We start from the raw sequence: 569,332 nt of genomic DNA on the forward strand, positions 1-569,332 counted from the left end.
GCCAGGACAGGGTTGGTCAAACGCTGTGACCGATGAGATTGTGGGCCAAAAGTTGCGAGGGAGGAAACTCCTCTTTATCAAGTGCCTACACAGACTGCCAAGCATGGTGCTAGTGGTTTCATCCTATCACCCATAAGTTGGTATTACTTACCTCATTTTGCAGATGAGGAAATCAGGGCTCAGACGGGGGAAGGGACTTATCCCAAATCATGGAACTCATTCATATTGAACCAGCATATGAATCCAGGCTTTTCTGACCCCATAGCCTCCATTCATTCCCCAAAGCCCTGTGATGTTGGAGTGCTGGGGAAATGGCGTATTGAAAATAAGACTGAGATATGAGAGAGCCAGTGGCTCTGACCTCTCTTCACTTAGCTCAGAGCCATAAATTCTTAGAGAAGCCAAGCTTCAAGAGAGCTGAGTCTGAGCCAGCATCACTAGGGCGGGGAGAGGGGGTGGTGTCAGGGCTGGCAGGAGAGGACAGCAGAAGTATACCAGAGGGGGTTTGGGTACTCAGGATTTCCTGGATCCCACTGGAGAGGGATCCCCAGGCTCAAACCTCTTTCTCTCTTTTTCTCATCCCCAGGCCCTCTGTGACACAGCAGGTGTGGCCTGGATACCTATGGATGTGAGGAGCCTGCCACTCTCCCGCCCCAGCCACCCAGCCCTGGTGTGACTTAGCCCTAAGTTCTTTGGGAGGCCTGGCCTCTTTGCAGAGACCCAGGGACCTTTTATAGCTTCATGGCTTTGGGCCCATAAATTTTTCAAGAACTTACACAAATATTCAAGCCCTGATTTAAAAAAAATTGATGCTAAAATGTGAGCAGAAAACAACATTAAAATTAATACATGTTTAATTAAATGTCTACAGATGTGGTATTATACCAACTAGCCAAGCATAGCCCAGATCAATTCTTACTTAGGTATAATGAATAAATTCAAGTTAAAAAACAAAATGAATAATTTACTCTTCACAAAATTCAAAATTATAACAAACTTAAAAAAAAATTCTGCTGCAGTAAATAGTATTTAATGCAAGAGCTGTGTTATTATACGTGTCATGACCAGGGTGGACATTGGGCCTGTGAAGGCCTCAGAAAGGCTCCACTGGCCTTCCAGGACAATGTCCCTCTTGGTCACAGCAGTGGCTGTGGATGAAGGAGGCTGCAGCTGCCCTCTGGGTGGAGCTGGGTCTCTCAATGCAGGGGGCTGGGGCATGGCTGGGACTGGGGGCATTTGCCATCAGCAGCTGTGGTCTCAGGAACTACTGGAGATGGCGAAGGACAAGGCAGTCCCTCTGGCTACACACAGGAGACCAAAACCCCATCTGTCCTCTTCTCTGCCTGAGCAAGGAGAACAACGCATTCAGCTGTGGGCTCCAGAAACTGCCTCTGGCTGCTGCTGTGTGGAGAAGGGGCTCCATGGAGCGAGCCCAAGGGCAGAAAGATCAGGGAGGTGGTCGTAGCAGGGTCCAGTGAGAGGTGATGGTGGTCTGGCCTGCAGCACGGGTAGTGGAGACACAGAAAAGAAGATGGATTTGAGAGATGTGTCTGAGGCGGAAATAATGGGACTTTGTAAAGGACAGAGAGTGTGAGGTGGAGGAGAAGGAAGAGGCTTGGATGATGTCAGAGTCCTGGGTTGGGGTAGGGGCAGGCGGTGATGCCCACAGGAGCCAGGGAATGAGGAGGGGCACATGTTTGGTATATGCTGATGTCAGTTTGGGATGTGGTGGGCCTGAAGGGCTTGTGAGACATCCAGGGGAAATGGTCCAGGAGGCAAAGTGGTGTGTTGGCTTCACAAGGTGGACCCAAGGTGAGGGCACAGATGAGGACACTCCCCAGGTCAGACAGAGCACAGGCCTAATTCAGTGGAGGCCCAGAGGGCAGAGCCCTTTCCACCCTGGGCCTTCACCTTCTGCGCCTTCCATTTACATCATCCACAAACCTCCCTGGATGTTCAGTTTGGTGGGGAATGAGGCTTGAATGTGGCACCGGTGGGAAGGGTTCCCCACTTTGAGTTCTGTGGGTTTCTACTTTTACCTGGTGGGTGTGGTGGGGTCATAGCAAGCCTCATGAAGAAAGTGGGGTTTGAGGTCAGGAGTTCGAGACCAGCCTGGCCAGGAAGTGGAGTTTGAATTCTTTCTCAAAGGTGGGCCAGTGGTGCATATGGGAGATGACAATGTTAGGCACAGAGAGAAGAGCACAGATGATTGTCATGGCTGTTGAAGAGAATGAAAGAAAAGACAAATTTTAGAACCAAGACATCATGAGCCCCTGTGAGGTACTGTCTTCACTTCCCATGGCAGGTACAACAAATAACCACAAACCAAGTGGTTTGAAACAATTCACATTGATTCTCTGAAGGTCTGGAGGTCGAAAGTCTGAAACAGTTTCACAGGGCTAAGGTCAAGGTATCAGCAAGCCTGGTTCTTCTGGAGGCTCTAAGGGAAGCCTTTGTTTTCTTGCCTCTTTTAGTCTCTAGGGGCTGCCATATTCCTTGGCTGAGGCCCCTTCTTCCATGTTCAAAGTACATCAGATTGGTGAGGACCTTCTCCTGTGACCCTGACCCTCTGCATCGCTCTTATAAGGACGGTGTGATTACACCAGGCACATCCAGCTCCTGCAGGCTAATCCATGATGATTTCAAACTTCTTCATGTAGTCACACCTGCAAAATCCCTCTTGCCATACTAAGTATCTTTCCCAGGTCCTGGGGATTCAAACATGAACATCTTTGGGGGCTTTATCCAGCTGACCACAGGCACCAGCACAGTCATCATCACCAGGGCATGGAGAGCCACATTCAGCCCAGGACCATGTCTAACCCAAGGCCCAGGCTTCATTGCCACTCCAGGCTGACTCTCCTTTTCTTTTTTGAGACGGAGCCTCGCTATGTCGCCAGGCTGGAGTGCAGTGGCGGGAGCTCAGCTCACTGCAACCTTCACCCTCCCTGGTTCAAATGATTCTCCAGCCTCAGCCTCCCAAGTAGCTGGGATTACAAGCGCGAGCCACCACACCTGGCTAGTTTTTGTATTTTTTAGTAGAGACAGGGTTTCACCGTATTGGCCAAGCTGGTCTCCAACTCCTGACATCGTGATCTGCCTGCCTCCGCCTCCCACAGTGCTGGGATTACAGGCCTGAGCCACCACGCCCAGTCTCCAGGCTGACTCTCTAGCAATTCCTGGACAGAATGGCCACAGCTCCTGAGCTGAGGACTTGTCTAGTTTTGCATTAAATTGTATCCCAGTAGTTAGATAAACAAGGCTGGGAATGTCTGGGTTGAACCCAGCTAAATGGGCTCCTTACAGCAGGACTTCTCAGAGCCTTTACCCCATGCTGGATACTGTGACACTCTAAACTTCATTCACCATGGAACCTTTACGAGATAACAACATTTCAAACAGAACACAGTTTGAGCAGTGCTGCATAGGCCAGGCTACTGCATGGGGTGTTCAGCCAGAAGAAAAGAAACCTCAGAAGAGCAGGCACTCCCTTCAGCTCTCAGAAGGGCTATAGTGGGAAGAGACAGCCTTAGTTCCAAGTTCCTTTATTCAACAAGCACACCTGGGTGCTGAGGACAGATTGGTGAATTACATAAACCTGTTTCCTGCCCTAAAGGAGTTTACCATCTATTGTAATAGATAAGGGCTGTGGAGAAATAGACAGGGTACAAAGAGAGGAAATAGGGTGTTCAGAGAAGGTGTCATTTAAACCAAGACCTGGGCTGGGTGCGCTGGCCCACGCCTGTAATCCCAGCACTTTGGGAAGCTGAGGTGGATCACCTGAGGTCAAGAGTTCAAGACCAGCCTGGCCAACATGGTGAAATGCTGTCTCTACTAAAAATACTAAAAAAAAAAAAAAAAAAAAAATTAGCTGGGTGTGGTGGCATGCACCTGTAGTCCCAGCTACTCAGGAGGCCGAGGCAGGAGAACTGCTTGAACCCAGGAGGCAGAGGTTGCTGTGAGCCGAGATCGTGCCATTGCACTCCAGCCTGAGTGACAGAGTGAGACTCCGTCTCAAAACAAAACAAAACAAAAAACCAAGACCTGAAGGAGGACTCGGCAGCACACAGAGTGAGGGGAATGGGCACTCCAGGCCAAAGGAACAGCATGAGCAAAGGCCCTCAGGTGGCTGGCAAAGAATATGGCCTAGTTGAGGAATCAGAAGGATGAAAGGAAGGCAGTGTGGTTAAAACCCAGTGGACATGGATGGAGAAGAGGAGAGGCTTGCTGGGAGAAGGTGCTGGAAATACTAGGTTACACAGGCACTTTGGGCCACAGTGAATAGTTGAAAGTCAGCATATACGTGTTAAGCGAGAAACTGCATAATTAAAACACACAAACACAGACACACAGAACAGTAACAAGCCCATTGTTTGGAGAATAGACAGGGAGAGGCTAGAGGGCAATATTGCATCTGCTGTTTCCACAGTGTCCAGGACAGTTCCTGGTAAGCAGCATGTGCTCATCAATGATTTGTTGAATGAATAAATCAATAAGAGAGGTAGGAGGCTGGGTGCGGTGGCTCAGGCCTGTAATCCGAGCACTTTGGGAGGCTGAGGCAGAAGGATCATTTGAGGTCAAGGGTTCGAGACCAGGTTGGCCAACATAGTGAAAACCCGTCTCTACCAAAAAGACAAATAATTAGCCAGGTGTGATGGCCCACACCTGTAGTCCCAGCTACTCAGGAGGCTGAGGCAAGAGAACCGCTTGAACCCACAAGGTGGAGATTGCAGTGAGCCGAGATGGAGCCACTGTACTCCAGCCTGGGTGACAAAGCGAGACCCTGTCCCCCCGCCCCAAAAAAGAGGTAGAAACATTAGCATGAAGGCTATTGCAGAAGTCCCTGCAGTTGAGGGTGACTTGGAGATGGAAAATGGATGGGAAGAAGCGGTTGCATTCAAGGTATATTTTGGAACTAGAAGCAACAGGACCTGTTCATGGGTTGAAGGTGAAGGTGTAAGGTAAGGGAGGAATCTAGAATGTTTCCTGGGTTTCTGCCTTGAGTAACTGGCTGGAGGATGATGTCATTTCCTGTGAAGGGGAAGATTGGGAGAGATTAAGGGATATAGTCCTGGGTGACCAGGAAGAGAAGCAAGATGCCACCCCTGAACATGTTGGGTTTGAGGTGCCTCGGAGCTACCCAAGTGAAGATACCCAGTTGGCAGTCTGGAGCCCAGAGAAGGGTGAGGGGTGGAGATCTAAACTTGGGAGGCATCGTGCGCAGATGGGTTTTAAAACCATGTCATGAGCAAGATCACCCGGGGAGAGAGGGCAAATAAAGAGAGAAGAAGGCCAGGAACTAGGTGGGTTCAAAACAGTCTTATTAAAACAAACAAACGAAAAAAGAAAGCAGATGAAGAAAGGGGGCGTTACTGTGGTGAGCTGGAGCGATTTGTTTAATACCTCTGAGTTTGTTTCCTCCTCCGTCAAATGAGATAATAATTCCTTCTCATTGGACACACTCCAAAGCTTGCCTGACCACGGACGGGGGCTCAACCGCTGATGGAGTCCGAGCAAAGCTCAGAATTCTCCATCCTGACAAGTCCTGGAGAGGGACAGACTTAACTCTCCTCCAGCCAAAGGCAGCAGGACTAGAGCCTTTAGCCACCTCGGTGGGTGATCCTCCTTATAGCTCGGGCCCTTGCCATGCTTCTCCCGAGCCTGAGCCCGCCCCACGCTGGGCACCAAGTCCACCTTGTCCGCAGCTTCTCAGAATGACCACCAGAGGGCGCAGTTCCTCACCGCGGGCGCTTGCCTGCCTCCTCCCCGCTGCCTCCTCTCCTCCCTCTCATTCCCCTCCTACTGCGCCTCCGCTGGATCCTTCATCCTAACGTCCCTCCCACTTGCCCTGCACGAGGCTCTGTGTCTAACATTGAGGACATGGGGTCCCGGAGCCTGAGGATTTCATGGGCTGGGCAACAAAGGAGAACAGTTATAATCGTGGAGGGAGAGTATGATGAAGGGGAAAGTAAGGGCTGGGGTAAAGAGGCCCAAATTAAACCTAAATTCTGCCGCCTATTAACTGCGAGACCTTAGATACACGGCTTCACTTCCCAGAGCCTGGCGGGACTAACCTATGTTGGAGGGTTGTTGTGAGAGGTACATGACATGTCAGTTTGTATATGTGCCGGCTAGTGATTCTAACAGCATCCACCTCAGAAGGCTGCTTTGAGAATTAAATGAAATAATACACATAGGTTGCCTATTTAATAGTAGACACTCAAAAATCCTAGCTCTTTAAGAAGTATTAATATAAAGAACAACTCACAGTAGGCCCTTAACGCTAGTTCTTTCCCCTATAATTCTATCCCCATCCCTAGTCTGTGGATTTGGAAACAGGCCCAGAGAGGGTCTGTGCTTCCTCAAGGTCACCTAAGGAATGAGAAGCAGAACCGGTACCTGTCATTCTTCTGTGCCCGGCCTAAAGCCAGTAGCACAGACAGAAATCCCGGGTCCTTAGGGCCAAACTGTCAAAAAAAAAAAAAAGTCCTCTTCATTCTTTGCTAAGGGCAAGAGGCCACCAGGGCAGGCCAGGCCTTGCCAGCAGAGGTGGGCACTCAGCACCCAGTGGCTAATGGGGTCCTCTGTATGGCACCCACCAGCAGCACTTGGCTTTGGTCGCAGGTTCATTTGGTTATTTCTTGTTAGATGAATCAGCCTGCTGGCTGAGAGCTCTGAGGCATTCAAGACCTTTAAAAACTGGGCCTAGTGAGGAGCACCTCTGCCCAGCCGCCCCACCATCTGGGAAGTGAGGAGCCCCTCTGCCCGTTCACCACGCAACCCTCCAGGTTCCCCTGAACCCAACATGTTCAAGGGTGGACTTTTGCTTCTCTTCCTGGTCACCCAGGACTATATCCCTTGATCTCTCCCAATCTTCCCCTTCAGAGGAAATGACTTCTGTGTGATCTTTCTGCCCTTCCCAAGTTTGCATTTTTGACATTAAAGTTTACTTTTAAATTAAAAAAAATAAAAAATAAAAAATAAAAACTGGGCCTAATATAATTCCTAATTTTTAGTTCCATGCTTGTCTTCTCCCACTCCTCCACCACTTTATGTTCCAGATACTTTCATTCATCCATTCATGCATGCATGCATGCATGCATTCATTCATTCAATACATTCTCTAATATATGCCAGACCAGAAGGTCTTGCCAGGAGGTCTACAAATAATCTATAGTTAACATCATGCTTAATGATGAGAAACTGGATCCTTTCCCCTTAAGCTTGGGAACCAGGCGAGGATGTTGTCTCTTACCATCTAGTGCAATAAAACAAACGAATAAAAAGAAATAAAAGTTATACAGATTGGGAAGGAAGAAATAAAACTCTTTACTCACAGGTGACGTCGCCGTCTATGTAAAAAAAACCCCAAAGAATCTACAAAAAGTCTCCTGGAACTAGGAAGTTGCCGAGACCAGCTTGGTGGGAGAGACCCTAACCCAGCAGCGCTGGAGGAATTAAAGACATACACACAGAAATATAGAGGTGTGGAGTGGGAAATCAGGTGTCTCACAGCCTTCAGAGCTGACAGCCTCGAAAAGAGATTTACCCACGTATTTATTAACAGCAAGCCAGTGATAAGCATTGTTTCTATAGATTATAGATTAACTTAAAGTATTCCTCAGGGAAACAAAGGGATGGGCCAAAATAAAGGGATGGGTTTGGCTAGTTATCTGCAGCAGGAGCATGTCCTTAAGGCACAGATGGCTCATGCTATTGTTTGTGATTTAAGAACGTCTTTAAGCGGTTATCTGCCCTGGGTGGGCCAGGTGTTCCTTGCTCTCATTCCGGTAAACCCACAACCTTTGTCACGGCCATCACGAACATGTCACAGTGCTGCAGAGATTTTGTTTATGGCCAGTTTTGGGGCCAGTTTATGGCCCGATTTTGGGGGCCTATTCCCAACAGAAGTAAAAATGGCAAGGTCCCAGGACACAAGATCAATATATACAAAAGTTAATTCCTCTTTATTTAATTTATACATTTAATGCAACCCCAACAAAAACATCAATAAACTTTTTTTTTTTGTGGAACTAGACATGTTGATACTGAGCCTCATATGGAAGACGCTGTCTTTAATGTTTTCCTGGCTAATCCTTCATACCTATTTTTCCATATAATGCTCAGTATCAACTTGTTTAGTTCCATTAAAAAGTTGATTAGTGGCCGGACACAGTGGCTCATGCCTGTAATCCTAGCACTTTGGGAGGCTGAGGTGGGCAGATCATGAGGTCAGGAGTTCGAGACCAGCCTGGCCAATATGGTGAAACCCCATCTCTACTAAAAAATATAAAAATTAGCTGGGTGTGGTGCTGCGCACCTGTATTCCCAGCCACTCAGGAGACTGAGGCAGGAGAATTGCTGGAACCCAGGAGGCGGAGGTTGCGGTGAGCCAAGATCACGCCACTGCACTCCAGCCTGGGTGACAGAGCGAGACTCCATCTCAAAATAAAAATTTATTGGTGTTCTTACTGGGATTGCATTAAATTTATAAATTAAATAAGAAGGAACTTATATTTTTATGATGTTGAGACATCCTAAACAGGAACAAGTGATGTCTTTTCGTTTATTTTACTTCTACTTGAGCATCTTCCAGGAGTGTTGTAAAGTTCTTCTTATATAGCTTTTGCATATTTCTTATTACGTTTATTCCTAAGTAGTTCATCTTCTTTGTTACTATATAAATAGAGTTTTCTCCTTCATTATATTCCCTAACTAGACATTGCTTGTGTATACTGAGGTTATTAATTTTTGTATGTTAATTTTATATCCTGCTATTTCACTGAATTTTCCGTTATCTGGATTAATTTTACCATTCATTCTCTAGGGTTTTCGGGGTATGCAATCATATCATCTGCAAGGGATAAATTTACTCCTTTTCCCCCAAATTCTTGTTTCCTATTGATTTCTCTGACTGCTTTGCCTAATATCTCCAGTACAACATAGAATAGTAGAGGGCCTCTTTGTTTTTTCCTGCACTTAGCAGAAACACTTCCAGTATTTCCCCATTCAAATTCTAGCTTTAACAGGAGTTTGAGACACACCTGGCCAACACGGTGAAACCCCGTCTCTACTAAAAATACAAAAATTAGCCGGGTGTGGTGGCACATGCCTGTAATCCCAGCTACTTGGGAGGCTGAGGCAGGAGAATCGCTTGAATCCAGGAGGCGGAGGTTGCAGTGAGCCGAGATCACGCCACTGCACTCCAGGCTGGCGACAGAGCAAGGCTCCGTCTCAAAAAAAAAAAATCTAGCTTTAGGAACAAGGTATGTATATTTTATTATATTGAGAAAACACCCATTCATTTCACTCTGTGTTGAGTTTTGTCAACAGCTTCTCCAGCATCTATGGAGATACTAATATGATTTTCTCCTTAAATTGATTAATCCTTTGTATTATATTAATGGCTTCCTTAATCCTACCTGTTCATGGTGTATGGCAACATGATGTTGGATTCCATCTTCTAGTATTTTCTAATATAAGATCTCTAATATTTTATTTAAATATTTTGCATCAATTCTCATAAATTATTTGATAAATATGTACTCTTCTTTTTTGCTCTGCTTTTTTTAATTGAGTATAAATATCAATGTTATATTTGCTGTGTAAGAAAGAAATTGGAAATTTTTCTTGAATTTAAGACCTTTGAATCAATTTATGGAGCACTGGGGCTATCTAATCTTTCCAGATTTGCTAAACTTCACCTGTGAAACTGTCTGTGCCTGGTGCTTTTTTTGTGGGATAATTTCTTGATAACTTTCTCTGAGTCTATTATGGAAGTTAACCTGTTTAAGTATTTCTATCTTTAATTGGTTCAGTTTAGTTTACAGCTTGTTTGTATAGAAGTTTACAAAGTAGTTCTAGTTTCTTATGATTTTTAGAAATTTCTTTTGTTTCAATATTTCATTCATTCTCCTTTTTTATTTTTTGTACATGTGTGATTTATCTCTTTTTGTGATAACATTAACTAGTAGTGTATTTTTAATGTAATCTATTAATTATATCTTTGTTTTCTCATCTCTATCACTAATTTCTGCTTTTGTATTTATTACTTTCTTCCTTGGGCTTTCTTTTGAGTTTCTTTGTTATTCTTTTTCTAGATTTTATAACCTAGGAATTTAATTCATTCATTCTTAATCTTTCATTTTTATTTATATATGCATTTCCTCAAAATGAGTTCCATTCAGCGAATTCCAATATTCCAAGAAAAATGTTTTTGAAATTTAAGATGACTATATAATGTATATATAATGTAATAATGTAATGTGTGTATAATGTATATAGAATTTATATGTATTCATGGAACATATATGTATTATATGTATATATATATATATAATGTATATGTAATGTATATCAATGTAGCCTGGACACTTACACTAAACCTCCACTCCAGTAACACCCATAGATTGCCTCTCCTAAGACACATGTGACACCTAAAACATAAGGACACTTTATGTTGGATGACTACAGTCTTAACACCCTGGTCCCATCCGTCACGGCCTCCTTAATATTATGTAAGTTGCTGATTCTATTCAACCAACAAGTGGTAAATACTTTGCTCTTATATATTTGGCTAACCTTGTCTGTTTAGTGCCTATTCCAACAGCCTCTCAGCTTCTGTTTGCCTCCACTGCTGAGGGGACACAATACACCTTTCCAGGGTACCCATGGGGGACCTTCACAGCTTTGTCACCACACACAATCTTTGCAGACAAGATCTTAATGACAACTGCCTTCCCCAGGGGCACAGATATGACATTGCATTGAGGACGTCCTACTCCAAAGAAATGCATTTGATACACACATTGAAGACATTTAACCCCAATATTTCTTAATACTTTTGGGCTCTGGTGGCAACATATTTCTCATTGACAAATTTTATTGCTAAATTAAAATCAACAGGCACTCCTGTGTGTGATCTCAAAAGGCTCCTTCACTGTAAACCTTTGGCAAGCTCCCGTAATGTCTCCTGGAGTCTCTGGATCACTTATGATAGTCATTAGTTGCTTTAGGGCTTCTGATGCAAGATCTTGTCCCTCTTGGCCTCAGGCTATACACCATTAAAACAGCAAATGACTGGCTACCTATGAACTGTCTTGGACATAGAGGCTCTCACAGACCCTGAGCCTGTGACCCTCCATACCCAGTTGTCCATTATGCTTTGAGGTATGGAAACATCACCCCACAAGCTCAGCTTGGCTACCAAGGCCTCCCTAAGACAGGATGGAGCCAACTGGGCCCTCTGGGATATTCCATCTGCAGGAGAGGGTGGCCTCCTCATTCTCTCGGTCCTTTGCCAGATGCCAGGGTGCTGGAAGAGGTCACCCCTCCCCAGGCCCCTTGGCTACCTGGGAAGCCCTTTGGTGTTAACTGAGTGAACAGGAATGGGAGTTCATGGACTGTAGGAACGGCATCGTTAGCCATCACACGTGATGCAGCTTAGTGGAGAGCTGTTCCTTTCCATCCCTTAGCCAGGATGATGAAGGACAGGACCCAAGAAAAAACACACTTGGTCAAACTTCAGGAAGTCATCCTAGCCCTGGCTGTCCTGGCTAACAAATGGTCTCATCTTCACATTCATTATTAATTATTGGGCCATTACCTAAAAATTGTTCCCATCAAGGTAAAAAGCAAATAAACCCCGGGAATCTCTTATTTCACAGACATCAAATTATAAATCAAAATCACATAACTCCATGTTGCAAGGCCTTGCTAGTTCACTGCTTGTTTCTTTCAGAGTTAGAGACATTACTAATAGCTATGAAGGCACACATTTCACTCCTTAGAATACACCACTATGCTGGGCTTCCAGAGGAGGCATCCAATATAAACTTCATGTCCCTGATAGGTCCCAATGGTTGCTCTAATGATGTCCTCAAACAACTTCTTTTCAAATTCCAATACAATAAATACACTAAAGATCTTGAGTTTACCCCAGGTCTTAACCTATTCTTTATAAATTTCAATCTCTCCCCCATCCCTCAAGGGTTAGGGGCCAGATTAAAGATGCATATACTCCTGGGACTCATAACCATAGATTGTTCCTTAGATCAGGCAGCTAGCTGCCCCTCTGATAGGGGACCCATTTGAACCCAAGCTTCCACGCAAAACAAACCCTGTCAGGTGCAGCCGCACACTGTCCTGTTGTTGGTTGGTCTTATCACTACTGCCTTGCCTGCTTCACTGGTTACAATCAGAGGCCCAAAACCTTCAGCAGACCACCGTTTTAACCTCAGCAATTATGACAAGTGCTGAGGCCCACGTTAACTCGAGTAGGTCCCCATGAAAAGGACACACCTGTCCCACATCTCAGATGACATTACCTTTGCCTTATAATTCACCTCTGAAGGTGACATTGCCTCAGATGACACATCTGAACCCAAGACCTTGATGTTGGAGATAGCTTTGCCCCTGGTGCCACAGACGGCTTCACTTCTTACACTAAACCTCTACTCCAGTGATGCCCATGGACTGGCTCTGCTAACACACAAATGGACAGTGTGTAGTTTTGCTTTTCTTTCTGTACTGACTGCCTGCTTAGCTCCTGATCTTGGTATACTCCTTGCTCTCTGCTCAAAGGTACACTGCCACACAGCTCTATACCTCAACAAAACTCTAGCCTGGTGAAAGCCAATCTAGAAGCAATGGCACAACAGATAACAAGTATTTTATAACCTTACCCGGGTTCACAACAACCTTCCTACTTTGCCCTAGGTGAAGGGTTGCTCTATTCACTTGGCTCAACCCCACACAGTGGAGTGGATGCCTGTGAGTGGAGTTTAAGGTCACAGTGGTGCCTCCACATTGTTTGTGTGTTCAGTGATGCTCATCAAATGCCTTGCTCCATGCCTGGCCCACATTTCTCCAGTAGCCTTCAATGTCTCCACTATTTAAGCAGTAGTCGTCACCAAACACAAGGTCATATGCCCAGGCATCACAGGGTCAGTTGTAACAGGAACACACAGAAAAGGTTGCTGTCTAGTCATAGAAATAGACTGGCACACCCAAATGTCTCAAACGGGGGGCCAGAGTTCAGAACTTAGAGGCATCTCTCCAGCCCAGCCCAATGGGCTTTCTGCTTTGCCACTGATTCCTTTAAAGGGACAATTCAGGTATTTGCCTGCAAACTTTAAGTGACTTACACCCCATTCCCTTATATCTACCACTAGTTGTGGGGTTTCTCTCTCTCTCTCTCTGCCTGACTTTGCATTCATGACCCCAGGATGGAGCACTGCCTTCGTGACTCACGGCACCCTCCCTGTCCAGGATTCATAAGTAATAAGTTAGTGAACATATTTTTTATTGTGGGGTGTATTAAATTTGCACCCTCTATCTGAAGAACCAGAGACTACCCCGATGGCTCCCAGAGTCCAAGTAATGGTCAGGCAGACATAAATTGGACACAGATCTGATAAGAACCATCAGGGCATCTGCCAATGTATTTTCCTTTTCTTTTTAACTTTTTTTACACAACCTTTTCTGAATCCAGAGCATCTGCCACTATAAACAAGCTTCCTGTGTGAGGGACTCCCTGGTTGTGGGTCGGACAACTAGGCATTAGGCTGTCCCCCAGGTAAAGGGAGTATCCTATGGAAAACATACTGTAAAACCCCACCCCGCTCAGGCAGTGTTGCTAGCTGCTCCGGTACCGGAACTCTAATTTAGCTGAGGGCTCTTAAAAACAGTGTGGTGCTGGCAGAGATAGATAAGAGGACAAACAGGAGAGAATAAAAGCCCATACACGGACCACGCATCCGTAGAACTGTCTCACATGACAGAGGTGGCATAACATATCGTGGGGAACGGAGGGAGTGTTCAACAAAGAGACTGAAAAAAAATGCTTATCCACATGTCAAAAGCTCAGATTGGAACCTAACTCATACTATCTAAACATCCAGATGAATTAGGACTTACATATAAAAAACAAAACTTCAAAATTTTTAATGAAATGTATAAGTAAGACAAGATTTCCTAGATCCAACCAAACAATGTGTATTTTATAAAAGACTGGAAAATATGACATATTGAAAAAATGTTTGTTCATCAAAGGACATCTTAAAAGACAAGCTAGGGCTGGGCGCGGTGGTTCACGCCTGTTATCCCAGCACTTTGGGAGGCTGAGGAGGGTGAATCACTTGAAGTCAGGAGATCAAGACCAGCCTGGCCAACATGGTGAAACCCCATCTCTACTAAAAATTCAAAAATTAGCTGGACATAGTGGCGGGTGCCTGTAATGCCAGCTACTTGAGAGGCTGAGACAGGAGAATCACTTGAACCTGGGAGGTGGAGGCAGCAGTGAGCCGGGATCGTGCCACTTCACTCCTGCCTGGCAACAGAGTGAGACTCCTTCTCAAAAAAAAAAAAAAGACAAGCTAGAAACTGGGAGAAGAGATTTACAATATATATGCCACACCAAAGGGTTAATATCCTGAGTACATAACGAAGTACAAATGATTATGAAAAGCACAAACAACACTCCAGAGAATTGGGCAAAAATAAAGACCAAGCTTTTCACAGAAGAGGAAATGCCCATAAATAAAGAGATGTTCAACATTAGTGTAGGCCGGGCGCGGTGGCTCACGCCTGTAATCCCAGCACTTTGGGAGGCCAAGGCGGGCGAATCGCCTGAGGTCAGGAGTTTGAGACCGGCCTGACCAATATGGTAAAACCCCATCTCTACTAAAAATACAAAAATTAGCCAGGCATGGTGGTGGGCACCTGTAGTCCCAGCTACTTGGGAGGCTGAGGCAGGAGAATGGCTTGAACCCGGGAGGCAGAGGTTACAGTGAGCCGAGATGGTGCCAGTGCACTCCAGCCCGGGCGACAGTGGGAGATTTGGTTTCAAAAAAAAAAAATTAGTGATAAGAAAATGAAAATCAAGAGTAAAATTTGGTCTCATTTCATACCCTAGCAAGACAAGAAGAAGTCTGACCATACCAAGGGTCAGAGCAGATCCATGGGGGTGGGGGTGGGGTCTCTCGATTCTTGGGGAGACTATACCTTGATGTATTATTTTGGAAAACAGTTTGGCTCTACTCCCAAACTTGAACATTCACATATTCATAAACCCAGCAGTTTCTCCTGCTGTGTTGAAATTGTGGAGAGGAGAATGAGGATAGAAAGTAAACGGAGAGGCCAATAAGGAAGACAGAGCCAGTCTATAAAAGAGGCTGGCTGTGGAGGTAGACAGCAGCTGTTCAGTTCAAGAGACTGAAATCAACAAAACACTAGAACAAGAAGGTCATAGAAAATGATATCCAAATGGTCAGTAAGCATATTAAAATGTGCTTATATTTATTAGTTGTTAGGAAAATGCTATAACCACAATGAAGGACCACTACACACCCACCAAAATTCAGAACTCGGAATTCTTATATAAGGCTATGGGAGTGTAGATTTGTACAACCACTTTGGAAAACTCTATGGCTATCTACCATGAGACCCATCAATTCTATTTCCAGGCACATACCCAACAGAAATGTGTATAGATGTGTACTGAAAGACATGTACAGGAATGTTCGTAGCAGCAATATTCATAATAGCCAGAAACAGGTGACAGCCCAAATGCCTGTCAGCGTCCAAATGGACACTTTGTGGCATATTCACACAATGGAATGCTATACAGCAATGAAAACAAAGGCAATACAGGCACATATGATGTCTCAAAAGAGTATACACTAAATGATTCAGTTTTCATAAAGTTCAAGAACAGAGATGAGGATGGTGCTGAGCTACAGGGAGGAGAGCAGTGACTGGCAAGGCCAGAAGGGGTGCTAGGTAAGTTCTGTTTGTCGATCAGAGTGGTGATAACTTTCACTTTGTGAAAAGACATTTCTCTGTCCGCTTAGGATTTGTGCATTTTTCCGTATGTATGGTATACGTCAATTTGAAGTTGACATTTAAAAGGAGGGACTTAGAAGAACTGATAGGACATGGTGACTGGTAGAGGTGGATGGAGAAGAACAGAAGGGATCTAGTGTGACTCAGGTTTTGGCCTGAGCAACTGGGTAAATGGCATTACCCTTTACTGAGATGGGAAAGAGCAGAGGAGGAGTCAGTGGGGCAGAAGGGAGGTGGGGGAGGGAATCAAGTTCACCTTTAGACATGCTACGATGGAGGTGCCTATCAGGCATTCAAGTGAAGATGTCAAGGAGCCACCTAGAGATTCAAGTTTAGAGCCCCAGGGAGCAGAGCTGCAGATGCAGATTTGGAAGTCTTTGCTGTGTAAATACAATGCAAGGTGTGAGCCTGGATGAGATCTCAGAGAGCAGAAACTGGAGAGAAAAGAGAAGTCCCGAGGATGGAGTGGAGGAGGGGGACTCGAACAGCTGGCCTGGTGAAAGACGAGAGGCACAAAGGGAGCAGCCAGAGAGCTAGGAAGAAAACTGGGAGAGCATAGTGTCCAAAGGCCAAGTGGTTTCAAAGAAACGGGAATGATCAACCATATCTAATGCTGCCAATAGGTCAGGATGAGATCTGAGAATTGATTACTGGATTTAACATCATGGAGGTCACTAGGGAACTTGCCAAGGGCAGTTTTGTGGAAGGGTGATACCTGAAGTGTGGACCACCATTTGTGGTACCACAGATGGGAGGTGAGGACAGGAAGGCATGAAAGATAGCTCTTCCGAGAGTTTGCTGTGTGAGTGAGCAGAAAAATGGGGCAGGAGGTGGAGGACACAGTGTGGGTGGGGATTTTTAGGTGGGAGTTAGTACAGCATATGTGTGGAGGGGGAACAATGGACAGGACAAGGTTATCCTATCCATTGACCTTGGGGCCAGGTCATTGAATAGGTGGGAAGGGGGTGAGATTGCATATGCTTGGGGCTTCACCTGCCTAGTTATAGGAAGGACAAGATTTAAGCAATTGGGGAAAGGCAGCCATGCAGATAAGGCATTGCCTGAGAAAGTTGATAAAGGCTATACAACCCCTTCTCTTCCTCCTTCCTTAGCCAGGCTCCAGCAGGTAGATTCAAAGGTTTCTTGTAGGATAGAATTTCCTGCCTCAGCAGGGGCAAGGAGGCCTTGGGGCTGGGCTGGGCTGGGCTGGGTGTGGCACTCTCCCTGCCAGCTTCTACAACCTGGGGAGGGAACAAAAACCTGTGGGTGCCTCAGACCACAGCAGAGCTCACAGAACCTGCGGGAGCCAGGCTGACCCGCCAGCATGGTAGAGTTCGCGCCCTTGTTTATGCCGTGGGAGCGCAGGCTGCAGACACTTGCTGTCCTACAGTTTGTCTTCTCCTTCTTGGCACTGGGTAAGTTGGGCTGCACTGTAAGACGGGAGACCACCGCACTCAGGTGGGGCAGAGCAGCCACACCAGGTGCACACAGCACATTGATGGTGGCAAGACATTTATCCTAAAGGGGGCTTTGTTGCGCTCAGAGCCCCTGCCCAGAGAGAACTCCTGGGCCTGCCCAGAGGCTTCTTGGGGGTGGAGTGGGGTAGAAGTCACCGTCTGCTGCTCTGGGCAGGTTACTTACTCTTCCTGGCTTGCACTGTGGGTTCTCCTTTGGCACTTGGATGAAGACCAGTCTGCAGGCTGCCAAGTGGTGTGGGAAAGCCTCTGGGCGATGACGGGAAAGTTCTGGGCTCTGCAGCCTGCTCAGAGAGGAGAGATTTCCTTCTGTGCGCTCAGGGAGGAGGAAACTGGGGCTGGTAGTAGGGTAAGTGAGAGAAACAGGGAAAGAAAAGAAGGGTGGGGAGAAGGTGCAGACTGAGAGTGGACTGTGGAGTGGGCATGCTGGGTACCAGGAAACCCGGAGTCAGACTCAGCTGGGCAACTGACTTTAGCCAGCCCATGCCTGACCTCTCCAAGCCTCGACTTCACCATCTGCAGAACGGGGACAACAATGCTGGCCTTGCAGGGCTATTGTGAAGGAAATGAAGAAATGTGCTGACCTCTGCTTGGCACAGACCTGGCCTGGACCCTGGGCTGGGCTCACACTGGAGGGCATGAGCATGGCCCCTTACCCACCCCACCACTGATTTGTGGCCAGAGAGATCACCCTTGCCCAAACAATAGCTCTGCCAAAGGTAACATTTTCTAGGAGGGTCTGGATCTGTGGCTTGGGAAGGGAGAATGACTAGGAGTCCGTGGGGTTTTTCCTTTCATCTGCTGGCACCAGACAAGGTAGGAACTGCTGCTTCCAGGGCTGAGGTTCAGCCTGTACACAGATACCACTCTCCTGGTTGTTAAAATATTGACACACTCTGAACACATTGCTCAGTAGCCATCTCTCTTTCTCTCTCTCTCTCTCACACACACACACACACACACGTACTTCCTCAGAAACTCCCCCACAATTCTGTAGTGAAAAAACTCCCCCTTGGCAAAGCAGGCCCTCCAGGACCCTGCCCTAGCATCCCTTCTGGTTGAGCTGTGTCTCTGTTCTAAGGGTTTTTAGACATTTTACACATTCCTGTATACCCCCTTTGCACAGATGAGCCAAACAATCAAGGATTTGCCTCCAGTAAGGGCTGAGAAACCATCAGTCAGAGGGGAATTCCACACTAGGCCTGGTCTTAGCCCTGATGCACCCCTGATTATGGGGCGGCCAGGGGCTGGCCTCTTCCTCCCTCCCTCCTTTCAACAACAAACGTCACTGGTCACTGAAGGCAAAGGAATCAGAGCTCAGCAGGTTTGGGAACACTGTGTAGTTCAGAGTGGCCACAGACAAGAGGCAGGAGCGGGAGGGACAGGGCCAGCTCTGGGGCTCCTGGAGGCCAGGCTGAGCTACTTGGACTGTGCCCAAAGTTATGGGGAAGTCATGAAGGGCTTGAATAAGGGGAGGCACCTGGCTGGATTTATCTCTGGGAAAATGGGGCAGAGGATGAACAGAAAGAGAGCAGGAAAGGGTCTCCCTTTGCTCTGAGATCCCAAAAGATGGAAACTAGAACAGTTTATCCAACCAGTTGTCCCCATTGATTGAGCACTTAATGAGTACAAACAACTCTCCTGGGGAGAAGGAGGACAGGCAGGGGATGGAGTGAATTAGGCGGCCTGGTGCAGTGGGAGAAAGTGAGCTTTGGAGTTAGGCCTACCTAGGCTCAACGCGTGCTCCCAGTGACACTGGGCTGGCCGTAGTCCCTCTCAGGGACTTTGTCTCCTCTTTGAATGCCCCGGAAGCTGCTGTCTTCCTCCTGGGCCCGAGGATTGGACAGGACAGTGCTGCTAGTGCCAGGCCTATGGGCAGAGTTCAGTCTGAGCAATCTCACCTGCCTTCCTCTCAGACCCCTGTCCCTGACAGCTCCTTCTTCCCTCCCCAGCCGAGATCTGCACTGTGGGCTTCATAGCCCTCCTGTTTACAAGATTCTGGCTCCTCACTGTCCTGTATGCGGCCTGGTGGTATCTGGACCGAGACAAGCCACGGCAGGGGGGCCGGCACATCCAGGCCATCAGGTGCTGGACTATATGGAAGTACATGAAGGACTATTTCCCCATCTCGGTGAGTATTGAGGCTGGTTGGGGTTGGGGAGGGAGTTGGCTGGGGTGTGGTCAGGGCCAGAGTGCCGACGTCTCCATGGGAGAATATGGCCCTGCATGCACTGAGGAGGGTACTGGGCTGGGAGGCAGGAGCTAGGGCTTCCGCTACTATGTGACCTAGAGAAGAGTCCAGCTTCTCTCCGATCATGGTTTCGCATCTGCAGGGATGCGGGGCCAATATGTGGATTGATGGATGTCCAGCATTTGAAGGAGTTCTGTGGGTTATATGGTGTGAGGCATGCCTATGTATCTTAAAGGCACAAACCCATCAGCAGCCCAGGCTTGGGAGTGAAGGTAATAAACTTACAGGTTCTAAGGACCATCTAGCCTCACACTTAACATTCATCAGAAGAGGAGGCTGACACCCAGAGATGGAGGAAATGTCACCAAGGTCACACAGCAAGTTCTTTTACAGATTTCCAAGTGTGTACACTGACTGTGGGCAAAGGGACAGAGGAGAGAGCCCTGAATTGTTCTCAGATCCTACCCTGACCCTAACTCTGGCATGTGGTATATCTTTGGGCAAAGCTTTATCCTGTTCTGAGGCTCAGTCTCCCCATGTATCTAGTAAGTACACTGATTCCTCCTCCTCTGCATGCCTTCAAATCTCTGGCTTTCCGACTCCTGTCACCTCGTGGTCATTGTGGACGCTGGGCCCTGGACTTGAAGTTGTGTCCAGAGCAGAGCAGATCCCTGGATTTGAGTGAGCAGATCTTTCGGCTCCTTCAACGGAATCCCAGGCAATTTAAAGCCTTGATCTATGCAGCCAGGCAGTGATGGTTTATTGGCCAGAAGGGATAGGATGGGGAAGGCAGTGGGGACGCAGAGAAGGGACAGGCAGGGGCAGTTGGCCCTCCTCTGGAAGCAGGAGAGAAGAAAGGGGTAAGATATGGCCCGTGGAGACAGGCAGACTAGATTCTGATCCCAAGTCTGCCCCATACCATATCAGCTGTATGATCGTAGGTAAGTTGGTCTCTCTGAGCCTCAGTTTCCTCATATGTAAAATGGGGATAATGACACATACCTCACTGGGTTGTGTAGATTCAATGAGACAAAGCAAGTAAAGCACTTTGTAGGTTTTCTTTTTTTTTTGAGATGGAGTCTCGCTCTGTCACCCAGGCTGGAGTGCAATGGCACGATCTCAGCTCATTGCAACCTCCACCTCCCAGGTTCAAGCAATTCTCCTACCTCAGCCTCCCGTGTAGCTGGGGCTACAGGTGCCGGCCACCACACCTGGCTAATTTTTGTATTTTTAGTAGAGACGGGGTTTCTCCATGTTGGTCAGGCTGGTCTCGAACTCCCGACCTTAGGTGATCTGCCCACCTTAGCCTCCCAAAGTGCTGGGATTACAGGTGTGAGCCACTGTGCCTGGCTAGCACTTTGTAGGTTTTCAGTAAACAGGTAGCTAGTATTATTTTACCTCGGCAGTGGGACTCTGAGGAAGTGTGGTCGTGACCTCGAGTCTGGGGAGGACTCTGAGAGCCCAAGCCCTGCTGCTCTGACCTCCACACCTACGTAACTTCTCCCACCCCGCCTGGGAACCCTACCTCTTCCTGTCCCATCAGAAACAAGGTCTCCAGCTTGCAAAGGGGGAGGGGTAGAGGAAACAAACCCACCAAAGTTAAGCAACTTGTCTGAATTATGGGAACGCAGGGTGGTTGGGGTTCCTGCCTTGCTCCCTTCTGAGAGTCCAGGGGCCCAAGAAGGACTAGCAAAGGCTGAGCCACAGCTGGAATGCAGGAGCCTCTAGCACTGCAGTGAGCAGGGCCTCCAGGGCAAAGGGCAATGGGGGTGCTGGGCAGACAGCGGGCAGCGGCTGGCAGAGACTGCCGTGCTCACGAAGGGTGGTAGATGTGGTAAGGCGGAACATGGTCTAGCCTGGGGGGCTCAGGATGGGGGCAGTTTCCCCTGCACCTCATATGTGTTTCCTGCAGGGCCCACTCCTGGGTCTTGTCAGCAAAGAAACTTAGGGCTTGCTGAGTTCTGGGAGCAGTCATGGACGTGTCAGAGGCAGAGTCCTCATCCCCACCCCAGGACCTCTGCACTTTGAGATTCACCTCCCTTTCCTGCCTCTCCTCTCTCCAGCCTGGGCTTCCTCTTCTGTGCCAGGAAGGTCAGAGTTTCCCTGGGAAAGTGTGCTGTGGCCAGCCTGGGGACGTGTGTGTGACATCAGGGACCAAGCCAAAGAAAACCTGAAGCAGGCTCTGGCCTCCGGGAGAGCTTCAGAGGTTCTGGCTCTGGTCTCACTTCCCACTCTTGAGCTGAATCCCAAGCTCACCGGGGGGGAAAGGAAAAGCAGCCTGAAAAGGCAAACACACAAGCACAGGCCCAGACACTTGCCGCAGGGTGAGTTCTGAGCCACAGCCTGACATTCAGCGCGGCTAAAGCAGAAGGCAGGCCTGCAGAGGAGGCTGGGGAGGCCCTCAGGTCAGAGGGTGGAGGCCATTGGAGGACATTCCGCAGGACTGGGACTGCTCACCTGAAAGTTCTCCCGGGGTGTCTTCAGCCAGCCCAATGGCCTCAAAGGACAGCATCTGGCCCTCTTTGCACCTGGAGCATTTCCATTTGCAGGTCTGGCAGAAATGCTGAGGCAGCTCTGCGCCTACCCTATCAACGTCCGTCCTTCCTGCTCCTTCCCCAGCCAGGTGGCTTTTGAGGAGGATATCTCAACCTTAGTACTGTTGACACTGGTGGGACACAGGCCTCGATTTGCAGAAATTCTATGTGCATCTTTTTGTTTCTTTGTTTTGGTTTTGTTTTTGTTTTTTTCGAGACGGAGTTTCACTTTTGTTGCCCAGTCTGGAATGCAGTGGCGTGATCTCGGCTCACTGCAACCTCCACCTCCCAGGTTCAAGCGATTCTCCTGCCTCAGCCTCCTGAGTAGCTGGGATTACAGGTGCCCGCCACCACTCCCGGCTGATTTGTATTTTTTTAGTAGAGACGGGATTTCACCATGTTGGCCAGGCTGGTCTCGAACTCCTGACCGCCCACCTTAGCCTCCCAAAGTGCTGGGATTACAGGTGTCAGACACTGCACCTGGCTCTGTGCACTGTTTTGTTTTTTGTTTTTTTTTCCAGGATCCTTCCTCACCGCAGGCCCTTTGCAGCACCATCTGCCGAGGGTGACAATGCCACTGAGTGGCCAGCAGAGGGCGAGATGATGTTCATTTTGACTATGTCCTAAGCTGGGCCTGTGGGGTGGGGCTGTGGCCTGTAGACGCTCTTTCCATAGACCCTCCCACCCTCCCACACGCCTTTACTGCCCAGGCCCCGCAGGGATCATGGGGTGAAGAGACAGTAGGGATCCTCATTCCTGGGCTCAAGCAATCCTCCTGCCTCAGCCTCCCAAGTAGCTTGGACTACAGACACGCACCACCACAACTTTTAAAAAAATGTTTGTAGAGATGGAGTCTCACTGTGTTGCCAGGCTGCTTGGCCTCCCAAAATGCTGAGATTAGAGGTGTGAGCCACCACACCTATCCCACACCTTTTAAATATACTGAAACCCTGAATGTCATACTTTAAACGGATGCATTTTATGGTGCATAAATTATATCAACTAAAAGCAATAGCAGCCCCCAGAGCCTAGTAACCTGGCTGTGCCCTTCTCCAGGCCCCACTGCCTACTGCACACCCAGCCTGCCAGGGCATGCACCCAGGCAGGATTTTCCCCAGACAGCCATCTATCTTCGCTTAGTCACACTCCCCTCGCCTAACAGAACTGAGGGAGGGAGACAGACCACAGCACTTCACAAACCTCCCCTCTTCTTTGTTTACCCCCCTTGAACCCTGTAGCAACCCTGCCAGGGAGGCGTTATCAGTGTCCTGTGGGACAGAAATAATTGAGCCACAGAGGGGACAGGGGCTTGGCAATGGTCATGTGATGAGCCAGCGGCAGAACCGGGGTCTCCTGACTCAAGGTTCTTTTTCCCACTAGTGGAACCCTGGTGACATGCCAGGATAGGATTGGGGTCAGGGAGCCTTCCTTCTGAGGCTGTACCAGCCTCATCCATTGGGCTCATTCCTTCCTTCCTTCATGCTATACCCTTTCCAGAGCATCTCCTCTGTTCCAGGCCTGCACTGGGGACACAGATGCATCAGATACATGGTCTGTAATCTTCACAGGGATGTTGTGATAGATTTGGGTCCAGGGGACAGATGGAAGAGGTTAGCACAGAAAGATACCAATAGAGACCACATCTAGGGAGGTGCAGACCACACCTCAGTATCCAAGTGCCTGCACTGTGGGAGGGCCTGTGTCTAGGTCACTGAGCCAGTATTAGCACATGCATTTATGTGCACGTATCCAAGTTCATGCTCGGTGGGCGCTTGTCATCCCAGCTACTCGGGAGGCTAAGGCAGGAGAATTGCTTGAACCCAGGAGGCAGAGGTTGCAGTGAGCTGAGATCACGCCATTGCACTCCAGCCTGGGTGACAGAGTGAGACTGTCTCAAAAAAAAAAAAATTCAAAAACAGACCAAAGGGTAGGTGTGAAAAGTCCTCATTCCACATCATGTCCCATCTCCCCAGTTCCTGTCCTCAGAGGCAACGATGACTACCAGTGTTTGGTGTATCCATATAAAGCAAATGTGTTTTTCCCTTCTCTGCACAGTTGCAACACTCTCCACACATTGTCCCCCACCTTGCTTTTCCAGTTAACAAGCTGCCATGGCCCTTTTTCCCTATCAGGACAGAAAAAGCTGCTGTACTTCTCTATGGTGACACAACGGTCCATTGTGTGGATGTTTCACAAATTGTCTAAATAGGCCCTGCTGATGGTCATTTAAGTGGATGACAAATTTTTCATATCACCAAAACCTGATGCTTCTGTGAATAACCTTGTTCAGGTGTCATTTTGCACAAGTGTGAGAAATTCTGTAGGCTAAATTCCTCAGCAGTGGAGTTGCTGGGTTAAAAGATCAGTTATATTTTTTGGGTTTGGTAGATATTGTCAAATTGTGTTTATGGAGGTGCAAAATTACCCTCCCACTAGCAGTGAATGAAAATTTATAAGCAAGTGTTTCCATGCATTGAGCTAGATAGGTTTTTAAAGAACCACCACCAGGCCAGGCACGGAGGCTCACACCTGTACTTTGGGAGGCTAAGGTGGGCAGATCACACGAGGCCAGGAGTTTGAGACCAGCCTGGGCAACATGGTGAAACACCCTGTCTCTACTAAAAAATACAAAATTTAGCCAAGTGTGATGGCATGTGCCTGTAATCTAAGCTGTTTGGGAGGCTGAGGCATAAAAATTGTTTGAACCTGGGAGGTGGAGGTTGCAGTGAGCTGAGATCATGCCACTGCACTCCAGCCTGGGCAACAGAGTGAGACTCTGTCTCATAAATAAATAAATAAATAAATAAATAAATAAATTGCAGAGGCCATGTCCGGGTCAAGGACAGGAGAATGTGGAACTGTTCAGCCTGGATGGGGCAGACAGGCTCCAGGCCTTACAGATGTCTCCAGTCTGCTCTGAGAGAGGGCAGCCAGGCCTCTGCTGCTCCCCAACAAGAACCCTCAGGGAGTCACCAGCTGCATCTTGATGACAGGAAGAATTTTTACACTGGCAAAGCTGTGCCAGAGGGGAAAGGCTGGCCTCTGACCTGAGGGAGTGCACATTGCAGGGCCTGGGCAGTCCTATCAGGGAGCCTCCCGATGGGGTATGTGTGATTGGGCCAGAGACCCTGGGGACCCTTGGACTCCGATGGCCGGGGTCTTCCAGACACAAGGCACTGAAAAGGGTGGCCCCCGCAGTTCCTTACAATCACCACCCACAGCGATAGTCTTTGTAGATTCAGCTGCTTGGCACAGCCCGTCCGGTATCTGGCCAGGAGCAGCATTTGTTAACTGCATTTCTTCCCCTTTCACCTTCACCCCACTTCACCTAGAAGCTGCTAATGACAGCAGCTCTCTCTCACTCAATCTACAACGTCCGTTGGATGCTGCTACACTCTCATGCTGCAGGCCTGGCCAGACCCAGGCAAGCTGCTGCGATGGCTGGGGAAAGAGAGTGGCCAAGGGGCAATGAAGGCCTGGCGAGGGGAAGCAGAGAGCCACAGGGTGCCATGCATCATGCATACGGGTAAACAGGGCTAGAGCTTTCCACCCAACAGGACTCGCTCCTCAGATGGCCTACAAAGCCTCATTCCCACATCTGAAGTGCCAATTTTTTGCCCCGAGACATCCATTGGGGACTGGTTCCCGGACCCCCGCAGATACCAAAATCCACTGATGCTCACGTCCCTCGTATAAAATGATGTAATATTTGCCTATACCTTATGCACATCCTCCCATATACAGTAACCCATCTCTAGAATATGTATGACACCTAATACAATGGAAATGGTATGGAATGTTGTTTAGGGAATACTGATAAAGGAAAAAAGTCTGTATATATTCACTACAGGTGCAACAATCTATTTTTTTTTCTGAATACATCTGAGGTTGTTTGAATCCATAGATGTCTCATGGATATGGAGGAACATTGATTTTTTTTTTTTTTTTTTTTGAGACTGAGTCTTGCTCTGTTGCCCAGGCTGGAATGCAGTGGTGTGATCTCGGCTCACTGCAACCTCTGCCTCCTGGGTTCAAGCAATTCTCCTGCCTCAGCCTCCCTAGTAGCTGGGATTACAGGTGCCCGCCACCACGCCCAGCTAATTTTTGTATTTTTAGTAGAGATGGAGTTTCACCATGTTGGTCTCAAACTCCTGACCTCAGGTCACCCACCCGCCTTGGCCTCCCAAAGTGCTGGGATTACAGGCGTGAGCCACCGCGCCTGGCTGGAACACTGTTTTTCTTAAAATGGGGCTGTTTCAGCATGGCGGTGCCTCCATGTGGCCTTTTGGTGTCTTCATGTTATATCCTGTCCAGGTGGTGTTGGTATAAATAATTCTAGGCACCATCATACCTGAGTTTCTCAGTAGCCCTAGGAGGTAGCAGGGACAGGTCCAAATACTCTATTGCCACTTTACAAATGAAGAGCCTGTAGGAGAGGGAAGCAATTTGTCCCAAGCCAGCATCAAGTCTGTGGCACAGCCAGCACCATAATATCTCCAGGTGCTGTCACATACCATATCTGAATCTTCGTAAGAACCCAGGGTGGTCAGACATATGGATGAAGACCTGGAGGCTCAGAGGGGAGGTTTCCCAAGGTCACACCAGTGAGTGGCAGAGTCAGGGCTGGTACACAGGCCCCGCCCTGGCTCAGCAGGTTGCCGTCCCTGCAGCTGGTCAAGACTGCTGAGCTGGACCCCTCTCGGAACTACATTGCGGGCTTCCACCCCCATGGAGTCCTGGCAGTCGGAGCCTTTGCCAACCTGTGCACTGAGAGCACAGGCTTCTCTTCGATCTTCCCCGGTATCCGCCCCCATCTGATGATGCTGACCTTGTGGTTCCGGGCCCCCTTCTTCAGAGATTACATCATGTCTGCAGGTGAGTCTTTCTACCCCTGAGCAGCTCAGGAAGGTAACAAATTTTCGGAAGGGTTGCCAATAGTTCTGTACTTCTTCCAAGAGCGTGTGCAGTAGGAGAAGGAGGCTAGGCCCAAAGAAGCACTTCCTACAGCACCATGCTGGGCGCTGAGTCCATCAGGGGGTTGGGAAGAGGGAGAAGACTCAGGGAGCTCCTAGCTGGAATGGGGTGCAGTGGGGGAAAAACCCCAGGCCTCAGTAGGCATTGCTGGTGATCTCTTTATGGGCTACATGTACTTTCATAGCCCCTGCTCCCTCACCCCATACCTGACCCACTTTTCTCTTTCCCTAGGGTTGGTCACATCAGAAAAGGAGAGTGCTGCTCACATTCTGAACAGGAAGGGTGGCGGAAACTTGCTGGGCATCATTGTAGGGGGTGCCCAGGAGGCCCTGGATGCCAGGCCTGGATCCTTCACGCTGTTACTGCGGAACCGAAAGGGCTTCGTCAGGCTCGCCCTGACACACGGGTATCAAGCCTCTGGGAAGAGCACTCTGGGTTCAGTTGGCAATTGGCAAGGATTTTATTTTGGTGGGAAGATGGCAGAGACGAATGCAGATTCTATTTTGGTAGAGATTTTCAGTCCATTCACAATTAAGATTATATTTTGGTGTCTTATGCCCAAATACCTAGAAAAGTTTCCACAACGGAGACTCAGTGATCTAAGAAACTAGGTGGCAATGAACATATTCCACAAAGCTGGCATTTGATCTGAGATCTGTGGTATCTAGAAGAGTGATATTTGGGGTACATTTCAGAGCTGTTCTCCCTCCTTGGGGTGAAGCATCCTTGAGAAACATGAGCCAGCTGAGGTGGGAGATATTTTTCTAGGAAAAACAATGCAGATTTTTATATCTGGGAGGACTCTCTGAAGCATTCTGGTCTACCTCTCATGGTGCAACTGGGAAGTTGTGGCCCTGCAAGGGACCTGCCCAAGGTCAGAGAATGGGGCTGTGAAGGTCTGGGAGATAACCCAGGCCTCCACCTCCAGCCCAGGTGGCTGACCTCTGCTCCATTTCTTGGTCACTGAGTCCCTGCAGGAAGCTAAAGGGCCTTTCAGCTCGTGCCTTCTCTGGGGCCTCCCACATGCCCTCTTTCCTCTATTTGTCTCCAGGGCACCCCTGGTGCCAATCTTCTCCTTCGGGGAGAATGACCTATTTGACCAGATTCCCAACTCTTCTGGCTCCTGGTTACGCTATATCCAGAATCGGTTGCAGAAGATCATGGGCATCTCCCTCCCACTCTTTCATGGCCGTGGTGTCTTCCAGTACAGCTTTGGTTTAATACCCTACCGCCGGCCCATCACCACTGTGGGTAAGTCCAGGACCAGGCTGGGAGGGAGGAGGCCAAAGGGACAGGGCAGGTTGTGTGCTGCAAGGGGACATGGAGATGAGCCAGATTTATTCCTGCCCTAATGGGGCTCACATTCTAGACTGGGAAACATACACACACAAGCAGATAGAATAGAAGACAGTCTGGGATAGGAACTATAGCAGAGGTGCCAACAGCAATAGTTGTGACTAATTGCTGAGCACCTGCTGTGTGCCAGGCACTACACTAGCTGCCCTACATGAAGCAACTCAGCTTATCCTAACAATCTTCATGGCAGGATTTTTTTTTAAGAGTTTTGCTCTTGTCGCTCAGCCTGGAGTGCAATGGCACAATCTCAGCTCACTGCAACCTCCGCCTCCTGGGTTCAAGAGATTCTCATGCCTCAGCCTCCTGAGTAGCTGGGACTACAGTCGCTCGCCACAACACTCAGCTAATTTTTGTATTTTTAGTAGAGATGGGGTTTCACCATGTTGGCCAGGCTGTTCTCAAACTCCTGACCACAAGTGATCTGCCTGCCTTGGCCTCCCAAAGTGCTGGAATTACAGGCATGAGCCACCGCGCCTGGCCATACCTTCAAGACAGGAGTTACTATCCCCATTTCATTGATGGTAAACTGGGGCTCAGAGAAGTTAAGTAACTTCCAAAATATCACACTGTTTTTGAATAACAAAGTTGAGGTTTTTACTAAGATCATTCTGACTTTTTACAATGCCAGAGAAGGAGGGTTTAATTCTTTTTTTTTTTTGTTTTTTTTTGAGACAGAGTCCTGCTCTGTTGCCCAGGCTGGAGTGCAGTGGCATGAGCTCAGCTCACTGCAACCTCCACCTCCCAAGTTCAAGCGATTCTCCTGCCTCAACTTCCAGAGTAGCTGGGATTACAGGTGCGTGCCACCACGCCTGGGTAATTTTTGTATTTTTAGTAGAGACAGGGTTTCACCATGTTGGCCAGGCTGGTCTCGAACTCCTGACCTCAAGTGATCACCCAGGCTTTGCCTCCCAAAGCACTGGGATTACAGGCATAAGCCACCACGCCTGGCCTCCGACAGACTTTATAGAGAGTAGTCCATTCATGTCATCTCCATCCATCCACTTGCTAATTGAGCAGACTTGGTAAACCCCTACATCATGAACTCCCCTGTGTTGTGTAGCAATATTTTCATGAATTTTAATATTTCTGCTGCCTCCAGAGCTATTGCCAGAAGAGAGGACAGAGGAACTGCCTTCCCAGCCAGGCAGAACCAGAGAAAGGGATGAGTTAGGTCCTTCCTGGTTCTTCCCTGGGATGAGAGAAGCCACTGCAGGTCAGCGTGGAGGGGTAGAAGGGAAAGAAGAGCTGCCTGGGCTATGAACACACCCCATCTTAGAAATATAGCCGCTTCCATTCATGGCATCTTGGACTCCCCAAATCATATAGCCTGAAGGTAAAGGGCACATCCCTGGGGTCTAAAACCTGGCAGTGGTTCTTCCTGGCTATGTGACCTTGAACAAGTCAGGCAACCTCTCTGAGCCTCATTGACTCATCTGTCAAATAGGAATGACAGGTTTTTATACCCATAGGATAAAAGGGAGTATTTCATGTAAAGCACCTAGTGCATTGCCTGACACATTGAAATCCAGCCACTGGCTGGGCGTGGTGGCTCACACTTGTAATCCCAGCACTTTGGGAGGTCGAGACGGGCAGATCACAAGGTCAGGAATTCAAGACCAGCCTGTCCAATGTGGTGAAACCCCATCTCTACTAAAAATACAAAAATTAGCTGGGCATGGTGGCGCATGCCTGTAATCCCAGCTACTCGGAAGGCTGAGGCAGGAGAATTGCTTGAACCAGGACGCAGGAGGCAGAGGTTGCAGTGAGCTGAGATTGCGCCACTGCACTCCAGCCTGGGCTACAGAGCGAGACTCTACCTCAAAAAAAAAAAAAAAGAAAAGAAAAGAAAAGGAAGAAAGAAATCCAGCCGTTGTTATTATATCAGAATCTTGGAGTTGCCCTAATATCTTAAAATTCATTAGGGTTGGAAGGAATGGAGTAAGAGCACTTTTCTGCAGGGATGAACCATGGGGGTGGGCACCTGCACCGAGGGTCCCTTGCCTACCCTAGGCCACTGCACACCTCTATGCCTTGCAGTGGGGAAGCCCATCGAGGTACAGAAGACGCTGCATCCCTCGGAGGAGGAGGTGAACCAGCTGCACCAGCGTTATATCAAAGAGCTGTGCAACCTCTTCGAGGCCCACAAACTTAAGTTCAACATCCCTGCTGACCAGCACTTGGAGTTCTGCTGAGCCCAAAGGGCAGGGCCAACATTAGGGAGCCCAGCAGGAGGTGCTGTGCTGAGAAGACTTCCTGGAGGTGTTTGTTGAACATATCTGCAGAGCCTTCCCAGACTCCTGCAAATCCAACCCATATCAGGCTGTAAGTCAGAGCAGGCAATGCAGAAGAGGAGACCAGACCAAGGGGTCAGCTGGGGCTAGGACAGTGAGGGCTGCTAGAGGGGCTGGGCCTCTCTTTGCACATGGACACTGGGCCCCTCTCTATATTGAGTGGTCTGTTAACATTCATTGGTGGCTGATTCCAAAAGATGAGAGCCAAAGCTGCACGGACTCGAGTCCTAGGCTGCACACCTCACAAGCATCTCTTCTACTGCATTCTGTTGGTCGAAGCAAGTCACAACCCAGCAGATTCAAGGAGTAAGGAATAGGATCCCCCTCTGGATGGGAGGAGCAGCAATGTCATATTACAAAAGGGTGTGGACACATGCAGGGATTCTTACTGCCGTCTTTGCAAACAATCCACCAAAACTTAAAAACTAAAAGCCTGAAGCACAAGCACTCTCCACCCCAGGCACACACACCCTGGAATTCCCTGTGTGACCATGGTACCACCACTGTGTGTCCCGAGGATCCCAGCTCAGCTTTGCATCGCTGCCCTATCTCCCTCTCGCTCTCCCCTGTTGATCCCTCATGCACAGCCACAGCGAGCTGTCTAAAACACAAAGCTGACCGCGCCATTTCCTACTCAGCATCCTTCCATGACCCTCCATTGCTCCTAGGATAGGGTTTGGACCAGTCTGAATCCAGAGGATCAGGATCCAGCAGGAACCAGAGGATAATTTGAGGAGGGTTTAAAAAGGAACCATTTTTTGAGGTGTGTGCACTGTTTCCACCCTGAGGCCTGGAAGGATGAATGGAAGCAGCAGTTCCTGAACCAGGAAGACTCATGTGTGGGGGCCATTGCTGGTCAAGGGGCACGAACAGGTCTGGTGACCCTGCAAGGGAGGAGCCAGGAGCAAGCATTCCCACTTCACCTTCCTCCATTCAGTCTGCTGCCAAGTTCCCCACTGCCTGAGCCCAACTAGAAGCTGGAGGGAAGGAGGGCCTGTGGCTGCAGTCCAGGCATGTAGGCCTCCTGGGAAAGGGAGAATGGCAAAGACAGGCAGAGTGGATCTGGAGGGGTCAACGGAAGACGGAACATGTCCACTTCCAGGCCCGAGCTTCTCAGCCTGCCGTTTGCCACTCTCCAGCATCTGGCCCAGCCTGTCCATCCTCATCTCTCTTCCTCCCTTACTCCGTGCTCCCATCACTCGGAACCATTTGCATTTCTTTGTCTCAGCTATATTGTCTCACCTCTGAGTTTTTGCCCATGATGTTGGATGCCATGGAATGCCATATCCTCCCCATTATCTCCCCCTTGTCTGGATAATTCCTACTCATCCTACAATACTGATTTTATCTGTGCAAAGAAGTCTTCCCCAGTGCCTCTGGTTGACAGGGGTTTCCTCTGGCTTCTCCAGACTTTCTGTTCCTCCACCACAGCCCTTAGCACCCTGGGGAGGAGGTGTTGCTGTCCAGGTAAATGCTGCGCCAATGCCCCTGCCTCTAGTGCACTCCCTCCAGCCTACCCACAAACAGGACCTGCATCCTGTCTCACAAATAAAACTGAACTCTTGAAATGGTGTCCAATGCCTCGGGATAATGCCTAAACTCCTCCTCAGCCTGGCATTCAAGGCCTTTATCATCTGCCCTCTAGACCCCACCAGCCTCACCTCTGGACCCTCTCCCCTTGCCACCTGTCACTCCCGCCCCCTTCGCTGCTCTCTGAATATACTCTGCTCTTGCACTGGCTTATTTAGGGGCGCACCGTTCCCTTCCTTCTGGAACACTCTTTCTTCTCAGTCTGGTCAGCGTCACTCACTTCCAAAGGTCGCCTCCTTTGTCAAACCTCATCCTACACTTCTACCCTCAAACTCTGCCCTTTGCCCTGAATCAGCCCTCTTTTGCACTGTCTTCAGGGATGAAAGGGTCATAGTCATTCATAGGCGAGTGTACTTCTCTGTCTCCCAGTGGACTGGGAACCCCCTTAGGCCCTTATCCATGGTGGCTTCAGCCCCATTCAACCCAGCTCCACCGCCAGCACAGGACCTCAGCATCCCCAGTGAGTGGGAGTTGGTTGAGTAAATGAATTCTCACATGTGTGCTTCCTCTCAATCCCACCCACATGAGGCCTGGGGCAGGGATAAGGGGAAGAAGACTCAGGCTTTGCCTCCGAGGTGATTAAATTAGTTCTGCATCACTGCATGACAGATCACTCCAAAATTTGGCTGCTTTAAACAACAAACCCTCATCGACTCTCGGTTTCCGGGGGTCAGGTGTCTGGGAATGGCTTAGTGGAGTGGTTCTGGCTCAGGGTTTCTCATGAGGTTGCAGCCAGGCTGGGGCTGGGGCGGGGGCTGTGGTCTCTGAAGGCCTGAGTGTGGCTGCAGGACCTGCTTCCAGGCCTACTTGTGTGGCTGTTGGCAGGAGGCTTCTGTTGTTTGCTATGTGGGCCTCTCCACAGGGCTGCCAATTACTTGGCTTCTCCCAGAGTGAGTGAGCCAAGAGAAAGAGAGAGGCCACACTGCCTTTTATGACCTGGTCTCTGAGTTTCACACTATCAATTCCACCTTACTTTCTTGGTTAGATGTGAGTCACTAAGTCCAGCCTATACTCCATACAAGGGTGTGAATACCCAGGGGTGGAGTCCCTGGGCACCAGCTTGGAGGCTGGCTGCTACAGTGATGGTGGATGAGCTTCAGAGTCTAGACTGTATCACACTGATGCTGTTTACTTCTGCACAGGGCAGCTTGCCTTGGAGGACAGAGACTGAGCCAGCCATATAAAGGGGACCCAGAGGGGTGAGAGCAACAGTTTGAGCAAAAGCTGCAGGTAGGAATGATGACTGTGACCCCCCAGCCTGGGCTAGGATGGAGTACAAGGTGGCCATTAGACAGACGGGTGCCAGGATGGGAGATAAGGGGTAGGGGAGAGGCTTGAGGGGCCAGAGAGGAAAGGTCTCTCCTTCTTTCACAGCAACCTTGGAGGCTTCATGTTGAAGATATCAACAGCACAAGATGCAAGGTGTATAGAGCCCTGATCTCAGAGAAGGTCTGCCCAAGAGAGCCACCCAAGCAGGAATATCCATGCTGGACTTCGCATGTGCAAAAACATGCCCTTTTACTGGCTCAAGCCACTGAGATAGGAGTGTGTTTGTTATGGTAATTGGCCTCCCCAACTAATGTGCCAGGAGCTATCCACGTAAGGACTCAATTATTAATTTAGCACTTCCTAACAACTCTCAGGGGCCCTCAGAGCCTGCCTCAGAGGCCTCACCCTTATGTGGGGAAGGCAGCCTCCTCCCCTCCATACATGCACAGATAAAGGCAGCAGAGGATGGCAGGATGTGTCAGGCATGGTAGAGAGGGTCAGAGGCCCTCAAGTAATGGGGACAGCTGGAGTCTCCTCTGGAAATCAGCCTGCACTTTGACCTGGGGAGAAGTTCTCAGACATTATTTCCCAAGGGGACAAAGGGCCTGCTGAGACGCAGTCCCTCTGATACTGCTTTATGGTGACTTGGCCAGGGGTTGGCCAGCATAGCACAGCCAGCAGCCACGTGGCAGGGACAAGGCTGCAAGTGCAAGTCGGGTCCACTTGCTGAGTCTCAGCTCCCAAGGGGACTGTGCTTTGTGAGGGTTCAGAAGCAGGAAGGAGGGAGGAGGGCATCCAGATGGAAGCTGCTGAGTGAGCAAACACAGAGGGGAGGGAAAATGTGGGGCACAAGTTGGTGACAGCTGCAGGTGTGAGTCACGGTGCAAGGGTGAGTTTCAAAGAAAAGGAGGCTAGAGGTAGGTCTCTTTTTAGAAAACTTTTATTGAGTCCTTGCTATGTGCCAAGTGCTGGGGACAGAGTGGCAACCAAGCTGGATTGGGTCCCTGGCTTTCCCTTGTCTACTGAATGGTGGAAGCCAAATGTCCAGTCAAGGAGTCAGGAATTTCTCCCAAAGGTAGGGAGGAGCCCTGGAAAGTCCTTGAGCTGGTGTAGGTCAAGGGCAAGGCCACAAGGGCAAAAAATGCCTTAGGTTGAACAGGGCATTTGTCTTAATGACCTCACAGAAGGGCAGAGTCAGCACCCTGAGCCATTTACTGAGGACCTACTATGTGCTAGGATCTGGATGGGATGCTCTACATGTATTATGTCAAACACACCCACAGTGACCTCTTTATAATAGATGAGGTTCATTTGTCAGAAAGGCTAAAGGACTTTCTGGAATCCTGGCCCCAAGACGTGGACTGCCTGCCCAGACAGCTATCACATGCTCCTCACATTCTGCTGGGTTCTGGCCTCAGACCCAGCCGAATGGCACAATGGAAATGGCAGAGGCCGGAGAGCCAGCCTGGCTGCGTGACCCTGTGCAAGTCAGGTCCAGTTGCTGAGTCTCAGTTTCTTCACTTGTAAATGGTCTTCCCACAAATGGGTGTTCAATAAATGCCAGTTCTTCCTCCCTCTCCCCCTTTATAAATTCCAGGAAATGGTTTTTGAAAGACTTACGAGAGTTTGTGTCTATCACAAATGAGGTTAGGGCATTTCTAAGACTCTAGAGTCCCTTCAACCCCTGCTGGAAAACCAACCTGTTTCCCTTTTCAACAGTTGAACTGGTGTACATCTGTTCACATCTTTAGTGATAAGGTGAGGAGAAAATTATGACAGGCAGCTCGTTTCTGGCAGCCCCTTTTAGCTTTTTTTTTTGAGACAGAGTCTTGCTCTGTTGCCCAGGCCGGAGTGCAGTGGCACAATCTCGGCTCACTGCAACTTCTGCCTCCCGGGTTCAAGCAATTCTCTTGCCTCAGCCTCCCAAGTAGCTGAGATTTCAGGCACATGCCACCACGCCCGGCTAATTTTTTTGTATTTTTAGTAGAGACGGGTTTCACCATGTTGGCCAGGCTGGTCTCGAACTTCTGATCTCGTGATCTGCCTGCCTCGGCCTCCCAAAGTGCTGGGATTACAGGCTTGAGCCACCGTGCCCAGCGTCAGCCCCTTTTAAAGGGGACCTTAAAGAACAAAAAACAGCCACAAAACTCTGTCCCTATCAATAACATGTCAATGATTTAAGAGCCCCTCCTCTTTTTTTTTTTTTTTTTTGAGACAGAGTTTAACTTTTGTTGCCCAGGCTGGAGTGCAATGGCACGACATTGGCTCACCGCAACCTCCGCCTCCCGGGTTCAAGCGATTCTCCTGCCTCAGCCTCTTGAGTAGCTGGGATTACAGGCATGCGCCACCACACCCGGCTAATTTTGAATTTTTAGTAGAGACGGGGTTTCTCCATGTTGGTCAGGCTGGTCTTGAACTCCCGACCTCAGTTGATCCACCCGCCTCAGCCTCCCAAAGTGCTGGGATTACGGGTGTGAGCCACTGTGCCCAGCCAAAAGAGCCCCTCCTCTAAAAAAAAAAGTAAAATTGTCAAAAGCCTGCATTTGGGGATGCCCTAGGTCAATGCTTCTTGAAATGTCTGTGGTAAACGACCAGATTTTTGGTTTTTGCTTTTTTTCCCAATCCTTCATGGACCTATCCATTTTATAAGACACAATATAAGTTACTAGAAAAATGAGAAAAGAAAACTAAGACATAGTATAACATTTTATTATTAGTTTCAACAGACATGAAATTACTGTGCCATATTGCTCTGAAGTCTCTGAACAGTTCCGCTCCATTTCTGTAATTATTTTGTCAAGAACCAGTAACAAGCTGTTCATGGACGTGCATTGGTCTCCAGACCACATTGGAGTAACACAGCACTGCCCTGGAACTCTTTGTTGTGACTAAATGCTGGCATTGTAAGGTTGTTGCGAGTTAAGAAACACAAAACTAACCGGTGAATTGCAAAGTGCTATACACTAATTGGTTAGGGATGTCATCTTAGCCACTTTCACCCAGATAAGCTGAGAAGGCTCCTAGAAGGGCAGGGCTTGCCTGAAGTCACATAGCTGGTAAGTGGCAGATGCAGAACTGGCATCCCAGTTCCCACCCAGTGCTCTTTCCACTCTGCCTTGGGCAGTGGATACGAGGATGTGTCCCCAGGCGCATTTTCGGGGAAGAACTCCATTCCCAGCTGCAGGAAGTGTAGTCTGCCCCTTCTGAGATCACCTCCACTGCAGAGAGCTGCCTCTGCAAGGGCATACAGCCCATGACTGAGCCAGCCAGGGTAGAAAGGCCGGGCCACGTCAGCCCAGATCAATACAACTCTGATGGGACATTTCAGTTTGACTTCTCCCTCCATCCAAATTTGCTGCGTTCCCTTCCTTCTTGTGGTATTGACTCCAAAGGTTCTCTAAGAAACATCCTGTAGGCTACACACCATCTCAGAATCCACTTCCTGGAGAACCCAATCTGTGACATCATGCGTATTTAAAGGGGTAAATCTCAGTACGAGGCTCGGAGAGGTTAAAAAATTTGTCTGCAGTCACACTGTTTTTAAGTGGTGGAGCGAGGATTTGAATTCAGATCTGACTGCAAAGGCTGTATTTTTGTCTAATAAAGTGTGACCTGACTACCAGCTTGGGAAACAAAAGAAAGGATCAGAATGGTTGGATTTAATCTGTAAAATTAAAAATAACTCTTATTTATTCAAAATGGCACAGCCATTTTAGAAGACAGTTTGGCAGATTCTCATAAAGTTAAACATAGACTTACTACACAACTGAGCAACTGTGCTCTTAGGTATTTACTCTACTGATTGGAAAACTAGTCTATATGAAAACCTGTACATGAATGTTTATGGCCACTTTATTCATAATCACCAAAAACTGGAAGCAACCAAGATGTCCTTCAATAGGTGAATGGATGTTTTAAAAACCTGTGGTTCAATCCATACAATGGAATCCTATTCAGAAATACAGATAACTGAGCTGTAAATTCACACAATAGCATGGATGAATCTTAAGTGCATTTTGCTAAGCCAAAGAAGCCAGACCAAAAAGGCTACATACTGTATGATTTCACTCCTATGACATTCTGGAAAAGGATAACATATAGGGACAAAAAAGCATATCAGCTGTAGGGAGCCTATGGCTGAGGAAGCACTGGGAGCTTTCTAGGGCAGTAGAACTAATTCCTATGGTATTATAGTGCTGTCTACTTGATACTATGCATTTGTTAAAAACCACAAGGTAGGCCAGGAGCGGTGGCTCATGTCTGTAATCCTACCACTTTGGGAGGCCGAGGTGGGTGGATCACCTGAGGTCAGGAGTTCGAGACCAGCCTGGCCAACATGGTGAAACCCCGTCTCTACTAAAAATACAAAAATTAGCCAGGCTAGGTGGCAGGCGCCTATAATCCTAGCTACTCGGGAGGCTGAGGCAGGAACGTCGCTTGAACCCAGGAAGTGGAGGTTGCGGTGAGCCAAGATCATGCCACTGCACTCCAGCCTGGGTGACAAGAGTGAAACTCCATCCCCCACCCCCCAAAAAAAAACCCACAAGGTAAACTTTAATGTACAGAAATTAAACTTTTAGAATCGCCCAAAAAGTTAAGGTATCCCAGGGTAGAATGCAGACTGTGATGATGAAAGAATCTCAATTGTCTTATAAATGTATGAGAAAACTTCACTGAAGGGAGTGAGAGAACAAAGGGCTGACCTAAGTAACTTTGGGAAAGAATATTTTGACTGGAAACTGCAAGACTGATGTAAAAATACAATGTCCATAAACACTGCACCGTACTTGGTAAAGATGAATTTATCATGGGGGTGCAGGGTAACAAGTCTGAAACTGCCATACATGTGTTGCAATTGAACACATAAGTAAATAGATGACAGGGGCCACTTTTCTCACTGTTGGAGAAGGAGGATGACTAGAATGATCCATGTGGTAAGGAATTAGAGGGAGACATCATATGAACTCATATTTAGTTTAATATAGACACAGCTGGATAGATGCAATTATAAATAGGTATGTATACATGGGAAATATATGTCTCCTAGCTCTGTCTTCTGAGAGGGACTAGAAACAGTGGCACCCAGTAGCAACTAGCACACCGAGAGCTCAGATCTTGGTTTCTAATACCTTTCTCTAAAAAAAGAATTCCTGGCCAGACACGGTGGCTCATGCCTGTAATCCCAGCACTTGGGAGGCTGAGGTGGGAGAATCATAAGGTCAGGAGTTCAAGACCAGCCTGGCTAACATGGTGAAACCCTTTCTCTACTAAAAATACAAAAATTAGTCAGGCGTGGTGGCAGGCACCTGTAATCCTAGCTACTCAGGAAGCTGAGGTGGGAGAATTGCTTGAATCCAGGAGGCGAAAGTTGTAGAGAGCCAAGATTGCACCACTGCACTCCAGCCTGGGAGACAAGAGTAAAACTCCATCTCAAAAATAAAATAAAATAAGTAAAAAATAAAAATAAATATAAAAAGAATTCCTGAGACACTTAAAGAAATGCCTGATTCTAGGGCTGGAGTAGGGAAAATGCAAGATGAGCCTGAAAAATCTTGTAGTGCCAGAAAGTAAAGAAGTGCTTAAAAAAACAAAATGATGAGGATATCTCAAAAGGACACAGGAGCCAAACAGAACAAGCTCCCAATGTCCACAGCTGCAACAATTCAAACAATAAAATAAACAACATAGTACTGGGATTATAATCCAAAGTGTAAAATAAATATCCATGAGTACATACTGATATAAATGATTGAATAATAAATAAATGGGAGAGAAGAGACAAATCTCCCTAAGAGAAGAATCCCAAATAACTTCTGTAGATATTCCCCCTGAGATGAAGCTCAGCCCTCTCCCAGTTGAACTGGGTTGTGCTTAGAGACTTGCTTCCAAGGGTAGCACTGAGAAAGAGCTGGGTGTGGAGGGAGGGACAGGGAGTAACTTTATAGTGAAAGCACCTAGAAAACACTACCTCTGCCAGGTGATCAAGGTTAAAATCACCAGTGATAAGTCATGTTGATAGTAAGTACCCTTGATGTATTATGATGAGAATGGCACATCACTCCTGTGGCCTTTCTCCCCAAACGCCATAACCCCAGTTTAATCAGGAGAAAAACATCAGATAAATCCATATTGAGGAACAGCCCACAGAACACCTGACCTGTACTTCTCAAAACTAAACATCATCAAATACAAGGAAAATCTGAGAAACTGTCACAGACCAGAGGAGGCTAAGAAGACATGATATCTAAATGAAATATGGTATCCTGGGTGGGATCCTCTAACAGATAGAAGTCACTAGGAAAAACCAGTAAAATTGGAATAAAATAAGGAGTTTGATAGTAATGTGCCAATCTTGCCTTTTTAGTTGTGACAAATGTGTAATAGTTCTGAACATTTAAGGTGAAGTGTGTATAGGAATTCTCTTTACTATCTGTGCATCTTTTCTGTAAATCTAAAACTATTCTAAAATTAAAATTTTATTTACATTGAGAACAATTGCTGTGAGATGTCATGTTAGGTTTCTGCAGCTGTTATAGCAAATTACCATAAACTTAGTCATTTAAAACAACAGAAATGTATCCTCTTACAGTTCTGAAGGCAAGAAGTCTGAAATCAGTGGCAATGGTGTCAGTTTGATAAGGTGCCAGCAGGGCCACTTCCCTCCAGAGGCTCTAGGGGGGAATCTGTTTCCTTAACTTGTCCAGCTTCTAGAGCTACTTTCCTTGGCTCATGGGCCCTTCCTCCATCTCCACAGGTAGCAGCATCTTCAAATCTTTCTCTCTGCTTCCACCATCACATCATCTTCTGCCCTCTGTGTCTCGTAGAATCTCTCTCTGCTTCCCTCTTATGAACATGTAATGGCATTCAGAGCCTGTCCATATCATCCAGGGTAAGCTCCCATCTCAAGATCCTCAGCATAATCACATCTGCAGAGCTCCCTCAACCTTTTTTGCCATGTAAGCTAACATCCACAGGTTGTAGAGACTAGGATGTAGATATCTTTTGGGGGGCCACTTTTCAGCCTACCACAGATGCTAGGCAAGTTCTTCACTCTCTCTGAGACTCAGGTTCCTCATCTGGAAGTGATATATGCAAATGTGAAATAAATTAGGAGGGCTGATCTGCCACTGGACTGGTAGAAGGGGAAGGCAGGAGCCTGAAGAGCCCCTTGTCTTGGGCAAATGAGACCTGACACTACTCTCTTCCCCATGTGTTCCTCCCATCCACATTGGCCATGTCCTCATGGTAGTATAAATAAAGAAATGTGGGGTTAGGGATCCTAAGACCTGAGTTCAAGTCCCAGTCCTGTCAGCAACTTGCAGCATGTCCTCGGGTAAGTCACTTTCTGTATCTGGAGTATATAGTGATTCTACAAAACATATATGTTAATTCTGCCCTGGAAAAGGGCTGGAGAGGGACTACTGAGATCCCTCTTGCCCTGAGAGGTCATAATTATGGGATGTTTATATTCCTGGCGTCTTTCTTTTGACTAAAGGATCTAGGTCCCTCCTAGTAACTAGAGCCCAGTGGAAGCAGCAATGCTTAGTAATGGTAGTAATGGCAAAGATTTAGGCACTGTGGCTTGTGGGACGGTAAAGAGGGGAGGGAAGAGCCTCCTGTTTCTTACTCGCTTCTACCAAGGCCCCATTAGTCTAGACTAAGGGTGAGCAAGCTATAGCCTCTGTTTGAATGACCTGTGGGCTAAGAACGGTTTTTACAGATGAACATTTGAAATCAATTTAATGATAGGAAACACGAACTTTGAGCCCCAGTGAACTAAAATGTTATCTTCCAAAAAAGAACTTCATTATTCTTATTACAAGACCTATGTTACAAAAAATTATACTCAATTATTTACTTTGGGTTTACAGTTAAAATTTTGTAGCCAGGTGTGATGTCATGCACCTTAGTCCCAGCTATTCTGGAGACTGAGGCAGGAGGATCGCTTGAGCCCAGGAGCTCTGGGCTGTAGTGTGCTATACCAATTGTGTGTTCACACTCAGTTCAGCATCATTATGGTGACTTCCTGGGAGCAAGGGACCACCAGGTTGCCTAAGGAGGGGTAAACCAGCCCAGGTCAGAAATGGAGCAGGTTAAAACTCCTGTGCTGATTGGTAGTGGGGTCGCACCTGTGAATAGCCACTGCACTCCAGCCTGGGCAACTTCATGAGACCCCATCTCTTTAAAAAAACAAAAACAAAAACAGGCCGGGCATGGTGGCTCATGCCTGTAATTCTAGCACTTTGGGAGGCCTAGGTGGGCAGATTGCCTGAGCTCAGGAGTTAAAGACCAGCCTGGGCAACACGGTGAAATCCTGCCTCTACTAAAATTTAAAAAAAAATTAGCTGGGCGTGGCGGTGGGTGCCTGTAGTCCCATCTACTTGGGACACTGAGGCAGGAGAATTGCTGGAACCCAGGAGGTGGAGGTTGCAGTGAGCCGAGATCGCACCACTGCACTCCAGCCTGGGCAACAGAGTGAGATTCCATCTCTAAAAACAACAACAACAACAACAACAAATATCTTGTAGAAACACATTTCATCGCTTGTTATATGAATACCTGCATAATATCCTGGACTTTGCCTTTCTGCCTGCAAGCCTCTGTCAGCCCTCAATTAATGAGTTGTCTTATCTTCCACCTCAAATCTATCTTAAGCTATCCACCCTCCACTTTGCAGCCAGAAGGATCTTTCTAATGTAAGTCTGACCATACCATTCACCTGATTCAAACTTCCCAGTGGTCTATCTGTCCAGCTCCTTGGCTGGCATACAGCCCGCACAGTCTGGTTTCTGTCTTCCTTCCCAGCCACTCTCTACCCTCCAGCCATATTGAACTTCCAGTTCTCTAGGGCACCTTGCTTCCCCCAGGACCAGCATTTTACACAAGCTGTTCCCTCTGCCTAAGATGCTGTTCACTACTCAAATTCAATTCCTCCTTAGTCTTTTAAGTCATTTTAGACATTAACTCCACCAAAAAGCCATCCCTGATCCAACCTCCCTCCAGGCTGTGAGGTGCCTCCTCTTGGCTTCCGCAATTCCCTGCTTCCTTCCAGCCTAGCATTGATCACACTTTTGTTTTTCAGTGGTGTTTTTTTTTTTTTTTTTAGATGGAGTTTCGCTCTTGTTGCCCAGGCTGGAGTGCAATGGCGCAATCTTGGCTCACTGCAACCTCTGCCTCCTGGGTTCAAGGGATTCTCCTGCCTTAGCCTCCTGAGTAGCTAGGATTATAGGCATGCACCACCATACCCAGCTAATTTTTGTATTTTTAGTAGAGACTGGGTTTCTCCATGTTGATCAGGCTGGTCTCGAACTCCCAACCTCAGGTGATCTGTCTGTCTTGGCCTCCAGAAGTGCTGGGATTACAGGCGTGAGCCACTGCACCCGGCCTTGATCACACTTTTAAAATGTCTATGGCCTACACCAGACTGGGAGCCCCTCAGAGCAGAGGTTGGTCTGATTAAGCACTGATGTCCCCACTTCTCAGTGGCAAGGCTCCTGCTAGCTCCTACACTTTGGGGAGGGAGCAGGAGCTGGGTGTCAGGAGGCCCAGTCCATTTCCTTCCCTGGACTGCAGTCCCTCATCTGTATGTTGGAGACTGAGGGCCCCTGGCTGATCCTCTAAGGACTGGGAGTGAAATTTTGGGGGTAGGGACAGCAGCTGACCTCCAAGACACCCTTATCAGTCCTCTATAGGCAACCCCAGACGGACATGAGACTGGGCTGTGCAACAGGCGTGATCTGGGCCATTCCAGCCAAAGGTCAATCCTCAGTAGCCAGCTGCAACTGGCCTGGCCCTGGGCCCTACTTGCCCATCCCCCTACCGTCTCCTCCCCTGAGAGCCAGGAATAAAAGGGATCTTGGCTGGCCACACTTCTGGCGTGGGCTCAGGAACACGTGTGCAGACATGTATGTATGTCTATGGCTATGCTTCTGCAAGAACATCTATATGTGTGTATGGGCTTGTGTGAAAGCATGTACACACCTGTGCATGAGTCTGTGGGTGCATGTCTGTGCACTAGCATGTGTGCTTCACAAGCATAGTCACGCAAGTATGCTCCTGTGCCCCCATGTGTCTGAGGGTGCAAGACTCTGGGTGTGACTCTGTGCATGTTTATCAGCAGGCGTTGAGAGGAGAGAGGAGAGTCAGCCCCCTTCAGCCCTGCCAAACGATGACATCTGGTTCTTTGGGATTCCCCTGACCCTGTTCCCTGCCCTCACACTCCAATGCTCTCGTTTGAGGGGCCAGATTCTGGCATCCAGTCTAGAGGGACCCTCACCTCTTCTCTCATCAATCCTGTGCTTTGCAGGGAGATCTAGAATCCTGAAATAATCAGGATGAATCTAAGGGTGGTGAAGGGGACACTGGAATGCCCCACCAGATTCCCTTTTATCATTCTGTGTACACCATTCTATTGGCTTTTCTTGCTAACCACCTGCCTATGCAACTCTCCTGGCTTGCCTTGTACTACCGAAGACACTTTTCCCTATGTGCAGAGAGTATGGTAAATGTCTGGGAGTTACATTACCCCATTCTCCCCTCAGGTGACCCTCAGACTAAATGGCGAAAGGCACCTGCCTTGCTTTCCACTGGAACAAACTCTGGAGCAAAAGCCATCCCCTGGAGCTCCCCTGAGGGATCAGGCTGAGGTTGCACTGAACTTGAGTCACAAGCTTGCTTTGCTTTTCCCCTCCCCTGCCCTGATTCCCCAACCCCCTCTTTAGTTTCTCTCGTGGGCATTTCCTTCACAAACCAATAATCTCAGGGTTGGCTTCCAGGGAACCAACCTAAGACAGAGAGGATGAGCCTAGAAACCATGAACCCTGACTATCTCCCTGCACCACCAACGTACAAAGAGGACACTGAGGCTCAGAGAGGGGGTGTCTATCTACAGAGGCCCCCTCTTTGCATGCTGTACTTGCCTCCTTCATCTCCATCACCTACCTTACCACCACCTCCCCTGCAGGCCCCAGGTCCTCTCTGAAATGCCCTCAATATCCTTGGGTTAGAAAAGTTTCTTGAGCCTGCTTAGATCTCCCAATCCTGGGGGTGCCCGCTCATCTCTCCTTGGAGAGTGAAGCACTCAGGATTGAAAAGCAAAACAGAAAAAAAAAAGAGAGAGAGAGAAATAGAGAGAGAGATCTGAAGATGGGGATCAGCAAGGCAAGAATTCCTCTGCCAATGCCCCCTCACTGTCTCCAAGGGGGGACAACTGGGAGGCAAATGGGGTTCGGGTGGTAAGATCTCACTTCTCTTTCTCAGATGAGGCCGTGTATGGTAGAAAAGGTACTGTATTGGAGATTGGGAGACCTGGATTCCAACTTCAACTCTCTCATCACCTGACTGAATAAAGAAGCCCAACTTCAACTCTCTCCTCAACTGACTAAATAACTTTAAAGAAGTCAACCCTTCAGAGTTGAAACTTCAAGAGTTTCAAGAGTCAAAATATCTGAGTCAAAGCTCTGAAGAACTCCATTTCCCCATCTGTGGAACGGCAGCAGTGGAAGACAGAGAAGTGTAGCATTTCAGCGACAAGATTCCAGCCTCAAATTCACTTCCTAGGCAATCTCTTCGAATACACAAATCAGTTACTAGCCCCATCTGTGCCTTAGTTTCCTCATTTGTCGATGGAGATGATTGCAGGACTGACCTCACGGGTTGTTCTGAGGATTAAATGGGATACTGCACGTAGAGCCCTTTGCAGGTCCCCAGCACACAGCGAGCTTTAGATAGCTGGTGGCTATTTTTGCCCTTGTTATGTATCATTCCAGAGTTGTATAACTGGCTTGGTCCTGTGGCCTCACCAACTTGACACAACTCCTAGGCTCTGTATCAAAGGACATTGCACAGAGGAGACAATGTCTGGTGGAAGGAGAGTTTAAAGGGCTTCCCTTCTCCCAGTCTCACCTGCCCTGCCTCTAATGCCTTTCCTGGCTTCAGAAAGAGGAAACAGATTCCCCAGGGGCTCCGGGCACACAGCTGGGCTCCCAGGTGAGCTGATCCGTGTGGGATGAGTGTGCGGCTCTAACCTGATGTGGTCTGCTGAATAGCACAGTCAAATCCTATTTCCTTTCCATTTAGTGAAGTGGATCGAAATAATGCAGGCGTAACCTTTTCCCACTTTCCGTGCCAGCATTCATTCAGAGAGGGTTTTGTCATTGTTACTGATGTTGCTGTTTTTGTTTTATTGTGATTCTTCAGGTTAGAATGTATTTATTTTGTAGTATTTCTTTAAAATTTTTGAAATTATGGTGAAATATAAGGAACATAAAATTTACCATTGGAACCATTTTTAAGTGTACAGTTCAATGGTGTTAAGCACGTTCACATTGTTGGGTAACCATCACCACCACCCATCTCCAGAAAGCTCTTCATCTTGTAAAAGCAAAACTCCATTAAACAGTAACTCCCCACCCCTTTCAATCCCCTTGTCTTTGCTTTTTTTTGTTGTTGATCTGTGCAAGAATTGGGTTTTGTAGTATGATCTCTTTAATAAATATTCACCAATGGTTCCTGACCTGGCACTCTACTAGGCCTGGAATGCAGGGGGTACTTGAGGCTTATCATCAGCTCTGAAGGTTTAGGATTCAATAAGACTGAAAAAATGGAGGAAATTTTTTTTCCAAGTATTCATTCAACAAAATGTTCCTGACCTTATCAGGCACATGGGACCAGGAAATAGCAATGGGAGATAAACCCTTTCCCCACCCTGGAGGTACTCATGTCCAATGCCACAGTAAAGGAGGTGGTGTGACCAGTGGCTATCTGGGCTTCCCCTCCCCATGCCTCTCTGCTTAGCAAAATCCTAGCCCCACACTAGCAGAGGGAAGCACAAACCGCTATGGAAATGCAGGGGTGCAAACAACCCATTGCGTACCCATAGGTGTGCAGGAACTATGGAAGGCTGAGGGTGGAGAAGAGCTGAGAAAGGACTGATCAAAATTTAACTTGTATGTTTGAAAGGACACTATCGAGAAATGTTAAAGATAACCCACAGAATGGAATAAAATATTTGCAAAGCATATATCTGATAAGGAACTGGTATCTACAATACATTAAGAAATCTTGCAACTCAAAAATAAAAAGACAACCTAATTAAAAAATGGACAAAGGATCTGACTAGACTCTTCTCCAAAGAAGATACATAAATGCCCAATAAACACATGAAAAAAATGCTAAACATTGGCCAGGCACAGTGGCTCACATCTGTAATCCCAGCACTCTGGGAGACTGAGGTAGGAAGATCACATGAGGCCAGGAGTTTGAGACCACTCTGAGCAACAAAGTGAGACCCGCATCCCTACACACACAAAAAAAGAAAAAAATTAGCCCAGGGATGGTAGTGCATACCTGTAGTCCCAGCTACCCAGGAGGCTGAGGTGGGAGGATCACTTGAGCCCAGGAAGTCAAGGCTGCAGTGAGCCATGATTATCTCACTGTACTACTTCCTGGATGACAGTGAGACCCTGTCTTTAAAAAAACAAAAAAAAAATTGCCCGATGTCATTAGTCCTCAGAGAAATATGAATCAAAACTACAGTGAGACACCACTTCATACCCACTAGGATGGCTACAATAAAAAGTCAGGTAATAACAAGTGTTGTCGAGGATGTGGAGAAATTAGAACCCTCAAACACTACTGGTGGGAATGTAAAATGGTGCAAGCAATTTGAAAAATAGTCTGGAAGTTCTTCAAAAATTTAAGCATGTGGCCGGGCACGGTGGCTCACGCCTGTAATCCCAGCACTTTGGGAGGCCGAGGCGGGTGGATCACGAGGTCAGGAGATTGAGACCACCCTGGCTAACATGGTGAAACCCCAACTCTACTAAAAACACACAAAAAAATTAGCCGGGCATGGTGGCAGGCGCCTGTAGTCCCAGCTACTCGGGAGGCTGAGGCAGGAGAATGGCGTGAACCCAGGAGGCAGAGCTTGCAGTGAGCCGAGATCGCGCCACTGTACTCCAGCCTGGGCAACAGAGTGAGACTCCATCTCAAAAAAATAAAAAATAAATAAAAAATAAAAAATTTAAGCATGAAATTACCATTGGATTCAGCAATTTCACACCTAGGTTTATCCCCAGAGAAATGAAACATATTCACACAAAACTTTGTACACACATGTTCATAGCAGCATTATTCATAACAGCCAAAAGGAGGAAACCACCCATATGTCCATCAATTGATGAACAGATAAACAAAAGGCGTTAGGTTGGTGCGAAAGTCATTGAGGTTTTTGCCAATAGCATCCCTACAATGGACTATTATTTGATCGTAAAAAGTAATGAAATACTGGCCGGGCGCGGTGGCTCATGCCTGTAATCCCAGCACTTTGGGAGGCCGAGGCGGGTGGATCACAAGGTCAAGAGATGGAGACCGGAGGAGCCAAGATGGCCGAATAGGAACAGCTCCGGTCTACAGCTCCCAGCATGAGCGACACAGAAGACGGGTGATTTCTGCATTTCCATCTGAGGTACCGGGTTCATCTCACTAGGGAGTGCCAGACAGTGGGCGCAGGTCAGTGAGTGCGCGCACTGTGCGCGAGCCGAAGCAGGGCGAGGCATTGCCTCACTTGGGAAGCGCAAGGGGTCAGGGAGTTCCCTTTCCGAGTCAAAGAAAGGGGTGACGGATGCACCTGGAAAATCAGGTCACTCCCTCCCGAATATTGTGCTTTTCCGACCGGCTTAAAAAACGGCGCACCACGAGATTATATCCTGCACCTGGCTCGGAGGGTCCTACGCCCACGGAGTCTCACAGATTGCTAGCACAGCAGTCTGAGATCAAACTGCAAGGCGGCAGCGAGGCTGGGGGAGGGGCGCCCGCCATTGCCCTGGCTTGCTTAGGTAAACAAAGCAGCCGGGAAGCTCGAACTGGGTGGAGCCCACCACAGCTCAAGGAAGCCTGCCTGCCTCTGTAGGCTCCACCTCTGGGGGCAGGGCACAGACAAACAAAAAGACAGCAGTAACCTCTGCAGACTTAAATGTCCCTGTCTGACAGCTTTGAAGAGAGCAGTGGTTCTCCCAGCACGCAGCTGGAGATCTGAGAACGGGCAGACTGCCTCCTCAAGTGGGTCCCTGACCCCTGACCCCCGAGCAGCCTAACTGGGAGGCACCCCCCAGCAGGGGCACACTGACACCTCACACGGCAGGGTATTCCAACAGACCTGCAGCTGAGGGTCCTGTCTGTTAGAAGGAAAACTAACAAACAGAAAGGACATCCACACCAAAAACCCATCTGTACATCACCATCATCAAAGACCAAAAGTAGATAAAACCACAAAGATGGGGAAAAAACAGAACAGAAAAACTGGAAACTCTAAAACGCAGAGCGCCTCTCCTCCTCCAAAGGAACGCAGTTCCTCACCAGCAACGGAACAAAGCCGGATGGAGAATGACTTTGACGAGCTGAGAGAAGAAGGCTTCAGACGATCAAATTACTCTGAGCTACGGGAGGACATTCAAACCAAAGGCAAAGAAGTTGAAAACTTTGAAAAAAATTTAGAAGAATGTATAACTAGAATAACCAATACAGAGAAGTGCTTAAAGGAGCTGATGGAGCTGAAAACCAAGGCTCGAGAACTACGTGAAGAATGCAGAAGCCTCAGGAGCCGATGCGATCAACTGGAAGAAAGGGTATCAGCAATGGAAGATGAAATGAATGAAATGAAGCGAGAAGGGAAGTTTAGAGAAAAAAGAATAAAAAGAAATGAGCAAAGCCTCCAAGAAGTATGGGACTATGTGAAAAGACCAAATCTACGTCTCATTGGTGTACCTGAAAGTGATGGGGAGAATGGAACCAAGTTGGAAAACACTCTGCAGGATATTATCCAGGAGAACTTCCCCAATCTAGCAAGGCAGGCCAACGTTCAGATTCAGGAAATACAGAGAACGCCACAAAGATACTCCTTGAGAAGAGCAACTCCAAGACACATAATTGTCAGATTCACCAAAGTTGAAATGAAGGAAAAAATGTTAAGGGCAGCCAGAGAGAAAGGTCGGGTTACCCTCAAAGGGAAGCCCATCAGACTAACAGTGGATCTCTCGGCAGAAACCCTACAAGCCAGAAGAGAGTGGGGGCCAATGTTCAACATTCTTAAAGAAAAGAATTTTCAACCCAGAATTTCATATCCAGCCAAACTAAGCTTCATAAGTGAAGGAGAAATAAAATACTTTACAGACAAGCAAATGCTGAGAGATTTTGTCACCACCAGGCCTGCCCTAAAAGAGCTTCTGAAGGAAGTGCTAAACATGGAAAGCAACAACCGGTACCAGCCGCTGCAAAATCATGCCCAAATGTAAAGACCATCGAGAATAGGAAGAAACTGCATCAACTAACGAGCAAAATCACCAGCTAACATCATAATGACAGGATCAAATTCACACATAACAATATTAACTTTAAATGTAAATGGACTTAATGCTCCAATTAAAAGGCACAGACTGGCAAATTGGATAAAGAGTCAAGACCCATCAGTGTGCTGTATTCAGGAAACCCATCTCACGTGCAGAGACACACATAGGCTCAAAATAAAAGGATGGAGGAAGATCTACCAAGCAAATGGAAAACAAAAAAAGGCAGGGGTTGCAATCCTAGTCTCTGATAAAACAGACTTTAAACCAACAAAGATCAAAAGAGACAAAGAAGGCCATTACATAATGGTAAAGGGATCAATTCAACATGAAGAGCTAACTATCCTAAATATATATGCACCCAATACAGGAGCACCCAGATTCATAAAGCAAGTCCTGAGTGACCTACAAAGAGACTTAGACTCCCACACATTAATAATGGGAGACTTTAACACCCCACTGTCAACATTAGACAGATCAACGAGACAGAAAGTCAACAAGGATACGCAGGAATTGAACTCAGCTCTGCACCAAGCGGACCTAATTGACATCTACAGAACTCTCCATCCCAAATCAACAGAATATACATTTTTTTCAGCACCACACCACACCTATTCCAAAATTGACCACATACTTGGAAGTAAAGCTCTCCTCAGCAAATGTAAAAGAACAGACATTATAACAAACTATCTCTCAGACCACAGTGCAATCAAACTAGAACTCAGGATTAAGAATCTCACTCAAAACCGCTCAACTACATGGAAACTGAACAACCTGCTCCTGAATGACTACTGGGTACATAACGAAATGAAGGCAGAAATAAAGATGTTCTTTGAAACCAACGAGAACAAAGACACAACATACCAGAATCTCTGGGATGCATTCAAAGCAGTGTGTAGAGGGAAATTTATAGCACTAAATGCCCACAAGAGAAAGCAGGAAAGATCCAAAATTGACACCCTAACATCACAATTAAAAGAACTAGAAAAGCAAGAGCAAACACATTCAAAAGCTAGCAGAAGGCAAGAAATAACTAAAATCAGAGCAGAACTGAAGGAAATAGAGACACAAAAAACCCTTCAAAAAATTAATGAATCCAGGAGCTAGTTTTTTGAAAGGATCAACAAAATAGATAGACCGCTAGCAAGACTAATAAAGAAAAAAAGAGAGAAGAATCAAATAGACACAATAAAAAATGATAAAGGGGATATCACCACCGATCCCACAGAAATACAAACTACCATCAGAGAATACTACAAACACCTCTACGCAAATAAACTAGAAAATCTAGAAGAAATGGATAAATTCCTCGACACATACAATCTCCCAAGACTAAACCAGGAAGAAGTTGAATCTCTGAATAGACCAATAACAGGAGCTGAAATTGTGGCGATAATCAATAGTTTACCAACCAAAAAGAGTCCAGGACCAGATGGATTCACAGCCGAATTCTATCAGAGGTACAAGGAGGAACTGGTACCATTCCTTCTGAAACTATTCCAATCAATAGAAAAAGAGGGAATCCTCCCTAACTCATTTTATGAGGCCAGCATCATTCTGATACCAAAGCCGGGCAGAGACACAACCAAAAAAGAGAATTTTAGACCAATATCCTTGATGAATATTGATGCAAAAATCCCCAATAAAATACTGGCAAAACGAATCCAGCAGCACATCAAAAAGCTTATCCACCATGATCAAGTGGGCTTCATCCCTGGGATGCAAGGCTGGTTCAATATACGCAAATCAATAAATGTAATCCAGCATATAAACAGAGCCAAGGACAAAAACCACATGATTATCTCAATAGATGCAGAAAAAGCCTTTGACAAAATTCAACAACCCTTCATGCTAAAAACTCTCAATAAATTAGGTATTGATGGGACGTATTTCAAAATAATAAGAGCTATCTATGACAAACCCACAGCCAATATCATACTGAATGGGCAAAAACTGGAAGCATTCCCTTTTAAAACTGGCACAAGACAGGGATGCCCTCTCTCACCACTCCTATTCAACATAGTGTTGGAAGTTCTGGCCAGGGCAATTAGGCAGGAGAAGGAAATAAAGGGTATTCAAGTAGGAAAAGAGGAAGTTAAATTGTCCCTGTTTGCAGACGACATGATTGTATATCTAGAAAACCCCATCGTCTCAGCCCCAAATCTCCTTAAGCTGATAAGCAACTTCAGCAAAATCTCAGGATACAAAATCAATGTACAAAAATCACAAGCATTCTTATACAACAATAACAGACAAACAGAGAGCCAAATCATGAGTGAACTCCCATTCACAATTGCTTCAAAGAGAATAAAATACCTAGGATTCCAACTTACAAGGGATGTGAAGGACCTCTTCAAGGAGAACTACAAACCACTGCTCAAGGAAATAAAAGAGGATACAAACAAATGGAAGAACATTCCATGCTCATGGGTAGGAAGAATCAATATCATGAAAATGGCCATACTGCCCAAGGTAATTTACAGATTCAATGCCATCCCCATCAAGCTACCAATGACTTTCTTCACAGAATTGGAAAAAACTACTTTAAAGTTCATATGGAACCAAAAAAGACCCCGCATCGCCAAGTCAGTCCTAAGCCAAAAGAACAAAGCTGGAGGCATCACACTACCTGACTTCAAACTATACTACAAGGCTACAGTAACCAAAACAGCATGTTACCGGTACCAAAACAGAGATATAGATCAATGGAATAGAACAGAGCCCTCAGAAATAACGCCGCATATCTACAACTATCTGACTTTGACAAACCTGAGAAAAACAAGCAATGGGGAAAGGATTCCCTATTTAATAAATGGTGCTGGGAAAACTGGCTAGCCATATGTAGAAAGCTGAAACTGGATCCTTTCCTTACACCATATACAAAAATCAATTCAAGATGGATTAAAGACTTAAACGTTAGACCTAAAACTATAAAAACCCTAGAAGAAAACCTAGGCATTACCATTCAGGACATAGGCATGGGCAAGGACTTCCTGTCTAAAACACCAAAAGCAATGGCAACAAAAGACAAAATTGACAAATGGGATCTAATTAAACTAAAGAGCTTCTGCACAGCAAAAGAAACTACCATCAGAGTGAACAGGCAACCTACAAAATGGGAGAAAATTTTCGCAACCTACTCATCTGACAAAGGGCTAATATCCAGAATCTACAATGAACTCAAACAAATTTACAAGAAAAAACCAAACAACCCCATCAAAAAGTGGGCGAAGGACATGAACAGACACTTCTCAAAAGAAGACATTTATGCAGCCAAAAAACACATGAAAAAATGCTCATCATCACTGGCCATCAGAGAAATGCAAATCAAAACCACAATGAGATACCATCTCACACCAGTTAGAATGGCAATCATTAAAAAGTCAGGAAACAACAGGTGCTGGAGAGGATGTGGAGAAATAGGAACACTTTTACACTGTTGGTGGGACTGTAAACTAGTTCAACCATTGTGGAAGACAGTGTGGCGATTCCTCAGGGATCTAGAAGTAGAAATACCATTTGACCCAGCCATCCCATTACTGGGTATATACCCAAAGGACTATAAATCATGCTGCTATAAAGACACATGCACATGTATGTTTATTGCGGCATTATTCACAATAGCAAAGACTTGGAACCAACCCAAATGTCCAACAATGATAGACTGGATTAAGAAAATGTGGCACATATACACCATGGAATACTATGCAGCCATAAAAAATGATGAGTTCATGTCCTTTGTAGGGACATGGATGAAATTGGAAATCATCATTCTCAGTAAACTATCGCAAGAACAAAAAACCAAACACTGCATATTCTCACTCATAGGTGGGAACTGAACAATGAGATCACATGGACACAGGAAGGGGAATATCACACTCTGGGGACTGTGGTGGGGTGGTGGGGGGAGGGGGGAGGGGTAGCATTGGGAGATATACCTAATGCTAGATGACGAGTTAGTGGGTGCAGTGCACCAGTATGGCACATGTATACATATGTAACTAACCTGCACAATGTGCACATGTACCCTAAAACTTAAAGTATAATTTAAAAAAAAAAAAAAAAGAGATGGAGACCATCCTGGCTAACACAGTGAAACCCCGTCTCTACTAAAAATACAAAAAAATTAGCCGGGCATGGTGGCGGGCACCTGTAGTCCCAGCTACTCGGGAGGCTGAGGCAGGAGAATGGCATGAACCCAGGAGGCAGAGCTTGCAGTGAGCCGAGTTTGTGCCACTGCACTCCAGCCTGGGCAACAGAGCGAGACTCCGTCTCAAAAAAAAAAAAAAAAATTAATGAAGTACTGATACAGGGTACAACAAGGATGAAGCTTGAAAACATGCTAAGAGAGAAATCAGAAAGAAAAGATCACATTTCATGATTCAGTTTAACCATTTCAAAGTGTATAATTCAGTGGCATTAATTACATTTACAATGTTGCACAAATAATACCATCTCATTCCAGAATTTTTTTTAATCCCAACCATAAACCTCATACCTATTCTCCCTTCTTTCCAGGCCTTGGCAACTACAGAGTTTTTGGTGTGTTTTTGTTTTGCTTTTTTGAGATGATGAAATGTTTTAAAATTGATTGTGGTGACAGTTGCACAACTCTGTAAACATACTAAAATCCATTGAATTGTGTACTTTAAATTGGTGAATTGTGTGGTATATGCATTAAATCTCAATAAAGCTGTTACAAAAAAAAGAAAGAAAGAAACATTGAGAAGAATCCTCTGACATTCCAGTCTCTCCCCTCAGCACAAGTTAGCAGGTGTCAACCACTAGAAAAATTTGCAAACATGGCAACAGCAAAACCCAAACCTAGCTCAACTCTGACTAGATCAGCTCAAAAACCACAAATATCAATATACATGATATTTGAAATTCCATCAAAAAACAGGTGATACTCACACACACAAAAATATCCATTATCAAGAAATAAAACACACAGAAGAACCAGACTGAAAGAAAAAGTGAAACCATAAGATGTTGGGGCCGGGCGCAGTGGCTCATGCCTGTAATCCTAGCACTTTGGTGGATCACCTGAGGTCATGAGTTCGAGACCAGCCTGAACAACATGGTGAAACCCCGACTCTACTAAAAATACAAAATTAGCTGGGTATGGTGGCGTGTGCCTGTAATCCCAGCTACTTGGGAGGCTGAGGCAGGAGAAAAGCTTGAACCCACGAGGTGGAGGTTGCAGTGAGCCGAGATCGCGCCATTGCCCTCCAGCTTGGGTAACAAGAGCAAAACTCCGTCTCAAAAAAAAAAAGATGTTAGAAGTGTAAGACAGAGGTTTTAAAATAACTATGATTAGTAAGTGAAAGGATTCAGTGGAAAAGACAGACAACCTGAATGAACAGATGGAGAATTTTAGCAGAGAGATGAAAACTATATTTTAAAAAATGAGTCAAATGAAGTGCTAGAAATAAAAAAACAACATATCAAAGATCAAGTCGTCCTTTGATGTGCTCAGCAACACAGAGATAAAAAAGTGTGTGTGTTGGACACAGGGAGGGGAACAACGCACACCAGGGCCTGTTAGGGGTTGGGGATGAGGGGAGGGAAGTTAGAGGACAGGTCAATAGGTGCAGCAAACCACCATGGCACACATGTACCCATGTAACAAACGTGCACATTCTGCACGTGTATCCCATTTTTTGTTTTTAGAATAAATTTAAAAAAAAGCAAAAAGAAAAGAGTATGTATGAGTTGGGGGGGCATGGCAGGAAACAGAGCATCTAAGACCTGTACAACAATATCAGTCTAAATATGTGTCTAATTGGAGTTCTAGAAGGAAAAAGAGAGAAGAAAAAAGAGAGAAAGTTCAAAGAGATGATGGCCGAGAATTTTCCAAATTTAATAAAAGACAACAAATCACAGATCCAAGAATTCCAGAGAGCCCCAAGCAGGATAAATACAAAATATACACCCACCTAGATATAAAAACCACCAAACAACAAAATCAGGAGTAAATATTAAAGATAACCAGAGAAAAAATGAAATATTACATACAAAAGAACAAAGATAATATTTACTGCAGATTCTTGTCAAGAATTTTTGCAAGGCAGAACACAATGGAGTGACATCTTCACTAAAGGGAAAAAGCTGTCATCTCAGATTTCTATTCCCAGGGAAAATGTCATTCCAAAATGAAGATAAAATAAAGACTTTTAAGACAAAGCTTAAGAGAATTAATTGCCAGCTGACCCACACAACCAGAAATGTTAAAGAAAATTCTTTAGGTGTAATACCAGATGGAAATTCAGATTTACACAAAGAGATAAAGAGTGCTGGGAACTATAAAAGAAAACAAAGGTCTGGTGTGGTGGCTCACACCTGTAATACTAGCACTGCCGAGGCGGGCAGATCCTCTGAGGTCAGGAGACTGAGACAAGCCTGGCCAACAGGGCGAAACCCCGTCTCTACTAAAAATACAAAAAAATTAGCTGGGTTTGGTGGCACATGCCTGTAATCCCAGCTACTTGGGAGGCTGAGGCAGGAGAACTGCTTGAACCCGGGAGGCAGAGGTTGCAGTGAGCCAAGATTGCACCACTGCACTCCAGCATGGGCAGACAGAGCGAGACTCCCTCTCAAAAAAAGAAAGAAAGAAAGAAAGAAAGAAAGAAAGAAAGAAAGAAAGAAAGAAAGAAAGAAAGAAAGAAAGAGAAAAAATAAAAATAATAAAAAAGGATTTGAATCAATAATCTAAACTTAAGAAAAAGGGCAAAATATAGCCAAAGCAAATGGAAAGTATAAAGATAAAAGCAGAAGTAAATGAAATTGAAAACATACATAGAGAAAATCACTGAAACCAAAGGGTTTTAATGAAATAAATAAAATGGATAAATCTCTAGTCAGATGGGTCAAGAAAAAAGTAAAGACACAAATTACCAATATCAGGAATGAAAAGGAGATATCACTAAAGCTCCTACAGATATTATAAGAATAACCAGTGACTATTATGAACAACTTTATGCTAATGTATTTGATATCTTATGAAATGTCCTAACGGAGGCCCTCAGAAACAGCCAAGTCGTTTCTTCCACATCTGTACCTGGTCTAATTGTGACGCTTGGGGCAGCCATGAAGGGAAGGGCTACACAGTGTTCAAACTGCTGTGGGGATCAAGCCTTCAGCCCTAAGTGGATGGGGTTAGCCTGGCAGAGGCCACACTGTGCTAACTGATAGGGTTCAAAATCTCAAGTTTATCTCAGGTCTGAGTCTGTTTCTCAACATCAGGTACACAAGAAATGGTGGCCATGGACTTAATTCTGGAGATTGCCCAATGGCAGTGTTGGAAAACTCCCACATTTAGGCTTTTCTTTTCTGTCCAAGCCACGTTGGACAGCATCTGACACAGGGCTCTCTCTCTATCTCTCTCTCTCTCCTCATCACCCCACCACTCCACCCCTTCTTCCATTCAGGCCCAGGTAAATAGAATAAGAACAAGCAAGGGCTTTGATATCGAAATAACCAAGATTCAAGTCCCTGCTCTTCCTCTAACTAGCTACCACTTCTCTAAGCCTCAGTTTACTCATTTATATTTTAATGTTGTGAACTCACACCTCCAAGATTGCTGTAGAGGTTAAATAACAAGATGCAGGTATACTGTTATGAACAAGGTCAAGGCTAAATTGCTATCAGTCTCTGGTCTCTTCCCAACTCCAATGCGGATTACTCCCTCCTCTTAGTTTGACCTTGAACTTCAGAAGCTCCAGGAAGCCAGGGACTGGGTCTGTTTTCTTCTCACCGTTGTATCTCTAATACCTACACAGGTCTTGCAAGGCAAAGAGCATGTATATAATAACTGTGTTAAATGAATGAGTGAATGAATAAATGGATGAATGAATGACAACAGTCATTCTAGGTACCATGAGATTTAATACTGGATGCCACAATGTATTTTCCAAGTTCCCAGAGTGCACATGATTGCAGAGGCAGGAATGGGCAACAAGATGGATAAGATCCAGTCTTTACCCTTGAGGAACCCAATAGTGTTTTCTGGTGACTTCCTTGTGCCAGATCTGCTCAGAATCAGCTTTGTCCCTGCCTACAGTCAGGTGGAGAGGGAGGAATGTAGACAGATACATTACTGGAGGTGGCTCACACCTGTAATCCCAGCATTCTGGGAGGCCAAGGTGGGCAGATAACTTGAGGTCAAGAGTTCGAGACCAGCTTGGCCAACATGGTGAAACCCAATCTGTACTAAAAATACAGAAAAAAAAAAAATGCCAGGTGTCCCAGCTACTCGGGAGGCTGAGACACGAGAATCACTTGAACCCAGGAGGCAGAGGTTGCAGTAAATCGAGACTACACCACTGCACTCCAGCCTGGGCGACAGAGCAAGACTCCATCTCAAATATATGTATATATATATAAAACAAACTGTTTGCTTCCCCAAAATGTGGCTTCTCCATGCTGTGAACTTCTAGCAGGGAAGGACTCTACTCCCAAATTTCCAGCCCAAACACCAGTGTTAAAGTTTTTGTTTGTTTGTTTGTTTGTTTTTGTGCAGCAAGCAGCAGAAGTGTTAAAGTTTAAGTGAAAGTTTTAAAAAGGGGTATGTGTGGTTGTAAAGAAGGCTTCTTGGAGGAAGATGCATCAAGACAGGACAGATGGACAGGGTGTGAAAAAGGGGGAGCTTGGGGAAGGGCTTGAGCTCAAGAGCACAGTGTGGGCAGGGACCCAGAGGTGGAAAAGCACGTTCAGGGGCAGGGCAAGTGACCTGATGGGCCTAGGGAGCTGGACCCACATTAGAGCATGGCGGTGGGAGAGGAGTGGAGGCGGCTGGAGAGAGTGGCAGGAGCAGGATGATGTGAGGCCTTGAATGCCAAGTTAAGGAGCTGGGGCCTCATCCTAAGAACTATGGGGAGCCACGAGAAACAATGGTTGGGTTCTGTGTTCTGAAGCTCATTCTGGGAATCTGGAGACAGGGGACCAGTGAAGAGGATAGTACAGCTGTCTATGCAAGGTGGCATGGCCCAAGGCAGAAGAGAGAAGGAGAGAACTGTTTCCTGGTTGTTGGGCATAGAGGTATCAGTGTGAATGTTTTTGTATGTGTCCATGAGCACAAGTAATCTTTCTCAGAGAGTCAGCCTAAAAAAAAAAAAAAACCCAACCCTATTCAGTTTCATGACCCAGCATACCCAGCAGCCTGGGGGAGGCCAAAGTTACCAAAGAAAGAGGCTGAGAGACATTCAGTTAAAGCCTGACTTTATAGTTCTTCCTCATCAACACCATCCTGCAAATTCACATTCATCTACAGGCTTTCAGGGTGTTTTAATCCCAGTTATCTCACCCAAAATATTTGCTTTTCCGCCTTTCTTTGTGTTTCCTGTATGCCTCATGTCAGCATCCTTGTTCAGGTCACTTACTTAAAAAAAAAAAAAAATCCATAAGGCCGGGCTGAGGTGGAGCCTGGAGTGACCAGGAAACCACTCTAGAATGAACTCCTACCTGAGGCAGCTCCTCCTCCCTAGCAGAGCCCACACTGGCCTGCTGATCACCTCCCTGCTCAGGACTCTGCTGATACCATAGACCTAGTCCTAGGCCAGTTTGGGAATCTAGAGAGGCCATTGAAAAGAAAACTGATATATGGATACCACCCCTCCTCGGTGACTCAATCGTAGCTCCTGACAACTCAGGGTTTTGTTTTTTTGTTTGTTTGTTTTTTCTCTTGAGGGTTACAGAGCATCATTTATAGAATGCAGTTTATACAACTGACCTCAGAATATGGCCAGGATTTTGCAGCTATTATAGAGCATGGTCTCTGGAGCCAGACCATCTCAGCTTAAATCCTGGCTCTGCCACTTCCTAAGCTGTGTGACCTTGGGCAATTTTTTTTAACCTCTTTGTGTCTCAATTTCTCCATCTGAAAAATGGACTCATATAGTATCTACTCCAAAGGGTTGTTGTGAGGCTTAACTAAATCCACCCATGTAAGGAACCTAGAATAGTAACTGGCAGACAGTAAATACTCACTGAAGTTTAACACCTGTTATATTGCCTGTTATAGTTCATGAAAACTGTTGCTTCTCCTTTTGGAAAAATCAGGATGGCACTAGCCCACCTCCAGTCTCCCAACGCTTCTCCAGCTGAACAGCATTTCCTAGAGATTACAGATTCTGTAATCTGCAGGTTCTCTGAGATGCAGTTGGAACAATTTAATACAGCAGAGCAGTCCCATGCTCCACTGTAGTCTCACTGCAAAACAGTTCAGCAGCGGTTCTCAAAATGTGGGCTTCAAACTAGCAGTATCAGCATGTCCTGGGAACTTGTTAGAAATGCACATTCTCAGCCTCACTCCAGAACCTACTGAATCAGAAACTCTGGGGGTGGAACCCAGAAAGCTATATTTTAACCAGCCCTCTGCTAATGTTTGAAAACTGCCACAGCATATTATAGCACAGTGGTTTATTTAGGTAGATATGGCGCAGTTCATTGCCCACTCCTTCTCCACAAAGTGTTCCTGATTCCCCCAGAACCCTCTTTTACTAACAGCTCTAACTTCCTCCCTGTATTACTGTTGTCCATGCTCAAAAGTGCTCAATCCTCCCTGGATTACAGGTTACCTGAGAGCAGTGTTGGGTCTTACACATCTCTGCACTGGGCAGCCCAGGGGCTGCCACAGGGACCTTTGCTTAGGAAAGACATGCTGAGTCAAGCGTGCAACATTTCCAGTTTCCTCTGACTAAGGCTACTATTACTGAGCCTCTGCTCCTTCCAGGACCCTTGCTCATACTGCATTTTCCTTTGTGAATTGTGGTCATCTCCTATGCTAAGATGCCTGGTTCTTTGTCATTTCTAGTATCCTCCAGTTCCACTGCCTTCTCAGGCATTTTACTCTTCTCCCTCCCTTTATGTTTGTTCAAAGCCCTTTGGAGAAGGTGTCAGAGCTCCAGGCAAACCTGTCACCCTAATCCTTATTTTCAATCATAATACTTCTACTGGTAACAATTTGTCAAGTACTATATGCCAGGCCCTGTCCTGGGCATTTTACATTCATTCATTCATTCACTTAGAGACAGGGTGTCTCTCTGCTGCCCAGGCTGCAGCGCAGTGACACGATCATAGCTCACTGCGGCCTCTAACTCCTGGACTCAAGCAATCCTCCCCTCCCCCTACCTTGGCCTCCTACGTAGCTGGGACTACAGACACATGCCACCATGCCTAGGTAATTTTTTTTTTTTGGGTAGAGATGGGGTCTGTCTGTGTTGCCCAGGCTGGTCTTCAACTCCTGGGCTCAAATGATCCTCATGCCTCAGCATCCCAAAGTACTGAGATTACAGGCATGAGCCATTGTGCCCATATGGCACTTTACATTTATTATTTTAGTCTTTACAACAACCCTAGGAGGAAGATACCTATTCCCATTTGGATGGAGCACAGGGAAACTGAGGCTCAAACACAGTAAGCAACATTAACATGTGGCAAGGTGGGGGCTTATTCAGTCTGGGGCCAAGTCAGGGTCTGGGTGGATGGACCAGGAGAAGGGCCTTGTCTAGGCATATGTATTCATATAAAAATGATCCACCAACAAACCTGTCCAGTGCCCTTGCTCAGGAAGATGGGTCTGACCAGGTGCCAGCCCACCAGGGTGCCTTTCCACAGTGTGCAGGGGGCATCCACCTGAATGCCCGTCTTCAGTGCATCCCCTGGCCCTGCACTTGCTATTCTGTGCAGCAGGAGTTTCAAACTGTGTTCCACAGAGCCCTGGAGATAGGGTGTGTGGGCTGGGCAAGTGAGAGACAAACCCTGAGGAACTGTGGGACCACCCCAGCAGCCTGTCATCCCTGTCACTTCTTGGGCTCTCAAGGTTGTATTTGAAGAAATGATTTCAGCTGGGCGCGGTGGCTCACGCCTGTAATCCCAGCGCTTTGGGAGGTTGAGATGGGCGGATCACGAGGTCAGGAGCTTGAGACCATCTTGGCTAACATGGCAAAACCTCGTCTCTAAAAATACAAAAAAAAAATTAGCTGGATGTGGTGGCGGGCGCCTGTAGTCCCAGCTACTTGGGAGGCTGAGGCAGGAGAATGGCGTGAACCCGGGAGGTGGAGCTTGTAGTGAGCCGAGATTGTGCCACTGCACTCCAGCCTGGGCGACAGAACGAGACTCCGTCTCAAAAAAAAAAAAAAGAAAAAAGAAAAAAAGAAATGGTTTCACTGCTTTTAAAAAGCTAGAAACTACTGCTGAATAATAATTGTCATTTTAGGTGTCTGTTTCTTCCCCCAGAATGCCCCTAAGGAGCAAGAACTGTACCCACAGCACCCAGCACAAGGATGGGGGGTCTCAGGAAAGGTCGGCCAGATAGAAGGGCAGATGAGAAATGAATGTACTGGGAGCTCTCTGTGTAATATCCCCTCCCCCACCCTCACCCCACCCCCCAATTCCTGCAGGGAAGAGGCCTTGAGAGAGTTGAGTAAGAAATAAGCAGGCAGAATGATGCAAGGGGAGCTGTCTGTACACATTGCAACAGAACTTTCTAAAACAAGCCTGGGGCTGCTCCCAAGGGTCTCAGTCCTGCCCTATTCCTCTACTGTCATCCAGACCTGTCACACAAGATAGGGCCAAAGGCCATTACCAAGCTCTGCTAAGGCCTGACCTTAGAGCTGGGAGGTCTGTGCTCTTGGGTTCTGGTTTGAAACCCGGAGCCATCTTCAATCACCCCCTTCCTTCCTTTCAGCCCTACATCCATGCCATCAAATCCTAGAGACTCTAAAGCTTCAGCATCTCTCAAAATCACCCTCGCTTCTCTTTTGCCTTGCCACCCCTTCAGTTCAGGCTCTGTCGTCATTATCTCTCTCCTTCCTCTCATCTGCCTCCCTCCCTTCCATCCAATATCACCCAGGTCCCTGTGGGTTGTCTGTGCCCCTTCAGCAAAGGCCACAGCTTCCATGTGGCAGCCCTCTCCGCTCAGCCCCCATTGCACCTGCAGTGTCCTTCTCTTAGTCCTTCAGGCCAGATCCCCTGTGAGGTGACTAGTCCTGGGCTACTGCACCATCCCTTGAGTTTTCTCTATAGCCTGCTTACATCTTTGCAAACAGTCTTTGTATTAAACTGTCCTCAAATTACCCAGTTTGGGTGGGCTGTTTCCCATAGGGACACTGACTAATATAAGGTAGAGGTAGTTAGGAAGGGTGCCATGGAGATGACAGTTAAAGATGTTCTTGCCTGGACAATGATCTTTCTAAAGCATAAAACTCCTGCTAAAAACCTCTATGGCTCCCCATTGCCCTGAGAATAAAGTCCAGACTCTGTAGCCTGCCACCCAAGACTATATACCATCAGGCCCCTGACCACAAAGCAGCAGCAGCATGTGGGGAAGCCACCAGGAAGAGGGAGAGTAGGGGGCTTGGACGTGGGAGGCAAAGACTTCCAAGAGGAGTGCAGCCATGCCACACAGCTGCTCTGGCTGGCAAATTCCTGTGAGTAAGGAGGCGGGTGAGTTTCCAGGCTAGAGGGCCATGCCAGGCTGCCTCTGCTTGCCAGAACCCTGCCCGCCCACTCTCCAAGTGAGTTGAGCACTGAAAGGAGTTTAACCCCAATGGGCCCTAGCCTTGTGGCATGAGAACTGGTTACATCCCAACCCCATCTGGTAAGCTATTGGATTCCCTGAGCTTTCATTTTGCCAACTGCAAAATGGGACTAACCTCCCAGGGCTGTGGAGGCGATGGATGGGAATTTGCTTTCGTCCAGTAGTTCTGCTGTTACAGGTGCTCCCTCTCCCAGCCTTGGGAGGCAGGAAAAGCGTACAGGTTTGAGGCTCTGGAAGACTTGGTGTGAATCTCAGCTTTACTACTTACTCCTTGTGTGATCCAGGACAAGTCACTTTACTTCCCTGCACCCCATGTGCAAAGCGGTGGGGGTGATCACCCCTTGTGTGGTGGCTGTGAGGACTGGGCAAGCTCACACAAGCCAGGGCCTAGCACAGAGCAGGGAGCTTGATACACGTTTGTTTCTGTCTTTCTACCTGTGCCTCTCTTAGGGCAAGTGTCCTCTCTGCCTTATAGGCTGGCCACTTACCCTCCTCATGTGTGCAATGGAGGAGCTAAGACTGCTATCACTGAAGCATATCTCAGAGGTGCATGCGTCAAACCTCTCACAAGCTACAAAGCTGCACGTGTAATCCCCAATGGCTGTACAACACTGGTGATTGAAGTGGGTGGAGGATGAGCCATCCTTGTGGATGCCTCTCTGCTCACACCCCTCCTTTGGTCCATCCCCCAACAGGATGAAGTCCAAGCTTCTTGGTGGGACCACAAAGCCCACCCTGGTCAAGCCCTTCTTGGAGGCATGACTTGACCGGTCTCTGATTTTCCCAATATACACATGGGTTGAGAGATGATGAAGGAAAGGTAACCAGGTCCTAGAACACATTCTCAAGCTGTTCTGCTCACACACCTGCAGGAAGGTCAGGGCTGGTCATTATAGGAGGCTAGGAATGTCAAGAAGCATGGGAGGGGGCCAGGAGAAGTCAGAGTCTGGTGTAAGTCCCCCTTGCCCAAACTCACACAGGGGAAAACAGTCCCAGGACACAGGAAGCTGCCATGAAACTTCCTTTCCAGGCTACTCTAAGTTTGGGTCTGGTTTTCCTTCCAAATCCAATTTGGACCAAGCTGTTTAAGCAGTACCCATGGGCATGGCGGCTGGAGGCCAAGGGGAAGGAGTGTTCTAGAAGTTGGGATGCCAGGGGCTGCTTGCTCTGTGAGGTGGCACAGAAGTAAGCAATTGTGCCTCTCAGCCCTTGGACTCACCTCTGCGTCCTCTCACAGATGTTCCCACACAGGAAGGGCCCAAGCTGGGGACCAGATTTTATGGCCCTATTCCCCAAGCACCCACCTCCACCCCAACAACCCAGCTTATCTTCCTTTTTTTTTTTTTTTTTTGAGTCTTGCTCTCTCGCCCAGGCTACCAGGCTGGAGTGCAGTGGCACAATCTCGGCTCACTGCAAGCTCCATCTCCTGGGTTCACGCCATTCTCTTGCCTCAGCCTCCCGAGTAGCTGGGACTACAGGCACCTGCCAACACGCCTGGCTAATTTTTGTATTTTTAGCAGAGAGGAGGTTTCACCGTGTTAGCCAGGATGGTCTCGATCTACTGACCTCGTGATCCACCCGCCTCGGCCTCCCGAAGTGCTGGGATTACAGGCGTAAGCCACCGCGCTGGGCCCCAGTTTATCTTTCTAACCCACCAATCCAATCAAGGTGCATCTCTGCTCACACCCCTCCTTTGGTCCATCCCCCCACAGGATGAAGTCCAAGCTTCCTGGCAGGACCCACGAGGCCGTTCAGATCTGGGCCCTGTCAACCTCTCCAGCCTCATTTCCTACCCCTCTTCTGCCTGTATCTTTCTTTCAGCCACACCAGGGTGCTCACAGGGTTCCTACCTCCAGGCCTTTGTCCATGCTGTACCCTCTGCCTGACACCTTTCCCCTTTCCCCCTGCCTCACAGAATCAGACTTCTCATCTTAGGTCTGCAGCAATATCACTTCTTCTTGACCTTCCCAATTTACCATTCCCTCTACTTCCTCTATGACTCTACTATACTTTTTCAGGGGGCAATCCACCTTGGACTAAGCGTCTATGCCGAGCTAGGCCCACACTGGGACATAGAGTGATGAGGTTCCTGCCCTTGGGAAACGCCTGGCTCCGTGGAGAGGCAGGCAGACAGTGACAGCACAGGGGGAAAGGCCAAACTTGGCATAGCCTTCCATGTTACCCTGTGCCACAGGCTGGCTGTCTTGGGATCATTGGCTTTAGGACACCATCTCTCGATTGGGTCTCCTCAAAGCCAAGGACTAAGTCCGATTACTCTCTGTGTCCTAACCAAGGCCGGGCCCAGAGAAGGTGCATAGCAAAAATGTGCTGAAGTAGATGAACTTGGGATCTGAATGTTTCAAATAGGCCTTGGTAACCCCAAATCTTGCCATTTAAGACAATGATCTCTTACATTACAGCACAGTGATAACACTCTTTTACATGCTGTGATTTCACTTCATCCTCAAATACTCAAGTGAAGTCAGCAAAACAGAAACTGTCACCTCCATTTCATAATGCAGAAAAGGAAACCTAGACAAGATAGCGATACTGACTTGCCCAGGGTGAGTGGGTGGGCCATGAGTTCCAGCCCAGGCCTCCTCCACAGGAGACCCTTCTGGAGCAGGCACGAGCCACAGACTGACCTGGGATCTTCCAGGCCAGCAGGAGTCTTGCCTCCAAGAGCACCCTCTCTGAGGAGAGGATGCCAGGATTTACTGGCACCTTCAGTATCCTCCTGGCTTCACTCCTCTTTGCCCAAAAACAAACCACACCTGTTTCTACCTCCCAGCCTTTGCACTTACCAGTCCCCATGTCTCCCCCCATCCCCCACATGTGGCATGCCACTAGCCTACCCTCAGTTTCCTAAAAGGCACTAAGATCTTTCCAGCCTCATGGCCTCACCACATGCTGGGAGCTCTGCCTGGAATGCTTTTCTTTCTACTCTTGGCCAATTCGGGCCTTGGGGCCCAGTAACACGGTTGAGAGATTTACTCCTGTGGCCTTGAGAGGGCTGAACAAATGGAAGCATCTCTAGGTTGCACCAGAGGCATCTATTACCTGCTGCCCTGTGCCTGTAACTTCTGTCATTCTCCTCTCCCCCTGTGAGAACATGATAAAGACCACAAAGGCAGGGAATTCCTCTCCTCTTATGCTGTGACCCCACAGCTATCTCGCTCCAGCTATGCCTAAGAAATCTGTCTTATCACTGACATGCTTGTTGTCCCCACTCGTTCCCTGAGCCTCCATCCAACAAGTCGCTCCACCACATGCTGGTGGATCTCGCTTCCTATGCTCTTCCCTAGATCAGGCCTTCCCTCCATTCCCTCTACCACTGCCGTGCCTTGAGGCTCATCCTCTCTCACATGGATCCCCCGCCCCTACAGCCTCCCCACTGCCCTCCTGACCTACAGCCTCTCCTGTCCATTTCCCATACCATGGCTAAGGACACTTAAAACCCACCTGACCAGCCATTTCCCTACTAAAGCTCTCCCAAGACCCGGCTCCCCCCCAATATCTCAAGAGTGGCACTCCCAAACCTCTCTCAGTTCAAGCACCCGCGCCTCTCACTTCAGCCTCATTTTCCACAGTTGCCTGGGCTCCAGCCACTCCAGGGCCCCCAGCCCTGCCCCAAACATGCTGGCTTTTCTAACACTTTATGCCTATCTTTCTGCTTTGCCCTCACACCTTCCATCTGCAAAATTCCTATTCATTAATGGGCAAACCATTCTGGAATGCTTTCTATGTGCCAGACACTACCTAGGCTCTTTTTATACCTTATCTCATTTACTTCTCAAAGTACCTCACAAAAATAATAATTATTATTCCCATTTTACAGATATGGAAACTGAGGCTCAAGAGAGGCAGGGCAAGAACTGGACTCCTAGTCTATCTGATTCCAAACCTGCTGTGCACCAACCTCTCTGGGAAGTGCACCAGCGCCCCCACTCCCCCAGCCCAGGGCAGAGTCTTCTCTACTCTGTGGTTCCATAGCCCCCTGGTTTCTCGCTTGTCCCGGCCGTTGTCACCAGTGACTGTGTGCGGCTGTCTCTGCTGCCCCCCAGCGTGAGCATCCCAAGGGCAGAACCTGGGCTGATCTGGCTGGGTCCCCAGCACCCAGCAGGGTATAGGTGCTCTGTGAGGTTTCTTAATAAAGAGATGGAAAGCCAGAAGCAGTTTGGGTGGTTGAGATACCCAGCCCTAACCTAACTAATCCTGATACCAGTGACCAAAAGCGGGACCTTCGCATCTTTGCTGCCAAAAGACAGCCCCTCCTAAAGAGTAAAGGCCCGACCCCCTGCACGCCCTCTGCCTGCACCGCACGTGCTTGGTTTTCCCCGCCCGGGTACTGGCCGCCGGGCCGTACCAATCTCCGCGGGGGAGCGCCCGGGGTCGGACTGAGGGAGCGAGGGGAATAACCGGGCGCGCCCCTTGGAAGCAGGGCTCAGAGCTGCTCTCCTCTCACGCATTCCCCGGATCCGCGCGGAGCAGGCTGCTGGCCAGCCCCGGGCCCGCGCCAAGCAGAGCCTCAGGTGCGGTTCCCCCACAAGCAAGTGGCGCGGGCGGCGGCTTAGAACGGCCCGCCCCGCCCGCCGCGTCGGCGCCTGCCCCGTTGTGAGGTGATAAAGTGTTGCGCTCCGGGACGCCAGCGCCGCGGCTGCCGCCTCTGCTGGGGTCTAGGCTGTTTCTCTCGCGCCACCACTGGCCGCCGGCCGCAGCTCCAGGTGTCCTAGCCGCCCAGCCTCGACGCCGTCCCGGGACCCCTGTGCTCTGCGCGAAGCCCTGGCCCCGGGGGCCGGGGCATGGGCCAGGGGCGCGGGGTGAAGCGGCTTCCCGCGGGGCCGTGACTGGGCGGGCTTCAGCCATGAAGACCCTCATAGCCGCCTACTCCGGGGTCCTGCGCGGCGAGCGTCAGGCCGAGGCTGACCGGAGCCAGCGCTCTCACGGAGGACCTGCGCTGTCGCGCGAGGGGTCTGGGAGATGGGGTGAGTGCCACGGCGCAGGGGTTATGGACCTGCGAGAAGATTTTCTGGAAAGGGCCCTGTGGCAGGCTGGTGGGTACTGATGAGTCCACGTTCATTCTCCACTGTGGCACTCATCAATTTTTACGACCTCTGTTACATCGCTTTCCACCCGCCCCCCAGCTTGTTTCCCTCATCCGTGAGGTGGGAGCGGTACCACCCACCATTCTTAGTTATTAGGGATATTCGAGAACTCCTCCCCAGCCCCCACTGCGGCTGGTGACCCCTGGCACTTCCCTCCCCTCTCCCTTCACCAGGTAGAGCGAGCTTTGGCAGTGATAGACTGGATGGGCAGGATGGTATGGGTTTTGCCGTCTCCTGAGACAGCCACCAGACGGGGAACATGCCCGACTGGAACAGGTGTGTCTGCCCTGTCCTCTGTCCCACATCCATCCTCTCGCCCAGGCTCTGGAGCCCACATAGCAGCAACTCTTGAGCCTGGCATGCTTAGAAGGCAGCGGAGAGGACCCTGCATGTCCTCCAAGGTAGAACTGAGGTCCTCAGTGAATCGCGCAGAGTTGAAATCAACCCCCGCCCCGCACCCCCCGCAGCTTTTCCCAAGCGAGGAATAGCAACTCTTCCAACCCCCACCTCCCTTACCTAGAGCTGGAGAAACTGAAGTGGGAGGAAGCATGCCTAAGTTTTCCTTAGCTGATGCCTTGACCCCTGGATTCAAGTACAAATCCGGTAGACCCTGGGAAGTCATCACAGCTGTCCTGGTCTGCGTGTGTGTCTTGCATGAAGCCCCTCTCCCTCTTTCTAAGTCTGTATTCTGTTTGCTGAGCCTCTCTGACATGGATTTTTCTTTAGTAACTAACGGTCGCCTACACCGCCCACCTTTGTTACAAAAATAAAGCTTGCTAATTATGGAATTTTTGAAAATATAGACAAATGAAAAAAATTTCTGGTAAATCGACTATCCAAAGATACCTTCCTATTAGCATTTTAGTATATCTCTTGATCATTTTCTTTATACACATTGCATAGATACAATTGAGGACATGCTGTAGATATAGTTATGAATCTTGTTTTCTCCCCCTTAATGTAACATCGAGGTTTCCCTTCTGTTAATCAGAATCACTTACAATGTCCTAGTGGTTGCAATAACCCACCCTGCAGCTGTACCACACTTTAACTGTGACCTAGGCATTGGCATTGCTTCTTGTGTGATTATCGCTGTGGTTATCTGCCCCTCTTGGTGTGGGTGCTGCTCGTAGCCCTTGAAGAGGAACCCAGCTGCTGCCCTGTCTCGGGGGCGAGCAGCTTGAGCTGCCCCATGTATCCAGCCAGTAGCCTCTGACAGCCCCTTCTCTCACTTGAGTCCTTTTCTGTTCCCTGTGTCCTTTGATGTCCTTAGGGACATCAATGGATGAATGGACTTGCCCTTGTTCATGCTGTTAAAAATGTTTTTGCACTGGGCAGTGGGATAGGGATGTTCTCTGTGGTAGTGCTTCCTGGAGACCCCATTCCGTCGGCTCTGCCATCCACAGGCTGGGAGCTGTGTCTTCCAGGAGGCAGTGACCCTGGCTGTCATGTTTTTGACTTAGAGTTTGTTCCTTAGGAGAACTTGTACTCTAGCGAATGGTTTTAACCAAGCCACTTAATATCATGTCAGGAACATTTCCCCATGTTGTTATCAGATCTTGAAAACTTTTTTTTTTTTAAACTGGGTGCAAGGATTTACATCATGGAATGTAGGAAGGGCTGGTATGAAATGCAAACCAGTCAGTTCAGCTTTCTGGGATCTACTTTGGTGAAAGATTGGGTGGAGTAGGGGAGGGCACTGAAGCACATTTTGTTATCTGGGCATCTCCATTAGACCTGCCTTCTAGATCCTTGGTCCTTGAAGATACTCCCCAGTGGCCTAGTTTGCCTCTGTGGGTAAGGTCCCACTGTTGTGAGCTGGTGAACAGCCCGTCAGTGACAGTATTCAAGTAGAGACCATGGATTCTGTGAAGGGAAGTCCTGTGACGGGTGAGAGATTGAAATAGATACCTTGGCATCTGGTTTCTTGGCCAAAAAAAAAGGCCAGCTGTGGGAGTATGGGTAGGTGGGTGCATGCTGGGGGAAGCGGGAGTCTGTGTTGATATTTCCTAATCCTTGGAGGGCTGTCCTGTGCCAGACGTGGAGTTTGCAGAGTTCATCAGGACAGGAGGGATATATATCCTATTCTTTATCCTTGCCTTTGGATTGGGGGCTCTTCGTTCAGAAGAGCCCTCTGACACCTGCCTGTGTCCTCAGGGTTCAGCACAGGACCTAGCATGAGATGTTGGTGGTCCCAGTAAAATTTTGAGCTGATTTGTTGTGTGCGGCTCCAAAGAGTGAGGCCAGGAATAGGAGTGGGATGATGGGTGCAAGTTTTGATGTAGCAGAGGAGTCCTTTCTGACAGCTGTTGAGGACTGCAACAGGCTGGGGTGGGTGAGGATGGAGTTCCACATCACTGTGGATCTGCTTGAAACTAAGTGGCTAGATTGTTGGGGGTAACTGGGAACTGAGGGTTGACAGTCACCTAACCTAGTCCTAAGTCAGAATGAGAACATTACTCTCATGCTTCCCTCTCCAATTCCGTGTGGCTTCCCCCCTCACCTACATCACTTCCCCAGCTGAATAGAGGCCACTTTGGGGCTGCGTCACCAAGGGCTCATCTAGGCTGAGAAAGGAGGGCCAAGAGTAATGTTGTATTAACAGGCTCAGTGACTCAATGGTCAGTGTTGAAATCCTGCCCCACCTCCACCCTCCTGCCCTCAAATTCAACAGCAAGTACTTGAGTTGTAAAAATTAGTGCTGGATCGGGCCCAACCCTCATGTTACAGATGGGATCACTGGAGTCTCCAGAAAGAAGGGACTTTCCCAGGGTTATCAAAGCCAGGCTAGAACTCAGATCCATCTCCCAGTCTGTGGCCTGACTCCTTAAGCCAAGAGAAGGGTTGCAAGGCCGTGAAGGGCTGAGTGCAGGGCTCTGTGCATTGTAGGTGCTCAGTGGTTTGCTGAATGAGTGAAGGTTGTCTCCATGGTGCGGGTGGCAGCTCATCCCTTCTCAAACTTTTTGAGGAAGCTCCCCAAGCCTGCCCTAGTGGATTAGAGCACTAAGATCCCCCAGAGCTTTGGCTGCCAGGTGAATGCCAGTTGCCCCCTACCCACACTCAGTCACACTTCAGACTTTCCAAACTCTTCCTCCTGGCCTATGAAGTAAGCCCCAGGTGAACAGCCTCCACTGCCATCACGACTTCCTCTCCTAGTATGTCACCCACCATGCTGCAGACGCATGGTGGTCTTCCTGTTCCTGCAGCATTACTCCCAATTCAGTCTTACCTCAGCGCCTTTGCATATGCTGCCTGTCTGCCCAGGTCTTCGCATGGCTGGCTTTACAACAGTCAATCTCCTCTCAGAGGTCTTCCCTGGCCACCCTATCTAGAGAGCCACTTCCAATCTAGAGAGCCACTTCCAATCACCACATCTTCTTTTATTTTTATAGCCTTTATCACTACCTAAATTTTCATGCGTGCTTATCTGTTTAAGCAATTGTCTCCCCAGTAAGAATATCAGTCCCTTTGCCGGCCGCGTGCCATGGCTTTCGCCTGTAATCCCAGCACTTTGGGAGGCCAAAGTGGGAGGATCACTTGAGGTCAGGAGTTCGAGACCAGCCTGGCTGACATGGTAAAACCCCTGTCTCTACTAAAAATAAAAAAATTTAGCCAGGTGTGGTGGTGTGTGCCTGTAATCCCAGCTACTTGGGAGGCTGAGGCAGGATAGTCGCTTGAACCCAGGAGGAGGAGGTTACAGTGAGCCAAGGTTGTGCTACTGCACTCCAGCGTGGGTAACAGAGCGAGACTCCATCTCAAAACAAAACAAAAAGAACAAACAGAAAAAGAATATGAGTCCCTTGGAAACAGGAACCTTGTCTGTCTTTCTCAGTGCTGTGACATCTAGCACAGTGCCTGGCACTGGTAATAGGTACTTAGTAAGTATCTGTTAAACGAAGGAATCATTAGTGGGACTGCCCCATTCCTCTTGGAGGAAGCCCTGCTTTTAGCTTCAGTGTGATTCCTCGAGCCTTCCTTGGGCCTCCTCTGTCCCTGTAACCACCTGTGCTAGGGACTGGGTGCTGGGGTTGTAGCTGTTCCCTGCCCTGGAGGTACCCACAGTCTGGCAAGGAGCTGGCTCCAAGGCTGAGTGGCAAGTGGGCAGAGCCAGTCTCAATGGTCACCCTTACTGCTTCCCAGGGCTTATTAGAAGCCCGAGAGCTGGGGTTCCAGGCCTGACATTTTTCTGGGATGTGGCTGGGGGCTTCACTTCCTCTCTGGGGATCTCACTCCTTCTATCTGGAAAATAGGGTCAGAATTCTCAGATTCTCAAGGATGGAGGGTTTGAGTTAACCTGAGTGTGAGTGTTTGTGAACTTGTGACATTCATGTTAGTCCTTGTCATTTGTCCTGTGTTACACATTCAGCAGGCCCCCAACACTGTAGAGAGTGGCAGACCCTGCTCTAGGGCATCCAGGAAGGCTTCACTGAGGAAGGGACTTGGGGTGTGGACCCTTCATTTTATTGATTGAGCACCTTCTGTGTGTCAGCTGCAGTCCCTGCGTTTGAGGAAGTGAGACCAGGGGGATGTACACAAGATGACTGTGCAGAGTGATCTGAGCAATGACAGGAAAGACTGCCAAGAGGTGAGACCGGGGAGCTTGATCACCCTGAGGTCAGGGAAGTCTTCCTGGAAGAGGTGACATTCAGTCCGGATCTGGAAAGATGAATAGACATCAGCAAGACAGGCAAGAACATTCAGGTACAGGAAATAGCATAAATAGAGGCATGAGATTTGGATGGGAGAGGCAGACTGACTGCAGGGCCTCTGAGTGACCAACTGAGGCTGAGGTCTTGGTGTACTGAGAGCCAGAGACAAGAGAGACAGAGAGGATGCTGGATCCAGGCCTGTGGTGGCTCACCTGTGTCTGCAGCAGGAGGAAGACTTGAGAGCTCATGGGAAAGGAGCCTGGTGCAGTTAGTTTATTGGCCTCCAGCACTTTGAGGGCCTCCTGGTATGGAGCTGCTGGCTGATTTGAGGGCCTCATGGGCAGGGCCCAGGGGTAGGAGTCAGGCCTGGGCTCTGTCCAGCTCCTGCTTGGCCACCGAACTGCTCCGCAGCCTCAGCAAGCCACTACCCTTCCTTACCCTCAGTCTCCTCATCTATGAAATGAGCAAAAGTGTCATAAGAACCTGTGCAGATTATGGTGCAGATGCAGACAGGCTACACCCTGTGAACCTTTTGGGTAAATCAATAGAAATGGGAAACACAAACTCCTTTTCTTATTAGAGCAGAATTAGCCATTCTAAGCCCTGCCTCTGCTTCCCATGTGACCTTGGGTATAACACTGCCTCTTAGGGCCTCAGCCTTCTCATCTGCACAGTGAGGAGGACTGGTTGAGATGACCCCCTTGGCTTCCTTACATCCCTGCTGGAGAAATGCGATTCCATTCTTGTCCCTAACTGCTGTGGGACTCTTGAGGTCAGCCACCTCCTCATTCTTGTCCTCAGCTTCTCCTTGTGAAAATGGTGCACTCATCCACTTGGGGCCAAGGTAAGTGCCCCAGAAGAACCTGTCTCCCCATGCTTGCCCATATATTGTGATGGGGACGTATTTTGGAGATTCCTTGGTGACCTACTCGCAAGCTAGTAGTGTTGCCATGGCAGCCCCTTCCACTGCAGTAGCTACTTTTTGAATGTGCTTGGTCACAGTGGGTGGGGTGGGGGAAGTGGGCCCCTGGGGTCCTCAGCAATCATGTCCAGGGTCCTGGATGTAGATCCATGTTCGGTATCAGGAACATGGCATTCTAAGAGTCTCACTTCCTTGGCCTTACCTCTTGGAACTTTGTGAAAGTTCTACTTGATGAAAACGGAATACACAAAAACCCAGGTGTATGGAGTAGCCCGAGGATGGGCTTATATTCCCTTTCGGGAGATCTTCTGTGGATAAAAATTCATTTGTGGATTCTAGCAGAGCACAGGTGGCCCAAGTTAGCAGCACTCAGATTTCAACAAATCCACCCCAGCTTCCTAATTTAGTGCTAATGGGGAAACCTAGAGAGGGGAGGAAGAGGCTTAGCGCCCCTGCAGGTCTACAGATGCTCAGGATGCCTGGCTCCCTGCAGCAGGCCCTGAGGACTGACAGTGCCTGCAGGGTCCTGATGGCCCACTTCCCACCTGGCACACCTAGCATAGCTGTGTGCTGGCTCTCCAGTAGTTTGGCTTCCCCTTTGGGCCAGATGTCCCAGTGGGCCCTGCTTTAAGGATACCTCATTTGCAAAACAGAACCGTTAAAGCGAATTGTTAATCTTTTCAGAAAAGAACTCACTGGCGTTTTGGGACCAGTTCTATAGCTAGCTAGCTGCCCTAGGGCTCTTAGGCACCAGTGGAGGGAGTGAGCTCTGACTGGCTGTCTTCTCTGCCTTCAGGGTAGAGGCCAGGACTCCTAGACCTAGCATCCCAGTCCTTCATGCCTCCCTGTTTCTCTACTTTTCCAACTAGACTCACAGTCTCTGTGCTGCAGTCTGACTAAACTGCTTGCAGTTAATTCCTCAAACTTGTCTTCTCTCTGTTTCGGGCCTTTGCAATGCCTTCTGGGATCCTGCCCCTGTACCTTCCTCCTGGAAGGCATCCCTAAGAACACCCTCCTGTGGGGGTTGGGGCCTCCCCTGGATTCCTAGTCCTGACTGATCCTTTATGTATAATTGTTCGCAGCTTTGTCTCCCAGCCATATCTTGGGTGGGCAGCCCAGGAGCAGAACTCAGCCTCTAGCAGATGCCCAAGAAGCAGAGGAGAAGCAGAGTCTAGAAGCTCCCCTCCTGGTGTGGAGCCTGGGGTGTAAAGGGTACTTAGAAAGCACTGGTATGAATGTTAGTGTTTGGGTTCCACCCTTCTCTCTCCCTTCCTCTGGGGCCTTCCACCATTGCCCCGACATTAACCACCCTCCAGCTGGAGAAGACCTTTCCCTCCTGATTCCCCAGAAAGCTCTGCTTGACCCTCCATCATGGCACAGGTCAGTCAGCTGTGGGTGGACTTTTTTCTATCTTTGTCTAGGCCCTGTTTATTCATCACAGTCCTCTCAAGCATTCAGTCATTCAGCAAACATCGATCGAGCACCTTCTCTGCGCCTGACCCTGTGCTGAGCACCAGGGCCCAGATGAATGAGACATGGTCCCTGCAAATGCACACACATACCTTTTCCCATAATGAGAAAGGGCTGAGTACAGGGGTGAGATGGGACAGGCAGGGATGCGGTCAATCCAACCCAGGTGGAGGAGAAGGAAGACTTTCCAGAGAAAGAGTCAACAGGTTGGTCTCTAGCAGGCCAGTGCTCAGTGCCTGGTGGATGCCTGGTATGCATGTGCTAAAAGACTGACCAAACTAGACTTAGAAGCAATAGAACTCTACCTGGAGGCACTGCAGTGAAGTCCCTCCTTCCTGGAGGGAACGAGTCTCTGGCTGAGCACATGGTGAGGCACCAAGTGGAGACAGCTTCCTGTGTGAGGCTTACGGGAGCCCAGCCCTGGCCTGGGATTCTAATAGCAGTGGGCATGACCCTCCAGAGATGGCAGCTTTGCCATGACCGGCCTCTCATCATCATGTGTGTGGACTCCCGCTGAAAGGTGTCTGCCTGGAGGAGCCTGGAAGAGAGCTCACCTCCAGCCTTGATGAAGTGGCATCTCTTTGGCACTTGGCCTGACTTCCTAGACCTCCCTGGGGCTGGAAGAGCCTGCTAGGGGTCAATATGTACTGACCCTCACTCTGCTACCTCTCCTCATAATATACAACCTGTTACTGTGCACCTCTTAAAAAACTGTTTGCTCTCTCTGTCTCCGTGCAACTTGTCCTCAGCTCTTTGGGGGTAACTTGGGGGTGACTTTCTCACTCACCTAGACCCAGGGCAGACATTAGGTCCAGATGGGCCCAGGTGTGGCATCCTTGGGGTTGGGGATGTGGGCAGGGTGACCCCCACCCCCACCCCTGCCTCAAGGAGCCCAAGAGGCTGTTCACACCTCTCTTAGCTGGCATCTTTCTGGCTCTCTCACATTGATGCCAGACATTCTGGCCCTTTTCCCTAAGTTATTTAGATTCCTTATGACAATCCTGGATTAAAGCTAAGGAGGACACTGAGTCCCAGGGACAGGGAGTGATTTGCAAGGTCTCATTGCAGGTAAGAATCAGAGCCAGGGTTTGAATCCTAAGTTAGCCTGTCGCCTACGCCTCTGTTCCTAGGCAGGGCAGGCATTATTTTACCCATCAAACAGGAGAGGACACCGAGGCTTACTTGGTAATTAATCAGCATTCATAGAGATCTTTACTTTTTATGAAGCTCTTGGCTATACATTATCTCATTTAATTCCCACAACAATCTGGTGAGGTAGGTATTAGCCCCACTGTATAGATGAGGAAGCTGAAGCTTGTATAGGAAGTGACTCATCCAGGCCACTTCCTACGAGTTAGAGGCCAGGTTCTCCTGACTCTCGGCCCCTGTTTTCGGCACTGACTCCAGGTTGGCATGTCCCCTGCCAGATGCCAGTATGGAGGTGAGGTGGGTGGAGGACGCGGTGTGGGCTTTCGAGAGGCGTGAGCTGCCCACAGTCTCTGTCTACCAGTGCTTCGCCATGTACGCTCAGGGCCTCCTCTCCATAGGCCAGGGATCCTCCTGCCCCTCTCTCTATCTCATTGCCCCAAATTATTTTTCTTCATAGCTCTCGTCGCTGCCTGATGTTACATCATACATTAATACGTAGGTGTTTTATCTCTCCCTCAGCAGAAGTTAAGCATCCTAACTTAACTTTAGCCAGTCTGACTTGGGCATCCAGGCCTATAGCTGCCTCTGAGGCAGGACATCATCTGCTGTGCTCACTGCTGTTTCCCCAGGGCTAGTATTAGCGCTTAGTACCTTGTATGTGCTCTATGCCTTGGGTCTTAGCTCTGTCCCCACCCACCTCACCCAGGAAGCCACCTTTGACTACTCATTCCAACTTCTTTATTCTCAGCTTCTATTTCAGGCAGTCACTCACCCCCCTTTCTGGGTTCTTGAGTATTTGGGTCTGCCTCATTAGAACTCCCTGCAAGGCTTTGTTCCAGCAGTTTCCCCCAACCACAGTGCGCACTTTCCTCCTGTTTGACCCCTAGATCTTGTCTTCAGGGCCCTGGCGAAGCCTCATGGCCTCCTTGGAGCCTCCTCTGCGCTACCATCACTCTGCGACCTCTTCTTGTAACACAGACCTGTGGCCATGAGCCTCTGGAAAAACTCTGCTTGCTCACTACATATACTCCTTCCCACTCTGGAGATGGGAGGAGCAATGCCAGTAGCCACCACTTAATCACCTAACAAATGCCACATGTGCCTTAAACGTTTTAAAATTTAATGTTCCTGGCTGGGCGTGGTGGCTCATGCCTGTAATCGCAGCACTTTGGGAGGCCTAGGCGGGCGGATCACGAGATCAGGAGATCGAGACCATCCTGGCTAACATGGTGAAACCCCATCTCTACCAAAAATACAAATAATTAGCCGGGCGTTGTGGCGGGTGCCTGTAGTCCCAGCTACTCGGGAGGCTGAGGCAGGAGAATGGAGTGAACCCTGGAGGCGGAGGTTGCAGCGAGTCGAGATCGCACCACTGCACTCCAGCCTGGGCGACAGATCGGGACTCCGTCTCAAAAAAAAAAAAAAAAAAAAAATTTAATGTTCCCCAAAATCCTGTGAGGTGAGGATTATCACCCTCATCCTATAGATAAGAAAACCAAAGCTAGAGTTAGGTGACTTGCCCGAGGTCACAGAGCCAGGCAAGGGCAGAGCTGGCCCAGGGCCCTCTTTCTCAGATTTAGGGGGTTGGGGCTCAGACACTGCTGCCCTCAGGCATGTGAGAGGAAGCCCTGAAAACTTGGGTTTCATCAGCCCCGAGGTGTGGCCTTCCTGGTCACTTTGATATCAGATATTGGGCAAAGAGGTGCTCACAGACACCCTTCAACACCCCAGCCCTGGGCTGGGCCCTGGGTCTGAGAACTGCTTGAAAGCACATGGGTTGCGGGGGTGGAATCCAGTCTCACTAGAACATCCACATGAGACTTTGAGCATGATATGGGCAGAGGAGGGAGCTCTCCTTTGCCAGGATATGTTCCTGAAGTCCAGGTGTGGGCTGGCGTGTTTGGTGGGGCCAGCGCTCAACAGCGTAGCATTGTAGAGATGATGAGGGACTGGGAGCCTGAATACCTTCTTTAAGTCCTGGCTCCCACACCCTGACCTCAAGCAAGTGATTTTGCCTCTTTGGGCTTCACCTCACCTCAGTTTCCTTCTCTGTGAAACAGGATTGCCAGTTCTCCCCTTGCCTACCTTCCCAGAGAGTGCTGTGGGACGGTGAAGCCCCACATAGGCGCAGGAGAAGGGGATTGCTTTCCGGGTGGTAAAAGAGCTGCTCTGGGCCTCTCTGGCAGCTCTACTCCCTCTGCCTTCCCCAAAGGTAGGAGCAAATGAGCTGTGTGTAAAGCAAGTGCTGCCTGGGAGCAGCCATTTGAGTCTTCTGTTGGGAATCTTCCCCTACAGCCTGTCTCATCTGCCCCCATAAAACAGAGACATCTGTAGGTAGCAGGGTTGTGTTCCCTTTATAGGTGGAGAAACTTGTACCTAGGGAGGGCAAAAGAGGCTCATCCCCCATCTCTGGGGTCAGTCCTCAGTGATGGGGCTGGTTTTGCCTCCTGCCAGGCAGCCCAGTCTAACTTGGGCATCCAGGCCTATAGCTGCCTCTGAGGCTGCTCTGGATTTGCTTATGGATTTGCTCAGCTATGCAGTAAACCTCTATGAGCCCCTCTTACCACAGATGAATCAGGTACCAAGTCCTGGCACCCATGCGTCACTGGCAGTGGGATGGCCAAGTAAAGTGACATTGGTGCTGTGGGAGTGTGCAGAGAGAGTGCAGATGTGGTGAGGGGGCAGATAGGAGCAGGGACTTGGCTGGATGCTGAGGCTCCCTGGTGGCCCCACCCAGGAGTCAGGAACAGTCAGACTGGGTGTGAAGGTGGTGGCATGTGGTGGCATCTGATTGCAGCATCGGCATCCCCACCAGCTTCTGCTGGACTCCTCCCAGCCACAGCTGGGGCAGAGGAAGTACTGACAGCCAGGTGGCAAGGACTGGCAGTGTTTTGGGGGTGCCCAACTGAACCCTCACTTCCCATCTGCCTGAGCAACGGTACCAGAACTACTGCAAGATGGTAAGCTCTAGGTCCCAAATACCCTGACAGGAGTCCTCAGGAGGGTGGGTGCCAGAGATCACAGACTTCACCCTCCTTACCCCCATTTCATAGATGGGGAAACTGAAGCCCAGAGAGGTGAGGAGACTTAGCATGGGAGTTGGTGGCAGAGCTGGGTCTAGAAACCCAAGTCCTGCTGCCACTCTACCTGCTGTAGAAGATGCCTGCTCCTGACCCACCCCTCTGAAGGAAAACAGATCATTCATTTCTCCCCTTCCCCTTCCAGCTCCCCACCACTGCCCCCTGCTTTGTTGTGGGGAGCAGAGAGAAGGAACTTGGGGACATGCAACATCGGAGCAGATGCAGGCCTGAAGGTTGGGCCTGAATTGGGTTCAGCTTTGCCAGCATCTGGCTGAGTGACCTTGACCCGGTATCACCATCAAAATAGGGTGTTGGTGCCAAACTCACAGGAGTCCAAGTGCCTGTGCAAGGGCATGGAGGGTCTCCCAAAGCTTTATGGGCCTCTTGTGCATCATACCTTTCACTCAGCCCTGCATGGAGGGAACTCCGGGGGCCTGAAGAGTGGCCAGAGCACCTCCTTGGGGCTGGCCTGACAGGGCACTGGGGATCCAGATATGGATCAGACCCAGGCCTGGCCTTCGGGCAGCTTCCAGTGTGATGGAGAATCAGCTTGTAATCAGCAGTTAGAACAAGGCCAGAGGCTGTGGGAACCCTGAGGAGGATGCTCTTTTGTTTCTCCATTGTGCGGGTCTGACTTTATCTTCAAATAGGTTATTTCTGTGGGTGGCAAGATAGCCCCTGGCAATTCCAGGCCTGCATAGACCTTAGTGTTTATCATCCCAGAGAAGGAAAGGCCTTCTCTTTCCAAAGGCTTCCTGGAAGACTGCTGCCTTATCACCATCTCTGGGTTTTGAAGGATGTATTGCTTTATCTCATTATCAGGGAATCATCAGGTAAGCAAAGCAGGGAAGGGCCTCTGCCTAGAATATTTCTGAGGTGGACTGGGGGCTCCCACTGGCCCGGGGTTCAGCATCCATGGCCAGGCCAGCTCCCAGGCCACGGCCTCCATGGTCAGCCAGGTTGGGATTGCCTGAGAGGGCCTGGGCCTGAGAAAGCAGAGGTGCAGTCCTCCCAGCTTCCCTCTCCAGGAGCCTCCCAACTCTAACGCCCACGGAAGCACTTGCCATTTGGTATTTGGGACTTAGAGCTCACCACCTTGCAGCAGTCCCGGTACAGTTGCCCAGGCAGATGGGAAGTGAGGGTTCACTTGGTAGACTGCATTTCCCACTTGTTGGCAGAGCGAGCTGTGGGCGGTAGTTGGGGCTGGATAAGGCAGGGTGAGAACCGAACCAGCAGTGTGGGAAAAGCCTGAGCCTGCAGACCCACCTTGCTGCGGGACTTGGGAGACTCCCGCAGGCCCTCAATTTCCAGTCTGTATAACGGGGTGAGGGTTGAACAAGATGGCGTGCGTTTCCTGCGCTATGACTTTACCTAATTTTAAGACACCTAATAAGCTTAGCAGAGAGATTTGGATTAGGCACGATGAAGAATTTTTAGGTCTTCTCAGTTGTTTCAGTTGGGGATATGTCATCAGTGAAATTTCTATACTCCTCCTCCAAGCTGCATGGGGGCTGGCCCTGGCGTCAAGGTAGGGAGCTAGATAAGTTGACTCCCAGCATGCCTCTTCCCTACGCACCCCTCAAACCACTGGCTTCAGGGGCCTGTCTGCAACGGGAAGCAAGTCAGCCACGAGAAGGCATGCTTTGCCTTTTTTTCCTGCCAAATAGAAGGTGGTGTTCCCCGGTGCTGTGTCTCACCCCAGCCCCTACCTGAGTGTTTGGACTGAAGCATTTATAGTGGTGTTTCTCAGACTTAATCACCTGGGGATCTTGTTAAAATGCAGATTTTGATTCAGTAAATCCAGTCTGGAGCCCAAAGTCCTGCATTTCTAACCCGCTCCCAGGTGATGCTGATGCTGCTGTTCCCAGACCACGCTTTGAGTAGGAAAGTGCTAGAGTACATTTTGTCTTCTGTCTAGCCAGGGCATCCAGCCTGCCTCAGATGGAACAGGAACTCACCTGCCACTTAACCAGCCTCCGGTGGCCATGGCTCCTGCTTCACTTCATCCAGCATGGCTCAGGAGGCAGAGCCAGCTGCTGGAAGATGACTTGTCCAGCCCCAGCCCTTGGATCAAGGGTTCAAGCCTGTGCTTGGACTTCACTTCCCTCCCTTATATACTCACCCAGTCCTGTCCCACTTGTAGGTGAAGGTGAAAGGTTATGAGACCCTCAAGGATAAGCATGTGATGAACTCATCTGGCCAGGTCCCACTGCTGGGCAGGTTGACCAGGCCCTGAGCATGACCCTCCGACTGTGTCCTGTGTACAGAGCCTTTGCACTCAGAGCTGCTCTGGGGAAAGGGGAGGTCCTCTAAGCAGGGTCAGGAATGCTGGGTTTCAGTCCTGGCTCTGCCGCCTACTGCCTGGGTAGCCCTGGGCTAGTCAGTGCCTGTCTCTGGTCCCCAGTCTCCCTGGCTGTCCAATTAGGCTATACTGGATGACCCCAGAGGGCTCTCAGGCTCTAAGATGGGTTGCTGGGCAAGTCTGGAGGTGGGAAAGTCCTATGAAGGTAGGATTTTTGTAAAGGGGGCGAAGGAGCAATTATGAGGCAGACCTCTGGAATGGCTCTATGGCCCAGCCTCTTTATTTGCTTTTGTGAGTTCACATCCTGCCGCCTCCACCCCAGTTATGCCAGTGGTGTTATTAGATGCTACTGAACACCCAATTTGTGCACTGAGGATGTGGCAGTGAACCCTGCAAGCTTGCCTGGGGTCACATAGTGAGTAGAACCAAAGTCTGAACCTAGGTTTGACTCTTCTGCTAAACTAAGCCCTTTCCCTCTGATGCATCACACCAGGGAAAGGGGCCATCTTGAGGCCTAGCATTTCCTTCCTTCCTCCTAAAAGTCAAAGCAGTTGTTAACTTTCAGCTCATAAGGGTAGATATCTTTCTAAACTCTGCTGTGGCTTTGTTGCTTTGCAGATTTTGAAGAAAAGCAAAGGCTTGAGTGTAGGCCCCTAAATCCGTCTTTCTCCCTGCTCCCAGCTTGTAGGCTCAGTTGAAAGGTCATGAGACCCTCAAGGACAAGATTGTGACTAACTCATCTGTGCTCTGGGTCTTTCACAGAGCAGATGGTATGAAGGAATATTTAATGGGCACACAGTAGGTGCTTGGTGAAGATGTGTTGAGCAAAGGGCATGTAGTGGGGGTTCAGCAAAGAGGGGTTTGAGGTGGCCCACTTCTTCAGCTGCCGGAAGGAATGGGGTATGGGTGAGGAACCTTCACCCATGCTCTTCCCCAGTGCTGTCTCCTGCAGTCACCAGGCTTCCTGTCCCTACTGCCCATCAGCTGCTGGAGTCCAGGGTGTCATCCTAGGGGCACCAAGCCAATTAAGTGGGCACATCTCGTCCTAACTTCCAGGCTTGGCACTTGATTGATAGTGAACATAATTACAGCCCTCAGTGTCCTTCAGGCTGCCTGAAGCTCACTGGCTACTGGGCCCTTTGGGGAAGCAAAGGCTCCCACCTTACTCCTTTCTGGGCCCCACGCTTTGGGCACTGAGATGAGGCTGAACATTTACATCTCTCTGAAAGTGGTAGTGGTGTGGGGAATCAGTGGTGTTGGGGGTGGGGGCAAGAGGGTTCAGCTCCTTGGAGAAGGGGTATTAGTCTGGGACATACAGAAGGCAGAGCAGGGATTGGGGATGCTCAAAGTACACTTGGAGAAAAAAAACCATTGCAAATTGGATGTTGAACCTCTGTCCTTGGCCTCACAGACAGATAGCAAAATTAAATATTTGTACTAGATTCAGATAAGGGACAGGAGTTTGACTGGGGTGGAGGGGATGGGAGAGAACTGGCAATTATGAGAGACTTCCCAAGGCCTAGCCCTTGGACTAGCCTCTTTAGATACTTCATGTGGTCTCCAAAATGACCCCGAGTGCGATACCATTCCCATTGTGTATCTATAGAAACCAGGGCACAGGGGAGCATGCAGACAGCCCAGAGTTACAAAGCCATGAGGTGGAGGGCTAGGATCTGAACCCAGGTCTGTCTGATTCTATAGCTGATGCTCTTCTCATATCTAGAAGGGTACCTGTGGGAGGTGAGGTTTGTACTGGGGACCCCATGACTGGAGAGAAGGGTGACAGTGGACTGACATCTTCCCTCTGCTGTAGGCACTGGATCCAGCATCCTCTCCGCCCTCCAGGACCTCTTCTCTGTCACCTGGCTCAATAGGTCCAAGGTGGAAAAGCAGCTACAGGTCATCTCAGTGCTCCAGTGGGTCCTGTCCTTCCTTGTACTGGGTAAGCTGGGCCTTAGAGGGAGGGCAGGTGGGCAGGCAGTGTCCACTTCCCCAAAAGAGGTAGAGCAGGAGCCCTGCTCTACAGGGGTGAGGGAATAAGAGTAACTCTTACACATGCTGCCCCACAGCACCTTTCCACATCTATCTTTTGGGTCCCAGATCAAGTGCTCTACCCCTCAGCATGCATGAAGATTCAGCAAGATTCAGTGGGAGGTGGTGTGATAGTTCCCATTTACAGATGGGAAACCTCAAGTCTTAGAGAAGATAGGTAACTTGCCCAAGGTCACACAGATTTGAATCCCTGTCTACAGGACCCCCAAAGCCTGTGCCTTTCCCACAATGCCACCCTGCCCACCAACAGACATTTTCCAGCAGGTATGTTACTTTGCCTTAAGGTGGTTTGGTGCCAGGTTTAAGTCCTGAATCTCCTGCAGACAAGCTCTGTGACCTTACACAGGTTATTTGAGCTCTCTGAGTGTTAGTTTCCTCATTTTGAGTGTGAGGAAAGTGCCTGCTTCACATGGCTTTTTTGAGGATTGAAGATAAGAAATGAGAGCACCTGGCACAGGGCCTGGTCATGATGGGCCCCCATTACATGGGAATCATCGGGAGGTGCCCTCAGACCCCACTCCCAGCCCACACCCATCCTCAGCTGAGCACATTCCCCAGGTGCTTCCCGAGGCCTGCTCCCTGCTATCTCTCAGCACAGCCCACATCGGTGCTTTGGTTGCTTTTTCTGCAGGTCTGGCTAGATACCCTCACTCCTTAGGTTGCCATCCAGGCCAGGGGCAGGACAACACGAATGTCTGAGGGGAGGGAAGAAGCCTCTTGTTTTTCCCCAGACCCCTGTGCTCTCAGCATAGCAGGTAGCTTCCTCAGCACGTCAAGGCAGATGAACCTGCTCCAGAGCATCACAGAGTGCATTCCAGTGCCTGTGAGCCAGTCCCTCTGGGCAACCCACTCTTCGGGACTGTATAGGCTGGTAGGGGATCATCAGGACTTACCATGTCAGTGCTGAGCAGCTGTCCTTCAGGCAGGTGCATGGGGCGCTCTGAGACTGAGACCATGTTTGCAGGGCCAAGGGATAGAACTTCACAGGTGAGAAAATGCAAATTCACAAAGGTTCATCAACTACCTGCTACTGTGAAGCTCATTAAATGGCAGAGTTGGGATTTTAGCAGAAACTCAGTGCATTCCCCAGGGAGCCCACATTCCTGGAAGCCCAGAATTAGTGAACTGGGGCTGAAACAGCCAGTCTTCACCTTTAGGCCCAAGAACGGGCTTTGAGTGGGGGGATCCATGAACCCTTAAAATTAGATGCAAGATTATATATGAGTATGTGCACATTTTTCTGGGGAGAAGGGCCATAGCTGTCCTCAAAGTCTTACAGGGACAGGTAGCCTCAAGAAGACAAACACTGGTTGGAAGAACTGAGCAAACTAAACAGTCTCCCTCAGGACTCAGACCCCTAACATGGCTTGCATTTGGCCACTTACTAGAATCCTAGAGTAGTGAGCACAGTGTGACCCCTTCTTGTTAAAAAAGGAAGTGGAGGCCTGGCGAGGATGGAGCCTTACTTGGGGTCACATGAGAAGAAAGTACTGGGACCAGGACAAGAACCCAGGGACTCCAGCCTCCCAGACCCCCTGCCTAGTCTGCTACACCAGCTCTCTTTGTTCCCTGTTGCACCCCAAAGCTACCACTATCCCTGTCTTAATGGGTCTGGGCCTGGCTGGTAGGGAGCTGAGCAGCTTGTAGAACACCAGCTCACGCAGCATGTGATGGGGACTGGCCCCAGGCTATAGGTTAATAATTGATCAGACCCAACCACAGCCCAGAAACCGGCCCAGCATCTTCTCAACACCCTCGCCTGGCCTCACCTCGCCTCGCCTCGCATAGGTGGGAACCTGGCCTCGTTGGACAGGCAGATCTCCTGAGCTACTGCTAATTACTGCCCTCAGCAGCCCCAGCCACTCCTTCCCTCTGCCTCTCAAACCTGCTGGCAGAAGCTCACCTGGCAAGCAAAGACCGTGGTGGCCCTGTTGGTCTCTCCCTGGACCAGAGATTTTTCACCACTTTGTGCCATGGAACCCTCTGTCATTTTGATGAGGCCTATGCCCTTTCTCAGTGTTTTAGAGTATTTAATACAAGGTGCATTGGATTTCAAAGGAAACTACTGATAATAAAATATAAATATCTATACATTAAAAAAGCTGATTAGACATGTAGTAACAGGTGCCTTTTTATTACAGTAAATAAAAAGATCTAGCAGCACATGTAATAATTACTATAGTTCTTAAGTAGTGATGAGAAGAAATGATTTTTTTTAAGATATCTGCAACTGCTACAAAGTTATATGAAAATACCTTTGTTATTTATTTGTGTCATAAGTACTGCTGATAATTCTGTGATTTATTATATTGGTAAGTGAAGGAAATGCCACATTTCCATAAGAGATAAGTGAAAATTTAGATGTCATTTGTTTCCCCATCCAAGTCCATGGATATTGTGTGTCAGGCTGAGTAAGTTCAAACATCATATTTAATTTTCCCAATACCCTGTAAGGAAATTAAGGCTTAGGAATGGGGCTTGGCCAGCAAGTGGCAGGGCCAAGGCTCCAGGTCTGTTTGGTCTCAGAGTCCATGCTCTTCACCAGGCCACACTGCTGCCTTCCCTGCCATTGAGCATCCACAGGCTGCCCTGCACCACAGGCCTCGTGGCTTCAGAATTTTGTATCACAAGTGTCTTTGTAGGCCACCATAATGTGCAGGAAGCAGGTGATGTGTGAAAGTGGTCCTGAGCCTTCCATGTGTGGGGCAAAGCAGGGCCTTCTAAGCTTCTCATGAGCTCAGCAACAGTGGTTTTTACTGCAGCCCCACAACCTAAGAGCATGGAACCAGAGCCTGTTGTTCAGAGGACAAGGATTAGGCTCTGAGAAAGGAAGGTCATTTGGTGGATTTAGTTCATCCTTTTGCTCTTCCTGTGTTTGGTTTCTGGGGCTGGAGAGATTAATCTGACCTGGTTTCTGCTCCCAAGGAGCTCGGGCTGAAGGGCTGTCTGTTAGTGGGAGTCCAATGAGGGAGGCAGATGATGAAAGGGATGGTGAGTGGTTTCAGAGAGGGCTGTGGACACATAGGGGAGGGGAGGGAGCCCCCAGCTGAGAAAGGCCAGGCTAGAATTCAGTCTCTGGATACCCCATCAGGCCTCTTCTTCTCCATCCAGGCTGCCTCAGCAGCAGAGTAAGGACAAGTGGGTAGGGTTACCCCCCTTCCCAGAGAGACCAGCCCTCTAAGCAGTGGGGCCTGGAGCTCAGCCCCCTCTGGTCCTTTTACCCCTCAAGAGAGTTAGAGATTTCTGGAAGCTAGGTTTCCAGGATGCTCAGACCATAGCCTAAACCTCATCGTCCCTATCTGGCCCACCTGGAGCATCCACCTAGAGGATGCCACTAGAGGAGCCTGGATGCCTGTAGAGTCTGGGGGGCTAGAGTCTTCCCTTTTCAGGCCCAAGAAAGGGAATCAGGCAGACTGCTGAACAGTAAGTATGACTTTGTAGGCAGCCTTTAGACATAGCTATTCACCAAGCTACCGTAAGCTTTTCACAGTTTGCTTTTAACAGGCTCTTGTAGGCTGCACATGCTTCCCTAGAAACTTGTCTTCCCTTCTGCGATGTCACACCCCTAAGCTGGTCCTGAAAAATTGGACATCTCGTCACTCTGTATTCACTGTTCCTCCCAACAAGAGAGTTGTACCCTGTTTTTAGCTACCCTGGGGAGAGGCTGGCTCAGGAGTCTAGAACAGGGCTAGATTGGGGGGCAACAAGGGGCTACCATTTCCCTCCCTTTAGGCTCATGGAGAGTCTACATCCAGCCTTATCTTCTCCCATGGGAAACCAAAGGAGGCTCAACATGGTGAGAAGAGAGCATGACATCCAGAGCCAGGCAGCCTACAGCACCTGGGACCACCAGGGAATGGGCACACAGCAAGGGTTGGCCTCCCTTCTTGGGCAGTGGAAAAAGTCCTAGAAGGAGTCCATGCTTCTCCCACCAAACATGAGTACCTGCTGCCCTTGCCCTTGTGCTGAATGCCAAGGACCAAAGAAGATGCCTCCCCACCCAGTGTGGGAAATTCACAGGCAAGAGATGATATGTAGATAGTATGATATTGGGGAACACTTCTTGAAGAGCTGAGGTCTGAGATAGGCCTTAAAGGTTGGGTAAAAAATGGAAAGAGAGAAGCCCTGCTGAGGGCAGCTAGTGGCGAGCCATGAGATAAAGCAGGCATGGCACAAGCTCTCCTTCCTTTCTGTGCCAGGCTAGATTAGTCTCTCTTATGACCTACAGGCCCAGAACATGGTGACCAGTGGAAGCCAGCCCCCAGGCAAGTCTTCCAAGTGTGCTGTTAGGGTTTTTTTTTTTTTACTTTTGAGACAGAGATTCCCTCTGTTGCCCAGGTTGCAGTGTAGTGGCGCGATCATGGCTCACTGCAGCTTCAAACTCCTGGCTTAAGGAGTCTTCCCATCTCAGCCTCCTGAGTAGCTGGGACTACAGGCACATGCCACCTTGCCCAGCTAATTTTTTAAATTTTTTTGTAGAGATGGAGTCTCGCTATGTTGCCCAGGCTGGTCTTGAATTTCTGAGCTCAAGCAGTCCACCACCTCAGCTTCCCAAAGTGCTGGGATTACGGGTGTGAGCCACTGTGCCTGGCTGCTGAAGTTTTTGAAGACAGGGAGGCTGATGGGCTCTGCGCTTTGGCCTGGGACTTCCTGGATTGCCGTTATGTTGGAAGGGAGCCAGCCCTCCTCCTGGGCAAGTGTCCCCTCTCCGGTCCCTCTAGTGATGGTCTGGGACTTTGGTGAATTTCTAAAGCCTAATACAGAGAACGGACTGTAGAGTCAGACCTGTGTTTGAATCCTGGCTCTGCCACTGTCCTGCTGGGTGACCTTGGGCAAGTTATCTCCCCCTTGAGCCTCAGTGTTCTTATCTCTAAAATGGGGCAAAGTCACCCTGCCTTACACTTGAGACAGTGGCTCAGCCCCAGTCTTGAGATGCAGAGGCACTGGGTAGGTGTTCCCTCCCCTTATCCACAGTGTCTGGGCTGGGTGCTGGCATGGGGGCGCACACAAGGAGGGGACAGTAAGAGCAGCTTCACAAGAAGCTGAAGCCTATCTCCTTTGGTGCTCCTGTCCAGATAACATGGAGCCCATGGGCCCCTCGATGCCAGGACAGTCCATCAGAGTCTGGGAGATGAGGCTCCTCTTGTCCCAGGAATCTGCTCCTACCTGGGCTGAACATTCCTGTAGCTATTTCTCAGGGTTTGTGGGCCCCATGCCCATGGCCCTGGGTGTGCCTAGCTTAGTGCCACAGTAAACACTCACTCCATCCACCATGGCCCAGAGGGGAGATGAAGCCCAGTAGGACCTGACCTGTGGCCATCTGCCCCCCAGGAGTGGCCTGCAGTGCCATCCTCATGTACATATTCTGCACTGATTGCTGGCTCATCGCTGTGCTCTACTTCACTTGGCTGGTGTTTGACTGGAACACACCCAAGAAAGGTAAGTGCAAGGCCTCCCTTGCCCCACCTCTCATTCTAGGGATGCTCTTCCCCCTGCACAAGCTGAAGGGCCTCATCCTGAGTGCTGTTTCTTTTAACACCCACTTTGTGAAAAGCACTGGACTAGTCCTTTTGGGGGGAGGTTAAAAGCCCCTCAAAGGGCACTGTTCTGGTCCTGACAAGAGTTCACACTCAGTCGAGGGTTTGCATAACATGAAGGAATGAATGTGGAAAGGGGCCTGATGGGAAGGGGGCATGGTGCATGGGGTGATGGTCACCTGCTTGGGTTTCACACTGGCCCTGTCTTGTCTGCCTTGCCCAAATGTACCCCCACCCCCACCAACTCTGTATTTTATTCCCTGGAAGGTGGCAGGAGGTCACAGTGGGTCCGAAACTGGGCTGTGTGGCGCTACTTTCGAGACTACTTTCCCATCCAGGTAAAGTGCTGTGAGTGTTGTTTTGGGAGGGTGGGAATGGATGGGAAATCTGAACTCAGGCCTTAACCCACCCACAGGGAAGCAAGTTTAGACCAAGTTGGTCTCTTCATTTCCTTTCTACTGTGTCACTGGCTGTGCTGGGGACCCCACTGCTCTTCTGAGTATCCATCTTCTTTGGGCCAGCCCTGAGGTCCTGACAGGGAAATGGTGGCTCAGTTTGGCTTTCAGTCTCAGCTCTGTCTGGCCCCTGCCTGGTCTGCAAGCTGGGCTGGTGAGGCACAGCCATCTGGCCCTGATGCATGTGGGCAATCCTGGTGAATTGAGGATAACTCTGGCAGGATCCTGAAGGTTTTCCCCACAGGGGAAAGACCTGTCTGGCCAGCTCACTCCACACCCCAGCTCCAGCACACCCTAGCTGCTGAGTACCCTGCAGAAGGTAGGGGTGCTGAAGAGTGGAGGCAGCACGTGAATGTGAAAGAGTTCTGTGCAGGGTGCAGGGTGGTGTATATTTGCTGTTGTGAGTCAGTGACTGAGATCCTGGTGTGTTGCCTGGGGGCAGTGGCTGGGTAACCCTGCATCCTTCACTGCATTCGGTATTTTGGGGGTGGCAGGGCCAGCTCCTTCTGCTCATCCTTAGCCTAAGCCCAGTCTTCCCGGGACCTTCCTGCTCCTCAGGGTCAGCGTTCCTTCTCCTTTTCCTGACCCCATCTCTCTAACTGCAGAAAATTTGAAGCTGTTTTTGTTGGGAGAAAGTTGCATCATAGGACCCAACCCTCTAATTTTGGAGGTAAAGAAACTGAGCCTCAGAGATGGGCAGGACTTGTCCAGGCTGCATAGTCTAGTATGATGGCAACATTGCAACCACCATCCAGGCTTATTGAATTCAGGGCCCAGGTTCTTTTCCACTGATTTCCTACTGCCTGTTTCTCTGGGAGAGATTCAATCCCTGGATTTCCCCATTGGATTGATTCCAGCTTCCTGGGTCTCCCTCTCCCCCGTTGCTGCTGGAGATCTCAGTTTAAGTTCCTGCCCTGTCACTCCATTTATTAACCTGCCACCATTGCTCCCTGTCCAGTGCAGGGCTGTGCTGGGCATGGGGACACAAGTCAGCCCTGCCCTTGGGGTGTCTATTGCATCCTGATAGACTTTGTCACTTTCTGCCATGGGGCCATGGGCAGACTTTCTCAAGCCTGCTGAGCCTCATCTGCAAAATGGAGCTGTCTGTATGATGAAAAGTAATCAGTTCTGATTGGGTGGGAGTGATGATAGACTGTTCTTTCTGCTTTCTCTCTCACCTCAGGGGCCAGGCTCCAGTGTTCTCTGTTGCCACTGTGGCCTGGTCCTCTGGAAGTCTCCAGGAGGCCAGTAGCCCCATCCACTTAGAACAGGATGACCTGATGATTGTTGGTCAGACCTGGGACAGGCAGGTGTCCTTTGCTATCTGATCTCCACCCTTCCAAAAGAACCAAACAAACCCCTGTGTCCTTCTCACATCTCTGTTCCAAGAAGTCAGCTGGGAGTTGGAGCCTTAGGGCACATACAACCTGGCCCTGTGAGGGCTCCCTGGGGCACTAGGACAAAAGCCAAACTGGGCCCGAGGCAGGCTGGGGTGTTGAGCCTCAACCCGGGGCTTAGGCTGATCAACCCGGGGCTTAGGCTGAGCCTGCCTCTCTCCCTCTGGGCCTCAATCTCCCCTTCACTTGGCCTTGGTGATCTGACATCAGGTCTGACACTCTATGGGGGTGTGTGTGACCCTCCTGTCCCACCCCCTTTTCCTGGCCTCTTGCCAGTAATCATGTAATGAAGATCTGCCGCTGTACCCACCCGCCCACCTACTCCCTTCCTGGTGGGACTCTGGTCTTTGCTGCCAGAACAGCTCATCTGGCCCAGAGTGTATCCCTTCTGTTGGCACAGGTGGGGTTCTTGTGTTAGCAACAGCCACCGAGACCACCAGCCACCTGGAAGAGGAGCAGACAGTGCCCCACATCACCTCTCCCCAAAGTGTAGGCAGAATCCTTGGAGAGGAGACTAGGAAACACTCTCTCTAAGCTTAGAATCACCTGTCCATCTGCCTCATTTCACTGATAGGCTTACTGAGGCACAGAGAGGAGGGACTATCCCAAGGTCACAAAGCTTAAGTAGTAGCAGGACTAGTGTAGGAACCAGGGCTGTCTGCTTTGGGGCCCATGGTCTTACTCCTGTGTTACTTTCACCATCACCATGCCGTGCTGTGTAAACTTAAGCAAGCCTTTGCTCTTCTGTGGGTCTGAATTTTTTCCTCTATGCACTGCTGTGGTGGGACAAGCCTATCTGAGCACCTTGCCTCTCCTGGGAGGGAGGGTATAAAGAGTGACTTGATAGGAATGTGTCCCAGACTGACATTAGCGAGCAGGCCGGGCCTGGGCATCGTGTTGGGCTGGGACTTTGCCACGGGAAACAGGCAGCAAGAGGACACAAGAGCAGGCATGTCAACAGAACCTTCATTGGCGGTATCCTTCCCCTCCTTCCAGAACGGACATTCTCTCCAGCCCTGGGGGAGGGGAGTGTGACATGAAAACAGATCAGAGCTGGTCAGATGCCTACATTCTTCTGGGTCCTACAGCAAGGGCATTGACTTGCACTGTGTCCCAAGGCACCTCATTCAACCAAATGTCCCATCAGAGCCTTGGGGAGGGAGGAAATGATTTAAAGAGCCACCTGGGGCCCACTGGGTGACACATCTTCATCCAGCAGCCCAGGGAAAAGTGCAGCGACTGGCCTGCTCCAGATGTGCAGGATAATTTGCTGTGACCTCCACAGGGGAATTGCAGCTCCCTTTTCTAGGCCTCAGCTTCCCCCCGTCATCCAAGGAATGGCTTAGACCTTTCAGGGCTCTGCCAGCCCATGCAGTGCTGTGGGTTCCTGGTTATCGGCCCAGTGGGAAGGTCGGGGGAGCCATAGGAAGGGGACAAAAAGATGCTGCACGGCGTGATGGTCACCTGCCAGGGTAACTATCCCAGGCCTGGCCATCAGCTCAGGAGCAAGTTTCCAAGTTTCCCACCTGGTATTGGCTGCCCCAGCTCTTCCCTCAATGCCTGCCTGCCTTTTTCATCAAAACTAGCACAAGGAACTTTTTAATTCCAGCTTCACTGAGAGCTAACTTGGTGGGCAGACCTGCTTGTTAGGCAAAACATTGGAACAGCAATCTTAACAGAGCTCATGTAAACGAGATTTTGAGATCTGCTCGCTGCCCCGAGCCCCACTAGCTATGGATTAGACTGCTGCTGTTTCCCATTTATTTGGGGAGTAGCTGAGAGTTGGTTTGGTTTTTGAGCAACTTTAATCTGTTTGCCAAGGGCAAAGCGGGAGAAAGAGCATCAGTGCCCCAAGCAGTGGGGATGAGAGTGAGGGAGTCTTGCTCACATTTGCACAGACTGGCAGCGTCAGAGCTGGGAGTGGTGCCAGCCAGCCTTTTCCATCCCCTCTGTCACCTGAAGATTTGCATTTCAATTTTCCAAGGCCAGCCACCAGCACCCTCTCCCCCAGAGCTGCACACAAGTCCTTCAGCTCTGCCAGGAGGCTCCCAAATCTGGAGTCACAGAAAACCTGGGCTCTTGACATTCTGCTGGTGGCCAGTGACTCTGCTTCCAGCTGGCACCAGTGCAGGGAAGGGGCACTTTGCAGCACTCAGGTGGGAGTGTCATTGATGTCACCTCTTTTGAGGCAGGGCAGCCAAAAAGACCAACGTGTTCATTCCTTGTTATCCAGGAATTGTATTTCTAGAAGTTTGTTTCACAAAAGCAATCAGATATGTGGACAAAGATAAGGTATTTATTGAAGCATTACTTCTAAGAGGGAAATTTTGGAAGCTTTTAAAATGTCCATCAATCAGGGTTTGAGTCAGTGCTGTTACATGCATGAGAGCTGTGCTGTAGAATACAAATGCAGCCACGAGAAGATATGGAACTGAGGGATTTTGATAAGGACAGATAGCTGTATGTTTGGTAGAAAATGATATAAAAATGATATCAACCCATATAACCTCAATTTTGTGGGTTTTGAAAAAGAGCATGTATATTTTTGAGTAGAAAAAGGACTCAATGCGTCAGATGGTTTTATCTGGATGGAAATATTATGGATTTTTTAAATTTTCTTTTTGCTTTCCTATATTTTTAAAATTCTCTAGGAGTTTCTCTTCTTTTCCCTCTCCCCTCCCCTCCCCTCCCCTCCCCCTCCTCCGTTCCTCTCCCCTCTCCTCCGTTCCTCTGCCCTCTCCTCCGTTCCTCTCCCCTCTCCTCTCCTCTCCCTTCTCTCCTTTCTTCCTTTCCTTCTTTCCTTTCTTCTCACTCTGTCACTCAGGCTTGAGTGCAGTGGTGCAATCTCGGTTTACTGCAGCCTCTGCCTCCTGGGCTCAAGCCATCTTTCCACCTCAGCCTCCTGAGTAGCTGGGACCACAGGTGCGTGCCACCATGCCCAGTTAATTTCTGTATTTTTGTAGAGATAAGCGTTTCACCATGTTGCCCAGGCTGGTCTCAAACTCCTGAGCTGAAGCAATCCTCCCACCTTGGCCTCCCAAAGTGTTGGGATAACAGGCATGAGCCACCATGCCTGGCCCTATTATTTTTCTAATCAGAATAAAAATGATGTTTTTATGAGCAGAATACCCTTACTCATTGTCTCTCTCAGCCTCTTCCACCCCCATCACATTCCTTGTAACACAGGGTAGGTGTCACAGGCTTTGCCTCTCATGACTCAGGGTTTAGGGACACTGCATCACCCACCCCTTCAAGCACCAGCCCCAGGGCAGGAGGTGGGCCCTGAGGAAGCCAATCATCGTTTAGAGCATCCCAGTGTCCTTAGTACCACAGGTCAGGTCCTCAGCTGCTGCAGCCTTACAACTAACCTCTACCCCAGGCTGGCTGGCACAGGGCTGTCGCTTGTCCTGTCTTGTCCTTCCTGCCTTAGAACCTGAACTGAGCCCAGCTGACTGTGGGAAAGTTTCCATTTGGGCCAGCTGCAGTGTCCCTTTTCCAGGCCAGGGGAGTAGGAGGTGGGCTGCCTGTCTCATTCTGTGAGCTGTGGAGGAGCCCACAGAGCACAGGGCCAAGTAAACCCTACCTCCAAGGAGCTCACAGTTTGGAGAGACTGACAGTGGGGGCAGAGCTTGCAGCCAAGGCCCCGGTTGCCAAACTCAGGAACTTGGACTTTACTCACATGAAGCCAGACACACTCTCCAGTCTAAGAGTGACAAGGGTTGGATTTGAGTTTTAGAATAATCACTCTGGCTGTTGCGAAAAGGATGGGCCCAGAGGGAGGGAAGGCAGGAGGCTGGCAGAGTGCAAAGAAGAGCTGCTGTGTGCATGGCTGAAGACTGAGAGGAACAAGGGCAAACATTGCCCACCCCTTCCCAGAGACCCACAGTGCAAATGGTGACTGCCCAACACCAGCACTGTGGCCCTGGGGATGAGAGTCTGAGGTAAGGTGTGGAGATTCATTGCAGCCCTCAGGCCCATGGAGGTCCAGGGGAAATGACACATCCAATCCCTCCCTACCCTCCGGGTATGCCCCGGTATCCCTCTCCCAGCCAGTTTCCTCTGACCCAAGGTCATCCTTGCAGCTGGTGAAGACACACAACCTGCTGACCACCAGGAACTATATCTTTGGATACCACCCCCATGGTATCATGGGCCTGGGTGCCTTCTGCAACTTCAGCACAGAGGCCACAGAAGTGAGCAAGAAGTTCCCAGGCATACGGCCTTACCTGGCTACACTGGCAGGCAACTTCCGAATGCCTGTGTTGAGGGAGTACCTGATGTCTGGAGGTAAGAATCCACCCCCTGTGCTCCTGCTGGGCACTGTTGTCAAGGCCTGAGCCTCTCCATCGGGCAGGGTGACACAGGGAGCCAACACACCATTCCTTGGTGCTGGGCCTGCATTGGGAGATGCAACCTGCTTCAGACATGGTGGGTCAGGGCTGAGGAGGAGAGCTGTCCATATGGTCTTGAGAATTCAACTCGGATAACATCTTCCCTAGGAGGCCTTCTTTGACCCCCTTTTCTGGGGACCCCCAGCCCTTGTGTTGCCTTTTGTACAACCTGATTGTTGTCCATGGCACTGTAATTGTCCACCTGCCTGAGACCTCCCACCAGACTGATGCATTGGGATCCCCAACACCTCGCACCGACTTGGCAGAATTAGGGCCCTGGGAATGTTTGCCAAATGCATGAGTTCCCAAAACAACCTTGTATCATTAGCTGCATTTTACAGATGAGGAAACTGAGGCTCAGAAAAATGAATAGCTTACACAGAACCAGACAACTCCAAAGGGGCTGGGCTAGGTCTGGGGCCCAGGTCCAGGGTTCTTTATGTTTTATACCTGACTGTGTGCCGGGGATGGGGAGTGGATCCATGGGCAACCCTGACTGTTGCGTCCTTCCCTCCCCTCAGGTATCTGCCCTGTCAGCCGGGACACCATAGACTATTTGCTTTCAAAGAATGGGAGTGGCAATGCTATCATCATCGTGGTCGGGGGTGCGGCTGAGTCTCTGAGCTCCATGCCTGGCAAGAATGCAGTCACCCTGCGGAACCGCAAGGGCTTTGTGAAACTGGCCCTGCGTCATGGGTGAGTGCCTCCCTACACACACACACACCCCTCCAGTGCCCCTCAGCCCAGGGCAGCAGACTCCTTGGCCCCTGAAGACAGGACCCAGACCCCAGGAAGGCATGGAAGGGAGTCAGTCATTCTGTTAGGGAGGGGATGTTGGAGCCCAGACTGCACAGTGTGGGCCAAGTTTGCCCATGTGTGTCTGGGTGGGCACAGATGCAACCTGTGGCCTGTGGGCCCTTGCAGGTGGGCCGAGAGTCCAGGCTTATATGCAGGACTGGACCACCTGGGGCCAGAATATATCATTTTGCTGGGAGACCAGGAGGTCAGGAAGGAGGGTGGTGTGGAATGTGGCTGGGGGACAGCAGCTGTTTTCTCTGTCCCCTGGGGACCTTACCTCAGGCTTTGGAAGAAGAGGCTGCCCTGCAGGCTCAGCCCTGGGCCAGCCCCTGGGGACACATTCATATTGGACCCAGTCCCTGCCTTCAGGGAGCACCAAGGGTGGGGGAGGGTAGAGGGATGGACAGTGACAACACAGTGTGCTGAGACTGTGAAACAATGGTGAGTCCAGGGCTGAGAGAGGCCTGGTTTGGTGGAGGGACCAAGAGAACTTCCTGGCAGAGGCAGGCCCTGCAGGAAGAGGTGGAAAACAGGCATTCCAGAGCAGGGCGCTCAGCCTTCCCTTTGCCTGGGGGACCCAGAGCTCTGATATGCTCCCCAGTCCCTAGCAGTGGGGCAGAAGGCCCATCAGAACCTGGTAGAGAGGGATCATGTGAACTTGGGACACCCAGGTAATTCTGGTACACCCAGCTGGGGGAGGGGGATGCTTGGCCAGTGTCCAGGGCCTCTAGGCTGACATAGAAACTGAAGCCAGTAAGTAGGGTATGACAGACCCTGGCCTCTCCCTTCCAGAGCTGACCTGGTTCCCATCTACTCCTTTGGAGAGAATGAAGTGTACAAGCAGGTGATCTTCGAGGAGGGCTCCTGGGGCCGATGGGTCCAGAAGAAGTTCCAGAAATACATTGGTTTCGCCCCATGCATCTTCCATGGTCGAGGCCTCTTCTCCTCCGACACCTGGGGGCTGGTGCCCTACTCCAAGCCCATCACCACTGTTGGTAAGCCCCTAGCCTGCAGACCAAGGGCTGTCCTGAACACAGGGTGCCATACAGCTAATCAGCAGTAGAGACGGGATTCCAATGCAGGCCACCTGGCTCTGATGGCCATGCCCTTAGCCATGAGGACTTTGAAGTGTTGGGTGCTGATATTGGTCAGGAGGGGTAGTAGTAGGAGTCGGGGAATTGAGCCTATGGGATGAACCAAGCTCTGTGATAAGTGAGGAAAGAAAATCTGCAGTCTCTGGGTTTGCAGCACCCACTAGTCTATCAGGGAAGACTATTGCAGCAAAGACTAGTGGGGGAATGTGATGAGGATGCGCAGGTGCTCTAGGGAGTCATAGCGGACCCCAGGGAGGAGGTAACTCTTGCACTGCTAACTGATAGGAATTATCTAGCAAAATAGAGGAGGAAGAGAATTTTTATCAGAAACAATAGCCTACGTGAAGTTCAGAAGCAAGATTGTGTAGTTTTTTTGAAGAACAGAAAGAAAAACATTAATATGACTGCAGCATAGACCTGTCAGAAGAGTGGAAAACACTGGTTGCACTTGGCCCTCGTCTGTGTTGTTTTGGGTGTATTTGGGACCATTTAGAGGATTCTAAAGAATTACCTATTGTAGGTGTGTGTGTGCATGTTAATGGATCCCCCAGGAGCACATGGGCCCTTGGCAGTGGACTTGAGGGGCCAAAGCTCACACAGATCCTTTGCGTTCCTAGGCCAGGTGTCCTGCCTTGTACTTTTAGGTAGAGACAAAGCAACAGGGAGGCAGCAGGAACATTTCCATGCACAGGTGTGGCTGGGGAGGGGCTGGGTCCTGTGGGCAATGTGAAGGAATTTGCTCTTCACCTTGAGAATGGAGAGCCACCAGAGAGTGTTTGGGAGGGGAAGTTCAGATTTGCATTTAAAAATGATCCTTGGAGCTGCTGGATGGAAGATGGGTTAGAAAAATGGAAGCCACGAGACCAGCCCAGAGACTGTTTTGGTAGCCAGTGGCTTGGACCAAGGGAGTAGCAGTGGAGATGGAAGAGATGTGCATGATTTGGGAAAAATTTCAGAAATAGCATTGGCAGGACATAGGAATGGATTGGGTATGGAGATGCAGCAGGATAAGAAAATAAAGCAACGCACAGATCATAAATGCTGGTCTACTCCCTCCTCTCCTGCCCTTAACCACACTTTTTATTTTTTTTTTTTTTATTTTTGAGACAGGGTCTCATTCTGTCATCCAGGCTGGAGTGCAGTGGCGCAATCTCGGCTCACTGTAACCTCTGCCTCCTAGTCTCAAGCGATCCTCCCACCTCAGCCTCCTGAGTAGCTGGGACTACAGGCGTGCACCACCACACCCAGCTAATTTTTTGTATTTTTTTTTGGTAGAGACGATTTTCACCATGTTACCCAGGCTGGTCTTGAACTCATGAGCTCAAGCAATCTGCGGGTCTTTGCCTCTCACAGTGCTGGAATTACAGGCGTGAGCCACCACTCCTGGCCTACACTTTTTAAAGCATGTCACATTCCTTGCAGAATCCTTAGAAAACCCCTATGAGGAAGAATCCCCATGTGACAGATGAGGAAACTGAGGGTCAGAGAGGCAGGAATGGCTTGCCCAGAGCAGAGCAAAAGCAAAGATGTTTACTTGATCCCCTGACTCTCATAGACCCTCCTAGCAGAATGCAGTGGGTTCAACCAGTCTTGATCCCATCTGCAGCTTAGCACCTGGTGGCCTCGGGTGGGTCCCTTCACATGCCCCTGGGCCTCAGTCTTTTCATCTGTAATAGGGGACAACCAGAGATGCAGCACATAAAGCATTTGGCACAGTTCCTTCCACATGGCGGGCCCACAGCCCAGCGTCACCACCTTCAGCATCATGGTGGATGCCCAGGGGAAGGGTGTTGACTAACCAGAAGCCTCTGCCCTGTCCCTGCAGTGGGAGAGCCCATCACCATCCCCAAGCTGGAGCACCCAACCCAGCAAGACATCGACCTGTACCACACCATGTACATGGAGGCCCTGGTGAAGCTCTTCGACAAGCACAAGACCAAGTTCGGCCTCCCGGAGACTGAGGTCCTGGAGGTGAACTGAGCCAGCCTTCGGGGCCAATTCCCTGGAGGAACCAGCTGCAAATCACTTTTTTGCTCTGTAAATTTGGAAGTGTCATGGGTGTCTGTGGGTTATTTAAAAGAAATTATAACAATTTTGCTAAACCATTACAATGTTAGGTCTTTTTTAAGAAGGAAAAAGTCAGTATTTCAAGTTCTTTCACTTCCAGCTTGCCCTGTTCTAGGTGGTGGCTAAATCTGGGCCTAATCTGGGTGGCTCAGCTAACCTCTCTTCTTCCCTTCCTGAAGTGACAAAGGAAACTCAGTCTTCTTGGGGAAGAAGGATTGCCATTAGTGACTTGGACCAGTTAGATGATTCACTTTTTGCCCCTAGGGATGAGAGGCGAAAGCCACTTCTCATACAAGCCCCTTTATTGCCACTACCCCACGCTCGTCTAGTCCTGAAACTGCAGGACCAGTTTCTCTGCCAAGGGGAGGAGTTGGAGAGCACAGTTGCCCCGTTGTGTGAGGGCAGTAGTAGGCATCTGGAATGCTCCAGTTTGATCTCCCTTCTGCCACCCCTACCTCACCCCTAGTCACTCATATCGGAGCCTGGACTGGCCTCCAGGATGAGGATGGGGGTGGCAATGACACCCTGCAGGGGAAAGGACTGCCCCCCATGCACCATTGCAGGGAGGATGCCGCCACCATGAGCTAGGTGGAGTAACTGGTTTTTCTTGGGTGGCTGATGACATGGATGCAGCACAGACTCAGCCTTGGCCTGGAGCACATGCTTACTGGTGGCCTCAGTTTACCTTCCCCAGATCCTAGATTCTGGATGTGAGGAAGAGATCCCTCTTCAGAAGGGGCCTGGCCTTCTGAGCAGCAGATTAGTTCCAAAGCAGGTGGCCCCCGAACCCAAGCCTCACTTTTCTGTGCCTTCCTGAGGGGGTTGGGCCGGGGAGGAAACCCAACCCTCTCCTGTGTGTTCTGTTATCTCTTGATGAGATCATTGCACCATGTCAGACTTTTGTATATGCCTTGAAAATAAATGAAAGTGAGAATCCTCTATGAGTTATTGCTGGGGCTGCATCTGCATCTGCTGCTGACACCTGGGGAAGACTGGGTCCCCAGCTGGCTGCCCTCTGAGCCCTCTAGCCCCTTGCACCTTTGGCCCACATGACCCTGCCATGGTGTGTAAGTTACCTGTCACTGTGTAACAAACTACTTCAGAGCTCAGTGGCTTCCAACAGCATCTGTTGTCTCCCAGTTCCAAGTCACGATTTGAGGCTTGGCTTGGTCCTCCACTCAGGGTTTCTCACAGGGCTGCAGTTGTCTTGGAGCCGGGCTGAGGAAGGATCCACTCCCAAGGCCGTTCCTGCAGTTGTTCGCAGGATTGACTTCCTCACTGGCTGTTGACAGAGGCCACTTTCAGTTCCTTGCCACATGGGCCTTTCCATGGGGTAGCTCACGGCACACCAGCTTACTTAGCAAGAAGAGCCAGTGAGTGGAGTGAAGTGTGCGAGCAAGACGGAAGTCCCAGGCCCTTATAACCTAACCTGGGAAGTGATATCCTGTCACTTTTGCCATATTCTGTTCATTAAATGAACATTGCTCGGTCCAGCTCCCACTGGACGGGAGGGGATTACACCAGGGAATGGATGCCAGGGGGCAGGGGTCATTGGGAGCCACTTGACATGATGCCTACCATGTGGTAAAGGGCTCCTGTCCAGCTGGGGGGCCCTTGGGTGGCTGAGCTGGAAGGCTCCTTATGGGTCACTCAAGCTGTGTTCCCTGCCCCTGGCCTCAGCTCTACCAAAAAGGCAGAGGCCTGGCCTGCTGTCACCCTAGCGATTACAAGATGCCACCTCTTTTCTAATTCCTTTCTGTTCAGTGAGTACTAAGCACCTGGGAACCCTTCCTAGCCGAGACCAAAGGACCTTGTTCTAACTTCCTTACTGCCAGAACTGTCCTGCCTGTCCTTGCTGTTCATCCCCCTCAGGGCCAACTCCTCTGTGCCAGAAACTGTGAGAGAGCTACTTGGGAGCAGAGACAAACATTGGGAACAGCTGAAGATACGCAGGGTGGCCAGAGCTGTGCCAGAAGCCCCAGCCTGCCCGGGGGTGCGTCACTGAGGAAAGAACGCCTGAGCTGGGCCTTGAAGGGCGGCTGAGAGTCGCCAGGAAAGGAAGGCAGTGAAGGGCAGAGCAGTAGGGGAAGGATAGGGAGGCCTGATTGGAAAAACATTGCCGGTTTGAAAGATGGAGGAGGCAGAGACAGCAGTGGGGCTTAGCTTGGAAGGGTGGGGAGCTGGTGTCTCCAGAGTTTCTATGTGGGCAGAAAGGCAGAGCAGTGGGAGGAGTGCTGGGAGGGGACAACAGAGGCTGGCTTCTAGCGCCAGGCAGGCCTCAGGCTAGAGTGCTCAGGTCAGAGGATAGCCATTTCCTTTCGGATGGGGTAAAGGCCTTTTTTCTGGTGAGGGTCTCAGCATCACCCCAGCCCCAGCCTGAGGCTGACCCAAGGCTGGACTGCAACCTCAGTCTCTGGCTTCAAGTCAAGCCCTGGCCCTAACGAAGCTACTCCACCAAGGTAGGCTGTTATTCTCAAGCACTGCTTTTTGTGAAGAGTGAGCACCTTCTGTGTACTGGGGAACTCCGCCATCTGCCTAAGAAGAACAGGGACAATAACTGGGTCCCAAATCTCAGACAGATGCCCTCAGTGGCCTGATCAGAGCTGAGACCACCCTGGTCTTAAGCTGTGCATAGGGCAGGGGGGACTCTGATAGGTTCTGTGAACATTGCCTTGGGATGGGAGTTGTTACCTTGGGAGAAGGAACTGGAACCGCCTTTCCCCCGAAGACCACCTGCCCCTGGGTGTAGTGGTGAGGGCAGCACTTTGAGACTGAAGATGGTCAGTTCCATGATTCTGTCTGTGGTTCCCAGATACAGCCACAAGGGGGCACTGAAGATGGCTCTCAGGCATAGGCCACACTGCGACTTAGGCTTGCTTTCCACATTTTCACATCTCTCCAGCTCCTTACCCAGGCTAAAAGCTAGGGTGTTTCACAGATAAAGATATTTATTAGGTCAAATTGGCTTATCACGTTGTTCAAATATCCTCTTTCTTTGTTGGTCTTCTGCCTAATTGTTCTATCCATTATTCAGAGCAGGGTATTGAATTCTCCAACTGTTGTTATTGATTGATGTCTCCCTCCAGTTCTGTCAGTTCTTGCTTCATGTGTTTTGGGACTCTGCCGTTACCTGCATGCGTGTTTATAACATGTTTATGTTATGTCTTCCTGATGAATCCACGCTTTATCATTATAAAATGCTGCTCTTTGTAGTAACAGTTTCTGTCTCTAAGTTTACTGTGTATAACCTACATTGGTACAGCGACCCCAACACTCTTTTGTTCCTATTTGCATGACATGTCTTTTCTATCCTTTCCCTTTCAACTTATTTGTGTCTTTGAATATAAAGTGCGTTGTAGACATAATAGTGTTGGATATTTTTTATATCCACATTTCTACTCTTTGCCATATGATTGTTTAGTCTCTTTACATTTAATATAATTATAAGGTGGGATTTACATCTGTCATTTTGCTATTTGTTTTCTGTGTGTCTTATTTTTTTATTCCTCACTCTTTCCATTACTGCCTTCTTGTGTGTTAGACAACTGTTTTCTAATATACTATTTTAATTATCTTCTTGTTTCTGTATATTTTTGAGTTATTTTCTTAGTGGTTGGTTGACACTTTAGTCCAGATTAATACAAATTAAGATTAACATCTTAATTTCTCCATCATTTGGACAGGGTAGCTTGAGAGAAAAGAGGGGCAGGCCATATAAGAATGGTGTAGTGGGTTGAATAGTGGCCCACACAATATGTCCACATCCTAATTCCTTGAACCTGTGAATGTAGTCTTATTTGGAAAAAAGGGCCTTTGCAGATAAAATTAAGTTAAAGATTTCAAGATGAGGTAATACTGAATATCTAGGTGGGACCCAAATTCAATGATAGGTGTTCTTAGAAGAACAGGCCAGGCGCAGTGGCTCATCGCTACAATCCCAACGCTTTGGGAGGCCGAGGCAGGAGAATTGCTCAATCCCAGGAGTTCGAGACCAGCCTGGGCAATGTAGTGAGACCAGCCTGGCCAACATGACAAAGCCCCGTCTCTACTAAAAATACAAAAATTAGCCAGGTGTGGTGGTGCACACCTGTAGTCCCAGCTACTTGGGAGGCTGAGGCACAAGAATTGTTTGAATCCAGCTGGGCGCAGTGGCTTACGCCTGTAATCCCAGCACTTTGGGAGGCTGAGGTGGGCAGATCACCTAAGGTCGAGAGTTCCAGACCAGCCTGACCAACATGGAGAAACCCCGTCTCTACTAAAAAATACAAAATTAGCTGGGGTGGTGGTGCATGCCTGTAATCCCAGCTACTCGGGAGGCTGAGGCAGGAGAATCGCTTGAACCCGCTTGAACCTTGGAGGTTGCAGTGAGCCAAGATCACGCCATTGCACGCCAGCCTGGGCAACGAGAGCGAAAGTCCGTCTAAAAAAGAAAAAAAAAAAGAATGTTTGAACCCGGGAGGTGGAGGTTGCAGTGAGTGGAGATTATGCCACTGCACTCCAGCCCGGGCAACAGAGCAATACTCTGTCTCAAAAAAAAAAAAAAAAAAAAAAAATAGAGGCAGAGATTGGGAGTTGTGTAGGCATAAGGCAAGGAACACCTGGAGCCACCAGAATCTGGAAGGGGCATTGAAGGATTCTCTCCTCGAGCCTTCTAAGAGAGCACAGCCTTTGATTTTGGACTTCTGGACTCCAGAACTGTGAGAGAATAAATTTCTGTTTTAAGCCACCCAGTTTGTGTCTTAAACTAATACAGTGACTTTAATATATTTATACCACCTGATAGAGAAGTTGGACCAGAGGATGACAACCTCTAGTCTTCTCACAAATCAAATATTTCACTTTTGTTTCCATGGGGTGGACTGCAAGTTTGGAAGACACTCTTCCCTAGTACTTCTGAGAGGGTGGAATATTTTCCCATTTAAAGAGTTATAATGGGATTATGAGGAGGAGAAAAGTGGAGACTTCCCCGACCCCCTGCTTCCACCACCATTTTTACAGCAAACGCATGCTTCATATATTTATTTCAAACTTCTTTTTCATATTCCTGTTTCCCTTCCTTGCAAACTCTTTTTCAAAATATTTTTTACCACTTTCCGTTTAGGGAGTTTTGTTTCATATATTTTCATCTAATTTTTTAAATCATACATACACATTTTATTTCTTATGTTTTTTATGTATCATTAAATCACACTAACATACATCTTAAAAAGTTTCTTCTCTGAAGTATCAAATGATTTTTGAGATTTATATTTACTTTTGATGAAAACTAATATGTCAAAGTATTTTTCTTCTATTAAACATGAACAGTATATCTTTTCATTCAATGTATATGATATAAAAATATATTCCAAGAAAGTATGACTTCGCTATATAAATGTATTGAAAATATATGCAGTAACACTATTTCATTAGAGGCAGTAAAATGTAGGATTAACAACACTGGAGTTAGACTGCTTTAGAATCCCAGCTCGAAACTCAGAACATGTGACTGCCTTCACTTTCTAATCTCATAGCACTGTTGTGTCGATACACAAAAACTGCTTGTAACAATGCCTGGCACAATCCAAGCACTCAATAAATTATTGTTTTTTAAAATCTAAGCTTTAGGGAGTTGAGCCTGATCTCTCTCTCCTGCTACAGAACTCCACTGTGGTAGCCCCTCTTGAATAAAGTCTGCCCTACTGTTTTTTTTGGTTTTTTTTTTTTTGAGACAGAGTTTCGCTCTCGTTGCCCATGCTGGAGTGCAATGGTGTGATCTTGGCTCAGCACAACTTCCACCTCCCGGGTTCAAGTGATTCTCCTGCTTCAGCCTCCCGAGTAGCTAGGATTACAGGCACACGCCACTACACCTGGCTAATTTTGTATTTTTAGCAGAGACAGGGTTTCTCCATGTTGGTCAGGCTGGTCTCGAACTCCCAACCTCAGGCAATCTGCCTGCCTCGGCCTCCCAAAGTGCTGGGATTACAGGCGTGAGCCACCGCACCTGGCCCCTACTGTTCTTAAATAAACAAATGAATCTAAGCTTTATGAGCAAAATATTAGGATAAAAGTAAAATAAATAATTTTCATTTTGTTTCCGTGAAATAGATTACAATGAACATTACACGATTTTTAAATATTTTTTTAGAAACAATCTCATAAAAATTTTCAAGTACAATATAAATAATTTTTTTCCTAAATTATTTGAGAGTATGTTGTGGACATAACTCATCACTCTCAACAAACAAGAATGTTATTTTTTTTCTTTTTTTGAGAGAGGGTCTTGTGCTGTCACCCAGGCTACAGTGCAATGGCACGATCATAGCTCACTGCAGCCTCCAGCTCCTGGGCTCAAGTGATCCTCCCAGCTCAGTCTCCCAAGTAGCTGGGATTACAGGCATGTGCCACCACGCCTGGCCAATTGTTTTTTATTTTTCATGGAGACGACGTCTCTCTCTTTTTTTTTTTTTTTTTTGAGACAGAGTCTCGCTCTGCTGCCCAGGCTGGAGTGCAGTGGTGCAATCTCGGCTCACTGCAAGCTCTGCCTCCTGTGTTCACACCATTCTCCTGCCTCAGCCTCCTGAGTAGCTGGGACTACAGGCACCCGCCACCGTGCCCAGCTAATTTTTTGTATTTTTAGTAGAGATGGGGTTTCACCATGGTCTCGATCTCCTGACCTTGTGATCCACCCGCCTCGGCCTCCCAAAGTGCTGGGATTACAGGCGTGAGCCAGCACGCCCGGCCCGACGTCTCTCTCTTTCTAGCGGGTCTTGAACTCCTGAGCTCAAGCAATCCTCCTGCCTTGGCCTCCCAAAGTGCTGAGATTACAGGCGTAAGCTACCATGCATGGCCAAGAATGTTATCCTATATAACTACAATGAAACCATGAAGACCAAGAAATTAACGTAAAAACATTACTACGATCTAATCCTCAGGCCCTATTCAAATTTCACCATTTGTCTTAATAGTGTCCATTCTGGCAAAAGGATCAAGTTCAGAGTCACATGTTATTTCGATCTTCTTTTATCTGAAACAGATACTCAGTCTTTCCTTGACCATCATGACTGACAATCTTGAAGATGATGAGCTGGGTACTCTTAGAATGCCATTCAGTTTTGTTTTGCCTATTGTTTCCTTATGATTGGTTCAGGTTATTTATCTTTGGCAGAAATATCACAGATGTGATGATGGGCTCTTCTCATCACATCCTGTCAGGAAGCAGATAATTTGAATTTGTCATATTACTGATGATGGTCATGTTGATCACTCTTTTTTTTTTTTTTTTTTTTGAGACAGAGTCTCGCTCTATCGCCCAGGCTGGAGTGCAGTGGCGCAATCTCGGCTCACTGCAAACTCCGCCTCCCAGGTTCACACCATTCTCCTGCCTCAGCCACCAGAGTAGAGTAGCTGGGACTACAGGCTCCCGCCACCACGCCTGGCTAATATTTTTGTATTTTTAGTAGAGACGGGGTTTCACCGTGTTAGCCAGAATGGACACGATCTCCTGACCTCGTGATCCGCCCGCCTTGGCCTCCCAAAGTGCTGGGATTACAGGCGTGAGCCACCGCGCCTGGCCTCATTGATCACTTTTAAGATGGTGACTTGCCACACTTTTCCACTGTAAAGTTACTCTTTTTTTGGTAGTTTGAGACTTTACAAATATCTCCTTTCTTACTAAACATTTATTATAAAGACTTATGGAACCTATTTTATTCAATGGGTTATAAGCCATTCTAACATTTATTCTGATGCTCAAACTGCCCCAGTTTTGGACAGTGAGAGCCCCTTCGAACTGGCTTCTGTGTCCCTTTGATGTCATTTGTCCCATCATTTTTCTGAGGACTTCCTTACTTTCTGGCACAACTGGATGCCCCAGAATCATCTTTTGCTTTTTTTCTGGCCTAATCCTGGAATCAGCCACTTCTCCAAAGAGTCTTGATTCCTCCTAGTGGAGGACGGTATCTACAAACCAAGATCTGGCCAGTTTTAATTTACGGATAACAGGGTTCATCCTAGTTCTTTTCCTTCTCATATTTATAACCAACTAGTCCTAAATAGTGTATTCTAATGAATGCAGAAGCTATGATGTGGGTGACAAAGTCCTGCCCTGAGGACCTGGGTTCACACCATCAATTTGCCCTAAGAACCATGTGACGGGTCATTTTAATTTCTGATCCTTTTTTTAGGCATCCGTAAAACTGAGACAATAATACCCACTTGAGCCAGGCTCGGTGGCTTATACCTGTAATCTCAGAACTTTGGGAGGCTGAGGTGGGTGGAGCACCTGAGGTGAGGAGTTTGAGACCAGCCTGGCCAACATGGTAAAACCCCATCTCTACAAAAATTACCTGAGCATGGTGGCTAACACCTGTAGTCCCAGCTTCTTGGGAAGGAGAATTGCTTGAACTTGGGAGGTGGAGGTTGCAGTGAGCCGAGATCGTGCCACTGCACTCCAGCCTGGGTGAAAGAGTGAGACTCTGTCTCAAAAAATAAAATAAAACAAATAAATAATACCTACTTCACAGGATCCTGTGGGGATTGACCAGAGTAATAATGTATGTAAAACACTTAGCAAATGTTAGTTCCCTCTAGGTCCTAGGGAAACCTGCAGACTCATAGAGGGGAATTGATTTGTCTAAAATCATGCAATGAATAAGCTAAAGGTTCAGACTGGTCTCCAGATGCTTACCCCTGGCATGGAGTCTTTCAGCAACACTGCTTTGCATCCAGGGTGTACCTTCTCAGAAACTCTGTGATGCTATGCCTGCCTGGGGAGTGGCTCACCAGTCAAAGAATCAGCCTAACAGGGAAATCAGACGTCCCTTGAGTGCCTTTATTACCAGGAACTCAGCACATTTTTGTCCTAACTGTCCTCAAACTCAATGAAGAAATGTCACAATTTATCATCACCATTTTCACTGCTTTGCCCACCCCCGAATCTACTCAACACAGCAGCCAGAGTGACATTTCTGAAGCATAAATGAGAGCATGTAACTCCCCTGCTTAAACCCCTTAATAGTTGTCCATGAGCCTCAAAGAAATCCAAACTCCACTGTGGCCTACAATGCCTGGCAGGACCTGGCCCTGCCAGCATCTCCAGCCTCATTCTATGCCGTCAGGGCTGGATTAGGACTTCAGAAGCTCTAAGCACCAAAGGATAGTGCTGCTTCTACTATATAAAATTACAAATAAGGGCCAGGTGCAGTGATGCACACCTGTAATCTCAGCATTTGGGAAGGCCAAGGCAGACAGATCACTTGAGCCCAGGAGTTCGAGACCAACCTGGGTAACATAGCAAAAGCCATCTCTACAAACAATACAAAAATTAGCCAGGTGTGGCAATGCGCTGTAGTCTCAGCTATTTGGGAGGATCGACTGAGCCTGGGAGGAGGTTGAGGCTGCAGTGAATCATGATCACACCACTGTACTCAAGACTGGGTGACAGAGCAAGACCCTGTCTCAAAAATAAATAAATAAATAAGTAAATAAAATTACCAGTAAGAACAACACTAAACTGTTAAAGAAACTGAAGGTGGTCTTTGGTTTGGTTTTGGTTTTGAAATACCAATTTCTTTCGAAAGTGTTCTCCTCTTCCTCCTTGGCACCAGCTGGCCTTCTCTTTGAGTTGCTGCAATGCTCCATATAGTCCTTCATGGGCTGTTCCTCCTGTTCCTTTATCCAACAGCTTCCCCTGCCCTCACTAGCCTCCTTTGTCCAGTTAACTCCTACTCATCTTTCAGACCTCACTGCAAACATCAGTTCCCAAGGAAAGTTTTCTCTGGACAACTCTCGGTATATCAGCTCCCTGGGTTAGATGTGCTTATTTCCCATACGTGTTACCCTCACTGGCCTGCACATTCACAAGCTCCTGTGTTCACACTGGCACCTTTACAGTCAGTGGCAGTGGGAAAACCACTGGAACTGAGGAAAGAGCATTGGTCTTGGGGACAAAAGGCCCAACTCTTTGTCTTAGCTTTGCTACAAACTTTGTGTGACCTTAGCAAGCTCATTTCCCCTCTCTGGGGGCTGTGTCTAGTCGGGAGGAATGGAGGCCCCCATGTGATCCAAACATTCACTTACTCAAGTATTTGTCCATTCATTCATTGACTTCATTCATTCAGCCATTTGCTCAATGACGCTATGGAGCCTGTCTTCTGTGTTGGGATGCTGGGGACTCAGAGAAATCAAAAGCAGAGGTTCACAGCAGAGTGGGAGGGACAAATGTAGACTGCTCAATATATGACTAGGCACACAGTTACACATACTGAAGAGAGGTCAGACAGCTGCTGTAGGAGCCCAGAGGAAGTAGCAGTTCGTTCAGACCTGGGAAGCCTTTTTTGAGAAAATGACCTTGCCGAGTTGGGAAAGGAGAAGGGAAAATGCTGTCTAGGCACCTGCCTTTCAGGGTTCTTGGGTATGTGCAGTTTCTTTGGGGAATGGCCTTTTTCTTTTACAATTCTCACCTGCTTTCTGCAAGCGTCTCACTCTTCTAGTCCTGCCCCTTCAAAGCTACCCCTCCCCCAAGGCTGCCTGAGCCATCTTTCTAAGTGCTTTCTGTTGCCCACGATGAAACTCATGTTCTTCGGCCTGGTAGTCAGGTTCTTCTCACCCGGCCCTAGCTTCCTCTTCCAATCTTTTTGCCTGTTGCTCTCCCATGCAGCCTTTGTTTCAGCCATGTTAGACTCTGCTGCTGTCACTTCCTCTACCCCTGTGCCTTTGCTCATGCTGTTCCTCCTGCATAGAATACTCTCCTCTCCTAGGAAGCCTTCCTGGACAACACGTGACAGTTAGCACCTTTCTCTTAGTGCTTCCACTGTACTTTATACATCATCTCGATTATTGTACTTACCACTTTGTACCAAATGAGCTGCGATCTCCTTTCAGTTAGGGATTCTATGTGCATCATTTTCTGAAACGTAGTGCCCAGGCTGGACACCTGGCAAAGGTCTGATGGGTGTTTGACTAGACAGGTAAGTGAATGGAAGAAAGAGGGCTCTGTTGAAAGGAAGGGGATAGATTTAACTCAATACAGTTTGAGACACTGAAAGACCCATCTGCCCTATCTTGCTCTTGTTTACCCAATGCATCAGGCCCATGAGGTGGGAGGAGGAAGTGGAGGCAAATGGATTGGGGTAGGCTTAGCTTTTTGGCCCTGGAAACTGAATGTTTGATTTAAATACCCAACATGGTACTAATTAGCTGTTAAAACACTAGCTATTCCCGAGCCAAACAGATCTAAACACCTATTGTTCATCTACTAAACTCCCAATCATCCTTTATAACTTTGGTGAAGCCTGCTCTGACCTTGCCCACCAGCTCCTGAAGAGTTGGTCACTCTTACCACTTGACCTTGGACCCCTTCTATCATTGCATATACATTGCATTTGGCCACCTTATAATCTATGTTCTCTAAACTTGGATATATGTTTCTCTGGGGGATATATAGCACTATGTAAATATTATAATAATTTAATTCTGTGATTTAAAATATTTTTATGTTGAAACAATCAGCCATATTATGAAATAGGATCCCAATAATAAAAGAGTTTTTAGGGCCGGGCGCGGTGGCTCATGCCTGTAATCCCAGCACTTTGGGAGGCTGAGGTGGGTGGATCATTTGAGGTCAGGAGTTCAAGACCACCCTGACCAACATGGTGAAATCCTGTCTCTACTAAAAATACAAAAAAACTTAGCTGGGTGTGGTGGTGCATGCCTGTAGTCCCAGCTACTTGGGAGGCTGAGGCAGGAGAATCACTTGAACCTGGGAGGCAGAGGTAGCAGTGAGCTGAGATCGCACCACTGCACTCCAGCCTGAGTCACAGAGAGAGACTCTGTCTCAAAAACAAGAAAGAAAAGTTTTTAGAATGAAATAGGACATATGAAAATAATGACAGCTAGTATTTATTAAAAATGTACTATCTCCCAGACAGTGTGTTAAATGCTTTACATCATCTTGAATACTTTGCAAGCAGCAGGCTTTTGAGTTCTTCCCAATGCCCCTAGGGATGAGAGTCCTAGTTCTCCTAATGTTTTCGGCATTTGGGAAAAGTGGGAGAAGGGTTGTTTACTTGAGCTCTGCATTTCCAGAACCCAGTAGCTAGCCTGTGCAAAGGTGAACCTCAGTAAAGGCTTGTGGAAAGAATAGATCCTGCTCTCTGCTGGAATGTCCTTTCCTCCCTCTCTCCTGACTTGGTGAACTCTTATTGGCCCTTCAATACCCTGTTTCAATGTCACCTCCACTGTGAAATCTGACTCTCAACTATTTTCTCTGGCTCCCACTGCCTTTGGGCTTCCCTCAGACCCAGCAGTGAGTAACTGGATGATCACTCTTCGTTTGTTTTTGATATGGGGTCTCAGTCTGTTGCCCAAGCTGGAGTACAGTGGCATGATCTTGACTCACTGCAGCCTCAACCTCCCCAGGCTCAGGTAATCCTCCCACCTCAGCCTCCTCAGTAGCTGGGACTATAGGTGAAAACGACATGCTGGGCTAATTTTTGTATTTTTGTAGAGACAAGGTTTTGCCATGTTGCCCAGGCTGGTCCCAAATTCTTGGGCTCAAGCAAGAATTGTGATAATGTGTTATGGCAGCCTCAGAAAACTAATACAGCTTAGAAACAGAAATGTGTTTTCTGTGAAATTCCCCCAGATCTTGGCACCACATGAGTTCAATCAGATAATATTTGGGATTTCCCAGTGACTCCTTTCTCAACAAACACCTGATCAAGCGACTCCTTTCTCAACAAACACCTGACCACACGCCCCAGGCTCCAGCCATGAGGAACCACTCAGTGTGTCAGAACAGGAGACAGTGTGACATCTTTGTGATCCAGCTCTGAGAAAAGATCCAAGGTGTTTTTCAGGCTTCTGAACACCCTGGAAAGATAGTATGCTTACATTTTGTTTAAAAAATTTAAAATGCAACTACTATATGCCAGGTCCTGTGTGGGCACTTTACATATGTTGATTTACTTTAATCCCTACAGCAATCCTATTACTATTTTAAAGCTGAGAGAGGGGAAGTGACTTGCCTTGGGATACATAGCTCAAAGGTGGTAGAGCCAAGATTCCAAAGTGCCTGATTCCTATTGTGTCTGACTCTAAAACACTATGTTCTTTCTGCTATGTTCATCCAGGTGGTGGAAAAATTCAGTCTAGGAGTAAAAAAAGGAAGATCAACATCCTGCAGAATGACTCATGCTATTCATTATAGAAGCAATTGCTGGAGATGCTATCATTGTGGATCACGGAAGTCTTCATGGAAGAGGTGGCATTTGAGCTGGGCCTTCACTGCAAAAAAAAAAAAAAAAAATTTCCTGATTCTCTGTCAGGCACTGGGGATCCAGAGATGAATCAGACAAAGTCCTTTTGCTTGAAGAATTCACAGTATTTTGTGTGTGTGTGGGAAGGAGGGTGGCTGCTTACATGTGTTAAAAGACAATGTGGCCAGGCCTGGTGGCTCATGCCTGTAATCCCAACACTTTGGGAGCCCGAGACTGGAGGATCGCTTGAGCCTGGGAGTTTGAGACTAGTCTGGGAAATATGGCCAGAACCCCATCTTTACAAAAAAATTTTAAAATTAGCTGGGCCTGGTGGCATGTGCCTGTATTCCCAGCTACTTAGGAGGGTGAGGTGGGAGGATCACTTGAGCCCAGGAGGTCGAGGCTGCAATGAGCCGTGATTTTGCCACTGCACTCCAGCCCGGGCGAAAGAATGAGGCACTGTTAAAAAAAATTAATAGAATAATCCAGACCCACGGTAGGGTCAAAATTCCTAACTCAAGGTCCCAGAGAGGCTCAGAGAAGCCTTTTGGAAGAAGGGACTCCTGCCCCAGCTAAGACTGATGGATAAGTAGCAAAGGCTTTCTGGGGACACAGCACAAACAGCCCACCTGAAGCGGTGAATCGGCGTCCTGGGTGCCTGGCACACCTTGTAGCTCAGCTTACTAGCTAGTGGAGTGCGAAGGGGCGTGTACTTGTCGGTTGGAGCTGGTCATGAAAGAGCTCGTGGGACTGCCCGACGGTTCTCAGGTCCCAGTGCATCCTGCGTGGTGGCTCTCTGCTGAACCATAAAGCATTCCTTTTCAATCCCTGCACGCTCACGCCGGGAAAAGACTGCACAAGGGGCCTGCCAAGGCAGACAAGCGATCGCCACCCAGCTGGCTTCCGAGGGTCCCCGCCCTCCACCGGAGGCCTGTTACCACGGCAACCAGTGAGGGCGGAAGTGGCTCAGAAGACCGGTTCTCCCTAATCAGGTGACTCTCCCGCCTCCTGCACGTGACACCGGAGCCCAGAAGCGCGCTCTACCTAATCAAGACCCCACCCCTCTTTCCCTTTACTGACAATTGACAGCGACCTCTTGCAATGGCCCTTCCGCCTCCACCAGGAGACTCTGCCCGTTGGTAGTAAAAGAACCAATTAGACTGGGAAAAAAAGAAGCAACGCCCCAGGTTTCACCCCGGCTTGACAGACGCAATTGAGGCCATCCTTGAGTCCCTCCGCCCCCAAGTCCAGTAATGCCAGCGATGGACAGACCTTCTACCCAATAGCACGCCCCTTTTCTGCCGTTGGGTCCCGCCCCCTTGAGGGCTAAGCCAATGAGCGCTCCGGGTCTCAGCGGGGTGGAGGGGTTGCACTGCGGTAATATGGCTCTTCCTTAGCCAGCGGCGGCAACGGCGGCAGCGGCGGCAGCGGCGGCGGCTACTGTCTGGGCTGAGCAGTAGTGCCTCTCGGGTGGCGGGTTTCTAGGCTGCAGGGGCTTGGTAGGTGGTGGCAAGGGGGCGGCGGCGGATGCCGGAAGAGTGCCCGCCCCGCCGCTTGGCGGCCCCTGGATCGAGATGAGCGCCTCCGCGTCGGTCGGGGGCCCCGTCCCCCAGCCACCCCCGGGCCCGGCCGCTGCTCTGCCTCCCGGTTCTGCCGCGCGGGCCCTGCATGTGGAGCTGCCGTCTCAGCAGGTAAGCCCGCGCGGCTCGCAGCACTCGGGAGGGACCCGGGCAGGCCCGCGTGGAGAGCTTGCTGGCTCCGGGCTGACCCCGCGAGCCGGGACACCCAGAGCAGGGACCCGGAGGGCTCGCGGGACTGAGGAAGACTGTCAGGAGGTTTGTGCGGGGAGGGGTCCAGTGATGGCCGAACCTCCGGGAGATCCCGGAGTCCTAGGAGAATCCCGTTACAGGAGATGGGCTTGTTAAGGGACAAGCAGCCAGCCAGCTCAAGTCCCTGGGGCCCCGGCCCGAGGCCGCCTCCCCCAACGCAGGGAGCCGGGGATTGCCCCGCGCAGACCCTCTCCCTCGTTCCGCCCAGGAAGGGACCCGGGGAACCCCCTGTGTCCCACGGGCCATAGTGAAAGCACTTTTCCTTTCTTTCCCCACCTGGCCATCCCCGCTTACGGAGAAACCAGTTTGTACTCTTCGTGCAAGAGCCCTGGAGGAGACTTTAGGGTGTCTACCATTTGCTTTAATCTCCCCTGATTATTAAGTATTCGGCCTCTTTAGAGAAATGTATTCAAGACTTGGGGGTTTCCTTCCTAATTCTCCGAGTCCCAAGGAACGCATCTTAATAATTAGGAGGACTTTTTCCTTCTTCATTCCCTTCAGTGAGTCTCTGTGGAAGGAGGATTTGATGTATATATTCATGTGTTCCTCCATCCTTTAGGAAGGGCTTTGAGGACTTCTTGGCTCTGCGTTGTAGGAAGATAAGAAGGGGGAAACACTGACTTTGGAGATGTGACAAAACTCTTTGTTTCACTCACATATCTGTAGAGTACTTCCCTCCTTATATCGGTTGCCTTCCTTCTGTCCCCCAAGGGGAGATTTTGCAGGAATCTTAGCATTAAAGAGACCTAAAGAATACCTTTCACCCTCTCCCTTTATTCCTCCTGCCAAGAAGAGGATCTAGAGAAACTGTCATTTACTGAGAACTTACCGTGTTGGATTTGTGCAAAGGGCTCAGTGGCCATTAGTTCACTGAATTTTCACAACTCTGTGAGATAGCTGTTTTTATTACCCCCATTTGGCAGTTGAGGAAACTGAGGCTTGTCCAGAGCCTTCCAGTTAGTAAGTGGTGGGGCTGGGTTGCAGAATCCAGTGTCTGACTCTGCAGCCATGCACGTGCTTGAGACTTGGGCAGCCTTCCTCCACCACCTTTACACAGGACAGAGTGAGTTCTTTCATACACCCCTCCAACTTTCCATCAGCTACCAGTGGGACTTAGGAAGGATTCAGAAAGAGGAAGGGAGAGGTTGTAGGGGAGAGAGTGGTTGAAAAGTGAAATGGATTTGAGTGCAGTAAAGGAGGCGGGGGCTAAAGGGAAGAGAAGAGTTGGAGATAATAACCACTGTGGTTGCCTTTGAATAGGCAGGCAGAAGAGCTTACAGTAGCAACGGCTTTTTGTGTGACTACTACCGAAGAGGATTGAAAAGATACCATGTGCCCTGGTTTTGTGATGCTGTTGGCAGGGAATTTCTGAATAGTGGGAGTTTGAGGGTAGTGGGGGTTTGGATTGTGTTGTGAGATACAGGGAGAGGGTAGAAGTCTGGCTAGGGAGGGAGACACGTCTCTGGAGTGAGCATTAATGTGAGTTTTTGTATGTGTGGGAGGTAGAGTGTGAGAGTGGTTACTGGGAGAGGGAATAGGGAGCACCGTTAGAAACACCCTGGAGAAGTCCTAAGGAGTTCAGGGGCCAAGAAGGTTTTAGTTTGGGGGAGCTTCGAGAGTGTGTGGGATTAGGAAAGAGAAAGCATCATTTACTTCATGGAGCCTATTCTCTGATAACAGTTCACAGTTTAACACTGGGAAAACTAATGCAAACAAACTGTTGATGGAATAATTTCAGCCTCATTTGTTAGTGTTTGTGAAATTTTTGGATTGGTGCCGAGGGATATATAGTGGCTTAAGTGTACAGCTGAATGCTATATGAGTGCCGAGTATGCTATTTACATCTTTCTGGGGGTGTCAACCTTGAATTCTTGGAAGGCAGCCTATATAACAAAGCACTTTTACTTTTGCAGTTGACATCAATTTATCTTTTGGGGTCAAAATGCTCAGATTTTTAGTGTATAAATAATATCAATAAAATTTTGTTGAAGTTTTATCTGTATATAGTAAAGTACACAGATTATCAGTATTCAGTGGATGAATTGTCACCAAGGGAACAGTTATGTAAGTACTACCCAGATTAAGAGATACAAAATTTTGGCTGGGCGCAGTGGCTCACACCTGTAATCCTAGCACTTTTGGAGGCTGAGGTGGGGGGATCACTTGAGGCCAGAAGTTCAAGACCAGCCTGGCCAACATGCTGAAACCCTGTCTCTACTAAAAGTACAAAAAAAAGAAAAAAAAAAAAAAAGCCAGATGTGGTGGCGCACATTTGTAATCCCAGCTACTTGGGAGGCTGAGGCAAGAGAATTGCTTGAACCTGGGAGGCGCAGGTTGCAGTAAGCCGAGATTGCGCCACTGCACTCCAGCCTGGGTGACAGAGTGAGACTCTATCTAAAAACAAACAAACAAACAAACAAACAAAAAACCCCCCAAAAACCCCAAAATTATTAACATCCTGGAAGTCCTCCTATGTTCTCTTCCATCTCTGTTTTTCCTTTTTCTCTAAAGGAACCACTTTTCTGATTTCTAATGTAAAAGATCAGTTTTTGCCTGTTCTTGAGCTTTATATAAATGGAGTTGTGCAAAATGTATTTTTTTGTGTCTGGTTTCTTTTACTCAGTATTGTTTGTGAGAGTCATGGAGTATCTGTGTATGTCTAATGTTTTTTTTTTAAGTATTACTTTGTTGCCTTTTTTTGCTTTTACAAAATTTCAAATATTTAGATAAATTGGAATGTCAGTTGTTAACTTTCCTTTAAATAATACTTTCAAAACCATACATTTTAATACATCCCGTACTAGTTGGCAAGGTATCAATTTTTTTTTTTTTTTGAGATGGAGTCTAGCTCTGTTGCCCAGGCTGGAGTGCAGTGGCGCGATCTTGGCTTATTGCAACCTCTGCCTCCTGGGTTCAAGCGATTCTCCTGCCTCACCCTCCCAAATAGCTGGGATTACAAGCACCTGCCACCACGCCCAGCTAATTTTTGTATTTTTAGTAGAGACGGGGTTTCATTGTGTTGGCCAGGCTGGTCTGGAACCCCTGTCCTTGTGATCCTCCCACCTCGGCCTCCCAAAGTGCTAGAATTACAAGTGTGAGCCATTGCGCCCGGCTGGTATCAATATTTCTAAACAAATAAACAAGCCCGGTTGGTTTAGGATTTTTATGATCAAGTTATCTCAAAACATAGATTCAGTGGCTCCCAACCTTCTTCTAAGATGGGGTTTGTCAACCTTGGGACTGTTGACATTTTGGAGTGAAGATGGGCTGTTACATGTTTAGCCACATCCCAAGATATCAGCAGCACCTCCCCAGTCCTGACAATCAAAAATGAGTTCAGACATGGCCAAATGTTTCTTAGGGGGCAAAATTACCCCTAGTTGAGAACCACCTTACTAAGGTGTATTTTCATTTTAGGATAGAGAGTATCCTTGTTATTATTGACTCATTTATTTCAATCTTCATTAAGTCCTGTTGATTCTAGAAGTGGCTGTAATGTTTAAAAAGTTAACACTGCAAACACCTGAACTTTTCCATGTATGAGTACTAACTATAGTCCATATCAGCCCCTTGACTGTGTCAGATGGGACTACTACTTAATTTTGTCTCCTTTTGCTTCTATGTGATCTTACTTTACTGTAATTTGAGCAAGAACTAGTGACACATTTTTTTTACACTTTTTTTTTGTTTTGTTTTTGATTTTTGAGACAGTTTTACTCTGGTCACCCAGGCTGGAATGCAGTGGTGCAATCTCCTCTCACTGCAACCTGCCCCTCCCGGGTTCAAGCAATCCTCCCACCTCAGCCTTCCGCATAGCTGGGATCACAGGCTGTGCCACCATGCCCAGCTAATTTTTGTATTTTTGGTAGAGATGGGGTTTCACCATGTTGGCAGGCTGGTCTTGAACTCCTGGCCTCAGGTGATCCGCCTGCCTTGGCCTCCCAAAGTGCTGGGACTACAGGTGTGAACCACCGTGCCCGGCCCAAAAACAAACTATTTTTTAGAAAGTTTTATTTCTATTTTTGGCCGAGCACGGTGGCTCATGCCTCTAATACCAGCACTTTGGGAGGCCGAGGCAGGCTGATCACTTGAGGTCAGGAGTTTGAGATCAGCCTGGCCAACATGGTGAAACCCTGTCTCTACTAAAAATAGAAAAATTAGCCAGGTGTGGTGGCAGGTGCCTGTAATCCCAGCTATTTGGAGGCTGAGGCAGGAGAATTGCTTGAACCTGGGAGGCAGAGGTTGCAGTGAGCTGAGATGGCGCCATTGTACTCCAACCTGGGCGACAAGAGCGAAACTGTCTAAAAAAAATTATTTCGTTCTTTTATTTTTATTTTTTTTAGAGACAAGATCTTGCTCTGTTGCCCAGCCTGGAGTGCAGTTGGCTCACTGAGGCCTCAACCTCCTGGGATCAAGTGATTATCTTGCCTCAGCCTCCCTAGTATCTAGGACTACAGGCATGTGCCACCATACCAGTTAATTTTTTTAAGTTTTTCATAGAGATGGGGTCTTGCTGTGTTGCCCAGGCTAGTCTCAAACTCCTGGCCTCAAGATATCCTCCCGCCTTGACCTCCCAAAGTGTTGGGATTATAGGCATAAGCCACTACGCCCAGCCAGAAAATTTTATACTTATAGAAAAATTGAGAAGATAGTACAGAAAGTTCCCATATACTCTATACCTAGTTTCACTTATTCTTTTTTTTTTTTTTTGAGACGGAGTCTCACTCTGTCACCCAAGCTGGAGTGGAGTGGTGCGATCTCCGCTCACCGCAACCTCCGCCTTTCAGGTTCAAGCGATTCTCCTGCCTCAGCCTCCTGAGTAGCTGGGATTACAGGCATGCACCACTGTTCCTGGCTAATTTTTGTATTTTTGGTAGAGATGAGGTTTTGCCATGTTGGCCAGGCTGGTCTTGAACTCCTGAGCTCAGGTGATCCACCTGCCTTGGCCTCCCAAAGTGCTGGGATTACAGGCATGAGCCACCGCACCCGGCCTCACTTATTCTTAACATCTGCCTTGACATATGGTACATTTGTTAGAATTAATGAATCAATATTTATATATTATTGACTAAAAAAGTCCATAGTTCATTTAGATTTTCTTAGTTCTGAACAACTGTGGCCAGGCCTGGTGAGTCATGCCTGTAACCCCAGCACTTTGGGAGGGTGAGGCAGGAGGATTGCTTGAGGCAGGAGGATTGATGTCAAGGCTGCAGTGAGCCCTGATTGCACCACTGCACTCCAGCCTGGAAGACTGTGATTAAATGTGATTAACTATATGTACAACATAAAATTTGCTGTTTAAATAATTTTTAAGTATACAATATAGTGGCATTAAAAACATACTTAATGTTATACAACCATCATCACTGTATATTTCCAGAATGTTTACATCATCCCAAACAGAAAACAACTCCCCATTCTCGCCTCCTACCAGCCCCTGGTAAATTCTGTTCTACTTTCTGTCTCTATGAACTTCACTATTCTGGGTACCTCATATAAGTGGCATTATACAGTATTTGTCCTTTTATGTTTGGCTTATTTCACTTTGCAATGTTTTCAAGGTTCATCCATGTTGCAGGGTATGTTAGAATTTCATTCCTTTTTTAAGGCAGATGGTATTCCGTTGTATGTATATACTACATTTTGTTTATTCATTCATCTCTTGATGGGTCCTTTGTTTGTTTGCTAATTTGTTTTGAGACGGGGTCTCACTCTGTTGCCCAGGCTAAAGTGCAGTGGCATGATCATGGCTCACTGCAGCCTTGACTTCCTGGGGTCAAGTGATCCTCCCACCTCAGCACCCCCGCAAGTAGCTGAGACTACAATGGCATGTGCCTCCACGCCCAGCTAATTTGAAAATTTTTCGTAGAAATGAGTCTCACTCTGGTCTCAAACTCTTGGGCTCAAGAGATCCTCCTGCCTTGGCCAACCAAAGCAGTGTTGAGATTACAGCATGAGCCACCACACCCAGCCAACCCTTAGTTTTTACCTGATGTCCTTCTTCCGTGCCAGGATCCTGTCTGGATACCACATTGTATTTAGTTGTCCTGTCTCTTGCCTCCTCTTAGCTGTGGCAGTTCCTCAGACTTTCCTTGTTTTTGATGGCCTTGACAGTTTTGAGTATTGGTCAGGTGTTTTGTAGGATGCCACTCTTCTGGAATTAGTCTGATGTTTTTTCTTATGATTAGACTAGGGTGGTGGTGTTTTGGGAGCAAGACTTAAGAGGTAAAGTGCCATTTTCATATATTACGTACATATTATTAACATGATTTATCACTGTTTTTTTTTTTTTTTTTTTTGAGACAGAGTTTCGCTCTTGTTGCCCAGGCTGGAGTGCAATGGCACAATGTCAGCTCACTGCAACCTCTACCTCTCAGGTTCAAGCAATTCTTCTGCCTCAACCTCCTGAGTAGCTGGGATTACAGGCACCCGCCACCATGCCCAGCTAATTCTTCTATTTTCAGTAGGACGGGGTTTCACCATGTTGGCCAGGCTGGTCTTGAACTCCTGACCTCAGGTGATCCACCCACCTTGGCCTCCCAAAGTGCTGGTATTACAGGCATGAGCCACCATGCCTGGCTGATTTATCACTGTTGATTCTAACTTTTATCATCACCAGCTGTGGTAGCATATGATAGGAAAGGCAAACTAGCTGTTTTCTCCTATTACACTGTTATACTATCAGCATAACCCTTCTGACATTAGATGTGTGGGGCTTTTTCCCCACACACCAAGCGATCCTCCAGTGAACACCAATATGGTGTCCTATGATTCAATTCAATTCTGCCACAATCTCCTTAGAGTTAGTATCATATTCCACAAGTTAAAGGCTCAGACCCATAAAACTGTCCCCTACTTCACATGCCAGACGTAAGTCTGGGTCTCTGGAACTTCTTACCGACTGGCTATAAATTGGGGGTTCCTATGTTCCCCTCCTCAGGCTCAGTCATTTACTAGAGCAGCTCACGGAACTCAAGAAAGCACCTTGCTTGCACTTACTGTTTTTTTTTTTTTTTTAAATAAACAATATTACACAGGATACAGACGAGCAGCCAGATGGAAGATATCATAGGGAACAGTATGGGGGAAGTGGCCCAGAGCTTTCATGCCCTCTCATGGCAGCTCCACCCTCCACATGTTCAGCAACCCAGAAACTCTCCAAAACCTGTAGTTCTGTGATTTGTATGGAGGCTTCATCATGTAGGCATGATCAATTATTAAGTCAGTCTTCAGCCCCTCTCCCCTTCCTGGAGGATGGGGAGTGGGGCTGAAAGTTCCAAGCTTCTGATCATGGCCTGGTCTTTCTGGTGACCATTCTCCTTCTAGGAGCTCACCAAGAGTTGTCTCATTAGAACAAAGGATGTTCCTCACCTAGGAAACGCTGAGGGACTAGGCGTTGTGTCTGGAACTGGGGTCAAAGACCAAATATGAAAAGTAAAGATTCTCCTAGTACCCCTATGGCACCCAGGGAATGACAGAGGTTTTAAGAGCTCTGCACCAGGAACTGTGTACAAAGACCAAAGTATATATTTATTATTGTAAATTGAAGGGCCACAGGTAGTGTTTGTCAGGTTTCTCTGCTATAAGGTTACTCTTCCTCCCCTTCCCTCTATACTGTAGTCTTTGGAAGGAAGTCACTATGTGTAGTCCACACTTGAGTGAGATCTGTGCTCCCCCTTCTTGAGGGTAGAGTATCTACATAAATTATTTGGAATTTTTCTGTATGGGAGATTAAATCATGGCTCATTTCAGCCTCTAACTCCTGGACTCAAATTATGTGCCTCAGCCTCCCAAGTAGCTGGGACCACAGGTGCACACCACCATGCCTGGTTCATTTTTTAATTTTAATTTTTGTAGAGACAGAGTCTTGCTATATTGCCCAGGCTGGTCTCTACCTCCTGGCTTCGAGCAATCCTCCCGCCTTGGCCTCCCAAAGCATTGGTATTACAGGCATGAGCGACTGCACTGGGCCGGTAACTTAAAGTCACACAGAGTGTCAACAAAGGGACTACAATCTAGGTGTTTCCTGTTTGCCCTAGACACCCATTCTTTGCAGGGTTCTGGTGAAAAGTTTTAAGTACCTCAGAGTTTGGGACCATCAGGCTTTATATTTTATTTCCTACAGCACTTGTGCCTAACACTGTGCTGATGATTTAGTAGGAACTCATGTACAGTTTTTTTGTTTATGAGTCTTTCCCTTGAAGAACTTTACAGCCTAAAGAGAACAAGGAAAGATTGGATTCAGTGGTATTGAAACCCATGCAAAAAAACATGATAGAAGCAGAAAAGTAGATCTAAAGCTTGATTTTGCTGTATAGGATAAATATTTTCCCTTTCTGTGTTTATGTTTATTTGGATACCCTACTTTTGCTAATCTAATTTAATCATTTTTCTATTACTAAAAAAAAAATCAGCTTTATTGGCAAGGCCGTTCATCTTATCAGGAACATGTGCCTCACGCAATGCACTACCATGCCGTGTACATTCATTCCTTCTGCAAATATTTACTAAGCCCCTTGTAACTCGAAGAAAAAATGTAATATATAGTTGAGTATCTAAAAAGTAAAATGATGGCAATTTTTTGTGCTGGTTTGGCTCTTATAAATAAAATGATATGAGGAAGCCTCAGAAACTTAAGATATCAGCATCTTGAAATCATTATTTTTATGTGACAAAATGCTATTAGGAATTTATGTTTTTTGTTTGTTTCTCTTTTTCCTGTGAAAATGAGTTTTTTTTTTTTTGAAAGGAAAAGCTATGTTTATTTAGTGTTTACTTTAAAATGTCTCTACAGGATCACAATTCTTTGTGGTAGAAAATTCAGAAGTGAAACTGACTAGAAATAGAGCACAAGCAGAATTGAAACTAATAAGTTGGGCCTGAAGTGAAACGTATGGTAGAATGAAAAAAAATTAGATTTTCATAGTTTCCAAATGTGTATTTTTGATAAGCTGTGTATTTTTACCTGTCAGACATGTTACTGCTGGGGAGAAAAAGAAGTTTGTCATTTTTTTTTTTTTTTTTTTTTTGAGGCGGAGTCTCACTCTGTCGCCCAGGCTGGAGTGCAGTGGCACGATCTCGGCTCACTGCAAGCTCCGCCTCCCGGGTTCACGCCATTCTCCTGCCTCAGCCTCCCTAGTAGCTGGGACTACAGGCGCCTGCCACCACGCCCGGCTAATTTTTTGTATTTTTAGTAGAGATGGGGTTTCACCGTGTTAGCCAGGATGGTCTCGATCTCCTGACTTCATGATACGCCTGCCTCGGCCTCCCAATGTGCTGGGATTACAGGCGTGAGCCAGCGCGCCCGGCCAAGTTTGTCATTTTCAACGTACTGGAATGTGTACAGCTACAAACTGAAGGTGTTTTAGAAAAAGACATCTGTCTTATGAGAGAGGTTGAAACATTTTAGGTTTATGCTTTGTTTTAGGTTTAATGACATAAGTAATGTCTTTTTTTTTTTTTTGAGACAGCGTTACCCTGTTGTCGCCCAGAATGGAGTGCAATGGCACGATCTCAGCTCACTGCAACCTCTGCCTCCCAGGTTCAAGTAATTCTCCTGCCTCAGCCTCCCGAGTAGCCTCCCGAGTAGCTGGGGTGCCCACCACCCCACCTGGCTAATTTTTGTATTTTTAGTAGAGACGGGTTTCACCACATTGGCCAGACTGATCTCGAACTCCTGACCTCAGGTGATCCACCTGCCTCGACCTCCCAAAGTGCTGGGATTGCAGGCATGAGCCACTGTGCCTGGCCAGTAAAGTCTTATATTGTTAAATTTTTTCAATGCCTTGTACAGTATTTTAGCAGTTGCCTCCTTAGATTATAAAAGTAGACGAGTACACACAGAATGGAAACTTGACATTGGAATTTTACAATTCATAGTATACCTTCTTGATTTAGTATCACATAACCTTGTTTTCCATCTTATTTTAAGATGGAAACATGAATTTTGAATCATGGAATTTTGCAGATGCAAAACCTGAAGCCCTCTGAGGTGAAGCTATTTGCCTGGCCACAGACTTGTTCTAGCTATTTATTCTTGCCCTGGAGTATTTAGTAAAGAGTATTAGTTTAACAGATCTGTCTTGTGTCTTGTTCCTGCTTGTGGCAGAGAAATAAACAGAACCTGGGTCTTGTGAACAGTTCCACTGTTCTTGGCTGGGTGTGTTGAGAAGTTGTTTCTTTTTTTTTTTTGAGATGGAGTTTTGCTCTTGTCACCCAGGCTGGAGTACAGTGGTGTGATCTCGGCTCACTGCAACCTCCACCTCCTGGGTTCAAGCGATTCTCCTGTCTCAGCCTCCTTAGTAGTTGGGATTACAGGCGCCTGCCAGCACGCTCGGCTAATTTTTGTAATTTTAGTAGAGATGGGGTTTCATCACGTTGGCCAGGCTGGTCTCGAACTCCTGACCTTAGGTGATCCACCCACCTTGGCCTCCCAAAGTGCTGGGATTACAGGCGTGAGCCACTGTGCCTGGCCAAGAACTTGTTTCGTTTTCTTTCCTTTTTTTTTCTTTTAAGACGGAGTCTTGCTCTGTCGCTAGGCTGGAGTGCAGTGGCACGATCTTGGCTCACTGCAACCTCTGTCTCCTGGGTTCAAGTGATTCTCCTGCCTCAGCCTCCAGAGTAGCTGATATTACAGGTGCCCACCACCACACCCACCTAATTTTTTGTATCTTTAGTAGAGACGGGGTTTTACCATGTTGGCCAGGCTGGTCTCAAACTCCTGACCTCGTGATCCACCCGCCTCTGCCTCCTAAAGTGCTGGGATTACAGGCGTGAGCCTGGCCGAGAACTTGTTTCTTAAACTTCACTCGGTCCTTTGGCAACATTAGCCTCACAGCTTTGGGGATTTTAGGCTAGAACTGAAATGGAGGAGAGGCTGTATTTTAACGTTCTCTTTAAGGGCAGAGCACTCAGAGTCCACCCTCCCACGTCCCTTTTATGGTGTGAATTAGAGTGAAACTTTGGAATGTCCCTCTGGAGCTTAAATGATCAGTCTTCCTGTTTTGTCCCTGGGTACTTACCATGCCTATCTTTTTTTTTTTTTTTTTTTAAATGTTCTACTTAAGAACTTCTGTTCTCTGCCTCTTTAAGTTTCTGAAAGAGTAACCATCTGGTTTTTTGATGGTTTTATTCTGTGTAATATTTGGTGTTGATTGCTGTAGACCCTATGTGGTAGTAATGTTATTAGGCATTTTACTTATCCATTCTTTGTGAAAACTCCAGTATAGTGTGCTTATTGATTGAGAGGCTGAGACTGATAATGCTGAAGTTGAGCATCAGAACTTACCACTTTGGAGTCTCACTTTGTTGGTCCATTGAAATAGCTGGCGTTTTTTCCTACTGTGGTTTTTATAATGTCCAAAAGATGCAGTCAGACATTTTTGAAAATAATGAGGAACACCAGGAAGCTGAAACTAGCAGCAACCTTTGGCTTTTGTCAGTAGACTCCTGGGAAAGAAAAAAGGGAAGACATAAAAGTAAAAGTGAGAATCAGACTTAATAGATCATAAAAGTAAACATGAGAATCAGGCTTATGATCTGTTTTTTTTTTTTCTCCAGGAAAAATTTTATACTCTTTAACATGAGTGTAGCTTTTGTGATTAAGGGTTTAACAGTGAATACAAGTAATTCGTGTGTTCATATTAGCGTATGTTAAAACTAATTCTGGGCGGGGCGCGGTGGCTCATACCTGTAATCCCAGCACTGGGAGGCTGAGGCAGGTGGATCACCTGAGGTTAGGAGTTCGAGACTAGCCTGCCCAACATGGCGAAACCCCATCTCTACTAAAAATACAAAAAATTAGCTGGGCGTGGTGGCGGGCACCTGTAATCCCAGCTACTCAGGAGGCTGAGGCGGGAGAATTGCTTGAACCCAGGAGGCGGAGGTTGCAGTGAGCCGAGATCACGCCACTGCACTCCAGCCTGGGCGACAAGAGCAAAACTCCGTCTCAAAAACAAACAAACAAACAAACAAAAAACTAATTCTGAGTGCAGGATAGGAAAAACTGAGAGCCATTTATTCAATAGATACTTTTAAAGTGCCTTGTTTGAATTGTTAGGCACAGGATTCGGAACTGTATGTCTTGTGTCTGCCAGCCTACTTACATCTTTCAGGGGATATGAACTATTTCCTTCCTTAATTCCAATCATTCTTTTGTATGAGAGCTAATCCAGAAAACTAAACTTTTAAACAATACAAAATAAAAATAATCTTGCTTAGGATTTTGAAAAACCTTTTTTTTTTTAACGTTGTCTCCTTTTAATGAAAATAAGACTGTCCTCAAGAAAATCAGTATTGCTTTCATCCACTAAGATGTTAATATCTAAGTATACATGAGAAGTAGCAACATGAAGAAAGCTTTCTGGTTTTTTATTCTGAAAATAGATTATGAAGCAAGGTTGGCAGGTAGGCTGTGGGGTGCTCATTACAGGTCTAGGATAATTTACAGGACTATACTCATTACAGGATAGAATTGGTACCATTATAGAATTATATATGTATAGTAGATATTTCAGACTTGTTTTCATGAATTGACTTATTGGAGTTTATTCTACATGGAGTGTGTTTAATATAAATATAAAAATAAAGAGTAGCTGCCCAGGTGCTCTGGAGTGATTGGTTGACTGGTGATAGTCATACACTTCTATCAAAAACGTCAGTATAAATTGGGTGCCGTGCTATGCACCTGTAATCCTAGCCTACCTGGGAGGCTGAGGTGGGAGGATTGCTTGAGGCCAGGAGTTTGATTCCAGCCTAGGCAATATAGTGAGACCCCCATCTCTAAAAAAAAAAAAAAAAAAGACACCAGTCTGATGATGATGATAATGATTAATTAATTTTCGGAGACAAGGTTGCCCAGGTTGGAATGCAGTGGCGCAATCATGGTTCACCTGCAATCTTGACCTCCCTGGGCTTAGGTGATCCTCCTGCCTTAGCCTCCTGAGTAGCTGAGACTACAGGCACGCACCACCATGCCTGGCTAATTTATATGAATATAAATAAATATATAAATATATACACATATACATGTGTGTGTATATATATATATGTGTATATATATGTGTGTGTGTATATATATATATATACACACACATATATATATATATATATATACACACATATATATATATATATATATATATATTTTTTTTTTTTTGTAGAGACAGGGTTTTGCTGCTGGGACTACAGGTGCGCATGGTGCGCGCCACCATGTCTGACTAATTTTTGTAGTTTTTTTTGGTAGAGATAGGGTTTTGCCATGTTGCCCAGGCTGGTCTCAAACTCCTGAGCTCAAGCAATCCGCCCACCTTGGCCTCCCAAAGTGTTGGGGTTACAGGTGTGAGCCACTATGCCCAGCCAGTCTGGTTATTAGATGAGGACACTGTAGAGTTGCAGAATTTCTTTTTGGTTTCTTTTTTTGAGACACTGGGTCTCATTATATTGCCCAACGTCAGGCTGAAGCATAGCGGCTATTCACAGGTAATGCACTACAACCTCGAACTCCTGGGTTCAAATGGATCCTTCTGCCTTAGCCTCTGGAGTAGCTGGGACTATAGATGTGTGCGACTGTACCCAGCTAAATTGCAGAATTTCTTAACTGCAAATTAGTGCATTTTTTAATATTATACAACTACCCAAAAACTACTAAAAAATTAGAAAGCTGCTTCTCATGTATACCCAGACATTAACATTTTAGCAAATGAAAGCAATACCACTTGTCTCAGTGACATTCTTCTCTTCATTAAGGTATCCTGTAAAGATCAGTGTAATTGAAAGACTTTCTTAACTATGACCCATTTTGTTTGGCTTCTTAAAGTTCATTTGAGTAATTCCTCACTTACTTAAAGTTGCACAAATGTGAATGCTTGTAAATGCCAGAGACTGTTTAGGTGCTGGAAGTAAAACAGCAAGCAAGACAGAGACACTGCCTTCATGGACCTAACCTTCTGGTGCATGAGAGACAAGGTGGTTAGCAAGCTTTTCTGTGAAGGACCAGATAGTGAACATGTTTCTGTCTCAGCGGGCCTTCTAGGGTCTTAGTAGCAAGTACTCAACTGGTTGCTGTAGTGCAGAAACAGCCCTATACTATATGTAAACAACTGAGTGTGGTTGTATTCCAGTAAAAGTTTAAGGATACTGAAATTATTAATTTTCATGCCATGAAATATTTGTCTTCTTTTTCTTTTTACTTTTTTGAGACGAAGTCTCACTCTGTTGCCCAGTCTGGAGTGCAGTGGCACAATCTCGGCTCACTGCAGCCTCCACCTGCTGGGTTTAAGCAATTCTCGTGCCTCGGCCTCCCACGTAGCTGGGACTACAGGTGCGTGCCACCATGCCTGGCTAAGTTTTGTATTTTTATTAGAGATGGGGTTTTGACATGTTTGCCAGGTTGGTCTCCAGCTCCTAACCTCAAGTGATCTGCCTGCCTCGTCTTCCCAAAGTGCTGGGATTACAGATGTGAGCCACTGTGCCTGGCCAATTAATTGGTATTAAATTCCTTCTGGGTATCAGATACTGCATTATACTCTAGTGTACTTCTTTCTCCAACTTCTGTTATTCTTGGAATGCCAGAATATCTTTGAATATGGTTTTGAGGCTTCTTACAGCAAGTAAGTATTCTTTTTTTTTTGAGACAGTCTCGCTTTCGGCCAGGCTGGAGTGCAGTGGCGTGATCTTGGCTCACTGCAACCTCTGCCTCTCGGGTTCAAGCGATTCTCCTGCCTCAGCCTGCCGAGTAGCTGGGACTACAGGCGCATGCCACCATGCCCGGCTAACTTTTTTTGTATTTTTAGTAGAGACTGGGTTTTACCATGTTAGCCAGGATGGTGTCCATCTCCTGACCTTGTGATCCACCCGCCTCCGCCTCCCAAAGTGTTGGGATTACAGGTGTGAGCCACTGCGCCCGGCCGTAAGTATTCTTTAATATGGTGTCATAAGAAGACTTGTTATAAGGCTGGTCCTGGGTATAACTAAGGTAACTTTGGAAAAAGTGCTTTGTTCTAGTCCTCAGGTTCTTAAGCTTTACAGTGAGAAGACTAGGTTATCTGTAGCTCTGTGCACATTTTTAACCTCTGTGTGCCTCCATTTCCTCAATTGCCAAATGCTTTTGTCTCGAATACTTTCATTCTACAAATACTGTGTTCAGCTCTGTTCTACAACATTATTAATTCAACAGTTAATTTTTGAGTTTCTACCATGTATCCCACAGTGGTTAAGAATATGGACACTAGAGCCTGACTGCTTGTGTTCAAATCCTGGTCCAGCTATTTTCTACGTGCCTAAACTAAGTTAGGCAACCTAGAAGTTATTTAATCTCTGTGTGCCTCAGGGAGACTCAGGTAAAATGGGCATAATAATAGCCTACCTTGTAGGGTTGTTGAGAGGATTAAGTGTGTCATAAATTTCCCTAAAAAGGTGCTTGGTTTATAGTAAGTGTTCAAAAAATGTTAGCTGTTGCTACTGTCATTGCTATTCCCATTTGTCAGGCACTGAAGATACAGGATAAGCGTGTCCTTGCCCTGGAGGGACTCATAATCTAGTGGGTGGCCGGGAACGGTGGCTCACACCTGTAATCCCAGCACTTTGGGAGGCTGAGGCGGGCAGATCACGAGGTCAAGAGAGTGAGACCATCCTGGTCAACATGGTGAAACCCAGTCTCTACTAAAAATACAAAAAATTAGCCGGGTGTGGTGGCAGGCGCCTGTAATCCCAGCTACTTGGGAGGCCGAGGCAGGAGAATCACTTGAACCCGGGAGGCGGAGATTGCAGTTAGCCAAGATCGCACCATTGCACTACAGTCTGGGCAAAAAGAGTGAAACTCCTTCTCAAAAAACAAACAAACAAAAAAAAAAAACAAAACTAGTGGGTAAGACAAATATGTCACTAGGCCATTTTAGTGTAATATAAGAGATGATTCGAAAAAAGTACTGAGATGGGAAAGATGGGAAATGCATGCTAGCAGAGGGACCAGCTTGAGCAAAATGGTAAGAAGGTGTAAAAAGGAATGGCAGATAATTGAGGCCAGAGTTTAAGGAGCTTAGAGGAGGACGGTGGAAACAAGGAGCTGGAGAGTACAAATGCCTTTTGATTTATGATGGGGTTATGTCCTGATGAACCCACTGTAAATTGAAAATATCGCTAAGTCAAAAGTGCATTTAATACACCTAACCTCTCGAACACCGTAGCTTAGCCTAGCCTGTGTTCTCAGACACTTTCCATTAGCCTATAGTTGGGCAAAATCGTCTGACACAAAGCTGATTTTTAAAAAAGCATTGAATATCTCATGTAATTTACTCATGTAATTTATTGAATGCTGACCTGAAGGTGAAAAACAGGATGGCTGTATGGGCACTCCATGTACGATTTCTACTGAATGCATATTACTTTCACACCATCATAAAGTAAAAACATCATTAAGTCAAACCGTCCTAAGTCAGGGACTGTCTGTACCTAGGACAGTCTGTGCTGTTCCACTTACAACACTTCTGACAACAAATATGTTGGGTTTTCCCCCCAACATCAACCAATTCTTTTACACCAGCTGGGTATCCTTGTGTTCAGTTCAATTCTGATGCTATTTACCCGGAGTTATGACCTACAAGTTAAGGGCCCAGTCCCACAAGGCTGCTCCCACAGACGTCAGTCCCAAGTCCCGGTCGCAGGCCTCCTGTACTTCTCAGCTATCAGCTATAAACTGAAGGTTACCATGACCTTCTCCTTGTGTTCAGTAATTTGTTAGAATGGCTCACAGAACTCAAGAAAACATTTTATGTATTATTATAGGTTTAGGATAAAGGATACAACCTGGGAACAGCCAATGGAAGAGATAAATAGGGCAAGGTATGGGGGAAGGGACGTGGAGCTTCCATGCCCTCTCTGGGTGTGCCAGCCTCCTAGCACTTCAATGTATCCACCATTTCAGAAGCTCTCCAAGCTCTGTTTAGGGTTTCAGGGAGGTTCTATTAGGTAGCCATGATTGATTATATCATTGGCTGTTGGTGATTAACACAATCTCCAGCCTGTCTCCCCTCCCTGGAGGTCAGGGGGTAGAGCTAAAAGTTTTAACCCTCTAATCATGCCTCAGTGTTTCTGCCCTGAAGCTCTCTGAGGGACTCCCAGCCACCAGTTATCTCATTAGCATGCAAAAGACACTTATCACTCCAGAGATTCCAAGGGTCTTAGAAACTCTTGTGTCAGGAACTGGAAACTACCAATTATTACATTATAACAAAAGATGCTTCTGTCCCCCTATACCAAGGGTTTTAGGAGCTGTGTGCTAGAAACCAGGGCTGAAGACATACATTTCTTATCATACCAGTGTCACAGAGAAGTTGTACTAATAGTTTGGAGTTAGATTGTAAAGGGTCACGTATGCCGTGATTTGGAATTTGGAATTTGGACATTATCCTGTAGGTAGAGAGAACAGTCTTTATTTTATTTATTTTTATTTTTATTTGGAAAGAATTTCAAGCTTATGGAAAAATGGCACCTTTTATTTTATAAATTTCTGTTTTTCAGAACACCTGTATACCTGTTACTTAGATTTGTCTGTTAACATTTTGTGTTCAAATCCTGGTCCAGCCATTTCCTATGTGCCTAAACTAAGTTAGGCAATCTGGAAGTTATTTATCTCTGTATGCTTCAGGGAGACTCAGGTAAAATGGGCATAATAATAGCCCATTTTGCTACATTTGCAAGCTTGCTCTCTTTCTCTCTTTCTGAATATGTGTAGATAAGGATATATAATTTTATGTGAATCATTTAAAGTTGTTACATACATCATGACCCTTTACCCTTAAATACTTGAGTATGTATTTCCCGGAATAGGGATATTCTATTTCATATCCATAGCATAGTTATCTGCCGAGACCAGCTCGGTCAGGGAGACCCTAACCCAGCGGCGCTAGAGGAATTAAAGACACACACATAGAGAAATATAGAGGTGTGGAGCTGGAAATCAGGGGTCTCACAGCCTTCAGAGCTGGGAGCCTCGGAACAGAGATTTACCCACGTATTTATTAACAGCAAGCCAGTGATAAGCATTGTTTCTATAGATTATAGATTAACTAAAAGTATTCCTTACGGGAAACAAAGGGATGGGCCAAAATAAAGGGATGGATTGGGCTAGTTATCTGCAGCAGGAGCATGTCCTTAAGGCACAGATCGCTCATGTTATTGTTTGTGGTTTAAGAACGTCTTTAAGTGGTTTTCCACCCTGGGTGGGCCAGGTGTTCCTTGCCTTCATTCCAGTAAACCTACAACCTTCCAGCATGGGCATCATGGCCATCACGAACATGTCACTAGTGCTGCAGAGATTTTGTTTATGGCCAGTTTTGGGGCCAGTTAATGGCCAGATTTTGGGGGGCCTGTTCCCAACAGTTATCAACATCAGTAAATTTAACATCGATACTTTAATCTAAGGTTCATCAGTTGATTCTATAATGTCCTTTATAGAAATTTTCCTCCTCCAGTTCAGGATATAGTCTAGGGTAGGTATTACATTTAGCCGTTGTGTCTCTAATGTAGAACATTTCCAAAGCTTTTCTTTGTCTTATTTTTAAATGTCACTAGCATAATACAGACCCTGCTCCCTTAAAAAAAAAATAGGACATTCCTCATTTTCTGTTTATCTGATGTTTCCTCATGATTAGATTCAGATTACACATTTTCAGTTGGAATATTGCATGGGTGGTAATATGTCCTTCATAAGGTATCACTTCTGGATGTTCATTTGTCCCTCATTGGTAATGTTAATTTTGGTCACCCGGTCAAGGTGTCGTCTGATTTTTCAACTCTAATTCTTTGTGTGTGTGTACATGCATGCCCTTGCAACTAATAGTCTATAGGGAAACACTTTAAGACCATGCATGGGGCCGGGCGCAGTGGCTCACACCTGCAATCCCAGCACTTTGGTAGGCCGAGGCGGGTGGATCATGAGGTCAGGAGATCGAGACTGTCCTGGCTAACATGGTGAAACCCTGTCTGTACTAAAAATACAAAAAATTAGCCGGGTGTGGTGGCACGTGCCTGTAGTCCTGGTTACTTGAGAGGCTGAGGCAGGAGAATTGCTTGAACCTGGGAGGTGGAGGTTGTGGTGAGCCGGGATTGTGCCACTGCATTCCAGCTTGGGCAACAGAGTGAGACTCTGTCTCAAAAAAAACAAAAAACAAACCAACAAAAAAACCAAAAATACTTTTTGTAGCAAAGGGTCTCACTATGTTGCCCAGCCTGGTCTGGAACTCCTGGCCTCAAGATATCTTCCCTCCTCAGCCTCTTAAATTGCTGGGATTATGTGAGCCACCATGCCCGACCTCATTTGTGTTTAATAGGGAAAAAAAGAATATGTAATTATTGGAGAGCCATAAACTATAACTGATAACACTGGTTGCCCCAGGGGAAAGGAAATGGGTATTTGGGGCACACAGTAGTACGGAGACTGTTCACTATATCCTCTTATATACTGTGCCTTTTGAATTGTGAATCATATGAATTTTTGTGTGTATCATGTGTATTTTTAAAAATAACATTAAGGATACTTTTTACTTCTTATTTTTTAAGACTAGTCAAGTGTAGTAGTGAGAAGCGGGAAAGAGTTGAGCAAATTTGATCTGTAACTGACTGTGAACACTAAATTGAGAAAACTCATTACCTTTGGATCAGCTTAAGTTTATATTTCAAAAAAAACAGAGATGGCAACCAACCTTTAAACACAGGTATGCAGATGACAATTTCCCGAAGCAATGTGACACAGTGGGAAGAACTCAAGTTAGAGCTTCAGCTCAACTCTAGGTGGTTCTACCACTCATTAGTGAGCAAGCCACTTACTGTTTCTGAGCCTGTTTCCCCTTCCATAAAATGGAGATATTTCCACCTGCCTACTTCTGTGGGTTACTGCAATGATCAAATGAAATAATGGATATAGAAGCTCTCTAAAAAAGTGTAAAGTACTTTATAATATATATTTAAATATAAAGTATTACAAAAATAGAGATGTCAAGAGAGGAATGTGGTTATCAGTGAAAGATGATGAATTTAGGCCATTCTTATTTGAAGTAAAGAGACACAGATTTAGAATTCATCTCTCTAAATAGAGGTAATTATAAGTCACAAAAGTATAACAGATCTCTGAAGGATAAACATTCAACAAATAGGCCGGGCATGGTGGCTCACGCCTGTAATCCCAGCACTTTGGGAGGCGGTGGTGGGCAGATCACAAGGTCAGGAGATGGAGACCATCCTGGCCAACATGGTGAAACCCTGTCTCTACTTAAAAAAAATATATACAAAAAATTAACTGGGCGTGGTGGTGTGCGCCTGTAGTCCCAGCTACTTGGGAGGCTGAGGCAGGAGAATCGCTTGAACCCGGGAGGCGGAGGTTGCAGTGAGCCTAGATCATGCCACTGCACTCCAGCCTGGAGACAGTGAGACTCTGTCTTAAAAAAAAAAACAAAAAAACCCACCTTCAACAAATAGAAGTATAATACTGCAGAACCAGAAAGGACCTTGAAGGTCATCTAAGCCTTTGCTACTCTGCATCACTTGTAGTGAAAATGCTGAGAATCTCAGGTCCCACCATAGACCTAGTCAATCAGAATTGTACTTCAACAAGATTCCCTAGGTAATTCATATAGACATTTTAAGTTTAAGAAGCACTGATCTAGGCCATCTTCCTTATTTTTCAGATAATAAAACTGAGGCCCTAAGTAAAGGGATTTACCCATGTTCACATTGTTAATAAGTAGCAAAATCAAGATTTGGACACAGGCTTGATCTCCTGGGCTGGGTACACCATGTATTCGCTTCCCAGACACCCTGTTTCAAAACCTTTGAGACATCTTTGCATTTCAAACTTCCCATGTTCTCACCCCCATTTCTTATTGGCCATCTAGATCCATCAATTCTTTCTTCACAATTTCTTTGGCATACGCTGCTTCTTTTCCACCCACTTCATTCACTGCCCTAAAGCTACTGTTCATACCACGAAAAAGCAGCTTCCCTCTCCTGTGCATGTATCAACTTCCTCTTCTGCAAACAAGAGTGCACTTTCAAATAGTAAGCTCTATATAATTCCTTAAGAAGGTGCAAGTCATTAAAAAGCATTAAACTTTAACATGCTAACTTCAGGCAGAATTTGTATTTGAAACCCACCAAGATTAGCAGCTATAACTGTAATTCTAACTCAAAATCTTCATGTCTTCACTTCCATTATTTCTTTCCTATTACCTCCTTTTCTTTGCCCTAGAACTAGCTTTTATGTAACAAGGCCCTCCCATTCTAATCAAGCTTTTCTAAAATATAGTTCATCATCCCTCAGTATCCTCAGGTGATTCACTCCAGGAACAGCCACCACCCTAATCCCCCACCACCACAGATAAAAAAATCTGCTGGCCAGGAGCGGTGGCTCACGCCTGTAATCCCAGCACTTTGGGAGGCCAAGGTGGGTGGATCCTGAGGTCAGGAGATCAAGACCATCCTGGCTAACAGGGTGAAACCCCATCCACTAAAAATACAAAAAATTAGCCGAGCGTGGTGGCAGGCACCTGTAGTCCCAGCTACTCAGGAGGCTGAGGCAGGAGAATCGTGTGACCTCGGGAGTCAGAGCTTGCAGTGAGCTGAGATCACGCCACTGCACTCCGGCCTGGGCGACAGAGTGAGACTCTGTCTCAAAAAAAAAAAAAAAAAAAAAAGTCTGCAGATGCTCAAGTCCCTGATATAAAATGGCATAGTATGCATATAACCCATGCAACATCTTCCTGTAGACTTTAAATCATCTCTAGATTACTTATAATATCTAATGCAAGGTAAATGCTATGTAAATAGTTGTTACGCTGTATTGAGTTTTTTTGTACTTTTTAAAAATTGTTTTGTTTTGGTTTGTTTTTTTCAGGCTAGTCAAGTGAGGAACTGGGAGTGGAGAAGGAACAAAGAAATCTCTAACTGGTTCTGATCAACTAGTTGTGAACACAACTGCATTTGGACTAGCCTATTGAGATTTTTTTTTTCTGAATATTTTCTATCTGTAATTGGTTGAATCCAGAATCCTCAGATGCAGAGGGCCTGCTGTAGATTCAAAGTATCATCTTCTGAATTTATAGCTCTTACCATCTACATTCTCATGCCTTTATAATTCTCTCCTATATATTCCATTCTAAGAAACCAAATTATTTCAGCATTTCTTGAATACCTATTAAAAAGTTTTAAAAAATTAGGCAGGCATGGTGGCATTGGCCTGGAGTCCTAGTTACTTTGGAGGCTGAAGCAGGAGGGTTGCTTGAGCCTGAGAGTTTGAGGCTGCAGTGGGCTGTGATTGTGCCACCACTCGCCAGCCTGGGTGATAGAGTGAGACCTTGTCTCTACATACCACCACCGCTGCAATCCAAGAAAAGCCACAAATGCTAAACACACTGACTGTATAAACTGTACTTAAAAAAAAACCCTACAAACTAATAGTAGATCTTGGAAATTATTCCATATCAGTGATCAAAGAGCTGCCATGTTATGTATTCTTTATGGTCACATAGCATTTCACTGTAGGATATATCATAATTTAGTCCCCTATTGATGTACATTTCAGTTATTTCTAGTTCTTTTTGCTAATAAGCAACACTCTATTACTTACATCATATTGCTGAATCAAAGAATATGTGCATTTGTAATTTTTTTAAATTTTAGGGTTTTTTTTGTTTTTGTTTTTGAGACAGAATCTTACCCTGCTGCCCAGGCTGGAGTGCAGTGGCTTGATCATGGCTCACTGAAGCCTCAACCTCCTGGGCTCAATCGATCCTCCCACCTCAGCCTCCCAAGTAGGTGGGTCTACAGGCATGCACCACCACACCCAGCTAATTTCTAAGTTTTTCATAGAGACTCTCTCTCTATATATAGAGTCTTCCTATGTTGCCCAGGCTGGTCTTGAACTCCTGGGCTCAAGTGATCCTCCCACATTGGCCTCCCAAAGTGCTGGGATTACAGGTATGGGCCACCGTACCCAGCCTGCATTTGTAATTTTGATAGATGTTGTCAGATTGCCATCTGTTATGGATGTCTGTTTGAATATCTGTTGGAATATTTGTCCTCTCCAAAACTCATGTTGAAATTTAGTCCCCAGTATGGCAGTATTGAGAGGTAGGGTCTTTAAGAGGTGATACCATGATACCATACCTCTGCCCTGATGAGTGGATTAATCCATTTATGTATTAACGGGTTAATGGGTTAGTGGGTTAAGGGGTTATCATGGGGGAAGAACTGGTGGCTTTATAAGAACAGAGGCCTGAGCTAGCACCTTAGTGCTCAGCTCCCTTGCCATGCGATACCCTGCAAGTCCTCACCAGCAAAAAGGCTCTCACCAGAGGCTGCCCCTCGGCCTGTGTTATCAGATTTTTTGGTCTGTGCCAATTTTAGTGTAGTTTTAACTTGCATTTCTCTTATGAGTGAGATTGAGAATCTTTTCATGTTTAAGAGCTATTTGTGTTTATTTTTCTGTGAATTATCTGTTAATGTTCTTTGCCATTTTTTTCTGTTGGGTTGTTGGACTTTTGATTTCTAGGAATTCTTTATGTTTTAGTGAAATTGTCTTTTTTATATTAATTAAAATTTTTTCTTAGGTTTTTTCCTTTGACTCTGCATAAGGTAGTTTTTGCCATGCCTAATTTTAAAGTGTTTTATGTAGTAATTTTTTTCTTTTATAGCTTCTGAATATCATTTTTAGACCTTTGTGTTTATAAAATAATTGTTCATGGTTTCTTTGGGTACTTTCTGCTTTATGTACATTAAATATTTTTAAGCCTTCTGGAATTTAATGTAAGGCATAGGATGTGTGTGTGTGTGTATTTTTGATGGCTACCCTATTGCCCTAACACCTTTATTGATTAGTTCTCTTTTCCCTAGAGGTTATCTTTGACTTGTTTGTCTCTTTTTTCAATTTTCTCTTCATCCCTAACCACATCCATTATCTAATTAGTTATCCCAGTAAGCTCAGTTTTTCTTTAGGCTCCTATATGTTCTTATATTTTCTTTCTGTTCCTATTGATAATACTTTAAACCATTTTTATTGTGGAAATTTCAATGTCTATTGAAATGTATATTTTATATATGAATATATTCATCAGTATATCAATGTATATTGAAATGCAAGTAGTGTATGTGTGTGTGTTTTTGTGTGTGTGTGTATATATATATATACACACCCCCACACATATATATATAGAGAGAGAGAGAGAGAGAAAGAGATTGAGAGAGGAATATAATGAACTCCCAGGTACCTGTTACCCCACTTCAATAACTATTAACTCATGTTGGATCTTGTTTGATCTATATGCCTACCTCCTTGTCCTCCTTTCCTCCCTCCAATTATTTTGAAGCAAATCACAGGCATGCTATTACTCAACATCTGGACCTCTGTCAGCTATTTTCTGTCTTCAATTTTTATCTTCTGTAGGTCATCCTGGGTAACTGTGTGTTTCTTCATTGGTCTTATATTTCTTTTTTTTTAAATTTTGATCTTATGTTTCTAAATGCTGAAATTTACCTGAAAATTTACCAGAAATTTGCCCTTTTCATGTGTACAAACTCTAGTTCTTTAGTAAGATCATATACTCTGAAATTAGGTAGTAATTCCTAATAATAGTCTGTAAAGGCAATACTAAGCTAGAATAGAAGAAAGAAGGAAATGAGGGGTGGGGGAAAGAGACACTTACAGAGGGCGGTAGCGGATCTACCTGTTTCTTAGAGTAACACTACCTGGCAGAAGAATGGGGCGGGGGAAGGCAAGTTTTGGGGCCTTTCACCAAGTTTGGGGGTAAATAGGGTAGAAATAAGAAACCCACAGCCAAAATGTATAAGAAATGTAGAAAGTTCAGAGTCGCAGTTTGTTTTTTCCTGTTGAGAAGCCTGTTTTATAATTTAGTGCTTAGTAAATGACTGCATTAAATTCAGACTGATTTGAACTTGGTGGGAGAGCAGAGTTAATTTCAGAATAAAGGCTTTAGTTCCAAGGTTGTGTAATTTGTGCCAGAGAAAGCTCTCAATTAGCGACCAGAACTATGAAGTGTTTCATGAGAGATTAGGGTTGTTGGGTTGTTTGTTTAAATCTGTAACTTGGTTGGCACCATTTGCTTATAGCCAGTAGCCCCAGGCACTAGTTTTAAAGCATTCTTGTGTTCTTTCAAAATTTTCATAGTGAGGCTTTCAGGTTGGATCAAAGGATTAGGAAAATATAGGTGATTGAGAGTGCTATAATATAGAGAGCTCCTTTCTGTTTTTTGTTTTTTTGTTTTTAAACTGACTTGAATTTATCAAGCTTAAATTCTTAGTTCAGTAGTTGAGTATCTTTACCTTCTGTGGAAATGTGGAAAACCAGTTTCCCACAGGTTTATATTTGTTACCTCTCAAAAAGTTATAACAAAGTAACAGTAATATAAATTTGCCCGAAATAATCTGGGCCTTAATTCTTGCCTGCCATTGAGCCTGGTCTCAGGCTGAGAGGAAATGTCTGACCTGAGAAAGAAATGGAACCAGGAGTTGAGAGTGGGAATGAAATAAGGTGTACAGGACAAGCTTGACTACATTTCCAAAGGCAAATACTATTTTAAGAAATTATCTCATAATATCTGTGTTTATCTAAATCAGGGGTCAGCAAACTGTGACTAACTGGCTGGTTTTTGTAACAACCAATAAGCTAAGAATGGTTATTATATTGTTAAAAGATTGTTAACTAAAAAAGAAGAGTATGTAGACAGACAGGGTGTGCACTGAAAAGCGTAAAAGATTTACTCCCTGATCTACATTATTCAAGGTATATAGTAATATTTCTTTACGTAAACATTAAACATTTCTTGCTCTTTTGTTTGTTTTATATCATCATTTTCAATGACCTTTAAAAAAAAACTGGTAATATGGTTTTCCATTGCATTTTTACATTGTACCACAATGTAAGAGTGTTACTCAGTTTTTGCTTTTATAGCAATACTGGAATAAACATATTTGAACACAATTTTATGACTTGTGAAATGCTTGGTAAAATTTTATATGAACTTTAAAATTTGATAATTTTTTGCTAAATTGCCCTTGCTCCAAAGCAGACCAGTTTTATGTTTTCCCCACTTTGTTGTCCTTACCCGTGTCAACCCCAGTAGAGACTAAAATGGTTAGACTCTTTAATCAGATAGGTCCCTTTAATTATCTATTACTCCATAACAAACAAAACCTGAGTGGCTTAAAATAACATCATCATCATTAATTTTGCTCAGAAATCTGCAGTTTGGTCTGAGCTTGGTGGGAACAACTTGTCTCTGCTTATTATCTTGATGTCATTTCTGGAGGCTCCGAGCCTCAGGACATGGTCACTTACATGTCTGGCTGCCTGCTGGAATCTCAGCTGGGGCTGTGGAGAACACCTATGAAGCCCATGTGACTGGTTGGCTTCCTCACAGTATAGTCACTGGGTTCCAAGGAAGAATATCCCAAAAGGACCAGGTGGAAGCCATGTCACCTTTCATGATTTAGCCTCAGAAGTCACATAGCTTCATATCTGCCCACATTTAAGGGGGAGGAGACATAGACCTCACTTCTTAATGGATGACAGGGGTGGCAGCATTACACTGTAAGAGAGCATGTCAGATGGGATGTATTGGGGCAACCAAGTTTGGAAACTGCAGTCGGTCACAAGGTGGAATATTTATTTTGATGTGCGTATTTTAAAATTGTGGGTGTGATTATACATCTTTTCACATGTTCATTGACTAGTTCCATTACTTTTCCTTTTACTGTGACCTGCCTTTTCTTTCTTTTTTTTTTTTTTTTTGAGACGGAGTCTCACCCTGTCACCCAGGCTGGAGTGCAATGGCGTGATCACGGCTCACTGCAACCTCCCCCTCCTGGGTTCAAACGATTCTCCTGCCTCAGCCTCCCGAGTACTTGGGATTACAGGCGCCCGCCATCATTCCCAGCTAATTTTTGTATTTTTAGTAGAGACAGGGTTTCACCATGTTGCCCAGGCTGGTCTTGAACTCCTGACCTTGTGATCTGCTCGCCTCAGCCTCCCAAAGTGCCGGGATTACCGGCATGAGCCACCGTACCTGGCCTGACCTGCCTTTTCATATCCTTTGCCCCTTTTTCGTTGGTCTCTAGGTTATTGATTATTGGTTACATTATTGATGTGTAATAACTCTTATAGATTAAGCAAATCAAACTCAAACTCGATTTAGAAGTTACTTCCTTGTGGCCCTGGGAGTTGTGAAAGTTGTGTGTGGGATGGTTTAGTTTGGTGATGGTGGGGATTTATGGAGTAATTATTTTAAGAACCATACTACTTTTGTTTTTTAAGCAAGTGATCCAGCAAGGGAGGGTGAATGGGAGCCATTTCCTTGTCTTTGGTTATCAGCCTCTCTGAATCACTCTCTAATGCTTGATGCAGAACAAGATTAAGGGCACATCAGTTCTCTTTGGTCATTAATATACCTCAGAAGCCAGAGAATTTTAGATGCATGCAAGGGAAAGGTAAAATATTTCACTACTGAAAATGGCTTTGAGTTCTGTCAGTTCTGGTGTGTGATCTGACCGGGTTTTTTAAGACTTGCTTTCCGCTGTATTAAGGTTCAAAACTGTATCAACAAATATAGATTGACCCTACAGAAATGATCATTTTCTAAAATACGGGTATGTTTAATAAAGTGAAACATTTCTTTTATCTTGCCACTAAGTTAGAATGTTACTCTTCATCTACTAACCTGCCATGGGATAAATCCTTAATAAACCTTACAGTATAAGTTCTTTCCCTAGTTGTAATCTTTGACAGTTTTAAAGGGATGGGCTGATGTTTGTCATCATAGTACTCATTTTAAGTATAGTTTGATCCAGGCTTGGACTGTGTCAGCAGGATCTGAATCCCACATCTCTTGACTCTGCTCTCTTCCTTGTTGGTTTCATTCCCTGGTTTCACTGTGATAGAAAGATGGCTGACAGGATCTCTAGCCCTATGTCCTTCTAGGTTCAGGGCCAGTAGGGGCAAAAAAGAACTCATGGCCGGCTCAGTGGCTCATGCCTGTAATCCCAGCACTTTGGGAGGCCGAGGTGGGTGGATCATTTGAGGTCAGGAGTACGAGACCAGCCTGGCCAAAATGGCAAAACCCCGTCTATACAAAAGATACAAAAATTACCTGGGTGTGGTGGCAGGCGCCTGTAGTTCCAGCAACTCAGGAGGCTGAGGCAGGAGAATCTCTTGAGCCCAGGAGGCAGAGGTTGCAGTGAGCTGAGATTGCGCCACTGCACTCCAGCCTGGGTGACAGAGCAAGACGCCATCTAAAAAAAAAAAAAAAAAAAGAACTCTCAACAGTTTAATTTCTGGGTCTTTCGTTAGCCCTAATTGGATCATATGTTATGATCGGGAGAATATAATGTGCTGATTGATTGGCCTGAGCTGAATTGTGTGAACATCCCTGATGCTGCAGGTAGAGTTAACTCTACTGAACTGTGGATCTACAAGGCCATAAACAAAACAAACAAAAATATAAAAACAAAATAAAAAAGTTGTTTGTATTCTACCGTTAAGTTTTAAAGCAGATTTCTTTTTCTTTTTTTCTTTTTTTTTTGAGGCAGAGTCTCACTCTGTCGCCCAGGCTGGAGTGCAGTGGCACTATCTCGGCTCACTGCAAGTTCCGCCTCCTGGGTTCACGCCATTCTCCTGCCTCAGCCTCCCAGTAGCTGGGACTACAGGTGCCCGCCACCACGCCTGGCTAATTTTTTGTATTTTTAGTAGAGATGGGGTTTCACTGTGTTAGCCAGATGGTCTTGATCTCCTGACCTCGTGATCTGCCTGCCTCGGCCTCCCAAAATGCTGGGATTACAGGGGTGAGCCACCGTGCCCGGCCTAAAGCAGCTTTCTAAGAAAATTACTGGTATTAAGAAGAAAAACAGCTATTCTGGGTTTTTTGGAAGCACTGGTTTACAGTCATACTAATGAGTATGATTGTGATACTAATATTTTTATTTTTTTACTAAAGCAGATGTTTCTCTTTTCTTTTCTTTTTTTTTTTTGAGACAAGGCCTCACTGTGTTGCCCAGTCTGGAGTACAGTGGTGCCATCATGGCTCACTGCAGCCTTGGCTCATTTGGGCTCGGGTGATTCTTGCACCTCAGCCTCCTGGGTAGCTGGAACTACATTCATGTGCCACCATGCCCAACTAATTTTTGTGGAGATGGAGTTTTGCCATGTTGCCCAGGCTGGTCTTAAAACTCCTGGGCTCAAGCGATGTGCCCTCCTTGGCCTCCCAAAGTGCTGGGATTGCAGGTGTAAACCATCATGACCAGCCAGATGTTTCAAATTTACTATGCATACCACTTAAGTCTTGCGTTAGAATTTGTATTTGAAAGATTTATAAAAAGTTAAGGAATTTAGGGTCATATTGCTCTTTTGCCCACTCCCAACATTTCAGGTAGTTGAATTGTGCCCTATAATCTGTCTGTCTCCCAGATGAAAGCTGAATAGGTTTTGATTTTGTATGTTAGTGAATGTTTTTAACCTTTATATAAGGATGTGATAGGTAGTGTTTCAAATATTTTAAAGCCATGTTAATTTAAAAATTAAAATCCCCTATTCAGCTCTGGGGATGGATATTACTAGAGCACAACTCAGCCACCTGAAGCTACCACTGTAGTATAATGCACAAAGAGCATTTTATAACTGTGAAAGTATAAAGTAGAGCATTTGAGGAAGTTTCTGGAGATTGCTTGACCACATGACTATTCACAATAGCAAAGACATGGAATCAACCTAGATGCCCATCAATGGTGGACTGGTTAAAGAAAATGTGATACATATACACCATGGAATACTACACAGCCAGAAAAAAGAATGAGATCATGGCCTTTGCAGCAACATGGTTGGAGCTGGATTCTATTATCCTAAGTGAATTAATGCAGGAGCAGAAAACCAAAAACTTCATGTTCTCCCTTATAAGTAGGAGCAGAAAACCAAAAACCTCATGTTCTCCTTTATAAGTACACATGGACACAAAGAAGGGAACAGTAGATACTGGGGCCTATTTGAGGGGTGGAGCATGGGAAGAGGGTGAGGATTTAAAAACTAGCTATTGGGCATTATGCTGATTACCTGGGTGAGAAAATTATCTGTACCCCAAACCCTGAGACATGCAGTTTACCCATATAACAAAACCTGTATATGTACCTCTTGAGCCTAAAGGTTGCCCAAAAAAAAAAAGTTAGCAGATCTTAGGAAGTTATGTCACAGACATGAAAGAAAAAGAAAACTGCATAGAATGTTATCTTAAAGAGTGATTCCAAAGTTTGTGTAAATTTTAATTTTTTTGTGTAAATTTACATTTTAATTACTCCGAATGTTTTTACTTTCCTGAGATATTTGAACCGATTTAGATCATAAAAATGTTTGGCTTAAATATCTGTAGCTGGACCATTAATTCTAAACAGACCAGTAATTCTGTTTAGAAAAGATCAAAGCATTGATATTTATGCTAGATGGTGCCTCTAGGATGTGAAGTACCACTAGACCTTATACTCGAGAGCAGTTGAAGGATGAGCCTTGAGGATTTCCAATAGGCTAAAAGTGTTATTAAGACTTACCGCGTTTCAGTCATTAGACAAGTTCTTAGATGTGAAGTGCGCTGTGTTCTCCATCTGGTGGGTGGGCATCAGAATCAGGTAAGGGTTTCAGACCACTCAGAACCATTGCAAAGCCTAAGAAAAACCAAGTTTTAAATTTTAATTAAGTCCCATTTATCAGTTTCATCTTTTATGAATTATGCCTTTGGTGTTGTATCTAGAAAGTCCTCACAAACCCAAGATCACCAAAATTTTTTCCTATGTTATCTTCTAGGACTTTTATAGTTTTGCATTTTCACTGAGGTCTCCGATTCATTTTAAGTTAATTTTTGTGAAAAGTATAAATCTGTGTCTACATTCATTTTTTTTTTTTTGCATGTGAATGTCCACTTTCAGCACCATTTGTTGAAAAGACTTGGCTGTTGTCTTTGAATTGTGTTTGAGCCTTTATCAAAGAATAGTTGACTGTATTTGTGTAAGTGTATTTCTAGGCTCTCTATTCTGTTCTCGTCTGTTTGTCTCTTCTTTTGCCAATACCATCCTGCCTTGATTACTGTAGCTTTATAGTAATGTCAGTTCTCTGACTTTGTTCTTTCATTTTTTTTTTTTGAGACGGAGTCTTGCTCTGTCGCATAGGCTATAGTGCAGTGACATGATCTCAGCTCACTGCAACCTCTGCCTCCCTTGTTCAGGCGATTCTCCTGCCTTAGCCTCCTGAGTAGCTGTGATTACAGGTGTGTGCCACCACGCCCGGCTAATTTTTTGTATTTTTAGTAGAGATGGGGTTTTGCCATGTTAGCCAGGCTACTCTCGAACTCCTGACCTCAGGTGATCCACCCACCTCGGCCTCCCAAAATGCTGGGATTACAGGTATGGGCCACCGTGCCTGGCCTGTTCTTTTGTTTTCTTGAGATGGAGTCTCACTCATTCTGTTACCCAGGCTGGAGTGCAGTGGCGTGATCTCGGCTTACTGCAACGTCCAACTCCGGGGTTCAAGTGAGTCTCCTGCCTCAGCCTGTCAAGTAGCTGAGATTACAGGTGTGTGCCACCACGCCTGGCTAACTTTTGTATCTTTAGTAGAGACGGGTTTCACCATATTGGCCAGGCTGGTCTTGAACTCTTGACCTCAAATGATCCACCCGCCTCGGCCTCCCAAAGTGCTAGTATTACAGGTATGAGCCACTGTGCCCAGCCCAGCTAATTTATTTTTATTTTTTCTAGAGATAGGGTCTCACTATGTTGTTGCCTAGGCTGATCTTGAACTCCTGGGCTCAAGTGATCCTCTTGCTTTGGCCTCCCAAAGTGCTGGGATTACAGTTATGAGCCACTGTGCCTGGCTCTGGAATGAACGTTATTAAAAAAGAAGGCCAGACCTAGGGCACAAGAGGGTTTACATGTACACTTACTGCCTTTTACCAAGATTGCATCAGTAATTTACCCATAAAGAGTTTATTAGCGACTGGGCACGGTGGCTCACGCCTGTAATCCCAGCACTTTTGGGAGGCTGAGGTGGGCGGATCACGAGGTCAGGAGATCGAGACCATCCTGGCCAACATGGTGAAACCCCGTCTCCACTAAAATACAAAAAATTAGCTGGGTGTGGTGGTATGCGCCTACAGTCCCAGCTACTCAGGAGGCTGAGGCTGGGGAAATGCTTGAACCCGGGAGGCGGAGATTGCAGTGAGCCGAGATCGCACCACTGCACTCCAGCCTGGCAACAGAGTGAGACTGTGTCTCAAAAAAAAAAAAAAGAAAAAAGGATTTATTAGCACGGGCAACATAGGGAGACTCTGTCTCTAAAAAAAAAAAAAAAAATTTAGCTGGGCATGGTGGCATATGCCTGTGGTCCCAGCTACTTGGGAGACTGAGGTGGGAGGATTGCTTGAGCCTGGGAGGTTGAGGCTGCAGTGAGCTACGATCTACCACTGTACTCCAGCCTGGGGGACAGAGAGAGACCCTGTCTCAAAAAAAAAAAAAAAGTTTCTTTCCTTTGTCCATTCCAGTTGCTGGAAGTATCTTGGATTTTAATTAATTATGGTATAATGAGAATACTTACCCTAATGCTTTTGAAATAAGTAAAATAAAGGAAAAGGGCAAAAAGTCATACAGCCCACAGTCAGTGCTTTAATTATAGTTGGTCAGTTTATGGAGTTTGTTTTTTGTAAACCTTTTTATAAAATGGTCTGAATGTGGTTTGTTCTGTTTATTCGCATTAATGGATTACACTGGTAATCACCCAGATGAAAATCATAGAGTTTAGAATCAGAAGGTATCTTGGAGGTGGTCGTGCTAATTTCCCACAGTTGCTACATAATGCAGAGATCTCTTTGATAATAATATCCATGCATCTATTATAGATTCGATCTCCGTCCAAGCCCTGCACACTGCTTTGTAAGGCAGTCAATTCCATGGTAATTGCATGTGTCATAAAGTTATTCTTTTGAGTTGAAGAATTGGTTATTTCCTTGTGTTCTGTAGTAATAAAGGAGTATGAAGACAAATTATATCTTTTAGGTATATGTAGTATTTAGATGGAGATACATATCCACGTATATAGGATGTAATCCTTGGCTTTCTTTCTGCATTCTTTCCTTCTTTTGAGATATCTCCTGTCATTTATTATTTTCTTTGTTTTATATTTGGTTACTTAGAAATGTAAGACTAGGCTGGGTGTGGTGGCTCACAACTGTAATCTCAGCACTTTGGGGAGCTGAGGCAGGTCGATCACCTGAGGTCAGGAGTTCGAGACCAGCCTGGCCAACATGGTGAAACCCTGTCTTTACTAAAAATACAAAATTAGCCAAGTGTGGTGGCACATGCCTGTAGTCGCAGCTACTTGGGAGCGTGAGACAGGAGAATCACTTGAACCCAGGATGCGGAGGCTGCAGTGAGCCGACATGGCGCCATTGCACTCCAGCCTGGGCGAGACAGAGCGAGACTCCCTCTCAAAAGAAAAAAAAAATGTTGAGATAAAGAAATGAATAATGATGGACGGGCGGGTGGTGGCTCACACCTGTAATCCCAGCACTTTGGGAGGCCAAGGCGGGCGGATCACGAGGTCAGAAGATTGAGACCATCCTGGCTAACACAGTGAAACCCCCTCTCTACTAAAAATACAAAAAAATTAGCCGGGTGCCTGTAGTCCCAGCTACTTGGGAGGCTGAGGCAGGAGAATGGCATGAACCTGGGAGGCGGAGCTTGCAGAGAGCCGAGATTGCGCCACTGCACTCCAGCCTGGGCGACAGAGCGAGACTCCATCTCAAAAAAAAAAAAAAATTAATGATAATGAGTAATAGTTAACCTTGTAGGGTTGTTATGAGAATTAAATGTTCACATGTATGAAGCACATATTTAGCACAGTACATGACACAAGGTAAACATTTAATAAATGCTGACAGTACAGTGATGGTTGTGGTTTCTATCAAGCCTTTTAATGCTAGATTAATAGGGAAGATAACGGTAAACAATTAACTATAATAAAGGCCGAACAAAATAAGTGCTATAGTAGAGATAGAAGCAAAGTTCTTACTTGTCCTAATAAGGGAGCAACTAATTTTGTTACTGGTAGCGGGTCTTGACTGAAAGTTCTCCAGGTTCTAGGTGTTTTGAACAAAGAATTGGACAAAATTAACAGCAAAGCAAGCAAAGAGTGAAGCAATGAAAGCAGAGATTTATTGAGAATGAAAGTACATTCAGCAAGGTGGGAGTGGGCCTTGCAGCCCCTGGAGAGCCCCCTTACAGAATCTTCTAGGACCCACATACCCCCAGAGGTTTCCCATTGGCCACTTGGTGTTCACACCATGCAAATGAAGTGGTGGCCTGCAATCAGTCTGATTGGTTGCAGAAAGCAGCCAATCAGAGGCTGAAGTTACAAAGTTACACTCCTATGCAAGCATCTGATTGGTTATGGAAAGCACCCAGCCAGAATGGGGAGTTTGCAAAGGGTGTAGCCTTTGGTCCTTTTGTTATTTAGGCATGGAAAGTTGGGGTTTTCCTTTAGATTTAGTTCTAGGGTTGCCTTAGGTCCCTGGAGACCCTATTCTCCTGCCTCAATTTCAATTGGAAAATCAGGAAGGGCAGGAATCTTCTTTCCTAAACTTTGAAATATGCATAGGATCTCCTTAAAGAGCGGGATGGCATTGAGGTCTACCATCAGCAAATGCATGGAGCTAGGAAAGTTCATGGTCTTTTTGATGGACTTTAAGCAGTCATGTGTGACTGAGGGGTTGGGTATGTGGAAGAGCTGGTGGGAAGTAAGGATGGTATATAGAGAAGTTAGACTGTAGAGGGCTTTGAACACAATGATGGGATGTTTTTGTACATTATCCTAGATATTCCAGATGTTTTCAGGTCTTTGAACAGAGGAGCAGGATTGTAATCTTATAGCAAAATAGATGTGATTATTGTATGCAGATAATTAGTGGTTCCTGTTTTTAAAGTTTTGACTGAAAGGGCTAATGAAAAGTGTGTAGCAGGAGAAAATTGTTGCTGTAATCCAGGGTGTGAAATGGAAACCATTGGCAGATTGTGGAAAAATGAGTCTTTTAGAGTAAGCCCAGGAAACTTTTTGTAAATACATTTGAGGCTTTTCATACTTAGAGGATTAAACAAATTTATTAGACAATAACCTTCTCTCTCAAAGAATCTTAATCTCTAGATTGGGAGAAAGGATTGGGTTGGTATGTGCACGGGAAAAAGACCTGGGCTCTTTTGGCTGACTGTGCCTGTAATTGAAAGTGGACTTACCTCAGGAGAGTGAACTGGCTTTCAGCCTGCGGGAGAGCTTTAAGCACATTTTAAGTGTGAGCACTTGGTTTCTATTTTTAAGTCTCTGAAGATAATGATCTGACATAGGGAACTAGCTTTTGGGGATGAATCTGCTGTGCCCAGACTTCAGCGTTGCCAACATTCTCTTTTTGATATATGAGTTGATTTGGCTATCCCTTAAGCTTATTTTGTATTTTTGTTGATTTCTACTATTGCTTATGAAGCTTTTCCATTTCTAAACTTATGATTTCAAATCATTAAAGAGTCTGGTTGGAGAAATTGTTAGGAAGGAGGCCTGATTATGAAATTGAGACTGGTGAAATGAGAATCGAATGGAAGCTCACAGCAGTTGCTTTATTGGCTGGATGGGGTGGATGGAGTGACCAGTGAGTCACTATTTTTATTTTTTGGCTGTGGCCTTGTTTTCCTGCTTGTATAGATAATCTGGCATCTAGACTGAACTAGCATCAGGGGTGAGTGTATGTGTTAACTGGTGATTATCTGTTGGTATGAGATGGATTTTATATGTCTATCAGAATCCCTCTGTGGAGAAAACCAAATTACTACTTAGTTTATGTTCCAGGGAATACTAATGCTATTATGCGGGTATATAGCACTTACATAACGTTGGTCCTTTTCAAAAATATTTCATGTCTGTTGTCACTTCATTCTCCAACCACCTTGTAAATGAGATAGGGCAGGTATAATTCCTGTTTGACAGAGGGGATGCTGAGGCATAAATAAGAGACTGGGTTATGGTTTCTGGCTCAATAAATAAATGACTGAGACAACTTATTACATTTCATTTTTGAACTGCAACTTCCAGAAAATTTTATAGGAGGAAAAATCTGAATGCCTTCTCTTTTTTGTTGTTATTTTTCAGCGGCGTCTTCGACATCTTCGGAACATTGCTGCCCGGAACATTGTTAATAGAAATGGCCATCAGCTCCTTGATACCTACTTTACACTTCACTTGTGTAGTACTGAAAAGATATATAAAGGTAAGGGGATCTGTGGCCTTACTACCCACAGATTGTTATATTTTTATTTTTTTTGTAACACAAGTGATTCTCAGTGCCTCCTGCTTTTGTGGCTTCTCGGAAACCTAAATTGTTATGCTGTCTGAAAATATCTCATGAGCAGTTGGGATGTATACTAAAGAAAGATGGCAGTTGGATAGTTCTTTCAGATAACTGAGCCTTACATTGATACGTTTATCATTCCTTTATGAATGTTAGCTATTAATGGTCTAGCAGCTAGCATTTCAAGTAGATTGAATCCAGTATCCTGTAGTAATTTTACTTTTATAAAAATGTAATAAATTTCTTTTCTTTAATATTATGGTAAAATAGGGACCTAGTTTATATCTTCTCGTATCTGTAATTCCCTGTATATATGGGATCTTTTTCAGAAGAATGGCATGGTTTTCTCTAATTCAGTTTTATATATTGTACTGTGGATTCTTCTGTAAGTGAAAAATTCTAAGAGTAGACCAAATATTTGATTAAAAATGGCAACCACCTTCAGAATGCATATTAGATGAGAGGCACTGAGACATAATCCGTTGGCTTAGGTGGGATGGTGTAAGAGAGGAAGCATGGTAAAATGATAGGAATGTTGGATTATGATGGAAAATACTTCCGTACTAGTTCTAGCCCAGCTACTCACTAGCTTCGTGACTTTTGATAAAGATCACGGTTTTTGGAACTTCACTCTCCCCATTTGTAAAGTAGAGATAATGATGTCTTATGAAGTAGGCAAGACAGATTTTTATGAGGATCATAAAAATCTCAGTAAGATGTGATTAAAGATCTATTTATGCTAACAAAAGGTGACATCATTTTAACAAAAGGTACTGAGACTTATTTGAATCTTGTCCTGTGGCAAAGATGAAAAATTCAAGTGATATTTATTTATTTATTTATTTTCGAGATAGGATCTCACCCTGTCAGCCAGGCTAGAGTACAGTGGCACAATCATGGCTCACTGCAGCTTTGACCTCACAGACTCAAATGATCCTCCTGCCTCCATCTCCCAAGTAGCTGGGACTACAGGTGTGAGACGCCACTCCAGGCTAACTTTGAAAAAATTTTTGTAGAAATGGGGTCCTACTATGTTTTTTGGGCTGGTCTCCAACTCCTGGACTCAAGCTATGCTCCTCCCCCAGCCTCCCAAAGTGCTGGGATTATAGGTATGAGCCACTGTCCCTAACCTCTTTTTAGTTTTAATGATTATTTAAAGCAGTGATTGTTTAACAACTTTTTTTAATGTCAATTCCAGTATCTGCTCATTAAAAAATTGAGTCAAGAAATATACAGTGAAGAAACCCCTTCAGAGTAAATAGCCTTAAAATAATTCCCGCCCACCCCACCCTGAGACGGAGTTTCGCTGTGTCACCCAGCCAGCCTGGAGTGCAATGGCGTGATCTCAGCTCACTGCAACCTCCGCCTCCCTGGATTCTAGTGATTCTGCTGCCTCAGCCTCCCAATTAGCTGGGATTACGGGCACATGCCACCACGCCTGGCTAACTTTTGTATTTTTGGTAGAGATGGGGTTTCACCATGTTGGCCAGGCTGGTCTCGAACTCCTGACCTCTGCCTGCCTTGGCCTTCCAAAGTGCTGGGATTACAGGTGTGAGCCACTGTGCCTGGCAATAATTTTTAAGGATGGGAAAAGGACTCTAAATTCCACTATCCTCATGTAATTTTATTTCATTCTCACTTTTCAGTCTAACCATTGCATGGATTTATTTATTTATTTGTTTATTTATTTATTTATTTATTTATTTTTTGAGGCAGAGTCTCGCTCCGTTGCCCAGGCTGGTGTGCAGTGGTGCAATCTTGGCTCATTGCAACCTCTGCCTCCTGGGTTCAAGCAATTCTCCTGCCTCAGCCTCCTGAGTAGCTGGGATTACAGGTGCCTGCCACCACGTCCAGCTGATATTTGTATTTTTAGTAGAGACAGGGTTTCGTCATGTTGGCCAGGCTGGTCTTGAACTCCTGACCTCAGGTGATCCCACACCTGCCTCAGCCTCCCAACGTGCTGGGATTACAGGTGTGAGCTACTGTGCCCAGTCCATTCCATATTTTTGAAACAATTGTATTCATCTGAATGATTAATGCTAGCTATTGTAACAAATACCACAACTCTTAGTGGCTTACCATAATACATGTCTTATACTAAGTCCAGTGTAGGTGTTCTTTATCAGGTTCTGTCTTGGCAGCTGTCCTTTAAGTGATGACTCAGGTATGCAGGTTCCTTCTAGTTTGGGCTGCTGGTGTCCTCAATACATGGCCTCTGGCATGGCCAGAGATAGAAGGATTACTTGTGGGAGATTTTTAAATGGAAATGGTCCATATCAATTTCATTACATTCTATTGGCCATAAATCAGTTACATTGTCCTTTTTATTTTTTATTTTATTTATTTATTTTTGAGATGGAGTCTCAGTCTGTTTGCCCAGGCTGGAGTGCAGTGGTGCCATCTCGGTTCACTGCAACCTCCGCCTCCCACGTTCAAGCGATTCTCCTGCCTCAGCCTCCCAAGAAGGTGGCATTACAGGCATGCGCCACCACACCCAGCTAATTTTTGTATTTTTTGTAGAGATGGGGTTTCACCATGTTGGCCAGGCTGGTCTTGAGCTACTGACCTCAAGTGACCTGCCCATCTTAGTCTCCCAAAATGCTGGGATTATAGATGTGAGCCACTGTGCTTGGCCTGAATTGTCCTTTTTAGATGGAAAGGGGACTGGGAAATGCAGTCTTACTATGTGTCCAGAAAGAAAATGAAACAATTTGGCTACTATTTGGTTTAAGGGTTTAAGCATTTTTGTAGGCCTTAAAACATTTAGTCTACTGCTCACTAATTGGTTATATCACTAGCAATGTATGACAGTGCCAGAGTATTTTAAATTTTTGATGAGTGTCTATATAATCAGTCCTGGTTACCTTAACAAAACTTCTGTGTTCTTGCCCCAGTGTTACCTCTGATAATAGTAATTAACACCAGTACTTAGCGCATTTTGGGAATTTGGAAAATGATAGCAATTATTATTAGAATTATAATAATCATAATAGTATTTTCTAAAAAGAATAGTCATGGGGCTGGTTGAAGATCATGTTAAAAAACTTGTCTAGAGATATGATGAAAGCAAAGTGCCTTTTTTGTTTTTGTTTTTTCTCTCTTCCAGCTCAGATTATATCTTGAATTTAGGAGTTGTCATTGACTGTTTTTTGAAGTTATCTCAATGAGATATCTCAATCCAATCCTCAACACAGTTAGGGAATAGCTGGTGACAGAGCACGGGGAAGTCCGGGGTCTGGTGTTGCTGTTGAATCTGGCACTAGCTGTCAAGCCTCTTGAGGGCATTTACTCCCTCTTGCGGGCTTCAGTTAATTTATCATTAAAATGAAGGGATTGGTGATTTCTGAGCATTCCTCCCATTCCAAAATGTCATGGTTGAGTGAAGCCTATTCATGAACTTTGTTGGGCTTTACAAACTTTTAACTACCATAGGAGGAGCTGGGAAGCCCTTTCTTTAGTAATTCTAGTTAGTGCTGTCGTATCTTGTTGGTCGGACCTATTATGACAAACGTGAATATTTGATGATCATTGTTTGGTCCTTGGTATAGAACAACCATCATAAGAGACCAATTGACTCTTCTTGATGAACCACCCATACCACCTGTTTAGTGGTAACATTTCTTAGTGTCAGAAGACAGTTTTTTATTGGAAGAATATCCGAAATGCTGGTTTCTAAGTTTTTCTTTTATTTCAGCTAAATTTACAGCAGATCCAAAGAAGATATGTGTAAAATTTAAGAAGAGATGTGTGAAATTTTTTGACTTTTGACATTCTTGTAGTGCTTTTAGGAGATTGTTTACTTATTTCCAATCAAATACTAGTTATTATATCCCCAGAGAACAAAGCCTTGTGTTAATGGATGGATAGATTCTAAACTTGGTTCTTGTTAAAATTGGAAATTTTTATTTTTTATTTTTTATTTTTTTGAGACGGAGTCTCACTCTGTCGCCCAGGCTGGAGTGCAGTGGCGCGATTCCAGCTCACTGCAAGCTCCGCCTCCTGGGTTCAGACCATTCTCCTGCCTCACCCTCCCGAGTAGCTGGGACTACAGGCATCCGCCACCACGCCCAGCTAATTTTTTGTATTTTTAGTAGAGACGGGGTTTCACTGTGTTTGTTTCACCGTGTTAGCCAGGATAGTCTCGATCTCCTGACCTCGTGATCCGCCTGCCTCGGCCTCCAAAAGTGCTGAGATTACAGGCGTGAGCCACCGTGCCCGGCCCTTAAGTTTGTTTTTCATAGTTATTTTCTTACCCATGAAATGTAAATGCCTGCCCTCTCCTGGAATACCGACTGTCTTGAATACATCAGAAGATGAACTCTATATTACTTAATTTGGTGATCTTACCCAAGTCTCATAGTTTTATTTATTTTTATTTATTTTTTATGAGACAGAGTCTGACTCTGTCAACCAGGCTGGAGTGCAGAATCACAGCTCACTATAGCCTCAACCTTTTGGGCTCAGGTGATTCTCCCGCCTCAGCCTCCCGAGTAGCTGGGACTATAGGCACACACCACCATGCCTGGCTAATTTTTTGTTGTTGTTTGTAGAGCCGAGTTTTGCCATGTTGTCTAGGCTGGTCCCAAACTTCTGGGTTCAAGCAATCCACCTGCCTTGGTTCCCAAAGTGCTGGGATTATAGGCAGAAGCCACCAAGCCTGGGTCAAGTCTTCAAGTTTTAAATGTCACCTGTTGACCTTTCCTCTGAACTCATACCCCTGTAATCCAGTTGCCTACTCTACAGCTCCATTTGGGGTCTAGTAGGTAACTTAAACTTGATATGTTCAAAACTGAGCTTCTGATGTTCCAGCTGTGATCCATCTCCTGTATTCTTCCTTATATCAGAAAATGGCAACTCCATTTCCTTGGCCAAAAACTTGGAGTTATCCTGGATTGTCTTCTTTCTCTTACATTTCACATCCAGTCTTTCAGCGTATACTTTTGGCTCTTACTATCAAAATATATCCATAACCTAATCACTTCTTGCTATCTTCAAACCACAGTCATCTTTTAACTACATTGTTGAAGTAGACGTTTAACAGGTTTGTCTGCTCATGCAACTCCGTCAGTCTGTTCTCAACTGAGATCCTGTTAAAATGAAAGTCACATCCCTTTATTTCTCTCCTCAAAACCCTCCCATGGCTTCCCATCTCATTCACAGAAAAGGCTAAAATCCTTATGGTTTCCTAGAAGGCCTTTCATGATCTGGTTCTTGGTTACCTCTCTGAACTCATTTTCTGCTACTCTTCCAGCTGTCTGTGTTCCAGCTAGCTGAAATTGTAGCTGTTGCTTGAATGCATTGGTTTTAACTAACTTAAAGACCTCTGCATTTGCCATTTGACTTGGATACTTTTCCTTCACTTATTCACGTGACTAGTGCTTCCACCTTCTTGCAGATCTTTCTTTTTCCCCCCCCCTTTTTTTTTTGAGATGGAGTCTCGCTCTGTTGCCCAGGCTGGAGTGCAGTGGTGCAGTCTCAGCTCACTGCAGCCTCTACCTCCCAGGTTCAAACGATTCGTCTGCCTTAGCCTCCCGAATAGCTAGGACTACAGGTGTATGCCACCACGCCCAGCTAATTTTTGTAGTTTTAGTAGAGATGGGGATTCACCATGTTGGCCAGTATGGTCTTGATCTCTTGACCTCGTGATCCACCCGTCTTGGCTTCCCTAAGTGCTGGGATTACAGGCCTGAGCCACTGTACTCAGCCTTTTTTTTTTTTTCCTTTCAATTCTGCTCCTTCTGAATTGCAGGTCTTTATTCCACATGTTTCTCAGAGAAAGTCTCCTTGATCACTGACTAACCCTTTTATAAATTGTGATTATTCTCCTCTGTCTTCTGTGCTTTATTTTTCTCTGTGGTACTTAAGATCACTTGACATACTATATGTTTAATTATTTGATTATTGTATGTCTCTTCCCACTAGAATGTAAACTCTATGAAGGCAGAGATTTTCAGGTCACTTTTGCTTATTGCTCTGTCCCCAATATGCAGAACTGCAGAACCATGCTTGACACATACTAGGCCTTCAAATATTTTTGTCTTTTTAATTTAATTTTTTAATAGGTAAAAAAAAATATATATGTGTATATATATATAAAGATACAAAGGTTCATATTAAGGCCTCCCTTTCACCAGCCTTCTGTCACCCTAGTTTTCTACCCCACCCTGATAACCACTGTTACTCATTTCTTGTTTGTCTTTCCTGAGATTCTTTATGCAAATACAAGTACAAATACAAATATTCTTATTCCTTTCTCTCCTCTTTTTTACACAAAGTGTACCATACTATTTATGTTTCTGTACCTTGCATTTTTCACTTACTGTCTTAGGGTTTTCTCCATATTGGTTCATAGACAGCATCCCTGTATTTTGTTTTTTTCTGCATAGTTTTGCATTGAATAGATACACCATAATTTATTTACTGGCTCCTATTGGTGGACACTTAGGTTGTTCCAGTCTTTTGCTATACACACAGTATTGCATTGAATAACTTTATAATACATTGTTTTGTATGAGTGACAGTATATTGATAGGGTAAATTTCATAAAGTGGAATTACTAGGACAAAGAGAATGTGTACTTGAAGTTTTGGTAGATATTGCGAAATTGCCCTCCGTGGGAGTTGTTTTATGTGTGAGTGCTTTTCTCCCCACAGCTTCAACCACCAAGCCTATGCAAACTTTTGAATTTTTGCCACCCTGTTAGGTGAAAAATAATTTTGCAGTATAGCTTAAGTTTGTATTTCTCCTATTATGAGTCCACATTCATAGTAGGAGATAGTTTTGCTTTGAATAGATACACCATATCTATGAGTATTAGGATGAGGCACTTAAGCATTTGTTGAATGAATGGAATGCTGCAGAACAGCCAAAATATGCCACTTGAAACATACTCTGCAATCTGTGATTGCTTTGTTTCTTTCCGTCTTAGCATGGCTACATAGAGAAATATTTATATTTAATGGTCTTTTTCATGTAGAAGTAGGTCTTGAATGATATCTTTTTGAAAATTTAGGCTGGGTGTGGTGGCTCACGCCTGTAATCCCAGCACTTTGGGAGGCCGAGGCGTGTGGATCATTTGAGGTCAGGAGTTCAAGACGAGCCTGGCCAACATGGCGAAACCTCTTCTCTACTAAAAATACAAAAATTAGCCGGGCGGTGGTGGTGTGCACCTGCAATCCCAGCTACTCAGGAGGTTGGGGCTGGAGAATCACTTGAACCCGGGAGGCGGAGGTTGCGGTGAGCCGAGATCACGCCACTGCACTCCAGCCTGGGTGACAGAGTGAGACCCTGTCTCAAAAAAAAAAAAAGAAAATTTCCTTGTATGATTTTACTCACATTGAATGGAAAAAAACTAAACAATTTTATTAATAAAATTTTATTAATTTTGTTTTAAATAATTTTAGGTTTTGTTTTAAGCAATAAAACTTAAACAATAACAATAAAAATTATAAAATATTTTAAATACATTATTTTATTTCAGCCTCGTAACAACCCTATTATATTCCAGGTGTCATTCTCCTTTGAAAGATGAAGAAATTGTGGGCCATAAAGGTTAATTGACCTATCCAGGGTCACAAAGATTGAGGTAGATTGAGGACTGGAACTATTTTTTTTTAACTCTACATTCACTCATTTTTTTATATTGTGCTATAAATTTTATTGATAATATTTTAGATGCAATAGAATGCTACACAGTGTAGGTTCATGTTTGTCATATTAGAAATAACCTCATACTCAGCAATTTCTTTCCAAATTGTATGGCTCCTTTGTTAAACTCTCTTCATTTACATTGGCATGTTCATTTTGAGGGTCTGCTGGAGAAGGCGAATTGTTTTGTTTGATTTATTCAGCCAGGTAACAAAGTTTTATTTATTTATTTATTTTGAGATGGAGTTTTGCTCTCGCTCAGGCTGAAGTGCAATGTGCAATCTCAGCTCACTGCAACCTCCACCTTCTGGGTTCAAGTGATTGTACTGCCTCAGCCTCCCCAGTAGCTGGGATTACAGGCACCCACCACCACACCTGGCTAATTTTTGTATTTTTAGTAGAGACAGGATTTCACCATGTTGGCCAGACTGGTCTTGAACTGCTGACTTCAGGTGATCTGCCCGCCTCAGCCTCCCAAAGTGCTGGGATTACAGGCGTGAGCCACCACACCCAGCCCCCAAGTTAACAAAGTTTTGGAAGAAGGAATGATACCACTCATCTTAGAGCTAGAAATATGTATTGCAAAAACTGTTTAATTTAGACACTTTGCAGATTAAGCTAAGGAATTCGCTTTCTCAAAAGAAAAAGGGATTATCTTTCTTGTGTTTTTCACTGACTTAACAGTAATATATACTTTAATTCAAACAACACAAGAATATATACAGTATTATGTAAAAATACCCTGTAATAAAAAACAATAGTTTTAAATCCCTTATGCTTTTGTTTTTTGAAAAATGTATGGTGCGTGTATGTTAGGATATATGTATATGTATACATAAATACATACATTTCTAAGTTTGTATTGTCAGTTAATGGTTGGAATAATTGGTTAACCATTTGAGGATAAAATGAAAAGAACAATACTTACGGTTTCATAGTGTTGGAGAAACAGACTTTTTCATAAGTGGTATTGTAAATTAGTATAATATTTGTATGTAACAATTTGGCAATATCTATCAAAGTCAAATTGTTCTTTGAGCGTGCAATTTCTTTTCTTTTCTTTTCTTTTTTTTTTTTAGATGGAGTCTCACTCTGTCACCCAGGCTGGAGTGCAGTAGTGCAATTCTACCCACTGCAGCCTCTGTCTCCTGGGTTCAAGCAATTCTCCTGCTTCAGCCTCCCAAGTAGCAGGGATTACAAGCATGTGCCACCACACCTAATTTTTGTATTTTTAGTAGAGATGGGGTTTCATCCTGTTGGCCATAAGAGCAGCATGGAGATGACTTGGGCAGGATAAGCAGAGGGAATATTGGAAGGTTTTCAGGAGTGTCTGAACTTCTGACACATTTTGATTGCATCTTTGAGTTTTGTGACCTTTTCCAACATACATGAAGGCTTGTAGAGTCATGAAATTTTAATGCTTACCAAGGACCTTCAATTATCTGTTCAATTCTCTAAGTTGTCTTAGAGCAATAATGAGCCCAGGGGAATTAAAGAGACATAGTGTTAGTGACAGAGGTAGAAGTAGGACTTAAGTCACCCGGTTGCTAGTGTTTTAACCAAAACTGTCAACCAGTTAACCTAGATTAAAACACTAGCAACCAGGTAACCTACATCAGTATTCACTCCACAGTACTGCAATGGGTAATCATTCGAGATGTTTGAGAAAAACAGAGCGGATGGAGTCAGTTGTGAGGGTGGAAGCGGGGAAGGAAGAAGGTTGGAGCTTTTAAGGGCTCAAATTAGAATTGGAGGAAAAAGGAGTCAGTAAGGTAATAATCACTAAAGCAAATCTGAAAGGTTTTATCCTTCTTTACTGAATTTTTTTCCCTTTAAAACACTTTCATTGAATTTTTACTTTTTTTTTTAACAGATAAAGATATAGAGAGAATAAATCCCTTGAAAATATTTTAAATGTTTTACTGCAACATATGTTAAAAAAATTAGAGGATTAACAGTTGGTTAATGGGCTTATTTTCTTTCATATCACTTATTGTTCTTTTTTCTTCTTTTCCAGAATTTTATAGAAGTGAAGTGATTAAGAATTCCTTGGTAAGTTTGCTTTCTGACGGGTACATATGACTAAGTATATACACCTGTTTTCAGAAAATGCAGAAATGTAAAATAAGTTGAGGTTCAGCTCTGGTTTTATGATACTTTAACGGATCTGCTCAATTGTTAAATCATCATTGTTTTGTTCATTGCTGTATCTCTAGTGCTTATGTAGTAGGTGCTTGATAAATATTTACTGAATGAAATGACAAGTTAATGGGTGTAGCACACCGACATGGCACATGTATACGTATGTAACAAACTGGCACGTTGTGTACATGTACCCTAAAACTTACAGTATAATAATAATAAAATAAAAAAAGAAAAAAATATTTACTGAATGAACTGATTTTTCTGTTAAGAACTTTAAATGATAAAAACTCAAATTCTATAGTTTTCTCACTTCCATTTCCTATAAATAAGTTTCTGATTATTTCACTCGCCATATGTCATAATAAATGATATCTTTGTTCAGATATAGTTCTTAAGAATTTTATGCCTCGGGCTTTTGTATAGGATACTCCTACTTGTTTCTTGGCAGTGGCATTGCTCAGTTGGAAAGTTGTAAATATCCTACTTTTGATAATGTATACACTGGATATTTGCATAAATGGCTCAATTTATTAGGCTGTGTTGAAAACAAAGAAGACCTTTCTGGTAATGAAAATATCTTAGTAATGGTCCAGTACCATCTTGGATTTGGCCCTTGTCTGCTTTTCCACCTCATCTCCTCCTCTTTTCCGCACTCATTGTGTTCCAGGTGTACCTCTTTCAGTGCTTCAAACACACAAAGCTTATCTTGTTCCTTATGTCTAGAACACTTGTTTCCTCAGCTGTTCGCTTGACTGAAGAGGTCTTCAAGGTCTCAGCTATGTCACTTCAGCAAGACCTTCTATGGCTATCTCATCTAGAGCAGTTCTCTTTCCCCAGTCATGCTTTTTCATGACCCTGTTTTATTTTCTTTAAAGTGTTCATCACTGTTGGAAACTCTTGCTTGCTTACTTGTTTGTGTTTATGAACTGCCTCCCACCTGCTAGAACATAAGTTCCATGAAAGCACGGGCCCTGCCAATCTCGCTGCTCCTGTTACCCTGGAGTCTAGAATAGTATAGATGCTCAGTAACTACTTGTTAAATGAATAAAGGGTTATCAATGATGTGTTGTATTTACATGTTATCCCATTTTGATCCTTAGAACAACCTGTAAAGTAGATGGGGCAGATCTTAGGAAGCTGGTACCCAGAGAGTTCCAACAACTTTTGCAGAGTCAGAGGACTGCAGGACCAGAACCCCAATCTAGACCTTCTGTCTTTGTCTCTACTCTTTCCTCTTCATCAAGCTGTCTTTGAAATGTCTCTAAAATATCAATAGATTTGGATTCTAGGCCAGACAGTTCCTTGAGTCCATCTCTGGGGAGGTCCCATCACCAGTAAAGCTCTGGTTCTACGTATATTATATGATATAAAATAAGTGCCTAGCATCATGCTTGATGTATAATAGTTACTGAGTAAATATTAGTTTTTCCTCCTCTCCTTGCTCAGGTGGAAACAGAAATAGTTTGCAGACAGTTAAGAGCTAGGAGTGATTATGGGGAAGATAGAACAGAATTTTGTGTTCATTTATTCTGTTCTCTTTTCCATAGTCAAATGTTGGGGATGGTTTTTTAATATCCATTGCTTTTCCCCCAGATTTGTGTTATAATAGACCCTATGTCATAATAATAGACCCTATGTCATAATGGCACTTTAGTGTATTGTTCTGCATTATTAGTATTGGATTTATTAGATCTTCCCTTGGCTCCCAAATCCATATTTCTAAAGATCTCTGAATGTTAACTCCTATCTTCAACTCCTTTTGGCCTCCATCTTCAATTGCTTTGGAGCTATCTGTGAGGTCATGATACCTTCATCCTTTGTGCACTTAGGTGGAATATTGTCTCCAAAGAATACTGTAGAATGGATTCAAGACAAGGGGGAGGATTGGACTAAAACACTTGTAGGTCCCTTTCAACTCACAGTTTATACTATAATTGTTTTCCGAATGTACCTCATACAGTGTTTGCTTGCATTGTGATTTCATGGACATTCTGTTTCACAAAGTAGATCAAATCTCCTGGAGGTCACAGACTGTATGTCTTTATATCCCCTTAGTTCCTAGTGTATTTCTATTGGGTAGTTGTTTGACAAATATTAATTTTTTGATGTTCCTTTTAAAGGTATTCTTTGAGATTTTGGCAAGGATTCTTTTTTTTTCTTTTATATCTTAATAAAGGTTCTATTAACTTTTTTTTTTTTTTTGAGACAGGGTCTCTCTATCACCCAGGCTGGAGTGCAGTAGCATGATCTCAGCTCACTGCAACCTCCACCTTGTGAGCTGAGGCGATCCTCTTACCTCAGCCTCCCAAGGAGCTGGGACTACAGGCATGAACCACCATGCCTGACTAATTTTTGTATTTTTTGTAGAGACAGGGTTTCACCATGTTACCCAGGCTGGCCTGGAACTCCTGACCTCAAGCAATCCGCCTAACTCAGCCTCCCAAAGTGCTGGGATTACAGGCATGAGCCACTGTGCCCAGCCTAATTAACTCTTTCTTTCTGAGGGAGCTCTTTTTTCTTAGCTTTTTGCTAATTCATTGTGATTGGTTCAGATTGATGGGCATTGGGCAGTACAGGAGTCAACAACCCTCAGAGAATATGCCAGAGATGGCACGTTGTTACTGCCCTTCTTGCTGCCTCTGAAGAAGCACTGCCAGGTCAACAGCAGAATTGGTTGGTTTCTTTCCTGTTTAGGATTTTGCGATTTTTAAGCTATTGTGATATTTGCTGAATAGTTAGTCGTTTAAATGCTTTTGTATTTATTTGTTACCATTGTGCTTGGCACACAGAAGACGCTCAGCAAATGTTTCTTGAATAAATGAATTCTTCCCTAAGGATATTTATTAACTTCGAAGTTATATCCTGAAACTGCAAATCTTCAATTAGATACTAAAGGATTAGGCAAAGATTTGAATACTTTATTTCTAATTAAGGCTTTGAGTAAATTTTCACTCTGGTGAACTAAGTTGGACTTTGATAAGCTTGTAAGTATCTTTTTCACTCATGTAACTTTGAGATACAGAATGTTGTTCCTTGTTTATATTCTGAGCTTGGTTCTTAGACCAGAGTGGCTTGGTTTCATCACTCTGACGTCAAAGGAGACATGGAAAAATGGACTCAAGATTAAAAAGAGGCCGAGTGTGGTGGCCTACGCCTGTAATCCCAGCACTTTGGGAGGCTGAGGCGGGCGGATCATCTGAGGTCAGAAGTTTGAGACCAGCCTGACCAACATGGAGAATCCCCATCTCTACTAAAAATATAAAATTAGCTGGGCGTGGTGGCACATGCCTGTAATCTCAGCTACTCGGGAGGCTGAGGCAGGAGAATTGCTTGAACCTGAGAGGCGGAGGTTGCGGTGAGCCGAGATCGTGCTGTTGCACTCCAGCCTGGGCAACAAGAGTGAAACTCCATCTCAAAAAAAAAAAAAAAAAAAAAAGATAAAAAAGAGTGTTTTCCCCCAAATATTAGATAAACTGTTCTTATGCCCTTATTCTGTGCTTCTTTCTAACTCTTGAATACTCCAGATCACCTGTCCAATAAAACTTTCTGCAATGATGGTAATGTTCTACGTATTGTTCAGTACAGTTGCCACTGGCCACATGTGGCCATTGAGCACTTGAAATGTGGTTCAGTCCTACTGCAGAACTGAATTTTAAATTTTGTTTAATTTTAATTTAAATAGCCACATGAGGCTAGTAGATATCATATTAGACAGCACAGTTCTAGATGCTTCTGAAAAGCTTTCTTTTTTTTTTTTTGAGATGTTGTCTTGCTCTTGTCGCCCAGGCTGGGGTGCAGTGGCACGATCTCGGCTCATTTTAACCTCCGCCTCCCGGGTTCAAATGATTCTCTTGCTTCAGCCTCCTGAGTAGCTGGGACTACAGGTGCCCGCCAGCATGCCCGGCTAATTTTTGTATTTTTAGTAGAGACAGGATTTCGCCATGTTGGCCAGGCTGGTGTTGAACTCCTGATCTCCGGTGATCTGCCCACCTCAGCTTCCCAAAGTGCTGGGATTACAGGCGTGAGCCACCACGCCTGGCCAGGGCTTATAATCATTAACAGGAAGAAATTTCACCTTTTTGTTTTTTTAAAAGTAGTTTGGCCCAGGTGCAGTGGCTCATGCCTATAATCTTAGCACTTTGGGAGACCAAGGTGGGCGGATTGCTTGAGCCTAGGAGTTCAAGACCAGCCTGGGCAACATGGCAAAACCCCATCTCTACCAAAAAATGCAAAAATTACCCGGGAAGTTGAGGCGAGAGGATTGCTTAAGTCTCAGAGGCGGAGGTTTCAGTCAGCCAAGATTGTGCCACTCCAGCTTGGGTGACAGAGTGAGACCCTGTCTCAAAGGAAAAACAAATTACTTCGAGCTGAGCGTGGTGGCTCACACCTATATCCCAGTACTTTAGGAGGCTGAGGCAGGAGGATCATGTAAGCCCAGGAGCTTGAGATCAGCCTGGGCAAGATGACGAGACTCCCATCTCTACAATAAATAAATAAATAAATAAATAAAATAAAATAAAATAATTAGCTGGGCATGGTGGTGCATACGTGTAGTTCCCTGCTAGCTGGGAGGCTGAGGCAGGGGGATCCCTTGAGCCCAGGAATTTGAGATTGTGGTGAACTATGATTGCACCACTGCACTCCAGCTTGGGCGACACAGTGAGAACCCATCTCAAAACAACAGCAACAGCAACAAAAACTAAATAAAAAACTTTGTGCTTTTTTTTTTAATACCACTAGTCTCATTTATAAATCCATATAATAGCTTTTTGTATGGTTGTCTTAGCTTCTTTGGTATGTAATAATAAACTTCAGAAAGCAGGGACCTCATGTGGTTCATGTTTTAATCTCCATAGTCATTGTATCGTGATTTGCTTTGACTTGGCAAACAAACAAAATATGTTTAGTATGTCATATATGTATGTATCCAAATCTAAGTTTCTGGCTGTAAGACTCACTGTTATTTTACATTTACAAAAAATAGTTAAACATTCTAATTAAACTGAACATAAGGCCTGAGCAATAGTCTTATGAGTTGTGATTCAATTTTACTAACCTGTTGTTACTTTGGAGTTTCTTCAATCCATTCCAAGATATTTAGCAGTCTTTCCTTTTTTCATTATTTGACTTATGATAAGGAATCCTATTAGCAATAAAATATTTACTTCCTTAAGTCCTTTAAAGAGGTTGGATGCAGTCATTTCTCCAGTGACAGATATTTGCTTCTCTAATACCAAATTCATGCCTCATTGCTCTGTTTCTGTGCTTTCTGCCTACACAAAATCTTAATACTTTTTATTGAAGTTTGGCATTTATAGAAGAGTTTATAGTTCATAAGTATACAGCATGATGAATTATCTCAAACTGAATACACCCATATATCCAGCATCCAGATCAACAAATAGAATATTTTCAGCTCTTAAAAAGCCCTCTCCTCCCCTCTCCAGTCGCTGTTACTTTCCTGACTTTTAACACCATAGGTTAATTTTACCTGCTTTTGTATGAATGAAATAATATCGTATGCACTCTTTTGTGTCCGATTGCCATGTTTCAACTTTATGTAGTAAGATTCATTTATTTTTTGGGACGTATTTGTGGTTTGTTTGCTCTATAATATTCCATTATGTGAAATCACAGAATTGACTCATTTTTTCTGTGGATAGGCATTTGGTTAGGTTCTAGTTTTGAGCTAACATAAATAGTGCTGCTATAAACACTCTCCTATATGTCTTTTGGTAAATGTATGGATGTATTTCTGTTGAGTATACATCTAGGAGTGGAATTGCTAGGAATATGCATATGGTCAGCTAAAGCTGCCAAATAGTTTTCCAAAATTATTGTTTGATTTATACTCTCACCCCCAGTCTGCAAGAGTTCTGTTTACATGGTTGTGAACACTTGATTTTTAAAAAACCTTTTGAATTTAAATTGTTAAATATTACAAAATTTTTTGTTTCAGTATAAATCAAGAGAAATATTTTAAATGGCAATTAAACTTAGCAGCACATGTAGTGCTAACATTGTGCCTAACTTAATATCAAACACGGCTACTTTTAAGGGTGTGCGTGTAGATACAATGACACTGGATGACTGCCACCTGGTGGTCAAAGATTGTAGGACTTTATTGATTTTACTATTTCTAAAATCAGAATTCATCTTACAATGTGAAAAAATACGCACGTTAGAACTGGTGAGTGGGACTATGTTGGATGGTAATAAATAGAATGGAGTAGACTGAAGCAGAATAAGGGAGTACCTGCCAGGGGAGATTGCAGTTTTTCTGCAGCAGTCACATGGGAGATGTCACTTGAGCAGACGCCTGACAGAAGTGAGGGAACAAGCTATATAGCTATTTCAGGAATACTGTTACGGGACAAGAAACAGGAAAGTAGAAAGACAGGAGTGTACTTGAGGTGTTCAAGAAATGGCTAAGAAGTTAGTAAGGCTGGAGTGCAGTGAGCAGAGGTGGTTTGAGGTGTTGCTAGGCACATAAGACAGAGAGACAGGTGCAAGAGAATTGAGGATCAGGACAGCAGAGGGAATGGCCTGGAGCAATAGGAGATGATGGTCAAGGGCTAAGGAGCATGAGAATGAGATTTTGGAAGGCATAGCATTACAATTAATGCAAAATGGGGCACATCTGGTGGACCAGGACCCTCACCTTATCCATGATATATTTAGCATAGAACAATTCATGGTGAATGTATAGTTCAGTGTTAAGGTCTCTGGCTTCAGCTAGCTGTGCCCTCCATATCATCTCTTCTTGTGTTCAGGGAGAGGTTAGATCCTTGATATTATTGAAAGGTCATTGGGTTAATAAGTAAAATTATTGAAGCAATAACAATATAAGTGACTAAATTCTCTGAAGTTGGTTTCTCATGTTTATAAAAGAGATTAATTATATTGCAAACCCACATCTGCCTTTAACAGTTACAAAGTTAATCTACTCATTGGTTATTTTCCCAAAAACAAGTTTTAAACTTTTATTAGAATATTAAAAATCTCATGGTGGGAGTATACTGATAGCTAATTTGTGTGTGTTTTGAAATGTCTCTGTACCTGGATTTTTTAAATGAAGAAGAGGTATCAATTATAAGTACCCACCTATGATTGAAGTAGCATGTTGGACATGTCATATACATTATTTCTCATCCTGATAATAGCATTCCAAGCTAAGAGATATGCTTGTTTTACAGCTGAGGAACCAGGTTCAGCAGGCTGAGGAACTTGATCTAGGTCACACCGCTAATAACTAGTAAAACCAGTGTTCCAGAGCCCTGCTGTTTTGCAGCCTCCCTTATATCCCACTTCCTTCCACTGATTAAGTCTGCTAGAGGGCTAACAGAGGTCACTGATAGGCTTTATCATTGAATAAACAATTTCTAGAGCATGCATTTTAGGGAAAGCATGTGGCATAATTTATCAGAACTATAAAGTTCTGTTGAGATTGTGACTGAGGAGCTGTTTTTAAATCTTTGGGAAAAAAACTGGCTAAACAGTACAAATACTTTTTATGAGTTACTGGTCTGAGTGATTCTCAAACCAACTTTATGTTTCAGTTGAATTATGATTGAATGAATTAACATTGAGTGTGTGTGTGTGTAGCTTATGTCAGATTATGTTACTGTCTTTTAAACTGCATCATCTTCAAGGTTTTCCAACTTCTGTCTGTTTAACTACATGATTTGAAGGGAGACAGAGATAATCAACAAATCAACACATGGAATTATATGTAGTACCAGGGAAGAACAGGATGCCATGAAAACATGTAAAAGTGTTATTTATGTTAGTTTGGAGGGAGAAGTTAGGAAAGGTTTCTAACAATTAGTAATTTCTAAATTGAGATAGGAAGTCTGAATAAAAGTGAATGAGACAGGGAAAGAGAGTTTATTGTGTTAATAGTAATGATAAAATCAGTATGCTATTCCAGTGAGATGTGTTGTATGGTTTCAGAAAGTTAGAACACATTTTATGAGTTCTTGGTTGTGTTCTTGTAACCATACATTTGTTATCAAGCAACAGTAATAAATAATGGTTTTATGTCCTCTTGTGGGTGTGTGGTAGACAGTGAACTTTTCAGAGCTTATAAATATCCTGATATTCTACTTTTCAGTGAATGTGGTGGTACAGGTCCCTGGATGATATTAGTACTTGATTAATTTGTTCCATGTAGAAATTGGGCGGGTATGTATAGGTTAAATATAAATAAAAAAATCATCTGGGTCTATATAGTAAAAATAGTAGGCTATAAAATCTTTGAATGTGTGGCAGGCTGTATCTGCCTGTATCTGAATGTACCAACTTAGGAATTATTGCTCATTGTCTGGCAACTGTTTTGTAATAGTATAAAGGAAAGTCTTTGTAATCAGAAGATTGACAATAGCTCTACTGTATCAGTGTTGTATTGGCTTAGAAAGAACACCCAGGTCATCTATTCAACCACATGAAATAACTTCAAAAAACTTCCCTGTCCTCCAGAGGCATTTGATTTTGAATGAAGTATTTAAGAATATTTGCTACAACAACCCCCAAGAGTATCTATCCCTCTTCCTTGCCATGCATTATGCCCCTTCAGATACATTCACCAAGTGTCATTTTTTCACTTTGAAAGGAGGTATTATTTTCTGCTTTTTCTGATACTTTATCACTCTAATAGTAATAGGAAATTATGCTACTTCATATTTTAGTATATATTTACTCTTATTGAAAGGTGGTCTTAAACAAAGGGGAGTAAATGACTACCTTTTAGGGTGGTATAATTTGAAGACCAGGAGGGTTTAGGCTTTAGGACATACATCAGGAAGAGATGACTTCATTTGATTTATTTCAGTGGGGCACCTGTTGTTTTTTCCCTTGTTGGATCTTTAAAAAAAATAGTTTAATTACTTTTTATTGAGATATTGTACACATCTAGTAAATGCACAAATAATAGCCTTATGACTTTTCAAAAGGAACTGATCAATGAAACACGATCATCTTTTGCTTTTCTTTGCTTTATTTTATTTTTTTTTTTGATACGGAGTTTCACTCTTGTTGCCCAGGCTGGAGTGCAATGGCGCGATCCCGGCTCACTGCAACCTCCGCCTCCAAGGTACAAGCGATTCTCCTGTCTCAGCCTCCCAAGTAGCTCAGATTACAGGCATGTGCCACCATGCCTGGCTATTTTTTTATATTTAGTAGAGATGGGGTTTCATCATAACATGTTAGTCAGGCTGGTCACGAACCCCAGACCTCAGGTGATTCGCCCACCTCGGCCTCCCAAAGTGCTGGGATTACAAGCATGCGCCCCTGCGCCCGGCCTATCTCTTGCTTTTCAGTCACTACCTTTTCCCAGAGAGAACCTCTCTTCTGACTTCTAACACCATAGCTTAGTTCTGCCTGGTTATGAACTTTTACATGGCATATGCCCTTTTTTTTTTTTTTTTTTTTTGAGGCAGAGTCTCGCTCTTGTTGCCCAGGCTGGAGTGCAATGGTGGGATCTTGGCTCACTGCAACCTCTGCCTCCCAGGTTCAAGTGATTATCCCACCTCAGCCTCCCAAGTAGGTGAAGTGTGCACCACCATACCAGGCTAATTTTTTTTTGTATTTTTAGTAGAGACAGGGTTTCACCATGTTGGCCAGATTGGTCTCGAACTCCTGATCTCAAGTGATCCGCCCACCTTGGCCTCCCAAAGTGCTCGGATTACAGGCACGAGCCACCGCGCCCGGACTGCATCTGCTCTTTTGCTCAGCATAATATTTGTGAGATTCGTTCATGTTGTATATAGTAGTTCACTAATTCTAATGAACATATCCTTTGCTGAACATATGTGTGCCTTTCTCTGAGGTAGGTACTTAGAAGTGGAATTAAGTGCTGGGTTGTAGGTTATGTTCAGCTTTAGTAGATATTGCCAAATAATTTTCCCAAGCATTTGTACCAGTTACATCTTACCAGCAGTGTGAGATTTTTAGTTGCTCTATCCTTGCCCAAACTTGGTATTATCTATCTTTCAAGTTTTAGCCATTCTGGTGGGATTATGGTATTATGTTGTGGTTTTAGTTTAGTTTAATATGGTATTATGATATTTATGTTGTGGAGCACTTGTTCTGGAAAATCATACCAGTTAATGCCAATTAGGAATAAACAAATCCCGAACAAGTATTGGAGTCTTTTTAAAAAAATTGATGGGATATATTTGATCTAACTTGATAGTTAACAAGCTCTTTTTCATCTTCTTTTTGACTGTTCAAGGATAAGTGGAGTTGGTGGTCTGTTGAATTCCAGTTTAGTAAAATATTACCATTTGAGTTTTTCATATCCATATTACCTTTTAATGGATTTCCTTCCTCTCCCCTTTCTTAAATAGGGGAAGATTATTCAACCTTTTCTCAACAAGTCAAGGTTATCATGAGGAACATTAATGATTATATTATATTCGAACTTCAGGGGCTGCCTGGGACATAAGGCTCCATTATTCTTACTTTAGACAGTCCCCACAACATGGCCTTCCTCGTATACAAAAGTGATCTAATGCTGCCTTTTTTTTTTTTTTTTAGACGGAGGCTCACTCTGTCGCCCAGGCTAGAGTGCAGTAGTGCGATCTCGGCTCCCTGCAACCTCTGCCTCCCAGGTTCAAGCGATTCTCCTGCCTCAGCCTCCTGAGTAGCTGAGATACAGGCGCGCCCCACCACGCCCGGCTAATTTTTGTATTTTTTAGTAGAGGTGGGGTTTCACCATATTGGCCAGGCTGGTCTCAATCTCCTGACCTTGTGATCTGCCTGCCTCAGCCTCCCAAAGTGCTGGGATTACAGGTGTGAGCCACCACTCCCGGCCTGCTGGCATGATTTTAGAGTCAGTGTCAGATATTGACTTTGTCTTCCTGTTCCAGATATAACCAACCATATGACGTTAGACAAGTGACTTAATAATTCTTAGCATCAGCTTCTCCTGAAAAATTGGGATAGTGCTGTCTGTTTCACAGGACTCTTGAGTTTCATGAAGATTAAGTAAGAATATATAGTCAAATTAGTAGTATAGTACCTGGCACACTGAACCTTTGGTAATGGTGCTGGATATTGTAGAGGATAAATACGCTAGTAGAAATCCCTGCCTTTGAGGAGCTCACGTTCTGGAGGGGAAGACAGGCAAAAAAATCAGTGATGGTGATGTGTCATGCCAGGTGCCGTAAGAAAGTTAACCACTCACAGGTTCCTATGGGAGCATAGAGGAGCGGCAGCCAGCCCCATGGACATCAGTGAACACACAGCTTTCATTGTTCCCCCTTTCTTGTAATAATTATACCAGTAGTAAAAATGAGTAAAATGGTTTTTATTCTCTATTTATAAAGCATGATTCATATTAGGTGAGAAAGCGAATCACTTTTTCCAAATGAATCTTAAGCTATGCTTTCTGGTCTTGGCCTTAAATTTAATATTTTTGACCCCAAAGTGATTAGGTCTTGTTGCAGCAAAGTGCCAGGAATAGTTTTTTTTTTTTAATTCTGCAAATATTTGAATACTTACTTTGTCTCCAGGTTACTGTATTATCTACTTGGGAAAACAATAGCAAAAAAAGCCCCATCCTCGCAGTCGGTGGCAGGCAGAGAAGGCTGACAGTTAAAGAGAATTGGGAAGGCTTCTGAGGAAGAGATGTTTGAACTGAAACCTAGTGGTCAGAGAAACGTTAACCAGGAAAAGAATGGGTGGGGGTAGAGGCAGGGAGGGGGTCCCACCAGAGGCTCTCAGCTTCCTCATTTCAGAACTTGAGGTGGACTAGGCAAATTCAAAGGTCCCTTTTATTGCTTTCATTCCTAGCATATGTAAGCTAGAGGAAGCCCTCATTTTGTCTCTTTCTATGTTGTACGCAGCTTGCTTGTTTGTCCTGTAGTTCATGTTAAATTAAATCCGGTATAGTGCTCAGCATGTAGTAAATGGCTCACAAATGATTGCCATTACTCATGTAAGGTAGAGTTGGTGAAGGGTACTCAGTTCCAGGGGAGCAGGCACATCCTCAGGCTGCAGGCTAGAAGGCTTTTCCCCAGCATTCCTAGCTACAGTTTTCTCAGCGTCCTCGGTGGACAGTTGGGTGAACCAGTGAAGGGCCAGTTCCTTCTTAGCTAATCTGTAATGAATGCTTCATTCTTGTAGTAGTGGTCTAGGCTTTGCTATTATGTTTAGTCGTTTGTTTTGTCTCAGCTCTAGTCAGCTGTAGAGTCTGGTGATGGAGCAGCAAGAGCAAGTGTGAGACCTGTGGAGTCTCCCCAGTTCTTTCTCTCAGAGAATAGGGCATAGGCAGAGGGCAGAGTTCTTTCTTCCTTTTCTGCCTCTGGCTGTGAGATATAAAATAAGGAAATTGTTGACATTCTCTTTAGCCCGCCTTTGTTCTAAATTCTGTCTTTTGTAATTTGGTAGAAAGAGAAAAAAAAAACAACAACACACACACACAAAATGAACATGAGACAAATTCTAGAGAACTAGATTCAAATTCTGATACTGTTTTTACTAAGTGACCTTAGGCAAGAAGACTCAGTTTCTGTGTTTTATTGATTTTTAATTTTTCACAATTTAACATTCCTGCACAATCTAGATGCATCTTAAAACCAGTTCTTTTTGGTTGTATATACAATTATGATGCATTTTATGATTGGTGATGTCTTGGATTTGATGAAATATGGTATTTCGTCTTAACTATTAGAATTAACAAATTGTCTTATTTACTTCATGTGGATTTATTGTTAGGATTAACAAGGCTTATTCAGCAGATTAAATATTTGTATGTGCTAGAATAAGCATTCTCTATGCCCTTTTTATCTATTATTAATACTTTATATAGTGACTGTCACTAGTAAGTATTAAAATAGTAGCTATTGCTGTAATTAGTTTTTTATTACTATTCTGTTCAAGCTTCATAAAAACCCTGTGAGGTGATAGTTTTATAACTGAAGATTCTGAGACACAGGGAATTATGCAGTTCAACAACGTGGCTTCATTATAGCACTTTCCTCTCTACCACTCTGCCTGTCAGCTCTCTTCATTTTTCAGAGGAAAGGCTGAAGCTACGTGATTCTTTAAAGCCATTCCACAAGCCAGTGGTTCTGTTTGGGTGACGGTCTGCTGCTGTTCCCAAGCCCATCCACGTTTCTAGTGATTACTCCTATGTCTGCATAGCTTAGTGGTCACCCAGTGATTCGTGACTTTATGCTTAGATACCTCAAGCCAGTAACTTCTGCCAGTGGATTGTGAATTTTGTCCAGTTTTACTGTTGCTTTTTGGGGGAAAAATTTGCTGAGCTACTCATTTTATCATGTCAGACATCATACCCCTTCTTTAGATTTACTCTTATAGGTACCATTTATTTGCTATTCATTCATTCTTGCAGCAAAAATGTTCTGAGTTCACTTTGCCTAAAGTGCATCCTTTAGGATTTTCTTTAGTGAGCATATGTTAGTGTCACACTCCCAAGTTTTTTTGTCTGAAAATGTATTCATTTTACTCTGATTTGTGAAGAGTATTTTCATTGGGTGGATTTCTTGGTTGTCAGTTACTTGGTTTTATGTGTTCTGATATGGTTTTATTTATCTTGCTTAGGACCTGTTACGTATTTAAACCTGTGAATTAGTTTTTTTTTTTTTTTAATCAGTCTAGGAAATTGCTACTTATCTCTTTAAATAATTCCTTGCCTCCTTCCTTAATCCATTTTCTCTCTCTGGACTGCTTGCTAAATGCGTATCAGATCTTTTTACTCTGTCATCCATGTTTTTAAACCTTTTTTTTTTTTTTCATATTGGTCTTTTTATCTCTGCTGCATTCTGTGTAATTTCTTCTTCCAAGGAAGGTTCTCCTCTCATCTGTCATGGCAACTTTCCCTACAGACATCTGTGTGTAGGGATTTGGTGGATTTAGTTTAGTTTCACTTATGCTGTTTAGGGGTATAGCCCTTTTGTGGTCCTCAGTGTGGAGAGGGACATTTTTTAGTCATGGATGGGACCTGGGCCTGGCTCTTGAATTATGTCCTTGCTTCCTTTAAGAATGCCAAAACTGGCCACGTGCAGTGGCTTACCCCTGTAATCCTAGCACTTTGGGACGCTGAGGTGGGAGCATTGCTTGAGCCCATGACTTAGAGACCAGTGTGGGCAACATGGTGAGACCCTGTCTCTACCCCAAAAAGAAAAAAAGAAAAAGAATGTGAAAACCAAAGCCCCGGCTTTGTATAGATCCGTCATGGCTTCACGACAAAGACCTCTAGATCTCCACTTACCTCTCTGGGTTCTTTCTTCCTTGGTTTGGAAATTCTTTGATGTTAATGGTGATTATTATTATTATTTAAAAAATATTTTACCTGACATTTTAGTTGTTTTCAGTGAGAGGATTGTCTCATCAGTCATTATCAGAAATGGATGGCTCCCTTCCATTCACCCATTCACCCTTGGGCCATATAGTCTTTTATATTTACCCACATGTTTACAATTGCCAGTGCTCTCCATTCTTTTGCCTAGATCCAAGTCTATATCCAGTGTTGTTTCCCTTTAGCCTGAAGAACTTTGTAAGCATTTCTTGTAGTGTGGATCAGCATAGTTACTCCCAGACCTTATTGTTGTCTTCACATTTAATTGAAACTCTGCCCCTATTTAGCAGGGCTGCTAAAACAGTTATAGTGAGATACAGACTGGAGGTCATTTAAGAGTGGAATTCTGTTGATCTTAGACTGAAATTCTTGCATGGCTAGCATTTAGTTTTTATACAATCCAGTATAAAACTGACTGCATAAATGTGTGTGCTAGGTTATCATCATGTTATTTGTGGTAGTATTTCAGTGTCCTCTCCCACCTTACACTTTGGTCAGGAAAAAAAAAAAAACTGCCACAAAGCCAAGAACAGTTAGTTACCCTTATCTGAAGACCCTTTGATTTACTGATTTACATAATATGAAAATTGGTAATAGGTTGATTTTGTTTACATTCAGCAGTGAAAGCCCTTATGTTTTTTTTTTATTTTTTATTTTTTATTTTTATTTTTATTGATCATTCTTGGGTGTTTCTCACAGAGGGGGATTTGGCAGGGTCATGGGACAATAGTGGAGGGAAGGTCAGCAGATAAACAAGTGAACAAAGGTCTCTGGTTTTCCTAGGCAGAGGACCCTGCGGCCTTCCGCAGTGTTTGTGTCCCTGGGTACTTGAGATTAGGGAGTGGTGATGACTCTTAACGAGCATGCTGCCTTCAAGCATCTGTTTAACAAAGCACATCTTGCACCGCCCTTAATCCATTTAACCCTGAGTGGACACAGCACATGTTTCAGAGAGCACAGGGTTGGGGGGTAAGGTCACAGATCAACAGGATCCCAAGACAGAAGAATTTTTCTTAGTACAGAACAAAATCAAAAGTCTCCCATGTCTACTTCTTTCCACACAGACACGGCAACCATCTGATTTCTCAATCTTTTCCCCACCTTTCCCCGCTTTCTATTCCACAAAACCGCCATTGTCATCATGGCCCGTTCTCAATGAGCTGTTGGGCACACCTCCCAGACGGGGTGGTGGCTGGGCAGAGGGGCTCCTCACTTCCCAGTAGGGGCGGCCGGGCAGAGGTGCCCCTCACCTCCCGGACGGGGGGTGACCCCCCCACCTCCCTCCCGGACGGGGCGGCTGGCTGGGCGGGGGGTGACCCCCCCCACCTCCCTCCCGGACGGGGTGGCTGGCCGGGCGGGGGGCTGACCCCCCCCACCTCCCTCCCGTACGGGTCGGCTGGCCGGGCGGGGGGCTGACCCCCCCACCTCCCTCCCGGACGGAGCGGCTGGCCAGGCAGAGGGGCTCCTCACTTCCCAGTAGGGGCGGCTGGGCAGAGGCGCCCCTCACCTCCTGGACGGGGCGGCTGGCCGGGCGGGGGGCTGACCCCCCCACTTCCCTCCCGGACGGAGCGGCTGGCCAGGCAGAGGGGCTCCTCACTTCCCAGTAGGGGCGGCTGGGCAGAGGCGCCCCTCACCTCCCGGACGGGGCGGCTGGCCGGGCGGGGGGCTGACCCCCCCACCTCCCTCCCGGACGGGGCGGCTGGCCTGGCGGGGGGCTGACCCCCCCACCTCCCTCCTGGACGGGGCGGCTGGCCTGGTGGGGGCTGACCCCCACCTCCCTCCCAGACGGGGCGGCTGCCGGGCGGAGACGCTCCTCACTTCCCAGACGGGGTGGCTGCCGGGCGGAGGGGCTCCTCACTTCTCCAGACGGGGCGGCTGCCGGGCGGAGGGGCTCCTCACTTCTCAGATGGGGCGGTTGCCGGGCGGAGGGTCTCCTCCCTTCTCAGATGGGGCGGCTGGGCAGAGACGCTCCTCACCTCCCAGACGGGGTCACGGCCGGGCAGAGGCGCTCCTTACATCCCAGACGGGGCGGCGGGGCAAAGGTGCTCCCCACATCTCAGACGATGGGCGGCCGGGCAGAGACGCTCCTCACTTCGTAGATGGGATGGTGGCCGGGAAGAGGCGCTCCTCACTTCCTAGATGGGATGGCGGCCGGGCAGAGACGCTCCTCACTTTCCAGACTGGGCAGCCAGGCAGAGGGGCTCCTCACATCCCAGACGATGGGCGGCCAGGCAGAGACGCTCCTCACTTCCTAGACGGGGTGGCGGCCGGGCAGAGGCTGCACTCTGGGCACTTTGGGAGGCCAAGGCTGGCGGCTGGGAGGTGGAGGTTGTAGCGAGCCGAGATCACGCCACTGCACTCCAGCCTGGGCACCATTGAGCACTGAGTGAACCAGACACCGTCTGCAATCCCGGCACCTCCGGAGGCCGAGGCTGGCGGATCACTCGCGGTTAGGAGCTGGAGACCAGCCCGGCTAACACAGGGAAACCCAGTCTCCACCAAAAAAATATGAAAACCAGTCAGGCGTGGCGGCGCGCGCCTGCAATCGCAGGCACTCGGCAGGCTGAGGCAGGAGAATCAGGCAGGGAGGTTGCAGTGAGCCGAGATGGCAGCAGTACAGTCCAGCTTCAGCTCGGCATCAGAGGGAGACCATGGAAAGAGAGAGAGAGAGAGACCGTGGGGAGACGGGACAGGGACAGGGACAGGGAGGGGGAGGGGGAGGGAGAGGGAGAGGGAGAGGGAGACCCCCTTATGTTTAATGTAGGGGAAATAAGCAAAAGTAGTTGATGTATTACATTGTAGTTCATTCCTTTGATGTTATGAAAGCTCCTTAACATTTTCACTTTTCAGAGAGGGTTTCGACTCCCTGGACGGTTCTCTTAATGAGAAATAATGTTCTTTCAGAGCATAAAGCTGACCTTGTTATTTTCAACTTGAAAACATTTCAATGGCCCCACTGTTGTACAGAGTAAAGTATTCCCTCCTAGCAAAAGGCATAAAAGATCCTTCAGTTCAGTTCCTTGTGTGTCTGTCCAGCTTTGTGTCCTGCCACTTTTGTATTGTGTGCTCCAGCAGTAGTCCTGAGTGCCCTGACCACACCTTGGCATTTTACACCTCTGAGCCCTTTTCATATTGTGTTCCTCTTTGCCTGAAATTACTTATTTTAATCTGGTGAAAGCCCACTTATCTGTTAAAAGCCAGGTTTCACAGCCTTTGTGATGTCTTCCCCTGTTCATCAGTTTATTTTTCCTTTCTCTTCTGCTGTGTAGCCTTATGCATAATTCTGTTATTGAACTTTGCACAAAACAGTGTAATTATTTAAATGGAGGTTTGAATCCAACAGTAAGTTGGAGCCTCTTTGAGGGCATTGTTTATGTGTTGGCTGTTAATAATCACGTATTAAGTGTCGAATAAATGAATGAATTACCGTATGAAACCATGTAAGTGAGTGATAGGAATATACGCTTCTTCTAATGACTATAATAAGTAAGCAGAGAAATTCAAAAGTACCATTATCACCCCTTTTGTGTTAATTGTAATGTCTTCTTGGCTTACTTAAGTTTGCAATTTAATGTATTTATGAGGTCTTTTGGTTTTGAAAAACAAAATGATTTGTCACCTAATTGAAATAATCGTAAACAAATAGAGTTGTCCTAAAGCGTGTTTTCATTTTCATGAGCAGAATCCCACGTGGCGAAGTCTCGATTTTGGAATTATGCCAGACCGTCTTGATACATCTGTGTCTTGTTTCGTGGTGAAGATATGGGGTGGAAAGGAGAACATCTACCAGCTGTTGATTGAATGGAAAGTCTGTTTGGATGGGCTGAAATACTTGGGTCAGCAGGTAATTTTTAGACTGTAGTTTCAAGTAGTTGTCATCTCCAAATTAACGTGTCTAACCTTTCTGTTGATTCTTCTGATTCTGCGTTTCCTATTATAAAGAGAGACTTTTATGACTGTTTACTTATATCACTAAGAGAGACCTTGATGATCATTTACATATGTTATTATTTACTTATATTACTTACATTGTTATGTTTGAATCATTGCCTAGTTTAACAAACACCTTTGTCTGAAGAAATTTATGAAGATGGATTTGTGTGTGTGTTTAGGAAAGAATGTGCTTTCTCATAGCATTTTGCTTTTTCTGTCTTACTGGATGTCCTCACCTAGAATCTGAAAATTAAGTTGAAATAAGGAATATCACGTTAAATACCTCTCTTTTGACCAGTAGCGTTATTCCAGGAATAAGAAGAGCTACTATTTATTGAGCACAGGATGACACCTGCTTGGATTATTTGCTGCCACTGGTTCTCCATCTCTGCTGTACCCATGACTGATGTAGCTAGTAGATTACAGTTCTCTTTTTTTTTGAGACGAAGTTTCACTCTTGTTGCCCAGACTGGAGTGCAATGGCGCGCAATCTCGGCTCACCACAGCCTCCGCCTCCCAAGTTCAAGCGATTCTCCTGCCTCAGCCTCACAAGTAGCTGGGATTACAGGCATGTGCCACCATGCCCAGCTAATTTTTTGTATTTTAGTAGAGACAGGGTTTCTCCATGTTGGCCAGGCTGGTCTCGAACTCCTGAGCTCAGGTAATACACCCGCCTCGGCCTCCCAAAGTGCTGGGATTACAGGTGTGAGCCACTGTGCCTGGCCTCTACAGTTCTCTTTTAACTGGGCTCAAAAGTAGCTCCATAATATTTTCTTTCTTCCTTTCTTTTATTTACTTCTTTTTTTTTTTTTTTTTTTTTTTTTTTAAATTAAAGACAGGGTCTTGCCCTGGTGCCTAGGCTGGAGTGCAGTGGTGTGATCATAGCTCACTGTAGCCTCAAACTCCTGGGTTCAAGTGATCCTTTCCGCCTCAGCCTCAATCCCTCAATACCTCCTGCCTCAGCAAGTAGCTGGGACTACAGGCAGGCGCCATCATGCCCAGCTAATTTTTATTTTTATTTTTGTAGAGATGGGTGTAAACATGTGAGACAGGTCTCAGTTAATTTAGAAAGTTTATTTTGCCAAGATAGGATGTGCCTGTCACACCGCCCCAGAAAGACGTGCCCAAGGTGGTTGGGGCACAGCTTGGTTTTATACATTTTAAGGAAACATGAGACATCAATCAATACATGTAAGAAGTACATTGGTTCAGTCTGGAAAGGCAGGACAACTTGAAACAAAAGCAGGAAGACTCGAAGCAGGGAGGGAGCTTCCAGGTTACAGACAGGTGATACACAAACGGTTGCATTCTTCTGAGTTTCTGATTAGCCATTCCAAAGGCGGCAAATCAGATATGCATCTATCTCAGTGAGCAGAGGGGTGACTTTGAATAGAATGGGAGGAAGGGCCCCCAAGCAGTTTCCAGCTTGAGTTTTCCTTAATGATTTTGGGGGCCCAAGATGTTTTCCTTTCACATTGGGTTTTGCTATGTTGCCCTGGCTGGTTGTGAACCCCTAGGCTCAAGCAGTCCTCCTGCCTTGGCCTCCCGAAGAACTGGGATTACAGGCATGAGCCATGGCACCAGGCCTTCAGAATCCTTTCTAACAGTGTTCCAGGACAAAACTAGGAATCTGTTAGAATTGTAAATGAAATGAAACCTATTTGCTATCATCAGATATAGATTATTATAATTAATATTTATAGCAACCTTGTGAAGTTTGATATTATTGCCCTTATTTTCCAGATGAAAAAAATTGAGCCTCAGAAACTTTAGGAAATGATTCAAGATCACACAGCTGGAGCTAAGATTTAAATTCAGGCCTGGCTGATTTAAAAATTCATTCTCTTTGTCCTATACTGCACTGGTATATACATGTGGTCCTTGGTAACCCCCCACCCCACCTTGGAATGAATCTCATTTCTATTTTGTGATGCCTATGGTACTACTATTAAAGGTAACCATAAAATATTAGTCATAGATTATCTATAAACATCTTGATGCTTTCTTCATATTTATTCAATATAATACTTTCTGAGATGTTTCTTATTAAAGAAACAACTTAATTCTGCATTTTTTCAGGTTAAAAATCTGAAAATCTGGGCCAGGTGTGGTGGCTCATGCCTGTAACCTTGGGAGCAGTTTGGGAGGCTGAGGCGGGAGGATCACTTGAAGCCAGGAGTTTGATACCAGCCTGGCCAACATGGCAAACCCTGTCTCTACTAAAAATACAAAAATTAACTGGGCACAGCGGCATGTGCCTGTAATCCCAGCTACTCAGGAGGCTGAGGTGGGAGAATTGCTTGAACCGGGGAGGTGGAGGTTGTAATGAACCGAGATGGCGCCACTGCACTCCAGCCTGGGTGACAGAGTGAGACTCTATCTCAAAAAAAAAAAAAAATTTTTTTTGAAAATCTAAAAAAAACTAAAAATCTCTGTGCTCATTTTGCTTACCATACTTTTTATTTTTAAATTTTTTACCTGTAGTCACCATGCTGTAGTCTCGTGAACTTATTCCTCCTATTTAACTGAAATTTTGTATCCTTTGACCAGCATCTTCCCAAGCCTCCTCCCCTCCACGCAGCTCCTGCTAACCACCATTCTACTCTCTACTTCTATGAGTTCAACTTTTTTAGATTCCACGGACAAGTGAGATCATGCTTTTAACATATTTTTTTTATTTTGTGTCCTATAGTGACCAGAACAGTGCATATAATATATATGTTCTTTAAACTACATTCTAAACTACAATTTAAACATTTTTTAAAAAATCTTAATTTTTTTCTCTGTTTTAGGGATTATCTTAATTAAAACTTAGAAAATAATGACTTTTGGTTTAGGCCAGGGCCTTTGTTTTCTTTTTTGCTACCAGGTACTTGTTGCCTTTAGACTGACCAACCAGATCCCTGCACTGGGGTATATATCCCATCTATCTTCCCACATACCATACTTGGCTCTCTTTGGATAGACTCTGATATTAAGTACTTGTTTCTCTTCTACTTGAAAGTATCTATATTTCATGGAGGATGGTGCTTCTTAACGTTCTGGTTGCAGGGCTCTAGGCCTGAAGGGCTTTTTTGGCTAGTGAAGATGGGTTTCATCATGTTTTTCAAGTCACACTTTCCTTCGGTGGTGGTCTTGTTGCCATACCCAGCTGAGCTTATATCTAACCAGCCCTACTTTCAGAGAGTTGGCATTCAGGTGTCTTCATATAAAGTCAGTTATGCTGGAGTAACAGAGAACAAAAAAAAAAAAAGAAAAGAAAAAAAAAAAAGAAAAAACATGTTTCTTAAAGCCAGATAGAAACTTAAGATCATTGTAGAAAGTCAAAACTTATCTATAAAATAGCTATAACAAGTAACATACTGCTAAAAATAAGATTAAATAGAGTTATAAAGTTTTGGAGGAACATGAGGCTAAGATGTTTTAGGATAATAGCCAGAATCAGTTAGGTTCATTGATAGATCATATACTTTCTACCAGGCATTGTTCTTTGTGTTAAGGATCCAGAGATTTGTAGGACAAGGTTCTTAGACCCGGTGTACTGATGATTGATGAATACCTTCATAGAGAGCTGTGAGAGTCGTACGGGGAAGAGATATTTAGACCAGCTTGTATAGAATCAGGGAGGAATGACTTCTGAATAAAGTATTTTTTTTAAGTTAGGTTTATTGAGGTACAATTTACATGTCATAAAATCCACCCTTTTTAAAGTGTGCAATTCAATGAATTTGAAAAACCGATAGAGTTGAGTAACCACCACCATAATAAATAAAGCTACTATGAATATTTAAATATAGGTCTTTGTGTTTCTTTTGGGTAAATCTCCAGGAATGGAATTGATGGGTCTAATGGTAAATGTATGTTGAAATTTATAAGAAACTGCCAGTTTTCCAAAGTGACTATAACATCCTGCATTCCCATCAGCAATGTATAATAGTTCTGTTTGTTTCACATCTTTGCTATCACTTGTGATTGCCAGTCTTTTTAAATTTTGAGGTGGTATCTCATTGTAGTTTTAATTTGAATTTTCCTAATGACAAAATTAAATTGAGCCTTGTAAGCAAAAAGTCTATTTGAGATCAGTCTCTCTCTCTCTCTCTCTCTCTCTCTTTCTCTCTCTCTCTCTGTGTGAAGTGTTCAGATCTTTTGCTCATTTTTAATTGGGTTGTTTGAATTATTGAGTTGTAAAGTTCTTTATGTATTCTGGATATAAATCAGTCCTTTATAAGATATGTATTTTCCAATATTTTCTGCCAGTTTGTGGCTTGTCTTTTCATTTTTTAATGTTGGTGAAGTCCACTATGTCAGTTTTTGCTGTTGTGTTACATGCTTTTTGTGTCTTATCTTTGCCTAACCCAAGGTCACAAAGACTTTTTCCTTTGTTTTCTTTTGTAAGTTTTCTTCTAGAAGTTTTATAGTTTTAGGTTTTACATTTACATCAATGATCCATTTTGAATTTTCTATATAAAGTGCAAGGTTCATTGTTTTGCAGATGGATGAACAATTGTTCCTGTACTCTTTGTTGCAAAGGCTATTATTTCTCCATTGAATTACCTTGTCATCTTTGTTGAAAATCAGTAGTTGAGAATCATTTGTGTGGTTCTGTTTCATTGATCTGTATTTCTGTCTTAATGCCAATACCAAATTGTCTTGATTACTGTAGTTTTAAAATGTGTCTAGAATTCAGTCAATGAGTTCTTCAACTTTGTTCTTTTTTCAAAAAATTTCTGGCTATTCTAGGTCTTTGGCCTTTCCATATACACTTTAGAACAGTTTGTCCATTTCTATAAAAATCCTGGGATTTTGATAGATGTTGAATCTAAGAAAATTTGGGGAGAATTAACTTCTTAATAGTATTGAGTCTTTCAGTCTATAGATATGTCTCTCCATTTATAAAAATTTTCTTGTAGTTTTCAGCATACAGATCTTGCACATATTTTGTTAGATTTATACCTATAGATTTTTATGCTAATTTAAATGGTATTTCTTTTTTAATATTTCTGTTTTCAATTTTTTTTGCTAGTATATGTAGAAATATATATCTCTGTACTGAGCTTGTATTCTACACCCTTGCTAAACTCAAAAATCAAATCTGGTACTTTTTTTTGGTAGATTTCTTTTGTAGATTGCTTACATGGGTCATGTATCATCCTAACTTGCGTGTTATGGAAGAAATTCTTGTGCTTAGTTTAAGTGGTTAGAACTTTGTATTAATAACAACAACAATTGTATACCTCTTCAGTGTTTGGGTATCTTTTTACATACATACAATGACCTGAAGCTTTTTGAAGATCATGTGAACAAGTATTGTTTTCTTCCTCAGTATTTAAGAAAACAGAAGCTCAGAAAGATTCAGTGATTTGCCAAAGATCGCGCAGTGTTTGGTGGATTTAGGCCATTAGTTGTTTCATTGCTCAGACTGTATGTATTATTCATTTCACTAATCCTAGCAGCTGTCTTAAAAAGTATGCTGTTTTTCGTAAAGATATCAAAATACGAGGTTGTGGTTAAGTTCTAAGTTCTATAGTTTCCATATTAGGATTCTAATACAATTATTGTTAGGCCATTAACCTATAATTGATAAGTAAAGGATAGTACACATTACGCTTATTAGCATAATTTAGCAGTTCGGAAATGTGCACAGTAGTGTGCAATATGATACAGCCAGTTTTGTTAAGCATATTTATTAGTCAGGAACAAAGGGATCTTTCTGAGTTTTATGGTTGCCTTATTCCTAATACATTATTAGATTTTTTAATCAATGTTTTTTACATCTAATTTCCAAAAATACTTTCATATCTTATTATCTCACCGTTTTTATGACACTCATGCAAGGTAGGGCAGGAAATGTTTTCTGGTTTTTGGCTGATGAAGGAATTAAAGTATATACCATTAACATTGATAAACTACTATATGTTGGATAGAGTAGGGGTACCAGGGCTGTAAAACAAGTCAGAGTTCCCTTCTCTGAAGAGTTCCTTAAGAAACAGTTAAAGTTGGAATTAGAACTCAGGTTACTTACTTTTTAACCCCGTATCTTTTCAAGTACTAGTACTATATTGTTTCTTATTTTTCAACAAACTATTTTAATGCACGTCTTCATGAAGTTTACACTTTGAGAACTTTACCTTCATGTTAGATTTGTTTCTCCCCATACTCTCCCATCCCTTTCTTTAAGTGTATATTTTTATTTTCTTCTAATTTTGTTTGTGGACAATTTGGAAAATTTAGAAAAGCACAGAAAAGAGAATAAAAAATTACACGTAATTCTTCTGCCCAGCTGTAACCATTGTTAACATTTTGGTGAATATAATTTTAATCTTTTTTTCCCCAGGTATATATGTGTAAAAATGTTTTATGTTTATTAAATTTCAGGATCCTTCTAATCTTGAGACTGCTTTCATAATGTTTTCTCTTTTCCAAGGTGAAAAACTCCTTGAGATTGATTTATAGTTTTTATTTTAAACTTATGATTGCAGACTTATCTTTTGGTATTGTATTCAGTTCAGTAAATGATGTGGATAAACAGGGAGTATGTGATTAATTTTGCTTTGGTGATAGAGGTAGGAGATACAGAAGTCAGGGAAGTGTTCACAGGAATCTTCTGCTGCTGGCTTTGACTATTTTCCATCTCTAGGTAGAGAAAGGAGAGATTCTGTTCTGGTAGTCCCTCTTGTCTTTCCCCCACTTGAACTTTCACTTAAAACCTTCACGGCAGAAGAATTTTTTTTTTTTTTGCCACAACTCTTTCTGATGAAGTAACTAAAGCTATTTATATATTTCATAGTTGGACACTTTATACTACTTCGAGTTTTTTTTTTAATCTGAGTTCCTTAATTTTGTTTTTTTTTTTTGAGACGGAGTCTCGCTCTGTCGCCCAGGCTGGAGTGCAGTGGCGTGATCTCGGCTCACTGCAAGCTCCGCCTCCCGGGTTCAAACAATTCTCCTGCCTCACTCAGCCTCCCTAGTAGCTGGAATTACAGATGTGCACTGCCACGCCCAGCTAATTTCTTTTTCTTTCTTTCTTTTTTTTTGAGACAAGGTCTTGCTTGGTCGCCCAGGCTGGAGTGCAGCGGCGTGCTCTCGGCTCACTGCAACTTCCGCCTCCCGGGTACAAGCGATTCTCCTGCCTCAGCCTCCCGAGTAGCTGGGATTACAGGCGCCCGCCACCATGCCCGGCTAAATTTTGTGTTTTTAGTAGGCACGGGGTTTCACCATGTTGGCCAGGCTGGTCACAAACTGCTGACCTCAAGTGATCCGCCGCCTTGGCCTCCCGAAGTGCTGGGATTACAGGCTTGAACCAGCGTGCCTGGCGCAGGTTTTTTTTTTTTTTTTTGAGACGGAGTCTCGCTCTGTCTCCCAGGCTGGAGTGCAGTGGCACAATCTCGGCTCTCTGCAAGCTCTGCCTCCCGGGTTCATGCCATTCTCCTGCCTCAGCCTCCCGAGTAGCTGGGACTGCAGGCGCCCGCTACCACGCCCAGCTAATTTTTTGTATTTTTAGTAGAGACGGGGTTTCACCGTGTTACCCAGGATGGTCTCGATCTCCTGACCTCGTGATCCACCCGCCTTGGCCTCCCAAAGTGCTGGGATTATAGGCATGAGCCACTGCGCCGGGCCCCAAGTTTTGTATTTTTAGTAGAGACGGGGTTTCGCCATGTTGGCCAGGCTGGTCTCGAATTTCTCACCTCAAGTGATCCGCCCGCTTCGGCCTCCCAAAGTGCTGGGATTACAGGCTACCGGTGTCTGGCCTCAGTTCCTTAATTTTTAAAGTTTTATTCTTCCACCTTTTAAATGAAGTTTAATTTGGGATGCAATGACTGCAGCTCACCTCATCTGAAATAGAGTGGTTTGCAGACAATAATAGAAGAGAGTGGTTTGCAGACAGTAATAAAAGAGAGTGGTTTGCAGACATTTAAGACTTTAGGGATTGGATACTATTGCTTTTTTAAAAATTGCCTTTTTGAAAATAGAATATATTAATCTTTTATGTTTTTCTAGGGCTTCATTTTTTTTCTTATTTTTAAGACGAGGTTGTGCTCCCTCACCCATGCTGGAGTGCAGTGGTGTGATCATGGCTCACTGAAGCCTTGACCACTCAGGCTCCGGCAGTCCTCCCACCACAGCCTCCCGAGTAGCTGGGACCACAGGCGTGCACCATCATGCCCGGCTAATATTTTTTATTGTTATTGTTATTTGTAGAGAAGAGGTCTTGCTATGTTGCCCAGGCTGGTCTTGAACTCCTGAGCTTAAGCTATCTGCCCATCTCTGCCTCCCAAAGTGCTGGGAATATAGGCGTGAGCTACTGTGCCAGGCCTAGGCTTCATGTTAAAAAAAAATACTTTTAGAATTAATAAATTGTGTTTTCTTTGGGGTTAGAGAGGGTAGAATATGCCTCTGAATACCCTATTGTTCAGGAATAGCCATTCCATAACAACCTCAAGAAATGTTTGTGAAAGATATGTGAGTGATGGTGCCTGTGATTGCATGTGATAGTTTTGCAAGGCCTTTGACTAAAGCAGGAAATGCTGAATTGATCACCTGGTCTTTTGAATAGTGATTGGTTTTCTGCTAGTATGTTTAGATGTAGTCAGCCGGTTTCTCAGTATTGAAGTAGATCCTGTTGTAACTGTCATTCTCTGGTTGTATTAAAACATGATCGGAATAAAAATAACAAATACTGTATTTTCCTCCTCTCTTAGATTCATGCCCGAAACCAAAATGAAATAATTTTTGGGCTGAATGATGGATACTATGGTGCTCCATTTGAACATAAGGTAAGAAGATCCTTCTAATGTTATGAATTTTGTTTAGTGCAGGTGTGCCTTGCAGGTGTACAGGGTAGATATAATCCTGAAAACTCTGTGTAAATAGAATCATGCTTTAAATTTGTTGCTTAGTGTGGCTTAAGGTGGATGCTTTTTAATGGGAAAACTCATTCTGTAAGGCACATAACCATCCAGTCCATCTTTTCTAAATCCAGATTATATTAATTTTTCTACAGGAAATCTGGAGCTAGCTGTTTTCTCTTATTCTACATAACTCTTTGGGGGTTAAGAAAGGATGGTGAATTTTGATTAAATGCAATACAGTTTTATGAAATGTTTCAGATATCTTTTATAACTTTCAATACATTTAAGAAACTATGAATCGGTTGTTTTATAGTCAGCATTATCTCTACATCTAAAAGTTATTAGAGAAAGGAAAGGGAAGCGAATTCACATTTACCAAGTACCTACTATCTATGGTACTGTGCCAGGTGATTCTTGTCCTTTTCCTCACTTAATACTAGCCAAAACCAATGTGGTTTGTTTTGTCCTCTCCATTTTATAGTTAAGGAAAAAAGTTGTTTGAGATGAGCTTCGTAGGTTCACCCATCTAGAAAGTAGCTGAGCTGAAATTTCAGGTTGCCTGCCTCTAAAGCCTGTGCTTTTTCTATTCTACTATGGTGTTCTACCCAACAACCCTGTGCATTATTTGCTCTTAGTGATCATGTTGCTTCATAGCTCTTGGTTGTCTGAAATGCTGTTGCTTAGAGTACTTCATTTATTCAACAACATTTTATTGAGCGCCTGCTGTATGTCAGCCACTGTACTGTACTCCAAGTGCTAAGAACACAGTGGTGAGCAAATGGATAATTTCCTGCTGTTGTGGAGTATATATGCAAGAGGCAAACACTGATACAGTAATCTAACAGATAAACATGTAAACACAAATGGTGGTAAATGCTATATAAGCATATAATGAGGGCCTAACCTATTCTAAGGGCTCAAGAAAGGTCTTCTTGGGGACTTGACTTTTAAAGCTACACTCCAGATGATGAATAGAAGTGAACTGTGTAAAGGGAGTAGGGAGTAGGGGCTGAATAGAGAGAGCATTTCAGCCAGAGGAGGTTAACATGTTGGAAGGCCATGAAATAGAAGGGAACATGATGAGTTTTAGGGACTAAAGGAAGGTCAGAGTGATGAGGGGGGAGTGATACCCGATGGGGCTGGAGAGCTAGGCAGGGGCCACAGCACGCAGAACTTTTAAAGGATTTTACCCTAAGAACAGGGGTCTTTGTGAAAGGAGTTTTAGCACAGCAGTGTGATTATCAGATTTGCGTTTCAGTAATTTCATTCTGGCTGCAGTAGAGACTGATTGTAGAAGAGGCAAGAATATTTGTGGGAGACCAGTAAGGAGGATCTTACAGTATACCAGATAACAGATGTATTACTTTGAAACAGGGTGACAGTAGAATAGAGAGAAGATAGATTTAAGAAAGTTTTAGTAGATAAAATCATTAGGACTTGCTGATGATTTGAATTTAAGGCATAAGAAAAAGGAGGTGTCATGGATGACTTTTGGGTTTCTGGCTTAGATGAAGTAACTGGATGGATAAAGGTGTCAGGCACTGAGAAAACTAAGTGACACTGGAGGAAAACCAGGTTTGGTGGAGGCAGATTGTGAGTTGCGATTTGATCCTGTGGAGTTTGAGATGCCTTTGAGACATTCATGTGTAGATGGAAGTAGGCCTTTGGATCTATGAGTCTGAAGTTCAGAGGAGAGGACTAGGTTAGAAATATTTATGTGGGGCCAATGACAAACAGTCATTGGAGTCATAAGTGGTGATAAGATGGACTAGGAACAGGCAGTACTGTAGGAAGAAAGGGGGCTAGGTACCCAAGCCTGGAAGACCTCCAGTTTTTAAAGTCCACATAGGGGGCACCAGAAAAGATGACTGAAAAGAAGTGGCCCAAGGGAAAGAGAGCAAAGTTTTGTGTAGAATCTCAAAGTCCAGAGAAAGAAAGGGTTTTGTTGTTGTTGTTGTTGTTGTTATTGTTGTTTGTCTTTTTGCTTGTTTTTTTAAGAGGAGAGAGTGATCAAATAGGAGGACCAAAAATTGCCCATTGGATTTAGCAAAATGGAAGTTATTCAAGTGACTTCTTCAAAATTCAATTCAAACTCTGATAGACATTTTTCTTTCTTTATTTCAAAGCTCTCCTCTTCTAAGTTCCTATATCAACATACTATGTATACCTTTGACATAGGATATACCACTTTGCAACTAGGCTTGTCTTTCTTCCTTTCTAGCCTGTAAGCTTTTGAAGGACAGATTTCTATAAATAATATTGAATTCCCAGCACCTGCCACAGTTTTTGGGGTATGCAGTTTGCTTAGTAAAAGTGTTTGTGATTTAATGAAATAATTATGGGATTGCTACTGCTGCTGTTCATAATATCTCATGTACAGGGTTAGCTGTTCTAATACTGTTGCAACATTAAGTTCCTCCTGCAACTGGTATAACTCACCTTTTAGGACAATATCTGGCACATATAATAATAATATTAATAGCTAAAATGTATTGAGCATTACTGTATATCAAACACTGTAAGAGCTTCACATCTATTATTGTATTTAATACCCCAAGAACCTTATAGCCAAATCCTCAGAGCTGTTGAGATTTTGAGTAAGCCAATAACTAATACTCCTTTCTTCTCCTGAGTTTGGAGCAAGTTCAGATATAGGTGATAGTCTGTAATCCCAGTGGATTTTGGGAGGCTGAGCTGGGAGGATCAGCAGTTCGAGAGCTCAGCAGTTCGAGACCAGTCTGGGCAACGTAGCAAGACCTTGTCTGTACTAAAATTCAAACAAAAAATTAGCCAGGTGTGGTGACACGTGTCTGTAGTCCCACCAACTTGAGGGGCTGAGGCGGGAGGATTGCTTGAGACCAGGAGGTTGATGGTGCAGTGAACCCTGATGGCGCCACTTCACTGGGCAATGGACGAGACCCTGTCTCAGGGAGGGGAAAGAAAAAAAAAGGATAGGTGATAGATAAATGTAGATCAGAACATTGGCTTTATTACTAATAAAACTGATGGACAAATGTGATTTAAATTATGTGACTAAAAGAGTTTGCTGTGACTAAAAGGGCTTGTCGATTCCTTCTATATACTTCCTCTTGGACTGAACCTCCCCCACAAAATAACAAAACAAGTGAAACCAAGGTCTTCCTCTTATAGGAACAAAGCCTGAGCCTCCAAGCCAGAAGCAAAGTTTGTATGCGTGGTTAGACAGGTTGTTTCTGATTGGAGAGAACCTGGAAAGAATTAAGCCAGTCACACACAGGTCCATCTCTGAAGCCCAGCCATCAGATCAGTCATCTGCTGGTCCTGGAGAGGAGTGAGTGGAGGACACAGAGAAACTGCAGATGCTCCTTTCATGACCTTTTCTCCTGAGAAATGGAGTGGGGCATTTGTCTCCTGTGTGGGAACATGGGAATGCAGAGTAAGTGTTTCCCTCTAACGGGAATAATAGCTAGTATTTAGTGAGCACTTCTATGCTGGCACTATTCTAAACACTTTACACATTTTACCTTATTTAAACCTCACACTTGGCCTTTCATAGAAGAGGAAGTTGGCACAGAGAACTTAAGTAACTTTCCCCAAATTACGCAGCTCCCTGAGTAGCAGAGCTGCGATTCAAAAGCAGATGGTCAGTACATGCTTATTGAATATATGATCGTAATTAGTGGTGTACTTTCCCCTATTGTCCTTCAGTTAGTGAGCTTTGTTAATTGGATAAGTTCAGCAGATCTTGCCCCCTTTACCAGCTTTCAAATGAACACCTGACATGTAGACTGAACCTTAAAAAACCTTGTCTTTTTTAACAAAGCCGCAAGCAGAGTTTCCAGTCAAGATGACATTGTAAGTGTACACTTTGAGACCTTCCTCAGCACCAAGCAAGAAGCAAGGATTGATGAAATCGGAGAAATGTAAAAGAAATATTCCTGGCCGGGTGCTGTGACTCACGCCTGTAATCTCAGCACTTTGGGAGGCCGAGGCAGGTGGATCACAAGGTCAGGCATTCAAGACCAGCCTAGCCAACGTGGCGAAACCCCATCTCTACTAAAAACACAAAAATTAGCCAGGCATAGTGGCGGGTGCCTGTAATCCCAGCTACTCTGAGGCTGAGGCAGGAGAACTGCTTGAACCCAGGAGGTGGAGGTTGCAGTGAGCCGAGATCGCACCACTGCACCCCAGCCTGGAGGCCAGAGCAAGACTCCGTCTCAAAAAAAAAAAGAAAAAAAGAAGAATTATTCCTTCCTAAAACAAACAAGAAACCAAGGCAATAAACATCTCCCAAACAGAAGTGGAATAGAAACACAAAGAAGTGGGAAGAAGCAGAAGACTTGGGCCTTCTGGCCACTCTGCCCAGAAGTAGGCAGAAAGATGGGCTCTTCAGGGTAAAATGAGCACTAAATGAGCACGAAAAGCTGAGTGGGGCTCTCCCTATTAAAAAAAGGGCCGAGAAAAGACAGCTTAGAGAAACTGCAGAACTTTAAGAATAATCCTAAAAGGGGAAATTTGAAAAGCTACCAGCGAGAAAGGAAATATTACTCACAAATTAGGCTGACAGCAGACTTCTCATCAGCAGCAGTAGATGCCAGAAGAAATAGGTCTTCAATGCGCTGTTAATTATTAATTGTTTCTAGTAAACTTTCAGTCAAGAGTGAGGGTAATTTGAGACCAGCTAGGGTAACATAATGAAATACTATCTCTACCAAAAAAAAAAAAAAAAAAAAAAAAAAATTAGCCAGGCATGGTACATGGCTGTAGTCCAAGCTACTTGGGAGGCTGAGGTGGGAGGATTGTTTGAGCCAGGAATTTGAGGCTGCAGTGAGCTGTGATCGCACCATTGCACTCTAGCCTATGTGACAGAAAAAAAAAAAAAGCGAGGGTGAGAGAGCATTTTATTGATTGAGACAGAGTCTCACTCTGTTGCCCAGTCCCACCTCTGAGTAGCAGGGATTATAGGTGTGAACCACTGCACCTGTCAGGGATAGTTTTAAATGCATAAAGATTGAGAGTTTACTACCCACAGACCCTTTACCCATGCTGAATGATGCACATAGAAGATGATACCAAAGGGAGCATATAGTGTATAAGAAAACAGCAAGGGGTATACAAATGGTTAAAACATTAGTGAATTTAATTTCTGACTGTAAGCTAACAAACAAAAATAAATATCTGATAAACCTATGTGTTTTAAGGTGAAAGAAGCTAGGCCATTGTTATTCAAAATGTAGTCTGGACCGCTGCTTGTCTAGGAACTGTCTGTCACAATCTGTGGTGAGCAACGTGGAAAAAGTGAGGGTAAAAGTTTCAAAACTTCTATAGCAATTTGACGTTATTGTGACTCTTCATTGTATTTTACAAAAGTATCAGTTCACAATGGAATGAAGAAAAAAAAAACTCCAGCCAACTGGTCTTTCCCCACAGAGAGTGAAAAGCATTGCCCTAGACAACAATAATGAGAGTGGGTGTTCAAAGGGTTAAGACTCATTGAGATCACTGATTTGTTTGGGAGGAGGATAGAGATAGTAACCAACTTTAGAATTTGCTAGAAAAAATTTTGGTCAAGTGTACATGTTAAAAATTTAAGGATACCTAGTAAAGGCTAAAATCAGAGGGCTGAGTGTGTTGGCTCACACCTGTAATCCCAGCACTTTGGTCTCAAACCCCTGATCCCAAGTGATCCGTCCTCCTCAGCCTCCCAAAGTGTGGGGATTACAGGCTGAGGCACCCTGCCCAGACTGTATAATCCTAGCACTTTGGGAAGCTGAGGTGGGAGGATCGCTTGAAGCCAGGAGTTTGAGACCAGCCTGGGCAACAAAGTGAGACTCCCGTCTCTACCAAAAAAAAAAAAAAAAAAAAGATGGAAAGCAGAGATTATAGATTTCTAATTAGCAGAGGAAAAAAGGGAATAAAGTATAGAAAGCTTTGTCAACTTGGTAGGTAACAGAAAAGGAAACAAAAGATAAAAAGAAACATGTAGTGTGGGGGTAGCATTATGTCCAAATATATTTGTAATCACAATAATTATAAATGGATATCATATAGTTTTGAAGTATTTCGTTTAAAACTTTAAAAATGCTGAAGCAACAAGGCTTTGAGAACAGGATTAAATTTTAAGAATGAGTGTTTTATACAGAAGAGGAAAAGTTACCCTTAGGAAGCAATGACAGAGCACATTTTAAAGCAGCTTTCAATAATGCCTAAAATTTTTGTTGACCAGTTCTTTGGCATTCTTCTTTTTTACATTAGCTGTGACCAGAAACAGTTTTATTATTATTGCTGATGATTTTGTTGATGTTAATACTCCCTCTGTCTACATTATCTTAATATGTCTTCAGGCACTATGGATCTAAAAGCTGAAATTACTTATCTGTTCATAACTTTTCCCTCTTTGTTTATCTGCTTCTCCCAAAGGCTTTACATCTTTCTGTTGAGTTTTTAGGAACCAAAATCTCTTAACTATAGAATACAATGGCTAAGTAGTTCATTTTCACTTCCAGGAGTGTGTTGGACACTACCTAATACACTGAAAAATTTTTCATTAAAATAAATACTGGATTTTAATCCTTTGTTCAGTAACCTCTTCTGGCATTGTTAGGGAGTGATATATTCTGGTTAAGCGTATGTAGCAAAATGGTCTTTATTTGGCATACAAATGTGGCACTCTGTTTTTTTTTTTTTAAAGGAAAAAAAAATAGAGATGAGGTCTCACTGTGTTGCCCAGGATGGTCTTGAACTTCTGGGCTCAAATGATCCTCCTACCTTGGCCTCCCGAAGTGTTGGGATTACAGGCGTGAGCCACCACACCTGGCCAGATACTGCAATCTTAAGTATTTAATAGCAATTCAGACAAAAGAGAAGTTGAATAAGTGATGATGCAAATTTTTGTCTTAGTTGTAAAAGTGATTCATGATTTTTTTTCCTGGCAAAAAATGTCAAGCGCCTACTACAAGCCTATTATTAAACTAGGTACTGTGGGATACAAAAGTATAAGACATGGATTCAAAATTTATTTTCTTTGTTGAGGAGATAAGACAGTATATATTCCAGAAGACATGCAGTTTACAAATGAGTTTAGTTTGAAAAATTGTTTTTGGTGTCATTTGTTTGCATCTTGCAGATAATGCAGGTAAGTTATAGCAGAACCTTAAATAATTTGAAGAGCACTTCAGGAAGAGGTTTTAATGTTTGGTGACTATTGGGAAGCAAAGAGGAGCTTTGTTATACCTTGAAGTTGGTGTGGAGGTTGGTGAATAAGGCTGGGTGACCTTTAGAGATTTCTACAGGGGTTTTCTAGGTGGGTTTAACCGCTATGATGGTGATTAGGGGAGGATGATAAATAAAAAGCTGTTGAGTCAGTAAGCTGGAAATCTTTCAGATCCCTATTCAGGATTTTGCCTTTAATGTATACAGGTAAGATTATCTTTGCCTTTATTTCATTTTGGTGACCACTCGTCTTTTGTGGGACTGCTGACAGCTGCTTTTTATGAATGCACAGTCCTAGTCGTTAGGAATATGGATATTGGAGTCAGATTGATATAAGTTTAATTATAGGCACTCCTGACAACTATTACTCCAGTAAATGGAAACTTCTACTCACTAGGCTCTAAATCCTATGATAAGAGGAATTACATCTCTAATGCTTACCATTGTATTAACACTATATCTCTAGCACAGTGCCTGGTATGTAGTAGGCTCTCAGTAAAACTTTGTTAGTGAATGAAGGTGAATGCTTGCTGTGTTTAGGGCTATCACAGCAATCATTGAGAATAAAAATCTTGAGTAGATGATATTTGTTCCACCCTGGGTTACCTCCAGCCTCAACTTTTGGTATTTATTTTTATGTAACTCATATTGGCATAATTACTCCAACTTTTGTGCTATTGATAAGGTGCAAAAGCATTAGACCAGTTGTTATAAGGCTGGAGTGAAATTACTTATAGACAAATCTCTAAAGATTAAAGAGCTGTGAAGGTAAGTATATAGATACATAGAGATACAAGTAAGAATTTCATTTTTCTGACTAGAAGCTACAGCGGTAATATCTTTAGAGTCCAGTAGATGGCAATACTTTCTCACTTTAATGGAAAAAATTAGAGCAGGCATAGAATCCAAGTCAAAAGGAGCAAATCTTTGTGGATGAAAGAAACCCAAGATATTGAAATAGCAATTTGGTGATGAATTTCACAAAAATAACCATATAACTTGATCGTCTCGAGTACATAGGCTGAGATTGAAGATTTAGGTATAAAAAGTTTCAGGATCTGTTTTGAAAGCCTGAACAAATGAAAACTCCTTATTTTATATTTTTCAATTTGTTCTGGTACTGTGTTGCTTAGCAAATCACTTAACTTCTCTCAGTTTTAGGTTCCTCATCTCAAAAGTAAGAAAATCCTAATTAGCTGGATAACACCGCAGGGAATATTAGTTATCTAGCCCAACACTCTTATTTTGTAGATGGAAAAACTGACGTTCAGGGGGCTCATGATTTATTGAACTTGACATGGCAAGTTAGCTCTATGCTACAGATGATAACTTAGACATAGCTATAATTTATTTTATTTATTATTATTATTTTTGAGATGGCATCTCATTCTGTCACCCAGGCTGGAGTGCAGTGGCATGATCTCGGCTCACTGCAACCTCTGCCTCCCAGGTTCAATCGGTTACCTGCTTCAGCCTCCCGAGTAGCTGGGATTATAGGCATCCGCCACCACACCCAGCTAATTTTTGTATTTTTAGTAGAGATGGGGTTTCACCATGTTGTCCAGGCTGGTCTCGAACTCCTGACCTCAAGTGATCTGCCCACCTCGGCTTCCCAAAGTGCTGGGATTACAGGCATGAGCTACCAGCTGCTATAATTTATTTATCTCTATATATCTATATACTTACCTTCATAGCTCTTTAATTTTTTTTTTTTTTTTTTGGACAAGTCTCGTTCTGTCACCCAGGCTGGAGTGCAGTGGCGCGATCTCGGCTCACTGCAAGCTCCGCCTCCTGGGTTCAAGCAATTCTCTCTCTCAGCCTCCCGAGTGGCTGGGATTACAGGGGCCTGCCACCACGCCCGGCTAATTTTTTTGTGTTTTTAGTAGAGATGGGGTTTCAGCATCTTGTCCAGGCTGGTCTTGAACTCCTGACCTCGTGATCCACCCGCCTCGGCCTCCCAAAGTGCTGGGATTACAGGCGTGAGCCACTGCGCCTGGCCCATAGCTCTTTAATCTTTAGAGTTTTGTCTGTAATTCATTTATTCCAGCCTTATAACAACCTTAGAGGAAGGTAGGGCCAATTTATCATTATTTGCTTAAAAGAAATTGAGTCACAGAGGGGCAAAGTGACTTCCTTTCATTCCGTGACTTAATCATTTCTGTACAATGAATTGCCCCTTTCTCTTTGCTCCTGAAGCCCTTTTGACATACCTCTGTTAGTAGCTCTTGAGTTTATTGTAGTTTTTTGAATTGTCTATCTCTCTCTCTTTCTAGAAGGTACAAACTGTATTTTAACTTTGTAATACCAGGCTCAGTAGCAGGCATCTAATAGGTATATAGTAAGTACTTATGGAATAAAAATGAATGGCCAAGATGTTAGGATGAGTTGTGGCAGAACCTGGATCAGAACACATCTCTCCCTCTTTATAGACGTGCACTTTCTTCGTTATACTACGTCACCTGTGAAGAGGTGATGTGATAGAAGATTTTCATCATTTAATTTTTGTTTGAGGTTTCTTCCATCATTTAATTTCACTGTGATTATATACTGTTAGCGACATCTCCTTTAACTTATAGCGTCTTAGGGGGGCAAGTAGTAGTATTTTCATTTTCAGGATGAAGATGCTGAAACCCAGAGAAGTTAAGAGATTTCCATGTAGTTAACTTTGTAGAACTGAGAAATTAAATAGGTGGTTATTTCCTCTTGCTAGTCATACTAATGGATACTAACTTGTTTCCAAAGCACGTCCCAAACAGTACGCAAGCAGAACATCATTCAGAAGTAGGGATTAACTGTCCCAAGTAAAGCCAATATTTTAATAACAAAGAGCTGGATATGGTGTATTTCTGCCCAGGTCTTTTAGTACATTATCAAGGAAAAGTTGGAAAAAAAATCATTTAAAAAGTCCATTCCTATGCATATTCTGTTTGGTTTTCCTTTCCCCTGCCTTACAAAATAGAACAAAGAAAGACTGGGAAAATCCTCAGGGACTGTTTATAATAGCTGCTTGCTTTATTATAAAGCATCTAGAGATCTGAACCCAGATTAAATCCAGGGTAAAATTTTATTTCTGAACTATTTGAGCTGGTGTGATTGTGTACTAACAGTATTATACTAGGTAAGTATAGAGCTTTTATTTATTTTATTTTTAAATATTTCTTCCATTTCTCTTCTCAGGAATACAGAGCTTTAAAAAAACTACCATTGCCAGTTTTCATTTACTGAGTGCCTGCTATGAGACACTATGTCAGAAAGGTTATGTATTTTTATTTAATTTGTGTATAACAGCCCCATGAGGTAGTTCTCCTGCTTTTATGAGTGAAGTACCTTAGAAGAAGGCATTAAACTACTGCCCCAAGCAAGATGGCATAGGTGGTGAATAGCAGATCCATGATTCGAGCCCAGGTCTCATTCATTTGAAGGCTTGTTTTCTTAACCGCTATGCTGTATGACATCTCCACATTTCTTCCCACTTCATATAGTGTGACAGCGTACCAAGTCTCTGCCTTCACATTAACCAGCACAAAGCATAACTAGTTGTGCATTGTGGGAATCAAATGAGAGAGAACACGTGCAAACACTTTGAACAGTATCAAAGTGCTTTATTCTACAGACTTTGTGCATTTATTATTGTAGAGTGGGCATGCAATGCCCATGAGACCATCAACCCACTGAAGTCCACAAAAGTTCCACACATTAGTCACTGTATTTGGCTTCCCTCTGAGTCTTTTTTCCCCCTTTTCTCTTGGATTGAATTAGCTTTTGACAGGTGTTTGGAAAATCATCTTATCCTGTAATTCATATTTATAAACCCTGCTGCTGCAGTGTGGTCCCCATTCTCTCTCTTCATTGAAGCCAGAGAATAATCTGGGAAAATGCCACGTTTCCTGTTATGAATTTGGAGGATCTTGTCTTCTTAGCACAATTTTTGAGCTTTTGAGAACTTTTAATACTGTAAAATTCAAAGCCAAGTATGGTTCTTTATATAGATGTTTTAGATTCTTGAGAAGTAAACAGAAACAGAGTTCGACTTGTTCTCACCAGGGGATTCAGAGAGTTTAAAATTTTGTTTTGTTTAATATTTTGAAAACTTGTTTTCACCATTCTTTTTTAGATTTGTATAGAGGGCATTTTTGAGCCTCCTCACCCCATCCTGTAAGTTAATTTCTGTTTCAACTGTTGTACAAAGCTGGGAATCTTCCCTCATTCTCTTTTTTTCTCTCTCCACGAATGCTAGTTAACATGCTGTCACTGTTGCCTTCTCTTCTTTCTCTCTGCTTTCACCGTTATAGTAATTTGGCCATACATCCTTTCTTCCTATTAGGGTGTATGCTCCTTTAGGGCTGAGGTTATGCCTTACTCAGCTTTAAAGTCTCAGACTTTGCTTACTGAATATTTTTCCATGAGTGAATGAAGTCTACTAGGATCACGTTGTTCCCATCTCTGTTTTAAGGTAGACTTTTTGCTTAAGGGACGGCTACTTCAGCAGGGTTACTTTCAGTCCTCATGTCATGGAGTAGCATTGAAGGCACTTAGTCCACTTCATACTTGGAGTGTGTGCCTGTGATTGTGATTATTTTCTGAGAATATTTGAAGTATGAACAAAAACATCTTCATCTCTGTTGATTTAAATTTAAAATAATTAATTTTAATTTCAGGATCTGTATATCTTTGCTTAATGACACTATTCTTATTTCTCAGTGCTTCTCACTGTTTTAAAGGAGAGGAAAAACATCCTCTGTTGTCTCAAACACTGGGCCAAATCTGAGGGGATGTACTCATTCAGCTCAGGTTAATTGTCTAAGAAGAGGTCTCACCTTTCCTCCTTAACTACTCAGTATCTGGGCTTCGTCAGATCTCAGAGCCAGGGGTGTCTAAGGCTTGATGATGCTTAACAGAGATACGTACACAGTTTTATTCGGCTTAAACTTGGCTGATGCCTAGAAGTGTTATTAATGTCCAAATGAACATATACACCTAGGAACACAGGCTGTCTACTGATTCATTAGGTAGCTGTAGTCATACAAACAAACACTGTATTTTTAAAAAAGTATACTCATTGCATCTGAAAATGTGCTCAAGTAGTAGGATGAGCCATTGTTTTTTTTTCCCTTGCCCATCAAGATTTCTTATTTTACCTAGGTTAAGTAGAAGACGACTATTTTCAAAGCTCACTTATGGTTTTATGAATAAATATAGAACACTGGCAAGTCCTGCTGGGGAGAGATTTCCTCCCAGATAAACACCTCCAGTCTAGATTTCCATGTATCTAAACATGTGTCAAATTTGCCTGGATGTTTCAGAGATACATATGCTCTCCATAGCCCAAACTGAGCTCAGTTCCCTTCCCCTCTCACAACACTTCCTCCTGCTGTGTTTCTTAGTGAAGTGAATGGTACCACAATCCATCTACTTTCTCAAGTCAGAACATAGAGTTGTCCTGAGTCCCTTCTTCTGTGTTTCCATCACTACTGATGGTGGCTGCTACTTTTTTCCTGGTTCTTGACATTATAGTCAGATTTATTTTTCTAAAATGATCATATTCTTCCTTTATTCAAATCTTGTCAGCAGTGTTTGCCCTCAATAATTAATGACTTATGAGGTCTTGCTATTCCTTATTTCTAAACACTCCATCCTTAACACTTTCTCAGGCTAAGATTTGTTCACGTCAGTTTTAGCTAAGGCCTCATTTCTATAGGAAGGTTTTTCTGTGATATACCTCTTAAGTCCAGTGTGGATAGATCCCTTTTATATGCTTCCGTAGCACCTTGTATTACATTTCCCTCTTCACTGACCCTTATCCTATTATATTCTGATTGCCCGTTTGCTTACCTCTCTTACCTGCTACACTGTAAACTGTGTGAGGGCAAGGACAGTGTCTGTTTTCACCTGTTGATCCCTAGTGCTTAGCACTGTGTCTGGCATGTAATAATAATCCAGTACATTCTTGTCAAATGAGTGAATGAAGCTTCTGTAGCAGCAGATCATTAGAAATTCTATTGGAATACACCACTTGGTTGTCATCAGTAGTATAGCTCAGCAGTCCCCAACCTTTTTGGCACCAGGGATCGGTTTTGTGGAAGACAAGTTTTTCCAGGGACGGGAGTGGGGACGGTTTCAGGATGAAACTGTTCCACCTCAGATGATCAGGCATTAGTTAGATTTTCATAAGGAACGCACAACCTAGATCCCTTGCATGTATAGTTTACAGTAGGGTTCGAGCTCCCATGAAAATCTAATGCCCACGCTGATCTGACAGGAGGGGGAGCTCAGGTGGTGATGCTTGCCCTGGGGGTTGGGAACCCCTGATATAGCTTGTTACTCAAAATTGTAATTCTCTGTCTTAGTGGTTTCTGACATTTCTGCATAGATGCCTGCCAAATTATTATACTTTAAATGGAGCTCTTCATTTTTTCTCTCCAAGGTTGCTTTCTCTTCCAGTTTTCCATGTCTTTATTAACTATTTTTTCATTTATCCTGGCCTCAAATTTTATAGTTAAGTGTTGATTTTTTTTAATTTTATCCATTCTATTCAGTCAGCCACTAGACTCTTTTGAGTTCTTCTTTGAAGTAGTTCTGGTATCTGTGGCTACTTTTCCCTCTCCATTGACATAATCCAAGCTCAGATCAACATTCCCAAAGGGCTGGGTCACTGCAGTAGTTTCCTGGCGGACCTATAGACTCTAGTCTCTTTGTATCCACTCTGTCTTACTGCTGCCTGATTAATCTTGCTAAAGGATGCTTTCGTTTTTTATTCCTTTGCTTAAAGATTGTATGGAGTAAATTCTTATTGTCTGCTAGATGTGTCCAACTCTCTGGTCTGATTGCTTTCTCTCCATCAGCCCAAATTCAGTCAGTTGTATAGTACTTTGGGTTCTGTCTCCGCTTTTTATCTCTCTTCTTCCTTCTCCTCCTCCTCCCCACCTTCCTCCTCCTCCTCTCTCTTTTTCTGTTTCTGTTGTTTTTTATTACCATTGCCACTGATGGATTTTGAACCCTCATTATGTCTAATATGTATGGATTTTTATAGTAGCCTCCTATCGGGTAGTTGGACAGTCTTCCTCCAATTTATGAGGTTTGTTAATACCAGAGTAACCTTCCTTAAATGTAGCTCTGATTATAACCCTAAACTGTTAGAAACCTTCCATGAGTTCTTACTGCCCATAGGTTGTCTTTACATTTTAGCATGGTATTCAAGACTTGCTGTGTTCTGGCCCTCCTTACTTACTTATTCAGCTGTATCTCCCACTACTTCCCTCTCCAGGGATCCAAATAATTTCCACGTCACTGAAGCTAAACGAATTGGACTACTATTTAATTTTCTCTGAATGCAGCTTGTGTTTTCCTGCTGTCATGCTTTGGCTAAAGGTGTTCAGTCTGTGTGGGACTTTCCTTCACTGCCATTCAGCTTTTCAGTACTACTTAATCCATCCCAAATACTGCCACCCCTGCAGTCTTTGATGTTCCTGCTCTACCAGATGGAATCTTTACTGCAGCAGAACTCCTGTAGCTTTTTAAAAAGCCTTTCTTATGGCACTCTTGCATTATTTGATTCACTTGGAACCTTCACTGGGTTGTGTTCTCTATGAGGACAGTAGTAATAATTGCCTAACACCATCTATGTACTCGGTGTTCAGTAAACACTGAAAGGAATAAGTATATGTATAATGCTATTTGCTTCCTAATCAGTTATCCTACTAACTGCGTTATTTCTGTATACATTTTGTAGTTTTAATGAAGTTAAGGACAGTCTTGTGTTGTTGCAGCTAAAAACTCTCAAAATATATAGTAACATGTTTTAAAACGTGACTCATCCAATGAACTAGTACAGGGATAAGCAAACTGTAGTCCAGCACATATTTTTGTATAGCTTGCGACTAAGAATGATTTTACATTTTTAAAGAATTTTAAAGAAAAAATAAGACTATGTGACAGAAATGACATGTGGCCTGCAAAGCCTAAAACATTTACTATGTGGCCCTTTATGGAAAAAGTTTGCTGACCACTCATCTAGAAATACACCTGACTTGCCTGGAATTACTCCTGCTCATTGGATATGTTAAATTATCTATTTCCCTGAGCAGTTTAATAGGCACTCACCCAGACTTGTTACTATTCTGTTCCTTGAAGAATTGTTAGGCCTGACTTCAGAAGAATTTTGAGTGACATGTAAATCTCTTCTGGGCTCTTTGGCACTTGGCAGTATCTCACACAGATAACCAGATACAAATGAGCCGTTTCTTTCCATTATAATCCTTCATCAGAAGTCTGTTGGGATCGAACATCTGGTGAAGTTAGATGTCATTCAGAACAAGGCTCTTAGCATATTTCAAGAATGTTAATTGCTAAGTGATGGCTGAAACAGGAGGGCTTAATAATGTCCTTAAATTGCCTTAAATGTACATGGACTCAGAATTTTTAGAATTGGAAAAGGTCCTAGAGATCATCAAGTATAGCCTGGTTCTTAAGAACACGGGCTGTGGAGCCAGACTGCATGGCTCTTCTCTTTAATCCTCTTTGTGTCTCAGTTTCCACACCTTTAAAGTGGGGATATTAATAGCACCTGTTTCACAGGGGTTTGTGAGTATTAAATGTGTTAACATTTAACATATTAACAGCTAACGTTGACATGTAAAATACAATACTGCCTGCCACACTGTAAATGCATGTAAACATTACTTTTTATATTGCTGTTATTTTTTATTACTGTTTTTATTAGTAGTAGTTGCATCTCATTTTATAATTAAAGAAACTGAGGCCTAGGAGAGTTAAATTATTTTCCTTACTTATGCGATAGGCAGAGTAGATTAAAACCCAGGATTCTAGCTTTCAGTTGAATGTTCTTTCCCTGTTATAAAGTGTGGCTTTTAGTTGTATGTCGGTGGGTGTGGATAAATTTTTTATAGTAAGAAAAAATATTTGGCAGCTTTTTCCGTAAAATAAGAAAAGCTAAGTAGAACATCATTAATTATTTCTCCTGAGAATCTTAAATCTACTTCTCAAGTCTTCTATTATTTGGATTTTGTTGCTGATTTATAAGACTGTCTCCTCTGTCCTTTTTCTCCTCATCTCCTCTTAAAATGTATTGATTATTTCTTAGCATCCATTTTTTAAAATTGAAGTGAAATTAATGTAACATAAATTAACTGTTTTGAAGTGTGCAATTCAGTGGCTCTGGGTACATTCACAGTGTTGTGTACCACCATCTCTGTCAAGTTGCAAAACATTTTCATAATCCCCAAATTAAACTTTGTACCTATGAAGTGCTCACTTTCTATTTTGCTGTCCTCCAAACCCCTGGCAAACACCAGTTTGTTTTCCATCTCTATGGATTTACCTATTTTGGGTATTTCATACAAATTGAATTATGTAGTATGTGACCTTTTGTTCTGGCTTTTTTCACTTAGTGTAATGTTTTGGTGTTGCATCTACATGTAGGAAGGAATGTACTTCATTCCTTTTTAGGGCTGAGTAATATTCTATTGCATGTGTACACACACAGAGACACACACACACACATTTTGTTTATTCATGTCTGTTGATAGACATTTGTGTTGTTTCTCTTTTTTTGACTGTTGTGAATAGTGCTGCTGTGAACATTTGTGTACAACTGTTTGTTTGAGTCCCTGTTTTCAGTCTTTTGGGTATGTACCTAGGAGTGAAATTGCTGGGTCATATTATAATTCTATGATTACCTTTTTGAGGAACTGCTAAACTTTTTTTTTTTTACCGTGGCTGACCAATACATTCCTAATAGCAATATGTGAGGGTTCTCATTTCTCCACATCCTCACTATCTTCTGTTTGTTTGTTATGCTATTTGTATGTCTTTATTTGGAGAAATGTCTCTTGCAGTTCTTTGCCCATTTTAAAATTGAGTTGTCTTTTTGCTGTTGAATGTATGAGTTCTTTATATCATCTGGAAATTAGACCTCTGTCAGATATACAATTTGTAAATATTTTCTCCCATTCTGTTGGGTTCTTTTTCTACTTAATTGATAGTGTCCTTTGATGCACAAAAGTTTTTGATTTTAATGAAGTATAATTTACTGATTTTTTTGTACTAATGCTTTTTATATCATATCTAAGAATAGATTGGTAAATCCAAGGTTATATAAACCCCTGTGTTTTCTTCTAATAGTTCTATAGGTTTTTTTTAGCTTTATAGTGGGTTTTTTTGTTTGTTTGTTTGTTTGGAGATAGAGTCTCACTCTGTTGCCCAGGCTGGAGTGCAGTGGCGTGATCTCAGCTCACTTCAATCTCTGCCTCCTGGGTTCAAGTGATTCTCCTGCCTCCAGCCTCCCGAGTAGCTGGGATTACAAGCGCGTGCCATCATGCCTGGCTAATTTTTGTATTTTTAGGAGGTACCAGGTTTTACCATGTTAGCTAGGCTGGTCTCGAACTCCTGACCTCAAGTGATCTGCCCACCTCAGCCTCTCAAAGTGCTGGGATTACAGGCGCGAGCCACCGTGCCTGGCCAGCTTTATGGTTTTACAGTTAAGTCTTTGATTCATTTTGAGGTAATTTAAAAATATGGTATTAAGGACAGGTCCAACTTCATTCTTTTAAAAGTGGCTATCCAGTTTTTTTAGCACCATTTGATGAAAAGACTTATTTCCCCATTGAGTAGTCTATGAACCTTTGCTGAAAATCAGTTGATCATAGATGCATCGATTTATTTCTGGATTCTCAGTTCTATTTTGTTGATTTATATGTCTGTCCTTATGCCAGTGCTATCCTGTTTTGACTATTGTTGCTTGGTATTAAGTTGAAATTGGGATATGCGAATCTTCTAACTTTGTTCTCTTCAATATAATTTTGGCTATTGACCCCTTGCAATTCCATATGAATTTGAGAACTGGCTTGTCCATTTCTGTAAACAAGGCTGCTGGAATTTTGATAGAGATGGCATTGAATATCTTATCTAGATTGCTTTGGGTATTGTTCCTATGTTGATAATATTAAGTCTTTATATCCGTGAACATGGGATGCCATTTTATTTATTTTGGTCCAGTTTGGAATACACTTTATTTTTCTTGCCTAATTGTTCTGGCTAGAACTTAGAGTACAAATGTTGAGTAGAAGTGGTGAAAGCAATCACCTTGTCTTTCTTGTTTTTGATATTGGGGGAAGATTTTGAGTCTTTCACCATTGAGTATGGTGTTAGCTGTGGGTTTTTTGTAGATGCCCTTTATCAGGTCTGGGAAATTCCTTTCTATTCCTAGTTTGTGATTTTTTTTTTTTTTAAATCATGGAAAGGTGCTGAATTTTGTCAAATGCATTTTCTGCATCAACTGAGATGACTGTGTGTGTTGTGGTGTATTACACTGATCCTTCCTTCCTTCTTTCTATAATTTCTCTTTTTGACAGAGTCTTGCTCTGTCACTTAGGCTGGAATGCAGTGGCACAATCATGGCTCACTGTACCCTCAAACTCCTGGGCTCAAGTGATCCTCCCACCTCAGCCTCCTGAGTAGCCGGGACTGCAGGCATGCATCACCATGCCCAGCCAATTTCTTTATTAAAACAATTTTTTTTTTTTTTAGAAATGGTGTCTCACTGTATTGTCCAGGCTGGTCTCTAACTCCTGGGCTCTAGTGATCCTCCTGCCTGTGCCTCCCAAAGTGCTGGTATTACAGGTGCCTAGCCTGATTGATTTTCATGTATCGAAATTCCCTTGCATACCGTGTATGAATTTCAGCTGTTCATGGTGTATAATCTTTAAAAAATTTTTTTTGTGGTAAATTACAAATACACAAAATTTACTATCTTAACCATTCTAAGTATACAGTTTAGTGGCATTAGGTACATTCACACTGTTGTGCAACCATTGCCACCATCCATGTATTTCATCTTGCAAAACTTTTCACCTTACAAAACTGAAACTCTTTATTAAACAATAATTCCTCATTCTCCCCTATCCCCTGGTCCCTGCCAGTTACCGTTCGACTTTCTGTTTCTATGATTTTGACTACTCTAGGTACCTCATATGAATGAATGAATGAATGTTTTTCCTTTGATTGGCTTATTTCACTTAATATAATGTCCTCAAGCTTCATCAATGTTTTAGCGTGTGTCAGAATTTCCTTCCTTTTTAATGGTGAATAATATTTCCTTGTATGAATATACCATGTTTTGTTTATCCATCATCTGTCTGTGGACACTTGGGTTGCTTCCACCCCTTGGCTATTGTAAATAATGCTGCTATGAATATGGATATACAAATGGCACTTCCCATTCTTGCTTTCACTTTTTTGGGGTACATACCCAGAAATAGTTGCCAGGTTGTGGGCTGTAATTCTTTTAATATGCCACTAGATCACTTTTAGTAGTATTTTGTTGAAGATTTTTATATCTGTATTCATAAAGGATATTGGTCTATAGTTTTCTTGTGACATTTTGTCTGGCTTTGGTATCAGGATAGTATTGGTCTCATAGAATAACTTAAGAAGTATTTCCTTGCTTTTATGTTTTTTGAAGACTTTGAGAAGGATTGGCATTAAATAATTGGTCAAATTCACCAGTCAAATAATCTGGTTCTGGGCTTTTTTTTTTTTTTTTTTTTTTTTTTTGTGGGAGTTTTGTGATTACAAATTCTATCTACCTCTTTATCTGTTATAGGTCTGTTCAGATTTTCTGTTTCTTCTTGAGTCATTTTTGGTAGTTTCTGTTTCTTCTTGAGTCATTTTGGTAGAGTCATTTTGGTAGTTTGGTAGTTTATATCATTTTGTCTACATTATCTGATTTGCTGGAATACAATTAATTGTTCACTGTATTCTTTTATAAGCCTTCTTATTTCTGTAAGATTGGTAATAACGTTCCCACTTCTTTCCTGATTTTAGTGATTTGAGTCTTCTTTCCTTTCCCTTTGGTTAGTTTACCTTAAGATTTGTCAATGAGCCAGGTGCAGTGGCTCATGCCTGTAATCCCAGCACTTTGGGAGGCCAAGGTAGGAGGATAGCTTGAGTCCAGAAGTTAAAGAGCAGCCTTGGCAACATAGTAAGACACCCTTCTCTATAAAAAATTAAAATTAGCTGGGCGTGGTGGTGCATGCCTGTAATCCCAGCTAATTGGGAGGCTGAGGTGGGAGGGTCTCACGAACCCAGGAGTTCAAAGTCAGTCTGGGCAACATGGAGAAACCCCATCTCTACAAAAAAAATACAAAAATTAACTGGGTATGGTGTTGCATGCCTGTAATTCCAGCTATTCAGGTGGCTGAGGCAGGAGGATCGCTTCAGCCCAGGAGGTTGAGACTGCAGTGAACTGTGATCATGCTACTACTCTCCAGCCTGGGTAACAGAATCAGAACTTGTTTAAAAAAAAAAAAGATTTGTCAATGTTGATCTTTTTAAAAAACAAGCTTCTCTAGTTTGAATTAATATCAACTTAGTTTTAATGCTGTAAAAAGCTTTGCTTCTGTATAGCTCTATTCCCCTACCTTTGTGTCATTGTTTTCACAGATTGCATCTTTATAATGGTGTGCCCATCAAGATAGATTTATAAAGATTGTTTCATGTATTTGTCTAGTTGATTGTTTTTTAAATGGTAGATCAACTAGACATTCTTAGGCTACATCCAGTTAATAATATGTCTTTTTTAATCTTTATAATGTATTGCTGGTTCAATTTGCTGATATTTCGCTAAGGATTTTTGTGTTTCTTTTCGTGAGGGATATTGGTGTATAATTTCCTTTGTGTGTGTGTGTTGTCTCTGTCTAGTTTTGGCATCAGTAATGCTAGTTTTATAAGTTGGAAATTGTTCCCTTCTCCGCTTTCTGAAGGAGTTTGTGTAAAGTGGATATTCTTTCTTTCTTAAATGTTTGATGAAATTCATCAGTAAGACCATTTGGACAGGATTTGTGTGTGTGTGGGAAGATTTTCAATTGCTTATTCACTAAAAAAGTAGATATGGGACTATTTAGATGTTTCATAGTATGTCTGTTTGGGCACTTTTGTGTTTCTTTTCAAGGAACTTGTCTAATTAAGTTGTCACAGTTATTAGCATAAAGTTGTTAATAATATTCTCCTAATATCCTTTAAATGTCTGTAGTGATATAACTTTTAATGATACTACTAGCATTATAGCGAACATGTATGTGGTGCTTATTAAATACCTTTCATTTTACAGATATTAACTTTTAATTCCCGCATTTTGTGAGGCAGTTACTATTATCATCTCCATATTACAGATGAAGAAACCAAGGTTAAACTAAGAGCACTCTGGTTCCTTGCTTAAGATTATATAGCTGTTGTATTGAAGGCTTGAATTGGACTCCTGGTGGGTCCAGAGTCTTTTTTTCTAAATTACTGTGTACTCTCCCCACCCCCCACTTTTTTTTTTTTAAGAAACATGACTATTTATTCCTTTTTATCTTTTTTTTTTTTTTTTGACAGTGTCTTGCTCTTTCACTCAGGCTGGAGTGCAGTGGTGTGACCGCCAGATTGGTTCACCTTGCCCTCTGCCTGGACAGAGCCAATTTATCAAGACAGGGGAATTGCAATAGGGAAAGAGTAATTCATGTAGAGCCAGCTATGCAGGAGACTGGAGTTTTATCATTACTGAACTCAGTCTCCTCTGCCTTTCTTAAATGACAGAGATACCTATTCTGTTCTTCTTCTGGAATTGTCCTGTATTCTTTTTAGAAAGTATCCTTGCTACTTTGTACCACAGAGTAGAAATATTTGTTTCTGGTGTTCCTAGTCAGAACTTGGAATGCCCTTTTCCCCATAAAAACATTACATATGATGGCTAGGCATAGTTGAAATATTATTGTTAATACTCTTTTTGAGTCACATAATATGTTAAAATGACTTCTGGAGCTTCCTTGGGAGGTTCACCACAATTTATAATGTGAAACATTGTTTCCGTGGGAAACTGTGAGAAGAAATGTATTTTATTTTTTTGACCTAACACCGAATTTATCACTTTTTAAAAACAAGATATTTTCAACAAAAGTGAAGAAATAAGAAACAAATCCAGTGTTCATGCATTCCCAAACTGCAGCCTTGATTCCAGGATACCTCCTTCTCTCAAACCGAGCTGGCTTCCTGGGAATCCAGTGGTGGTACATGGATCGAGGGTTCCTTTGTGCTGCATTTTTTACTGCCTCTCTCCTGAGTTGTCGGGATAGATTCTGCAGGCTCTTGTGCTAGCCCAAAGGTGCCCAGCCTTGACTCCACTTCCGTGTCTTTGATCCTGGGTGGGCACGTTTCCTGGGTCCCTGTGCTCTCAGAAGCTTTCTCAGGCACCTCTCCTTGGTGCTGTTGCCCCAGGTGATGTTCAGCCATCATCTGGAGCTCTCTCGTTGTGGGTGTGATCCTTGTCATCTTCTGTCACTGTGGAGACATTACCAAAGTGGGTCGAGGATCCGTGTTCATCTTTCTCTGGGGATGACTGGTCAGCACAAGGGTGGCAGCGTTGGGCGACATGTCCAAATCTGCTCTGCCCCCTCGGGGTCTGGGGGCTGTTGTCTTCCTCCATGGCTGGGGCGGCACCTGCTGGGCTGGCACTGTGGTGGGAGGGAAGGCCGCGGGACTCAGGGCTGGGCTGGGCGCGCTCCTTCTCCACTCTTGTCAGATCCCCCTGCCAAAATTTATTTTACATTCCCTCACCTGAAAGGTTAGGCTTCTATTACATGGCAGATATACTTTACTTTTTGGAATCTCTAAAATTTTAGATTTACTCAGTTGTTAATATGTCATATTTTTAAAAAGACAAGCATGATTAATTTGTGCATATATTTTATTTTGTTTGGTTTTGATTAATTTGTTGGTTAATGTCTTTCAGGGTTATTCAAATGCTCAGAAGACTATTCTTCTGCAGGTGGATCAGAACTGTGTTCGCAATTCTTACGATGTCTTCTCTTTGCTACGGTAAGAAACTTCTTAGATTGCCCTGAATTCTAAAGAATCTTTCTCATTTTGAGTTTGTGACATTTCAATGTGAGAAAATTAACGGAAGCTTTAGAGGCTGTTATTCAAGCTTAGCATTTTTTAGTGCAAGCGTCATAAATTTTGTAGCTACAGTGATTTAAATTTATCTATTTTACAAAGTCTTTGGAAAGCCATTTCCTTTCTCTGGACAGTGGGAGAGAATATTTGGAAGCCAGTGATCTGAAAACAGACATGAACTGTTTTCTGGTCTTCTGTACCCTACAGAACAGTAATCAAAGTTGCAAAAGTTAGACTTATCAAAGTCTTAACAACTGCGGCATCACTCGGAAAGCCCTTCAACGGCCCCAAACATGGCTTTGAGTTTGGACCTGTTCTTTGTCTTAAAAGAATTATGTTTGGCAAGCCAAAAAAGCTTTGCATGTATCTAATGCTCAGAGGCTTAAAGGCCTCAGCTCTATATTTTCATAATGTCTGGGCTTAATTTTGAAAGATTTTAAAATCTGGCTTTAATTTTAAATGTGATAGATCATCAAGGATATTTTTCCAGGGAGCAAGCCACCAAAATAAATGCAATTCCAAATAAAGTTAACAGCAACACTCAACCAATGTTCACCCTACTCAGACAGATTGTTCATTGAAATTTGATTTTGACAGTATTTTCTAATGTTTACGTGACACATAATACATTTCAGAACATTAGACATCCTTTATATATGTACTTGAGGAAGAATCCAGAAGGATGCTCGGAGAACTGGTTATTTTAGAAACTTTACAAAATTGGCCTTTCGTTTGTGAAACTTGAATCTTATTACACATGATATAGAGTTTGGTCACATGGACTGTGTCCATTAATCTTAAGAAACATGATTTTGACTAAAGTAACCATATACATTTTCTGAGTTTTGGTTCTTGCTTGAGAGATGCCTACACCTTGACTGCTTAGGATATGTAGCAGAACACACAGGATTTAGAAATTAGAGGGTGGAGATTGTAGTAAACATATTTTAATGCCTGTTCAGTTTGAGACACACAAAGTTTTAAGTTTTGAAAAGAAGAAAGTTCAGAAATTATTTGAAATATGAGTAAGCCACTAATATTTCTTGATCTCAGTTTTCCTTAGTAAGTAAAATGAGGCGTAGGGTACAATTATTTTAAAGATATGTTCTAAATGTGAGATTGTGTGACCTTATTAGAGAAAACAGTAGAATTAAAAGAAAAAATACTAAGTCAGGAAGAAGAGGATTTGGGATAGTGCAGTATCATAGATGCTGAAAGAGGATAGTTTCCAGGAGTAGCGAACACTGTGATAATGTAGGAGAGCAGGAACTGAAGAAAGACTGTTGGATCTTGTGAAGCAGTGTGGTATCATGGAGGATGCTTTGATTAATCCTACCCTGCCTTTATCTTTGATTTATCCTAATTCATTTAACCTCTGATGCTTCTAAAAAGTGGAAGCAGTGATGTAACAAATTTGTGTAATTTACAAGCATTTTCACATTTTTTATCTTATTCTCTTAGAAGTCCTTCATGCATCAGGGATGATAGATAGCCCTTGTCTTGATTGTAGAAGCTGAGGCCAAGAGGCATTAAATGTTTTATCTATCTGAGGGCACACAGCAAGTAAGAGCCAGACTGGAGGATGCTTTGACGGTTTTCTGACAATGTTTTTGTAGATCCTTTTAATAGTCTCACCTTCCTAAACTGGTGGTTACAAGGCACACATGGCATAATGACTGTGGACATTCTTTAGAAAACACAATGCCCTACATAAATGCAAAGTCATCAGGCTAATTTAGTAGTTGCTCAGTTATTGAACATTGATCTTGCAATGATTTGGCTCTTGGGGAGTTCATATCTAGAGTATTTTTCAGACTCTTCAGATGTGTCAGTAATTTGAACTGCCTTATTAACAGTGGTCTCCTCATGCCTATTGTACAATTCATGCCTAGCTAATAACACAGATATACTTTTCCTAAACCAGATCACGTGACTATTTATCAACCAAATTTACTGAACCCAGGGAGTTGTTCTGGAATTGGAAACTTTAAATTGCACTTATTAAAGTTGATGAGTCAGATGGGACTTTGGTGATAGTTCTCTCAGACATTAGTAAAGAGTACCCATCATCTGCTCTATTAAATGATCCTCTTTTCCCATAGTGTTTGCCATGATATATGTGAAGTGCTTTCTAGGAAACTTAATTGTGTGCCTATTGAATTAAACTCTAGTTCGTGGTTTCCTCTCTAACATTGTCCTTGGCTGGAGTCATTTTAAAAAATATATCTTTTCTTTTCCTGATGCTTTCTTGGTTTATAAAATTGCTGTTACTTGATCTGTAATTTTGTGTGAAAACACACAGTCTAAATTCTTTAATGCCACTTAACTCTATAAAATTCTGCATGCTGTTTAGAGTCATGTTTAGAACCCTGGTCTCCTGATTCTGTTTTTTTTGAGACAGAGTTTCGCTCTGTCACCCAGGTTGGAGTGCAGCGGCCCGACCTTGGCTCACTTCTGCCTTCATCTCCCAGGTTCAAGTGATTCTCCTGCCTCAGCCTCCCGAGTAGCTGGGATTACAGGCATGCGCCACCATACCCAGCTAATTTTTGTATTTTTAGTAGAGACGGGGTTTCACCATGTTGGTCAGGCTGGTCTTGAACTCCTGACCTCAAATGATCCACCTGCCTTGGCCTCCCAAAGTGCTGGGATTACAGGCGTGAGCCACTGTGCCTGGCCCCGATTCTGTTTTTTGAGAGTATATTCTAGTTAATTAATTTTCACTGTACTGTTGGGCCACTAGGATACATCTGTTCTCTCTCCTTTTTGTGTGGGAGTGTCACAGAAAAATGGGCACTCTTGACTAAGGCAAGGACTTTGGAGCACCTAAAACCAGGTGCTCCTTCATGCTGGGTGTGGTGGCTCATGCCTGTAATCCCAGCACTTTGAGAGGCCAAGGCAGGCGGATTGCCTGAGGTCAGGAGTTTGAGACCAGCCTGGTCAACATGGTGAAACCTCATCTCTACTAAAAATACAAAAATTAACCAGGCATGGTGACACATGCCTGTAGTCCCAGCTGCTCGGGAGGCTGAGGCAGGAGATTAGTTTGAACCTGGGAGGCGGAGGTTGCAGTGAGCCAAGATTGTGCCACTGCACTCCAGCCTGGGTGACAGAGTAGGACTCCACTGCAGAGAGAAAAAAAAAAGAAAAAAGCTCCTTCAGATGGATGGGTTGTATTGTTTTATAGAAAAACAATGACCTGAGACCTTATTCAGGTGCTTTGACCCATAGTTAAGAATTTAGGCTAATTTCAGTGTTGCCAAAGATTAGCAGTTCTTTCCAAATTTACATTTAATGTGGGATAGTAATTGAACTATTCCTTCTTAACTCTTGGAAATCTCTGGATTAAGCATTTGTTTTCAGGTAAAAGTAGACATTTAATTAATAGCCAGTTTACTTGTTGTTGTATTTCATATTTTAGGGTGCTCACCACAAGGTGTCAATGTTATTCCTTAACTAGCATTTGAAATTTTATTTATTTTACAATTTTGGGTTGAGAAAAGTACGGGACTAAAATGGAATATAAAGCAATGTTGTAAATTATAAATAAGCATTCAGTTTTAGGAGTTAACTAAAAAAATCTCTTAGTATGATTCCTTCTAGGTTAAGGAATACAGGCTTAGTAGATAGCTTTCTAATAGGCTTATTAGGTACCTTTCTCCTTTTGGTTCTGTTTTTTTAAAGTCCTATTGATAGGGAATTATTGAAAGATTATAAAGAGAGGAGGAGTAAATGACATAGTCAGGTTTGCAATTTAGAATTCTAACCATGGTGTCAGTGTGGAGTGGACCTGAGGGATGAGCCTGGAAGCAATGATTTCTGTCTAATCATTTCTTAATGTGTCTAATCATATCTAATCTGTTCTCTGACTGAGAGATTATTTTTAGTGTTAACTCATTTTTTGGTTGTTTTTTCTTTTATACTTTTTCAAAGAGATAACTCTGTTATAGTAAGAAAAGTAATAATTCTGGTTTTTTTCTAGTATAGTTTTCATTGTTTTTTTCCCCTTCTTCTTCAGAAATATCCTGCTTTTGCCAGTTTAATAAGTGGAAGTATGGTGGAAAATAAAGGGCTTTGGTCCTTCACCTAAATTCCAGTCCTAAAACTGCCATGTGTAGGTAGACTGGATGCAAGACTTTGAGCAAGTAACGTCAACTTTTTGTATACCTTAGTCTGCTTTTGTAAAATGGGGCTAATATTTGTCTCTTCTATTAGGAATATTGTTAGAATTAAATAAGATAAAATATTTGAAAGATCTTAGGATAGTTACTGGCATATAGTAGACATTTAATAAATGTTAGTTTTCTTCTTCCTCTTTACTTACCTGGTCTTGGATATAGCTTTCTCCTCTAAGCCAGTATTCCTTTTCCTTGTTACCACTAGCTTTTCTACTTTTCAGCATATTTTCCCTTTCTCTCCCCAGCATTCTAGTGTTTTCCATATCTGCTTTTATAACTGCATGATGGATTCTTCTTGCTCACTGCCCAGAAAAGTCAATGCATTGAGAACAGGTTTTGCAGCAAAGAAAGAGTTTAATTATTACAGGGCCAGCCAAATGGAAGGATGGGAGATAATTCTCAGATCCGCTTCCTCAGAATTCACAGGCTAGAGTGTTTCAAGGATAGTTTGGTAGGCAGAGGTCTAGGAAATGGGGAAACCTGATTAGTTGGGTTGGGGCTAAAATCATAGGGGGTCTAAGCTGTCTTCTTGTGCCAAGTTAGTTCCTGTGTGGGGGTCATAAGACCAATTAAGCCAGTTTCTTGATATGGGCTACTTATTTGATACCAGCTGGTCCATCAGAATTCAGAGTCTGAAAAATACCTCAAGCACCAGTCTTAGATTTTATGATAGTGATGTTATCTATAGGAGCAATTGGGAATGTTACAAACCTTGTGACCTCTGGGTGCATGACTCCTGAACCATAATTTTACAAAGGTGTTTTCAGTCCCTGAGTAATAAGGAGGAGGTTACTTTCAGGAAGGGACTGTTATCATCTTTATTTTAAAGTTAAGCTATAAACTAAATTCCTCCCGTAGTTAGCTTGGCCTATGCCCAGGAATGTACAAAGACAGCTTGTGAGGCTAGAAGCAAGATGGAGTCAGCTACATGTTGATTGATTTCTGTCACTCATAATTTTTGCAAAGGTGGTTTTACTTTCAAAGTTGCTTTTGTTAATTCTAAACAGTCATAATAAAAAATATTTAACATGTGTGTGTCTTTTCTCCTTAATGACATTGAAATCTTCTTGAAGGAAAGGATTATTTCTTATGGCTATATTTCTCCTGTCCTTCTATCTTACCAATACTTCTTGGTTAATTGTTGGAGTTCCTTTGGCTTGTGAGCTTACTAGGACTCTTCTGTATTACTCTTTTTCCCTAGGTACTCTCTTGTGTTACTAAAGCTACAACCAACACATCTACATGTTAATACCTCTTCAATCTATATCTCTAGCTCTACCTCTCTTTTGGATTTCCAGTCTGCATTTTCCAACCACCATGGATATTTGAACTTTTTTGTCCTTGAGGAACCTCAACCCCAAAGTGTCTGGAGCCACACTCATCGCGTTAATACTCCTCTTCCTTTTCTTTTCCCTGGTTTGTCTAATGGTATTATCACCATCCTAGTCTCCCAAGCTAGTAATCTTAGTCATTTTTGGTTTCTCTAATTTTTCTTCCCTTGGTGATAGATATAGTTGATGATAAACCATATTGATTCTTTGGCAAGATGTCTCATCTGTCGACCCTTCTTTGTTTTTAATCTGTATTTTCCTAGACTATTTCCTTATCTCCTAGATGAAGAAATTAAGGCACAAAGCAGTTAAGTAACTTCACCAAGGTCACACAAACTAGTGTTAGAATTTGTATTCAAACCCAGGCAGTCTAGCTCCAGAGGCTATCATATAAACCAGTGTATCTTAAATCCTTACAATCTTTTACACTGCTGCTGGAGTGATCTTTTAAAAGATACGTGGGCTGGGTGTGGTGGCTCACGCCTGTAATCCCAGCACTTTGGGAGGCCGAGACGGGCAGATCATGAGGTCAGGAGATCGAGACCATCCTGGCTAACACAGTGAAACCCCTTCTCTACTAAAAATACAAAAAAAAAAAAAAAAAAAATAGCCAGGCATGGTAGCGGGCGCCTGTAGTCCCAGCTACTCCAGAGGCTAAGGCAGGAGAATGGCGTGAACCCAGGAGCAGAGCTTGCAGTGAGCCGAGATCGCGCCGCTGCTCTCCAGTCTGAGCAACAGAGCGAGACTCCGTCTCAGAAAAAAAAAAAAAAAAGATACATGAATTTTCTTACTCGCTGGGCTTAGAAAGCTTTGATATATCATGTACAGGAGAAAGTTCACACTTCTTAGTGTGATATTCAAGGGACATTTAGCAATACATGCCCTTAGGGACCAAGGTCTTTATTTCAAAGTCCTCCCACTCCCTACTTGTATAATCAATAACTATCATTTATGGAGTGCTTACTGTGTTATAAATAGTTCTTCATTGTCTGATTTTCCCTCCACTCATCTCAACACCCCCAAACTGAGAGCACCTTTAGGCAAGAATCCTTGTTTTATTAGTCTTTGTATTAGCCCTATCGCAGTGTGTATCATATATATGTTAAACAGATAATAAATGCCATTTCTATTGATCAAATTGAACTATTGTTCAGGTTACTAGAGGACTAAAGTTTTGTTTTTCCTAATGGTTTCCATCTGGTAAAATGAGAGTTGCAAAAAATTTCTAGGCTAATATTTAAAAGGTGATGAAAATGCAATCAGGTCTGTGAGCCTTCAGCTGTTGCTTTCTTTCAGCCCCTGCTCTCCACACAACATGTGGTGAGATTTTCAGGATTTTGTGACTTTCAATCCAACTCTTTCTATAAGTGTTTTGGGAAGACCTTTATTTGGCTCTCTAGAAGCAAATTCCCCTCCCCGCACTTTGCTAGAAAGTACTGTCAACTATAAAATTCCAATTTTAACAGGAAAATGCTCACAACCAATAAATTATCAATAGCATAGTGTTTAGAGAAGAGATGGGATGAGAAGTATAAGGTATAACTTTGTTTATCATCTTTAAACTATGGATGTGATAACCAACTTTTAGGCTGCAGGAAGAGATTTTTTTTTTTCCTCCCTGCCTAATGGACTCTAAGTGGTAATTGCAGTTATACAGAATACAGCTAAGAACCCAACTGTAAGCAGACTTTACAAAGTTTATGTGCTAAAACTCGTGTACTTTCTTTTCTTAATAGAGACTAGGCTCTTACCCAGTTTCTGTATGCTTATTTTAAGTAAGTTAGGGGAGGAATTAAGAGGATTACTGTTAAAATAGACACACTGACAGCAAGAAGCGAAAGCTGATAGTTTGCTCTGTTATACTCTTTGATTCTGGAATATAGCTGAGTGATAAATCATATTAGCTACTGTCCTACCTTTGTAGTCACTGTTTGGATTCTTAAACAGCCCTGTCTCACTACTTCATGTAAAAAGAGAGAGGAGGAGAAACAGTTCACTGTAAGGAGAGGCCAACTAAAGAAAAAAACATAGCTAGCCAACTTGGCCAAAGCACATGTCTGTATTGCATTTCATAACTCAAGTTACTCACGAGAATTATGAGTGCACTGTCTTAGTTTTTAATAATGCTGTCTCCATTTAACAGATGAGGAAGCAGTCTTAAAATGGTGAGATGATTTGCCTGGGCCACAGGCTGGTTAAGTGTGGAAGCAGGTCTGAAGAAAGGTCTGCCAGGCTCCAGTGCACGTGCTGTTTTCTATTATGCCATGTTGGTGCCAAATCATCAGTAAAATAGAAAAGTGTAATTATGAGAGCCTTCATAAGAAAGCAGGCACATAGAAGATTTAGGAAGGTTTTCAATCAAAATTTAAAATAAAATAATTTTGGTTTTTTTTTTTTTTTTTTTTTTTTTTTTTTTTTTTGGGACGAAGTCTCGCTCTGTTGCCCAGCCTGGAGTGCAATGGTGTGATTTTGGCTCGCTGCAACCTCCGCCTCTCCAGTTCAAGCGATTCTTCTGCCTCAGCCTCCCAAGTAGCTGGGACTACAGGCACGTGCCACCACGCCTGGCTAATTTTTTGTGTTTTTAGTAGAGACGGGGTTTCACCATGTTAGCCAGGATGATCTCAATTTCCTGACCTCGTGATCCACCTGCCCCGGCCTCCCAAAGTGCTGGGATTACAGGTGTGAGCCACCACGCCTGGCTAATTTTGGTATTTAATGTGAGTTTTGGTGGAGCAAAATTTGTATTTATGTGCAGCAGCACATTTTATTCTTCTTTATTCATCCGTCTCTACATATACTATAAATATATCTATGTATGTATACATACACATAAAGACACACATATACACACACACACAGTTTTACAAAAATAGGATTTAAGCAAAATACGGGAGTAATTATAGGGTGAAGTCTTCTCCTTCCCCTTTCCTTGTACTTTTTGGCTCATCTTCTTCTTTAAGCCCTTTTCCCCCATTCCGCTGCCAGCAAACCACCCAAACACAGAACATAGGTCCGCATGACCCCTAGTCACCCTTCACCCATGTTAACAATCTGATATGTATCCATCTGTATTTTTTCCCATAGTCTCTCTATATGTCATAGATATGATTTATAGATACATTTATATATGTTTTCTATATAATTTATGGTTTATGTATATGGTTTGAATTAATTTATAAAATTAAAATTGTTTTATAAAATTGGAGTTGATACACATACTTGGGTTTCTTGTTCAATATTCTATGCATACATTCCTCTAATTCACTTTTTAAATGGCTTAATAATAGTCAGTGGTGAGGCTATATCATATTTATTCAGCCACTACCCTATTGATAGGCATTTAATATAATATTTACTCTGGCTCTGGTTTTTAATGCGTGTTTGTTTTGACAGTATGCACATTACTGAAGGAAATATTTATACACATATATAACCTTGTTTTTATGATGATTTTGTTTCCATGGATTACATTCCCAGCAGTGGGATTTCTGAGTCAAAGGGTATGTATTGTTTCAATTGTTAGAGATAATCAGGTTGTTTTCCCAAAGGGCACAAAATAAATGGCATTACTCCTTACCCTGATTCTGTGCTGGCAATGGCCATCATCAATTTTTATGATTTTTACTAATTTGATGAGTGTAAATGATACCTCAGTATTACTTCAATTTTTGTCAGCCTGGTGCAAGTACTTAGTTTGAGCTACAAGTGAAATTTAACATGTTTTCTTAAGCTTATTAGCTATTTAGGGTATTCTTCTGTGAATTTGCCTATTCATTTACTTTACCTAGTTTTTAAAAATTGAGTTGCTTGCATTTTTCTCATAAGTTCCTAAGAGTACTTGGTATTTTTTTCCCAAATCTGACAATTACATCTTGACTTATGATACCTTATACAAAAAGTTCATATTTGTTGTATCGTGTAATTCTGTTTTCTGTTTTATATTTTCTGGGCACTCTTGAGTTGAAGAGGACTCTCCTATACCTTGCTTCTATAGATATTTTTTGCTAACTTTGAGATTTATATTATTTTACTTTTTAAATTAAATATTTAATACAAATTGCAATTTATTTTTTTTTTCTTTTAATCCACCCATCTGCACACTGATATCTAGTATAGATAGTCCATATCTTGTAAGGTAGAAATTATTTCTTCATAGATGAATTCATTGTGCCAGCACCTTTCTTTTCCCACTGAATTTAAATAATACTTTTGTAATATATTAAAAGTGCATATATACTGGGATCTATTTCTGGATTCGCTCTTTTTTTGTTTATCTTATCCTTTTGTGTATTTTGTAACTTTCAGATTGATTTAACTACAGGGGATTTTTTTGTGTGGTCTAAAATCAAGTAAGGCACGTCCTGTTGCTACTCTTCTTTTTGATACTATTTTTGGCTATTCTCAGAACTTTATTCTTTTATGTGAACTTTAAGCTTATTTTATCCTACTTTAAAAGACCAATCTTATTGGAATTTTAATCGAAATTTTTATATCAGTTGAAGTTTTACAATTATTTTGGGAAAGATGTCATTTTATATTAGTATACCCATCCAAGAACATGGTGTCTTTTCATTTGTTTATATTTTATTTTATTCCTTCAACAAGATTGTAGTTCTCTTTATATGGTCATTTGGCTTTCTGTTACATTTGTTCTTAAGTATGTTATAGTTTTTACAGTATTTTGTATAAAATAGGTGTTCCATTCCATTCTTGTGTGCTTACTGCTATTATAAGGAAAAGCTATACTTCTAGGAAAATCTTATTTATATTTAGTAATATATCTAATTGTTTTTATTGCTATTGTTTTTTTAAGGAAAGCTCTCCTTTTTTGGCATACACATTATCATCAGTAAAAGGATAGGCTTTTCTTCTCTAATGTTTATACTGATTTTCTAGACTTACTGCATTTGCTAAACCTTCTGGAACTTTCAGAATAATGTTGAAAAGTAATAGGCATTGTGACCATCCCAGTTCCTTGTTCTAATTGAAAAAGTTCAGTAGTTTGCTGTTCAGAATATTTTCTGTTAATTTTGAAAACTATTGGCCGGGCGTGGTGGCTCATGCCTGTAATCCCAGCACTTTGGAAGGCCTAGGCAGGTGGATCACCTGAGGTCAGGAGTTCAAGACCAGCCTGGCCAACATGGCGAAACCCCGTCTCTACTAAAAATACAAAAATTAGCTGGGCGTGGTGGCACGCACCTGTAATTCCTGAGGCAGGAGAATCACTTGAACCCAGGCAGCGGAGGTTGTGATGAGCCGAGATTGCACCACTGCACCCCAGTCTGGGCGACAAGAGCGAAACTACATCTGAAAGGAAAAAAAAAAAAAGAAAAACGAACATATATATATAAGAAAAAAATATATATACATATATTTTTTCATATATATATATATATATATGTTCGTTTTTCTTTTTCTTTTTCTTTTTGAGACGGAGTTTTGCTCTTGTTGCCCGTGCTGGAGTGCAATGGCTCGATCTTGACTCACTGCAACCTCCGCCTCAAAAAGGAAAATATTTTAAATAATTCTTTTTATTCACTTAATGCTTTTGTTAGGATTGGTTGCTGAATTTTTTGAAATGCCTTTCCACATTTATTAATATTATATATTTTCTTCCTTTATAATTGTAATAAGGTATGTGGATTTCCCAGTGTTGTATTACTGACTAGTTATAGGTTATTCTTTTGATCATTACTTATAAGCAAGATTAGTTTTTAGCAGTTGTGTTGTTGTTATGGGGGGAGGTATAAATTACCGTCTCTCCCAAAATCATAAAATTGAGTTGTGAATGAATTGTGAAGCTTTCCATCTTATTCTATGATCCTAATCTGTAAAATGATGATGATAATAGCATTTGTCTCTGGATCGCTGGGAAGATGAAAGGTATTAATGTGAACTGCTTAGTACAGTGCCTGAATTGTATGTGTCAGCTATCATTATCATCATTACCATCTGAAACAGATTAAATAATTTTGAAAGTTTTTAGTTCTTTGAAGGTTAGGACTTAGCTAGTAAATCATCCAGTTCAGGTGCATTTTATAAGGGTAAATCTTCTTTCAATCCCTTTAGTACTCATCGCTCTGTCCATTTTTTCCTGCTTCTCCTTGGTTTATTTTGGAATTTGTTTTTTGGTAGGAAACCACCTATTTCCTCTAGATTTCCAACATTATTGCTGAAATAATGCACATAGTTTTATTTTATAATTCTTTTAATAATTTCAATAATTTACAGCACATTTTCTAATTAAGACCAGAAACTACTCTAATGTTGTAGTTAGAAATGTTGTTACATTATGACCTCTTCTTGGACAGGATGCTCTCTGATGTTGAAATTGTAATAACTTTTTTCATGTAAACTAAAACAAAATATTTCAGATACTTTTGCCTTAAAGTGTTTCTCAGAATGAGAATGGAGAATGTGGACTATATACGTTCAGGGAATTTATATCTCAGTTTACAATGTTGTTCCTAGCATATAGCACCAAGCTGGCTCAGAGCGAATGCTCAGCAAATATTTGTTAAATGAATGAATGAAGAAATGGGTGAAATATAATCCTGTTGGATAATAACTGAACCAGGTAGATTTTTTGAGGAATTTTTTAAATGGTAGATTTTTAATTACCTTTCCAAAGATGATTAGTACTAACCTTGGATATGTTTTGCCACAGTTATAGTATATTTTATATATAAAATAATTTAATATTTCATTTTGGATACAGTGCATGCTAATGAAAAATTCATGTTGAAAGCATTGTGTTTTTTTTTGTTTTTGTTTTTTTTTGTGACGGAGTCTCGCTCTGTCACCCAGGCTAGAGTGCAGTGGCATGATCTTGGCTCACTGCAAGCTCTGTCTCCCAGGTTCATGCCATTCTCCTGCCTCAGCCTCCCAAGTAGCTGGGACTTACAGGCGCCCACCACCATGCCCAGCTATTTTTTTTTGTATTTTTAGTAGAGAAGGGGTTTCACCGTGTTAGCCAGGATGGTCTTGATCTCCTGACCTCGTGATCCACCCGCCTCGGCCTCCCAAAGTGCTGGGATTACAGGCGGGAGCCACCGTGCCTGGCCTGAAAGCATTGTTTTTAAATTAACTGCAGTTTACTAAATGAGTAAACCAGTAGTCAGGACTTACTGATAGATCTCATAGTCTTTAACTAGGACCTCTTATAGGCAATTATGCTACTAAGTTCATTTTCTCTAGTTTACTGAATGTTTAATAGAGAATGGAAATGTAATGGGTAAGTTAAATGAGCCCTTCCCAAAACATGTTCAGAACTTTTGGCTTAGAGCAAAAGTCAGCTTTCAAATGTTGAAAAGGTGAATGAAGAATAAAATAGGAAGAATAAAATCAGCGTAAAGAAGTAAAGCATTCTTTGAGGGCAGTTAAGTATATGTAGTCTTCTGCCCAAGAGATGTTCTCTGTCTCTGCCCCTGTCCTTTAATTTTGGCTTGAATTCACAGAGTTACTGGACTAAGACTGCTTTGTTTGAGATGTCACTGCGAATTAAGGCTTCACTGTCACATCTCTCATAGCTGCCTTGTAACTTCTACATTCCCGCTGGTGCCAGGCATGTTCCAAGGCAGCATTCCAAGGTTTAGTGATTTCACCCTGATGTCTCTGCCAATAAAAATAACCAGTTACCATTAAAACCTACCCCACCCATAACTTGATTTTTACATGCCGTTTTATTAAGAAAACTTATTGATGATTTTAGGAGAATTAATACATTAAGTTTATCAGGATATCAACTGGCCCTTGGAGTAACTTTTGTTCTAAAAGTGGATGTTTCACCTTGGAAGAGAATCTGAGACTCAGCATGTTTATCTATTGAGAGTGGACTTTGTAATAACCTTATTCCTACAGTTGATTCTTTATGACTGGAAATACTCTGTTAAAATGAGAAGCCAGATTATTACCTTAGGGATTTATATTCTAGTAGGACAGATAACAGATACAGCAAACAAAGGGTCTTTCATTCGTTGAGAAACTAATAATAATTTCTAAATATGTTGTGTTCTAAGAATGAGTCAGAATCCGTTCCTTTTCTACAAAGGGCCTACACAGGGGGTGGAGAAGGAAAATAAGATTTGAATATTAAAAATTTTCACTTAAATACATTAATGCTATTAAGTAAAATAGCATTTCAGTTAAATGCTAAAAGTTAGCATACATCTTTTTATTGTGTTCACAATAGCCACACTACTATTGCAATTCCAATACTATTACAAGCTCAGACTGAAGCTTGCAAAAGTTGAGTAGTGTGGTTCCCAGGTGTTCAGCTAGTAAGTCATGCAGAGTCTGAGTTTAGTGGTAAAGGCCTTTCCATTATATTTCTCCATCTCATGTGGAGGAATTCCCCGTGACATTCTTTTCTCTTGTTGAGACTTCCTTATAGCACCCTTAGTCTTCCCAGTAAAAGTTTTTTTTTTTTGATGATACACCAACATAAAATGAGCCAGGAATTACTTAGAGTCTTGTGGCACCCACACAATGGAGACTTTCCTAATAGGCTTTCCTGGAGCCCTCCAGAGTGTGCTTAATATACTCCTCACCTTGTGCCTCCCCGTGGAGGAGGTCTTAATGGTTTACTATTGAGGAGTGTCTCTGACTCTATGACCACATAGGTCTTTTTACTTCTTTTCTCCCAATATGTCAAGTGTGAAGTGATTGGACCCAATGATTCTTTCTTAGTTGGCATCCCTGACTGTTCTTAGGCTTCTGTTCCTTAAATTCAGACTCTGCAAGAAGTAAACTAATGTCATAGAGGAAAATGACTTTTCCACAGTAGCACTGATTTTTCTGTTCCCGAGATTCTTTGATTCTAATGACAGAGTTAAATTTGAACATGGGAGGAAAACTGACTTTAAACAGTTTATGGGGAGAACATCTGGAGATTTAAACTCATGAAAAATTCAGTGTAAGCCAAGAAATTGACTCAGCAGCATTAAAAAAGGAGCTAAGATGATCTTATATTGCATTAATTAAAATATATTGTCCAGATCAAGAGAAGTAATAGTCTTCCTGGACTTTGTGTTCATTAGATCATATTTGGAGTATTCTGTTTAATTTGGGTCCCAGTTTACTTTGATGGGAAAGAGCCGGGGAGATGGCCAGGAAGATAAATGATTTTAAAGCAGTCATGTAAAGACTAGTTGGGAATAGAGGATATTTAGAGAATATAAATATCCTAGAGAAGAGAGGACTTTGGGGATATAGTTGCCGTCTTTAAACAGTTATGTAGTTAATTTGGCAAACAATTTTAGGGTAATAAGAGTAAAAGACACATTTATTGGATATGTACTATCTGCCAGTTAAGTTTTTCACATGCTTTATCTCATTTAATCCTTAAAGCAAGTGTATGGATTGCTGCTAGTCATTGTTACCGCTGTTTTACTCATGAGATCCAGAAAGGGGAATTGATTTGCCTAAGGTTGCATTATGGCAAAGGCATTTTTTTTTTTTTTTTTGAGATGAAGTCTCGCTCTGTTGCCCAGGCTGCAGTGCAGTGGCGCAATCTCGGGTCACTGCAACCTCCGCCTCCCAGGTTCAAGCAATTCTCCTGCCTCAGCCTCCCGAGTAGCTGGGACTGCAGGTGTGTGCCACTACGCCCGTCTAATTTTTATATTTTTAGTAGAGCTGGAGTTTTGCGATGTTGGCCAGACTGCTGTCTTAACTTCTGACCTGGTGATCCGTCTGCCTTGGCCTCCCAAAGTGCTGGGATTACAGGTGTGAGCCACTGCACCTGGCCAGGGATGTAATTTGGAAGTGAAAAAGTATATAGGTTGTTGTTATTCCTGAGAGTAGAATATAATGATAGCTATGTTTATTGAGTGTTGTTATGTTCTAGGCTCTTGTTATATACTGAAAAAGAAAGAAAAAGTCCTATCTTCATGGAGCGTACATTTTAATAGGAAATTCAGAAGTAGATAAATTAGTTATAAATTTGTTGCTAGTGGTAAGTTCTATGAAGAAAAATAAAGTAGTAGGAGGAGAATAGAGGTTGGTAGATACTGAGGATGGTAGGATGATCAGGGAAGACCTCACTGAGAAGAAAATATTTGAACAAAGACTTGAAAAAAATTAGACAGCAAAGTTGGATGGGCATTTGGAGAAAGAACATTCCAGAGAGAAGAGATAGCAGGTAGGAATGAGTTTGGTTTGTTACAAGAATAGCTAGGTGGTCAGTCTAGTTTGGGCATAGTGAGCAAAGTTGGCAAGGCCAGAATCATGTAGAGTTTTATTTTTTTTCCAAGCATGATAAGAAGTTGTTGGAGGGCTTTGAGCAAGGGAGTGATGTGATCTGATTTCTAGTTTTTAAAAAAATACCTCTGATTAGCCAGGCTTGGTGGCACATGCCTGTAGTCCCAGCTACTTGGGAGGATGAGGCTGGAGGATCCCTTGAGCCCAGGAATTTGAGGCTGTAGTGAGCTCTCATTGTGCCACTACACTCTAGTCTGGCCAACAAAGCTGAGACCCCATCTCTAAAAAGAAAAAAAAAATGCCTTTGGTGTGGAGAATAGACTGGGCTTCGGGGTCAACCCACCACAGCTGTGATCCAGCAATCAGAAAACTGCTGCTGGTGAAATAGCCATCCCACACTTACCAGACACCTAAATAAGGAAACTGTCTACTGCAAAACCTCACTCCTGAAAGAGCTTGTCACTGCTGCAGGAAGAATGGCGTCTATCCCTTCTACCTTCCAGATTTTGCTCAAGGCATTCCAACATTTAAGAAGAGGATGATAGAACAGAGGAGAAGGACGGCTAATGAGGTTGTGGAAAATCTAGGACAAAGAGGTGTCCCAGAGGTCAAAGTAAATTAAATATTTCTAAGAGAGTGATTAATTGAATCAAATATTGATGGCTGGGACATGGTGGCTCACGCCTGTAATCCCAGAAATTTGGGAGGCTGAAGGGGGAGGATTGCTTGAGCCTAGGGGTTTGAGACCAGCCTAGGTAACATAGTGAGACCCTGCCTCAGAAAAAAAAAAAGGTTGCTGATTGGTTGAGTAATGTGAGGGTTAAGAATCGAAAGCTGGGCCGGGTGCGGTGGCTCACGCTTGTAATCCCAGCACTTTGGGAGGCCCAGGTGGGCGGATCACGAGGTCAGGAGATTGAGACTATCCTGGCTAACATGGTGAAACCCCGTCTTTACTAAAAATACAAAAAAAAATTTGCCGGGCATGGTGGTGGGCGCCCGTAGTCCCAGCTACTTGGGAGGCTGAGGCAGGAGAATGACGTGAACCCGGGAAGCAGAGCTTGCAGTGAGCTGAGATCATGCCACTGCACTCCAGCCTGGGCGACAGAGCGAGACTGTCTCAAAAAAAAAAAAAAAAAAAAAAAAAGAATTGAAAGCTGAATTTAGCAACTTGGAGCTCACTGGTGACATATATAAGAGCAGTTTTGATGTGTGGTGAAAGTGGTACAAAGAAGAATGGAAGTGTTTTCCAACATTTTAAATGATTGAACAATTATAATTATGTGACTGTGAGAATGTGTATAAAAATAGTAACAATAAAGAATTTTACCATATAGTATCCATATGAATCGTGGAGATTGCTGTGTGATAAACTTTGCAGTTGAGAATTTTATGACAAATTAGGTGCAGAGTTTAGTGATCCAGTAATCAAGAAAAAGAATGCTTGTTAATTATTTGAAATAAAATGTCATTAGTGAGAAATCTTTATTGAGAATCTGTTGTTAGTAGACCTTGTGTTACTCTGTCAGTCACCCCCCTCCATTCTGTCAGTTTGAATGGGGAGCTATGCACAGAATAAACAGTAGCGGAATGAAAATCAGAGAGTTGTTTTATGAGTAGGTGCCCAAAGGAAGGGTGCAGTCGCTGAAACTCCCTGGAAAAGGACTGGGTTAAAATAGGGGGATTTAGGCCCAAGGGAACCTCCTACATTACCCCTAAATCTAAATCTTGGCCTCAGCGTGCTCAGTCATATTTTTATTTTGGGGTGTATGTTGGTGAGGGAGAGAAATGAAGCCCGTTGTCATCTTCTATTATAAAATTTTACATGGCGATATAATTCTGTGTTTAATTATTCTGTATCCCTCCATAGATTTGTGGGGGACAGGGACTCTAGTTTATCTTGCTCACGGTAACAGCCACTGGTGCTTAGCTTGTTCCCTGTCATGGGGCAGGTGTTAAATTTATAAGGAATAATTGAGAGTTTATCAGGCAGTATAAGGAACAGAAGATAACACCTGGGTACCAGCATGTGGAAAGGTGGGGAATGCTTGCCTGACACGTTAAATACATTCTTAGAGATGTAGATCACATTCCTCTGCTTTAGGAAGCATTGTTGGATCTCACTTCGTTCCTGTACCCATATTGCACATAGAAAGTATTCTGTGCCCTGGATACTTTGCGTTATTCACCTTACATTATCATATAGATACCTCCTTATCTCCTCAATACTAGTCACAACTTTTTTTGATTGCCTGTCATTTGCAAATATTGTGCTAGGTGTTGTATATATTTTATCATTCTATTTAATTCTTTCAGCAACCAGGGACATTAGGCAAATGAATAAATTGAGGCTCAGGAAAGTTTAACAACTTGTCTAAGATTGTACACTACTTTCTTAGCACCTTCCAAAAGCTTGAGGCTTCTTCTGTTCCATGGTGTTTTTTAACAGGATACATACTTCAGTAGAATTTGTATGCTTAATGAAAGTCTTTTATACTTTTTTTAAGATCTTACCACAATTCCTTTCTTTTTTGTTGATTATTTGATCAAAGGGCCATGTAATTCTAACACTTCTTGAAACATTGGAGCTGAAAAGTAAGACTGGTGAAATAGCTGACTTTAAATATTGCGTTTTCAAGGCTAAAAATGAGTGTCTAACTTACTGATTCATTGTATGATAAACTAATATTATAGAACTGTTTTTATATAGAGCAGACAGAAAAAGTTTTATAATTGCTCTGAGAAAAAAATATACTTACTCAAAATGTGTTAAGCATTCCAATTTTGATGCTTCAACACGGAGCTGTCCCCTGTAGCCTTGGAGACCATAACTTCACAGTGCTTGTTTTTAAAGTAAGGTTTTCTTTTGAATGTAAGCAGATTTTGATGGTAGAAAGAAGTTGTCGTGTGGAATTATTCTGTGGAGCCATTTGAATAGACTTGAAACATTGTTTATGCATAAATAAATTCACCACTCTGAAAAGTATTCTGACAAGGCACGGCATGTGTTGGCATCTGCAAGTCAGCCTGTACTGAGTTTTCACTACCCACAAGAGGTGGTGAAAACGATCTCTGGTATAAAGCAAATGGAAAAGGTAAAGTGTCGGGATTTTCTTTCTTTCTTTCTTTCTTTCTTTCTTTCTTTCTTTCTTTCTTTCTTTCTTTCTTTCCATTTTTAATTTCTTTTAACCTTTCCTGGGTATTCATCAAAAGTTTCTTTTCAAAATTAATTTTTTGGTGAGATACAGTTAGCATGACAGAACTATAAATGTTGATGTTCATTTTATGTTTTTTTGGGAGTTTGTTTCTCTCTTCTTTTCCTTTTTTTAATGCTGTTTTGCAAATAATTTGTGTGATCATTTTTTTCACTATGGACCATCATTCATGTGTTGTTTTCATTCAGCAGATACTTATTGCTCTTCTAGTTATTATACTGTTATGTGCTGGAGATACAAATGTCACGTTATGACACCAGCCTTCCAGGAGATTTTAGTCTAGTGTGTTAGTCATACAACTATGCACACAGACACAGTACAGTATATTAAATGCTTGGATAGTGTCTCATGCTTGCCTGTTGGGAACACAGGGAAAAGAGACCCCAAGGTAGTCATGGGAAACTTCCTGGAGAAAGTGATACCATCTTTCCTTTTGTTCCCCAAACAAACTTAGCCCCCAATTGCACCTGGCATATTTTAAAAAATTAAAGTGAAATCTGCATACAATTTTTAAAAAATCAAATTCTAAAATGAAAAGTAAAAGTTCTCGTTCAACCCTCCCAACCTTGACCCAGTCACAGCCCTTAGTAATAACCACCTTTCACACTTTCTATTTTCCCTTATGATGGTTATCATTAAAACATGAAACAATGTATTTGTTTCTGTTATTTAATACAAAAACATTAAATAGTGATTTGGCTTTGGACAATGAAAGATGAGGAATTTACCACATTTATAATACCTGCCACCTTCTCTCTCTCACTCTACCTCTGTGTTTTTGTTAGCTATCTCATTTTTACATTATCAAGTTTAAAAAAACTTTACATGTTATGTTGTTATAATCAGCTCCTGTGCTTTGTCTATAGGGTGACTTTAGGAGTTGAGCCACAGACAAATACCCTTCATAATATTATTATAGGCAGAAGTAGTGAAATGTGCTAACACTGGAAGAATTTCCCAAGAATCAAGGTCCAGTGGTCCAATGGATGGTTTGTCTTTTTTTTCTTTTTACCACAAAGACCTGACTTTTTTCTCATTGGATATGTGAATTCCAACCTTCTTTTTGAATGACATTTAGTATGGTGCTTGAAAATTCAAACAGAATAATGCCTCATTTATTTGGCAATATCAATTTATAACAGCCAAACAGTAATCCAAAGTTAGCATTAAAAATCCGCTAAGCAAATTGGAAAGGAAGAACTCAAATTATCTTTGTTTGCAGATTATATGATCTTTATTTATTTATTTATTTATTTATTTATTTATTTATTGAGATGGAGTCTCACTCTGTCATCAGGCTGGAGTGCAGTGGTGCGATCTTGGCTCACTGCAACCTCTGCCTCCCGAGTTCAAGTGATTCTCCTGCCTCAGCCTCCCGAATAGCTGGGACTACAGGCGTGCATCACCATGCCCAGCTAATTTTTTGTATTTTTAGCAGGGATGGGGTTACACCATGTTGGCAAGGATGGTCTCGATCTCCTGAGCTCATGATCTGCCCGCCTCGGCCTCCCAAAGTGCTGGGATTACAGGCGTGAACCACTGTGCCTGGCCCAGATGATATGATCTTATGTTTGGAAAAATCCTCAAGACTCAACCAAAAAACTGTTAGAACTGATAAACACATTCATTAAAGTTGCAGGATACAAAATAAACATATACCAAAATCAGTTTCTATATGCCAACATGAACAATCTGAAAAAGAAATCAAGAAAGTAATCCCATTCACAATAGCTACAAATAAAGTTAAATATCTAGGAATTAACTAAAGACATGAAAGCTCTGCAGTGAAAACTACAAGACATTAATACAAGAAATTGAAGCAGACACACAAAAATGGAAAGATATTCCATGTTCATAGATTTAGAAGAATTAATATTGTTGAAATGTCTGTTCTACCCAAGGCAACCTGCAAGTTTAATGCAATTTCTATCAAAATATCAATGACATTCTTCACAGAAATAGAAAAAAGAAAACTCCTAAAATTTATATGGAACCACAAAACACCCAGAATAGCCAAAGCTATCCTGAGCAAAAATAACAAAACTTCAGGAATCACATTACCTGACTTTAAATTATACTACAGATCTGTAGTAAACAAAACAGTATGGTACTGGCCTAAAAGCAGACACATAGACCAGTGGAACAGAATAAAGAACGCAGAAATAAATCCATACATCTACAGTTAACTCATTTTTGACAAAGGTGTTAAGAACATACATTGGAGAAAGATCAGTCTCATCAATAAATGATGCTGGGAAAACTAGATATCCAAATGCAGAAGAAGGAAACTAGACCACTGTCTCTTGCCATATAAAAAATTAAATCAAAGTGGGTTAAAGACATGAATCTAAGACCTAAAACTATGAAACTATTAAAAGAAAATATTGGGGAACTCTCCAGAACATTGGAGTGGGCAACAGTTTTTTGAGCAATATCCCACAAGCACAGGCAACCAAAGCAAAAATGGGCAAATGGGATCACATCAAATTAAGAAGCTTCTGCACAGCAAACAATCAATAAAGTGAAGGCACAACCTAGAGAATGGGAGAAAACATTTGCAAACTACCCATCTGACAAGGGATTAATAACCAGAATGTATAAGGAGCTCAAACAACTCTGGGAATAAAATCTAATAATCCGATTTAAAAAGAGCATAAGATCTGAATAGACATTTCTCAAAGGAAGACATATACATGGCAGACAGGCCTATGAAAAGGTGCTCAACATCACTGATCATCAGAGAAATGCAGATCAAAACTACAATGAGATATTATCTCACGCTAGTTAAACTGGCTTTTATCCAAAAGATAGGCAATAACAAATACTGGTGAGGAGGTGGAGAAAAGGGAACCCTTGTACACTGTTAGTGGAAATGTAAATTAGTACAACCACTATGGAGAATAGTTTGGAGGTTCCTCAAAAAAACTAAAAACTGAGCTATTACATGATGTAGCAATCCCACTGCTGGGCATATAGCCAAAAGAAAGGAAATCAGTTTATCAAAGAGATACCTGTACTCCCATGTTTATCACAATAGCCAAGATTTGGGAGCAACCTAAGTGTCCATTAGCAGATGAATGGATAAAGAAAATGTGATACATATACACAATGGAATACTATTCCGCCATTAAAAAAATGAGATCCTGTCATCTATAACAACATGGATGGAACTGGAGGTCATAATGTTATGTGAAATAAGTCAAGCACAGCAAGACAAACATCACATGTTCTCACTTATTTGTGGGAGCTAAAAATTAAAACAATTGAAGTCATGGAGATAGAGAGCAAGAAGTATGGTTACCAGAGGCTGGGAAGGGTAGTAAAATAGGAGGTGGTGGGGAGGAAGTGAGGATGGTTAATGGGTACCAAAAAATAGTAGAAAGAAAGAATAATACCTAATACTTGCTAGTAAAAACAAGATGACTATAGTAAAAAAAATTTAATTCTACATTTAAAAATAACTAAAAGTATAATTGGATTGTTTATAACACAAAGGATAAATACTTGAGGTGATGGATACCCCATTTACCCTGTAATTATTATTACTTATTGTATGCCTGTATCCAAATTTATCATGTAGTCTGCAAACATATACACTTACTGTGTGCCCACTAAAATTAAGAATAAAAAATTTAAACAAATAATAACTCCCTAGTTACAAAAAAATCCACTGAGCAGCAAAAACATCTCATACCTAAAATGTTCTACATTTTATGCCTAGTAAGAATCCATAGGCCTCATTCAGAAGCTGTTTACTCTTATTTTGTGTGTCATTCTACAAATCATGATCTAGTCTCCAAGTCTGTAACAGATTAAATGTTATAATTTAGTGATGCTACAGGCAGGCACATTGAAAGCCCTAAGAAATGTCATATGGGAATCTCATAGAGAAGAAAGGCAGTCTGTGCATATCATCCTGAATGTGCCTGATGTTGTCTGATCTCAGAGGCTAAGCAGGGTTGGGCCTGGCTAGTACTTAGATGGGAGAGGAAAGGCAGACAAAATATTAAATGCTGACTATACAATTTAAAAGGTATTATGATGTAGGGCTGTATGATACTGGGCATAATGATGCTCTAGTGATCATCAACCTTTACAAAAAGAATCACTATTTTCATTGTACAGTGTCAGAAGACAGGGAAGTAAGTAGTCATTGAGGATATATTCCTATCCAAAATGGTTAAATTTTGAAATATTGTTCATACAATTAAAAAAGATAAGCGTATGATACAGTTATCTGGAAAGTTAATTTGTGTGGGAGCTCTTCTCCAAGGTCAGTGGAATTGTATATTTATTATCACATTTGTGACATGAATGGGAATTGCTTTATTAGTTATTAAAAACTCAACAAATTAGCTATTGTGTGAATTATTACTGGGAGGCAGCTGTTGACTTTGTTGTGAAATATGTCAGCTAGGAAAAAAGGCAATCTGTCTCTCTTTCTCTCTCTCTCTCTCTCTGCTATATCAGTGGATTGACCATTATTTCCATGGATTAAAAGATTGGACAGGCTGCCACTGGGGATAAAGGGAATATGCTTCCTTGTGGAAGAGTCTTGGTTTGGGATACTGCTACCTTAATACTCCCTGCCTTTATTTCTTGAGTATTTTATGTCTTTTTCCTTGGAAATATTTCCAAACTTGAAGAAACATTACAGAAATAGTATAAAGAGCTTTCCCCCTGCTAACCATTTGAAAGTAAATTAGAAAGATGATCCCTCAGTACTCCCAAAATAAATCATGGATATTTGCTACAAATACGAACATCCTTCTAGATAACCATAGTATGCCCATGAAAACCAGGACATTAACCTTAACATGTTACTGGCATCTCATTCATCCATCCATTCAAGTTTCTTCAGCTGTCTCAGTGTCCTTTATAACTAAAGGATTCCATCTAAGACCACAAATTACATTTACTTGTCATGTATCTTTACTCTCTGTCAATCTGAAATAATTTCTCAGTCTTTCCTTAAGATTTTTGAAGAGTTTTAGGCCAGTTAATTTGTAATGTTTATCAATTTTGGTTTGTCTGATGTTTCCTGGTGAAGAGATTCAAGTTATGCATCTTTGGAAGAAGTAATGCGGAAGCAATATTGTATTGTTTTTGCATCCTGTCAGAGGGGACACATTTTGATTTGTCCTATTGCTAGTGATATAAACTTTGAAGCCTTAATTAGTGTCTACCATGTTTCTTCTCTGTGAAGTTAACCTTTTAGACTTTGCAATCAGTAAGTATTTGTGGGGAGATACATTTTTAGATGATAAATGTCTCATTTTTTAATCAAATCTCTGTCCACTAGTTTTAGCACATATTGATGTTTCTTGGCTAAATTAATTTTTTTAAATGATAGTTGCCAAATGGAATGGTTAATTCAGTTCTCCTACATTTATTAGTGTGACATTCCATTTAAGGAAAAGCTTTCAGCTTTTTCTGTTTAATTGTATCAATGTAGACACATGGATTCCTGTTTTATCCGGTGAATTATTATCTGGTAGTATAAGTATTTATTTTGATACTCAAATCACTCCAGATTTGGCCATGGGAATCTCTTCAATCTGGCTTCTGTGTTCTTAAGACATATTTCCATCACTCTTTGAGTATGTCCTTACTTTCTGGCATAATATATTACAGGCTCATATTCCCTTTGCCCCTGGATTAGAATTAGTCATTTCTCTAAGGAGTTTTGTTTTGTTTTAGTACAGAATAATAATAATAAAAAAACCCACTGTTGATTGACTTAAACATTTCTGTTTTTTAGAGACAAGGTCTTGCTGTGTCTCCCAGGCTGGCGTGCAATGGCCTGATCACAGCTCCTCAAACTCAAGGGATTCTCTCATCTCAGCCTCTTGAGTAGCTGGGACTACAGGCTTAGGCCACCATACCTGGCTGATTTAAAATTTTTTAGAGATGGGGTCTTGCTATGTTGCCCAGGCTGGTCTTAAAGTCCTGGTCTCAAGTGATCTTCTGTTCTCAGCCTCCTGAGTAGCTGACAGGCCACCAAGCTCCAGTTAATTAACTTTTAAAGCAATTTAAATAATAAGAAAAGTTTTTAGGCTGGGCGCGGTGGCTCACGCCTGTAATCCCAGCACTTTGGAAGGCCAAGGTGGGCGGATCCTGAGGTCAGGAGTTTGAGACCAGCCTGGCCAACATGGTGAAACCCTGTCTCTACTAAAAATACAAAAATTAACTGGGCATGGTGGCGGGCGCTTGTAATCCCAGATGAACCTGAGAGGCAGAGGTTGCAGTGAGCCAAGATCACGCCACTGCACTCCAGCCTCAGCGACAGAGTGAGACTCTGCCAATATATTTACCATTTCTGGTGCTCTTCATTTCATTTATTTTCGTCTGGTATCATTTTCCTTATGTCTGAAGTATTTCCTTTTGCATTTCTCATGGTGCCTTTCTACTGGTAATTGAACTCTTTCAGTATGTCTGAAAACATCTCTATATCATCTTAGTTTTTGGAAGATGCTTTCATTGGGCTTGGAAATCTAGGTTACGGGTTTTTTATGTCTTTTAATTCTTTAAAGATGTTGCTCCACTGTTTTCTAGCTTGTATTGTTTCCAGTGAGAAATCTGTCATTCTAGTATCCTCTCCTTTATGTAGTGTGTCTTTTTTTCCTTGGGCTGCTTTGTCACTGTTGCAAGGCAATTTGATTCTGTGTACCTTGGCATAGTTTTCTTTGTGTTTTTCATACCTGGTATTTGTTGGTATTCTTGCATCTGTGGGTTTGTAATATTCATCACATTTGGATATTTTGCAACCATTAATTATTCAAGTATTATTTTTTCTGTCTCCTCCTTCATTATTTTCCCCTTCATGAACTCCATCTAAATGTATATTGGGCCTCAGAAGTTGTGCTATCACACACTGATGCCTTTTATTTTGTTTTTGTTTTAGTCTTCCTCTGTTTTTCATTTTAAATAGTTTCTACCCAAATGTTCACTGACATTTAGTATATCATCAGGTTTACTGTTTTTCTTGTAATAACTAATTTGTTCATCCATCCTTTAAAAATATGTGTGTGTATATATATGTATATGTATATACACACACACACACATATATATATTTTTCTCATTTCAGACATCATGATTTCCTTTTTTTTTTGCAGTCAGCTTTCTCAGATTAAACAGACATTGTGATTTTCATCTCTGAAAGTTCAATTTGGGTTTTTCAAAAATTTTCAATGTCACTATATGTTCAGTCTATTTTCTGGCTTTTAAACATATAAATTATAGTTGTAATAACTGTTTTAATGGCCCTATCTACTGATTCTGTCATCTCTAGCAATTTTGGATCAGTTCTGATTGATTTTGCTGCTCATTTTGGATTGTATTTTCCTACTTCTCTGCATATACAGTCATTTTTAATTGGATGTCAGGCATTGTCAATTTTACCTTATTGTTTGTTGGATATTTTTGTGTTCCTATAAATATTCTGGAAACACAGTTATGTTATTTGGAAAAATTTTCTTCCTTTCAGTTCTTGCTTTTACGCTTCCTCAGCCTGTACTAGAGCAGCATCAAGTCCAGGATTAATTTTACCTACCCCTGAAGCAAACCTCTTCTGAGTACTTTATTGCGTGGCCCGTCAGTTATGGGCCATACTCTGGCTGTCAGGAATAGGCCCTGTTCCTGGTCCTGTGAAATCTCTGCTTTTTGTTTCCTCTGTCTAATCCTTTTAGATTGTCCTTTTCCTGGCCTTGGATCATTTCCTCAGATGATTCACTGATCAGTACTCAGCTGAATATTTGAGTGTGACCCTCTGCAGATCTCTGGAGTTCTCTGTGTGCAGTTCTGTCTTCTTCAGTACTGTGCCCTGAGAACTCTCGCACTCATGGCTTCCCTGGACTCCTAAATCTTTCTTCTACACTCAGGTAGACCACCTTATTCTGTTGGGATCCCCATCCCTACTCTGAAGCCTGGAAACTTTCTCTAAGCATTAAGCCGGGGCAATTGTAGAACTCTCCTCATGTGTTTCTCTACTCTCAGATGTTACTACAAGTTGTCTGGTGGCCAGTCTTGAAATCTATCCTCTCATGTTTTCCTAGGGTTTTTTTTTTTAAGTTATTTCAGGTGGGATTAAATGCAGTCTCTGTCACTCTATTTTGGCCAGATGCGGAATAAATTTTGCTGGTTCTTAACATTTTGATGTCCTAAAGATCATTTTAGTATCTTCAGGGTAAAAAATGAATTTTCTCTACACTGTAGTGTAAGGTGTGGACCATACCTTGCTACCTCTGTATCATTTTCTTTGTCCTCTTTGTTCTTGTTGAAACTTGAACCAATCTTATGGGAAGCTGACTATGGGCCAGGCAGAGTAGAATGGGAGTTAGATTCATATGATCTGATTCCTTCCCATAGAGAACTCAGAGCTTAGAGTTACATAATATCCTCTAAATCATAGCTCTTAAATTGGTAGAACTGAGTTTTGAACCATATATTTTGGCCTTCCCGTTGAATGTCTTTTTCACTATAGCAGTGTTCTTGAATAACCCCCATACATATACATACATAGACTCACACATATGCATACATACACACACACATACACACCCTTTGTAACTCAGGAAGCCTCATGAGCATATGGTCTAAAGTGTTCACCCCCTTCAGATTGCTTTTTGCTTATCAGTGATTAAAAGGCTTGGGAGGCATTTGAGAATGTGTGAGGCTGGTAATGAACTGGAGGTCCAACGGGATGAAAAGGGAGGAAAAAGGAGAGTGTGGTGTCTTATTTTTTGGAACAGACTTCAATAATTATAATTACTAGTATGCTGGTATAAACTTGCCTTTGGAGACACTGTGGTAATTTTGATTTATGTCCAGTTAAAACTGCAACAAAACTGCCAATACAGAAGGAATTCTGTGTTTACTCATTTTCTTCAGATAGTAGGCCAAATGGAGAAATTCGTTAAGCCAATCCTGAAACACTATACCAAAAACTTAAATGAGCAAAATTAATCACATGTATTGGCAATAGGGGATTCCATGAAAATGTTTCAACTTCTGGCAGCAACTTTTAAACTTTCTAATTTCAGTAATAAGGCTATTTGCATAACTCTAAATGTAGCAGGCAAATGGTACAAAGAAGAAAGAAGACAGTGTGGTGTAGAGAAAGAAGGGAACTGGAAATTAAGAAACTTGGCCTTTCTAAACTGGCATAGCTTTGAGACATTGGACAAGTCATTGAATCTTAACTGTGGTTTCATTTTCATATTTAAAACGAGAGCATTGAATTAAAAGACTTCTAAAATAACTCCTAGTACTAACATTATCATGGTCCTTTGACTATAAAGGTGACCTTAATTGACTTAAGAGTCAGTTTTCTAGTTATTTCTAAAACTAATAACATTTTAAAAAAATGATTTACTATACTATCACATTTTCTATTCTACTTAAAAGGTCATTGTCCAGTTTGATTGCCTTGTAATTCACAAAAATTTAGCCCAGATTAATTTTAATGATTCCTAAAATACCAAGTCCTCTAGCAAAGGTGGAGATTTGCCATTATAGAGGATATCCAGTGATGGTACCACAAGTTTTGTGGAGAACTCCCCAAGTGCTTTGGACAGTGGCATTCTTGCTGGAATAAATATGTAGGTTGTAAGGGGATAGTAATAATTAGAGTCACTGCTAATATTTGAGTACTTATCAAGTGATAAAACTGTAGATGCTTTTGAAGTATTTAGTTATCAGAATAAACCTTTGAAAAAATGTATGATTTTTATCCCCATTTTGCAGATGAAGCACGGGACTTTTGGTTAATGGTTAATAAGCCACTGAGCTGGGATTTGAACCATCACTGGCACCACAGCCTACCTTCCTAACCACTACACTATGCTAACTACTATATTTATAAAAGTCAAATGTATCAAATTGCCTGATGTATTTCCACAAGTAGACATCATTAATTGTGAAAATTCTGCCTTCAAAAAAAGTCCTTTGACATTACTACTAAATTATCTGTCATTCTGAACTGTTTGTTACCATTCTGCAAAAAAAAAAATGAGGCAGTTTTGCCAAAATGTTTTCAGCAATATCCTTAATAAGCACATTGTTGAGTTCAGCTGACATTTTGTAAGCAAGATTTTCTCAGTGAAGGAAGTAGTCATTCATTGACTTACACTCAAGAGCAAACTGCATAAAAATGCCCTTCTCACTTTGCTTTTATGAGCTACCCAAAGTCTGTGTAAACCCAAGAATATAGATGAAACCAACTGTTTCTGTTCAGATTTTTGTTGTTGTCTCTACTTCTCCATATCTTTATTATTAATTTCCCTGGAAATTAGAACTTTTCTAAAACTGTAAGATATTTAAAAATCTTAAAATGTGTTTTCCTTTCTAAAAAGCCTTCTTTAAAGTTACTCATTACTACAGGTTGAGCATCCCTTAGCCAAAATGCTTGGGACTAGAAGTTTCTCAGGTTTTTTTGTTTGTTTCTTTTTGGAATATTTGCATTATACTTACTGGTTGAGCGTCTGAAATCCCAAATGCTCCAGTGAGCATTTCCTTTGAAGGAAATGTTGATCCACTTGTTTATGCTCAAAAAGTTTTGAATTTTGGAGCATTTTTGAATTTTGGATTTTCAGGCTAGGGATGGTCAACCTGTATCACCATATCTGACATTCCCCCCTGCAACCTGATATTATTTCCTTTGGTGCAGAGTTTCAGAATCAAATTAAGGAAATGTCATGTTTCCACAGATGAGTTCTCTGAAAAACTTCCTCTTACAGTGAAAGTCATAGTCCAGGAGAACTTTAGATGTGGAACTTCAGGGCCAGGTGGAAGGCCATTATGAACTCTTGCATTGGCTCTCTTATGATCATAAGCCTGAAAGTACAGAATCCTGGAAAAGGAGGCCTCTCTCTGCACCCATGTAATTTTTAAAAAGGAGAGAAAGATATGAAGGGTGCTAAAGCTTGATCCTAAAAGATCAGGGCAATGAAAACAAATGATAATGAATAACTAGTACTAGAATTAAAAATGTAAGGCATTTTAAAGAGATGGGGTGCCAGTTATAATTCAGTTTTGAATACTACATTGCAAAAGAACTATTTTTGAAAATAGTTAAGGGAAAAAATATCTGAATTGTTGAATAAGTTCCCCCTATTTATTCCTGGTAAACTTCAATCCCATCTTACTGCTTCATTCTAAGTTCTTGTGGAGTGTGAATATCAGCAATTTTCTGACCTTCAAAGAGGAACTTGAATAATTTCATTGGAACTCTGTGCGTTTTTTGATAGTATGATTCTTTGAGTTTCTTGGGATGTGTTGTCATTTTTACCTTGCAGTGAACCTCACTATTGTCCTGTCTAATGACTTTGAATAAAATATATATTTTTTCTTTCTTGTCCCTGAAGTCCATGGTGGAAGCTTTTGCCTCTTGTTTAGACATGATGGTGGTGGCTTTTCTTTCGGATCTCCACAAACAGCAGATTCACAGCGGGAGAGTCTTTCTCTCTGAGACTTACAAATCCATGTTTTTTCTTCACAGCTCAACACCACTGCTTTCTGTTAAGATGTAAACAAGTCTAATAATTTCTTTTTCAAATGCCGTTCTGATGAAAACCTGAGTAGTTAAAAAATACTATTTAAATTACAATTTAAAAATTGTACAATTATTAAGTGTACATTAAACACTTGCTAAGTGTACAGCTGTTTATCAGACACAATACAGGAGGGGATACAAAGGAAGAAGACAAGAAGCGAATTGTCTAGTTGAATAAGATTTAGCTTGTGGAAGAATTAGTGTCAAGATAAATGTATTCAAGTGCTGAACTTCATGGTACATATGCTTACTGAATAAAGCAGCATGAAAGGTCCTTTGTATCCTTAGTTTATGAGCCTTAAAACAGATTTAGAAAAAGGAAAAGCCAACTAGACACAGTGGTGTGCACCTATAGTCCCAGCTACTCGGGAGGCTGAGACAGGAGGCTCACTTGAGCCCAGGAGTTTGAGGTTACAGTGAGCTATGATCATACCACTGCACTCCAATCTGGGTGACAGAGCGAGATCCTGTCTCTAAAAAATAAAATAAAAAAAGTCCCACCTCCCAATACTATGGCAATTAATTTCAACATGAGTTTGGGAGGGTACAAATATTTATACTATAGCACCTATAAAATCATCATGGCCTACACCCTCCCACCCCCACTTTGGTAGCGTTTTTAGTTTCTTTGTAGTTATCGATCTATTCAGGTTTTCAACCTCTTATTGAGACAATTTGGTAATTTATAGTTTGATAGAAAATCATTCACTTTTCCTGTTTTTTTTTTTTTTTAAATTTATTGGCCTAAAGTTGTATATAATATTCCTTTTAAATTGTAAAAATCTTGTCCATATCTGTAGTTTGTTTTGTTTATTGTTTCTAATTCTGAAGTGCTTTTCTGTATACTTCCTCAAGTGTGTTTATTGTGTAATGAATACATTTTAAATTAAACTTACTAAAATGCACATGGATAGTATTATGAAAAAATTTGGAATGATTTAGCTTGCTTTTATGCCAAATGTGGTTCTTCTTGCCTGAAATGAGTTAGTTGAGATGTAAATTGGAAATGCGAAGAGTTGATTATTGTTCTATAACTGTCGCTTCATCAGTGTTGTTAGTTTTTGAGGGTATGCATATCCTGGTTAGACTTGATGCACTAATTATCACATGCTTTCACACCACCTACCATCTCCTCAATAGAACTTTCCCACCCACGATGCTATTTACTTTTCCATGAAAGTAGGTTAATTTTATAAGTATTTATAAGCAATAGTATTGTCTTATTTGATGCCATTACCATGAGATTGTGTTCTTCCCAACTATGTGCATGGTCTAGACAGAGGAATGTAGAAGCAGGCTTTTGGGTAGACTCCTGGTCTTTTGGGAAACTATCATATTTAATAAATCCATCAACGAGTATTTGAGTGATTCCCATGTGCCTTAGACTGCTGTAGGTGCTGTAGAGGTGCAGAGAATTTATTAGGCATTTAAAGTCTATAGCACTGTAGCTCTGATCAACCTTTCCAGCCTGCCTCTCATGATATTGCTCTTGTGCCCTCTTTGTTTTATAGCACACAACCCACTTTCTGTTCTGAACGTGTAATGCACTCTGCTTCCTTAATGACTTTGAAAAGCTATTCCCAATACCCTAAACAGCAGTTCCCTTGCATACAGCTGTCAGAGTCTTAGCTACCCTTCCTTCATATTGGAGCTTAAATGCTGTCTCCTTTAATGAGCCTTTCCCAAGAACAAGTTATCTTAGACTAATGTATCCATTTTGCAAGGGTACTTAGATTTGTAGATACAGATAACTTCAATAATGTGTTTGATAAGGTATGTCAGGATAGCTTTGGGAGCAAGATGAAGAGGTGTAAGCTAAATGACAGAAAAGATAGGTCGACTGGTAACTACTTGATGACTTGCTATCTAGAGGGAAATTTTTAAATGCATGGCATAGGGCTCTGCTATTGACCTAGTCTTTTTCAACATGTCCATTCATTTGATTACTTACCTGCCAAATGTTTATTCAGTACTGCATGCTGGAAACTATGCAATATGCTGGGTATACAGTGGTGATCAAGGGAGACATGGTTTTTCCTCTTGAGAATACCACAATCTAAGCCTTTGAACAAAGATATAGAAAATTGACTAAGTTAATGCAGTGGTAACGTGGAACTTATAGAGACAGTGATTATTGCGTAACGGAATTAGTAAATAAGATCTCTGGGGACTGGAAAGATAGAATTATATTCAGCTCATCTTAAATTTTAAGATAGAGTTTAATTGTGAAAAGAATATAGTCTTATACTTGAGTCCTAAAACCAACTGTATCAGAAGAGGGAGGCTTGGCATATGGGCAACAGTCTGAGTAAAAAAAGATACAGAACCTTTAGTCAGTAGTCAAGTCAATATCAATAATCAGTGAGATATTACTGCCAGAAAATGTTGGGTTATTAAATTGATAGACATGTAGTGTCTACAATGAGAAATGATCAGTCTTTTCTGGTTTACAAACATTAAACAATGTTCTCAAGGCAGTTTCCCAGGAGTTTTTCTACGCTTGATATACATCTAAAAAAATAAATTAATTATCACTGAATAAATATTGCATAGCATCTGAGAAAAATAGAATCAGAGAAATCTTAAAATAATCATTTTTAATTCCGTGGGTGTCTGTTGTGCTTTGGGGGGTTAAGAGAAGGGTGAGATGTGCCCCTCTGTATTTCTGAGGAAGGAAAGGGAGTAATCTTTATTACAGTCTGTTACTGAAGGCCTCTATATACAAAGTACTACGGGGAAGCTCAGGAGCACAGACACTACCAAGTTATAGGCCTAGGTTTTCAAGGAGTGTGGAATCCACTGCTGGAGAAAGCCGGAAAACAAATGATTATAGATGATATGAAGTCTAGATGGAGCATGCTCCCAGTGCTGTTGAGGGAGACCACAACCCTTACCAAATATTGACTATTCCTGGGCTCCTACTTGAGTTCTTCCTCTTCCAAAATGAATTTGTGGGTCTGTTTTGTACCTACAGGTGCCTGGTCTTTTTGCATTGCAGCCTACATACATGACATCTCGTGGTCAGGCCTCCAAATGACTTATTTATTTGCCTTGAGAGTAAAGCTCCTTATCCTAATATACCAGGTTTTCATAATCTGACCTCTGCCTGCCTTTTTACCTCATCTCTTGCCATCCTCTCCCATATGACCCTGTGCTCCAGCCTTGCTAAGCTGCTTACAGTTCCTGAAAATGTTAGGGTACCTTTTTTTTGTTTTTGTACTTGTTTTTGCTTTTGTCTGGAATATCTTTCTCCCTTTTTATCTAGCTAATTCCTACTTTTCCTTCAAATGTTGGCTCAGTGTTTACCCCCTCCAAGAAGACTTTTGCTTCCACTTGACCCCGTCCCTAGAATAGATGCTCCTTTTTTATGTTCAGCCCTTACCCGATGCATGCCTGTGTTGTAGCCTGTATAATGCTGTTATGATTGTTTACAAACCAAGTTGTCTACAAAGTTTGAGCATTATGAAGATAATGCTCTGATCTCTGTATTTTTATTACTTAACAGAGGGCATGGTGAACATTTAGGCCTTCAATAAATGTTTATTGCATGAATATGTAAATAAATGGTATATTTTTAGAGAGCACAGACTGTCTGCAATGTTTTTTCTCTTAACACTAGACTCAGTATTAGCAACATAGAAAGTGCTCAATGTGAAGACAGGATGAATGAATAAATTTAAAGATACGTTAACATGATCAGATAAGGAATTAGGCTAAAGATTTATAATGTGCAGGTGTTATTTTGACTAATGTGATAATGTGCTCAGTAAATGGAATCATGAAGAGATGGCTGTGAAAGAAGGATAATTAATATTTGGATTGAAAGAATGTATTAGTTTTTGATTGCTGGATAATAAATTACCACAAATTTAGTGGCTTAAAATAATACCTGTTTTATTGTTTCTCGGTTTCTTCTTTAGGCCGGAAATTTGGGAACAGCTGACTTGGTTCTCTGCTTATGGTCTCATGAGGCTGAAATCAGTGTCAGCTGCGCTGTGTTCTTTTCTGGAGCTCAGGGTCCTTGTTTAAGCTCCCATGGTTTTTGGCAGAGTTCACTTCCTTGTGGTTTATAGGACTCAGCCTCTTGTTCTCTTGCTGATAGTGGTCTGAGGGCTGCTGTCAGCCCCATTGAGGCCACCTGCAGTTTCTTGCCATGTGGCCCACTTTATAGGCCCTCTCATGCTTCAAATCTCTTCTTTCAGGAAGGGCCAGTCCCTTTTAAGGGCTTACCTGGTTAGAGCAGACCTACCGTCTGTATTAGTCAGCTTAGACTGCCATAACAAAATACCAGTCTGGGTGGTTTTAACAACAGACATTTATTTTCTCAGAGATCTGAAGGCTGGAACTCTGAGATCAAGGTGCCAGCATGGTTCAGTTTCTGGCGAGGCTCTCTCCCTAGCATACAGATGGCCACCTGCCTGTTGTGACTTCACATAGCCTTTCCTTCTTGCATGCGTGTGGAGAGGGAGAGATCTTTTTCTCTTCCTGTTCTTTTGAGGCCACCCTATGACCTCATCAACTTTAATTACCTCCTGAAAGTCTTGTTTCCAAATATAGTCACATTAAGGGTTAGGATACTTCAACATGAATTTGGGGCGGGGGATGAAGGGATACAGTTCAGCCTATAGCACCCAGCTAATCTCCCTTTTGGTTAACTCAAAGTGAACTGATACGTGACCTTAATTATAGCCCCTCAATTCCTTCACCTTGTAAAGTAACATTTCTGGGAGTAATATCCTATGGTGTTTATAAGTCCTGCTAATAACCAAGAGAAGGGGATTATGCAGAGAATGGGAATCTTGGGGTGACATTTTAGAATTCTGCCTACCCCAAAGATAGTGGGATAAAATGCAGCAGCAGATTTAGTTGAGATACGAGTTATATTATGAATAGAATCGTAGAATAATGGAAGAGAAAAGCACACAGCAACCTGATATATAAGGGGAGGAATACTGAGCTTGGACACATATATTTGGAAGGTTTAACCTAAATAATGTGTCTGTGAAAAAGCACTTTGGAAACTAAAATTATTTAACATGTAAGGTGTTACTGATGCCAAGGTTTGTGGGGAGATGATGACAAGATTAGCTTAGGAACGATGGGTTTGTGGGTGGGAAATAAGCAGTGAAGACCACGGGCTTTGGAGTTAAACAAACCTGGGTTTAAATAGTGATTCTGCCACTTACCAGCTTCAGTTTTCTCACAGGTAGAACGGGAATGATTACGTCTATGGATTTTTGTGAGAATTAAATGAAATATCCATTTCAAGTTTTTAGCTTAGTGCCTGGCACATAGCCAGCACTAAATAAATATGTATTCATTCACCAACGAATTATTAAATAAATATATTCTATGTGCCAGGCACTGTATTAGGCCTCAGGTTTCTGGTAAATATTAATACTATTGTGCCTGAGCTAGATTTCATTGGACTTTGAATTGCCAGGCTAAAACAACAGAGTTTAAATGTTTATTTAAATCGCCCTGAGCTGTTTTCAAGCAAAGAATAACATCTAATATTAGCTTTTTAGAATTTGTGATTATTTGGTGCTAGTACATGGTGGTTTTTTTCTTTTGTATAAAGAGCTCAAATTTGCCTGTAGTCATTCTAATTATTGATACACTAAGACTTAAAAGATCTCCATACCTCTTACATCATTGTTTTGATTTTTTGAAGGACGCTATTGAAATCTGTGTTTTAGGAGAGCATTCTCATGGCAGTGTTCCAAATGGATTGAAAAGGGCAGAGATTAAAAAGGAAGGCCTTTTATTAACGCAGAACCAGGGTGCTTACAGTGGGAATGATGAAAAGGAAATTATGCGGATAAGAGCATTGGGAAAGAAGAATCAATAGGTTTAGGTGATTGAACACAGGAAGTATGAGTGAGGGAAAAGGCAGCACTAATATAATGTGATGTCAGTTCTGGAGCACTGCAGTGATTCATGACTATCATGGAGCGGATTTATTTGATAAAATTTATTTGAATAGGTGGATTTATTTGAATAGAATTCTTTAAAAAATGGAAAATTCATTTAGTGTAGAAAAATGTAGATCACGCCTTTTTAGACACCAGAAAAATCCTTTTATCATCGATGGAAGATGTTATCAACATGACTAGAAGTACATATATGTTAATTACCCATAGATACATAATGAAAGGAACTGTGTAGGCAACCACACACTAGCTATTAGAGGGCCTAGAGTATCTAAAAGGTTAGTGTCCATCAGAGAAGAAGAAAGATAAAGTGGTGAGGTACTAGATGCATTAGCACGAATCTTTGAAATTGTAAGTTTATGGATTGTGATATTTCTAGTTGTCTCTAAGGAAATATAATTTTAGATGTGTATAAGGCAGGCGTTCTGGATGCTGTTGGGGAAGATAAACTACAATTAGTAACCGAGCAAATGAAGAACAGGGATTCTTTGGTACTAAGAACAGAATAGAATTGAGAAGAATAAGAGTTGAAGCTAAGAAACCAGTTAGGGGCTATTGGCTAGGTGGCAGTCTATCTGGGGTGAGGTGAACGGATTTGAAATGGCTTTAATTAAGTCGTTGCTGCTAAATATGTAGAAACTGTCTAGGCCTTAGGTTGCTTGATTTTTGTGACAGTGGTCATTCCTCCCTTGATGGGCTGTTCCTTTAACTGCTGTCATACCAGCTCTCCCAGCTGTCCTTCTGCTTCTCCCTGGATATTCTGGTTCACAATTTTTTGCAGGACTTTTTTCCCCCCTAATTTCTTAAGTATTGATATTCCTCTGGATTCTGTTCTAGGTTCTGTTTACTCTCATTCTCGCAGTCTTCAGGGTGATCTCATTCACTTTCATAGCGTTCATAACCATCTGTGTGCTAATGACTGCCACATTTTTATCTCTGGCCAAGATCTGTCTCCTGAGCAACAGATCTTTATATTCAACTCATATTCAACACATCCTCTTGGATGTTACACAGGCACCTCCAACTGAAAATAGAACTTTCTTCTCAAACTGTTGCTGCCGTGTTCTACATCGCAGTAAATAGCATCACCATTTTTTCTGGTTCCCCAAGCCATATACCAGCAAACATTCTTTTCTTTTTCTTTGGCAGTGTAATTTATATACAATAAAATACATATATATATATATATATATATACACACACACACACACATATACACATATATATATACACACATATGTATACATATATACACATATATATACACACACACACATATACACACAGTTTGATGAATTTTAATAAATATACACACCTGTATTGCCATTGTTAAATCAAGGTATAGAGTATTTTCATTATCCAGAATGTTCCCTCATTTGCCAGAGTTCTGACACCCTCATTCCCATCCCTGGGACACTTTTCTTACTGCCTTATCATTTATTAGCTTTCCCTGTTTTTGAACTTCTTATAAGTGGAGTCATACGGGGCACTCTTTTGGTTTCTGGCTTCTTTTGTTTAACATACAATTTTTGGAATTTATCCATGTTCTTGTATAGATTAGCAGTGTATTCCTTTTTACTGGTGAAGCAGTATTTCCTTCTATGAATATATTACAGTTTGCTTATTCATTATTCTGTTGATGGATATTTGGATTGTTTCTACTTTTTGGCTATTATAAATAAAGCCGATAGGAACACCTTACACAAGTTTTTTGTGGTCATGTGCTTTCTCCTATTTATTTATTTATTTGATATTTTAGAGACAGGGACTCATTCTGTCACCAGGCTCGGAGTGCAGTAGTGCAGTCATAGCTCACTGTAACCTCAAGCTCCTGAACTCAAGGGATTCTCCCTTCAGCCTCCCACGTAGCTGGGAATGGGTGCGCACTACCATGCTTGGCTAATTTAATTTTTTTAGCGACAGCGTCTTGCTGTGTTGCTGGGGGCTGATCTCAAACTCCTGATGTCAAGTGATTTCTCCCATCTCAGCTTCCCAAAGTGTTGGGATTACAGGCATGAGCCACCGCACCCAGCCCACATTATACCTGAGAGTGAAACTGTTGGCTTATACGAGAGGTGTATATTTAACTTATTAGGTATTGCCACACAGGTTTCCAAAGTAGTTATACATTTTTACAGTCCCTCCAGCAATGTTTGAAAAGTTCCAGTTGCTCTACCTCTTGCCATCATTTGGTATTGCCAGTTTTGTAAGTTCTAGCCATTATAATAGGCTTGTAGTAGTGTATCATTTTGATTTTGATTTTTACTTTTATAATGACTAAAGTTATGAGCACCATTTCATGTGCTAATAGCTCATTCTTGTATCTTATTTTTTGAAGTGTTTGTTCAAATATTTTGCCTATTCTCAATTATTGGGTTGTTTATATTTTTATTTTTATGTAGGAATTCTTTGTGTATTTTGGATAGAAGTCCTTTGTCAGGTGTACACACACACACACACACACACACACACACACACACACACATATCCCAAGTGTTTTTTTCTCAGTCATGACTTGATTTTTTTTCATTTCCTCAATAATGCCCTTAGGACTAATTTTTGCCTAGTCAGAGTTTTTGCATATATTTTCCTATGTGTTATTCCAGAGGCACTGTAGTCTTAGCTTTTACATTTAGGTCCCTAATCCATCTCAAATTAATCTGTGTGTATGAGGTGAGGTACAGGTTAAGGTTCATTTATTTCCTATATACGTATTAAGTTATTTCACTGCCATTTGTTGACAAAGTTTTTCTTTTCCTTATTAAAAAATTGAGTATGTATGAATGATTCTTTCTATAATCTGAAATGTGTGTGTGTGTGTGTGTGTGTGTGTGTGTGTGTATATATTTTTTGTTTGTTTGTTTGTTTGTTTGTTTTTTTGAGATGGAGTTTCGCTCTTGTTGCCTAGGCTGGAGTACAATGGTGCGATCTCAGCTCACCACAACCTCTGCCTCCCAGGTTCAAGCAATTCTTCTGCCTCAGCCTCCCAAGTAGCTGGGATTACAGGCATGTGCCATCACGCCTGGCTAATTTTGTATTTTTAGTAGACACAGTGTTTCTCAATGTTAGTCAGGCTGGTCTCGAACTCCCAGCCTCAGGTGATCTGCCCACCTCGGCCTCTCAAAGTTCTGGGATTACAGGCGTGAACCACCGCACCCAGCCCTAAATTATATTTCATTGATCTGTTTGTTTAGTTCTGTGTAACTACTGCTGCCTTACTTACTGTAGCTTTATGATAGGTCATAAAATCTAGTAGTGTAAGCCCTCCAGCTATTTCCCGCCCCCAACATTTTCTTGGTGTTCTAGGTCTTTTGTATTTGCATATCAATTTTAAAAGCAGTTTGCCAATTTCTATTAAACAAAAATCTTTTGGGTTTTTGATTGGGATTGCTTTGGCTCTAGATCAATTTAGGGAGACTTGACTGCTTAATAATATCGTATCTTCCAATCCATGAAATGATATATGTCTCCATTTATTTAAATATTCTTTAATATCTCAGCGGTGTTTTATGGTTTTCAGTGTACAGGTCTTTCACATCTTTCTTTAGATTTATTCCTAGTTATTTATTGATATTAAATAGAAACACTGATTGATTTTTAATATATTAATTTAAACTCTTGCAATTTGCCGAATTTACTCATTAGTTCTAGTAGTTGGATTGTAGATTTCTTTGGATTTTTCTACATACACAATCATAGCACCTTTAAGTAGATTTGCTTCTTCCTTTCCTATACCTATGGCTTTTATTTACTTTTAAAATGCATTATTACAATGGTTTGGACCTTGAGTATATGTGGAATAGAGTGATGAAAGTGGGTATCTTTGCCTTGTTTTTGATTGTAAGTATAGGATTAGCTGTAGATTTTTTTCTATAAACCTTTTATCAGATTGAGGAAGCTCCCCTTTCCTCCTAGTTTGTTGAGGGTTTTTTTTTTATTTTTAACCATTAACAGGTATTAAATTTTATCAAATGCTTCTTTTTTTGAATCTTTTAAGATAATTATGATCTTTTTTCTTCATTCTGTCATTGATTGATTTTCAAATATTATACCAACCTTGTATAGTATTTGAAAATCAGTCAGTTTAACAGAATGGTATAACCTACTCAGATAAACCCACTTGATCCAGTTGCTTTATCCTTTTCATATATTACTAGAGTTGATTTGCTAACATTTTATTAATGGTTTTTGCATTTATGTTCATGTATAATAATTGGTCTATAATTTTTTTTTCCTATAGTGTTCGTGTCATGTTTTGGTATCAGGGTCATGTTGACCTCATGAAACAAACTGAAAGCATCCCTTCTTCTTCTTGGAAAGATTTTTGATGCTACTGGCATTTTACCGGTGAAGCTATCTGAGCCTAGAGTTTCCTATGTGAGAAAATTTTTAATTGCAAATATAATTTATTTAACAGATGGTGGTTCTTTAGATTTTCTGTTTCTTTTGTTTGTTTTGGAAATTTGTGGATTTTAAACAATTTGACTATTTCATTTAAGTTGAATTTATTGGCATACAGTTGCTCATAATTTCTCCTTAATTCCTTTTAACTATGTGAAGGATCTGTAGTGATGTCTTCTCTTTCATTTTTATGCTGGTAATTTGTTTTCAAGCATCATTCTTTATCTCTCTTCTCTCTCACTTTTCACATTTACACCATCTTTCCTGTCACTATTTTAATTTAGGACAGAGCCATTTGTTACTTGGACTGTTGGAATAACCTCACACTAACCTTCCTGTTTGCAGTCTCTTTTCTCTGTGTGCCATTCACCTATTACAAGAAGAAATATCTTTCTAAAGTGCAAATGTAATTAAATCTTTCCCAGCTTAAAACTTTTTAATGGTTTTCTGATGCCTTCAGAATAAAAATCTAAGCACCTTCATATGAAATACAAAACCATTAATTATAAGGTATTGATTTGTTTCATAGACATCTGTCTTTCCTGTATTTCTTCTCCCTTTTTATCTCTCTCTGCAAGCCGTAGGGAACTATACTTCACTGCCTTTGTAGGTATTCTAATTTGTCATTCTTTGTCTTAAACTTGAATGCAGGGTTTCTGATGTCATATGATCAATATTATCTTCTAACTTCTCCTTCAGTGAGATTATTTTTAATATCTCATTGGCTTCATCTCAGTTAATCTTTATTAATAATTTACTTGACATAATTTTTTTTATTCAATGTATCTTTACGTTCACAGAAATATATAGCCTCAAAGCACTTTAGTCCAGTTTCAGTTTATCTCAAATCATGTTAAAAAATAGGAATGCATCTCTTTCCTATCACCAGAATACCTATCGGATAGCTATTTGATCTCTCCTTCCCAACACCAGTGACGATAAGTTTTATTTCAGCTTGAGGATGTTAGTGTTGATATTGACCACTCACCCATATTACTACATGATATATATTTCTTTCTTTATAGATTCTTTTGATAGTTTGCAAAATCAAGAAACATTACTCTGAAATTGGCCAACCAGTTTGGAGGTAAAGCAGTTGTTTCTTTTTTAGTTAGTCCTTCACCTCTTTATCCCCAGGGGAATCAGGATGTCCCATGTTATTTTTCAAAGTCTAAATACTTCAAACTTTTATTCTCCTGTTGGGTTTGAAAGGGGGGTGTTATTAGCTCTGTCTTGATGCAGCAGGGGCTCTGAAAGTCTATTTGGATAACACTGAAGATTGGAGGAAATGTGACTCTGTCTGTGTGTTTTAAGCCCCTAAGGTAAGATCAGAAAGCGTCTGGGGCAGTGAGAGCCAAATAGTTGAAGTCATACATTAATTATGGTCATGAATCATTTTTATTTTTAAAGTCTTTACCATTTGACAAGGTTGTTTGCATAGTACCAGTGAAGTTTTAGGCGGCCCTTTCCTACTTTTAAAGTAACAGGCTATTTTGTTGATTTCTTCTCTGGGTTGATGATGCCTATCATTTTTAGAATTCTGATAACATTTTTAGTAAAAATTGCTGTTTCCTCACTTGAATGAGTGGTCTCTATGTGATTTTTATTTTGATACACTATTTTGAAGTTACAAATCTAGGAAACTACCACACTGATCTTCCAATTAATCTCCCACTGATGTCAAAAATGTCAAATTTTGGGACTGTGCTTTTATGTTCAGACATTAGGCATTAAGCCAGCAAATACATTTTGAGTCCCTCCTTTGTGCCACATTCTGTGCTTAGCATTTGGAATACACCTTAGAAGATGAAATTTATTTTTCCCCCAGAAAGATCTGGTGAAATAGGCAAAGAAATAAACAGTTGCTGTAAAATAGGGTCATGTAATATTTTTGTGGTGCCATACACATGAAGTAGCAGATTTCCAGAGGAAGGAGCACCTCTACCTGTCCGTAATAGTCAGGAAAGGCTTTTGAAGAAGAGGTTGCTTGAGCTGCCTCTTGATGGATTAGGAGTTTATTTATCTGTTAAGGGATGGGAAGAACTTGTAGGCACATAGAACAACTCACACAGGGGTACAGAAGGAATAAATTATAAGGATATGTTTGGAGAGTTGCCAGTAGTTTAGTATTGCTAGAGAAGATGGTGCAAGGTAAAAAATAATCAGGAATGAGACTGGATGTGTCAGCAGGGTCTACATCACAAAGGGCCTTACCTTGATGTAAAATTACTTTAGAGCTGTCTTTTTAAGAGAGTATTACTGTCAATGTAGATTAAACACACAAACACACCCAGACCAAGAGGCAACAGGATGGAGTATAATCTCCTCTATTGGATTCCTTAGGAGCCCTGAGGGATTTGTTGAATTACTGGTCCCATGAACAAAATAGCTGTATTGAGAGTTGGTCCTTTTTATGTGACCTAAGAAATCATCAATAAATATCAGGCAATTTCTAAAAGTAAAGAATATATCATGAATATTTTCAGGGTTTAGGGTAATAATAATAATGTTGGCAGAGGTAGTGATATCATCAAATGCCTAAGAAAATGAACCTCTCATATATATGATGACTTTCAGGTTAGGATTGATGACCACCTTTTAAAAACCGAGGTAAAATTCACACACAGTGAAATGCACAGATCTTAAGTGTAAAATCTGTGAGTTTTGGTGTACTCCTTACCCTAATCAAGACATCAAAGCCAGGTGCAGTGGCTCACTCTTGTAATCCCAACACTGTGGGAGGCTGAGGCGGAAGGATGGCTTGAGGCCAGGAGTTTGAGATAAGCCTGGGCATAGCGAGACTCTGTCTCTACAAAAAATTAGTCGGACCCAGTTGCACGCTCCTGTAGTCCAGCTACTCAGAAGGCTGAGGCAGGAAGATCCCTTAAGTCCAGGAATTTGAGGGGGCAGTGAGTTATGGTCATGCCAGTGCACTCCAACCTAGGTGACAAAGTGAGACCACCATCTAGAAAAATAAAGACTTAGAACATTTCCATCACCTCAGATAGTTCCTTTGTTCCCTCTTCTCCCTATGTTAGTCCCCACCACTCTTTTGATTTGTCACCATAGGTTGGTTTTACCTGTTCTTGAACTTTGTAAAAAGGGAATCATACAATATGGACTTTTCTGTTTCTGGCTTTTTTCACTCAACATATTGTTTTTGAGATCCATTCATATTGTTGTATGTACCAGTGGTGTGTTCCTTTTTATTGCTAAGTAGATTTTCATTATATGAATATACCTCAATCTGTTGATTCTTCTATTTGATAGACATTTGGGTTGTTTTCTATGAACATTCTTATACAAAGCTTCTTGTAGACATACGTTTTTTATTTTTCTTGGGTAAATACCTAGGAGTAGAATTGCTGGGTCATAGGTTAAATATATGTTTAACTTAATAACTAATAATTTCTAAAAAATGGCACTATTATTTATTAGGCTGGTGCAAAAGTAATTGCAATTCTTGCCTTTTTTTTTTTTTTTTGAGATGGAATCTTGCTCTGTCGCCAGGCTGGAGTGCAATGGCACGATCTCAGCTCACTGCAACTTCTGCTTCCCGGGTTCAAGCGATTCCCTTGCCTCAGCCTCCCAAGTAGCTGGGACTACGGGCGTATGCCACCATGCCTGGCTAACTTTTTGTATTTTAGTAGAGACGGGGTTTCACCATGTTGGCCAGGATGGTCTTGATCTCCTGATCTCGTGGGTTCTTGCAATTTAAATTTAAATTTAAAATAATTGCAAGAACTGTAGTTACTTTTGCACCAGCCTGATATATTTTTGCCAGCAATGCATGCAAGTTTTAGCTGTTCCACATCCTTGCCAGCATTTAGTGTTGTCATTTTAATTTTATTTATTCTAACAGGTGTGAAATGGCACCTCATTATGATTTTAATATGCGTTTCCCTGATGACTAAGACTTTGAGTGACTTTTCCTGTGCTTATTGGCCATTCTTATATCTTCTTTTGTGAAGTGTTCATTTCATTCTGTTGTCCATTTTTAATTGGCTGTCTTGATTACTGATTTATAAGACTTCTTTATAGTCAGATAGGTGCTTTGCAAATATTTCCTCCCAGTCTATGGACTGTTTTTTTTTTTAAATTTTCCTAATGGGAGCTTTGTTAAGATTAACAGGTATTTCTCATTTTTTTAAAGTCTAATTTATTCCTTTTTAATTTTATGATTAATTCTTTTTATGTCTTCTCTAGTGAATATTTGTCTACCCCAAGTTTGCAGGAGATAGTCCTACATTTTTGGTCATAAGTGTTATGATTTCAGCTTTTTATATTTACTGTGATCCTCTTTAAATTAATTTTTGTGTGTATGAAGTAGGGGATGAGATTGATTTTTTTTCTATGCTTATTCAGTGTTCCATAGCACCTTTGTTTAAAAAACTTTGTTTTCTGCACTGATTTGCCTTCATTCCTTTGTCAAAAATTAATTTGCTATATATGTGTAGGATTATTATGATACACTTTCTTCTGTTCCATTGATCTTTGTTTTTTTTTTTATCTCCATGACCACACCATATTGTCTTAATTATGTAACTTAATAGAAACTCTTGAAATCTGGCATATTTCAAGATTGGTTTGTCCCTTCTAGATTCTTTGCTTTTCTCTATAAATTACAGTATCATCTTACTAATTTCTGTCAAAAAAAAATCCTTTGGGACCGTGATTAGGAGTCTCAAGCTATTTACCCATTTGGGAAAAGCTGACAACTTAACAATATAGAATCTTCCAGTCCATGTACATGTATTTTTTACTTACTAGTTCTTCTTTATTGTAGCAGTGTTTTGTGACTTCAGGGTTGAGTCTTGCACATCTTTTGTTTATTTCATCCCTAAGTATTTTATGTTTTTTGATGCTGTCATTAAAGTATTATTTAAAAATTTCATAACTCAATTGTTTGGGGCTAATACAGGAATACCTTGGAGATACTGAGGATTTGGTTCCAGGCTACCCCAATAAAGCAAATATTGCAATAAAGCAGTAAATCAAATATTTCAATAAAGCGAGTCACATGAACTTTTTGGTTTCCCAGTGCGTATAAAAGTTATGTTTACACTATGCTGTAGTCTATTAAGTGTGAAATAGCATTATGTCTAAAAACAATGTACATACCTTAATTAAAACATACTTCATTGCTAAAAAATGCTAACGATCATCTGAACCTTCAGCAAGCCATATCTTTTTGCTGGTGGAGGGTCTTGCCTCCATGTCAGTGGCTGCTGACTGATCAGATTGGTGGTTACTGCAGGTTGGAGTGATTGTGACAATTTCTTAAAATAAGACAACATGAAGTTTGACATATCAGTTGACTCTTCTTTCGTGAATGATTCTCTGTATCATGCGATGCTGTTTGATAGCATTTTACCCAGAGTAGAACTTCTTTCAAAATTGGAGTCCGTCCTTCCCCTCAAACCCTGCCACTGTTTTATCAACTAAGTTTATGATGGCGTAAATTTTTTGTTGTCATTTCAACAGTGTTTATAGCTTCTTCACCAGGAGTAGATTCTATCTCAAAAAACCACTTTTCTTGATTAACTGTAAAAAGTAACTCCTCATCCAGTCAAGTTTGATCATGAGATCACAGCAATTCAGTCACATCTTCAGGCTCCTCTTATAATTCTAATTCTCTTGCTATTAAAACCATGTCTGCAGTTACTTCCTCCACTGAAGTCTCGAACCCCTCAAAGTCATCCATGAGGGTTGGAATCAGCTTCTTCCAAAGTCCTGTTAATGTTGATATTTTTATCTACTCCCATGAATCATGAATGTTCTGAATGGCATTCAGAATGGCGAATCCTTTCCAGAATGTTTTCCATTGATTTTGCCCAGATCCACCAGAAGAATCAATTATCTGTGGCAACTCTAGGCTTATGAAATGTATTTCTTAAATAATAAAACTTGAAAGTTGAAATGCCTCCTTCATCCATGGGCTACAGAATGGATAATGTGTTAGCAGACATGAAAACATTAATCTCCTTGTACATGCCCATCAGCACTCTTGGGTGACCAGGTTCATTGCCAATGAACAATAATATTTTGAAAGAAATCTTTTTTCTAAGCAGTAGGTCTCAAGAGTCCTAAAATATTCATAAAACCATGCTGTAAACAGATACATTGTCATCCAGGCTTTGATGTACCATTTATAGAACACAGGCAGAGTAGATTTAGCATAATTCTTAAGGGCCCCAGGGTCTTCAGAGTTGCAAATGAGCATTAGCTTCAACTTAAAATCAGCAGCTGCATTAACCCCTAGTAAAAGAGTCAGTCTGTCCTTTGAAGCTTTGAAGCCAGGCATTGACTTCTCCTCTCTAGCTATGAAAGTCCTAGGTGGCATCTTATTTCAACAGAAGGCTGTTTCATCTATGTTGAAAATCTGTTGTTTAGTATAACCACCTTCATTGATGATCTTAGCTAGAGCTACTGAGTAACTTATTGCAGCTTCTCCATTAGCACTTCCTGCTTCACCTTGCATGTCTATGTTCTAGAGGTGGCTTCTTTCCTTAAACCTCATAAACCAATCTCTGCTGTCTTCCAACTTTTCTTCTGCAGCTTCCTTACCTCTCTCAGCCTTCAAAGATTTGAAGAGAGTTAGGTCCTTACTCTGGATTAGGCTTTGGGTTAAGAGAAGGTTGTGGCTGGTTTGATCTTGCATCCAGACCAGTAAAACTCTTTCCGCATCAGCAATAAGGCTGTTTTACTTTCTTATCATTCGTGTGTTCACTGGAGTAGCACTTTTAATTTCCTTCAAGAACTTTTCCTTTGCATTCACAACTTGGCTGACTGTTTCATGCAAGAGGCCTAGTTTTTGGCTTATCTTGGCTTTTCACCTGCCTTCCTCAGTAAGCTTTGTCATTTCTAGCTTTTGATTTAAAGTGAGAGACATAGGACTATTCTTTTCACTTGAACACCTAGAGGTTACTGTAAGGCTTGGCCTAATTTCATTATTGTTGTGTCTCAGGGAATATGGAGGCCCAAGGAGAGGAAGAGAGACTGGGAATGGCCAGTCAGTAGAGCAGTCAGAACACAAAACATTTATCGATAAAGTTCACTATCTTATACGGGTACAGCTCGTGGTGCTCCAAAATAACTATAATAGCAACACCAAAGATCTCTGATCACAGGTCACCATAACAGATATAATAATAATGATAAAGTTTGAGATATTGTGAGAATTACCAAAATGTGACAGAGAGACATGAAGTGACCACATGCTGGTGGAAAAATGGCTCCAGTAGACTTGATTGACTCAGGGTTGCCACAAACCTTCAATTTGTTTTTTTTTTTTTGTTTCTTTTTTTTAAATATCTATGAAGCACAATAAAGCAAAATGCAGTAAAGTGAGGTATGCCTACATACAGAAATATAATTGATTTTTTTGTGTATATTGACCTTATATCCCATGACCTTGCTAAATTAACTTATTAATTTTAGTATTTGTTTTGTAGATTTCTGATCATTTTCCACATGACAATTATGTCATCTGCAAATAAAGACAGTTTGACCATTTGGTATGGAAATGTATAAGAAATACATGAGCTATATTTAAAGATAAAGAGGCCAGGTGCAGTGGCATAGGGCTGTAATCCTAGTACTTTGAGAGGCCGAGGCGGGCACATTGCTTGAACACAGGAGTTTGAGACCAGTCTGGGCAACATGGTGAAACCTCGTCTCTGCAAAAAATACAAAAATTAGCCAGGCATGGTGGTGCATGCCTGTAGTCCCAGCTATTTGGGGGCCTGAGGTAGGAGAATCACTTGAGCCCGGGAGGTCAAGGCTGCAGTGAGCCGTGATTGCACCACTGTACTCCAGCCTGGGCGACAGAGTGACATCCTGTCTCAAAATAAAATTAAATTAAAGATAAGGAGACCAAGAAGCAAAAACACAAAGAAAACCATAATTTAAAAATAAAAATAGCTCTTAATTTTTTCATTGTTCCTTGAAAGAGACCTTACTGAGAATGTAGTTGGCTAGTTTGAACCTGGCCGAGTATTTAATTCCTCCTATTACTTTGTCTTTTCTATCATCTTTTGGTTTTTTCTTATATCTTTGAGAGTGCTGTCTGCTTTGATTCAACCTTCTCAACTTGGATTACTGTGAATTCTTTTTTTCCTTTATGGATACCTAGAAGTAATTGTCACCTTTGAGAGTGGTGATACTCTCTCGGTGACTTTAGCAATCCATTTAATTTCACTGGGCGTCAGTTTCCACATCTATAAATGATAGGATTTTACTATATTACTTTCTCAGGGCTCTTCCCAACTCCTTTGAGTTCTTCATCTTACCTCACAGTACATCAGAGGCAGGCAGGCAAGTACAAAAAGGGTGTTTTAGAGCTTTACTGTTATAGGATTTATTGTATTCCCTGTTATTTCATTGCGAATATGCTAGATAATTAAAAATCAATTGAGTTCATTATTAATTCTATGTATCCTCCAGGTTTGTCATTTATATCTGAGGCTCTTTGTTGAGTTTACTGTTAACTCATTTACATTTTTCTATAACTTATATTTCTAGGCTTCATAGAGCCCAGTGTGCAATTAAACAGACTCAGGTAACTGTTCAGAAAATTGGAAAGGAAATTGAAGAAAAACTAAGACTCACATCTACAAGCAATGAACTGGTAGGTTTTTATGTATTTACCTGTTTACACTTCTTGTTTTCTAAAGGAGAGTATCATATTCTTCTAGGGTTAATTTTAAAAAACGCTTTAGATCGTTTTTATCTTCTTAATTGTCCACAGAGAGTTCTATTGGCATTTAAATGTTGGAAATAAACTTTCCCATCTGCTAATAATGTAACGCATGAAGTGCCTGCTTTATTCTGCTAGATGAAACTTTATATTACATAAAATTACTTAGAAGATAATTAACAGGCAGTTTTATTAATGTGAACTCTAAACATGAACTATATAGCGAATGAAAAATAGCCGCCAGGAGGAAAAAAAAAATGGGAGCTAATCTACTTTTGAAAGACGAATTTAAAAAGTATTTGGATTGAGCAAAACAGGCTGGTTTGTGGACAGTGATCTCTTTTGGGAAATACTCTTATTAAGGAGGCATTTCCAAAGAAATAGAAATCCTAACCCAAATGGGCAGATTTAAGATATTAGTATAATTTTGAGTTGTTTTTCCTAGTGGAGTGGAAAAATGTCTATTTTGTAATGAATATTGTGTTTTTCTAAGCACAATAGTGGGTATGGCTAATAAATTGAGCTTTTTTTTTTAAAAGCCACTTGGGTATGAATAGCTTTTGAGGAACTTTGTGCTGTGGATTGGACTTAAAATAAAATTCAGATCTTCAAATTAAGTTCTAGATAAAATTATTTAAATATTTGTTCGTGTGAACTCATTATCACAGATAGGCAGCATCTTCCTATTGTCATTTACACCCTTCTCAACTTAGCAGAGGGCCTTTATATCCCCAAATGAAAGCTTTTTGTTGCCTTGAAGATTTGCCCAAGATAATCATATAGTAGAAGTATAGAAAAGCAGCAATGCACTTAACCTTACAGAAACTTCTCTCTCATGGAATTTGAAATTAATATATTAGTTCAAACTGTATACAGTTGCTGATTTTCTAGCTAGTGCTATAGCTGGCAGGTAGCAAACATACAAAATAGGATAACTGCAATAGGTATAGTAGTAATTCTTATTATTCACTTGACTTTCCTTGTCTATAAAAACATCTTCCGTTTCAAAGGTGCTGTTAAACCACCTCTTGTTGTAACTTAGCCCCAGCAAGACTAAATTTCAGACTATAAATATATTGAAGGGGGAGGAAAAATCACTAATTTTAATTCTTTCTGTAGTGTATAAAAATGCTGGATTTTTAGAACCCTTGGGGAAAATTGCTGGGTTTTATTTTTGTTTTCCTCTCCCAAGGAAAGACTGGGAAATTAATTGTTGCATTAAATGACAGCATATGCTTTATCTCAGTGTGGAAAAATGTATTTTTAATCCTGTTTTTAAAGGAATATAAGTGGTGACATACAGAGCAAGGTAACAGAATGTGTGAGTTTAAAGAGGTCAAGTTCAGAGGTTCATTGTGTGTTTTTATGCTGCCTAGTCAACACAGAAGAAAAATCATTGGATTTTTGAACTGAACGTGAACCTAGAAATCATCTGGTTCCCTAATAACCCCATTCAAAACTATAGCCCCCTCAGTACATTCTATCCCTTTTCCTGCTTTATTCTGTATAATATTCATTACCATTTACCATGATACATATTTTGCATATTTTTCTCTCTCTCTAAGCTCTATAAGGCGAGGGGTTTTTGTCTCTCTCTCTTTTTTTACATTGGTGTATTTCCAGCATCTAGAAAAGTGTTTGCCACACAGTAGGTGCTCAATAAGTATTTGTTGAATTTAAGAATGAATCTAGCATAATGTCCTTTTATAATAGGACAGGAAAATGAAGCTTAAAGAAGGGAAACAGCTTTCCCACAATCATTTGACAATAGAGATGGATAATTTGGTTTACTTGTTTCCTTTTAGAGAATAATGCCATCTACATGTTAATTAGTCAGTCACTTTGAGGTTTACCTATAGCATATTAGAAAACTTTACTATTTGTCTTTTTGCTCATTTACTTTTCAAATTGGCCCATGGCCATTGTATTCCAACCCATCCATTTCCGATATTTAAGAAATCATTTTCATTTTAACCTACGTAAAAATGCAGCAAAGAAGGCATATTTGATGTTGAAAGAAATCAGATTACCTTCCAAGACCATATATGATTAACTGTGTTATAAGAAATTGGGTTCATAGTTGGTGACTTTCAAAAATTTGGCATCTTCTCACATTACATCAATGCCTAATGTTTTTTGGCATTTAATTTTATTTCTTATGAAATTTCTGCTGTTATCATTTTGAATTTTTACTTATGTTTTATAAGTTTTTTGTTTGTTTGTTTTGAGGTGAGATCTCACTATGTTGTCTGGGCTGCTCTTGAACTCCTGGCCTCAAGTGGTCCTCTCACCTGAGCCTCCCGAGTAGCTGGGATTATAGACGTGTACCAGCATGCACAGTTTGTGTTTCAGATTTTGTCAGATTCCTTTCCTGTATCTGTTTAGATAAATGTATGTTTTTTCTCTTCTGGTATTAAGGTGAAATACATTGGTTGATTTTTTAATATTAAGCCAACTTTGCATTCCTAGGGAAAGCCCTCTTGGTCATGGTGAATTACTTTTTAATGCTCATTACTGGATTTAATTTGTTAAAAAATTTTAAAGAAATTGTGCATATGTATTTATAAAGAATATTGGTCTGTAGTTTGTTTCCTTGTAATCTCTTTGTCTCATTTTGTTGTCAGGGTGACGTTGGCCGCAACTCACTTTTGGGAAGTGTTTTCTCCCTTTTTGTTTTCAGGAAAAATATGTGTAGAATGGGAATTATTTCTTAAATGTTAAGTAGAATTTGCATTGAAGCCATCTGGGCCTGGAGGTTTTTTTGTGGGAAGGTTTTTGAACTGGAAATTCAATTTCTTTAATAATTTACCTTTTGCATTAACTTTTGTAGCTTGTGTCTTTCAAGGATTTGTCCATTTCATTTAGGAGGTCAGTCTTTTTACATTTAGCTATTCTAGCAGTTATGTAGTATTTTCTCTTTTTGTTCTAAATTGTATTTCCATGATGAGCATTTTTCATATCCTATTGGATATGCATGCATCTTTTAATAAGTATCAGTTTAGGGCTGGGCGTGGTGGCCCACGCCTGTAATCCCAGCAATTTGGGAGGCCAAGGCAGGTGGATCACGAGGTCAGGAGTTCGAGACCAGCCTGGCCAGTATGGTGAAACCCCGTTTCTACTGAAAGTACAAAAAATTAGCTGGGTGTGGTTCTATAGTTCATTGTTTTGTATCACGTACGTAAGGGTAATTTTTTCCCCCTGCATGGATATCCGGTTGATTTAGCATCATTTATTGAATAGTCTTTTCATTCCCCATTTAATTGCCTTGACATGTTTGTTCAAAATCAATTGATCATGTATATGTGCATCTATTTCTGGATTTTCTTTTCTGTTCCATTGATCTATATGTCTGTATTTCCCCAATACCAAACTCACTTATTATCATAGATTTGTCATCTTAAAATTTGACAGGGTAAGTCTTCCAACTTTGTTAAAACTTCTGTGGTTTTTCTGGGTTCTTTATATTTCCAACTGAATTTGGGAATCAGTTTGTCAATTTCTACACACACAAAAAAAAGGTCTGATGGAATTTTGATAAGAAGCTGTAGATAAAATTGTGGAGAATTGCTATCTTAACAATAGTGGGTCCTTCAATCCGTGAACATGGTGTATATCTCTTTTACTTAGATTTCTCTCTAATTCTCTTTATAATGTTGTAGCTTTCACTGTAGAGATTTTGGACATCTTTTATTTATTTATTTATTTAATTTTGAGACGGAGTCTCGCTCTGTCGCCCAGGCTAGAGTGCAGTGGCGCGATCTCGGCTCACTGCACCCTCCGACTTCCGGGTTCACACCATTCTCCTGCCTCAGCCTCCCGAGTAGCTGGGACTACAGGCGTCCACCACCACGCCCAGTTAATTTTTTAAAAATATTTTTAGTAGAGACGGGGGTTCACCGTGTTAGCCTGGATGGTCTCCATCTCCTGACCTCGTGGTCTGCCCGCCTTGGCCTCCCAAAGTGCTGGGATTACAGGCATGAGCCACCGCGCCCGGCAGATGTTGGACATCTTTTGTTAGAGTTATTCTGAAGTGTTTTATGGGAGTTTTTTGGCAGGGGAGGCATTATTGCAAGTGGAATTGTTTTTAAATTTTTATTTCTCATTCGTTTGCTGCTAGTATGTAATAATACAATTAATTTTAACTTATTAATCTTCTGTCTTGCAATCTTGTTATATTAACTTATTCATTATGCTAGTTATTTATAGTTTTTTGGGATTTTCTTTGTAAAGAATCATAACAGGAAAGTTTGCACAGTTTTATGCCCTTTATTTGATTTTCATCCAGTACAATGTTGGACAAAAAAAATAGTAAGAACAGGAATCCTCACCTTGTTCCTGGTTTTGAGGAGAAACAACTCATCATTTCTCTGTTAAATATAGTGCTAAGAATGCCCTTCATTAATTTTAGGAAGTTCCTCTTATTCCTAGTTTCTGAGAGTTTTTATCACGAATAGAAGATGAATTTTGTCAGATGGTTTTTCTATATCCATTGCAATGATCATATGGTTTTTTCTTTATTCTCTTAATGTGATTAACTTTTTGGTTTATTTTCAAATGTTTAACATTGCATTTCTGGAATAAACCTAAATTGATTATAATATATAATTATTTTTGTATTTTGTTGGATTTATTCTTATAAATTTTTTTCCTTCGTATTGTCTTGGATTTGCTTTGGTAATAATTTAAGGAATTTTGCACTTGTATTTATCAGGGATGTTGTGATACAATGTTTTGAATTGCGTTTTCAGATTTTGGTAGTAGGATTATGGTAGCCTGGTAAAATTAGTTGGGCAGTGTTCTTTTTTTCCTATTCCATCTTGCCCAGGAGCAGAAATCTGGACCTTTTAAATATTTTCTAGTTCTCTGCTGATATTTCATATCCTTTTATTCACTATAAGAATATTTCAATTTTTGTCGACATATATGTATGAGTGGCTTTAAAGTTTTTGTAATTCTAACATCTGGATCATCTTGGGGTTGGCATATGTTGGTTTTCTCCTCCCTAGAGAGTGAGTCACATTTTCCTGACTCTTCATATATTGGGTAATACTGCATAGTATTCTGGACATTGTGAATGTAATTTGGTGGAATCTCTGGATTTTGTTACTTTGTTCCAAAAAATGTTGATGTTTTTATTTTAGCAGGTAGTTAACTTGGTTAGGCTCAAACTGTCATGCCTGCAATGAACATTGGCTCAGATTACAGTGTAGTTCTTTTACTCTTAGGCACAAGCTTCTTTCTGTTTGTCTCATGCATGTGTAGTATAGGATTCAGTCAGAGACTTAGGTTGAATTTAAACAGAATTTGGGGTGCCCATTCTCTGCCTTCCTCTATTCTGGTATACTTGATTGCCTGACCATTTTTCCCTGGTTCCTCTGGTCAGAAAGGAAGTTGACTTTCTGTTGGAGTTTGCAGCCACCCTCAGGGAAAAGCCACAGAAAAGGGGAATTTCATTTTATTGGTTGTTTATGCCAAGTTCTGACTCACCTCCAAAATATGCCTGCCATTGATCAGTCTCAAGAACCCTCAAGTAGCAATTTTTGTATTTTATCCATAGTCTATATTTGTTATCCATAGTCTATATCTTCTATGAGAGGACCAGTTTGTTGCATACTTATTCTTTTACACCAGAAGCAGAGCTCCTGTACATTTTATTATTATATATTTTTGCTGTATCCTCCTGGCTAAATCCGGGTTCTAAGCCTGTTACTGCTAAGTCTGTGAAATTAATGGATAGGAAATATTTTCTGCGGAAATCTTTTCCTTTTCTTAGTGGTTGACTAGGTGTAGGTCCAGTAGAAACAACCTGTAAATGACATTTAAAAGCAGATGTGTTAACTTTTGGGACAGCTGCCACAATTTTAAAACCTTTTTTCTGATTGTTATTTATTTTCAATTTGGGGGGAAGAATTACTACAGGTGAAGATAAAATATACCCTAAGCTGTCAATTCTCAAAGTTATTGGTCTCAAGACCTCTTTGTACCCTTAAAAATCTCAAAGAATTCAGTAATACATTTTTATGAAAAATAAGCATATTTTTCTGAACAAAAGGTTTAATTAGCATTACATTGCTTAAATATTTTGTGAATTTAACTGCTATTAAGCTAATGTCTAGCCTAATAAAAGACACCTGGATTTTCACATCTGCTTCTGCAGTGAATCTGTTGCAATATCGTAAGTCTCGCAGACTCTGGTAAACTCCATCATACACTTATGAGAAAATGAGAGTGGAAAAGAGGCATACAGCTTAGTAATATGCGAATATGTTTTATCTTACAAGACTCTGTAAAGATGTCAGGAACCCTCACAATTCCCAGGAACATGCTTGAGGAACTTTTGACCTAAGGCAAAAAGCTTTAGCTCCAATATGATCAATGTGAAGACACTTGTTCCATTACTGGTTGAACATCTCAAATCAAAAATCCAAAATCCAAAACACTCCAATGAGCATTTTCCTTGAGCATCATATTGGTGCTCAGAAAGTTTCAGATTTTGTAGCATTTTGGACTTCAGATTTTAGGATTTGGCATATTCAACCTATAATATGTTATTTATACGTTAGTCATCTTTCTGAAATGAATGTTTAACATTTCCCATTTTTTTGGCAGAGACTCATAAATAGGAATGTGTGTATCTGTGATTTTCAGTTCACATATAGTGTTGTATAAAAACACTAAAATCTAATTAAATGTAATCTATTGGCGAAATATATGTGACATTACACTTGGAGTAAACAGATAAATAGAACACTGAAACTCATTAGAAGATTATGGAACATTAAGATCTTTGAGCAGTTCATCTTTGATGCATTAGAAAGGAAGTAGAACTAGATCCCACATGGGTTTGTTTACTCATCAGAAATTGGAGCCAACAATTCTGGTTTTGAATGACTTGATATATTTCTGTAAATGAGCCAGTTTCTGAACATGGACCATAACACAAACACTATACATATGCCTTCCCATATTAATGTAGTATTTAGATTAACTTGTAACCTTAGTTCTTTAAATCTAGAAAACATATCTCAGTATGTACCCTGGAATAGAGCAGGTTATCCTCCTAGCCAGGCATATCCCTGTGTTCTCTGAATATTTGCTTTTCTTTTTCTGTATTTTCTTTCTCTGCCCAGGTAGAATTCAATTTACATATTTTGTGGAAAAATTCAAGTTAAGAAAGTTGAACACCTCACTCTTTGTGGGAAAAGATTGCTTCCTAAAGATTTTACCTATCTTTTTCCTCAGTGATGTAAGAACACCTTAGGCTTCTTGATTATACTATTGCATTGCTAAAGAAAACTCAGATTGTTTCTTCGTTCCTTTTTCTTTCATAATAAACAGCCTCATTGACTTTTTTTCCAATTATTTTTGTGGTAAAATACATATAAGATTTATGATCTCATTTCATTTTTAAATGTACAGCCCAGTGGTATTAAATACCTTCAGAATGTCATGCAACCATTATCACCATCCATCTCCAGAAGTCTTTTAAACTGAAACTGTACGCATTAAACACTAACTCCTCGCCTCCCTCTACTCCCAGCCCCTGGCAACTACCATTCTACTTTTTGTCTCCGTGACTTTGACTGTACTCTGAGTAACTCATATAAGTGAAATCATGCAGTGTATACCTTTTTATGGCTGGCTGTTTCACTTAGTGTAATGTCCTCAAGCTTCATCCATGGTGTAGCATATTGCAGAAATTTCCTTCCTGATTAAAGCTGAATAATACTGCATTGTATGTATATACCATATTTTGCTTATCCATTCATTTATTGATAGACACTGGGTTGCTTCTGCGTCTTAGAACCTTGTGGACTTTTGGTTTCTGTTTTTACAGTGGGGTGGCAGGGCAAAATGGCTTTTATCTCCAGTAGACCTAAATTCATAGAAAGTAGAGACCATTTCTCATTCATCTAGAAGCATGCAGTAGGGCCTTTATTGATGTTTGGTTTGTTCAGGAAAATTGTTTAGGAATATTCTATGAAAGGCATATTTCATAGACCTTTCAAGCTAAATATAATAATGATTGGAAATAAGTTTTTCTGCTGTTTTCTCAGCTTGAATGTCTTTAACAGATGATCATACCATCTGTTTAGAATCAGTGTGTCAGGGATGAGTAAGAAAGCATCTTGGGTGAGAAATGATGCTGTAAGTACTTTTAATACATTGCCAAAAATCGTTGTCCATGCCCGTTGCTTCAACGAGGCCATACCATGATGCATCTCACTGAGTTCCCACGCTTCCTCATTGTGAGTCAAATCAAGATACTAACCTTTTCCTTTTAAAGTTTTCTATCAGCTTATCCTGGATCCTGGTAACCTATTTATTTAATGGATGAGTTTTGTAGTTACAATTTTAATTGTTTACTTTATACCTTAGGAAGGAGATAAAAATTTACTAGCTATAACCAAATTGCTGTTTGCTTAAGATTTATGTCATAAAAAATGATGAAAAGTGTATTAGTGACACTGATAAAGACTAGGAGAGAAGACACATTCATAGTGCAGTAATTATGTGTGTGCACACATATGCAGGCACAGACATATTCATTTTGGGGACAGAATTTCAGATTTGTATCTGGAGGTAAATTCAGGCAAGGCTTTTGGAGAAAAAAAGAGGCTGAGTAAAGTTTAAGCAATGGTTTGATGTAGTATTTATATGGAAACGTAAGTTAACAAACAACAAGTTTAATTGTATCTCTGGCTGGTAGAATGGGTCAGGAATTTCATTTTATTAAATGTGTATTCAGTAAAATTGATTTTTAATGTAACTTAAAAAGTAAACTTTCTTTTTCAAGGTAGTTTTAGATTCATAGAAAAATTAGGCAGAAAGGGCCGGGCATGATGGCTCATGCCTGTAATCCCAGCACTTTGGGAGGCCGAGGCAGGCGGATCATGAGGTTGGGAGATCAAGACCATCCTGGCTAACATGGTGAAACCCTGTCTCTACTAAAAATACAAAAAAATTAGCCGGGCGTGGTCGCGGGCGCCTGTAGTCCCAGTTACTTGTGAGGCTGAGGCAGGAGAATGGTGTGAACCCGGGAGGCAGAGCTTGCAGTGAGCTGAGATTGTGCCACTGCACTCCAGCCTGGGCAACAGAGCGAGACTCCATCTCAAAAAAAAAAAAAAAAAAAATTAGGCAGAAAGTACAGAGTTCCCATATAACCCACCCCATCCCCAATTTCTTCTGTTAAAACATCTTGTACTCGTGTGGTACAATTGTTATATTGATTAATTAATATTAATACATTATTATTAACTGAAGTACATAGTTTACATTAGGGTTTACTCTTTATGTTATACAGTTCTATGAGTTTTGACAAATGTATTATGTATCCATCATTACAGCATCAAACAGAATAGTTGCATTGCCCTAAAAATATCCTATCCTCCACGTGTTCATCCTTTTCTCCCTCCTCTGGCAACTGATCTTTTTACTGTCTCTATAATTTTACCTTTTCCATGATTTCATATAGTAGGAATCACACAGTATGTAGCTTTTTCAGACTGGCTTCTTTCATTTAGCAATATGCATGTACAATTTCTCTTTTGATGGGTTGATAGCTCATTTTGTTTCATCACTGAATAGTACTCCATTGTATATATACCACAGTTTATCTGTTGACCTATTGAAGTATATCTTGGTTGCTTCCAAGTTTTGGCAATTATGAATAAAGTTGTTGTAGACATTTGTGTGTAGGTTTTTGTGTAAACGTAAGTTTTCAGTATCCAGGTTAATATATAAGAGTATGATTGCTAGATTGTATAGTAAGACTATTTTAGCTTTGTGAGAAACTGCCAGACTCTGCCAAAGTGGCTGTACCATTTTGCATCCCCACCTTCAATGAATGACAGTTCGTGTTGTTCCATATCTTTGCCAGCATTTGGTGGTGTGAGAGTTTTGGATTTTATTCTAATGGGTATGTAGTCGTATCACATTGTTGTTTTAACTTGCAATGCCCTAATGACTTACGATGTTAAACATCTTTTCATATGCTTGCCATCTATATATCTTCTTTGATGAGATACCTGTTCAGTTCTTTGTTGCATTTTTAAATTGAGTTGTTCATTTTCTTTTTTTTTTTGGAGATAGAGTCTCGCTCTTTCACTCAGGCTGGAGTGCTGTAGCACGATCCTGGTTCACTGAAACCTCTACCTCCCAGGTTCAAGCGATTTTCCTCCCTCAGCCTCCCAAGTAGCTGGGATTACAGGTGTACACCACCATGCCCGGCTAGATGTTTTTTTGTATTTTTGGTAAAGACAGGGTTTTGCCATGTTGGCCAGGCTGGTCTCGAACTCCTGACCTCAGCTAATCTGCCAGCCTTGGCCTCCCAATGTGCTGGTATTACAGGCATGAGCCACCGTGCCCAGCCAGGGTTGTTTGTTTTCTTAATGTTGAATTTTAAGAGCTCTTTGAGGCCAGGCCCAAGTGGTAGATCACACTTGGGTAACATAGTGAGACCCCGTCTGTATTTTTTTTTTTTATGAGAGTTCTTTGTATATTTTGGAGACCAGTTCTTTATCAGATATGTTTTTTTGCATAGTTTTTCTCCCAGTCTGTGGCTTGTCTTTACTCTTAACACAGTATCTTTTGCAGATTTTAAAGATTTCCAAGATACCAATTTCTTTTTTCATGGATCTTGCTTTTGGTGTTATGTCTAAAAAGTTATCTCCAAACCCAGAGTCTTCTGTATTTTCTCCTGTGTTATCTTCTAGAAGTATAATTTTTAATTTCATGTTTAGATCTGTGATCTGGTTTGAGTTAATTTTTTATGAACGGTATAAGACCTGTATCTAGATTGATTAGTCCCTCTCGCACTCACTCTGTTTCTTCCTTCTTTCCTTTCTTTTTTTGCATGTGGCGGTCCAGTGGTTTCATCATTTGGTGAAAAGACTGTCCTTTCTGCATTGAGTTGCTTTTGTTTCTTTGTCAAATATTCTTTGACTGTATTTGTTTGGGTATATTTCTAGGCTCTCTGTTCCATTTGATTGATCTGTTTGTCTGTTCTTTTACCCATACCACCCTGTCTTGATTACTATAGCTTATGGTAATTCTAGACATTGGCTACTGTCAGTCTTCCAACTTTGTTCTTCTCCTTCAATATTCTGTTGTATATTCTGGGTCTTTTGCCTTTATATAAACTTTAGAATCAGTTTTGATATTAACAAAATAATTTGATGGATAATTGGATAATTTGATTCCACTTGTTCATTGCTGTTACACAGGAAGACATCTAACTTTTTATACTTATTAATTCTATATTCTGCAATCTTGCTATAATTGCTTTTTCTAGGAGGGTGTTTTTTTGTTTTGTTTGTCAATTCTTTTGGATTTTCTATATGGAAACAATAATATTATCTGCAGCCAAAGACAGTTTTATTTCTTCTTTCCCAACACGTGTAGCTTTTCTTTCTTTTTCTTGTCTTATTTCATTAGCTAGGACTTCAGGTATAACTATGGTGAATAGGAGCGAAAGGGGATATCCTTGTCATGTTCTCAAACTTAGGGGATAAGCATCTAGTTTCTTACTATTAAGTATGATGTTAGCTGTAGGTTATTTGGTAGATGTTCTTTACCAGTTAAGGAAGTTCCCCTCTTTTCCTAGTTAGCTGAAAGTTTTTATCATGAATCGTAGTTGGATTTTGTCACATGCTTTTTCTGCATCTATCAATATGTATGATCATACCATTTTTTCTTCCTTAGCCTGTTGATGTGATGAATTACATTAACTGCTCTTTGAATGTTGAACCAACCTTGCCTACCCGGGATAAATTACATGTTGCCATGTTGTGTAATTATTCTTATACATTGTTGGATTTGATTTGCTAATATTTTGTAGTGTCTTTGGTTTTTGTGTTAGGGTGATGCTGGCTTCATAGAATGAATTAGCAAGTGTTCATCAACTTCTAATTTCTGGAAGAGATTCTGAAGAACTGGAATTGTTTCTTTTTTTTTATACTTTAAGTTCTAGGGTACATGTGCACAATGTGCAGTTTTGTTACATATGTATACATGTGCCATGTTGGTGTGCTGCACCCATTAACTCGTCATTTACATTAGGTATATCTCCTAATGCTATCCCTCCTCCATCCCCCCAACCCACGACAGGCCCTGGTGTGTGGTGTTCCCCACCCTGTGCCCAAGTGTTCTCATTGTTCAATTCCTGCCTGTGAGTGAGAATGAGGTGTTTGGTTTTCTGTCCTTGCGATAGTTTGCTCAGAATGATGGTTTCCAGCTTCATCCATGTCACTGCAAAGGACATGAACTCATCCTTTTTTATGGCTGCATAGTATTCCATGGTGTATATGTGCCACATTTTCTTAATCCAGTCTATCATTGATGGACATTTGGGTTGATTCCAAGTCTTTGCTATTGTGAATAGTGCCGCAATAAACATATGTGTGCATGTGTCTTTATAGCAGCATGATTATAATCCTTTGGGTATATACCCAGTAACAGGATGGCTGGGCCAAATGGTATTTCTAGTTCTAGATCCTTGAGGAATTGCCACCTGTCTTCCACAATGGTTGAACTAGTTTACAGTCCCACCAACAGTGTAAAAGCGTTCCTATTTCTCCACGTCCTCTCCAGCACCTCTTGTTTCCTGACTTTTTAATGATCTCTATTCTAACTGGTGTGAGATGGTATCTCATTGTGGTTTTGATTTGCATTTCTCTGATGGCCAGTGATGATGAGCATTTTTAATGTGTCTGTTGGCTGCATAAATGTCTTCTTTTTTTTTTTTTTTTTTTTTTTTTTGAGACGGAGTCTCGCTCTGTCGCCCAGGCCGGACTGCGGACTGCAGTGGCGCAATCTCGGCTCACTGCAAGCTCCGCTTCCCGGGTTCACGCCATTCTCCTGCCTCAGCCTCCCGAGTAGCTGGGACTACAGGCACCCGCCACCGCGCCCGGCTAATTTTTTGTATTTTTAGTAGAGATGGGGTTTCACCTTGTTAGCCAGGATGGTCTCGATCTCCTGACCTCACGATCCACCCGCCTCGGCCTCCCAAAGTGCTGGGATTACAGGCGTGAGCCACCGCGCCCGGCCAAATGTCTTCTTTTGAGAAGTGTCTGTTCATACTCTTTGCCCACTTTTTGATGGGGTTGTTTGATTTTTTCTTGTAAATTTGTTTAAGATCTTTGTAGATTCTGGATATTAGCCCTTTGTCAGATGAGTAGATTGCAAAAATTTTCTCCCATTCTGTAGGTTGCCTGTTCACTCTGATGGTAGTTTCTTTTGCTGCGTAGAAGCTCTTTAGTTTAATTAGATCCCATTTGTCAATTTTGGCTTTTGTTGCTGTTGCTTTTGGTGTTTTAGACATGAAGTCCTTGCCCATGCCTTTGTCCTGAATGGTATTGCCTAGGTTTTCTCCTAGGGGTTTTTATGGTTTTAGGTCTGATGTTTAAGTCTTTAATCCGTCTTGAATTAATTTTTGTATAAGGTGTAAGGAAGGGATCCAGTTTCAGCTTTTGACATATGGCTAGCCAGTTTTCCCAGCACCATTTATTAAATAGGATTTCTTGTTTTTGTCAGGTTTGTCAAAGATCAGATGGTTGTAGATGTGTGGTATTATTTCTGAGGGCTCTGTTCTGTTCCATTGATCTATATCTCTGTTTTGGTACCAGTACCATGCTGTTTTGGTTACTGTAGCCTTGTAGTATAGTTTGAAGTCAGGTATTGTGATGCCTCTAGTTTTGTTCTTTTGGCTTAGGATTGTCTTGGCAATGCGGGCTCTTTTTTGGTTCCATATGAACTTTAAAGTAGTTTTTTCCAATTCTGTGAAGAAAGTCATTGGTAGCTTGATGGGGATGGCACTGAATCTATAAATTACCTTGGGCAGTGTGGCCATTTTCACGATATTGATTCTTCCTATCCATGAGCATGGAATGTTCTTCCATTTGTTTGTGTCCTCTTTTATTTTGTTGAGCAGTGGTTTGTAATTCTCCTTAAAGAGGTCCTTCACATCCCTTGTAAGTTGGATTCCTAGGTATTTTATTCTCTTTGAAGCAGTTGTGAATGGGAGTTCACTCATGATTTGGCTCTCTGTTTTTCTGTTATTGGTGTATAGGAATGCTTGTGATATTTGCACATTGATTTTGTATCCTGAGACTTTGCTGCAGTTGCTTATCAGCTTAAGGAGATTTTGGGCTGAGATGATGGGGTTTTCTAAATATACAATCATGTCATCTGCAAACAGGGACAATTTGACTTCCTCTTTTCCTAATTGAATACCCTTTGTTTCTTTCTCCTGCCTAATTGCCCTGGCCAGAACTTCCAACACTGTGTTGAATAGGAGTGGTGAAAGAGGGCATCCCTGTCTTGTGCCAGTTTTCAAAGGGAATGGTTCCAGTTTTTGTCCATTCAGTATGATATTGGCTGTGGGTTTGTCATAAATAGCTCTTATTATTTTGAGATATGTCCCATCAATACCTAATTTATTGAGAGTTTTTAGCATGAAGGGCTGTTGAATTTTGTCAAAGGCTTTTTCTGCATCTATTGAGATAATCATGTGGTTTTTGTCTTTGGTTCTGTTTATATGCTGGATTACGTTTATTGATTTGCATATGTTGAACCAGCCTTGCATCCCAGGGATGAAGCCCACTTGATCATGGTGGATAAGCTCTTTGATGTGCTGCTGGATTCAGTTTGCCAGTGTTTTACTGAGGATTTTTACATCAATGTTCATCAGGGATATTGATCTAAAATTCTCTTTTTTCATTGTGTCTCTGCCAGGCTTTGGTATCAGGATGATGCTGGCCTCATAAAATGAGTTAGGGAGGATTCCCTCTTTTTCTTTTGATTGGAGTAGTTTCATAAGGAATGGTACCAGCTCCTCTTTGTGCCTCTGGTAGAATTTGGCTGTGAATCTGTCTGGTCCTGGACTTTTTTTGGTTGGTAGGCTCTTAATTATTGCCTCAATTTCAGAGCCTGTTATTGCTCTATTCAGCGATTCAGCTTCTTCCTGGTTTAGTCTTGGGATGGTGTATGTGTCCAGGAATGTATCTATTTCTTCTAGATTTTCTAGTTTATTTACATAGAGGTGTTTATAGTATTATCTGATGGTAGTTTGTATCTCTGTGGGATCGGTGGTGATATCCCCTTTATCATTTGTTATTGCGTCTATTTGATTCTTCCTTCTTTTCTTCTTTATTAGTCTTGCTAGCGGTCTGTCAATTTTGTTGATCTTTTCAAAAAACCAGCTCCTGGATTCATTGATTTTTTTGAAGGTTTTTTTGTGTCTCTATTTCCTTCAGTTCTGCTCTCATCTTAGTTATTTCTTGCCTTCTGCTAGCTTTTGAATGTGTTTGCTCTTGCTTCTCCAGTTCTTTTAATTGTGATGTTAGGGTGTCAATTTTAGATCTTTCCTGCTTTCTCTTGTGGGCATTTAGTGCTATAAATTCCCCTCTAAACAGTGCTTTAAATGTGTCCCAGAGATTCTGGTATGTTGTGTCTTTGTTCTCATTGGTTTCAAAGAACATCTTTATTTCTGCCTTCATTTCATTATGTACCCAGTAGTCATTCAGGAGCAGGTTGTTCAGTTTCCATGTAGTTGAGCGGTTTTGAGTGAGTTTCTTAATCCTGAGTTCTAGTTTGATTGCACTGTGGTCTGAGAGACAGTTTGTTATAATTTCTGTTCTTTTACATTTGCCGAGGAGGGCTTTACTTCCAACTATGTGGTCAATTTTGGAGTAAGTGCGATGTGGTGCTGAGAAGGGTGTATATTCTGTTGATTTGGGGTGGAGAGTTCTGTAGATGTCTATTAGGTCTGCTTGGTGCAGAGAGCTGAGTTCAATTCCTGGATATCCTTGTTAACTTTCTGTCTCGTTGATCTGTCTAATGTTGACAGTGGGGTGTTAAAGTCTCCCATTATTATTGTGTGGGACTCTAAGTCTCTTTGTAGGTCTCTAAGGACTTGCTTTATTAATCTGGGTGCTCCTGTATTGGGTGCATATATATTTAGGATAGTTAGCTCTTCTAGTTGAATTGATCTCTTTACCATTATGTAATGGCCTTCTTTGTCTCTTCTGATCTTTGTTGGTTTAAAGTCTGTTTTATCAGAGACTAGGATTGCAACCCCTGCTTTTTTGTGTTTTCCATTTGCTTGGTAGATGTTCCTCCATCCCTTTATTTTGAGCCTATGTGTGTCTCTGCACGTGAGATGGGTTTCCTGAATACAGCACACTTATGGGTCTTGACTCCATCCTATTTGCCAGTCTGTGTCTTTTAATTGGAGCATTTAGCCCATTTACACTTAAGGTTAATATTGTTACGTGTGAATTTGATCCTGTCATTATGATGTTAGCTGATTATTTTGCTCGTTAGTTGATGCAGTTTCTTCCTAGCATCGATGATCTTTACAATTTGGCATGTTTTTGCAGTGGCTGGTACCGGTTGTTCTTTCCATGTTTAGCGCTTCCTTCAGGAGCTCTTGTAGGGCAGGCCTGGTGGTGACAAAATCTCTCAGCATTTGCTTGTCTGTAAAGGATTTTATTTCTCCTTCACTTATGAAGCTTAGTTTGGCTGGATATGAAATTCCGGGTCGAAAATTCTTTTCTTTCAGAATGTTGAATATTGCCTCCACTCTTTTGTGGCTTGTAGAGTTTCTGCCAAGAGATCCGCTGTTAGTCTGATGGGCTTCCCTTTGTGGGTAACCTGACCTTTCTCTCTGGCTGCCCTTAACATTTTTTCCTTCATTTCAACTTTGGTGAATCTGACAATTATGTGTCTTGGAGTTGCTCTTCTCGAGGAGTATCTTTGTGGTGTTCTCTGTATTTCCTGAATTTGAATGCTGGCCTGCCTTGCTAGGTTAGGGAAGTTCTCCTGGATAATATCCTGCAGAGTGTTTTCCAACTTGGTTCCATCCTCCCCATCACTTTCAGGTACACCAATCAGACATAGATTTGGTCTTTTCACATAGTCCCATATTTGTTGGAGGCTTTGTTCATTTCTTTTTACTCTTTTTTCTCTAAACTTCTCTTCTAGCTTCATTTCATTCATTTGATCTTCTATCACTGATACCCTTTCTTCCAGTTGATCGAATCGGCTACTGAAGCTTGTGCATGCATCACATAGTTCTTATGTCATGGTTTACAGCTCCATCAGGTCATTTAAGGTCTTCTCTACGCTGTTTATTCTAGTTAGCCATTCATCCAATATTTTTCAAAGTTTTTAGCTTCTTTGAGATGGGTTCGAACATCCTCCTTTAGCTTGGAGAATTTTGTTATTACCGATCTTCTGAATCCTTCTTCTCTCTGCTCGTCAAAGTCTTTCTCCGTCTAGCTTTGTTTAGTTGCTGGCAAGGAGCTGCATTCCTTTGGAGGAGAAGAGGTGCTCTGATTTTTAGAATTTTCAGCTTTTCTGCTCTGGTTTCTCCCCATCTTTGTGGTTTTATCTACCTTTGGTCTTCGATGATGGTGACGTACAGATGGGGTTTTGGTGTGGATATCCTTTCTGTTTGTTAGTTTTCCTTCTAACACTCAGGACCCTCAGCTGCAGGTCTGTTGGAGTTTGCTGGAGGTCCACTCCAGGCCCCGTTTGCCTGGGTATCACCAGTGGAGGCTGCAGAACTGCAAATATTGCAGAACGGCAAATGTTGCTGCCTGATCATTCCTCTGGAAGCTTCGTGTCAGAGGGGCACCTGGCCGTATGAGGTGTCAGTCGGCCCCTGCTGGGAGGTGCCTCCCAGTTAGGCTACTTGGGGGTCAGGGACCCACTTGAGGAGGCAGTCTGTCCGTTCCCATATCTCAAACTCTGTGCTGGGAGAACCACTACTCTCTTCAAAGCTGACAGACAGGGATGTTTAAGTCTGCAGAAGTTTTCTGCTGCCTTTTGTTCAGCTATGCCCTGCCCCCAGAGGTGGAGTCTACAGAGGCAGGCAGGCCTCCTTGAGCTGCGGTGGGCTCCACCCAGTTCGAGCTTCTGGGCAGCTTTGTTTACCTGCTCAAGCCTCAGCATTGGTGGGCGCCCCTCCCCCAGCCTCGCTGCCGCCTTGCAGTTTGATCTCAGACTGCTGTGCTAGCAGTGAGCAAGGCTCCGTGGGCGTGGGACCCTCTGAGCCAGGCGCGGGATATAATCTTCTGGTATGCTGTTTGCTAAGACCTTTGGAAAAGCACAGTATTAGGGTGGGAGTGACCTGATTTTCCGGGTGCGATTTTCCAGGTGCCGTCTGTCGTGGCTTCCCTTGGCTGGGAAAGGGAGTTCCCCGACCCCTTGTGCTTCCCTGGTGAGGCGATGCCTTGCCCTGCTTTGGCTCACGGTCCGTGGGCTGCACCCACTGTCCTACAAGCCCCAGTGAGATGAACCCGGCACCTCAATTGGAAATGCAGAAATCATCCATCTTCTGCGTCGCTCACGCTGGAAGCTGTAGACTGGAGCTATTCCTATTCGGCCATCTTGGAACCTCCCTGCCTCTTTTTTCTGGTATTGTTTCTTACTTAAACATTTAGTAGAATTCACTGTGAAACCAACTAGACCTTTTTTTTTTCTCCCCTGTTTCTGAAGGTTAGTAATTGTTAATTTAATTTCTCTCTCTCTCTCTGTTTTGTTTGTTTGTTTGTTTTTTGAGACAGGGTCTTGCTCTGTTGCCTAGACTGAGTATAGTGGCAGGATCATGGCTCGCTCTAGCCTTGAACTCCTGATCTCAAGTGATCCTTTCACCTCAGCCTTCTGAGTAGCTAGGACTATAGGTGCATGCCACCGCATCCAGCCAATTTTGTTATTTTTTATTTTTATGGATGGGGTTTCACTGTATTGCCTAGGCTAGTCTCCAACTTCTGGGCTCAAGCAATCCTCCCACCTGGGCTTCCTAAAGTGCTGAGATTACAGCCATGTGCCAATGTCCAGCCTAATTGCTTTATTATCTCTTTTTCCTACTGTGAGTTTTGGTAGATTGTCTTTCAAAGAATTGGTTTATATTAGCTAAATTACCAAACTTCTGGGCATAGAGTTGTTTATAGTGTTTTTTTATTCTTCTGATGTTTGTGAGATCAATTGTGATAACCCCTCTTTCTTCATATTAGTAAATTTTGCCTTTTCTCTTTTTTCCTTGAAGAGTCTGGCTAGAATTTTTTTTTTTTTTTTGAGATGGAGTTTCACTCTCGTTGCCCAGGCTGGAGTGTAATGGCGTGACCTCGACTAACTGCAACCTCCACCTCCCAGGTTCAAGCAATTCTCCTGCCTCAGCCTCTCAAGTATCTGGGATTACAGGTGCCTGCCACCATGCCCAGCTAATTTTGTATTTTTAGTAGAGATGAGGTTTTGCCATGTTGACTAGGCTGGTCTCAAACTCCTGACTTCAGGTGATCCACGTGCCTCAGTCTCCCAAAGTGCTGGGATTACAGACCTGGCCCTGGCTAGAGTTTTATCAATTTTATTTACCTTTTCAAAGAACCAGTTGTTGGTTTCATTGATTTTTCTGTATTGGATTTATTCTATTTGGATTTAACTGGCTTCTTGAATATGTAGATTTCTTTCTTCTGCCTAATTTGGTAAGTTTTTAAATTTAAAATTTTTAGACAGAGTCTTGCCCTGTCGCCCAGACTGGAGTGTAGTGGCATGATCTTGGCTCACGGCAACCTCCACCTCCCAGGTTCAAGCGATTTTTCCGCCTCAGCCTCCCGAATAGCTGGGATTACAGGTGCCCACTACCGTGCCCGGCTAATTTTTATATTTTTAGTAGAGATGGGGTTTCACTATGTTGGCCAGGCTGGTCTCAAACTCCTGGCCCCAAGTGATCTGCCCACCTCAGCCTCCCAAAATGCTGGAATTACAGGTGTGAGCCACTGTGCCTGCCCCTAATTTGGCAAGTTTTTAGCCACTATTTCTTTTCTTTTCGTTTTTTTTTTGTGTGTGTGACAGGGTCTTGCTCTGATACTTAGGCTGAAGTACAATGGCATCATCATAGCTTACCGCAGCCTCAAACTCCTAGGCTTGAATAATCCTCCTGCCTCAGCCACTGAGTCGTTGGGATTACAGGCATGAGCCATCTTGCCTGGCTCCATTATTTTTTCAAATACTTTTTCAGTCCTTCTCTGTTTCTCTTTTCTTTCTAGTATTCTGATGACACAAAAGTTAGCTCTTTTGGTATAGTTACACAGGTCCCTGATGTTTTGTTCATTTTTTTTCAAGGCTATTTTCTCTCTTGCTAAAATTGGTAGTTTCAGTATTCTGTTCACAGACTTTTCCCTGCTTCCTCTGTGCTGCCATTGAGCCCATTCACTGAGTTTTTGTTATTTTTTGTTCTAAAATTTCCATTTGGTTCTTTATATCTTCTGTTTCTTTGCTGAGACTTTCTAGTTTTTTTTTTCCTACTTTTTCATTTGTTTCAAGCATGTTCTTAATTGCTATTGAAGCATTTTTATGTTGGCTACTTTCAGGTATTTATCAGAAAATTGTAACACGTCTATCATGTCAGTATTGGCATCTGTTGTTTGTCCTTTTTCATTTTGTTTGGCATTTTCCTGGTTCTTGGTGTGGTGAGTGGTTTTTGATTGAAACTTGGACATTTTGGGCATTAAGTTTTAAGTCTCTGGATCTTATTTAAGCCCTCTGTTTTAGCTGGCTTCCTCTGAGACCTCTCTGGTAGGGGAAAGAAGAGGTGCCATTTCATTACTGCCAGATGAGTATAGAAGTCCAGATTCCCTATGCAGCTTCCATTGGCTAAGTGGCAGGGGAGAAAGCTCCCCTTGCCTTAATTAATACTGGCCAGGAGTGGCTCCCCACTAGGCCTCCAATGATAAATTCTTAGCTGGGAGGAGGAGAGATGCCTTGTTACTTCTCCCCACATATCTTCCACTGATATCACAGAAAGGAGGGTGGCCTCATTAGCACTGGGTAGAGTGAAAGTGACTCTCAACTAGGCCTTCTCTAATACCACTGCATTGGGGGTGGGAGAGGGTTATCTTATTACAGACAGGTGGGTGGTAAAAGTCCAGGATCCCCATGTGGTGTCAGTAGTTACCACATGGGACTCGTTTGGTTACTGCCTAGCAGGGATGAAAACCTCAGGCCTCTGCTTGGCCTTCTTTGAAACGGGCAGGGGGGTTAGAGCACCTCGGTTTGGTTTGGCAAACGTGGAAATCTACTTTTTGTTTCTATGGATTTGCCTATTCTGGACATTTCATATAAATGGAGCCGTATAGTGTGTGGCCTTTTAAAACTGGATTCTTTAACATAGCATAATGTTTTTAAGGTTGATCCATGTTGTAGCATTTGTCATTACTTAATTTCTTTTTATTACAAAATAATATTTGATTGTATGGATAGGCCACATTTTATTTATCCTTTCATCAGTTGGTGGACATTTGGGTTTTTTATGTCGTTCGGCTATTATGAGTAATGCTGCTATGAACATTAGTATTCAGGTTTTTGTGTGGACATGTGTTCAGTTCTCTTGGTATATACCTAGAAGTGGAATTTCTGGGTCTTATGGTACCTCTGTATTTAACTTTTTGAGAACTTACTTATTATTAAGTTTTAAAAATCTTATTGTATTGTATTGTGGTATCAGGGAAGGTACCTGAGATATTTTGTGTAGTGTCTGTTGGGTCCCCAGACTTAAGATTTACTTTTACTCTTATTCTTTGCTTATTTCTATATGATTTTCATTAAAAGGATGGTGCTGGTAATTAAGTTACTCAAGAGTTCCATAAGTTTGATGAGTATTAAAATGTTTTAAGCCATTATTTATTTTTAAACATTGTGAGTATGTAATTATTCATAGTCATGACATTTATATTCATAAATATACCTGTGATTTTATTTATTTAGAAAAAAAAAAGTGAATGCCTGCAGTTAAAAATTTTGGTGCTTCAGAATGAACTGGAACGGCAGAAGAAAGCTTTGGGACGGGAGGTGGCATTACTGCATAAGCAACAAATTGCATTACAAGACAAAGGTGAGTGGAAATACCATACAAACAGCCTAACCTCCACATTCAGTAGTTCTCCTTTCTTCTTCTTCACAAGCTCAAATAGTCATTTTTTGTGTAAATACAGTCACACATCACTTAATGACAGGGATATATTCTGGAAATGCATCCTTTGGTGATTTCCTTGCTGAGCTGCCATCATAGAGTATGTTTACACAAGCTCAGATGGTATAAACTACTACTACACACCTAGGCTATATGGCTGTAAACTTGTACAGCATGTTACCATACTGAATACTGTAGGCAACTATAACACAATGGTGAGTATTTATGTATCTAAATATATCTAAGCATAGAATAAAAATACTATGCTATAATCTGTGGGACCGCCATCTTGTATGTGGTTTGTTGTTGATTAAAACATCATCATGCAGTACATGATTGTATGGTGATAGAATTTTCTCAAATTTTTAAAATATTTTTGCAAGTATTTTGAAGTTAGTCCATAGAGACAAGTGTACAGATCTGTATTCAAATCGTCCCGGACTTACAATGGTTTGATTTAATGATGATTTAACGTACGATTTTTCAGTTTTACAATGTGCAAAAGTTATATACATGTGGTAGAAACCATACTATGAATTTTGAATTTTGATCTTTTTCCAGGCTAGCAGTATGTGGTATGATATTTTCTTGCTATGCTAGGCAGTGACAGTGAGCTGCAGCTCTCAGTCAGCCACATGATCATGAGGGTGAACAACCGGTACTCTATAATGTACTCTGTTGCTAGTGTTTTTTGGATATTGTGTTTTATGTTTTCACATCCCATCAAGTCTACAAAGTGCTCATCTGTGTACGGTATTCAATGCTGTGTTATAAAATAAGTTTTGTGTTAGATGATTTTGCCCAACTGTAAGCTAATAAAAGTGTTCTGACACCTTAAAAGTAGGCTAGGCTAAGGTTTCATGATCAGTAGGTTAGGTGTATTAAATACATTTTCAATTTATGATACTTTCAACTTACAATGGGTTTATCAGGATGTATCCCCATGGTAAGTTATGGAGAAGTTGTGTCCACAGAGCTTGAATTTTCACAAAGCAAACATACCCATGTGAGCAGAATCTCAATCAAGAAACAGGACCCCAAAGCCTCCTCACGCTTCCTTCCATTTACCACATCTCCAGCCAGACTAGCCACTGCCAAGACTCAAACCGGATTGGTTTTGCCTAATTTTGAACTTTATAGAAATAGAATCATATATGTACATGTGGTGGCTCTTTTCAACATTATGTTTGTAGAGTCATTCTTACCTTCATGTGGTTGCAGTTTGTTCGTGTTTAATGCCAAATAGTATTCCATTATATAAGTGTGAATTTATTTATCTACTCTTGCTGTTGGTTTCAGTAATTTTCATTTTGGGAACATTAGAGTTAATGTTTCCATGAACCTTCTAGGTTTCTGAGTGAAGAACTTTCATACGTTTCTTAATAAAGATTTTTAGGTATTTCAGTTGAGTAGAAACTGAGGAGTAGAATTACAGTCAAGAGAATGTACGTATCTTCAGCTCTAGTAGATTGTGCCCAATGGTTTTCCAATATGATTGTGCCAGTTTATCTCCCCTCTGTCCAGTGTTGCTCCTTCCTACATCCTTGTCAGGAATTTCTTTTCTTTTTTTTTTTTTTTGTATATTTTGTATTTATCGCATTTGGTAATTTGTATTTTTCGTTTTAGCCTTTCTGTTGGATATGTTGTAATATCCTCTTGCAGTTTTAATTTTTATTTTCCTGAAGACTAATGAAGTTAGTCTTTCATATGTTATAAATTTTATAAACATTTCATATGCTTCTTGCTGACTGAGATACACTCTTTTGTGATATACCTGTTTGAATCTTTTGCCCATTAATAAAAAAAGTTTGGTTTGACTGTCTTTTTGTTTGTAAGATTTCTTTATATATTATGGATATGGGTTCTTTTTTTGGCATATGCTTAAAAATATATTCTCCCATTCTGTGGCTTGCTCGTTCACTCTTTAATGATACCTTTAAATGAACAGAAGTTCCATTTTATCAGTCTTTCATAGATGAGGCTTTTTGTGACTACTTGGAGAAATATTTATCTATTTTAAGATTTTATAGTTGTTTTTCTATGTGTTCTTTAAAATACTTTACTATTTTACTTCTTACATTTATATCTATAATTCATCTGGAATTACTTTTTGTATGTGATGTAAGGTAGGAGTCGAGATTATTTTTTTTCGTATTGATAGTCAGTTGACCCAGCACCATTCACTGAAGATCATCCTTTCACCATTGCGTTGCAGTTTTGCTTTTCTCATAAATCAGATGACCATTTGCTTGTAAGTCTGTTAAGAACCCTCTGTTCTGTTCTATTGATCTATTTTTCTGGTCCTTTGCCATTATCTTGCTGTTTTAATTTTTTTCATGTTATAATAGGTGTTGATATCCATTAAAGTTCTTCAGCTTAATTGTTTTTCTTCAAGATTACCTCAGTTATTTTTGCCCTATGTCATTTTCATGTGAATTTCTACATAGAAAAGAAAACCTTGCTAGGATATTTTTTCTTAATTGTCATACCTCATTGCTGGGATTTGCTAGGATTTTGATGGAACTGCATTGAATATATTTATCAAATGTAATTGGGGATAATAGACATCTTTACAATATTGAGGCTTCCTTCCCAAGAAAATGATATATGCCTTTGTTTATTAGATCTTCTTTACAAAACGTTATCGAAATAAGATAGTGTATGGGTCTTTCCCATGATTCATTGAATTTATTTCTATTTTTTGTTGTTTTATGATACTATTGTACATATCTTTAAATCTTATTTTTACTAGTTTCTGGTATATAGATGTACAATTAATTAGTTTTTTTTAAGTGGTATTAGTATTTATTATGTTTAAAGAAAAATTCACCGGAAGCCTTATAGACAGATTAGTAATTGTTAATGTTACAGTTACAGCCCTGCAGCTGCAGTCTTGCTGTGGTTATTTATTTACATTCTAATTTAGTTGCATTATAATTAAATTTCATTACACTAAAATTAGTAATGATTTTAATTATTTGTTACAAATATAAAAAATTGCAGAAAATTAAAAAATCGGATTATTGAGATATAATTCCCATACCATATAATTTTGCCATTGAAAGTGTATAATTCAGTTTTTCTTAGTTTATTCACAGAGTTGTGCAGTGATCACCACAATCTGATTGTCCTACCTAAAAGAAAACTCATGTGCATTAGCAGTTATTCCACACTTCCCCTCCCCCAGTTCTAAGTAACCACCCCCCTACCTTCTGTCTCTAGATTTGCCTTTTCTGGACATTCTTTTATAAACAGAATCATGCAATATTGTGGTCTTTTATGACCAACTTCATTTGTTTAGCGTAATATTTGTAAGGTTCATCCACACTGTATCATGCATCACTAATTCATTTTTACTCCTGAATAATACATTCAGTTATATGGATATGTCACATTTTAAAAATCCACTCATCAGTTGTTGGACATTTGGGTTGTTTCCGCTTTCTGTCTATCACAGATAAAGCTGCTTATGAGCATTCATATACAACTTTTTGTAGGGATGTTTGATTTCATTCCTGTTACGTACACCTGGAAGTGGAATTGCTGGGTCATATGAGAACTCTATTTTTAACTTTTTGAATGACTGCCAACCATTTTCCACAACAGCTGTTTTACATTCCTACCAACAATATATGAGGGTTCCAATCTCCCCATTTTCTCACCAATATCTGTTATTATCTCTCCTTTTAATTATAGCCATCCTACTGAATATAGCATTGTTTCTCATTGTAGTTTTGATTCAAATTTACCTAATGACTTACATGCTTCTTACACCAGATTTTCGTATGTTAATTTTATATCCAAGGAACTTATTAACTAGTTCTAATAATTGTTAGATTGTTTTGAATTTTCTGTTTTTACAGTCATCTCACCTGCAAATGATGGCATTTTTATTTCTCATTTCCTAATACGTATGCCTTTAAAACTTTTTTCTTACCTGATTGTGTTGTCTGAGACATCCAGTACAATATTAAATAGAAGTAGTATCAGTGGATATCCTTTTCTCATTTCCAGTCTCAGTGAAAGCCTTTAATATTTCATAGAGGGTTTAATAAAACATAGAAGGTTTACTATAAGCATTTTTGTAGTTCTTATTTTGTGGTTTACCGTTTTGCATCCTTTACCCATTTTGTCATTTTTGCATTAACTGTTTTTTTTTTTTGAGATGGAGTTTCGCTCTTGTCTCCCAGACTGGAGTAAAATGGCGTGGTCTCGGCTCACTGCACCCCTCTGCCTGCTAGGTTCAAGCGATTATCCTGCCTCAGCCTCCCAAGTAGCTGGGATTACAGGCACCTGCCACCATGCCTGGCTAATTTTTGTAATTTTAGTGGAGATGGGGTTTTGCCATGTTGGCCAGGCTGGTCTCAAACTCCTGACCTCAGGTGATCTGCCCGCCTTGGCCTCCCAAAGTGCTGCGATTACAGGCATGAGCCACCAGCCCGGCCGCATTAACTGTTCTTTTAATGAATTGATAAGAGCTCAATATGTGAATTTTCATTTCTTTGTTTTTTTTATTTTCTTAAAAATCAGTTTTAATGAGGTATATTTTACAATCAAATTAATCAATTTAAAATACACAGTTTGATGAGTTTAGCTAATGTATTCAGGCAGGTAGCTACCACCACAATCAGTGATAACATTTCTATCATTGTAAACAGCTTTTTGGCCTTGTTGTAGTCAGTTCTTTCCTCCATCGTTTGACCACTAGCAATTACTGATGTGCTTTCTGATACCATTTTCCTTTTCTAGCATTTCATATGAATGGAATCATACAATATGCACTTTTTATATCTGGCTCTTTTTCACTTAGCATAGTAGCTTTGGGATTTATGTGGTTGTATGTGTCAGGAATTCATCTTTTCATTGCTGAGTAGTATTCACTGTATGTACATACAACTTGTTTATACATTTACCTGTTAATGGCCATTGGGTTTGTTTCCAGTTTTGAATTATTGTGGATAAAGCTGCATAGATATTCAAGTATAAGCCCTTGTGTGGGTATATTCTCTTGGTTAAATATTAATAACTAGGTGTGGGATTGCTGGGGTATAGTAAATGTGTGTTTAACTTTTTAAAAACTACTAAGCTGTTATGCATTTTCAACTAGCAATGTATGAGAGTTTCACTTAGTCCACATCTAAACATTAATTTTAGATTTTAGCCATGTTAGTGGGTATGTAGTGGTTTCTCATTGTTTTAATTTGTATTTCCCTGATAACTATTGTGGCTGAGCATCTTTTCTTGTGCTTATCTGTTACCTGTTTCTTTCCTCTGATGAAATGTCTGTTTAGATCTTTCATCTGTTTTTTGGAAAGTGGGGAAGGGGGATGGATGGTAACGTTATTATTAAGTTGTAAGAGTTCTTTTTATATTCTGGATATGTTCTTTATCAAATATACGCTTTATATGTTTTTTCTTCCCTATCTTAACAGTGTATTTTGAGTTTATTCATCATTTTTTTTAAACTTTATTCTTTTCCTTTTTTTTGAGATGGGGTCTCACTCTTTTGCCCAGGTTGGAGTGCACTGGTGTCATCTCAGCCCACTGCAGCTTTCTGGGTTCAAGAGACTCTCCTGCCTCAGCCTCCTCAGTAGCTAGGATTACAGGCGTGTACCACCACGCCTGGGTAATTTTTGAATTTTTAGCAGAGACGTGGTTTCACCATGTTGTCCAGCCCGGTCTTGAACTCCTGACCCCAAGTGATCCGCCTACCTCCCAAAGTGCTAGGATTACAGGTGTGAGCTACCATGCCCGGCCACTTCTGGAACTTTCTTTGTGTTTGTTCACCCTCTGCATTGTGGCCTGGAAACACTCCCCATGTAGTGATTTGGAGCCGTTATAGGGCTCACGTTTCTTGTTTTCCTTCTCTCAGGAATCATTATACTAGGCTGCCTCTTATCTATTGTCTGAAAACTGTTGTTACATATAATTTTGTATGACTTTCTAGTTGTTTACAGTGGGAGGAAAATCTGATGTATGTTATTCCATCAGTCAGAAATAGAAGTCTTTTTTACCTCTATACTTGCTTTTATGAGAACACACTTTACTCATCTCTCCTTGGTTTAGTTCTTTTGGTTCTTCAAAGACATGCTCAAATACTACCTCTCCTTGAGGCTTTTTTCTCCCTCAAATGAAAGTTTCCTGCTCCTTCTTCTGTGTCCCCATAGTGTTTTGATGTCGTCTTATCTTCGCACTTATTTGGTAAGCCCTTTCAGGGCAGGGACTTTGCACTTTTATGGTATCCTTCTCAGTGCCCAACACTGAGGCCCTCAGTGAGTATTACACAGCATGAATCTTTGAGGGGCTTTCATATAGGTAATGTACCATTAAATGTAGTACATGAATTATTTAACCTTATTTTATTTGTTGCATCCTTTTGTGGTTTCCTGTTTAGTTTTTGGTGTATTTCACATAGTTGACATTGGTGGATAAATGAGATATAATAGGAAACAGAAAACCTACTGTGGCAAGAGTGTATTTGGAATGTGAATAAAGTAAGTCATTTTTAGCAGGTTTTAAAGTTTTGACCTATATGAAGTATAGTTTACATTACAAAGAATAATTTTATAAATGTGATTTTTCTTCATTTCAGTAATTTTAGAAAATAAGTTTCTAAAGGAACAGGCTTTGATTCAGAATGCCTTGTTTCACAAGCCTACTTCATTGTTTACCAGCTGTGTAACCTTGTCCAATAACTTAGTGTTATCTCTACAATGGGGTTAATAGTAATACTTAAAACTGTGTCTCACTGAGTTTTAACAGGCTTCCAAGTTCTGCTGATGTTTCTGGTCTGTGAACCACATTTTGTGTAGCAAGAATATGTATAATATGATGATCAGATGAGTTATGAAGATGAAATGGTCTCATAAAAATAGGAGCAAAACACCATCTGTTTTATTCCTATGTCATACTCTCGTGGGTTTCTGTACCTTTAAGATAAAAGTCTCAGCCCAAGATGACTTACAAAGGCCTCCAATGGCTCACCTCAATCTGAATGCTTCAACCACACAGAACTCTTTTAGTTACTTAAGTATGCTTTGTTCTATCTTACCTGCATACAGGCCTTTGCCTAAATGTTGTTTTCACCAGGAAACCATCACTGGCTCCCTTCTCTTTCTCCTCCCACCCCTAGGTTAAATGTACTACTGTGTGTTTCCATAGCACCCTATATTTTTCCATGATAGCACTTTGATTATTAGTCTATCTCCTTCTCTAGACAGATTCTGAGGGCAGGCACTGTTCAAGGACTACATTAAATACTCATATCTTTTAGGCATGGTATAGTACCTGGGATATAGTACACATAGAATAAATATTTGTTGAATGAAAGCATCGTACTTATGCTTATTGGTGTCATGTCATGGGTATCATTGCTAAAGAAAGACTTCTCTAACTTCTAGTTTATCATTCATATGGGAAGACTGATACTCTTATGAGAAAGACTGCAGAAAAAGTGTATGTTGTTTGGCAGTGATAAGTATCTGCATTCCAATACAACTTGCATATTTATAAATGAGAGTCAAAAGGAATAATGCCATTTAAAATCATGAAGCATTATGATAAAGTCCATTTGTCTTTGTTAGAATGGCCCCAAATAAATAGACAGTTGTTTTGTACATACAAGGCCTGCTTCAAAAGATTTCATCTTCTGTGAAAAGACACATTTCTTACAGTGCTTTGGAAGTACCATCAACTTTTACTGTACTTACATTGCCTGCTATCTGTGGCATATATTTCTGCATATCTTACCTTTTTTAAGATCATTAACTTTCAAAATGAAAACACTATAAGGTTGTAAAGGGTTTAGGGACTTTTGACCTTTTCTAGTAAGAGTAATAATAGTAGCAATAATGTATCCAGTACAGTGCTTATTACTATAAATATGTAATATTGTTTAATCACTACAATAACTTTATGAGGTAGATGCTATTATTATTTACCTTTTATAGCTGAGGAAACTATGTCAGGGTCAGAGAGATTAAGTAACTTACTTAAATTCATGTAGCTAATGAGAGGTGATGTTGAGATTAAAATCTACTGATTCCAAAACTGTCAATCACTGAATAATACTACATTTTTATAACTAGCATGATATATAAAACCAAGGGGTATATATTATTCTAGAATATGGTAAAAAGATAGGGAGATATAGTTCTTTAACTGTTTCTGGTTGTATATTTGCCTATTAGGATAGAAAGAGGTCCCAGGATGTCTATCCTTAGATTATAAGCAAATGAACATCTAAACAGTGATATCTATACCATTTACAAGACTGAGGTTTAATAATAATTGCTCATATTTAGAGAATATGAGCTTGTATTTATATTTTATAGAACACAAGCCGGTATTAATTGCTCTTATATATAGAATATTAGTGCCAGGAAATGTCATGTTTTCTATTCTTTATCTAATTTTGTCCTAATAGTCCTATACATTAAAGATACTATTATTATCCTTCTAATAATAAAGATACTACATATTAGTACCCAGTTTGCAGATGAGGATGATTTGTCCAAAATCACATAACAAGTTATGTGCCCAAAGCCACATGCATAGCAAGTTATGGCAGAGCCTGTGTTCAGAGTTACTGCTGCCTAACTGTGCTGCGAAGGGAGATTATAGAATTTTATAGATATCTCTTCTAGTATTTTAATTCTGACAGCCAAGTCAGTTGCACATTCTTGAATCTCTATTTTATCATGGAGAGAAAGAATGGTAATCTTCAAGTTAAATATGTATTTGTCATGGAGGGTCACAATTGTTGATTTTTAACACTGAGTTTGTACTTGAAGTGCCATTTTCTCACTTTTATATATGTTTTTGAGATGAGAATTACTTTGTATTCCCCTGGACTATTAGAATCCTTAGAAGGTTAGGATCTAATGTTGATACTTTGGTTCCTAACATAAGTAGGAGAAAGAGTGCTGCTGTTGGCTTCACTCTTATTCCCATTGCGAATGTTTGTGGGCTGTGGTGATCGGCACTGGGGAGTGGGAAAGAGGGGGATGGCTGGATACAGATAACCACATTTATTTACTAGCATAACCTGGTCTACTTTTTGGGCACCTGTGTTCTTCATAGTGGCTGTGCTAGGTAACCAGATACGTACTTGTTCTTCAATATTCTATTCTAAACATATACTATTATATGCTTGTGTTGAACATTATTCTTGTACATTTACATGAAGGTACTATTTAATGAATCTTGAGCCAAGTTAAAATATTTTGAAAGCACCATAGTCACTGGTATTTGCTCAACGAAGGTGAAAAAGGTATTTTTCTCTTGCATTTGCAGCTTTGATTTAGTTTGTTTGCTAGGGAGTAGTGAAATGATTTGCTGATATGAATATTACTAGTGCGTTCTTACATATTGTGACTGGCACTTGGTGCTTATCTAGGTACTTGGTTCTGAGTCCAGGAGCTCAGTTAGGATATAAAGTCAGTACTATATCATATTTAATTGTGACTTTGCTGCTGATTATTCTGAATGACCACAAAGGAATTATTTACTGTCTGCATCTTTTTACACATCTGTTCAGTAAGGATAGCTGCTAATAATACTGACATAGGAATTAATTTGTGTAAACATTTGGAAGAAACCAGGTGCTTATATTTTTGTTCATGAAAATCCATTGCAGCAGGATGATTTATTGGAAAGTGCCAAAAAGACAATTTTTATCCACGCTGCTGACTTGCTGAGTGGTCACATAACTCCAAAGGGCCTCATTACTTCACACTCATACGTTTTCCCTTCCTATCCCTCAAAGGCAGTGGTTCTCAACTTGTGGTCTATGGCAACTTCCAGCTGGGTCATGAGCTGATCTTTTCAGTATTAATGTTTATTAGTGTATATATTTTCATTTCTGGAAGGTATTAGTAGTTTAACTTAGGATGTTTAATAAAAACCAGATTTCCCCTCAGTAACTCAAGCCAAGTAATCTTCCCATTAATGAATTCTGTGTTGCTTTACCGGGTCTTTTGTCCTGACACAACCCCCAAATCTTTGAAAAGCAACACTCTATCAAAATTAGTTTGCTGGAAACTTAGCTCAAAAAATGGTATGAAATGTTGGTTTTATGGAAGTGTGTTCAGTAGAATGTAGGTTTCTTATTGTATTAGTCCATTTTTGCATCACTATAATGAAATACCTGATGCTGGGTAATTTATATAGAAAAGAAGTTTAATTGGCTTACGGTTCTGCAGGCTGTACAGGAAGCATGATGCCAACATCTGCTCCAGGTGAGAGCCTCAGGAAGCTTTCGGTCATGGTGGAAGGTGAAGCCAGTACAGGCGTATCACATGGTGAAAGTGGAAGTGAGGGGGGTGGGGAGAATTGCCATACTCTTTTAGACAGCCAGGTCTCCTGTGAACTACCAAAGCAAGAACTCACTATCACCAAGGGGATGGCATTAAGCCATTTGTGAGGGATCCATCCCCATGTTCCAGTACTTCCCATTATTCCTCCCCTCCAACATTGAGGATCACATTTCACACAAGATTTGGAGGAGCACACGTCCATACCATATCACTTATAAACAAATGTTGATAAAAACCCAAGAATACTTCAGTGGTGCCTGGGAAGTGGTATTAACTTTATAAAAGGAGAGTTCTCCAAACTTTGTGGGAAGAAGCTACTTTTTAATACAATTACTTTCTTGATAATAAGGATAACCATACAGTTAAAAAGTGCTTATACAGAAGTTCTTATGTTTGATCCTTAAAGCATCTCTGAAAGCTAAGTAGGGCAGATGTTACCCTCATTGTATATGTGAGGTACTGGGAAGTTAAATGACTTGGCCAGGAACACACAGACAATTAGCAGCAAAGTTGAGATGTGGACCCAAATTCAGCACAGATTTCAACTCTAAATTCTGTGCTTTTCTCAGTATTCCATACTACCTAAAACTTTGCAAAACATTCGTTTGAATCCCACATAAATCACATGAAGTAGATAACTTTTATTGAAATCCTGTAACATGCCAGATATTTTAGTTTTGGTATATTATTAATTCTTAAAATAGTCTTAAGATATCTTTTTTACCTTCTTTTCCCAAATGAGGAAAATTAGGGCTCAGAGACACTTCCCTGAGGTCCCAATTAAGTGACAGATCCAAATTCAAACATTGGTTTCTCTTACTCCAAAGCCTGTCTTGTTTCCACTAAACGAAACGTCATTACTGCTTTCTCTAGTATGTGTCCGGGTCAACTCACAGTTTGCTGTTTTTCTATTTGGCCTGTGAGGTGTTAGCTAGAGAACTTTGTTTTGCTTTGTTCCTTTTTATTATAGTATGGCTGAAGTGAATTTTCTCCAAAGATTGCTTTGATTTGGGTCTGCCATTTTCCAACTTTGTCCTTAGACAGGTCTTTCAACTTTTTGAGCTTATTTCCTCTGCATAAACAAAACAAAACAAAAAATTCTGAATTATACAGTCAAGATTTCTTTCAGCTCTATTAAGATTTTGGTTATCTCAGAAAGGTAGGACTGGTGGAAATGATGGTGATCTGTTCACCTTTTTTAATGCCTCTCTTTATTATTGTTATTATTATAAGTTTAATGCTGATGATATATTTTCCAGCATTTTATAAAAGTTTTTTTTTTTTTTAATCTTTGACCCAAGTGTGTCTATGATTGTTGCCTGTTTAATACTGAAAAGCCATTTGGTGGGAATGACCTATTAGAATTCTGTAACTAGCCATACTTTTCTCCTATTTTACTTTGGCAATTAAGAGCAAAAACAAACACATTATTTTGGTGGCAGTGAATAGGAGAGGTCAGATATGTCAGATTTCATTGCTCAGATTTGGGGAAATAAATTACCCTTGGTAATTTCAGTGAATAAAAAGTTGTTGCCAAAATAAATATTTTATGTGAAGTTCCCATCAACTGTAATAGTTTCTTATTGTCATTTTGAAAAAAAAAAAAAAAGAGTAATTAAGGTGACCTACATATGTAGTTTGTTCTATTTAATTAGCTTCTGCTTGGTTAGTAAATTACTGTGTCCTTTTGGTCTGCATCTCAGATAAAAGAAGAATCACACAGTATATTTAAATTGATACTTTAATTTCTATCAAAAGCTCATAGGTTTCTATTTGAAGTTGTAAATACATTATTAAGTCTTGCATAACAATTTTTTCCTTTTCTTAGGTCATACAGTTACTTATGAAAAGTTACTTCTCAGTTTTTAAACTCAAAATATATTTATTTGAAATGATGGCAAAATTTAAATTTTATTAGTTTATATGTGTTCTGATTTTTTAAATAACCATCTGACAGAAATTCTTAAATAGGCATCTTCAAAATTATTAATATCTAACTTTCAAAAAAAAGTCTGGACCTGAGGACAGATTCTCCCTAGGATTTATGCTATTAGCAATAAAAGCCAGACAACTTGTGGCAGGGGTATTTTGGGGGAAGAGGTAGGTAAATATGAGTCCTGAGCAAACTTCTGATTTTATTTCAGTTTCCATGTAAGTATAGTAATTTATTCCAGTAATGTCTTATTTGTTTGTAGGAATGGCAAACTGTCATATTTTAATCTCTGTTTCCCATGGGAGGTATAGATGTGTAGAAATATGCCACCTGACACAATTGTATATTGGTTTGTCATAATTTTTTCTCCACTTACTCTCAAAATGCACTGGAAGTAACATTTACAAAAAAAAAAAATACATTTACATTTAGGTGGTTGAAGATAGAAGTAAAAAGAGAGCATATGACTTGTAAAGGAAGTAGAAGGAGCATTGATTTTTATTTTTCTGCATATATGCCTTTGTCAATTCATTTATTCATAATTTGTGGAACACTTTCAAAGAACCAGACATTGCGATTAGAGTCAACATGGCAGGTGTGATAAATATGTAACCGAAGTATATAGAGGATACTGTAGGAACACAGAATATAAACATGATAATCAGAACAACAGGTACAGGAGGTGACACACTGAGCCTAGAAGAATATATAGTATTGTTCTAACTAGGGGGAGAAGGTGAGACCTTCCAGGTAAAGGGAGCAGTTTATACAGAGGCATGGAGGTAGCTTAGGGAATTGTGAGCAATTCCAGTAAAGCTTACTGGGGGCAGGCACAATAATGCAAATGTTAAGAATGAAATTCTCCCCATTTTACAGATGAGGAACATGAAGTTCAGAGAAGTTGAAACTTGTCTAGAGTCTTGAAAGTAGCATAGGTAGGATTTCAACCTAGATCTTTCTGATTCATAAGTCCATGGGCTTTCTAAATACAGTTCACTGCCTTCCATAGAATCTGCTTATTGTTCTTAAGAACTAATATTAGCTCTGACCTCAGCTGTCAAGCCAATTGTGTAGAGGTATGACAGATATCGTTTGTTTTACATTGCCTGTTAATAAGGAAGCCTATCAGTTCTTTAAGGGGAGAAATAAAAATACTCTCTTAGCACTAAATGCAGAGAATAATTTAGTTTCATATGTGCAATATATTAAATATCATAATGAAATAAAGTCAGTTGTAATTTTGCAAAAGTTACAGCAAGAAATATCTGTTAACCCTTGAGAAAGGCAGCATCATAAATCATAGTATAGAAAAGGCATTTCTGCAGGGAAGGAAGCTAAAGTACTCCAAGTATATTGCTTTTTGGTCATCTGACTTAATGTGGAAAACCCAGAAGAATGACAATTTATTGGTTTTAACTGTAATTTTGACAGGAGCTGGCCATTGGCCAGTCTCAGACCAAACTCTGGTGAGAGAGAACCAAGAGTCTGTGTTTTGTTTTGTTGCTGGAAGCAAGATTCATAGTCTTTAGCTATTATATTTATAGGAGCCAACATTGACATTTTGCTGTTAAAATTATATTGCCTGACTTGTGTTCTTGCTGAACAGAGAGGCTATCTGATTTAACAGAGTAGAACATTGATATATGCCTGGACAGGGTCAAAGCAGTTTTGGAAGATGGTAAACCAAGCTCCGGCATTTTTGTTCCCTCTCTCCCAATGACCTATTGATGTGATAATAAATATACATGTATAAAGAATGAAACCATGGTAATGGTAGAAACAAAAGAGGATGTCATTGGGATAGCAAAGGTTTTGGCACAGTTCTCCAAGATACAAAGTAGATAGGACTGTTTTGATGAATAAACTAAAGTAGAGAAAAACTGCAGCCTAGAACACAAATAGAAACGGCTGCAGGTAGGGTTCCTGATAGAACCATCAGAGGCTTCAAGCTTGGAATTTGCCAGTATTGAGATCAAGAATTAAGTAGAGCAATAATCAGGGTAATTGAGCCTGTTGGCCCATTCTCCTTCTTGTGTGCATTTGGAGCAGCTTTCTATAACATTTGCTGTAGCTGCTTTCTAAACATAATGGATTCCTGACCTGCTTAGGTCCCACGGTATAAGTGTTTGACATGGTAGAAAGTTGCAGTAGAACTTAAAGTGACTGGACTTTTATCGCCAACCCAGAGGAAAACATGAAAGACAACTCTACTCAAGAGTGAAATACCTACCCCAAATAAAATCCCAGTGTGAAGCTCCCTTGACAGTTGCAGTAATTTGAAGTAAAAGTATACCTTCTCCCAGCATATATACCCAGAAGGAAAGCCTAGTTGTCAACAGGACCAGCTCACTTATACTAATGGCACTAAGGGGTGAGGCTTTTTATGGAAATAAATCTCATAGCTCCAGAGGAAACCTATGCCAGTTGTCTATACTAATCAGTCTAATCACTTATTCATGGGTTTGAAAGGAGCACTAAGGATCATCAGATATTTGAGGAAAACAGCATGAATGAGACCTAGTTGAATAAACAGAATAGCTGACCCAAAATAAACAGACAATACAAAGAATGGAGAACTTTTAAAAAATCAAATTAATATCCTCAGATTTTCCTTCCAGCCTCTGCCTAAGATGTAGGTGAAAGGAGTTTCACTTCTACCCTGAGAATAAAGAAAAAAAAACACTGGATAATATACAAAGTCATAACTTTTCTTAAATCCATCAGAAAACTAGGATCTCAAGGCAACGAAGTAGCTTGAGTGTAAGGAAAGACAGACAACCTCCAAGGAGAGGTAGGATGTGAGCACTGATTACTAATGGTAGAGCATGGGAAGAAGTTGGGGGCTGCTGTGTAATAAGGTGAAATAATTGAGCTAAAGCTTTTAACAAATCGTTAATGACCAAGTGTAGACTAGTATGTGACTACGGCAGATATAAGGCAGTTTTTACTAGCTTGCAGTTTCTTCTGCATAGACCTCTTTTGGATATTCACAAGAAAGATTGAGGACAGGTTAGGAAATCTTTGTTCTTCTGCAGGTAATGTGTCTTTTTTCTATGGCTGCCTTGGACATTTTCTCTTCATTTCTTGTCTTCAGCAGTTTGAATATGATGGTCTGGGGTGTGGTGGAGCAAGAAGGAGGGAGGAAGGGAATATGTGTGTTTTCAGGTGGATCACCTGAGGTCAGGAGTTCAAGACCAGCCTGGCCAACATGGTGAAACCCCATTTCTACTAAAAATACAAAAATTAGCCAGACATGGTGGCGGGTGCCTGTAATCCCAGCTACTGGGGAGGCTGAGGCAGGAGAATTGCTTGAACCCAGGAGGCAGAGGTTGCAGTGAGCTGAGATAGCACCACTACACTCCAGCCTGGGTGACCGGGCAAGACTCTGCCTCAGAGAAAAAAAAAAAAAAAGTCAACTTTCTAAGGCAAAAATAATGGTGTTTGTGGGCTTATAGCATACATAAAGTAAAATGTATGAAGAATTTAAAAACTGGGAAAAGGAAGAATTGAAAGTATACTTTTTTCAGTTGTTTTTTTGTTTGTTTATTTGTTTGTTTTTTGAGACAGAGTCTCACTCTGTCACCCAGGCTGGAGTGCAGTGGTGCAATCTCGGCTTACTGCAACCTCCACCTCCTGGGTTCAAGTGATTCCTGCCTCAGCCTCCCGAGTAGCTGGGATTACAGGCGCACACCACCACACCCGGCTAATTTTTGTATTTTTAGTAGAGACGGGGTTTCACTATGTTGGTCAGGCTGGTCTCGAACTCCTGACCTTGTGATCTGCCCGCCTTGGCCTCCCAAAGTGCTGGGATTACAGGTGTGAGCCACCGTGCCCAGCCATATTTTTAGTTTTTTTATGCTCTACATGAAGTGGTATAATATTACAAGCTGAATATTTCTAATCAGAAAATCTGAAAGCCAAAATATTCCAAAATTTAAAACGTTTTGGGTGCCAACATGATGCTCAAAGGAAATGCTCTTTGGAGCATTTCAGATTTCAGATTTTAGGGTTTAGGTTGTTGAACCAGTATGTATAATGCAAATATTCCAAAATCTGAAAAAAAATTAAATCTAAAACACTTCCCATCCCAAGCATTTCGGATAAGGTATGCTCAACTTGTTTTTGAAGGTAGACTATGCTTAATTAAAGATACATTTTGTGAACTCCTGGGCAACCAATAAACATTTTTAAAGAGCTTAAAAAATAAGCCAATAGTGAAGAAAAATGAAATACTGAAAAATACTCAATCCAATAGCATTTAAAAAGAGAGAGAAAGGAACAAAGAAGAAATGGAACATACTGAAAACAGCTAGCAAAATGGTAGATTTTAATCATAACAATGTTTATATTAGGTGTAAGTAGTCTGAATATTCTAGTTACAAAAGGGATTGTCCAGATTTGATTTACAACAAAACAAAAAACAAGACCCAAATAAATACTATCTACAAGAAATCCACTTTGAATATAAAGGTAGATATATTCCCAGGTGTGGTGGCTCACATGTGTAGTCCTAGCACTTTGGGAGGCCAAAGCAGGAGGATTGCTTGAAGCCAGGAGTTCGAGACCAGCCTGGGCAACATGGTGAGACTCCATCAACACACACAAAAAAACTTAAAAATTCACCAGGCATGATGGAGTGCACCTGTAGTCCTAGCTACTTGGGAGGCTGAGACAGGAGGATTGCTTGAGTTGAGGAGTTGGAGGCTGCAGTAAGCTGAGATTACACCATTGCACACTGCAGCATAGCCTGGGCAACAGAGTGAGACCCTGTTTCTTAAAAAAAAAAGGAAAAAAAGAAAAAAGTTAGATAGATTAAAAGTTAAAGAATGGAAAAAGATGTACCATGCAAATAACAGTCAAAAGAAAACTGTAGTGTCTATATTAATATCTGGCAAAGTAGACTTCAAAACAAGGATTACTACCTGGAATAAAGAGGGATATTACATTTTGGTGAAGAGGTCAGTTCACCAAAAGACGTAACAATTCTAAATATGTGTGAACATAGCAATATTATTTTAATACAGATAAAGCAAAAATAGATAGAACTGAAAGGAGAAATAAGCAAATGCACAATTATAGTTAGAAACCACAACACTCATCCTCAGTGATAAAGACAAGTAGAGAGAAAATCAGTTAAAAGACATTACTATCAATTTTCTTCACCTAATTGATAGCATACCACTCCACTGAACACTAGCAGAATCTGCATTTCTTTCAAGTATACATGGAACATTCAGTTAGACCACATTTGGTACCATAAGACAAACAAATACAAAATAATTAAAATCATACAAAGTATGTTTTCTCACCAAAACAGAGTAAACTGGAAGTTACTAACAGAAAAATGTCTGGAAAATTCCAAATATTCCACAATTACACAATATATATATCATAAACCACGGGTCAAAGAAGAAATCACAAGAAAATTGGAAAGTATTTTGAAATGAATGAAAATGAAAATACATTTGAAGTTTGAGGTAAATTTATAGCATTTCATGCCAATATTAGAAAAGAAGGTCTCCAGTCAATAATCTAAGCTTGTACCTTAACAAATTAGAAAAGAGGAGCAAATTAACTAAACCCAAGTCAAATCGAAGGAAGGAAATAATAAAGGCCACTAATCAGTGAAACTGGAAACTGAAAGAGTAGAGGATATCAATGAAACCAAAAGGTAGTTCCTTGAAAAGATCACTAAAATTGATAAACCTGTAGCCATATTAACTAAGTAAAAAGAGAGAAAATAAGAATTACCAATATCAGGAATGAGAGGGGACATCACTACAGATCCTACAGAAATTAAGATTATAATGTAGTATTTTAAAAAACATGATGGCAGCATCTCACAAGGACTTTAGAGGCAGGTTGAAGAGAGTCCCACTGGTTGAATCTGGGATCACTTAAGCACCAAATAATTATGTACAGTAATGAGTTATAAATCATTGAAAAATAAAAAGGAGTTAATGATTCTTTACTGATAATGGATAGTTAATAGAGAAGATGGGGGGGCTTCTGCTTAGAGAAGAATGCTGAGTGCTGACTGATGATTATGGAGGAATTACTGAAGTTGGAATATTATTTTTCAGCATGTTTAGTAAAGATTGATTTAAACAGAAACCATTAATCAAGCTCATTCTAGGGAGAAATTTATATGAGAAGCAGGACGTATGCATGCTCTTAAACATGGACATCATTGCTTCCAGATGTGATACCCTTAGAAGGACACAACATCAGTCATGTAGTATTCAGGTTGGTAATATAAAACCTGAACAACCCCTGTAGAGCTTGAGTATACCATTGCATCAGTATTATTACTTATTTTGAAGTGACTTTTAGAATTTAGGTTGAGTTTTCTGGAGTATCTTCAAATACTTAGTTCTTCTCTATCTGAGCCTAAATAACCCAAACTGCTTCAGTTTTATTCCAGAGCCCACTCCTATGGAACCAATAAGCTGTATTACCTTTCATAGAGAAATGAATGTGGTATGTTACATTTTGTTAGCTGATTGGGATATTTTTTTTAATTTCCTTTCTACCACATTGCAAGGAGTTTTCTTGAGGGGAGGTCATGTAATAACACATTCTAGAGTCTTCTGAACTGAGGAAGGGGACACTCATTTGTGTTTTGAAGACCAGATCTGTCTTTGGTCCCTATTTGTGGTCTTGTTAACATTGAGTTGAGGCAGCCTAAATTATCTGGGATGAAGAATGATACTGCACGTTTCTCTAGTGGTAGAAGAATTCATATACTTTCTGATGAAGTATGTGGGGATAGAGGGTGTCAACCTAAATGTCTTAAAAAATCACTAAGGTGAAGATTTGGGAAGGAGTTATATTGTGGGCTAAAAAGTTAAGTTGTGTTCCTTGGTTAAATTCTGTTGGGGTCAGAGTTCCCAACTTACTGGTCTTCATAGTATGTTGAAAGAGAAGAGAAGGGTGCTTAAATATGTTGGGAAGGCCGGGCACTGTAGCTCACACCTGTAGTCCTAGCTCTTTGGGAGGCCACGGCAGGCGGATGGCTTGAGCTCAGGAGTTCAAGATCAGCCTGGACAACATGGTGAAACCCTATCTTTACAAAAAAATACAAAAATTAGTTGGGCATTGTGACATGTGTCTGTTGTCCCAGATACTTAGGAGGCTGAGGCAGGAGGATCACCTCAGCTTGGGGAAGTTGAGGCTACATTTAGCTGTCATCATGCCACTGTATTCCAGCTTGGGTGACAGAAACCCTGTCTAAAAAAAAAGAAAAAAAGAATTGAGGTATGAGGGTATCATTTAAAATGTGAAATATTCCTGTAATTCACATTCATGGAGTTAAATTTTGTACAGCCATAACTCAGACTATCTGTCGTCATGTAAAAATAGTTGAAAAATCAGAATACACATTTCCTATACACTATGATTTTCACGAAAATACTGATTTTTTTTTTTTTTTTTTTTTTTTTTTTTTTGGAGACAGAGTCTCGTTCTCTTGCCCAGGCTGGAGTGCAGTGTCATGATCTTGGCTCACTGCAACCTCCACCTCCCAGGTTCAAGCGATTTCCAGCTAATTTTTGTATTTTTAGTAGAGACGGGGTTTCACCATGTTAGCCAGGCTGGTCTCGAACTCCTGACCTCAAGTGATCTGCCAGCCTTGGCCTCCCAAAGTGCTGGGATTACAGGCATGAGCCACCGCACCTGGCCTAAAATAATGATATTTATGAGGAAGATGACGGTTCATAAAAACTCCTTTATTTATGAACTATATTTTAGTAGTCAAAATACAGGTACTTTTTTACTCTTTTTTAAAATATACTTTCAGTAATGTTATTCCGTAGCATTTTTGGTTGGAAAGGAATTAATCACTCATTTTTTTAAAGTGAAGTCTGAATTTTGATATCTTATCAATTGCTGACCATCTTTCTCAGTCATTAATTGAGAAATATCTATAGGCAGAGAGTCTTAGGCGTATACTCTTAGGCTTCTGCCAGAGGCTGGACTTATGTGAAAACTGGACCAATAGGGAAGTTTATTCTAGCTACTCTCCCCAAAAAATCTCTGTACTCAACCCACTTTCCCTAACTCTTTTTATTTCCCTCTCACAGTCAGGGATTTGGCTTGGCCTCTTTGGTTGTGATTGAGTAATCCTATGTTACATATGGAATTATCTCCTTCCTTTTCTTTCTAGGAAGTGCATTTTCAGCTGAGCACCTCAAACTTCAACTCCAGAAGGAATCCCTAAATGAGCTGAGGAAGGAGTGCACTGCAAAAAGGTAAATGCACACTGAGAAGAATTGCTGTGAGTGTGGAGTTTACTGCGAGGATAGATTTGAAAAAGTAGCATTCTTTAAAGCTGCTGGTATTAATTTATAGCCCATATACCTCAGTACCACATTCGTTTATTCAACACATATTCATTAATTAAGCACCTACTGTGTGTCATGCACTGTGCCAGAGGTCAGTTATGAAAGCTCCTAGTATGTAGTTATAATCAGAAACATGAACCCTATTCAAGTTTCTCAGGCCACAGCATCGTGGTTTAATGTTTGAATTTCTTCCTTCTGTCTTCTACATGCGGTTTAGCTTATAGGTTTTTTTTCAATAATTTTTTCAGATTTACTTCTGCTTCTTGTTAGCTCATTTGGATTACTTCAGCAACTAGATTATCTCTCTAACATCAGTCTCTTCATCTTTCCAGATTGTTCTCCATGCTACGATCAGACCTCTCCTCTTAAAATACCATTTTTACCTTATTTTTTATCTTCTTTTTTTAATGTGGAGAAACATTTCATTCATTCATTCATTCATTCATTCATTCATTCATTCATAGACAGGGTCTCACTCTGTCACCCAGGCTGGAGTGCAGTGGTGCAGTCGTAGCTCACTATGGCCTCGAACTTCTGGCCTCAAGTGATGCTCCACCTCAACCTCCCAAAGTGCTGGGATTACAGGTGTGAGCCATCATGCCTGGCATTTTTATCTTCTTAATATGGTGATTCTTTTGCTTAACTTTCAAATAGCCTGTAATAAATTGGCACCTTGCAACTGTAGTTAATTTTAGTCGCTCTCCCAACATTCGTTTAACAAATGCCAATAGTTTTTCTCTTCATTTTTTCCAACATATGCTTAATTCGTTGGTACCTCTGTTCTTTTGGTCATCTTCACTTGCTTTTCCTGGAAAATCCATCCATCATGCACTTTTCTTCAAAAAACTTTAGCAGTTGGGGATTCAAAAATGCTAGACTGGCCGGGCATGGTGGCTCACACCTGTAATCCCAGCACTTTGGGAGGCCGAGGCAGGCAGAGCATGCAGTCAGGAGATCAAGACCATCCTGGCTAACACGGTGAAACCCTGTCTCTACTAAAAATACAAAAAATTAGCCAGGTGTGGTGGCGGATGCCTATAGTCCCAGCTACTCGGGAGGCTGAGGCAGGAGAATGGCGTGAGCCCGGGCGGTGGAGCTTGCAGTGAGCCGAGATGGCGCCACTGCACTCCAGTCTGGGCGACAGAGCGAGACGCCATCTTAAAAAAAAAAAAGTGCTAGACCTATAGAAAACCATAGAGATTATCTATTCCAATTCTCTCAATTTGCAGATAGGAAGTCAATGCTCTGGTAAGTTACTGTTTGTCCAACTCACTAGCAAAGCCAGGACTAGATCCCGTTGTCTTCAGTGCTGTTTTAGATAACTAAAAAACCAGTGATTTTCGTACTGTTACACACCACTCAATACAACACTTTTAACATTAGATTCTCCAGCAGACCCTCACTGTATGTCTTAGAATTTCTCACTCTGTCTTCCTGCAAATAGTATCAGATCCCACAGAATTAAGGACTCATTCCCACAAGACTGCCTCACCACATCAGGTGCCATTTGGCAAGCCCCAGGTTGTGACCTGTGCTTCTGATCGACCTGCTTTAAATAGAGGTTCCCATAACCCACTCCTTGGATTCGATTAATTTGCTAGAGCAGCTCACAGAACTCAGAGAAACATTTACTTAACCCTTACTGGTTTATTATAAAGGACATTACAAAAGATACCGATGAGCAAGATGGAAGGCATGCATAGGGCAAGGTATGGGGGAGGGAGCATGGAGCTTCCATGCCCCGTCTGTGCACATCAATCTCCAGACACTGCCAGTCTGGAAGCTCATTAGATCTTGTTGTGCAAGATCTCCAGCCCTCTTCTCAGAGTTTGGTGGGTGGGGAAGAAAGTCCAACCTTCTAATCTCTTGGTTTTTCTAGTGACCAGTTCCATCCTGAGGCTGTCTAGGAGCCCCTGCCTTAAGTCATCTCATAGCATAAACTGTGGTGTAATCAAAAGGGGCTCATAATGAATAGCAAAAGACACTCTTATCGCTCAGGAAATTCCAAGGTTTTTAGGTGCTCTGTAATAAGAACCGGGGGCAAAGACCATATATATGTCATGTTATACTTTGATCTACAGTTTCTCCTAAATTCCTTTTGTTCTTAAATTCTTGACACAGTTGATCAGGCAACTTACTTTACAGGTATTTTATGTATTGATCATGTTTCTTAAGTAGTGCAAGAAAAGAGCTGGTGCCAGGCAAGGTGTCTCATGCCTGTGATCCCAGCACTTTGGGAGGCTGAAACAGGCAGATAGCTTGAGCCTATGAGTTTGAGACCAGCCTGGGCAACATGGTGAAACACTGTCTCTACAAAAAATACAAAAATTAGCTCAGCATGGTTGGGCATACCTGTAGTCCCAGCTTCTCAGGAAGCTGAGGTGAGAGGATCAGCTGAGCCCGGGAAGGTCGAGGCTGCAATGAGCCAAGATTGTGCCACTGTACTCCAGCCTGAGTGTTAAAGTGAGACCCCGTCTCAAAAAAAAAAAAAAAAAAAAAAAAAAGAGAGAGAGAAGGGTAATTTCATACTATAGCTTTTTATTTGTTGTTTTTACTTTTTTTCTTACAGTCCAACATATTGGTTTTTGAGGTAATTATAATATGTAATTGTGAGTGAAATATAGAATACTTTTTGAGGAAATACCATCCAGATCTTTCTTGAAATCAAATTGGCCTCATTAAATTGACTGTGAAATCTTGGTCACATTACTCAGACTCTCTAAATATTGTTTCCTTGTTTATAAATAGATATAACAGTATCAACCTGCTAGAGTTGTTAGAATAAATAAGGCCATTTGTAGATGCCTAGTGAATGATTATTTGTACCCTTTACATTTCTTTTTTTTCAAAGACAAGGTCTTGCTCTGGTGCCTAGGCTGGAGTGCAGTGGCATGATCAGGGCTCACTGCAGCTTCAACCTCCCAGGCCCCAGCAGTCCTTCTACATCAGCCTCCCAAGTAGCTGGGACCGCAGGCATACGTCACCAAGCCAGGCTAATTTTTTTATTTTTGTAGAGACGGGGTCTCCCTATATTGCCCAGGCTGGTCTTGAACTCCTGGGCCTCCCAAAGTGCTGGGATTATGGGAGTGAGCCACCACTCCCAGCCCCCTTTACATTTCTTAGCATGGTACTAATCACACACAGTAGCACTCAGTATATAGTTAGCTTGATTGATACTATTTGGAGATAGGTCAAGACTTACGGTAACTATTATTTATGCTTCTACTTCTGAGTTTCTGTGGCCTATTACAGACAGTATAATCTTTCTTTGGATTAATTGTGTGGAAATAAATGTTACAAAGCATGCAAGCATATATTTTTTAATAAATGTATTTTTTCTTTCCTCATTAGAGAACTCTTCTTGAAGACTAATGCTCAGTTGACAATTCGTTGCAGGCAGTTACTCTCTGAGCTTTCCTACATTTACCCTATTGATTTGGTAAGTTTCAAATTTTCTGAAAATATTTTTCGTTTTGAAAAGATGATTTCTGTATGACATTTCCTCTCAATGAAAAAACTCATTGCTTTAGGCTTAATCATATGCTCTGTCATGATTCATTCAGGAGCTAATGTCTATTTAAAACATAGATTTAGACTTGTTTGGCCTTAGGTCCTACTATTTCATTTATATCACTTTGGTGGTGGGATGCACTCATCATCTGAAAGACTGCCAAATTATTTTTGGTTTCTTTAGGATCTTTTTACTTAACCACATTATCCATTATCACCACTTTTTTTTTTTTGAGACGGAGTTTCGCTCTGTCACCCAGGCTGGAGTGCAGTGATGCGATCTTGGCTCACTGCAAGCTCCCCTTCCCGGGTTCACGCCATTCTCCTGCCTCAGCCTCCCGAGTAGCTGGGACTGCAGGCGCCCGCCACCACGATGCCTGGCTAATTTTTTTGTATTTTTAGAGAGACAGGGTTTCACCACGTTAGCCAGGATGGTCTCGATCTCCTGACCTCGTGATCCACCCACCTCAGCCTCCCAAAGTGCTCGCATATCAGGTGTGAGCCACTGCACCCTGCCCATTATCACCATTTCTGACATACACATGCAAATATATGTGCACTGCTTTAAAAATATGATTGATAATTTTCATGTATTAGTGTTACTTAAGATATTCCTGGGGTAACTGTCAGGCTGTTAGGTTTTTGAGCCTAGTTTCTTAGAATGAATGAAAAAAGGAAAACTTCAATAAAATTGATTAGGATTATTTTTCAGAGAACTAAATCTGCTAAATTTGATAGTTTTCTTTTTAATGAAAATTTGTTTAAAAGACTAATTTTCAGAGAAGAAAGCTAATAGGATTTGAGTTTGCTTATAGAATCTTATTAAACCATTTATATATGTGAATGAAATAAGGATATTTTTATGATGATAATTTTACATGGCTTTTTCCTTGGACATGATGTCTTAAATGTTATTATAGAAAATTTCAAGTATATGTAAATGTAGGGAGAGAGTAGAATGAATCACCATGTACTCATCATCCAGCTTCAACAATTATGATAATACTTGGAGTTTAGAACAGTGTTTTGAGTCAGCACCGACCTGCTGATCTGAGATTTAACTTAGAGTTTCTTTGCTTTATTTATTAATTTTATTCTTTAATTAAATTCACAGAATGAACATAAGGATTACTTTGTATGCGGTGTCAAGTTGCCTAATTCTGAGGACTTCCAAGGTATTTTATTTTTTATTTTGAAGATTTGTTATATATTAATATATGGAAATAGAATATCTTGAAATGCTGGTTGCCTAGCACTTTATCCAAAGGAATTTTTGGACTTTCTGTCCTTTCCCAATTGCAAGTATGTATATCAGACTCCTTGATGGGAGATAGAATGTTAGGTCTGATCATAGAAAAATAATTACTGAACCTTATATTAGAAATTTAAAAGAAAATAGTTTTTAAATGGGCTTTAAGCAAATTAGACAGTCAGGTTCTTAAGAATACAAATAATCGCCCTTCCTTTTGGTTTGATTTTTATGAAAAATTTGTGTATGGTTGGGAGCAGAGGAACAGCAAACAAAATCTGTTCTGTTATTATTTAGAAAGTCATATTACTGCTGACCTGAAAAGTATTTGAAAATTTAATTTTGTGAAGTTTCCATTACCACAGGCTTAATTTGTTATACTATCATTTCTGTTATCTTTTAACTAAAAATAAAGAAAGAAATTACATTAAAGGTATTATAGAATATGATCCTTAGTAATTTCTATATTTTAAAATCTTTTGTTTTTCCTACTCTGCAAATATTCCAAAGAATTTATTTTCTTTGGCATATCAGTGATCATTTTTATTGTTAGCCAAGTGGGTTCTTTTCCCTTAGCCTAAACAATGCTTTGAGGCCTACTAAATATCTTTATAGATTATTCCCAAGCCAGCGTTTTATCTACTTGAGAAGTTACTAAAGAAGAGAGCATTGCTAGTTTTGATCAGGACTTTCATTTTCTTATAAAGAAGCTGTTGTTATTGGTGATCATTTAACATCTAAGAGTGTTTTGTTACCCTGTTGGGCCCTTACCTGTAAGTACTTTGGACGTGATAAAAGGAGAGTGATAAACCAGGAGTTGGAAAACCTGTGTTCAAGTCCTGATTGCCCCTGTATAAACCATGTAATTTGGAACAAGTAATGTAACCTTTGAGTTGATTTCCTAATTGATTGAATGAACTATTAATTTATGCCCTACCTGTCTTATATGATTGTTGTGGAAAATAAGTGAGGTATACCAGTAGCTATAAATGCATAAGATTTTGCCTAATCTTTAATACTCACAAAAACAAAGGGATCCTATAAGGAAAATGGTATTCAGTGACTTGCTTGAGGCCACAAAACTAGGTAATAATATAGCTAGGATTTGTCTGGTTTCCATTTCATAGTGCTCCCTCAGATATCTGTAAGACATTCACAAAAATGTGTTTTGATATTAATTTTAGGCAAAGTTGTGGTATCTTGAAGCCCATGGCGCATCATTTTCCTCATTGATTCATTTAGTAAACATATTGAGTACTTTTGTCCCGTACCAGTTTCCTGGGATACAGAACATTATTCATTGAAAAAAATGTTCATTGAACACCTAAATGCCAGGCACATGATGCAGAAAGTAAACATGTTCTCTCCTTCCATGGAGCTTATTGGGGGAGACAGCCAATAAACAAGAAACTAAGTAACTAGCAAGTATTTAATAAAGGAATATGCTATCCCAGAGAATGGAAGAAACTGCTTTAGATAAAGCAGTCAGAGAAGACCTCTCTAAGGAGAAATATAAAATTGAGGGCTAAAAGGAGCCAACTATGCTACAGCTGGGGGAAGAGCATTTCTAGGAGAAGGGTCACCAAGTACAAAGGTGATGATGAAGGAGGAATGGGCTTGGCATCTCTCAAAAAACTCAGCGTTTGGGGAATGTGAGAAAAGACTTGTATTTTGGGTAAATCATGTAATCTTTCAGCTTAATTTCTTATAAGATATCTATATCTGTAATTTCTTGTGATGATTGAATGAAATCACATTTGAAAAAGCTTTTCATATAGGAGGTACTCAATAAATATAATTGGAATTTGTTGCAAAAGAGAGAGGCAGGAAGGACAGTAAAGACCAGACGTGTGCAGCTGGAGCATAGTGAGCGAGGGAAGAGCTACGTTAGAAGAGGTAGGAGAGGGCAGCCAGGGCCTTGAGGTCACTATAAGGAGTTGATATTTTATTCTCGAGGAAGTAGGAAATGCCTGAGGGACTTCAAGAAGCAGGATGGCATGAGCTGAGTTAGGCTTTTAAAAGTCACTCTGGCTGCTAAATACAGAATGATTTGAAGGGGGCAGTCAGAGAAGTAGGAATATCAGGAGTGGTGGTCTGATTACTCTGAGATGTGTCTTGATTCTATTTTGTTTTCTTTGAAATTCCTTGTCTCCTAGTTTTTCATAGCTTTTGTAGTTATCTACACTTACAATGCCCAACAAGCTGAATACAGTCTCCCTACCCTTTAATAAATTAGTGTAGCTTTTTAGTGCAGTTGTTGAAAAACAAAATGTGAGATAAAATGAAATAAATGTTTAATTTTACTCTAAGGTCATATTCATTCCCATTCCCCATTACCCTTAGGAATCAGAAATTTTAAGAAGCACATGCAGTAATATTGGACTTTAAAAATCTTACATTGGCCGGGTGCGGTGGCTCACGCCTGTAATTCCAGCACTTTGGGAGGCTGAAGTGTGCAGATCATTTGAGGTCAAGAGTTTGAGACCAGCCTGACCGATATGGTGAAACACTGTTTCTACTAAAAATACAAAAAATTAGCTGGGTGTGGTGGCACACACCTGTAATCTCAGCTACTTGGGAGGCTGAGGCACGAGAATCACTTGAACCCAGAGGCAAAGGTTGCAGTGGGCTGAGATTGCACCACTGCACTCCAGCCTGAGTGACAGAGTGAGACTCTGTCTAAAAACAAAAACAAACAAATAAAATCTTATGTTAATATCCTGCAGGCACTTGCATTTACTAAATGTATTGAGTGTTCTGTGTATGTCATCCATGGTGCCAGGTGTTGAGGGTGTAAGAGATGGTTAAGACATTGATCCTGCCTCAGTGAGATTATAGTCCAGTTGAGGATATCAGATTTGTAATCAAGACAGTCAGTAAGTATTTATTGAATTCATACTCTGTGTCAGGCACTTAGAAGTTTATAGCAGGTACATGGTACTCAAAAAAGTGAGAATAATCACTTCTATCAGGAGCGATCAGGAAAACTTTTATAGAGAAGATGATTTCAGTGTCTTAAGAAATAAAATGATGTTTTCCAGTAGAAAAAAGAGTAAGAAGACATTTTAGGCTGGGTGAGTAGAAATATAGTAACATAGGCTGGGCATGGTGGCTCATGCCTGTAATCCTAGCACTTTGGGGGACTGAGGTGGGAGGATTGCTTGTGACCAGGAGTTTGAGGCTGTAGTGAGCTATGATTTTGCCACTGTACTCCAGTCTAGGTGACAGAGTGAGAACCCATTTCAAAATAGAAAATAAGAAAGGGAAATAAATATGATAACATGGAACATCATGATGTTCTCACATTTACCCTAATTCTCACAACTGTGAGAATTAATTCCATCTGTAAGGAAAGGAATTACCCTCAATTTAAAAAAGGAAAAAAAAAAAGAAAAAGAAAATTGAAGCTCAGAGAGATTAGTTAATTTTTTCAAGGAGTCATATTAAACAGTGATAAACCTAAGGTTATTCCTGGTCTGCCTGATTCTAAGATTCGTATAATTCTTGCCACAATTCAGTTTTCTTCCTCGCTTTGAATAATAACCTCTTTAAACCTGTGACAACTTTTTAGTATTCTATAGCAGCTGCTTTCTGGGAGAGACTCTAGTGAAGGAACTCCAAGCTGGTTATTCTGTGATATTCATGAGACTTTGCTGGGATAGACTTTATGCTGCATGGGGTGATACTGTTTGAGAAACTCCACCGTAGTGCTCCAACATTAGTGTGCTTTTCTAAGTGGGTAAGTTACTGTTGCAGTATGCCAAGGAGACCTGGACACAGTGGGAGAAAAATGTCCAGTGAAGGGTGTTCATCTGAGTTCCACTGACCGAGACATTTAGCTTAAAAAAAAAATGTTTGTGTGTGTGTGTGTGTGTGTGTGTGTGTGTGTGTGTGTGTGTGTGTGTGTTTAAGTAATCCATAACACGAGAGCCTTTTGTGGTAATGAGACCCAGATTTCCTTCTGTGTCTGTATCCCTTTATGCAGGCATGATTTCTTGGAAAGGAGAGTCCATATGTCAAACAATGTCTCATTGAGAACATGGAATGATTCCATAGATGCTGTGGCAGTGATTAGAGTCTTAAATATTTTGTCCTGTCTGGATCAGTGGGTGCTTGGTTCCTTAACAAATCAGCTGCCTCAGTGATTGGGAAGGCAGGATGGTAAGAGCTTTTAGATCACTTATTGTACTTGGATGCGTTTGAATATTAATAGTTTGTCCAACATATAAATCAAAGGAACATTTGAATGCATTTATAATGTTATGGCCATTGCGTGTTTGTGGAATTTGTTGTCATAAAAATTATACAAAAGCTACAGCCTTGAGTGGTTACCTACATTTTAAAAATAAACCAGGAATATTTATTATGAGGAAACTGGGTTTTAATTTTATTTTCAAGCCCCTTAAAAGTTTGTTGGAATTAGCATCTTTTTCACATACCTGAGTCTTAAGGTTCATTCGTGTTTCTCCCTGGACCGTCCACTCCTGCTCCAACTTCTCACTAACAAAACTATTGTCTGTGACCTTTCTAACCCCCAGAACAGCATAAGGTACACAAACTTCTGCTCTGCCTTAGGTGTTAGGGACGTCATTAATGCTTACTGGAAAAGCACACCCCAGAGAGCTGGGTTTTGGCTGTGGCAGGTAAAAAAATCTTTCAGATCTTGCAATGCTGGAAACCTTAAACCTTTTGGTTTTTTAGCTAAAGTGATTGGCAACAGAATGTGACATCTGAGGTTGCATGGCCTGCAATAGCCATAATTAACCACATGAGCTCACATTTTCCCACTGGAGATTCAGTGGTCTTGGGGTGATGAAAGTGACTTCCCTACCAGGAGGTGGTTTTCCTTTTGAGGGTATTGAAATACCCTTGGGCCCTGTAATGCTTCACCCATGGTCCTTTTAAAATGCTTTTTAATATAAAGGTTCAATATTGGAAATCTAACACCACAGTGTTTAACACTGAGTCTGTGATGGAGCACTATGGCCTGGAATGGGAAACCTAGAATTTTTAATAGGTGGAGTGGGAAGACTTGTGGCAAGAATGGTGAGTGTGAATAACCTGAATCAAAGCTGATTTCCAATATTATTCAATTTTCAGTGTGTGCTATTTCTTTTTGTTTTATTTCTGTGTGTAGACTTCTCTTAGAGATGCCTTTTTATCTTTAAACAAAGTTGTTTTGTTCATTGGTGGGAAGTGATGTTAGAAAATCAACTTTTGGTTATTTTAATAGAGATGTGGATGTAGTCTCAAAATATACAAATATAATTCTTTAGCAGTCCTCCTTTCATAATATGGGGAAAATGTAGATGCTTGAATGTTTAGCATTAGATAGATAGTTTTGAAACATTCATTGTTTGCATTTGACTTGCTTGAAAGGCTAATTTAAGAGGCCTGCTCCTTTCTGGAAGTTTTCAAATCCTCTTCTGTCAGGTCATATAGGAAAGGAAAAGCTTTGTATAAAGCACATAGAGGGAAGTTGCAACTTAGCATAGTATTATCTGTCTTTAAGTCCTCATCTTCTTCCTCTTCCCCTCTCTCTTCAAAAGGTGGTTATTGAAGATCAAGTCCTTTTACTGACAGGAATATTTTAAATTTGATAAGACCTAATCTTTACGGAAAGCACGAGGCAGAATTCAGTCACCTGTGAAGAAACTCACAGTTACAGCTGTGACTCCACACCTGTATAGGTATTCTGGAGGATTGTGGACACAATTCTTTCAGTTACTTCATCACTCATAGTTTCTACCTATGTGGCTTTGACCAAGCCATTTATACCACCTGGGTCTCATTTCTCTCTTCTCCAAGTTGGTAGCATCAGAGTCAGTGATTGTGAAAGTTTCTCTTAGTTCTATTATTGTATGATAATGAATTTATAATGTAACAAATTTATAATGTAAAGTACTTTTAGTCCCTAAGGTAGTCTGATGTACGGGTTTCAGCAGAAGGAAAGTGTTGTAGTAGTATTCAAGGTACTTGGGTGGGACTGGGGCAAGAGGACACGGTCTCTAAAAATAATTAGGATTCTAGTTAGTTAGAGCATGACTCAGTAGTTGGTTGAAAATTACTGCTGTTTGATTTTTTTCCATGGGTTTGTTTTAGAGAACAGACATTCCTTGAGAAGCCCATTTTCTGTTGAGTACTATGCAAGTCATCGAGGACTCTCAGACTTTTTATGTGCTCTTTGCTCTTACTAGAAAACTGTGAAGAAACTAAGGTGGTACACGTGTGTCATATGCTTGGTACATTCGAGGCTCCCAAGTTAAAAAATTGTTATATGCTGGGCACAGTGGCACAAACCTGTAGTCCCAGTTACTTGGGAGGCTGAGGCATGAGGATTGCTCGAGCCCAGGAGTTTGAGGTCGGCCTGGGCAACATAGTGAGACCTCATCTTTTTTTAAAAAATAATTGTTATATTAATGTTTAACAATAAATTTATGAGACAGTACAGTAGACTGGTTAATCGTGGAAGATTGGGTGTCAAGCCAACCTGTTTACTAGCTGTATTACTTTGGAAGGATTCCTTAATCTCTGAGCCTTAGTTTGTTTATCTGTAAAAGGAATGCAATAGCATTTAAAAGGTGTTTAACATTGTTAGTGAATGAATGAATGTCATATATAAAGTACTATAGACAGTTCTGGACAGAAAAAAGTATATATATAAAAAAATATATAAATAGTTACCTATTTTTATAAGACTACCAAAGAAAAACAAATAGTCTGCTATGGTAGTTAAGGGTAGAGAATTCACTGAGGAATGGATCTCTGTAGTGGCACTTCTACCATAAGAAGGTAGTGCTTACGTAATTAAGTGGAAACAGAAAGAAGAATGCGAAAATTTTTATTGGTAATTGAGGTTAAAGCCACCCTTAGAAGTCAGGGAATAGTCAAGGCATGGTCATTGTGATCATTTCAGCCCTTCTTCTCTAGCCAGATGGGATATTCCAGATTATGTGTTAAATGTTTTAGTGTATGAGTGCACACACGTGCACTTGTGCACTTTTAAAAGCATTTAGGAATACTGTATACCAAGAAGATCCTGTTTCCTTCCTCTTGGGGGAAGTTTAAAACTTTCTGTTGTATTACTCCCTTAGCCCCTGAATCATCATTTATCACTTGATAGATAGTGGCAGAAATCTGGATAAGTTTAGAAAATGTAATTGTCTGTGGCTTTTTGAAAGCTAGATGCTTATGTCTGATTATAAGATACCTGCATTTTTTCCTAGTAGTTGCTTCCACCTATATTACATAAATAGGGTGGTATATGAACAGTGTGGTTTTTCACCTTTTGCTTTTGCTGTTTAAAGCATTTTCCCCCTTAACCCATATTTAACTTCATAGACTTATTATGTAACCCTGTCTTTTTCAATATCAAGAACATACCCCATAAGAATGATTATACTATTTCATTTCCCTTTAGAATTAATAATGTTGTAAAATAGTACAACTATATTGTCTAGGAAATTCTTAATGAATAAAATGTATAACCACTGTATAGTGTGTTAAGTTTAAACCTCTGAAGCTAATTTTCATATCATGTAATAGACTCAAGTATTAATTCATCCTGTAAAAATGCTGGGAAAGAAAGCAATGGTTATTTGGACATAGTAAGAGTTCTTGCTTTAAGGTATATATCAAATGTTAATCTCATCACATTAATTATTGGGAAATAGTTTAAAATACAGTTAGTAGATGAAGTTTCAAGTCTTGTTAATGTGTTTACATTTGCATAAAATTTATATAATTTAGATAAGTGGTTAATATTTTATGTACCACATATTTTTATAAAATATTCTTTGAAAATTATTTATTATCTTATGGTTATTTATAAGGTAAATAGTTATTTTCTTTTCCTCTGCTTTTGAATTTACAGCAAAAGATGATGGAAGCATTGCTGTTGCCCTTGGTTATACTGCACATCTGGTCTCCATGATTTCCTTTTTCCTACAAGTGCCCCTCAGATATCCTATAATTCATAAGGGGTCTAGATCAACAATCAAAGACAATATCAATGACAAACTGACGGAAAAGGAGAGAGAGTAAGTGTCTTTTTTTTAAAAAAATGATTTTAACATCAAGCCAGTATAAAACATGGGGTATAACAAAATACATAAAATGTAATCTAAATTATGACAACTTTTATATAACCTTTGTAGAGTGCCTCATTCATTTAAATCAAATGTAGTTATTATGTGAAACTAGTTATTCATATAAATTTTAATGACTCAACCCCTGGGCTTCCAAGAATTGCTAATGGTGGCAAAAATTTACTTAAGTTTCATTTACTTTCTTCTTACTTTTGTGAGGATAAGTGTCATATGATCTACAAATATTCACCTAGTACCTCTTGCCTGCCACTCAACAAGTAAAATGTTAAAAGATTTGTCAGAGATCTAACTAGGAAAAGATATAATGGCAGATTGAACATAGCTGAAAAGTAGATTAGTGAATTGGAAGATAGGTCAGCAGAAAATACAAGTGTCTAATATACATATAATTTCAGGCACAGAGAGGCTGGAAAGATTGTGAGGTAAACACAAAATTTTAAGAGATAATGACTAAGAATTTTCAAATTTAACAAAAGACATGAAATTACAAATTCAAGAAGCACTAACAAAACAGAATGACAATAAAGAAAACATACCTGGGGAAATTAAACAGCTGAATATCAAAGAGAAAGTGAAAATACTAAAAGCAACTAGAGAGAAAGACATGATAGCATGAAAAGATTGATAGTAAGACTGAAAGCTGATTTCTCAATGGAACAATGGAAGCCAGATGGTGATGCAGTGACATTTTAAAATATGGAAAAAACAGAACTGTCCACTTAGAATTCTATACCCAGTGAAAATATTATTCAAAAGTACAGGCAAAATAAAGATATTTCAGACCATCAAAACTGAGAAAATATATCGCAGCAGACCTGCAGTAAAGGAAATACTAAAGGAAGAATAAAAATAATTTCAAAAAGAAACATGGAAATACAGTACAGAACAAAGAATAAGAGAAAGGAACAAAGAATAAGAGAAAGGATAAAGATGTATTTCTAAATTCATTTTGACTATAAATAAATACTAATGTCTTCTTAAATATAACATGCATATACATAATAATATATGTAGGTTTATAATGCATGGTTCTAACACAAAAAGTAAAAAGGGTTGAGTGGGGTTAAAGTGCTCAGAGATCTTAGCATTGTCTGGAAAATGGTAAAGGTACTAATTTATATTCAGACTAATAAACATGCATATTGTACTTTTCTTTTTTTTTGCCTTCAGCACTTTAAATATGTAACATCACTCTCTCCTGTCCTGTTAGTCTTCCACTGTAAAGTCTGCTGCCAGATGAATGGGAGCTCCATTGTATGTTACTTGTTTCTTTAAAAAAAAAAAAGATAGAGCTTTATTGTGAAAAATCATTTGATTGCTAATGTAATCCAATTATTTGGTTCCACTGTGTTTTTTTTGTTGTTGTTGTTTGTTTTTTTGAGATGGAGTCTTGCTCTGTTGCCAGGCTGGAGGGCAGTGGCGCAATCTCGGCTCACTGCAACCTCCACCTCCTGGGTTCAACAATTCTCCTGCCTCAGCCTCCCGAGTAGCTGGGAATACAGGCACGCACCAGCACGCCCAGCTAATTTTTGTATTTTTAGTAGAGACGAGGTTTCACCATGTTGGCCAGGATGGTCTCAATCTCTTGACCTCATGATCCACCCACCTTGGCCTTCCAGAGTACTGGGATTACAGGCCATTGTGTGATTTTATAGCATTCTTTGCCATTGCTTTATTTATATTTATCCTTGTTTCTTTTCTCCTGCTGCTTTTAGGATCTTCTCTTTATACTTGACCTTTGGGAGTTTGATTGTTAAATGCTTTAAGGTAGTCTTCTTTGAGTTAAATCTGTGTGGTGTTCTGTAACCTTCTTGTACTTGAATATTGATATTTTTTCCTAGGTTTGGGAAGTTCTCTGTTATTATTCCTTTCTACTCCTATCTCTTTCTCGACCTCCTCTTTAAGGCCAGTAACTCTTAGGTTTGCCCTTTGAGGCTATTTTCTAGTTCTGTAGGCATGCTTCATTCTTTTTTATTCTTTTTTCTTTTGTCTCCTCTGACTGAGCATTTTCAAATAGCCTGTCTTCAAGACCACTAATTCTATCTTCTTCTTGATCAATTCTGCTATTAAGAGACTTTGATGCATTCTTCAGTATTTCAGTTGCATTTTTCACCTCTAGAATATCCACTTGATTCTTTTTAATTATTTCAATCTCTTTGTTAAATTTATCTGATAGAAGTCTGAATTCCTTCTCTGTATTATCTTGAATTTCTTTGTGTTTCCACAAAACGGCTATTTTGAATTCTCTGTCCGAAAGATCACATACCTCTGTTTCTCCAGAATTGGTCCCTGATGCCTTATTTAGTTAATTTGGGGAGGTCATGTTTTCCTTGATGGCCTTGATGCTTGTGGATGTTTGCCAGTGTCTGGGCATTGAAGAGTTTAGGTATTTACTATAGTCTCCACAGTGTGGGCTTGTTTATACCTGTCTTTCTTGGGAAGGCTTTCCAGGTTTTTGAAAGGACTTGGATGTTGTGATCTAAGCTGTATCTGCATTAGGGGGAACACTAAGCTCAGTAACACTGTGGTTCTTGCAGTCTTGTAGAGGTACCACTTGGTGGTCTTGGATAAGATCCAGAAGGGTTCTCTGGATTACCAGGCAGAGATTCCTGTTCTCTACCATTACTTTTTCTCAGTCTCTCTCTCTATGCTGAGCCATCTGGAGCTGGGAGTAGGGAGACACAATCACCCTCGTGGCCTCCACCACTGGGATTTCCCTGGTTCAGACCTGATGCCAGCATAGGACTGGGTCTTATCCTAGGCCCTGTGTAACCTCTACCTGGCTACCACCTATGTTTGCTCAAGACCCTGTGGCTCTACAATTAGCAGGTGGTGAAGCCAGCCAGGATTGTGTCCTTCCCTTCAGGGCAGCAAGTTTCCCCCGGCCCCTGAGCAGGTCCAGAGATGCTGTTTAGGAGGCAAAGACTGGAGTCCAAAACCTTAGAAATCTATCTGGTTCTCTATTCTATTGCGGCTAAGCTGGTGCTTAAACTCTAAGACAAAGTCCTTCCCACTTTTCCCTCTCCTTATTATACGCAGAGGTTTCTCTTCACTTGGCCACCATCACCTAGACCCACGGTGGGTACTGTCAGGCTATCACTGATGTTCACTTAAGGCTCAAGGGCTCTTCAGTTAGCTTGTGGCGAATGCTGCCACACCTGGGAGTCACACTTCAGGGCAGAGGGTTCCCCTCTGGACCAGGACACGTCCAGAAATGCCATCCAAGAGCCAAGGCCTGGAATCAGGGACCCCAAAAGCCCATTTGGTGCTCTACTCCACTGTGGCCAAGCTGGTACCTGAAAACAGCACATCTCAGAGTCTCACCCAAGGCCCACAGCTTACTGTCTAGCTATTACTCCTGGTTCTTCAGGGCCCAAGGGCTTTTTGGTCACAGGTGATGAATCCTGCCAGGACTTGGTCCTTCCTTTTAAGGCAACACATTCCCTTCTGGCCCAGCGTGGGTCTAGATATGTCATCTGGGAGCTAGGGCCTGGAATGGGGGCCTCATGATTGCCCAGTGCCCTATCCTATTGTGGCTAAGCTGGTATCCAAGATGCAAGACAAAGTCTCCCTTCTCCCAACAAGCAGAAAGAAGGAGTCTTTTTTTTTTTTTTTTTTTTTTTTGCTGCAGGCTGCGCTGCCTAAGGTTGGTGAAGGGGTGTCACAAGAACTTCCTTAGCCACCCCGGCTAGTGTCCCATGTCCATTGCCTCTAAGGCCAGCACTAGCACTAGGACTTACCTAGGAATTGCAGTCTTCACAGCCTAGACTGTCTTTCAAGATTATTTAGAACCCCAGAGCACCTTTTCCGTGGTAGAAAGTTTTGCCAAAACTCAAGTTCTAACCACTGGGATGGGCGATTCCCCTCTGACTAGGGCTGATCTAAATGCTGCCTCCATGGATGGGCATTGGCTGAGTTTAGTCCAGTTTTGTTTCCCACTGTGACAGAGCAGCACTGAGTTGAATGCAAAGTACCACAATCGCTGTGCTCTCCCTCCCTCAAGAGCACAGATGCTCTGTATCTCATGGCCGCTGCTGAAGGAGTGGGGAAGGGGCGGCGTCAGCAATTCAAGTCTGTCTTTCCTACCGTCTTCAATGCCTTTTTCAGCTATATGAAGTTAAAACCAGGTACTGTGATTGCTTACCTGATTTTTGGTTCTTATGTAGGTGCTTTTTTGTGTGTGTAGATGGTTGTTAAATTGGTGTTCCTGCAAGGTTAGCAGGGGAACAATCGGTGAAAGCATCTATTCAGCCATCTTGCTTCACCCTCCTCATGGTGTTTTCTTATAATCCTTTTCATTTCTGTAAGGTTTGTAGTAATGTCCCCACTTTCATTTCTCATTTTACTGCATTTTCTTTCTTCTTTTTCATAGTCATTCTAGTTAAAGATTTGTCAATTTCTTTTCAAAGAAAAGACTTGTGGTTTTGTTGATTCTCTCTAGTGTTTTTTTGCTCTCCATTTTGTGTATCTCTGCTCTTATCTTTATTATCTCCTTCATTCTGCTAGCTTTGTGTTTTATTTTCTTTTTTCTCTAGTTTCTTAAAGATGGCAACTTAGGTTAATGAGATCTTTCTTTTATAATGTCAGTGTTTACACCTATAAAATAGTTTCCATACCCCATTCATTTTTGTATGTTATGTTTTTTTAAATTAAAGTCAAAGTATTTTCTAATTTCCCTGTGATTTCTTTATTGACCACTGGTTGTTTATGAGAGCATTCTTTGGCTGGGCCTAGTGGCTCATGCCTGTAATCCCAGCACTCTGGGAGGCCAAGGCAGGCAGATACTTTGAGGCCAGGAGTTTGAGACCAGCCTAGACAACATGGCGAGACACTGTCTTTACAAAAAATACAAAAATTAGCTGAGCGTGGTGGTGTGCACCTATAGTCCCAGCTACTCAAGAAGCTGAGGTGGGATAATTGATTAAGCCCAGGAGGCGAAGGCTGCAGTGAGCCAAGATTGCAGCACTGCATTCCAGCCTGGGTGACAGAGCAAGACCCTGTCTCAAAAAAAAAAAGAGCATTAATTTTCACATATTTGTGAATTTTCTAGTTTTCCTTTCATTATTGAGTTCTCGTTTTATTCCATTGTGACAGAGAAGCAGAGATGATAGTTTTATGATTGTAATATTTTTTAAATTATGAAGACTTGTTTTGTGGCCTAATGTATTGTCTATCCTGGAGAACATTCTACATGCACTTGAGAAAAATGTGTATTCTGCTGTCATTAGATGCTATTTATGTCTGTTAGATCTAGTTGGTTTATGATGTTCTCAAGTCCTCGATTTCCTTATTGATCTTCTGTCTAAATGTTCCATTTATGACTGGGAATAGAGTATTGAATTCTTCAACTATTAGTGTAAAACTGTATATTTCTCCTTTCAATTCTGTCAACATTTGCTTCATATATTTTAGACCTCTGTTGTTTTGTGCACATATTTCTTGTTATGTCTGCCTGATGAATTGACCCTTTTATTGGTATATTTTTGCCTCTTATAACAACTTTTGACCAAAAGACTGTTTTATCTGATATTAGTATGACCACCCCAGCTCTCCTTTGGTTACTATTTGCATGGACTGTCTTTCCCATCTTTTCACTTTGAACCTTTTTATCTAGAATAAGTCTCTTGAAGATGGCATATAGTTGGAGCATGCCTTTTATGCATTCCTCCAATCTCTGCCTTTGGATTAGAGTTTTTAATCCACTTACACTTAGTTACTGGTAGGGAAAAACTTACTTATGCCACTTTGCTATTTGTTTTCTGTATGTCTTATGCTTTTTTTGTGTCTCATTTCCTTTATTACTGCCTTCTTTTGTGCTTAGTTGATATTTTTTGAGGTGTACCCTTTTGATTCCTTTCTCATTTCCTTTTCTGTGTATTTTATAGATTTTTTATGGTTATGATGGGATTTTAATTAACACCCTACATTTATAACATTCTAGTTTGAACTGATACCAGTTAGCTTCAGTAGCATATAAAAACTCTGTTTCTATACACCTCTCCTCCTCCCTCCCATCTTTATGTTGTTGTTGTCACAAATTGCATCATTATACATTGTGTGCCCATAATACTGTCTTTTTTATTTACATATGTAATTACCTTTTCTGGATTTTTATTTCTTTATACAGCTTCAAGTTACTATCTATGGTCCTTTAATTTCAGTTGAAGGCCTTAGCCTTCACTTTCTGGTTGCACTAAGCCTAGCTGTCAGCCAGAGGGGAAAGTGTAGGCCCTTCAGGTTTTTTCTGAACATGCATCTTGTTTCGGGCATGAATGTAGCTTCTACATTCCCCACTATACTTGGACACTTTTGAATGACCTAATTTCTCAAAGAAACTCTCTCCAGCTTTTCTTCCCAGGCTTTAGGCAATCTGTTTTATGTCTGAACTGTAATTTTTTTGCCCCAGGTGGCTCTGGGTTGTTTGTTTGCCTTACTGCTTGAACATTTGTTAGCTGCTTTTCAGTTCTGAGTGAGTTCAGACTAGGTGAGGAACAAGGGAAAGTGACTTGCATTAGTCCTTCAGGTAGCCACCAGACAAGTTAGAACAGACACACTTTGTTTTTAGAATAAGAATCTGATCAAAAAATGAGGTGTCATACTGAGAGGGCAGGCTGTTGTCTTCAAGACCTATGCTGAGCTGGAGAGGAGGGTGGGGCCAAGGCAAGTCAAAAAGCTGCAAAACTTTCTTCCTGGTTTTGAGTTTCTTTTTTCTTGATTTAATGTTCAGACAATTGATATAAACCTTTGACTGTTTTCCGGGGTTTTGACAAAGTTGATTTTGACAATTTTTCTTGATTTTTTCTTTTTAGATGTTTCCCTGGAGGGATAGGTCTTTGGCTATATCTACTGTACCATTTTTGCTGACATCATTTGGTTTGTTTAATGATGAAAAACATGGCTTATAAGGGATGAAGGGACGCCTAGATGATTTTAAGCAAAAGAGAATACCATGACCAGATATATACTTAAGAAAGATCACCTTGTAGTTCTCTGGAGACTGGGATATTTCCAACCAGCCTTCTCCTAGTGCCGTAATGTTCAAATTAAGTGTCTTTCCAGATTTTTATCAAAATTTTTCATGATAATCAGACTTTAAAATTAGTTATCCAGGAAAATCACTTTGCGAGCTTGCAGGAAGGGTGTTCCTTGAGATGGTAAATATTCTTGCTCCAGATCAGTTGCACACTTTAATTTGTGAAGTAGCAACTTAATATGTGGGCAATTTCAAGTAGCATGCCCCAGTGTGAGTAGCAGCAGTGATTTATTAATTGATTGGTTGATTTTCTCGAGTGATCTGGTAAGGCCAGCTGGTTTTAGGTGATTATGTTATCCCTTTTTTCCTTGGCAGCCAGAGGAACCACAGGAATTGCATTTTGGTGAATGAATTTTATATTCTTCCTCTATCTTCCTCCTTTTGCTGAAACACAAATTGTATTTTGTTGATTTTGATATATACATTTTGGGCATTTTAATATTGATAAAAATGAGATGCATCTTATAATTAATGGGCATGTCATATTATAATTGATAGTACTTTTCTTAGTGTTACATAAGTTAATGATGCATTTTACAATTGATGCTGTCTTAGATTTTAGGAACTCTTAAGTGTTTTAGCTGGTTTTATGCATTTTTGTGAAGTACTTCAAATCCTTTTTGGAATAACATGGATGTATAAATAAATATATAAATAGAAATATGTTTAGTGATTATGCTTATGCCTCAGTTATTCTTAGCCTGGATCACTGAAAGAGCAAATTAGACATGGTTTTTCTTTCTCTTGTTTTCAATTTTGATGTAAACCTTTCCAGGACATTAGATGGAATCAGATCTTCATGGGAGATGGCAAGTAGAAATTGAATGACTCATTGGATAAATTATAATTAATGTAATGGCCCTAGGAATTTTCAGCCTCTCCCCTCTCTGATTATCTATCTCATCTGGCTATTGGCACTTGAGATGTTAAAGTTCAAAGCTCTATTTAGCCAGTTTTGCTGGAAGAGAAAAAGACCGATTTCTTTTCTTTGTCTGGCCAGTTTGAAACACAGGCCTGGACTGATGCCTTGTCTAAACCATTACTTGTGCACCTGCATACTGTAAAGGGAAACTCTGAAATCTTTGCTGCGTTTCACTGTGAGGCTCAGACCACAAAACATGAGGAATGTAACCAGAGTCCAGCTGCAGTGTTCCTCCACCCCCCACTTCTTTCACTGAGGACTGAAAAGTATGTTTTAAAGTGATTTTTGGAATGAAATTCATTAGTCATTGTTATTGTGCTACTTAACTGTCTGGTAGATAATAAATTCAGAATGGATTAGTGAAACAAGCCATGAGTTAGGACCTAGCTGATCAGAGCATATGGCTTTTTCAAGGCCTTAAAAGATGTCTGAAGTTTGTTTTATTCTCAGGAGGAGAAACAGGGGGTGGTATAATTGGCAGGCACTTTTGAAACTTTCTGGCCTGCTCACAACAATACTTTTATAAATCTCTAAAAGATGGTCAGCCATTTTTCTGTTGTAGAATTATTGGAACTTAGAGAAATGGTAATGCTGTTTCCTTGATTTTGTGTACTTATGTTTGTTCCTATGGAGGATCCTGACCTTACCAAAACCCCAAGAGTTGCCCTTTTTACCTGATTGATTCTGATTTCAAGACAGAATTTCTAAAGTATAAAGAAATTGTGATGTGTTCAAAATCAGATAATATTGGGCCAAGATCATAGTCATTGCATGTGGACCTGATTCTCATTAGAGTGGAATGGTCTAACACCTTTTTTGTGACTAGGTGCATAAGGCGGTCATATATCCTATGTATAAAGAGGTTGGCCAAACAGGTCCCCAAGTCTTATGACCTGCGTTTTTTATTATTCTTGCAGCCACATAGACAGGTCAAGAGGATTATGGACCTTCCCGTTCTGCATAGCTAGTTTGCATTTTACCAAGAGGGAAGAGACAAAGGAGTTTTCAGAGTAGCAGTGAGCAGGCTGATTCCTTATCTCTGTATTCCCTCAGCCTACCTCTTGGCTGAGCAACACTAACTTGATAAATAAATGAATGAAAATGTCTTTCTGATGGCCTCTTCTTGAAACAATTAGAATACCTTGAGCTTTATTTGTATAAGTAATAAGTTTTCTGTAGAAATAGTGAGTGGCACCCAGAATTTTATTGGTAAAAAGCTTATATTGAAAACATAAATGAAAATTCCAGAACTCTAGTTTTCAGACTGCTGTAATTCTGACTCCTCATTTCTATTATTACCTGCTTCAGGCATACTTAAACACCTGTTGACAACATCTTATATTAAGAATTACATATTCCTTCCTATAAAAATTCTCAGCTTCTGTTTGTTAATCAAGCTATTTTAGTGCAGAGAGTTCAGAAATGATTGTTGTTTTCACTAGATTAGCATCTGTTTGCTTTCATGGCATCCAATTAAATCTGATGGCCTTCTTCCAGAAATGGGGAATTTTCATATCATGCTTAGGCTTAAATGCTATGGCCTTCATTTCCAACTCTCTTCTGTGTATCCTATAAATTAGAACATTTCTTATAACCTTTCATCTTCATTTTATTGTAGGTTGTTGCTCAGATGTTGGCATTTAGAGCACTCAGTAGACCCAGACCCTAAACCTTTAAATTGGATGATAAATACATTGACTTGAGGCAGTGGAAAAGAGTGGACCAAATGCTTTGGTTCTCTATCTTCCTTGCTATGCAACTTTAAAGTATAATTAAGCAAATATTTTTCAGGGTGACTAATACTACTGAAATGAATGAAAATTGTTAGTTCTTTTGGATTTTCCACTTGATTACAGGAATTTGACCTAACTTGAAAAATCTCTGTTCATGTGAAAACTTTCCCAAATGTCTGTAGTCCAATTCTCTATAATTACCTAACAGTACACCATGGAACAGAAATCAAGGTGAAAAAAAAAAAGTCCATGCAGAATTGTAGACTTACTGTGTTTTAGAACCAGTCGGAATATTATTACATCATCTGATTGAACCCTTCATTTCACAAATGGAGAAACAGGTTGAAAGATGAAGTGAGGTCATACAAGTTAACTAAGCATTCATTTTGATATGCCCCCCTGAGGAGAGGCAAGCCCAGAAGATGAAGTGCTAATTATTAAGTTTTGTACTTGTAAAGCAAACATATAGGAGATGGAAGAAGTATTTTTATCAAAATGGGTCTGCACTGGAGCCTGAAATACTCCCTTTTCCTGATTTAGGGAAAGCACTCTTGTAAAGAATGCAGAAATGTGAATCTCTGAATATTAAGCAGTTACTCTGTTACTTTCTCACTGAAAATGTTAATTATTCAAATCACACTTATTAGTTAGTTCATTCGACATTTGTTTTTTCTCTAAAAGGTATGGTGCAAAATGCATCTCTTTTTTTCTCTCTTGCCTCCAATTTAAACTTGACAAAATTTTTGTTTTTTATTTCCAATTATTTTGGACTTTGGGGTCATGTTGGCTTCTCTCTTATTGCTGAGTGACTGTGGCAATGTTCTCCTCTCTGAGTCTTGGTTCTCCTGGCATAGTACCTATGTCACTATGCCACTAGGTTGTTGTAAGGATTAAATAAGCGCAGTGCTTGGCATACAGAAAATGCTTAACAAAATTTTGCAACTACTGTTATGTATACGTTGAGCTTTGCAATAGGAATCCTAGGCATGTAAGTTTTTATTCTGTGTGCTAGATAGAAGATGGGCCTAATAAAGGGCAAGGAATATTAAAAATGTAATCCAGTGGGAAAGTACTGTATTTCCTTTTGTAATAGTGTTGTGAGGTACATCATCTTTAAGTCAATGGTCTAAGTGCAGAGGACTAGTGAAGTTCCCCATAATGCAGGGATAAAAACTGGTGTAGGTCTGAAGGCTTGTCTGTTTACAGGCATACCTCATTTTTTTGCATTTTACATTATTGTGCTTCATAGAGACTGCATTTTTTACAAATTGAAGGTTTGTGGTAACCTTGCATCAAGCAAGTCTGTCAGTGGTATTTTTCCAACAGCATGTGCTCACTTTGTGTCTCTGTCACATTTTATTAACTTTCACAATATTTCAAGCTTTTCATTATTATTATATCTATTGTGGTGACCTATAATCAATGATCTTTCATGTTATTGTTGTAATTATTTTGGGACAATACAAACCACACCAATATAAGATGGCAGACTTAATCAATGTTGTGTGTGTTCTGACTGCTCCACTGACCAGCTCTTCCCCCATCTCTCTCCCTCTCCTCAAACCTCCATAGTCCCTGAGACACAACATTATTGAAACTAGACCAATTAATATAGCCCTATAATGGCCTCTAAGTGTTCAAGTGAAAGGAAGAGTTCCAATATCTCATTTTAAATTAAAAGCTAGGAATGATTGAGCTTAATGAGGAAAGAATGTGAAAAGCTGAGATGGGCTGAAAGCTAGGCCTCTTGTGTGAAAGAGCCAAGTTGTAAATTCAAAGGAAAAGTCCTTGAAAGAAATTAAAAGTGCTACTCCAGTGAACATACAAATGATAAGAAAGTGAAAAGACTTATTGCTGATATGGATAGAGTTTTAGTGGTCTGGATAAAAAAGTCAAACCAGCCGCAACATTCCCATAAGCCAAAGCCTAATCCAGAGCAACGACCTAACTTTCTTCAGTTACTTGAAATCTGAGAGAAATGAGGAAGCTGCAGGAGAAAAGTTGGAAGCTACAGAGGTTGGTTAATGAGGTTTAAGGAAAGAAGCCATCCCTAGAACACAGAAGTACAAGGTGAAGCAGGAAGTGCTGATAGAGAAGCTGCAGCAAGTTATCCAGAAGATCTAGCTAAGAGTATTGATGCAGGTGGCTACACTAAACAACAGATTTTCAAGGTAGACAAAAATAGCCTTCTGTTGGAAGAAAATGCCATCTAGGACTTCGATAGCTGGAAAGGAGAAGTCAATGCCTGACTGCAAAGATTCAAAGGAAAAGCTGACTCTTTTATTAGGGGCTAATACAGCTGCTAACTTTAAGCTAATGCTCAGTGACCATTCTGAAAATCCTGGGGCCCTTAAGAATGATGCTAACTATACTCTGTGTTCTATAAATGTAACATCAAATCCTATATGACAGCACATCTGTTTACAACATGGTTTATTGAATATTTTAAGGCCCCTGTTGAGACCTACGGCTCAGAAAAAAATATTCCTTTCAAAATATTACTGTTCATTGAAAACACACCTGGTTACCCACAAGTGCTGAATGGAAGTTGTCTTCATGCCTGCTAACATAGTATCCATTCCGCAACCCATGGATGACTTTTAAGTCTTCTTATTTAAGAAACACATTTCATCACATTTCATAAGACTGTAGCTGCCATACATAGTGATTCCTCTGATGGATCTGGGCAAAATCAATGGAAAACTTTCTGGACAGTATTCACCATTCTAAATGCGATTCAGAATATTCATGATTCATGGGAGGAGATAAAAATATCAGCATTAACAGAAGTTTGGAAGAAGTTGATTCCAACCCTCATGGATGATTTTGAAGGGTTCAAGACTTCAGTGGAAGAAATAACTATTTCATGATAAAAGTTTAACAATGAGGAGTTGCATCTTATGGATGAGCAAAGAAAGTGGTTCCTTGAGATGGAACCTAATTCTAGTGAAGATGATGTAAAAAAAGGATTTAGAATGTTACATAAACTTAGTTGACAAGGAAGTGGCAGGGTTTGAGAGGAAGGATTGACTCCAATTGTAAAAGAAGTTCTACTGTGGGTAAATGCTATCAAACAGCATTGCATGCTACATGAAAGGCAAAGTCAATTGATGCCAAAAACTTCATTGTCTTATTTTAAGAAATTGTCACAGCCACTCCAACCTTCAGCAACCACCACCCTGATTAGTCAATAGCTATTGCCAAGTAGGCAAGACCCTCCACCAGCAAAAACATTATGACTCTCTGAAGGCTCAGATGATCATTAGCATTTTTTAGCAATAATATGTTTTTAAACTAAGATACGTACGTTGTTTTAAACTATATATTTTGTATTTTCTTTAATTTTTTCCATGAACACATGTTCAAAGATATTTTTAAAACATAATGCTATTTTCATATATACTGGGAAACAAAAAAAAAACTGTATGAGTCACTCTTTATTGAGATACTCACTTTATTTATTTTTATTTTTATTTGTAGAGAAAGGGTGCCGCTATGTTGACCAGGCTGATCTCAAACTCCTGGCATCAAGCGATACTTCTCTCTCACCCTCCCAAAATGCTGGGATTACAGCTGTGAGCCACAACACCCGGCCAAGATACTAACTTTTCTGCAGTGGTTTGGGACCAAACCCACAATATATCCAGTGTATGTCTGTACTTCAAATAGGCCGAGAGTTAACTGTCTACAGTCTGCTAAGTAGTCACGTAAGCATGTGTGCCTTGGAAGATACGGGTTAGTGAATGCTGAAGCCCTTATTCTTACAAGGAATGCAGAGCATTTTCAAACTAAATAGTTCTCACCCTGGCCCACTATTTACTTTTTTAGTCATATCCCCAGGTTCCTTCCCAGTTCGTAACCTATGCTTCAGTCAGACTGAACAATTGGTTGTTTTCCAAACACATCACAGTATTTCCTACCTTGATACTCATTGTCCATGCTATTCTATTTGTCTGGAATGCCCTCCCTAGCCATCTCTAGCATCAAAACTGTGCTTGTACATGAAGCCCTCCCTTATTATCAAAACTTTCATCGTAAGCTCTTTCTTGATTTCCCATAGTTTGGTAAACTGTAATTCTTTTGGATTCCTGTGAACTATTCTCTCTATATAGTATCACAGAAATGAAGTTCTTTATATGTACTTTAATTTAATAACAGCCCAACTCAATGATGCAGGTAGTGTATTTGAGTTATTTATCCTTGTCTGAAATATTTTCAGGGTAGAAACTGCATCTTACTTGGTGTCAGACTTCCCTGACTTGCAGAGAGGCTTGTATTTTGTAGACACTCAATAAATATTTCTTGAATTAGGAGAGTAAAAGGAACATTCAGTTTTTGCAAATTCTATTAGGTAATCTGACACTCTACTCTGTGACCCATTGTTTTAACTCTGGATGCTCTGGCCAGGACAATCATTATTTCATAGAGTCCCTTGGGACTGTGGCAAGCTATTAACTTCTGTGCTGTTGTAATCCAAGGCACAGGCATCAGCACTGATGGGGTTATGTTCAGGGGTGTGAGCAAAGAACATGTTTTAAAATAAGGAATCCCCATGGAAATTCAGGCAGTAAAGATCAACAAAATAAAAATGCAGAAGGTGGCTGCTGGGTGAGACAGGAAATGAACACCTTGTGAAGATTAGGCATTCCGCTGAGAGAGGAGAAATGTGGAAAATGAGTCAAGAGAAATTGTGCAGCTATTTCATCACTGACACTTGGAGGTATATTGTTGTGTGTGTTGTTTTTAATGAAGTGTGCTTTTATAGTGCTGATGTTATTATCTGGATGAGGAAGTCTTCTCTAGTATTACTGTCATCTCAGCTTTCTGTAACCAACTAAATTAAAATACAGTAATGTAATGGGACAGTGGGATAAGAAAGAAAACCAGATGACTCTGACATGTGACCCCAACCTGAACTTACTGCTTTTCTAGTTTTCGGTATACTCAAATAAAAATAGAGTCCAGTGTAATGCTTGCAGGGGCTGGGGGGACTGGACAGAGGAATAATATATTTAGTTAATAGTGGGGTATGTCCCACATTCAATACTGTTACATTATTAATATATGTGAAATCAGTGTTTCTCAACAGGACTCCCAACACATCAGTGAGCGTGCCAGTAGTTCATGGACTATTTGCAGTCCATTATTATTTATCATAGGACAGCATAGATGCTTTGTGTTCTGATATGAAGTAATCATTGAATTTAATAAAGCTTTATTTTATTGGTGTTGCATGAAAGTAGCTCTGTTCTTTTCTTTAATTCTTGTATGTTTGAATTTTTTGGTAAGCAAAGAATGGGAGAATGAGGGTAATTATATCAAGCCAGAGAGTTTGCAGTAGGTAATTTGGGGGAATATTTTGGTTTCCTGACAAAAATGAATGGAAGGAAAGAGTAAAAATTATTTTTAGGTAGATGTGAAATTATTTTAACTTCCAAAAGCATCTCATAATAGTTCTCTAGACAGTTTTCTAAGGATAATAACATTTATGTCCTGGGTAATGGTATCATTATAAAACAAATTTATGTCACTCTTTAATCCAGATAGTTTTAACTACCATATTTTTATACCTCTCTTTTGGATGATTTACAATTATTAAGGATGATCACCAAAAGTAGTTTCTGAATCAGATTAAATGATCAATTAGTTTTTAATAGTTGCTTTTCTTCTCTAATTCATTGAAAATGAAAAACTGATATAACATTTAATTCATATATAGTTAAATCATAAGAGAGTTCAGTTGTAAGAGGGGACATCGCAAGAAAGCCAACCATGTTTATTGAGCACTAGGACATACTAGTCACTGCACAAGATGCTAGAATTAGGTAAAGTTACCTGGCTCTGAACTGGCATCAGGATGCACAGCAAGTCAGCAGAGTCATTCTCCACATAATAAGACCCATGCTAGAGATCAGCACAGGGTTGGGTTGCAGGTAGTCAGCAGAGGCATGCTTGATGAGATGGCCCCTAAGCATCTGAGCTGCTGAGTATGGAATAGGATTAGGAGCTGTCCAAGTGACCCAGATGTAATGAAACACGTACACTGGCACAAAGCAGATAATACACCTTTCCATGGACCAAAGCCTCCACTTTCTCACCTTGCCTCATAAGTGAATTCACTTTACACTGCTGAACAGTTAACATTGAGACATGTATAAGAGAAGAGTATTAATATTTAGTCTAAGTATAAATTAAACTTACCTTCAAAGATGATTAGCTTTAAGTGGTTAATATTAAAATACATTTGTTCAAAGGATAGAAACCTATCTATAAAGTATTTTTGATCACGGATTGGTTGTAATAAATATATGACTAATTTGATTTAAACAGAGTTTCTTCCACATGTAACTATCTAACAGAGATAAGCCATGTTGGCTTTTAAATAATAAAACTTGTATATTCTAAATTAGGAAAGGAAAAATCATGGCTTTCCTGTTTCACTCTTCTGAAAGAACTTTGGCATCAGATACACCTTGAACCAGTTTATTCCACCTCTCTAGCCTCAGAATACTCTTTTGGAAAGCAAAAATAATGGCTTCACAGAAAGGTGGAGAAGAATAGAGAGAATTTATATAAAATGACCTTTGCATATAATAGTCACTCAGTAAATATTTGTATACTGATAAATGAACCTAGTAGTCACGATATTAATTTTTCCCTTCTAGTTGAATTTATCTTATATTATTCCAGTAGAAATGAGACTCATAAGTTTTTAGAATTTGAAAAATCCTTGGCTTTGAATTTAGAAAGGATTTCTTAACTAAATCACAGAAACAAGACCATATTATGAGAAATGGTCTATAAGTTTGATTTAAGAAAAAAAAACCTTGTCTATAATTCATAGCTTTTAGATTAACTAAATGTCAGGATCCAGAATATATATTTTTAAAACCTTTATTTATAAACAAGTAAAGGAGCAATCAACCTAATAAAAATATGGACATAATATATGAAGAAGCTGTTACAGAAGAACAAACCCTAGATGTTTAATAACATAAGAAAAATACTCAGCCTCACTAATAATCAGGAAATGCATGTTAAAACCAGAAGGAGATGCCATTTTATATCCATCAAACTGGCAAAAATTAGAATGTCTATTTAGTACCAGATTTAGTGAGCACATAGAGGAAGAGAAACTCTCATCCTTTGCTTGTGAGAGTTTCAGTTCATTTGTTTCAGAAAGCAGTTTAACAATACAGTTAAATCTGCAGGAACCCCACTCAACCTAAGAACCTCAATCCTGGTTATATACTAGTCTGTTGAGTAGCTGTTACATATATGCATCCTACAAATATTTATTATGTCTGTATTATATAGATATTTAAACCTTATATCTTAGTTACCATTATTGTGTTTTGGAATTATTCATAATTATATAGCTAATATTTAATTGTTTTAAGAGCCTGTGTCCTCTTGTACTATCCCTTTCAGAGCCATTATTTCTGTGCAACATTATTTTCTGTCTATTTCTATTTTTTTGAAACAAGGTCTCACTCTGTCACTCAGGCTGGAATGCAGTAGTGTAGTCATAGCAGCTTTGACCTCCTGGTCTCAAGCACATCTCCCACCTCAGCCTCCCGAATACCTGGGATTATAGTCTTATGCCAGCATGCCCAGCTATTTTTTCTAATTGTATTTTTTTGTAGAGATGAGTTCTCCCTGTGTTGCCCGGGCTGGTCCTGAACTCCTGGGCTAAAGTGATTATCCCGCCTTGGCCTCCCAAAGTGCTGGGATTACAGTCGTGAGCTACCCGCACCTGGCCCATTATTTTATTTAACGTTTTTTTAAAGGCTACTTTTTAAAAGTCTAGGATATATGTTTCTCTGTACCTAGCTTCTTTCTTTTTATTAACATAAGGTCAATGTGGGTGGTTACTTTTTTCTTATAATTCATGTCATTTTCATACACCAGTTCTGGCTTCTTGATTGGTTTTAATTTTATAGTAGCAGTTTGCCATATTTCCTTTTGAGCAAAGACTGGTGTTAATAATGCCTAGAATTTTGAGTGCTATTCATTTATATTATTGGAAACCTTTAAAAAGACTTACAAAAGCATTAATTCTTCCCATGATGCTCATTAGTTACTCCCATTAATATAAATGATGGCTCCCAGGTTCATGATGTGGAGAGTCTAGTGATGAAATACTAGAAGTATTAACTGTAGCTAGTTATGGGAATTTACTGTTGTAAATTAATTAAACACACCAATAAGCAACGGAAACTTTTTATTATTTTAATTTGTATAAATATAAGGTTGGTAAGCTAATGAGAAGTGGCAGGTCTCTTGGAGTTGATTGACACCTATACTTAAACTCTTTTAAATGTGTAGATGACGAATTTATTGAGACAACTTCTGTTGTAAGATGTTCCATACAGCGAATATTTATTTTTGAGTGTGTAGTACACAATTTTGTCATTTCCAGCTTTAAAAACTTAGTTACTAGGAGAAAAACTTTTTAGAAGCCACCTCCTAATATTGAATTTGCTGAGTCATGTTCTGTGTGAGAGATATAAGAATTTTGTATTATATTCTGGTTTCTGTATTGGTGGTTTCTGTATAAATCACAAAATGGGAGGTTCATAGTTGCTTAGAAGGAATTTGGTAAATAGCATGTTATTTCACTCAGCAATTTCTATGAGAAAATGATAGATAGTATTCCTTTCTAAGATGATGCAGTTTGGTTTAAAGAAATTTCCTTTTCTATTTTTGTATTATTTTAATTGGAAACTGCCCTGTTTTGTAGTATGCAATTTGGAATAGACACTTAACTCAGTTTTGTATTATTAAATACTAATTCAAAATCAAGAGTCACAGTCTCAGAATGATAAATATACAAATGAACCTGTTCACCTATTCATGCATTCATTAAATGTTTAATTAGTACATAGTATGTGACAGGTATTGTTCTATTGATAGGTCTTTGTGATTTAGTAAAGAACAGTAACAACAATTAAAAATGTTCTGTCTTTAAAAGAAATGGACAGTTTAAAGTAAATTCTGTAAATACTGCTGAATATCTACCATATGAATATACTTCATGCCATATATTTTTATGAAACAGACTAAGAAAGTGAGCATACTATCAGCTTATTATCTAGTTTCAGAGATAACAAAAATCGCCTTGTTTCATGCCTTTTATTTAATAACACTCCTTTCTTTACCTGGCATGCCCTTGTCTCATGAGTAAATACATTGCAAGATTCATTAGGTATCCCTAGGGGTAGAAAGAAGTACAATCTGATTTTAAGCAAAAATAAGGTTGGTTCATAGGTGGTTTGGGACCTGTCTCAAGTGTCAATTTGTCATTAAGAGTAAAGGCTCGATAATTGACTGGAAAGAGCTTTTTAAAGTTTCAGGATCAACTTAAAATTTACTTTGCTCAGAATATCTATTTAATGTTTAGTTCTCACTCCTGCAAAAATATACTAAATCAGGATCTAGTTGTTTGACAAAACTGAAGCAAAGGAACAGTGAGTAGTGTTTATCCTCTCAACTAGCCAATGAAATGAAAGGTTAAAACGTTAAATTAGGCTGGGCACGGCAGCTCATGCCTGTAATCTGAACACTTTGGGAGGCCAAGGCTGGAGGATCACTTGAGCCCAGGAGTTTGAGACTTCAGCCTAGGCAACATACTGAAACCCCATCCCTAAAAAAATAGAAAGATTAACCAAGTGTGATGGCACCCAGCTACTGAGGAGGCTGAAGTGGGAGGATCACTTGAGCCCAGGAGGTCAAGGCTGCAGTGAGCCATGATCCTGCCACTACCCGACTTCAACTTGTGCAATAGAGTGAGACCCTGTCTCAAAAAAAAAGAAAATTAAATTAGAAATACCATGCATGATTCATTGTCATGAGTTTCAAATGTGGATGTGCATAAAAGAAGTTATGGGACATGGAAAATGATTGAGAGGTGTCAACATATATCTAAGGGGAATTCTAGGAATAAAGATTAGAAGACATGGCAAGAAAGAAATATTCAAAACATGGTGGCTGAGTTAAAAAAAAAAACACAGACAATATTAAGAACAAAAAAAGGAGACACATGTGCCACACAGATTGAAAACTCATAAGAACATACTGTGAACAGTTTTTAAAAGGTAGGTGGAATAGTCTTTTTTAGAAAAAAATATAAAATAACAAAATTGATCCAAAAAGAAATGGGAAAACTGAATAGGAGCTGCTTCCAGAGTATAGTAGCATAGATATCTTGACCAACACTGAAACTGCTTGAGAAAAACAAATTCTTTAATTATATTTATTAGTTCACAAGAAAATAAAGAATACTTAGGTCAAAAACTGAGTAAAGGCAAGAACCTAAAGAAATAAGGTGAACACTGAAGCCAGCTTTTTCCTTGAAGGCATTTAATAAACTGAATAAGTGTGAATTTGATAAAACAACCTGAACAGGACAATAGAAGAAAACAAAAGTTATAGACAAATATCTTTCATACTAAGTTGCCACTTTTGTATGAAAGACATACAAAACAAAACATATGCAAGCTGAATCTGGCAATTCAGGAATGAGTCAATGGCTCAGCATTTAAAAAGCTTTCCACATAACTCACCCATTAACAGATTAAGAAAAATATCATATCATTTCAATAGATACAAAAAAAGCATTCAATAAAATTAGATACTTATTTAGAAAGGCAATATACGTTTTGATTAGGAACATACATTCTCAGCAGGGCGCAGTGGCTCACGCCTGTAATCCCAGCACTTTGGGAGGTTGCAGCGGGCAGATTGCTTGATCCCAGGAGTTAGAGACCAGCCTGGGCAACATTTCAAGACTTTGTCTTTACAAAAAAAAAAAAAAAAAAAAAAAATCAGCTGGGCGTGGTGGCATACCTGTAAGTCCCAGCTACTCAAGAGGCTGAGGTGGGAGAATCACTTGAGCCTGGGAGGTTGAGACTGCAGTGAGCTGTGTTCACACCACTACACTCCAGACTGGGTGAAAGAGCAAGACCCTGTCGCAAGGAAAGGGGTGGTGGGGGCGGGTACTTAAATTCTGGAACCAGATAATGAGAGTTTGAATCCAGACTGTTATTTAGTGTAAATGGTAGGCAGAATTTGAAACAGCACTCAAGATTCCCATTATCCTGGTGTACATGTCCGTATAAATGTCTTCCCCTTCAGTGTGGGCAAGACTTGTGAATATATAGTCGGCCCTCTCAATCTGCAGATTCAACCAGCCACGGATAGAAAATATTTAGACAAAAACAAACAAAAGGTAACAATACAAAAATTTTAAAAATACAGATTTTTTTTTTATTTTCAAAGTATTTAGGAATTCTTTAATTAGAAAATTAAAGGCAATGGGATTATCTATTGGTTCTAGAAGTACCCATGAATTAAATCACTTACATCTCCCACTTAAAAAACAAAACAAAACCTTAAATCACATTGCTGTTAAGCTTTCATACAGTAAGAAATAAGACCAAGCTATGCTGGAGTACAAAAACCTGAAATTGTGAGCATGAAAATAATTTATTGATTAGACATCTTGCTTACTCAAGCATTAGGTCTACTGGAGATAGAATTAACACAGTTCATGAAAATGGAAAAAAATTCCATTCAGCACCTGCTTCCTTTCAAATTTCCTGGGGACATGGTTTATGCAAAAAAAAAATACAAATTGCAAAAAAAATACAAATTTAAAAACAACAGACATAACTATTTACATAGCATTTGCATTGTATTAGGTATTATAAGTAATTTAGAGATAATTTGAAGTATACAGGACTTATGTACATAAGTTATATTTGTAGGTTATATTAAAATACAAATTTTATATCAGGGGCTTGAGCTTACTTGGATTTTGGCATCCACAAGGGTCCTGGAATCAATCCTCCACAGATACTGAGAGATGAATGTAATAGAATTTTCCTCCCATGATTAAGGTTCCCAACCATTTGACTTTGAGTTAATTTAAAGCAAAATTATCTGTGTAGGCTTGGCCTAATCAAGTGAACCCTTGAGAGCCAAGAAGCAGTAGCAGATGCTCTTCTGCTAGCCCACAAGAAAGCAAACAGAACTCCTCATGGAGGGAGCCATGTGGCTAGGACCTGAGGGTGGCTCCTAAGAACTGGGAGTGAAATATGGCTGACAGCTAGCAAGGAACTAGCTCAGCCCTACCACCACAAGGAACTCAATTCTGCCAACAACCTGAATGAGCTTGGAAGATGACCCTGAGCTACACATGAGAAGCCTGGCCAACACCTTGATTTTAGATTTCTTAGATCCTGAGCAGAGAACTCATTTATACTGTGCCTAGAGTTCTGACCTACAGAAACCATGAGATAGTAAATGAGTGTTTTAAGCTGCTAAGCTTGTTTTATTTTTTAAAGCAGTCATAGAAAACTAATATATTGTGTGACTTTGGACAAGTTACTTGATCACCCTATGTGCCTTACTGTCATTGTTAAATGGAGAGATAACAGCACCCACTTCATAGGGTATCTAGGTGGATTAAATGAGTGAATACATGGAAAATATATGTGGTACTTGGTAAAGCATCAAATGTTGGCCAATAATAGTAGTAGTGGTTGTTATAAGAACTCATTGTAAAGTAGAAAATGAAAGGAATTTCCTTAAAATGCCAAAAGATGATTATCACAAACCTATAGCAAGCATTAGACTTAATAGTGAAACTTTGTAAGGACTCCACTAAAATCAGAAGGCACATAAGGATGCCAGTTGTCTTTACAATAAAATATTGTATTTGTGGCCCTGGCCAATAGAATTATATGAGAAAAAGAAATGAAGTTTACATATTTGAAAAAAGGGAAAAAAAGCTTACAAACTGAAAATGAATACAATACAAGCACCTAGCAATATGGTTAATAAAAAGGGTGAGGCCAGGCGCAGTGGCTCACACCTGTAATCCCAGCACTTTGGGAGGCTGAGTCAGGTGGATCACCTAAGGTTGGGAGTTTGAGACCAGCCTGGCCAGCATGGCGAAACCCTGTCTCTACTAAAAACACAAAAATTAGCCGGATGTGGGGGTGGGCACCTGTAGTCCCAGCTACTTGGGAGGCTGAGGCAGGAGGATCGCTTGAACCCAGGAGGCGGAGGTTGCAGTGAGCCAAGATTGTGCCACTGCACTCCAGCCTGGGCAATGAGAGCAAAACTCTGCCTCAAAATTTTAAAAAATAAATAAAAAGGGTGAAAGACCTTTATCAAAGAAAAATATAAAACATTATAAAAATGATAGTGAAAAACACAAAAGTTCTGAATAAATGGATGCACACACATATATACATACCTTGTTTAGCTATGCCTTATGCTTCTCTGATTTGGCATAATACTATTTGTATATATATTTTTAAGTTGTTTTTGAATTTGAAATAATTCATTGCAGTATATTGTAAATCTTTTTTTCCCTGGGCATTATCAAGTGTTCTCTGCCTATAGCCAAGTAGAAGAACTTTGACCCATAAAGACTAACTAAAGTATGCAAATAACAGCACTAGATCTGCAGCAAAGAAGTAGAAGAAGCGGCCGGGCATGGTGGATCACGAGGTCAGGAGATCGAGACCATCCTGGCTAACACAGTGAAACCCCGTCTCTACTAAAAATACAAAAAATTAGCCGGGCATGGTGGCGGGCGCCTGTAGTCCCAGCTACTTGGGAGGCTAAGCCAGGAGAATGGTGTGAACCTGGGAGGTGGAGCTTGCAGTGAGCCGAGATCACACCACTGCACTCAGCCTGGGCGACAGTGTGATACTCCATCTCAAAAAAAAAAAAAAAGGAAAGAAAGAAATAGAAGATGCACAACACACTGGATTTTTGGTTTTTTGTTTGTTTGTTTGTTTTGTTTTGTTTTTTGGTTGGGGCGGGGACGGAGTTTTGCTCTGTTGCCAGGCTGGAGTGCAGTGGCGCGGTCTCGACTCACTGCAACCTCTGCCTCCTGGGATCAAGCAATTCTCGTGCCTCAGCCTCCCGAGTAGCTGGGATTACAGGCACGCGCAACCACACCCGGCTTAATTTTTGTATTTTTAGTAGAGACGAGGTTTCACCATGTTGGCCAGGATGGTCTCGATCTTCTGACTTTGTGATCCGCCTGCCTTGGCCTCCCAAGGTGCTGGGATTACAGGTGTGAGCCACCGGGCCTGGCCAACACACTGGATTTTAAAATGCAAGTGTTAAGTGGAAATAGAAAACACGGTAACAATCAGCAGACAAGGAGGGTTTGGTTGAAGTTACTTGACAATAAGAAGAATATCATGCACATTACTGCAACCCTAGAAAGACTGATTAACAATTATATGAAAGTATATCAGAAATGAGTTTGTGAGTGAAAATTTTAGCACATAAATAGCAAAAAAAGAAAAAAAATTCCAATGCAAGAACCCTTAGGGAAAATGGTTAAAAGACAAACCACTCAATTAAAAAATTATCAAAGGGTATTGTATCAATCATGTTTCAGTCAGAAAAGCAGAATTAGTGTGAATATTATGGTCTGATGGATTTATTGGGACAAGATCGTACGCAATTGTGGAAGAAGCTACAGAAATAAGAGTGCAAAAGCAGGGCTTGGAGATCAGAGAAAAGTCACTACCCCAGCCCTTCTGAAGCTCTGGTGCAGGTAGACAACTCAGGCAAAGAAGTAGGAAGTGAGGTATATCCAGCTGCTGCGTGGAACCCCAGAGGAGAGCAGGTGGAGACATCTATGGAAGGCTGTTGCCACTGCATCTGATAGTGGGAAGGGAGTTGGTATTGGTCAGCAGGGCCAGCAGCTGGGAAGAAGAGCTAGATGCAGAATGGAAGCACAGACACCAAATGGAATCTGCAAGCAGCCTTGCATCTGTGGATTACTGTGTCTAACACCATGCCCTGCCACCATGCCAGTGTAGTGGCTGCTGCCATGGCCAGTTATTATCTTTGGAAGACAATGAAGTGAATTCTATCTTCCAAATCTTACCCAAATTTATCTTTTGTTCATCTGTAACCTGGATCCATATAGGCAGTCGTCTTCTGGTAAATACTTCCAGCTTAGCCAGGTTGACACAGTTAAAAAATTACAGTGGATATAAACAGGCCTTATATTATATTCTAGTAATACAAAGATTAATAGCAATAATAGTAATCACTCAGAAAATTATAGTTGCTCTTGCGATCTTTCAGGTACTGTTCTACACGTGAATTGTCACAAAAGCAGTATGAGATTAATGATATTATTATCTACATTATATTCACAAATTGTGTCACAGAGAGTTCAAGAAAAAATACTTCCAAGACTACATGTTGTTCTCTAGGGTTAGCAGTACCAACAATTTGTCAGAATCTAGTAAAACGGTTTCGAGTACATACTGTTTAGAAGTTTGTCCCCTAGAGAAACTTGCTCAAAGGAGGGCATATAAAGATGTTTAGTACATCATTACTTGTACTGGTGAAAAAATTAGAAACAACCTAAATCCCCTTTAGTAAGGGAGTGGAGAAATAAAATATTGAACATCCATAAGATGGAATACTAATCAGGAGTTCAAAGGAATATTTTAGATACACACACAGACAAAAATAGCTTTCAGAAAACACTATGGAGTGAAAAAAAGTAAGTTGCAGAATGGTACGTATGGTTCATTGTTTTTCATAGAAACACTTGTATTTTAAAAGTATAAAAAGCAGTAAACACAGATATTAACCAAATTATAAAAGGAGTGGCTTGTGGAGAGAAGATATGACAGGTGCTGTTGGTTACCTAACCATGGTCATTCCTGTTTCTCAAGAGGTCCCTATTGTTAGTAATTAACTCTCTTCTTGGGTATGTGGAAAGTGGGTTCCAGTCTCAGTGCCAGGGAGTGAACTACAATTGGCTTTTTACTAATCATGTGATCCCACTGCACTCAACAGTGATGGATTTAGGAGTTGATTCACAATTCTGGCCAGTTCTATGGGGTACTGCTGGGAATAGTTTTATGCACTAAGACAGACACGTGGCTGTGATGCTGGTAATATTCAATTTCTTGGTCTGGGTGCTGGTTTCATAAAAGTATTAATTCTGTGAACATTAAGGGAGTTTGCCCTTACCTATCTGTATGTTATACATTAATAAAAAGTTTATATATTAAAAAAGACACACAGGAGAAAAGTCTGCCATTTTCTACTAGATGTCTCTACAGATGAGAGCTGATTGTGTACCAACCATCCTGTGATCATGAATGGGCCTTGCCCAATTTTCTAAGGATGGCAGAGTGGAAAGATGGGAAGACCTGGGTCCCAATTAATGTAATAAAGTTTCTGAGTTAGCCATTTCTTTTTCTTCTTTGAATCAGTGATTTGGTTTTTCTGTCACTTGAGGTTAAAATGATCCTAACTAATGGAGGAAGGGGGAGTCCCTGAATTGGTAAACAAAGAAGGCTCACTTGATCTGTAATGTTTTATTTATTTTAACTAAAAAATAATATCTGTTGTCAACTCTGCGTAGTGAGTATGTAGGTCATTATTCTCTAATTTTAAAATGAAGTGGGTAGTATTATTTAAACTGTTCTTTAATTTTTTTTAAAAAAAGGAAGAAAAAGTATCAGATGAGTTGTTGCTCATCAGGAACAAAAATGAGGGAGTGATTATTTTAAGTTGAGGGGCAACTGGGAAATAATATTTCTCAGCAAATGAATCAAAAGCCAATTTGTTTATATTCATTTAATAAATACTTAGTGGGCTTTTACTGTGTATAAGCTACTGTGACATTCTGTTTGGACCTATATTTGAAATCACTAGGTTTTTGTAAAGAACATCTTGATATATTGGTATGTGTCTTCAATAGGAAGTTATATGTTCTAGAGGACACCCATATGTCTGGGTTAAAGTCTGTATTTTAAATTAGAGTGTCTCTAGTAGTATATTCAAATTTGGCAAAAAACTTATGTAAGTATTTTTGTATGATACAGAAACATATGTTTCCATCATTTAGCTAAGTAAAATTCATAAAACAAATTATTCTTATGTCTAGTAGAAGTGTACATAGAATTCTGACTCCCAAGTTTGTATTATTTCTTGAGATAGTAACCATGCTCAACCCTCAAATTATGACATACATATGTATGTGTTCCAAGATACAATAATTTAAAGAAAGTCTTTGGTTAAAAATACACACTGTGGTGTAAGACCTGAGTTAGAATCCAGCTCTTTGTCACCTTAACCCTGGGCAAGTTACTTCTCTAAGCTTCAGTATGGGGAATAGTGTCATTGTGGAGTTTGTATGTAATGGAAACCTCAAATTAACAATGACTTAAATAAAATTTTATTTTCAGGCATAAAAATCCAGGGATCAGTAATCCAGGGCTGGAGTGGCAGTTCCGTAAATGCTTCAGGAAATGCAGGCTGCTTCAAGGTCTCTGCTCTGCCATCCCTGGATTGTGGCCCTCATGGTCCAAGATGGTTGTTGGAATGTCAGTCATTATGTAGCCAACAGGAAGTGGGCATTCCTCCCTCCTCTAAGGACTCCTCTAAGGACCTCTGTAGGAGGTTGAGAAATGTCTTTTTTCTAAGTGGCTTTTAAACTTCAGGGGTTCTGTTAACAACAGAAGAAGAGAATGGGCATTGGGGCACAATCAGCAGTCTCTGTCACAGGGTTGTTTTAAGAATTAACCAGTACATATAAAGCCCAGCACACAGAGCCTGACATGGAAACAAAGGCTGCTATTTTAATCACTAGTAGTAAATGTCAAACTTCTGACTGAACAAATGTGCTTATCTTTTCTCACCAAAATGCCAATGAAATAACAGTATACGGATTAAAATTTAAAAAGCAGGCCAGGCGCCGCGGCTCACGGCTGTAATCCCAGCACTTTGGGAGGCTGAGGCGGGCAGATTGCCTGAGCTCAGGAGTTTGAAACCAGCTTGGGCAACACAGTGAAACCCTGTCTCTACTAAAATATCAAAAACATTAGCCGGGCATGGCAGCATGTGCCTGTAGTCCCAGCTACTCGGGAGGCTGAGGCAGGAGAATTGCTTGAACCTGGGAGACGGAGGCTGTAGTGAGCCGAGATTGTGCTACTGCACTCCAGCCTAGGCTACGGAGCGAGACTCCATCTCCTAAAAAAAAGAAAAAAGAAAGAAAAAAAATTTTAAAAAGCATAAGTAAGGAACAGGAGAGGCAACCTCCAGAGCAGAGAAACTGTGAAATCAACAAAATTGTGAGAACTGAACAGCAGGTGAAAGTAGCAATTGACGTAGCAGACTGGAAAAATGAAAATCTAAGAGCTCGCAAGGGGGAAGGTTAAGAAGCAAGCTGATTCATGCTGCAGAAGTCCAGAAAGTCTCAGAATTGGAGGCCAGGAGTCTTTGAAGGTGAGTCGGGTATGTCTGGAAGTCTGTATTAGAAGCCAGTATACCCTGACAACCTCTCTCAGGCAACTACCTTTCACTTCACCAGCAGAAAACCTGATGTTTACTCTAGAGAGGTCGAACTAGACTAATGCTGGATTCAGAGACAGCTAGCATAACTGAGGGCAGAGGTGCCAGCTGAAAAAAGGAATTGATTGTACATATAAGAACGTGGAAAACTGATCCAAGAGAAGATACATACAGCTTCTTAGAGTTGTACATCTCCATATGAAATTTCCAGTTCTCTGCTAATAACCCCAGAGTGAAACCTGCCTTTTGGCCAGTTCTGTCAATGCACATCTTTCAATATGTGTGCTCTTTAGTGCCTTGCTTTTAAAAATGATTAACCAAAGAATTACCAGACATTTGAGGAAACTTGAGAAGCCAAAATCATGAAAAAGAAATGTGGAGGAAAGAAAGAATATAGGGATAAATAAAAATCAATAGTTTGTTGGGATTTTTTTTAGGAGACTTTAAATAATATCCTCAGAGAGACAAGGGAAAGTACTATGTCCAAGAACAAAAACAAGATGATATAAAAATGAACATTTAGAAAAGATGAAGCGTGGCAAATTAAAATGAAGGAAGTGTTTTAAAAATTCAACAGAATGCTGGAGGTAAAGTTGTTTTTCTCTTAAAAAAAAAAAAAAAGCCGGAGATCAAAGATAAGAAAGAAAAGATAAGAAATTAGAGGATTTCCTCAAATATTTGATGATCCAACAATCCAGATAGCAGTGAGTACAAAAAAGAAACAGAAAAGGGAAGGTAGGAAGTTATCCAACAAATAATAATGCAAGAAAATTCTAATAATTAAAATACTTGATTTCAAATGGAAAGAGTCGAGCCCAGTGAGTGCCTAGCACAATAACATTTTAAAAGCCCACACTAAGGTACATCACTGTGAAATTATGGAATTCTAGAGGTAAAGTGAAGATTCTAAAAGCTTGCAGAGAAAAAAAAATACATACAAAGGAATAGGAGTCATAATATCCGACTCCTCAAAGGCAGCACTGAAAGTTAGAAAGCAATGGAACAATCCTTCAAAGTACTGAGGGAAAATTATTTCTATAACCTATATTTAAATCAAGCTATCAGTCAAATAAAAGGGTAGAAAAAAGACTTTTCAGGCATGAAAGTCCTATGCACCTTTCCTAGGAAACTTCTGGAAGATGTGCTCTATTAATATAAAGGAATAAACCAAGTAAGAAGAAAACATTATTCATGGAAAAGGAGGGATCTCAGGGTGAAGGGAAACCATAGATGATCAGCCCCCGCACTGGCCAATGGAGCAAGAGATCGAAGGCACCAAGAAAGAGTGAAACTGAAAGAGGATTTAACCATAGCAAGAGGGAATTTTCATTGCTTCCAGGGGTTCTGGGAATAAATTAGTGAGAGGTACGTAAATTTAGCAAATGAAAAAACTAGGTTGTTATTAACTCCAGGGAAAACCAAGTTTAAAAGAATTAAAATATGATACATTATATGGCTCTGCTCAAAAAAATAACATGGTTATAATACTGTAATGTTGCATACTGATTTAACCAAAAATTATGATGTTGACCCTAGTGAATGGATTGGAGGAAGGGGAAGTGTAGGTATTTTGGAAGAGGTGGGGAAGCAGTGTGTAAGAGAGCTATATCCTCATCTTCCCCAGTATATTGTCAGTAGATCATTTTTAAAGCCATAGGGTCGAGAAACAGGAATAAAAGGATATTAATTAGAAACATAGAGGGAAAATACCAGGGGGAAAAAGCAGCCTAAAGTGATGAGAATAATAAGCTTGGAGGTCTAGGAATGGAGATAAAGCTCTAGGGTATTTTAACTAATAAACATGTAAACTAATGTTTTTAGTATCAGGCTTGTAGAACATTTTGTTTTTTCAACCATGTATATGTTTTATTTTGATAAAAAAACATTGATTTTTAAGTGTGCTTTTGGTGGCTTCATTTGTACAAAGTCTTTGCAAACTAACAATACAATTCAGTGAACATTTATTCAATACCTGCTCTGTTAGACCATTGTACAAGAGACAGACATGTAAACATATGATTGTAAAACAAAGCCTAATGTGATTACCTGCTCCCAAATGATGAATAAATACTGATATCTCATAGAAGCACCTCACTTCTTTTGGGACTAGGGGAAGGCTTCAGAGAGGATAGAACATTTGCACTGGGCCCTGAAGGGTGGGAGCAATCTGAAGAGGAGGTTCAGTGCCAGCTGTGGCCAGTGTTGTCCAATCCCACCATCACTGGAAAAGGAGATGTGTTTAGGAAAGAAGTCTGGTGGAGCTGTGGGAGGCTGTTTTGACTTCTCTGCCTCTCCTAGACATTTATATTAGTCATTTCTTCCTGAGGATTTTCTCCTCCCTGCCCTATCACCCAGACACCCTTAATTTTAGTATTGACTTTACCATGCTGAGTTATATTGTGGTTCTCTCCCCACTGGCACCCTGCCTCTTAAACTTTTGGTCTAATTTAGAGAAGGACAAGGGAAGGGAAAAGAAAATATTGGTTTCACCTGGCCAGATGTAGATTCCCGAATATAAAGATAGGAACTCTCTTTCCTAACCTCATAGGCTACTAGGTATAGCTGTTATCTTTTTTGAGGCACTAAGATTAAACTGTCATTTTCACAGTTTGAACGTAATTTTTAGAACCCTCAAGAGTAATATAGGACACATCTAATTTTTTCAAAGAAGTATAATTGTTTCACAACTATAAAATATTTCTCTGTGAAGATGCTTTTCAGAAGTAACTGGGCAAGTCATTATGGTGTGTGTACATGTGTAACATCCTCCAACTTTAGAATTTTGTGCCCTGGATTTGTTTTCTTTTATATTGTTGGGTCCAAAAGAGGAAAGGCTGGCTTAGAACTAAATAGCAGAACTAAACCATATGTTTTATACCAAATTAGAAACAGGTGAAGGTTGTTAAAATCCAGCAAGCACTTAGAAAAGCTTGAGACACAAGTTTGTATTAAAGGCAGGTGGTTATATGTACAATAAAAAACAGTCACCAGCACACTGGCTGATTGATACATATGTGATTGATCTTTTTGGATAAAAACAAGGAGGAGTTAATAAATCACTGCACATAGCTATAAAGATGTTTGGGCTTGAAAGCCTAGCCTGTAAGAGCAAATGTGGGCCCTGAAGGAAATTTATGAAGCCTAGATCCTTTTAGCTTTACTTAACAGCTAACATCTGACTGACCCAGGGGGACCATGGAAATTTATTGCTGGGCCATTCAAATATTTAAGCTGTTGTGTGATGCAGAACAGGTAAAGATTAGCCCAATAACAAATATGAGGCTATAAAATAAAATGAGATTTCGATGACTTGTAAGTACTTGTCAGAGGTCAGCTCCAAATGACTGGTCAGAAATGGTAAAAACTTGTTGATAATTAAAGGGGATTGACTATGACAACCTAGATGTTTGCATTGGTTGCTGTCAGATCAGTGATCCTTGGAATTTCCTTCTCCTTTGAAGTCCATGCTTAACAAAATGACTTAGGGGCCTCTAAATTGTCTTTTTGTGCTCTGAAATTGGGCAAGATGATGAATTGAGGTGATTCCTTTTGCAATTTTATCATTGAAATATGTCTTTCTCAAATACATTCTGAATATAATGCAATTCCTAGACAGCATATTCACTTTAGAAAACTGACTTTAGCTAACTTATGTGTGTAATTTTGAGCATTGACATCCAGAAAGCAGGTAAAGTTTTTAGGCTTTTTATGATAGATGATCTAAAATCAGCCTTTAAAACTTAAGTAGTTTAACAGATTTATGCACACCATTATTGAAAAGTTGATTTAGTGGAATTAAGTGGATGTAAGGAACATGGCTGTGCTGCAGCCAAGCAGGCATAGGGCAGCAGGCATAAGCCGAGGTAAACAGCCCACATGACTCAGCGGGATTGGGGCGCAAGCGCACAGTATCATATCTTATATAATCATAGCCATGTAGACACAGCATAGAGAAGCTCCCCACCTGGCTCTCAGCCGCTATTGTTTGTGTAGTGTATAAATGTAACACTAACCCTGTGAAGGGGCTGCTGAATAAAGCCATGTCTCATCTACCTGCTGTCTCTTGAGTGTTCTTCCAGCTCCCTGCCCCACATCCACCCACTCCGCTCAGCCCTCAGCTGGGGCTGGAATCTGACCCTGAGCATGACAGTGGATTTTTCAAAAACTTTCCAAATATTCTACCCACATTTATTTAAGCCCCAAAAGCAATAATGTATATAATATTGTTAATAGGACTATGGAAGTTACATGAATGAGATCTACAGTTATTGGTATTGACAATCTTTGCCTTTTTGACTTTAAACATAAAATGTAGATTTGATGGTTTTCAGAGTGCCAGCTTATCAAATCACTTGGTAAATTTGGCAGTGATTTGGCATATGAACATCTGATTTGTGGGGAGAAGAAATCCCTTAGTTTTTAATAGAAATCTTGTATGAAATGAAATTTACAAATAATACAGCTTTACAAAATGGGGTTATTACTTGATGGAGAGCATGGAATAGAATAAAAAGCAGAGGCTTAGAAGTCAGACAGGCATGGGTTGGAAGTAGCTCCGCCACTTCTACTTCACCCATACATTCACCCCTCCCTCCATTCCACAAATAAATGTGTTCCAGATGCAGGGCTCTTGGAACTGGGATACAGCATCAGTAAGGACTTCGGCTCATAGTTCACATTCCTTTGGAAGATTCAAGGAATAAACAAGCAACTACAATACAGTGTCAAAGGTACCCTGTTAGGGATTGTACAGGGTTCGTGAAGACACATGGGGAGAAATAACTGATTCAAACTTGGGGCAGGGGTGAAGTGAATTGGAGATGGGTGGCTGTTGTGGAGTGTTAGGAAACGCTATGTGACCATGGGCACTAAATTAATAGTGCCTGCAGGACAATTGCTAGGATTGTATAGATAAAGTATAATAAGTACAATACCTGCTGCATAATAATATTCCATAAATGCAATCCAGCATCAACATCATTGTTATTGCTGTCATCTTATCAGTACTCACTGGCGTTTGCTCTAATAGTAGACGGCTCTACCTGCTGTTAATCTGTGGCAAACACCATTCTGTAATTTAGGATCTTCTCTCAACCAAATAATTTTTCTTTTGAGCAGAACTCAAAGCACTTTCTAAAAATAAGAGTTGGTTGTCTAGGTATATTAAAACCAAGAAAGAAAGAGTAATAAGAACATACCTGAATCTTGAAATCTTCCGTATTGATTCCTGTGTTTTGTTTTTTAATTCACAGAACTATATGTTACTTAGTTCTCCTTCAGTATTTACTTAATATATTCATTTGTTTAATCATTCATTTGCAGATATTTGTTGAATACCCACTTTCAATAAGAATCTGAGCTTAACACCCATGTCCTCAAGGAAATTGCGTTTTAATTCAGGAAGTAAGACATTTGTATAAACAGACATTTGTATAAAATATTGAGTAGAAAGTGCCAGGTGCATAAGAATACTTTTTGATTTCAGAAGGCAACAAAATGAATAAAATATGCTGTCTCTCTTGAGACACTTACAGATAGGAGTGGAGGAAAAGAAAAGGGAAATCAAGCATACCGTTAAGAAAGGTAATAATAATAATTGAATGCCTGCTGTATCCTACTAACTGTGCTGGGTCATAGATTTTTTTTAAATGCATTTTGTTATGTAGATTTGAGGTTGAGTCATAGATTTTCTTGTTTAATTTTCACAGCAATCCTTAAAGATTGCTATTATTAAACCTATTTTAGAGTTTTGGAAACAATTTCAGAGTAGCATGTTCTAGTTCATACCACAAGTGAATAACAAAGTTCTGTCCCTCTGACTTCAAAGCCTTAACTTATTGTACCTAAATAGCCCTTTTGCCTTTCTCCTCTTCTCATCTCAAAATAGGTATCAGCACAAAAATTAAATAAACAATTTTTATATAAAGGATTGAGTACCTGTTATCAGCACTGTATAAGGAAGCAATTTATAGACAATATAGAATTAGGTGTCCTGATACGTTTAAGCAAATCAATATTATATGCACACATTGTGAAGTGTTGTCTTTAGATATTTCAAGTGGTGAATAGGTTTTCTTCCAAATTTATGTTCCAGATGGAAAATATCTTCTGGCATTACCAAGTATTTATGCACCTTGCATGCTTAATTGTGGATTTGGTGTTTTTTTTTTTCTTAACATTTACAGATTTTTGTGGGAAACAGGTGCTGTTAAATCCAGGCAAATGCAGGATGGCTGTTAATGTTGTGGAATGTGATTTTGATTTGCTTGGCAGAATTTTTATTTAACAAAATTGACTATTAAAAAAAGACATGGTTTCCATCCTTTAATTTTACTCTGTTCACTGAAATTTGCCTGTGGACTGTTTTTCAACAGTTACAAAAAGGGTGTGGAAAAACTGGAAGGTTTCTATAAGGAAATTGATATTGAGTTCTTTAACAATTTCCACAGCCCTGCAACTTACAAGTAAAAAAAAGGAGGGGGGATTATTTTTAACCTTCTTACTAAAATTACCTGGAATTCAATTTCCCTGAAATTCCATTCTTTTTTTAGTATAGCTCTGTCTAAAATATTGTATATAATATTGGCAAAGAGAATGTTCTGGTGTAAATCTTCTCATTACATGATTTCTCCTTTAAAAACTTTGGGGTGATATTTTATTTCCTGTTATATCAAATTTAACCTCTTTTGGTTGGCACATACGTCTCATATTTTCTCTTTTTTCTTCCCCCAAAGAAGGAGGAAAAAACAATCACTCCTCTTTTTGTTCTTCCATGAGGACTTTTAGGATAGAGATCAGCCCATGGTCTGGCGTGGTGTGTGTAGAGGGCCCTACCTAATCTGTCACATACCTTCCTATGCAACTTCAAAGTCGTCCCTTGCCATTCCTCCTTCAGTCCAGTTCTGTTGGCCTTCTTGCCAATCCTTGAAGCAGCATGTCTCCTCCTTCCACAGGGCCTTTACACAAGCTGCTTCCTCTAACCAGAACATTTCTTCCTTTAGCACCTACCCATCTCATTTATTAGGCTGATTATATGAGCACTATCTGTCTAACCCACTGGACTTTAACCTCATGTTTGTGTTTGCCCAGCCTTATATCCCTACCACCTAACACCATACCTGGCACATAGTATGAGTTCTTTGAAAACTTGTTGAATGAATAAACAGCATCCACAGTGGTCATTTTCCTTCATCCCCCCGGTTATGATGAAAGAGTTGCCCTTGTCTCACCTGCTGTCTAAGGCAGACCCTTCTGTACTCTCACCTGTGTGGTAAGGAAGCTATCCTCTTTCACCTCAGGACATGTTTCCTGCTGTGCCTCACCACATCCCTGCAGCTGCTGAGCTCCCCTCTCTCTATGCCAGGCTTCCCACCAGCTTCATTTCCTTACCTCTAGCCACTGCTGAACTCATACCAGTCGGCCTTCATCCCCTGCTACTTCAGTTAAACTTTCATTTACCATATTATCAGCGCTACCTACCAGTGAACCCACAGAGTCAATCCAGTAGACGTTTAATTTTGAGATTCGCTTGACCTGTCTGCAGCACTTAACTGTTGATAGCGTCCTTCTTACATTAGCAGTTTGTCTGAGCTTTTCTGGTGAGATACTTCTTGGTTTTCCTCATATCTTTTAACCAGTCCTTTTCTGGCTCCTTCTCCCCATCCTTCGTTCATATTCTCAAGGCTCTGAAGTGGTTCTCTTGTATACCATTTCTTTAGGCCATCTCATTCATACCTATGGCTTTGGTTTCCATCTAAAATGTTTATAATTCCCTATTCGATATTTTCGGCCCAAATTTTGTCACCTCATTTCATTTATATATAATAAATATACTTTGTTTATATTATAGAGTATCTATATACTATAGAGTATATAGGTATAAATATATATAGTTTATAAGTGTATTATATTTATATATAATAAATATATAGCCAGGCACTGTGGCTCACGCCTGTAATCCCAGCACTTTGGGAGGCCAAAGTGGGTGAATCACCGAAGGTCAGGAGTTCAAGACCAGCCTGGCCAACATGGCGAAACCCCATCTCTACTAAAAATACAAAAATTAGCTGGGTATGGTGGTGTACACCTGTAATCCCAGCTACTCAGGAGGCTGAGGCAGGAGAATTGCCCCAACCCAGGAGGCAGAGGTTGCAGTGAGCCCAGATCATACCACTGCACTCCAGCCTGGGCAACAGAGTGAGACTCTGTCTCAAAACACACACACACACACACACACACACACACACACAAAAATAAATATGCACCTGCTCCTTCTCCCGTGTTTCCCATCACAATTCACAGATACCGCCATCTGCCTCGTTTCTCAATTGAGAAACGAAAGGGTCATCTTTGACTCCTCCCCTCTTTACCATTTTGTAACAATCAATCCATCACAAAATTCTTTCAGTTCTTCCCACATATCTATTCACATATCTTCCTCTCTACTTCTGGAACCCTAACCAAAACTGTTATTTCTGGCCTGGATTTTGCAATAACCTCCTATCCAGGTCCTGTTCACCTTTATTTACCACACTGTAGCCAGTCTGGTCTTTAAAAAACATAAACACCCATGCTTTAAAAAGTTATTATCCTCCCAGCTGGGCACGGTGGCTCACACCTGTAATCCCAGAACTTTGGGAGGCCAAAGCAGGCGGATCATGAGGTCAGGAGATCGAGACCAGCCTGGCCAACATGGTGAAACCCCGTTTCTACTAAAATACAAAAAATTAGCCACACATGGTGGCATGCGCCTGTAATCCCTGCTACTCGGGAGGCTGAGGCAGGGGAATCATTTGAACCTGGGAAGCGGAGGTTGCAGTGAGCCGAGATTGCGCCACTGCACTCCAGCCTGGTGACAGAGCAAGACTCCATCTCAAAAAAAAAAAAAAAAAAGTTATTATCCTCTCATTTTCCTTAAGGATACAGTATAGGTTTGGTTTTCTTGTGGTTTATAAACCCTTGCATAGTCTGGTACCTGCTGATCTTAGCAGCCTAATCTTACGGCACTTCACCCCTCACACTCTTTTTTTAACCCTAGCTCCTAGCTGTTTAATTTCACCCGTAATTTTATAAAAAGATGGCAATTCCATTCTGTCAGTTGCTTAGGTCCAAAACTTTGAAGTCATCCTTGACTCCTCTTCCTCTCACACCTCATAGAAGATCTGTCACCAGATCATGTTGGCTCTGTCTTCAAAATGAGAGAATCCAACCACTTCTCACCACCTCCACAGCCACCATCTTGGTTCAAACCGCTGTCTTCTCTTGCCTAAATTTTTGCAGTAGCCTCCCCTTGTTTCTTTTCTTGCTCCCCTGCAGTTTATCCTCACAGAGCAGCCATTAAACCCTCCAGTGCTTCTCCTGTCATTCAGAGTAAAAACTGAAGTCCTTGCTGTGACCTCCAGGACCCTGCATGATGTAAACCGATTCCTTTGCTGACCTCATCTCCTGGTCCTTTTTCCCTTACTCTGCTCCAGGCACTCTGGTCTGCCTTCACTTCCTTGAATGTGACTATACCAGGCATTCCTGTCTCAAGGCCTTTGCACTTTTCGTTTCACCTGCCTGGAACACTCTTCCCCAGATAGCTTCAAGACTTTCTCTCACTTCCTTCAGGTTTTTGTTCAAATGTAATCTTCTCAGTGAACCTCCTCTTATTTGTCATGTCTCTCTCACTGAAGTGTAAGCTTCATGAAGACAGGAACTTTTTTTGTCATTTTGTTCACTGTGTTAGCACCTAGAAGAGTGCCTATCACAAGGTGATGATGCAGTAACTATTGCTAAACAAGTGAATGAAGAATAGTATTTGCTTTATTTGTCCAGTGCTCATTAGAGTCTTTGGTATAAAGTAAGTAAATCATTTATTGATTGAATCAGTTCTTTTACTCTAATTTCAAATGCTCTTACGTCTTCTCTCTTTCAAATTTCTGACCTTTACTTTCTTCAAAACTAGTTTTAAATTTTCCACCTATAGGAAGCTGCCTACGATTAATCCTGTCACTCAGACTGGAGTGCAGTGGTGTGATCTCAGCTCACTGCAACCTTCATCTCCTGGGCTCAAGTGATCCTCCCACCTCAGCCTCCCAAGTAGCTGGGATTACAGGCATACACCATCATGCCTGGCTAATTTTTGTATTTTTAGTAGAGACAGGATTTTGCCATACTACCCAAGCTGGTCTCAAACTCCTGGGCTCAAAGGATCCACCTGCCTTGGTCCCCCAAAGTGCTGAGATTATAGGCATGAGCCACCGCACCAGCCTGTTTTTCTCTTATTATTTACTATTAGCTAAACCTTTTGTTTGTTTATTTATGTTGTATCCCAAGATTTTATTATGAAAATTTCTAAACATACAGAAAAGTTGAAAGAATCTTGTAGTGAACACCCATACACCCACCACCTAGATTCTGCGGTTACATTTGCTGTACCTGTGTTATTGTATCTTTCCATTTATCTATCTGTTTATCTATTATATCAACCTATTTATTTCCGTGAATCTTAAAGTAAGTTTCAGATATCAGTAGACTTCCCCTCAATGCTTCATCATGCATATGATTAACCAGAGCTCAGTATTTGTTTATGGTTCTTTTTTCTTTTGAGGTAAAATTTATATGTAATGAAATATACAAACCTTTTTTTTTTGAGACGGAGTCTCACTCTGTCACCCAGGCTGGAGTCCAGTGGCAGGATCTCGGCTCACTGCAAGCTCCGCCTCCCAGGTTCATGCTATTCCCCTGCCTCAGCCTCCTGAGTAGCTGGGACTACAGGTGCCCGCCACCACACCTGGCTAATTTTTTGTATTTTTAGTAGAGATGGGGTTTCACTGTGTTAGCCAGGATGGTCTCGATCTCCTGACCTTGTGATCTGCCCACCTCGGCCTCCCAAAGTGCTGGGATTACAGGCGTGAGCCACTGTGCCCGGCCAGAAATATACAAATCTTAAATGAACTATTCTGAGTTCCATCAAATACATAGGCATCTGTGCAGTCCAGCACGTCAAGATACAGATCATTGACTCTCCCCTGAAACTTCCCTCTCTCTTTTTTCTAGTGAATCACTGTCTTTCCCAGTCCCCTGCTTAACCATTGTTTAACCGTAAGCATGCAGTATGAACTTCTTTACATAAGGCTTCTTTCACTTGGCATATTATTGTAGGTTCTTTCATCCTCAACACTTAGGTGGTTTTCAGTTTTTGGCTATTGTGAGTAAAGTTGCTGTGAACATTTTTGTACATGGTATTTTTGTGGGCAAATGTTTTCATATTTCTTGGGTAAATACGCAGGAACAGAATTGCTACATCATAGGATAAGTGTATGTTTAGTTTTATAAGTAACTGCCAGACCTTTTTCCGTAGAGCGTAATGTACATTTTATACTCCCACTCAACAATATATAAGAGTTCTGGTTGCTCCACATCTTAAGTCTCTTTTAATCTGAAGGTTCTCTCCTTCTTTATTTTTCCTTGCATTTTTTTCCTTGTTGTATAAGTTAAACTTACTCTGCAGATCCCTGTAAAGTTCCTCACATTTTGAATTTTGCTGATGGTATTAACATGTTTATCTTTCCCCTGTGTTACCTATAAACTGGAGATAAAAACTTAGTTGATCATATTCAGTTTTCTTGGCAAGAATACTTCATAGGTGTTACTGATGCTCCCTTTTATATCACATTTGGAAGCATATTATGTCTAGTTATCTTTTTTGTGTGTGTAATGTTAAAATTGATTAGTACCCCTGGCCACTCTTAGTCTAATCTGCCCTCAGTAATCTTTCTGAGGAAGGATTTTAGATTGAGTGACCTGCAGTGGTCTCTCTAAGGGTGATTCTGATCAAAGGCTAGAATGACAGGAAAGTGTCAGCTCTGGGAAGATTTAAGGAGCAAACACTTAAAAAACAGAGAATAGCAAGTTCAAAAGTCCCAAAGTAGGAAACAATCTTGGCATGTTCAGGGAACAGAAGGAAAACCAGCATGACTTGAGCATAGTGAGTGCCAAGGAGAATGACATGAGGTAGCAGTGGCTTTAGCCACGTAAGGCCCTGTGGGCTACCCTGTGTGGTTTAAATTTTATTTCAAGTGCAGTGGAAAATCTTTTGATGGTTCTAAGTAGGAGACTGGGTGCCACAATCAGATTTGATTTTTTAGGATCAGTTGGCTATGGGAAAGAGGGGGAAAATGTCCATTGTTAATCATGCTTTTCATAGATTATAACTTTAGCCCGAACCAATGGATATCTGTTACTTTCTGTGTTACTTTAAATTGATTATGATGTTTAAAATGAGATATCACTTATGGGGGAAGGTTAAATGGCCCTTAGTGTAAAGTTATTAATCCAAAGAAGAATGGAAACTTAAAAAATAGATTTGAATACAGTTAAAATATTAAATGATAAATGGAAACAGAAATATTATTTTAAAATGGCTTATTTTTTAAAGAGTACATTTTGGACTGGTTAATAAATGTAACTTTTTAACATGGAAACAGATGCTGAAATATTTTCAGTCCCCAGTGTAACCCCCCACAGCCAGCCATTTCCATCTCACGTGCCTATGGCCTGCCTTATGCTTTCACAGCATTACCATCAACAGTTAAAACTTCAGTGACACTATACAATGTAGCAGAAAAATGCAAGATGTTTTTTTTTTTCCCCCTCTTTAGTCTTGGCAGGGTAAAACATGGTCCTTTTTACTCTACCAGGTGCTTTACTTTGGCCATAATAATTTAGTATGGGTCTATAGCTTTTGGTCACTTCCCTTACTCGATCATGGGGGAAAAATAGGGGCAGCTTGCATGCTGCTGGCATTTTACATTAACATTTTTTTCACAGGTTTTTGTTGTTGTTGTTGTTATTGTCGCCCTGGAGGACTTGAATGAGGCTCGTGTGGTTTTTTTTGTTGTTGTTGTTTTGTTAATTGCTTCTTTGAAGTGCATGTAGCCTTAACACTTATCATAGCCAACCAAGAACTGGTTGCTCCTGATAGTAGGTCATCCCACCAGTTATACAGACTGGTATTCCACAGGAGGAGCCCAGTAGGTATTCATGTTATAATCTATCCCAATTTCTGAACCCCTAAGCATACCAGAGTTAACTCACAATTTACTATAGTTGTTGTAGGGGGGACTTTGGGAAAATAAACATTGAAAAACGTCTTTTAAAATGAGTTTTAGGTCCGGGCATGGTCACTCATGCCTGTAATCTTAACACTTTGGGAGGCTGAAGTGGGAGGATTGCTTGAGCCCAGGAGTTCAAGACCAGCCCGGGCAACATAGTGAGACCTTGTCTCTATCCTCCCGTGCAAAAAGTTAGCCAGGTGTGGTAGTGCACACCTGCAGTCCCAGCTACCTGGGAGACTGAGGCAGGAGTATTCCTTGTGCCCGGGAGGTCAGAGGCTGCAGTGAGTCATGATCATGCCACTGCACTCCAGCCTGGGAGACAGAGCAAGACCCTATCTCCAAAAAAAAAAAAAAAAAAAATTATTGTCTTTGGCAGATACCCTGATTTAATTTTGGTCACTTCTTTAAATGTGATATAGCTGTCAAATAAAGCATGAGGCAGCAAGAACAAGAATTATGCACATGTGAATGTGAATCATGAAATGTGGGAAAATTAATGCACTACCACCAGAGCATGAGATAAATGAATATGGAAACAACTACCAATCAATCTCTAGGCATTAAATGGGCAACAGGAAGGTCAAAGGAGAATCATTGAGTCCTGGAGTGGTCAAGGGCAATTTAAAAAGGAATGTGACAACTTGAACTAGATCTCATAAAGGATGGAATAGTATTTAGATAGGAAAGCAAGAAAGATGGACACCTTCGAGAAGTAAGTAAAGGCAGAGAAAGAAAAGTGAACTTGATGTGTTTGTGACACTGTGAGGAAACCTCTTGAGCAAAAGGTGACAGATAAATTGGGCAGATGGGTCAGATCACTTAGGCCTCGAAAGGTAGGCAGAGGAGTTGAAATTTAAAACAATAACTGATTATGAAGCAGGGCTGAGAAGTGACATGATAAGAGGTCTTACTTAAAAGAAAATAATAACTTATATTTGTGTCATGCTTTACAGTTGCAGTGTACTTTCTCAATCTTGTGGTGTTGTATCCTCACAAGATACTTGTGAAGAAGGCAGGAAAGATGATAGTTTCTCCACTTTACAGCTTAAGAACTTAGCATTAAACTAGTTATGATTTACCCAAGTTCATATAACAACTAAGTATGTAATGGAGCTGAGACTAGAAAAACTATGTCTTTTCTGTTGTAATTCAGTTTTTAGAAACCTACTGGGCTTCCTAAAATCAATCTGACAGTGATATGGAGAATGAACTGGCATTAAGGATTCTGGCTAGGTAGTAAGCAAATTGATAAGAGCTTGGACCAATGATTCTCAACTGGAGGCAGTTTGAACTCCTTTCCCCACCCACCCAGGCAACATTGGGTGATGTCTAGAGACATTTTTGGTTATCACAGCTGGGAGTCGAGTGCTATTGGCTTTTAGTGAGTAGAGGATAGAGATGCTGACCTTTCTAAACATCCTGTAGTATATAGGACAGCACCCCACAACAAAGAATTATCCAGAGTGGCAGCAGGAATGGAGAATGTTACAGAGGGGAAATGATTTGTCAGCTTGGTGAAGCACTGCATATGTAAAAGGCAAATCAGGTGGGTAAAGTTGAATGCCACTCTAAGTCCAAGTAATTGATAGAGAAAAGTAGTAATGGCAAACTAGTCTGGACAGGAGAAAGTATACCGAGTTTGAGGTAAAGTCATTGCCTCAGAATATATTGAGTCCATGTTGTCACATTTTCTATAAATACGAATGGCAGAAGTAATCTTAATATGTATGATTTAAAAATTTGAATTAACTATAGCCATGTCCTCATCCCCAGTTGCCATCAAATAACTAAATCTGGATGTGAGGCTCTGAAGGTGAAGGCAAGAAACTATTAGCAGCTTGGAGTCCTTTGTAGAAATGTCTGGGTTGGTGGGGAGAGGGTAGTGTTTATAACAGTGTATCTTTTATAAATATTTAAAGTTTGAAAATCAGTTTCTTTTCACAGTTTTTTTCAAGTTGTGTGTGATCTATTTTTCATGTGTTGCGTCTCTGTAGGTGTGTATATGATATATATGTGAATTAGTAAAAAAGAAAAATCCTGCTCAGACTCAGCCTGTACATAGGAATTTCTTTTTTTGGTACTTTACTTACCAGATTTCAGTCGGTCTACTTTGCAACCTTACCTGCTACCTATCATGATGACTCTTTGGCATTAGAGTCTCAAATCTTTCTTGGTTCCTGAAGGAAAAAATGAAATTGAGGGGTGACAGCGTGCTGACAGCCCTCACTCGCTCTCAGCGCCTCTTCTGCCTGGGCTCCCACTTTGGCGGCACTTGAGGAGCCCTTCAGCCCACCGCTGCACTGTGGGAGCCCCTTTCTGGGCTGGCCAAGGCCGGAGCCGGCTCCTTCAGCTTGCAGGGAGGTGTGGAGGGAGAGGCGCGAGCGGGAACCAGGGCTGCAGCACGGCGCTTGCGGGCCAGCTGGAGTTCCGGGTGGGCGTGGGTTTGGCGGCCCCGCACTCGGAGTGGCCGGCCGGCCCTGCTGGCCCCAGGCAGTGAGGGGCTTAGCACCCGGGCCAGTGGCTGCCGAGGGTGTGCTGGGTCCCCCAGCAGTGCCAGCACACCGGCGCTGCACTCGATTTCTCGCCAGGCCTCAGCTGCCTCCCCGTGGGGCAGGGCTTGGGACCTGCAGCCCGCCATGCCTGAGCCTCCCCCTCCTCCGTGGGGATCCTGTGTGGCCCAAGCCTCCCCGACGAGCACTGTCCCCTGCTCCATGGCGCCCAGTGCCATCGAACACCCAAGGGCTGAGGAGTGCGGGCGCATGGCGCGGGACTGGCAGGCAGCTCCACCTGCGGCCCTGGTGCGGGATCTACTGGGTGAAGCCAGCTGGGCTCCTGAGTCTGGTGGGGACTTGGAGAACCTTTATGTCTAGCTAAGGGATTGTAAATACACCAGTCGGCACTCTGTATCTAGCTCAAGGTTTGTAAACACACCAATCAGCACCCTGTGTCTAGCTCAGGGTTTGTGAATGCACCAGTCCACACTCTGTATCTAGCTACTCTGGTGGGGACTTGGAGAACCTTTGTGTTGACACTCTGTATCTAGCTCATCTAGTGGGGAGGTGGAGAACCTTTGTGTCTAGCTCAGGGATTGTAAACGCGCCAATCAGCGCCCTGTCAAAGCAGACCACTCGGCTCTCTGTAAAATGAACCAATCAGCAGGATGTGGGTGGGGCCAGATAAGAGAATAAATGCAGGCTGCAGGCACCAGCAGTGGCAACCCGCTGGGGTCCCCTTCCACTCTGTGGAAGCTTTGTTGTTTCGTTCTTTGCAATAAATCTTGCTGCTGCTCGCTCTTTGGGTCCACACTGTGTTTATGAGCTGTAACACTCACCGCGAAGGTCTGCAGCTTCACTCCTGAAGCCAGCGAGACCACGAACCCACCGGGAGGAACGAACAACTCCAGACGCGCCACCTTAAGAGCTGTAACACTCACTGCGGAGGTCCCAGCTTCACACCTGAGCCAGCGAGACCACGAACCCCACCAGAAGGAAGAAACTCCCAACACATCCGAACATCAGAAGGAACAAACTCCGGACACACCGCCATTAAGAACTGTAACACTCACCGCGAGGGTCCGCAGCTTCATTCTTGAAGTTAGTGAGACCAAGAACCCACCAATTCCGGACTCAAAATTATATTCAGTATGTTTAGTTTCACATATTGAGAATTATAACATCTTGGAGTTGGAGGAGATACTATACCTCATTGAGTCCAGTGGATCATCCAGTATTTGATTCCTCCTGTGTTAGTCTCTCAAGCTACTGTAAATTACCAGAAACTTGATGAGATAAACAGCAGAAATTTGCCTCACACAGTTCTGGAGGCCAGAAGTCCAAAATCAAAGTGTCATCAGGGCCACACTCCTTTCTTTATCCTTTCCAGCTTCTGGTGGCTCCAGGCATTGCCCGGCTTGTGGCTGCATAACTAAGCTCTGCCTCCATCTGCACACAACCTCTTTTCCCTTTGTCTCACCTCTGTGTTTCCTTATTACGATACTTACTAGATTGAGGGCCCACCTGAATAATAAAAAATGATCTCAACTCAAGATCCTTAACTATTTTAGATCTTTTCATCAAATAAGTTAACTTAGGTCCCAAGGATTAGAATATGGACATATCTTTTTGGAGGCCGCCGTGTAACCCGCTACATCCACTGAATACATGTGCATTGTTTGTGTTTGTCGCCCTTCTCTACTTGGCTGCCTGTAACCAAGATCTTTAGGATTTTGAATAACTCTGTAGTGAAATCAATCTCCTGTAACGCATATACCATTCACTTTGGTTCTCCCTGCTTGAAGCCATGCAGAAAAAAACGAATTCTTTTTCTCTCTGAAAGTCCTTCATTTGTTGTCCCTGAGACTGCTATCCTCCAGGACAAACACCTCTGGTTCCTTCAACAATTTCTCTCAATACTGACTTCTGTTCCCCTAATCATCCTGGGTTTGCTTCTCTAAAGCATTCAGAGGCAGTAGAGAGAATACTGGATTTATTATTGAAGACCTAATACTGAAGCCATGTCTCTTCCACTTCCTACTTAGGTGACCAAGCCAAATCAGTTTATTTTAAATAACAATAATACTGACTACTTCATTGTTTCACTGCATGCTTTATATAGTTAAATGAGATTGTTATAAACGTTCTCTAGAAACATAACCTTTAAGTAAGGATATGAGTGTTCTTCTGTCTATTTATAAAATACTTTCACTCCCAGAACTGAACATAGGTCTCTCGGTACAGTCTAACCTAGTACAAAGTAGTTATCACTATCACGTTCCCCAGCTGAGCTGCTCTGCTTCTGTTACCGCAGCCTGGGATCGCATTAGCTTTTTTGGTAGTCATCGCATAATTCTTAACTCATATTGAAACTGTTCTGTACTAAAGAGTTCCAAATATTTTTCACAAATAATCTTTTTTAAAAAAAATTCAACAAATATTTATTGCGTTCTGCTAGTAGCAGTGCGTAGAGACTTGACAGAGAGGCAAAGAGGAAGAAAATAAAATTTCTGCCCTCTTGGAGCCTACAGTATCATAAGGGAGACACACATGAACCAAGTAATCACACAGTGAGTGTAAATTTACAATCTGAGACAGACTGGAAAAAGAAAGGGTTGCAAACTGACCTAAGCCAGTTTGATAGTTCACAATGATACAAGTATTTACAGTAGATAAAGGTGGGCTCTGATAATTAAGATTGGATTTCTGCAGTTCTCCCCACTAACCTCTTCACCACCTGTTGTTAGTTAGAGTGACAGTAAGGCTCAGATGGAATTCTGTCACACACGTAATCTATTTATTGCTTTCTAATTCCTTGATTTTTCTACTATTTATAGAAAGAGCTACAAGGTATGGTTCAAATAAGGCCATTTGAAGACAGTAGAGTCGGTGAATTTTCAATGTGGAAATTTAATTTAATTTGAAAATAATATTAGCCATTTTAATTGAATATAATAATAAATTGTATTGAATCTTCATAGGAAATATATAGTTCATCCTCCAGTTATTTAATGTAATACTCCTTTAATGAGTCCTCTTTGTGGTGTTATGGACCTGCTTCTGGTTGTACTTTAATGACCACATTCTTATCTAAAGCTTCTATAGCTTGCTAATGTAATTCTCCAATATAAGATTTGTATCTTATGTTCTGACGATAATAGGTTTTACCCTTTAAAATGGGTATTTTTCAAGATTGATAGATCTATAAATACATGTACTTTTGTAAAGTAAGATGAATGCATGATAGTTATAAGCTATTATACTATTCAACTTCAAGTGACCTAAGAATTTGAAAGCAATATAAAATGTAAATTCTGTCCTAATATTCGATCTGTCTTTGCATTGCCTTATCCGAACCATACCTTGTGGCTTTTTGTATAAATAAGTCCCACTGAAGTCATAATAAAGTCAAATGTTGTGAAATCAATTTTTTAGGAATGTTGAAGCTTGGTTTTCAATGTATGCTGATCTCAATTTACTCTTCTAACATACGAAACAGTTTCTAGATTTATACCTTGAAAATAGAGATAGCTATGGGTTTGGAGAGCTGTTCAGATAGTCTACATTTGAAGCTTATAGAATAACAGCTAGACAGCACAGAGGTTTAGGACCGTAGTAGATTTTCTCTAAAGTGCCCCTGTTGGGTACTTGCAAATACGTCGTTTCTTTGCAGGCTACCCCATCTGAATTTGAATGATTCCCAGACATCTTGCAACAGCCTGGTGTTACACTTTGCTTATCCTGAATTTGCTATGCTGTCATTTTTATGCATCTCAATTTGAGGCCAAACCACATGTCCTAGTTTATTTTTTACTGTTTCAATTAAATATGAAGCTCTGTCTTCTTGATGGGTGTGTGAAGCATTTGGTGTTCCTTTAGTAGAGAATAAATACAGTTCAGGACCTTGCTCAGTCCCCAGTGCCTATAATTTTATAGTGTAACAAATTTACCTTTGGATACTATATAGCCAGCAACTCCTGAGAATTTAATATAAAGCCCTTAAATTCTATTTCCTTTATTTTATTTTCTCTAGAAAATAATATCCTCTAGGCTTTATGGAATGTATCTTTTCCTCAGGCAATTAAAAGACAATTGAAATTAAGACTAGTAATTGTCACCTGCCATTCATTTCAATAAGATTATTTTATTCTTGAGAATAATTGTATATCGCAGAAGTAAGGAAGATGAAGTTTTCTTCTTGACCCTAAGTAATAATTGATCTGTTTGTAAAGAAATCTGTATCAGATGCTAAAACTTTTGCTTGATCTTAAGAATCAGAAAACAATGACTAGACTATAGGTATGCTCTAAACTTTTCTTCATTTGCAGGTGTAAAGAAGGGGAATAGTGAGGGGAGTTACTCTCTAAAATAACTCATTATCTTTATGAAGATCCAGATCTCATGCCTTTGTTGCTCCAGTGAGGCAGGTTAAAATGGAAATTCATGTATGAGAGCCTTATGGCATGAGCACATTGCCTTAGAGAAGTTGCATCCAAATAGCCATCCCTGTAAATGTGAATGAATATTTTAATGAATTTTGGCTCATATTGGCACTGTTGATTTCACTGGTCACCTTAAAAGAAACAGAAATCTTATATATTGCTTCTAAGTCTGATTTCTTTTCCTTCTTAATCTTCCTCTCCCATTTAGTAGAAGTTGAGATGTCAGGTCCAAGATATTAGAGGGAAAAATTTCTGGTATCTTAATCTTAGCTAAGGTGGCAAGTTTATGATATGTAAATAGGAACCAGTGGCCTCAACTCCTTGGGGTGGGTTGGTCACTTTCTTAAACATTAGTTCCTTGTTCTGTGACCTGTTCACTTTTTCTTTTGAAAGAAAGCAGCCGTTATTCTGACTTAATTAATATTATGAAGATGTCAGTAGATTGCAATGACTATAGCTAGGTGACTTAGTCCAATTCAGATGTTTATGCTGTATCTAAGAAACTTCAGCCTCTGTTGACAACTTGGAGGTTGTATTTACTCAGCTTTTGAAAATATCTGATCCTTTTTTACCTTTCTTAGGTTTCCACTGTATCCAAAAGGAGGGGAGAAGTTGCAGTTTGATTATGGTGTCTATCTTCTGAACAAAAATATAGCACAGGTAAGTCTCTGTTCTTCACTTCTCTCCTACTTCCCATGCACAGCCTGTTTCCTTAGATTGCCAGCCTTTTTTCTTTATAAATATGCACTGCAGTTGACCCTCGCATTTAACCAGTTACATTAGTAATACACAGTTCTTTTTTTTGATCACAGTCTTTTTCCGTGCCCTTAAAATGACTACAGAGAAGCAATGAATACAAATTGGAATCCTCTTGCTACTTGCTAAACTCAGAATCTTTTTTTGTATTTTTACTTGCTGGTAGACTATACTTCGATGTGTGGGCTTCATCATCTCTTGCCTCTGCAGCTTGACCAATTGTAATTTTCTTAGACTATTTCTAGGGACTCAATTTGCATTGTTGTTTATGGAGTAAAAGTTCAGTGCCTTTGCAAGTACTTCATGGTCTCCTCACTTTATTATTCAGGGCCCGAAGGAAAAGACCAAGCACATGACCCTTCCAGTCTGTCTTAGATGTTTGTGGCACTCTCAACATCACATCAGTTAGTATGCCACTTAAATAATGTCTTTCCGTATGCCGTAGTAAGACTATCAGATGCCTAGGTTTGTATTTTCCTGAAAGAAATATGTAGCATTTCTTTAGAACTTCTGGCCCTACTTCAAGATGTAGGCATTCCACAAGTTTTCTAATTATAAAGGAAGACTAACTTCCTTTGTTTTTTATTTTTTTTTGTTTTTGTTTTTGAGATGGAGTCTTGCTGTGTCACCCAGGCTGGAGTGCAATGGCGCGATCTCGGCTCACTGCAACCTCTACCTCCCGGGTTCAAGTGATTCTCTTGCCTCAGCCTCCCAAGTAGGTGGGATTACAGGCGCATGCCACCACGCTCAGCTAATGTTTTGTGTTTTTAGTAGAGACGGGGTTTCACCGTGTTAGGCAGATGGTCTCGATCTGCTGACCTCGTGATCCGCCTGCCTCAGCCTCCCAAAGTGCTGGGATTACAGGTGTGAGCCTTTAAAACACCCAGCCTATTTATTTTTATAAATAACAAGTGTTTTGTTTTGTTTTCATTGGACATCCTTCCAACTGGAATATCACATGGATGAGTATCCACAATTTGGCTTTTATTTAAATACATTGTGAGCTATATCCTCAGACCTTTTGGTTTTACCAAAGTAATAAGATTTACGATGCTTTTGTTTTTGTTGGCCTGTGTTGCCATTTATCCACATGAACCTAACGACTTGCTAAACATTCCCTTATTCATTTCTGATCAGTCTAGAATTATTCCTCTATGTGGTGTCATCTGCCACTCTTCCCCTTAACCAACCTCAGTTTAATGGTGGAGATTTTTTTAATTTGTTTTTTATTAAGATTGTTGTTCTCTTCTGAAATTGGGTCAGATTTCTGGATTGCAATCCTCAGTTTATCATTTGCTTCATCCTTCACACTCATTGTCCTCTCAACCATACTACTTTTACTGTTACTTCCACTCCAGCTCCAGGAAAGCAGCCCTCTGACAGTCTCTGGCCCATGACTCACCTTTCCATGTGCCATTCTTCCCACAACTGATGCTTGCCCATTCTGCATTTTTGGCAGACAAGTATTTCATTCAAAGAAGCAGGGCTTTAATTCCAAGACTGCCGAGCTCCCACTCCGCTGATCACAGTTCTGTCATGCCATGGAAAAGGCAGTGCTTAAACAGAACTTGTCAAAAGTGCTCAGACTGAGGCCAGGTGTGGTGGCTCATGCCTGTAATCCCGGTACTTTGGGAGGCCGAGATGGGTGGATCGCTTGTGGCCAGGAGTTGGAGACCAGCCTGGGCAACATGGCAAAACCCCATCTCTACTAAAAAATACAAAAATTAGCCAGGTGTGGTGGCATGCACCTGTAATCCCAGCTACTGGAGAGGCTGAGGCATGAGAACCTCTTGAACCCGGGAGGCAGAAGTTGCAGTGAGCTGAGATCGTGCCAGTGCACTTCCAGCCTGGGTGACAGAGCAAGATTCTGTCTCAAAAAAAAAAAAGTGCTCGGACTAAGACTGCACTAAGGAAGAAGTAAATTAGAGGGCTCCTCCAGCGATGTCAGCCGTGGTGGAAAGAGCATGTAGATACTACAGGATCCAGTTTGAGAGTAAAACTGGCATCATTTAGTAGAACTAAGTTCTGATTTGAGTTCAGAACTTCTCTTCTTGCCCTATTTTCTCTTTCTTGCTCTAGGCACTTAGATCCTAAGGTCAGAAGGCTATTGGAAGCTTCCTGGTGAAACTTACTCCTGCTGAAATGCCTGTATTTCCTCATATATTCCAGCTTCAAACATACACACAATATGCACATGTGTACAGATATACACACACATGCACAAACACACTTCTTTCTTCTCAAGGGCCCAAAAGGATGGTATGCCAAAAGATCATATAAAGTGTTGCTAAGAATACCACAGCTTGCTTTGGGAGCAAGACCAAGATGGAGGCTATGTGCAGGGGAAAACTTAGCAAAGTCAGCCCTCCTCATCAGACTCTCAACTCTAGGGCCTGTTTGATCCCCACTTCCCAAGAGGCCTCTGACTTTATTATTAACTGAACCAGGGCCACAAGTATGCTGACCTAGTTTTACTCATCTGAGAAATGGATTGCTTGTAGTAATTGTGTATCCTCTCCAGCTTTATATATGCTCTTTGAAAATTGAGAGAACAATCAATAGGTTAACTACTCTGAATCCATAGGGAGCAAGTATCCTCCTCTGTGGATTTTCTTTTTTTAATCACACTGGAGGCAGTTTTAAAAGGAGGGGACAGTAAACTTCTTAAAAACTGGCTTTTTTATATTTCAAAATGTATTCGGGAAGCCCTTTAAGCAGTTAGAAACTTTTAGAACAGTTGTGACCTTTCACTTTTTTTGCTTCAGCTCTGTCTGTTCTGTCTCTCGCTGTTTCTCAGGGAAGCTTTCATTTTGTCTTTGACCTTACTGCCATCACTTTTTCACGTTTTGATTTGTAACAAATGAAAGAACCATTAATTGTTATGGCTCCTAAGCGAGCATTGTAGCAATCAGGTATTTCCAGCTTTTGAAGGTTTATTTTTATAGACATATAGACTAATATATGTTGTCAAAGGGGAGTTTGTCTTCTCAGCCAGTTCCATATGTACCCATCTTTTAAGATGTGAACAAATCATACTATTAAAATGGCCTCACCTCAGTAATTTATAAGCCACATTAGTGGAGGTGGATGAAAGCATTGGCATGTGTTAAAGTGCCAGAGAAAAAGGAGTGAAGTCATTTAATACTGCATCCATAACTTGGTTGAGGATTTGAATAGTCAATAGGACCTTTCATCACAACCAGAAGTAGTAGTAAAATCACTTTTTTGGTAGAGGAAATGACAGAATTTAGTAATATTTGTTACTTCAGTATTTGGGATCAGTCCAGCCCAAGTTTTGAAAGCACAAGCTTAGAGAGACAGGCCTTCAAGTAGAAATCCTCAAGTGTTGTTTGAAGAGCTGAGAGCACTGGTAAGGCCTGCTTGCCCTCTTCATGTCACTGCTGTCTAAAGGTGTGTGTGTGTGCTGGATTAAGTACTGAGAGTGAGTGAAGCAAAATGCCTTGTTTTCAGCACCATATATTAATATTTGTTAAGTGCCAGCCTCTTCAGTTAGAAATAGCCTTCCTTCTTGGCTAGCATGTAATGCTATAGGAATGGGCCTGTCAAAATTCAGGTGCAGTATAATTGACGTTGACTTTAAAAACCAGATCCTGCCATAATTTCAGTTAGTTCATAAGTACATTATATTAGAATTTGTATAGAGAACAGAAATTTGCTTTTAATTCTCAGAGCATAAAAATTAAATGGAAAACAAAAATTATAATACTTTTATCTTATATTTGTGGGAGCCTTATAGTTTGTAAAGTACATGCATATAAATTCACATGATCCCTATCATCACCCTGCAAAGTAAAAAGGGCAGATGCTATTAAATCGATTTGAGGACAGCTTGGCTTTTGACATTTGTCCCTCCAGTGTCATATCACATAATTTGATAAGTGTGGCAGAGATCCCCTTACTTCTATATACTTCACTGTTCTATATATTTCCATCCTTAAAGTGCACCAAATCAAAGAAGACGACATTCCCAGATAGAAAAGGAAGCAAACGTTTTTTGAGAATGGAGACAAAAACTATTTTGCACATCATAATTTTTCCATTAGCAAGCACAATGCCAGAAACACTGTAAGTTCTAAAGAAATTAATAATGAATGGTGATATAGCACCATCACACAAGAAACTAAGATCTAGAAAAGTTAAGTGACTTTAATGAATTTTAAAAATTGTGATACACAAACACAACGCACACACACACAAATAGAATATTATTCAGCCTCTGTAAAGGACATACTGCCATTTGTGACAATACAGATGAACCTGGAGGATATTATGCTAAGTGAAATAAGCCAGACACTGAAAGACAAAGACTGTATGATCTCAGTCATATGCAGAATCTTAAATGTAAAAGTTGAATAACTAGAAACAGAGAGTAGGATAGTGATTCAGTGGGAGGGAGAGGAGGAAATAGGAAGAAGCAGGCTAAAGGGTATACAAATTTGCAGTTAGATAGGCTGCATAAGTCTAGGGATATAATATACAGAATGAGGATTATAGTTAGTAATATTGTATTGTGTACTGAAAATTTGTCAAGAGAGTAGATTTCTACAGTTTTTATCACACACACCCATGAATATGTTAATTTGTTTGACTGCTATAATCATTTCACTATGTATATGTATATCAAAACATCATGTATACCTTCAAACATCTTGTACCCCTTAAATTGATACAATATAAAATTTTTTTAAAGTTAGGTGACTTGCTTATAATTCATTAGTTTATTCAACAGTATTTGTTGAGCATGTACTGTGTGCTGTGTACGCTGAGTTAGGTTGCAGTGGGTAGAGCAATGAATAAGATACACTAGATCCCTGATCCCTGCCTCGTTAATATGCTAGACACAAAAGGACAAATATTGTAGCGTTCCATTTATATAAGTATCTACAAAAAGCAAACTCATGGAGTCAGAAAGCCACATTAGAGGGCTGGGGGAATAGGAGAGCTATATTGCTTAATGATTACAGTTTCCGTTGGGGTGATGAAAAAGTTTTGGAAATAGGTGGTGACAACCATTATATATCATTGTGTATGTAATCAATGTCACTGAATTTTACACTTAAACATGGTTTAAATGGCAAATTTGAGTTGTACACTTTAAATGGGTGAATTGTATGTTATGTGAATCATATCTCAATAAAGCTGTTTTAATAAAAGAAAAAGAAAGATCCCTGTCTCGTTAAGCTTATAACCTGATGGGAAGAGACATACAATAAACAGAGAAAGTCATTTTAGATTGCAATAAGTGCTGTGATGGAAATTAATTAGGTGATATAATAGAAAATAAGTGGAAAAGGACCTACTTTAGATTAAATTGTCAAATAACCCTTATTGAGGAAGTGACTGTTGAGCTTAGATATGAATGATGACAAGGAACTAGCCATGCAACCAGCTAAGGAACAGAAAGTTCCTGAAGGTCATGGGAATAGCAAGGGCAAAGTCCCTGAGGTAGGAAAGAGCTATGTTGAGGTAACAGATGGAAGGCTGATGTGGCAGGAGTGTAGTAATTGAGTGGCAGAGGTACCCAGGGAGCATAGCACATAAAACCTCAGAGACCACAGCAGAGTTTCCTAAATTATTCTAAATACAAAGGGAAACCATTGAGGGAAGATTTAAGCAGGAAAGTGGCATGATTTGATATGTTTTTTCCCAACGATCATTCTAGCTACTACTTTTTTTTGGCCCCACCCACCCATCTCCACATTCTAGCTACTTTAATGGATTGCAGGGAACTAGAGTTGAAGCAGAGTTACCAGTTAGAAGGCTATTTCAGAAGACCAGATTAGGGGCAATGGTGGTTTGGATCAGGATGGTAGGGGTAGAGATGGAGAGAAGTGAACAGATTTGAAATATATTATGGGACATGAACTAGTGGACTGAACGTGGGAGATGAGGGAAAAAAAGGAATGTCAAGAATGACTCCTAGGTTTTGTGTATGAGCAACTCCTTTAATGTTACTGCCATTTATTGAGATGGAGAAAGATCCAGGAGATGGGAGTGGGGCAACCAAAAGATCTTCTTTGCAAATGTTAAGTTTGAGTTACCTATTAGAAATCCAAGTAGACAACAGGATATATAAGTCTGGATCTCAGGACTGGAGGTCAGTACAGGGTATAGAAATTTGGGACTCATCAACATAAGGATGGTATTTAAATCCAGAGAACTAGATGAGATTACCCAGGGAGAGAACGCAGAGCTGAAAAGAGAGAGAGACAAATACAGACACACACGTACAGTGGGATTTAATCCTGGGAAATTACATTTAGAAGTTGAATAGAGGAGGAAGAACCAGCAAAAACTGAGAGGAATGGACAGTCAGGTAGGGAGAAAATGAAGAGAGAGTAGTAATTTGGAAACTAAGAGGAGTAAATTTCTGAATAGAAGAAGTCATCAGTATGTCCAGTTATGGGTTTGTAACTGGAGATGACTATGGGATTAAGGGAAGTTTCTTTTTGTTTTTGTTTTTGTTTTCAACCTGTTTGTTTTGTGGGAATGTAGAATGGTTTGTTTGCTTTGTTTTTTAAGATGGCAGATATCAAGGCATGTTTATGCTGATGAGAGTGAGCCTTTGCTCTTGCCACTTATCCCAAATTGCCTTTTTCAGATGCATGAAGGATGGTGGGCTCTGGGTAAGGAAGAGAACAGGGAAAAAGTCCAGCTCATTATTTATCTTATAAAAGGAAGACTTTTGATAGGTATGATATAAATGTATAGTTCTTAACCACAACTCACACCATACTGTGAATATATTTTTAATGTGAAGATGAATTGGCCATCTATATAGGCATTGAATTAGTTTAACTTTTGAATACAGTGAAGAGAGCTATACTGAAACTAAATAATTTTCTTCCAGATTGTTGGTACTGAGCCTTTAGTAGATTTTCTGAATAGTTTCACATGAGTGTGCCAACTGTACAGAATTTAAGTGACAGATTCCTTTTTCTTCTAGAGCAGCAGTGTAATCAGTCCCTGGTTCCTTGGGGATCCCCAACACCCTCAGTAGGTCTGGGAGGGCGGAATTATTTTCATAATAATACTAAGACATTTTTGCCTGTTTCACTGTATTGACATTTACATGATGGTGGCTAAAATTGCTGGCCACTTAGAACAAATCAAGGCAGAGGGACTAAACTCAGCTAGCAGTATTTGTCTTCTGTAAGACTGTGTACTCATAGTTTATATATATATATTTAAAATGGGGTTCAATTAAGAATGTCCTTAATGAAGCAGTAAAAATTATTGATTATATTAAATCATGACCCCTGAGTGCACACCTTCTTAATATTCTGTGTGTTGGAAAGAGAATATGCATAAATCACTTCTGCTGCATACTGAAGTACAGTGGTTGTTTCAAGGAAAAGCACATGTGCAATCGAGTTGCTAAGTGAACTACCTTCTTTTTTAAAAGCCTTGTCTTTACTTGAAAGAATGACTGACAAATTATGGTTATTTAGACTTAAGTATTTGGCAAACATTTTCTCAAAACTGAATGAAGTGAGCCTGTCTCTTAAAGGAAATCAACTGATGATAAAATTCAGGATTTTAAATGAAAATTAGAATTCCAGATCGCTTGTGTCTGCCACCATGAGATTGGCAGCTGCCCAATCCTTAAGGATTTTTTTGATAAGATTGGTAGTGATAATAACACATGTGATTTTTAAATAGTTTATAATGGAATGTGTCAGCATTAAAAATATATATAACTCAATGAGCCAATGTTTTCCAAATGACCATTGTATAATGCTATGAAATCATACGTAGGTAAAGATCCTTTCAAAGTGCCAGAAAGACCAATGGATTTTAATGTAAAAGAGTATGAAAACTTTATTGATAGGGTTTCAGATTCTGCATTGCTACTAGTACCTTTAAAAAGCTATTACTTAATGAGGTTGGGAGTAGTATCAAACAAGAATATCCACAACCATCTGAAAAAGCACTTAAAATACTCCTTTCTTTTTCAGCTGCGTATCTGTATAAGGCTGGATTTTCTTACTAAACAACACATGGTAACAATGAGTGCAGAAGACAATGTGAGACTCCAGCTGGCTTCTATTAAGCTAGACATTGCAAAACAGACTTGCAAAAATGTAAAACAATGTCACTCATCTCACTAAGTTTCTTTTTTGGAAAATTTGCTTATTTTTCATTAAAAATATTATTTATATTAACAAGTAATAGATTGCTATTGCTATTTTTGGAAGAATTCACAAACATGCAAAAGTTTTCTTAATTTCAATTTTTAATATGATAATTATTGATACATATGACCCATATAAATGAAAGCCCTTTGGGGTCCTCAGTCATTTTAAGAGTATAAAGGGATCTTGAGACTAAACTTTTGAGAACCACTGTCTTAGAGAATGTGGCCATCCAGATTTTCTGTGAAACTCTTCAATTGCTCCAAGACACATGTGTCATTTCCCCAAATGTGGAAACATAATATGAGAGACCTACCAATTTGCATTCCAGGAATGATATGTAGTACAAGTCAGAAGGCTAGCAGCTATCAGTGGATTCTTCCTTGTTGCTTTTGTAAGCCAGGCCTCTTCTCTCCTTTTCTGAAAGCTCAATATTTAAGAGTATTACTTTGAGGGTATATTGTACAAATAATAATGATGATTTACATTTGTATAGAATGTAATGGCTTTGGAGTGTGTATTTTTATTTGTGTAGCTCATTTCATACTCTATGAAGTATGTTGACCAAGTCTGTCTTTAGAGATAAGAAATTGAGCTGCTGCTATGCTGATTTCCTGGGGATGACAAAGCTATTAAATGGCAAGCAATTCAAAACCAAATCCAGTTATATCCTACTAACATTATTTGTTTTTCTTTTTAATTTGGGCCTTCCTACAATTCTGTGAGTTAGACAGGGCATAGACAATTATCTGCATTTTACAGAAGAGCCCCCTGAGACAGTGAGTTAAGTAGAAGAGCTAAAATTAGAACCTGGGGATTTCATGACTCCCTTCCTTTTACCCTATTACTTCTCTTCCCCTTCAAGTTAAGACTTCATAGAAAGTAAAAATAGCTTCTCCATCCAAAACAGCTGGGAACCCCTGTTCTGCCAAGGACGTGATCCTTCTGTAAATCTTTACTCCTGGGGCCCACAGTGCACAGCTATTTAGAAGGGATCAATGCCAGCTTCTACCCAGCAGCTTAAATTCATGTATATTTCTTTAACATACAGCCAAATGTATGTGACACATGAGAAGAAAATATGCTTTTATTTTCATAATTCTTGGAATCAAAAATATAAATTCCAAGGATGTTTTAATAGTCAAAATGCCTTTCCCCAACTACTGCATACAAAATTTGCCAATAATAATGGTGGAAGCTCTTTATAAAAAGTACTAAATTTAAAAAAAAGTTTACTGAGATATATTTCACATAACATACAATTAACCCATTTAAATTGTACAATTCAGGCCAGGCGTGGTGGCTCACACCTGTAATGCCAGCACTTTGGGAGGCCGAGGTGGGCGGATCACTTGAGGTCAGGAGTTTGAGACCAGCCTGGCCAACATGGTGAAACCCTGTCTCTACTAAAAAAATACAAAAATTAGCCGGGCAGGGTTGCAGTCGCCTGTAATCCCAGCTACTTGGGAGGCTGAGGCAGGAGTGAAGGAGTGGCTTGTACCTGGGAGGCGGAGGTTGCATGAGCCATGCCACTGCACTCCAGCCTAGGCAATAGAACAAGACTGTGTCTCAAAAAAAAAAAAAAGTATATAGTTCAGTGGCTTTTAATATATTCACCAAATTGTGCAACTATCACCACGGTCAATTATAGAACATTTTCATTGCCCCCAAAAGAAACCCTGTACCCACTAGTAGTCATTCCTCATTCCCTCAGGTTCCCCATCCCTGGGCAGCTACCAGCCTACTTTCTGTTTCTATAGATTTGCTGTTCTGGACATTTCTTACAAATGGAATCATAAAATATGTGGTCTTCTGTAACTGGCTTTATTTGCTTTCCATAGGCTCAAGGTTTATCCATTTTGTAGCATGTATGAGTCATTCCTTTTTGTAGCCAATTTTTTTTGCAGTTGGAAGATGTGTATGTATATACGACATGTTATTTATCCATTTACGAGTTGATAGACTTTTGGGATGTTTCCATTTCTTGGCTGTTATAAGAATGCTGTTATGAACATTTGGGTACAAGTTTTTGTGGGGATATAGTTTTCATTATTTTGGGGTGTATACCTAGGAGTGGAATTGCTGAGCCATATGGTAGCTATGTTTAAATTTGAGGAATTGCCAGACTGTTTTCTAAAGTGGCAACACCATTTTACATTCCCACTACTAATGTACAAAGGTTCTGTATTAGTCTGTTCTCATGCTGCTAATAAAGACATAGCCATGACTGGGTAATTTATAAAGGAAAGAGGCTTAATGGACTCACAGATCCACATGACTAGGGAGGCCTCACGATCATGGTAGAAGGCAAAGTAGAAGCAATTTTACTGTGTTACATGGCAGCAAGCAAGAGGGCGTGTGCAGGGGAACTCCCCTTTATAAATCTGATCTCACATCAGATCTTGTGAGACTTATTCACTATCACAAGAACAGCACAGGAAAGACCTGCTCCCATGATTCAATTACCTCCCACTGGGTCCCTCCCATGACACGTGGAATTATGGGAGCTACAATTCAAGATGAGATTTGGGTGGGGACACAGCCAAACGGTATCAGGTTCCAATTGCTCTGTATCCTCACCAACACTTATTTTTCTTTTTTATTATAGCCATCCTACTAGTTGTAAATGGTTTTGACTTGAATTTTTTCTAATGGCTAATGATGTTGAGTGTCATTACTCTTTTATGTACTTATTGGCCATTTGTATATCTTCTTTGGAGAAATAACTATTCCAACCCTTTGACCATTTTTAAATTAGGTTGTATTTATTTATTTATTTATTTATTTATTTATTAGAGGCAGATGACAAGACCCCATAATAAAAAAATTAGCAGGGTGTGGTGGTGTCCAACTGTGGTTCCAGCCACTTGGGAGGCTGAGATGGGAAAATCACCTGAGTCCAGGAGGTCAAGGCTGCAGTGAGCTGTGATTGTACCATTGCACTCCAGCCTGGGCGACATGGCAAACCCTGTCTCAAAAAAAAAAAAAGATGTCTATTGAAAGAATGAATGATGAATGAGTCAGTCAGAGATTGTTCTTTCCTCTTTAAGGTTGATAATTAAACAACTCATTTCTGTTTAATGTATATTATATATTGTATATATAAAATATATAATATATGTAAATATTATATATACACACACACACATCTCTTGTATCTATTTAATGTTTTAATTGAGGTCAAAAAATTATATTTATTTATACATAGTTTTTTCCAAAAGTTCTATTCTGTGTTTAAAGGGATAACATACTGCATTTTTCTAGTTGCAAATGATTGGTTAAGTGTTCATGTATTAATTTTTCTGAGAGCCATCATTAGCTATTAACCAATGTGCTAGACATTTTTAATGTCATTGACTATGATTACTGTACTCTTTGATTGCTGAAAGTGTAAATTGATAAAACTTTTTATCTCAGTTGGACATTTTTTCCTTTTAAACTGAAACTACAAATACAGTGCCAAAAATATATTTCCAAATGAAAAATAAAACAATTGTAACTTACATATATAGCTTATTTTAGGGCACAGGGCCCTTTCACATATATTATTTCTTTTATCCTTTGCAGAAACCCTTAAAGTGTTGGTATTATTATCTTCATTTTACATTTAGATAAACTGAGCCTCTGAAGGGTGAGTCTTTTGCTCATAGTCACACAGCTGTTAGATAAACAAAGAAATTCAGACCCTAATATCTGACTCTAAGTTCAGGAGACCGTACTTGCTGCTTTCCTTTTGTCAGACAGGAAGAAACATCTTACATAACAGGCTTCCCTTTTTTTCTGTGGCTAATAGCTCAATATAAATTTAGCACCTTACTTGGCTTACCATCTTTGATAACATCTATCTCTTCCTTTATCCTAGTTGTTTTAAAAGATTCACTTTAGCCTTTTTACTTGTTCAGTAATAAGATTAGCCTTTTCCAAAGCACCACCATGAGTGACATCTTTTGCTGGGAGGAAAATATTTAAAGAATGTACCTCAACTGAAATGAAATATGCAGTGCTAGCTAGTTCAGAGAGGATGGCATATAAATTCTCACTATACTTTTTATGATTAAGCATCATGAAATGAATTATGAGCTATATGAAAAATGAATTTGGTCTGATTTTAGTTGGCATCAAAGTGACCGGCATAGCTTAGGTGTAAGCTCTTTAAAGAGATGAGCTCCAAAAAAATGGTTTATATTGCCTGATTCAAAACCCAAAGTCTCTAGATTTTAGGGGAAGGTAGCACAGTAGATTTGAAATTCTAAATTTTGGAACTTTTAATGATGTTATGTTTTGCTAATTTATCTTTTTGAAAGAGAGACTACTTTCACCAACATACCCACAGTTATCTGTGGATAGACCCATATCATAATTCTGTATTTAAAATAATAACTTTGTAGATATTTCTGTAAATTATTGGTTTAAAAATATATATATTATAAATGCAGACTAGCACTTTACATTTAAATAATTAAATTATTTAGGTAGATGCAATGAAAGGAATGAAATTTTGTCATCCACAGATTTCAAAAAGGTGGATGAAATGATTTAATGGAAAGAACATAACACCAACAATTAGAAATTTCAAGGTTAGACCGGGTGCGGTGGCTCACACCTGTAATCCCAGCACTTTGGGAGGCCGAGGTGTGCGGATCACGAGGTCAGGAGATTGAGACCATCCTGGCTAACACAGTGAAACCCTGTCTTTACTCTACTAAAAATACAAAAAAAAAAAAAAAAAAAAAAAAAAATTAGCTGGGTGTGGTGGCGGACACCTGTAGTCCCAGCTACTCAGGAGGCTGAGGCAGGAGAATGATGTGAACCCAGGAGGCGGAGCTGGCAGTGAGCTGAGATCGCACCACTGCACTCCAGCCTGGGCTACAGAGCAAGACTCTGTCTCAGAAAAAAAAGAAATTTCAGGGTTATATTCCATCACTTTTAACTTGCCAGTACCTTGGGCAGATAGTATCTTTCTGCTGTGTCTCAGACTTCTCATCTAAAGAATCAAAAAGTTGAGTATTATGTGCCCTGAGCCCCATGTCAGCACCATGTTCTTTACATCTCTGCTTCTTAACTTTACCACTCTTATAATTTAGTCTGTTCATTGCTTTTTCAAAATCACTTTTAAGTTGTTTGACTCGCGACAGCATGATCAAAAAGGTTTTAAGATTCTTGCAAGGTGCAGTGGCTCAAGCCTGTAATTCCAACATTTTGGGAGGCCAAGGCAGGAGGATCACTTGAGCTCAGGAGTTCGAGACCAGCCTGGGCAGCACAACAAGACCTCATCTCTACAAAAAATTAAAAAAATTATCCGGACATAGTGGCTTGTGCCTGTAGTCCCAACTACTCAGGAGGCTGAGGCAGGAGGATTGTTTGAGCCTAGGTGTTAAAGGCTTTAGTGAGCTATGATTGTGCCACTGCACTCCAGCCAGGGCGACAGTGAAACCCTGTCTCAAAAAAAAGAAAAAAAAAAAGATTAAGATGAAATGTACAAATAGTATGCTTATATATTGGTGATTTTGTTTTTAGAAAATATTCAGAGATTTATGGAGTACCATACTAGGCTTATGTAAGTCCAATACAATATGGACTTATAAAACTAATGATAATACTATCTTACATTTATGTAGTGCCTTACAGTTTTCAAAGCATTCTCATAAGAAGCTCATATACTTACCCTCACAATTTTTTCTCTGAAGTAGAATTAGTAAGAATTTCTGCCTTTGATTTAGTAGTTCATCTTGGGAACTCTAGCATAAGGAAATAATTCTAACTTCCTGAAAACAGTTAAATATGTTTATCATAACTGAAAATAGTTATCTGGGAATAGGTTAAATAAATGAAGGAGCATTGCCTTCATTCGTTTTCTGCTGCTATAACAGAATATCATGGACTAGGTAATTAATAAAGAAAAGAGATTTGTTTGGCTCATGGTTCGGGAAGCTGGGACGTCTGAGAGCATGGCACCAACATCAAGCAAGCATCAACCCATGGCAGATGTGAGATGGAGAGAGGAAAATTGGACTGAATTCACCCCTTTATTAGGAGCCCACTCTTGTAGTAATGGCATTAATCCATTCATGAGGGTGGAGCCTTCATGACCTAATCACCTCTTAAAGGTTCCACCCCTTAATACTGTGACAGTGGCAACCAAATTTCAACATGAGGTTTGGAGGGGACATTTAAAACATAGCAAGCATTCACTGTGATTAAAATTTTTGTGAAGATTAGGTAGCATAGAAATACCTTTGTTATTAGTGTAGAAAAGAGAGCATGGGGTTGAAGGCACACTGTGGTTACAGATATTAAAATAATTTTAAAGGCACCAAACAAACTACCCTGTATATAGGAGGGAAAAGACTGCCTGGTTGTATACCAAAACTGTGTTACATGTTTGTTTTGTGGGACTTCAGATAATCCTTCTACTTACCTTTTTATTTATTTTTATTGAGCACATATTGCTTTTATAATAGAATATATATATATAAATTATTTTTTTCAGACAAAAACTGAATCCTAGTGAAGTTTTTTGACATTCTCAAAATGGTACAAATGGTTAATGGTGAACCTGGGACAAGAAACCAGTTTTCTTCTCTTAATCTATTCGTTAGTACGTTCAAATTATAGAATATTCCAGCAGATACAGAAATTTCAGCTTTAAAGAGGCTGGTCAAGCTATGTATTTTTTCTCAGTAACGTGTACTTCCTCTTTAAGATTCATTAGCCCATAGTCAAATTGACAAAATCAGTGTTATTTTTTCATACTTTGTAAAACACAGCTATATTCCCTCTAGCTGAGTATGTTTCCAGACAGTATATGTGGTTAGGAGAACAAGTACAGACAGACATGGATTCACTTCCTGATCAGTGTTGCCACTTGATAACTGTGGCCTTGTGAGTTTCTAGGCCTCAGTTTCCCTACTTAAATAATGAGATTCACAAATTCCGTTGTAAAACGTAATGCTAACTTTTCTAAACTGCCCTAAAACATTTCTGTGTCTGTCCCCATTGTGTTCACATTTATAAATAGTAGTTGTATTTCATTGTTTCCAGATTCCCTTGCAAGGCAGCTTAATGCCTTGGAAAGAGCTCTAGATTGTGTTCTAGCTTCAGAGTTGCTTCTAACTCTTTGGTTTTCTAACTCATTGTCCCTCTTATTCACTGTAACATTGAGCCAGTCTCTCTCTTTTTTTTTTTGAGATGGTCTCGCTCTGTTGCCCAGGCTGGAGTACAATGGCGCAATCTTGACTCACTGCAACCTCCACCTCCTGGGTTCAGGCCATTCTCCTACCTCAGCCTCCCGAGTAGCTGAGATTACAGGCACCTGCCACCACGCCCAACTAGTTTTTATATTTTTAGTAGAGACAGAGTTTCACCATGTTGGCCAGGCTGGTTCTGAACTCCTGACCTCCAATGATCTGCCCGCCTCTGCCTCCCAAAGTGCTGGGATTACAGGTGTGAGTGACCGACCGCACCTGGCCAAGTTAGTCTCTAATTTTTCTAAGCCTTGGCTCCTTCTAAAATAAGAAACTTGAAGTAAATAATCTTTTCATTTCCTTCTAACAGTAATATTCTACAATTTCTCCCAGTCTAGTTTTGAGCACATGTATGATTTTAAAAAAAAACAATAATAAACCGGTTACTCTTAAATTAGAGGTGATGGGAGGGTAGATTGATCATTTAAAAAAATAATTTGACATTATGCAGTGAAATTGAAGATTTGTATATGAGAATGTTTATAGCACCACTATTCATAATAGCTGAAGATTAGAAACAACTTAAAATATATCGACAATATGTTCATCATTAATTAAGGTATATTTATGTAATCAAATACTGTGCAGCCATGAAACCATAGCAATGATAGGGACGAATTTCACCAGCATGATGTAGAGTAAAAGAACCAAAGCAAAAAAAAAAAAAAAAATCCACAATCATCCTCTATTTATGTATAGTTCAAAACCAAGCAAGATTAAACGATATTATTTAGGAATGAAAACTATACAAAAAAACAAGGGTAGTGACTAACTACCTCTGGAAGTGAGAAGGGGTTATAATGAGAAAGGGGCTTGTGGAAGGCTTCTGGGGCACCAGCAGCATTGTATTTCTTGACCGAGTGGTGGTAACACAGGGGTTTGCTTTATAATCCTGATCCTTTAAACAATGTGTATGTGTGTTTCATTTATTTTTCTATATGCATATTATATCTTGCCATTAAAAAATCATAGGTGGCTAGGCACGGTGGCTCACGCCTGTAATCCCAGCACTTTGGGAGGCCGAGGCGGGCAGATCACGAGGTCAGGAGATCGAGACCATCCTGGCTAACACGGTGAAACCCTGTCTCTACTAAAAATACAAAAAATTAGCCAGGCGTGGTGTCGGGCGCCTGTAATCCCAGCTACTCGGGAGGCTGAGGCAGGAGAATGGCATGAACCCGGGAGGCGGAGCTTGCAGTGAGCGGAGATGGCACCACTGCACTCCAGCCTGGGCAACAGAGCGAGACTCCGTCCCAAAAAAAAAAAAAAAAAAAACATAGGTAACAATTTTTTAAACTGTATAACACTATTTCATCAAATTCTTGTCATCTCTTGAAAAATAATTGCCATTACAAAGGATGGCAAGGACTTCGTATTTCAGCATCATATATCAGAAGAAAAAGAATTTTCAGCTAGAGCGCTTAAGCATTGTCTTAGCTTTACACATAAGAATATCTACTTTGGGCCAGGTATGGTGGCTCATGCTTGTAATCCTAGCACTTTGGGAGACCGAGGCAGATGGATCACTTGAGCCCAGGAGTTCAAGACCAACCTGAGCAACATGATGAAACCTCATCTCTACTAAAAATGCAAAAAAATCCTAGCTGGGTGTGGTGATTCACACCTCTAGTCCCAATTACTTAGGAGGCTGAGGTGGGAGGATTGATTCCCAGGAGGTCAAGGCCACAGTGAGCTGAGATTGCACCACTGCACTCCAGCCTGGGTGACAGAGACCGTGTCTCAAAAAAAGAGTATCTGCTTTTGATCACACAATATATCCTTGTAACAAATCTGCATGTGTACCCCCTGAATCTAAAAGTTTAAACTAAAACAAAAAAGAATATCTGCTTTTATTGATACCTATATGCAAAGAGTGTCTTATTCTTTATTCCTAGTCTTCACAATAACCTTTCAGGTTTTTGTTATTATCCTCATTTTACAGGTGAGGAAACAGGTATAGAATATTTTGGTGGATGAGGAATTTTTAAAAAATAATTGAAACATCTGCATGGACCATTTTTGGTATTTTTTTTTCTCCTTCATGTTATAAAAAGATAAATTACAAACAAGATTTGTGACCATTTTAGGGATGTATACTATTAAAATAAGCCCTAAACAAAAGAATAGACTGAGTTTTGGCTGTTTTTTCTTTCAAATGTACCTGGAAGTATGTAAGATTTCCCAAATGCCTAATAGTAAACGAGCTTTTGGGTATTGGGGCATTTGCCACTTATAGGTCAAGCCCCTGCACTGAGTGTTGAAATAAAGCCTAATTAGAAGAGAAAGTGAGAGAAACAATGTCTACATTTTTAATACACTAATTGTGGTGGTCACTCTATACAAAGTTTGCTGAACTATGACCACTAAGCTAACCGGGAAGAGGAAATTACTTTGTATAACCAAGCCAAAAAATTTTTTTTTAGATTTAGTTCATAATGTCACTTAAGATTCTTCTGAAAGGCTTGTGAACCTTTGCCTTCTTTTAATAAGCCTTCATAATGACAAGGTCCCCTGAGAATGAAATCATCTGAACGGAATGTGCCTGTGTCTTAAAATCTGATAAACATCACTTCATGTTATTCAGGAGATCAAAAGAGACTTAAAACACGTAAATGTTACTTTCAGGTTATTATAACCAAGGAAGCCTGTGGCCCAGCTATCAAAATAACTTAGCTTTAGCAAGTTCTAAGCAGTGGGCTTAGCCAGGTTGGTTAGTGCTGCCTTAGGACTGACCGCACTGTCTTTTGAGTTGACCTGTAACTTTCAATGTAGAATGTAAGTGCTTCATCTCTGAGGCACATTTATGTGTCCCTTAGCTCCTGACACTAATTCATCATTTGCTTTATAGTAATTCCACTCAGACATCATCATCAAGCCCCAGTGGAGGCTACTAAATGATGTGAGTGGATATATTTCCTAATCAGTGACATTAGTTTATATCTCCTTATTAAGATACCCATTAAATTCATACCAGGAGAGATAACATGAACGCTAATGCACTTTACATCTTCCATCAGTGCTTTCTTATTTATTTCTATAAAGGCGGTATTAATATCTGAATTTAAGAGTCCAAGAGAATGTACCGCTTTTATTAATGGTCTAAGATCTTTTATTTTGTTAAGAAATGGAAGATGTGAAAAGCAAAGACATTTATTATCATGTTGTCATTTTTATTCTCTTTCCCTGCCTAGAACATAGCCATTAAAATATACATACTATCATTTATTTTTAAAGTTGTTAATATATTTTATATACTTTTTCCAATAAAATGTATGATCCGAGTTTTCCTGTATTTTATCTTTATAAGTTATCTTATTTTTCTCATTTTAGTCTGAAACTCAGAATATATATAGTGTTTTGTGGACGTTTTGGATATACCAGCCAAAAAGTATTAATTGAATATACTATACTAGGCTCTGGGTGGTGGTGGAGGGAAACAGAAGAAGTTGCTTTATGTGACAAATAGTTCACATGTGTATAAAATCTAATTGTTCTGGCCAGTCGCAGTGGCTCATGCCTGTAATCCCAGCACTTTGGGAGGCTGAGGAAGGCAGATCACTTGGGGTCAGGAGTTGGAGACCAGCCTGGCCAATGTGAAACCCCATTTCTACTAAAAATGCCCCCCAAAAATTAGCCAGGCATGGTGGCGGGTGCCTGTAATCCCAGCTACTCAAGAGGCTGAGGCGTGAGAATTGCTTGAACCTGGGAGGCAGAGGTTGCAGTGAGCCGAGATTGCACCATTGCACTCCAGCCTGGGGGACAGAGCGAGACCCTGTCTCAAAAAAAAAAAAAAAAAAAAAAAAAATCTAATTGTTCTGATGAATCCCCCACCACATTGCCTTAACCAGAATAGTTTGTTCAACAGATATTTCTTCATTTATTATATCCTTTTGAGACATTTGGCAAAGTTACTAATGTGATTTATCATTTGAGGAATCCATAAATTACTGTGTTCAGGAACTATAGCAACATCATGGCAATGTGGTCCCCTTTGTTTGGCTCTGGCTTTTTGCTGTTATTGCTTTCTCAGAACTGATAACTTTTTTTAACAATTAAAGTATAAATTGTGCTGGGATTGTCTGTGTCAGTGCTCGTCAAAGTGTGATCCACAGGCCAGCAGGCAGTCTGTAGTCCATAGAGCTTGTTGTCAGTCTGCAGTAAGATAAGGAAATTGTACCAAATGTGAATCAATTGTGTCACCAAACACACTACTTAGTTCAGATGCAAATTTTTCTTTTGTATCAAGACATTCTGGATGAAGGAAGCAGGGCATTTATTTATATTCTCTCACTAGCTTCTTTGTTACATACTGGCACTTTAGCCTTGGAGTTTAGGCAAATATAAAAAGCAGAATATAATATCCTTTTAAAAATCAGATTTTCTTTTTCACCTTGCAGGGACTTTATTATATATACATCTGCTTGTCTGCTACAGGGGAAACCACTCTAAGCTGGGCATTGGCAAATCACATTACTTATGTCAGTGGAAGGCACATTTAGCATTTTTCAGCATTAGGTCTTGTGATCAAGGTAAGCAGGTTTGTCATTGTCATATTTCCACGTCCTTTTCCATGTGTGTTTTTCACAACTCATCTATCAGCTTGTATTTCTGGAGCTCTTTCTACATGTCAGACACCCCATGCCTGCTGACACCCAGTGCCCTCATTCTACTCTGTTAAAGCCATGAGCCCTGAAGTTGGTGCACCACCAAAATCCACTTTCCCTCCCAGTTCCATAGTATGCAAAGTTCCATTCCCTCAGTAAGCAGATAGCTGACTAACTGAAGGGAAAACAACCTGCTTTAAATAAGTAACACGGGTAATTCACCTTCTGCTTACATATTTGTAATTTAAAATTCGGGCCTGTTAATGGAACTATATAAGACATATTTTTGAACCATGGATGCCCTCGCTTAATCATGAACTTAAATCTTTCTTTAGTTTTTTCCATCATGTATTCTAGAAAGATTTGTCTTTACACATCTGTAAAGCTGCTCACTCCTGCCCTAAAGTGGGTATTGGATTTTCCCACAACCTTTTACTTTGTTTGGTAACCTTCTTGCATGGAATAACCTTGGACAGGGAGACATGAATCCAGGAAACCAATCAGAACTATTCTTCGTATGTTTAAGGATTTAAAGTATTGGCTGTATTTTGTTTTCAGTTGTAAGTATCCTTTCATATTTGAAATTAATTAGATAGAGATTTGGTCTATTTTTTAATGTGTTCCCAGATCTTTGATGGCTTGTTAACATGATGTAGTAGACTAGGAACTTCTAGTTTTGCTTTCATACTTTTAAAAACTAAAGTGCATGTTTCATAAAATTAAAGTGCCTCAAGAGTCAGCTAATATAAAGTAATATTTTACCAAGGTCATAAGTGATTTAATATGAAAGATCATATTTTATCATAAGCATAACAGACTTAACAAAATCTAGACAGACAAATTGCTAGTTTAGAAATGATCTGAACTTATTTTTCCCAAAAAAACAAAGACCCGCAAGACTGTGTATATATGGCAACAGGCATTATTTCATTGATCCCCAAGGCTGTGGATCTAGCAGCAGCTATTATAACATGCTTTGTTTTCATTATTGCAATGCTTAGTTAGTCATCTGAATTCTAGCTGTTGCTGTTTATAGCAAGAAATAGCATCCCAGCTGAGGCAGCACAGCTAGTCATACCTTTTTATTGATGTAATTTAACTTATTTTGTTTCCTTTCCTAGTGTCTAACATTTTGTGAAGCCCTAACATAAATTATTGGCTTGTATAACCCACTGCATCAACTTCACTTGGAGATTTGCTGCCTATGCAGTTCCTTAATTTTCAAGTGTGAGAGATTTATTTTTCCTCAGTGAGTCCTAATGTTTCTACATGCGCACACACATACATGTGCTTGTGAATGTGTGTGTAGGTACATAGGAATGCCAGTGAGAAAGTCAAACATATTCTTGGTTAATTCCTGCATGATATTCTGGAGAAGTATTTACAATTACAGATATGAGTTGCCATGTTCTAAAATTGACCGGTGAGCAGTATGGTAGGTAGTGTTTTTAAATTTTGTCCCTACTTTGTTTTCTTTTCCTTAGAGACTCTGACTAATTAGGACTCTGCACGCTTCATGTCCTCAGTGAATACTTATTGACTGCATCACAGACCAATTGATTTATCATACACCAATGTAAATGGCTAAAATACTGCCACAGATGATAATCATAATTACTGTGTGTCAGACAAGGCACTTCAGTCCTCATAGCATGAGGACTGTAATATAGATGGAATTCTCCCTGGTTTACAAATGAGAACTTCGAAGCTCGGAAAAATTAAACAAATTGCCCTTGTTATACAGCTTTATAAATGAAGGATCAAGATACTTTATCAAAGTATTTTTATGTGTATTATTTCCTTTGATCCTTATAGCATTCCTTAAGGTGGACAGAACAAGTCCTTCTCTATTCCCATTTTAGAACTGAGTAAAGAGGTTTAGTAATTTACCCATGGTTACTACAGCGGGCCTGATTGTCAGGACTATCCTCTGAACCCTGATACTACTTGGCATTTGTAAGCGTTTAGTTGTTTTGGTTTTTTGTTTTGTTTTGTTTTGTTTTTGAGACAAGATCTCACTCTGTTGCTCAGACTGGAGCGCAGTGGTGCAATCACAGCTCACTGCAGCCTAGACCTCCCTGGGGTCAGGTGATCTTCCCAGTAGCTCCCTGGGGTCAGGTGGCTACTCCTAGCCTCTCGAGTAGCCAGGACTACAGGCATATGCCACCACACCTGGCTGATTTTTATATGGTTTTTTGAGTCAGAGTTTTGCCACGTTGCCCAGGCTGGTCTCAAACTTATGGGCTCAAGCGATAGTGATGGGATTACAGGCATGAGCCACCACATCCAGCCCCATTTGTGAAAATTCATAAGCCAGTAATGACATCAGTGATACCATTATAGCGCCCCTATAGTAGTTTCCATTGGCTGATTTTTGTCACTTAAGTAATTCTTCATTGCCTCTACTAAGGTAGAGTCCTGCTGAAATACTTGGCATTTAGGTAAGCACTTTTATAATGAGAAAAACGAGGACGAGGGGTGGGAAGTTTGCAAATCTGTTATGTCCACCCCTGCTTAAAACCTTGTCATCGTTTTCCATAGGCTACCTTCCCCCAAATCCCATCTTCTCCTATGCCACCCCCAACCCCCACTTCCGCCCACCCGCGCCCCCTCCCCCGCCTTGCAACAAGACTCTTTTGCATGGCAAAGTCTTCACATGATCTATCTGTCTTCTCTCTCACGTTTCAGCCTCAACTCCTGCAACCACTTACCCCAAAACCTCCGCCACTGGCCCTTTATGCCAGGAAAGCTGAACATCACTGAAAGGCCCATCTTCTGCTTTTGCTTTTATATTCCCTTTGCCTGAAATTTCCTTCCCCTTTTGTCCATGTGGTAAACTCCCACTCATTCTCCAGGATCCAACCAGGCCAACTTCTCTTCTGTGAAGCCTTTCTTTGCCCTCCTGAACAGAGTTATCACCCATCTTCTATTCTTCCTGCTCACCTTGTTTTAAAAAACAAGTAATCGATCAAATATGTGAATATTCTTACATTTCTGTTGTTATTTTGCATGTATGTCTCCCCTACTAAATTAATAAGTTCCTTAAGGGCCAGAGACTGAGGTTCATTCATCTCTTTATCCAGACACAGTAGCTAGCACATAACATGGACTCAGGAAAGGTTTGCACATGCATGATAGACTGAACCAGTGACCTTCCTGCATGGACTAAAAACTTAAGAACTCATCTCTGAAAGGAATAGCCTTCCATTTAAAAGGCAAAGGGAGTTCACATTTGTATCAAATGAAATTACAGTCTTACTTATAGATATGCCTGGCTTTGCTTGTGTCTAGGAAGATAATGCAGGGCTTTGAGAAGTGGGGTGAGATTAAGGAGAAATTATACAGTAAGCGAACATTTTCCCCAAAATATATGCCTGTGGTAATAAGTTGTTATATGTTGAGTGACTTTTTCTCTTCTAGTCAGAGAGCTGACAAATATTTTCAAAGTGTTATAGTGTTTTCTAAGTGTTATTCTTTCACTGACAATTTTATTTAATAATTTTAGATACAGTAGTGGCTCTAGAGCTAACTGAATTACTGGCTTATATGTAATTCAGCTAGTATATTCATATTGACAGTATAGGAGAGATGATTACCAGCTCACAAAGAATGCATGACGCGATGCCATTTGAAGAATTGAAAATGGAAGGAAGGGGGTATGTGAATTTAGATAACTCAACCCTAGAGTTCTGGCCTATTAGCCCTTTGGTTTTAGTTTTATAAAATTATACATGCTGTTAAAGAGTCAAATAGATCCTTAAGGCTAATTGTGAGAAACAGTATTTCTGCTTGTTTCCCAGAGGTAACGACTTTCAACAATCTTAGCAGATTATGTTACTACTTGCCTCTAAATAATTTGATAATGTTGATGCTTCTTGGATTTTGTTCGATTTCTTCTGATTTCTTCAGTAGGAGATGAGACTTTAGTTCCCTTTCACACATTCATATCCCCTTTCTGTTCCCCCATTCTACCTGAGAAATAAAAATAAATTCCTAAGCCTCCCAACCAACTGAACATACCCCGTTTTGGCCAGAAGGACCCTGGAGAAACCCTAAAAACTGAGTTTCCAGCTGTGATGGGATAGGAAGTTGGACCTGCCTTATTCTACCTCCGCCCTCGCTAGCCACCATTCGGTGTTCTTTCCCAAGGGCTAAATGGAAACCAGCCCTTTAGAAAGACTTCCTGCACCTCTGATTTCAACCAATCTCCTGACTGCACCTCCATTTTTATGTTTCAAATGCAGCAACTGGTCAGCATTTCTTCCTGATAAGAGACCACACTGACTGTGGAGTGGTTCTGCCAGTCTACAGAGGCTGTGCACAGAGGCCTTTCATGTCCTCGCTTTACCTTTTGATGTACAGGGCCTACTTGTAATACATTTAAATGTTAAGTCTCTACCCCAAAGTGAGCATGGTGTGCAGACTGTATACATATTAGCCTACTACGCCTGCTTGTGCTTCCCCTTCATGAATATTCATAACTCCTCCTATAACCTGTTGAATGTATATACTTAGCCAACCCACTCAGCATAAATTCCCATTCCCTTTAACCCTCCCTGGCAGTGCCTATTTCCAGCTTCTGGCCAGAGGCTATCCTTCCCAGTCTGTCAGAATGGCTACCTGCAGGCTGCAACCCTTTATGAGAAATAAAGCTCTCCTTTCCAGACTTAGGAACCTTGTCATTCTTCAGTTGACCTACCGTTATAGGTTTTCAAATTACTTTGTCTATATAAATACCACTCAGATAAGCCATGTAGTATACTGTGATTACTTTTTTTCCCCTAATGTTTTTTATTTCCTTTGGAGCTTATTTTCTTATTTTTTCTTTGATTAGTTTTCAGTGTGCTTATAACTAATTTCATCCTAAATTCTCTACCAGTTATCTAATCACCTCTCAAGATATTCAGACATGTTAGATATACAATAAATTACATATCGGGTATTCACACAATTTCATCTTTGGGAGAAATCTCTCCTAGAACTTCTGATCTGCTGCAGTCTGTCATATTGTTTTCTATGGCTTTACCATAATCCTAGGGATTTCCATAATTTCTCTTATGTTGAAACCTCTATTTTCTAGATAAATCCTCACAAAGAATGCATGACATGATGTCTTCCTCTTTCTCAGTGTTCTCCCTTGTTTTGTTGGAGCATATCCTTCTATAGCTTCCTAAGAAAGCATGCATGGAGATAAATTTTTGAGACCTTGTAAATCTGAAAATTATCTTTATTCTTCTCTGACTGAAATGGAATGTTAGGCTGGAAACAATTTTCCTTAAGATTTTGAAATCATTGTTCTATTATATTTTAGCTTCCAGTGTTACTGAAAAATCTAGAGATATTTGATTCCCCCTTTTTGTATGTGAAATATTATTTACTTATTTTGCTTTGCCTTGCTTTTTATTTTTAGAAATTTGTAGGAACTGTATTTGTGCCCAATGTTCTGAAATCTCAGACTGATAAGTCTGTTTTTATCTGTTGTGCTCGGCACTCAATGGATCTTTTTAACCCAAAAGCTCAAATCATTAAGTTCTGGGAAAATTCCTTGAATTACTTCATTAATGGTTTACTCCCTTTTATTTTTTTTTATATCTCTTCCTGGACTACTATCGTTTAGATATTAGGTTTCCTGTACTGCTCCTGTAATTTTCTTACTTCTTCTCTCCTGTTTTCTATCTCTTTGTCTTTTTGTTCTACCTCTGGAGAGATTTGCTTACCTTCATCTTCTTGCCCTTGTGTTTTTCATTTTGGCTTTCATATTTTTAATTTCTAAGAGTTCTTTTTCTCTGAATAGCATCTTATTGTTCTATGTGTGTAATATCTTCTCTTTTCCACTTGAGCATATTAATGATTTTTGAAATTTTTATTGTTGTTTTTGTTTTGGACTTGATATATCATTTGTATTAGAAGCTTTTCTTAGAAGTTTGGAGATACCCGATTGTATATTTGTTTTTTTTTTATTATTCTTTAAGTTCTAGGGTACATGTCCACAACGTGCAGGTTTGTTACATATGTATACATGTGCCTTGTTGGTGTGCTGCACCCATTAATTCGTCATTTACATTGGGTATATCTCCTAATGCTTTCCCTCCCCCTTCCCCCGACCCCACAACAGGCCCCGGCGTGTGATATTCCCCTTCCTATGTACAAGTGTTCTCATTGTTCAATTCCCACCTATGAGTGAGAACATGCTGTGGTGTTTGGTTTTTTGTTCTTGAGATAGTTTGCTGAGAATGATGGTTTCCAGCTTCATCCATGTCCCTACAAAGGACATGAACTCATCCTTTTTTATGGCTGCATAGTATTCCATGGTGTATATGTGCCACATTTTCTTAATCCAGTCTATCATTGATGGACATTTGGGTTGGTTCCAAGTCTTTGCTATTGTGAATAGTGCCGCAGTAAACATACATGTGCATGTGCCTTTATAGCAGCATGATTTATAATCCTTTGGGTATATACCCAGTAATAGGATGGCTGGGTCAAATGGTATTTCTAGTTCTAGATCCTTGAGGAATCGCCACACTGTCTTCCACAATGGTTGAACTAGTTTACAGTCCCACCAACAGTGTAAAAGCATTCCTATTTCTCCACATCCTCTCCAGCACCTGTTGTTTCCTGACTTTTTAATGATCGCCATTCTAATTGGCGTGAGATGGTATCTCATTGTGGTTTTGATTTGCATTTCTCTGATGGCCAGTGATGATGAGCATTTTGTCATGTGTCTGTTGGCTGCATAAATGTCTTCTTTTGAGAAGTGTCTGTTCATATCCTTCACCCACTTTTTGATGGGGTTGTTTTTTTTCTTGTAAATTTGTTTGAGTTCTTTGTAGATTCTGGATATTAGCCCTTTGTCAGATGAGTAGATTGCAAAAATTTTCTCCCATTCTGTAGGTCACCTGTTCACTCTGATGATAGTTTCTTTTGCTGTGCAGAAGCTCTTTAGTTTAACTGGATCCCATTTGTCTATTTTGGCTTTTGTTGCCATTGCTTTTGGTGTTTTAGACATGAAGTCCTTGCCCATGCCTATGTCCTGAATGGTATTGCCTAGGTTTTCTTCTAGGATTTTTATGGTTTTAGGTCTAACATTTAAGTCTTTAATCCATCTTGAATTAATTTTTGTATAAGGTGTAAGGAAGGGATCCAGTTTCAGCTTTCTACGTATGGCTAGCCAGTTTTCCCAGCACCATTTACTAAATAGGGAATCCTTTCCCCGTTTCTTGTTTTTGTCAGGTTTGTCAAAGATCAGATGGTTGTAGATGTGTGGTATTATTTCTGAGGGCTCTGTTCTGTTCCATTGGTCTATATCTCTATTTTGGTACCAGTACCATGCTGTTTTGGTACCAGTACCATGCTGTTTTGGTTACTGTAGCCTTGTAGTGTAGTTTGGAGTCAGGTAGCGTGATGCCTCCAGCTTTGTTCTTTTCGCTCAGGATTGTCTTGACAATGCGGGCTCTTTTTTGGTTCCATATGAACTTTAAAGTAGTTTTGTCCAATTCTGTGAAGAAAGTCATTGGTAGCTTGATGGGGATGGCATTGAATCTATAAATTACCTTGGGCAGTATGGCCATTTTCACAATATTGATTCTTCCTATCCATGAGCATGGAATGTTCTTCCATTTGTTTGTATCCTCTTTTATTTAATTGAGCAATGGTTTGTAGTTCTCCTTGAAGAGGTCCTTCACCTCCCTTGTAAGTTAGATTCCTAGGTATTTTATTCTCTTTGAAGCAGTTGTGAATGGGAGTTCACTCATGTTTTGGCTCTTTGTTTGTCTGTTATTGGTGTATAAGAATTCTTGTGATTTTTGCACATTGATTTTGTATCCTGAGACTTTGCTAAAGTTACTTATTGGCTTAAAGAGATGTTGGGCTGAGACAATGGGGTTTTCTAGATATACAATCATGTCATCTGCAAACAGGGACAATTTGACTTCCTCTTTTCCTAATTGAATACCCTTTATTTCTTTCTCCTGCCTGATTGCCCTGGCCAGAACTTCTAACACTATATTGAATAGGAGTGGTGAGAGAGGGCATCCCTGTCTTGTGCCAGTTTTCAAAGAGAATGCTTCCAGTTTTTGTCCATTCAGTATGATGTTGGCTGTGGGTTTGTCATAAATAGCTCTTATTATTTTGAGATACGCCCCATCAATACCTAATTTATTGAGAGTTTTTAGCATGCAGGGCTGTTGAATTTGTCAAAGGCCTTTTCTGCATCTATTGAGATAATCATGTGGTTTTTGTCTTTGGTTCTGTTTATATGCTGGATTACGTTTATTGATTTGTGTATGTTGAACCAGCCTTGCATCCCAGGGATGAAGCCCACTTGATCATGGTGGATAAGCTTTTTGATGTGCTGCTGGATTCAGTTTGCCAGTATTTTATAGAGGATTTTTGCATCGATGTTCATAAGGGATATTGGTTTGAAATTCTCTTTTTTTGTTGACTCTCTGCCAGGCTTTGCTATCAGGATGATGTTGGCCTCATAAAATGAGTTAGGGAGGAATCCCTCTTTTTCTCTTGATTGGAATAGTTTCAGAAGGAATGGTACCAGCTCCTCCTTGTACCTCCGGTAGAATTTGGCTGTGAATCCGTCTGGTCCTGGACTTTTTTTGGTTGGTAGGCTATCAATTATTGCCTCAATTTCAGAGCCTGTTAATTGGTCTATTCAGGGATTCCATTTCTTCCTGGTTTAGTCTTGGGAGAGTGTATGTGTCCGGGAATTTATCCATTTCTTCTAGATTTTCTAGTTTATTTGCATAGAGGTGTTTATAGTATTCTCTGATGGTAGTTTATATCTCTGTGGGATCGGTGGTGATATCCCCTTTATCATTTTTTATTGCATCTATTTGTTTCTTCTCTCTTTTCTTCTTTATTGTATATTTGTTTTTAAGAGGAAAGAACTAGAAAATTAATTGGAAGCTTGGAGCATGTGGACAGGGATTATCAACTGTAGAGTTCACTAGAGTGTAATTTGGCTGGGCTCTTTCTCATTAGGGAACACCTGACATCATTCTATTTAGGTCTTTCCTCTTCAGCTTGTCAAGGATGTTCCAGTCATCCCGCTTTAAAGTACAAGCCGATTGCTTGTTTTCTGGAAGCAGAGTTGGGAAAGAGGACTGAAGGTTTTGGCACTTAGTATGCGTATGTTCACTTAATCACCTTGTTTTCAGTAAAGTGCCTTTGCCCTTAATTGTACCTGACGGTTCCCTCTCCAAGGAATAAAATTCTAGTGTATTTGTCAGGATGGAAAAAGAACTGTTGCCTGGCTCACGGAGTTTGAAAGGAAATCTGGGGATATAATTGTATAACAGATTTTCAACCGGTCTTCCTATTCCCCAACTTTACTGCCAATTCCAGAAGTACCTAGGGCCACCAGTTCTTGAGCCTTTGTGGATTCTCAGATTGCCTCTCAACTTTCCCTACTTCTGGCTTGGAATTCAACTTTTTCAATTCTGCTAAATTTGTTACCACTTATCTATCTGCTTTTTAGCTTGCAAAACATTGTTGCAGTTATATATTTTCCTATTCTTTGTCTTTGTTAAGCTAATTAAGCCATTAAAAAAGCATGTTATTAAATTTACATATGTAAAAAAATTTGTGATATAAATATATGTCTCATATATCATATATTCATATATAAATATATGTCTTATATATCATATATTCATATATAAATATATATTTTTTAATCCCTTGGAGCTGGGTGTGGTATCTCTTGCCTGTAATCCCAATGCTTTGGGAGGCCAAAGTGAAAAGATCATTTGAGGCCAGGAGTTTGAGACCAGCTCGGGCAACATAGTGAGACCCTATCTCTATAAAATATTTTTTAAAAATTAGCTGGGCATGGTGGTGCCCACCTGTAGTTCTGGCTACTTGGGAAGCTGAGGTGGCAAGATTGCTTGAGCCCAATAGTTTAAGGTTGCAGTGAGCTGTGATTACGCCACTGCACTCCAGCCTGGGCAACAGGGCAAGACTCTGTCTCAAAAAAAAAAAAAAAAAAAAAAGCCCTTAGAGGGAGATGCCACCTCTGCTTTTACTGAGTAGCTCCTATCAGATCAACTCTCCCACAGATTAAAAACTGTAAACAAAAATATAATAAAACAATTATATGAAGGCAGTAGAGAATGACCAGGGGAGAGTCAAACCTGGAAGCAGAGGGTAGCACTTGCTAAGTGTCATTTGTGTAGCTTGTAGCCTGAGGGCAGGCCCCAGTCAGAACCATGCAAGGCAGCTAAGATTCTTGTAGACACTCATAGTCTCTCTGGCTTGAAAAACCAGAAAACAAAATAAGGAGACACAAAACAAAGATTCACTGGGGAAACCAAGGATCCCTTCTATGTTGAAATTTATTTAACATGGCTTTTTTGTGGCTTAATAGGATAGAGAATAAAATTGTAACAGAAGTTATTGATAAGCCTGAAAAAATGTATGTTAAATATAAAATTATTCTAGATAAGTTAAAAACGTAAGAGTACGTCCAAGGGAAGGAGATAGCTGTCTTTATATTTGGAGGACTGTCAGGGAGAAGGAAAAAAATTAAACCTTGCTGAGGGACCAACTTAATACAAATAGCTAGAAAGGATAAATTTTTAGCTCACATGAGAAATAACTTTGTTTAACAGATAGAGCTGCCCAACAATGGAATGGAAAGCCTGGGCTAAATTAAGTGTCTAAGTCACTGAAGGTGTGTGTGCGTGCTAAAGTGAGGTCACAGTCAAGGATGCTGTAGAAAAGGAGTCTGCTCTGTGGAACCGTAAAACCCGAATGCCTTTTAAGTTATGCTCTACTCCATAGAATTCTGTGCCTAACCAGGCCTCTTGCTGTCATCTGGGTGGAAATCTTGCATCAGATTTTGCCACCAGAGCCTGTTCCACAAGCAAATACCCTGAGGCGCCCCTTCCTTGAGTCAGCAGTTTCAGCTGGGACCTTAACCCGGGATTTGGAAGTCCTGTTGAATGCAGTGAGACAGGCCTCATCCAAATGAAGCCTTTGCTGCTGCTCCAAGGACCTCAAGGGCATCCTCGCCCAAACTGAGGCCTCCAGACATGTTGAGGCAGAGCTTGTTAGCCCCTTGCAAACTTCCTGGTAGCCATAGCACTCTTTCCTTCTCCTTCCCTTAACTGAAGCGTGCAACCCCTTCTGTTAGAGGCTTGTTTTCTGGCACTCCGCAAGTGCAAGATGGTGATGGAGGTGGAGAGTAGAATAGGAAGTTTCTCCATGTCTCCAGAACATTGCGTTTCCCTCCTTGTGTAAAACCATCATCCTTCTTTGAGCCTGTATAACTGCTCGACCCTCTGTCACACCTCGTCACTGTCATCAGGCATGCTCATGACTTCTCTGGGGCACCTGGAATTCAGAACCTTGCTTAAAATTTTCCTCTCTAGGCTGCTGCTCCTCTAGTAACCTACATTACTCTCTCTCCTCCCTGTCTCCACCAGGCCACACCACGTGCTGTTTCTCACGTTCTCTCGTGCTTCTGGGGATTTGCACATGCAGTTTCCTCTCTCTGGAATACTGTGCCTCCCTGCCCTTTCACTCACTGAAATCCAGCTAGTATGCCACAGTCCAGACAGGTTATCACTTCTTTTCTGAACCTTCTAGTCTCACTGAGACTTAGGTGTTCCTTCTCTGCGTTCCTGTATATTCCTCTGATGTGGTCCTTACTCATTTTTAATGTGTTCTTTACTCGTTTTTACTGTACTTATGTTTCTGATTTTTAAATGTCTTTCTATTATATTATGGAACTGCCTCTTCCTTATCTTTGTTACCTCATAGAAGGGGTTCAATATCTATTGATTGAATGAATATATGCTTCTAGGTGCTTGTCTTCTTTGGGCCTATACAAGACTGAAGGTGGAACAAAAAGAAATAGTGTTGTTACCATAGCTAGTTTATATAGCTAGTTGAAATTCTATTTGAAGTGTATATATTCATTCTGTTAAACATATATATGGATGAACTTAGGTTCAAAATGTAAGTCTACTCCTTACCGCCTATAGTTTTATATCCTCTACCTGATAACCCTGCCACTATCATTCCATTTTTGTTGTTCTATCCATTTTCTAACCCTATTACTTTAATCTACTTTCATCCACAGAAATTTGGCATTTCTTATCTTCAAAACGCTGTGGATCTTATCGTTCATCTCGGATGGTTTTTGTTTGTTTGTTTGTTTTTTTGTTTTTTTGGTGAGTCTTATCTCTTCTAGACACGCTTGAATCAGTTGAGATCCAAAATAGCAACATATAGTCTTAACTGAAAGAAGTTAGAAAGAAAAATTAATAATAAATTAAGTAGAAAAATAAGGTATAGCATTAATGGTTTAGTTTAAGAAACAGTGTCCTTAGGAATAGCTACTGAGGGAAAAGGAAGATAACTAACATTTGTAAGATACTTAGAACTCACAGACTGTGTCGGGAGTTTTCCAAAAATTACTTTAATTAATCCACACAATAATTCTGTCAAGCAGGTGTTGTTATATGAGCCAGAGGCTCAGGCGGGGGTAAGAGACTTGCCCAAGGTCATACAGAGAGTAACTCGCAAACCTAGATGCCAACCAAAGACCCTTTCATTTTGTTGTTCCTTCTCCTGTACCATCTCATATATTTTAAAATGGCTTTTTATTAGATTGTTTTTCAGTCAAGAATTTTTGGAGTTAGCTAGGAAGTTAATGTGTAAGTGGCAGTTTGAAGATAGAAGACCACATCATTGTTTAATAAGTGTGGCACAGTCCTTGGAAAAGCTGATTGATTTGATGGGGGTAGTTTTGTATCATAATGTGCTCAAAGATGAATAGCACAAAGAGTAATATTTAAATACCAAATGGAGCCCTCATTTACCAGATCCTTGATGGAAATTTTAATACACCTAAAACAAATTTATGCTGATTTTTTTCGTACCCCCAACACAGTTGTCCAAAATTGTTCATGCCTGCATAGGTGATTCACACATTATATAAAATTCATTTTCAAAGCACCTTATGCAAACAAAATTGTATTCCTGCTCTGTTGTTCGAAATTAAATAAAATGGTTCCTCAGCCAGTCCACTACTCCCAGACATGCATCCACACACGTTCATCATACATGCTTACCTGCCTCTGAACTTTGCTTAGAGTCTTTCTAAGTCTCCACTCACTGGCCTCCTTTCCCAGTTGTTAATGCATTCAGCTCATCTTCTTTCAGATAATGGCTTAGGTCCTAACACCTCAAGAAAGCTTTTCCAACAAGGATGTATTCATCAAATAAGGAAATGTGGATTTCACCCTTGCAATTTGCAGTGCAGTTCCCCCAAAAAAGTCTATTAACTACCACACACTTGGCATGATATTAGCTGCTGGGCATTTAACAGTAAGTAAAATAAATTCTCTGTCATTGAAGCATTTACAGTCGTCTTGTAGGTCTTGTGTAGGGATCATAGGAGCAAATTATTTTCTTGTTCTGTGCCTCCATTTTTTCATCTGTAATACGAGGAAAATAACAGTACCTGCTTTGTTAGGGTTCTTATGATAATTGAATGAATTAATATTTGTAAAGTACTTAAAACAGGGCCTAATCAATAGAAAATGCTTTATTTACTAAAACAAGACTAAACTTTGGAATAAGTGTTCTAGTTCTAAAAAGATCCTATTTGTATGTTAAGTAGGATTATAGTAAATGTATAGGTTAGTTTGTAGAGAAATGTCATCTTTATAGTAACAGGTCTTCCTATTCAAGAATAGGATATGAGTTTCCACTTACTAATATCTTCTTTTACATCCCTCAATAGAATATTAAAGTTTTCTTCATATAGATCTTGCTATTTTGGTTATGTTTATTTCCAGGTATTTTATCTTTGTTTCTGTTTAAAATAGCACCACGTAATATTCTAATTCATTGTTATTTATATAAAGGAAAATCATTGATTTTTGTTTTTCAATTTTGTATTGAAGTATTTTATTGTTTGTGATGAGTTTTCATTTGGTTTGCATGGACTTTCTAAATGTATAATCATATCTATTAAAAATGATCATTTGCCTCTTATTTTCCAATTTTTATAGCTCTAGACTTTTTTTCTTACCTAATTAGTATTAACTGATTATGGTAGTAGTGAACATCTCTGTCTTATGCTGTGATTTTTGACTTGTGACCATTATACTTGAAATGGATTATTATATATAATGTTACGCATTCCCAATTTGATAAACAAAATCACAATGTGTTTTTTAATTGTCCAGTCTGCTTTCCATAAGCTTAAACATCCAAATTTGGCTCTTACCCTGACAAAAATCTTCCAGAATATTTTAGAGAACTATAATCTATGGAGAACAAAAACTCACACTTCCAAAAGGAGATAAAGTCAGAAATGATTCTTCAGTGTTGCTAACCCTTTCCCCTGAGCACTTAAATTAGCCCCTGGGGAGTGTGTCCTAATATGTTTAATGTTCAAAATATCTGCTAACTAAAAACCTCTATACTATTGTTAAGGACTAACCCCATTGTGCCTGACACATAGTAGATACACAAAAATGTTTATTGGAAGTGTTGATGAAATTCCAGAAACTCTCTCCACTGGCTTACCTCATCTAAATATTACCTGTCCATCAGTGAACTGCTTAGGCCATGTTCTCCCCATGAATTCTCTCCTAATATCTTCAGGTAAAAGGTAGATATAATCTTTTTCACTTGAATTAGTTTTCTGTGCTTTATAACAAATTACCACAAATTTAGCAGTTTAAACAACATTCTTTAAAAGAAAAAACGTTTAGGGGTACATGTGCAGTTTTGTTATATAGGTAAATTCTTGTCACAGGAGTTTGATGTACACATTATTTCATGACCCAAGTATTAAGCCTAGTACCCAATAGTACTTTTTCTGTTCCTCTCCCTCCTTCCACCTTCCATCATCTGGTAGAACCCAGTATCTGTTGTTCCCCTCTTTGTGTCCATGTATTCTCATCATCTAGCTCCCACTTGCAAGTGAGAACATGTGGTATTTGGTTTTCTCATCCTGCGTTAGTTTGCCAAGGATAATGATCTCCAGCTCCATTCATGTGCCTTCAAAGAACATGATCTCATTATTTTTTATGGCGGCATAATATTCCATGGTGTATATGTACCACATTTTCTTTATGCAGTCTTCCACTGATGGACACTTAGGTTGGTTCCATGTTATTGCAGTTATGAACAGTGCTGCAATGAACATACACGTGCATATGTCTTTATGATAAAACGATTTGTATTCCTTTGGATGTATACCCAATAATTGAATTTCTGGGTCGAATGGTACTTTTGTTTTTAGCTCTTTGAGAAATCACCACAATGGTTGAACTAATTTACACTCCTGCCAACAGTGTATAAGCTTTCCTTTTCCCCCTCAACTTTGCCAGCATCTATTTTTTTTTATTTTTAATAATAGCCATTCTGACTGGTATGAGATGGTATCTCACTGTGGTTTTGATTTACATTTCTTAGATATCAGTGATATTGAGCTTTTTTCATATACTTGTTGGTTGCATGTATACTTTTGAACAGACACTTTTAAAAAGTGTCTGTTCATGTCCTTTGCTCTCTTTTAATGGGGTCGTTTGTTTTTCTCTTGCAAATTTGTTTAAGTTCCTTATCAGATGCATACTTTGCAAATATTTTCTCCCATTCTGTAGGTTGTCTGTTTACTCTGTTGACAGTTTATTTTGCTGTGCAGAAGCTCTTTAGTTTAATTTGATCTCATTTGTTAATTTTTGCCTTTGTTGCAGTTGCCTTTGGTGTCTTCGTCATGAAACCTTTGCCAGTTCCTATGTCCAGAATGGTATTGCCTAGGTTATCTTCCAGGGTTTTTATAGTTTTGGGTTGTACATGTAAGTCTTTAATCCATCTTGAATTCATTTTTATGTATGGCATAAGGAAGGGGGTTCAATTTCAGTCTTCTGCATATGGCTAGTCAGTTATCCCAGCACCATTTATTGAATAGGGAGTCCTTTCTCCATTGCTTGTTTTTGTCAGCTTTGTCAAAGAACAGATGGTTGTACGTGTACAGCCTTATTTGGGGGGTCTATTCTATTCCATTGGTCTATGTGTCTGTTTTTGTACCAGTACGATGCTGTTTGGGTTATTGTAGCCCTGTGATATAGTTGTGAAGGTGGACAGCGTGGTGTCTCCTGCTTTGTTATTTTTGCTTAGGATTGCCTTGGCTATTCAGCCTCTTTTTTGGTTCCATATGAATTTTAAAGTAGTTTTTTCTAGTTCTATGAAGAATGTCATTGGTAGTTTGATAGGAATAGCAATTGAATCTATAAATTGCTTTAGGCAATGTGGCCTTTTTAATGATGTTGATTCTTTCAATTCATGAGCATGGAATATTTCTCCATTTGCGTCATCTTGATTTCTTTGAGCAGTGTTTTTTAATTCTCCTACTAGAGATCTTTGACCTGCTTGGTTAGCTATATTCCTAGGCATTTTATTCTTTTGGTGGCAATTGTGAATGGGATTACGTTCCTGATTTAGCTCTTGGTTTGGCTGTTGTTGGGAATGCTAGTGATTTTTGTACGCTGATTTTGTACCCTGAAACTTTGCTGAAGTTGTTTATCAGCTTAAGGAGCTTTGGGGCCAAGACTGGGGGTTTTGGAGATATAAAATCATGTCATCTGCAAACAGGGAGAGTTTGACTTCCTCTCTTCCTGTTAGGATGCCCTTTATTTATTTCTCTTGCCCAGTTGCTCTGGCCAGGACTTCCAATACTATGTCAAATAGGAGTGGTGAGAGAGGGGATCCTTGTCTCCTGCTGGTTTTCATGGGAAATGCCTTCAGCTTTTGCCCATTAAGTATGATGTTGACTGTAGGTTTGTCATAGATGGTTCTTATTATTTTGAGGTATGTTCCTTCAATACCTAGTTTGTTGAGAGTTTTTATCATGAAGGGATGTTGAATTTTATCAAAAGCCTTTTCTGCAACATCCATTTTTATCTCACAGATCTGCAGGTCAGAAGCTGGGTGGGCTCAGCTGGTTTCTCTGCTCAGGGTTTCACAAGGCCAGAATCAACGTGTTGGCCAGGCTGAGCTCTTATCTGGAGTTTCTTGGCAATAATCCACTTCCAAGCTCATCTAAATTGTTGGCAGAATTCAGTTCCTTGCAGCTGTAGGTCTGAAGTTCCCATTTACTTGCTGGCCTTCAGCCAGGGGCCACTCTTTGCTACTAGAAGCTATCCACATTTCTTCTTACATGACCCTCCATCTTCAGACCAATAATGTCCCATCAAGCCCTTCTCATACTTTGAATCTCTCTCTCTGTCTTCTGCTGCCAGCCAGAGAAACCTCTGCTTGTAAAGAGTTTGTGTGATTAGACTGTCCCACCAAAATAATCTCCCTTTGCTGTAAACATAAAATTATCAAGGAATTAACACGAGGGGGTGAAGGTCATGGGGGCCATCTTAAAATTCTGCCTACTACTCCCACCCATCAAACTCTCTCTGCACTGTATGAGGAGGTAACCTCCTTCAGGGTAGTATTCATGGCTGAGTCATTTTGTGATACCCAATCACACCTTTCACGTATATTTATTACATATCTAATGAATTCATTACTTTTTGTTAAATGAATTGTGAGACAAAACAATTATTTACATTATTTGAAAACTGTGAGGAACAGTGTGCACTTGAAAGGTCATTGCTGTTTTGGTTTTTTTTTTTTTTTTTTGAAGCTACATTTATTTATGATCAACCAGAGAGACTAAACAGTGGACTCATGGGTTTGGACTCTATTGCAATTCAAGTGAGGTCAGAGGAATTCCACAGAAAACTTAAAAGGCATGAAGTAGCTATTATAGTAAAATTAATATTTTAGGGGAAAAATCATTAATGAGAGAAAAGAGCATTCTGGAAAACTGTGTTCCATTTAAGGCACCTCATTACCAGATTCTTTAAGGAAAACTGGAGGGAGTTCTGAGACACAAAGAATGATTAAGAGGCTGTAGGGATTAACTTAGAAACAACGATTTTAAAAGACTAAATATGTATAGCTTAGCTGAACAGTAACTAAACAGAGATGTAACTATTGTCAAATTTCTGAAATCAAGAGAAGTAATGGGCTTCTCTGATTAAAAAAAAAAACACTTGAGGGTCTCCTTTATGATTATTGGAGTAAATGAGGAAAAAGAAAACAAAATCTTAAACAACTTATATGCAATATTTAGACTGTGCGCTGCAGTGTAAACTATCAGAGTTGAATTCAAATCCCAACTCCTTTATTTTCCACCTGGGGAATTTCAGGCAACTCCTTCCACCTTTTAAACTTTGTCATATGTAGAGTGGGAATTACACCACCTACCTTTAGGGTTACTATGAAGATTAAATGAGATGACATAAGTAAACAGTCTAGTTCCATGCCTAGCACAGATTGCAGGTTGAGAAAAAGAATAGCTGCTATTGATATCACCATTATCATCATCGTTCTTAAGTGGTTACGAGTTCAAAGTGCTAGGATTCAGACAAACCTAGAATTCAAAGTGCCTGAATTCAGGCACATTCAAACTGTATCATTTAATTCTGTCTCTACCTCACGGTTTCTTTAACCGTGATAGTGTTGTAGTGAGGACTTAATGAAATAATATAACATAAAATGCTTAGCATTGATTCCTGGCACATAACTAATCACTGAATAAACACATTAACAGCTGTAGCACTATTTTCATTATCGTTAGCACCATCATTATTCCATCATAGAACCTGGACAAAAGCCTAACATATATTTAGATTATTTCCAAATTTCCCGTTACAAACAGTGCCATGCATGTATCTCCATTTCTGCCATTATCGTCACCACCACACATATACATGCACACAATTCAGTAATTATTTATTACTTGTTGAATTAAGTAATTTCTTCTAATGATCCTGTCGGGTATTTGTGGTCACTATACGTGGCTGGGGAGGTACCAGAATGCTCCTGTATGTTTCTTATGTAATCCAATTTATAGCAACAGATTTAAGTGCATTTTTTCATTTCAGTAAAACTGATATGTAGATTTATTTGAATTTTTATAAAGAATCCCTGCACTTATAATAATATTTTCATTTGTGTTTTCCATACATAGGAACTCCCTGTAGCTACACATTGCTTATAGGATTGTGTTACTGCAGTAAACAGAATATACTCTAGCTAGATTAGGCAGAAATGGTATCAATTAGAGGGTTGCTAATTAGAAGATATTAAGATTAATCAGAGGGTATAAATCATATGTGTTAAGTATTCATCAGAGCTACCTCACATTTACCATTAGATAGATCACAGAAACTGTGGGAGGGCCAGTAGAGATACAGATGGCAAATAAACATATGAAAAAAGTGCTCAGCTTGGGCGACATTGCCAAACCCCTGTTTCTACTAAAAATACAAAAATTAGCCAGACGTGGTGGTGCACACCTGTAGTCCCAGCTACTTGGGAGGCTGAAGTGGGAGGATAACTTGAGCCCAGGAGGTCAAGGCTGCAGTGAGCTGTGTTTCTGCCACTGCACTCCAGTCTGGATGACAAAGCAATACCTTGTCTTAAAAAAATAAAAAGCTCAATATTATTAGTCATTAGGAACATGCAAATTAAAACCACAATGAGGCCAGGTGCTATGGCTTACACCTGTAATCCCAGCACTTTGGAAGACCAAGGCAGGCAGATGGCTTGAGTCCAGGGATTCAAGACCAGCCTGGGCAACATGGCAAAATGCTGTCTCTACAAAAAAATACAAAAACTTAGCTGGGTGTGGTGGCACACGCCTGTAGTCCCAACTACTCAGGAGGCTGAGATGGGAGGATCACCTGAGCCTGAGGTCAAGACTGCAGTGAGCTGTGGTCACACCACTGCACTCCAGCCTGAGTGATAGAATGACACCCTGTCTCAAAAACAAAAAATAAATAAATAAAATAAAACTTCATTGAGACACTACTATACAACTGCTAGAATGGCTAAAGTTTTAAAACTGACAGTATCAAGTGCTGATAACAGTACACAGCAACTGAAACACTCACTGAAACATTGCTGCTGAGAATGAAAAACTTATATAATCACTTTGGAAAGTAGTTCGCATTTTAAAAATAAAGTTTAAGATATATCTGCCATTCAACCCAGCAATTCCACTCCTAGGTATTGGTCCAAGAGAAACAAAAATATAAGTCCAATTAAAAACCTATGTCCACATACTTATAGCAACTTAATTCTTAATAATAAAAATGAGAAACAACCCAGATGTCCCTCAACTGGCATATAGATAAATCATTTTTGGTACATCCATAGAATAGAATACTACTCAGCAGTAAAAAGGACCAGACTACTCACACATATAGTAACCTGGATGAATCTCATGTGAAAAAAGGCAGACACAACAGGCTAAATACTCTATGATTCCATTTCTACAATGTTCTGGAAAACTGTCTCTGTTCTATTAGACTGTAATCTTGATCTGAGTGTATAGTTCTTTGCACCAAGATTGCATCAAAGTCAATGAATTGGAAGCAGAAATGCCTATTTTTTTTTTTAAGATGGAATCCCGCTCTGTTGCCCAGACTGGAGTGCAGTGGCGTGATCTCAGCTCACTGTAACCTCCGCTTCCCAGGTTCAAGCAATTCTCTCACCTTAGCCTCCCAAGTAGCTGGGATTACAGGCACACACCACCATGCCCGGCTAATTTTTTTGTATTTTTAGTAGAGACAGGGTTTTACCATGTTGGCCAGGCTGGTCTCGAACTCCTGACCTTAGGTGATCCACCTGCCTCGGCCTCCCAAAGTGCTGGGATTACAAGCGTGAGCCACCATACCCAGCCTCAGAAATGTCAAATTTGATCAGTTTAGAGAGTAAGCTTTAGCTGTGAAGGGAATCAAAGATCCAGATTGGGCCAAAGGTCAATACAGGGTATTTTGGGGTAAATCGAGGTACACAGGACTATCAACATGAGGGCAAGGAGCAGAAGTTGGGCCTGCTGGACCTGCTGAACAGCATGAATATCTACATTAATGGATCCTACTCAAGTCTACTGACTCATATAGCCTTTAGCCTCCAGAGAACATAGCCCTTCTTTGATGGGCTGATTAAACTGATTAAAACTGATTGCAGTTGCATCCAAGGTTGTGATTTACCTGCTTTTGACAAATTTGCAGTTTTGCTTTGATTGTTTATTTGCAATGTGCGTTACTAATCCTCCTTAGCAACTCACAAGGATTGGAAGTGATAGAGACTACACTAACAGGTTGACTCCAGAGTTGCATGAGTTTAATAGTGCTTCTAGTTGCTTTCTGGCCAATATAAGATTCCAAAGCAAAGGACCATCTTAATTGAAATATTTTTAATATGGCAGATTTTATAATGGTAAATTTAACTCAGATATAATCTGTGCCTTGTGAATACAATAAAGCAACATATGATATAAAGAAAAGAGCCTGTAAGGGTAGAACTTGGCAGACTTGGATTCTGGTCCCTGGACTCAACCTGTTCAACCTTAGGCCATTTAACCTCTCACTTTCTTCAGAGGTGCCATTCAGCTCTAGTATTAATTCTATGATTCTGAAAGCAGTTGATAGTGTGACTGGAAGGAGAAATGAAAGAAGCTTTTTCAATTACTAGACTTTAAAGCTTCTAGTTTTGACTTCTAGGCTTCAGTCCTCAGAATGGTAGACCTGAGCTGTGTCCAGTGTTTACATTATAACATATCTATTTTGGAAAAGACTGGCACGTGTTTATAGATGGGATTGGAAAAGTACTTAGGTTGTTCTTGCAACCAGAGGCCCATAATCGAGTTTTTATATTTTTCCTTAGAGGTATATATTGCAATGACTCACTGTAAGAAACAATATTATTGCTCATATTAAATATTCTTTAAGTAGCTTTTCCACGTCTTGAAAGAATTACGTTTTCTTCTAGGAAGGCAGATTTTGTTTTTGACATGGTGGTACTCTTTTTTTTCAAGCGCATAATCTAGTTCTTTTCATGTCAGTGAAACTTAGTAGTACTTAAAAATGGATTGAAATAGTGGTAACTAGTTCCACAGAGATGTTTGCCTACATAAGGCAAATCTCTAAAGTTAAATCTTTGATGCATATGTGCATTTTTCATTTCGTATTTTCGGTTCCTCCACACCATTTCTTTGTAGTCAAATTCATTGTAATCCCATCATGAAAGTGTTGATCTTTTAGTAACCTTTTTTGAAGCATTGTATTAATCCACATTCCCTCACGATAACACACGGTTTGTATCAAACATATCATGCAGCTTAGCTCAGGCCACATATGGAACTAATAAGTCAGGCAATAAGTGGCTTTGTGTGAATGAATACAGTTTGGAAGGGTGGGGACATGTGTGTGTGTTGTCTAAACTGCATTTCTCCTGTGCCAAAACCGAAATGACACAATGATTCCTGAATCCCCAGAGGCTTTCCTGGCCTGGAAAAATTGTGTTTAAAAAATAAAAATAAAATTGAGCACTTTGATATTAAATTAAACCTCTCAGCTCAATAGGAGGATGCTTACTGGGTGCAAGAACACAGCATTTATTTCTCAGCAGTAAAATCATACTACGTTTTAAATGTGATCTCCAGAGCTGCAAGTGGTCTTCCCTCATCAATGGAGCAACATTTATCAAGCTGCATGAACTAGTTAATTCCAACTGCAAGAGCTGTGACGTCATAGTTGATCTGTCTTATTTGATGAAACACAAAGTGGATGTATAGTGATTTGAGAAGAAACCAGCATGTGGCTTTGGAAAAACACTATATTTTTATACAAAAAGGGGGTATAGGAGAGGAAAACAGAGAGAACATAGACAGTTAATGGAATTGACATGGCCGTAGTTGTCTGTTGTGGTCTGAATGTACTTGTTGCTTGGGTTTTCTTTCTTTTTGCTTGTTCCGGTAACTATAAAGCCAGATCTTCCTGGGTTTTTTTAGCGTAAGGATTATCTTTTGCTACCAGACAATACAGTTTGTTAATTTTTCCAGGGAAACCACTGAACATTGTTTCTCCCCACTTCCCATCTAACTTATTATCTAAGTGTAATTTTCATCTTGGTTGCCTACTAGCCATAGAGTTGAACAAAATCTTAATTGCCCCCATGGAGTCCTAAATCAATCAAAGTAAAGCTGAAATTCAAACTAATTGAAACCAAAATTCCACTTAAAGACTGCTTAGACTGTTTTGGTGGTGGCGGTGCAGTAGGAAGTTGTTACAAAAGGTGTTTATTTCAGAGGCTAATTTGAGGCAGTTATACAGACCCAAAGCAATATTTTATTTGCCTAGTTTTCTTGGCATCTGCCTTCCCCAATCAAAAATGAGAGCAGAAGGAGCCGTAATGTTTAGGGAAGTGTGGGATTGATAATAGTTGGTGAGGGCAGGTGTTGATGGAACCTGAAGTAAGATTTCTTAGAGACAAGAGTACTTCAGTCTTTTAGCCTGTCCATAGCTGCCTTTGCTGTTGTTTCCCTCGTTCACTCTCTTGCTTAAAACCCTGGAGTAGGTTCTTACTGCTAACCAGCAAGATAAAGTTGAACTCTTCAGCTTAGCACTCTTAGCCCTCAGCAGTTATAATGACTACCCTGTAAAAGTCAGGCCTCAGGAACTTCTATTCTCTGTAAAATTCTAATTGAACTCTTACAACTATCTTATGAGATAAATATTGTTGGTCCTGTTTATAGACAAGGCATAGATTGGTTATGTAACTTGCTCAAAGTTATACACATTATATGGTGAGAATAGGCTGTGAGTCCAGGCCTCTCATTCCAAAGACAGAGAGCTGATTCACATTGCCTAGCTTAGTGGACACTCAATAAATATTTGCTGAATGAATGAATAGAACGTGTGGAGACTTAGTAAATGTAGTTCTTTCTCCCCTTTCCCTATCCTTGTCCTTTCCTCCTCGACCTGGTTCCTTCTTTTCCTTTCTATTTTTACTAATATCTTACCAGGGAGTTAACTTGTTGAAGATTATTGAAATTTTTAAAAGTTTGCCCAAGCAAGGAAGGAGTTTGCGTGACCATACAGCAGAGCTGGGTCTTTCACCAGGTCCCCTGACCACTCACATCATGTATCAGTCTTTCCATTTCACTATATAATTATTTTAAAGATACTGACATGTGTGTGTTTATTCCTGCTTCTCTGGAGTGCATGCAGTCAGAAGCTTAATGAAAATTAGCATTTAAAAAAGTGAACAGTGTACTTAAGATTTTCCCTTTGATTTGAAGTAACTCTTTCCTTCTTCCTTTTCTGCCCCCCATTCTTAGTAGTTAAGTGGTAAGCCATTATTGAACACCAGCTTTATGCCCAGCCTAGTGGTAGATACTGTGATGATGATAATGTGGAGAATATATATATATCTGGTACATATATATATATATATATATGTATTAGTAATGATAACAGGTATTTTATATTGAGCACTTATGATGTACCAGATATTATTTTGGATAGTCTATATACTTTATCTTATTTAAACTTTACAACAGCTCTGCAAGGCAGGCAACATCCCCATTTTACAAGTAAGGAAATGGAATCTCAGAGAAGTGACTTATTCAAAGTCAAACAACTAGTAAGTGACAGTACTGGTATTCAAACCCAGCTCTTCTGCATTTAAGCCTATCCTACTGTGTCGTGATGCCTCTCATTTCTTCCTATACTGTATTAATTTAACTTGTTAATTAACAAGTATTTATCAAGTACCTATCCAGTTGGTTAAGGCTTTCCAAAAAGAACAAATGGAAAAGTGCGTATGGGGAGGAGTTTAGGGTCAAGGGTAAAATGCCCACTTACCTGCAGTAATCAGAGAGCTTCCAGTGGAAAATGGAACTTCTGTTGGTTCTTTGAGAATAGATAAGACATGAGATATAGGATGCCTAGAGAGAGACATAGAGACAAGAAAGAGAGCTTTCTGCCAGAGTAATGAGTACTGTGTAAAAAGCTATCAGAAGAGTTGTTAGCCAGTATTGAAAAGCTGGTTTTTTATATATAAAATCCCATATATATATATGAGACTTTTATTTGTTTGTTTGCTTGGAGTCAGAGTCTCCATTACCCAGGCTGGAGTGCAGTGGCACAATCTCGGCTGACTGCAACCTCCACCTCCCAGGTTCAAGTGATTCTCATGCCTCAGCCTCCCGAGTAGCTGGGAGGCGCACACCACCACACCTGGCTAATTTTTGCATTTTTAGTAGAGATGAGGTCTCACCATGTTGGCTAGGCTGGTCTCAAACTCCTCACCTCAAGCAGTCTACCCGCCTGAATATGTTTGTTTAAGTCACTTCTCTACTAAAATGCTACTAATAAGGTTAAATAATTTTAAAATTTTAAATTCACAAGGATGAAAAGAATAGATAAGACCAAGAAAATTTAGAAAACTTCAAATAAACGAATGAGTGATAAACTGACTTGGCAGAAGCCTTTACGAAGCAATATAATCCAAACCACAGACTCCAGAAGGATGTGGTGGTACCGAGTATCTCATGAAGTTTAGGGATAATATATAGAGCTAAACATAGGAGGGTAGGTTGACAGTCTATAGAAAAAGAAGTAATACTCCCAGTTCACTTTTCCCACTCTGTGTAGCCCAATAACTACGTTCCCACATGCCCTAGTGGGAAAATGAAGGTTTACTTGCTGAAAAAGATTGAGCCCAAGAAGCTCTGAACGTAAACTGCTTGATATACTGGGAACAAGAAGGAAGGTGCCTTACCAAAAGGTGATTACGTGAAAGTGTAACATACCAACACAGAGTTCCCCAACTGCCTTTTCCAACTTTATTCCCCAAATAAGATCCAGATTATGCCTCAAGACAGAGGATTCTTTCTGAGGAAAAAACAGAGGCAGCAATGAAAAGTCCTGGGGCTGTAGTACTAACCTTTCCCCGTGGGAAGGCTGGATTTCCATCCACTCATTCTGCAATGAACCCTCCCCCCACAGCCAGTCATCAAGCACTGCCAATGCACAGACTTCCTTCACAGCTTTTTAGAGTCTCACAGTCTCACCTGTAAAGATAAACTAACGGCCAAAGATTACGAGACATTAGAGGAAAGCCTCTAATATTAAAAAAAAAAGTCTAAAATAAAGTGAAAAAAAAAATCCAGAGGGTAAAGTGAAAAAAAAAAATCCAGAGGGTAAAATGAAGAAGGAGGAGGAGGCAAAATAATAATAATAGGAGAAAATGATCAGAATTAGGCAATAAGAGTATTCATATTGAAAGGATGTACTAAGTGCTTGGCCCAGGGAATGAAAACAGACTGAAAATGATGAATGAAAGACCGAAATGAAGGCTTATCACTATGAAATTTCAGAATACTAAGGTTAAAGAAGAAAGTCCTAAAAGCTTCCAGAGAGAAGAATCAACTTACATTCAAAGGATCAGGAACCAGCATGTTAACGGGTTTCTCAGTCACCACGTGAAAAGCTAAATGACAGTAAAGAAATACTTTGGAACTACCTAAGAAAAAGTATTTGCAGCCATGAGTTCTATACCTAGGCAAACTATCATTCAAGTATAAGAATGGAATAGTTATATTTTCAAATATTCAGGGTGTCATGAAAGTTACCTCCCATGCTATCCTTTCCCAGAAAGATATTATAGGATACACTCCACCAAGATGAGGCAGTAGATCAAGAAAGAAGACAATCTAGGAAATAACAGCTTCAGCACAGAAGAAAAGTAAACAAAATTTCCAGCATGATGGCTAAAGAAGCTTGTAGGAATATAATGCAGCAGGCCTAGCTAGCAGCCAGTTCAGTTGAAGCAGAGAGAGGAGGCTTCAGGAAATATATCTCTAAGAGCAAAATGGACTTGATCAATTTTATGGTGTGTTTAGTTAGATTGAGAAGAGTTTTAAGGTTTTTTATTCTATTTCTTTTTTCTTTTCTTTTTTTTTTTTTGAGACAGGGTCTCACTCTTATCACGCAGGCTGGAGTGCAGTGGCACAATCTCAGCTCACTGCAGCCTCAACCTCCCAGGCTCAAGCAATCCTCCCACCTCAGCCTCCTGAGTAGCTGGGACCATAGGCAAGCACCACCATGCCCGGATAATTTTTTGTACTTTTGGTAGAGACAGTGTTTCACCATGTTGCCCAGACTCGTCTGAAACTCCACCCGCCTCAGCTTCCCAAAGTGCTGGGATTATGGGTGTGAGCCACCACACCTGGCCAGTTTTAAGATTTTTGTTAGAGTTTGGGGAGTATCTAGTGACAAGTACATAGAAAAGCTCAACTGGTGGAAAAAATGGCAGTTATCACTTCCAGTGAAACAAACAAAAAAGTACAAGAAAGGAATAATACATTACATGGCTCAGCAGTGAACAGTGTTTATGTAGGTATAGTGAGGTAAACAGTAAATATTGATTTAATTTAAAATATGATATTGAATGTATTGAGAAGATGAGGAAGGGAACTATGTGTGGGAGAGTAGAGTCAAGTTCTCATATTCTTTAAGAAAAAGCTAGTAGATAATGTATGGGAAAGGGGATAAAGTGTTTGTGTGAGAGCAAAGTGGTATAAGAGTGCTAAATTCTCTTCTTTCATGGTGGGAGCATAGTAGATGATGTCTCTAACTGGAGGGGAAGGGAGAATAAGAAATCTTAATATAAGCATATTATTCAGAAATATGAGGTAAAGAAGAAACAGCTAAAAGGTGTTCTCAGAGTTTGGGGTAGATAGTAGAGCAGAGAACTGCTTTTTTTTTCATTATAAATCTTGTAGTGGTTTAGACTTGTTAAACCATACTTATACTTTATTAATAATAATATATGTGTTATGTATGCATTTATTTTTGAGTTCCCTATGTGGAAAATTAAAAGGGTAATATGGTAGAATTTGGAGCTGTTATTAAGCGGTTCTAGCCTTGGCTTTGTCCCTTATCATCCCTGTGACTTTGGGCAGGATGCTCTTGTCTTCCTGGGCCTTAGTTTCTTCATTTATAAGAGGAAGAAGGTTGGAAAGATGGTCTCCAGGGTCTCTTTAAGCTGTAAAATTCAAAGATTCTATGATTTAAAAAAAAAATAGTACTATGCAGCAAATGGAGAGTTAAGACCCAGACAGAGGCTTGAAATTCCCACATTTTTCTTTTTTTTGGTTAAAATCAGACTTGGAGAGAAATTTTCACTGTGGTCTCTGAAAACAGTTCAACACCCATCTTCCGTTGTGGAACCTGGGGCAGGCAATTGTCTGTGTACTCACTCGGAGACACATAGCTTAGTGTTATTTCAGTAAGTTTTTTTTTTTCCTTGATGTTTAATATTTTTCGGTATGAATCACAGGTAAAATTTCCATGCCATGTGTAAACGATTTCACTTCTTATTGAAACAATGAATTCAGGAACGTCATGTTGGGATATCAGCCATTTTGCTTTTATCAATGTATGGAAAAATGCATTTATATTAATACAAGAAATGATGTCATTTAATATGGGGTAGATCTTATAATTCAAGGTCTGCAAATCTCAGGAGGTGATTTAGGTCACCAAGCTAGGTTTGAAAAAGGAAAAAACTATTTTCCTTCTGCTTTCTCAAGTATTGTTACCAGTTTTCGTCTCAGACTTTGGGGTAGGTGGTAGAGAGTAGCATGGTTTGTGAAAAGGAGGCCCTGGCTGATAATATCTTTGCCATTGAACCATGCGGCCCTGGATAATTTACTTCCCCTTTCTGGGGTTCAGTTTTCCCATCTGCAAAAGAAAAGGATTGGCTGAAATAATATTCAAGATACCTTTTAGTTTTAACATTGTATGTTTCTACATCCTTACTTTATGTGTGTATTCATTCAAACCATTCAGGAGACCCAGTTATGTTTGGAGGTTTTTCTTAAAAAGCCCAGAATCAGTGAGAGTGAACTCTTTCTCTAAGTATCACTCAAGCAGAGAAAAATCAGTTGAATTCTAGAGTCAAACAAAAGAAAACTGACTGTTTTTAGTAGGTGTTTATTTATGCCCCCTGTTGTCTTACTCTGAAGGCCTGCTTTCTATTCACATGATTTGTGGTTTTATTCTTTAAGAGAGGGATATATTTAAAAGTTTGACTTAGCCACTCTTAAATTTAAGTGCTAAAAGAGTTAAACCTTAAGACCGATGCCCCTTCACATTTGTACACAGACATACATTTTATAAAGTCTATAAACTTTCTTCATGTGTAATATGTCATTTGAAAAACACATTTTTGCAGAGCTGTGTTGTCCACTTACTGTGTGTTTGATGTGTGGATGAGCATGTGTGAGAATATGCACATCCACTTACTTCGGCTCTCCTTTATGGTCAGTTACGGAAGCAAATGGTGATACTCAGAGACACAGTGAAAGGAAGTGAAGAACAGACCGATGAAAACCATTAGCAACTTATCCAGAGTACTCAGAAGGACACTTAATTTTAGAAAATTGGCCTCTACCAGAAATAAATCAAACAAAGGGCAGATCTAGCCCACAAACCAGCAGTTTCCCTGTACCACCTCTCCAGCTATGTGCTCTGGTCTGGACAAAGAGGAACGTTAGAGACTCAAGAGAAATACAGAGCACAGCCTCTGTCAAAAGTGAGTTGCAATGTATTTGTTTAATAAGCATTGAATAAGTACCAGCACTATGCCAGACACTATTGGAGTCAGAGATGAATACAAGATGGTCCTTACCCTTGTTTATACAAAGGGGAGGGCTGAATGGAAGCTGGCAATATCTAAAAAGAAACACTGGTTTTCTGGTATATGTCCCTGGAGTTGGTGTTAGCAAACCCTACCAGGGTCTGGGGGTAGAAAAGAAGGCTAGATACAGGGGTCTTTGAAATATCCTCATTCCACAGTTGGTCACTCTTAGTCTTCTCTAAGTTTAGGGGGCAAGAGAACAGTAAGTAGATGAAGAGGCTACCTTAAATACCATCGTAATTTAAGTGGGTGTGCATACTCATACACGTGCTTATCTATATGTCAAATACCCAGTAAGTGGAAAGTACTGTGAGGCTGATAATAGTATCAAACATTTACATTTCCTCTTTTAGAGTTCAAAAAAATAACTTGTTTAGTGGTTCATTTTTCCGAAGCTTATAATCTGCCAAAATATCTTTAATTCTATTTTTTCACCTTCACAGCTAAGATATCAACATGGACTAGGGACTCCAGACTTGCGGCAAACCCTTCCCAACCTGAAAAACTTCATGGAGCATGGACTAATGGTCAGGTGGTGAGTACCTTTATCTCTGATAACCAGAAACTGTAATGTGGATAGGATCCTGAAAATCTTTTCTGACTTCCACATTGCTCCACACCTGCCTCTGAGTTTTCTTCTGTAATGAGATATGGGAGGAAAATGAAAGGCGCCATCACAGTTGGGGAGATCTAAGCTCCCGTCTGGCTAAGGAGGATGTAGCCCCCTTGGAGGGAGGAGGGGCCAAGGGGATATTGCTTGAACTTTGGGAAGGTGGCTGAGCAAGGAGCCCTTGAGGGCATTGCTGAGACAAACTGGAAGACAGCCAGTATGATTCATGGTAAGGGAGACCCAGAGCCCCTTGGACCTTTCCAAAGAACAGGTGAAGGGCCTGATTATAGAATGAGCATCAGGACCATGGCTGTGAGCATTAAAGGAAGAAAGCAGATAAGGAATAGGTCAGGGGGTCAGGACTTAGTTTGAGACCAGTAGGTACATTCTGAAATGTTTCTTGTGTGTGGTGTCAGTACCTGTTGAACCGTGAGGGCAAGCTGCTGCTGAAAGTGCTCCGTCAGGATAGACATGGACCTTTGAAAAGAGAAGGAGAGAGGGGAAGTCTGATAGAAAGAAGACATTAGATTCATTCACTTGACCTAAATGGAAAGTTGTTGGCTGTATCCATTTAGTAATTCTTGAAGTTTGAATCCTTGGGTAGTGGGCAGTAACTTACAAAATCACGTGCCTGGAAAGCAGGCCTGTAGAGTTAGACAGCTGGGGGCAGCACTGGCTTCTGATTCCAGGTATTTTTCTCATCATCTGCTGTGTGGATTTGAAATTCTACCTCTCTGAAATTTGATTTGCTCTGCTGATGTGCCTTCAGAAAAGTAAAAAAACTGTGGTTGGTCTTTACTTTGATTTTCAAAACGGCAAGTTCCAGATGTCTGGTCTTAGATAGGACTCCTGTTAAGCAAATACACAACTGTTTAAAGAATTCCACTCAAAACATCAAAATAATTATTAAAGCTTGGTGTTGATATGGACCCGGATGCCTTCAGGAATATGAGAGAGGAATTAAGTTTTAAAGTAAAGTAATAAGAATAATAAAAGTGAGCTAGCAGGTATTTATTTAGCTTGTCTCTGTGTAAAGCTCTGTGATAGGTGCTTTAGAGAGATGAGAAAGCTCAAGCCCTGTCCCCAAGAGATTTGTGGTCCAGTTGGAAACAAGGCACAGAATTCATGAAGAGGTTTTCTAACACAATGGTAAATAACCTAAAATAATGAGAAAATTGGCAACCTACAACACTAATTAATCACACTAAATGAATCTTGCTCAGTACAGATAGCAGATTGTCCCTGAACCATTTACTGAAGTGTCTGTCTTTTCTCCACTGATGATAATGGCATCTCTTTTGTAAACCAAGTTCGCTTATCCATAGAGATCCATTTCCAGGATCCCTATTCTGTTCTGTTGCTTTATTTGGCTAGCCATCGATTAGTATGACATTTTTAATTATTGTAAGATGTAATTTCTAAAAGTGTTGTTGAGATTTGAGAATGAAATAAAAATCAAAATGTCCATTTTACTATTGATAAAGCTACTTGGAAAATGGGGCTTTAGATCTGAAATAAAACGGGCTTGCAAAGATGTCACTCAAAATTGAACTTATCCTCATAATCACAATGTAAACTGGAGAGCCATAGGCTTTCCCTACAGAGGCAGGCCCTTAACTACATTGGCAGACAGCGATCAGGTGACTTTTCTTCAGGAGCCCAGATAGGGCTGAGCCAAGAATACCCAGTTGCTATTTTGCCCTCTAGATTCACCAATCAGGAAAGTCCCTCCTCCTCTGAGAGAGTGAGAGGATGGAGAGAGCCAAGAGTGTTAACTCCTAAAGCCATGTTCCTTCATAGGAACAGAAAAGGAAAATACCTCCAATTTTCTTGATATCTGTTAGGGAAAAGCTAACCTCCATATCTGTTAGGGAAATATCTGTTAGGGAAGGCTCTTCTTCAAAACTCTTGGCTTTTCTTGACTTGAGTCTTTGAGTGATTTCACAGTTTTATGACATTGGGTCTTCCTAACTATGAACATGTTACATCGCTTGCTTTTTTAAAACATACCTCCATGAGGTTTATAATTTTCTTCATAAAAGTCTATGCATCTTTTATTAGATATACTTAGTCCTATTAGCTTACAGTTTTGGTTGCTGTTGTAAATTTTTTTATTATAATAGTTAACATTTTCTGGCTGATGTACAGGAATAGCACTGATTTTTAGTATTTTGAGAGTGTGTTCTGGCTAACATTAGTTACAATAGTTTGTTTCGATTCTCTTGGATTTTTTGTGTATACAATCATATTTTTAGTGAATAATGGTATTGTTTCTATTTTTATAACTTCGTTACTTTTTCTTGTCTTACTATGTTTTATTACAGAACAGGAGCAGTGATAGTGGGTATCCTTGTCTTCTGACTTCAAAGAGAATGCTTCTAATTTTTCACCATTAAGTATTATATTTATTGTAGATTGGGGTAGATATCCTGCATTAGCAGAAGGAAGAATTTTTCTGTTCTCAGGTTACTAAGAGTTGTTTTTTAATCATGAATATGTGTATTTTGAATTTTACCATGTTTATTCTGAATCTGTTGAGGTAACACTACATTTTTCTAATGTTAAACCATCTTTGCCCCCTGGTCATGTGTATTATTTTTTCCTACATTATTGGATTCCTTGGCTAATATTTTAGAATGTCTCCATCTGCAAACTGAAATGAGACTGGCCTACAGTTTTTCTTTCACATAAAATCCTTGTCTGATTTTGGTTAGAATTGAGCAAACATGATGAGGTTATAAGAGCTTCATAAAATAAATTGAGGATCTTTACCTTCTTTTCTATTCTCCAGAACAGTTCATATAAGATAGGAGGAAGTATCTCTATCTTAAAGGTATGGTAGAACCTAGAAAAAAACTACTGTTTTTTGTTTGTTGCTGGGGAGAGTGTAGATTTTTAACTACTGATTTAATTTCTGTAATGCTTACAGGTCTGTTTCTGTTTCATTTCTCCAATTCCTAGTTAACTCACTCCAGTCTGATTTTTAGTTCTATGAGTATACTGAAATTCCTTTTATCTAGCTTGGTGCCTACCGAATTCTAAACATAGACCCAAACTCAAAGGTCACTTTTCATCCTTATCCTGTTCAGTGGCACCTGGCCTTGCTGGCCATTCCTGCCTTCCTGAAACACTCTTCCTTGTTATCTTCCACAGGACTGCCCTCTCCTGGCTTTCTGCTTCTAGCTTCTCCATGGCCCCATCTTAGGCCCTCTTCCCTTTTTCTCTCTGTACTCTCTTCTCTTTTTTTCTTTCCTCCTCCGCCTCCTCTCTACCCTCTTCTTAAGTGTTCTCACCCATTCCCATCATTTTGAAAGCTGTTATGCTTATGACTCCCAAAGTTTTGTCTTCAGTGTAAACCTCTCCTGCACACTCTGGATAGCCAGGGGCCTACTTGACTCTGCCCCTGGGAGTATTAGAAGCATCTCAGCCTCAACACAGCTAAAACCCTCCTTCCACCAGCATAATTCCTGTCAGCTAATGGGACCCTGTCTACCCAGTTGCTCAAACCAGGGAATCATCCTTGATCCCCTTCTTTTCTCCACTCACATCAGAGCTAATCTTATTCATCAGCAAGCCCTGTCATCACTATCTGCAAAATACATATCAATCTGTTCACTTCCCATCTCTGCTATTGCCACTCCAGTCCAAGCCACCACCTTTTCTTACCCAAACAGCTGCACCAGTGCAATTTGTCTCCTTGTCTTGTCCTGCCTCTGTCCACTCTCCAAAGTAGCCAGGATGATCTTTCTAAATGTTGGCTAGATCTTAATCACTCTTCAGCTTCAGTGGCAAGAGTGAAATCCAAGTTTTCTTCCATAGTCTACTTGGCCTCTGCCTCATCTGATACCACTCCCTTTCCACTCTCACGTCCTGTCGCTGTACTGGCCTCTGTGTAGTCATGTGAATAAGCTCTTTCCTGTCTGAGTGGTTGCACTCACTCTTCCTCTGTGTAGAATGTGCTCTGTCTCTTCCTTCTTTCCTACCACCTTCCTCACCTCATCGCCTCATAGAGAGGGAATAGTTTAAGAAAAGCCGCTTTATGAACACAGCAGCTTTATTGGCAATGAATAGGCACCTTGGCTGGAATGCAAATTCATTTTAAGAATGGGGAGAATCTGGGCTTTGTGGTTCCTTGGCAATCCTTTTTAAGAAAAAGAATACAAAATTACAAATACAAAATTAGAGATGAAAAAGCATTTGGAATGAGAAACAAATCACAACAAATTACTGGAACCTTAGGGATTAGGTCCTTTTCTTCTGAGATGTCTGTAGACAATTTACTCAAATTATTTACATATAAATGCTTCCTCATTGCAACCTGACTGCCCTTCTACTCCTAAAACACTGTAATTTCCAGCAACTCTCAGTTCTAAGGTACGGAGAAATTAATTGACTTTCCAGGCATAATTGACCCATGAACCTGTAGCAATAAAAGTAGAATCTAGGTGTCCTGGCACTGTTGCAGCAAACCCATTAAGCTCCAAGCTCATACATTTATAAATGTAGTGCCCCTCTGTGCCAGCTGTGCCAAGCATATTAACACTGAGTGAACAGGAATGTGTCACTTTATGGTACTGTAACGTAAAATAGGCTACTAAAGTAGATGCAAAGCACTGCAAAATGAATGCTACATATCAGTTCCAAGTAAAGATCACGGCAGGAAGCCAGGCTGGAAGTCACAAAGCTAAACAAAGCCGGAGCAAGCACTTTGAGTCTCAGAGGAAATCTGAGAATTTCCGAGAGCAGCCGTGGAGTGAGGAGTTACCTCTCAAGCCTGTGCTCCTTAGGGCAAAGGGTAAAAAAACTCAGGTTCCTAAGGGAGGCTCTTACATCTTTTGTAAAGCAAAACACTTCCATTTTCTGTGTGGTTGTTACCATTCACAGATTGGTCCCTGTGGAGGCAGATTGCTGTATGTTCTTTTGGTGTTGAGGATTTCATACTGGCTGAGGATCAGTGCATTCACTGAATTCCTCCTTATGGTAAGCTTCAAAGTTATGTGACAGCTTGTTTTGTTTTATTTTGTAAAGAAAAGCTGTGATAAAAATCCTCTTAATAAAGTAATTCTTTTTCTTGCACAGTATGGAATTCTTAGCTAATATGAGAATGATCGACCTGATTAATCCTAAAATGAACCCCCATTTTTTATGAACACAGTTGCACAGGGCACAGCTCTCAGTGATTTATGCCAGGTCTTTCCAAAAGGAGTGCCCATTTTTTCATCCTAAGATTATAACCTAGTCGTAACTGCCAAGCAACACAATTTTGAAAAGCAGAATTTCAGCTTAGAATCTGTGCTCTTTTGAATACTGTGATTGAAAGTCACCAGAATGTCATTTAAACATCCTAGTTTTCTTTTACTATTGCCTGCATAGTGATCTGAGACTCAGATTGACATGCACAGGCACCACTGATGTGGGTGCTGAAGAATGTGCACCTAAGCTGCAGCCTAATGGCTGCCTGTAAGACAACAAGTTTAGAACTGAGTTGAAGAGATTATGTGCGAGGTTGCTGTGAGTGGGCTGTGTGATGGGGCCCCAGCATCCAGGTCCTCAGGCAGTGCCTCGATTTTGTCTCTCCACCACTCTCCCACCCTTTCTCAACAGACCCCCAGGCATAGCACTCTCATTTGTGACCTCCGTTCTTTACTTAGGCAAGTTCCCACTACCCAGAATAGCCTGCCCCTTCCTCTGCCCTATCCAGATGTTGCTCTCACTTCAAGACCCAGCTCATATCCTATCTCATTCATTCACTCACTCAACACCACAGTGGCAGCTACAGAGATAAGTGTGTATTCCCTCAGTAGCTTAGAGTCACTTCTTTGCCGAGTCTTACCCACTAGGCTTTTGAGCAGCTTGGGTCTGGGGACCACGTCTTACTCATCTCTGTGGTCCCAGCCTGGCATTACAGAAGCCAGGGAGGCTAGAGAAGGGAATGAAGAAGCCATCTGAGCTGTTCTACTCATGGAATATGCTCCTTGAGCTTGTGTTCAAGGAGCTTACAGTCTAATTAAGGTGGTGAAATAGGAACAAAACAACATGTACTGAAAAAAGTAAAAAGTACGACATGCTATAAGGGAGAGTTATTTTGAACATTCAGAGGAAGCCCTTTAGTTCCCGGTGTGAGGGGTGTAGACAAACCTTCACTAAGGAGATAACATTTCAGTGGAGAGTGGATCTGGAGCAAAAGAAGAATTTGGCCACATGAGGTTTGGGGTATAGGACAGAGTAGGTTAAGAAACAGTGGCCCAGTTAGGTGGAAAGACTAGGACTATGAATTTGAATACCAGCACCACTATTTACTGTCTCTGTGACCTCAAACAGGTTTAAGCTGCCTGCCTCAATCCCTTTCCCTATAAAATGAGGGTAATAGTGCGTACTTAATAGTGTGGTCAGAAGAATTAAATAGGTAAGTACCTAGCATACTGCCTGGCACTTAGTAATAAATAAGCGGTAGCTTTTATAATGAGTAAATGAATCGTAGTTACTGTCTATATCTTTTTAAAATCAAATGCATCCTTTGCTGTAGGTGTTTTTACTTTGACATCTATAGTCATCTTACAGCTAGGTATAGAATATGGCTCTTGTTCATATTTTGGCTCATGCTCTCTTGTACATTAATGGTACGGAAGATTTACCATCTGTCTACCTCTCACTTTCCCCAAGTCCTTTATAAGACCACTCTGAGGCCTTAGAGATAAGTACCCTAAAACCTGTTTGCCTACAAACTTTTTTTGGTACCTGCCTTCTTAGGTAACTCTCACCCATAGTTAGAAGTTACGAATAATAAAATCTCTTACTTGCAAAACTTTCTATGTTTTTACTTAAGCTTGCAAGAACCTTGTGAGAGTAGCTGGGCAAGAAGAATGACCACTGTTTTACAAACCAAAAAACTGAGACTCAGTGTGCCAAGCGCCTTGCCAAGATCACGTGATACTAAATGATGGAACTGGGACCAGAAACCCAGATTATCTGACTCCTGATCCCATATTCTTTTTACCATATCACAGTGCCCATTATTGGGTAATGGCCATTCTCTTCCTTCTCTGCCCTTCCCCTGCCCTCCTGTCTCTGTGCCACCTCTATTCTAGTGCCTCCTACCTTCCTCAGGGAAACCCACCAGAGTCAAATCCAGAGCGCTGGAAAGATACACTGCGAAATCAGGCAGCAGGCCTGGTGGAAACATTCCTGGTTGTTTATTCTACCTCATTTACCTCCAAGAGGGAGGAAACTAAAAGTAATAAAACTTTGGGAAGAATTTAAGAACTTTAAGACTGAAAGAAACAAAAATGATCACGTTTCAACTTCATTGGTTAAGAAACAGGAACACTGAAGAAGGAAGCACGTGGGTCGGGTGAGTAGCCTAAAGCATATTTGCCCGTAGTGTTTGTGGAATGCTTCCTGGAATGGCATGCTCTTTTTTTCTGAATAAGAAAAAGGAAGAATAAGAATAAGATGAAAGCAAGATTTCAAAGCCATCTGTCCTGTTTTTTTCATAGGATTTTTTTATTCTAAGTTTAATTTTTCCTGATTATAGAGCTTAAACTATGTAACATCTTCATGCAAGGTAGTATAACACAGAGGAAGGAGCACTAGATTTGGGAATCAGAAAATATGGGTTCCAGTTTCAACGCTATCACTTAATTTTCATAAGTTGTTTTTGAGTATCAGTTGTTTTGTTTTGTTTTGTTTTGTTGAGATGGAGTCTCGCTCTGTCACTCAGGCTGGAGTGCAGTGGCTCGATCTCAGCTCATTGCAACCCCCACCTCCCAGGTTCAAGCAGTTCTCTTGCCTCAGCCTCCCCAGTAGCTGGGATTATAGGCACGCACCACCACGCCCAGCTAATTTTTGTATTTTTAGTAGAGACAGGGTTTCACCATGTTGGCCAGGCTGGTCTCGAACTCCTGACCTCGTGATCCACCCGCCTCGGCCTCCCAAAGTGCTGGGATTACAGGCATGAGCCACCACGCCCAGCTGAGTATCAGTTCTTTAAATGGAGTTAATACCACCAGTTATTGGGAAACTATTTCCCAAGCATAGTTTTTGTAGGCCAAATGAGATAATGTTCATCAAAGTGGTTTATAAACTAAAATGAACTGTGCAAAGTATTATTAAGTATTGTTTTTGATTATTATTAAGTATTAAAGAATTTGACAATTCATTAAGTGTCTATTCTGCGTATAGCATTGTTCAGGAGACAAAGAAAGATTCAAAAGTGTAAGATTTTCCCTGCCATTGCTTAGTTGACAGTCGTTTAGTTTATAATCTAAATTATTAGATAAGACAAATATTTTGAAGGACATGACTTGCAGGAATATTCCTATACATTGTTCACTCTCGCTGTCATGTGGGACTTACAACCTGAGGCCCATCATTAGTGTGTAGTCTGCTACAATGATGGAGGGCAACGTTGGGCCAACTTATTTTGTTTTAGGGCCAAGCAAGCCATTTTTAAAGAGACAGAATCAATCTCAGTGACCTTAGTAAGGATAGAGCACTGAGAAGTATCCTTGGCTGTTCAACAGCAAGCTAGAATATTTCTCCAGAGTACTTTAGTGTTTAACAAACACCGGTGTTTAATGTTGGGAGAAGTAACTAGTGGCTTTATGTGAGGCCATCCCATTTTAGTGGTAAAATCTCCAGATAGTCCTTCTGCTGACCTATTTCTAATGTAGTCTTCCATTCCTTTTGGAAAATAGAATCAAGCTATAGCTTTAAATAAAAGTATTAGAAGAAGAAAATACCTAAGAACTTTGACACATTTTAGGAAAATGTTTTTTCAGTAAACTGAGAATAATGAAAATTTAGAATAAGTGAGCCAATCTACTTTCCTTAAAATTGAGTAATGATATGGTAGTTCTGCTTTTACACCAAACCACTTAACTCTTGAAAATGAGGCAGTATCCAGTATTTAAATCTTTACAAAGCCTCACTTTTTAGAAACAGATCTACTCTCTTCCTTTCTGTCCATCATCCTTATGCTGAATTCAGAACTGAAATCTGGCAGATGACCCTCTAGGGAAATGAAAAACATGTTGTCTAGCTGACGTTGGTTTTTAAATTTAGATCAAATAACATTGTCTTTGAAGTCTCAAGAGTCCTACTTAAGGTAGCTGTATCAGATAGGCTCGCCTTTGAGAGCATTTCTTGCAGGCCGGCACCCCTAATATGAAAAGTTAAGCCTAGTCAAAAATAAGTGAAAAAGAAAGTTTTATTGGAGTTATTTTCTCTAAGATAGCTGTTTCAGAAGAACCTTGACGAGTCATCTCCTTGTCTCTAGACAGGAACACACAAGGCATATGGGTATCTGTAGTATTTTAAAAGACCTTAGGGGACCAGGCTTCTTCCATAACTCATTCCAGAGTTTAAACACCCTCACTTCAGGAAATTCTTCCCTATATTTAACTAACAGGCCCCCTCCTGCGGTTAACACCCATTTCCACTTTTTTCTGCCTCCAGTCAGGATGGAGAACAGCTGGCCAACATCCTTTGTGCACTAACCCTCCACTGGTGACAGAAAGGCACTTGGGTATCCCGGCGCCGCCTCTCCCCTACTCCAGCAACCAAGTCTCTGAACCAAATTGAGAGCTCTTTTCCCATTGTTTTTACTTGGGTCTTCTTTATTTCTATTTACTCCTTTTGATTATAAAATAGTATGGGCTCAATGAATAAAATTTGGAAGTTGTAAAAATATGCAGAAGGGAAACAATAGCCCCATAATTCAGGCACAAAAAAATCACTATTGTATTAGCCAGTTTTCCTTGTATTTCTTTTCTAATTCAGATCTTACCATCTGTACCAACACTTTTCAATAGAAATATAATATGAGCCATACATATAAATTTAAATATTCTGGCAGTCACTTTTTTTTTTTTTTTTTTAGACAGAGTCTCGCTCTGTCACCCAGGCTGGAGTGCAGTGGTGCGATCTCAGCTCACTGCAAGCTCCGCCTCCCGGGTTCACGCCATTCCCCTGCCTCAGCCTCCCGGGCAGCTGGGACCACAGGCGCATGCCACCTCACCCGGCTAATTTTTTAGTAGAGACGGGGTTTCACCATGTTAGCCAGGATGGTCTCGATCTCCTGACCTCGTGATCCACCTGCCTCGGCCTCCCAAAGTGCTGGGATTACAGGCGTGAGCCACCATGCCCGGCCTGGCAGTCACATTTTTAAAAAGCTAAAAATAAACAGGTAAGCTAATTTTAATAATATATTTTATTTAATTCAAATAAAATCCAAGTTATATATCCAAAATATCTTGTAGACATGTAATAAACATTTTAAAGATTATTAATAAATATTTTACATTCTCTTTTTTCATACTAAGCCTTCTAAATCCAGTTTACTCTTGTAGCACATCTCAAGTCAGACTAACCACATTTCAAGTTCCAGCAACCAGTTCCTAGTGGTCATGGTGGACAGCACAGTCCTTACAGCTTTTTTGTATAACGTAATGTCTTAAGTATTTTATCAGTGCCCTTTAAAACTTTTTAGCATCATTTTTAATGGCTACGTAGTATTTCATCATTTAGATTTACTATAACAATATATTGAGGTAGTTGTGTTTTTCTCAACACATTGCCAAAAAACATCACCTAAATGTTTCCTTTTGCACACAACTAATTAAATTCATTTATACATAAAACAAGTATATTCACTGAATATCTGTGTGCTCTGTACTAAGTTATATTGGAAAGCGGAAGAGGGGGTTTCCAGAAATAAAGACTAGATCCCTCCCATATGCTGTTTACAAGACTTGGCTCCACAGTTGGACTGCACACAAATACCGTATTTTATTCTGCCTTAAATGCCCTTCCCTTCATTTCTTGCTCTACCTCACCCCCAACACACACGTACACTGCCTGGTTAGCTTCCACTTATCCTTCAAGGTGCCAATCAAATACAACCTCCTCTGATGAGTCTTCCCACTGATTACTTGATTCCCTTCTTCACTGTAATATACAAAGTGTGTATTGTATTCAGAGCACCATGGTGTTCTGGTTATTGGTTAACTCTCTGTCTTCTCTACTAGAGTGGGAACTCCTTAATGATAGGAATCTTATTTTATACATCTCTTTATTTCCAGAGCCTCAAAAACTGTCAGGCAATGAAATGTGGATTTCGGTAATGTCTGAAAGATGTGTTGAAAATGCAAGTGATCACATTAAGCATCAGTTGGATGGTAACATAAGTACTACCTTCAGAGTTCAAAGAGATCACTTAGATTGGCATGGTTAAAGAAGACAGAATGAAGGAGTTAAAGAAATGAGTTAAAGAATGAATGAGGGCCGGGCACGGTGGCTCACGCCTGTAATCCCAGCACTTTGGGAGGCCGAGGTGGGTGGATCACCTGAGGTCAGGAGTTCGAGACCAGCTGACCAACATGGTGAAAACCCGTCTCTATTAATACAGAAAGTTAGCCGGGTGTGGTGGTACACGCCTGTAATCCAAGCTACTTGAATCGCTTGAACCCAGGAGGTGGAGGTTGCAGTGAGCCAAGACTGTGCCATTGCACTCCAGCCTGGGCAACAAGAACAAAACTCCGTCTCAAAAAAAAAAAAAAAAATGAATGAATGAATGAATCAATGAGGCCTGGCGTGGTAGCTCACACCTGTAATCCCAGCACTTTAGGAGGCCAAGGTGGGCGGATCACTTGAGGTCAGGAGTTCAAGACCAGCCTGACCAACATGGTGAAACCCCATCTGTACTAAAAATACAAAAATTAGCCGGACGTGGTAGTGTATGCCTGTAATCCCAGCTACTTGGGAGGCTGAGGCACAAGAATCACTTGAACATGGGAGGCAGAGGTTGCAGTGAGCCAAGATTGCACCACTGCACTCAAGCCTGGGCAAAAAGAGCGAGACCCCATCTCAAAAAAAAAAAGGACTTGAATTGGGTTTTAGAAGATGGGCATACTTAAATGAATTGGAGAGGGAATTAGTACAAAAGCCACTGAGATAGGCACACTAAAAAAGCAGTGCTTTTCAGTAGGCATTCATTAGCACTGGGGTCCCCAACCCTCGGCCATGTACCAGTAGCAGTCCATGTCCTGTTAGGAACCAGGCCTCACAGCAGGAGGTGAGTAGAGGATGAGCGAGTGTTACCCCTGAGCTCCGCCTCCTGTCAGATCAGCAGCAGCATTAGATCCTCATAGGAGTGCAAACCCTACTGTGAACTACTCACGCGGGGGATCTAGGTTGTGTGCTCCTTGTGAGAAGCTAATGCCTGATGATCTGAGATGGAATCGTTTCATCCTGAAACCAGCCCCCCTGCCCACGGCCCATGGAAAAATTGTCTTCCATGAAACCGGTCCCTGCTGCCAAAAAGGTTGGGGGCCACTGCTTTAGCATATGTTGATAAGTGTCAGTAAATAAGTATCCTTCTGGATCGAATGCACTGTCCTAAGTTTCAAGAAGGCTTAGCAATATGGTCTTTGCCCATCAAAAGCTGGTAAGTGTCAGCAGCATTAGAAATGAGCACTGGCTGTTTCAGTATGACCTTGGGTGCCAGGCATGGGAGGTATTTTTTGTTTGTTTGTTTGTTTGTTTTGAGACAGTGTCTCGCTCTGTTGCTCAGGCTGAAGTGCAGTGGCGCCATCATAGCTCACTGCAACCTCGAACTCCTGGGCTCAAGTGATTCCCCCCACCTCTGCCTCCCAAAGTGCTGGGACTGCAGGCATGAGCCACCCCGCCCAGCTGTGACCTTTGGGTTTAAGCTCGATTTAGATATAATTCCCTGTGTTTTGTTTTGTTTTATTTTGTTTTAGCCTCTGGATCCATCTGAGGAAATGCCTTGTGTTTTAATTTTAAAGAGTTTAAATATCATTTTATATGATGTTTATTCTATAATTCTTCTCTTAATGGATAGCAATCTATAATAATAGTTAATATCATTGTAGCTAATATCAAGTGACTATTACTGCAAACCAGGCACTCTTCCAAAGCACTTTGAACATAGTATTCAGTTAACTCATTTACTCCTCACACAGCCCTGTGAATTAGGACCTACTAACCTCTCCCATCTTAGAAATGAGGAAACTGAGGAACTGAGGGGTTACATAACTTAATGTGACACAGCCATCAAGTGGAAGAGCTAAGATTTGAGCCCAGGCAGAGCAGTTTTAGAAGTCCTGCTTTAACCATTACATGGACAACCTCTCCTATAACTATGTTAAGAATAAAGTGTTTTACACAAGGGATCATTTAGCATCTGGTGATTCCAGAAAAGGAATCTTGTTATTACAGCCTTCTCCTGGTTTTCTTCATTCCTCTCTGAATGCTCCTTCTTATCTCATTCGGAGGGTCCTCTTCCTCTACCTCATCACGAAAAGCTGGAGCTCCTAAAGGCTTAGTCCTAGGCCCTTTTTTCTCTCACTTTATTCTAAGTGGAGATAAGTTCTGATATCAGAAATTGCCTCCTGTACATTTTCACAGCACATTCTAAGTGCCCATGCGTTTTTCTACCAGTCTTCCATCCCAGTCACGATAAGCTCTTTGCTTTCTGCGAATGAAACCACTTTTCACTCTTTTACACTAGCCAGGAAGCCAGGCAAAAACCTTTGTTCCTCCTTTTCTTCCTCACCCTTATATCCAACTCTGGCAATTCCTGCCAATTTCTCCTGCTATTTCTGTTTGTCTATGTCTGTACATTTCCATTCTGATCCATGCCTCCATTACCTTTCACCTGTACTACTGCACAGCCTGCAGTCTCCCACCATCCACTCTGGACCCCTCCATTCTGCTCTCCCAACTGCAGCCAGAGTGCACTTTCCAAAGTATAAATGTCTCTCTCTCTCTCTCTCTCTGCACCTCTGACACACACACTCACTCACTCTCACACTCTCTCTCGCTCTCTCTCTCTCTCGCTTTCTCTCTCTCTCTTCTTTGCCTGAAAGTTCTAAACATGGCTTGTGGCTTCTGCATGGTCCAGACTTTGTTTTCCTCCTCAGTTTTATCTTCTACCATAGAACTCTTCACTCATTGACCTTTTGGGTCCTCAAACATTGTTATCTTTCTTGATAAAAGGTCTTAGCAAATGCTGTTCCTGCTACCTGGAAGATACTCTTCCCCACCAACCCATTCTTTACCTGGTGAAGAACTCTACTAGCCCTTCTAATCTTGTCCTTTTCTGTCTGGGTCAGATCTCTGCTACAAGCTCTTTGAGCCCGTGTCCTCTCCTGCATAGCTTGGGTCAGAGGTGGTTGTTTGACATTGATGTATGTGATGTATGTGTACTTGTCTGTCCTCTCTCACTAGACAATAAATTCCATTAAAACATGAACCATGGCTTTTTTCCAATTATTATAGCCCCAGAGTCTAGCGCAGCTAGATACTCAATACATATTTGAATAAGGGGGTAAATCAATTAATTTGTTTTATACTCTGCCTCCTTTAGGAGTATAGGGGACTACAAAAGATAAGGTTACCAAGATGTCATCTCTAGAGTCCCAGTCTCTTACTAAACAGTAATTAAATTGCGGCAAATTGCAACTCAAACACTTCTGCCCAAGGCCTCCAGCATCTCTGAAAATGGTGGCAGAGCTATCCATTTTTCTTTTAAAGTAACAAACAACTAAACCCTCACAGTTTGGTTCAGTGAGAGTTTATTAGAGAGCTGATGGTAGGTCAGTGTTAGTAGTATCTTTCAAAGACTTCATCTCACAGATTCTGTCACTGGCCCTGGGAGTCTAATGCATCCTTTAGCTCCCTTCCAAGTCTAGTTTTTAAACTCTGAAAGCATTCTCTGACCAGGGTTTTAATTTCCCTATCGAGTTCCTTCTGGGGGCTGGGTTCTGTGAGATTGTTGTTCCTCTGGTTTCCCTGGCAAAGGCAGAGGTTTTGGGTTTTTTTGTTTTTTTTTTTCATTTTTTCCCTGGTTTTCAGCATAAACAGTTTATTATTCCCAAGTATCAAGTGTTGTCCAGATACTCCGAGGGGTCCCCAGGTATCATTCCTGGCATCTCTTTCCTGTTCTTTCCATGTTCTCGTGTAGGATGTTACTTAAGCCCTATATAAATGACATCAAGATGGGCTATGTCTGTTTCTACAGACCATTTTACAGTCCTCATAATGTTGGTTGCCTGACTGTGATTTTACTACATTAATTTGTATGATGATTTCTTAAAGTGAAAGCTGATGAGTGAAGTGGTTGACTTGACCCCTCCCAGGACCTCTCTTTATCTCCGTGGAGGATCACTGTGTATTCCCTGATCCCATGGAGCTCAGCCTGGAGCCTGAGCTGGCCTCCAGATGGGCTCTCGGCAATAGGCACCCCCTCATCCTCTGTCCACTGGCCCAAGCTGGGCCATGGAGGCCTGATGGCCAAGACCTCACATCACAAAGCCTGGTGAACTGGATTTCTTCAGCTTGCTTATTTTGTCTTTTGCCTGTGGAACTTTCTCTTTCACCAATTCATCTTTCCATCACTACTTGGTTTAAATAAAATCCAAAGGCTGCCTTGTTCAGTTATACCTTTTTATACTCTGTTTTTATTTAGACAGACTTTGGTAGGAAACCTTCCAAGCAAAGCCCCGGGGGAAAAGTGACCATTGGCACAGATTTCAGCCTGTGCTTTTGGCCCAATATTGTTTCTATTTTTATTTTGTTTCATGTTTTTGTTAACATCCAGGGCAAAGATTAAGTACTTACACTTATCTGGTAATGGTGAGAGGCCTTTGGATTGCTTGCCTGTGGCCTGGAGAATGCATGCTTAAAACTATTAACCCCCAGCTACCTCCTGGGAGATAAGATCTAGCTGTTAAATTTGGCTTTCCCTAAAGGAGGTTCTGAGCTCCTACTTGATCTGAGAGAGGGAAAGAAGAAGGATAAATCCCAACCTTTGCTGAATTTTGAAAAAAGGATAGTAGCTTAATTTATGAAGGTTGTTTTTTTGAAAAAACTAACTTTATGTCATAATTTCTTAGCTGCCAAAAGACGTAATTCTACCTCAGCTTTGCCTTGGCAACCCGCTTTTGGCACTCTGTGCAAGCCTGTCGTTGCTCTGCATTATTTAAGCAGTAATCTTTAAGAAGGTGAGAAACTATTATTGCTTTTTAACACAGTTGACATGATATTGGCGCAGACTAGTACCTAGAGCTTCAAACATTTCTGGTGGCCGTAAACCAACTTAAACACCTCCATGTAGAGGTCTCACTGCCATGAGGTCATAGATTGCTACAAGGAGGGAGAAAGAAGAAGATCAAATGTTGTTTAAAAGTCTTTTTTTTTCTTTTTAAATATTCTTATTCCACTGAGTTGTAGCTGTAGATTTTGGCCGGGAGCCAGACAATCAAGATTTAGTATTTTGACCAGCTGTGATCTAGTAATGTCCCTCAGAGGAAACATTTTGTAGGGAGGGAAAGACACATATTTGAGACTGTGAATTGTACTCTGTCCTCATACTTTACAGTGTGGGACCTGGTTGTAGACAGATAAAACAAGTACAAGTGAATCTGAAAGAGAATTAGGAAAAAAAAAAGTGTTTCAAATTGTTAAAGCCTCACCCCAGCTTCAAGAACTCTCTTGATGTGGTAAATCTTTACATGCTTTCTTTATTTCATTTTTCCTGTAAGTTTCCACATTTACATCAGTTCGTGGCAGAATTTATTTCTGCTCATAGCTGATGCTTAGAATGCCTAACAGTATAAGTCTTAGAAAGTCAAAAGAGCAACACAAACTTAATGTAGGCAGGAAGAGAAGAGAAGGAAAATATACCAATCCACTTAACCTAAAAATTTTTCTCATTCTCACCCCATCCTCAAGTAGAAGTAGAGATCAAATGTAGATGTTTTGGTGACAACAAAAAACTTAAGATCCTAGGGACTGGGAGAGAGAAGGAAATTAACAATTAGGTAGACCGGCTTGGTTAAATCACATCTTTCTACCTAGTGGCTTCATGACCTTTGGTCAAGTTACCTAACCTCTGTGCTTCAGTTTCTTCATCTGTAAAATGAGGATGATGTTTGTAATACTTCACAGAGATGTCATAAGGATTAAATGAGACCATGTATAAAGCTGTTAACAGAGTGCTTAATCCATAGCGCTTTATAAATTTTAGTTGCCGTTTTATTATTATTAATAATTTATTGGGTACTTATTCATTGTACTAGGAATTTTACTTGTATATCTCATTTAATCCTTACTGCAGTAACTATTGGTAGCTATAACCATTTCACAGAAGAGGACACCTAGGTTGGGAGCAGTGAGGTGCATCATCAGTGTCTCGTGTTTCCTAACGATGGAGCTACATGTGGAGCTCTGGAATATTACCTATGGGAGATGTGGAAATGGGAATCACATTTTGGACTGGTGCTTTCTTAACTTGTTTTCTCTTTCCCAATCTCTTTTCTGTAAAAGGAGGCTACAGCTTCAGGCAGTAAAACCAAGAGGAAGAGGAGGGAAATGATGGGGGCAAGGATGGTGGAGTAGAGGAAACTGGGCTCTACCAGTTCCTGGGTTGGCTTCATGGCAAGGTATTTGCATGGCAAGGTATTTATATAATGGTTATAAAAGTGCTGAATATGGTCTTCTTCATTTTAGTCAGAGAAATAGAGAATTTCTCCCTCTTAAAAAATTCTCTCTTCCTGAAGCTAAATTCATGCAGAACAAGGATGCATCAGGGGTTTGGGGACAATTGGAATGTACCTCAAAGGATTCTGGGAAGTTCTTCTAGTCCCTAAGCAGTAGGTAGATCATGAAAACAGAGGAATTTTGAGCATTTTGACTTTATTCAAAGCTTTCCCCACCTCATGTCCCCAAGAAAAAAAGAAAAAAACCTAAGATTGTGTTTCACATTGAACAGATTAAATCTGTTGATTGATTTGGGTCTTTTTCTCCAAATCTCTTTTATACTTTTTTTTTTCTTTTTTTCTTTTCTTTTTTTTTTTTTGAGACGGAGTCTCACTCTGTTGCCCAGGCTGGAGTGCAGTACTGCAATCTCGGTTCACGCAACCTCCACCTCCTGGGTTCAAGAGATTCTCCTGCTCTCCTGCCTCAGCCTCCCGTGCAGCTGGGATTACAGGTGCCCACCACTACACCGGGCTAATTTTTGTATTTTTAGTAGAGATGGGGTTTTGCCATGTTGGCCAGGCTGATCTCGAACTCCTGACCTCAGGTGATCCACCCACCTTGGCCTCCCAAAGTGCTGGGATTACAGGCATGAGCCACCACACCTGGCCTTTTTTTTTTTTTTTTTTGGTGGGCGGGGGAGTCTTACTTTCATCCAAGCTGGAATGCAGTAGCATGATCATAGCTCACTGCAAGCTCAACCTCCTGGGCTCCAGTGATCCTCCCACCTCAGCCTCCCTAAGTGCTGGGACTACAGACATAAGCCACCACGCCTGGCACTGTACTTCTTTATTTCCTTCTTGCAGCTAGCTCCCTGATGTACAGAAGTGGAGGTGTGGGAAGGTAGGTGGTAGGAGTTTCGTTTGTTCCTGCTTGAAACAGTATGCTGTATAAGAGAAACAGTAAAGGGAAGGAGATTTAGATTCCAGTCCTTCTTCTACCTATTACCCTGTGTTCCTGTGCAAGACATGAATATGTCTGAGTCTCAGTTGCGCCTTCTGTAAAATGAGAATAATACTTGGAATTTGAAGCCTACTGAAACGAATCATAATGACAACCACCACAATTACAACTACTACTGACGCTAGTGTCTATGCCAGGCATCCTGCCAACGATTTTAAGCACATTATTTTATTTATTACTTACTGTAGTCGATCTATTTTATAAATAGTCATTAAATATGCCCACAGTCATATAACTCAGGGGTGCCCAACCCCCGGGCCACAGACTTTTACCCGTCTGTGGCCTGTTAAGAACCGGGCCGCACAGCAGGAGGCGATGGAGGGTGAGCGAGCATTACCCCCTGAGCTCCGCCTCCCATCAGATCAGCCATGGTATTAGACTCTCATAGGAGCACGAATCCTGTTGTGAATTGTACATTTGAGGGATCTAGGTTGTGTGCTCCTTATGAGAATCTAACTAACGCCTGATGATCTGAGGTGGAGGTTTCATATCCCCACCCCCAAATCCATAGGAAAATTGTCTTCCACAAAACGGGTACCTGGTGCCAAAAAGATTGAGGAGCACTGATATAACTAATAAACGAATGTAACCTTAAGTTGTAACTCCATATAGGTGGGATCATAGTGGCAGAGCTAAGAGTAGAATCCAGGTCTTTGAACAGTCCTTCTTGTCGCCACTGTCTCTAGAGCTGAAGAGATAAGAAAAGATAGTTGATTGCAATAAATAAGGACTCACAGAATGAGAAACAAATTAATCATCTTAATTTAGAGAGCTCAGAGAAAACTTGATCCAAGGAAGCCAAACTGACTTCCTCCTTGACATCTAAACTCCAGGCCAGTTGGCTTCTCCCTCATCGTGCCATTGTTTGTGACCCCAGGAAATACTTTTTTACTTATGGCAAAAGGTTAACAGTCCCTGGTGTGGTTCAGTTATTCAACAAGCTACACTGTGTTTCACTAAACCATAGCCTAGTAAATTTGCAATTATGATATCTTTGGGTTGTTGTTTTTTAATAAATTCCTTTTAATTGCAGCATTAAACCACAGATGTCATGTTTCCAGTTTGGAGCTAAGCCCAGCTGGAAGAGACAGCCACTTACGGGAAATGGCTGGTGAGGAGAATGTGTGCAGTGAACTGGTAGACTCGGTCCAGTTGCTTGAACCTCAGGCTCTGCACCCGCAATTCTAGTGCCTCCGAACACACGGGGCCCCTTGGTGGGAGCAGAGAATAAAGAAAAGCTACTGTGTTTCCTAATATGTCCACTCCTCCCAAAACACACACATTTTTGCTTTTGGTTGTCTAAGGGTTGAGGCTCCCTGTAAGTTTTTCATCACAATATAAATAATGTACTAATTGCATATGATGAGTAAATTGTCAACAGCCTTTAAAAATTGGTCATATAATTAGTAAATCTATGAGTTTCAACCTCTTCATCTAGATGAAATAGTCATGAAGCCAGACTGTAATCAAAGAATCTTGAAACCTCCTGAATATTCTGTTTTGAACTATTATTTGCCTTTTCAATTCCTCCCTTTCTCTCTTTAGGCAAGAGTAGAGATAAAAATACTCTTTTATTTCTTTACCTTATACTAAAATATGAATGAAGGGTCTTTCTGAAAACCTTCCATTAAATATAAAATCAAAATTATTTTATTAAAAATCTATGCATTATGTTTTTATACGAGATGCTCACAGCAGTTTGTTTTTTAATAGCAAAGGTTCAGAAACATCCTAAATCTACAAAAGTAAGGGAATAATTAAGTAAATTATGATAGTCCATTCAGTGAAGCAACCATTTAGAATTCTGCTTACCAGGAGGTTTTAATAGCATCCAACAGCAGGATGTAGCATTCTGTATATACCAGAAACACAGCTTTAGTGTTTCTTTCTTGTTTCCTTTTTTTTTTTTTTTTTGAGACAGGGTCTTGCTCTGTCGTCCAGGCTAAAGTGCAGTGGTATGATCACAGCTCACTGCAACCCAGGCTCACGCAATCCTCCCACCTCAGCCCACAGTTGCTGGGACTACAAGCGCTCACCACCATACCCAGCTAATTTTTTAATTTTTTATAGAGACAGGGTCTCCCTATGTGGCCCAGGCTGGTCCCAAACTCCTGGGTTCAAGCAGTCCTCCCACCTTGGCCTCCCAAAGTGCTGGGATCACAGGTGTTAGCCGCCACACCTGGCCCATAGGGTTTCTTTAAAAATTAAACACATATATTTAAAATCAAAGTCTGAAAGGAAAATACCCAAAATTAATAGCAGTTATTTGATGGGTAATAGACTTGTGAGTTTTTATTTTTTTATATAGTTAACATAGTTTTAGTTTTCCTGTAAAACTATTGTAATAATTAAAAATACATGTGTGTTTAATGTTATCATTTGATACTTCAACTGTTTGGAGCTTGGCTATCTTAAAAATCTGGAATGTAGCTGGGATCCTGGAAGTAATAAAAAAATCAATTCTGAACAGCTAAAACTAATGTTACCAAACTCATATAATAAATACAGCATATTGTGCCCAGGACAGCTCCTGGCCCGCCACGCAAATCCTGTTTACTCATACTTTGCACACAATTTTCAGGACATCTGCTTTACAAGAACACAGCAAACTAAGAAAGGGTATAGTGGCCACTGCGGGCAGGGGCACTGATTCAACCACCCACAGCGCCAGAGGGGACTCGAAGAACCCACGCCAGGCTTACCTCCAGACCTGCGTCCTACAGAACAGACACCACTGAACATCCTGTAGTCCCCTTATTGTGTCATCGCTCAGTAATGTTCATATCAGTGGCCCAGAGGCAACGAGAAAATGCCTTTTCTTGTTCAACTTTTTTAAGATGGTAAGAAAAGCTGTAATAAAAATTTTTGAAAGGTTAAATCTCATAGAACTAAAAATGGAGGGAAAAAATGTGGTGATAAAAAGGTAAACCTTAGATATGTAGACTTCTTTATTATCTCTCCAAAAATAACTAATTTCCTTACCATTCTTAAGAGAGACCATTTTGGCTGGGACCTGTGGCTCACACCTGTAATCCCAATATTTTGGGAGGCCAAGGCAAGAGGATCACTTGAGCCCAGGAGTTTGAGACCAGTGTGTGCAAGATGATGAGATCCTGTCTCTAAAAAAAAATTAAAAATAAAAAACATTAGCCGGGCATCGTGGCACACACCTGTAGTCCCAGCTACTTGGGAGACTGAGGTGGGAGGATCCCTTAAGGCCAGGAGTTGAGGCTGCAGTGAGCTGTGATCACACCAGTGTACTCTAGCCTGAGCAACAGAGTGAGACTTTGTCTCTAAAAAAATTTTTTTTTAAATTAAAAAATAAAAAGAGAGAGAACCTTTTACTGGTACTTGGATTTTCCAGTTTGAATCTGATACTACCATTACTTGAGTTTTCATACAAATCCAAGGGAACTGGAGAAGAATGTCACAAAATCAGGATGTCAGAAAATACCAAAGTTCCCACCTCTCAAAGCCTTGGAGTCCATCCATGAAAAGAGGAATAACATTACCATCTTAGAGTTTGTGGGCAAATGAGAAGGCATTTAGCTTGATGTGTACTATGTCTTTGGCACTTAGCAAATGTTACTTGAATTTGAATGTCGTGTTCCCTTGTGGGACACAATAGATAGGATGGGCTCTGGAGTCAGACAGAATCTAGTTCAGATGTGGTTCTTCAGCCTTGAACAAACCACATGACCCACCACCTGCCTATCTTCCTCACAGGACACTCGAGGGCTCTGTGTGGGCAGCTCATCTTCCACGGGGCTCAGAACATTATTGACAGTCGGGAAAATGGTCGTTCCCTTCACATTGTAGTTGGCAAGGTGGGGCAGTGGGGGTTGTCGCGCCTCATTAGTTTTCTGTTGTACAAAGTTGAGAACTTTTAGAGTTCTCAAACTCAACGAGGGCTACAAACACCCTGTTCCTCTTGTGCGGCAAGCACTGCTGGGTGTGCCCCAGGCCTGTTTCTCATGCCCTGCCTTTTATCAGCCCACTGGGAGCCCCACAAAACAGCAGAGCAGGATTTCTGGGGTGGGAGGATGGCAGCGCAGGGTCACAGCATGAGGGGTTAAGCACCTGGCTCTAGCCACACACCAACAAGTCACCTTCAGTGTTCCGGGCTGTTTCACCTGGTGCTTCCACCCCTCGTGGGCTGGGCTGGCAAATGAAAGCTTGGCTTTTCTGCACAGAATAGACTGTCTGAGGTGGTGCTGATGTTCTCTTTTGGTTTGAGTACCTAGTCAACCTGCAAGATGATTTAGAGAGGGACACTGTTAGCAAATGGTAGAGTAAAAACAAGGCTTGCAAAAATGTGTAGCTTACCCAATTATTGTGAATTTGGGCAACATATTAACTATAAACCTAGATCGAGGCCAGCAGATTTTGCCCTGTTTTGTTTTGTTTTTCTGGAGAACTAAACACTGTAATTTACTAGTCTACTTGCCTAGTTCTATATGTACCCCAGTGACCACGCCTAATTATGAAATCTCTCCTGGCACCAGTACTCACAGCCAGGCAGAGGAGTCTGACAGACCCAAGGATTAGAAGCCGTGTGGTTGCCCCTTCCCAAGAATAACCCTTGCTTGGGTGTCTGAGACTGCAAGTATAATCCTGCATCAGAGGAGAGAGAGCAGGGAGCTGGGGCCAGGGCTTGTGGCTGTAGACACAAGTGGAAGAAACCCCAGATCTCTTTTCTTTTCTAGGGCACTTCTTGCTATTGTAATTTGAAAATGTATTATTTGAATAATGAGGGATGTCTTTCTCCTGCAGGACTGGTAGCTCCTTGGAGGAAGGGCCTACTGGTCTTGCATCTGTCTCCCTACCCCAAGGCCAGGCACATATGGGAACTATTTGTTGGGTGTGTGTAGTTTCAAGTTCTGCCTCTACCCCTGCCTAGTGGTTGCCCTTCTGCAAGCCACTTAACCCTCTATGCGTGTTTCCTCATCTGAAGCACGCAAGTCAAATGATCTGTGTGTGCCTCCCTCTGCCTCTGGACCCAATCTGTTCATATGGTTGTATTGAAGCTAATTTCATCCACATACAAGAATGTCTAGAGCTAGCATAGTGTATAACATAGCCATCATTTCCAGGATGTAGATACTCTATTTCCATTAACTGATTATTATTTATTATTTCAGACTTTACCCTGCTTTCTCTATAGGGTTTTTGTAAAGACTAAGTGAAATGATGTATAGGAAATTACTTCAGAAATTATAAAGTTTGTATAACTGAACAATGATTGTTATTGCTGGCCCAAAGATACCCTCCTGAGAAGAAACTCAGACCCAAAAGACAGCATTGCAGACCAAGTATTGTAAAACATATGTGTGGCTAGCCCCATCAAAGAATGTATTTCCCAAGTTAGTTTTTCATTTTAAAAAAAAAAAAGGAACCCCTCAAAAATTTTTTTTAATTTTTAAAATATAACCTTGACTCTCTCTCTCTCCCTCCCTCCCTCCCTCCCTCCCCCTCTCCCCCTCCCTCCCTCCCTCCCTCCCTCTCTCTCTCTCTCTCTCTCTCTCTCTCTCTCTCTCCCTCCCTCCTCTGCCAGTCCTCTAATGCAAGGTGGTTAGCATTTGGGTGTTGGCAAGGTTGTTGGTCATGAAATCCTTCTCACTGCCTCACTGAGCATGGGCAAGTCATGTAAATTCTCTGCCAGATGAGGATGCCTGCTTTTCAAAGCTAAAATAAGAATTGAATTGAATACTAAAACAAGAATGAGATTATGGATAGCCCTTCAGAAATATGAAGTTAGTTATATCCTTCACATGTTTTTCTTGCTAGATCCAGCCTGTCCAGTTACTTCACCTCTTCCCCATAGGACAGGGTTTCTGTTCCCTGCCCTGCCTTGGGCCCTCTTCTCTAAATATATTGCAGTGTGTCTGTATCCTGCTGGAAGGAAGCTCCCAAAGTTGGACCCACATACCTCATGTTGTTTTTTGCATTGAGACACTGCAATAACTATTGTCTAAGATTGATTCTTATCTATTTTTATTAGCTCAGACCTAAGTATGCTGTTCCCTGTCTCTGGATCCAGAAGGCTTACACTGAGTTCTGAAGTCCAAAGTAACTTCTTGTTTTTGTTTCTCTTCTAGTGACAGACATCACACCTCCAGTGCAATCCCTGTTCCTAAGAGACAAAGCTCCATATTTGGGGGTGCAGATGTAGGCTTCTCTGGGGGGATCCCTTCACCAGACAAAGGACATCGAAAACGGGCCAGCTCTGAGAATGAGAGACTTCAGTACAAAACCCCTCCTCCCAGTTACAACTCAGCATTAGCCCAGCCTGTGACCACCGTCCCCTCCATGGGAGAGACCGAGAGAAAGATAACATCTCTATCCTCCTCCTTGGATACCTCCTTGGACTTCTCCAAAGAAAACAAGAAAAAAGGAGAGGATCTAGTTGGCAGCTTAAACGGAGGCCACGCGAATGTGCACCCTAGCCAAGAACAAGGAGAAGCCCTCTCCGGGCACCGGGCCACAGTCAATGGCACTCTCCTACCCAGCGAGCAGGCCGGGTCCGCCAGTGTCCAGCTTCCAGGCGAGTTCCACCCAGTCTCAGAAGCTGAGCTCTGCTGTACTGTGGAGCAAGCAGAAGAAATCATCGGGCTGGAAGCCACAGGTTTCGCCTCAGGTGATCAGCTAGAAGCATTTAACTGCATCCCAGTGGACAGTGCTGTGGCAGTAGAGTGTGACGAACAAGTTCTGGGAGAATTTGAAGAGTTCTCCCGAAGGATCTATGCACTGAATGAAAACGTATCCAGCTTCCGCCGGCCGCGCAGGAGTTCCGATAAGTGAAGTGAGCAGGTCAACAGTAGGACTGGGGCAGAAGCTCTGCCTAAAATGAAGTGAAAGCTGCACTTAACCCTTTGTGATAATGATGACACAAAATGAATATTAATGGAGGATATTCCTCGGAAAAACAGACTTTGGGAATGAAGGAGGGACTCAGGATCATTGTTATCAGTGGGCCAAAGTTAGATTTTGCTTTCAAGATTTGCTTTTCGGGCCTGATGATTTTAAAGCAAAAATCACCCTCTAGTTGAAAGAGCTTACAGCTCGAGTCACCTTTTAGCTATTTGTCTGCTTTTTATTTACCCTTGTATGTTATCCTCAGAGGGAAGATGATAATATATAAATAATATAATGAACACACCCTTAGTTTCTCATAAGCATTTGCCCTCACCATGGTTTATAAAACTTTGGGAAAACGGAATATTCAGAAATAGGTTTCCGCCATGTACTGAAAGGTCTGTGGCCATCTGTGAGGTAGATGAAGAAGCAGCATAGTGGTCTCCTTACATCTAGGCCTAACTGTCCCTCTTCCTGCCCCCGGGTACCACAGTCCACCTTTAGACCCTACTGTCGCCCCATCTTCTCCGTGGATGGGCCATGCGTCCTGAAAACAGGACATCAGATTCACTGGTTCTGTAACCCAGTAGCTGTGACGTTCCATCTCTTCTAACCAGCCATGGCCTTCCCCTCCTCTGCCATACCCTTAATGCGGCCCTCAGATTAGATGAAAAACTTGCTCCTGGTGGATCCCAAGGGACCCTCAAGGACCTCGAGGTTACTGCAGTCAGATGCCATCTCATCCCCTGTGGGGGCCAAAGTTTTTATGTGGGCAGATGCTGTGGTCAGGAACTAGGCATGCTTTCTGGCAATGCACTCACCAGACAAAAATCCCTTGATGTAAATCCCATGTTAATTTATTAAATTTCAGTCAGAAGGTCAGCATTTACATGACAGAATGTATGTAGAGAGTTGGGGTGTCTGGTAGGCAAACTGCAAGGCAGTTGAGATAGTTGGATTAAGAGGCTAGACGAGACATAGAATACTATTGGTATGTGTGCAATTTCATGAATATTAAATTATGTTTCGAAGTCCAGTTGTCATTCCCGCATTCAGATTTCATTTGCTGTTGCTTTATACGTTACGTACCCAAGGACATTGCCTCAGGGTTGCAAACTCTTTAAAGGAAAATTTATCCATATATCCATGTATTATATAGAAGAATAAAAATTGAGTTTACTTCACCCGACCTGATTTTTTTTTACCAGCTTGGAAATTCCTCTTGAACCTACGTCTCCATATGTCACATCATGACAGGACTAGCCTGAACAAAAGCCATGTCTATCTAAGCGGAGGCTGTTGACTTCATTCAGTTTGCATATTGTATATAGCAACACAAACACTTGACAGGTATATACTCCAGTCGCCACATTTGTCCTGCATAACAGCTTCACTCACAGGCCTCACCGTCACTTTATTTTGTGTCCAAGCATTCCTGGGCTCAAGTTTAATGTATAGCTACATTGTTGTTTTCCATGTAGAGAACTCACAGGATGACTACATCACAAATAAACCCAACTCTCAGGCAGTCGAAAGCTTTAACTGGATCTGCAGAAGCCCATCTTCCTCCACATGAAGAAGTGGGGCTCCTTCACCTAGAGCAGGAGCTTCTCTGCAGTGTACTGTCTGTCGCTCATTTTGGAGTCAGTGTGGGTGGAGACAGCATCGTGGATATGCACGTGCTGCGGGGCCCTCCAGGGAAGTAACATTTACCAAAAAAAAAGAAAAGTTCTGAAGGGCAGTGTTAGGATTGCAGAATGGAAGGTCAACCCCGTGGGACTTACGATTGCCCCAGGTGCGGGATGGACTTAAATGTCACACCAAACTCAAAGTAGGTACACTGGGTTGCAGGGCATCCAGCCTGGCGCTGGCACCACCAAGGAGCAGGACTCCTCATGATTACAGTGTCCATCTCAGGCCCACACAACCATGAGAGCCTGGACTCTGGGGTCTACCCGTCAGTGCCCCCCACCGCTGTGCAGACTCCCTGGTTGATCCTGGGCTTGTGGCTTTTCACCGCACGGCGGGGAGCCCTGCTCTTGAATGTCATCGGGCTGCTCAGAGCTGATTGCTAGGTGCCTACACATTTGCCTCGACCCACACAGCCCCGTGGTGATGCCTCAAAACACCACTTAGGTTTGGGTTCGTTTAGTTCGAGTTTGGGGTTTTCATTTGAACTTGTTTGATGTCTGCAGTTTCTGCCATGACCTGGGTAGAACCTATGGGATTACCCGTCTCCTGGAATAACTGTTTGACGTTTTCCAAAGTTGTAGAGTTAGTATGGCCTCTGTTTAAAGTGGCTGGGGCCAAAATAAGGGATGAGTTATTATCTCCTACTAACCTTTTAGTTTTGTAAATCACTAAGAAAATTGTTTGCTTGGAAGATATAAGTTGAATTGGAAACTCATTACTATCTATTTCTGAACTGCTAAGAACCCTTTCAGTTTTCTTACAGCTGAGACACTTTTAAACAGCGGGCAAATGTTATCAAATGAATATTTGATTGTGTTTTTTCTCTTCACTTCCCCTTAACCACTTTAGAAATTCCAGAGATTTTTTTCCCCTCAGAATATTAGTTTTGGAAGATTGTGCCCAGCTATATATTTTTTAGCAGTTCTAATGGTGCCCATTTATCCTGACCTAACCAGTTATTTAAATAATTTTTTAAACCACCACGAATAATAAATGGCATGTGAAACTGATCTGTTGGTAACTGGAAGAAAACTCAGCATCTGTATTTATACAATAAAATTGATTAGTATTTATTTTGAGAGTTAAAAGTGTATATTATTTCCCTGCTATGTTTGAGTCCTGTCTTCATTGTTTTGAATTTCATATTGAAGCTGGGTTAACCACGAAAACCTTGTTCTTAAAGAGTCAGCCAGCATTTATCTAGCACACTTGCTCTCACACGCTCACACACACTCTCTCTGCACATGTGTGTAAGGGACTGGGCTAAACAAGGTTAAGAGATGAGTAAACCTTGACCTCTGCCACGTTCTCTAGTGGGGCTCACAGGTATGTTAGCTATTAATGATAATTCCGTGTGCTAAATTCTGTGATGGAGAGATGTATAGCCATTCTACGGAATGCAGACAAAGCTATTAATTGTCACTCAAGGGTCAGGAAAGATCCATGGAAGTAATGCAGATTAAAGATATGTAAGATTTCACATTGTGGAACAGCATGGGCACAGGCCCAGAGGCAAGGCCTTGGGTGTGAGCTTGGAAAACAGCAGGGAGTGTGCTGTGCTTGGGGCCTGAATGGGTGTGAAGAAGGGCAAAAGGGGAAACTGAGTTATAGGCCAATTGGAAAAACTTAAGGTGCCAAATAAAGAGATTTGGATGAATCCGGTAGGCAACTGGTAGGTACCCTTTCCAGACTTGAAGCAAAAGAGTAACTTGGTTAGATCTGACTTACGACTTGCAGCTAGTTTCAGGCTGGACTCCAGTGATACTTGCTTGAGTCTATTTAATCATCTTTCCTTTCTGTTTGGGAAAGAAAAATCTGTATCTGAAAAAGAGATGCATCCCTCTGTCCCTAGTATTTTCAGGGAACGATATGGTTTGGATGTTTGTCTCCTCCAAATCTCATGTTGAAATGTGATTCCCCATGTTGGAGGTGGGACCTGGTGGGATGTGATTGGATCATGGAGGCAGACCCTCATGAATGGCTTAGCACCATCCGTTTGATGATAAGTGAGTTCTCAGTTCACCCAGGATCTTGTTGCTTAAGAGAGTCTGGGATCTCCCTCGAGACCATCCTGGCTAACACAGTGAAACCCCATCTATACTAAAATACAAAAAATTAGCCAGGCATGGTGGCAGGTGCCTGTAGTCCCAGCTATTCAGGAGGCTGAGGCAAAAGAATCGCTTGAACTGCGGAGGTGGAAGTTGCAGTGAGCCGAGATCGCGCCACTGCATTCCAGCCAGGGCAACAGAGTGAGACTCCATCTCAAAAAAAAAAAAAAAAAAAAAAAAAGGAAGAGTCTGGGATCTCCCTTTTGTCTCTTGCTATCGCTCTTGCCATGTGACATGCTGGCACCCCATCGACTTCTGCCATGATTGTAAGCTTTCTGAAGCCTGCCCAGAAGCTGAGCAAATGTTGGCACCATGCTTATATAGCCTGCAGAATCGTGAGCCAATTAAACATCTTTCCTGTATAAATCACCCAGCCTCTGGTATTCCTTTATCGCAACACAAAAATGGACTAATACAGGTACATATTGAATAAATCTGGGTTTTTACTGTGTAGTACAGAGTGCAGCCAGCATCTCTTCTTTAGAAGCTAGATTCTGAATGCTCTGTGGCACCTGTTCACTTCTCTGCAACTCTGCTGCTTTGAAGCTATGACCCTGGAAGTCACTGAGCTTTTGAGAACCTCCATTTCATCTGTAAAGAAGTAGAAAGGACTCTGCCCTTCCCAATTACGTTTGCAGGGGACCCACCACATCATAGGTGCTCCATCAATGTTGGTTACCTTGGGTCCCAGAGGAAGCCACTTTGCCAGGATAGAAGGGATGCCTAGGACTCAGCAGGTTTCCTGTTCTAGCACTTGGAGCACAGCCACTTAACCTCTCTGGATTTGGCTCCTAATCTGTGAAGTAGGGATAATACCCCACCCCTGAGGACTGATAGAATGTTAGAAGAGATAAACATCTTCGTGAAAGCACTGAATGATCTTTACAAAGCACCATGCACATCGGGAGGAATTAGTCACTCAACGAGGATTTCTTGCGTTCTATGTTTCAGGCTTTGGTGGGATTGTTGAAATACAGATACTCATTCTATACACATTGAGAATGTGTACTAGGGCTGAAACTAGTCTTTTGAAAACCTGAGCTCTGCAGGTGCAGTGGCTTATGCCTGTAATCCCAGCACTTTGGGAGGCAAAGGCGGGTGGATCACTTGAGGTCAGGAGTTCGAGACCGGCCTGGCCAACATGGTGAAACCCCGTCTCCACTAAAAATACAAAAATCAGCCAGGCGTGGTGGTGCGCACCTGTAATCCCAGCTACTCCAGAGGCTGAAGCAGGAGAATCACTTGAACTTGGGAGGGGGAGGTTGCAGTGAGCCGAGATCACGCTTCTGCACTCCAGCCTGGGCGACAGAGCGAGACTCTGTCTCAAAAAAAAGAAAAAAAGAAGAAAATCCAGGCTCTAAACAAATGGGAAGTATTTCAAAGTGCTTTAGTGGTAGATGGCACCAACGAGGTGTAGAGACATGGCCTCTCAGCCTTAATTTCCAGTTTCTAGCCCCTGGCAGATGAGCTGCCTTAGGCCCACTCTCGCTCGTGAATGTTCTCTAACACGGCTTCTGGCGGCCTCAGTGAATGAGTTGGTGCCCAGAGCTCTTGATTCTGCTTGAAGTAGATAGCTCTCTTTTTCTTTTTTTCCCCCCTTAGCACATCTAATTATAGTTTTGTAGGTAGACAGCTCAGCCTTGTGGATTTTAAATGAATAAAAAAAGACAAGTCTTTAAAACAATTCCACACTTTTTAAAGGCCAGCACTGTCAGCAATCCAGAACAAGAACGAGTATGAGTCTAGATATGAAAGAGACAGCCAGTTGGTGAAATAGCTGTAGCCAAGCCCAGGCACAGAACTACAAGGGGGAGAGTGGCAGGCGCAGGTCATTTTGGCTGTGTGTACAAAACACAGTTCTAGGGCGCCTCAGATGAGAAAGTCTCGGAGGGTGAGGGGGCAGGACTAATGGACCGCCTGAAGCTAAGGAGAGGACAGGAGCACTTGGGAAGGAAGCGGTCTGGGGGGCCTAACTGAGCAGCACCCTGCCTCACAGGAGAGCAAGTCACAGACGTTTCAGCCCCAACGCTGCCGCTCACTGGCTATGTGACCCCGGCGAGGCGCTTGACTTCTCTGAGCCCACGTGCTGGTCTGTAAAGTGAAGTCAGCCCCTTGTTCTGTATTTCCTTTGATCCTGGATGGAGGCTTCTCTTGCCCTAAGAGCAAATTTGTATTCTTTCTTCAAAACCTGTCTCCAATTGCTTTGGGGCCCAGAGCACGACACGACAGGAGAGGCCTCTCACCTGCCACTATGCCTATTTGTGAAGAACTTGGCACAGTTCATGACAGCCTGCTTCTGATCAGGGTGGTTTGTATGTAGCAGAACAGCTTCCACCCTGCCATCGGTTCAAAGTCCATGGCACAAGAGCTTGTAAAATGTGTAGTAAAAATTAATAAAACAGCCAGCTTAAAAAATTCAGCCTCAGTGTGACTTTTACTGTTGCTAAGGATAGACCCCAGTCATCACAAAAAGGATACATTGATTTTAGTTTGATAGGAAAATGCATAAAATAGTTTAAGGAAGTATATTATTCAAAATGGTTAAAATAAGTTGATGCTTTAAGGGACAAACTTGTTCTCTCAAAAGTTTACTTGCAAAAACTTTTTTAGAAAATTTTAGGCCGGGCGCGGTGGCTCATGCCTGTAATCCCAGCACTTTGGGAGGCAGAGGTGGGCGGATCACGAGGTCAGGAGATCAAGACCATCCTGGCTAACACGGTGAAACCCCGTCTCTACTAAAAAAAAAAAAATACAAAAAAATTAGCCGGGCGTGGTGGCAGGCGCCTGCAGTCCCAGCTACTCAGGAGGCTGAGGCAGGAGAATGGCGGAACCCAGGAGGCGGAGGTTGGAGTGAGCCGAGATCGTGCCACTGCACTCCAGCCTGGGCGACAGAGCGAGACTCCATCTCGGAAAAAAAAAAAAATTTTTTTAGTTATGCAGAACACCTTATCCCTCAAAGAAACCAGCCTCACTGTGTATTTCCACAGATTACTCACTCTTTGGGTCAAGGGTCAGGCACACTTGATGTGAGAAGACTCCAGGCTTCTTTGTGTGCAGGTGATATGTGACCTTTTGTTCATGCAGCACACGTCTCCAGAGCCTGCTGACCTCAGCACAGGCCCTTTGCTGCCAAAAACCTGCTGGCCACCTGGACTTCTCAGCCCCAACCTGTGCCTAAGCGTTGCCTTCAGTGGCATACAGTAGGTGCTCCTGAGGTGTGCGTGTCGGTATGGGGCGGGGCAGTGTGAGTGAGGAAGAGCACAGGCTGAGTTTGGTAAGTCACACCTGTGTCTGTCTCTTGGTCCCCTGGGAGCTCTGTGAAGGCCCAGTGTTCCCAGAATGAGCATCGGAAACCTTTAGAAGCAGAGCTGTCCCAGGATCATAGAAGACTGTGGAACTGTGTTATTGTAAACAGTAAGTCACACTGATTCTCAGTAAATATTCTGAGTGCTAATGAGCCACCACCAGCTGGGAAACCAGAACAGGAGCTGAGGCCCTGGTGCCCTGTCCTGCCCTGCGCACATCTATACGGCGACGCCTGCTTTCTCTCCATGGTGATGCAGTGATCCCTCAAACAGGCACAGTGTTTTTCCTGTCTCAACGCTCCCCCCAAATAATTGCATTTGATCCCAAGGCCAGCCTGCAGAGTGTGTGGGCAAGGTGTTCCCATCACTACTTGACCCAGGAACCCACAGGAAACCCCCAAAGAAGGATGACCTGCTGAAGATCACACAGATCCCAAGGCCACACTGGGGCCGGACCAGGCCCTGACCTCTCCCCCAGGGCTCTTTCTTCCGCACCCCAAGCCCTGTGGAGGCCCCACAGCCTCTCCTTCTGTCCCACCCATCTGAACATCCTGCCCTCTGCCGAGAGTCCTCCCGACTCCGCAGCCCCAGTTAAGAGGGAGGAGCAAATCCGGGGGACATCTCTGTGCAGGGAGTGGAAAAACTGAGCACCTCACAGCATTGTGCTATGGGGTGTGGAGCAACTTTAAGGGGGAAAAATGTGTATTTATAACTGCCGGAAATGCGATATAACTGTCAAAAGTCCATGAGGTCGGCCGTGTACATAATGACTCACAGGCATAAAAGGGGCGGGGGTAAGAGGGGCAGGAGGTGCTTCTTTGAGGACTCCCCTTAGCTGTGTCTGACAGGCAGGTCGAGGGGGTGAAACGGGGCCAGGGCTACCAGCCAGGGTAAGAAGCAAGAACAAAGGCGTTGCTGGGAACCTGCATTACTCGTGCGTTTAATGGTTACTGACTGCACACTGCACACCAAGCGCTGGACTAGGCTCCAGGGTGAGAAATGCACAAGGCAGACACAGTGCCTGCCCTCAGGAAGCTGCCAGGCCTGTGGCTGAGACAGGAAAGTACAGAGGGCACAGAGCTGCGCTGGAGCTGGGTGTAAGGCAGGTAGTTGGGGAGGGGAGGACTGAGCCTGTGTCTGAGGGCCGGGGGCAGGGGATATGGCTGGGTGGGGGGAAGGAGGGGGATCTGTGCACAGGGTTAGCAGAAGAGCGGCCAGAACAGAGGCCCAAGGAGCTTCCCCCAAGGCTGAGCGTGGAAGACTGTGGGACTAGACACAGGACAGAAACCATGGAGATGGGGAAGGGTCAACAGGGCCAAAGACCCAGGAGCCATGGGAGGTGAGGGCAGGCACAGCCTGAAGCCCTTGGTGACCTCCATGGGAGCTGTTTCAGGGTTGGGGAGCAGCAAGGAAGCAAGGGGCAGTGGGCGTGCACAGTGGGGAAGTAGAGACAGTGAGTGTAGACAACTCTTGCGAGTTTAGCTATAAAGTGCTGGAGAAAAATATGGGTGGGAGTTGGAGGGGACTGTGAGACCGAAGGAAGATTTCCTGTAAATGCGAGTGGGATGGAGCCAGTAGCAGGGAGAAGGCAAAGGTTCAGGAAGAAGACGGGACAATGAAAGGAGCAAGGCCCCAGAGAAAATTTGGGGTGACAGGGGAGAAGGGGGAGCCCCAGGGCATGGTGAGGACAGCAAGGAAGGGTGGCCGGGCAGGAGTGGGCTGAGCTGTCCATCTGCATGGGTGGGAGGCTGCAGGCGAATTTCCCGCCTGGCCCCTGAAGAGGGACAGCCTGGGATGGGGGCCTGACTGGAGTGACTATTCCAGGGTACAGGCCAGGGCAGAAGGGGCACCATGAAGGTGGCTTGGAGCTTCTTGGGCCTTTTGAAGGAGATTCCTGAGGTTTATGGGAAGGGGTGGTTTGCTGCCCCTGAGTTCAGCATGCCTGGATTATAATCACCTCCTCCCCAGGCGCTCTTCAGCTACTCTTGTGCCCTCTAGCCCACTCTCCACATGGCAAGCACCTGACCTGTCCTAAACACAGCTCTCACCCTATGAGAACTGTTACATAAAAGAAAGCAACATTTACTTACCTTTGCTATATGCATTGTACACACTAGTTAACTGGATAGTTGGTGAAGGGAAGTTTCTCTTATATAAATATTCCAAGTAAAAAGATTCAGAAGGGATCATAGAATTAGGCTGTCAGCTCTTCGCAACTCCTAAATAATGAGCACGTCTAAGACAATGCTCATCAATGGCACAGAAAGGCAGGCAACCAGACACCTGATGCCTCCTGATGGAAAAGCACACACCTTTGAAATAGCCTTGGCATAAGTTTGACCCTGAATATAATGAAGCATCTATCCGTGCTGTCCAAAGACAGCAGACACCAGCCACATGGAGTTCTGAAGTCATTGAACAGTGGCTAATCCACATTGAGATGTGCTATGAACACAATCCACACTGAACTGCAGAGACTTTGTACAAAAAAGAATGTAAATTCTTTTGTATTAATTTTTATATTGATGACGTTAGAATGATAATATTTTGAATATATTGAGTTAAGTAAGATACAATTAATTTCATCCATTTCTTTTTGCTTTTTAAAATGTTACTACCTGAAAATCTAAAATTACATATGTGACTTGCACTTGTGGCTCACATGATTTACTATTGGGTGGTACTGCTCTGGATCTAACTACCAGTTTATGGGAAATTCAAAGGGCAGATGAGCCTTTAACACCAGGAAAATGCAATCAGAAAAATCCAGACGGTTGGAAACCCCGCAGGACGAGCCACCTGGTTTCTCCAATAAATATATTGAAAGAAAAAATACATAGAAGAAGGGAAAACCTATTAACAAGAGACTCAAGAGACATATAAATCAATCCCATTATGAACCGTGCTTGGTTCCTGTAAACTAAACAAACTGAAAAAAAGAAATTAAGGGACAATCAAAATGGAAGCACTGACTAAATATGATATGAAGGACTTGTTATTTGTTTAGGTGTGATAATAGCATTGTGGTTTTGGTTTTTTAAGTCTTTGTTGCTTAGATGCATAGAGAAATATTTACAGATGAGATGCATCTGTCTGGGATTGGGGATAGGGTGTGAATGGGGTGTGGAGGAAACAAGATTGGCTATGGATGATGGATGACAGGTGACTGGAGTCCGCTGTGCCTTGTGGCACACACCCTGCCCTCCAGCCAGGTGGATGCACTTGCCATTCCCAGAACGCCCTGCTCCTGCAGCCCTGGGGCCTTTGCCGCCATGATGTCTCTGCCTAGAATCTTCCCCCCTAACCCACAGCAAACCTCTGTCCACCTGTATGCCAGAGCTCAGCTACCCTCTTCTCCTCTTTGAAGTCCTCTCTGACGTCTTCCCCACTCTCCACCCACCCACTCTCCCTCCTTTGTGTTCCCCCACTACCTGTGTGTGCTTCCAGCACAGCCCTTCCTACATGTCCCTACGTGTATGTTTCCCTATCTGTCACCTTCAGTAGCCCATGAGCTCCCACGGGGCAGGCGCGGGATTTTAAGGCACAGCTTGTGCTCAGGAAAACTGGATAGATTCGTCTTGGTGTGTTGAGTGTCCATTTTACAGAGGAAGCAGTTGGGACCCGGAGAAGTTAGTCTTGGCTAAGTTCACAGAGCTAAAAAGTGACAGAGCTAGGACTTGAAATCAGGACCTTTGAGTCACGTCTCTGCCTGACCTCAGCCCTGCGGGCCCCGTTCCCGCCATTCCTTCCTGCCTCTCACGTTGACTGGGCTCCCCCTGTCGGTCGGCACTGGCTGAACAGCCATGGAGTGGCGCTTTGGGGAAACCACGGGCGACCAGGAAAGATCTCAGGCAAGCCTCGGGTAAGTGAGCTGTAAACTGAGACCTGAACCCAGACACAGCCCATGCCAGGCCGAGCGAAGAGCCTGTGCAGGGGCTTGGAGTAGAGAAGAGCACGGCTCCTGTGAAGGATTCAGAGGCTGGAGCTGGGCGATGGGCCACCGCGCGGAGGAGGCGCGGGCGGTGGTCCGAGTTCCTCAAGGGATCTACAGACGGCGCCCCTCCTACCCAGGGTGTTTCCTGATGATTGTATTTTGTATTTCAGCGTTGATGATTTTTTTTTTCACTACTTCACCCCCTCCCAAACGCCCAAAACTGCCTGGTGATTTTTTTTTTTTTTTTCAAAGTGCATCCTGACCCCTCTGGCTGCCTCCATAGACTCAGCTTTAGTCCCGGCCCATCCTGCTGGCACAAGGAAGCCACCGCATGTGATGGGGTGTAATTTACAGCCACAACCCTAATGTGCAGAAATATCACTTTATTTCCCCGTAACTGTCCTCACCCGAACCTGTTTTGGCCGCTGGCAGCAAAACGCTTATCTGACCACTTCAAGGCAACTCATTCATCTCTAGTTAAAGATTATCCCCTAGGGGGTAAATGCTCAAATTCCCCAAATTTCCTGACCTCACCCCTTCTGGCCCCAGGGACCAGGCTTCAGGCAAGTGTCTCCTGACCTGCCCGTGGTGTGGCTCATCTGGGTGTCAGGGGCCGGCCCCACTGCAGAGGCCCTTCCTTGGTTCTCACCCTGGGACCCTGTGCCCCAGGGCAAGGCCCACTCGGCTCCCTTGGGGCTCAGCCACCTAGCCCACTTTCCCTCACTGCTGAGATCAGGCCACCTGCATGGACTTCTCTACTCTGCTGGTTGGCTGTCCTGCACCCTGAGGAACACGGAGGACTTCTATGAAGGCTTGCCTGGCTCTTCCTGGCAGGCCTTGGGCAGTCAGGTCCCTGTTTCCCATTTAGAACCCAGAAGGGGACAGGGACCGGAGAGGAAGTGCTTCTCTCCAGCTCCACGAATCTTTTGACTTTGGGCTTCCTGCCTTCCAAATAGCCCCCACTGCAGCTGTTCACACCTTCACTTCCTCTTTCAAAGGTGAGAAGACTCCTACATCATCACCAGCGTGTATTTTTCTCTCCTCTATGGCTTTTGTTTGTTTGCTTGTTTTGATGGTTGTACATTCAAAGTCCTCCAGGCTCTGTCTGGTCAGAAGTCACACATCCTCTCCTTGCTCAACAAAGCCTGGCCTTGTGGGGAAAGCTTGGCTTTCCAGACAGGCAGCATTTCAACTCCCTTTATCGTTCTGGGCTGTATCCACTCTGCCCTGGAGGCAGTAAATGGGGGAATTGGTGAAGGAGTCAAAGGAATGACTAACACCCCAGCCTCGGCTGCTGCTCTCACTGCCACAGAGCAGGGACAGAGCAGGCGACTGGACGCACGAAGCATTCCTGCTGAGTGAAGTCCCAGGGATGTTGGGGCCTGCAGCCCAGACAAAGGAGCCCTAGAGATTCGGAGGGAGAGAAATAAGTTGTCATTGACCTGTAGTGTGGGCATGTTAAAGGCTGAGGAACTGGCAGTGTGGCATGTGGCAGGATTGCCAGGGTCACAGGATAGACAGTGATTTAGTTTCAGCAAAATATCATCCACCACGTTAATATTGCTAATATGAATTTAATTGGCTTAGTAGTTTTGTGTGGTTTTAATTTGTAAACTTGTTTTGGTTTAATGGTTGTGGGAGAGCTATAGACCTTAGTTTATATTTAGTTTTTAGTTTGTAAAATGTTCTCGAGAGTGAAAATGGAAGAATGGAACAGTCTATAATAATTCTTCCTTGCAATTCATCATCCGTCCTCCACACCACCCGGAAAAAACAGGACCCAGGAGGACATGGAAACAGTCTTTATTTCAGGGTTGTGCCATAGCTGCCCACCCTATGAGAGGAGGTGGGAAGCCCTGGGAGGGCTGGCTTCACCCGTCCCCAACCTGGGTCTTCCTTCTAGATCCTTGGGTGCCCTTTGTGGCTAGGCCCTCTCCTCTAGACTCTCTGGCCCCTGAACTATTTCCCCTGATGCCTTTAACCCCTGGGTTTCCCTCCCTCTTTGAGTTCAACCTTTTCTTTTCTTTTCTTCAGCCCCTGGAGGGTCCAGGCTGTGGAAGGGGCTGTGGCTCCTGTTGGCAGCGCATCCACCAGACAGACTCTGACCATTTGCAGCGCCAAGTGGGGTCCCTCCTGGCCTCACTGTGCCCAAAGTGTTTCTGTCTCTCACTCCACCACGGCTGCATTCCCAAATGCCCCCTCTGACTTCTGGGTTCAGTGTGTGCCAGGCTTCAGGAAAGAGGGGGAGAAGGAAAAGATCCCACCTTGGCACAGACTTCTTTAGGCGATATTACAAAGAAAAATCAGGTTTCAACCTTAGGGGGTCTCTACAGGAATTTTTAACCTTGAAATAATCCCTACATTATTTATTGTATGGTGTTGTAGGCCTCACTAGGGAATTTTTACTTGATCTTCAGTGCAATGGGAAACTTTGGAAGGGCTGTCAGCATGGAGAGTGACATGCTCTAGCATAGGTTTTCTTTTCTTTTTTTTTTTTTGAGACGGAGTGTTGCTTCGTCGCCCAGGCTGGAGTGCAGTGGCACCATCTCAGCTCACTGCAACCTCCGCCTCCCAGGTTCAAGTGATTCTCCTGCCTCAGCCTCCCCAGTAGCTGGGATTACAGGGCACGTGCCACCACACCCAGCTAATTTTTGTATTTTTAGTAGAGACGGGGTTTCACCATGTTGGCCAGACTGGTCTCAAACTCCTGACTTCAAGTGATCCACTTGCCTCAACCTCCAAAAGTGTTGGAATTGCAGGTGTGAGCCACCGCCTGTGGCCAGCCTAGGTTTTCAAAAGAGTGCAGTGGGAGAAACTTCCTGTAATGGCAGTGGTATGACGTGGCTGCATGAATTGTCCTGCAGATAGCAATTATGGAATCTAGACAAAGTATTAAAAAAAAAAAAAAGTATGTAAAGCCCCTGGAAAGTGTCTTAGAAAGACAAAAGCCGGAAAAAAAGTTTACTCTTGAAAAATGGCAAAGAGAAGAGGTAAGAATCATGGCAGCACTCTCACACCCCCGAGGCTGGAGCAGGTGGTAGAGAGTAGAGTTCAGAACTGTAAGGGCAGCTGGAGCATCAAAGGGGACATCCTGGCAGTGAGATAACTGCAGGAGGCCTCAGGCCCGAAACCCGAGCACAGATTCTGTCCAAATATTCCAATGCTAGAGGGCCTGGTGAAAAAAAACAGGCAGGAACTGGAGATAAGTTACCCTCGAAAGACAGAGCAGCTCTGGACTGGGTAAAATATGTGAGTGTCCTGCTTTTTGAACAGTGAGTGAATTTCCCAACCTGTATACAGCGCAGCCAGCAGAAAGTGAAAAGTCTTACTGCCTTGAGGTATCAGAGAACAGAGTCCAAGCCTGGTAGAGCAGCTGAAAATTTAGGGGAAAATCCACAGAAGCAAGGGAACCATCGAAAAGTGAGCACCAAAATCTGAATGTAAACTTCCCAATCCTTGGATGACTGCCCAGTGATAGCTGCAGGGGACCCCTGGGAGCCACACTGAGAAAAGCCATGAGTGGGAGCTGTGGGAGCGGAGCAGAGGTTTCTGCTGCTCGGCACTGTGGAGGAGACAGAATGTGCGGCTGAAACAGGCAAACGACCCCCCAGCAGAATAAATACAGCAATCATCAGAGGAGCACGAAAAAAACCCAGTTTCCAAGCTGCACCAAAACAGGAAAATGTGACTTACACTCAGGAAAACAAAAAAGGCAAACAACAGCAACTGACTCAGTGGCATGCATGTTGGCATGTTGGATTTAGCAAAGACTTCGGAAACAGTGGCTTTTTTTTTTTTTTTTTTGAGTTGGAGTCTTACTCTGTCACCCAGGTTGGAGTGTGGTGGTGCGATCTCAGCTCACTGCAACCTCCGCCTCCCAGATTCAAGTGATTCTCTCACCTCAGCCTCCCGAGTAGCTAAGACGACAGGTGCCCACCACCACACCCAGCTAATTTTTATATTTTTAGTAGAGACGGGGTTTCACCATGTTGGCCAGATTGGTCTCGAACTCCTGATCTCAAGTGATCCACCCACCTTGGCCTCTCAGAGTGCTGGGATTACAGGCATGAGCCACTGCACCTGGCCAAAAAAGTGGTCTTAATGAGTGAAAAGAAAGGGATTCTCAACAGAGAAATATAAATGCACACACACATACTTGATGTATAATTGAAATGGAAAATTCACTGGCTAGGCTAGACAATAGATTGGAGATGGCAGAAAAAAGACTACCTGACCCTGAAGACAGATTAACAGAAATTATCTGGTCTGAAAATAGATAGGGAGAATAGATTAGAGAAAAATGGCTGACTGCACTGCCCCATGTGGGAGCTCCTGAACTTTGGAAGTGAGATGGGAGCAGGGAAAACCTCAAAGGGCAATGATGTTTGGCCTGGGCTGTGAAGGACGAGTGGGAGCAGGGGTTTTCTAGATGCTGAAAGGGAGGCTGAGTTTGTCCTGCTTGATCCAAGGGTAGACCCCAGACCTGTGGGCAGAGGCCACCCAGAGGCAGATGCTCCCTCCACGCAAGGCTTCTTACGGCTCTGGCTGGACAGGGTGCAAGGGACTCCCCGGAGAGGGGGTGAGCACCTCATCCGTGGGGTGTGGAGAGGGAAGCCAGCAGAGGCTGAGCACCTTGGAGCAGGAAGGCTGCAGAGGGTCCAACCAGGCAAACTCCCCTCCCTGCGAGACAGGTCCTGGACGTGCAGGCTGGCCAGATTCCTTTCCTAAACAGGCTGCGCGTCTGGCGATTTGATCAGCCACGTGCAGCCCAGCTGCAGAGGCCTGGCAGGGGCTGGGGCCCAGCATCTGCTCCTTCAGAGCCCCTGTTCTTCTGGCCCCCGCCCAGCCACTGAGGTGCTACCTGCCAAAATGCGTCCCCAATGTGGGAGGCCTGGGAAGGGGAGGTTTTCAGACTCTGAAATGGGGGGGCTTGGGGGAAATATGCCGATGCGGGTTCCAAGAGTACAGGTGAGGCCTGGGGGTGCCTGGGTCTGGGGGAATCCCTGGTTATGGTCACACAATTTACAGCCAGAGAAAGAGTGTTGCAGAGGTTGAGCAAGGCTGGGAGGCCTCTTGGTAGACCAGGGCAGGTCGAGTTTTGAGAGGCTGAGGCTTGTACGATGTGGAAGCCCTTGTTGAGGAAAAAAAAAAGTTGCCTGCTATTTCATCTGGAGCAGCCGGACTGCAGTAGGATGGGATAAGCTGGTATTCTAACTTGTGGTTCCATCACCTGGGATGCGTAAAACATATAGCTTAATGCACAGATGTATCTGTTGTTTGTAATACTGCTACACGTTTGCCAAAAACACGGGAATTCTGAGAAGTTGAATTCTGTATGATTGTCATAAGGAAAGAGAATAAAACGAACGGTGCCTTTAGAGTTAAACCTGCAGCTTCACTGAGTGCCCCTGACAGGAGGAAACTTCCACGTGGAGTACACATCGAAGAGAACCAAATCTTCCACTTGCAACTTTGCACAGTCTGGTGATCGGAAGTGTTTTCCACGTATCAGCATCTGGCTCTGTCCATTTCATTCCTGGCTTCTTCACCACTGTCCACATGCCGCCAGTGCCAAGGTCTGCTGGACACGTTGATGTCCCTCATGACCTCGGGCTCTGCCTCACAGTGTCATGGTGCTGGTGGGTGGTGGGAGTGTTCCTGGAAGCCACTGCACACCATGATGGCCAGCAAGAACAGAACAGACATGCAAGTGACTGCAGCCCCATACATACATCCCCAAACCCAAGCTACAGGATCCTCCACTTCCCTCAGCCAGATCCCCCAAATACAGCTGTTCCAGGGAAGAAGGGCAGTGGAAGTCAGAGAGGAGCGAGACTGAGGTCTTAACCAATTGCAATTAAAACATTCTATTTTTGCAGATTTTACAAAAACATAATTGTGTGGACATGCCGCTGGGCCCTGCCCTCTCGCCCCCACCCCCAGGCTCAAGGGGATGCAGATGAGTGCGGGGTCTGGAGCTCAAGGTCGCCAGCTTCTCAGGGTCTTCTCCAGCCTGGCTCCACCCTGTCTCCTCCTGCTCAACACCCTCCCAGACTCCCCGCCATCCTCAGGATAAAGCTGCGCGTGGTCCCAGTGCGTGCATGCGCCCCACTTGTGCCTGAGGAGCTGGAGAAGATGGGCTTTTTCAGGGAGAACAAAGCTGGGGGGTCAATGGGCAAACTCCGACGACAGCAGGATGACAGACCTTAGGGGGCACTCACCCCTGGATGCCTGAGGAAGAGGCTCCGTTGCTCTCCAAGGAAGCCTCTGGCACTAACCCGAGAGATGGGGGCCCATGGGTTGGGGCAATGCCCACATTCCCGACAGCAGCATCTTCCCTGCTGAGGCCAACTCAAGGAGGGAGTGCTAAGGGCAGGGCCCCATTCTCCGGTGAAGTTGCTCTCTGGACCATGGGGGTGTGGGATCGGAGTGGGGATCGGCGATGAAATGGTGGGGCAGTGGAAAGGACCCCCGACCTGAAATCCACAGACCTGAGTTCAAGGTCCTATTCTGTCTTTTGTTGGCTGTGTGACCTTGGGCAGGTGACTTAACTGCTCTGAATCTCAGTGTCCTCATCGGTAGATCAGGAAATACTTGTTTCCTCGCAGGGCTTTTGTGAGGAGTCAACGAAACAAGGGTCATGAAGGTACCAGTAGATAGTAGGGTAGCTCCCTGGCCGGCAGAGGACACAGAACTTGTTTGCTGGTCTTGATCCTGAATGACTCCTGGACCTCCTCAGTAGGTAAAGCAATCATGTTGACTATTTATTCGCCTCACAAACTCTTATGAGGGGTAAATGTCACTCAGCCCCTTCTAAAGTATCACAAAATCCCCACTTTCCAGCACCGTCTGCCTACACGCCTCTGCAGTGGGGACCATTCAGTGTGTGGGGAGCACTGGGCAGGGGCCAAGGAGCCAGCAGGGACTCTGCTCCAGGCCAGGCCTCCATCTCCCCGGCTGAGCGGTCAGGGGCGAGCGGGCCTGAGCCCAGAGCAGCCCCAGAAGCTGAGCCAGCTGGCGAGACCCTGCCCTTACCCTCTGAGTGGCCACGCAACTGTGGTTGGTTTCTTTCCTTGCTGAGCCTCTGTTTTCTAAGAGGTTAGAGGGGCTGCTGAGAAGTTCACAGGAAAGGGCCTTGTCTGCCCTCAGAGAAGGGGCCCTGGGTGAGTCTGCCTTGAGAAGGTGCCAGTCAGCGTGCCCCCCACAGAGGTCCCGCTCCCTTCAGAATGAGGTGGCCCCATGACCCGGCCCTCCCAGTGTGGCGTCACTAGCCCCAGGACCCCCCAAGGTGCTCCACCTCTAGGCCTTAGCACAGGAAGGCCCTCCCCCATCTCCACGTGGCCCTGGAAATCACTACCAAGTTCTCCCCTATGTTTCATATGCGTTTTGAACAGCATTTTACAATCTGCAAAGTACATTCCCTCTCCTTTCCTCAGAGCCCTGCAGCACCACACATCCTCTGAGGGGTGAATCACCATCCCGTTTTTCAAATGAAGAAACCGAGGCTGAGAGAAGGGTGGTGGGTGAGCCAAAGATACCCGGGGGGTAGGGGGCATAATCTGAAGCCGGGGCCTTCTCCACACTTCATGGGGCCTGGCAGGGGACCTGGGATGGTTCAGGGAACCCAGAGTTTGAGTGGGTGATTTGGAGTGCAGATGAGGTGGGAGTGAGCGAACAGAGCCACACGTCGAAGGGGCATTTTCAGACTCCAGAACAAGAGGTATGTTGAGCGGGCATCCGGTCTGGAGCAGCTGAGGCTACAGGTGTTGGAGGTTGCTCCCAGTGTGTGGCAAAGGCCTCCCGTTGCTGTCTGGCACAGAGTCAGGGCCTCAGCACTGCAGGGGGTGGCTGGCAGCAGGTGGGAATGCTGCAGAGGCCAGCAGGGGCTGGGGGATGAGGGGCTCAAATGCCAGGCACAGGACAGAAACAGGGAAGGATTTTAAGCTGGAGAGAGACCTGGGGCCCGGCCTCCATGGCAACGCTCTTGAGGGCACTGACTGGGCAGAGACCCTTAGCTCCTGCAACAGGCACACAGCAGGCTGGGCCCGGCCTGGACAGGGCCAGGCTGGGAGCTGGACACCTGTGCTCCTGCCCTGGCTGGCTTTCTTTAGTGCCCAGTGTTGCCCCTCCCTGGACCTGGATGCCTCATCTACCGAGTAGATGGGCAGGTTGACATTTCCTGCCCTGTTTGCAGTTCGGGGGCTCCTGGGAGCTCAGAGACAGAGGGCATGGAAGCCTTCAGGGAGACTGCCTGGTGCTGAGCCCAGCTGGACCTTCCTGTCTTAGTCTCCGCATGCGCTGTAGGGGCATCAAGCCCTCCTTGTCCTCCCTCCCAGGGTCAAGGGAGCGAGTGTAGATGCCCTTTGTAAACGGAACTGCAAGGCTCCTGAGTACCATTGCTGAGCGGGGAAACAGATGCTTTTCTTTGGACCTGGTCCCCAGGTGTCCTCGGGTTGCAGGGTTTGTGGGTCCTCTACTCGTTCTTGTTTGTCATTCATCCATCCCTCCATCCCTCCAACAGCAGCCAAGCCCGCCCCTGGAGCTGCATGACCCAGTACGGGCACTGTGAGGCTTAGAGACCCTTAGAGGTGACGGGGGCACCACCCCTCCATGTCCACATATGAGAACTGAGGTCCAGAAAGGGGCAGGAGGGAGCCCTAGGATGATCTGAGACAGCCCCAGAGCCTCAAACTGCTCAGGGTGACCTCTGCCCCTGCCCTGGGTCTGCCGGGGTCTCTCAGGCTTGGGGTGAGTCCAGTGGGATGGGGTCCAGGCCACCTTACAGGCTGGGAGTAACCCAGCTCCTGCCGTATAGCTCCCATTCAGGGCCCAGGGTGGGGCGCCCAAGCAGGGACAGCGTGGGGAGGGGGTGGGGTGTGGAGGAGGTGGGGGGTTGTCCGGGGGTGGCGAGGCTCCGCCCCATGGCGCTGCAGCGCACATGATATTATCTCTGGCCTGGGCTCAGCCTCCAGCAGGATGCGGCTTTCAACACCTTCCTCCCCTCGGACAGGCCGGGGCTTTTTGAGTTTCTCACACATGGATGGAGGGGCTGGGCCTGGGCAGAGGAGGCCCCCAGCTGAGGCGCCCCCACCCTGAGCCCCCGTCATCAGTCACAGCCCCTCGAGTGAGAGAGGGAAGGGCCGTGGTGCGTGAGAGGCAGAGGGTTGCATGCATGGTTCCCCTGAGCGTCTCCCCCACCCCCTCCCCTCTGCTCTGTTGTCCATAATCCTGGGCGCCTGTTCAAGGAATTCTCCACCCGTGTGTTAGTGATTTATTTAGACTCGGCTCATCCCGCCAGCCTGCCCGGCGGGTGACAGGCCCCCACTCCCCACCCCCACCACAGACCCTGGGACCATTTTCATCTCCAGCACGGCAGGCCTGGCTCTGCTCCAGGCCACTCCAGATGGTAGGGGCTCTGCTTGAGTCTGCAGGCTTTCATGGGACCCTGGAATCTCACTTTTGGGGGCCCAGGTAACCGCTTCATGTTCGTGAACCCTCCTCCTCAGTCGTGTTGAGAGCGGCCTATCTGTGTTGGTGATTGTTATTGCTGGGATTTGTTATTAACCCCTCTGGCCCCCCTGTCCAGCTGGGAAGGTGACAGGTGACTTTTAAGAGCAAGAGAATCTTCGACTCCATCTCCCCATTGAACAAATGGGTGGCTACAGGCCAAGACACAGCAAGGCCCTGGGAGGTGGTGGGGAGACCCCAGCCCCATGTCTGGCCTTAAGATTCTTGATTCTCTGTCCCCCACACATGATCTCATCTAAGCCTCAGTCAAACCCTCCCACCAACAAAGGGTACATAGCTCCATCTGACACATGAAGACATGAGGCTGAGAATGGGAGAGGGACCCCTGGTACCCAAACCATCAGGCTAGGAGCAGAGCACAAGCTTGAATCTGCCTCCATCTCCCTGGGCCTCTCCCTGTCTCCCTAGGTGTAGCCTCCGGCTCTCAGGGCTGGGTTCACTGCTCTGTGTGACCAGGACTCTGTCCCAGCTGCAGGGCTCTCCTGCCCAGTGGCAGCTGGGCGTGCCTGTGGACACGCATGCTGCACTGTGGGGGCAGGGAGCATACTCCTGTTCCAAGCCTTCAGGCAGCCCCACCTGCCCTCCTTCTCCAGGGAGCACCAGGCTCATGAGCACTGCGGGTTGGTGCCCACCCCTGCCTCTTTCCCCTCAGCCCCTCCACCAGGCCTGGTGAGTGTGAGGAAGGGGCTGGATCGCCTGGGGTGGGTGGCAACCCCTTGTGCCATGGCCTGAGATGCTTACCCGCTGCCCTGGCCTGTGGTTCCAAAGGGGAGCGGTGAGAAGCCTCCATGTTTCCAGCTCTTCTCTGAAGTACCCATCCCAGATGACCTCCTGCTGGGTCCCCTCTGTCTGCTGGGAAGCGCTTTCTGCCCTACAGAGGCTGCTGCAGCCTGGGAGTCTCTGCCTCCATGTGGGCCTGTAGAGGCTGCAGAGCAGGCCAATCTGGGGACCTTTGGGGTCAGGTGCATCTGGGTTGAGTCTTGCCTGTGACAGATTATAACGGATTAGGCTCTGGCTGTCACAGGGCCTGACTCAAACCCAAGCACTACACTTTAGAAGTTCTGTGGCTGTAGACAAATCCCTTCGCCTCTCTCGGCCTTGGTTTCCTCCTGGGTGGAGTGAGGTGATAACGGGTTAAGCTTATGGGGGTGTACTGCAGAGGGCGTGGCCTGGCTGATGGACTGTTGAGAATGGCCCGTCTGTGTTGGCGATTGTTATTGCTGGGATTCCTTATTAGCCCCTCTGGGCCATGGGCTCCTCTTCATGGGGTGAGATTCCTGATTTAGGCTTCACGAGGCCCTTTGTCCTGGAAGTGGAAGGGAGCCTGGCTATGCCTCTCCTTCCCACAGTCCCTCGGGGCTATTCCATGAAGGCTAATCTGTCAAACTACAGGGATAACCAGTCACAAACTGGAAGCCCAGGCAGAGGCACGTGCCTGTTAGATCAGGGGGAGGCCCCTTGGAGGCTGAGCTGTCCACTGGCAACTTCAGCCACCAGCCTTCCACCCTCTCCCTGCATGATGACTTGGGGCAGGCGGTGCAGGCGTCCCGGAGGAGTACTGGGCTCCCCCAGAGCGGAGGGCACTCTGGACGGAGGTGCTGGGGCCCAGCCAGCTCACTAGCGGGGCCAGCACCCACATGCATTGAGCCTCTGTCTCCAGCCTCTGCGTGCCAGTGCCTCCCTCACCAAGGCCCCTGGCGGGGGTGCTCCCTGCTCCCCACCTTCTCTAGGGCAGACATGCCCTGGGTGGTGTAGGTTTGGGGAAGGCTGGGGTCTTGTCTGACCCTCCCTGTCTGGGCCAGGTGCTAGGATCCAGAGGAGGATCCCACCCAAACTGTGCCAGGAGGTGCCCTCCATCTGGGGTCAGGGAGAGCAGGGATAGTCCAAGGTGGGCCTGTACCTGGTGAGTTTGAGTCCTCTCAGGTCCCCAGAGCCCAATGAAGCGCTTGTTAAGGGAACGAGTGAGCAACTGAGGCAGTACCCACTGACCCACCGTGTTTTTAAGGCCCCTGCAATTGCAAACTCACCTCCTGGAGCTTCATCCACCTGAGTGGGGAGGCAGGGGGAGTCCCCTCTCTCCTCCTCCAAGCCAGCTTTGCTGTTGGGAGTTAGGGGTTGGGAGAAAGCAGGAGATGCACGATGGGAGTGGGGAAGGGCGTGGGTGCTGTTTCCAACACCAGACTGACCGCTCACAGAGGGCCCGAGGGAGCGAAGGCAGGAGGAGCCAGAGTGGTCCAGGTGGTGAGATAAACCTGTTTGCAAGGACAAGTCCCTTTCCCAGGGTCACAAGGGAAAGAGAGTCCCCCTGCCCCCAGGGACACCTCTGTGCAACCTGAGCCTGTAGCCCCAAGGGAGGAAACGACACGCACAAGGGGACACACACGCAGGGGGGACACATGCACACGGGGACACACGCACGGGGGACACATGCACACGGGGACACACGCACGGGGGACACATGCACACGGGGACACACGCACGGGGGACACATGCACAGAGGGGACACACGCACGGGGGGACACATGTGTAGCCCCAAAGGGAGGAAACGACACACGCACAGAGAGGACATACGCACAGGGGGGACGCACGCACAGGGGGGACACACGCGTAGTCCCAAAGGGAGGAAGCGACACACGCACAGAGGGGACACACGCACAGGGGGGACACAAGCACAGGGGGGACACACGCGTAGTCCCAAAGGGAGGAAGCGACACACGCACAGAGGGGACATACGCACAGGGGGGACACACGCACAGGGGGGACACAAGCACAGGGGGGACACACGCGTAGTCCCAAAGGGAGGAAGCGACACACGCACAGAGGGGACATACGCACAGGGGGCACACACGCACAGGGGGGACACAAGCACAGGGGGGACACACGCGTAGTCCCAAAGGGAGGAAGCGACACACGCACAGAGGGGACACACGCACAGGGGGGACACAGGCACGGGGGAATGCACGCAGAGGGGGGATGCACGCACAAGGGCAACGCACGCACGGGAGGACACAGGCACAGGGGGGACACACACAGCAGGGACTCATGCACAAGGGGAACGCACGCACAGGGAGGACACAGGCACGGAGGGGACACAGGCACGGGGGGACGCATGCACGGGAGGACACACGCACGGAAGGGACATGCGCACAGGGGTGACAAATGCACAGGGTTGACTCACGCACGGGGGGCCGCACGCATGGGGAGACATAGGCACGGGGGGGACACAGGCACGGGGGGGACATAGGCACGGGGGGGACGTAGGCACAGCGGGGACATACACACAGGGGAGATGCAGGCACAGGGAGGACGCATGCAAGGTGGGACACATGCACAAGGGGGACGCACGCACAAGGAGGACATGTGCACGGGGGGGATGCATGCACGGGGGGACGTACGCATGGGGAGAGACATGCTTGGGAGGACGCACGCACAGGGAGGACACACGCACGGGGGGATGCACGCACAGTGGGGACACACGCACACGGAGGACACATGCATAGGGTCGTGGGAAGTGGAGCTGCTGCCAAAGACAGGCCCGGGGAGTGGAGATGGGTTCTCCCTCCACGCTTGCCCGCCCTCTCTCTTCATCCTTCTGCTGCTCTTGTTCATCCATGTATTCAGAGAATGTTGTCAGGGTCCCCGAGGGCTGTCTGGGACCTCTTCATCCTTGGTTTGAGCCCACTAGAGCTCAGAAGCAAAACCAGTATCTCAGAACCCGAACTCCAAACTCAAGTGTGCAGCCCAGAATGAGGACTGGCGGGCAGGGGAGGCTGGCAGCCACTACCCTCACAAGGCTTCCACAACTCTAAAAATCCATGCTCCCTTTCGGTGGCCATACAAATTTCATGCCTCATTTTATTTTATTATTTTATTTTATTTTGAGATGGAGTAGGGCTGGAGTGCAGTGGCACCGTCTTGGCTCACTGCAACCTCTGCCTCTTGAATTCAAGCGATTCTTGTGCCTCAGCCTCCTGAGTAGCTGGGAACACAGGCAGGTGCCACCATGCCCGGGTAATTTTTATATTTTTAGTAGAGATAGGGTTTCTCCATGTTGCCCAGGCTGGTCTCTAAGTCCTGAGCTCAGGCAATCCACCTGCCTCAGCCTCTGAAAGTGCTGGGATTGCAGGCGTGGGCACCACTCCTGGCCTCATGCCATCTTTTAATATTCTCTTAATATTTGAAAATCAAAGCGAATTCAATCCTGTGACAAAATGTGAATGAGAGCAAGGGGACTTGGCTGTGCCCCCGTGTTGGGGGGAACATCCTGGCCTCCCCACCTATAGAGAATCACTGCAGGCAGATTGGCAGCAGGATAGAGCCCCCAGACCTGCAGCACACAAGGGCTGCTAGTGTCCCTTACACTCACGCAGGAGGGTACCTGCAGGAGGCCAGCCCTGTCTTCCGACAGCTCAGCCAGTTAGGCTCCTCGCGCTGGTCAGTGCCCTTTCAAATGCAAGCTCTCCTCTGGGGGATGGAACCCAGTCCCTCAGTCCTTAGCGTGAGAGGGCAGCTGATGCATGCCTATTGCCAACCACATCTTGACATTTTCTGTGGCTTTTAGGGGTTTTGTTTTGAAGCAAAAAGGGTGACTCAGAGGCCCAGAGAACTCCAAGGTTGTAACCCTAGAGACCAGGGCGAGCATCCTACCAAGATCAGGTGGATCATCTCAGTTCCCCAACAGGCAGGGAGGGAGAATCACCTGGAACCCTTGTGTTTTTTAAATTTATGTTTTATAGAGATAGGATCTGGGTCTCACTCTATTGCCCAGGCTGGCCTGGAACTCCAGGGCTCAAACAATCCTCCTATCTCGTGGGATTACAGGTGTGAGCCACCTTACCTGACCTGGAACCCTTGCTAAAATGCAGACTCCCAGACCCAGCCCACCCTATTGAGTCGAAATCTCTCTATTTTTTGTTTTAGGCAGGTCCTGACAAAGTTGTGTGTATGTGCATGCCGTGCAGGGGTCTTTCAGCCCAGCCCTCACCTCTGCTAGGCACAGCCCCTTGGCTTTGCGGGCACCTCCCATAGGGTCAGCATACACAGAGTCACGGGCAACCCATGGAACTGAAGGAAGATGTCACCGCGCTGCTAACACAGCCTCACTAGTCAAAACCTGGTTCTGCGCTTCCTCCTTTCTTTCTTTTTCTTTCTTTTTTTTGAGACGGAGTTTTGCTTTTGTTGCCCAGGCTGTAGTGGAATGGTGCAATCTCGCTCACTGCAACCTCCACCTCCCACGTTCAAGAGATACTCCTGCCTCAGCCTCCCGAGTAGCTGGGATTACAGGCAAGTGCTGCCACGCCCGGCTAATTTTGTATTTTTAGTAGAGACAGGGTTTCTCCATGTTGGTCAGGCTGGTCTCAAACTCCCGAACTCAGGTGATCTGCCCGCCTCGGCCTCCCAAAGTGCTGCCTCTTCTCTTTTATGAACAGGAAGAACAATTAAGGAAGAGGTGCTGACACTCCAGGACCCCTGAGAGGCGTCGAGGAGCCTGAGGAGGGCGGCTGCCTCCATTACAGTTCTTCGAAGGTTTGTTGACTGCATGAATGAAGGAGATAACAGGGCCAGACTCCCAGGCATGTGGGCCCTGTGGGGTCCAGCTGGCAGCCCTCACCACTGTGACCACGGGACAGGTGGGCGGCCCACTGAGCCAACGCCCATCTGCCACGGGCTGATGCGGTGAGAGCACAGCTGGAGGCCTGGCCGGGGGTCTCCTTCCTTCCGGCCCCCCGGTCAAGTTCACTGTGAAGAGAGGAGGTGAGACGTCCAGCCCGCCCTGGGATCCCCGTGGGAGCCCAGTTATTTACTGGAAACAGTGAGGGATGAATTCTTGGCAGCTTCACTCCATGCGAAGCAGAGACACGGCTCAGCACCAGTCTGGTTTTGATCAGTTCCAACCAAACAGACAGCTTGTTAAACCTGAGCTGAAGGCCTCCCTTCTGGAACCCTTGCCCTGCCCTCCCCTCCCACCCCAGGGCTGTAAGGCCCCCTTGAAGAGCAGTGGGTCCAGCCCGCCCATTTTACAGATGGAGAGACCAGGCTGGAGTGCAATGGCATGATTTTTGGCTCACTGCAGCCTCCGCCTCCTAGGTTCAAGTGATTCTCCTGCCTCAGCCTCCCCAGTAGCTGGGATTACAGGCACCCGCTACCACGCCCAGCTAATTTTTGTATTTTTAGTAGAGACGGGGTTTCACCATGTTGGCCAGGCTGGTCTCAAACTCCTGACCTCGTGATCCGCCCGCCTCGGCCTCCCAAAGTGCTGGGATTACAGGCGTGAGCCACCGCCCCTGGCCACCCTCAAGGCCCTTTGATCTTCCGCCACTTCCAGTAGCTGGAGCCTGGGCTGGCAGGGCCCCAGCAGTGATGGATGTGCCCTCCTGGCATCCCGTTGGGAAACACGTGTCCACTCACGCAGGTCCTGGGGCTTCTGCCCGGCATTCAAGCCCCCAGCCCTGGCTCCCATGGCTCATTTGCCCACACGCAGCCCTTATGTCCACTCAGTGCCTTTATCTCCCCCAGCCACATTGTCTCTGCCCCCACCGTCTCGTCCTGTAGAGCCGTCCAGGCCAGAGTCAAGTTTATGAGTTCCTGATCTAGTTCACACATGGCTTTCACGTGTGGCCCCTCACTTTATCCCCACCATTACTTGTGAAGCAGGTGCCACTGTGATGGTCCCCATTTTACAGAGGGAGCCACTGAGGCTTGGAGATGCAAAGTCACTGCCTGCTGTTGGTGAGCAGGGATTGAGGTTCTGATCTGTATGTTCACTTGCTGCAGGGCTTGGCCAAGAGGCTCAAAAAATCCTGGAGTCAGGGCTAGAAGGAGTCTGGGGAGGGAGTGGCATTTAATCCAAACTCAGGAGATCACTAACACTCAGAATCTTGGAAACTCTGTGCCTGGAAGGACTCTTGCTGGTCACTGAAACCACCCACCCCACTCAGCAGTAGCCTCCAGCCCTTGCTTGGACACTCCCAGGGATCGGAAGCGCACTTCTTCCCACTTGGGTCAGCGCCTGCCCTTGTGGGACTGCTGTGACTGGAGGAACACCTTTTCTCCCACAGAGCCAAGAGCTGTGTGCCTCCCAGGCCAATCAGAGTCTGGAGGCCACCACAGAGGGCCCCTGGGTCCTCTTCCTTCCAGGCAGGCAACAAGGGAGGAATGGGGTGAGGTGGACCTCTGGGGCTGGGCTGGAGAGGGGGGAGGTTCCCAGCTCAGGCCACAAGGGCAGAGCAGGAAGTTCAACCCCACCTGCCACTGATGTGTGGCCCCCACGAAGTCTCTGCCCATCTCCGAGTCCTATTTCTCCATCTGGAAATGAGAGAGGGCAGCTGAGAGGCTGACAAGCTCCCAGTTCGCAGTGTGGGCATCATCAAGGGCTGTGGGAATCTCAGGTGACCTTTGACTGCCCTCATCTCCCCAAGGTTGTGGGGGTGCCGCACCAGCAGCTCCTTCCAAGCATTGATTCACAGCTGGGGAGCACCTGGTGGGCAGATGTGGGCTCCCGTCACCCTGCTGGATCCTGCTTGTGTGCAGGCATGAGTGTTCGTGTGTGTGCGTGTTGTGCACATACGTGTCTGAGAGTGCATTGGGAAGTGAGGGCAGCACCCAGTGGGGTCAGGGGAAGGTGCTGGGTCTGCTGACTCACAGTGGGACCCTGGGAAGTCCCTGGCCCATCGCGCCCAGCCCCTCACGGGCCCTGAGTAGTGCCCTTCTGAGCAGAGCCTCCGCTGCAGCTCAGGGCCCTGGGGCTGTGGGGGCGTGAATGTGCCTTCTCCGCCCCAACCTCCGCCCGTGCCAGACACCGAGGCAGCGAGTGAGTCTGCCTCAGGCAACGAGTGTCTCAGGAGGATGCAGCCATGCAGGGCATTTTCTGAGAGCAAAGAGAGCCTGGTGTCAAGGTTGGGTGGAGGGGGTGAGGCCTTGCTCCACCTCCCAGAGTCTGGTTGGAGGTGCAGGGAGAGGGGTCACTGGCTCCCCCAGAGTCGGCCCCCAGAGTCGGCCCAAGCGATCTCAATGGCCCTGTGAGGTCAAGGATGAATTCCCCCTTCCACAGAGGAAGAAACCAGGGGGACCTAGCCAAGGTCACTCCCTCAGGGCTGACTTTTTATTTTACTTTATTTTACTTTACATTATTTTACTTTTTATTTTATTTTATTTTATTTTTGAGATGGAGTCTTGCTCTGTCGCCCAGGCTGGAGTGCAGTGGCGCCATCTCGGCTCACTGCAAGCTCTGCCTCCCGGGTTCACACCATTCTCCTGCCTCAGCCTCCCGAGTAGCTGGGACTACAGGCGCCCGTCAACACACCCGGCTAATTTTTTGTATTTTTTTAGTAGAGACAGGGTTTCACCGTGTTAGCCAGGATGGTCTCGATCTCCTGACCTCGTGATCTGCCCACCTCGGCCTCCCAAAGTGCTGGGATTACAGGCGTGAGCCACCGCACCCGGCCAGGGCTGACTCCTCAGCCAGCAGTTGCCCCACACAGGACTCAGGGGAGGATTCTGCTGGGCCTGGGTGGCAGGTGGGGCTGGAGTGCTCTTTGGCCTCCCAAGAATATGGGAGTGAGAGAGGCTCTGGGCAGGACCCTGCTGCCCTGCAAACTAGCATCCACACCTCAGGGCAGGGCTTGGTGTTTTCCAGCTGGGAGGAGGTCAGGCTGCAGGAGGGGATCTGGGAACGATTTGGTAATTAGGCAAGAGGCCTTGACAAGCAGCCTCCGGGGGGTCCATTCAGGGGGGGCCCTGTGGCCTGTGGTGAGGCTGGCCACTTGCCAGCCCCATCCTCACTGGTCCCCCAAGGCCCCTCTGCTCACTGCCAGCACTCCCAGTGCACCAATAGCTCTGACTGAGCAAGGAGTGGCTGAGGGCTTCATCCCGCTCCAGCCTCAGTCACCGTGGATGGACTCCACAGCCCTGTGAGGCCGGCCCTTCTACTGGCCAAAGGGAAAATGAGGCCCAGAGAGGGGCTGCACTTTGTCCAAATCCACACAGTGAGGCTGGCTTGGGCCAGCCCTCTCTGCAGCCCCAGAGAGGCCACAGGGCAGCTCTGCAGGTGAGGGGTACCCGGGTTGCAACCTGCCATGCCCCTTGCTGAGAGGCCAGGGGGTGTGAAGAAACAAGCTACAGAAAAAAGCTGAGGGACCCAGTCAGGACAGGAGAGGGCGTGGGGAACAGGTGAATGTTGGGGGTCGGTCTCATTGTCCTCAGCTCTGGGAGGGAAAGGACTGAGGTGGGTTATAAGAGGTGGGCAGACATCATCCCACCGTCCCTGAATGCTAGAGCCCTGGAAGGGCCCGATGGAGCAGGGAGCTCTTGGCCTCAGCTTCCTGAGTCCTGACCAGCCGCCTGGCATCCCTCATCCCGGTACCGCCTCACCCCTCCCCTGAGCAGCCCTGGCTCTGAGCTGCCATCCACCCTGGTCTTGAACAGAAAAGAGGTGTGTGGGCTACCCCGACTCCTCCCAGTGCCCAGGGAGGGCCCCTCCTCAGGCGTCCCACCCTGGCAGTGGGGATGGCAGGCGGGAGGTTCTGCAGGGGGTGGTTGTCAGGGCCTGCACACTTGGGCTGGACCCACTGACACTGCGCTGACCGCCAGTGGTGCCAGGTCCTGTGCTGAACCCTCACAGGCATTCTCATATAATCACCCTAAATGGAGGCACAAGATGTGGCAACCAGTATCCCCGTCTCAGTCTTGACTCAGAGAAGCTTCGAGACAGAGACATACCCAGGAAGTCATCTGGTAGGTGGCAGGGCCAGATGGTCAGTAGGCCCCTCTGACCCCAAAGCCATGATTCCTCCCTACCCCCAATCCCCATCCTGCACTGCCTCCCATGGTGTGGCATGACCTGGAAATGAGGTATGATGTGGGTGGGTGCCCACAGACAAGCCAGGACAGGGGATTCAATCCATTCTGAAGAGGAGTCGGCCTAAGCGAAGGGAGTGGCTTCCATGCCCAAGGCAGGTGTGGAAAACAAGGCGTGGGGGGTGGCAGTGGGAGGAGGAAGAGGAAGAGGAGGAGAGGGGCCAGACCTCGAATGCCAGGGTGAGAAGTGGGTTGCACTCCAGACCAGCAGCTCCTCGAGGCCAGGGTGCCATGTCGTGACGCTGCCCCACACCGCTCAGAGCCCCACACAGGACAGGTGCTCCCCAAATCCCTGAGGTTTGTCCAGAGAACAGCCATTTCTCCAGGGGGCCCTGCGAAGTCACGAGGCCAAAAGGCCCCCAGCCCGCTTCCCGGTGAAAGCATTTGGTGGTGCCTGTGCTGGCGCCCTACCGGTCGGGGTGGTTGGGTGGGAGGCAGTCGGGGTTGAAGGGGATCTTCCCTCTCAAGCACCCCTGTCTTGTGCCTGCCTCTGCTCCCGTGCCAGCTCCAAAACAATCCCAGATGCTTCTGGCATCACCAGAGCCTTCAGAGTAAGGGAGGGCCTCCTCTCTCCCCTGGAGCCTCTGGCCACAGCATGCCCTCTGTACCCACCCGTGGTCAGACCCAGGTCTCGCCCAGATCTTTGAGCAGCCGATTTGTGTTCTCCCAACCCTTCATCTGGTAGCCAGATCCTCTGGCCTGGGTGGCGGCGGGGGTGGGGGGTCCTCCCCTTTCTCCTGAACCCCTTCTTGGCCCAGGGAAAGCACGACTCCCCTGGTGTCTGAGCCCGGCATTTGGAGCCCTGGGCTGGGCAGCCAGCATCCAGAGCCAAGAACCACAGGCTCACCGGAGTGCAGGGCCTGGGAACCGCTCACCCACGGAGGTGATGTGGAATCCGTCCGTGCCCCCCTCGTTGTGTGTCAGAGTGATTTATGGGCAGATGCTGAGAGAAGAGGCTGAGGAAAATAAGCCTTGCCAGCTGCCAACCTGTCACAGATCGGGAGAGAGGGAAAGGGCCGAGCTGCTTCATGACCTCCAGCAGGCTCCTTCCTTCTCTGGGCCTCTTCTGCCTCTGAAATCGGGGTCTGAAAGCCAGCCCCAAATCACAGACTTGCCAGAAGGATCAAGTGAGAAGTTGGCCGTCAAGCCCCTAGCGCAGAGCCTGGCACAAAACAGGTTGCACCCCTGCTCCAAACCTGCAGTGGCTCCCACGCTCCCTCAGTCTGACCCTCGTCCCTCACTGACATCATCTCCGGCCCCCATGGCTCTGGGGTTTACAAGAGCCGCCATCTGCATTGCGAGGTCTTCCTGGACCACTGAAATAGACTAGAATCCTTCCGACCAGTACTCTCTACCCTGTTAAGGCTGTTTTTATTAAGTTTTTCCTTAATATTGGCCACCACTTGATTAAAAAAAAAGTCCCAAGTGTTACTTATTTGTTATTATTCTTCTCAAATAGAGTTTCATTTCCGGGGGGGGCAGAGGATTTTATCTCATTTATTTACTGCGGAATCCCTAGAACAGAGCCTAGAACAAAGTAGATGTCCCAGAAACGTGTAGATAGGCAAGAAGAAGGGAGAGGCATTGGGACTTCAGAAAGGGAATGTGTGAGTGGCAAAGCCAGGGATTGTCCAGGGGGAGTGGCACCTGGACGGGGGTTTGGTATCTACCAGGTGCAGGAAATGCTCTCTAGTCTGGGCGTAGCCAAGCGCCTGAGGACAGGCATGGCCCGAGTGGACACAGGAAGGTGGAGGCTGGGCTGGTGAAGAGGAGACAGAGCAGGCCCGGAGGGGGTACACGCCAGGTTGGGGCTACACAGCAGACAGCTGGCTATGGCAGGCAGGGCCGAAAACTACAATGTATTCCCCATGTAATTTTTAAAAGATTATGGGTCGCTTAAAAGAAAGGATGCTACAGCGGTCTTAAATAATACTCCTAGAAAGAGCAGGAAGTGGCTCGACCACCACACAGTCACCTGTGTAATGGCTGTGATTAAGATGAAGTTTAGCTCTGAACTTCCTGGAAAGCACAGCAATAAAAGAAATAATGATGCATCACATACTTGGCATTGTCTGACGGAAGAAGGCATGCCAGCTCTTTAGGAAACCCTTCCCCAGAGCCCCGCCTGCCACCCCAATGCTAAATTCTAAGTGTAATTTATCAAGTGGTTTAGCTGGTAGAGAGGGAAGAGGGGAAGGCACTGAAGGAGACTCTGAGAGTCAAGGGCTGTTCTAGAACCATCATTTGTCCATCACTGTACACTTTGGCGATGGGTCCTGTGTTACTGTGGATGTATCAGCAAGATGTGGACTTAGAGATGTGAAGTCACTGGACAAGGCCACGCAGCTAGTAAGGGGAGTTTCTCCGATTCAAACTGAGGACCGTCTATCTTGAAGGCTGAGGAAAGTGGTAGCCATGGTGGTGTGCCCAGGGCTGAAGGAGGGGAAGTGAGGGGATGGGGTGATGAACAAGCACCCTTGGTCTGGGCGAAGGGAATCTGTGCAGGAGACTCCTGGAGCCATCCACTCATCCATCCATCCACCCATTCCTCCATTCATCCGTCCATCTGTCAGGCTGTCCATCTGTCCATCCATCCATCTAACCATCCGTCCATCCATTCATCCATCCATCCATCCATCCATCCATCCATCCATCCATCCATCCATCTATCCAACCATTCATCTATCCATCCATTCATCCACCCATCCATACATGGAAGCATTAATTTTTCCCTGCGTCAGTGTGTTCATCCACCTACCCATCCATGTTTATCCATGCATTATTCATCCAGTAGTTCAGCCACACATACCTCAAGTGATTTGGGAAAATTAGGCACGAACCCTCCAGCCCAGCAGTTCATCTTCAAGACCAGAAAGGATGACAGAGGTCATGTGGTCAGGCAGGTGACCACTGAAATCCCAGAGGAAATGAGCCCCTTCAAGAATCTCCCTGCCCCCCCTGGCTTGGCCCCTCCCGCCTGTGGACCATCTGGATGGCCACACCGCAGGTGAGAGGTTGGAGGAGAGTGGGACCTCACAGGGAGCGATCAGGGTCAGGCCTGGCCGTGTGCACAGACCAGGGGCAGCTGGGAAGAGCAGGGTGGGCCTGGGTCCACTAAGGAGGGGCTCTGGGGAGTCTCCCAGGGAACCCGCAGTTCTTCCAGGCAAGAGCCTGGCTCCAGTGGGAGCAGCTGTGAGGGTGGAGTCCCAGGGAAGGACCCTCAAGCCTGGGTGCAGGAGGGGTTCCTAGAGCCCTCAGATCACACCGGGGGTTGGGGGGTGTTGAACCTCTTTGCAGACAGAGCAGAAAGGAGCAACTGGAACACCGGTAATGTTGGGGAGAACGGGCCCCTTGGCTGGGAGGGCATCTGCTGTCTCCAGCACCCTGGCACAGAGCGGATCACAGTCTGGGGTGCTGGTGGAGAAGACAGACGGCCCTGCTGTCACTTCACGTCTGGTGTCTCATCTGCCCCTCACCCACAAGGTGTGCTTGGCTATGGCCATGTGAGAGGAGAGGAGACAGAGGTGCAGAGGGGCTCAGGAGTGCGCCTGTTTCCCAGGATCCCCCCCAGGTCGACCCGGCCCCTGTGAGCACCAGATGCTGGTGAGGAGCTGGCTCCCCTCCTCCCAGCCAGCCCAGTGAGGGGTGACTTGGACCCCCCGCAGATTCAGCTGTTACCCCAGCCTCATTTTCCACCCCATAAAATGGACCATGGGGCTGGGGGTGTAGGGCACACCTGGAGCTAGGCTTGATCCTGCAGGCAGTGGGGAGCCACAGAGGGTGTCGGGCAGGAGGGTGGTGAGGCCGGGGCCTGTGCTCCAGCAGTGCCGCTCAGTCTCTAGCCTGCTCCCCAGAGTTTCCAATTCGGTAGGTCTGGGGTGGGGCCTGAGGGACTTAAGCAGGTGCTGGGGTCACCATTCCTGGGGTGGTGGTGGGAGAGGCAAGTGGACAGAACGGGAGCCCTGGAGTGAAGGGCACTGTGACCTTGACCCAGGGGCCCCTGAGCTGCAGCAAGGGGCTGCCTCTGCCCCCTCCGGCCACATGGAGAAACAGAAGCCCACGGGGCAGGAAGGCCCACAGTGAAGCAGGGGTGGGAGGACCCAGAGATGATCTAAACCAGCTGGGCTCAGTTTAGAAGATGTAGCCCCTTGTCTCTGCAGCCAGACTCTCTTGTTCTTTCCATCTCAGCATTTACTGAGGCCTTCCCTGGGCCAGCCCTTGTATGAAACTGAAACAAGCAGGACCACACAGGGTGACTAGAGCTGTCCCAGAGGGAGCCCAGGGTGCCGTGGGTACTAATTTGGGGCCTCTGCCTGGAGAAGTCAGGGAGGACTTGCCACAGACGGTGGTGAAGGATCATCGACGTTTCCAGGCTGCCCAGGGACAGGCAGGAGGGATGGAGACACGCAAGAAGACAGCCACGTGGGGAGTGTGGGCTACAGGGCGGTGGCTGGGAAGGAGTGCAGGGCGCTTGGGTGCAGAGAGGAGCAGGCTAGGAGGGGAGAGTCCAGAGCAGGTTGGTGGCCAGACCGGGGGGCTCCATGCCAGCCTGGAGCTAGGCTTGATCCTGCAGGTAGTGGGGAGCCACAGAGGGTGTCGGGCAGGAGGGTGGCGAGGCCGGGGCCTGTGCTCCAGCAGTGCCACTCAGTCTCCAGCCTGCTCCCCAGAGTTTCCAATTCGGTAGGTCTGGGGTGGGGCCTGAGGATTTGCATAATGCGGGGGCAGGGGGGAGACGCTAAAGCAGGTGGGGAACGATAGCACTTCCCATTCATGGAGATAGGAACCCAGAGGGGCTCAGGACTGGGGGATGAGGAGAGGAGGTTAAATCTGAGGCCCTCAGCAGGAATCAGATCCCTGTGGTGTCAAACTTCCGCCAGGTTTGAGACTGGAGAGATGTCTGGCTGTAGAGGAAAAGGCGAGGAACCTGGGATACAACTGGTCCCTGCCCCAACCCAGGAGGGGGCCCCTTGCAGGCCTGCGGCCGAGGATGGCTCCCTCCTCCAGGAACCCAAAGGCACCACCACCTCAAGCTGCCATTGCCTAGGGGGACCAAGATTGAGACCAGGACTCTGCAGTCAGACCTGGACCTGAGTCTAGTCGCCTACTGCTCTCTGTGACCCTGGGCAAGTCCCACCACCCCTCTGAGTCCTGGTTTCCCGTCCAAAATAGCTAAAACAGTACCTGCCTTACCGAGCTGTTATGAGGGTGGGGGATGGGAAAGTCCTGGGTTAACTGTACACCCCTGGACATGCACATGTTGCTATTATTGTTATTATTATTATTGGAAAAGGGAGCCTAGTGGGAAGATATGATGTCTCACCCCCAAGGAATTATAAATGGTGGAATTTCTGGCACCATAACAGGTTTGTGCAAAAAATCATTTGTGATGGGGGCCCTAGGACACTGGGGGGCTCATGGTCCTCTGTGATGTGGCTCCTGGCACAGGGCCTGAGGCAGGGCCACTGGGCCAAGATCTGAGCTTTGCTCCCTTCCACACAGACTAAATATTTGTGTTGCTCCTCCCCCAGCTTGCCAGGACCCAGGCCCCTCTCTGGTAGGGAGAGGGGAAGACCATGCTTCAGAGGGCAAAGCAGGCGAGGGTGGCGGGATTGATTACAACAGGCCCTGCTCGGCCCAGACCCCACAGCCCCCCAGCCCCTCGGAGGCCGGAGCACAGCCAGGGAATCTGCCTCTGACACACAGCGGGACTGGGGGCAGCCCTGCCCCTCTGGGCCTTAGTTTCCCCATCTGTAGAGTGGGGTTGAGGCCAGGAGAGTTGGAGAAGCTGACTTCCAAGGTCTTTCTGGTTCTCTCTCCAGTGACTGAGGCTTCCCTGAGCCTCCAGCCCTTAGTGAGCAGAGGCGAAGGGGACCTGTAAAATGGGACAATCCCTCTCGAGCTGAGAGGTGGGAGGACCCAGCAACGACAAGGATGGATGCCCTAGGGAGATGGGAGGCCTTGGAGTGGTGGCGTCAGGCTTACATGGAAGCACCCTCAAATGCCACTAATTCTCCCTCCTCCCCAACATAATACACACTGCGGCCATTTGTAAGCACCTGGTCTGTGCCTAGCATCATGGCAGGGGCTATCACAGGAGGCCAGGCCTCCAGCTCCCCAGGCAGTGGGGGTCCCATGGAAACAGCCTGATGGGACCAGCCACGAGGGTAGGCAGAGCAGTGCCTGAAGAGGAGCCCAGGTGCCAAATCCTGGCATCAGGATCTTCATGCTGATCATTTACAAGACCTCGACTCTGCCACAGGCCATCCCAAGCCCTTAACCTTACCTGCTTCTCTCAACATCCCAGAGAAGGGAGGACTGGCCTGGTCCCTATTTTAAAGATGAAAAAACAAAGGCACCGGTCACCCAGGGATTAAATGGTAGAGCTGGGCCTGGTCTGGCTCCGGAGTCACCCACAGTACCTGTTTCTTCAGTAGTAATGATGCCACGTCCTACTCACAGGATATGTGAGTGGCTATGCCAGCAGGAGCCGTGTGTGCCCTGTGCGTAGGGCCTCGGAAGTTCTCAGTAAGGGCTGGTTGTGTGCTTGTTACCACAGCAGGGGCTCAGCTGCAGGCCAAGGGCGAGGCTTCCATAATCCCAGGCAGGTGAGTCTGGGGCTGCTGCTGTGAATGTTTCTTAATCAAGGTGCCTTCCAGTAGTGCCCCTTTGCAAGCTCCTTCCAGAGATCAGCCGTCCTGCCTCCAGCAGCCAGGCCCTTGCAGGGAGCCAGGTCCCCAGGCAGAGGTGTGGGGCTGTGGCCTTTGCAACGCGTGCTGCAACCCTTCCATGGGACCAGGGCCTGGAGAGCTCTGAGTGAGACCCCCCAGTGCACCCTTGCACCAAGGGCAGCCCCCAGCACACAAGAGGTGCTCAGGAAACATGGATGTCGTGAGAGGGCAGGAAGGCCTTCAGCACAGGGCCAGGCATCTCTGCGGGCCTCTGAAGTCGGAACCACTGGGAGCCAGCACCCATCAGGAGCAGGCTTCTTGTCCCAGTTCCCTTGTCTGTAAGTCGGGGTTAGCCTGGGGAAAGATGGGGTCTGGGGGCCCACCACTCACCAGTGAGCAGCATCCTTCAAGAGGCACACATGTCCCACCTAGAGCCTGGACCTGAGCCCCAGCCTCGGGCCTGGGGGTCCACCAGCCCCTCTGGTATGGGCCCTTGCTGCCTTGGGCTTCTGCTGTGTCTGTGGACCAGGCCTGGGTCGGGTTTTTGGGGGACAGCAGGAACAGATGGTGTCCTCGCAGGCCCTGGTCCACCAGCATCTGCAGTCCCAGGACCACACGAGGTACGGGTAGGGTGCTGTAAGGGGCTGGGGGACTCGATGGTGGGGCCGGGCCCTCTCAGAGGCCCACAGTCTCCTGGGAGAAGGGCTGCAGGGCTGCAGGGCTTCGTCAGGAAGGGCAAAGCCTCCCTCTGCTCGCGCTCCATTCCGGCCTTCAGAGGAGCCCTGTGTGAGGGCAGGGCTGCGCTTCACCCCTGCAGAGCCCTCCTGTGCAGGTCCCCTGGGATCCCACAGAGCTGGGCTTTTCCAGAAACCGGAAGGCCCCTGCGAGTGTGTCTCCTGAAGAGCCCTTGCTCTCCTCACCCCGACCTTGGCCACACTGTCCTCTGCCTCGGTGTCCCCCTCCAGTCCAGCCAGGCACTGCTCTTCCTCCTTCTGTATCCAGCTGCAGCACCCATGGGGCCTTCCCTGGGAGGGCTACCCTGACTCTATCCCCTTGCCCCTGGCCCTGGGCCCCCAGCCCACTTTGCTCACCCCTCAATTACAGTCTCTTACCCAGACTCTTGGGGCTTTGGGGCCCTGAGGGCTGGAGCCATTTAGCCTCAGCTCTTACACCCCAGCATCTGCAGAGGCTGTCTCGGTGGAGGTTTGTTGACTGACTGTGTCACTGAATTATTCTTTAATCACAGTGGCTACCAGTGGATAACTCTTACTATCTATCTGCTGAGTGCTTGATGTGCATTACCTACTTTGAGCCTTACAACAAGACAAAGAGGTGGGTCCTGCCATTCATCCTGCTTCACAGATGAGCAAACAGGGACTCAGAAAGCTGAAGTAACTCACGGCCAGCAAGGGCAGAACCAGGAGCCACAGTCAGGCCTGTGCCTGTAACACATGGTCCTCCCCAGCCCCTCCCGCAGCAGAGTCATCTCTCCTTGGTGCTCTTGGATCAGAGGGTGCCCAGGTTACCTGTCCCTCACCCACAGCAGGTGTGTAGTCTAGGAGCTGGAGCTGGCTTACCTGTGTCCCCAGCCTGCAGCACAGGGCAGGGCATGGAGCCCAAGTTCAGGGGAGCTTTGGGGAAGGAATGGCAGGTTGTATAACAGGCACAACCCACCTAGCTCTGGCTGGGCCTGGTCAGCCAGGCAGGGTGCTGGAGACTTTACACACTTGACCTCTCCCGAGTGTCAGGACAAGCTGTGTTCACCCTCATTTTACAGCCAAGGAAAGGGAATTGGGGGTGCTGTGATGTGTTCAGGGTGACTCAGCTTGGAAGGGGCAGTGCAGGGTTAAAACCCTGTCTGTGTGGCTCTGACAGGCCGTGCTCCTGCCTGCTACCCAGGACAGCCTCCCGCAGAGTTCCTGCATTTCATGTGTGTTCTGGAGAGAGAGAGAGGGTGGGGTGGGTGGGTGTGGGGGTGTTGGCATGGGAGGTACGCTGTGTATGTGCAGGAGGTGGTGGGGTCTGTTTTTCTTTGCTCCTAAATGGATTTTACACCATGCCTGGGCTTTGGCCTACACAGGAAGTGTTGATCATCATTCCGGAGAATCTGGATCAGCCCCTGGTGCCGATGGAGTCTCTGTTTGCTGCGAGAGAAGCCCCCAGGGGCTTGCAGGTCCACCCAGCAAGACAGCAGGAGGGAAGGACAGCAACTGCCAGGAGGGAACAGCCTCCAAACCGACCCAGATGTCACCTGGAGCACGGAGCCCCATCACAGGCCTGCAGGAAGACCATCCAGGATGAAGAGCCAGGCCCCAGGAGCTGGCTTTGGATCAGAGGGTGCCCCGGTTACCCATCTCTCACCTGGGATGTCTAGGGAAAGGCCAGGGCTGAAGAGAGCCAGGGTCTGCCTGCAGTGGCCTCCTGCCTGCTGCTCCCACTCTGCCTTGGGTCAGATGGGACTGGAAGAGAGGGCAACCTCCGGGGGAGGGGACGTGGGGAGGCAAGGATGGTGTAGATGCAAGAAAAGAGAAATCTTGCACTTCAGGTGCAGAAAGCCATGGCAGACAGTTCTGGAGTCTTCAAGTACTAGGCATGATGGACTCGTAGTGTCTCGAGTCCAGTGTCCTGAGATCGCAGGGCCGTGGAATGGTTCGGAATGGAGGACCAGACTCTAGGAAAAATGGACTCTGGGAATCTTGAGTGTGAAGGAGGCTCCGAGGTAATGACATCTAACGGGCTATTGTCCCTGCAGCCCTCAGGCAGCCTCCTACTCCACCACCTTCTTGAGGACCGCATGCTTTTGTGGATGCGCAGACAGTGGAGACATAAAATAAATACTCCGATTTGAACGGCATCTGTGCCCAGGCGCACTGGAGGCTGGGCCTCTGGCAAGCTCTTGCCTTCACCTGCCAGCCTGAATGGGGGTGTCTGGGATGATTGTCCTGATCAGCCACGTCCTCCTCTTGCTCCTCCCCCATCACCCACCCCGGGCTCCCTGCCCCAGCGCTCCAGCCCCTCTGCTGGCGCCCAGCAGGTAAGACAATGTGGACCAAGGGGCCGGTAAGGAGACTGTCTTCAGCAGCCACAAGCCTGGGGAGCAGAGCGGATATTGATTTGGTATATGGGAGCAAAGGGACCATTAAACGTGCGGCTGTTAAATTGCTCTGCCTGGAGCCAGCCAGCTCTGCGGGCGGGCGGGTGGCCTGGCGGGCAGGCGGCGGTCAGACCAGTCGGCTGCTAGTGCCCTGTTGGGGGTGGTCTTGGATACCTGGCAGGACCCAAGGCAGCCTGGCTTGGATCCTTGCTGCCCTGGTGCCCACAGGCCCCTGAGCTCCAGCCATACCCACCTCTTGGCCTCCTCTGAGCATACTTTGCTGCCATGGCTGTTCTCACACAGACCCCTCCACATCACCTTCTTCTCCATCTCTTAAAATCCTGCCCCACTTTCCAGACCCAATGCAAATGGCACCTCTTCCATGAAATCTTCCTGATTTCCCACTCCTTACTCCCAGTACCCAGAAAGGAGTAGGCCTTCCCTCTCCAAATCCCCAAAGCCCCAGGGCTCTGCCTGTCTTCGGCCTCCTGTCTTCTCTGCTATAATAACTAAGAGTTGTGGGCCCACTGAAGAGGACACCTGAGCTTCATGTGCTCCCCCGTCCCTCGCGCCAACACACACACAGGTGAGGCCTGGGCGGCCAGGCACACAGGCGATGCTGAGCAGCTCACCTGAGGAGGGCAGGGCGGGAACGTGTTAGTTGAGCTGTGGCCTGATCCTGATGGGCAGCTCCTTCCTGGCACCTGCGCCTGGACTGCGCTTCCCAGGCCCTGCAACAGATGTCAGGAACTGCTCAGTCTTGAATTGTTCCCTGTTCCTCTCTTGCAATGCCCTCCAGCGGCTCCCAGTCAAAACCCCCACTCAGTCACAGACCACCTTCATCCCTGGGATGCATGTTGTGGAGGCTGAGACAAGCCCAACAGTTGGAGCCAAGCAGTCCGAGGTTTGAATCTCAGCTCCTCCACTAATTATTCTCTAACATTGGGCCAGTCACTTCCCTCTCTGAGCCTTAGTTTCCTCATCAATAAAACAGAGATACTGGGTCATATCCCTTAGATTGGGTGTAAGAATTGGACAAAACAACTGCCGAAGAGGCCCAGAGAGGGCCAGTGGTTGCCTAGAGTCACACAGCAAGAAGCTAGAAAAGATGCAGGATTCCTACCTCCTAGCCCTAAACTCCCCTTACCCCGTCCAGCCTCTCTGGGTCTGGGGTTCCGGACTGGAGACTGCATCATGCTGGGGCCTGGTTTGTGTAACCCAGTGGCTGGTCTCCACAGCCTCAGGAACCACAGACCAGTGGCTTGCTCAGGGCTGGGCTTGGGCCCCTTGGTTGTTCCTCTGGCCTGGCCTGGCCTCCTCACGGGGTCTTATCTGTCCACTCTCCCCTTTCCCACCAAACTAATCTCTCCCTCTTTTCAGGAGTTCCTGTTTCCTCTCTGCCGCCTTCTTGTCTCCCTCCTCAGACCCTGTCTCTCCCAGGTCTCCAGCCAGCCTCCCACACTTGGTTCAGAGCCGCCTCAGAGCGGCTGGTGCTGTCATCACTGGGGAGTCTCCATCTTTCGGGGGCTCTCCAAGCCTCACACAGCCCTGTCTGTGACTGCTGCCCCTTACACAGGAGGGAGATGGAGCAAGTCCTGGGAAGGGAAATCTGCTGGGGACAAGAATTCTGACACCCTCAGATCAGTATGCAGCCTTCAAAATCCTTTGGGTTGGCCATTGGCCTGGGGGCCTCTACAGGGCTGGCAAGGCAGTGGTTTGGGGTTTCTACTCCACAATTCCTGAGTACCAAGATCTCACGTTTCCAAATCTCTGAACACAATGAGATCCTGAGCTACCAGAGCTCCGAGGTCCTGGGAGCCTCCACACCCCTGTGATGCACCTGGCAGAGGCCCCAGCATCCACCTCCCCGGAGTGGGGCTCAGCCTGGTTGCATTCTTAGAGCCTTGACCTGGGGGTGAGGGGAAGCACCGGGACCAGCTCCCACTGCCCTTCGGTTGTCCAGCTCCTGGCCAGCCAGAAAGGTTAAGTGCTTTGTCACAGATGTGGGGACGGGCCAGTAGCCCGCTGAGTCAGGGACCCCCCCCCAGGGTCTCCTGTCCTGAGCTTGAGGACTCCCCTCCCAGCCCTCCAGCTCAGCCCAGGAAACGGTCTTCAGCTCTCCATGCAGCTCCCCCGAGCCTGCTGGGAGTGCGGACATGTGAGCAGGAACGCACCTGCGCTCAGAGCCCTGCTGTGCTGGGAGTTTTCCTGAGGTCTGGAGCGAGCCGCCTTTTCTTGCAGAGCCTCAGTTTCCTCCTCTGTCAATGGTAACAATACTCACTTCGGAGGGCTGCTGTGATGACTTGGGCCACTGTGTTTAGAAGGTCACACAGCAGGTGCACAATAAATGGTAGCAGTTATATCATGTGGCCACCCTTTCTGAGAGCCATTCTGGGTCCTTGGTCTGGTTTCCCCATTTACTTGTCCTGACAGAGGTCCAAAGGACACTCCCAAATCCAACATTTTGGAGGTATGTTTTATACCCAGCCCTGTTGTGCTGCCCCCCAGATCCCAGGGCCCATTGGTGCATATGGCTGGTCCCAGCCCATGAAAAGGCCCCAGACAGGTGGGGAAGACAGATGATATGACACAACATAGGCCTCCACAACACCTTGGTTCCATGAAACATTGCAGGGAGCACAGAGGCTGTGGAAACCCAGAGGAGGCCCCTGACCCAGGCTGAGGGTAGTTGGGGAGGGCTTCCTGGAGGAGGGAGCCATTTACCTGGCTTTTGCAGAAGAGGGCATTGGCTGGCAGCTTGAGAAGGAGGGTGATGGCTGCTTTAAATGTTCAGAGGGTTGTGGGGTGCCTGAAGAGGGGGAGATCCCTTCCACCTAGGGCACTGGGGAAGGTTTTGTGGAGAGGGCTGTGAGGGTTGTGTGGGATTCCAGCAGGGAAAACAGCACTCTTGGCGAGGGAGAACAGCAGATGCCCAGAGGGCAGGCAGGCTGAGCAGCTGGGAGTTGCAGGAAATGCTGTTGGAAGAATCGCCTGGGGGACAGGCCTTGTGTTCCAGGCTAGGGACTGGGGATTGGTTTTGTGGGCTAGGAGGTTGCTGAGAGCTATGAAGCAGGGAAGCCCTGGGCCTGGAGAGCGCACATTCCAGGGGCTCCTTCCAGGGAGGCTGGGGGTTTTCAACAGAGGGGCTGGCAGGGGCCCCACCCGGGAAGGCTCCACCTCCCCCCGTTCCCAGCCCCTTATCAGCTCTGTGACCACAGGAAGGCCCTTCCCATCTCTGAATTTCCTCATCTGCAAAACACACCAGAAGACTTATCTTGAGGTTCCTTGCAGCTGGTGACGCTGTGGCTCTGGCTGTCCGCACTGCAAGCTTTCAGGCAGGGCCTCGAGGATGGCCACAGAAGGCCCCCTTCTTCCCACTCAGGATGGGTCCAGCCCCTGAGGGGTCATCCATGCCATCCCACCCCCAAGGATGTGGCTTCACTTCTCCAAATCCTGTGCAAGGCCCCGCTCTGCCCCAGCCCCTCCAGGTGGTGTCTCAGTCCTCAGCCGGCTCGGGGAGGGAAGAGCACTGGTACTAAGTCCGAGTCTCTCTGGTGCATGCAGAGATTTGGATTATAACATCCTCTTACACCCCAGCCACAGCAAGATCCAGGTGATGAACCACTGCTTCTGTTTCGGGGCCACCTGCCCTGGCCAGGCACTGGGGATACCCCACTTACTCATCTCTTGGTTACTGGTGCTGCCTCCATGAGGGAGGTGACACGGAAGCTCAGAGGGACAGTGATGTGCCTGCGGTGATCCTGTTCCCCTTGGCACCCTGTCTTCACTTGGCAACAGCCAGGACCGCCGACCTCCCTCCTGCCTCCCTGGCTGTTCCTTCTGTCTCCTGTGTCTTCTCTGAGCTTCATCTCCCCAGCCTCCAAGGCAGGAGTGCCCCAGGCCTTGGTCCTCTTTACTCTTCTATCCCACACACTCCCTTAGCGATGACACCCAAATGTGGATCTCCAGCCCTGGCCGCTCCCCAGCACTCCAGACCCGGATATCTGCCCGGCCACTCAGTATTTCCACTAGGAGCGTAAACTGTATCACAATCCCCACGGGCCCAAATCTGAACCCCAGGCCTCTCCCCACCCCCATGTCGGCATTCGGCCCCTTCAGCCTTCCCAGTGCTCCAGCCAAAACCCCGGCAGTCATTCTTGGGCCTCCTTCCCCTTACACCCCACATGCAAAAAGAGAACAAATCCTGTTGGCTCCCCCTTCAAAACAGAACCAGAATCCAACCACTTCTCAACACGTCCAATGCTGCCAGCCTCCAGGCACGAGGCCTTTCCCAACCTTCAGCCTTCCTCCCCACCACTCCCATTTTACAAATGGGGAAACTGCAGCTGGCAGAGAGCCCTCCCCAGGGTCACGCAGAAAACCCACCAGGGCTAGCTAGAGCCTGGATCTGCACCACCTCCCCGAAGTCTGCATCCCAGCTGCCCAGGGAGTGTTTTCCCTTGAAGCCAGCTTAGCAGGCAGGCCTGACAACACGGCCAGGCTTTGAGCTGCGCCTGCGTGTGTGTCCCTGAGGAAAAAAGATGCTGCCAGCTGGGTTTATGTTTCAAGACGTCTGTCCTCGCCCTTGACCAAGAGCTCTTACAGGGAGATCAGGGCCAGGGCCTGGTGTGGGGGGAGCGCGGGGGGAGAAGGGACATCAATCGGAAGCCGCCTTGCCTGGAAACTGGAGAGCTCCCTCTGCCAGCCCCAGGGTCTGCCGAGTTCACTTGACGAGGCCGGGAACTGCAGGGGCGGGCTGGGGCTCACTCAGCATTTATTTCATACAGCTGCTTAAAAAGCTAGTTTTAAAATAGAGATCATTATATATATACATATATATTTATATATATAAAATATATAAAGAGGAATTGAGAAGTGCCACCCCAAAGAAAAAGCTATGTTTTATAAATATTTCTGTAGCTTCCACATCCCAAAGGAAGAAAAAGCAAAAAACAAAAGAAAACATTTACAACCCAAGCTAGTGATTCCATGTGGTGGGCCCAGCAGGCTCAGACCCCAGGGTGGGCCAGGGGGTCCCGCAGAACATTCTGAAGAAGGCGGGCAGACCCCTTCCCGGAGGCTGGTCTCTGTGGCCCTGAAAGGTCAAGTCTGTATCAGTCTCACCGATCCCAAGCCCCGCTCCTTACACCAGCCTGTGGGCACTCCAGAGCCTCAGGCTGCCAAGTTATTTTTAATCTTGTCGGTTTCCTTTGATGTCCTGCCCTCCTTCCAGGGTGGCCAGACCTTCTGTTCCTGGTGGCTTCCAAGTGAAGGCAAAGCACAAGCCGCCTCCCATGCCTGGCATCTGGAATTCACAAGCAGAGCTCCATGGAGTGTCTCCAGGCCCCTGGCCCCAGTTGCTGAGGGTCCTTGAGCAGAGTCCTCGCTCCTGCGTGGGGCGGAGGGCAGGGCCTCACTTGCAGACATAGCGCTCCACGGTACGCTCACACCTGCGGCAGGTGACGTAGCAGCACCAGTGGTACTTACAGTGGCACCGCTCGACCACGCGGTCTGTGTAGGGGTTGTAGCCACGCCCGCAGCACATAAGGTCGCAGCTGTCGCTTCCGTTGGATGTCTTGTTGCACTGCCTATTGTGGGGGCAGGAAGGAGGTCAGTGCATGCCTTGGTCACCACCCCACCAACACCCCATGACTCCCAGCCAGGCAGCCGGCAGCGTCTCCCATGGCCACCGACTCAGCCCTTCTTAGAAGCTGTCTTGATCTTTGGGGAATTTTAAATAATCCTCTTACCTAAAGGTACTTCTAACTTTTCCCTATATTTCTAATAAGGGGTTACCAAAATGATGGGGCTGTTTTCTTTTATTTTTTTGAGATGGGGTCTCACTCTGTTGCCCAGGCTGGAGTGCAGTGGTTGTGATCATGGCTCCCTGCAGCCTTGACCCCCGCCTTCCCCACCACCCAGGCCCCCGGCTCAAGTGCTCCTCCCACCCTGGCCTCCTGAGTAGCTGGGACTACAGGCACACACCACCATGTCCGGCTAATTTTTTATTTTTGTAGCGATGGAATCCCACTATATTGCTCAGGCTGGTCTTGAACTCCTAGGCTCAAGCAATCCTCCCACCTCAGCCTTCCAAAGTGCTAGGATTACAGGCATGAGCTGCTGTGCCCAGCCTTGTTTTGTTGTCTTGGAGATAGCTTTTTTCTATTTCTTCTACTTCTAAATACTGGAAGGACCCTCCAACCAATCTAATAAGCCTATCTTTATGTGTAACCTTTTACAGAGTCTCGCTCTGTTGCCCAGGCTGGAGTGCAGTGGTGCAATCTCAGCTCACTGCAACCTCTGCCTCCTGGGTTCAAGCGATTCTCTTGCCTCAGCCTCCCGAGTAGCTGGGATTACAGGCGTGTGCCACCACACACAGCCATATTTAATCTTTAATTAAATATTATGAGAGATGTCAAGATCATTTGATTTTTAGAATCCTAGGATAAATGCTGAAATACTCGAACCCCCACTGGGCATCAGACACGCTGCTCGTGGAGGAATAGGGGTCTGTTGGCCATGTGCCTCCTGTGGGTCAGGCTCTCCCTCCAGTGTCTTATCTTAGTGGAGGCCTGTAGGGCCCTTGGGTCAGTGGAATGATTACGTCCATTATGCAGATGAAAACAGGCTCAGCAAAGGGCAGAGGCTTAAACTTGGGGACTAAAACTAAGGCCCTGACTTGCTCTCCCTACCCTAAAGGGTGGGGCATGGGAGCCAGCAGGGGCTGCATTTCTTCCCAAATGTGGGATGCGAAGACATTGAAGGTCCCTATAAAATGCAAACATCCTTCCACTGCTCTCAGTTCTTCTGTCTAGTGACAAATCATCTGTTCAGACTGGTGGCTCCTCTAGCTGGGCTGAGGCTAGACAGGGAGTGTTTTCATGAGATGTAGTTGGGGACAGAGCAGCAGGGGGCTGGGGCACTGACAGGGACAAAGGGTCCCCACATGTGGGCCGAGGAATCCCAGAATGTCCAAGATGGGAAAGTCCTAGAGATGACCGAATGCAATCCTCATATTTACTGATGGGGAAACAGACACAGAAGGGAGAGGGGCCTTGCCCGTGGTGAGTACAAGGTCTGTGAGAGTTCAGCAGGGCCTCCTGGAAGAGGAAAGGCCATCTAGGCCATTCATGAAGGATAAGCAAGACTCCGCCGTGCAGAGGAGGGAAGGAGTGCTGGGGTAGAGGGAACAGCCTGGGCAAAGGCAGAAGACGAGGCCTGCCCTCAGAACAGTGAGAGCAGATGGAAGGGGAGGGCTGGAGGCCCGGAGGAGGCTGATCAGTGCTGGGGGAGAGGCCAGGCCTGAGCCGGAAGGGGCCATGGGCAGAAGGAGGGGAGCGCCTGGGGAGAGTCAGCCGGTGACCAGCAAGTGGGGGCTGCCAGCAGTTCCCAGAACACCTGCCCCAGAGCTGGACAGACCTGGGTTCAAGCCCCAGCTCTGCCACTTAGTGGCTGTGTGACTTAAGGCAGGTCACTGAACCTTTTTGGGCTTTGTTTAGCCACTTGGCATCCATGAGTTCCCCCTCAGCCTTCTCCTGAAGGCTCTGGCTGAGCACTCTACCCTGAAGGGTAGGAAGGAGGCAGAGTTCTTTTTTAAATTTCTGGATCCCTGACATGCATTGTCTGAAAACTTGGCCTCCAGTGTCAGATCCAGACAAGGCCCGGGTGCCTGGGACCAGGATTGGGGCCAGTGGGGCCATAGGCCCAGGGAAGGGCCGTTGGATGCCTGGCTCCCAGGGTACAGGGTGGCTCAGACTGTGGGTGGGGGTGGGTTTCAGAGGTGCAGGCCTCTGGAAGAAATATGACAAGAGGGCTAGGGTTTGGAATATTGTCTGCAGATTAGGCCTTGGTTTCCCCAGGTTAGATTTGAGGAGGCTGCAAGGCATCTTCCGCAGAGAGGGAGGCAGCCTCTAGAGATACCCCGCATGCACACGCCTTTCACAGTTCACCAGGCTCACTTACACCCAACCCCCAACCTCATCATCAATCTTAAATTTCCCCTCCTCTAGGAAGCCTTCCTTGATGTCCAGGCTGGATCAGGGACCCTCTGGGCTCCCTTCACACCAGGCTTTTCTGTCACGACCTGAGCCCTTGGGGACCTCCCACCAGCACCTGCCAGAGCCAGGCAGAGACACAGCTGACATGCAGTCTCATGTAATGGGCACAAGAAATGCTTGTGGTTATGAACTACTGAGAAATTGGGGGTGTTTGTTACTGCAGCAAAAGCCAACTAATACAGATGCCTGCAAGGGTCCCCCTAGGGAAGGACCGGGAGCCGCAAGGCAGGAAACCTGTGGGGGCTGTGAAGGAAGCCAGGAGGGTAAGTGGTGCTGAGGGCGGGGCCTCCTCATGAGGAGTGAGGGGCAGCTGGGAGAGAGGGGCCTGGCAGCCTGAGGGCACGGGGGAGGGGAGACTGCCCGGGAGGGGAGGGGAGAGGGGAGATGCTAGGTAAGTGCGCTTGGAGATCACTCGACAACCCTGTGAGCGGTGGGGTGCCCTCCCCACTGTGCGGAAGACGAGGCTGAGCTTCAGATCAGTGAGGGATGTGCTCAAGTCCCCCTGTTGGGAAGCTGTGCCCTCCCTGACACACACAGAGCCACATATGGATCCAGGAAGACCCTTTCTTCACTCTCGGGTCCTCCGTGGGCCTCCTGCAGCCCTCCATGTTCTAGAATCCTCCTCTAACTCCCCCATCCCCATCTACCTCAGCCCAGCCTCTGGCTCCTTCCTGTCTCCCTGGCCTGACCTGGTTCCATCTTCCCTCTGCCGACCCCCTCAATCTGGCCTCCAGATGGGAGCCTGGGCCTCCTCACAGAGCCTGCTGCCCTGGCCTGTGGGGATGCAGCCCCCCAGCCCACCCCCTCCCTCTCCTGGAGACAGGAACGTGGGCTGCGGAGGAAGTCAACGCTGGCTGTGCACCAACTATGTGCCAGACACGTTCCCAGACACCCACTCTCTGGTGCAATATTCTTTTAACCCCGAGAACACGAGTTTTGTGGAATGCTATTAGGGGCTCCTTAATAAAAGAGTTCCATGGCCAAACACCTCTGGGAAACACTGGCTTAAACAGATCCTTTACTGCAGATTCCTCAGAGCCTTTCATATGTTCTAGTGCCTTGTGAATCGCCAGAGAATTTCCCAAATGCATGTGACGACAGAGCTCTTTCTCTCGTAGGAGATCGGGACCAGCTTTCGCCAGCACCGTCTTTGGGAAATGCTGCTTGTGCAGTCCTCACCAGCCCCACCCATCACACGGTAGGTCTGCAGTCACCCCTGGCTCCCTCACTCTCCTGTCCTGAGCCTGCTGCAGCAGCTGTGACTGGGGCTGTGGTAGGGTTCCAGGCCTGGGGTCCCCAGGAGGAGATGGGGGCGTGCGGGGAGAGGGCTCACAGGGGCGAGGACACAGGGGCAGTGTTGCTGCACGGAATGCAGGCAGACATCACTCTCCCTCACACAGTGTAGGCTGTCCCCATCTCCCCTGGCACCTCAGTCCCTTTGCTGTGCAACGAGCAGGCTGTATGGCCTTTACCCGTCATCTGTTCATCTGACAAACATTTTCTGAGCACCTATCTTACGTTGGGCAGCCTCGTTCCTGTCCTGTCCCCCAGTAGCGTCATTGTCTCTTCCCATCTGTCTCCCCAGCTGGGGAAGGTGGAGCAGGGGCCCCCCATCAGCCTACATTCACTGGCCCCTGCCAGGTGCAGTGCAGAACAGGCGCTCCCAGCAGCTCTGCAGGGGACCCTAGAACCCTGGCATCTCCACTTAGCAGTCCTGGGGCCAACTCTCTCAACTGAGCAGGGTCTCCATTCCCCACATGCCACCTGAGTCCCTGCTGTGTGCGTGACCCTGAGCTGGGGAACAGTATGTGCAACACCAGTGACCCTTTCCCACCAAGGTGGCAGCAGGCCTCACCTGTCTTGTGTCCCGTGGGAGCCCACCTTCTCATTCTTCATGCAGAAGTCAGGTGAGCTCTGCAGATAGACGAGTTCCGAGTCCTTCACAGGCCGGATATCCAGGTCCTTGGGCACCAGGTGCTTGCGGGTGCCCATGGGTCGGTGCACTACCTTGGTGGCCGACAGGTATCGGGTCTTGAGGTCAGCAGCCACATCCTGCAGCTCCTGCAGCCCCTTCCAGCAGGTGCGGATGGAGCAGGAGCCAGACACCCCATGGCACTTACACTTCATTTCCAGAGAGGCGCGCAGAGCCTGCGGACAGGGGAAGGCGTCAGCTGGGTGGCCAGAGTCCCCTCCCTGGCCTGACCCGGGACCCCAGCCCCACCCACCCATGGCTGGGTGCTCTCAGGGAGTCACTGCCTGCTGGAGTCTGAAGTGATAGAGCTTTTTGCTTTAAAGCTTGGAGGTGGTGTGGGCCTTCCTGCAACCGTGGGGGGCACAGCTGAGGGGCAGGAAGAAAGGCATTTTCAGGGATAGGGATGCCATTGTTTAGCACCTGCTGTATACCAAGCGCTCTAACACATAATGGAGATTGATCACCACAACGGCCCAAGGGAGGTATCCTTACTTCCCCCATTTTAAAAAGAAGAAACAATAGCTCAGAGAGGCTAAGTCTCATGCCCAAGGGTGCAGATAGAAAATCATGGAGCTTGAATTTGAACCCAGATCTGAGGCTGATTCCAAAAGTGGTGGCTTTTAATTGTTTCATGCTTTTTCTCTCACTAAATGCTTGCTGGAAAAAAGGCAGAAAAGAAGAGAAGGAAGGAAGGGAGGAGGGTAGGAAGGGGAGAAGAGGCAGGGGTAAGTGCAGGGGGCACCTCCCCGCCGCCTGGCTGACTTTCCCCCCACTGCCAGTGCTCCTGCCAGGCCACCCTCAGCAAGCCACATCGCCACTCAGGGCCTCTGTCTTCTTTCGTGCAAGGCGAGCACATAATTCCTGCCTTGCAGAGAGCTGTAAGGATGAAATGAGATCACACACACAAAAGGGTTTTGTGAACCATAAAAGTTAAATCAATATTGGTTTTGAAAAATCCATTTAAGTAATAACTATGGTGGAGCCCCCTTGGGCTCAGAGGCTTGGGGAGACTCTTGCCCTGGCTTCAAAAAGGACTCGGGCCCACCAGCTTCCCTGGCCCTCAGTTTCCCTATTCATACCTGAGGGGCAGAAGTTAGATGCCTTCTACGGGCCTTCCAGTTCTGCCTTTTAAACCCTTCTTTCAACACAAGACTTGGATTCCTCTGCCCAGGCCTACCCTCCTGCCTCTCCTGTACAGAGACCTGCAAGAGTCATGGGAACCTGGGCCCATCCCCTGCATCAGAGACATGGGGAAACTGAGGCACAGAGTGGGCAGGACTTGCCCAAGACAAGTGAGTTAGTGGGGGAGCTGGCCAAGGTCCCAGGACTCCTTCCCCTCACCAGTGCCAGGAAGTGAGGACCCAGGGAGTGTGTTTGGGTACCCAATCTGGAATTGTCTGTGGAGGTCACAGGGATGAAGTCAGCAGGACTGCAGGGCACCGAGGCACTGGTGAGCCATCGAGGGCAGGTGAACTAGGTTCTGCTGCTCAGCATAAGCTGGGGAAAGGGGCTTGGAGCTTCCTGGTGTATTAAACACGTTTGTGATCTCATTTAATCCTCACGCAGCCCTGCACCTTGCAGGGACACTGGCCCCTTTTGCAGATGGCCTCAGGGACGGGCCTGATTTGCCCTGAGGCGGAGGACCCTCTTTGGGCTGCATGGTGGGGAGAGGAGGGCTGTGGCCCTGGCAGCATGTGGCGCCCAGCTGGCCTGGCCATGATGGTGGGCGTGGCCATGGTGGTGGGCGTGGCCATGGTGGTGGGCGTGCTGGCCGCTGGCGAAGGGCTCCCACTGGGTTTCATGAGCAGGGGTAGGGGACAGGTCAGCAGGGCCAGGAGGCAGGAGTCCTGAGTCCCTGGCCAGGCTCTGCTATAGACCCACAGTATGATTTGGCTTCAGTTTCCCTAACTGTCCAAGGATGGCCTGGACACCCTAGAATCCTCACACAAGGAAGACCCTTGAGAACAGGTGAGGCCACTGAAGCCCCTGGACTTGGGAGTCCCACAGTCCTGGGCTCTATTGTGCCGTGGGGCTGAGCCGCTGAAGTGCTTTCAGCCTCACTTAGTGCCTCTGTAAAATGGGGCTAAAGGGTGCAGGGAGGAGCTGATGAGATGCCATCTGCACATGCAGCTCTGGCCAAGTGGCCATCCCTGCCATTCACGGTCCTTTCCCTATCTGTAAAAAGGGGACAACAGGGCCTGCCCGAGTTGTTCTGTGACCACAGAACAGAAAGGTATGGAGCACCAAACACAGTGTCTGCAACACAGATTGGTAGAAAGTTCATTCACTGACAGGTCCACTCACCCCAGTCTTTTGGGCAGTGAGGTGAGGAATGAATGAAAACCTGATAATAATGAATGCCGGAGGAAACTGTTCTAGCAGCTTCGGTTGGTGTGGGTGGGAGTCCCCGTTAAATCCAAGCAGATGACCCCTTAGCATAGGCTTCTGTTGACCACAGCCCTCTCCACGCCCTGGAGGGAGGGACAGCTTGAGGAACATGACAGATGGGGACTCAGCACCAGGTCACCCCCACCATTTCATAGATGGGAACAGCTGAGGCTGGAGAGGCACTGACTTTCCCAAAGTCCCTAAGCGAGTTTAGTGCCAGAGCCAAGGCCAGAACTCAGAGCTCCTGACTCCTAGTTCAGTGCTCCCTCTGCTTGGACAACCCAAACCCCAGTGGACGCCTTGGAGGAGGAAAGCGACACAAGCCCCAAGCAGCTGGCGAGGGAAGGGCTGAGGATGAGGATGGTGCGAGGCACATCAGGTGTGGGCCAGTCAGGGCCCGTCCCCCCGCACCCCCCACCACTGGGGCAAGCTGGGTGGCCCTTTTCTGGCCAATGGCACAAGCACAACTATCTGGGGGTGGGTGGGGTGGGTGGTTACCTGTCTCCCCACTTCACTGTTGTGTAGACGCATCAGTTTATTGGCTTGGGATCCTGTTTTTTTCACCTTCATAGGAGCATCGGAAAACTTGGCCCCCATGAGGAGCCCGTAGCTGAGGTTGTCCGCACATCCTCCCCAGCGGTTCCCGGGCCCGGGTGGCTCACCTGGGACGGGGCCGCAGGAGCAGCCGGGCAGGTCGCCGGAGGTGCAGGCCCGGGCGATGGCGTGGCTGATGGCGGCGGCCGACAGCGCATACACGAAGGCCGACTCCCGGGTCCCTGAGGGTGGGAGGGGAAGGTCAGCCGACGCTGATCCAGGGCTAGGACCCTGCCCAGGTCAGAGGTCCTCCACCTTCGCCCACACCCTGCTGTAACCAAGGTGACGCCAGCAGGGGTCGGCACTAGGGCCATTGAGATGTCACCCCTGCTTCCCCAATTCCTTCTGAATATACCAGCTGACAGCCACACTCAGGACCCCACACCCACAGGCATGCCCTCACCCACGTCCTCCTACTCACACTCACAGCTCTAGGCTTCCACCCACTTGCCCTGCACTGGCATTAGGGGATGCTTTACAGTAGTGAGGCCCAGGCTCTGAGCTCCTGATGCGCCAGACAAATGCACAAAGGACCTGCTATGCGTGGACCTGTGTCCCCCCGAAGGATGTGTTCAAGTCCTGACCCCTGTACCTGTGAGCATAATCTTATGACGAAGTGGGGTCTTTGCAGATGTAATGGGGCTGAGACGAGGTCATACCGGATCAGGGTGGGCCCTAGGCCAGTGGCTGGTGTCCTTATAAGAAAGGGGAATTTCGGATACACAGACACACAAAGAGGGAGCTTGCCCTGTGATGACAGAGGCAGAGACCGCAGTGACACAGCTGCAAGCTAAAGAATGCCAAGGATGGCGGGCCGCCACCAGGAGCTAGGGACGGGCCAGGAAGGATCCTCCCTAGCACCTTCAGGGGGAGCACGGCCCTGCTGACACCTCGATTTCAGACTTCCGGCCTCCAGAACTTTGAGACAATACACATCTGTTGTTTGCAAGCAGCCAGTTGTGGCCCATTGGACAGCAGCCCTGGGAAACGAATACGGCACTCAGGAGCCTCAGCTGCGGGGCCCTGGCCATCGGTCCGAGCCATGGCTCTGTCTCTTAACTAGCAAGCCACTTTCCCTTCTCCAGCCTCAGTTTCCTTAACTGTAGAATACGGGTGATAACAGCTACCTCACAGGCTGCCTCTGGAGTTCAAATAATTCAGTAAGAAAAGAATGTTTGTCAAACATTAGCTGCTACTGTTTAGGACCCACAAGAAAAGTTATCATAGTGCAGGGGAGAGATTACACCTACTGGGGCGCTTCTGTCTGTCAAAAGCCTCCCTATTGTACATGGGTCCCCCAGACTCCCCCCACCAGAAGCCACCTCCTGCAGGAAGTCTTCGAGATGTTCTGTCCCCACACTGCTTTGCGCATGGTGCAACAGTTTCTGCAGTCTGGTTCAGTGTTACCTGTGGCACACCTGTCTGCCCTGCGGGTGGGCTCTATAGCATTATTGTTTCTAGACTCCCCTCCCAGGAGCCTCCCTGACATGTGGCCTCACGTACAGCAGGCCACAGCCTTGGGTCATTCCTTCATTCATGCATGGGGGCACACAGGTACATGTGCTGTCCAGGCTCCCCTGTGATGATATCGCCACTCATCTGTGTTTACTCGTTTGTGAATTCATGCCTGCACACCCATATTTATGATTAATTCATCCACCCATACCCCATCCATCCATGCCTGTATCCACCCGTCATTCATCCATGAATCCATCATCCACCCACCCATGAACCCATCCCTCCATCTAAACACACACAGATTGATGCCTGAATTCCTTCACCCGCACCCACATGCATTCAGCAGCCTCGCCAGCTCCTACCTCTCTCCAGGTCAAGCAAATAGTTGGGGGCGAGCTCAATGGAGGAGCAGTTCCAGCGCATGTCGGCAAAGGCCCGGCGACAGGCCTTCATGACCTCGCGGGCGGCGTGCACCACCGTGTGCATGAGCTCCAGGTTGCTGCGGCACAGCTGCACCTGTGCAGACACCAGACCCTCCAGCTGCTTGCAGTGTTGCGTCTGGTTCAGTGCCAGGGCCGATGGTGTCTTGGACAGCGCCCTGCACACCATGGAAAGGCCATGACCGATGGAAGGAGAGACAGGGTTGTCAGGGGCCACATGGCCTCCACCCGCCCTTCTGGCCCCAGCCTTTCCCTCAATGGACTTTGCCTCCTGGTTTCCTGGCTCCTTCCAAAAAAGGCTCCCAAACTGTCAGCTGGCAGAGCAGTGGATCCCCCTCACACCCCATGTGACCTTGGGCACATCACCGTCCCTCTCTGGGCCTCAGGCCCTATTCATAACATAGGATCACAACCCCATCCTACCTAAGCTTTAGGATAATTATACTAACAAAACAGCTGTACAGTTCACAAAGCTCACCTCCACCACCTGATTTAGTTCTCACACAGCTGTGAATTATTAGTCTTTATTCAACATTCATTCAACACTGAGCAGCTACGTGCCAGAAACCATGAGAAATGCTAGATTCTTATGATCACAATAATTATACATACTATTAACTGAAGCCTTTCTAGATGCGCTACATGTGGTAGGAGTTTTCCATCATTGTTTCATGTGATTACTAAACCCATTTATTATGTTGTAAAGTCCCATATCCATGCAAGGAATTCCTAATAAAGGATTAAAGAGCCACTCAGTTTTGTGATGACCTGGAACTTGAAAAATTTAGTATCTAATTCAGACTTGGCCATTAACTTGTTGTGTGATCTTAGATAATTCATTGCCCCTCTTTGGGCCTCAGTGTTTGTACTTATAAACCGTATTTCCCAGAATGGGCTCCAGTGAGACACTCTGACAAAAGGGATCCATGTGGGGAACACGATGTACTATGTCCCTGCTTGGAGAGTCAGGATGCACATTTACGTTTTAAAGGTCCTGAGAAGTCCTGCAGCAAAGCAACAGGCTTGGTGTTAAAATTCAACTCAGGGAGTCTATTGAGTACAGTGAGCACAGAGCCCTTTGCTTGAGGCTGCTGACTTCATCCACCTCGTCCGTGCTTTGGGAAACGTTAGCCTGGTGGGTCCCTATGAACCCTGGTGATGTTAGAGGACCCAAGAGCCTCCCAGATCCCAGCTCTGGGCACCTGGGTTCCAAGACTCTAGGACCAGGCCCCTCCTCGATCTGCCGTTCTCCTAGGCCTTCTCTGAGGGCAGCCTGCATCGGCAGCACTTAAGGACCCCACAACCTTAAAGGACTCCACATGGACTCACTCTCAGTGCCCCCACCCACAGCAGAGGCCGTCTGGAACCCAGAGTCAGCTGGCCTTCAGCAACCCAGCAGAGACCCAGGAGCGACAGGGAACCAAGAGGGGGCCATTCTGCAGCCAGAAGTGCTGAGTGCCCCGCCTGCTGTGGACCCAGCGGTCCTCACCCAGGGTCAGGGCTGAGACCTGGCAAGGTAGAGATCCCAGAACCCCTGGGCTGAGTTCTGAGGGAGGCAGCCCATTGCCAAGGGCACTGCACAGGCTTGGGTAGACTCCAGGCTATATCACTCCCCTTGCGACCTTGAGCAAGTCACTTAACCTCTCCTCTCCCATCAACCTCCCAGTATTAACTGAGGGCTTAAATCAGACAATGTGTGTCACACGTTCTGCCCAGGGCTGACACTCTGTGGTCAGTGGTCAGTGATGGAAGCTACTACAGTTACCACCTTGGTGGTCTTTTCCTACCTGTGGGCAGCCTCCCTGGACCTGCCTAGTCAAGGCCAAGGGCTGCTGCTTGACATTCAGGGCCCCTCAAAGCCTGGCCTCCCAGCTCTCGCCAGCCTCCCATCCTCATCCTGACATCCAGCTACACCAGGTTCTTGACTTCTCTGAAAGGAACTGTCTTGCCACCATGCCTTTGCCCAAGCTTTTCCTGATGCCAGGAATGCCTTTCCCCCTGCTTCTGGACATGAATGAACTTGATCTGCTTGTGGAAGAAGTATTTACTAAGCACCAACTCTTCCCAGACTCATTTGGTAATGAATATGACATAGATCCTTTCCTCAAGGATGCCCTAGTCTAATGGCTGGATAAAGCTACCAATCATTATAAATCAATGACCCAGCTGTTCTCACTCCTGGCCTAGCCCCAGGAAGAGCACAAGCCTTGGACACCAGCTGTGTGACCTAGGTAAGTTATCCAACCTCTCTGGGCTTCATGTTCCTCATCTGTTACAAAGAAATGATAAGGCCAGGCGCGGTGGCTTACACCTGTAATATCCCAGCACTTTGGGAGGCCAAGGCGGGCAGATCATCTGAGGTCAGGAGTTTGACACCAGCCTGGTTAACGTGGTGAAACCCTGTATCTACTCAAAAAATACAAAAATTAGCCAGGCATGGTGGCGCATGCCTGTAATCCCAGCTGCTCAGGAGGCTGAGGCAGAATTGCTTGAACCCAGGAGGCAGAGGTTTCAGTGAGCCGAGATTGCACCACTGCACTCCAGCCTGGGCGATAGAACGAGACTCTGTCTCAAAAAAATAAAATAAAATAAATTAAAATAAAATAAAATAGAAATAATTACTACTTCAAAAGGCTATGATGAGGCTGGGGGTTGTTGCTCATGTCTATGATCTCAGCTACTCTGAGGCCAAAGTAGGAGGATCCTTTGAGGCCAGGAGTTTAAGACCACCCTGGGCAACATAGTGAGAGCCGTCTCTACCAAAAAGTAAAAAAATTAGCCGGGTGTTGTGGTGCATGCCTATAGTCTGAACTACTTGAGAGGATCACTTGAGCCCGGGGGTTTGAGGTTACAGTGAACTATGATTACACTGCTGCACTCCAGTCTGGGTGACACAGTGAAACCTTGTCTACTTAAAAAAAAAAAAGGCTATGGTGAGACTTAAATAACAGAACGTAGGCAAAGTGTTTAAAACATTCATAGATGTGTAATCCCAGCAATTTGGGAGGCTGAGGCGGGCAAATCATGAGGTCAGAAGATCAAGACCATTCTGGCCAATATGGTGAAACCCCGTCTCTACTAAAATACAAAAAATTAGCTGGGCGTGGTGGTGCGCGCCTGTAGTCCCAGTTACTTGAGAGGCTGAGGCAGGACCTGGGAGGCAGAGATTGCAGTGAGCCAAGATTGTGACACTGCACTCCAGCCTGGCGATAGAGTGAGGCTCCATCTCAAAAAACAAAACAAACAAACAAAAAATTCATAGATGAAGCTAAGTCCCCCGCTTGTTGCCCAGCAAGTATTGGACCAGACGGAGTGAGAAGGCCTGGGTTCTCACTCAAGCTCTGTCCTCTATGTGCTGTGCAAACTTGGGCAAACTATTGCCCCTCTCTGGGCATCAACTACAACGTGAGGACCTCTCAGGGTCCTGCCAAGGCTGAATGATATGTGCTACGGTAAGTACTCAATAGGTTCTTTCATTTCCTCCTGCCTCTCACGCTCTGCCATGTCCCACCCACCCTATAACCCCCAAAGATAGAAACCTTCCCAGAGACCCAGAAAGCAGGGCCTGGTGTCTGTGGTTAGGGCGGCGTGACTCGCCCTGTGTAAGATCAACTGTGGTGTCCAGGGCAGTCTCCCCTCACTGCCACCCCCTAAACTATGAGTCGGGAAATGTCTGGTGTGTCTAGATGCCAGCATCCGGCACAGGGTGGGCCACACAGCATCCCTCAGACGCGGTTTCTTGACCTAAATGGAACTGTTCTGGCCTGCCCTGGCCTCACCTTCTTGGGGAACCTGTTGCTGAACCCTGCCTTACTTCCTGGGTGGGCTCTGACCACACAGAGGCAAACGTCATCACCTCAGTGTGTTTCCCGGTTGTCAACAGCTCTTCCACCTCCACCCAGCAAACCCTGTCCCTGCGTGCAGTGCCGTCATGGGGTAAACAGCTCCATATGGGCATGGCCCTTCCCGGTTGACAGAGCCTCCCACTTCACACCTCAGAGGGCAGCCCGGAGGGGATGATCAGCCCTGCTTTAGGGGCTGTGCTTGTCCAGCACCCGCCAGCAGGCCCCGTCATCCTTCTTGGTGAGGCTGTCAGTCCCTGCAGGCACTGGGGTCACTTCTCTCTGGGTCCCCACTCTGCTTTGCTCTGAGCGGTCCCCACCCAGCCCGTCCTGAGCCTGCTCTGCCGCTTGCCCTCGCCCAACTTTCTTCCCGCTCCTTCTGAGCCAGCTTCCTCCATTTTCAAATGAGAAGGACAACGTGGGCGACAGCACATCAGCGCATGGCCTAGCAGCAGGCTCATGGCACATGGTGGGCGTTCAGGCAGTGAAGGCAGCCTCCTGTGTCTTTCCCTGGGCTCCGGCTCAAGCCACGGGGTGGGACGATGGGGGCTGAGCCTCTTCCTGGGGAGCTCAGTGCAGACAGCTTGTGAGTGCTGGGTGCTGCAGCTCTAAAGGAAGGGAGCCTGGTGCTCCTGGTGCCTGGGTCTCCTAGGCTGGGACCCTGGGGTGAGCCCTGGAGCTACCCTGGGTCTCAGTCTTTCCATCCTCCCCAGAAGGCTCAGGGAGAAGGTGCTGTCAGAGCACCTTCCAGACGAGGCTCAGACTCCCCAGGCGGCCCAAGGGTAAATGAGAAACAGATCCAGAGGCCCTGGTGGGCCCAGAGCAGTGTGAAGGCCCAGGGGCCCGCCTTGGAGGCTGACGCTGGGACAGGAGCAGGCTGCCATGCGTACTAGGGAGGCCACCCGCCCACAGGGGCTGCAGGCAGAGATCACAGGCGGGAGGCAGCAGATTCCACTCCCGAGGAGGGCCATGCGGTCATCTGGTAATTAGTGGTAATGACCGTTTCCAAATAAATCCCCCTTGGGGAGGTAATCAAGGATTAGGATGGGAGGTGGGGGAGTTCTCCTTGTGGACATCTTGCTCGCTTCACTCCAACAGACCCCTAATTGGAAACATTTCGGTTTATCTGGGGGTGGGGGCCTGGGGGAGAGGGTGGAAGAAAGGACAGGAGGGAATGCAGAGTTCACAGGCGAGGCCCGAGCTCAGGGCCCTACCGGGGTGGCAAGGCCTCCTCTCATTCAGGAGTTGGGGGCCTTGCTGGGACTGGCTGGGGCAGAGACCTGGGTTCAAGCTCTGGCTCAGCAGCTCTCTCCCTGTGAGACCTTGGGCAAGTCACTGCCCCTTGCTCCACCTCAATTTCCCCATCCATACTGCTCAATGCTTAAGAACAATGCAGGCTTTGACATTGGTAACACAAGCTGCCAAATGACTTCACTGAGGTATTTTCCTGGTGGCGCCAGCAACCCTACCCTCAGGCCGCTCTAGGGGACCCGCCTGTGTAAGGCACCTTCAAAGAAGGGCTTCCTTCCTGGACCTGCACTTCACAGCATCCCTCTCCCTCTAGGCACAGGGGTCAGGTCACATGATGAATTCTAGGCCAGAGACCTGGCAGCCAGGTTCAGGCTCCTTTAAGTGACCTGGGCCCCAAGTTCCCTCTCTGCAGTTCTGCAGCTCGGCCGCCCACGGTGCTGAGTGGTATTGCCAGACCATTTCCAGGTGAGGCTTCGGCAGAGCTGGGCTCAGAGGGCCTCAGAAGGTGCCCCCATCAGCGCCACCCAGAATGTAGCCTGGCAGCTGCCCACCCAGGGAGAGAGATGGGGTGAGGTCAACAGATGGCGATGAGAGAGACCCTGATGCCCACATCTGTGCTTCTGGGATGAGGAGGATGCTGATGAGGGCTGCGGGCTGGCTTAGGGACTCAGTCTTGCCCTGGAATCCCCATGCTTCTGCATCTGTGGACCCTGCTGACCCTGAGGTGGGAGAACAATTGAGTCGAGGAGATCCTGTTCTCCCAACCAGACCTTTGTCCCTCCTTTCCCCGTGTCTCTTTGGGCTTTCCTGGGCCCCACCTCATGCTGGTGCCCATGTGGCAGGGAGGATGGAGCAGGACCCCAGGCTCTAGGCCACCCAGGCAAGCCCAGCCTCTCCCCAGGCTTCCGTCTACTCCCCTGGGGCAACCTTGGGGAAGCTCTCCCTCCACGACTCCTCAATTAACTCTTCAATTAGGCACCAGGTCTAGGAACCGGGGAGAGGTCTAGGAACCTCGGAAGTGCCCCTTCTTCACCAGCCATCCCAGCTTGGGGCTGCAGCTGCCCGTTCAGGAAGAAGAAGCCCCTGGGGCCCCACAGCCTGAGAGTCCTCCTGTTCTCTCCCTCCTGGGCTTTGTCCCAGGACTCCAGAGTGAAGAGGGACTAGTCCAGCCCTTGTCCTCACTGTATAGATAGAGAAATGGAGGCTGATGAAGGGCCTTGAGCCTGCAGATCCAGTCCTGCCTGGAAATGACACTGGGTCCCCTTCACACCTGACTGCCCAGACCTCAGAGATGGAAGCCTGTCCCCTTGGCCTCACACATGCTGACCCACCTGTGCAGCCCATCTTGCAAAGGTAAAGCCCTAACAGGCCTTGGTCTGATGCTTCTCAACCAAGAAACCAAACGGCAGCTGCCACAGCATCATGAACTCCCACTGTGCAAGTGGGGAAACTGAGGCCCGGAAAGGGCAGGGCTTGCCCAGATCTGTACGCAGCCAATCAGAGGCAGAGACAAGCTAGACCCCAGGCCTCCTGCATCCTGAGGTAGGGCTCCTTCTACCTCTATCTTAGAGCTGAGGAAACTGAGGCTCAGAGAAGCTAAAGCGATTGACCTGCAGAACTCAGGCTGGGCCTTGCAGTCCCAGTCTGGCGCTCCTTCCACCCTACTCTGCAGCGCCATGGCCCTCTAGAGCCTCCTGGCCCCACCTCCGTGGGAGTGGCAGGTGTGGGACTGCCCAGGGAAGGGGGCGGCCTTTATGGATGTTCCCAACCGGCCTGGGCCTTTCCTCTCACCCCACCGCTTCCGTGGTTCACAGGAGAGTGGGACTCCCCTCAAACCCTCCCCCTACCCAGGAAAGCCAAGAAGGGGGTGGACAGCCCAGACCTGGGACCCCGAATACTTGAGGGGCTGGGAGTCTTCTGGTGCCTGGCCTGGGTGGAGGTAAGGTAGGGAAGGATCCCCAGGTTATTTCTGGGCAGGTGCCTCTATGGGCAGCCAGGTTCTGATCCCCTCTCCCCAGCCCCCATCCCACCAGCTCAGCCTGCGTCCCAGGCACCCACCAGGTGAGCATTCCAGGCCACTGGGCCATGTTGGCTTTCAGTTCCTGTGCCAAGTGCCCCTTTCATCTCCAGCTCACTCTCCAAAGCCCAGGCCAGCGGAGGCTCCTGGGTGAGTCCCCGGCTTTCCAGCCTCACTGAACACTTCCCTGCTCCCAGCTGTGCTGGGGCTCCCTGTGCCCAACAGTCCACAGAGCTAGGCAGCTTAACTCAAATCCTGCCTCTACTACCTCTGAGCTGTGACACCCTGCTAGGTAGAGTCCCCCATCTCTGTGTGCCCCAGTCTCTGTTTCCTCTTCTGTGCAACGGGGGTAATAGCAGCACCCACCTCACAGGGTGGTTGGGATATTTAAATGGAACAATATACATAAGGCACTTAGAACGGCACCTAGCACAAAGTGAGGCCATGTGTGTGTAGACATATATGTACATATACATAGATATATGCACGTGGCCTACACACGTGTATCTATATATACACATGCATACACAGATCGTTGTTATTCTTAAACTCCACCCCTTTTCCCACCTCCCCCTCTATCTTAAACTCTAGCAAGACTTTAATCCCCTATTGCTAGACTATCAGTTTCTCATAGGAGTGCAGTATGATCTAACTTACATGACCCAAGCTCTCGGAGCAGCGTCTGGGGCACTTAGGAGTAGGCTCTTGTGGTGCCTGGTTTCTCCAGGTCTCCCCGCATGCGCTGTTCGGCCTCCAGGCTTCTGCTCGTGCTGTGCCTCCCGCCTAGGACGCCTGCTTTGCACTCCGTCTCTGACCATCCAAATCCTCCCTGTCCTTCCAATCCTGGCCTATGCATCTCCCTTAGATAGAACTGATCACTCCTCCTCTGGGCTGCCATGCTCCCTCTGCTAGGACACAGACCATAGTCCACTTTGTATTTCTATATGTCCATCTCCCCCAAGAGCCTGGGGGCTTATTTAAGGCACACAATGAGTTGTACCCATTTCTGTGGCAGCCTGACTTTGCAGTGGGGACAGAGGACATGGACGTCAGGTTTAGCCAGCCGTCCATCCCACCACAGGCCAGCGTGGGGGCTTGCGTGCATCATGCCCTTTGCAGGGTCTCGGTGTTCCCACTGTGGAGCAGGGATGATGGCAGTGACCCCACAGGACTCTTATGGGCGGCAAATGACACCCAAGCCCACTGCAAGGCCTCTGACGCTCCTTCAGCCAATCCTCTCCTTCCCTGGACCTTAGTATCCTTATCTGTAAAATGGTGGCGGTGGATGAGAGAGCTTGGACTCGCTGATCGGAGGTCCCTGCCAGCTGGAACAGTGCTGGGTACCCCATTGCAAAAGGAAGGTGGCTGGTTTCTCACAGAACTCCTCAGGGACAGCTGGGAAAAGCTAGTGCCCAGGGCTGGGAGATTGCTGAGACCAGGCTTCTTGTAAACAAGAAAGGCAGGAAGACGGGGTTCCCTCCTCGAATCGTCAATTAATCAATAACTTGGCCTGAGAAGGGGCAGGGCCAGTGACCTCCAGACTGTTTGCTGGCGGCGCAGCCACTATCACCCTGTCTTCCAACTAATTCACAAACCCTTTGCAGCGCCCTCCCCAGCCCCCACAACCTGCCCCCTGCTGTCTTATCTGCAGGCTCCCTGCCCTGGCCCCAGATTCCAGACCCTTGTCCTGTCCTGGACTTTCCCTCTCAGGGAGCCCCTCTGCCCACAGCGTCCTCTCCATTGCCCGAACCAGCCAACTCCCAGCAGCGCTTCAGTCACCAGAGGCACAGCCTCGGAAAAGCTTCCCGGTGTCTCACATCTGTGTCCCCACCAGGTGGGCTTCCTTCCTCTAGGCCTCCAGATTCCCGCTCTGGTTTCTCCTCGGGCACTTGGACACTTGTGGAGTTATTTACAGCCTGGGCTTATCTCTCTCAACTTAGAGCGCAGCTCCTCCGGGAAGGGGCTGGTGTTTACTCCTCTCTTCACCACCCCCAGCCCCCTGAGCAGGCACTCCCTTCAGCTCGGCACCAAGCCTCTCTCTCCCTCCTACCCCTGCGTGAATAATTTCTATCTAAAGGAATGCCCTGCACATGTGCACAGTGGCATCTGACAGCTTCTGAGGTCCTTTCAGGAGCCTCTTCTCATCTGATTTGAGGGAGGTGGGGAGTCTCACCCTCCCGTGACAGAGGAGGACAAGGAGGCCCCAAGAAGTAGAGTGACACTTTCCCAAGGTCGCCCAGGTGGAGGGGTCAGGAGTGTCTCAGCGGAACTCCCGCTAGGGTCAAGGAGACTGACGGACAAGGACCGCTCCTGGGCTGGCCGCTCTGGATTGCGCCCCCTGAACAGAATGTCTTTTTCCATCTGCCCCTGCGGAGGTGGCCAGAAACTCCGTGGCCCTTGCGCCACCGTCAGCTGCACAGGACCAGGCGCTTCCATTGTGGTCCACGCCCGTCTCACTCCCTTTTCGCAAGCCTGCGGGAGGCAGGGACATTTTACAGAGGAGGAAACAGAGGCTGAGGGATGACTTGCCCACGACCGCCAAGCCAGCTTAGGCTCCCGGGTCTTGGTGCGCTCGCCCCATCCAGGGGACCCCAAAACGCCCTCCGCCGCCCCAGTCCCTGGCCTGTGCGCGTGGACGCGGGGTCCCTACTCACAGCCACTTGATGCCATAGCACACGCCGGTCTGGAGCGCCAGGGCGAAGAGCAGCGCCTCGCAGACCTGCGGCCGCGCCCTCATCGTCGCGCGGCGGGCGCGCCCGGGGTCACACCCAGGAGGAGCCGCGCCGAAGTCCTCCGCCTGCACGGCCGCCGCTGGTCCTGCACGCCGCCTGCAGCCGGGGAGAGCGGAGGCGGCGGGTTAAGGCGGCGCGCGGGCGGGGGAGGCGTTTTATTCAAATTACAAAGGAGGGGTCGGGGCCCGGGGAGGCCGAGCGCGGCGGGCGTCCCCTCCCGCTCCGCCCGGCCGGGGGACGCGTCCCGCGCCTGGCTCGAATTAGGCGCGGCCGAAGGCGTGTCTCCCAGCGTGGCCCCGGGCCCCAACGCGCCTTCGAGCCCCTCTGGCCGGGGCAGCCGGAAGGAGGGACAGGAGGCGGCAGAACCGGAGACCCAGGAGAGACCGGGCAGACACAGCGAGAGGGAGAAGGACGCTCAGAGGACAAGGCTGAGAGCCACGGAGACAGAGGGGGAAACCCGGACAGACGCAACCTGGGACGGAAAGGAGAGGAATGAGGAATCAGGAGTCCAGGCGAGGCAGCAGAGTCGAGGACCCGGAGCTGGGGCTTATCCCTGCAATATTGAGCATTAGTTAATAGGGCCTCGGCAATTCTCCTTCCCAAACGTGTTTCAGTTTACCTCCTCAGTAAGCTGGGGCAATTCGGGCACAATTCCGCTTTTATAAAGAACGTTCCCTGGCCGGGCAGGGTGGCTCACGCCTGTAATCCCAGCACTTTGGGAGGTCGAGGCGGGCGGGTCACCTGAGGTCAGGAGCTCGAGACCAGCCTGCCCAACATGGCAAAACCCCGTCTCTACTACGAATACAAAAAATTAGCCGGGCGTGGTGGCGGGCGCCTGTAATCCCAGCTACTCGGGAGGCTGAGGCAGGAGAACCGCTTGAACCCGGGAGGCGGAGGTTGCAGCGAGCGGAGATTGCGCCACTGCACTCTAGCCTGGGCGACAAGAGCGAAACTCCGTCTCAAACAAACAGACAAACAAAAAAAGTTCCCTAACACGATCGCATCTGCTCCTCCCAGCACCCCGTGAGATAGGCACTATCGCTGCCTCATCTCACAGATGAGGAAACTGAGGCACAGAGGTGGGGTTCAGCTAGGGAGCGGCAAGCCGGGTGTCCGGCGAAATCAGGAAATGGGGCTTGCTCGGGGCCCTGCTTTCTCGGTGTGGGAAGGGGAGGATGGGAAACGGGATGGTAGGGCTCTTTGTACAGTGAGGATTCCGAGTCTCCAAGTCCGTCTTTAGCCGCTCCACTTTGGAGGGTGGGAGTGGAAGCATGCGGGCTGGGACTGGGCAGCCCCGCCTTAGCGAAGCGGGGAAGCTCGCGGGGCTGGCGCGGTGTTGCCTCTGGCCTCCAGGCGGCGCCCTCGGGCCGCGGAGGAGAGGCTGCCCCGCCCGCCCGCAGCCCGCGGAGCAGCTATCTCCGCTTTTTTTCTCCTTCACTTCATTCTCACCTCATTAACTCCCTTCCCAGCTTCTCCCAAATTTACCAACACCTGGCGTTCGCCCGGAGTCAGACACAGCCCCAGCCCCTCTCCCCTCGGGAGGAGCAGAGACAAAGGGATTCCTTTCTAAGGGTTTGGGGAGTTGGAAAAGGAGGCGCCCACGGTAGTGGGGGCGCTGGAGCAGAAAAGGGACGTTCTTATCTGGCTCTGTGAGCTTGGGCAAGCCCTCAGCCACCCCAGCCTCGGTGTCCCCTTCCATAAGAACGAGGAATGGGGCTTCGCCGTGCGTCCCCCGAGGACCCCGTCTCCCTGCAGCCTGCGGGGCTCAGCGCCCCTCTGCTATTTGCACCGCGACGCCACCTGCGTGGCGCGTTCCTGCGCGTGGGTAGTCAGCACGCAGAGATGGGAAGCCCCACTGTTTTCTGGAGCCTGTCGGCAAAACCCACAGGAAGGCGAGGAGAAGCCTGGATCGTACAGTTTTTTTCCTCCGCAGAGCCCCGCAGCTAGCGCCCAGCACAGGGGCGCCTGCGACAAACATGCCGTCAAGGCTGGGGGTCTCAGAGGGGTTCTCGGTGTAACCCAGTCCCGTCCTCCCACCCAGCCTGTATCCAAATCCTTTGTCTTCCTGGTCCTGCAAGTTTCTTGCACTTCTCAGAACGAGAAAAATATCCGCTGGATATGGAGGGGGGAATCAAAACTCCAGTCACCGTCTTCCCCTCTCCCAAAGTGCGCCGCCCCCCGAAGGCACCCGGCATTCCTGGGTGGGGAGGGGGCGGGGGCTGCAAGAGGACGGAGGCGCGCGGACTCACAGCGGGGGATCTGTGTCCAGCCTGGTCTCCCAGGGAGAGGAGGAGCCCCCTAGGTCGCACAGCGGACGGGGACCCAGGCCTCCAGCCCCGCCCAGCTCTTTCGGTGCAGCCCCGGCTGTCCCAAGGCTCTCCCTCCGCCGCCCAAGCTCGTCGCGCGGGGAGGCAGCGCCTGGCCCGAGCCTCTGGGTCCTGACGGACTGTTCCTGTCCCTTGTACGAGCGCCCGGGACAGCCGCGCAGGCCACGGGGTCACCTTCCGCCTGAGCTCGCGGGTCAGGGTGCACGCGCCTCCTGAAGCCCCCAGCCCGCCAGGGGGCGCTAAGCCGGGGCTCGAGGAGGGGGGAATCGCGGCTGCCTCCTGCGTCGCGGGCTGGGGTCAAGTCCTCTTCCTGGGCCCCCGCTTCTCCGTCTGGGGATGGGACGACGTGTCGAGGGAGTGCCCCCTGTGTCCTGGTCGTTCTATAGGACACTTGCCGTGGGCCGCCCTGACCTGCCCGGCCCCTTGCTTGGGGCCGGGCGCGTAGTGGGCCGCGCCAGGCGTAGCACCTTTGGAGAGCGAGCGGTCACCTCCTCGAAGTTGGTCCGAGCTACCCTGCCTGCAGCGGGCCCGGGAGGCGGCCGCCTGGGGCTGTGCACAGGGAGAACACCACGAGCGCAGCGCCGCAGCCCAGCGCCGCCAACAGATGGTCATAGGCCCGGTCTGTGGAGGACTCTGGAAAGCCGGCCGCTGGGACCAGGCCACGCCGGCCCGGCGAGGACTTGCGGGGTCCCCCCTACCCCGACGCCCCACGGGCACCGTGCACCGGGGCCGATTGTCCGCGCGGCGCGCAAGGTCGGCACGGGCGGGTCCCGAAGCCTCCCGCCACGCAGCTCACGGAGCTGACCCCGCCAACCAGGGACGCCGAGCGACGGCTTCAAGGTTACCTGCGGGGCGGGGCGAGGCCGGGCCTGCCACCCGGCTTTGACCCCAGCCGTGAGGCTTTCGAGAGACGTCTGCTTGGCTGCGCACGCGGCGCCGGGTCACCCGGGAGACGGGTTGTTTTGGAAGTGGGAAGGGTGGGTGGGAGCACTCGAGATCCCTCCTGCTAACCCCCTGGAGCCGGACCCTGCACGCCCAGGGCCTTGAGGGACACCGAGGCACTTCAGCCCCGGGGGTGGGAGGCGTGGAGCTCGTGCGCGAGCTCAGCCAGATGTTCCGGGCGGTTGCAGATGTGCCTCGGGGCCGGGGACAGGACTTTCCTCCTCCCTAGCCCCCAGCCTGGAGCTCAGGTCAGTAAACAAACTCGGTTCTCCCCCTCCCCCCGCCGCCCCTGGGACCCGTTCTCAAAGCCAGGCTTCTGCCCCCATCCCCAATTTACTAGGCGCTGCCGCATTTCTTTGCCTTTTGCCACCCTTTCCCCCCGCCCACCACACACACCCTCTGTCGCGGGATCCAAGTCCCCCACCCCCGGGGGTGGCTCGGGCATGACCTCATCCGCCGAACGACTGGGAAGGAGGGGGTCGCCTGGGGTGCGGGGGCAGAAGAGGGGGGCCGGGCCGGGAAAGTTCGAGGAGGGCCGCAGGAACTGCACAACCCACCACCGTCCCGCGTGCCCCTAAACCCCGCGTCCCCAGGCTCCCGAGGCTTCGCTCCGCAAAGGGGAACTCTTCGGAGTGCTGCGGGGGAAAGGTATGGAGGAGCGCTTGGTTTGCTTACCCGGGAGTGGGTGCCCAAGGGGGTCGTGGCGGGTGCGAGAAGCGTCGTCCCCCTCGGACTCGGGCGCCCCCAGCCCTGGCGGGTCCCCGCTGAGCGGCTGCCCGCTGCCCGCGACCACTGCTCACCTCCCGGGGCGCTCGCCAGGCGCGCCCTGCGTGCCCGGGTGCCCCGGCCTGCCCAGGGAGCGGCGAGTGCGGTTTCCAGCGGGCCCGTGCGCACTCCGGCTGGGCGAGCGGCGAAGGCGCCCTCTTCGTGAAGCGGCGCGAGAAGGACGCCGGGGATCCTGGCAAGCTGCGGCCGGCTCAGGACCCGCGCGGAGTCAGGCGCGGACTCCGGCTGCTCTCTGCTGCGCTCAGCTCCCGTGGCCTGTGCTCGCCGCTCGCCCGAGCTCTCCTCCTCGCCTGGCGCGATCTCCGGCGCGAGCCTCCCAAACTGCTTTATAAGGCGGGCGGCCGCTTTGATCCGCCCACGTCAGCGCGTCGCAACCCCACCGGGTGGCCCCGGCCGCGCGCGGGGGGCGGGGGCGGGGTCCCCGCGGACGCCACTGACCGGCGGCGCCCGCCGCTCCAGAGAACTTAGTACTCTGTCGAGTTACAAAGGGGGACTCGCTCACTACAGCTGGTGTTTACTAAGCGTGCGTGCTGCGTGCCTGCGACACGCGTGGGGCCCGGGTAAGGCCCATCTCGAATCGTCGCAGCAACCAGGCAAGGAGCCTCAACTGGCAGGGGGAAGTCAGACTTGGGTCTCAGTCTGGAGCCGGGGCATCCTTAGGTGTTGGTCGCGCAGCGTGGTTACTGTAGACGTCTGAGGTCCCGAAACCTGCCTTCGTGTCCTAGTCCTGGTCCTTCGGGGGGCCATCTCTTCTGGCCTCTGGTTCCAGTTGTGGAAAAGGAATCAACGATCCTGCAAGAGAAAGAGACACGAGGACTCCGCGCTACAAAGCCCGCTGTAAACCTTAGGTGTGGAGCTGGGCGGCGTCCCAGCCGTTGGGGTGACTGCTGGGGAGTGTTCTGGACACAGGGGAGGGGGAGCAGAGGAGGACTGGGTTTCCTAAGTTAAAGGAGCCTAGAGAGGCACCTCCTGCGTCGAGTAGCCCAGGCGTGTGGTGCTTCTGGACCCCCTCACTTGGCCTCCCCTGAGCAGACCAGCTGCTTACCCCACAACATGACTGCGATTTCTAACTGCCCATCGGGTGCTGTGGGTTCATCCATGTCTCCCCCTCCTTCTAGGGGCCTCAATCCCAGGACGTCCTCAAGGATAACTGGTTCATTAGCAGAAAGGGAAATGGAGACTTAGTGAGGACACGGAGCCTGTCTCAGGTCCCCCAAAATGCCTGACATTCTTTTCCCCATTCTTTGCAGCTGCAGATGAAGTGGCACTCCTAGGCTGCCCCACACCCAGCTACAGGTACCTCCACATACAACACAAACATCTGGGCCCACAGTGCCCATAGCAGCCTCCCAGCCATACCAGTACTCCCACACAGCCAGTCCTCACACACAGGCTGGGGCATATCACCCCGCATATGGTTACAAACACACTCGGGAGATACCAGGACATATCATCTGCCCTCACACACAGTAGCACAGAGGTGTGAAATGGCCGTACACACATCATGAAGGGGAGGCTGCACACAGACCACCTGCGCGCACACAGTTCAGGTGCAAACATGCGTGAGCTTCCATGCACACACAGCTCCCAAGTGTACAATGCCTAACATGTACTTCTGCACACAATCACAGGGATATCCTTTGGAACATACGCTGGGACACCCCCATCTCTCATGCCAGAACACTGGGGCAATCTGATCAAAAAAGCAGTGGAAAGACAGTGGGCTTGGGGCATTGAGGAAGGGAAGGCGGGGGCTATTCCACCTAAGAGGCAGAGAGCAAAGGCCTCCGGGGGCCCAAGAATGTCTTCAGCTCCCCTGCCCCAGGCCCCCCGGCCACTTCAGTCAGAGCCATTCCAGGTGGTCTCTGTCTGATTGGGATGCGCACCCTCTGCCCGTTTAAGAGGCTCAGTCAGTTGCCTCCAAACATTTGCAGCAGTCCTGCCAGAAATCCCCTCTGGCTCCCGGCTAGAGTAGAAATGGAAGAATTTGGAGTCATGTAAACTTGGATTCCAATACAGATTTTGCCCAATTTTATTTTTAGCTGTGTAATCTTGAGCAAGTTGCTTAAATTCCCCAAGACTTAGTTTTCTCACCCACAAAATGGGAATAATACAATCCCATGGAATCCTCTACTTCTCCAAGATCAGGATTAGTATTCCCATTTCACAGATGTGGAAGCTGAGGCTCAAAAGGGAGCTGATATATGAACCCAGATCTCTGGCTCAGACTCCACTATGGCTGGTGGCTCCCAGTGAACACATGGGGGAAGGATAGTGACTTTCCATTGTCTTGTGGGGAGTTGAAGGAAACCAGCAGAACATCCCATACTCCTGAAGCTCAGCCCTGCCCCCTCCTGCCACCTGCCAGCTACTCAGCTGTGTCCTGTGGATCAGGACCCAGGCATCAGCTAGGGCTGGAAACCTGCCTGGGGAGGGGAGTAGGGGGAAGGGCTATGAGAAAGTGTTGCCAAAAGCTTGCATTGAAAATCAAGGGAGACTTGGGGTGAGGGTCTGCCCCTCCCTGCACCCAAGTCTCTCCATTTGCATAATAGGCAGTAATTGAGAAGAATTTTGTTTTCATCTTTAGAACCAACTGACCTACCCCCTTGCCGTCCCTTCTACTTCCCTCTGTCCAGTCCTCCTCAAGGGCCACTGTGTATCTGGCTTGTGCTGGCCACCTGGGCTGCAGGCTCCTCTTCAGAGGGGATGAGGCCCCATGCCCCTGGCTGCTGCTGCTGTGGACGTGGATGTGAATATATCTTTCTTCTCAATCAGCCCAGGCGATTCTGGTGATCTGATCACCCAGACATGCTGGGGGCTTCCTGTCAGCTGGCTTCTCAGCCCCTGCCTGACTGCCATTGGCCAGGGGCACACCCCTTTCCCCCCACCCCCGTCCTGTACCCACCCTGCCCAGGGAGGCACCCAGGCTGAAAGGACATGGAGGTAAGGGCGGACAAAGTTCCGTTCGCCTTGCTGACCTTGAGGGAGCCCTCTGCCCACTTCAGCTTCCTTCCCTTGAGGCCAAAACCTTGGTGGAGATGGTGGGGGGCAGTCACCTGTTTGCAGGGGCACCAGATGGGGGTGCAGGAAAACTGGTTGCAGTCCTGAGCCCCGTCACTAGTTTGCTGTGTGATGGCAGGTAGTTTTTTTGCTTTGTCTGAGCCCCAGTCGCCCATCTATAAGTGAAGGGTTGAACCTCTAAGGGCCTTTTCAGCTCTAGAACCCACACATCTTGGGGCTCCTGACCCAAGAATGCTGTGTGACCACAACCCCAGATGTCCCCCCCAATGCCTTCTCTGTCTTCCCTAAGCCCACTACCCCTACTCAGACCTCAGCACTTTATCCCTCCCACAACAACAAAGGCTTTTCCAGAGAAAGCCAAAAGCAGCCAGTAAGGAGAAGGGTCAAGATCACGCACCCTGGGCCACGACTTTGTGGTGTGTGAAGGGGGGATGTGGTGGGGCACCGCTCAGCTCACCGCTATCGCTTCACCAAGGGACTCAAAAGAGAGTGACAGCTAGGTGTGGTGGCTCACGCCTGTAATCCCAGCACTTTGAGAGGACGAGGTGGGTGGATCACTTGAGGTCAGGAGTTCAAGACCAGCCTGGCCAACATGGCGAAACCCCATCTCTACTAAAAATACAAAAATTAGCCAGGTGTGGTGGCAGGCACCTGTAATCCCAGCTGCTTGGGAGGCTGAAGCAGGAGAATCGCTTGAACCTGGGTAGCAGAGGTTGCAGTGAGCCAAGATGGTACCACTGCACTCTAGTCTGGGTGACAGAGCAAGACTCATCTCAAAAAAAAAAAAAAAAAAAAAGCGACAGTGTTTTGCTCCACTTTTGCTGTGTACAGTCTCTGTGGCATCATCCACAAGCACACGCCTCTCCCTCCCATGTCTGCGGGTTGGCTGGGGGCAGCTGGCATGGGCTGGACTCATGGGTCCCAGGCTCCTGGTTGGGTTTGGACCTGCTCCATAGATGACTCTTTCTAGCCTGGAACCAGCACTCCCTGGGCCATGCTCTTCTCACCACCAAACCAGCCTGTGCCATAGGACGAGCCATGAATGTGAATGAAGGAAGACCACAGGTACTCTCCCTCTCCCGACCCCAGGCCACCTGGCAGATGCTGGCTTCCCAGAACCATTTTTGTTTTGTTTTGTTTTGTTTTGAGACAGAGTTTCGCTCTTGTTGCCCAGGCTGGAGTGCAATGGTGCAGTCTCAGCTCACTGCAACCTCCACCTTTTGGGTTCAAGCGATTCTCATGCTTCAGCCTTCCAAGTAGCTGGGACTACAGGTGCCCACCACCACACCCGGCTAATTTTTGTATTTTTAGTAGAGACAGGGGTTTCACCATGTTGGCCAGGCTGGTCTCAAACTCCTGACCTCAGGTGATCCACCCACCTTGACCTCTCAAAGTGCTGGGATTACAGGCATGAGGCACTGCACCGGCCAGAACCATTTTTTGAGATCCCTCATCCTGGTCCTGGACACATCTCGAGGGAGGGCAGGGCAGGGCAGAGGCCGTCATCACCATTTCCCATTTCTCATTGGTTACAATGAGACTAAAGCGTACTGCTTCCACCACCAGGGTGCTTTTAGAAAGGCCTTTCTGAGAAGACACATGAACAGGGGGTCTGAGCAGAGGAACCCAGCCCAGCTGTTTCTGGCATGCCCTGTGAGGCCAGATCTTCCAGGCAAGGGTGGGGTAAGGGGACAAAATAGCAGCAGGCCTGTCATCAGAGCACCTGGGCCTGGCTGTCAGACTCACCTCCTCCACTTACCCACCGAGGGACTCCGGGGAAGTCACTCAGCCTCTGGGATCCTTAGTTTCATCATCTGCAAAACAGAAAGCCACGAAACCACTCCTTCTCGATGTTATTGAGAAATAATGTTGTAAGAAGTCATATTGGTTGAACAAGCACCTACTGTGTGCTAGGCAGTTTCTGTGCCTATGCCTGAGACAGGCATTGCTCTGCAGATAAGCACACTGGGCCAGGTCTGTCAGGTAATTCATACAAGATCTCTCTGTCAGTGAGTGGGCCTGGCTGCAAACCCCGGGTCTGTGGGTTTCTGGAACCTCTGCCCACTGCCCAGGGTAGGGTATGTCTTCCTCCTCCCCTTCAGTTACCTCAGGGGAGGTATTGTTATTTTACAGGGCTCAGGGAGCAGGCCTGGGGGCACCACGGAGAGATGGGAGGTGTCTTTCCTGGGTGCACATAACAAAATGCCACCCGTCATGTCTACTGAGGGCGTCACATCTGAAAGCCTGCTTTCAACTCTCAGTTGTTTAATCATGGTGGTGGCTGCTCAGGAGACAATGTGTGTGTTTCTCAGGCCTCTTTCAGCTCCAGGAGAGAAGAAACCCAACCCCAACCAGCTTCAACACCAGAGAAACTGGTTCCTGCAGGAGAAACTGGGGTGGCTGGTGGCCCTACTGCACTCAGGAGGGCTCAGGGCTGGTGCTGGTCCCCTGGAGATGCTGTGCTGTCTCAAACTCACTTCTCCTTCTTCCTCCTCTCTTTGAACTCACCCGGGCCTCATTTCTCCCCATTGGGATGCAGCCACCAACAGCCCCAGTTAGAAATTCCAGTCAAATGAGACCTCTGTCTCCTTGGGCCTCTGAATCAGTCCCAGGGAAGGCGGCTGATTGGCCTTGTTTGAGTCACGCACTCTCCCTCTGATGGACATCTGTTATTGCCACGGGAAACTGGCTCTGGGCATGGCTGGGTGCAGTGCCTGTCACCAGAAGAGGAGGCATAGGAAGCAGTGGGCCACAGGGGCATTTGTGTCAGGATGGCAGTTTCTTTTATGGTTGGGCCTCTGCTTCTCTGATATGTGTACAAATCAGCGTCTCTGCACCTGGGAGAAGAGAGGCGGCATTGTCTGAGTTTCACCCCATCACACGCACACACAGGGCCAGAGACCTACCATGCTCAGTGCCCCGACTGTACACATAGAGAAACTGACGCCGAGAGAGGGGTCGCACATCACTCGGTTAGTGGTGCAGGAGACAGATATCAGGTCTCCTGACATCCAGGCATAAGCCATGCAGTTATTTGTCACTGGTTCTGAAGCCTTTCTGAGCAGGCCAGTGAGGCAGCTTTTTAGTAGCACCAATTCCTCCCATCCCAGAACATAAAGACTCTTTGGAATGTGACTCCATGCAAAAGCGAAGGCTCTGTCCCCACCCCTCCATCTGGGCTGACCTCATGGCTTGCTTGACTAGTAGATGTAGCCTGTGTTCTGCTGCCCAGGACTCGGGGCCTTGCAGCTTCTGCCTTCACCCTGTTGGGGCCCAGCCCAGCTGCAAGGTCAGAAGCCCAGGCTGGGGCAGAGAGAGGCCTTGCTGTATCGGCTGGCCCATCAGTCAAATGCAGCCACGCGAGCGAGCCCAACAAGGTCAGCAGAGCTGCTGGGTCAGCCCACAGAAGCACGAGAGTCAATTATGGCTTTAAACTACTAAATCTTGACATGGTTTGTTATGTAGCAATAGAGACAAGAAGCAGCCAGGCTTAAAGAGTGAAAAAGCTAAATATATACACAATTATTTGTCTAATGTCATTTCAGAATCTTAGAATCTTACCGTTGGGCCACCCCCTCTCATAACCCCAAGGTGCTGGCCACCAGAGGCCCTGTAATGTCTCCACTGATCTGGGGCAGCATGTGGCCAGTGATAGCTCTGTCATGTGCTGCTATGTCCCCAGTACTGCACCAGGGCTGGACAAACAGTAATTGCTCCAAAGTTGCCAGGGATTGGAGCTCACTCCCTCCAGGATGGTGTCTTCCATTATGAATGGCTCTGTCTTGGAGAAGATCCTCCTCCGTCTAGAGCAGAGACCTCTGATTCCCCCAGGGGTCCTGGCTGTCTTCCTGGGGTCCCCTCTTATATAGGATAGCCTTAGGCACATCACGATGGTCCCTAGCATTACAAAGCAGCACAACCTCACTTAATAACAAGTATTTTTATGTACATGGTGTCCCCGGACACAGATATAACCCTAAGGGAAGTGCTTCCACCTGGCCCTAAAACAAGCATGGGCTCTGGATCACACAGTTTGGGGTTGCAACTCGAAAGCAACTTCTGTTTGGCCTTGGAAGAGACACTTCATGTCTCTGAGCCTCAGTTTTCTCACCTGAAAAATAGGAGGAGTGAAATTTATTGCCTGGGTTGCTGTGGGGCTTAAAGGAGAGATGATGTATGTAAAATGCTCAGCACGTAATCGGTCCTTGATAAAGGTTAGTTCCTTTTCTGCCAGGTACGTAAACAGTTCCAGATGGAGAGCTCATCTGTACTTAGCATTCATGTCTATATAAATAATGTGCAGGTGGGAGAGGAATTGTCAGGTGGCCGGGGAAGGGGGAGGGCGTTCCCAGCAGGGGAACAGTGTAAGCAAAGACAAGAAGAAGTTTGCTTTCAGAGAAGGGTAAGTGGGTGGTTCGGTGCTGCTGGCATGAAGAGCAACAGGAGGGAGAATAACGGGAGAGGAAGCCAGGCCCATGCCACGGAGGGCCTTCAGTGCTGGGCTAGGGAGCTTGGGCTTTGCCAAGAGAGACATGGAGGAGGTCTGAAGAGGGAAGGGGTAAGGTCAGGTTTGGGATTCAAGTCTGGGGCAGGTCTGGGGTTGGATGGGGAGGTGAGGGGAGATGGAGCTCCTGGAAGCCTATGAGGGGAAAGTGGGGTAGCAGCAGGAATGACTTGGGCTAGTGGAGGGGAGGGACAGCCTGGCCACTAATGCAGCAGCTGAGCCACCTGCATGGACACATCTGTTGTGGGAAGCAGGGCCCTTAGTCCTCTGGTCTAGCACCTCTGCTCTGCATCTTCAGTGCCAAGCCCTGTTGGGAAGAGCACTTTTTCTGTCCTTTTCAATCCAGGAACAGACTGTGAGAGGGAGAAGACCTGGGCTAGATCTGTAGCCAGAAGGATGCGGGGTAGACCAGAGGGGAACTGACTTACCTGTCTGTTTGGTGGGGATTCAGAGAAGTCCCTCTCAAGGTCCGTTTGCTCATTTTATTAACCATCCCAGACCTCAAGTTGAGCTTTCCAGTTTTCTAAGCCCTGCCACAGTTATGGGCAGGCTCCTTTGAGACTTGCCACTGGCTTGAGAGGGAGGCTGGGCAGAGGTGATTAGCTCTGTTGTTAAGATGGGGAGACCTAGGCCCAGAGAGGGCAAGTGACTTACCCAAGACCACACAGCAAGTGCATAGCAGAGCTACCCTGGAACCCAGTTCTCCTGCCTCCCACTAACATCCTAGTTCCTTTCCATGGCACTGAGGGACAGGCAGGACGTTCTCACTTACCTGCTCTGGGTGAAGAGTGAGGAGAGCCAGAGAGAGGTTGACAGCCATCAGCAGACAACACTTAACCCAAACTGACAATTTAATTGTGAAAATGTGGACGAGGTATAGTTATGTGCAAGGAAATCCAGACGGTCTGGGCCCCTGGGGAGCCTCGGCCAGCACCCCAGTTGCCAGGGAAACAGGAGAGGGTTGTGGATGATGTCACTAGACTCTGAGCCGAGGCTGAGGTATGGGGGTGGGCTCTCCATCCACCTCTTTGGGGCTGTAGGCTCTCATCCTCACGTTTAACCCCTTCTCTTACAGATGGGAAAACGAGAGCTCCAGGGAGAGGTGGTGACTTGCCCAAGGTCACACAGGGAATCAGTGCCTGAGCTATCCTTGTTCAGGGCGCCATGTTGATTCACCTAGCCAGGCTGCAGGCCCTTGAGGGCAGGCTGGGTCAGAGTCACCTGAGTCCTCAAGCCCAGCACAGGGCCTTGAGAAGGGCAGATGTTCAACTCTGTGTTAAGGGCTGCTCGATCCCTTTAAAAAACAGGGAGTGTGGGAGGTGACACTGTTGACTTCCTAGCAGCCTTAGATGAGCAGGAATCCTGAGCAGTCATGCGGAGCTGTCACTGGTTCAGGGATCATTGAGCTCAGAGAGGGCAGGTCACCAGGCCAGAGTCAACCAGCAGGTTGGGGCAGTGCTGGGCTGACCCTGAGTTCAGGACTCCTAGAGGTCAACTCCCCTCTCATGCCCCACAGATATGACATCTTCTATAATCCTTACCCGGGAGGAGTCATCTCTCTCACTGCCTTTCCCCATAACCCTGGTGCAGGGGTCTGGGCCTTGAGAAGCTCCCACTGTCTGAAGCATTTTCTCAGAATCCTCAGCTTCTGACTTGAAGCTAAACATCGACCCACCCAAAGCATCAATAACAATGACAATGACCACCCTTACCACAACCCCCTACTATGCACTAGGCTCTGGGCTATCACTCTATTGCCCTTATCTCAAATATTTACAACTCTATGGGCTGGGATTTTTGTTTTCACTTTGCAGTCAGGAAAAATGAGGCTCTGGGAGGTCCCTTGCCCACCTGCACACAGCCAGAAAGTGAAAAAGCTGGGTCTTGAACCCTAGGCCACTCTGCATCCAAACACCATGACTGCCTTTTCCCCTGGCTAGCGGATCATTCCCACAATGGCCTGAATGCTTATGGGAGGGGGCAGCTGAGTTTTTGCCTGCCCAACCTCTCTTTCCCTTCTAATGGTAACAACACCCCTCCCTGCCATCTCCCCACTTTATGAGGTTCTGATGGGGCTCTCAGACACAGAGCCCAGTCCCCTGATAGAAGGCCTGGCCTTGTGGAGAATTCCATCTTCCTAGCCACATAATTGGCCCAGGAAGAGTATATGACCCAACTGAACCAAATAGAGCCATTTCCCTGGGATGCATAAATGGGTTCTGGGAGAAAGGAGTCAGCCCACCTTGGAATGCAAATTCCAAAGGCGTGATTCCCAGGGCTTCCTACCCTGTATTCTCTGCCATGTGAGGAAGACAAGGAGAATGAAGAAGAAAGAGAAGAAACAGGTAGTGGGGTGGAGGTGGGGTGCCATTTGAGTCCCTGAGCACACCCTGTCCTTCCCAATTATGGTGCCAGTGAATCCATGTTTCCGTAGGATCATCAGAATAGGGTCTCTATCTACTCTCTTGCAATTAGAGCAATCCTATCTCCACCACAATGTGCTGAGTCCTGAGCTGTTGTTACAGGGGGTACAAAATTAATAAAAGTTCCTGTCCTCCAAGACTTAACAGTCTAGGCAGGGAAGAGCGGGGTGGCAATAGCTGTGGTTCCAGTCCCTGGTCTGTCTCAGACATGCTGTGTGAACCTTCCCCTCTCTGGGCTATAGTTTCCCCATCTTTAACATGGAGGCATGTTGAAGCAGGAGCAGGAGAACACTGGGCTCAGTGTTCTGCAAGATTCTCTCCAGATCCACACAAATACCTTTAAAAAAAACTTGGTATTTGCAAACTATGCATCTGACAAAGGTCTAATATCCAGAATCTATAAGAAACTCAAACTGATCAACAAGCAAAAAACAACCCCATTTAAAAATGAGCAAAAGGCTGGTCATGGTGGCTTATGCCTGTAATCCCAGCACTTTGAGAAGCCAAGGTAGGAGGTATCACTTGAGCTGAGGAGTTTGAGGCCAGCCTGGGCAACAAACTAAGGTGGTGAGACCTCATCTCAATTTTTTAAAATTAATAATTAAAAAAATTTTAATTATTAAAGTAATATTAAGTTAAAATTATTAAATAAAAATTAAAGTTAAAAAATGAGCAAAAGACATGAACAGACACTTCTTAAAAGAATATATACATGTGGCCAAAAAGCAGTGAAAAATGTTCAACATCACTAATCATTAGAGAAATGCAAAACAAAACCACAATAAGATACCATCCCATACCAGTCAGAATCGCTATTATTGAAAATCAAAAACAACAGATGCTGGTGAGATTGTGGAGAAAAGGGTATGTGTATACACTGCTGGTGAGAATGTAAACTAGTTCAGCCACTGTGGAAAGCAGTCTAGAGATGTCTCAAAAAACTTAAATAGAACTACCATTTGACCCAGCAATCCCATTACTGGTTACATACCCAGAGGAATATAAATTATTCTGCCATAAAGACACAGGCACATGTATGTTCATTGCAGCCCTATTCACAATAGCAAAGATATGGAATCAATCTAGATGCCCATCAACAGTGGACTGGATAAAGAAAATGTGGTACATATACATCATGGAATACTATGCAGCTATAAAAAATGAGATCATGGCCTTTCCAGCAACATGGATGGAACTGGAGGCCATAATCTTAAGTGAATTAATGCAAGAACAGGAAACTAAATACTGCACGTTCTCACTTTTAGGTGGCAGCTAGACATTGAGTACGTGTGGACACAAGGAAGAGAACAATAGACACGGGGGCCTGTCTGAAGGTGGATTGGGGGAGGAGGGTAAGGACTGAAAAACTACGTATCGGATATTATGCTGATTACCCGGATGACAAAATTATCTATATGCCAAACTCCCACAACATGCAATTTATCCATGTAACAAACCTGTACATGTACCCCCTTGAACCTATAAGTTGGAAAGGAAAAAAATATGAGATATAGCTTTTATACCACACATTCACCATGTTACAGTGTACTGTTCAGTGGTTTTTAGTATATTCACAAAGTTGCACAACCATCACTACTTTCTAATTTCAGGACATTTTCATCCATCACCCCAAGAATCAATCCAATACCCACTAGTAGTCACTCTTCATTCCACCCACCACTCCAGCCCCTAGAAACTGCTGATTCTTTTTGTCTCTATGGATTTTCCTATTCTGGACAGTTCAAGTTCATTTTCATGTTTATCTATGTTGTAGCATGTATCGTACTCCTTCATTTATTTGTATGGTTGGTTAATATTTTATTGTATGGATATATACATTTTGTTGACTCGTTCATCAGTTGAGGGACATTTGGGTTGTTTCTACTTTTTGGCGATTACAAATAATGCTTCTATGAACATTCACGTGCCAAGTGTTGGTATGAAATACATGCTTTCAGTTCTCTTGTGTATGTACCTAGGGATGGAATTGCTGGATCATATGGTAATTATATAACTTTAAGGGAACTGTCAAACTGTTCTCCATAGTGGCTGTACCTTTTTTTTTTTTTTTTTTTTTGAGATGGAGTTTCACTCTTGTTGCCCAGGCTGAAGTGCAATGGCGCAATCTTGGCTCACTGCAACTTCTGCCTCTTGGGTTAAAGTGATTCTCCTGCCTCAGCCTCCTGAGTAACTGGGATTATAGGCGCCTGCCACAATGCCCGGCTAAATTTTTTTGGGTTTGTTTTTGTTTTTGTTTTGAGACAGAGTCTCACTCTGTCTCCCAGGCTGGAGTGAGTGCAATGGCGCGATCTCGGCTCACTGCAACATCCAGCTCCTGGATTTGAGCGATTCTCCTACCTCAGCCTCCCGAGTAGCTGGGATTACAGGCGGCTGTCACCACGCTGGGCTAATTTTTTTTGTATTTTTAGTAGAGACTGGGTTTCACCATGTTGGCCAAGCTCATCTCAAACCCCTGACCTCACGTGATCTGCCGCCTCGGCCTCCCGAAGTGCTGGGATTACAGGCGTGAGCCACTGCACCTGGCCCAATTTTTTGTATTTTTAGTAGAGACGGGGTTTGCCATGTTGGCCAGGCTGGTCTCGAACTCCCGACCTCACATGATCCACCCGCCTCAGCCTCCCAAAGTGCTGGGATTACAGGCATGAGCCACTGCGCCCAGCTGTGGCTGTCCTATTTTACATTATGAGAGTTCCAGTTTTTCCGCATTCTTGACAACACTTGTTAATTTGGTATTTTTTATTATAACCATCCTGGTAAGTGTGAATAGCATATCGTATGGTGGTTTTGATTTGCATTTCCCCAGTGACTAATGATGTGGAGTATCTTTTTATGTGCTTATTGGCTATTTGTATATCTTCTTTGGAGAAATACCTGTTCAAATATTTTGCCCACTTAAAAAATTAAATTATTTGTCCTTTTCTTGCTGAGTTGCAAAGAGTTCTTTATGTATTCCGGTTACTAGAATACTAGACCCATACCAGACACTTCATGTGCAAGTATTTCCTCCCATTCTGTGGGTTGTTCTTTCACTTTCTTGATAATATCCTTTGAAACACAACGTTTTTAATTTTGATGAAGTTCGGTTTCTCTATTTTTTCATTTGGTTGCTTGTGCTTTTGGCACCATATAGAAAAAACTATTGTCTACTTCAAGGTCACAAGGATTTACATCTATGTTTTCTCGTAAGGATTTTCTAGTTTTAGCTGGAACAGCATCATTTGTTAAAAAAAAAAAAAACAAAACTATCATTTCTCCATTGAATGTCTGGGCACTCTTGTCAAAAATCAATTGACCAGGCTAGGCCTGGTGGCTCATGTCTATAATCCCAGCAATTTGGGAGGCCAAGATGAGAAGATCGCTTGAGATTAGGGGGTCTGAAACCAGCCTGGGCAACATAGTGAGACCCCTGTCTCTACAAAATTAAAAAAAAGAAAATTAGCTGAACTTGGTGGTGTGCACCTGTGGTTCCAGCTACTAGGGAGGCTGAGGCGGGAGGATCACTTGAGCCCAGGAGATTGAGGCTGCAGTGAGCAGTGATCATGCTACTGCATCCAGCCTGGGCAACAGAACAAGACCCTGCTTCTTTAAAGAAAAACAAAAGTCAATTGGCCATAGATGTATGGGTTTATTGACACAATTACTTGTTAAGTGATATTTAGGAAGTAAGCTACAGTAGGGTCCATGTAGTCACACCATGTAAGGGGTGTGGCAGAGGGAAGAGGATGAATGAGACATTTGGAGTCCTGCAGACCTTTGTTTCCATTCCAGATCCACTGTAACCCAGGCAACCTGTTTCATTTTGCCTTTTAAGAAGTGACACAATATATCACACAGAACACATTCTCATAAAAAAACACCAACATCAGAATGTCCCTGAGGCTCAGTTTCCTCCTCTGTCATGTCTAAGCCCCAGAGCTGATGTGAGGCCTAGGGTTGGGGGTGGGGGACAGCGGGGAGAAGAAGGGTATTCCAGATGGGGTCAAGGGCACTGGTAAGAGCTGGAGGCTGGAAAGTGCAGGGATGTGACATGGGGACAAAGTGAGGAGCCTGCAGGCCAGGGGTGGTGTTGACAGGTTGCCTCTCCTGTCCTGCATTTGGTGAAAAAACAAGACTCTGGAACCTGAGTCACAGCTCAGAAGACACCTCCCACGTCCCCCTGGAGAGCCTCATAGTACAGAGGCCAGCCAGATCCTCCAGGTACGAGCCTCCCTCACCCCTGCGGCGGGGTGGCCGGGAGCATGCTGCAGGGACGCTGTTGGCTGCGTCAAGTCTGGGGCCGGGAGGTAGTTGGGGGCTAGCTGGGGGCTTTTGTTTCTTGTTTTGTGTGTGAGTAAGTGAGATGAGCAGGTCAAGGAGAAGACAGTGCCTGAGGAAGGTAAGAGGAAGCCCATTTATTGGGCACCTCCTGTTTGCCAAAAGGCACTTTGTGGACTTCATCTCAGCTTCCAATCACCCAGAGAAACAGGAGTTATGAGGTTCATCCCCATTCCACAGGACAGGAGACTGAGTCAGAAGGGAGGACACATTTGCCCAAGCTCACACAGCCAGCAGGTGACAGGGCTGGGATTTGAACCCAGTTCCATCCGTCCTGAAGCACATGCTCTTCTATAATGACTAGTTACCCTAGAGAAGAGCGAGAAAGAGGAGTGGGGTGAGATACAGGGAGGCCCAGCAGAGGGACAGTCACACAGAGGACAATCAAGAGAGGCAGAAATGAAAAACAAGAGTTGAAAGAGCGTGAGGCCCTGGCCCGGCTGAGGCCTGGAGCAGGTCCTCAGGGAGCAGCTGAGGGCGGGGACGGCCGGAAACCGGCTCACCAAACCTGGAGCCAAGAACCATGCTTGGCCTGAGACATGGTGGAAAAGCTCTCACCTCAAGATACTGGTGGGGGAAACTGGCATGGGGGGAGCAGGGTCTGCCTGGGAACAGGACCGCGGGGTCGGATGGCCAGGAACTGCCAAGCAGGCCCATCATCTGGCTCAAGTAACTGCTGCGGCCGCCGGGCTGGCAGGCCCTCGCTGCTGGCCGTGCAGAGAGGCAAGTCCAGAGGCCAGGACGCAGGCAGCGATGACCAGGCCTTCCTGGAATGAGGGTTGTTCTTAGGACAAACCCTGTCACATGGCCTGCAAGTAGGGTGGCTGTATAGTTTACTGTTTCATCTGGGACACGTAAAAGTGTGAGGGGACAACAGGCGTACACGGGTATTTATGGGCCTAACTTCTGCAGCCCTGCTTGGCCAGGCCTGGCTTGTTTCTGGGGCAGCCTCCCAGGCTCTCTGCCCTCCACCTTCACTGCCAGGCCTCAGCCAACCCTTGGGGCCTCCCATTATCTGGAATACCTGTCTGTGTCATCTCCACACCTCTCCATACCCCTTCATCATTCCTATAACACCCTCAAAGCTCCTCCGGCAGGGCCAGTGTTCTCTCAAGCTATTCAAGACACTGTGAGCTTTCCCTTCGTGGCACTGATCACGATAATGAAATAAATTCTTAATTGTGTGCTTGATTGTTTCAAAGTCGGCCTCCCTCCTTAAGGGCAGACTGGGTCTGGCTTGTCCACTGCTGCATCCTGCACACCCAGCCCAAAGGCCCCGAAGCACACATGAATAAACCAACCCCCAGGCCCCATGCACGGCCACAGAGGTGTGTGCCCACCCTGGGAATTGTTTTTTTTTTTTTTTTTTTTTTTGAGATGGAGTCTTACTCTGTTGCCCAGGCTGGAGTGCAGTGGCATGATCTCGGCTCACTGCCACCTCTGCCGCCCCAGTTCAAGCGATTCTCCTGCCTCAGCCTCCCAAGTAGCTGGGATTACAGGTGCCTACCACCACGCCCGACTAATTTTTGTATTTTTAGTAGAGACAGCGTTTCGCCATGTTGGCCAGGCTGGTCTCAAACTCCTGACCTCAGGTGATCTGCCCGCCTTGGCCTCCCAAAGTGCTGGGATTATAAGTGTGAGCCACCGTGCCCTGCCCGCTCTGGTATTTTTGTTTTGTTTTCCTATACAAGGAAAGGAAAGGAAGGAGCTAGTCCTAAAAAAACAAAAAAACCTCTTGGGCACAATTCATACTTCTGATTTCTTCTACAGACACTGAGCCCCTTCAGGGAGGGACTGTACCCCCTTCTCTTCCCCAGTCTAGCTGTGGACCTGAATCAAGCTTAGGCTGAGCTCGATGAGTGACTACAATGTTGAATATCACCATGGTGGTCACAGAAAGTCAGAACAGGAAGGAATCCTAGAGATCATGAGATATGCAAGTGCTGAATCCAGACCCTGGGGTGTTGTAGGCACACAAAAAATTCATGTTCCTCCCTTTAGAGGTCATCTTGTTCAACCACCATCTTTTTCTTTAAAAATTTTTAAGTGTACAAGTTCACTTTAGCGTATTCATGAAGTTGTGCAATCATCTTACTACCCAATCCCAGAACACTGTCATCATCGCATAAGAAACCACATTACCTAGTAGCAGTCATGTCCCCCTGTCCCCTTCCCTCAGCCCCTGGCAACCACCAATTATCCTATTTTAAAAACAGAGAAACTGAGGCCCAGGGAGGGGCAGTGCCTTATTAATGTCACATCGCCAATGGCAGAGCCAGGCTAGAGACCAGGCCTCCTGATGTCCCACCTGCTACAGTCAGGCCACAGGTCTGAGTTCTCTCTGGCACCCTCAGCATACTCTGGGGCCTGACATGTAAGAGGGGGCGGTCAAAGGCCTCTCCCGGGGAAGAAGTGACCGTACCATCTGTAACTGTGCCCTTAAAGTCCAGAGCGTGCCGTTCCCAGAATGGAGCCGAGGGTTGTGAGAAGCAGGAGACACATGGAGGGAACACTTACACTCTGTGCCCTGCTTCTACGAAGCCAGAGTCCTTCCAGGGCTGGGAACACCCTTCCCCCAGATGACCCCGGGCTTCCTCCTCACCTCTCCAGTGTCCTCTCAAGGGCCCCCTTCTCAGTGAGGCCTGCCCTGACCACCCTATTTAAAACTGCCAACAGACTGGGCGCAGAGGCTCATGCCTGTAATTCCAGCACTTTGGGAGGCCTAGATAGGAGGATTGCTTGAGCCCAGAAGGTTGAGGCTGCCGTGAGCCATGATTGCAGCACTGCACCCTAGCTCGGGTGACAGACAGAGATCCTGTCTCCAAAAACAAAACAAAACAAAAACCCCCAAATCCCAAAAAACAAAAATCATTGCAAATAGACCCTGTGCCTCCCCACTGGCACTCTCTATCCCCCTGCCCCCACCCATGGTGTTTTCCTCCATAGTGCATCCTGCATCCTTTCCTTCTTTACCTGGTGATTGTCTGTCTTCCCCACCATGGCAGCTCCATGCAGGCAGGGGTTTTGACTGCTTTGCTTTCTGCTCTACCCCAGCTCCTAGAATACTGCCTGCTATATAGAAGGTGTTTTGTAAACACTGGATGAATGAATGAATGAATGGATCGATGGGATGGCTATCATTGCATTTGATTCTTACCAGCAATGATCAGGGGAATGGCTATTATGCCTGTTTTTTAGATGGCAAGATGAGGTCCATCTGGGAACTAGAGGCAGGCTATGGTCTTCCTTGACCTTGGTCCTGTCAGGGGAGCCTGGAGCGAGAGCAATGTGGGCATGAGGAAGCAGGGGCTAGGCTTCCAGTTTCTGCCATTGATTTTAGGGCCCAGAAACCAGAGCTAGTTTCAGAATCCAGCCTTTACTTCTTCCTGAAGTAATTCAGCAGCTTTCACTTTCCATGCCTTAGCCAAAATGGAAAAAGAAAGAAAGAAAAAAGGCAGTGCTATTTTTTCAAATGGACTTAGCTCTTTGAGCTCCAACGTGGAAAGTGCTGTCCATGATGTCACGGGCCCCGAGGCCTCTGGGCAGCGTTACTGACACTTTATAAGGCAGGCTGGGCACAGGGTCCACACTCCTGTTTCTAGAGCTCTGTAAGCACCAGGGGCAGATGGTGCCTCCATCGACAAGCCTGGGCCCAGATCTCCAGAGCCAGGATGGAGCCAGGCACTGGGCAGGCAGGGGGCAGACTGATAGCCCAGTGGAGCACCTTGCTCTGTTGTCCAAAGGTCTTCGACGTCCACCACTCGCAGGGTCTGAGGAAGACCACAGGGCGAGTAGACACAGGTCTGTGTCTTTCCGTGGGGAGCAGAGGGTCAGAGTAGTGCGGTGCCCTGCCCATGGTCACATACACGGTCCGGGAGTGATGGACTTTGCCTTGAACGCTGTCCTCTGATTCTAAATTCTATGATCTGCTAAAGAGGAGAAGGCATGGCTCTTGCCCAAGAGAAGCTGTCAGTCTGAGAATGGCTGTGAGGAAGCCACTTGATCAAGTCTAAGTCTTCGTTTTACAGTTGAAAACACCCAGGCTCAGAGAGGGGCAGGGACTGGTCCAAGGTCACACAGCCAATCCACAGCCCAGACAGGGCTGGATGCAGTCTCTAGATTCCTGGCTGGGAGTATTTTCTACAATAGCCTGCACTTAAACGGTTCCATTTGGCGGAAGCTCTGCTGTTCTGGAAGAGACGCCAGGCCTTTCCAGAATCCGGTCTAAGGCTGTCTTAAAGGATCTGCTGTCAAGGCGTACTCCTTAGGGAGCAGGTGTTGGCAAAGGGAGGAGAGATATTGATCATGTCTGGGATTGCAGGGGGTGTGGTTTGGGGAGGTGGGGGAGATGGGGAAGAGCAGTGGAAGTTTCTCTGAAAAACCAAAAGCACACTTATTTTGACTTTGACTTTTGCTTATCTGTATAATTATTCTATGGTTATATAATTAATATTTCATATTTGAAAGGGATAAACTGTTTAATGAGGCAGGGTCTGGGCATCCAGGATTGTCTCAGCTCTGACAGACTGAGTGAATTTGATGAGATACCCCCGTCTCTCCGGGCCTTTCTTAGAAATGCCGGTAATAATGTTGCCCTGTGAGAGGTAAATGAATCACAGGCCTCCCTGGCTCAGGAAACAGCCGCCCAGCATTTTCATGATGTTAACCTGTCTAATGAAAGAACGCAGCAACCAAGCCATGAGGTCCCGAGAAAAGCCAAGGTTCAGAGAAGCCCACTGTGGCTGTGTGTAGGTCCAGTGCTATCTGGAAGGTCAGGGAGATTGACTGAGAGCCATGCCTGTCCCAGTCCCCACAGAGAGCCCCCTGCATGGGTGGAGATCATTCTTCAGGCTTCACCAAGGTCTGCATGAAGCAACTCTCGACTAGCATTCCTCGCCCCTTTGCTCAGATCCCAGAGCCCTGGCTCCCAGGAGGGAAGGAGACTGAGGAGGGGACAAGAGCATTCCTGTCAGTAGAAAGGCAGAGTGCCCAGTGTCAGTGATAAGTGTTGTGAGGAGGCATCATCTTGAGTGACATGGTTAGGGCCAGCCTGTCAGACCTTTCTAGGTGTCTGGAGAAAGGTCAATGTCAGGAGCTGCCAGGTGAGGGCCGGACTCCAGGCTGAGACCTGCCGCCCAGTGAAAGGGCTAAATTATTTCAATAGATGTGCAGTGCTTGGCACAGCGCCTGGCATAAAAGCAGTGGACAATAAAAACTGCTCAGTGAAAGTTAGCTGTGCCCTAAATGGACAGCAGGGTGGAGGTGTGAGTGCAGATAGGGAGAAGGACTCCATCCTGGCCCATCCGCCCGGCGGGCCCCTGTCTTTGGAAGGCAGGCTCGGCTTGCACCCACTCTTACCTCGGACCCACACCACCATCTCTGTCACTCATGGGCACTGAGGGAGCACCTAGCTTCCTGTTCTGAGCTGTGGTGTCACTTTCTGATCTTCCTCTGATCTCCAGGCCTGAGGAAGGGGTCATGGCTTCCCACCCCTGAATTATCCCCTGCTCCCGCCACCCATCCCTCACTTCCCACCAGCACTGGGCTGGACCTCAAAGGCCAGGAATTAGAGGTCGGGCTGGAACCCCTGAATGTCAGGGCTGGAAGGCCTCCAGTGAGTGCCTTGCTTGCCCCTCCTCCAGGGATGTACATGTCGGGGAACTGAGGCCCAAAAAGGAAGCTGCCCCTTTGCACAGCCAGTGAGTCTGTGGCTGTTTCTCCAGCCTCCCCTGCTCTCTGGGGGTCCCCAGAGCCTCTGGGAGACCATACGTCCCCCCAGCCCCTCATGGCCACACCTCACCTGGTCTTCGTTTGCTCTGTGACTCTGTCTGGGGTAATTCTCGCCAAGCAGGGTCAGCCCCTGGGGAGCAGGCCGCTAATGAGCTTCAGATGCCGGGGCCAGACTCGGTCTTGCAGCAGGCAGAAGCTCAGATGCTTTGGCTGATTTAGGATGCCTGGCCAGTGGGGATGGCTCGGAGAGGACACCTCCCCTCCCTTCACAGGTTACCCCACTCCTGACTTGCACTGGGCACAGCAGGTGCCAGTGTTTAACCCCCAAACCCCAGCCAGGGCAGTTGTTTCAAGATCCGGAAAAGGACAGACAAGCTGGAGGACAGATGCATTTCCATCACTTGGGAACTTAGTTCTTCTTCTCCCAGGACTTTTCTGGGTCCTGAGCTGGTGTTTCTACCAAGGTAGCAGCAGGAAGGGGGAAGAGAGAGGGACAAGCTGCTTTCTGATAGCCAATCACGCACACTCTGGGCTGGGTACAAATGTCATCTTCTCCAACCCTCACAGGAACCCCACAAAGTTCCTGAGGTGAGGACTGTCACCAAGCACTTCACAGGAGGAAACAGAGGCTCAGAGAGGGGAGATGATTTGCTCAAGGTTACACAGCCCCTGAGTGGCCAAACTAGGGTTCCAGCCCACCTCTGTCAGAGCCCACACTCCACCTGCAACATGCTGGGATGTTTCTAGAAGACCAGAATGGTATATATTGTGATCTCCAAGCTTTGTGAATGGTGAGGGCCTGTGGCCACATGGGTTTCAGACACTCAGGCTGCCTCTGCAGCTGACTTACTCCCTGATCTTGACAAGGCAGCAGATTTCACATCTACAAAATGGGGATCATCATCACAAGTTCAGGTGAGGTAATGCTAACTGTCATCATCACATTCTCAGCCATGCCCAGAACACATTCTGGGAGCCAGACTCACTGCCAGAGGCTTTTTGTCGGGGAGCTTTAAAAAGCGTGGATGCCAAAGCTCTGCTACCTACTAGCTGTGTGACCCTGGCCAAGTTACTGTGCCTCTCTGTGCCTGCATTTCCTCATCTGAGGAAATAAATGAGGATAATATTAGTTCCTATCTCAGAGTTGGTGTAGAGTTAGGTGCGTTATAAAGGGATTAGAAGGATGCCTGGCACAGGGGGTGCATCTAGCACGTGTGTTAGCTAACACTGGGCTCGACCTTGTGAGACACGTGTTGTTTTTCCCAAAGTAGCAATGTGGAAACTGAGGTCATGCAGCACAGTGATTCTCCAACTGAGTGTGCAGAGTCACATGGAGAGTTTGTTAAAATCCTAAGGGCTGGGCCCACTGGAGCATTAAGTCTGGGTTGGGGCCTGAGAATGTGCATTTCTAGCATGTTCCAGGTCACGCTGAAGCTGCTGGTGTGGGGCCCACACTCGGAGACCCACTGCTGTGGTGGGCCTGGGTATGGCTCCTGGTATGCGGGGGCCAGCTAGTTCCATACATGATCCGGTGAGTGAGCAGGTGAGTGAATGCACGGAGCAGAAAGGATGTTGGACTCTAGTGATCCTTCATGGCTCTCTCTCTCCTCTCTCAGCCCCGAGGGTTGTGGCTCATCCCCTTCACATCTTCTCTGAACCTGAATTGGGAAGATCCCCACCACACTGTCCCCCACACCCCATGGCAGAGGGCAGCGTGCTTGCTGTGGCCACAGGCTGCATAAAGGGGCCTGTGTGCTGGCTGCTCACCTCCCACTGTGCGCCCAGTGGTTTTCTATTTCAGTTGCTGTAAAAATATCACCTTTGATCTCAGCCTGTGGCTCTTAAGAAAAAAAGAAGAAACCACCAACAGGCTGGGTTTTCATTCTCCCCTGGCCCCGCCCTGCTCTCACCTCAGCTCCCAGCTCTCTCCCCTCCTTCCATTCCACCCCATTCACCCTCTCCTCTCTGCATCACAGCCCCCTGGACCCGGGGCACCTTGGGAACCCGTGGGCCCTTCTCTCTCTATGTGTCACCCCTTGCCCCCGCGCGGGGCTGCCTGCAGGAAGAACAGTATAAATAAGGGTGTGTGTAGAGGAAGACCACCCTCTCCCCTCCTCCCTGTCTCCCTGCCCCTTCCCCTCTGCTCCAAGTTCCCCTGCTTGGCCAGGTCCAGGCCTCTTCTCCAGCACTGTCAAGCACGTGGTATCCATCATAACCCTGCATCTGTGGAGGCTTGGGTCCTCCCAGAGTGGAAAGAGAAGAGCGAGGGGCCTAAATATTTAGATCACACCATCTACTCAGGGACCCCTCAGCCGCTCAGAGATGCCTGGAGGAGTGGTCTTCAGGCCTGATGGTTCCAATATCCCACCTCCTGGCTCAGCAGGCAGACAGACAACCCCCTCTCCTTGACCCCAAGCCCCCCACACGCCCCCCAACACACACACCCCTTTCCTTTCAGCAAACTCTGGGGAGAGGCACATGCAGCCCTCCTGCCCCCCTAGGGTGGTCCTGCATACTCTGGCCTCTGTGCCCTGACATTCTTTTTTTTTTTTTTTTGAGGCAGGGTCTCACTCTGTCACCCAGGCTGGCTGGAGTGCAGTGGCGCGATCTCCGCCTCCCAGGTTCAAACGATTCTCATGCCTCAGCCTCCCAAGTAGCTGGGATTAAAGGCATGCCATCACACCTGGCTAATTTTGTAGTTTTAGTAGAGATGGGGTTTCGCCATGTTGGCCAGGCTGGTCTCAAACTCCTGACCTCAAGTGATCTGCCCGCCTTGGCGTGAGCCACCCCGTGCCCTGCCTCCCTGACATTCTTGAGCCTACTTGCTCCACGCAGGCCTCTTAGCCAGAACTTTTCTGGTTGGAAAGTCACCTTCTCACCTACTGGAGCCCTTCCTGCCCTGCTACCCCACTGGCTAGTGAGGTCATCTCCAAGGGTCCCAGCTCTGGCAGAGGGACCAAAGAATCCCACCACCTCCCTAAGAAGTTTCTTGGCTGACAGGCATTTTGTGCCAATGGAGGGGGCAAGCAAGCCTTGAACCTCTGACTCACGCCAGGCTTTGAGCTGTTACGGTGTCTTTTTTTGGCTTTGGGTTTTACAGAAAGACAAAGTACCACTCATTCAACAAACGCTTTACAGGTCATCTGCATTGGGCCCTGTGCTGACATGGCCACTCCTCAGGGAACCCTCCCTCACACTCTTGTGGGTAGAGACACAGATGTGTGCAGGGGTCAGGCATCCAGGCAACAGGGAGTGCAGGGGCTGGGGGCACTTGGAGAGGTGTCTGCCTGGAGGTGGAGGTGGTGGTGCAGAAACCGCAAGGCCTGGAATGTGCAGGAAGCTGGGGGCAGCCCCAGCTGGAATGAGCAGCTTCCACTGGAGCCATGGCTGGAGTGTTCACGGAGTGAGGAGGGCCTGAAGAGAGGTGAGTGGGGAGGGGTCAGGCCTCAGAAAGCCCAGGTGGCAGGTAAAGAGCTCAGCCATTGCTCCCAGGGTGGAGCCACCGCAGGGTTTGAAGAGACTGTGGGTGTGGGACTGTCCATGGGGAAGGCCTGTCTGGAGGCACAGAAGGCCCGGGCAGAGGATGTAAGGTCCTGGGTGTGTGTCCAGGCCATAGCCTCATTTAGCAGTAACCACAGTCCGCCAGGGCCCAGACTGAGCTCCTTGCAGACCAGTCCACAGCCTTGGGCTAGGCAGAGGGTGCAGCCAGTGTGGCAACCACTGGGCAGGGGGTTCAGGAGGCAGGGTTGACTCATCAGTGTCCCCAGGGCCCAGCCCGGGGGTGGGGCAGAGCAGGCGCCAGTGGAAGTGTGTTGTGGAGTGAAAGAAGCTTTACAAAGGCTTCCAGCGACTGACTGAAGGTATTTCTTCCTGCCCGCACATCCTCAGACCTGGGAATAAGGAAACGTGAGGCTCCAGCCAGCTCCTGAAGGCGCAGGACATAGCTGAAAGGAGTTTGGAAAAGGGCCACTGGGCAAAAGTCCTTCCAGGGCGTCACAGTCTCAGTTTCCTCATCTTGAAGTCAGGGTGTGTGGGGGGTGGAAAGGGGTGGGGAGGGAGAGAGAGCGCAACGGAAATTGGCTGGACTGATCTGCACCGCTGGCTCTGCACTGCTAGTAGCCTTGTGATGGAGGCCAGCACAGCCACTACCTTCCGCTCTCCTACGGGGGACAGGGCGCGGTGGTGGGGAGCTCCCAATTCTCTCTGGCAGGCAAGAAGGCAGACCTTGTGACCCCGTTTTCACCAGGGGGGCATGCTGAACACATTGGCTACGTGTCCCAAGGACACTGAGTCACGAGGTGGAAGAGCTCCATGGAACCCGTTTCTCGGAGTGGGTCTGGCACCCCTGTTCCCCACAGAGGCTTCTCGGGGAGCCTAGAACCCATGGACCGTGGACGCAGAGGCGAAGCACGGGAAACCGTGCCAGGCGCCCCACGTGCTGGGAGGCCCATTCGGTGAACCAGAGTCGGTGGGTTCCGCCCAGGATTCGGTAGCTAAACCGAGAAACTGCACATCTGACCCAGCCCTGACCGAAATGTCAGGCCAAAGCCTCACAATGTCAGTTACCCTCCCACAAAGCTAGACATCCAGGAACCCCAAGACCCAGGCTGCGCAGTCATGATGACGATGATGATGATGTGATGTTTGGAACGCGGGCGCGTTAGGGAGCTCCACACATGGTTCAGAGAGAATTCTCCTGCCCAGGATCCCAGCCCGCCGCCCCCAGCCCCTGGTCTGCAGTTCTGCGCGTCCCGCCCCAGCTCCCAGGTCCAGTGTAAACTCGTGGTCCCTGCATCTGCAGAAAGGCACATTTCCCCTCTGCAGCGCGGACTGATTGCGTTCTCGCTGCGTCCAGATCCAGGGCTCGCCGGCGACAGAGCCAGTCTCGGGGTCCCACTGTGCGGATACCGGATTGGTAATCCGAGGCGAGCCCTAAGCGCACACGCCATTGGTGGGTCCTGTGCGGCCGGGACGGGAAGGCGCAGGCTCTAGGGTGCCTCCTATTCTACTTACAAAGCGAAACGAAAACTCTTACGAGCGACGGCTCGTTGGTCTAGGGGTATGATTCTCGCTTAGGGTGCGAGAGGTCCCGGGTTCAAATCCCGGACGAGCCCTCATTTTCTTTCCCTTCCTTTTTCCGCATCTCCTTCCTTTTCCTGCATCTCCGTTCTCTAAATACAGAACTTATCGAGCTGGAAGAATTCTTTAGATAGCAGCCAGGGTGCAAAAACCGCTTGCTCGTTTTCAATCGACGATCCGACCTCTTCGAATGTGCCAGGTCCCATTTCGTGTTCATTACGACTGTAGAACGCCAAGTTACGCGTGCTAAACAGTTAAAAAAATTAAGAAAAGAGGGGCTCGTCCGGGATTTGAACCCGGGACCTCTCGGACCCAAACCGAGAATCATACCCCTAGACCAACGAGCCATCTGCTGAGCAAGGTCTCCTCGAATTTACTAGAGGCGATGACAGCGGCAAGCGTGTGGGCCAGCGCTTGCGGGAAAGAGTTGGGTGGGGGCGTGGCTTCTGTGCATAGAAATCCACGCGTTCTCCCTGGACACGCAGGGATTCAGGCCTGCTAATGTCTCCCGACTTTGCTCCTAAGAACGTACGGCGCCCCCATGCTACCCAGAAACCCTTTCCTCCCTGCCCCTCAACTCCTGTCCCCGCGAACCCTCAACCACCGGCGGGACCCGCCCCCGCCTTGGAATCCCTGATCCATGCTTCCCCCCTCCAGCGCCCGGACAGTGGCTGCCTCAGGCTCGGCATACAGCAAGTGCTTAATCAATTCAGGCCGAATGTTGGACACAGTGCATCGACCCCAAAAGCGATGTGTCAGTCCAGGGCCGGAGGGGAGGGTGCGCAGGCCGCGGACGAGGGCTACACAGAAGGATTAGTGGGAGCGAGGCGAGGGACGCCTCAACGCTACAGGGGCGGGGCAGCGACTAAGAAGCGAGCCTTCCGCAGCTACCCCAAAATGGAGACCTCTTGGCCGCGCGGCGGAGGGAGCACCGGGCCTGGAGCAGTGGATGCAAAAGTGGAGCGCGAGTGCGCTCGAGGGTCTGGCGCGGAGGGCAAGCACTTGTGCCTGGCTGTGCGGGTTTTTCTTATTTTTTGCATTAACGAACATTACCCCCAAACACTCACCTACCGATTACCTTTCGTCCTTCCTCTCCGCTCAGGGTCAACCCCAACCTCCTGGAGTCCTCTGTTCTTTCCCAGTTCCAGCGACTCAGACTGGAAGCTCTGCGGGGGCAGGAGCTAAGTTGGCCCTTTCCCCATGCTCAGAGTATGGAGCAGCGCTTGGCTTTGAAGAATTAACACTAATAATCAGCAATGATTTCACAAGCCATCTCTTACTGAACTCTCTCAATAACCTACCTTTGCAAGGTAAGCAAAGGGGTCAGAGAGGTTAAGTGTGTTACTCAAGGTCACACAGCTTCAGATGGCAAAACTGGGATTGAAATTCAGGTGTCAGTGATCTCCCATTGCCTGCCTTGCTTTCCTCCTTATACATTTTCATTTACCCATTTACATTATATTTATAGTCACACTGGTTTTCCAGAAAATATCTGAAATTGTGTGGAAACAATTTATAAAGAAAAGGGCAGTTACCGACATTCGTGTGTTCCTGAGTCACTAACCCCCAAATAACTTCTGGCTCTGCTGCTTTTCACTGCTTCTGAAAATGACATTACTTCAGCCTGTCCCAGCAAGGCCTCCATTTTATGTACATTCCTGTCTGAATATTTGAGAAGGACTCAGAGTGGGCCAACAGCTTTGCGGTTTCTGAAGTGTTTTAAGTTGCACGTGAGGAGGAATGAACGAAGGGAGGTAAAAATATCTTTAGATATTAAGCGTCTTACCATGTGCCAAGCACGATATAAGGCATTTTACATATTTTCTTAGAGTCTTTCAACATCAACATCCAGGTCAAGGGTGTTTTATAGTTATCCCCATTTCACAGATCAGGAAGCTTGAGGCCATAGAAGTGGAGTGACTTGCCCAAGGGCACGTATTCAGTAATTGCTGGAATTGGGGTTATTCATTTATTCAGCTGACTCTGGTGCCAGAGCCCATACTAGAGGCTGAAGAATCCAGGTGAGGAGGACCCAGCCTCTACAACTGGATCTGTCTGATCTCAGGTGGAGCTCTCTCCACCACACCACAGCCTTTGAAAAACTGCTTTCCTGGCTGAGCGCGGTGGCTCACACCTGTAATCCCAGGAGGCTGAGGAGGGTGGATCACCTGAGGTCAGGGGTTTGAGACCAGCCTGGCCAACATGGTGAAACCCCATCTCTACTAAAAATACAAAAATTAGCTGGGCATAGTTGCAGGCGCCTGTAATCCCTACTACTCGGGAGGCTGAGGCAGGAGAATCACTTGAACCTGGGAGGTGGAGGTTGCAATGAGCCGAGATTGCGCCCCTGCACTCCAGCCTGGACAACATGAGCAAAACTCCATCTCAAAAAAGAAAGAGAGGGAGGGAGGGAGGAAGGAAGGAAGGAAGAAGGAAGGAAGGAAGGAACTGCTTTCCCCTCCTGACTAGGAGGCACCTGTGCTGTCACTCTAGTTCATTCCCTGCCTTCTTTCAGCCATGCCTTATGGACTTCCTGTCTCATTCAAACAATTCTGGAAATGCTGCCTCCTGCAGGAAGTCTTCCTTGACTGCTACAGCCCACAGTTCCCCACTTCCCCTCCCTCTTAGGTATTGCTCTCCTTCACATGCACTTGTTCCTTGGACACTCCAGACAGGGAGCCCCTTGAACCAATTCTTCTCTGGGTCCTCTATGCCAAGCTAAGTGTTTGGGGAAAGTTTGCTGATTGGTCAGTAATTAGAGACAGAGAGAGAGAGAGAAACTAACAAACAAACAGAAAAACCAGGAACTGGGAAAGGTACAGCCTGTCACTGTGTGTGTCTTTGGGCAAATCACTGCATCTTTGAACCTCTGTTCCCTCCTGGTAAAATGGGACTCATGATCCCTGCCTCCCTCACAGCCTTGCTGGGAAGAAGAATATGAAAGGGCCGTCCTTTACAGAGTGGTCCACTGCATGTCTTCAAATTCACTATGTGTCTCTGGGCAAGATATGGCCATCTTTGGGACCTCTTTACCTCTGATGACCAGATGACACTGAGGTTCCTCCTGGCTCTGCCCCACCTCCAGATGCTGCCCTGACTCCAGCACATGAAAGTCTGGTGTGTTGAGGGCCTGGATCTTCCCCGTGTCTCAGCCCACAGAGGCCCCAGCAGGCCCAGGCCGGGGCCCTTCCTGGGAGTCTCGGGGCTCCAGACTTCCTGGAGCCAGGGAGGGAGGGGCTGGGGCTGGGTCGGACCTGGAGCCCCACAGAAGCTGCTGCTGCTGCTGTCCTACCAACCCACACAGGAGCGGGGAGGCCACAGGGCATCCCATGAAGTAGGGCAAACCTCAGGCAGGGATTCTCAAACACACAGGCTCCAGTGGAGGGGCTGAGGACAGCGCTCTAGGCTTGCCTCAGGACCCGGCTACACCCCAGATGTGCTGCTGGGTGAACCAGGCTTTCTCCTCTGTACACTAGGGGCTGTCGGAAGATCAGGACAATTGTCAGTCACTCCCCCTGACCACTGACCACCATCTTTTGCCCAGATTATGCTGGCATCCCGACTTTTTTTTTTTTTTTTTTTTTTTAGATGGAGTCTTACTCTCTCTCCCAGGCTGGAGTGCAGTGGCACGATCTTGGCTCACTGCAGCCTTCGCCTCCTGGGTTCAAGCGATTCCCCTACCTCAGCCTCCCAAGTAGCTGGGATTACAGGTGCATGCCACAACACCCAGCTAATTTTTGTATTTTTACTAGAGACAGAGTTTCACCATATTGGCCAGGCTGGTCTCGAACTCCTGACCTCAGGTGATTGGCCCGCTTTGGCCTCCCAAAGTGCTGGGATTACAAGCATGAGCCACCTTGCCTGGCCCGCATCCCGACTTTCAAATGATGTATTTGGGTATGTATGGCCAAGTTGCCCACTGTCTTCCACCTGAGATGAAGCAGCCTGAGGCCTGCCCTGAAGACTCCCAGGGCGAGGAGCAGGCTGGGATAACACCATCGCTGTCAGGAAGGGATTCATTCGTCCCCAGACCCACTGTGCCCAGGGCCTTGGCACCAAGAGGGTCGTGTTCCTCCACCACCCCTTCCTGACCCTCCCCGCTGCCCCCCACCTTCTTCTCTATCTCCCAGCTGGGTGGTGGGGGGCAGGTACTACCACCCCCAGTGACCGAGGCCAGCTCCCATGGCCATGGCCTTATGGAGCCACCACCCTGGCCCAGGCTGGCTTCCTCCCCCAACCTCCACTCTAAGAGTCCCCTCAGGGCAGAGTGTCAGGGATCAAGCCCCCCAATCTGGGCACTTGCCAGGCTGTGCACAGAACTGCAAGTCAATCATTAACTTCAGGACCCAGCCGGGGAAATGGAAAGCCACTCAAACTCCATCCCAGTGGTAGGTTTCTCCTGCCCTGTGTCTCCCTGGAGCTACGGGGCACCCCCACCCCAGCCACAAACACATAAGGTCATTCGTTCCTGTGTTTGGGTGACCTCAGGCAGGGCTTTGACACTGTCCAACTTGGAGCTGGGCTGGAAGACTGGGGTTGGCTTCCCAGCCCCTCCGTCATTCTGGGTGACCTTGAACAAGTCACGCAAGCTCTTGGGACCAGTTTCCTCATCGGTAAAATGAGTATAAAGGTAGCTGTCCAGAGGGAGGTTGTGAGCGGGGAAGGGAAGAAATGGAGGTGAAAGTATCTGTGAGCCTTCTGCTAACCCCTGAGCACCTTCATCCATGCGGTCCGGGCACAGGCTTGTCTGTCTGGTCTCAGGGAGGCCATCCTTCCCTCTTCTCCACTCCTGAGGGGCAGATGTCACGGGAGGAGCGAGTGCACCAGCAGGGTCCTCACTCCACCACCTGCTGGCCTGCAGCTGCCCTCCAGAGCTCTTGGGTTGTTGCTCATTGGGAAATGGTGAACTCATGCTTGGAAGCTGACAACAGCGTCCTCTGTTAAAATGAAAATCTGATCTAGACTTCTCATGAGACCTCAGTTGAGCTGGTGTCTTCATCTCTCAAGGGTTGGGATGGACAAATTGAATGGTCTCAAACTTTTTTTAAAAAAAGCTATTGAATCTTTTAACGAATTTATTGAATGCAGCTGCTCCGGTAGAAAAGGGAGAAAGGCATTTGCAGAACTGCCTGGCATCAGTAGTGGGCCTAGCAAGGCTTCAAGGAGTGGTGGCATCTGAGCAGCCCTTAACGATGGCTGGGATTTGGCCAGGGGAGACGTAGAAGGGGCATTCCGGGTGGAGGGACATACTTGGCCAAAAGCATGGAGGCGAGAGGGCAGGTCTGTGGGGAGGGGTCTCTGAGAGCCTGTGCGGAGGGAGATGTGGCTGGGGTGGGGGCTGGGCTGGAGCCAGGTTTAGTGGAGAGGGCAGGGGTCGGGTGAGTCCTGGAGACATGGGGGTCTCCACCATCCAGGCATGTCCAGTCTAATGAAGGAGACAGATCTGCATCCACACAGGATGCTCAGGGGTCTAAACGGTCTGAGGCAAAGCACAGGGGGCTGAGTCCCATTTGGCTGGGGAGATCTGGACCAACTGGTAGTCAGGGAAGGCTTTCTGGGGAATCTGTGTGTGCCTGTGTTGCCTCCTAAAGTGGGTGTCTGAACCAGAGGCTGTGTACACTCCTCAAAGGGAGATTCTAAGCAGAGAAATGCGGTGCCCTGCCCTGTCCTCCCCATCCCAGCTGGGCCCCCATGTGCAACCAGGCTCCCTCTACTCACTGCCTCCAGCCTCGCCCCTCCCAGTTCATTCTTGAAGCCCCTAGAATTGCCCCTCTTAACCCCAGATGAGACCAGGCCCCCCCTACTCCACCCTCCAGGCTCCCCACTGCCCCCAGGGTCAAGTCCAGGCCCTCCAGGCTCCTCACTCCTCCCAGGGTCAAGTCCAGGCTTCCCATGGGAGGAGGGGAGACCGAGGCCTGCAGGATCTGAGACCTGTGAGCCTGGCTTCCAAAAGGCAAAGAAAGGTGAGGCCAGGGGCATGGGGTCCTAGCTGCCTCTTCCGGATGGGGCAGGCGGAACTTCCCGAGATAAGGGCAGCCCACAATGGGGGGCTGTGTGGTGTGGCCCGTCTCCCGGCCACAGGAAATGAGTGGCCTCCGCACCATTAATCTGCCACCGCCCGCGGCATCCTCTGGAAGGGCGACTCAGGTTGGGGGGAGATGTTCCTGTGCACCCCACCCACCGTCCCAGCCGGAGGAACTGGCCCTGCCACTCCAGGCCTTCCTTCCAGGACCATACATACAAGAGGAGGCTGCCCGAAGGGGCAGGGGGTGGGGGCAGGCAACCTGGGCATGGGTACTGGTTCTGGGGTCTGCTGCCTGACTAAGCCCCAACCCGCTGTGGAACCCGGGCAAATGCCTCACCCTTTCTGGCCCCCTGGCCCCTCATGGCTCCCCAGGCTCCTTCCTTCTTGGCTGTTCTGGGAGCCTGAGGACAGCACATGCCTGTAATTCTTGCCTTTCTGCCCCTCTCGTCACAAGGGCCCCTGGATACATGCTTTACCCAAATGTGGGGGCTCTGATGGGATTTTAGGCGTCAAGCGAGGCTGCCGGGGAGAGGTTTGGGGCTTTGTCAGCTATCTCTGCAGCTGCAGCTGAGGTCAATGGGGAGAATGCACAGCTCTGCACCATTCTGGGTCTCAGTTTCCCCTTTGCATCAGGAGGGGTGGGACCCAATGACCCTGTGGGGGGTGGGCCGCTGCGGTGAATGACAAGGGACATGACACCATGGAATTCTCACAGTCTCTGAGTTCCACCTTAGCTACAGACTAGCCGTGTGAATCTAGGCAGACCCCTTCTTGCCTTGGGCCTTGGTCTTCCTGTCTGTAAAATAGGGTCCCTGCCCAGCCAGCTCAGAGGAATTCTGTGACGGTGGGTGAAGATGGGGCCCTGTCTGCTACACAGGGAGCGGTTGCTGCCTCTGAAGTGACTGGGCTGGGGATCCACTCTGAGGGGCCAGACTACAGGCCAGGGAGTGCAGCTCTCCTGCCCCTGCCCTCACCATTTCCCACCTGTTGCACCCCCAGCTCTCGGATGACCAGCGTGAGGTGGGCTTTAGTTGGGAAAGAGGTCAAGCTTCCCCAACCCAGGTGACATTCAAAACAGAGGACAGGACCCAGGGAGCCCCTTAGATCACTAGGGCCAGCTCACTCATTGTTCAGATGGGGAAACTGAGGAAACAGGTGGAGAGTCTCCCAAAACCACACAGGCTGCGGGTGGCAGAGAAAAGCCTGGAACACAGACCTCCTGCTTTCCAAACCCTCCCTGCAGCTGTGGAATATTAGGGCTGGAGGGGCCTGTGTGGCTCAGGAAACTGAGTTCAGAAAGTAGAAGGAACTTGCCCATGGCCACCTGACTTGGAAGAGTTGAAGCAGCACTTCCCACTCTGCCCATCCCAGAGGTGGCTCTGCCTCCTGGTCTCTGATAGGCTGAGTGGCAGTGCCAGGGGAGAGCTTTCTCCTAAGCAGAGATAGGGATTCTCCTGGCAGGAGGGAATGAGCCCCCATGCCACGAGAGCTTCAAAATGGGAATGGCAGCGTTCCATGAAGGCCTGTGGAGACCTGCGTGTGCATCTGAGTCTGTCTCCAGCTTCAAACCCTCTCCACCCTAGAGCAGTGTGCCAGGGGCAGCTGATGCAGGTGGCAGAGCCCAGGAAAGTGGGCCTGGTGGGAGAGAGGGCTAAGGGGCATCAGCACTTGGCTGCTGGCCACATGAGGGCGAATGACACGGAGCAGGCAGAGTGAGAACAGCCAGGAGTCGAGGGAGAAGTAGGGACCCTACCACTGCTGAGCAGAAGAGGGAGATCCAGTGACCCGAGAGGCGGGAGGGAGCCTGGAGAGGAGCGGCAGTCGGGCATCAGGATGCATGAGGGAGGGAGGGCTGGTGAGCCAGGCCTGAGGCTAGGACAGAGGTGAGGCCAGGGGGAAAGGGGAAAGGGATGGAGGGGGAGCACAGTGAATGTGTTTCCATGGAAATGGGAGGGAGTGCGGAGGGGAGGTGTCGGGGTTGCGGGGGGGCGGGGATTGCCGGGTGGAGAGGGGCCTGAGAGAGGGAAGAGGTGCCCAGGGACGGGGTGTTGGAAGTCTCTTCTGTGGGACAGGGCAAAAGGAGGACGGAGCTAGAATGAGAACAGCTAGCTGCAGGCGTGTGTAGGGGAGTGACACAGGACGTTAGCGCCTGCTCCCTGTTTAGCAAAGAGGGTACTGTCTGATGAGTGTGGTGCGCCGTGAGGGGCAAAGGTTTGCTGCTGGGGGGAGAGGGGGCCGACCGTGGTACTTGCAAAAAGTTACCCCTGCGGACCAAACACAAGTGGGCTCACAGCGCCCATCACTGCTAACACTTAGCAGTTGTAGGAGCTCTGGTAGCCAAACTCAAGTCCTAGCTGTTGCCCATCACACTCTCCTCCTGTGCGATGGCTGCTCTTACTTACAGAGCTCTTACCACGTGCCAGCAGCACCCAGCCTTTCATGAACGTGAACTTGTTCAAGCCTCCTGTAGCAACCCTATGAGGCAGGTACGATTACACACGCATGCGAGCTGGTGGGCACACACACGCAGATACACAGACATGGGGGGCTCCCATCCAGCCTGGGAAAGGAACAGGGCAGGGGAAGGTGGGAGCAGCCCCTGACTGAGAGATCCCTCCAGTTCTCCAGCTTCCACCATTCCTCTCCTCCCCACCCCCATTCTCCCATCTGTGTCTCTCTCAGGTGGAGATTCTTTGATGGTTTTCAGACTCTCCTCCCTTGCTCCCCAAAGCCCCGACTTATCCACTGTGGGAGTTGGGAGGACTGAGAAACCAAAGTCCCAGGCCCATATGATGGAAAGTTCCAGGCCCTCACCCCACCCCACTGCAAGCTATCTTGGCTCACCCCCTCCCCCACATGTCACCTGCAGCCCGAGCCCTCCTGGGTGGGTGTGGCCAGCTGAAGCAGAGTGAGACCTTCCAGTATTTGACTTGGTGGCTTGAGAGCCCTGGCAGATGCCACGTTCATCCCTGGGCAGTGCCTGACTAACCAGGAGAAAGGAGGCTTCTGCAGCACTGCTTTCTCCTATGGGGCCCTGGCCCATCATGGAGGCCCTTCCTCCCCTTCTTGGACCCCAGAGATCACTGGCTGCCTCTCTCCCTACTCTGGGGCCACCCAATCGTGCAGACCAGAACCCCCTTCAGTGCCACCCCGACCCCTACCAGGCTGCACTGATTCTATCACATTTTCAAACTTTTCCTGGCCTCCCTCCAGATCCAGTCCCTGCCCACCCATCCAGCCATTCACCATCTACTCAGCTGCTGTGGTCTTAATGTGTCCCATAAATTCACATGTTGAAACCTAATCCCAGTGCGATGGTATTTCTAGGGGCCTCTAGAAAGTGATCGGGTCATAAGGGTGGAGCCCTCATGACGGGATTAGGACCCTCGTAAAAGAGATCTCAGGGAGACCCCGCATCCCTTATGCCATGTGAGAACACAGCAAAAAGGTGGCAGTCCCTGAAGCAGATAGTGGGTCCTCACCAGACACTGACTCTGTCTGCACCTTGATCTTGGACTTCTCAGCTTCCAGAACCACGAGCAATACATTTCAGTTGTTTATAGGCTACCAAGTCTATGGTATTCTGCTATAGCAGCCCAAAGGGACGAAGACATCATCATATTGTCCTTTATAAGACCCAGCATCCGTAAGAGGGGACCTTACCAGATGCCAAAATAGGTGGCATAGATGGAAAACTTCTGCCCTGTTCCCCTCCCAGAGCTGTGGTGAGGTTCAAATGAGCTAATGGTCATGAGCATTCTGTGTAAACTGCTGGGATCTGTAATATCACTCATTTCTAGAGCAGGAGAGCACTGTGAGGTGAGTAGCATGAAGGCTTGACACCACCTGGTGCCTTTTGGGAACAGAAGAATTTCCTCTGGCTGAAGCCCAGAGGGTAGGAGGGGAGGGACTTGGGGCGAGGCTGGAAGTGAAGACAGGGCCAGGTGTGAGGGCCTTGAGGGGCTGGGTTAATGACCCTCAACTGTGTTCTAAGGGTGATGGGGAGCAAAGAGAGGATCTCTAGTGGGGAGTTCAGCTGGTGTGCACAGCCCATGGCATCTCCATCAGGAATACAGAGACCTTCAAAGAAGAAGAGACCACTGGAAGTGAGGATGGCTGAGCCCCAACAGCAGGAGGAGAGGGAGCTCTGGTGCTCCTCGGAGTTGGAGCCTGGAGCCACAGACAGGAGCTAAGCTGGAGAATTCTGGAAGGCACATAAACCTAGGCATGGGCCTTCTGCCTGCCCAGGCCCCACAGGCCCTCCTGACACAAGAGAGGACTCTGGGTTGGTCCTGAGAAGGAAAAAAGGTGTGCTGGGGAGAAGGTGCCTCCTGCCCAGCATGTCTAGGGAAGCCTCACATTAGAATGGGACTCAGCTGGGAGGGGAGAGCAGAGAAGGCTGGGCAGGGCCCAGTTGTGCAGGGTGTTCACTGCACAAGGGCACTGGCTGAGGGGGTGAGAGGGGGTGAAATCCTGGCACGGGGCTGTGACTGCCCAGATGGGGCACCTTTTTCTAACTTTCACAAAGGCACCACAGAAGCTTGATGGGCCCTGTAGCCATGGGAGAGCAAAAGGGGCCCCAAAACAGATTCAGGCGCTGAGAAGGCAGGAGCCTAGTAGGCCCAGCACAATCTCTCTGTCTGTTGCTCCCTCAAAACACAACCTGATTTTCCTCTGGGTGAGGAGAGGAGCTGAGCCTTCACCGAGCTCCCTGAGGACCCAGCCTGCGAAGATGGTGCAGTGCTAGAGGCCCCGACTGATTCGGGCACTGGGAGGCTCTGTAGCAGAGCCGTGTGGCTTGGCCAAGAGAGGGGAGGTCTGGCATGGCTGGCCCCCAAGCTCTGCTGCTGCTCTGCCAGGCGCTGTCGGGCAGTCCCCCAGGTGACCTGTCTGAAACAAGATGGCGGCCACACTGACAGGTGACCACAGGAGACAGCAAGGAGTGGGGAAGGGGCCAGGCCTTGTCCGGCTCCCTGTGTGGCAGGTGGTGGCACATCACTGTCCTCCTCTGCAGCTCAGTGTCCTCCTCCACATAGGGATCTGCTCCCAGAGTCTGGGGATATCTCCCGCCCCCCTGGTGCCTGGTGGCTGCTGTCAGTAGGGGCAGACATCTTCATGCCCTACATGGGAAAGCCAGTGGGGGGTGGGAAGCCCAGGTGGGACCTGAAGCTGGAGCAGAAAGGGGTTCAGGAAGCAAGGACCCCTCACCCCAGTGGGGATGCTTTTCCCTCCTTCTCCCATGACTTACTGGGGTTCCTACCTCTCCCACATTTCTTTCCAGCCCCCCTCTCACTCCCGGCCACTGTCCTCTGCACACCCCAGATTCCAGAGGGCCCAGTCTGTGTTGCTAGAGCCATGGCTGCCATCTGGAGAGCACTGGCCACCCCAGGCTCACTGTCAGCGCCACACACACACCATCTCATCTAAGCCTCATGACAGCTCCACAAGGGACAGAGATTGCTATTCCCAGCTTATAGATGCAGAAACAGAGACCCAAAGAGGTTAAGTCACTGCCTCATATCACAGTAAACAGATGCTGCCACAGGAACATAGCCATTCCTAACAACTCTATCATCTATGCTGGCCATCTATAGCCAACAGGCTGCACTGGGCAGGCCTGGTGTCTAACTCCCAGGGCAGATGGGCCAGCTCTGGGCCTGCAAGGACTCCCAGCACAGAGCCATCCTTGGCGCTGTCTTCTGGAGCCACTTGGGATGCTGGCCCTCAGGCTGGAGGCACAGGAAGCTCACCCAACCGGCTTTCAGTCTGGGATGTTTTCTGCACTTCTGTAGACCAAAAAGAAGCCCCTGATACCTGGGCATGGTGGCTGACGCCTGTAATCCCAGAACTTTGGAAGGCCGAGGCGGGTGGATCACTTGAGGTCAGGAGTTCGAGTCCAGCATGGCCAACATGGTGAAACCCAGTCTCTACTAAATAATACAAAAATTAGCTGGGCATGGTGGCATGTGCCTGTAGTCCCAGCTACTCAGGAGGCTGAGGCAGGAGAATCGCTTGAACCCAGGAGGCAGAGGTTGCAGGGAGCCAAGATGGCGCCGTTGCACTCCAGACTGGGCGACAGAGTGAGACTCTGTTAAAAGAAAAAAAAAAAGCCCCTGATGGATGTGGCATAGAGCCTCAGCCTGGAGGGGCTGCAGACCCCAGACAGTCCCTGCAGACCCTGGGGTTTCCAGCCCCCTGTTCTGTCCTGCCTGGGGAAGACTCCATCTGCACACCTGGAGCTGCGTCCTCCTGCTCTCTGGGAACCAGCCTTTGCATGCATGGACAAGAACAGCTCCAATTACTGAGAGTGTCTAGTTAGGACCTCCCCCAGTCCTCCCTACCTCAGTCCTGGTCTCAAAGCCCTGTGATTTTCGGGGACAATCAGTGCTTGAGGGGCCTTGGGAACCCCTGAGTCCAACTCTACTGTCAGAAAGAGAAGACTGGAGCTCTGTCCAGAGCTGAGAGGCCCAGCCTGGCCCAAAGTCACATGGCCTGGGGACCCCTGTTCATTCCCTCACCCTGTGCCACACCCTCCTCCCTTAGCTCAGCCCTGAGAGGCTCCATGATGGGGCCCAGCATGGTTTTAATGCCCAAGAATGATGGGGTTCCCACTCCCCTCAGGATTTAAGTCCAAGTTCCTTGGCCTGGCATGTCAGGATCTGGGCCTGCCACCTGTTCCAAATGAGTCCCCCATGACTGCCATCCCTCACCCCAGCTGGGCTTAAGCTACATGTGCATCTTCCACATCTCAGCTCCCCACTCCAGCACCACTGACCACCCATCAGCAGGCCAGTGTCCCAGGTCCAAATGTACTTGAGTCACACGTCCTCTCAGGTCCAGTCACCTATGGCCATGTCACATGATCACCATGGTTGCCAGGACCACTAGGGGGCAGTTCTCAGAGGAGGAGGTTAACATCTCAGTGAAGGCAGATGACTTCTGATGGGGCAGACCAGTGAGCACTGGATGGCAGAGCTCCTAGGCCCTCAGGGTCATCTAATCCAAATTCAGCCTTGTTAAAGCCAGGGGCTGGGGCCAGAGAGGGCCAGGGACTCGCCTGAGGCCACACAGCACATGGGTGATAATGCTACACAGCAGTGGCATATGGGGAGCCCTCATACTGGGTTCCACAATCGATGAGGCCCTGTCACCCCCCGGTGCCTCATGTAATCCTCAGAATGACTATATGAAGTAGCCCCTAGAATCCTTATTTCCAGATGGGTAAGTAGGGGTTTGGAGGGCATGCTGCACAGCTATGGAGTGAAAGAACCAGGACTAAACCCAGGTCTCCATCTGAAGCCAAAATCTGGGGCTCTTGTGGTTGTACAACATTGTGAATGTTATTAATGGCATTGAATTATACACTTAAAATGGCTAAAATAGCAAACTTTATGTTATATATATTTTACCACAATTTAAAAAAATTAATAATGCAACATAACAAAAGCCATTAGTTGTACACTTTAAATGGGAGAATTATATGACATGTGAATTATATCTCAATAAAGCTGGTTTAAAAAACAAAAAATGTCTTGGGCTCTTAACCAGGATGTTCTGCAGACTCTTGTGTCAAGTTGCTCAGAGAACGGGGGGGATGGACATTCTCCAAATAGGGGGAAGGAGCTCCGATGGGGAGCACAGGTGGCTGGATCTCAAAGGGGTTCTCAGGGCAGGCTGCAAGCCATACCCACCTGTGGAGCTTTGTAGCTGCCCAAAGGTCCAGCCTCCACCCCCTGGAGATTCTGTCACTGACTACACTAGGGTTGAGATCACTGCCCTTCCCATGCAGAGGTGACACTAAGAGGGTTTTGAAGGATGAATAGGAGCAACAGGCTGGAGAGGTTTGAGGGAGACAAAGGAGTCCAGATAGAGCACACAGTGTCTGCAAAGGCCAAGAGGTGTGAGCAGGAGGGGCTGTGTGTGTGTAATCAAACCCTGCCTACCAGCCAAGGAGAACCGTGTCAACTTCTGCTCAGGGGCCAAAACCAACAGAGGTGTGGCTTGCGTCCTGGGCACCCTCCCTGCCACCTTCCTCCCTAACCCCCACCATCACCTGAGGCCTTTTCAGTCCATCAGTCAATAGCCTAGATTTACAGGGTAACCAACCAAGACTACCTATGAACTGACAGCACACTCCTTTCCTTCACACATACCAAGGAAAGAAATCCAGAGCCACTGGAGGGAGGCATCTGCCTCAGCCTTGAAGGTGCCAGTGATGGTGGCAGCAGCCCATCTGGAGCAGCCACTGTGGGGACTCCAGCTGTAGCAGGGGAGGTACAGCCAGGGCTGCAGGTTCCATGGAGCCAGTGGGGCCAGGAACAGGTGGTGGCCCCGCACTCTACTGAGTTGGCAGGATGGGAGCCCCATGCTCCTGGGCACAGCTACAGCCACCCAGTCATGGCTCCCAGCCTAGGCATCCCCATGCTATCTGGCCTGCAGGCTTGGAAGTGCCTGCTCCCAATGCCTGCTCTGAGTTCGGAGCTTTTGCAGCAGGCAGCAGTGTCTGGATAAGGGAAACATGAGGGCACCTGAAAGGTCAGAGATGCCAGGAACCACAGAGCCCCAAAGAGGGTGTTACAACATGTCACAGCCCTGGCTCCGGGAGCCCCAAGGTCTGGGCTCCCACAAGGGCCACAGCTTTTCTCTCCTTCTCATCACCTGCAATGTGGCAAGCAGGGGGCGTGTAGCCAAGCCCAGGCACTGTTGTGACCCAGCTGGGTGTGCACATGCTTGGGGTGGCACTGACACGCCAGCACCCTGCCACCTCAAGCCCCCTCTGAACATTGGGTGAGGAGTGCTACAGGAAGGCTGGGGGCCAAAGGTGGCTCAGCATGAGCCTGCAGATGTCCCTTGGTGTGAACAGCATGGGCATTGTGAATGACATGTTGATGGCATCAGGAGGCAGACAGGTTCCTAGGCAGGAAGGGATGGGTCCCTGTGAGGCCCCACCTTCAAGCCAGGGACAACCTGAAGCATGGGGGCTGGGCTGTCAGTGCTCGGAGAAGTCAACATGGGGAGTGAGAACTTCATTGATGACTGTTTGGCCAATAGGGTGGTGCTTTTTCCAGACCCACCCATGGTCACCCATGGACCAATCAGCACGCACTTCCTCTATTCTGAGCACATAAAAGCCCCAGACTCAGCCAGACTCATACACCTGCTTGGATGACCTGCCTGTGGAAAGGAGCTACCCACTACAGGTCTCCTCTCCACTGAGAGCTGGACACTCACTGGGATGACCAGCCTGCAGAAAGGAGCTGCCTACTTCAGGTCTCCTGAGAGCTGTTCTGTTGCTCAATAATGCTCCTCTCTGCTTTGCTCACCCTCCAGTTGTCCAAGTACCTCATTCTTCCTGGGTGCGGGACAAGAACTTGGGACCTGCCAAATGGCAGGACTGAAAGAGCTGTAACACAGACAGGACTGAAACACAACCCCCCCCTCCCCCCGGCTTACCATATTGTGGGCAATTAGGAGAGAAAAGCTGCAGCCCTTCTGGAAGCCCAGACTTTGGGCTCCCTGAGCAAGGGCTGTTACATGTTGTAATACCCTCTTTGGGGATCTGTGGTTCCTGGTGTCTCTGACATTTCGGGTGCCATTGTGTTTCCCTTTTCCAGATGCTGGTGCCTGTGGTGGAAGCCGCTTGGTACATCTAGTCCAGCTGCAGCCTTGCACAGAGCCAACACCTGGAGCTGACCACCCCACCACAGCTGGCCTGGCTATGTGTGGTGGCCGGACTCTGCGCTCACTTGCTCATACACCCCTCACCGCTCCATGCCTGACTTGACTTTGGCAGGATCCAGGCCAGTAGCAGGAACCAAGCACAGCCTGTCAGACTGAGTGGGTGGAACAAACCCAGCAGGCACAAGCAAAACCCAAGCAGAGGTGCCACCAACCACAGAGGTTTCCAGCTGGTGAAGCAACACCCTAAAGATCCTGTAACACCAGGAAGGGGCTTGGAGGGAGACCCAGGACACACTGCTCTGAAGGTGCTGCTCTGTGGAGAGTGAGTGGGGCCCAGCTGAAGCCAGCTGTGTATGTGTTGATGCATTCATGTGAGCATGTATGCACAGCCCTGTTTCTGCATCCATGAATTGGGGATAATGCATCTACCTCTTTTGTGTTAGAATAATCACTGCCAAGCTGTGAGGAGACCAGTAGCTGCCAGGAACTGGGGGAATGGGGAAATGAGGGTTCCTTTTAGGATGATGAAATTGTTCTGGAACTAGACAGTGGTGATGGTTGCCCATTGTGAAATACTGAATGTTACTGATGGCACGTTTTTTGTTTTTATTGTGTGTTTAACACACAATAATGAGTGGATGAATGGAAAAAAAAAGCCATGAGGTCTACTGGGATGGAAAATGGGAGGCAGTAAGAGCTGTCATTCACGGAAAACCCACTGAGTGCCAAATGCAGGATCTAGACATGTGAAATGGTGGGTAGTGGAACCACTGGCCTAGTCAGCAAACCCTAAGCCCTTAGGAGAAAGGGGTCTTCCTAGAACTGGCTGAAGGGCAGTGAGGCCCAAATATTAATAGATGGAATCCTGCTCACAGGCACAGGCCACACAGTATTTCAGGAGGACATCGGGACATATGTTGTTTCACTGCCCATCTAGCCCCATTCCTGTTTGGGAGGCTTCTTGGCAGGAGGCAGGACTTCGGGTCTGCTACAGAAGCTGAAGTGTCTACCCGGCCCCTCTCCTCTCAGCCCCACACCTCCCTGTACCGAGGGCATGATGTGAGAGATCCAGCTCAGCCAATCCGGCACCCTGGCCGGGGCATTGCATCTTGAAGTGACCTCAGTGATACAGACACAGTGGAGAAATTCTTATGGGAGGTAGATGGGAAAAAAGGTGGAAGGAGAGGGGTGGTGAGCAAATTTATCCATTCAGGACATTTTTACTGAGTGCTTATTATACATGAAGTACAGAGTGAATCAATGAATGAGGGAGAGAATCAGTGGGTGGGTGTCTATGTGAGAGCCCGCCCTTGATAAACCTCAGGGGGCTTCTAGGTAGGGCTGAGGGGCTGGCAGGGGACCCGGGATTGGCATATTAGTGAGTGGGGCTGGCTTGGGTCACAAGGATGTTCACTGGTATTCTCTTTCAGAGGCCAGGCAGGGGGTAGGGTCCCTGACAGGCCACCCACCCCATAAAAGCCCTGATTTATGCTCCAGCCGCCTGCTGGCCATGATGTCGTCTGTGCCTTGTTTATTTATTTGTGAGAGCCAGGTTGGGTTCTGGCTCCTTGGTTCTTCTGTCTCCATGTGTTCTAACCCCACATGATGAAAAAGACGGATGCCTTGGAATTATTTTGCATGAAATTGCTGCGGAAAACTATTTGGCCCGCATTTGATTTCACCTCTTGTTACAGGATAATTTGTTATCCTGAAACGTGCAGCAGCTGGAGGCCTGGAGGAGCAGATGCTCCTGGGGAGACGCGGGCTCCCCAGGCAGGGGTGGTGGCTTCGTGGAGCAGAAGCAGAGCACTGCTTCTGCCAGGCAGACCTGGTCCTGACCCCACCAGTGCCCCTTCAGACTGTGGGAAGCTCATGGAGCCCTAGCTGAGCCTTGGTTTTCCTGTCTATAAAATGGGGATAAGGCCACCTACCCACCAGAGGTAAGGACTGAATGGGGTGATTCACAGAAAGCACTTAGCACACAGTGATTGGCCCATGGGAAGCCTCCACAAAGGTTTGTTATTATTCCTGGAAGAAAGGATTGTCCAAGAGAAGTGTTAAAGAATGAGCAAGACGTGAACTGGGTAAAGATGTGTTTTCTGGCACAGCATAAGCAAAGACATGGAGGAGAGAACCACAGCTATCATTTGGGGTACCCAGAACTGAAAGAAGGCAGACAGCAGTGCGAGAGGATGCCAGAGAAGGTGGCTGGATCAGCTATGAAGTGGCGCGTGGAAGCCAGTGAAACAGGGAGCCAGAGAAGAGTGGTGAGCTGGGGAGGGACGAGCTCTGATTCCCCCACTACAAAGAGCACTCAGGCCGGGAGGGCAGCTGGGTGAAGCCTGCAGCCAGCTGTACGGTCTCGTATTACTTTCCAAGGGCTGCCATACACAGTGCCACACACTGGATGGCTTACAACAACAGAACGTATTCTGACAGTTCTGGAGGCTAGAAGTCCAACATCAAGGCGTTGGCTGCACCATACTCTCACTGAAGGTTCTAGGGAAGAGCTCTCCTTGTATCTTTCTAGCTTCTGGTGGTAGTTAGCAATCTTTGGCACTCCTTTGCTTGCAGCTGGATGGCTCCAGTCTCTGCTTGTTGTCCCATGGCATTCTACCCTGTGTCTCTCTGTCTTCTCTTCTTAGGGCCCACCCTACAGCAGTATGACCTCAACTTAACTAGTTATAGCTGCAAAGACCCCATTTCCATGTATGGCCAAATTCACAGGTATTTGGTGTTAGGACTTCAACGTATTTTTTGTGGGAGGTGAGGAGTAACACAATTCTACCTCTATACTCCCTCTGTCCTCTGCCCCTCAGTCACTGAGGAACCCAAGAGCTCTAGGATCCCAGGACCCGTTCACTGAGGAATGTTTCCTGCTTTGGGTTGGAAGCAGGGTGGGGAATCGCCATCCTTGGGGGGCATAACAAGCCCTAGGGGATAAGGGGAAGGTGAAGCCAAGACCAGGAAAGGAGGAATGGAAGGGCTGAGGCCATGGCTTACAGCGGAAATGCAAGGCCAGAGCTGGGGCAGGCTCTGGAGGTGAAGTGAAAGGTGGCTCTGAAGCCCTTGGAGAGGGAGGGTCTCACAGCCAGCCCCTCTGGGTATAGCAAAGCAGAGGTGGGGAGTGAAGGCTGGATGCTGGGGAGCTCAGGCAGGATAGAAGCCGAGTGAGCCGAAAAAGCTAGGAATGGAGGGGCTCTTGGGAAGGCCCTCAGCCTCCTCTCTGCAGCTTTAAAGGCAGAGTCCTTTAGAACTGACTTCCATCTGTGCCACAGTAGAGGCCCAGAGAGGACAGAGACTTTCCCAAGGTCACACAGTGGGTCCACAGCAGGAAATGCCTGGGGCCCACGCCTCCTGCTCCAACCACAGCTCCCACCACCCAGCTCGCAGGTGGGCCCTGCCCTGAATGTCTTCAGAGGCTGCCCCATCCATGGCATAGGACGTGGAAGTGGTGACATCAGTGGGAGGGACGGTGGGAGGCTGGCCAGTGTGGGACCCCCATGCCCCAGAGGTGAGGGCATAAAAATGCCTGTGGAATGAAAAGAAATGTCCATTCTTCCAACCCTGGGCAAGGTAGGAATCCTGCAAAACCGAGCATTTCAAGGGACGCTAGGAGCTGGGGGAGGGGAGTGGGAGGTGGTATTGGAGCTTGCGGCTCTCTGGAAGGGTGGGTGGCTCCAGATGGGGTTAGGAAGAGGGTACATCTGGGGGAAGGGCAAAGTGGTAGGCTTAGGGCATGGGAACAGGTGTGTGTGCAGGGGTGGGGGTGGGACAGGGCCCTGAAGGAACGGGGCACCTAGAAGAGAAAGTGGTTTTTACTTGTGGGGAAGACTACTGTGCCTCTCCAGAGAGGGGAGGCCTCAGGACGACAAAGCTGAGGGCTGACTGATGCAGTAAATTCAGAGGGGAGGCAGTGGGATTCAGTGGTCCTCCCAGTGTGAAGTTGCAATGAATCAGCTGTTCTGTTAGACCCTCAGGTATGCTTAGGCCTAAAGAGCCCTATTCCCCTTCGGGACACAGTATGTCCCCTGGTACTCTGGATAGGGTAAGGGCCAGCCTCAATCTCTTGGGGGCTAGAAAAGCAGCCAGGAGCTGAAGTGGGCAGGGTCGGGGCCACACAGCTGGCCTCCTAGATTCATGGTGGAGGGCAGATGCCCCAAAGCCCTCCCTATCCGTTCCTCAATATCAGGCCCACCTGGAGACTGACTGTGGCTGGGGCTGACTCTGAACCCCAAACCCCAAATTCAGCAAGAGAATTCAGCTGGACCAGCAAGACCCGGTCCAGCCCGGATCACGTGTCCACGTGTCAGTGGATCCTCAGGAGTCAGGCTCTCAGTAAAGCTGCAGGGCCTCACCCCTGGTGGGGTTGCAAGGAGAGGTTCTGGGGACTAAGCTGGTCCCGAAAGGCATCTATGTACCAGTCAACATCAAAGATCGAGCAGACTAAAAGGGAAAAACAAGGCTGAGTGTGGTGGCACACACCTGTAGTCTCAGCTACTTAGGAGGCTCAGCGGGGAGGATCCCCTGAACCTGGGAGGTCCAGGCTGCAATGAGCTGAGATCGCGCCACTGCACTTCAGCCTGGGTGACAGATCAAGACCCTGTCTCAAAAAAAAAAAAAAAAAAGTTCACAATGACACAAAAGGAGTACACACATGATGTTAGAAAACCAGGCCAGGTGTGAGGTTCACGCTTGTAATCCCAACACTTTGGGAGGCTGAGGCAGGAGGATCACCTAGCCTCCTAAGGTCAGGAGTTCAAGACCAGCCTTGCCAACATGATGAAGCCCCGTCTTTACTACAAATACAAAAATTAGCTGGGCGTGGTGGTGGGTGCCTGTAATCCCAGCTACTCGGGGGACTGAGGCAGGAGAATCTCTTGAACCTGGGAGGCAGAGGACTGCAACCTCTACATACCAGTCAACATCAAGGATCAAGCAGATTAAAAGGGGAAAACAAGGCCGGGGGTGGTGGCACATGCCTATAGTCCCAGCTACTCCAGAGGCTGAGGCGGGAGGATCCCCTGAACCCGGGAAGTCCAGGCTGTAATGAGCTGAGATCACACCACTGCACTCCAGCCTGGACGACAAGAGCCAAACTCCGTCTCAAAAAAAAAAAAAAAAGAAAAGAAAAGAAGAAAAAGAAAGAAAGAAAGGAGGGAGGGAGGGAGGAAGGAAGGAAGGAAGGAAGGAAGGAAGGATGCCTTAAGCACCGAGGGAATACCAACTAGCATAAAGAAAAAGTGGCAGGCACATTCTAAAGCTCCACCGCAAGCAGCCACAGAGGCCCGCAGCGAGGCCTCCCAAACACTAGCCTTCCGCTCTGGTGGCCAAGGGGAAAGGAGCGGAGAGCAGAAGCCTGGGCTGCCTGGCCTAATGGGGGCGCCCACACGCATGGCCCCCTGGGCTCAACCCCCGCCTGCAGTCTGAGCATCTGTCGGAGCTGACACTCCTCATCTGCCAACTGGGAGCCCTAGTCCACCTTGCCTCTGGGGCGGCGGGAAGGGCTCAATGAGGGGCTGGCCCAAGGTCCGAGGAACAGCAGGGACACAGCGTCTGCCAGAACTCTGTGCTTTCCTGCTACACCAGGGTCCCACAGGCCCCACAGGCATGAAGGAACTGCCCCTTTGGCAAAGATCAACCCTAAGGTGCTTCTTGGCACCCTCATCAATGTCACACAGCCTGGCTCACCCTCAACTGCTATTTCCTTTGGAAGCCAGAAACACATCCAACTGTGAGCACAGACGCCAGCCTAGAGTGCCCAGCTGAGCGTTATTTTTGCTGAAACAAGTGCCCTAGGAGGTGCTGGGGCCCTGCTACCGTGGGTTCAATGTGTCCACACCATTCCTGTCGCTAATGTGGAAGCAGTGGTGCTGGCCTGACCTCCTCCCCGCCGGGGCTCGTGGGAGACAGCAACCCTCTGTGGATGTTTGTCTGACACATGTAAACACAGGCCCAGAGCTGCTCTCCCCCGATGGCTGGTGCTGGCTCACGGGACAGAAATGCCATCAGCCTGGGTCTCCTAGGGAGAGCCGTTCAGCACCTGCCTGGGAACCACATGCCCCAGGGGATCCTGGAGCCCCGAGCTCACTGTCTGACCCCTCCCTCTCCCAGCCTAGCCTGGGGCTGCTTAAGACACCCAGTTCCTCCTGGAATCCCTGTTTGGGTTTGGTTTGGAGTTGGAGTTTGTTTCCATTCAGGGCAACTTGATCCCGGCCCAGCCTCCAACCCCTCACTGCCCCCGGTATCCCTGCCCCTCAGGAGGGGTCTTGACTTTGCCCACATGCTGACAGGGCAGGCTCCTCTAGACCTCCCACACGGGCACTGAGAGCTCTGGCTGTCTTTGATGTCCCGAAAGGAGATCCCCCAGCTTCCACAGCCTCAGCCCCCTCTCCCTCAGTGCTAAATAAGTCAGAGACTGCGAAAACCAAATGCTACCCTGTGGAGCGGAACAAAAAAGAACAGGTTTGGGGGACAGAAGGGCTGGGGTCTAGATATCTGTTGATCAATTCCTTACTAGTGGCCTAGAAGAAGACATCCAACCTGTAGGGGAGGCGGCTGAAATGGCAGCATTAATAGCTCACCCAGATGAGCATGGTGGCTCATGCCAGTAATCCTAGCGCTTTCGGAGACTGAGGAGGGAGGATTGCTTGAGGCCAGGAGTTTGAGACCAGCCTGGGCAAAACCATGAGACCCTATTTCTAAAAGAAAAAATTTAGCCAGGTGTCGTGATGTGTGCCTGTAGTCCTAGCTACTCTGGAGGCTGAGGCAGGAGGATTGCTTGAGCCCAGGAGACCAAGGCTGCAGTGAACTATGATCCCTCCACTGCACTCTACTAGGTGACAGAGCAAGACCCTGTCTCTAAAAACCAACCAACCAACCAAACAAACAAACAAAAAACCAAAACCAAAGACTTGATCTGTGAGCTGTGAGAAGGCTCACATGACAGATGGACTAGGTGACTGCTCCAGTCCCTTCCAACACACAGTCGATTTGGAGTTTTTTGGTCGTTGGTTTTTGGTTTTGGGAGACATGGGGTCTCACTTTGCTGCCTAGGCTGGTCTCAAACTCTTAAGCTCAAGTGATCCTCCTGCTTCAGCCTCCCATGCAGGAATTACAGGTGTGAGCCACCACGCACAGCCAACATTCTTTGTTTTTAACATGCATTGTGTGCCTCTAGCCCATTTTGTGCTGTAGATGAAAAAGTGAATAAATTTCAGCCCTGCTCTCAGGAACCTATAGGCCTGGAGACTAAGCCTTAGATGAGTCAACTGAGCCTCAGAGAAAAAGACATGACATGCTCAGGGGCTGATGGGGCTGGACACTGAACCAAGAATGTTGCTCTCTGTACTTTACAGATGAGGAAACTGAGGCTCAAGCAATGACATGAACACCCCATTGTCTGGGAGGGTTTGCAGGGTAGAGACAGATGCCCAAGAAAGGCTTATCTGGAAGTCTCATTTGTGTCCTTCCCTGGCGGGCCTGAGAATCAGCATCCTCAGGCCCAGCTTTGTCCCAGACACCTGCTTTTCCTGCACCTCCGAGTCCTGTCAGGTCACCAGAGCTTTTCAGAAAGCCCAGCCCTGTTCAAGACCCTGCACGCCTCCTGTCAGGAGAAAGCTTAGAACACTGACAAGATACAAGCTAACAGTTTCTTGATCTCCTAAAATTATGATGCCCTTGCTGCGATGGAACTGGAGGTCAGAGAGGTGGGTGGTTGTCCAGGATCGCACATGGAGGGACCGGCAGAGTTGGGACCAGGCTCGGGTCTGTCCACCCCTAGAGCCTCCCTCCCACCAAGGGGGAAGTTAAGCTCTGATGTAGGGCAGGAGCTCGGCTCTCACTCGAGTGTGACCCTGGACAGGGTTTTCACAGACAACATGGGGCAGGGGGGCGGGCCTAGGGTGCAATCTGGCATTTTCAGCACCAACATGCTGGGGATTCTAGGATTCCATATGCAGAGATTCCATGCTGCAAATGGAACCTCTGGTTTTTACATAATACTAAGATATCATTATTGTGGCTCTCTATGATTCAATAATTGTAGGATTCTAGGATGACATCAGTCTAAAGTTCCATTATCCTGTGATTCCATGATCCTAGAATTCTAAGTTTCCCTGACAGCTTGGGCTCCAAAGAATAGGAAAATCTGGCTTGGAGGGTAGAAAGACAGCTTTTCCATCCTGTGGACTTTTCTAACAATGACAGGGCAATGTGTGATGTTTGATTTTCATTGTGTTTAAAGGAAAGCATGGGGCTTGGCCAAACCACATCAGAGTGAGTTCACCTGCCCCTGGCAGAACAGCCCATGGAGCTGGAAGAGGAGGAGGAGGAGCAGGAAGAGGAGCAGAAGAAGGAAGAAATGAAGAATAGGAGGAGAGGAGGAGGAGGAGAGAAGGAGGAGGAAGAGCAGAGGAAGAGGAAGGAAGAAGGAAGGAGAGGAGGAAGAGAGGGAGGAAGAGAGGGAGAAGAAATGAGTAGGAGGAGAGGAGGAAGAGGAAGAAGGAATCTGGAGAAGGGGGAGAGGAGGAGGGACAGACAAGGCAGACAAGACCAGGAGTAGGCAGCACAAAGTAACTGCTGGAATATGAGGACAGGGAGGGCTTCCAGGAGGATGTCATATCTGCATAAGGAGTTGAGGGCAGCAGGTCAGCAAGGGAAGGGTGACCCAGGAGCTGGTTCCACGTTGGTGGAGCCTAAGGAAGGTGGTGGGAAGTGATATGAGATTGCAAACTCAACAGGGACCAGTTCATGGAGGGCCTTGAATACCATGCTGAAGAGCTTGAACTTCACTCTGAGGGCAATGAGCAATGAGGGAAGGTTTTTGTTGGTGCAGGGAGGTCCCTGGGCACCCTGAGAATGTCAATGATGAGGAGGCCTGAGGTCATGTGTCCAAACCCTTACTGTACAGTTGAGGCCCAGAGAGGAGGATTGCTCACAATCCCCCTGCATCAGCCCGAGCTGGGGAGACCTCCCAGCCCACCCCTGCCAGAAGATTCTGGCACAGACAGCCCTGGCAAAGCAGTAAGGTGCCCCTGAAATCCACCACTCGTTGGTGCACTGGCCCAGAATCCGTGCACAGGCCTTTCCCTCGATCACAGGCTGCCCTGCAAATGGCCCTATCTGTGCCTCCTTGCCTCACCCCCAGCAAGACGAGGCCAGGCCAACTCAGGTGGCCCAGGCTCTCCAGTAAGACTCACACCCCTCACCACTGAGCCCCCAGGCCGTGCCAGGCCAGGATGGCAGATGGACACCATCAGAAGAGTCTTTGGTAAAGAGGAGAGAAGAACAGAAATTCAGTAAAACCTCAACACAGAAGTTGAGGCACAGGAAGGAGGCAACAGCAGCCCCAGGACGGCCTGTGTGGCGTGTGTATGTTTCACTCTGAGGCTGAATGAGAGAGATGCGGTTAACTCATCCCTGCCAGCTACTGCAGGGCCTGGAGGACAGGAATCCCCTCCCCTGGGTTCATTGGCACTCACAGCTCCAATGAGGGGGAAACAGATGGGAGTAACTGGCTCTGAGACAAGGAAAAGAAGGAAAGATCTGAGAAAAGGAAGCTGGTTAAAATACAGAAAGGTCCATGGAATACTACTCAGTAATAAAAAGGAATGAACTATCGATACATGCAGCCACTTGGACGGATCTCAAGGGCATTATCCTGAGTGGGAAAAAGCCGGTCTCAAAAGGTTGCATATGGTAGAGTTCTATCAGACATTCTGAATGATGCAATTACAGAGATGCAGAGTAGATCAGTGGTGGATAGGGGTTGAGGATGGTCAGGCCGGACAGCAGAAATCTGGCAGCAGGTGTGGAACCACGAGGGGCAGCCAGGCCTCCAGAGGCAGGGGAGCCGTGATGGGGAGGAGGGGACAAGACAGGGCCAGTGTGTGGACAGGGTGCCTGTGACTGTAAGGGGTAGCTTGGGAGAGACATCTGTGGTGATGGAGTGGTTCTGTATCTTGATTGTGGTGGGGGTTGCATGAATCTGCTAAAGATGCATTTATGATAAAATGACAGAACTATACATGCACATTATACCAATGTCAATATCCTGGTTTCAATATTGCACTATAATAATTTAAGATGTCACTGTTGGTGGAAATTGGGTGACGGGTACACAGGACTTTTCTATACTACCTTCACAACTTCCCGTGAATCTATCATTGTTTCAAAATAAAGAGTTGTCTTAAAAGAATCAAATAGCCATAACTTGCGACAGTCTATTTGCAGCCTCTCTCTGTGGTTTCATTGACCTCTGTCTATGGTTCCTTCAGTAACACACAGTTTTGATGACCAAAGTCTTTCAATCAAACAGGTGATTCCTCCCACTTTATTGTTCTTTTTCTAGATAGTTTTAGCCTAGTTTCCTTACCTTTCTGTATAAATTTTAGAATAATCTAATCTATAGAAAAAAACCTTCGTGAGATTTTGATTGGAATTGAGTTGAACTTATAAGCAAACTTCTATGAATCTGTAATTATTTAAAAATAAAAAAATTAAAAAAAAATTTAAAAGACACAGAGAGGACCTGGAGGTAGAGGGAGGAAGGAGAGAGAGCAGAGAGGAGGAAGGAGCTGATGTCCACTCCGAGGACCGTGCAGTCAGGGGAGCAGGCACAGGGAGAAGAGTTTTCTACTGTTTTCAGGGTCTGCAGTGTGTGGGGGCTCAGTCCTCTAACACTCCACATGTTTCCTGGTGATGTGGCAATGGATGTGCAACTGCACCCTCCCATGCATTTGGGGCAACATTAAAATGTCCTGCCTTTGTGCAGAGATTACTGTGCTGCTGGTGCAAATGGGTCAGAGACACTTCAACGTGTGCCCACCCTGTCCCACAGAGCCCAGTCTGCCTTGCCTTCCCAGGGGCTGCCCAGAAACCAGTTCCTGGAACAAAGATGAGGCAGCAACTTTGGCAGCCCAGCTCTCTGCTCCCCACTGGGCTGCCTTGGAAGTAGAGACTCTCACAGACCCTGAGCCTGTGACCCTCCCTATCCAGTTGCCCATCGTACTTTGAGTCATGGAAACATCACCCCACAAGCTCAGCTTGGCTACCAAGGCCTCCCTAAGACAGGATGGAGCCAACCCTGGGCCCTCTGGGATATTCCACCTGTAGGAGGGGGTGGCCTTCTCATTCTCTCAGTCCCTTGCCAGATGCCAGGGTGCTGGAGGAGGTCATCCCTCCCCAGACCCCTTGGCTACGTGGGAAGCCCTTTGGTGTTAACTGAGTGAACACGATTGGGAGTTCATGGACTGTGGGAACGGCAACGTTAGCCATTGCATATGATGCCGCTTAGTGGAGAGCTGTTGCTTTCCATCCTTTAGCCAAGATGTCCCTGATGAAGGACAGGACCCAAGATAAAACACACTTGGCCAAACTTTAGGCATTTGTCCTAGCACTGGCTGTCCTGGCCAACAAAGGGTTTCATCTTCACATTCATTATACACCTTTGGGCTATTACCTAAAAATGGTCCCCTTCAAGATAAGATATGACAGGAATCTCTTGCCTCACAGAGACCCAAAATATAAATCAAAATTACCTGCATCTCTCCGTATACATAGGCCACAATACAAGGTCTTGCTAGAACACTCCTTATTCCCTTCAGAGTTCCAGACACCACTGGTAGTAAGCAAGACACCCATTTCCACTTCTCAAGATATACCATGCTGGGCTTTTGGGAAAGGCATTCATTAGAGCTTTCACATCCCTGATAGGTCCCAGATAACCAGTTTACTTGAGAGACATAATAGTCTCCTCAAACAACTCCTTTTAAAATTCCAATCCAGCAAATAAATCCCTAAAACGAGTCTCTTTCTTGCCCCAGGTCTTGGCTTATTTTTACACATTTTCCATCTTGTCCCCATCCTGTAAGGGCAGGAGGCTGGATGGAGGGTGCATACTCTCCTAGGACCCATTAACCAGAGATTGTCCTGCTGGCCAGGCAGCTGCCCATGGGATATGGGACCCTTTTGAACCTAAACTTCCACTAAAAACAAAAACACAAACCTGTCAAGTGCAGCTGCCCACCACTCTGGTGACTACGGTCTTATGATACTGGCTTGGGTGCTTTCCATAGATTTACAATCCAGAAAGACAAACCCTTACAGTGAGCCATTGTTTCAACCAAACATTGCAGAAGCTGAAGACTACATCAACCCCAGTGGGCTCCCTTGGAAAGGATGCTCCAGGCCCTCATCCCAGATGACACTGTCCTGGCTTAGAAGCTTACCCCAGGAGATGACATTGCCTCAGATGACATCCCCCAAACCTGAGACCTCACTGTTGGAAATGACCTCGGCCCCTGCACTGGAGACAAATTCACTCCAGACACTCAGTCACCTCTATACATTTAAAATCCTTTGGATGATAACTGAGACATCCTGCCACTATATCCTCCTTCTAAATCCTCTCTGCCTGTCCCTTCTGAGTTGAGACACATTGGTTTCTGATCTCTGTCCTGGCCACACCCACTCGGGACAGCATCTGGCCACTCAATGGGACTCTGTCTTCCCTGAATGCCTCCTGTCTGTCTAGAGTCCACACAGCTGGGCCTCGCAGAGCCCCCCTCTCTGATTCCTGGACCTGAGTCACCAGACTTATTGGGGTCCAAAGCGGTTGTGGCCACAGAATCTCTTGGCCACTTCCATTCCCCGGGGGAAGTGGTGTGTTTTCCTACAAGATAGGGCTGAGCTTATCTGATAGGACTTCACCCAGGTCTAGAGAAACTGCTCATCTCTTCCAGACCATCTGCCTCCTGGATATGACTTGATCCAACCATATAATGATGCTGTAAAGGCACTAGTTTCTGGGGATGATAGATAATCTAGCCCTAATGGCCATTCTTCTAGGGGACTTACTGGGGATAAAGTCTGACCTGGAGAAGCAGCCCTAATGGTGATAGATAGATAGGTAGATAGATAGATAGATAGATAGATAGACAGATAGATAGATAGATAGATCGATCTGTATCTACCTATCTATCTATCTGGCCCTAATGGTTATATATCTATATATATACATAGAGAGAGAGAGAGAGATCTATTATCTCTATGTAGAGATATGTATAGAGAGATATCTATATATATATACAGATATATATAGATATATGTAAAGAGATATCTCTATATATATTTACATAAATATATATATTTAAATAGATATATATAGAGAGATATAAAGATATATATCTCTATATATATCTATATATCTATAAATATATATTTTTGTGTATATATATTTATATATAGAGAGAGAGAGAATATATATTTTTGCGTATATAATATATATATATATAGAGAGAGAGAGAAAGAGAGAGAGAGAGAGAAAGAGGTGGGGGAGGCAGACACTTTGGCAGCAAAGACCTTGTCTCTACAAAAGATATATATATATATTTTTAAATATATTTTATATATAAATCTATATATGTAAAAATATATATATTTATGTAAATAAATATTTATATAAAGAGATATATCTCTTTATATATATAGAGAGAGAGAGAGAAGGAGAGAGAAAGAGAGTGACAGGAGACGCAATCATGACACAATCATGGCTCATTGCAGCTTTGACCTCCGGGGCTCCAGTGATCCTGTCACCTTAGCCTCCTGTGTACCTGTATGGGCTCAAGTGATCCTCTCACCTCAGCCTCCTGTGTAGCTGTATAGTTGGGACCACAAGTGCACACCACCACACTTGGCTAAGTTTTAAAATTTTTTGTAGAGACAGGGTCTCACTTTGTTGCCAAGGCTGGTCCCAACTCCTGGGCTCAAACAATCCTCCTGCCTCAGCATCCCAAAGTGCTGGGATTACAGGCATAAGCCACTGTGCCTGGCCCCTAATGATGACATTTCAGGTACTGGGGCAGGCCAGAGAAGAAGATACTTTTGAGCCTAAGGAGCCAGCTTCCCTCACAGCATCTGCACTGGCTGCTTAGACAGTGGGCCAGAGGGTCTGGGACTGGGAAAGCCCTGTGCCTTCCAGCTCTGCTGATGGGACCCCCTAGCAGCCAGGTGACCAGTGATGTCATGATGGACGTGACCAGGTGCCCTCCTCTCAGACTCAGAGGGGCTGGGCTCCAGGACTCAGTTCTGTGCCCAGGGTGAGCATTCTTCTCTAAGGGTTGCCTCCATCTCTCCATGGTTGGACCTCAGATTCCTGCTCCAGCTGAAAATATCTTCAGAATGTGGCCCATCAGCCCCTGGGTATGGACTCTGGATCTGTTATGGGATCCCTGGATATGTTGTTTTAACTCTCTGAGCCTCAATTCTCCTACCATTTGAATAGGAAATACAAAACCTAGCTTTAAGGTTGTTGTGGGATTTAAATGAGAGAATGCATGGAAGGCGACTTAGCTCAGTACCTGGAATACGGTAAGCACTGAAGTGTTTGATGACTGGGCACTCAGCAAAGTCTTGCTGAATGGGTGAACATCCCTATACCATTTTATAGAACAGGAAAACTGAGGCCCAGGCCTGGGAAATGACTGGCTCACACCAGTGGCTAGGATCTTAAGAATGCTCAGAAATCAGAGCTCTGGCCACATCTCTCCCAGTCTTTGTTTCTTCCAAGCAGGCCCTTTCTGATTGGATTTTGGGGAAAGCTTTGGCCTCTTTGCCCACTTGACAAATTCCAGAGAGTGTCTGGATCCACCCACACAGCTGTGAATGGACAGGCGTAGGGTAGGGGAGAAGAGACACAAATCTTGGCTCTCTCCAGCCCGTCCCTATTTCTGGACATTCTGGAAGCCACACCCTGTCCCCAAGCCTCTCTGGAAACCCTGGCAGCCTTATCTGCAGAGAGGAGGAGAAGAGGGTCTGGGGTCAGCCAAGGAATGTCAGAGGGGGGAGGAAAGCAGGTCAGAGAGGGATGGAGAATATACCACAGGGCCTCAGCCACAGCTCTTGAGCACTCGCTGTCCTCCCAGATTGCAGACAGCCAGCAGAAACTGGCTTCCAGCCCTGACCCTGTCCTGAAGATGCCGGGTGACCTTGGGCAAACCATTTCTCCTTTCTAGGCCTCAGTTTCCCTATCTGTGGAATGAGAAGCTGAACTAGAGCAGGGGTCCTCAGTCCATCAGTAGGAAGCAGGGTTTCCAGAACAAGGCCCATGACCCCTGTGCCCCATGGGCCCCACTCCCACCTGCAAGTGTCGGAGAATTTGGCTGTGGTATTTCATGTATCATCCCTGCAAATCACAGGTACCATGGCCGGCAGGCGGATTACTCAACAGGCTTATGACACTCCTCGGTGACTAATAGATTCTTTTTCTGTTTGTGTTTTAAAGCCATAGCAATAACATTGGCGCCCAATAACCCCACTGAAATCACCATTATTCAGCCTGCTGTACCTACACCATAAACAGACCAGCAAAAAATATCTCTCCTTAGAAAAGGAGGGCCTCTGCTTCTCTCGCAGGGGGACCAGTTTCTTTCATGATGAGGCTGGTGTGTGTTGGGAGTGGGGTGGATTTATGAACTGGTTAGAATCATAGGATTAGGTCACTCCTCTGGTCTCTTCCAGGTCTGACCTACACATTGTACCTCATCAGAGGAATGGGCTAAGCAGATACCATCTTCCCTGTGAAAGTGGAAGTGTGGAGTTAAGAGCCCCGTGGGCAGGCAGACAGCCTGGCTTTTGGTGCCAGCTCCACCACTGGGTGGCTAGGTGACCTTGGGCAAGTCCTATCCTCTCTCTGAGCTCGTCTTATCTGAAAAAAAATGGGGAAACTGAGATGACCTTCCACTGGAGGTGGGGGGTAGATGGAAGTAATTCAGAGAAGCATGTGGCACAAGTCAGAGCTCAAAAACTGGGAGCTGTTGATATTAGATAGATGTCAAACCCCTGGGCAGTGGGCAGCAGTCCAACAGGGTGGGGAGGGTTGGGACTGACAGGAAGGGGGACTTGATGGAGGGTCAAAACACCCAGGACGACAAGTCAAGGGGTGGTCAGTGTCAAAGCCATCTGGTCTCTCCTTTTCTGAGCAGTTTTATCTGTCAGAACCACAAAGAACAAAATAGCCTAGCACAACCCAGTCTCCCCAGCATCTGCCATGCCGAATTGCTCACTGCTAAATTCTTCAGAGAAAGAGAGCAGGGATTATCTCCAGCTCCTCTTCCTTGTGGTGGAGGGGGCAGAGCAGGATCTTCCATGGTTGACCCCCCACCCCCAGGTCTCCTCTCCAGGATTCAAAGGTCTCTGGCATCCTTAGAAGCCCACTTCTTACCTGCCATGGGCAGGAGGTGCTTGCCTCCATAACCATCCGCAGGCTCATTTCCCTCCATCCGTGGTTTTCCACCCTGTGGGCCCCAACACCCCCTTTACTATACTGAAATGATCTTCGTAGATAATATAGCCTGCCTCCACACACAATGAAAAAAGCCCAGTGGTGAGTTGGCAAACATTTAACAATCTCTGAAGGATTTTTTTAAAAACCTTAATTTATATCATTCGCCAACTTCTGTTGTGTAAATACTTCCATCATGACTGATTTCAAACCAACACGCTGACACAGAATGCGGAGTGGAGAGAAATGAACACAGTCTGCTCTCATGGGACTTGGCTCCAGCGCAACACTGAATAAAACTGAAATGAAATACATGGAAAGGAACTTATAGTAAAAATACATATTTCTCTGTTTTCGTGCTCAGGGCTGACTACCCTAGAAGACTTAATAGAAGGGTCTGTATGGAGGCCCATCATGGTGGCAACTGCTGTGTGTGCACATGGGGCCAGGTGTGCCACTTTAGTCCTCAAACATCATGGGAAGCATTGCAATTAGTGATGTAATTTTTGTGAAATGGTGAACCAGTCTCTATAATGTTCTGAATAAAGGACTATCTTCCTTCAATTTGCAAGGTGGTTGTATTCTTGGAAAACTCAGGGTGTACTAGAATCATGCTAAAAATAATTTATGCTTATACATAAAACAGAGTTAAGCTAAAGACACAGGACTTTCATTCACCAAAATGTCCCACAAGATTTTTAAATGTCCCTACTTGCAAAATGCCAGTGGAGACCCTCAATCATCATAACATTAAAACCCACTCCCGCAAATTGCCAGAACAGTCCTTTGGTGCGGTACTTGACACCTGTTGAGATCACTGCTACAAAGGCACACACCTCTTCACTATAGGAAGACCACTCTCTAAGACCCCCACCATGCTGTGAGCTTTGCTAATTTGCTTATGAAGATGCTTCTACTTGGAATTCTGTCTTCCAAATTCTGACCTAGAGTTTAGCCACCCATCACCCATCCAACCATCCATCTATCCATCCATCCATCCCTCCACCATCCATCCATCCATCCATCACCCATCCATCCACCATCCACCCATCCATCCATCCATCACCCATCCATCCACCATCCACCCATCCATCCTCTATCCAACCATCATCCATCCATCCATCCTCCATCCATCCATCCATCCATCCTCTATCCATCCATCCATCCATCATCCATCCATCCACCCATCCATCCATCACCCATCCATCCACCCATCCATCCATCCATCCTCCATCCATCCATTCATCTATCCATCTACCCATCACCCATCCATCCACCCATCTATCCATCATCCACCCATCTCCTCTGTGCCAGGCCCTGTACTGTACAGGGACTTAAGGACCAAGGATGAAGCCAACCTGACTCCTATTCTCAGGGAGCTGTCAGGTAAGTGGGGAGTCAAACGTATAGGTAGACATCATAGACAATGACAATGCAATGGGCCAAGTGAGATGACAGAGTGGGGTGTGTTCGGCCATGTACCTTACAGGTAAGACTACCAGCTTTGGTCTTGAGCACCTGAGTTTGATCCTTACCTGGGCAGGTACTCATGGTGTGACCTCAGCTGTGTGGCTTTAATCTCTGGGCTTTGGTTTTCTCAGCTATAAAATCAGAGATTAAAAAACTCTAATATCCCAAGGCTGTTGTGCCAGTAGGTTGGGACAAAGATTCATGGTGGGTCCACATGTCCTGGTAGGGGTCTCAGAGAATCAGAATTGGCCAGTCACTGGCTCCTTCCTGGCAGACCTATGTAGCCAGCTGCTCTCACCTGATGGTATACAGGCTGTTCTGCGGCAACCAGGTTGGGCAAATTTCTGCTGACAGGACGATTCGTAGATTGATTCAGAGTTCACTGAACTTCCAGGGCTGGCCCAGTGTCCTCACTGTGTCCTGGTCTGGCTAGAATGACCCTGCTCTGGGCGGGATGCTTGGCTGGGGGAAGGTGAATGAGTCAGTAGCTGCTCAGAGGCCCTTCTGGGGCCCGCCACTCACCAAGCCGAGCCCCTGCCCTGGGCCAGCCCCAAGTATCCAGTGACACTGGAGGACATCAAGATGATCAGACATTCCCTGACCCCAGGGAGCTCCCAGTCTGGTGGACAAACCATGGGCCCATCTCATCCTTTTAGCATGTCCATATTACCCCCAGTGACTTCCACATTGCTAGATGGCTAGTGGCTACACTTTTGTCCCCATCGCCTGTAACCTCTCAGCTGCCTCTGGCCCGCTGACCTCTCTCCTTTGGGGCCCCTGTGGCGAACGCCATGCTCCCGCTCAGAGGAAGACTCCCGACCGTGGTTCCAGCACTCCTCGGCTGCCCTACACCGCCTCAGGGAGGAGGAAATCACCCCACTTCCCCATCTTCCCCCAGCCCCAGTGTGCTCCCCAGCCCCATGGCCTACAAAATAGCAAACAGCTGCTGTGACCAGGGCTGCCCAGACCCCAGGGGCCAGGGGGGAAGCGGGCCAAGGGGAACTTGGAGAAAGAGCTCTTAATAACATACCTTCCCCAAGCTGCTT

At 44.2% G+C, this 569,332-nt stretch overlaps 4 protein-coding genes, 5 long non-coding RNA genes, 2 other non-coding genes and 3 pseudogenes across 32 annotated transcripts, besides 52 other annotated features; 7 read left to right on the top strand and 7 right to left on the bottom strand.

Annotated features, from left to right (window-relative positions):
• Nucleotides 1-836: 836 nt before the first annotated feature.
• Nucleotides 837-17,564, bottom strand: LOC105369392 (uncharacterized). The gene is made up of 3 exons (XR_950316.4): nt 17,485-17,564; nt 2,040-2,218; nt 837-1,497 (listed from the first exon to the last, which is right to left on the bottom strand). It is a non-coding gene; the product is annotated as an uncharacterized LOC105369392 (long non-coding RNA).
• MOGAT2 (monoacylglycerol O-acyltransferase 2) lies at nt 17,117-32,232 on the top strand. Of its 3 annotated transcripts, none has more exons than NM_025098.4 (6): nt 17,117-17,258; nt 19,271-19,449; nt 26,714-26,918; nt 27,249-27,423; nt 28,069-28,268; nt 30,411-32,232. In NM_025098.4, the coding sequence occupies exons 1-6, from the start codon at nt 17,168-17,170 to the stop codon at nt 30,563-30,565; spliced, it is 1,005 nt and encodes a 334-aa protein (NP_079374.2). In that variant the 5' UTR covers nt 17,117-17,167; the 3' UTR covers nt 30,566-32,232. The 3 variants fall into 3 exon arrangements, with proteins under 3 accessions (NP_079374.2, XP_011543569.1, XP_024304464.1); XM_011545267.2 differs by lacking the exon at nt 30,411-32,232 and adding an exon at nt 29,473-29,981; XM_024448696.2 differs by lacking the exons at nt 17,117-17,258; nt 30,411-32,232 and adding exons at nt 17,552-17,667; nt 29,473-29,981.
• Nucleotides 33,219-33,278: a silencer, noted in NCBI's record as "silent region_3773". NCBI's record gives its function as "represses an Ori minimal core promoter by ATAC-STARR-seq in GM12878 lymphoblastoid cells {active_cell/tissue: GM12878}" and the evidence as "EXISTENCE:reporter gene assay evidence [ECO:0000049][PMID:35858748]".
• Nucleotides 41,408-41,705, top strand: RN7SL786P (RNA, 7SL, cytoplasmic 786, pseudogene; annotated as a pseudogene).
• Nucleotides 57,734-67,926, bottom strand: DGAT2-DT (DGAT2 divergent transcript). Its single transcript, NR_046090.1, has 4 exons — nt 67,773-67,926; nt 63,522-64,272; nt 61,414-61,823; nt 57,734-57,922 (listed from the first exon to the last, which is right to left on the bottom strand). It is a non-coding gene; the product is annotated as a DGAT2 divergent transcript (long non-coding RNA).
• Nucleotides 65,834-66,053: an enhancer, noted in NCBI's record as "active region_5275". NCBI's record gives its function as "activates an Ori minimal core promoter by ATAC-STARR-seq in GM12878 lymphoblastoid cells {active_cell/tissue: GM12878}" and the evidence as "EXISTENCE:reporter gene assay evidence [ECO:0000049][PMID:35858748]".
• Nucleotides 67,360-67,860: an enhancer, noted in NCBI's record as "H3K27ac hESC enhancer chr11:75479126-75479626 (GRCh37/hg19 assembly coordinates)". NCBI's record gives its function as "activates a minimal SCP1, AML or CMV promoter by ChIP-STARR-seq in naive H9 embryonic stem cells {active_cell/tissue: H9 hESC(naive)}" and the evidence as "EXISTENCE:reporter gene assay evidence [ECO:0000049][PMID:30033119]".
• Nucleotides 67,947-68,056: a silencer, noted in NCBI's record as "silent region_3774". NCBI's record gives its function as "represses an Ori minimal core promoter by ATAC-STARR-seq in GM12878 lymphoblastoid cells {active_cell/tissue: GM12878}" and the evidence as "EXISTENCE:reporter gene assay evidence [ECO:0000049][PMID:35858748]".
• DGAT2 (diacylglycerol O-acyltransferase 2) lies at nt 68,057-100,813 on the top strand. Of its 4 annotated transcripts, none has more exons than NM_032564.5 (8): nt 68,057-68,391; nt 83,897-84,025; nt 89,467-89,574; nt 89,940-90,010; nt 95,607-95,811; nt 96,437-96,611; nt 97,506-97,708; nt 99,633-100,813. In NM_032564.5, exons 1-8 carry the CDS (start codon nt 68,271-68,273, stop codon nt 99,785-99,787), a joined length of 1,167 nt encoding a protein of 388 aa, NP_115953.2. In that variant the 5' UTR covers nt 68,057-68,270; the 3' UTR covers nt 99,788-100,813. The 4 variants fall into 4 exon arrangements, with proteins under 4 accessions (NP_115953.2, NP_001240820.1, XP_011543606.1 ...); XM_011545304.3 differs by lacking the exon at nt 68,057-68,391 and adding an exon at nt 70,317-70,401; XM_047427716.1 differs by lacking the exon at nt 68,057-68,391 and adding an exon at nt 71,321-73,096.
• Nucleotides 68,137-68,376: a silencer, noted in NCBI's record as "silent region_3775". NCBI's record gives its function as "represses an Ori minimal core promoter by ATAC-STARR-seq in GM12878 lymphoblastoid cells {active_cell/tissue: GM12878}" and the evidence as "EXISTENCE:reporter gene assay evidence [ECO:0000049][PMID:35858748]".
• Nucleotides 72,615-72,764: an enhancer, noted in NCBI's record as "active region_5276". NCBI's record gives its function as "activates an Ori minimal core promoter by ATAC-STARR-seq in GM12878 lymphoblastoid cells {active_cell/tissue: GM12878}" and the evidence as "EXISTENCE:reporter gene assay evidence [ECO:0000049][PMID:35858748]".
• Nucleotides 72,905-73,134: an enhancer, noted in NCBI's record as "active region_5277". NCBI's record gives its function as "activates an Ori minimal core promoter by ATAC-STARR-seq in GM12878 lymphoblastoid cells {active_cell/tissue: GM12878}" and the evidence as "EXISTENCE:reporter gene assay evidence [ECO:0000049][PMID:35858748]".
• Nucleotides 76,139-76,427: a silencer, noted in NCBI's record as "fragment chr11:75487905-75488193 (GRCh37/hg19 assembly coordinates)". NCBI's record gives its function as "represses an EF-1alpha promoter that drives an FKBP-Casp9 reporter gene in an ReSE screen in HepG2 liver carcinoma cells {active_cell/tissue: HepG2}" and the evidence as "EXISTENCE:reporter gene assay evidence [ECO:0000049][PMID:32094911]".
• Nucleotides 80,691-81,257: an enhancer, noted in NCBI's record as "H3K4me1 hESC enhancer chr11:75492457-75493023 (GRCh37/hg19 assembly coordinates)". NCBI's record gives its function as "activates a minimal SCP1, AML or CMV promoter by ChIP-STARR-seq in primed H9 embryonic stem cells {active_cell/tissue: H9 hESC(primed)}" and the evidence as "EXISTENCE:reporter gene assay evidence [ECO:0000049][PMID:30033119]".
• Nucleotides 85,723-86,017: a silencer, noted in NCBI's record as "tiled region #10576; K562 Repressive non-DNase unmatched - State 23:Low". NCBI's record gives its function as "represses a minimal TATA promoter and a strong SV40 promoter by Sharpr-MPRA in K562 cells {active_cell/tissue: K562}" and the evidence as "EXISTENCE:reporter gene assay evidence [ECO:0000049][PMID:27701403]".
• Nucleotides 96,390-96,439: a silencer, noted in NCBI's record as "silent region_3776". NCBI's record gives its function as "represses an Ori minimal core promoter by ATAC-STARR-seq in GM12878 lymphoblastoid cells {active_cell/tissue: GM12878}" and the evidence as "EXISTENCE:reporter gene assay evidence [ECO:0000049][PMID:35858748]".
• Nucleotides 109,941-109,990: an enhancer, noted in NCBI's record as "active region_5278". NCBI's record gives its function as "activates an Ori minimal core promoter by ATAC-STARR-seq in GM12878 lymphoblastoid cells {active_cell/tissue: GM12878}" and the evidence as "EXISTENCE:reporter gene assay evidence [ECO:0000049][PMID:35858748]".
• Nucleotides 112,600-113,799: an enhancer, noted in NCBI's record as "CDK7 strongly-dependent group 2 enhancer chr11:75524366-75525565 (GRCh37/hg19 assembly coordinates)". NCBI's record gives its function as "activates an origin of replication core promoter dependent on BRD2, BRD4, P300/CBP, MED14 and CDK7 cofactors, with strong dependence on CDK7, by STARR-seq in HCT116 cells {active_cell/tissue: HCT116}" and the evidence as "EXISTENCE:reporter gene assay evidence [ECO:0000049][PMID:35650434]".
• On the bottom strand, nt 112,793-114,076 carry UVRAG-DT (UVRAG divergent transcript). Its single transcript, NR_144531.1, has 2 exons — nt 113,742-114,076; nt 112,793-113,140 (listed from the first exon to the last, which is right to left on the bottom strand). It is a non-coding gene; the product is annotated as a UVRAG divergent transcript (long non-coding RNA).
• Nucleotides 113,723-114,152: an enhancer, noted in NCBI's record as "active region_5279". NCBI's record gives its function as "activates an Ori minimal core promoter by ATAC-STARR-seq in GM12878 lymphoblastoid cells {active_cell/tissue: GM12878}" and the evidence as "EXISTENCE:reporter gene assay evidence [ECO:0000049][PMID:35858748]".
• Nucleotides 113,723-114,317: a biological region, named in NCBI's record as "Sharpr-MPRA regulatory region 8".
• Nucleotides 114,023-114,317: an enhancer, noted in NCBI's record as "tiled region #8; HepG2 Activating DNase unmatched - State 1:Tss, and K562 Activating non-DNase unmatched - State 1:Tss". NCBI's record gives its function as "activates a minimal TATA promoter and a strong SV40 promoter by Sharpr-MPRA in HepG2 and K562 cells {active_cell/tissue: HepG2 | K562}" and the evidence as "EXISTENCE:reporter gene assay evidence [ECO:0000049][PMID:27701403]".
• UVRAG (UV radiation resistance associated) lies at nt 114,489-443,511 on the top strand. Of its 10 annotated transcripts, none has more exons than NR_170160.1 (16): nt 114,489-114,803; nt 151,162-151,279; nt 161,025-161,059; nt 179,158-179,319; nt 188,108-188,182; nt 211,233-211,318; nt 260,723-260,828; nt 282,666-282,792; nt 303,284-303,368; nt 306,813-306,900; nt 308,086-308,146; nt 312,206-312,381; nt 316,094-316,259; nt 364,989-365,067; nt 415,203-415,294; nt 439,990-443,511. NR_170160.1 is itself a non-coding variant. In NM_001386671.1 (16 exons), exons 1-16 carry the CDS (start codon nt 114,687-114,689, stop codon nt 440,690-440,692), a joined length of 2,178 nt encoding a protein of 725 aa, NP_001373600.1. In that variant the 5' UTR covers nt 114,489-114,686; the 3' UTR covers nt 440,693-443,511. The 10 variants fall into 10 exon arrangements, 8 of the variants coding, with proteins under 8 accessions (NP_001373600.1, XP_047283476.1, NP_003360.2 ...); NR_170161.1 differs by lacking the exon at nt 312,206-312,381 and adding an exon at nt 422,458-422,720; NM_001386671.1 differs by lacking the exon at nt 312,206-312,381 and adding an exon at nt 434,925-435,002.
• Nucleotides 114,613-114,812: a silencer, noted in NCBI's record as "silent region_3777". NCBI's record gives its function as "represses an Ori minimal core promoter by ATAC-STARR-seq in GM12878 lymphoblastoid cells {active_cell/tissue: GM12878}" and the evidence as "EXISTENCE:reporter gene assay evidence [ECO:0000049][PMID:35858748]".
• Nucleotides 123,695-123,774: an enhancer, noted in NCBI's record as "active region_5280". NCBI's record gives its function as "activates an Ori minimal core promoter by ATAC-STARR-seq in GM12878 lymphoblastoid cells {active_cell/tissue: GM12878}" and the evidence as "EXISTENCE:reporter gene assay evidence [ECO:0000049][PMID:35858748]".
• Nucleotides 166,263-166,557: a silencer, noted in NCBI's record as "tiled region #15578; HepG2 Repressive non-DNase unmatched - State 23:Low". NCBI's record gives its function as "represses a minimal TATA promoter and a strong SV40 promoter by Sharpr-MPRA in HepG2 cells {active_cell/tissue: HepG2}" and the evidence as "EXISTENCE:reporter gene assay evidence [ECO:0000049][PMID:27701403]".
• Nucleotides 172,854-173,355: an enhancer, noted in NCBI's record as "OCT4-NANOG hESC enhancer chr11:75584619-75585120 (GRCh37/hg19 assembly coordinates)". NCBI's record gives its function as "activates a minimal SCP1, AML or CMV promoter by ChIP-STARR-seq in naive H9 embryonic stem cells {active_cell/tissue: H9 hESC(naive)}" and the evidence as "EXISTENCE:reporter gene assay evidence [ECO:0000049][PMID:30033119]".
• Nucleotides 186,271-186,320: an enhancer, noted in NCBI's record as "active region_5281". NCBI's record gives its function as "activates an Ori minimal core promoter by ATAC-STARR-seq in GM12878 lymphoblastoid cells {active_cell/tissue: GM12878}" and the evidence as "EXISTENCE:reporter gene assay evidence [ECO:0000049][PMID:35858748]".
• On the bottom strand, nt 210,479-210,903 carry PPP1R1AP1 (protein phosphatase 1 regulatory inhibitor subunit 1A pseudogene 1; annotated as a pseudogene).
• RNA5SP344 (RNA, 5S ribosomal pseudogene 344) lies at nt 234,215-234,318 on the top strand (annotated as a pseudogene).
• Nucleotides 245,811-245,910: an enhancer, noted in NCBI's record as "active region_5282". NCBI's record gives its function as "activates an Ori minimal core promoter by ATAC-STARR-seq in GM12878 lymphoblastoid cells {active_cell/tissue: GM12878}" and the evidence as "EXISTENCE:reporter gene assay evidence [ECO:0000049][PMID:35858748]".
• Nucleotides 331,911-332,111: a silencer, noted in NCBI's record as "peak1353 fragment used in MPRA reporter construct". NCBI's record gives its function as "represses an SCP1 promoter by STARR-seq MPRAs in K562 erythroleukemia cells {active_cell/tissue: K562}" and the evidence as "EXISTENCE:reporter gene assay evidence [ECO:0000049][PMID:32103011]".
• Nucleotides 346,272-348,854: an enhancer, noted in NCBI's record as "VISTA enhancer hs1435". NCBI's record gives its function as "enhancer in: limb[11/11] | nose[9/11]" and the evidence as "EXISTENCE:transgenic organism evidence [ECO:0001131][PMID:17130149]".
• Nucleotides 357,595-357,780: a silencer, noted in NCBI's record as "fragment chr11:75769360-75769545 (GRCh37/hg19 assembly coordinates)". NCBI's record gives its function as "represses an EF-1alpha promoter that drives an FKBP-Casp9 reporter gene in an ReSE screen in K562 erythroleukemia cells {active_cell/tissue: K562}" and the evidence as "EXISTENCE:reporter gene assay evidence [ECO:0000049][PMID:32094911]".
• Nucleotides 419,822-420,549: an enhancer, noted in NCBI's record as "NANOG hESC enhancer chr11:75831587-75832314 (GRCh37/hg19 assembly coordinates)". NCBI's record gives its function as "activates a minimal SCP1, AML or CMV promoter by ChIP-STARR-seq in primed H9 embryonic stem cells {active_cell/tissue: H9 hESC(primed)}" and the evidence as "EXISTENCE:reporter gene assay evidence [ECO:0000049][PMID:30033119]".
• Nucleotides 451,236-452,116: an enhancer, noted in NCBI's record as "H3K4me1 hESC enhancer chr11:75863001-75863881 (GRCh37/hg19 assembly coordinates)". NCBI's record gives its function as "activates a minimal SCP1, AML or CMV promoter by ChIP-STARR-seq in primed H9 embryonic stem cells {active_cell/tissue: H9 hESC(primed)}" and the evidence as "EXISTENCE:reporter gene assay evidence [ECO:0000049][PMID:30033119]".
• Nucleotides 451,768-451,857: an enhancer, noted in NCBI's record as "active region_5283". NCBI's record gives its function as "activates an Ori minimal core promoter by ATAC-STARR-seq in GM12878 lymphoblastoid cells {active_cell/tissue: GM12878}" and the evidence as "EXISTENCE:reporter gene assay evidence [ECO:0000049][PMID:35858748]".
• Nucleotides 452,758-452,817: an enhancer, noted in NCBI's record as "active region_5284". NCBI's record gives its function as "activates an Ori minimal core promoter by ATAC-STARR-seq in GM12878 lymphoblastoid cells {active_cell/tissue: GM12878}" and the evidence as "EXISTENCE:reporter gene assay evidence [ECO:0000049][PMID:35858748]".
• Nucleotides 464,054-464,747: an enhancer, noted in NCBI's record as "H3K4me1 hESC enhancer chr11:75875819-75876512 (GRCh37/hg19 assembly coordinates)". NCBI's record gives its function as "activates a minimal SCP1, AML or CMV promoter by ChIP-STARR-seq in naive H9 embryonic stem cells {active_cell/tissue: H9 hESC(naive)}" and the evidence as "EXISTENCE:reporter gene assay evidence [ECO:0000049][PMID:30033119]".
• Nucleotides 475,046-475,787: an enhancer, noted in NCBI's record as "H3K27ac-H3K4me1 hESC enhancer chr11:75886811-75887552 (GRCh37/hg19 assembly coordinates)". NCBI's record gives its function as "activates a minimal SCP1, AML or CMV promoter by ChIP-STARR-seq in naive H9 embryonic stem cells {active_cell/tissue: H9 hESC(naive)}" and the evidence as "EXISTENCE:reporter gene assay evidence [ECO:0000049][PMID:30033119]".
• Nucleotides 475,788-476,530: an enhancer, noted in NCBI's record as "H3K27ac-H3K4me1 hESC enhancer chr11:75887553-75888295 (GRCh37/hg19 assembly coordinates)". NCBI's record gives its function as "activates a minimal SCP1, AML or CMV promoter by ChIP-STARR-seq in naive H9 embryonic stem cells {active_cell/tissue: H9 hESC(naive)}" and the evidence as "EXISTENCE:reporter gene assay evidence [ECO:0000049][PMID:30033119]".
• Nucleotides 476,584-476,878: an enhancer, noted in NCBI's record as "tiled region #10154; HepG2 Activating DNase matched - State 5:Enh". NCBI's record gives its function as "activates a minimal TATA promoter and a strong SV40 promoter by Sharpr-MPRA in HepG2 cells {active_cell/tissue: HepG2}" and the evidence as "EXISTENCE:reporter gene assay evidence [ECO:0000049][PMID:27701403]".
• Nucleotides 483,617-484,398: an enhancer, noted in NCBI's record as "H3K4me1 hESC enhancer chr11:75895382-75896163 (GRCh37/hg19 assembly coordinates)". NCBI's record gives its function as "activates a minimal SCP1, AML or CMV promoter by ChIP-STARR-seq in primed H9 embryonic stem cells {active_cell/tissue: H9 hESC(primed)}" and the evidence as "EXISTENCE:reporter gene assay evidence [ECO:0000049][PMID:30033119]".
• Nucleotides 484,056-484,245: a silencer, noted in NCBI's record as "fragment chr11:75895821-75896010 (GRCh37/hg19 assembly coordinates)". NCBI's record gives its function as "represses an EF-1alpha promoter that drives an FKBP-Casp9 reporter gene in an ReSE screen in phorbol 12-myristate 13-acetate-treated (for megakaryocytic differentiation) K562 erythroleukemia cells {active_cell/tissue: K562(+PMA)}" and the evidence as "EXISTENCE:reporter gene assay evidence [ECO:0000049][PMID:32094911]".
• Nucleotides 484,399-485,179: an enhancer, noted in NCBI's record as "H3K4me1 hESC enhancer chr11:75896164-75896944 (GRCh37/hg19 assembly coordinates)". NCBI's record gives its function as "activates a minimal SCP1, AML or CMV promoter by ChIP-STARR-seq in naive H9 embryonic stem cells {active_cell/tissue: H9 hESC(naive)}" and the evidence as "EXISTENCE:reporter gene assay evidence [ECO:0000049][PMID:30033119]".
• On the bottom strand, nt 485,604-510,040 carry WNT11 (Wnt family member 11). 8 transcript variants are annotated; one of them, XM_011545240.3, is made up of 7 exons: nt 509,751-510,040; nt 506,154-506,234; nt 505,604-505,777; nt 495,762-495,997; nt 493,846-494,153; nt 490,843-491,135; nt 485,604-486,518 (listed from the first exon to the last, which is right to left on the bottom strand). In XM_011545240.3, exons 3-7 carry the CDS (start codon nt 505,684-505,686, stop codon nt 486,344-486,346), a joined length of 1,095 nt encoding a protein of 364 aa, XP_011543542.1. In that variant the 5' UTR covers nt 505,687-505,777; nt 506,154-506,234; nt 509,751-510,040; the 3' UTR covers nt 485,604-486,343. The 8 variants fall into 8 exon arrangements, with proteins under 8 accessions (XP_011543542.1, XP_005274288.1, XP_011543540.1 ...); XM_005274231.2 differs by lacking the exon at nt 506,154-506,234 and having other exon boundaries at nt 493,846-494,123; XM_011545238.2 differs by lacking the exon at nt 506,154-506,234.
• Nucleotides 485,961-486,740: an enhancer, noted in NCBI's record as "H3K4me1 hESC enhancer chr11:75897726-75898505 (GRCh37/hg19 assembly coordinates)". NCBI's record gives its function as "activates a minimal SCP1, AML or CMV promoter by ChIP-STARR-seq in naive H9 embryonic stem cells {active_cell/tissue: H9 hESC(naive)}" and the evidence as "EXISTENCE:reporter gene assay evidence [ECO:0000049][PMID:30033119]".
• Nucleotides 505,694-505,933: a silencer, noted in NCBI's record as "silent region_3778". NCBI's record gives its function as "represses an Ori minimal core promoter by ATAC-STARR-seq in GM12878 lymphoblastoid cells {active_cell/tissue: GM12878}" and the evidence as "EXISTENCE:reporter gene assay evidence [ECO:0000049][PMID:35858748]".
• Nucleotides 506,238-506,905: an enhancer, noted in NCBI's record as "H3K4me1 hESC enhancer chr11:75918003-75918670 (GRCh37/hg19 assembly coordinates)". NCBI's record gives its function as "activates a minimal SCP1, AML or CMV promoter by ChIP-STARR-seq in naive and primed H9 embryonic stem cells {active_cell/tissue: H9 hESC(naive and primed)}" and the evidence as "EXISTENCE:reporter gene assay evidence [ECO:0000049][PMID:30033119]".
• Nucleotides 506,914-507,133: a silencer, noted in NCBI's record as "silent region_3779". NCBI's record gives its function as "represses an Ori minimal core promoter by ATAC-STARR-seq in GM12878 lymphoblastoid cells {active_cell/tissue: GM12878}" and the evidence as "EXISTENCE:reporter gene assay evidence [ECO:0000049][PMID:35858748]".
• Nucleotides 508,240-508,906: an enhancer, noted in NCBI's record as "H3K27ac-H3K4me1 hESC enhancer chr11:75920005-75920671 (GRCh37/hg19 assembly coordinates)". NCBI's record gives its function as "activates a minimal SCP1, AML or CMV promoter by ChIP-STARR-seq in primed H9 embryonic stem cells {active_cell/tissue: H9 hESC(primed)}" and the evidence as "EXISTENCE:reporter gene assay evidence [ECO:0000049][PMID:30033119]".
• Nucleotides 508,525-508,574: an enhancer, noted in NCBI's record as "active region_5285". NCBI's record gives its function as "activates an Ori minimal core promoter by ATAC-STARR-seq in GM12878 lymphoblastoid cells {active_cell/tissue: GM12878}" and the evidence as "EXISTENCE:reporter gene assay evidence [ECO:0000049][PMID:35858748]".
• Nucleotides 508,907-509,573: an enhancer, noted in NCBI's record as "H3K27ac-H3K4me1 hESC enhancer chr11:75920672-75921338 (GRCh37/hg19 assembly coordinates)". NCBI's record gives its function as "activates a minimal SCP1, AML or CMV promoter by ChIP-STARR-seq in naive H9 embryonic stem cells {active_cell/tissue: H9 hESC(naive)}" and the evidence as "EXISTENCE:reporter gene assay evidence [ECO:0000049][PMID:30033119]".
• On the top strand, nt 509,106-510,811 carry LOC112268079 (uncharacterized). Its single transcript, XR_002957259.1, has 2 exons — nt 509,106-509,198; nt 509,544-510,811. It is a non-coding gene; the product is annotated as an uncharacterized LOC112268079 (long non-coding RNA).
• Nucleotides 509,786-509,955: a silencer, noted in NCBI's record as "silent region_3780". NCBI's record gives its function as "represses an Ori minimal core promoter by ATAC-STARR-seq in GM12878 lymphoblastoid cells {active_cell/tissue: GM12878}" and the evidence as "EXISTENCE:reporter gene assay evidence [ECO:0000049][PMID:35858748]".
• LINC02761 (long intergenic non-protein coding RNA 2761) lies at nt 510,235-515,369 on the bottom strand. The gene is made up of 3 exons (XR_007062785.1): nt 515,266-515,369; nt 514,504-514,571; nt 510,235-510,528 (listed from the first exon to the last, which is right to left on the bottom strand). It is a non-coding gene; the product is annotated as a long intergenic non-protein coding RNA 2761 (long non-coding RNA).
• Nucleotides 523,711-523,918: a transcriptional cis regulatory region, noted in NCBI's record as "candidate enhancer chr11.4413 targeted for multiplex CRISPR interference". NCBI's record gives its function as "positively regulates TSKU gene expression in K562 cells {active_cell/tissue: K562}" and the evidence as "EXISTENCE:mutant phenotype evidence [ECO:0000015][PMID:30612741]".
• Nucleotides 529,330-529,831: an enhancer, noted in NCBI's record as "H3K4me1 hESC enhancer chr11:75941095-75941596 (GRCh37/hg19 assembly coordinates)". NCBI's record gives its function as "activates a minimal SCP1, AML or CMV promoter by ChIP-STARR-seq in primed H9 embryonic stem cells {active_cell/tissue: H9 hESC(primed)}" and the evidence as "EXISTENCE:reporter gene assay evidence [ECO:0000049][PMID:30033119]".
• Nucleotides 532,671-533,217: an enhancer, noted in NCBI's record as "H3K4me1 hESC enhancer chr11:75944436-75944982 (GRCh37/hg19 assembly coordinates)". NCBI's record gives its function as "activates a minimal SCP1, AML or CMV promoter by ChIP-STARR-seq in naive H9 embryonic stem cells {active_cell/tissue: H9 hESC(naive)}" and the evidence as "EXISTENCE:reporter gene assay evidence [ECO:0000049][PMID:30033119]".
• Nucleotides 533,765-534,311: an enhancer, noted in NCBI's record as "NANOG-H3K27ac-H3K4me1 hESC enhancer chr11:75945530-75946076 (GRCh37/hg19 assembly coordinates)". NCBI's record gives its function as "activates a minimal SCP1, AML or CMV promoter by ChIP-STARR-seq in primed H9 embryonic stem cells {active_cell/tissue: H9 hESC(primed)}" and the evidence as "EXISTENCE:reporter gene assay evidence [ECO:0000049][PMID:30033119]".
• Nucleotides 534,312-534,857: an enhancer, noted in NCBI's record as "NANOG-H3K27ac-H3K4me1 hESC enhancer chr11:75946077-75946622 (GRCh37/hg19 assembly coordinates)". NCBI's record gives its function as "activates a minimal SCP1, AML or CMV promoter by ChIP-STARR-seq in naive and primed H9 embryonic stem cells {active_cell/tissue: H9 hESC(naive and primed)}" and the evidence as "EXISTENCE:reporter gene assay evidence [ECO:0000049][PMID:30033119]".
• Nucleotides 534,792-534,863, top strand: TRP-AGG2-4 (tRNA-Pro (anticodon AGG) 2-4). Its single transcript has one exon. It is a non-coding gene; the product is annotated as a tRNA-Pro (tRNA).
• On the bottom strand, nt 535,104-535,175 carry TRP-TGG2-1 (tRNA-Pro (anticodon TGG) 2-1). Its single transcript has one exon. It is a non-coding gene; the product is annotated as a tRNA-Pro (tRNA).
• Nucleotides 542,037-542,869: an enhancer, noted in NCBI's record as "H3K4me1 hESC enhancer chr11:75953802-75954634 (GRCh37/hg19 assembly coordinates)". NCBI's record gives its function as "activates a minimal SCP1, AML or CMV promoter by ChIP-STARR-seq in naive H9 embryonic stem cells {active_cell/tissue: H9 hESC(naive)}" and the evidence as "EXISTENCE:reporter gene assay evidence [ECO:0000049][PMID:30033119]".
• Nucleotides 555,464-556,293: an enhancer, noted in NCBI's record as "H3K4me1 hESC enhancer chr11:75967229-75968058 (GRCh37/hg19 assembly coordinates)". NCBI's record gives its function as "activates a minimal SCP1, AML or CMV promoter by ChIP-STARR-seq in naive H9 embryonic stem cells {active_cell/tissue: H9 hESC(naive)}" and the evidence as "EXISTENCE:reporter gene assay evidence [ECO:0000049][PMID:30033119]".
• Nucleotides 556,294-557,121: an enhancer, noted in NCBI's record as "H3K4me1 hESC enhancer chr11:75968059-75968886 (GRCh37/hg19 assembly coordinates)". NCBI's record gives its function as "activates a minimal SCP1, AML or CMV promoter by ChIP-STARR-seq in naive H9 embryonic stem cells {active_cell/tissue: H9 hESC(naive)}" and the evidence as "EXISTENCE:reporter gene assay evidence [ECO:0000049][PMID:30033119]".

Source organism: Homo sapiens, chromosome 11 (genome assembly GCF_000001405.40).
Source record: "Homo sapiens chromosome 11, GRCh38.p14 Primary Assembly".
Classification (NCBI taxonomy): domain Eukaryota; kingdom Metazoa; phylum Chordata; class Mammalia; order Primates; family Hominidae; genus Homo; species Homo sapiens.

What these genes read in the sequence shown, in the direction of transcription:
- MOGAT2 (XM_011545267.2), top strand. Translation starts at nt 17,168, where the DNA reads ATGGTAGAGTTCGCGCCCTTGTTTATGCCGTGGGAGCGCAGGCTGCAG. An exon ending in AGATTACATCATGTCTGCAG is followed by an intron (nt 26,919 to 27,248) that starts GTGAGTCTTTCT and finishes CTCTTTCCCTAG; the next exon opens with GGTTGGTCACATCAGAAAAG. An exon ending in CCGGCCCATCACCACTGTGG is followed by an intron (nt 28,269 to 29,472) that starts GTAAGTCCAGGA and finishes TGCTGCCTCCAG; the next exon opens with AGCTATTGCCAGAAGAGAGG.
- DGAT2 (NM_032564.5), top strand. Translation starts at nt 68,271, where the DNA reads ATGAAGACCCTCATAGCCGCCTACTCCGGGGTCCTGCGCGGCGAGCGT. An exon ending in CCTGTCCTTCCTTGTACTGG is followed by an intron (nt 84,026 to 89,466) that starts GTAAGCTGGGCC and finishes TCTGCCCCCCAG; the next exon opens with GAGTGGCCTGCAGTGCCATC. An exon ending in GAGACTACTTTCCCATCCAG is followed by an intron (nt 90,011 to 95,606) that starts GTAAAGTGCTGT and finishes TCATCCTTGCAG; the next exon opens with CTGGTGAAGACACACAACCT.
- UVRAG (NM_001386671.1), top strand. Translation starts at nt 114,687, where the DNA reads ATGAGCGCCTCCGCGTCGGTCGGGGGCCCCGTCCCCCAGCCACCCCCG. An exon ending in TAATTCTGAGGACTTCCAAG is followed by an intron (nt 308,147 to 316,093) that starts GTATTTTATTTT and finishes TTGAATTTACAG; the next exon opens with CAAAAGATGATGGAAGCATT. An exon ending in CATGGACTAATGGTCAGGTG is followed by an intron (nt 415,295 to 434,924) that starts GTGAGTACCTTT and finishes TTTTAATTGCAG; the next exon opens with CATTAAACCACAGATGTCAT.
- WNT11 (XM_011545238.2), bottom strand. Translation starts at nt 505,686, where the DNA reads ATGAGGGCGCGGCCGCAGGTCTGCGAGGCGCTGCTCTTCGCCCTGGCG. An exon ending in TTTGCTTGACCTGGAGAGAG is followed by an intron (nt 494,154 to 495,761) that starts GTAGGAGCTGGC and finishes GCCCTGGATCAG; the next exon opens with CGTCGGCTGACCTTCCCCTC. An exon ending in TCCCACGGGACACAAGACAG is followed by an intron (nt 486,519 to 490,842) that starts GTGAGGCCTGCT and finishes CCCCCACAATAG; the next exon opens with GCAGTGCAACAAGACATCCA.